The 465762-nt window shown below is 37.8% G+C and overlaps 6 protein-coding genes across 9 annotated transcripts; 4 read left to right on the top strand and 2 right to left on the bottom strand.

Moving 5' to 3' along the window:
* The first annotated feature begins 13794 nt into the window (after positions 1-13794).
* Positions 13795-39242, top strand: poc1bl (POC1 centriolar protein homolog B (Chlamydomonas), like). Of its 2 annotated transcripts, none has more exons than XM_065292541.2 (11): positions 13795-14113; positions 22552-22985; positions 28761-28930; positions 31494-31683; positions 32488-32673; positions 33037-33154; positions 33759-33935; positions 34617-34748; positions 34855-34965; positions 38117-38269; positions 38393-39242. In XM_065292541.2, exons 2-11 carry the CDS (start codon positions 22609-22611, stop codon positions 38519-38521), a joined length of 1743 nt encoding a protein of 580 aa, XP_065148613.1. In that variant the 5' UTR covers positions 13795-14113; positions 22552-22608; the 3' UTR covers positions 38522-39242. The 2 variants fall into 2 exon arrangements, with proteins under 2 accessions (XP_065148613.1, XP_065148603.1); XM_065292531.2 differs by having other exon boundaries at positions 22549-22985.
* A 4641-nt stretch (positions 39243-43883) lies between these two features.
* Positions 43884-62901, top strand: galnt12 (UDP-N-acetyl-alpha-D-galactosamine:polypeptide N-acetylgalactosaminyltransferase 12). Its single transcript, XM_065292519.2, has 10 exons — positions 43884-44518; positions 44824-44993; positions 46544-46733; positions 47082-47267; positions 48608-48725; positions 49069-49245; positions 53164-53295; positions 55722-55835; positions 56359-56514; positions 60959-62901. Exons 1-10 carry the CDS (start codon positions 44157-44159, stop codon positions 61094-61096), a joined length of 1743 nt encoding a protein of 580 aa, XP_065148591.1. The 5' UTR covers positions 43884-44156; the 3' UTR covers positions 61097-62901.
* A 32170-nt stretch (positions 62902-95071) lies between these two features.
* On the top strand, positions 95072-337838 carry gabbr2 (gamma-aminobutyric acid (GABA) B receptor, 2). Its single transcript, XM_065292509.2, has 19 exons — positions 95072-95943; positions 149555-149692; positions 213257-213427; positions 232333-232434; positions 248732-248797; positions 248938-249126; positions 249286-249528; positions 261477-261537; positions 265053-265133; positions 269457-269607; positions 270092-270224; positions 272096-272203; positions 280998-281120; positions 319765-319875; positions 324414-324638; positions 324895-325077; positions 327409-327538; positions 328878-328992; positions 333250-337838. Exons 1-19 carry the CDS (start codon positions 95632-95634, stop codon positions 333413-333415), a joined length of 2808 nt encoding a protein of 935 aa, XP_065148581.1. The 5' UTR covers positions 95072-95631; the 3' UTR covers positions 333416-337838.
* A 2183-nt stretch (positions 337839-340021) lies between these two features.
* Positions 340022-376694, bottom strand: elp2 (elongator acetyltransferase complex subunit 2). The gene is made up of 22 exons (XM_065292472.1): positions 376443-376694; positions 376128-376206; positions 375871-375941; positions 375487-375625; positions 372669-372746; positions 372360-372424; positions 371931-371997; positions 366775-366918; positions 365853-365936; positions 365594-365694; positions 358473-358601; positions 358183-358332; positions 357920-358111; positions 357168-357237; positions 356942-357040; positions 355063-355120; positions 353542-353614; positions 349819-350008; positions 346564-346685; positions 346334-346476; positions 346142-346255; positions 340022-340525 (listed from the first exon to the last, which is right to left on the bottom strand). Exons 1-22 carry the CDS (start codon positions 376572-376574, stop codon positions 340369-340371), a joined length of 2457 nt encoding a protein of 818 aa, XP_065148544.1. The 5' UTR covers positions 376575-376694; the 3' UTR covers positions 340022-340368.
* A 127-nt stretch (positions 376695-376821) lies between these two features.
* On the top strand, positions 376822-378487 carry abitram (actin binding transcription modulator). Its single transcript, XM_065292496.1, has 6 exons — positions 376822-376980; positions 377160-377211; positions 377353-377482; positions 377602-377678; positions 377787-377856; positions 377991-378487. The coding sequence occupies exons 1-6, from the start codon at positions 376920-376922 to the stop codon at positions 378123-378125; spliced, it is 525 nt and encodes a 174-aa protein (XP_065148568.1). The 5' UTR covers positions 376822-376919; the 3' UTR covers positions 378126-378487.
* Positions 378488-379050: 563 nt separating this feature from the next.
* ctnnal1 (catenin (cadherin-associated protein), alpha-like 1) lies at positions 379051-459125 on the bottom strand. 3 transcript variants are annotated; one of them, XM_065292474.2, is made up of 19 exons: positions 458806-459125; positions 428248-428437; positions 407372-407559; positions 405335-405454; positions 403507-403596; positions 401172-401342; positions 399275-399475; positions 395331-395417; positions 394093-394251; positions 393847-393939; positions 392274-392424; positions 391291-391328; positions 391157-391207; positions 390096-390250; positions 389758-389806; positions 388817-388873; positions 388053-388172; positions 380503-380586; positions 379051-380401 (listed from the first exon to the last, which is right to left on the bottom strand). In XM_065292474.2, exons 1-19 carry the CDS (start codon positions 458899-458901, stop codon positions 380237-380239), a joined length of 2265 nt encoding a protein of 754 aa, XP_065148546.1. In that variant the 5' UTR covers positions 458902-459125; the 3' UTR covers positions 379051-380236. The 3 variants fall into 3 exon arrangements, with proteins under 3 accessions (XP_065148546.1, XP_073668888.1, XP_065148555.1); XM_073812787.1 differs by lacking the exon at positions 458806-459125 and adding an exon at positions 456242-456502; XM_065292483.2 differs by lacking the exon at positions 458806-459125 and adding an exon at positions 437300-437416.
* Between the last annotated feature and the right edge of the window lie 6637 nt (positions 459126-465762).

Below are 465762 nucleotides of genomic sequence, written 5' to 3'. Positions count from 1 at the left end.
AGCCTAGAGCAGCCGTGTGACAAGCAGCCATCTGCATATCAAAGAGTTTTCTCCTCAGTGTGAACCATAACTGTTAGTTTCCACACCTCGCAGTTGACAGCGCATGAGTCAGAAGGATTTATTGTGACAGACCATGTAACTAATGGGTACATAGGTTGGTTTTGTCATCCCTGGTTTCATAATTACCTTTCAGCATGGATGAGAAAACTAAGTGCTTTTCATGATAGACAGGCTAATAGGTAGCTGGATTTTAGCCATGCCCTTTAGATTAACCTTTATGGAGTCTGCAGATGCATTACATCAGACTCTGTCCAGGTGCTTGCGCAACTGCAGGCATGCAGTTTTCTTTCCAACAGATCTTCATCAGCAATATTCATTTGTATTTATTTACACATTCAAGGTCAATATTAGGTTAAGGTTTGGACTTCGGAAGGCCTGTGCTTTCTCAGTATTGCAGATTGTAATGTTTAAGTCCATTTAGGAAAGTTGCGCCACTAGGCAGCCAGGTAGTTATTTCTGGCAGGCCCTGTCCCAAATGGCACACTCCAGACTTGTGGACTTCCTCAGAGTCCACACTTTGATGACACCATGTAGTGCAGACCTTAGGGACCCTTGAGTCGAGTCCATGAGGGAACACTGGAGTCGTATTTTGGGACAGACTCGAGCGTCACGCCGGAAATAGGAAGAGAAGTTGCCCATCTGTGTGAACTGAAGATCGCATCAAGGGTGCATAGAGAGCGCTAAGCACACTTGACAAAATGACAGATGGGATACCCTACGGATTCATAGACTAAGCGAGCATGTGCAATTTAAGGCCATAAAACCAAAAGTCCACATGAAGTGCGCCATTTGGGACAGGGTTATTCAAGACTATCTACTTAATTGGGGAAAGACATATTTTTCTAAAATTGTGTACTAAAATCACAATTAAACATATTTATGACCAACAATTAAACATCACATCAACTGTACCATAACTTTTGTTATTTAGGCTCAAATTGCGCTAAAAAAAATTCTGAGGTCGCGACTGCGAATGCGCACATGACAACTTAAAAATTATGTTACCTGGTTGAATTAAAATCTTGAGTTGATTTGACGTAAAAAATATAAGTTGTCTCAAAAAAAGTTCACCAATATTTTTAGTTGAATTAACTCAAAATTTTAAGGCAACCAGGTAACTTACTTTTTGATGTTGAACCAACTTTTTTACAATGCAGGTTGGCAAGCACCACAAAATTCTTGCCTGGCAGCCAAACCTCTCTGCATGGTTGTTATTCATGCTCGTTGTCTCCTTTCATCTTTAGCAAACCAAAACATTTTATTTTCAACTAGGCATTTGTTTTAGAGATCAGTTTAGCACTAGCCAGATCGATAAATAAATGCAGACCTGAAGTTCACTTCGGTTTAGGCTCGTAACCATGACAATGGGCGTGCGTCCGATGAAACCGTCAATAGCCCTGTCCTAAATGGCACACTCCATACTTGTTAACTTCCTCAGAGTCTACTTTGATGACATCATGTAATGCAGACTTTAGGGACCCTTGACGCAAGTCCACGAGGGTGCACCGGAGTCGTATTTTGGGACTTTGGCCTGTCCCAAATTGCTCACTTCATGTGGACTTTCGGTCTTGTGGCCTTAAACTGCCTGTTTTTGCTTAGTCTATGAGTTTGAAGGGTATCCCATCTGTCATTTTTATGCTCTGAAGTGTGCTCATCAGCGCCCCCTTTTCACCCATGATGCGGTCTTTGGCGAAGGCTCCATGCACTTCTTCAACCCAGAATTCCTTGCGAAAGAGTAATCAGACAAATCAGACGACGAATGGGTGTTCACACTGATGGGCAACTTCTCTTCCTATTTCTGGCGTGGCACTCGAGTCTTTTCCAATATACGACTACGGTGAACCCTTGTGGACTCGCGTCTGCACTACATGATGTCATCAAAGTGTGGACTCTGAGGAAGTCTACAAGTCCGGAGTGTGCCATTCGGGACAGGGACAGACTCGAGCGTCACGCCAGAAATAGTCAGAGAAGGCTGTTTCTCAATTCCAAGAACGCAAAGAACGGACTTGCATTCTCGTGAAGACTGGTCTTGCCAGGCGACTTCGGAAGAACGAACTCAGAAGGTCGCGAGAACACAGAACGCACTTGTGAGAATTGAGATGTGTGTGATCTTCCTGTTGGTCACCTCACCTCCCCAGATTTCAGGGCGCAAGTCGGCACTCTTTGCATCCTCGATATCAAGAACACATCCGGGTATTTTCATGCATCCTCTGTACTTGTGTTCTTGAGAATTGGAATTGAACTCCGACAGTTAATGATGACGTAGAGCGAGAACACAAGGACACAAGATCACAGAAAAATGCATATTGAGAAACAGCCTGTTTGCCCATCAGTGTGAACAGCCAGTTGCCCATCAGTGTGAACTCCTCCCATTCGTCATCTAATTGGTCTGATTTCTCTTTTGCAAGGACTTATGGGTAAGTAAAGTTTGTAAAGCCTGCAGCAGTGCGGGCTTAAGCCCGATTTATAGTCGTGCGCAGGTTCTACGCCGTAGCTACGGTGTAAGCTATCGTAGCCTGTGTGTAGCTCTGCGTAGCCTGACGCGCACCTCGCAAAAATTTTAACAGCGCGTCAGATCTACGCGAACCGCAAGCGCTGTGATGGGTCAACCAGAACCCCTCCAGTCAGGTAAAAAACTGCGTCATAGGTATTTCCGTTTGTGACGGTGAAAACAAAGATGAGCCAAGTTGAGGTGTGATTTAACTCAAACTGCAACAAAAGTTGCTGTTTATTTTCTTCCATCATTGCTGGTCTTCTCAAATTATACACAACAAGTTGCTGTTTCTTCTTCGTTTGTGGGTTAACTTGCTAAGCTTCTTCATCTTTGACGTTCGCGCTACTACTGTGGTTGCACACGTGGTTACTGCCTACCAGCGGTCTATGCGTGTGTTTGCACGTCGACGCGGACGACGACGCAAAAGTATAAATGAAAACCAACACGGAACCTACGCCGTAGGACCTATGCATGACTATAACGAGCCCTTTAGTAGAAGCATGCGCAATTTAAGGCCACGAGACCAAAAGTCCACATGAAGTGCGCCATTTGGTACGTGGCCTATACTTAACCGTCACTCGTTCAATTAATGATTGGTTCTTTAATCTGGAAGGTGGGACTTTAGATTGTCCCATATTTATAGTAATATCTTTGGTACAGTGTTTAGAAAATGTACTTTATCTGAGGTGTCTGGTTTAGCCACAGATTTAATAAAGGGTTAAGACACTGGAAGAGCTGGCTTGGGTTACAAAAACTAAAGTAATATTTCAAAACTATTTTTAAGAAGCTTGAATGTCGACTTCTAGCTGTGTATATGACAGCTGTCTCTTGTGTTAAAAACCTTCTAGTAAAAAGACTAAAATATAAGAGAAAAGGGTTCAAATGCCCTTGAGAAAGTGCTGAGCGTTTCAGTTGTGTGTGTGATTTTGTTACTGAGCCCCTGTTAAAGCATTCAGCTGTGACAGAACGCACCGACTGAGAGTTTTATTGCTACCTCTGCAAGCTGCAGCACTGCTTTAGTCTGGCTTTGATAACACAAACGTCGCCCTGCCATCACCTGGGGGGCTTATGCATATAATGATATAGGAGAAATAATGGGGAATGATTTAAAAAATAAAAACAGTATTGTACCGTCTCACATCAAATTCCCCAACACACATTCTGCAATAAAAGATGCTGTGGGTTTATAAAAGAACAACAGACTGTCTCACAAATAACAACAAGTCACCAATATAAAAATATTGGCAGGAAAATGATGGTGCTGTGAATGTGCTGTTTGCAAGATTGTAGTAAAAACTGTAGTGTTATCACATTCTGGTCAATTTTGTATTGCTCATCCTACTTTAGTACTACCTAAATAAAAGCTAGTAAAATATTTCAGATCAATATTTGTGTCCAGTTACGCATGTGGTAAATATTCACACAATAAGCTGGATAACGTAGAGTCTTTATCACAAAACAAAATGTATCTTTTAACTTTTATCATAAAAACATTTCAAAATTAATTAATTAAATATCTTTTTCCATTGGCAGATTTCTTCTACTATACTATAAAATCTATTGTTGTATTTTCAAACATTTATTTTGGCAGTAACTGAATGGGTTATATTTGCTATAGTAAATTTAACAAACTAATATCAGATATTGACTCATCATCCCATTTATCATCTTAGATGTGTATAGACTGCAGCATGTAGATGAAACTCAGAGAGGTCAATTGGAGGACAGGGACAAGGTGACCCGATCAGTGCCTGTCTATTTAAGATGGCTGACAAGCTCTCTCTTCAATCTCATGGTTTATTCATTCTTCACCTCCGGCCAGGAAACACTAATGCTAAGAGCCATGCCAAGAAATAATATGCTTAGTGGCAAAAGATACATTTAAATTTGCCAAAGATGGAAGATGATTGATGTTGTACTGATAGATCAGTGGATTGTGAAATTAACACGCTTGTCCTGTCACTGAAAAACAGCAGGTGGAAACATGACAGTGAAATCTTGTTTTAATTATTGAGGTTTCTCTAAAGAATTTTGTTTAAACGCTATACAAATGCAAGACAGAAATGTGTAAAATATTTTAATCTAGTTTGAATCATCTAAAAGATTTTTATTATGACAAAATAATTAATTATGTTTTTTTTATGATTACTTTTTTAATAAGCAAATATGTACAGTACTGAGGCAATTTAAAGTAATATTTGGGCAATATATATATATATATATATATATATATATATATATATATATATATATGTGTGTTTTTTTTTTGTTTTTTTTTTAATCTAGTTTGAATCATCTAAAAGATTTTTATTATGACAAAATAATTAATTATGTTTTTTATGATTACTTTTTAAATAAGCAAATATGTACAGTACTGAGGCAATTTAAAGTAATATTTGATCTATATATTTATATATATATATATATATATATATATATATATATATATATTTATTTATTTATTTATTTATTTATTTATTTATTTTAATAAGCAAATGTCAGATAAACATGGACATTTTATTTCCATGTTACATAAAAATACAATAAAACAGGAAATTATGTCACAGAGAGAAATCCCTGCAGGGAATCATGATGACTGTGTGTCAAAGAGTCAGCCATGCTTATATCCAGTACATCAGTCTTGTGTGATCTTGCTTAAAAGGCTAGTTCAACCAAAAATGAAAATTATGTCATCATTTTCCCATCTTCATGTTGTTTTAAACCTGTATGAATCTTTTTTCTAATAAACACAAAAGAAGATATTTTGATAAATGATGGTAAGCACGTCTGATTGTGACCATTGACTTCCATTGTAGAAAAAAACTAATTCGATGAGATTCAGTGGGTACCGTCAACTGTGTGCTTACCATCATTTATCAAAATAACTTCTTTTGTGTTCATCATAAAAAAGGAATTCATGAAGATTTAGAACAACATGAGGATGAGAAAATGATGCAGGATTTTCATTTTTGGTTGAACTATCCATTTAAACAAACAATAAAAATGTGCAGCAGTAGCTGGAAATATTCTGTATTCCAATCATTCTGCTGGAGAAGATGAAGGAAACAAACTATGATCTTTTTTGTCAAACGTTGCCGCTTCATGTAAAGTCATAAAATTCGCCCAACTGATATTTGTTTGAGGGTTTGGGATGTTTGTTTGATGGCCAACAGCCAACGGCACCTCAGCGTATAGCCGCACTGAAGGGTGTCATTGTACTTGCTGTTGATAAATGTGAGGGGGAGTGAAGCAAGGAACAATTCCAGCAGTGTTATCAGGAGCGAGCAGGCGAGTCTTTGGTCCCATCTGTAGGGACGAGATCACAGCTCGCCTTCCCTCACTACTGCAGACAGACTGTTACTCATGCAGCCCGCTAAAGAATGAGGATTCATCACTTTATCTCTTATTTATTGATAAAGTATGCTTCTTTTAACCACACAGATGATGCTATTTTTATTCACTATTCTATTTTAAGAAATATTTACATAACACATTGGCAGATGCTTTTAAGGCATTCGAGCTATACATTTGTAGCAGTATTTGAGTTCCCTGCATCAAACCCACAACCTTTGCACTGCTCTACAAGTTTAACACTAAACTAAACAAAAATATACACCCAAATGCTGTGCTGGGTAATTTAATGCTGGGTTGTTTAAAACCATTGTTGGGTCAAAACATTTTTTTGAGATTAAACTGTAGCCTATGTTTTCGTAAATGGAAAGTGTACAGTTTTCGATACCGCAGCTAGACATGGTTTGGCCCTGGCTGTGATGAGTCATAACAATTATGCAAAAAAGTTAGAAATAGTTTTAGATGTAGCGTAGGATGTCACAACTGTCATTGCTGGAAATTTCTTGTCAGTGCTTATATCACATTGTTGGGGCTTCAACCAAGCTTATTTGAAATCTATTTCTGTCTTTATGCTCATTATTAAACTAAAAAGAATGACAGATTTTTATAATAGATTTTTATGATGAAACGCAGCAGCAAAACCTTTAAAAAACTCAACGGGAAAAGAATGTGACAGTATTGTGTAGATCAAAACAGCCAATGATTAATATGAAATCTTTTAAGCATCTTGCATCTGATGTTTCTCCTAGAAAAAAAAGACTACAGATGTCTTCATGAGAGTTTCAAAAGAGATCTCAACAATGTCACAAACTAAGCTCAGATTAAAAAATAATGTTATTAAAGATTTACCTAAATCCAGATGATTTTACCTAAGCATACATTAAATGTGCAATTTGTACATTTTGGGAGGATCTCTTGACAGAAATGCAATATAACAGACTATATAACTATGTTTTCAGTGAACACCTTTGAACTCCTATGTTTTTATTACCTTACCGTAGCTTCTCTATAGCTGTGTCCCAATTGCTGGATCCTCGTCCTTTAAAAGCAAGGATCTGGTCTTTGAAGGAGGCAGCCTCCGAAGTCCACGAAGAGAACTGAAAGATGGTCTAGCCGGAGGATCCATAGTTGCATCACCTGTTGTTTCCACCCACTAGGCCTACCAGAAATTTTTTATTTTTATTTTAGAAAATATGACATGTTGATGTAGATTAAACTAACAAACAGTAGACCATATCAAGTTAATCAACATTAGAAATTATACAAAAGTAAAAAACAACATACACACAGTAATATTAATGCAAAACATAATTTATAATACTAAAACAGTGAAAAAAACCTTTCTCTGCAAAATATACGCTATAATTTAACAAAGGTTAGGGTTTTGTTAATGTTAAAATATCCAGCATTACAGGCACCCAATGAATCTTGGGATAACCAAGAATGTGAAGCATCCATTCGTTCAGCCCGGAGAAAGAAGGATGCATTCTGAGGCTTAAGCAGCCTTCAAATTGTGATGGCCTTTTAGGCCCTGTCCCAAATGTCACACTCCGGACTTGTGGCCTTTCTCAGAGTCCATACTTTGATGACATCATGTAGTGCAGACCTTAGGGGCCCTTTAGGAGCCCACAAGGACACACCAGAGTTGTATTTTGGGTCAAACTGCAAAGTGCATGAAGCCTGCAGCAGAGCTTGCTTCACCGAAGGCCGAAACAAGGGTGCAAAGGGGGCACACTCCGGAGCAGAAAAAATAAGAGATGGGACACCCTACGGACTTGTTGACTAAGTGAGCACACGCAATTTAAGGCCACGAGACACGAAAGTCCACATGAGGTGCGCCATTTAGGACAAGGCCCAACTAGCCTTTAGTCTTGGAATGCAGCCTTCAAACCGGGACACAGCTTATGTGCAACAAAAAGGAGGGGTGAGTAGTGGACTGAGCTGTTGGTTGCAATTCACAACCCCATTGCTAGATGGCGCTAAAATCTACACCTTAACATTTAATTCTTACAGTTTTGAAATCCATTCAGCTGAACTCCGCTTCTGGCGGTAGCACTTTTAGCATAGCTTAGCATAATTCATTGAATCTGATTAGACCATTAGCATCGCGCTCAAAAATGACCAAAGAGTTTCTTTATTTTTCCTATTTAAAACTTGACTCTTCTGTAGTTACAACGTGTACTACGACTGGTTACTATACTTTTACCACTATAAAAAGTTTTCTCTCACATTCACTTTTGGACTATAACAGCACAAACAAACACTTCTGACTGTTGCCAGGAGGCAGAGTTGAGGTTTCTGGAGTATTTGATATTTAGGGGGTAAATAGTTGAGATAAACACAATAAGAGTACCTACTTTAGCTTTCACTCTTTGTTGCAATAATGAGATGTGTTTTTTTTACAAGATGAAAGTATATATTGAGTCAAATTATCCAAATGCTAGTTTCTAAACAAAGCTGGACTGTTTTTAAGATGCATTAATCGATGGGACACAAGTACAGTAACTGTGGCTTACCGCATCACTTAAGATGTTTTGCATTACAGCTATTCTGGCTGCAGAATGACTGCATGGCACGCCGCCTTCTGTAACCTTGGCACTGCTGTGCATGTTTGAGATTAAGGACACCATGGTGATCACAGCGACCCTTTTTTTACAAAAGCAGTATGGCAAAATGAAAGCAGTGACTAGTGTACAAATGCTATTGGGAATGACAGTTGCTCAGTGATAAATTAGAGCGTGTGAATGTGTGGTCTCCTGGGAAATTTAGCAAAATCCTTCAATTCATGGGTGAGGTTCACCCTGATAGTGTCCTTAAATGAGTGCTATCTGCAGCGATCCAAATTGCCTTAAGTTGCCTAGATCTCTTCGGCTGTGCAAGGTCGCACTTATTATTTTTAATCTTTGGGGAAGAGAAATGCTGGTGGGCCAAACTCCATTTACGAACTCGCCATTGGACCGTGAAGCACAGTGTTTACAATTTACTCCATAGCTGCGTGGTTTAAATGAACAGAGTACATCTCGGATAAGTTCATCAACTGCTGGAGTTGTTTTGAAGCAGGCAATGATTTATTGGACTGCTTGTCTCTATGGACCCGATGTGTTCACAGTTTTCCCATGCCATTATATCTGATGGCATGTATTTACTGCATTGTTAATGCTGTGACTTTGAATGCAGAAATCTCTTCTTAATATTCCCAAAGGGACACCATTAGACTTGATCACAGTTTCATATTATTTTGCAGATCTATACAGTAAATGGACCATGGCATGAATTTGGAGCATTGCTTTTATTGTACATTGTTTTGTTACAAAGCTGATAAATTCTTAAAGATTAAACTGTCTAAAAGATAAAGTATGTTAATAGCATGCCTGCTTAAAATTGATCCATACTTTTGGACTTGTTAAACGTGCTGAGTTAGTTTCATAGGATAACCACTAGGTGACAGTCTTCACTTCATCATTAGATTTTGGGGAAGTGAAGAGATTCTTGCAGACAGACTGCATGACAAAATATACATTTGTATTCTTTTTTTCTTAAGTGGCAAATATTAAACATGGTTCTGCTTGTACCAGAATGACAACAGAGAAAAAATGAATAGTAGTACATCCTTTAGGCTAAGCTTAAAGGAAAACACCACTGTTTTTAAATATTTTACTATGTTCTTACCTCAACTTAATAAATTAATACATACCTATCTTTATTCAATGTGTGACTTAATCTTTGTACAGCGTGTCATGTGTTAGCATTTAGCCTATGGCCCCATTCATTCCTTAGGATCCAAACAGGGATGAATTTAGAAGCCACCAAACACTTCCATGTTTTCCCTATTATGGCGGAAGAGCACTTAGTTTGCAGCACCTCAACCTCGGGCGCTGTGATATTGATGGAAGGGGTAGCAGTCAGGAGTGATGTTATTACTGCACGCCAATGTCGAAGTGCTGCAAACTAACAATATTGCGCCATACAATATAGTTTTCATTTTTTTATCAGCTTAAATAATCAGCACGTTTTATTTTGTGCCACCATACTTACTCGTGTAACTACTCATGTAACAGTCTTTAAATAGGGAAAACATGGAAGTGTTTGGTGGCTTGGATGTTTGGATCCTAAGGAATGAATGTGGCTAGGCTAAATGCTAACACATTCATGACACGCTGTGCAAAGATGAAGTGCACGCATTGAAAAAAGATAGGTATGTATTAATTTTTCTAAGTTGAGGTAAGAACATAGTAAAAAATTGAAAAATGGTGGTGTTTTTTTTAACATAACAATTCAAACACAGCATTTGGAAAATTTTGGGTTTTTGCAACATGTTTTACTTAGAAAGAAACTAATATCAAGGGGTCTAGTAGTGTAAACTCTGCACAGGTTTGTTAAGTTTGTGCACTGATGAAATGAGGTAACATAAGAAACATATAATGTGTGCACCTAGTAAAGGTTGCTGAAGATCTTATCATGGAAATAGTCCTCTGCCTATCCCCCTGAGAAAAAAAGAGGAAAATCTATTGGCATGAAAAGGAACTGGGAGGGGTAAGACTGCTATAACATTGGCAAGATATCAAGAGCCACAAGTTCTTGGCAAACATTACCTTAAGGTGCGATCCTAAAATGAAAACAGAAACAGAGACATTTCACGCAATGCTGAAACATAATTGTGGTACTTTGATGCATGCAAATACATCCACAGATGTTCATTATAGCTATACAAACTATATTAAAGGAATAGTTCACCTAAAATGACAATTCTGTCATCATTTTCTTATCCTCAAGTTGTTCCAAACCTTCTTTGTATTTGTACAGGTTTGTATAAGAAAGATATTTGGAGAAATGTTTGTAATCAAGCAGTTATAGAGCACCATTGACGTCAATAGTATGAAATAATACGGAAAAATTATGGCCGAATTTTCATTTTTAAGCAAACTGTTCCTTCAAAATGTTGGCAAAATAGTTTTGTATTTTAAGTTACAAAAGGTTAAAAAACTATTTGATCCTTTAAGGCAGTGGTCTCCATGGTGCCCAAAGCTCATTCTATTAGTCTCAATTTTAATATTTATTTATTTATTACATATTTTTTATTAGCTTAGCTTATTTTGTGTGTTAATATATGATAAACATATCAACAAGTAAAATTAAATTAAATCAACAAGTAAAATAAAAAATTTAGTAGACTATATCAAAAAAGTAGCTCTCCAGATAGCTCTTCACAAAAAGGTTGGAGAACCCTGCTTTAAGGAATATCATAAAAGAAATGCATTTATATCTGTACAAAACAATATTTCTAAGAAAAAAATCAATGTTTTGCTTTGTACAACGATTATCTTAAAGATCAACATATGGTCCGACTCACGATTTTACATTTCCTTTGGTTTGCATGTCTTAGTACATGCAATGATATGCAAAAGGTACATACCCCAAATTAAACGATGATGCGAGTTATCGTTTCCAACGTAAATCTCTTTTCTTGGACTGCAACAAACACACCTTTTCTACTGATTTACTTTAAAACTAAGATCATTTCCAAATGGAGTTTCTATTATTTTGTACATATCTGTAAATCCATTAGTGCTCTGTAATGATGTATTATTTCCTTGAGAGCTGTCATGACCCACAACACCAGATGTCTTGCAGCAGCAGCAGAACACAATGGGAAGGACAATACATTTTATGTGTGAGTATGTGTTAAGTCAATACCACAGTTATTTTCATATATTGACAACTGTAAGTGCAAAACTGTACAGTGAGTCAAGAAAACTCCTAATAGCTCTTGCTCATGACAATGCAAAGCACATTGTCAATAGTTGCTTACTGTAGAGTGTTTGCTGCAATAAATTAGCTATAAATGCAAATGAAATGTCAAACTCACATTTAAATTTCAGCGTCCATGTGAATTATTTAGACTACACAACTGTTTAATAATAAAACATAGCACTTTGATTGATGGCTAAAGACAGATGAGAAAGAAAATAAATGTTTTAAGCGAGAGTCATGCGGCGCATTGGCAGGACAGCAGAGGGCAGTTTCATGTTCTGCCCTCTTCAATAATTACTTTTGATCTACGTGATACGGTAACAGTAGTCATCATGTGCAAAGGAAAACTTTTTCAGATGTTGTGGTTATTTCACAGCATGCATACAACAATGGAAAAGAAAAACAAAAGAAACAGACATTTACTGTGTGGTCTTAAGGTGGTCTATTTATTGCATGTATGTTACTTTAACATTAAACGACAGCATTAGGCCCCGCAGGAATCTGACTTATGCTCATACAGCAGATGAAAATGAATCACACTGGTTGCCAGTTATACCTGTTTCACCCACGTATAGAAAGGTACAGTCAAGTCTATTATGTTTAGAAACATTAAAAAGTCCTGCCACGTTGCAGAATGGGAGGTCCTCTCTACACGTGGAGGGCGTTGTTGAGCCAAGATTTCAAGTATTACAACATACTTCACATTCTGAGGATCCTGGACAAGCCTTTGTTTTAAAATCAAATGCAGTTCTACCTTAGGAAGCAATCAGATTAGAATGTTTACTATTACAGCTCTACTATAGTAAAACCATTACTACTACTCCAACTGGTTTCACCTAATTTTTATTATTTCATGAATTAGACTAACCTGAGCACACTGTCAGTAAAAAATGGTCCCTTAAAAAGGTCCTAATGTACCTTTTACTGTAGGTACTGACATGTATACATTTGGTGTACCTCTGAGTGTTAGATACAAATGTGTAGGCCTACTTTTAAAAAAAGGTACCCCCAGTGACAGCTAGGGACTATTTTATTTATTTATGTATTTTGACAGTGCATTCAGTGCTATCTGATAAACAAATCTCTCTTACCCATTTAACAGCAAATCTAAAAATAGGTTGATTCATTGACACAGTTTTTGTCTCTGTAGGACAGGAAGGAAGTAAACTGAATAGGCTACTGAATACTACTCATACAAATAAACATCTTCTAAACCTTCCTAGATTTATTACTTGTCATACTTTGAACAAATATCCAATTGGTGTACTATGCTTATTGTTGACTCTTAACCTTGTGCCTAAAACCGCATATTGACAGTAAACTGTAGAATTAAATACTGTACTCAAATAAATGAATGAATGAAGTACCCACTGTGGGTGCAGTCTTTATACATTCCAGACATACATGTTTTCATTGTCTTCTTGTTGGCCTATGATGATGCTACTAACAACAATGAAGACAAAAATTCTTTACTCAAGGTATTTTCACTGGTGCCTTCTGTTGTTAATCAAGTATCTATATCACTTAAACATGAAAAGTATGTACTTTTTGAATTTTGGATAACAAAAGGGTCCATATGATGCATACTGAAAAATCACACGGCAAGTAGTGTAGATGTCATACTAGTATAAAAGTAACCTCATTAATTGGGTCGCAGAGAAAATTTTACATTCTCATTTAATTCAATGTTTGGTTAAATATTGTTTAAATAAAAGCAAACCATCAACTAGGTAAACTACCTCTTATGAAAATTAACCATATGTGTTTTTTTGTGATATTTGTGTAACCATGTTTTAGCAAACCCATGGTTTCAGCCTACTACAGTGACTGTTTTAACTATGGCATGGTTTTTTTGTGGTAACTATGGTTTTACCTTACTTTTTTTAACTGTATTTAAAATTACCCATGGGTAAGAAAATTTCGTAACTTGGGAAAGTAGTCATATCTTTATTGCCATTTTAAACCGACTTTGTACAGCAGCAATTCTCTTGACTTCTGTCAAATATAAAAGTTGATTAAAAATATTTACATTTTAATATCTTGCTACCACAGTAATTATTTTTGCATTATAGTGGTCACGCGCATACAGAAGAGCCCGCAACGCGTCCGCGTTCCCACAATGCTCCGGTCACGTGACTCACTATGAAGGCAGCCTGTCAAATCTGAAACTTCCTGAGGTTTGCTCGCTGTAATGCAAGGAAGACAGCTCAAAGATCGCGACATTTACTTCAACTATTTAACCAGTCGCACGGTTGTAACGACCTAATCCAGTAAACCGATAAGAGCAAGCGATTGTGTGGGAGAGAGAGAGAGAGAGAGGGGGGTTTTGCCGGGGGTCTGCTGTTGTTTGACGACTCGTTTGGGTGTCTCGAGGATGTGCTCGTGCTGACAGCAGCTCACGATCTCTGTCCTTACTGCTCTTTATATCTCTATAGAGGCACAGCATGTAGAGTTCAGGTAAGACCATGGGCTATTTTCACACAGTGTTCAGTTGCACGAGTTTGGGAAGTTTATTTGCATATCCTTCTCAGCCATCTGTGGATTGATACGTTATCGAATAGTTACTTGGTTGTTTACTTATTAAGTTAGCTCTTAACTATCGATCACATTAACTATAGCACATGTCACTTAAATTGATCATTTTAATTTTATAATGTTACTTAATCTGTTGCTATTCATGAATTGTTGTACGTATTAGTACATTTGATAAACGGAACTAGATTTTAAACAAAGTTGATCCTCGTACAAAAATTTTTATTTCAAAAGACACTGAAGCAGAAGATATCAAATAACTTAACTATTCTAAGACAACAAGTGAAACATCTGATAAGTCTGAAATGCGAGTATAGTTGGTTTTTATTAAGAAAGACAGGGTTTTCAATCCTTCAGGAAAATTTTTACATTGTCAGCTTCAGTCTCTAACACAGATGTGCTGTTCCCAGATCCACATGTAACAACATCTATCTTACTGTGTGAACAACATAATGACAATGTGTTGTCTGCAGATTTATGCTTATCTTTATTTTTCTGGCTCTCTTATTAATACAGAACAGACACCACATGGTCAATGACAAGTAAGAAGGAAAATAGTAAATATTATTAGTGTCTACCAAGCCTTCAAGATTTATATAAATATAATTCATTATAATTTATTAAATGTTGTTTTATGCAACTGAGTAGTTTTGTATGTACGTAGAATTTGGCAAATTAAGGACTTTTAATTCTAAATGTTTATAACAAAACTGGTTTGTGACTTTCCATTCTTTTAATGTTTAATGATATAGGCTATATCAAATGACTTAAAGTTTCTTCAAGATTTTTGCCTTCTGTCATGATTTATTACGTATTTATCTTTGTTATAATCTCCAGACACCAATTGTGACCCAGTCTGTGAAAACCAGGCTAAAGTCTCAATCTAATTATGAGATTAGGAGCATCAAAGTTTGATTTCAATCTTTGACATGACTTTACTCAAACAATATTTAAGATAAGTGGAGCAGTTTCCCGGTCAGGGTTTAGATGTAATTCAAGACTAGGCCTTTATTTATATTAAGACATTTAAGCAGTGGCGACTCGTGACTGCTCCTCCAAGGGGCGAAAAATCTATCATGTGAGTTGCTAGTGCTGTCAAAATATGTGTTTGTTGCGTCATGTGAATCATTTGCATAACATGTTTTGTCAAAATAAGTGCCTGCTGCAGATGCGTCAAAACCGTTTATGATAAAAGAGACGCTCACGTTCACAAAATACATGCAAAACACTCCCTTAACAGTAAATTCTGATTACGCATGAGATTATACGAGTATCTGGCAAACACGAGGGTCTTTTTTATCATAAACCCTTTAGACGCGTCTGCAGCAGGCACTTATTTTGACAAGACATGTGATGAACAAAGGTTTACATGATGCGGCAAACACATATTTTGAAATTACGAATCACACACATGACGGCTACATACATTTCGTGAAGAACTTCGCATCGTGCGCCTTCGAAAAAAGATGTTACCGTCTGCCATTGCATTTAAGTGGTTTTTACAAACATACCCTACAAAAAAAAACAATACTGGTGTGCATCTTGAGATATTTTAAGATTTTTCAAAATCTTTTTAAATAAAGGCAGCTCAGACATGCAGTCTGGAACAAGGATAAACCCTGTCTGGGAAACCGTCCCGTTAAGGTTTTATTTTCACAGAATATTTTGGGTTTGTAGGATTTTTTCCATTATGTATTTTCTACTGTTTAAAAAATCCATAATCCTTTTTTAGGTAAAGTTAATATTAATTGATACTGACACACCCCCTCACACAAACATAATTTTTAGTGCAAATTATTATAATATTTTCAAACCTCTGAGCCAGTGTTTTAACTTAAAGCGGATGTTTAGATTAATCCAGGACTAGGCCTTAGTTATATTAGGACATTTAAGTAGTTTCTACAATCATTCCTACTTTGCATCTTGAAACAAAACAATGGCACTGCTATATGTTAAGATTTGTCATTGCAATTTGTTTTTAAATTAAGGCAGCCTTAAAATTTGAAATACCACAGATGTGATATTTAAGCCTCTGTCCCCTGTAGAAGTGAAGTTCCTGAGCTCTTTCACAGTCATCCAGCCTATCAGATTCAGTCTAGGAGATTTTATGGATACCCACTCAAGGGTTGCTTTCAGAGAGCGCTCTATTTTGTAATTCCTAGAAAGCTTTTGTCTCTTGGCTTGTGACTAGTCTTGTGGAAAGGGTCAGCAACATCTTCAAAGCCTGAACAACACAGCCATGAGCAACAGAAGAAAAGACTCTTTAATAAAGTTCTGGTCACAATTTCGCAGCTGGCAGTTAAAGATGGTTAAGTAGAAACACTATTGTAAAGTGACATTAGGAATCAAATTTGCCTTGATCTTTTGACGCATAGCAGGGCTTGGTATCATGAATACATCCTGAAAGTTTCAGAGCTTAAGTCTGTGTAAAGCGATATTAAATATTTGTTTTGAGTTTGTCATACCACGGACAAATGTGTAACTAACCACCCAGCCAAATTTGAAGGATTAAAAAAGCCAAGTGAATCAAATAAGTTATCAAAGTCTGGGAAAAATAAGCAGCATTCTCTGTTCTCAAGCGCTGGGGGTGTGTCCGCTGTTGCCGCTGAAACCACGGCTACTCGTGGGAAAGCTGTTGTCTCTCTCAACTTGAGGATGTGTTAATTTGTAACACATTTTTTGTGTTATGCTTTTAACACATGATGTATCATTTTGTGTTGATTTGTGTTAAAATTTACAATTCTCTGACATGACTTTACACAGACTTTAATACACCCTCTGTTTGAATAATGAAAGCACTTATGTAATCACTCTATGGAAAGAAATGAATGAAAAATGGCTGGATTAGTTTCGTACATCGATCGATTAATTTACATATGACCTAGCCCAGAGAAAGACAAAGCAAATCGTCATATCGTTGGCTTCGCCCAATGGCATTCAGTTAGCCTTCAACTCTATACTGTTGTATAAGGGAGTAGTTGTTTACAATCATGATATGATTGTAATAAGATTATGATAATAGACAAATAATGTGCTGTTGCTGGCTGTGGAGAACAAACGTATTTGCAAGGCTTCTGAAGGATCCTGACGTCAGAGAGAAATTGATTATTTATTTTTTACAGATGTACTCTCATGGCTCACCTTATGTGCTAAGATTTGGACTAAATACGAATACCGCAAACTGTAAGTAGCGCATTTCGTTTTAGTACTATTTTCCAAACGGCAATATCCCGTTTATCCGTGAGTTTTGAATCGCGCAAGACGTTCCACTATATGTACACGGGTGTTAGATAAATGCTGTTATTTTTGTTTATAATCCGTGCTCATAGTTGGTGGCAGTAAGTGCATTATTAAAGGAGACATTTTACTTTTTTTAAGATGTCAGATAAATATTTGGTTTCCCCAGAATGTGTATGTGAAGTTTTAGCTTAAAATACAATATATAATTTATTATAGCATGTTAAAATTGCCACTTTGTAAGTGTAATCAACAATTTTCCGTTTTGGGTGTGTCCTTTTAAATGCAAATGAGCTGTTCACTGCACTAAATGGCAGTGCTGTGATTGGATAGTGCAGATTAAAGGGCGGTGTTATCCCCTTCTGACATCACAAGGGGTGCCAAATTTCAATGACCTATTTTTCACATACTTGCAGAGAATGGTTTACCAAAACTAAGTTACTGGGTTGATCTTTTTCATATTTTACAGGTCGATATAAGCACTGGGTCCCAATTATAGCACTTAAACATCAGAAAAATCAGATTTTCATGAAGTGTCCCCTTTAACTCTTTCCCCGCCAGCGTTTAAAAAAAAAGTTGCCAGCCAGCGCCAGCATTTTTTATGATTTTCACAAAAGTTTAATGACTTCCAGAAAATGTTTTTCTTTAAATATATAAACAAACAATATTCAAATGAAAGAACAAACCCTCTGCTTTCAATTAAAAACAACCCCGTTTCATCCTACCTTCATTAGTTCTCTTTTTATCACCTCTCAAATATGGGTAGGTTTCTTCAAAAACACCAAATTTTGAACAAAAAGCTGAGATAATAAAATTTTTGTGAAGGACTTTTGATAGAGATCAGATACAGAGCGATCTTTAAAACATACATGGAGTTCTTTCACGTGAGGCGCTACTTCCGGGTTGTAAAAGTTGCGGAATTATAAGTTACACCTGGTGGATAATAGCGGTATTGCGGAAAGCCAGAAATTCTCGTCATTGGCAGGGAAGCATTTTCTCTTAATTGACGAGTTATCTTGTCAATGGCGGCGAAAGAGTTAAGGGTGCAATGTTCTGTTTACAAGAGTAAAAACGTCACAATGTTTCTACACACTAGCTGAGAACAATGCTTCCTTTAGTGTTAAAACCTTTTTATTGTTGTCTGTGAGATGGGTATCTTTTGGGTATCATATATAAACACACCATTTGCTTAAAAAGACAGTTTGAAGTTTATGTATTTGTGCTAAAAATGCAGTAGTAGCAGTACTAGCAGGCTAGCAGCAGCAGCAGCGGGACACCAACGTTCTTAAAGGTGAAGCACACAAATCAGACAAGGATGTAAAAATGGTGGAAAATGGTCATTGATTACTTAAATTTGTATGTTTTTGGCAAAAAGTAATATTATAAGTACACCTCATGGAACATTATAAAATAATAACGACCATGACCACGTTAATATATTTTTTACTTTTGCTGACACAGTTTAAGCCATTTATGACTTATTTGTGCACCTTTGGGCCACTAGACAAATGTTATATAACATTGAATAAACCTATTTTATTAATATATGTTTCATCCCTAACAAGCATAATCAAAACAAATCTGCAGATGTAGAGTACTGTCCAACCTGTACTTTATTATTATTATTATTTTAGGAAATGCAATGAGTCGTGAAAGCAGTTTTAATATGCCTATTAAGAGGTCTAGTTGGATTTTCCCAAAGCATGTTCTGTGTTTGCTTTACTTTTATTTTTAGGATAAGCCAGGCACATGCCGTTATTTATGCTTAATCTCTTCTTTTCTTTTCACCCTATTGTACATATTCATCGAGCAGGTAATCCTCTATGGTTCGGTGTCACCTTATGACAACATTTCATTTTGCGTATACTTTCTATAGTTGCTGTATGAAGTAAACTGGTGTTTAATATACAGTCCTGTAGCATATCGTGTCATTATTAAATGAGGTTAAAAGGTTGAATGCTGGGATTATTGGCTCAGACTGATTGTCTGTCAAGACTACTGTTGAGCTAAATCCCAGCCTGCTGAAATATTAATGCAGCTCAATTATGTGATTACTCTCTTACCCTCAGATGATTGTGGATGACTGAGACTCATGCGTGTCTGTATTTGACCCATAAGATTCAGCTTCAGTGATTGGAGCTGGCAGATACCATAAAACTACTCTAAAATACAAACACTGTCATCATATTTCTTTTATTATTATTGTAAAGTGATGTTTCAATCATCACTTTTATTTTCATTAAAAGTTTCATGATTTTTTTGAAAGCTTTTTGTGATCAATTTTTTTATACCAATACAGGCCAATTTACTTAATGGTAACATTAAACAACCATATTTAAAACAATTCAGTAGGGTTATTTATGTGTACAATCAACCAAATTTTGAAACATTTCTTGGCTAAACACTTTGTAGATACTTTTATACAGAGCGACTTACAGTGCATTACAAAATAATTCGAATTTGTTTCAGCATATGTGTTCCCTGGGTTTGAACCCATGACCTTTTGAGCTGCGAACGCAATGATCTACCACTGAGCTATACAGGAGCATTGTGATAATTCTTAAAAATATTTTAAATATTTTGTAAACTAGTCCTAGTTTATTGGCAAATCGTAATTAAACCAGCCTTGAAAAAATATTTGGACATGGAATTAGCTTCTTTACGCTACATTACAATACACAACATCAACAAATTTGAGGATATTTATTTATTCCAGGTTTTGTGACAAGTTACTTAAAGGGATTGTTCACCAAAAAAATAAAAATCTGTAATTTGATTTTATAAATTTCTATTTCATGTTTGCTAAATAAAAAAATATATTTTGAACAATGTTTTTTTTGTGCATTTGTGTTCAGCAGAACAAATAAATGTATACCCAATTTATTTGCGATGCTTTCTTTGTAGACCAGTGATATCAATAATGAAATATAACATTTTATGTGCTGGTTCTTTATAAACTTGTCTAATATGTACATTAACAAGGCCCTATATGGTACAATCCTAGAGATCTCAATTCTAAGGATGGCAAAGTGGCTTCATGTGCAAATTGTAAAAATACCCATTTTCAAATGTCGAAAACCAAATACCACTTTCATACGTCTCATAATTTGAAAAAATGACTTTTTTCATGTTTAAGTGCTATAAATGGATCCTCAGTGCTTGTACAGTATCAACCTAGAAAATGCGAAAAGGAAAAACCCAGTAACTTAGTTTTGGTAAACCATTCTCTGCAAACATTTGAAAAAATAGGTCATTGAAATTTGGCTCCCCCATGTGATGTCAGAAGGGGATAATACCGCCCCTTAATTTGCACTATCCAACCACGCCATTTAGTGCAGATATCAGCTCATTTGCATTTTAAAGGACACACCCAAAAACGGCACATTTTTGCTCACACCTACAAAGTGTCAATTTTAACATGTTATAATTAGGGCCGGGACTCGATTAAAAAAATTAATCTAATTAATTAGAGGCTTTGTAATTAATTAATCTAAATTAATCGCATTTTAATCGCATATAAATATTTGACCTGAGAACATTAAGAAGTACTTTTTTACATGGATTTTAGTATACACTCTTAGAAAGGATGTGTTAATTTTATACACATCATTGTGCTGTAAGCTTTTAACACATTATGTGTAATTTTAACACATTATGAGTCATTTTGTCTTGATTTTGTGTTCAAGTATAACAAAATGTGTTGTTTCAATAATAACACAGAGATGGGTGGATTCCAGGACGACGCAGTTAGTGTGTTGTCCCAGAATCAACACTAATGTGTTGTTTTTAACACATTCGTTCTTAGAGTGTACCATGAATAATGACTGAATACATAAGCTTAAGCAACAAAATATTGTTTATTGAGCCCTATTCGGACAGGATTAGTTTTACAGGGGTAGATGGCGTAATGTAATTTTACCACAGGACGTCGGTAATATTAATGGTCAATTCGGACGGGATTAGAAATCTCTGTAAAACATTCAGAAGTGGGAGGGGTAACTCGTTGGCGCAGCGCGTCACCTCTCGTCTTCACGTGCACGTTACCTTGCTTCCAGATATCAGATGTGCAAACAACATGACACAGACAAGGAAAACGCGAAACACTGTGTTTAATTTCAGTTTGGGGAGAACGTCAGTTTCATAAACAGTTCCATGCCTCTGAGAAGTAAATTTGACTTTTTTTTTTTAAAGTATGTGTCGTGTTTTATTCAGAAACTGACTTGTAACTGACTTGTTTCTCCGTCTAGAACGCAAGTAAATGCTTCTTTAAGCGCTTTTATATTTAAAAGAAACCCGCAAATTAAAAGGAAATGACGCGATTTACGTGTATATTTACAGCTGGTCTATTCGCACTGGATTTGTATTACCTGAGGTAATTTCTCCGGACCTTTTTACAGAAGGTAAAAGACGCCGTAATCTTTACTGACATTGTCCGTAATGATTACTGACATGGAGCATTCGGACTGGACTAAAATCACCGAGAAGCTCTGATAAAAACTTGCTTTACCCCACATCCCTATGTAAAACTAATCCCGTCCGAATAGGTCGTTGTGCCGGAGTCGGGCTAATGTCCACGCTAGCGGCTGTATGTTTTGCATTGAGATGCTCGATGTGCTGCGGTGATATGTGAATTCCTTGTTGCATAGCTTACACACAACCATGCTTTTATCGACGCTTACATCCGTTCGTTTTTTATAAAAAAAATTCCCATCCACGGGGCCAACCAAAGCGATCTCATCAGCCTCTTGGTTCATGTTCACTATGGTTTGTTGTGAAGTCATGAACGCTAGTTGGTGCTCGGTCCGCCGAAACTCATGAGAAATGTTCCGCGGTGCAAAAATAAGTGCGATTAAAATGCGTTAAAAATGTTTAACGCGTTATTTTTGTGTAATTAATTAATCTTAATTAACGCGTTAAAGTCCCGGCCCTAGTTATAATAAATGATCTTTATGGTATTTTGAGATAGAACTTCACATACGTACTCTGGGGACACCAAAGATTTATTTGACATCTTTAAAAAGCCTTGTAACATGTCCCCTTTAAAGAGAAATGTGTAAAGGATAAATTATTTTGAAACCTGAAATCTGCTGAATATTTATTTGTTTATCTCTCTTGTTCCCCAGTAGGGTGGGAGGCCAGGGGTCTTTGACGGCTGTCGTAAACGGTTCAGGCTGCTGTAGGTCATGAAGATCCGCTGGTCAAGGAAGGTGGCTCTACTGGCCAAGGTCTGCTTCCTCTTCACTCTGCTGTGGCTCTTTTACCTTCTTGTAGTCGGAACCCCCATCTCATCTTTGAATGATAACAAAGGTGAACGTGACATACTGGTCCGGGACCTTCCGTCCCTCACGGTGGAGGATTACAACAGCCTGCTGCGACCCGTCAACGTGAAGCAAGCGCCAGATCCCAACGCTCCCGGAGAATACGGAAGAGCCGCTAGATTGACCCTCACCACAGAGGAGAAGAAAGAGGAGGAGGCAAGCATTGAACGCTACGCCATCAACACCTTCATCAGCGACAAGATCTCACTCCATCGCCACATTCTAGACAACAGGATGCATGAGTATGTCTGTCACACTTTATGACAATTAAAGGAATAGTTCACACGAACATTAAAATTCGGTGATTAGGCTCATGCAGTTTAAAATTTTGATGTTGATTAATTGTCTTTTAAGCCAGTGGTTCCCAACTCCAGGCTTTGCCCCCCCCTCCCAGAATGTTTTAGATGTCTCCTTATATGTTAAACCTGATTCCACTTATCCGGATCCTTCCAGAACGTTTGAAATTTGGGAGGCGAGCCCCAAGGACTGGAGCTGGGAACCAAAGTGAATCAGAATATTTTGCAAGATAATGAGCAATCAATTACAACATTTTATTTGGGGTGTCTGTTCTTTTAACTCTTTACCGACTCTCAGAGACCCCTAAATTTATTAATGGCTTCATTTAGATTAGATTTAGCTTTATTGGGGCATGTTTACACAACAAAAATTGCACTTAAAACTTTTAGGGCCCTATCTTGCACCCAGCGCAATTGAGTTTGTCAGTGACGCACGTATCATTCGTATTTTGCACCGGCGCACAGCGGGTTTTTCCTAGGGATGCACCGAAATGAAAATTCTTGGCCGAAACCGAAAACCGAAAATGAGGAAACCAAGGCCGAAAAACCGAAACCGAAACACCGAAATAAATTATTATGCCAATTATTAGTACAAATGCATTTATGGCTATCACTGTGTACTAAAGGGCGATTTATAGTCGTGCGTAGGTGCTACGCCGTAGCTACGGCGTAGGCTATCCGTAGCCTGTGCGTAGCTCTGCGTAGCCTCACGCGCACCTCACAAAATTCCTAACAGCGCGTCGGCTCTACGCGGACCGCAAGCTCTGTGATTGGTCCACCAGAACCCCTCCCGTCAGGTAAAAAAAACTGCGTCATAGGTATTTCCGGTTGAGACGGTGAAAACAAAGATGAGCCAAGTTGAGGAGTGATTTAACTCAAACTGCAACATAAGTCGCTGTTTATTTACTTCCATCATTGCTGGTCTTCTCAAATTATACACAACAAGTTGCTATTTCTTCTTCGTTTGTGGGTTAACTTGCTTAGCTTCTTCTTCTCTGACGACTTCTGCTGCTACTGTGGTTACACGCTTGATTACTGCCAACCAGCGGTTTCGCGTGTGTTTGCACGTCGACGCGGACGGCGACGCACAAGTATAAATGAAAACCGACGCGGAACCTACGCCGTCGCTGCTACGCCGTAGGACCTACGCACGACTATAAATCGCCCTTAACTTTACTAGGGGTTTGTTACAGATCACAAAACTCACGGTTCAGATCACATTACAGTTTTTGAGGCATGGATCGGATTATTTTTCAGATCAGCAAAAAGGGGGTGGGGAAAATCTAATAACAAATAAAGAAATTACAAACATTTATAAAAAAGAACAAAGCTGCACATTAATAAGGGCTAACATTAGCATTCGGTACAGAAATCAAATTAAATGAGTTATAACACTGTCTTTATTGTATAAATTAAATATATTATTATTTTTAGAGCTATTTGTCTCTTTGTTAGACTTCAGTAGGTTATTTGAGGTTACTGTAAGCAGAGACTGGTTTATGACTGTAATATATACATACACTTAAGACATAAACAAATGTTTTTATTAGAAAAATAATACTTTGGAGATAATTTTGTTTATATGTGCCCTGTCAATAACAGAAAGATTTTACGTTCGCTTGTTTGCGTCTTACTCGTGTGTGCACTATTGAGGGCACTAAACGCGCGCGCGCACACAGAGAACGAAGGCGAATCCCAAACAGCGCAGCATAAAAACGTTACGTTGTTTTTCATTACTTTATTCAGCACATGTATGTTAATGGACTATACAGTATGAGACACATTTGCGCGACTCTCTCTAAAGTTTACACATCAAGAGTTCTGATCTTTGAAGAGAGTACTCACTGTGATGATCACGTCTGGACCGGACACAACCGCATGTGCCTCTGTGCGTACTTTAGCGCCTTTTTGCGGTTAAATACATCCACGCCGCATACATGTTGCTTCAGACAAGCACGTGCAGGTCGCGGTTTCTGTTTGCGTCATCACAAAATTTTCGGTGGCCGAATATTCGGTGCATCCCTAGTTTTTCCCTCCACAGATGCACGTCGGCAAACTAGGGAATGAACTTGCGCTCCTGGGCGGTTCAGCTGAAAAAAAGAGGCGTGTTCCGGCGCAAACCATCCCTGATGCTATTTTGCAGTTTCAAAAAACAATTGCGCCACTGACCAGAAAAAAAAGTTTAAAGTCAGTGGCGCGTTGCGCGTTGTTCATTATGCTATTTTAGGGCCGCATGCTTGACCATAATGTATAGCGTGCACAACGTGCACACACTTTGCTTATCTAATCTACACAGATGCAACAGTTATTTTTGCAAATCATAAATTGTTACAATAAAAAATATTAATACACGAGATAAGGGGAATCATAGTGGTGAGCATTGTGGTGATAGTTTTTATTTATTGTGTGGCTGCGTAAAAAAATTCTCATACAAATAACGGTTAAAATATTTTCATAAGTTTGTTGTGGCTGTACGTTTATTTTATGTAAATAATAATTAAAATGTTTTCATAAGAAACCTTAATGTATGTGAACTTGATTTGTAAGAGTACTTTGGGGTTGGACCTTGCTTGCGTTTCTTGGGTCCGATTTCAAAGCCCCCAAACCCTTTCAGCGGTGAGGGTGGACGCAGCGATGTCCTCTGCTGGCGTCTGTACAGAGGCAGATCCACCTCCCGTTACACGGCGTGCCCGATTTATGCTGGCAAGCTTGGGATTCCCCTGTCTCCTGACATCATTGTAGCGCTTGGCGCAACGATGGGGATGCCAGCTGATGAGACTGTGGCTATTTCCTCTCACGCCTGTTTAACCTACCCTGATTTGGGCGGGTTTCTCCTATCCCCATACAAAACAACTTCTCTGTCTTTGACTGCTCTTACAAGAACGTCGGTCTCCTCGGCTGTAAACCGCTTCTGGCGTACGCCTGGTAAATCCGTCATAATAATAGCAACCCGCCATGGAACTTGCACCCTTGCGTTTAAAGGGAATGTTGGATAGCGTTCTGATTGGTTTATTTGACGTTACGCCCAAACCACACATATGAATAATGAACCTACTTCAGACCAACCCCTTATTGATTTGCGCCCGGCGCAAGAGTTATTTATCACGCCGGGAAAATAGCAACAGCGCCCAAGATCCGCCCACAAACCAACTTGCGTTTCAGATCGTTAAAATAGGGCCCTTAAAGTTTTTTCTTTGCATGATCAGGACCCCAAAAACGCATTGTCATGTAAACAAACAGCCGAAATGCATACTAGCTTCCCATTTTTGGTTGAAATGATGTTGTGTAAACAGCCCCTTGGTGCTGCTTGCTCAGGTAAGCATTGATACTACTATTGCATATGTTGTTATTTTTTAACAATCCCCCTCTAAGTGTTCAATTTCAGCTATAGGGAATGTACATGAATGATACGTTAAATTTATCTGCTTATAAAGGAGAGGTGTAATATTACTTCTCAAAGCGATTGGACTTTAGTCCTTTAGACTTACATTGAAGGAAGAACCTAAGAGTTGGAGGTGAACTTTTAAACGAGTAATCAAACACCCTGATCAACCTAGCAACCGCATATCTAAAATCACTAGCATTGTCGCACCAACTTTGACCTTGTCAAAATCTATTAGATCTCATTGGCTGATGTATTATGCATATAATGCATTAAACATAGGCAGGAGAAATCAAAAACTGATGTGCATGTTTTGCACATTTTGTGGAATTGAGAGAGCAAGACCCACATTTCCGTGGTTCCTCGGGTTATGTATATACTTTTGTTCACCTCACCTGTTCCAGACATTCTTCTTGGGAATTGAACCCCTGCCTGCATCCAGGCAACAAATAATAGAAACATGACACAACAGCAACTCTTTTGTACGAGAGCAGTTGTTTGGTGGTCGTTGTCACAGTTTCGAGCTGCATTTCTGAAAGGACCTACAACGCTGAATTGTCCCACTGGAAGAAGAGAAGTGAGACAAATCAGATCGGTTTTCCCCACCCGCAGCGTTTAAACTGCGCTTTGCTCTGCACATCACAGACTCTTGCAAAGATCACACACACGGCAGCAGAGGTTTGCTTGGCATCAGAGATTGTTATCTGTTGATGTGAAATTCTCTAGTTCGCTTTCTGAAATAACTTTTTATACAAGTCAGGTCTTGTCAAAGAGTTAAGCATAACTGCTGGCAATGTTATACGTTTTACTTTAACATCTGTCTGTGTTGGAATTGTTTTTTTTGAAAATCGGGTCAAATCGGGTTGCTATTAGGCAATTGAGAGTATGTAATGGCGCTTTTCTGGTCAGGTAAGCTTACTTTTGGGGGCTTTTCCAATGGGTGCAGTACGTAGTACCCGATACTTTTTTTAGGACCACCTTGGTTGGGGTAACTCCAAGCGACCCGAGCTGATACCAAAACGTGATGCGAAAACACTGTAGATCACTGATTGGTCTGAAAGAATTGTCACTTCCAGCGTCATCGCTATAATGTAAAAGATTAGCTTTACCTTCGTTTTGTGTTAACCTGTTTTCATTTGTGCTTTGTTGTAAGTTCCCAAACTCCCTTTTAGCGATAAAAACATCCACAGATTGAGAATCAGGAACACCATGCTGTTTTTTCCAGACTTGCAGTCTGTGAGCGTGTTAATAATGTTTGGAAATGTACAATGATGCTCTCACTTGTATGATGTCACAGCAGTAGGCAGCGCAAATATAACACGCCTATAATCCCTCCCACTGTGAAGTGTTACTAAACTTGATGGAAAAGCTAACCAAGCCAAAGTGAGGTGAGCTGACCCGACCTAAATCGTGGGGTTCTTCGTCGGTTTTCATTTATACTTTATCGTCGTCGTCGTCCGCATCAACGTGCAAACACGTGCGCAGACCACTGTTAGCAGTATCCACGCGTATAACAAGCAGCGCGACCGTCAAAGAAGAAGAAGAAGCAGCTTGGCAAGTTAACCCACAAACGAAGAAGAAACAGCAACTTGTTGTGTTTGATTTGAGAAGACCAGCAATGATGGAAGTAAATAAACAGCGACTTTTGTTGCAGTTTGAGTTAAATCACTCCTAAACTTGGCCATTCTTTGTTTTCACTGTCGCAAATGGAAATACCTACATGTATGACACATTTTTTTTAACCAATCACAGCACTTGCGGTCCATGTAGAACTGACGCGCTGTTAAAATTTTTGTGAGGTGCACATCAGGCTACGGAGAGCTACGCACAGGCTACATATAGCCTATGCCGTAGCAACTGCGTAGAACCTGCGCACGACTATAAATCGGGCTTTAGCCACTGCTAGTCGCTGGCGGTGTGAAAAATAAGCCCCAGCATCTTCTTTGTGGTAGTGAATTATTTAGTTAAATACTACATGATTAATTTTTTATATACTGTACTTATTTTTATTTTATTGGTTGTAAATCTACCTTTTGAAACACTGTCACACTAAATTAACTCCTTACTGATTTTATGCCAGAAATCTTGGCTTGTTTCATATATTAAAAGTGAAGTTGATTGATGGGCATGTCTTGACTCCACATGCACCCTTCTTCAGTTAAATTCCTTCTCCACACTATAATTGAGGCATGACAGCATACAAACATAAATTAATCAGAATTTTTAAAAGGCCTTTCTTCACCTTTTTTATGATGTGTACTCCCACATTTACTATTTCTACCAACTAAATGAACGAGAACTTGTCTAACTGTCTACTTTCCTTTTTTCATTTCTGACAGATGCAAAGAAAAGAAGTATAAAATTCACCAACTACCCACGACATCTGTGGTCATTGCATTTTACAATGAGGCCTGGTCCACATTACTAAGAACCATTCATAGTGTGCTGGAGACCACGCCAGCCATCCTGCTGAAAGAGATCATACTTGTGGATGACTTCAGCGACAGAGGTGAAGTGACAGAATAACAGTACGATGTATTTATGTGTTAATTTTCACTAAACCTATTTAAGGTTAGTTTCAGCACAGAATTCCTTCTCTAGATGTCAGAACTGTTTTCACTGCCACGAATAATGAAATTTCTTTTTTAAAGACAAATATGTAGAGCCTGTTTCGTGTTAAACCAGTGTAGACCAGCAAACCTGATTGTGCCAAGTCATTTTTTTCTGCAGGGCAGGTAGTTTGATAAATGTAGCTTTGATAAATGTATCTAGTAGATTAATTTGTTTCTTTATTGACTGTGCCTTGTTGACCAGTGAATCTGTTCTTGTTTAAAAAAAGGTTCTGTGTCAAACAAGCATTCAAATTTTTGGAAACACTTAAAAAACACTTTTAGACAGAGATATATTTTTTACTGTGGTCAATAACTCACAAGTGTGGTCTATAAATACAAGGTGGAATTTTGAACAAATGTAAAACGACTTTGAACATAAATAGCGCATTACGACCTCAAAGCTGGTATGAAAGTAACACACAGGTGGGTCAAAAGTAACACAACAGAACAAGATAGATTTTTGTGTTACACTTGTTTTTAGTAAATATACAGACTATGACCTTGTTAATATGTAGCTGCAAACATAGTTTGTCCTTTATCTTTGCAAAAGTAATTTAATGACATTTTTATTTTAAATTTCAGTTTCATCAAATGTCAAAAAGCAACCCGACAGTACAAACTTGAATTGTTGAGTTAAAAAAAATTTAACAGTAGAAATGCTATAAATTAAATTAGCACAATATAAATTCTCAACATGATGCAACATTATTAGCAGCGGGACAAACATTTGTTACCGCCAAAATCAGTATTGTATCCGGTCAGTATTAAAAAGTAAGTTCTTAATTTTACGCAAAATCTGATTTTCACAGTAGTCATCTTTTCTCCCTTTTTTCCCAAAACGTGTCCTTCTTTTCTGCAGAATGCAATAAATACGCTCAGCAAATCCCAGCGCACCATTCCACACATTGTAAACAACAATGGCAGCATGTTGAATACACACTGAATCCTAGTTTTCCTTATCTACTTTGTACTTCGTGATCAACAAACAAACAAAAACAAAATAATAATTTTAATGGCATTGATAAACCTGTGGTGGTTTTCTGTGGCGGGGAAGAAATGTAAGCCACTCGGGCGACGGAAAAATGCCGGCTGTTGCTTGTTCTCACACGACAGCATGAAGCTTCTGTCATGCTAACACATTGACCTCAGGGGATCTTATGAAAAACCTTCCATTATTTTACTCCGTCACCGAAAATCAAGCAGGATCAAAACATTTTACAGCTGACATAATTGTTATTATAATCTAAACATGCTATGTGAAAGTTTGTAACAAAAAAGTGGTTTTCATCTTGTCACTTTCTTGGTATGGAAAACAAATTTTTTCCCAAATTAGTCAAAAGGGATTTATTGCGTTTTGGAACCAAACTCTTCAAGTGTTATTTTCGACCTGACAAGAACTTCTGACATTTAAACCCAATTTACTTTTATTCTGAAAAACTAAGGTAAACTTCAGGATGTGTTAAAGCACTAAATGGCTGGTAGATTGATCAGTACTTTAACACATGAAACGAGAAACTAATTACTGAAAATAATGCTTTAGGAATTTACTTACCATGGTCGAAAACAGTTTAACAGACCTACACACAGAAAACAATTACGAAATAACGCGATATTTGTCAGCTCTGTCAACAGGTCTGTGCTTGCTAAAGATGCTGTCATAGTTTGAAATGCAAATGTAGTCAGGGCTCTGAGAAAATTGCTTTGTTACTTTTGTCCCGCGTTACTTTCGCCTCAGTTCTCCCCTATTTATTAACATTAGTAAATGCATTAGCTAACATGAAATAACAGTGAGCAATATCATTTTTTTTGCATTTATTAATCTTTGTTAATGCTAATACAGTTATTCATGTTAGTTCTTTGTGACTTGCCTAATGTTAATAGTAAACCTTTTATTTTTTATAAATAAACTAAGATTTATGTTAACCAATGCATTATAGTACCCCTGTGGTGAAATCAAGTTATTAATGTTGTTTGTCAGTATTTTTCCTGAAAAGCTTGATTAGCAGGTTCAGGTGTGTTTGATGGTAGATCTTACGGGAAAAGTGTTGGTGACCACTGCACTAAACTGTTAACATTAGTGCAAAAAAAATTTGTTCTGCAAACATGCAGTTCAAACATGAATGCATTGTGCGAAACCAAACTTAACACTGATGTGTCTGAAACTGTCGAAAGAAGCATATATTTACACATTTATCCATGGTCCCAGGACGTGCGAAATAGTGGAGGTGGGGACTAATTTGCATATTCATAGATCTGCGTATAATAAATGAGGCAAGGGTGTAGACTCTGTAGAGTTACAGTTCAAGCATTTTAAAGCAATGCATTACTTTCACAATTTAAAACTTTTACTTATACTATTATGATGCTCAAAGATAAAATTATTAATGATAGTGGGACATTAACTAATGTTAACAAATACAACCTTAATGTAAAGTATTTTTATTTTTGCATTAATTGCAGGCTATCTAAAGTCACAGCTCGCTCAGTATATCAGTAATCTGGAGCGCGTTCGTCTCATCCGCACAAAGAAGAGAGAAGGTCTGGTACGAGCGCGGCTCATTGGTGCCACCTATGCCACAGGACATGTGCTCACCTTCCTTGACTGTCACTGTGAATGTGTGCCGGGCTGGATTGAGCCACTGCTGGAAAGGTGTGACTTTATTTATGAAGTTATTATAATCAAATATTATCAATGTCAATAATTATCTTTTTCATGAATGTTTACCCAAATATAAACACCAACGGGTATATACTGTTTATTGTGATAAACAAAGGAAGATAATTTACAGGAAAACACCACAGTTGTTCAATATTGTACTATGTTCTAACCTCAACTTAGACAAATAACACATCCCTATCTTTTTTCAATGTGTGCACGTAATCTTTGTACAGCGCTTCGTGAATGGGTTAGCATTTAGCCTAGCCCTATCATTCCTTAGGATCAAACAGGGATGAATTTAGAAGCCACCAAACATTTCCATGTTTTCCCTATTTAAAGACTGTTACACGAGTAAAGTACGGTGGCACAAACTAAAACGTGGCGATTTTTTTTTGAGCGGATAAAAATGAGAACTGTATTGCATGGCGGAAGAGCACTTAGTATGCAGCACTTCGACCTCGGCGCACAGAGTAGACGTATGTATTAATGTGTTTAATTTGAGGTAATAACATAGTAAAATATTGAAAAACTGTGGAGTTTTCTTTTAAAAATCAATCATGAGCCCCATTCACTTCCATAGTATTATTTTTCCTACTATGGAAGTCAATGGTGCTCATGATTGGTTTGGTTAAAACATTCCTCTAAATATTTTCCTTTGTGTTCATCAGAACAAAGATATTTATACAGGTTTGTAACAACATGAGAGTGAGTAAATGATGACAGACTTTTCATTTTTGGGTGAACTGTCCCTTTAATGAATGAAACCTTTGTTACATGTTACCATTTTTCCTTCAGAATTGCAGAAAATGAAACCACCATCGTATGTCCAGTGATTGACACCATTGACTGGAATTCATTCGAGTTCTACATGCAGACGGATGAGCCCATGGTGGGAGGCTTTGACTGGAGACTGACGTTTCAGTGGCACGCTGTGCCCGAGATCGATCGCAAGCGGCGCAAGTCAAGAATTGATCCTATCAGGTATGGTTTTCTTGGCGTTTTTTTAACAGATTCAAAATAATTGATGGAATAGTTCAACTATTGTAATAGATGGTAGAATTTCTATTAACCATTCACAGATCAATTAAGGTACCTTTCACCTTGAGAGAAAGTTGTTTCAAGATAATTTAATTTAATTTACTGAACTGGTGTCGTGTATACATCTCAGATAGTATGGTAAATAGGTTATATCTAATGCCCATAGCTGTATTGGGATCTTGTGCTAGATTTCTCTCCAGGCTCTCCTGAGGGCAGGCTCAGGGGGAACCCAATGGAAACTAGTAATTTTTTGCGAGGAAATATCTCTGATGCATTGCCAAAGCATTACTATTCCTATTTTCATAGGTCTCCCACTATGGCTGGTGGCCTGTTTGCCGTCAGCAAGGCCTACTTTGAGTATCTGGGCACTTATGACATGGGCATGGAGGTTTGGGGAGGAGAGAATCTGGAACTTTCTTTTCGGGTAAGACACCGGCAGGTGTTGTGTATTCATGTTACCTATTGTAATGCCGCTTTGGATAGTCTTCCCATCGGCGCGTGTCGAGAGCGCATGATATCATAAAAGACATGTCGGCTGTTTATAATTAGGCGCATCTCTCATATTGGATGTCTTTTTTATTTTAGACTTTACCTAGTAATGAAGATTGATAGCGTATACCGTGGAGTAATCTTTCATGCACATGGAAACATAATACAATGCTGTGTCTTCCAGGGTTGTAGGTTCATGTATAATTGATGTGATGTGAATTGGTTTACAGAAGCACGTGGGAATTAAAGATGAAAAATGCCTAAATAAAGACTTTGTTTGCATCACTGGTTGTTGAAATATTCACTTCTTCATTGCTTGCTTTTTTTCAATGAAAATGAAGATCTATGGCAGAATTAGAAACTTGTTTTTTTATTAATGACACATTTACATTTGCAGCTCAGAGCATTTTAAAAGAATAAAAAGAATGTATTAGCAATTGTAAAACTCAGTTTGATTTTCTTTTAGAATTGAATAATCTATTTATTTGATGATTAAGGTAAATATTTAAATACTTGTGCAATTGTTCTGTCAACCACAGGTGTGGCAGTGTGGCGGGTCTTTAGAAATTCACCCGTGCTCCCATGTTGGCCACGTCTTTCCCAAGAATGCCCCTTATGCCCGATCCAACTTTCTTCAGAACACGGTGCGCGCTGCAGAGGTTTGGATGGACTCCTACAAGAAGCACTTCTATAACCGAAACCCCCAGGCACGCAAGGTACACTTATATGCACTATGATGCATTGGCCAGTGAATTACAGACACTTTTACTGTCAGAATCATCCTGTGCTGTTGCAAAATCTGAGTAAAAATTGTGAGTCTCAGTTTCGCTCGAATGCCTCCATTCTGTCATGCTTGTTCTTTGTTTGGAGCTAAATAACTGACAGATATAATAAACTAGGGCAAACATACGTTATACACCCTGCCTGATATCAACGTGGCATGTAACTCCATATTACGTGGAGTTTACATTATTAATGACCAGGAACTTGGAACAAACCACAATTCAGTTCCTGGTTACCACGTTGAGACTGACACTTTCTTATTGACTACATTAAGTCTATTTGGGGTTTCTCCAGAATTGATTGTGTACCTTGGGTTTGTCTTGTTGACATGCAGCATGGGTTTCTTTACTTTAAAGAAGTCATGTGGCATTCAAACCTTAATGGGGACATCATGAAAATCTGACTTTTTCCATGTTTAAGTGCTATAATTGTGTCCCCAGTGCTTCTATTAACTTAGAAAATATGAAGAAGAACAACCCAGTAACTTAGTTTTGTGAAAAAATAACTTAGCATGTGAAAAAATAGGTCATTGAAATTTGTCTCCCCTTGTGATGTCAGAAGGGGACAATACCGCCCCTTAATCTGCACTATGCTGATGGTTTTTTCTCCCGTAGGAATCGTATGGGGATATATCTGAAAGGATTGTTTTGCGAGAGCGGCTGAAGTGTAATAGCTTTGAATGGTATCTGCAGAACGTCTACCCTGACCTGCATGTGCCAGAAGACAGACCTGGTTGGCACGGGGCGGTAATGACTCACTTTTGCTAACAGATTATGAATGTTTTGTTGCTTTTAGGCTTGCCTTTAAATGACTTTTTCTACATCATTTTGTTTTTATTTGTTCCTGGTGTAGGTGCGAAGTGCTGGAATCCCCTCTGAATGTCTGGACTACAACGCCCCGGACCATAACCCAACGGGAGCTCACCTGTCTATGTTCGGATGCCACGGTCAGGGCGGTAATCAGGTAACTAACATCAATATGAACTTCTTTCACTTCCCCTCACCCCACAGCCTGATATCTCCTAAAGGGATTAAAAGGGGTTTCTAATAATGCCAGAGCTATCGAGTGACTTTAAAAATGTGCATTAGGTACATCAGTTATGTAATGCCTGTGGTAGCGAGTGCAGATGATCTGTTAGACGCTGTTTGTTGCATTTGCTGCAAAACAAAGCGAGCTTTATTTGTGCTGAAACAGGATTCCCGCTGTCCCTTTAAGGTTTTAGAACGTTGAGTTTAGACACCGAATGTGATGATCCGATGTATATTTAATGGAAAGGGAAGCCTACGTGTGTCCGGTGGCTTATGTCATCTCCATCATCAAGGGAAGTGGCACCATGTGTGAGTGAAAATCAATGTTTCCCACAGTTGAAAGGGAAACTCTAGCCACATCTTCTCTGTATGAAATATACATGAGGATTATAAGCAGATGGATTAAAAGTGATTTAGTGAGATTTAGACATACAGCGCTTTCTTTGTAGAAGTGCCATATCTGATTAATACTGAAGTGAGCTTTTATGTCCGTAAGCATCACTGTTACTATTGCTCATTGTGTTAACAGGGCAAAGGTCAGGGGTAGTGTCGTTTTTACAATCACAAATGCAGACATGGCTTTATGTTTCCTTGAAGAACTTTTACATTTTGCTGACGTCATGCTGGTAAAGTTGATCGATCCTTCAAATGACATCCTGGGATTTTTAATGACCACAGAGAGTCAGGACCGCGGTTTAACATCTCATCTGAAGGACAGAAATTGACTTAAAATGCTGTATTATTATGTCAGGCCAGTAGTTGGCGGTATTACTTTGTAAAGAAACGTTGCTGTCCCAAATCTCCGACTTTCATACTTTACAATAGATAAAAAGCAGATTATAAAACGGCTCGTTCTGGTTCTTCATTCTGATTGGCTAACAACGCCCCTTAGCTGTTATAAAATGCACTGGTAACCCACTGCTTCTTGGGACTTATTGCTTTATTTTAAAGTGTGCATTAGACGGACACCCAATGAAGAAGAAGGAGAGGCGTAGTTCAAAAATGTCTGAAAGTGGTAACGCGTCTCTATTCAAATGTAAACGTATAAAGAAACCAGTTGTTCATTGTGTATAAATTGCGCTTGTTTAACATCATTCAAGTTAACGTGTTATGACGACATGTCACACAATGTATCAACATGGCGGAGGCAGTAAAATGTTGTAAAATTTGTTTAAAAACTCAGTATCTTGAGTAGCACAAACACAGTCCTGTAGGCCAGCGTTTATGTTAGGTTATCATGTATGCCTGTAGACTGAACACGTAATAAACATGCAACTGACTTCACTGTTCTCACAGATTTGCTTTTTCAGTTTTACACTGAAACAGAAACGCCATTGTTTTGAAACACGTTTTTAAAAGTTTGTTTTTCAGGACCCTAAAATGCCTAAATATTCCCGTTTTAGTTGTTGTGTGTAAACGGCCCCTAAGTGATTGGATAAGATAAAATCTTTGAATTTTAGCTGTTTGGATTGTTATCTTCATTTGCTAGTACTGAAATTTGTGGAAAAGTATTTATTTAGAGATTTATCTTGATTATAATGCGGTAATTACAAAAGAAAACGTTACACCCTACAATTCTTTATTGTTCTGTTCTGCTGTTGTCACCCTGACCTTCAAATAATCTAACCCTCAGCCAACAAAATGATTTGCTTATAAATGATTAACCTGACTAGTTTATACTGTGTGTGCAAACTTCCGTATTTGCTTGGTGAGTTACAGAGCATTAGGTTTATTAAAGGGATGTTAATTCACTTCACATGCAGCATTTATAGGGTCTGTGACTGTGTGATATAGCTAAATCCATTCAAATATTTTGAAAACATTCAGCATGCATACACAGTATTATATGTTTAATACAAATTTTTATATTACACATAATTGTATTTGCTGTGACTGAACCAGAGGAACCACTAGCTGAGTAGATTCAAGACTTTAAATTCAAGAAGTTAATCACATCTGTCTAGATGATAACAATCTAGTCATGCTTTGTTCTCAGTTCAAAAGAAGCCACCCGTACCGTATGTCTCCATGACAGTCTGGTGCTCAGATAAAACTGTAGCATGTTTTTGTACAGTTGCTAGGATGTTGTGGCTGTGTGCTTGGGCGTGGCGAGGAAATTGCTACAGTATGATGTAAGTTATGATGTTCGCTCCTTCAAGTCCAAAAATGTGCATACATCCAAAGTCCTGGACAGGTCCATTTTTGGAATCCTGGCCCCGCCCGTACCCGCAAAGTTCAGCACCAGATCCGACCCGTCACCCGTGATAATATCAAAATTAAATCTGCACCCGCCCAGACCCGTTAATATTTGGCCTGTTACCAGATCCGTGTCCGCGTTAATCGCATGCTAAAATCATTCCAATTAAAGTGCTTTATTTTTTATCTCGCACCTCTCTCAACATCACAACAGTGTCATGAATGGGCTAATGAAACCGGCTAAATGTGCGCTTTGTTTTGCGCCATCCAAGTAGCCTACCAGCCTACCTAAATAGGCTATAGAACCTGATAACTATACACAAATAGACCTACCATATTAAAGGTGACATAGAATGATTGAACCGAGTATTTATCCTTGTTCTGTTATGTGACATGTAGACAAAAAAAATTTTGTTTGGGTCTGTAATGCCTTAGAAGCTTTCTAAAAACCTCTCTCAGATAGCTCTATTAGGGTGGGGGATTTTAAACAAGTGGTTTTGCACCTATTTGTCTCCCCCTACTGGCTTAACTTGCAATCTCATTACTGATTGGCTGACTTTGCTGCCACTCAAAAAATGTAGCCAATTATTTTAAAGTGGAGGGGCAGTCAGATGCCTGTGATGTCATAAGCATCAGTTTTTCAGATTGGGCCGTTTTCTGGCTGACATTTCTGAAAGAGGAATTTCTATGAGATGTTTAACATGTTTAGCACTTTTTGTATGTTTGTGAATGTGGGTAGACTACCATTATTTAACAAAGACAGGGAAAAATGGTTTTTCATTCTCTGTCCCCTTTAATGAAAAAAGAACAAGAAAAAAATCTGACTTTTATTCATATCCAGGGATGTGTGACGCATTATAACTTGCAATTTCTTTCTCTATGTCCATCAGTACTTTGAATACACGTCGCAGAAGGAGATCCGTTTTAACTCTGTGACTGAGATTTGTGCCGAGTTTCAGGAAGGAATGACACACATAGGTATGAAGCACTGTCCGCGGGATGGTGCTCCCAGATCTCCCGGCAGCCTGTGGGAGTTCAGAGATGTGAGTCTGCTCAGATTATCTCAGAAGTGCATTCAATTAATTACAGCATTTGATACAGCAAAGTTATTGTAGATTTGTTTTTGTGCTTAAACGATAATCATCTGATAAATTGTCTCCTTTCAGGATGGGAGCATATATCATCCTCAATCGAACATGTGTATCACGTCCTACCGCACAAAAGACGGCCGTGTGGATATCCAGATGAGAAACTGCTCCCCTGGAGACAAAAACCAACGCTGGAAATTCGAGTGACCTTAACTCCATGTGAACGTGGACAACGGTGCAATTATGTCACTTCGGACACATGGCTTGTTATACATCAAGGAAACGAACAGCCGGCATAAACACGAGACGCGTTATCCATATAGTGCCTTTGCAAACCAAAGTGGATGTCGACTTTTAGTGCCAATGTTTTTTCTTTATTGTTAGAAAAGTCAGAAGTGGAGATTATTAACACATTGTAGCAAATTCAACTGTTGGGTTGGACCAGCGTTTCTGTTTACATTCATGCACTATATGTTATTAGTAAATCATGATTAGACTCTGCAGTAGCAACCTTGTTGACTGTGCTGCACAGCCATTTTATTTAATTGTTCCAGAAGTGGCAGATATCATGATGTTTCGAGCGGGTTTGACTTTCATTAGTATATTTTTGTATTAATAGGATCTTTTCACCTTTACCTGTGCAAGGATTCTTTGGCACACTGGTGTTAATGGGACTATACCAGCGTCTTTTTAAGACTTTTAATTGCCGTCTTTTCCCAAGGGCACGGACACATCTGCACAACTTACAACAGCATTCCTATGGTTTGCTGTTAAGTACACTTCAGTTTAAAGTAGATTCTGCACTTCAAAGATGGTGCAAAGTAGTGTTAAGATATGTGCTAAAGTCTTTGCACCCCTTTGGGGTTGTGTTAACATTGCATTTAACAACCACATTTGGGGTTACTCAGTGTAACAATGGTTTTGAAAACTCAGCAGGAATTCGTGCCTGATTCCTTACACGCAAGTGCCCATTTTCATTTGTTAAAGGTACCGTTTTACAGGTACCACAGTATTTTAACAAAGGTTTGGCCAAAGCAACGCATTTAAAACAATTGCCTAAGTGCTTTTACCACAAAGGTCTTCCAGCCTTTAAAAAAAAGTGGGGGGAAAATATTAATGTCTTTATTTACTGTAATTGGTCAAATTAAAATTAAAAAACAAGTAGGTTACAGAATAATGACTCTTAAATAACTTTATATGGTCAACTTGACCCTTTATGGTCTTTATTTCTTGCACTAAAATGTATTTAAAGTAATAACATGATTTTTTCATTCTCTGAATTTGTTAATGAATCATAGGTATTGTGGAAAGGTGAATATGACATTTTTAAATACTACTGATAAAGCACAGATCTTAGTGATCATCTCTTTTGTCGAGTGTAATGAAGTATTTTTGGAACATGGAAAGTTGTGCAAAGTATTCTGTCTTGATGAATTAAATTAATTATAAAAATTTTGTGGTTTTTTTTTCTGCTTCTCTGCTGCTGTGCCATCTAGTGGTGTAGAGAGAAATGCTATTGGACTTTATACCATGCATGGATCTGAGACGCTCCCAACTTTACAATCAAATATAATAAAGGTGTGCACCAAATATGGTTATTTACTATTGTGACATATAATCTAATGTAAATCTGATTAAAATGAACCACATTTAGGGGTGGACAGGGATTAGACTAGTCCTAGACTTAAATAAATTTAAGAGCTGTCCAAACTGAAAACAACTTGCACTGACATATCTTAAAATACATCAGTGCCCTCTGTTTTGCCTCAGGATGAACACAAGTAATGTTTTAGGCATGTTTGTTCAAACTATCCTAATTAAACTGAGGCCTAGTCCTTGCTTAAACTAATCCCTGTCCGGGAAACCACCCTGGTGTTTTGCCAAGTCAGGTTTAAGAGTTGAATTGCTTTTTTTACAGGTGTGCCATGCAACTACAAAAGGCTTGAAATCACTATAAACAGTTTTATGTTGCAGCAAATGTAATTTAAACAGTAGGTTCCCCTCTGACTTGTATTTAAGGATGATTGGATTGTAGGCAAATTGGATTGTAGGTTCTTTTAAACCCAATACGGCCCCTTTGCATTTTAATGTGTGGTCCGCAGCCTTTTGGCTATCAGAATATTTGTTAAAATCTTCCTGACCATTCCTTAGAATTGACAAAAAGTTAAAGGTCACGTTCTTTCTGATCCCATTTTTTTTAACCCTAGTTAGTGTGTAATGTTGCTATAATAGCATAAATAATACCTGTAAAATGATAAAGCTTAAAGTTCACTGCCAGGTGATATATTTTCTTTACAGAATTAGACGCATACTGTGTGTATTGCCCTTGTCTTTTGTTACCCTCTTTCCAGCTATCCGTAGCTGTTGGGCCCTGACCATTGTCGTTTTTTGTTAGCATATCATAGTGCTGTCGTCACACGTGTGCCGTTTTTGTCGGGTGGCACTGGATGCCCGTGATGGCCATCGTGAATGCCCCACTTGCTTGGGCATGGCTCACTTATTAGAGGACATTGAGAACCCCATGTACAGCTGTGCTAGAGCTGTCTGTGGAGGAGCGTGCCCTGAGAGCCCAAATGGCGGAGAAGTCTGTTTAGGCTTCAGCGGTACAGCCTGATGTGTTTCTAAAAAACACTCCAAGAAGCGTAAACGTGAGCTCTCCCCTGACCACAGAAAGGGGCAAGGCTCAGATTTACAACCGGACCCTCAGTCCCAGATCCTGGCTGCCATACGTGGTTTGTCTTTCGGTTAGGAAAGATTGAGGCTCAACATTTTGTGGCGAGGCCCACTTCAGAGGCGGGGCCCTTAAGGGTTTCCTCCCCTGACAGGTTGACCTCCTATCAACAGGGAGATGAGGATCACCCTGACACCCTCTTTCTTTATGCCCCAGCCTCCCCTTTTGGGAGTGGTGGGCAGGCTGCGGAAGCCGCTGAGTCTGACCATTTTTTTAGATGGACTGTCCGCTTTGTTCGACCCAGGTGGCAATGAGTCCTCAACCATGGATATTATCTCCAAGGTATTGAGTGTGGCAAATATTGTGGGTCTTGATGTTCCGACTGTGCCCACTGCTTCGGTGGAGGGAGTGCGGGCTGGTATCTTCCAGTCCCAGCAATCGGTTCCCGGTTGAAACGGGAAATGGCAGCTTTGGGTCTGGACCTTGTGACGGCTCCACGCTGTCCGGTTAAAGAGTGCGATAAGACTGACTGTCTGGTGTGTCACACCTACAATGTCGCCACACGGTAACGCGGTTGCCATTTTGTTGGCGGCCCTTAGGAAGACTGCCAATCCCAATGACAAGGATGGCCACTTCCTGGGCTGCTCTTAAAGGAGTTCCTCTTTCAGAAATTTGTGCTGCAGCAACATGGTCTGCTCCCTGTGCTTTTTCCAGGTTCTACAGAGTGAATGTGGCATCCCCTGCACCACTGGGTTCCGCCTTTCTCCTCTCGGCTGTGGGGCACGTTTGTGACGGGGTAGATCCCCCTGTTCCTCGGCGACCCTGATGGTACTTGTCATCCAATGTAAGACGGTCTGAGTGAGGTTGAAATAGATCGTAGGTTATGACTGTGGATGACCGTCACCATCTCTTGTGGCTCAGAACGGGCTGAGGCGTTCCAGGCAAGAGGAAGAGGCATGGCCACCGGGGGGTTTTATAGACCAATAGGGCCCTATAGGCCTCCTGAGGTCAGTCACATGACTTTGTTGATATAGTGTCTTGAGGATAGGTTGAAGGATTGCATCATTCAAGGTTAAGATGGTCATCGTTCGTATAGTCATAACCTACATTCTCTTCACAGCATCAAGCAATGGTTAGGTTACTTAGCAAGGAAAGACACTCTGAAGCCGCCACTCATTTTAAAGAGGAGGAAAGCGGCGCGGTCACGTTTTCCGTGTGGTTTTAGATGCGACATGTGAAGTAAATGTGAAGCAACTGTGCGTATGTGCTTGGCCATATAGGTGGATGCTCGAGCCGACCCCCGGAGGACCCAGAGGATCGTCGCATATCTGCGTGTTTATTGTAGCACTTCCATTCGTGAAACAACAAGAAACCTTTTTGGGGTTATAATGTTTCCAGCCACGCTGAAAACGCATTGTGATGGTGTATTGGTAGCGCAGATTGATACTTTTTTCAAGTATCAATCTGCAAAAAGTTACCAAGAGAAAACGGCCATTTCTCAATCTGAAGGCTTCAGCCTCCGGAAGTAGCATATGCAGGCTGTATATGTCATCAAACCTGGTTTATTATTTTCATACATTTGCAAGTCATAAACATATTACAAAAATGTATGATTAACAAAGAATAATAGTTAACTTTATAACTTTAGACTTGCAAATGCGCCCGATTGAGAAACAGCCAATATCTTGCCTCATTGTTCCGCCCCCAAACCAGCGGGTCATCACTGATATCAGTTGCCTTCCCTTGCAAATAGCACATTAACTCTGCGTCTGCTGGCTGTTTGCGTTAACACGAACCTGAAGACATCTCACTGGGTGAGATTGTACTTTATATTTTTCATAATTTGATGAATCACAGTGGTGCGGTTTTAATTACAACCGTCACAGCCCTACTACACAGCATTGTTTGGATTATAAAAACAATACAAACCTTCAATTAAAGGTGTAGCACTCAAACGACCACCTCACCCATGAAGGCAAGGTGCCTTCATGGGTGAGGTTGTAATTTGAGTGCCACACCTTTAATAAATAATTAAATGATATTTAGGACAAAAACTGTTAAATAGTTTGAAAAAAATATCTTATTTTTAAGCAGGTAGTCACTAAAGAAAGAAAGCTTTAATAACCATATTAAAGAGACATGACAACCACTGTGTGTTTAGGTTTAGTAACTTGATCACGTGACAGTAAACGTTAACTGTCCCACCCGGAAGCAGTGTAAAAGAAGCACCCTGGCCAAGTTAATGGAAAGCATGGGATTTGGGGAGTTTTAAAGAGTTAAAATGAACATTTACTTTACCTTAAAATTGTCAAAGAAAACGAGTTTGGTTACCCAGTAATGGTCTTATATCACAAACGTAAGTTACACGTAGCTCGTGCGCTAAAAGTATAACATTTAACGTAAGTTACATATAAAGTAACACATTTAGCGCACTTTCAATCACGCTTTAATGTCAGGTCATAGCAATGATTTTATTTATACACTGTAACGGACGCCCACTAAATGGATTTGGATTAGCGCTGCTGTCACGGTACGTAACCCCTGATAACTCTGTGATTTGACCTGAATTTGTTCCTTTATGTAACGTTAACTGTTATACCTACTCCAGTTTTCACCCATCCAACAAACGGGACTATCAATCTGATCGGACAAATCCTTCATCAATCCACATACCTGTGGGATGTGCTACTGTATGGCTGTGTCTTAAATCCTAGTGAGAACCCTAGACCGTATTTTTCACCATCGTAAGTACGTTTCGAGTCAGCTGATTTGAGTCTTTATGAGAGTCAAAGATGCGCACCTTTCGCGCAGTCTGGGAATAATATCGCAACGCTCCAAAATGCGTAAAAACACGCCTCTATGATGCATAAACATGCGGTCAAGATGACGCGCTAAGTTTTGAGACACAGCCAGTATTTCAACAGTTGTTTTTTTTGCCAGGCTAAATCGCCATGCAACTACCGCTTTTGCTTAGATCGCATTCAGTGTATGTCATATCATCTTTAATGAGTTTTCCACCATTGTGATTTAGTTTTGAAATGAAATCCGGCACTTTACAAACATGGGATCTTCTATATGCGACTGCGAACTTCGCTTGAAGTTCAATTTATAAGATTGAACTTTGGATGACAAACAACCGAAAGGAGGCTAAACGCTCGAGACGGACACATTATGGCAAAATGTGGCAGACGTAACCGGTCCAAGTTAATAATCTGCATTCTCTGTGCTTTTGTTGCGGGATATTTAATATTTCCCAGAGACACGGAAAGTAATAGCGGTTCGGAGAGTCGAAGGGAAGTAGCGGGCGATAAGCTCAGAAATGTGGACGATGAGTTCTTTAAGAAACCTGTTTATGAGAAACCTCCTCTGGATATCAATGCTTTAGGAGAGATGGGCAGAGCTGTAAAACTCACAGATCTAACCGACGAAGAGAAGAAAGAGGAGAGCGAGAGCCTGAAAAAACATAAGATCAACATTTATGTCAGTGATAAAATATCACTACACCGCAGACTGCCCGAAAGATGGAATCCACTGTAAGTCTATGGATTTGTCTGTGTCTAATTTACATATATTTTCCTAAATCTATTTGTCTGTTCCCAAATTCCTCTCTTCCTCATTCATCCTACTGTATCTCTCTGTCCATCCATTTAGAATACGAAACTTTAATTTTAGAAAGTTTTAATTTTTTAAAAAGCTGTTTAGTGTCCACAAAGGCTCATCCTACGTCTTGCATAGTTTATTTTGTATGTATTTTTAATTTATTGCCATGGTAAACATTACTTAAATTGCATTACAATTACATGCACCAAAGCATTAACTACAAAATCTTTTTATTTAGATGTCGGGCCCTAAAATATGACTACCCTAACTTGCCCACAACATCAGTAGTGATAGCTTTCTACAATGAAGCGTGGTCCACACTTTTACGGACGGTGCACAGTGTCCTGGAGACCTCACCTGACATGCTGCTTACAGAAGTCATACTGGTGGATGACTACAGCGACCGAGGTACAGTATCAGTCCTAGTTTAAAGTTCCCATTCTATCAGCAATGCTTAACATTTAAATGTCATAAAGTACATGAAATAATGTTGTTTAATTATGAATGTAGTCAACAGTTTTAGAGACTTTAGTCTTTCCCTATTCAAGTGGATTTCGGCTGTATTGATGTCTAGATAATAGTTGTTTGGGACACTTCCAAGAGTGCCGTCAAGTTAAATAAATTGCTTTGAAGGGATTGATAATGAACTCTCTACTGTATGTTTCTTTGTATGAAAAGCATTTGCTTTGTAGCTGAACAATGTATTCACCCAAACAGATTACTATCAACAATGCACGTATTATACATGTAGTCAAACCACTACTTTTCTTAAAGGGACACTCCACTTTTTTTGAAAATGGGCTTAAGCCTGATTTATAGTCATGCGTAAGTTCTACGCCGTAGCTACAGTGTAGGCTATGCGTAGCCTGACGTGCACCTCACAAAATTTTTAACAGCGCGTCAGTTCTACGCGGACCACAAGTGCTGTGACTGGTCCACCAGAACCCCTCCTGTAAGGTAAAACAATGGTGTCGTAGGTATTTCCGTTTGCGACGATAAAAACAAAGAGTGATTTAACTCAAACTGCAACAAAAGTCGCTGTTTATTTACTTCCATCATTGCTGGTCTTCTCAAATCATACACAACAAGTTGCTATTTCTTCTTCGTTTTTGTGTTAACTTGCCAAGCTTCTTTTTCTTTGACGGTTGCGCTGCTACTGTGGTTACACGTGTGGATACTGCCTACCAGCGGTCTGCGCGCGTGTTTGCACGTCGACGTGGATGACGACCCAAAAATATAAATGAAATCCCCTAGAGTTTAACATATTTTTTTTTACAGTTTTGGAATCCATGCAGCCGATGTCCAGGTCTGGCGATACCATTTTTAGCATAGCTTAGCATAATCCATTGAATCTAAATAGACCATTAGCATCACGCTCAAAAGAGTTTCAATATACGGTATTTCCTATTTAAAACTGCAGCTTCCTATTTTAAACTTCTGTAGCTACATCGTTTACTAAGGCTGACGAAAAATTAAAATGATAGTTCCGAAAATAGTCCCATGCTATTGAAAGTTACCAAGGGGACTATTTTCTGGCACAGGTTAATATCATTGCGCCTGCTGCAGCCATGGTACGGCAGCAAAGTCCTTGATTATTACGCCAGAATGAAAGTACAGTTCCTAGCCATATCGGCCTAGAAAATCGCAACTTTTAATTTTCTGTCAGTCTTAGTACACGATGTAACTACAGAAGAGTCAAGTTTTAAATAGGAAAAATATTGGAACTGTTTGGTCATTTTTAGGCGTGATGCTAATGGTCTTATTAGATTCAATGGATTATGCTAAGCTATGCTAAAAGTGCTACCGCCGGACCCGGAGATCAGCTGAATAGATTCCAAAATGGTAAAAATCAAAAGCTAGAAAATGAGCCTATTTTCAAAAAGAGTGGAGTGTCTCTTTAATGTAAAACCAGTAAATATACTTTTGAATTTAAGCTTTGCAAATGTTTTACCCCACAGATCATTTAAAAGAGCCTCTGGAGAACTACATTGCCAGTTTGAGAAAGGTGCGTCTGATTCGGGCAAGGAAGAGAGAGGGTTTGGTGAGAGCTCGGCTTTTGGGGGCATCCATCGCCACAGGAGATGTGCTGACCTTTCTGGATTGCCACTGTGAGTGCCATGAGGGCTGGTTAGAGCCTTTGCTCAACAGGTGAGGTTGTTGAACCCATACACAAATGCTATGAAATCATGCGTTATGGTTACAAAATACACATTTAACTTTATCTGTTGATCTATTTGCATAATAAAATTTGCATGGTTTTCCTGGTCAAGCCTGAACTAGATGTCACATCACAGTTAGATTTATGGTAATTACCTGTAATGTTCCTCTTCTGTTGATCTATGGTTCCTGTAGTTGAATTGGTAAAACAGCTTAGCAGTGCAAAGGTCATCAATTCAAAACTAGGGAATGCATACTGATAAGAAATCGCTTTGGATATGCAATTTTGCTAATTCTCTAGAAATGGATAATTTATCTTTATATTTCTGCTTCTTGTAGAATAAAGGAGGAGCCTTCTGCTGTGGTGTGCCCAGTAATAGATGTCATTGACTGGAACACCTTTCAATACCTGGGAAATGCGGGTGAACCTCAGATCGGAGGATTTAACTGGGGACTGGTGTTTACATGGCACACTGTCCCAGAATATGAGCAGAAACTCAGAAGGTCCTCCACTGATGTCATCAGGTTTGTCATTCAGAGCCCAGGCGTGACTTAAGTGCATATAATAGGGTAAAAGTTTTATTTTGGCAAAGCTTGTAAATACAGCTGCTGGAAGCAATAATTAATATTATGTCTAATTTCTAAATTAATTGGACTACATTAGATTACTAAATTTAAAGCAATACAGGTCAGATAAAAAATAGTTTCTAAAAAGTATCGTTCACTAAAGATAAAAATTCTTTCCTTTCCTTTTAAAGCCCGTAGTCGGTGTGTCAAATAGGGTAAATATTTATTTTTGAAAAGCTTGTAAATATGACTGCTGAAAGCAACAATTAAACAAAGTAAACCACCAAAGGCGGTTTCCCGGACAGTTATTAGCTTAAACCAAGATAGGCCTTAGTTTAATTAGGAAATATAACTAGTTTTAACAAACATGCCTTACTAAAAACATTACTTTTGTGCATTTTATGGCAAAACAAAAGATGTATTTTAAGATATGTCAGTGCAAGTTGTTTTCAGATTGGACAGCTCTTAAAAATGTTGTACTAGTCCACTGTTTCCCAATCCTGGTCCTCGAGTACCCCCACCCAGAAAGTTTTAGATGTCTCCTTATTTAACACACCTGATAGTTAGTAGTTCTTGAGACCGGTCTCGGCCTGTCTTGGTCTTGGTCATGACTTGGTCTCGGTGGTCTTGACTACAACACTAACACCTGATTTAACTCATCAGCTTGTTAGTGAGACATGTTTACCATTCTGGAAGGAGGCTGATGAGTTGGTTCAGGTGTTTTAAATAAGGAGACATCTAAAAGGGGGTACTCGAGGACCAGGATTGGGAAACACTGGGCTAGTCTAATCTCTGTCCGGGAAACCGCCCTAAAGGGTGTTGTCCCAAGACTTCTCAGTGATCTGTTTTATGGGCAATTCATGCAAATGTCAACCTTATCATGAAAAGTGAAGTTTTTACCCAAAGATTTTAACCACACTGATATCTCAGATGTAATTATTTGGTGGTCTAAATACCTATGCAAAGTTTTCAGCATCTTTTTAACTAAATTCATGAAAAATGAAAGCGATGGTTTAATTTTAGCAATCATAGCTTCGAGACCTCGCCGAACACTGTGGGTTCACCCTAAAAGTCATGGCCGATGAAAACACATTGTGCTCAGTACATTACACATGAGGTCAGTAGGATGAGAGTAGGCGGTCTGGTCGAATGTGTTTTCGACTACCTCTAAATGTGTTTAAAGGTGGAAACATTTTACACCTGCATTTAGTGTCATCCACCTTTCTTAATACCAGGTGCAAACAGGGCCTAACGGTTTGCTTTATTCTGTCTTAACATGTAACACTGCTTTGATCCAGGTCTCCTACCATGGCCGGTGGTTTATTTGCAGTTAACAAGAAGTACTTCCATTACCTGGGCACATACGACACGGGAATGGAGGTGTGGGGTGGAGAGAACCTGGAGTTTTCATTCAGAGTAAGTTTAGGGTAATTCTCATTAAGTTTTGTTTGTTAGTAAGGGAAAAAGCCCAGCAGACCTTTTTCGCCACGATCGACGATTGAAAATGTGTGATGAGACACACAAGGTCAGGAGGTCGGCCTGCATCTTTATTAAAGATCTCGCCAGCCAGCACGATGACTAAGCGACCTTCACTCTCATGCTTTTCTTACTCATAGTACTCCCATTAGTCAGCAAGCGGTGTTACTTAGCAATGGCTCACCGGTTCAGTAGTGCCGTTTTATCCAGCACTAGTGTATAACCAAGTAATACAGACCAGCTTATTTAATTATGTAATTACGTGATGCTCATCTCTGATCAGATCTGGCAGTGTGGAGGGAGTCTGGAGATCCACCCTTGCTCGCACGTGGGTCACATCTTTCCGATGAAGGCGCCATACTCGAGGAGCAAGGCCTTGGCTAACAGCGTGCGGGCAGCAGAAGTCTGGATGGATGAATACAAAGAAGTGTACTACCACCGCAACCCCCATGCACGTCTGGTACGCCTACTTGTACAGTCTGTTGTGTGACTTGGCTTTTGTTTGCTTCTCTGCTCATTTACAAAGACAATGTTTATCACAATTCAATCTATGTGACAGCTGTGCCGCATTGTAAATAGACTGTGCCCTTTCTTGTGAAAGAGGATACGCATATTTCTTTGTTGTTAGGGCTGGGCGGTACACCTTGAAATGATATCTGCATATCTTTTTTATCACAATTAGTATGTGTTAGGTGGTAATGTTTTTAGGTTATTTTACAAAAACGTATTTTAGCCATTTAGATTCGGAATGTTTCATGCAACAAGAAAAATGCAATCAAACGGTTAAAAATAATCAAAAAACACTTCCTGTTCAGATTTGGCAACCTTTTATTTACACACAAATTATCACTGGGATGAATGATATTTAGTTGGCATTATATCAATGCAGTGTAACACATAGATAAAACATTTTAATGTTTAAAATAATACCAGTCAAGGGATCATGAACATTTGAAGAGATGAATCCTTAAGGCAAGAATTTTAAATAGATTCACTGAGACACACCTAGGAAGACTAGGTTGTAAACAAGTGTTGTAACTCCTCAGGTGACATTTTTTTACTCAAAGTGAAATGACTTCTTAGAGAGGTGACATCTCTTTTATCCCGTGTGTTTTTCATCCATGTGACCTTGTCATCCATGCACCCTGCCAAGCCATGTAGTTAAACAGTGAGGTGTACTTATTGACATATCGGGTAACTCTTCTGTAACTCAACCTTGAAGATGTTGCCAGGTTGGCACTAGTCGCTTCAAATCTATCTGATGTGATGCCAGCAGGCATAAACCACAGGCATACACCTGGTGTGCCAGTGTGGATCAGGTTTGACAACCTTCATACCCCACTGCCATGCAATTTCGTAAGAAGATACCTCTCTTTTTCACCCTCTAAAAGCATGTTTTATTTATGGCCAAATCTCTGTTGTTTGTCCCAAAGATCGCTCCGTGATGGATCTCCACGGTCTGAATTTTTAATTTGACAGTAGTTTGTCCTGTACATGCCCACTTCAGGGAAAAACACATTTTATGCATCGATTGCTTATTTTTGACTTAGGAAAACATTTATAAAGAAAATCAATACTGTTAAACAGAGCAATTTATCATAAAGCAGCCAACAGGGAAGTTATGGAATCATTTTAAGTAATTTTATAGAGAAACTGCCATGGAAAACATTGACTACATTTCATCTTTTCAACCTGTCACTTTTTCTGTTGAGGAACGAAAATAGCTTGATAAAAACAAGAATAACTTGCTTGCATTTTTGTCATTATTTATGCTGGTGACAAACTTGCTGAAACTTCCTGAGATTGGACTCAACAACCATAAAGATAAAAATTAGGGCTGGGTATAGATTAATCTAGATCAATCTCATACAAAATAAAAGTAATTTTTTGCATAATATATGAGTTTGTGCTGTGTGTAAATATTATGTATATTTAAACACACACACACACACACATACATATATATACAATATATTGTGTTTTATTTATATATAATTTAGAATATATAAAAATATAAATGCATATATATATATACATGTATAAGTTTTTCTTAAATGCATACATGAATGTGTGTGCATTTATATATACATAATAATTATACACAGCACAAACTCATATGTTATGCAAAAAAAAATATTTTGTATGAGATTAATCTAAATTAATCTATGCCCAGCACTAATAAAAATATTAGTTTTATATGTGATTTTAAACAAAGACTGAGCACAACTGGAAAAGAATAGGCATGATTAGTTGTTATGATCAAATTACATTCATAATTTGTGCGAAAATGATTGGGTTTGTCCCTAGCTCAGTGTTGTACCAAAGCTGTATTATTTTTTATTTGTGAGGTATTCGAGTGTATTGATAGTTAAAGGAATATTCCATTTTCTTAAAAGAAAAATCCAGATAATTTACTCACCACCATGTCATCCAAAATGTTGATGTCTTTCTTTGTTCAGTTGAGAAGAAATTATGTTTTTTGAGGAAAACATTGCAGGATTTTTCTCATTTTAATGGACTTTAATAGACACCAACAATTTACACTTAACTCAACACTTAACAGTTTTTTTCAACGGAGTTTCAAAGGACTCTAAATGATCCCAAACGAGGCATAAGGGTCTTATCTAGCAAAACGATTGTCATTTTTGACAATAAAAATAACAAATATACACTTTTAAAGCACAACTTCTCGTCTAGATCCGGTCCAGCGCGACCTAATGTATCATGGAATATTCTTTTAAGCTTCAAAACTGCCAGCCTTCAAAAAATACGTTAAAGGGGTACTCCAGCCGAATACCAAAATTACCCTATGGTTTACTCACCATCAAGCAATCCGAGACGCATATGTCCATCATCTTTTCGACGAGCACATTTGGAGTTATTTTAGTAAATGTTCATTCTTTCCCAAGCTTTATAATGGAAAGAACCGGGATCAGGATACTTCTGACTTTAAACCCCAAAGAAGTGCTTCCATCCTTCACAGAAGTTATCCACACAACTCCAATGGGTTAATAAAGGGCTTCTTTGGGTAATCGATGCAATTTTGTACGAAAAAATCCATATTTCAAACTTTATTACCAAAAATGATAACTAGCTTCCGGCAATGACGCCATCTTGGACTTGAGCGTTGGTTGCCATGGGTACATTGCGCAGTGATTTTCGTGAATCCAAGATGGTGTCATAACCGGAAGTTAATTATTTTAGGTTATCAGGTTTAAAATATGGATATTTGTTTTACAAAAGCGCATCGATTACCCGCAAAAGACCTTTATTAACCCCTTGGAGCCATGTGGATTACCTCTATGAAGGATGGATGCAATTTTTGGGCATTAAAGTCAAAAGTTGTTCCCTGATCCCTGTTTTCTAAGCGTGGAAAAACAAGGACATTTACTAAAACAACTCCAATTGTGTTTGTCTGAAACATGATGGATCTCAGATTGACTGAGGGTGAGTAAATCATGGGGTAATTTTGATAATTGGCTGGTGTATAAAAAGCTTCAAAGTTGCTTCATACTGTCCTGTATGTCTTCTTATGCCACGTTTTTTCTTGCATCATACTAAAATGTTAATAATTATTTACTGAAACTCTTTATCTTTGTCATCAGACCCAACCACAGCTTGCATACGCAAACATCTTCTGTTGAAATATTGTAAATGCAGTGTAGTTAGCATGCACTTCATACCATATATAGAGAAGAAACTGCACAAACTTTATTAGGTTGTGTGTGCATTGTCAACACATGATATTTAAGTAGTGTCTATGTCAACCGATGTTCCTTCCTTATATGTAATTACATCTCCAGCAGCAGTGTTGGGTTTATCACTCACTAGTCACCTGCTGTAAGGACGGTTATGAGGGGATATCCTGATACAGAACAAACAACAGGCCCTTGCCCTCTTTCTACTTCACCTCGATAAGGGGTTGCAAAATTGTTTCTTCTATAAAGGATGTTGAAAATGTTGTGGTTCACCACTGCTGGTTATTGCATCCAAACAGAATGAAAGTGCAGTTTGACTGAAGGATGTTTAGTCTTATAACTTGAAAACTGTTGGTTATACTCCAAGTCGATATGAATGAATTTGTCTGACTTTATAAACTTCAGACAAACGGTGCTTCAGAAACGTCATTCAGCTACTGTAAGCAACAAGTCAGCTGCCTAAGCTTTCGGACGCAGCCACTATATAAAAAAGCTTTCAGACGGCAGAAGGAAATCACGGATGTCTCTGAGAAATCAGTGAGCTATGAGCAAATGCAATGTTTGTCCCCCCAATATCAAGCAGGCCTAATTTATATAGGCAAGGCAAGGATAATTAATGCAACCCCAAGATGTAAAATGCTGATACTTATAAACTAAATATCTTTTTTTTCTCATTTCAGGAGGCATTTGGTGATGTGACGGAGAGACGGAAACTTCGAATGCGTCTTGGATGCAAGAACTTTAAGTGGTACTTGGACAACATCTACCCCGATATCCAAGTTCCAGAGGACAGGCCTGGGATGTTTGGAATGGTAAGGAAAGATAAGCCTTTGTATGTATACTTGCATGCATAGCTAATAAAAGCACACAATTGCGGTTCTGAAGCTAAAAAGCAAAATATTCAAAATGGCAAAATAGATTTTTAGCAAACCTAAGTTCAATCCTGACAGCTCTTGGGATATATTTAGTGTAATGTCTTCGGTTGTGGTGGGACTATAAGATCTGTGCTTGCACTGCTACTGCTGCAGAGCAAGTTTGAAGATTTGCTACTGCTTATATAGTGATAGACTGATATATTGCAGTGGCTGGTATATCGGTCGATATTTATTTGGATTTTTCTCCCTCGGCATAAGTAAGTCTTTTTAATTGGCCAGTACATTTTTCTGTTACTTAAATTTGCTGTTTAGAAAGGAAAGACACTAAGAAGCAAAGGCAAAATCTGACAGACGGTAAAAATTACCAATCATTATTCACTTTTTTAAATGATATTATCTTATTTTACACAGAACAAAACTCTGGTATGCAGTAAGTTTTATTCAAACAGTACAGTGAGATCAACATTAATTATGTCTTGTAAATATGTGTTAAGTACTTTAAACGAGTATATTTATGAATACTTGGGGTGGGCCGATCCACTTTTTCCATTACCGATTTGATTTCGATTCCTAAATTCTGAGTATCGACCGATACCGATCCAATTCTAGTATTTTTCTTGATCCATTTAGAATTGTGTGTGTGTGTGTACACACATAAATATATATACGGTTATTGTGTTTTGTGTGTGTGTCTTGTGTGTGTATATAACACGTTTTATTCACCGCTACTCCAGTGTATTAACTCCGCGAGCACCAGACAAATCAGAGTTTTTGTGACCTTAAATATCTTCATATATGCAATTGTTTTTCGCATAAAGCTGTTGAATATATTAGGAAGACTTTGAATATAGTGTATAAAAATGTTTATGGTGCTTATATGGTGTTTATGGTTATAATAGTCTGACTTTTCTATAGCATGATTGTAACAACGACGAGTAACGCACAGTATCGAATTTGGATCGGCCCCGTTATTCCGATATCCGATCCAGCAAAAAAAAAAAAACGGATTGACCCGATATCCGATCCAAAGTATTGGATCGGCCCACCCCTAATGAATACTATGCACAAGGGTTGCATAGTGATTATTCGCGACTAATTGTTTGCAAAATAAACGTTTTTGTTTACATCATATATGTGTGTGTATTGTGTATAATTATTCTGTATACATAAATACACACATATGCAAGTATATATTAAAGGGGCCATTGCATGAAAATGTTAGCATTGCCACTTTGTAGGTGTTAGCAAAAATAGGTCATTGAAATTTGGCTTTCATTATGATGTCATAAGGATATCTTATTATAATAATACCGCCCCCTTAATCTGCACTATCCAACCACTGCACTGCCATTTAGTGCAGAGAGAAAGCGAGAGAAAAGAAGGACTTGACAGCACAATTGAGTTTGAATTACAACAAACCACCATCATTGTGATCAGTGTTTGCACTTCATCCGCTCATTTGCATTTTAAAAAACACCCAAAACGACACATTTTTGCTCAAACCTACAAAGTGGCAATGCTAACATTTTCATGCTATGACCCCTTTAATGAAATATTAACTTGTGTATAAACATTTTTATATTTAAATATAATATAACTATATACAAGATCAAAAAAGCGCATGATAGTTCCCTACACATGTTTGTGTTTTTCTTTGTTCAGTTGAGAAGATATTTAGTTTTAAAGGCTTTTTATTTTATTTTATTGGACCTCAACAGTTTACAATTTTAAACTGTTATACTTAATACTTAATATATAAATATATTTTTTCTTAAAATTTATTTATTTATTTATACATAATTATTATACGCAGTACACACACATATGAAGTAAACAAACTTTTATTCTGCAGACATTTAAATGAGATTAATCATTATGCAACCCAACTATGCATAACAAAGGTTCATTTAGTTTGACCAATTTTCTGTTTGTCTCTCATTTACTGTAATTACATTTGTGTTATATAGACCTCATAATGGCCAGTACTGCTTTCTAAATATTGGTATCAGCCATTAAAAAAATTTAAAACATCGGTCAACCACTAATTTACACCTGCATCTCCACTTCATGACTGAACCAGGTGGTTTAAACCAGTTAGAAGCTTTATATATTCTCTTGTTAAAGGTACAAGTCAGTTTGATTTTAACCTTTCAATATGGATAAAAAACAAATCCTGTAATTAAATCCATCAATCAGCACAATGTTGTCATGTTAGTAATTGAGCCAATATCCACAGCAATTTTGCAGGTGAGTTAAGAAAATGTTATCAATCGACATCACCTTTTATTCAACCATCAAAGCTTTCTATATGTGAGTGAAATTGTATACAGAACTTAATGTTCATCTTGTCTTTTTACCTTTAGCTGAAGAATAAAGGAAAGGCCAACTACTGCTTTGACTACAACCCACCTGATGACCATACTGTTGTTGGTCAACGCGTCATTCTTTACGCGTGTCATGGCATGGGACAAAACCAGGTAACTTCTAAAGATGGAAATGGCTGTGTTCAATTGTGTTTTTTTTTTACTTATCTGTTCCTTTTTCAGCCACACAACAGCATACACGGACATCATTCTTTCTCAGAAATATACGTCTAAGTGTGTCTTAGGGCTTTAAGACAGCCTCATACTGTAATATGCTGCAGTACATAGTGCGTTGTCTACTGCACGCTTGTTTTTAAAGTGTCTCCAGAAGCCCGGCACAGCAGTGTGACTTCATATATCTCCCCCAGCTCTGCAGGGAGGCAGGCGAGCCCTGGAGACTTATCAGTGCACGATAGGACCCACATGTACAGCACAACAACACACTTCTAATAGATTCTCTCCCCTGTATTTCGACTTGATGTTGTACATGCGTCCCTCTCAATCATATCGAGCATCAGCAGAGTGTTTCAATTAAGATTTTAAGTGTTGATGTGATGAACCCAAGCCTGTGATAACTGTGTCAGTACACGATGATGCTAAAAGCAAATTCCTTGCTGTTTTTGTTTTTATATGAAAGTTCTTTGAGTACTCCACACTCCAAGAGATCCGTTATAACACGAAGATTCCTGCTGGCTGCATCGTACCAGATACTGTTTCTACCTTCCTTACAATGCATCATTGCAGTAAACCCAGGGAACCTGTGCCCGAAGATCAGAAGTTTCTTTTCAGAGAGGTGAGATCGCACAACACTTCATTGCATGCGGGCTGCAGATCCCATAGCTTATTTAGTAGAACGTGACATTTGCAATGCCAAAGAAGCGTTTGTATTAAAAAACAGCAAACTCCTGGGGTGCAAATTGATTACATGGGTACGTGAACTAAATGACAATTTACCAGGCATGGTGCACATTAACAAGGGTACATTGTAGACTTGAAGCAAAGAAATCTCATGATGGGCCAGGTACATGCCACATTGAGGTGTTACTTGAGAAAGTCACTGGCAGCATGTCAAGAGGTTTGAATGTGGCTTGCACTGAAATTTTAGTAGCAAACCTTAATGTGAACTTTTACGGGACATTGAGCACCTTAAGACCATTGTGACGACAGACAGGGATTCTGGAGTTGGCAAATCTTAAGAACTTAGTTTTCAGAGAAAGGCAGAGAGCTCTGAAACTTTACCTTACAGTTTATACAAATAATGGAAAATCCCATACACTTAAAGCAAGCACCTGGAACAACCTATCAACTGCTTAGTGATATCCCTGCAACAACTAAGAATACTCTAGCAATTGCATAGTCGTGCCCTAGGAATCACCCAGAACAACCTAGCAACCACCAAGAACAACCTAGCAATCGCATAGTGATGCCCTAGCAACCACCCAGAATACCCTAGCAATCACATAGCAATGCCCTAACAACCACCAAATATACTCCAGCAATGCCCTAGCAGCCACCCAGAACAACCTATCAACCACATAGAAATGCCCTAGCGACCACCCAGAGCAACCTATCAACCACATAGCGATGCCCTAGCAACCACCAAGAAGACTCTAGCAATCATATAGCGATGCCCTAGCAACCACCAAAACACTTTAACAATCCCATAGCGATACACTAGCAACCACCCAGCACAACATAGCTATTACATAGCAAGGCCTTAGCAACCACCAAGAACAACCTAGAAAACATATAGCGATGCCCTAGCAATCACCAAGAACACTCTAGCAATCACATGGAAAGGCCCTAGCAACTACCCAGAAGAACATAGCTACCACATAGCAATGCCCTAGCAACCACCAAAAATGATTGCCCCAGCAACCACCTGGAACAGCCTAGCAACCTCTTAACAATGCCTTAGCAACCACGAAAAACACTTTAGCAATCGCATAGCACTGCCCTAGCAACCAACCAGAACAACATAGCTACCACATTATAATGCCCTAGCAATCACCAAGAACACTCTAGCAATCTCATAGCGATACCCTAGCAACCACCCAAAACAGCATAGCTACCACAAAGCAATGCCCTAGCAATCACCAAGAACACTCTAGCAATCACATGGAAAGGCCCTAGCAACTACCCAGAAGAACATAGCTACCACATAGCAATGCCCTAGCAACCACCAAAAATGATTGCCCCAGCAACCACCTGGAACAGCCTAGCAACCTCTTAACAATGCCTTAGCAACCACGAAAAACACTTTAGCAATCGCATAGCACTGCCCTAGCAACCAACCAGAACAACATAGCTACCACATTATAATGCCCTAGCAATCACCAAGAACACTCTAGCAATCTCATAGCGATACCCTAGCAACCACCCAAAACAGCATAGCTACCACAAAGCAATGCCCTAGCAATCACCAAGAGCACTAATAACCACATTGCTATGCCCTAGCAACCACCAAGAACACTCTAGAAACCACATAGCGATGCCTAGCAACCACCAAGAACACTCTAGTAACCACATAGCAATGCCCTAGCGACCACCAAGAACACTCTAGTAACCACATAGCGATGCCCTAGCAACCACTAAAAACACTCTAACAATCCCATAGTGATACACTTGCAACCACCCAGCACAACATAGCTATTACATAGCAATGCCTTAGCAACCACCAAGAACAATCTAGTAACCACATAACGATGCCCTAGCAACCACCAAGAACACTAACAATGCCATAGTGATAAACTTGCAACCACCCAGAACAGAACAACATGGCTATTACATAGCAATGCCTTAGCAACCACCAAGAACACTCTAGTAACCACATACCGATGCCCTAGCAACCACCAAGAACACTAACAATGCCATAGTGATAAACTTGCAACCACCCAGAACAGAACAACATAGCTATTACATATCAATGCCTTAGCAACCACCAAGAACACTCTAGTAACCACATACCGATGCCCTAGCAACCACCAAGAACACTAACAATGCCATAGTGATAAACTTGCAACCACCCAGAACAACATAGCTATAACATAGCAATGCCTTAGCAACCACCAAGAACACTCTAGTATCCACATAGCGATGCCTAAGCAACCACCCAGAACAACACAGCTACCACATAACAATGCCCTAGCAACCACCAAAAACACTCTAGCAATCTCATAGTGATACCCTAGCAACCACTCAGAACAACATGACTACCACAAAGCAATACCCTAGCAACCACCAAGAACACTAGTAACCACATAGTGATGCCTTAGCAACCACCAAGAACACTCTAGCAATCTCATAGTGATACCCTAGCAACCACTCAGAACAACATGACTACCACAAAGCAATACCCTAGCAACCACCAAGAACACTAGTAACCACATAGTGATGCCTTAGCAACCACCAAGAACACTAGTAACCACATAGCGATGCCCTAGCAACCACCAAAAACACTCTAGTAACCACATAGCGATGCCTAGCAACCACCAAGAACACTCTAGTAACCACATAGCGATGCCCTAGCAACCACCAAGAACACTCTAGTAACCACATAGTGATGCCCTAGCAACCACCAAGAACACTCTAGCAACCACATAGCGAAGCCCTAGCGACCATCAAGAATACTCTAGTAACCACATAGCGATGCCCTAGCAACCACCAAGAACACTCTAGTAACCACATAGCGATGCCCTAGCAACCACCAAGAACACTCTAGTAACCACATAGCGATGCCCTAGCAACCACCAAGAATACTCTAGTAACCACATAGCGATGCCCTAGCAACCACCAAGAACACTCTAGTAACCACATAGCGATGCCCTAGCAACCACCAAGAACACTCTAGTAACCACATAGCGATGCCCTAGCAACCACCAAGAATACTCTAGTAACCACATAGCGATGCCCTAGCGACCATCAAGAATACTCTAGTAACCACATAGCGATGTTCTTGGTGGTTGCTAGGGCATCGCTATGTGGTTATTAGACTGTTCTTGATGGTTGCTAGGGCATCGCTATGTGGTTATTAGACTGTTCTTGATGGTTGCTAGGGCATCGCTATGTCGTTACTAGAGTTTTCTTGGTGGTTGCTAGGGCACTCTAGTAACCACATAGCGATGCCCTAGCAACCACCAAGAACACTCTATTAAACACATAGCGATGCCTAGCAACCACCAAGAACACTCTAGCAACCACATAGCGATGCCCTAGCGACCATCAAGAACACTCTAGTAACCACATAGCGATGCCTAGCAACCACCAAGAACACTCTAGTAACCACATAGCGATGCCCTAGCAACCACCAAGAACACTCTAGTAACCACATAGCGATGCCCTAGCAACCACCAAGAACACTCTAGCAACCACATAGCGAAGCCCTAGCGACCATCAAGAATACTCTAGTAACCACATAGTGATGCCCTAGCAACCACCAAGAACACTCTAGTAACCACATAGCGATGTTCTTGGTGGTTGCTAGGGCATCGCTATGTTGTTATTAGACTGTTTTTGATGGTTGCTAGGGCATCGCTATGTTGTTATTAGACTGTTCTTGATGGTTGCTAGGGCATCGCTATGTGGTTATTAGACTGTTCTTGATGGTTGCTAGGGCATCGCTATGTCGTTACTAGAGTTTTCTTGGTGGTTGCTAGGGCACTCTAGTAACCACATAGCGATGCCCTAGCAACCACCAAGAACACTCTATTAAACACATAGCGATGTTTAGCAACCACCAAGAACACTCTAGCAACCACATAGCGATGCCTTAGCGACCATCAAGAATACTCTAGTAACCACATAGTGATGCCCTAGCAACCACCAAGAACACTCTAGTAACCACATAGCGATGCCCTAGCGACCATCAAGAATACTCTAGTAACCACATAGCGATGTTCTTGGTGGTTGCTAGGGCATCGCTATGTGGTTATTAGACTGTTCTTGATGGTTGCTAGGGCATCGCTATGTGGTTACTAGAGTGCCCTAGCAACCAACAAGAAAACTCTATTAAACACATAGCGATACACTTGCAACCACCCAGAACAACATGGCTATCACATAGCAATGCCTTAGCAACCACCAAGAACACTCTAGCAATCGAATTGCAATGCATTAGCAACAACCCAGAACATCCTAGCGACCACATAGTTTTTTATTTTGAAAAATGTAAAGCCCTTTTTCCTGTAATGCTTTTTCCCCTCCTTTTTCATAAACTCTCATAACCTTTGCATTGGCAGGATGGCACCCTGTACCACGTCCAGACTCAGCTGTGTGTTGAGGCAGTGGACCGGACAGACTCCGGGAACCCCGGCCCCGCTCTCCGAGCCTGCTCGGACTCTGATTTACAAAAATGGTTCTTTGAAGAAAAAGCATAACAGAGGTCCTCTCAACACCTTTCACCTGTGATACAGAGGGCAGAAGTTTATTGACCATTCCTATGTTCCTGTCTGTCCAGTGCTTTATAGTGCCTACACGAGGAATACAACACAGACTGTATGAATAAAATCAAGGGATATTTAATATAGAAACTTTGGTACTTTTTAGCTATTCATTTATTTTTTATTTTTTTGGATCGTACAGAATTCATTCCTTGGAGTCTCTATTCATTTCATTTTAGCACATTGTCGGTCTCTGGTGGAATGAAAAAGCGCAATTGTTGCACGAGCTGGTAAATGAAGTTATTTTGAGCTGTTTGTGTTATTCATTCCTCCTGTTTAACTATTATTTATTTAACATTGGAAATGACCTTCACATCTATTGTGTCTTTAGTTTTGCATCATTTTGTATAAACTATACACATCTGTAATCTGGTTTCTAACTCAGATGCTCCTTGCACTTATTTTTTGACGAGTGAAACCGCTGCCATGTTCTTCATGGCCACTAGATGGTGCCAAATCCTCCTTTTAACTGGACGTCCTGTGGTGTCCTCCATCTTCTTCATGACTTGGTGCAAGTGTCTGTAATTTCATTAGATCTCTATGCTGTGATTGAAATGCTGGTTTTATGAAGTTGAATGATGCTTGTTACTCATACAGTATGTGTGTGCAAGGGTTTGTCTACTCTTGTAGTCATTCACCTGCTGTTGAAAATTTGATGTTGATTATTTGAGAACAAATTAAATAGAGAAACGAATGTCCTAATAGATACTAAATTGTAATACCGGTAACGTTACTTATTTTTAGTTGAAGAGAAAACAATGCTGAAAAGTATATTTTATTATGTAGATAGATACAAACATTGTATGCAAGTATGACCATGGGTCTAAACATGAAGTCATTTTGTTAACTTATCTCTTACGGTTATTTATTACATCTGTTATGGTAGTGGATGTTGTTGAAGATCTAAATTGTGCCTTTTGAGTGACTGTTAATGAAGTTTTTGTAATATTGTTATGATTAAATATATAGTTTATATTAACATTTAATTCTGATGGAGAACCTAAACATTGTCATGGGGCACTTTTGTTTACTTAGATTAACAAGGGATTCATTGAGAGCATGTTAGATTCAATACCAGACAGATGTTTGCAGGTTTTGCAAAGATAAGGAGGTTTAGAGATTAAGATCGATGGGTTTTAATGGGGGTTCATTGTGTTTGCACTGGTTGACTTTTCCTTGTCTGTCAAAGCCTCAAAATGATTGGGGTTGGGATGTTTGAAGAGCTGGATGTGTCATCTTGAATGGACAAAAGTCCTCCTGAAATCATTTTGTTGCTCATACATAGCCTAAATATCTATAATATCATTCCCTGAATAAAATTAAAGTATGGAAAACAATAAGTTACACATTCTTAATAAAAAAAATTTGAAACATAAGAGATTTGTATATTAACTGTTTCAGTACTGACCCTTAATGTAGTGTCCCAACAATATAAATGGCCAAATGCACTGCATTGTAATGAATGCGTTATAAATGATTTTACTTTATATTTTGCAATGCATTTTTTTTACCCATATGCTGCAAGGAAACTTCAGGTACATTTATGCTTATATACAAGTGACCTTAACAAGATAAAATGTATCAGTCTTTCTTGTGTTTTGTTAATGCATTTACTGTGTTTATCTATTTTCTAACTTAACATGCATTTAAATTGTACAGATTTTGCTAGGGGTGCATTTCAGATTGCTTTGCCATAAAACTGCTGGTTTTTACAAATAAAAATAAAGCCAAATAACATCTCATATGTGTGCATTGTTTTCATTCGAGCTATGTTCCAATATTTACAAACACGTAATCTTTACCTTGCCTATCGTTTTTTCCAGGTTATTGTTCACTGTCTACTGCAAACAAATAATTCTGGCACTCACTCAGGTTCCTGGGAAAATTAAGACATTTGAAACGTTTCCTTAATCGTATAGCCCCCAAATCATTTATTTGAACACAGACAGAGAAGATCAATGTGTCTTTGGCAGGCCGATCTTATAGGCTTGAAGATGCGCAGCTGAGTTTGAGGAAGCTTTCGCGCCAAGACGCTCCTCAGCGTGCGATCTGCCCCGCAGTCATTCTCAATTACTCATTCATGATGTGCGTATGTTTGATATTTCATACTGTTCGTGGGTCTCTTTTGTATGGTGTCATCTGCCTCACGCTCCGGTGTCAGGATGGGATTAGTGTGAAACGCTTGGAAAACAGGGGCACAGTATTGCCACGGAGGCATTCGATGTTTCTTCTTGAATCGCTGTGGAAAACCATCTTTCTAGCATCCGTGAAACTTTTTCTTCTGCGATGTCTGTGTAGTCACACCGCCAAATGAGATTACGACCGCGTCACTTTTTAGCTTAAGAAAGGGGCATTAAATATTGAAACGATCTCTCACCTCCTTGTGATGCATTTGGGATCTAGATATGAAGGCAGTTCGCTCGCCCACGTTCCATGTGTTGCTTAACAAGGTCTCTCTGAATACTCGAGCTTTTTTTCAGAGATGGAAATAAGCCGGAGTTGGCAAAGAAAGATGAAAATGACACTGACAGATATACACAATCGATTTCTACACTTTCTGTCGAACCAGCGACTGGGCAGCCTATGTGTAGGAGCCTGAATACAACAGCATCCTCGAAATTTTAGGTTTTTTTTGGTCAGGTTTATAGAGATAAGCATATAAACACATATATCAACATCATTTGTTTTTTATTAAGTCCAATAGATGTTGATGAAAATTGCAGAGTAAAATTGCAAATATTACACAAATAAATAAGCTGCATTTCAATACAAGATTTAGGGGTGCCCAAACTTTTTCCTACCAAGGGCCAAAAATCAAACCTGACTGAGGGCAGTGGGCCAAAAGTATATGTTGCTGTGTTATATTAAAATTAAAGTTGCCCTGATTCTTCTAATTTATAATTTTCTAATATTAAAAAAATAAACAATCAAGTTATGCATGCTATACACCTTCAAGTATGCATGTACATTAAAACAATATTAACTTTAATTCCTTGCATGTAATTGCAATTTACATTTTTGTAATTTACAAATAAAACAAAAAAAATTACATTTTAGAAAATGTTTAATTGACATATTAAAATCACTGTCAATGACATTTATCCTTTTTACTTATCTCACGTGGAATGACGGCCAAATTTAAGGTCATTGCGGACAGTGGCGGCCGGGGACTTTTTTCGAGGCCGCATGTTACAAAGTTCATCACAACATGGGTTAGGTAGCCCGTCATGTGTGTGGTTTGTAATTTCAAAATATGTGTTCTGCGTGTCGAGTGAACCTATGTGCATCACGTGTCTTGTCAAAATAAGTGCCTGCTGCAGATAAAAGAGACGCTCGCGTTTGCCAGATATTCCCATAATCTCATGTGTAATCAGAGTTTTCTGTTAAGGGAGTGTCTTGCGTGTATTTTGTGAACCTGAGCGTCTCTTTTATAAGAAACAGTTTTGACGCGTGTGCAACAAACACATACTTTGGCCAACTTGGATCTTCGACAAGGGGTCTGAGGAGGGTCCATGGTGGTATTACTGGGATATTGTCCATAAAAATTGTTAAAATTTGAAATAATTTTTTTGACAAATGAAATTAGGCATCAAACAAAATCACACTAATAAGCTAATAATACAAATTTTAAAACTGAATAAAAAAAGAAAGAGCGCATTGTAATAAGTGAAAATTTGGATCAACTTTATAAATTACTTAAATTGGTAACTTTAAACTATCAATGCTCTGTCGATAACTTTTAGAACAGACTCAATGTCAGAATCCACACATCTGAATTCTAAAGCGGCAGCCATTTCGTTGTAAATAGATTCAACACACGCGCTCTTTGGTGACATGGTTGATTGGCTGGTCGACCAATTAAATTTTCAGGGCGGGCTTTATACGATGATGGACAGATGATCAACAGTAACGTAATCAACCATGTCACCAAAGAGCGCCATTAAAAGGGATTTTGCCTGAAAAAGGTTGAAGACCTCTGCTTTAGAGGGATTTGGGGTATGCTCTATAGCAGGACTTTAAAGGCTTTTAAGTGTGAAAAGTTGCTTATTAAAAAAAAAAAAAAAAACATTACAGCACAGTTAAGTGTACTGTTTGAAGTCTATTTGAAATCTTCTATAATGACAAATGAAAACCATTCTGGTTCTTCTGGAAGCATTTAACAAAGAAGGATTGTGATTTACAATTACAGAATTGAATTATGTTTCTACATTGTAAAAGTTAAAGAGTGAACTTGAGTTGGTCATTTATGAAGCTATAGTATGCCAGGATCTTTTCCATTTTAATGTTATCTGCAGTATAAAGTTATGGCTCCTGACCAAGCTTTTTACAGTATACATTACTGCTGTGATTTTATGTATAAATTAACTCCCTATGGCGTGTATTCTGTACATTTCAGGCTCCATTTTTTCTCTTTCTCATCTGTCACTCTCTTAGCACTTTAGATAATAAATAGAAAACACATTCTTTTAATTTGTTATTACAAGCTATCCATTTAAAATCACTGTGTATTGCAATTTAACTTATAGCATTTGTCCCTGTGTCAGTTCAACTTGGACACAGTTTTGCACCAGTTTTCTCAACATTATCTTTAGACTTGTTTTATTCACTTGATTTATTTATGGACAATTGCCTTTACTTGTCTCTGCCATTTCTTTCTCCTGTCGGACTTAAAGCTTGACATCTTTCAACGGCTCCATCTAAAATGCACTGTCTTGGAAACACAGCCATTATGGACGCTGATGGCAGACACCCTACGGAGAAAGTTAACAGCATAACTCTGTCATCTGTTCCTCTGTGATTTGAGGTGATGGTAAAACTTGCTCATACAGGGAACTAACAGACTCCAGCAGTGAAATAATTGCAATGTTGTTATTACTTGCATTGTAAACTGATGTTGTGTGTGTTAATGTTGTGTGATGTTAATGTGTAAATGTGGGCAGTAGTGTAATCATTAATATGGGTTTCTGACAGCAAAAAAGTTTTTAATAATAAGAAAGGTTATAATAATAAAGCTTATAATAAGACAATGTTGCAGATTAGCATCAAATTTCACAGACTTGTGGTTCATTTCTAGGGTTGTCATGTACGTCGATTTGAGTGTTTTTTTAAAAGTTTTTTCAAGTAGTGTTTTAATCAAGACCATGCACCTAAGACCAGAGTGTATCGAGTCCAAGACAAAACCAAGACTTTGGAGGGTTGAGACTGAGTGACAACCAAGACAAGACCAACACTCCTCAAATTCAAGATCAACCTAACCCTAATGCTCTAAATTCATAATTTAACAACAACGAAATATCATTGCAGAGGTACATTTTATAGGAATTTTCCTTTGGTTTCTTTGAGCAAATAAACACTTTGAAGCTGATATGGATTTGTTCAGAGCTATTTTCAGATTCCAAAACTAAGAAAAAAAATAACTCTTCAAAGTGTTTAAAATGTAAGTGACCACTGTATGAACATTTTGGTCATTTTAAGGTTTGTATAAAATCAATATCACGTTATCTGTATAGCGCTGTTTTCACTGTCCTCAAAACAGGCTGATGTCTTCCTTGTTCTTTGAAGTCCCTCCTTTAGACATTTCACAAGATTTTTTTTAAGATTTCAAATAAATCTTTGGTGTCCCCAGAGTACATGTGAAGTTTTAGCTCAAAATACCATATAGATCATTTATTATAGCATGTTAAAATTGTCACTTTGTAGGTGTGAGCAAAAATTTGCAGTTTTTAATGGCGGTATTATCCCCTTCTGACATCACAAGGGGAGCCCAAATTTCAATGACCTATTTATTCACATGCTTGTATGGTTTACCAAAACAAATGGTTTCACAAAAAGTCAGATTTTCACCAGGGTGAGTATATTTCTCATGTATATCACCCTGGACAACAAAACCGGTCATATGTGTATATTTGTGGCAATAGCCAACAATATGTTGTATGGGTCAAAATTATACATTTTTATGTTATAAATAATATTAAATAAAGGATAAAGGATATTAAATACAAATCATGTCCCATGAAGATTTTTAGTAAATGTCCTAAAGTAAATATATTCAAAATGTATTTATCATTAGTAGTGTGTTACTAAGGACGTCATTTGGACAACTTCAAAGGCGTTTTTCTCAATGTTTAGATTTATTGGAAACCTCAGATTCCAGATTTTCAATAGTTGTATCTCGACCAAATATTGTTGTTATATATGTTGAGTCCTATCCTAACAAACATACATCAATGGAAAGATTATTTAGTCATCTTTCAGATGATGTACAAATCTCAATAAAAAAAATGGACCCTTAAGGGGCCAGTCACACCAAAAGCATTTATGGCAGTTGCAGGCGCCTTTTTGAATGATATTCTATGAGCAGGGAGCGTTTGCGTGCTGTTTATGCGCGCTGAGCGCCTTGTGGTTTTTGCCGTTGTGGTGAGGGACTTTTACAGTTCCTTTGAAGAACCGGACTACACTCGCTCACTCTCTCCTGCGTGTTTGTGCACCTCTCATCCTCAAACAAGGTCAGAGCAAGCACCCTCTTTTTAAAGTTTCTGCTAAAAGACAGTTAACAGCAAAAGAGCGCTCACGTTTCAATATTTGATTGACAAGACAGCTGACTCGGTGGTTGCTTAGCAATATAAAAAGCCGCGTCGCACGCATTTGATTGACAAGACAGCTTTTTTTTAAAAAAGGCAGTGCGTCGCGCCTTGTGTTTGCAAGCGTTTAAAGAACTTTTGGTGTGACTGGCCCCTTAGGAGCCAAATAGGTGCAAAACCACTTGTTTAAAATCCCCCACCCTAATAGAGCTATCTGAGAGAGGTTTTTAGGAAGCTTCTAAGGCATTACAGACCCAAACAAAAAATGTTTTGTCTACATGTCACATCACAGAACAAGGATAAATACTCCGTTCAATCATTCTATGTCACCTTTAAGTTTTTAATTTGAAAAAGATTTATTCATTTACAGTGCATCTCATATCCCCTCAGATTATTTTAACACATGCAAAGGAAACTTTCTCTGCCATGTAGTTACAGTGACTGAAGGGTAATTTAATAGAAAAAGCATTTATCTTATATGTGTTTATAAATGGCTTACAGACTGACTTAAAGGTCAAAGCAAATTAATCCCATTTTTCACTTTCTTTTTGTGTACTTTCAAATAAGTCTGACCTTTTTGGTGAAGATTGAATATTTTTCCATCATTACCTAAGCATATTAAGAAAATTCACACCACACACAACAAGTACAGATGAACACCAGTTTCAAACAGTTGTCATTGTTTGGTCAGTGAGTGTTAACCCTGTTGTTGTTTGTTAGAGTTGTATAAAAATCACACTTATTCCTCCCATGAATTGAGGAGCTCAGATGCAAAAGACGTTACAGGTCCGTAGCCAGCCTATTGAAAGGGGGGGTTCTTTTTTTCAAAAAGTGGACCTTTTTGCAGTTTTTCTCCTCCTTTTGTATTTAATTATGAGCAGGGCCATACGCAGGATTTTATAAATACTGAGGTCCATATATGCATTTTTGTAGGGCATGCACCCCAGGAAAAAAAATATATTTCTCTGCTCTATATATATGAATTTCAAAAAACATCAGAAAACCAAAGAATTAAATAACTATAGATTTCAAACCATATCACCATCCTGGGCACAATGGGCTGTCAGTAAAGTAAACAAAGGCTTACTGAATATAGGATCATTTTAGTGAATTAACTAAAGGCCATCAATAATTAGTTTATTAAATTAATTCAAAATATGCACACACTTATTTTACACTTTATATGCTTAAATACAACACAACTGCAGGGAACTAGAATTGTATAAATGGGTTGGCAGAGGCTACTTTAGGGGGTCCCTATCCCATGAAAGAAAACTGAAATTATTAAAAAAGCATAAATGAATCTACGATTACTTCACATTACCCACATTAGATAAATATTCTTCTTGCCCTGCATGCATTATACTAACTGTGTAAGATGTAAACATAATGCAAGCCTTAATTTTAAACTTCTCACATCTGATTTAATGTCTGGTAATGAAGCAAAATGCTTCTTGTTAACTGCAGTTACTTTAGTAAAAGTTGTTCAGAAAATCAAAATTCCACGATAAACCTCAAACTTAGCTACTTTTAATAGCAGAGCTCAATAGGTTACAGTCAGGACCAGTGAGTGACTTTCTCTTCTTTTGTTGTTTAATTAACTTTAATGACTTAACAGGTACTGTTTATTGGGCTTTAAGACCGAATGCAATAAAATGTTTAAGCCAAAAAGATGAATGGGCTCATTTAAACTCCGTGCACGCGCATTACCGGTGGATGAAGCGTTGTACCGCGCACGTGATGCGTCGCGTTTTCAAGTTCAAGCTTCGCATCAGTTCAGTACAACACAGTGAATTTAATCTTAATCTTAACGAATTAAAGAGTGGCGTTGAATTTTGTTAATAAACACGCGCAGAATAATGGGAAGTGAATTACTGGAGGGAGTTAAAGCAACGCATTAAATTTGGACACCCATCCCTGCTGAAAAAACCAGCATACCAGCAAGACCAGCATATGTTGTGTTTTGGTGCTGGTTTGCTAGTGAACACCAGCTAAACCAGCATCAAACCAGCATCAGCACCAGCATTAGCACCAGCTAAACCAGCAACAAACCAGCATTAGCACCAGCATCCCATGCTGGTCATACCAGCATATGTTGTGTTTTGGTGCTGATATGCTGTGACCACCAGCTAAACCAGCATAGACCAGCATAATTCCCATGCTGGTCCATGCTGGTTTGATGCTGGTTTTTTCAGCAGGGTGTGCTCAGCTGCAGTAATGTTTCTTGTCTTGTCACCTTGACAATCACTGCGTTTCATATTTCACATCATTAAAGGCGGAGTCCATGATGTTTGAAAGCCAATGTTGATATTTGAAATCACCTAAACAAACACGCCCCTACCCCAATAAAATCTGGACCTTCTGTTGATAGACCCGCCCCACACATACGCAACCCGGCATTTGATTTGATTTGATTGGCTATATGTGTGTTTTGGTAGTCGGCCCGTCTCCTTTTCCAAACCGTTTTTCAAACATCGTGGACTCCGCCTTTAAACTGCTGTATAATAGTCAGCGTTTGATTACTTACATCTTTCTTGCACTTCCACTAACTGCGCATCTGACCCCTGTGTTGCACCTCTGTCTGCCTGGTCTGATTTTATTGGTCATCTCGAAAAAAATTTGACTTTATCTTACTTAATGGGGTGCAGCTCAGACCTGTTGGCTTGTGACACTACCGCGAGATCTATTTAAAAGCATACTGAGTCATTTACTATTGAATCGGTCTCGCGGTGCTAAGACGTCACATGCCGATCGGTCTGCGCAGCGCAGCCAGAAGTCAAACGAGCGCTGAGCGTTGAGTCAAATAAAACGAGCATCAGAAAATGACAGAAATCATGCGTTCAGCTTCAATAATGTATCATATTAATTTGAAACAGGAACCCAGAATATTTGTCACAAGCATTGATTAAAACAATGATGACAATAATCAAGCGAAAAAACGACTTAAATTCTGGACCTTTTGGGCAGTGAGGGGGGGTTCGTTCGAACCACCCGAATCCCCCCTGCCTACGGGCTTGCGTTAAATGCCACCTCAGTCACAAATGAGATAAGGATATTAAAGGAACAGTATGTAAGAAATTTATATCAATTAATCATTAAATGGCCCTGAAATGTCACTAGACATTAAGAAATCCTTTTCATTTCAAATACTTATATCACTGACAACAGCAGTCCGGCCAGGATATTGTCATTTAAAAAGTGGAGTTGCAGCCCTCAACTGATGTTTATGTTGTCGTTTGGTATATTGGCCACCAGCTGTGTGATTGCAGTACCAGTTTTAGCCACACGTTTTGTGATTGCAATACCAGTTTTGGCCACAATCCTACATACTGTTCCTTTAACAAACACTCTCAGCACGTACGTATTTTATTCTATCCCGGCCATTCATAAAAAATTATCAAAATCCTTTTAGCCCCTGTACTCAAAGTCACTTTATATAAAATCCAAATGCACAGGTCCCCCAGATGACACAACGTTCCCCCTAATTTCCCCCTTTAAGATCAAACTTATTATTGAAAGTAAAAAAATTCCGGAAACTTGCTCACTTTCACCACGTATGAACGCTCTAGCTCTCTTTCAGTTGATATACGCTGTCTTCAGTATTATTTAACCACAGAAAACGTACTACTGATTTCTACAATGGTAATTTAAAAATGATTTTTAAAATTTAAATCAGATAATTTAACGCATTGTTCTATTAAACGTAATAATATAAAATGTAATTATATGAAACAAAATATTATTTAGAATAAAAGATCACCAAAATAGGCCCTGTTAACCTTCACCTAATTATTTATTCAGATACAACAGCCAATGGCAAGTCTCCAGCAGAATATCAGCTCATGTCTGAGAAAAACTCACGCGCAAAAATCAACATGAGAGGAAAGATTAATAAGATTTTACTCCTGTGACCCGTTGCGATTATTTTAAGGTGAGTAAGTAACTTACTTTTATATGCTACAGGTCACAGGTCCCGGTATGTATTGCTGTTATTGCGTTGTTGGTGGGACTCGTTACATTAGGCGTGAGGTAACTTATGTGTTTTGTTGTCCTTGACCTTGACTGTAACGTTACTTGTATTGGTTAAATGAGCTTGTTCAGTCTGTGGCCGTTTGGTGGCATTTGTATGCTGCATACGTCATTAAGACTGTCTTATTTCAGAATATTAACAATTTTAAACTTGACAATACTTCTTAGTTATTCGTAAATTAATATGCTTATGACTTGCGAATGTAATGCTCAGTTAACTTAAATAAACCAGGCTTGTTTACGTATGAAGCCTGCATATGCGACCTCCAGAGACAGCCTTCGGATTGAGAAACGGCCAGTTTCTCACTTTCCCCCCATGAAAACAAAATGCCGCCCCGTTCTGTATGTTCTGGCGACAGCCCTGCAAATGCATTATAGACCATTTCAAAAGATGTAAACAACACTGGTCCAGAAGCACTTCCAGTTTCCGTTTTTTAACACTATATAAACGTTGGGATAAAATAAACCAACAGAACATATAAACCTGAATTAACTGAAGTTAAACAAACATCTTAAAGATAATAATATATGTGAAATAAAAAATAACTGTCACAAACTGTAACAGGAAGTGTTTCTGGACCAGTGTTGTTTACATCATTTTAACTGGTCTATAATGTAATGTGTTTGTTTTAGTTTTAAGATGGAATTTTTACACAGTAGATTATAGTTTGTGAGGTACATCAAAACCCAAAGTTATTCAAAGACTTAAACAATATCACTACTTTCTATCTGCAATCCATCTGTGCACAAATTTATACTGTGATGGTAGGATGATGAGTGCAGTCAGAACACATATCACACTTGCATGGCAAAGTATGGAATCTGCTCATCTTTCCATCCCAAAACGAATGTTCATGGCATTCCCTGTCAAAACAAGCGTGTTTCATTCTAGAAGGGGAAAATTCCACTCGACACATGTAAAACAACACTGTTTTGTGGCTGGTGTCTGTTCATTCGAAGCTTCTGATTCCTCTCTGAAATGTATTATCAAGATATTTTCCATTCATGGTAATTCTTAGTCTTTGTCATAATCTACTCTGTTGTTGATGAATGTTTATAGGCCAACGCCATATCACCTTTAAAACTGTGTGGAAAACAAAATTTCAATTCAAAATTTAGAGCAGTCTAAGAGAAGATTATATATACAGTCGAGAACTGGTTGAGTCCTGAGTTTGACAAGCTTTTTTTTCTTGTGTTTCTTATTTGTCATGGTGTAAATTATTAGCTCATCACGGTTGTATAAAAGTGGCAACTGCCCCTTAGACCCAGGCTACGTTTACACAACAACAATGTAGAAAAAACAGTTTTCTTTGCTTTTTTGAAAAATTTCACAGACACCCAACAAAGATTTTTCAGCGTTTACATGGATCCACAAAGGTGATTAAAGCGCTGTATTATGCATGCCAGGCATAACTTTATAAGGAACAATACATGTCTGTGTACATACATACGCATTCTTCTACAGAGAGATAAATACAAACAATCAAGATAGCAAAAGCATCAAGCAGTTTTGTTAGACAGACAATGAGGTAGGATTTGTAGTTTATTTTATTTTATTTTATCTATATAGCACATTGAAAACAACAGGTGGGTGATTCTCACGAAAACGTGGTTGTAAAAATGTCAAGCATGAAAATGTAAAAATTGCTTAAATTTACTTTTTTTTCCACCAGACATTAGAAACAAAGTCTGAAGTATATGGGAACATTAATTTAAAAACTTTTACTTATCATTTAACACTTTTTGTAACATAATTTCAAAAATAAGTCCTAAAAAAGCTCATTACCGCAACAGTCAGAAAACATCAACACTGTTAGAAAAGCTAATATATTTTCACATTTTTAAAAATTTATTATTAATAGTCATGCACAGTAAATTGAAATTCTGAAATAATATATATTTTAAATTTAACGTTTTTTTTATTTTGTTTTATTTAGCTCATATACCGCAACACCTTCCACAATTTACAACTATTTTTTTTATATATTTCGAAGAAACCTGACACATTTTCAAAATGACATGACAAACCTGAAAGAACATAATTTGGAGATTCTGCACATGCATTTAAAATCAAAGTATTATGCTTCTATTAATGAAATTAACATTTAATAAGCATCTGTTGCGGTAATGATACATAGGTTTCGGAAATGAGGTTAATTATTTTGGTAATGAGAATACGTATACTAGCCTGAGATTTTGTTAAAAACAAATTTTAAAGTTAAAAGTCTGATAATATTTACAGCATCATGCGTTCAAGTTCAAAACTGTTTTATTGTGTAGTCTTTGAAAAAAATATTAAAGAAAAAACATGAGAACAGGAAGGCTTATATTAATATTCCTTTGTGTCATATTTAAGTCCCCATTTATGCATTTAACATACTGAAATAAGATGGTCTTGATGACATATGCTGCCTACAAATGCGAGCTCTGAAGGCTGCAGCCATCGGATTGAGAAATGGCCAGCTAATGTCAGCTGGATATCACAAAACATTTGTGTAAATAAGATGAAAAATATTTCCTTGCTGGATATGATTTGGTCTTCTGACCTTTTACCATTCTGTATCTGTTTCGATGAGAGAGAGAGAGAGAGAGAGAGAGAGAGAGAGAGAAAGAGAGACGGAGAGAGAGAAAGAGAGAGAGAGAGAGAGAGAGAGAGAGAGAGGCTGTATCCGAAAGTTTAGACAGCTGACTTGTTCCCTCGCTGCCTTATGAGACAATGACTTTGGCTGCATAATGGCAGCTCCGAGAAATGCTTTAGGACAGACTTCATAGGCAGCAAAATTGAATTCAGGTTGAAATGTAAGCAGTCCTCTCTGTGTTCCGGGATGTCGCAAATCTGCTTGTGGTGCGGAGGTCTGATCGACCCACCCAATTCACACGAGCTCTGTGTGCTCTGCTTGGGGCTTCTCCACCCAAAGGCGGCAATTGTTGGCTCAGGGTGTCCCTTATTGTGAGGATCTCCCGATGAAGGTGCTCAGGACCCGGCTCAACATCGCCCTTGAAGGTTTCTTACTGCAGTGTCCCACTGCCGGCAAAGAGCCGCTGGTGGTCGTCCTCCCCTCGCTCAACCGGTTCAGTTTGTCGCCGAGTGCTTGTGTCCTGAACCGGGAGCCGCCAGGTCTGTTTCCTTTGGGTTTCCGGCGGAGGAAGATGAGATGTCTCTGACAGCGTTGGATGGAGACTGGGACCAGGCTCCACGTGGTGCATCAGACACACAGCCATCCTTCTACAAGGAACTGGTGCGCATTCTCTTCAAAGCCGTGCAGGACTTGGAGATTGAGTGGAGCATCCCACAAGAACCCCAGAGAAGCAAGCTTGACTTTTGTTTTCTTCACTCAGGCCGCCCTGCTGATGCTCGGAGGAAAGTCACCAAAGCGTGGGCTACCCCTCCCCCCATTTTTTTTCTTAGGTAGGCTACCTGTGTATTCCCCCCATCAAGGACGCTGTGGCTGCTCACCTCTGCCCCTTGTCCACTTCCTTGGATGGTGTGGCGCATCTTTGAGGGTAGTGAAGCCTCATGACAGCACACCTGTCCGAAAAAGCATACCCGCGCCGAGAGAGGCTCTGTCTGCATTGCACACTATGGCGGTCCTACAGATCTTTTAGGCGCAGGTGCTTAAGGCTCTGGATGAGGCCAGCACGGATCTAAATACCTTCAGGGATCTGAGAATGGTTACGGATTTCACGCTAAGGGCCACGAAGACCACTCATGGTGGCCATGCACAGTCACGCCTGTTTCTCCATCCGGCCTGTTTGGTGACACGGTGGCACAATCACGGAGCATTTCTCGGAAGCGGTGAAGAGCTCTAAGGCTATGAGCCACTTCCTACCTCACCACCCTGTGTCTCATGGACCAGAACCGGTGGTGCATCACAAGAGTCCCTGGCACAAATCCTCCAGTATATGATGCAAGAAACTGGGTCCTGGGGGACTGCCGTCCGGAATGAAGCCGCTCAAAAACAGAGCATTTTTCTCCTCAGTTGGTTTTGTGTTGCTCGCCCCAGGCCCCGTCCTCACATAAGCGTCTACAACACGCCCTCCCCCACTCTCGAACACGACCCACATGCTGCGAAGACAGCAGAGGCGGAAAGGGTTAACGCACAGTCCTAATGAATTGCGCAGCAAAGCGCTTTCTGTCACAGCGCCGGGCGCTTTTAGGCCATCCTCTCTGGTGTCGGTGACTCACGCACTGCGCAGAAAGGAGGTGCCGCCTTTAGTCTCCCTTTGTCCCTCGCCCCCAGGCAGCAATCTGATGCTGCAGACAGCGCGCGTTGTGCGGTCGCAGGTAGCGGAGATGCTGGCACGCATGGGATCGTCTCGGTTACGTATGTAACCCTCGTTCCCTGAAGGAAGGGAACGGAGACGTCACGTCGTGACAGACTGAAAGGGAACCAACTTTGTGGATCTTGTGATCCAACTGATGTTGCAGCGTTTAGATGCGTGGCGTGCCATCGCTAGGTTGTTTTTGATACCTGAAAGTGGAAAGAAAGCATAACATTAAATTAGCATGTCTCACAACATGGGAGAAAAAAATTAATGTACACATCATCATATAGTATAGACTTGTTGCGTTGTGTTGTGTGTTTGTCATGTACATTTCCTAACACTGTAGTGTGTTTTTTGCTAATTACACCTGCTAGTAACATCTCCAAACCTAACCTCTCTCTCTCCTTTCTTCTGTACTCCTCTAGCCATTCTGGGTTGCTGTTAAGTTTCTCCCTGAACTTTGTCAACCTGGCCTTTGCTAAAGCTTTTTTCTCACTTGCTGACTGTCTACAATGAAGCATCATAAAGCAAAATATCAACAGTTATTACATTTTAAATTTATATTCAATTCATAAGAGATATTTAAATGTAATAAACAATATGCTTAAATTCTCATTTCCGAAACAGAAGTTCTCTTTACCGCAACTGCTATTAAATGGTTGCGGTATATGAGAATGGTGTTGCGGAGGATGAGGTACCCCAGTATGTTTTGCTAAAAATAGAGAAGCCACGTAGGCTTTGCTAATTTTTTATTCAGTGCATATAATTAGACTTTAATAAAGAACATTTTCATAAAAAATTGTAAATCAAACAATTTTCGAAATGTAGAAAACTACCTGTTTCGGTAATGATAATCAAAATGTCGTGTAAGCATTCTGACAAGAGAATATTTCAAATTTAACTGGAAAGATATAAAGAGATGATCTTACCTGGTAGCCATCTTGAAGTAACTGGTCCATCTGCTTGGTCACTCAAAATCAAACTTTATTAAAATTCTGTATGTGTGCTTAAACTGTTCTCAAAAAGTGTTGCGGAGGATGAGAACACCAGGCATGGACACATCAATTTCCTAATTTTTCTTCATTATTATTATACATGAATATTCAGTAAATTATTTTTCTGTTATCTAAAGTAGTCTAGCAAACATCCATTTATTTTGTTTCTAAATATTTTTGTTGTAATATGTTTAAATTACAGCATAACGCATGTTCAAACACAGCCGGACGCATTGCGGTAATGAGAATTTCAGCAGAAAATGAGATAAAATTGACAAATTATAAATTCTTATGTTGAAATCACACATTGTGCAAGGTAGAACACAATATTGTGTTAATTCTGATGCTTTTTAATAATACTATATTACACATTTTATAGCTAAAATCATTAGTGCCGTGGTGTTTCAATGGTTTCGTGAGAATCACCCAGGTGTTGAAGCTAAAGTGCTGTACAATGGATAGATACAAAGTTAAGACAAAATTAAAGCTATCCATAACAGGCCTACACACACACACACACACACACACACACACACACACACACACACACACACACACACACACACACACACACACACACACACACACACATATATATATAAACCCTTAGCAAGACATAAAACACAAGAGATAAAAATATGTCATGAGAGAGGATTAAAACACAGAAATAGTAACTCTGGATCCCAGACAGCAGACGACTTTGGGCTGGATCTGCACCGGATCCAGGATGAAGTCAACAGCTCCTGTGCATCCAGTACGGAGTTGTCTTTTGTCTTAAATGCCAAAATTGTTCAAATTTAATTGGGGAAGGGTTAATACATTAAGTATCTTGAGCAGCACCAACACAGTCCTGTAGCCCGCCATTGCTGTTTTGGTTATACTTGGGCATGGCTATAAACTAAATTAACACATGCGCATGATATCACCTTTATCCCAGATTTGCCGTTTACACCGAGACGTCAAGGTGTGGTTTTCTAAAGTTTGCACTTTGAATTCCGTCATTAAAAGTTTGCGTACTCAGGACCCCAAAATGCAGTTGTCATGTACACATTAAACTTTCAAGTTTTTGGTTGAAAATGTTGTCGTCTAAACGATGTGTTACTACACATGAGTGCTTTGACTGCCTGTCTGTCTTGCTCTCATTGTACATCCAGCTGTCCATTTCCAAATAATTTACTGTATAAAACAGCATCCCCAGACATACTTTATGTCTTTCAGATGTGTTTTGTAAAAGAGACAGTTTTCAATAAGCAAGATATTGGAGATAAAAGACATTTGTAGGTGTCAGTCAAAAAGAAGAGTGTCCTCTGACAGTTTTTATTTTCTGGGGGAAGCTGAAGCGTGAGTACTTTGAAAGCTGTTTTTCAAAGAATTCATGTGTCACTTGTAGCATGAGACAGACACCAAAAAGATTTGAAGAGATCCACTGCTGACAGGCATGGTGGCAATCGCTGTAAAGCCCTCATCTACAGAGTACAGTCTCATTGTTGTCGGATACTATAGATTACATATTTTCTCTCTGCAATGCAAAGGATTCCTGAAATTCTGGGAAGATAATGCCGAGACATTTTCACGTAAGAGGTTTAGGTATTTTCTGCTGTCTTCTATCCGGACAGCCGGTGTTCACTGTCACAATAGATCGGTCCACTGTCTCTGCGGTGGGCAAACGGGCTGTGAAGAGAATGTACGGGGGGTGCCGGTGTCTTGCCAAGATACCGACCTTTTCAAAGAGGCAATCGATGAGGCCCAGCACCGGGGATCCGGAACATTCACGCCTGCCTGTTGGGCGGTAGGAAGTTTATATATGCTGGTGTGCTAATTACTCAGAGTTGCTGGTTTCCCCACTGTTTTGGTGCAGGTGGTGAGGGTCCGTTTCCCTGCGGTGCCCACTGCATGTCCACATCAATCTTGAGGGGGGCTACAGTTTCATACTGACGCCCTGCCAATGAGGTTTTTCGTATGTTACCACACCTTCAGTGGTACAACTGACACTCTATTAACTCACCAGTATGGTGCTAGGTTGTTGCCAGGATGTTGCTGTGAAGTTACACGGGTGTCCTGGGTAGTTGCTACTGTAGGTAGTTGCTTCCTATCTGTTTTGCAATCCAAAACTGCTTACTTTCCATATCCACTCTTTATCCACTATGTTCACCGTAATGGGTGTCTTGCATTTTGTAGTGATTTTGGATACCCGAGGAACAACAGCATTCCATACATTTGTTCACTATTTCTTTAACCACAATGCACTCTGATTTTGGCTGTACATCCGATGTACACTTGCTAACTCACTATTTCCTGTTGTACGATGCGGGACGGGACTTTCTTGTGTTTGTTGTTGTTATGTTCAACTATTAAAAAAAAAAACAGATGTATAATAAATACAAATAATGATAGATAGATTGTTACTGCAGAAATAAGCCCCAACAGTGTGTTCAGGACCCGATGGGAAACATAGGATCTTATATAATACTGAAGGGGCTTATTTCACAATAACAATCGGCTGCCTTTACATTATCCAACTTATTACATGGCTATTTACCTCATAAGTAAGGTAAGGAACATTAAATATTAATTTTGAATATTTTATTTGCTTATTTGTAACAGATGCAGACCTTCAGCGAGAAAAACCTGTCTATTTTCGTTTTTAAGAAAAGACAAGACCTTAAAGAGCAACTATTGTCCGATTCGATTGGTGTGTAGTTGTGTATTAGTACATGTTAACGACATGCAAAAAGTTCAAACCCTAAAGTAAACGATGACGCGAGTTATCGTCTCCAATGTAAATCTCTTTTCTTGGACTACAACAAACACACGGATTGTAGGCAACAATAGTTTGCTTCCTGGGATTGGTGATGTAGACAAGACCGACATTATCATAATTCCTCCCGCTTTGGACTCACAGCCTGTAAGTGAACTCCTGTTAACATTGCATCGTGCGCGAATCTTTCAAACATGGTAAAGAGCGTCACGTTTCCGGCTGACATCAGATGTATTCAGGCCAATCACAACGTATAGATTAGCTGGCCAATCGGGGGACAGAGCTTTTCAGATCGATGTGTTTTTACCGTAAACCACGCGAACATATTTATAGCAAATACATATGTTATTTAAAGACATATTTATATTTAAATTTCGTATAATATTAAACTGTACCTGTCAAAATGATTCGCAGCATCCGGTTTACCGTGTGTTATTAGTTCTAAGCGGTTGTTATCTAAGAATAACAATCCTGCAAATGTTGCGACTGGCCAATCAACGTCAAGCATTCAAACGAGCCGTGTAATTATTAAATATAATAAATAAACAAGTAAGTAAATTAACATGGCATGCGGTTGCTTTTGTTCCATTTATTATTTGCTAATACATTAAGCATGACAAATTTGAACGTTAGAATTTAAACAATACATAAAGCCACACAGGTATAATATAAGGTAGCCTTATGTTTATAACGAATGTAAAATTTATTTCATGCAACCATCCTAATTTAGACCCTAAGTAGTGATATTGGATTTTTATATGAGGGCGTAATAGCATTCAAGGCAGCCTTTTTATTTGTTCTGTCATATGCGCAATTTAAAAATGCATCTATTGTAATTACATTTATGAATTGTTATACAACAAGGTAAGCTTCCCTAGGACCAAAACGTGCTTTATTAAAGTATTTTACATGCATTCAATATCCTTGCTTTGAAATGCACTGCATAATTCATTCTTTTGAATAACTCAGCGAGTGCCAACCACCACATACTTAGACCACAGATCTAAGGACTGCGAATACCAGACCCCATCTGTCAAGTTTTTCCACATCACTGTAAGATTTTAGGCTTGTGCATCAGAGAGCAATGTCTGTGTTACTGTGTCTGGGATGAGGTGAGAAGGATTTTGGCAGGTTGGTTGGCAGTTGGACACATTTTGCTAATAAGAGAGGTCTGCATCGTTATTGATTGCCCTGGTCACATGATACGTCTATTGGACTCTTAATGGGACGATGAGAGAAAAAGGAACAGGTTTACGTTTGTGCGTCTGTGTGTATGTGGGTGTATGTTGGAGAACGAATGTAAATGAGTACATTTGCATGGATGGGTCTGTGTGTTATTAGGTTATTTGGCTCAGGTAAAAGACAGCTAATTACTCTCTCACAATCTCTGTGTGTTGTTTGTCTCTGACTAGATCATTAAATATGAATGAATGACCAATTTTCCTTTCCTGCATGATTTAGTCTTGTTTCTGACAGAATAGAAATGCCTTAAAGTGCCTTACACAAACTGACCTTCAAAGTACAATGAGTAATGAAAGTAAATCAGCAGTTTAATTATAAAATCGTCTTCACAAGACCAAGTAAAGAGAATAGTTCACCCAAATAGGAAAATTCTCCTTGTGTCTCACCTAAGGGTTAAATTGGGGCGTGAGGAGGGGGAGACAACTCATATAATTAAAACATGAAGCATGATTTGACCCCTTCATTTTTATTACTTGTAGTCTGAACAAGTGGCGAGGCTACATAAGGGCCAAGGTAGACGGCCCACCCGATCAGAAGAGACACATATGAAATAATCGCTTCAGAAATAAATAACTATTTATATAGGAGCTTTATCTTTTGCATGTGTTTCTAAGCCTTGCAAATGTTAACATCCAAGCGATTTTAAACTATACGAATGCAAGAAGATGCTAAAGTGAGCTGTTTTCTGTGCGCACACACTCAAATGGACACACACTCAAAAAAGTGCTTGAACACAGAATCTCTCTGCGCTTCACAAGATTATCTTAAAATAGCACAGTCTTGGCAAGTATTCCCATATAACAGACGTCTTAAGTGAACGTAAACAGTTCAGGAAGAAATCAGATGCATGTCAGTATATGGATCATCTGCCCTACCGAAATAATTCAATATTATATAATACCATGCAAATGACAGCTAGTGAACGAGACACAAAGAACCAATGAGATTCAATGTTACAGATGTGCAACCATATTTGAACTTACCCCTGATCCGTGTTTTCATGGACATGTGACATAATGATTGCTAAATAAGCTTGAAATATTTAATGTTTTTCTCTCTCAGAGTAATTTTGACTAATGATAGATGTGCTTTTTTGAGCTTTGCCATGTTGAGCCCTACACTGTCAGAAATAAAGTTACAAAAAAGGTACAAAGATCGACGGGTACCCTCAAAGGTTTCTTTTGTACATTTATGGTTCTACAACACACTATAATGGTATACCTTTTGGGGTACATTATGAAACCATACACTCAAAAATATTTGGTGCTATAGCACAAAAAGCTCATAATCATAGGGGAACCATTCTTTAGTGCTATATAGCACCTATAAAGCACCTAAGAAGAACCATAAGGGGGTGATATAGCACCACTGTAGCACCAAATAGGGTTCTATATAGGACTATAGGGTTCACAGGTGCTACATAGGTGCTAGATTAATCCATGCCCAGCCCTAATCTTCTTAAATATTTATTTTCCTACTATGGAAGTCAATGGAGCAGCTGCGTGCATAGCATCATTTCTCAAAATATCTTTTTTTGTGTTCATCAAAATAAAATAAAAACTCATACTGGTTTAGAACAACATGAGAGTGAGTAAACAATGACAGAATGTTCATTTTTGGGTGAACTATCCCTTTAAGTGAGATTTTATATGCATTTTTATTGTGGAGGACTTGGAATGTCTCGAGGTTTGCATGCCATTAGTTTTGGTGTTTCTATTAATGCAAAAAAGAAAACGAGATCTTAATGCACTGTCTGGCTGGGTCTGCCTTGCCTTGCTCAGATAGATGAGAAGACTGCAAACGCATCAGGACTCCATTGCTAATCCATACCGTCTAACAGAGCTAAGTGTTTCAAATCGTCATTAGCCTTGTTTATCTGTGAAATTCCAGTCCAACCCCTTAAATCATAGTTACCCTTTTAGACTTCCTGGAGCAAACATTTATTCTCTATGGATTCGCTTATTCCATAATTAATGGTATTCCGATGTCCTGGAGCAAAGCTTCACTGTAAGGAAGTGGAGAGTGCACGTGCACGACTGGGCCTGGAGCAGCAAATCATGGAAACAAGCTCCAGGACAGAGCTGAATACTTAAATGCATAGATCTAAATATCGGAACATATAGCGGCCAAAACCACCCACCCAGTGCTGCTGGCTGACTGAGATACACCCAATGTAGTGGAACTGGGGCATTAATGTGAACCCACAGTTTGGTATTGTAGACTGTGCTCTCAAAAGGATCAGACGACGGCACATAATATTCGTTCTTATCCACACAATGATGTCTGAAGGCCGTCAGTCTAATGCTTCCTATAGGCCGGCTTCTGATCTCGATTGTGCTGTTTTGAACAAGCAGCAATTTACCTCAGAGTTATTTACCTGCTTTCTGCACTGCGTCTCCATCAAGCATTATGTCCTTTGTTGATTCCTCACGCATCTTGTTTCAATAGCGCCGTGTTTGCAGAAGATGGCAGAAGTGAAATCTGCCTGTGATATAAACAAACATGGGACTTGGTTATATCACAAAGATCTCAGATGTTATTTCAAGCTAATCGGGGTTGTTTGTGTGCCACTAGCATCGCCAAATGATTTTTTTATTTATTTGAACTTGTCTTCCAATGAAATAAATATGTACCTCTAAGGTACCAGTTTGTACCTTCTTGTACATTGAAAAAAAATTATTCATTAAATTTACTCATTTTTTTTAAGGTAAGTGGTCACAATCAATTTATTTAAGCTACATTTAAAAAAAAAAGAAATACAAAACAAAACAACAAACTTTTGTTTAAATGTAGCTTAAATAAATTGATTATGACTTACTTACCTTAAAAAATTGAGTAAATTGAATGAATCATTTTTTTCAGTGTACCTTTATTTTCTGAGAGTGTAACGTAATTGCTAAGCTTACTTCCCTTATGAAAATTAAGTTTTTACTATAGTAAAAATGTAAAACAATTGATTGTCATTTGTAAAACCCAGCAAGCAATAGTCATCATTTTTCAGTCTAGATTAAGACTGGATATAGTGTGGCTATGAGTAACCCACTTGCCAAAATAAACTTAGACTTGGTACATCTCGTTTTTGCCAAATAACTCGCAAGATGTATGATGTTCCATCATGTAAGCAAACTCAACAGTAATTACAGGGCATTTGGTTAATTTAATTTTATTTAATTTTATTTAATTTTATTATTGGGCTATAAAATTTTAGCCTAAACGTCTGGGCCAACATGATCTCATGCCATGAAATTCAGCTTTTTGTCGTGTCTTGAGCACAAATGTTTTGTGTCACTCAGCACAAATTTCTATAAATAGTTTTTTGTGTCAATGGCACAACTTTCTTTTTTTGTGTCATTTTATGTATTGTTTTCTCTTTTTTCTCTTTTTCTTTATTTTTATATCTTTGTTGCTTGGGATTTGGGTTAGTACTTTTATGTATTGGTTTCTACATGTCTTTCTTCCGCCTTTAAAACTGGAGTTGGGGTTTGGGTTAGGATGTCTAAAAATGTAACAAAGTGATTTTTACCCCAACCCCAAGCGACAATGGTAAGAAAATAGGATAAAACAATTAGAAAACAATACATAAAATGCCACAAAAAAGAAAGTTGTGCAACTGACATGAAAAACTATTTATAGAAAGCTGAATTTCGTGCCATGGACATGAATAAGTTATTCAAATTTTTCATGACTATAACACCACTTTCCATGAGATCAGTCTGTTTGGGCTGTGTTTGGATGGTTTTTAGACATCTTTAAAACGCAAAATTGCTTGCTAGGTAGTGATCTTGTTTGAACCTTGGTTTGTTTAAAGGGGTCATAGCATGAAAATCTGACTTTCCCATGTTTAAGTGCTATAATTGGGTCCTCAGTGCTTCTACCAACCTAGAAAATGTGTAAAAGATCAACCCAGTAACTTTGGGTAAGCCATTTTCTGCAAGCATGTGAAAAATTAGGTTGTTCAGATTTCGCCTGTTTTGTGAGGTAGGTAGCAAGGCGAATTACAATAATACCGCCCCCTTAATCTGCACTATCCAACCACAGCACTGCCTTTTAGTGCAGAGAGAAAGAGAAAAAATACTTGAAAGCACAATTGAGTTTCAATTACAACAAACCACCATCATGGTGATCAGTGTTTGCATTTCATCCGCTCATTTGCATTTTAAATGGCACACCCAAAAACGGCACCTTTTTACTCAGGCCTGCAAATTTGCAATTTTAAATGATCTATGGTGTATTTTCAGCTAAAACTTCACTGAAGCACTCTGGGAACACCAAAGATTTATTTTACATCTTTAAAAAATCTCATAATATGACCCCTTTAAACCAACTTTCATAACCGTTATTTATGTTGTTTCTAGGTAAACATTATCTTTTTAACGTGACATGTGTGTACGGGGCCTAGGCAGAAAATAAGTCAGTGGTGTTGAATTTTGATAGAAGATTATGATGATCTACGGTTATTTCAGTGGAATAACATGTACGGTGAATTGTACATAAGACAGCAATGTATTACGAAAGTAGGACCAGTTTGGGTTTTATGTTGACTTTAAACAACAGTAAAAGTGACGAATAGTCCTATCAGATACGTTTAGAGCCCTACGCTCATGATGATAGAATTGTAAGCCACGCTATTATAATTTGCCGTCTCTGCTGCTGTGCTGGTGTGGTCACAGCTCTCTGGGGATTTTAGCTCCTTTTGTTACAAACCATTGTAGATATTTTTCTTCTGAGTTAGCACTGAACAGAATGGCAGATGTGAAGATGGAGATGGTTGGAGCACTTAAGGGGGTGACCTGAAGCCTGCACGACTGACAGAGAGCTGTGTGTATGGACCGGTTGGTTGCGGGGTTAATTGTCCAGAACCGACTGTCACCCTGACTGACTGAAAACCACAGGGTTCGTTCTGACATGCCGTGTGAAGCTTTAGAGGCCTGTGACATCCATTGAGCATTTCAGGACCCTTCAGGCCAGTCACATCATCATGGCTTGATCTGAGTCCCGACAAACCAGCTCAGACATGACATTGTGCAGACTGAAATGTTTTGAAACCACAAATGCACAAAGTGTTTTATTTTTTTAATTCTCACAATCTTTTTAATGGTTATATGTAACCCTGCCTTTAAAAAAGTCTGATGTCGTTACCGGGTGTGCCTCATAAGCCTTGAAAAGTGAAGCCTCTGGCTCTTTGATTGCCCCCTGGTGGCTGGCTGCAGTACAAGTCATAAACCCCGCCCTCTCCATTTAAACGAATGGGACTCTGTTCTAAATAAAAAAATTATTTACACTTCCAATAAAAGTTTCCGATAGATTTTGGTCCTTTCAAGTAGTTTTTATCACGCTGGTATATGTTCAAGTCTTCATTATTGTGGTAAGTTTCATTTTAGCATGTTATTTGATGCAATAGAAACGGGGCGTGACGTTATGATTGGCGTGGTTGAATTGGTCGCGCGGGCGTTTGGGCGGAAGTTTGATACCGCGGTTCCGCCTCTGGCTCCACGGACGATTCCTTCAGTGCATGCCTTGGCTCCAAACTGACGTTTTTACGTAACATGGCGGCAACAGTGGTCGGACATTTTTGGCTTCAATTCATTACAATGGTGGGAGGCGACGTCGCGTCGTCCATCTTTTTTTACAGTCTATGGTCGTTACATGTGCTGACTTCTGAAGCGTGCGTGAAAGATTGTAATGTAATTCAATATTCATAAATATATCATATATCTTCCTCTCTGTCGTACTAGATGAGTTTATGTTAATGATTTCATTGTCTTCTATGTCTCGTCGTTGATGCCAACTTGCCCTGCATTTCTTATTAAAAATGTTGTATGCCCTTTGTCAAAAAAGAACAAGTGAGACAATTTCTGTAAACAGTGGAGAACATAAATTGTAGGCTTAGCAAAGACAAAATAAGGTGTTGTTGCCATCTATTTTAAGCTTTGTGAAACAGGGCAAGCCCTCAGCACATTCACAAATGAACAGAGCATCTGTTTGCTCAAACACACACACACACACAAGTCGAAAGCCCAGTATGCTGAAACAGCACCCAGACACATTTAAAACCACCACTGTCTCGCTCTGCGCATGAGCTGCTGGGAAAATGAGTTGTCTGCGAATCCATCAACCTCAACTTGAAGTCTTAAGTTTGGGCAGGATTGTGCTCACATTAAGGACAACCAGGCATCTGTCTGGGGTCAGTGAAGTAGTGGAAGCCTTGTAGTGATGTCGAAACTTGCAGGTGATGGATGTGACAGGTAGTTGGATTCTGCTGGCACTCTGCACAGACACTTAACCATATTGATCATGTTGTTTGTTGGGGTCTATTGCCGTACAGTCAGTGGGGAAGCAGGCCTCAGGAGGCAGTCAATCCCACTTTCATGAGCAAAAGGTAGAGTTTGAAAGTTAAGGGTTTTATTGTATGCTTGTTGATAAAGTAACACAAAGGATGATACAGTATAGGGACTGTACTCCAGACTTACTAGTTTTGAAATACTGTATGATAAACAAATGACCGGCATTATAAATTGCATTGGTCGGCTGTAGCGGTGTTTTATGCTGTAAGAATTTTTTTAGTAACATAACAAAAAAAATTATTTATAGAGTAAACTAATAATCTTTGCTGAAGTGTAACGTGCCAGGAAATTGTTACCTGAAACTGTATAAATAAACGGATAGTGGGCTGAAGCCTATCCGGCTGAAATTCTTTTTAATCTTATTTCCAACCTATTTGATGTATAGTCTGCTTTCTTGTCTTTCCAGCAATTGAGTTTTTTACCTTTATATAAACTAGATAACAGTAGACAGAGAATATTCGAAAAGTAGTAAAAAATGAAAGTGCAAAGAGAGGTCATCGTAAGTTTTATTAGAGTAAAGCCGGGAGTCTTGTTTTGACATAACTGTCAATTATAGTCAGAAATGAAGCACCACATGGAGCAAAAATGCCCCCAAATTTGAATTTCTGAATTACTAAATTTGCTGTGTAACATCTAATATAGTTTCACTGTCAGGGCCGGCCCGAGGCATAAGCAAACTAAGCAGCTGCTTGGGGCCCCCTTACCACCAGGGGGCCCCCAATCTTTTTTTTACAGTTAAATAACTTAAACAAGTAATATAAATGAATGAATATGAATGAATAATTCAAAATTCTGATTTGCAGATGACTGCTGTGTGTCTGCAGTGCTAGTGTTTGAGTCATGCGCAATATAGACACATTGACAATTCGCGCCGGCGCGCAAGTGTGCGTCACTGTAATAAATGATAAGCCATGTCACAAAAAAGGATGTATCCCTCTGGTGCCGAAAAGAGAAAGAAGAAAAGGACAGAGGAGGAGAAAAAAGAGCAAGATAAAGGAATATTTGCATGATTCTTTACAGTATGTTTAATAGGCTTTATGCCCAGCTGCACTACTTCCTGAACTTAAGCCAGCTCCTTGTTTCCTGTCTGCCATTATTGGACAAACTAATTAATCCAGGTGTTTCTGACCTCAGTAGTCACAAACAAACTGATTAGTCCAGGTGTGCCTGACCTCAGTAGTCACAACAACAATAATCAGACACACCTGGATTAATCAGTTTGTCCAATAATGGCAGACAGGAAACAAGGAACTGGCTGAAGTTCAGGAAGTAGTGCAGCTGGGCATAAAGCCTATTTGTGCAGCAGCAGCTAGTGGTGTGACAGATCGCAGTTGATCTGTGATTGATCCACGGTTCGGCTCACATGTCATTCACGGATTAATACGCAATACCTTAGACTGTAAAGATATGGGCGTAGTGTCCGTGACGTCACCCATAGGTTTGTGAAGAGCATTTTTTAAGCCAATAGAACGCGTTTAACCCAAAATGGTTAAAGAGACGGGACGTGATTGAAGCTGAGGTGGCTGGTTGGTAGTCCACCTGTCACTCAAGTGGACACGGCCTTAATTATGCAGAACTTTAAGGCTTAATATGATTTAAACGGATAAGTTACAAAATAATTCACCCCCTCACAGTTGTCATGAAGGGCATTAAAGTTGGACATTTTAACATGGAGGTCTATGGGAATTGACTCCCTTTTAGAGCCAGACTCTAGTGGCCAGTTGACGAATTGCAGTTTAAGTCACTTTAAACTCACTGTTTAAAGGTCACATTCTTTCTGATCCCATTTTTTAAACCCTAGTTAGTGTGTAATGTTGCTATAATAGCATAAATAATACCTGTAAGATGATAAAGCTCAAAGTTCAATGTCAGGCGATATATTTCCTTTAACAGAATTCGCCTTTCAAAGCCTACAACGAACGGTCGGTTTGGACTACAACCCTCTACTTCCTGCTTTAATGACGTCAGTAAAACAGTTTTTTGACTAAACTCCACCCACAGGAATACGTCAGTCACCAGCTAAGCTAACGCCAAGCTAAGATGCTATCGACTCACAACACACTAAACAAACTACACAATCAGAACTCAATACGTATTTCTGAAGGAGGGACTTCATGGACCAAGGAAGACATCAGCCCGTTTTTAAGACAGTGAAAACATGTATTCCACCTAAATTTTTTTATCGCATACCGTTACCTAGCCCACAATTACAGAGATTTGGCTAAAACCCAAAAGCAATTTTTCAGTTAACTGTTCTGTGACATTTCCAACCATATACACATGGCCAGAAACAAATAAAAACAATTTTACCTTGTTCCCATGGAAATGCACCATAGCTCACGGCTCTGCATTTCCCCTTTTTCATTAGACTACAACATACAACACCCTAAGAATAAAGCTGGTGTTTATCCAAGGAAAGCGTCTTGCGCTGGTAGTTTAATTTTCATTCTTCAAAGTCAACATCTTTCGTATTTTGCTTTTGGATAAAAGCTTAACCAAAAGTGTTTACAATCATTTAATCTTTTGAAAACATGAAAGCACATTCTCTCTTGTATATTCTGTAAGTATGAAAGCTGTAGTCTCAGAGCTCAAGACCGCCCAAAAGCTATAAGATAAGCTATAAGTGAGACTTGAGGGGAAGATGTCTTAAAGGATTAGTTTATTTTCTTTAAAAAAAAATCCAGATAATTTACTCACCACCATGTCATCCAAAATGTTGATGTCTTTCTTAGTTCAGTTGAGAAGAAATTATGTTTTTTGAGGAAAACATTGCAGGATTTTTCTCATTTTAATGGACTTTAATAGAACCCAACACTTAACTCAACACTTAACAGTTTTTTCAACAGAGTTTCATATGACTCTAAACGATCCCAAACAAGGCATAAGGGTCTTATCTAGCGAAACGATTGTCATTTTTGACAAGAAAAACAAAAAATATGCACTTTTAAACCACAACTTCTGGTCTATCTCTGGTCCTGTGATGCTTCAGCGCAACCTCACACAATACGTCATCACGTCAAGAGGTCACAGAGGACGAACGCAAAACTACGCCCCAGTGTTTACAAGTGTGGATAAAGAGGACCGTTTTGACGTTGTTGTATGTGGAATAATACTAATTAATGTCTTTGTGTCACTTTATTGTTTAAAATGGTGCGCAAATGTGCGTTTTATATATGTAACACGTAACCTCTCTACGACACTACGCATTTACGTGAGGTCGGGCTGGCGCTTTTCAGGACCAGACTTAGACGAGAAGTTGTGGTTTAAAAGTGCATATTTTTATTTTTCTTGTCAAAAATGACAATCGTTTCTCTAGATAATACCCTTATGCCTCGTTTGGGATCGTTTATAATTAGGGCTGTCAAAAGATTAATCGTGATTAATCACATCTAAAATAAAAGTTTGTGTTTACATAACATATGTGTGTGTAGTGTGTATAATTAATATTTATATATAAAAACACACACAGTCATGTATATATTTAAGAAAAATTGGTTATATTTATATATATAAATATAAATTATATAAATGTTTATACAGTATATTAATGCAAATATTTCTTAAATATACACATGAATGTGTGTGTATTTATATATACATAATAATTATACACATTACACACACATATGTTATGTAAACACAAACTTTTATTTTAGATGTGATTAATCACGATTAATCTTTTGACAGCCCTATTTATAATCCTTTGAAACTCAGTTGAAAAAAACTGTGAAGTGTTGAGTTAAGTATTAAGTGTTGGGCTCTATTAAAGTCCATTAAAATGAGAAAAATCCTGCAATGTTTTCCTCAAAAACATAATTTCTTCTCGACTGAACAAAGAAAGACATCAACATTTTGGATGACATGGTGGTGAGTAAATTATCTGGATTTTATTTAAGAAAATGGACTAGTTATCTTTTAACATCCCTGCTGAAAAAAAACAATATAACCATTTCAGAAAATTCTAATGGTTTCCATTAAAATACCAATAGGAACCATTAGCTTTTACCACTAAAACCACTACACTGTAGTGTGTTTTGGGACATATTCTATTAGAACCAATACATAGAACCAATAGAACCAATACATACCATTAGAGACCAACAAAAACCAATAAACTGTAGTGTGTTTTGGGCCATATTCCATTAGAACCAATAAAATTCTCAATAAAACCAATAAAACCATTAGAATTTTCTGTAATGGTTTTATTGTTTTTTTCAGTGGGAATAGGAATCACAGAGAAGGTATAAGGCTTTTAGAATGACTTTAGCTGCTCATAGAGCATTCAGCAGATGAAATCTGAGCCTGGGTTGAACTGCATTGAGCACCAGAACAGTCCATCCTTTTATCTGCTACATTTCTATTTTTAAAATCCGGTGTTCATTTACACTTCAGAAAAAAAGAGCTGCAAAACTAAACAGTGGCATCTTGTAAATTTGATTCAATATGTCAGCTTTGTGTTCATCAAGTCCAGATGCACAAATGATTCCCTTGTACTTTAAGGAAAATCATAGCTCATCATAGCTCTTTCAGAATCGGTGTTGTTCTGTAGAAGTGACGTGCCGTAAATCACGCCTTAATGAATATTTGTCTCACGGGAATCAGAAATAATTATCACTCACATGTAATTTGATAATACTTTGATACAATTTCCTTAATAAATGGCTAGTCCTCAAGATATTTTGTGATGGCTACTTTATAAGGCTTCATTTTTCATTTGTGCTGTTTTGAATATCTGACATTCAAAATTCAGGATGCATCCAGCAGGAATGCATTGTCGGTGCAGCACTGAAGAATGTCCTCGGGCTGTCCCATTAATCTCTATTAAGTAGAGACATGTCAGCCAGTACTCTGTGTATGTGTGTGGCAAGCGGGCCGATAGCTATGTGTTCACCTGCAGCAAGTGTGGCCTTCACAGGTTCTTCGGGGCATAAATGAAACCGGATTCATTAAAGCATGCCACAAGTTGTTTTCCTTCAGAGGAATACAAAGGATAAATATGCGTGTCTATTGTGCTGCAATTATATTAAAGTAAATAAATAGATCATTGTTTGTGGATTTTTATTTAAAGGTGCAACGTCGACTTCCATGTAAGGAGGCCGCTGTGTATGTATTCTAAGATAATAAAACAATACAGTTCATTATGTAAGGTCTTTATACACCACTGATAATATAGTTATGTATATAATATTGTTTTTCTGTCAAGAGATCCCTCTAAAAGTAAACTTTAAATGTATAATCATTGTATTATAACTTATACGCAACAAAGAGCCCAAAACGAAGACATGTGCAGTTTAATACAAATACTGATGCACTGCAAGTTACTTTAGATAAGTGAGTTTGCCAAATGCCTAATATATATGTAATGTGTTTGTTATCTAAATATTTAGGGAAGTGAATTAAGTAATGAATGATGACCACCTTTAAAAAATCTCAATTCCATTGGTGTATGAAAGATCAAGTCATAAGTCGTGATTATGAACACATCGAATTATTTGTCCTGAAAAATGACTAATGCAATCCCATTGGTGAAAAATGTCAACTTTCTACAACAACAGATGGGCTTGTCCTTAAGACTTTTGTGTTCTCTGTGTATTTTAATCTACCACATTTGTACTATAGCTGATTTTCTTATCATACTCTCTAGAAAAAAGGAGGATGGTTTCTTGCATAAAGCAAACAGATGGGACAAGAACTTGACCTATTTCTTCATCTGAAAATCTCACAACAGAAAGGAATACAAAGAAAATAGCGAGTAACATTAATAAAGCTTGTGCAATGGGTCTATGTACAATGCCCAAACAAGAACCAGTAAGATAAAAGATGGCATTACAGTATGCCAATATGCTGATGGTGCACTCTATATACTGTATTTTTCGTTTAAAGGGCACATGACTCGTATTTGTCGTATTTTATTGTTTTATACTATTGTCTGAGGTCTACTTATGGCGTTTGCGTGATTTTTACATCCAAAAACATCAAAAGCAATAAGTAATCGGCTATTTTGTATCCTGATTTAAAGGCTGACTTGAGAAATGCTCGGTTTTGATTGGCAGGACGCATTGAAGACTTGAAAGTAAACGCCCACTGCTATGATTGGATAACAGTTTTTTGTAGTCAAACTAGCTTTCAATACTTAATCTCATGTGTAATCAGAGTTTACTGTTTAGTGAGTGTCTTGCGAGTATTTTGTTAATGTGAGCGTCTATTTTATCAAAAACCCTTTCGATGCGTGTACAACACACGTGTGTATTTTTTCATGAACCCTTTCCAGGCGTGTGCAACATGACACAAATAACACATATTTTGGACTCACAAGCAACACACAACACTCCAAAAACATATTTGGACTTTCGGAGTAGAAGTCACGGCCAGCCACTGGTAGTACTAAAGTGTTTTTCTCTCTGCAAATTCAGCGTCGACCTGTAGCTGGTTTCTCAAAGTTTTATCCAGTAAACACGGATACACAGGGCTCAGTTTACACCTATCACCGCTTTTAACCAATTGGGGAACATAAACAGGTTGGGGGAACTCATATTAATGTTTAAAAACCTCATAAAGTGAAATTTTCATGCCATGTGCCCTTTAATTTATTTATCTTATTTGCAGCACATAATATGGAAAACATCCTTGGATATTTAATAGTGGTTCTGGGTTAGGGGTCTGTTGTCAAATGATGAGGTGTAAAGAACATATAATGAAATATACTAAACTAAACAGCACATATTTTATGGTTTGGGGCAATTTGTGGTGTGTGTTTACATATAGAGGGATTCATGTTTAGCAATGCTAATATGTACAGACAATACAGAAAAATTTAGTTTGCTGCATCGTGTCATGCTTTATATTAAATGAACAGTTCAGGAAGGAGGTCATTAGGCTACACCTGGGATTTTTTAGTAATATTTTTCTGTTTATACTTTACCATTTACACCTATGAAAACTACATGTAAAATAATTATACAAAAATGGACTGCTACAGGCTACATTTTAACTACTGTATGCCGTTAACAGCCATGTTTGTAGCCTGGGACTAAGCCTTGTCCGGGAAACCGTCCCACAAAGTTTAAGTTCAGCATTGATTTCAGGACCTTGGACAGCAACAATGAAAGTCTCACGTGTCTAGGCACATAGGAAATAATTAGCTGTCAAATATTTTGCCTGTTTTTATTTTCATGACAGAACAGTTAAACGAATTCGACATTAAATGAGCCCAATTATAAATAAATAAATAACAAATGTCTGAAAATAACCTGAAATCCTCTGATCTTAATTCACACATGATGCTAGTGTTAAAACTACTCTAGGTGGCAGTGTTCAATTCATTGTAATATTGATCTCGATCACCAAACATACTTGTTTGAAAGAATACTATAATATATAATTTGACATAAATGTGGGGTGTTGTCTCCGTGCATGCCAATGAATCTTTATTTGACACACGAAACTACTCCTGCTATATGAATGCAGATCTGAATACATGATATTTATAAACGTAGGACGTTGTATGGCTCAGGTGGCCATTTACGTGTTACCTCACAGGAGACGTATTGTGTATGTTATCCAACACGTTACCAGTGACACGCTCCTTTGCCTTTCAGTCGTGCATCGTTATAAATGCTCTCTCTCTCTCTCTCAGTGTCGCGCGCGCTCGCATACACACAAACGCGCGCGCGCGCACACACATGCACTGCGCGGCAAGCGCGCGAAAGTAGTGAAGCGCTCGAGCAGCATCACCGAGCTCAGTCGCTGGGGTAGTCGCACGGATATCCTCCCTCGGATTGCTTTTACACACCAGTTTCGACCTCACCTATACGATTTTTACGCAAACAGTTTGCGGATAGGGATGCCACTCTTGTGTCAACTGCTTGGATTATATTTGGGTGTTGAAATTGCATTCGCAATTGCGTAAAAGAGCCTTCCACACCTTTGCGTAACGTAGAGACGTAGGATTGTCTTTTGCGCAGTTGGTTGTGTTTTGAGAAGAGGTATCGGACTGAATGTAACAAGGACCAGTTTGGATCGCAAAAGAAGAACCAGCATAGTTTATAAGACCATCTGCGTCTGGGCACCCTTTGGTTTTACGCATCTCAATTGGGTGCGCAGGAATTACTGCACTGGACCGTCCTCGAGATCGAGCGCGCGCCACACCGCAAACACTGCAGCTCAACCCATCTAATGCCTGTGTTTAGGTGAAAACCTAAAGATTGCCATGCCAGGACAGTGAGAAGGCAGATACTTGTTCTTCCTGTACGGTAGCATGGCTCCGTCCCGGAGGGACTGCAGATGTGAGATGATCTTGCTGTCGGGATGCCTACTCCTGTTCGTCTTGGGATTTCGACCCGCATTGGCGAAGGTTTGCAACGATTACACGAGGCACGGCCTGGACAACAACTGGTACATGAGGGACGGTGAGAAGTTGCCAATCATGGTCCTGATGCCGATGAACGAGTCGGCGCTGATGAGCAGCATCAGTCAAGGCATCGAGCCTGCCGTCCAGCTGGCCATCCAACACATACGAGAGTCCAGACAGTACTCATTCTCACTCATCACCAAAATATACGACACTGAGGTAAATGCATTTGGGATTAGTTGTCGTTAAGGGTCAGGTATGTGTGTGCGTTGCGGTGACAGACTGCGGGCAGGGTTATTTAAACTCGCGCTCGTGCGGAAAACACGATTTTGGTGGGTGTATTTGTGGGATTTGATTTTCTATCATATGTCCAGAGAAGGCTAAACTGAATAAGTTTTGTTGTCATTAAAGTCTTTAGATCGTGTAACGCGATCACCGCCCCCCTTGAATGCAGAATAAGGGGGGCACAGGTGTTGCACAGGAGATGCGCACGTGCCAGAGGCTCGTGCTGTAAGTGCAGCCCTATACGATGACCGACTAGAAAATTATCTTCAATATAAGTATCTGTGCTGAATAGTAAATGCCTCATGAAAAAATGAAAAAAAGTTATTATCCAAACATCCTAATTAAAACAAGATCTGAGAGCAATGCATACAATCTTGCATCGTTTTGCATCATTTTGCTTACTTACGTAAACATATCTTGTTTATAATTGTATTGGTAAACAGTAAGAAAAATATTTTTTTCAGTGTTCCAATTATAAGCCATTTAAATCATAAGGTTGGTTTCCTTGCACCTAATGATGACAGTAATTACTTTTCTCCTCCTTCTTTTTATTTCTACATGACCCAACATCCTCAAGGATAAATACAGAGTAACCTTCTTGCTTAAAAATTTGGACGGCACACAGGAATACAGTAGATACCAAGCAGAATGCATTTGTTGGTCATTGATGTATTGATTCGTAAATTGATTCAACCTTGAGTTATTTGTTATCTTTGATGTTGTCATGTTGCTAAATGTAAGCTAATCCCACGTACAATATCTTTTTACGTTCAAGTCCATAGTCCTGCAGCACTCATAACATAAAGTATATTGATATTTCGAGCAGAAAAATGAATAGCTCATTAAATCTGGTAAGTGTCATGTGCACAATTGATGTACCCACATGTAATTCTTAAGGAAGTATATATTGAATTTCTTGTGCAAATAGTCTCCCCCCTCTTCTTTTTGTGACAATAACGCCTCAGGAAATGTGAGAATTACTCCTTTGTAAAAAAAGTCCCTTTTTGGCCTCAGGTTTTGCGATTTCTGGAAGTGTGATAACCTGGGGAGATGTGAAGCTAATCAATCGGTTATTATCACCATGCTATTATATGTGTGACAACAGGGAAATGAAAAAAGACATGAAGCTGAATGTTTGTGAAATTATCAATGTGTAATTATCACTGCATTTAAATATGTTGGGTTTTAAACAGATTGTCGCTAGTTGCCATTCACATGCTTTAATGTGAATCATTTACAGTATGAAGTGGAGGGTGCGTGACCCTTAATGTCAGGTGATGCGTTATCAACTAAATTGTTCATTGATTGTTGTATTGATTTACAGGCCTTTTGTTAAACACAATTGTTTCTTAGTGCACATACAGTATTCTTCCTGTCATCCACTTTGCCTTGATTTGTCCATTATCATCATGCTCTCAGAGGTTTTAAGTAATGTTCCTCTGACACAAGGAGGATAAATGGCATAACTGCAGCAGAATGAACATTTACTCACCACCATCTATACATCAATAAATCTACATTACATTTATGTATAAAGTACTAATAATCAATGAGAATAGGGCATACTGTATGCAATACACTGAACCATGTAATGGCTACACTAGTGTTTAGTACAATGATGGGTGTGAACCAGGCAAGTCATTTCCCTATTTCCTATAACCTTGGTTTTCATCTCTAATGCATACACTCTAAACCACTTGAGTTGTGTTAACCCAACCCAGCATTGCATTGAAACAACCCAGCATAGGTTTATTTAATAACCCAACATGTGTTCTGTCCAATATTTACCCAGCATTGGTTTAAAAATAACCCAGCAGTATTTAGACACACACTAACACCACAACAATCACAAATTGTAAACAAAGCAAACAGTAGTAGCAGCGTGTATGCATGCAAGGATTTAACAGGGCAGATGTAAGTAATCAGTCCCCGAGCAGTGGCTCTTTATCCTTTTATCCCCTCTCAACACATCCCCAGGCAGGCAGAACCCATCCGTTTGCTTGGGCCTGGGTGCTGCCGGCCGTGCCCACAGCGCTTAGCCTTTCATAGATCCACTTGAAAGATTCGGAGAGAAATTAAAGAGAGAACCCCACGTAACATTTGCACTATTGAAGGATCCCCATACTTACTTCAATTAACTCAAAACCATTCGCTGTGCTAAAGGTCACAATTTGGCCTTAGATCATTTAGACCGCAGGGATGCCTGTCCTTTACTTTTTTAGGCCAGTTTTTGTAGGGATGCACTTTTTAATCTATGATAACTGCAATTATTACACGGCTCTCTGGAATGCTTGATTCTGATTGGTCAGTTGAGACATTTGCAGGTTCGTTCTTTTCGAATAATAACCGCTCCAAAATAATAACGCATAGCCGGTACTACTTTTACGAGTAAGATCGCTCCGCGCCAATAAAGATTACTGTTTGTTTGGCGCCATCTTGTGACAAACACTGGACAACCACGACAAGACACAGAGAGCTTACTGAGACTGAACTTGACAAAATAGAGCATGACAGCTACGAAGCCAACACACACAAAAATACAGAATGGGCATTAAAACTTCTCAAAGACTGGCTAAAAGAGAAAAAAATGGAGACAGACAAGTATGAAGCAGAGGATCTTAATAAGGTATTACGATCATTTTATGCATCTGTGCAAAGTTTCGTGGAAGGATAAAAATGTTAATTTAAAACAAATATGCCAATAAAATGTTTCAAATTCATATTCATGTCCAGTTTTTTTTCTTATGTGACAAGTAGCCGTGTAATAAGCGGGATAATGTAGAGTCAGCCGGTAGTTATCGGGAAATAAGCCCCTTCAGTGTGATACAAGACCCTCCGCTTCGCGTCGGGTCCTGATCACACTGTCGGGGCTTATTTCCCGATAACTACCGGCTGCCTCTACATTATCCCTTACTTAGTGCACTGTAAAAAATACTTTGCTGCCTTAAAATGTTTTGTTATATTAACTATATAATTAATTTACAAGTAATTTCAACTTACTATTATTTATCTTGACTAAAGATGAGTTCTTATAACTACAGGTGAGTTGTTATAACTTATAAAATTAAGTTGACTTTTCTCAATTATATTTCATAAGTTGTGACAACTCATCTCTGTTGACATGAGTTGTAAATCTGAGTTGATTTAACAAAAAATTTTACGGCTGCAAAGTTTTTTTTACAGTGTGTGGAGTAGATTTTATCCCCAGTTTACGCATTTGGCGATGCTTTTATCTGAAACGTCTTACAGTGCTATGCATTTGATTTTATCGCTATGTTTGCTCCCTGGGTATCCAAACCATGACTTTTCGTGCTGCTAACGCAATGCTCTACCAGTTGAGGTGCACCCAGGAAGACTTTTTTGGCTTGACAAGTTGGACGAAGTGGTACTGTTGACCTCCTTGAGCCCCGCTCATGCCACAACCCTGGTGTCATGCGTAGAGATATCACTGGAGCTTATGCCTCACAGAGGAGAAAATGCATCTTGTCAGATTTGCGCGTCGAGTGCAGGGACCCTTGCAGAGCCCTCAGCCCTTGCCATACATTTCTATTATTCTCAAAAGACTAAGAGCCCCAAGCTTATGTAAAGCATCTTGTCGTGTTGTCGCAATGAGTTATGATTTTTCTCCAAAGTATTGCCATATTAGGTCACGTTCAAGTAAAGTGTAATGGTGAAGTAAAATAAACATGATGATAGCGTAAAGGCCTGTGTATAAAGGTCTGAAACCCACATTATGCTTTGAAAGTCATTGTAATGAAAAGTAGTTGCATTGTAAAACATGTGTGTAAGGATTTTAACATAGTATTTCTTTTTTACCTAATGTTTTCTGCACAGTTATACCATGCTAGGCGAAGTCCCTGTGCCATCTAATGCATTTGTGCTGCAACTATTACTTCACTTTTAAAGCATCACTTTTTGCTGTTTAACCGGTAGTTAAATGCTTGTTGTTGGATTGTGAAATAGGTCTCTAATTGCTGACCTTTTAGTGAGTCATACTAATACAGCCAGCAGTTATTCTAGTCTTATACTTGGTTGCTGCTCCCTGACCTAGACGTTCACGTCCCCGAGGACCCAGGGCACCGTGCAGTATGATGCCGAACAGGTTTTTAAACACAACAACATGTTATTTGCTGTCAGGATCGGCCGCCAGGCTCATTCAGAGCCCACACTCCTGTATTCACTAGGGCAGAGAGGCTTTGTCGGTTTCTGCTTCTGGTTTCTTTAAACATATTACCTGTTTGTTCAAATGGAGAGATACAGTGCAGTGTAAATCATGACTCTTTTTCCACATTCTGTATGAACTAGCAAGCCTTGGATTTGGGTTTCCAAGCCTATATCACTGTTTGACTGTAGCAAATTTCACTATTATTTATTACTCATTACACTTTAAGCATATTTTGTAACCAACTTTTAACCAAACCGTTAAAAGGAAAACAGCACAGTTTTTTAATATTTTACTATGTTCTTACCTCAAATTAATACATACCTATCTTTTTTCAACACGTGCACTTAATCTTTGTACAGTGCATCGTGAATTTGTTAGCATTTAGCCTAGCCCCATTCATTCCTTAGGATCCAAACAGGGATGAATTTAGAAGCCACCAAACACTTCCATGTTTTCAATGGCGGAAGAGCACTTAATTTGCAGCATTTTGACCTCGGGCGCAGTAATATTGACAGAATTTTGAGCGCGAGGAGGAATAGTCAGGAGTGATGATGTTAAGGCCGTGGTATACCTTTTTTCCGCTTCCGCTTCCGCGTCCGGCTCGCGCACATGCGTCGAGTATACTCCCCGCGGCTACACGCGGATGGTCGCGTTCGACACTATACGCAATACAAATGATTTCTTATTCAAATTATTAGTCTAACAGGCTGTCAGGGCAGCACTGATTTGGCGACATTTACAGTACATTAAAACATTAGGATAGGTGAAGAAAAGTAACTGATCCACCATTGCAAACACAGTTTAGAACAAACAACAAGACAACAAAGAACAGGAATCAAACAAACATGCTCCAGGGCTTTCTGTTCTTGGAAGAAGTAAAAGTTAAAGAAGAAAAACGATAGTGTGTGTGCAAATGCTGTCTATTTCCTTTGTATAATTGTTTATAGTGGAGTGCACTGTCTAAATATTTTCACGGGCATGCGCTGTTGTACGCGAACTGTACGCGCACTGTCTGCGCGGTCAAAAATTTTGGGCTGCACCACTGATCTATATAAATGACTGGATTGCGCATAGAACGCTTGACGTAACTGCGTGAGGTGAAGCCAGCGCAGAGTTCGAGCCGCCATCTTGGTATACCCAACCGGCAGAGAGCGTCCTTGACTTCCATTCAAAATCATGATCAAAATTTACCACCTTCACAGCGTATCAGTTACACAAGGTTAATTTTTAGGATATGTGTACGTTAATTATTTGTTAATTCTGGTGTTATTTGCAATGTTTATGTTTTAATCGGGCAGGATAATGGATTTATAAAAAAACGTTAAGGTGAGTGTGTCTGTTGCATTTGTTAATGACACGGGTATAAATAAAGTTTTTTTTTTTGACATTCAGCTACGCGGTGGCTTCACAAGTGTGACGTCATGCGCAATCCAGTCATTTATATAGATCAGTGGGCTGCACGCGGATGGTCCGCGCGGTTGGCCGCGGACCCTCTTGATGACGAAAATGACGTCATGCGGACAGTGCGCATACGCGGATGTCCCTAGTATACTTTCGGCTTTACTGCGCGTCGAGGTCGAAGTGCTGCAAACTAAGTAGGGCTGCAGCTATCGATTCTTTTTGTAATCTATTAATCTAGCACTGAATCGATCGATTAATGGAGTAATCGGATAATTTTTTTTTGTGTTTTTTTAAACAACCAAAACAAATAATGCATAACGAAAATGACTTGGCTGTAAAATGTTCAAGCATTTGGCTTTTATTTCTAAAAAACAGAGGTATTTGGCTCCAAGAAAAAAAGCCTATTTATTTCAATTTTTTACCCATTTAGTGTTTATAAGTGCCAGTGCCAACAATTAAACACTTTAATTTATTAATATGCACAACTGGTTTCATGCTGTAATCTAGCCCTGACATCAAAGTAAATATCTGGTTTATGTACATTTCTACACCTGCAGCATTTACCATTAGGCTTTTAACATATAATATATCATTTCTGGGATGAGCCTATTTGCTATGGTAACAACCTGTGTGTATGCGCGCACGTGCACTTGTGTTTGTGTGTGTGCACGCGTTCTGTGCGTGAGGAAGAGTGACACCCCAGTCAGACGTTCAGTTGCTTCATTGCATTTTGGTACTGCAGAAATACATAGGCTACATTACTTTTCAATAGAACGCTGCATTTGGTTTGCATCACTTGCATTGCGGTGCATTTTAGGTTAAGAATCCGTTCGAAAAATCACAACATCACGTCCCGCTGTATACAGTGAATGCATGCTGAAATTATTGTTGCGTGGCTACATAAAAGTTTAAGCATATGATGCATTGCGCGATCGGTCTGACTCGCGTGAGAGAGAATAACTTATGCTAAACTCCAATAAAACAGAGATTATTATAATGGAACAAAATATGTCAGATTACAAGTTGCCCATATATGATTGCACTGTGGTGCCGTTTTTTGGTACACACACCTGTAGTGCATGCGTGTGTGTGAAGGGGTTCTTTTTTAATCTATACTGTCCTGCAATTGAACGTGAATACGTTTACTACTTAAAAACATCAAAGCTAAACATCATATCTAGTCAAACCGCATAACGACATCGCTACAAATACAGTATGGGATTAAAATCAACGGAAGCTACGTTACCTTGTTTCATCGACGCTTGGTGAAACAGCAGTGGATGTTTTCGGTTCAGATGCTGAATGTAAAGATAATGTAATGATCCCAAACTTTAGACATTCTCTCTCTGCCGTTTATGGACATATTCGCTCTGCCATCGCGCCAACTAAATTCAAAATGTACCACGCGCTATGATGTGCTTCCTGAACATTGAACAACGGTCCGTGTGAATCAGATCTCGGCGCGTGTAGTGCACGTCATAGGAATTTAACGAGGCTTCGAGGCAGAATTTTTGCCTCGAGGAATTTTTTGAATCGAGTAAATCGAGTAACTCGATGAATCGTTTCAGCCCTAAAACTAAGTACACTTCCGCCATAAAATATAGTTCTAATTTTTATCCGCTTTATTTTGTGCCACCATACTTACTCGAAAACATGGAAGTGTTTGGTGGTTTCTAAATTCATCCCTGTTTGGATCCTAAGGAATAAATGGGGCTAGGCTAAATGCTAACACATTCACGATGCGCTGTACAAAGATTAAGTGCACGCATTGAAAAAAGATAGGAATGTATCAATTCATCTAAGTTGAGGTAAGAACATAGTACAATATTGAAAAACGGTGGTGTTTTCCTAAAGGCCTCACTGACTTCCATAGCATTCTTTTCTCTTACTATGGAAGTCAATGGGGCCTCTGATCGGTTTGGTCACAAACATTACTCAAAATATTTTCTTTTGTGTTTATCAGAACAAAGAAATGTATACAGGTTTGTAACAACATGATAGTGAGACAGAATTTTCATTCTTGGGTTAACTATGCCTTTAAAGCCCCTCCTCCACAAAAATCATATTTTGCGATTGATGATTAGTGTTTTTGACTGAAAGGCGGGACATAGCAGCCATATTGAACGTTGCATTGTCCCTTATTCATAGTTATAAAAGTGCTCAATCTTGTTCTATCAAGTATCTTTGATATTACTACATACATATTGGGACATCAAGGGTATCTAAACCTAAATGGTAATGGTTATTAGGACCATTGTAAAGGGTACAGCCCCAGTGACAACTTTTGTGTTTTTTCTGAGTGTATGAACTTGACATGGGTTATTAACCATGCTTTAATGTTTATTAACTGTAGGTGGTTAATGTTAATTTAATGAAATAATGAGGAAATGTATTTTTGTTGGATTGATTGAATTCTCCCATCTCAAAAACTCTGTTATGCACTTAGTTTCAAACCCAAGAAGATGAACCACACGGTCATGCTTATTCGACACATTCAGCAGCTGTTTTTTTTAGCGGTGGCATCCATCTTTTTGATTATCCAGCAAACATCTTGTGTTTCAAAATGTGCTGGATCTGGCTCTACCGTACATGTAAAACAAACACTTGCCCGGTGATTGTTCCTGCTACCAAGGGTGATGGGAACAATGACTGATTGGATGCCAGAAGGGGGGAAATTTGGGTGGGGACGTTTCCAAGCTGATTTCTCTCACTGCCCTCCAAAATGCTAAGGGATAAATGGACACAGTTTAAGTCTGGACCCAGGTTCAAACGCCAAAGCTCAACCGTACCACACAGTTTGTCTAAGAGTAAGTCTGTACGGATAAGATTCATCTTATGAAACGTGTCCCTAATTTGTGCTCTGCTTTTTGTTATTTATAGACTGCAGTCTGTGTACATCACTTCATTTCGAAGTTTTCCTAGTAGAGATCCTTTTCTCTTTACGATCGCATAGGGCACAGAGACAGAAGAGCTAAAAAAGTGTTGACTTGAGTTGTTTGTGCTTTTATAAGTACCTGGGGCATGTTTAAAATATAACATGTATTTCTTTAACTTAATAAAGTGTATTTACCGTAGATGTGTGTATTATGAAAGTGCATGCAAATGAATAGACAAACAGATTGTATTTTAACTTATCACGCAATGTATGCTTGTCTTACTGAAAACAAAGTAAAAGTTAAACGCAATAAGAGGATTTAGGTGTTGTCTTTACAGATGGCCGAATGCCATGTGATTTCTGTCTTTCTCCGGGGGCGAGCGCCGAGTAATAGGCGTAAAGTTTGCCCTTGTCAGTCCTCTAATTACATTAAATCCTGTGTAATTCCTGGACAGCAAAGGAGGAGCCGCTGATGCACAAACAAAATGTTTGTGTGTCTGTGTGTGTTGTGTTAATGGGTGTAAGCAAGCCCTTGGGATGTGTCTCTCTAGGGTCGCAAAGATGCTGTGGTCACAGCTGTGCTATGTGGTGGTCCACAGGCAGATGCGGCTAAGTACCACCAGCACACATTCACTGAATAACACTAACACACACTTCTTTATGTATTTGCCCATATACAAACAGTTCAAATCACAGGCATTTTCCCTTAACCTCCTTTAATAGACATTTTCCTGTTGCAAACAAGCCCATTAAGGGATTTTAGGAGTTACATTTTACTTGACCATAGTGTAAAAGTATAGACCATAGAGTATTTGCTCACAGCACCCGAGAAGCCCCTGGTGAGGAGCAGAGAGTTCGGTCAGAGTTGTGCAAATCACTCCACCCATGTAGCAGTGCTTCATCTTCTGAGAATATAGTTCCCAGTATGTATACTGTTAAAAGATCGCTGTGTCTCATATCACCTTGTTATTTGTACACGGTGTGACTATACAAATCACAACACATAAATAGAAAAATGTTTGCGTTATTTTGTCACTTATTGGGATTAGTATGCTAGCTGGAGCCGTTCACTTCCAGACTTTGTGCTAAGCTAAGCTAGCGGGGGCTTTGTCAGACACAGTTACAGCACGCACTGAGAGGAGAAAGATATGTATGTACTTATCTAACTCTGGGGGATACGGTGAATAAGCTAAATTCCCAAAATCTGTGCGTGTTCCTTTAAATGACGTGAATAACGTTGATTCAACATGATTTTAGCATACATGCCTGACAGGCGCGATGGGCGCGTGCAGCAGGTGACGCAAATTATGGGTCCTCCGAGGGTTAGACCGTCTCATTTCAGTTCTCTTCGCGGACTTCTGAGGCTGCCACCTTGAAAGACAGAGTGCTCGCCTTTTAAGGTTGCATGCTTAGAAGGTCGCAGCCCTTGAATTGGGACACAGTTTCTGTCTGCACGTAATGCACTTTTGAAAGATGCTTTGACAGATTGCTTGTGTTTCCGCCCTACATGCAAACATCTTGTTGCACTTACCTGTATAAGGTGCATCAACTCTAGTAAAGTATAACCACACTTCTGAACGTTTTGCTCTATCCGCCACTTCACTCTTTGTATTAAGCGGGAGTTTTCGTGCTGTTATGCGTGTGCGTGCCCTGCGCTCTTTGTTGTTTGTGTGTGTGTGTGACAGATAGCCTCCGCGGCGTGCATGAGAGATCTCGCAGATCTCACAGACAAACGTCTTAATATTATCGCAAAATAGAAATGTTTGGTGAGACAAAATGTGCACGAAAACATTATTAAGCAAGAATACATAGTACATTTATTTTTATTTTTTTCTCCAGGACCGAAAGCAGAACCGATAGGGTCAGATCTTCCTGATACTATGGTCTTTCATAATTAAGCCCCAGGGCCAGTTTAATACCGGGGTTCGGTACCCATCCCTAACCAAGACACTGCCATTTACCGCAGAGATCATTTTAAAGGACACACCCAAAAGCGGCACATTTTTGCTCACACCTGCAAAGTAGCAAATGTAACATGCTATAATAAATGATCAATATGGTATTTTAAGCTGAAACTTCACATCACGTGCTCTGGAGACACCAAAGATTTATTTGACGTCTGAAAAAAGTCTTGTGAAACGTCCCCTTTAATTGTCACACATGGACAGGTCTTTCATTTTAACGTCAATTAATGGCTCATTTTTGCATAGTAAAGCAAGGCTTGTGTGTTAGTTATAGTCTTGTAATACATCTTTAGTGTGTTCATCCTTAAATGGACAATCTCATAGGCCATTGAGCACATGGTTGTGTGTGGTGCTTGATGGATGAGGTGGCCTATAAAGAGAATGAAGGCCAGTTTCTATCTAATGAAGGATTACTAGAAAGGCTGCTATCTACAGGCCCCATACCACCTGGTGCTTGTGGTGCAGTTTGCTCATTTATTAAACCAAAAATCTTTTTCCCAGAATTCCTTACTTTAAAAAATAATGGTGCAAGTCCATGCTTTAGAAGAAAGTAATGGTTCTTTTAAGAACCGTTGACTGATTGGTCTTTTGTGAAAACAAATCTATGGCTTTCTAAGAGTGTACCTGGGCGAGGTATGGCTACAGATGAAAGGTGAGCTGAAAGCTCCACGGGGCGTCCTTATTTAGTAAGTTATACAGTTCAGTGGAGGGCAAAGAGCTCTATTAGGGTTAGTTCCTACAGGAACGTTCACTCATGTTAGCTCTCCTTGTGTTTTAAGAGGTATAAAATATTGTGATTTAATCCTGTCTGTGGGCAGCTCACATATTTCCACTCTCTAAATTCCACCTTCAGGCCGCCCACAGTTCCAACCAAGATTAAAAATAAACGTAGTTTACATGCATTTTCTACTTTTAGACAGTCCGCCTCGCATCTGAATCGAAGGCAGGCTTGGTGAATTTTGATGTTTATCCTGATCTTTCTTAAGATACGTTCTGCCATTCAAATGCATCCTCTGCTCGTATTGATTCAGTGACTACAGATAAAGTGATGGCAAAATGCCTGCAATTTCTTGGACTTTAGCCAAAAAAAAAAAAAACCTACTGGTTATTTCTTCACCATCACAAAGCTCTCAACACTCTACTTTCCACAACTAGGAGAGGGAAGTTCATTGCAAAAGCACCGAACCATAAGCTAAACATATCGCCTGTCTCACAGTCTATAATTACACAAAATGGTAGGATGAATAATTGCAGAGACGCGGTATAGATGGGCTTCTGACAACGTTTAACAAAGTCCCAAGGAGGTTGGTTTGATGTAGCCCTTGTGTGAATAAAGTGTGTTAAATTGAGGAGTAAAGCCTTGAGGGGGTGTTTGAGGCTAAGGATATGTTACCCTTTGTTACTGTCATAGATAAATTTATACCAATGTTTTTGACTGGATTACACCCAAAATGACAGCCATGAACAGCCTTGACTCGAATATTGTGCGTGCAGATATTCTAAAATTATTGAACATTTATTTAAACATGTCTATATATCATGTATATCAATACATTTCTGTTGGTAAGTACAGTAGTTGATATTTCATTATTGTATGCGCTGGATAATTTCGAACTTAATGAAAGGAGTATTGTGTTCATACTTCATGTTAATTCTTCTTCATAGTCTCGGTGTGCATTACCGACATGCAGTTGGATGTTGTAATGGCTTGTTGTGTTTTCTTCATCACTCCTACCACTTTAGATTAAATTGAAAGTAATGGTTATTCGTTGAACAAGGCATCATAATGCATCCGACCTGTTGCGGAGATGGCGGTTATTGTTTGCTTCACATTCACTGTAGTCAAGGAAACGGATTCATGTATAAAAAGTTCTTCTTTTACCAGAGAAGCAAACATAATAACTTTAATAGTTAAGAATAAGATGACGTCTCTTTCAAAGTGCTCAAATCTATCAAGTTGTCAGGAAATTAAAATTTAAAGGAACAGTATGTAAGAAATTTATATCAATTTATCATTAAATGGCGTTGATATGTCACTAGACATTAAGAAATCATTTTCATTTCAAATACTTATATCACTGACAACAGCAGTCCGGCCAGGATATTGTCATTTAAAAAGTGGAGTTGCAGCCCTCAACTGATGTTTATGTTGTCATTTTGTGTATTGGCCACCAGTTGTGTGATTGCAGTACCAGTTTTAGCCACACGTTTTGTGATTGCAATACCAGTTTTGGCCACAATCCTACATACTGTTCCTTTAAAACGTAATTGTTTTACAAATGAATTTACTGTGCGCTTTATTTTTTCATGTGCTTTCGTAATCTTAAATCAAAAGCGTGTAAAAATAATGAAACATGTATTTTTTGAGGTGGGACTAGAAAAGTTGTGGTGGTACGCTAAAAAATGTGTTTGCTGTATTCTTACCTTACCCTGATCCACAACAGCCAGCTTATTATAAGGATTTAGTTGGGCTGTCGGGTACCATTTGTAGGAAATTTGCCGTCATTTGACTTCAAACCACGAAACAAAATGTTAAGTTACCTGCAATTTTATGTTTCAAACAGAGATGACGGTAGAGAGTTAAGGGATTGGAGTGTTAGGGATTTATCCATTTTAGTTCAATTAACATTTATGTGTATTGCGCTTTTCACAGTTTATACAATAGCATAGCAGCTTTACAAAAGGACACAACTTTCAGTACACATAAAACACTCAAATTCAGAAAATATATTTTTTTAAAGTAAGAAAAGTAAAAAACATAAAATAAACAAACAAATAAAGTCATTTAAATATGTATAATAATTATGAAAAAAAAAGGTAAACCCTTATTCGAAATGTAGGTTGTACATATTGTTGGAGGGCTCTGTATCTCCCCTCACCGCTTAAGTTAGGTCGATTGAAGACTGGTAAAAGACCAATTATTCAGCTAGCTGGGTGGGCAAACTTTTTTTACTTGAGGGCCACATCAGGTTTTCAAATGAAGGTGAAGGGCTCCATACTATGAACGACAATTATTTTAAATCAAAATTCAGTTACTAATGTAAACTATATACATACTATAGACGGTTTCAGCAGTAACAACATAAACAAGCGGCTTTTGTGGTCAACGTGTAACTTCCGGTAAACTCCGCTAAGAGCCGCCTCAGCTGCGTGGCATGTCTGTTTTTATTTAGGCTCCCATGTTAGCAGGTTTGACCGTGCACACCGCCTGCATATAACACACACGCAGCTCGAGCCGCGCCGAAGACGCATGCATGCTAGGAATAGGACCGACGCCTATTTTTCACGCAAAGCAAGCGTCTTGGAAGCATCAGGTCAGTTTATCAATTTGAAACATACATGTATACAGAATAAGCTAGCACCAGCAGCGCCACATCAGAAACGCTTCTGGTATAGAAAACGCTGGGCATAGAAAACGCCACGCTGCTGCCATGCGAAAGACACGCAACAGACACAGCACACATCCGGTGGGAATCGGCCCTAATAATAAATAAGAACAAAGTACTTCAAACATAGTTTATTTATATAACAAGCAAAATAAACAACACGTAGATTACCTAGGAAACCAAAACTTTTGTTATTTTCGACTAGGTATTTCTTCAAGAGTATAGTTTAGCAACTAGACCATTAAAAAAAAACTGAAACTGGAAGTAAAGTTCGGACCAGACGCGTAATTGCGTCAGCGCACGTGCGTCCGATGAAACCGTCTATAGATTTTCATCTTCATCCTACTATGTTAATACATAATGGCAATACTGGCAAATAACACATAGCTGTCCATTCTGTTTTAAACAAGCAACATTCAGTGTTTATCTATTTTGTTGTTCCCTGGAGTGCTAATTTTTCCGTCAAGTTTTTCAGCACTAGCGACATCTTTTGGACGTTGATGGTATTGCACCAAATGAGTCATTCTGGACCATAATCCTACACTGTTTTTAATTTAATTACAAATTTAATTAAAGTGCCTGGTGGGCCAGATCTCGCCCTAGTTTGGCCACCTCTGAGCTAGCATAACAAACTGTGTTTAGAGGCCTAAACCATTTTCTTAAACATATCAACATTTCATTTGCATTTGATTGTTGGCATCACACAAACACTAGAGCAGCAATGACCTGTTACCTCACAGTCTCTTTGTGTAAAATAAATGAGATAGTCACATTTACCAGATCATTGCTTCGCAGATGTATGAATCAGAATTATACATGCTCCCCTGTGGCGGTTGGCTCTGGCGTCTACATAAATATTATTTATGTGCTCGGGTACCGGACTCTTCTGCTCTGTTGACTTTGCTTCACACAGGGGAGCTCTATTGATTTCTTCCTGTCCTTTATGCCTGCATTTTGAACTGTATGAATTAGCATTTCTCTCCCGTTCTCTGTTTTATCTGCACACACGGCTTTGAAGTGGAAATACCCCAAGGAGGAGAACCTCAGATAAACGTGACATCAATAAACGGTCACGTTCTGTTTTATTACGCTAAGGCGCAAAGAAAACAATTACCTGATGACAAAGATCCAAGGGATGGCTGTGATAAACGTAATACGAGTTCATTCAGACCGGGTCGCAACGTTGACGCGTCATTCTTCCATTGAGGCCGGACGGTCGGTCGGGTCATTGTAATGGAGACAAACTTGGAAAATAGATTCTCTCTCTCCTACTGGGGAGCTTCCCGTGATTAATAGAGCTTGATAAGATGCTGCGAGGATGGTCATTTTTCTGCTGCCCTTTGGAAAGAGATTGTTATGAGAGCAGAGGGATCTAAACCCTTGTTTCTCTTTCTTTGATAGAGGGCAAATGTAAATGTCAGTTATGTCAGCCAGCGGAAAGGTCTAGAAGCTTGGGAGAAAGTGCTAAATGAGTTCTGACAGCGGAGGAATGCGTAAAAATCTGCCAAAACAACGGGAAACGCAAATACATGAGGATATCATATGCATGCCAAAATGTGTTCTCAGGCTAAATTCTAAGGGGGGATATATACACTAAAAAGAAATGAAAAAAGGGACAAACCCAACCGGTTGGGTTTAAAGGTGCAGTGTGTAACTTTAAGATGGATCTCTTGACAGAAATGCAATATACATTTGAACCCATTTTTGTATGAAAGATGAGTACAAGTTTACTTCAAGTGGTATACATTTTTGTAATACGAGATAATATGTTAAATGCATTTCTGTTCATATTCATGACATCTCAAAATAATACCGATAATGACATCTATGTTTTTAAGATTATCTTAAGTACACAAAAATTTTGCCTTCTGCATTTTTGTCTTGCTTTTTCTTCCATTGTACCGAATTTGTACCAAACCGTGACACCTGAACCGAGGTACAAACCGAACCGTGACTTCTGTGTACCGTTCCACCCCTACTCCCAAGTATGGTCTCAGATGACGACATGTGTGTCCTGTGGCAGCTACCGTCGTTTTTTTTGCGTTTCGAAATTAAAGGTGGTTGCAATTTGCAATAACGCCACTAGATGCCGCTAAAAATAAAACGTAGCGCTTTTCTAAGCGGATTTAATAGAGGAACTATATTGTATGGCGGAACAGCACTTTTGGGAGTACTTCGACTCGCCTGAAAAAGCCGCTCCCCTTCTCCCTCTCATAATGGGAGAGGGAGAGTGTTACTGCGCTGAGTCGAAGTACTCCCAAAAGTGCTGTTCCGCCATACAATATAGTTCCTCTTTTAAATCTGCTTAGAAAAGCGCTATGTTTTATTTTGTACCACCAAACTTGCTCGTATAACTACTCGTCTTAAATAGGAAAAACGTTGATGTGTTTGGTCACTTCTAACTTGATCTCTGAGTGGTACCATTGAATGAATGGGGCTAAACTAAATGCTATCAAAGTGTCGCAGCGCGCTCCAGAGCTTACGTGCACGCACACAAATGATAGAGGGATGTATCAACTCTTCTTAGTTAAGGTAATAACAAAGTTTAACATTGAAAATGAGTAGACTATTCCTTTAAGAGAAAACATTTGCAAGAATAAAACGTGTGCCTGATGAGTTTTTATGTTAATCTCTAATACCGCGATTATCCACTAGATGGCGCACTTACCTAATTTATAAAAAAACTGAAAACTGAAGCATAAAATTATTTCATAATTTTAAACACTGTGTATGTTCTGATAATCGTTCTGACTCTGATCTCTAACAAAGTTCCTTCCCAAAAATGCAATAATTTCAGCTTTTTGCTTAAAATAAATAAATAAAGATGGGATGAAACTTTTTTCCCCTGTTTTGTTTGTTTGTTTGTTTGAAAGCAGAGGGATTTATATATATATATATATATATATATATATATATATATATATATATATATATATATATATATATATATATATATATATATATATATAAATATATATATATATATATATATATATATATATATATATATATATATATATATATTTGTATGTCTATATTTTTTTAGAAAACATTTTTGTGGAATGAGTTAATGTCACACTTTTTATGATGTTTGGTTTGGGGGCGGGTTTAGAGGTGGGGCTTTACAAATGCCATTATTTGAATAATCATACATTTTGTACGATTCACTTGAAAAGCTTAGGGATTCCTGTGAGATCAGGCTGGACTTTCGGACTGTTGCACACTGCCTTTGCAATAAACACAGAAAATTATAGAGTAAAGAAAACAAACAAATAAATAGGGAAATAAATAAACAACCTCGTTTGAGGTTTCATTTTATTATTACCAAGAAATAATCAGCACGTAAAGAAGACATAATTCTGATGAACTGCCCTTAGATTCATAATTTCTAAGAAAACTAATCAGACTTTGTTGGAAAAATGACTCAATTACACGGAATGAACAGTTAAAGCATCCATGTGGGAATACTTTCAGCTCCTCCCGAATTTTCTCACACACCTAAATAACATTGTGAAATCTTTATATATACAGCTGAACACTTTTATTATTAATGTGAGTATGTAAAGCTCAGCTTCTATCATACAGTATGGTCATCATTCAGGCTGGCGTATGTCATTAAACAGCTTGACTACTACACCTGAGGTGCCATATGCTTTTTCGCCAGCATGGGACAAGAAGATATGCCTGAGAGAAAAACGTTTACCATAGAGCCTATCTAATGGACCTTCGTGGCAAACAGAAACTGCTTTCCAGAACCTCGATGTTATGCCAGACTTATCTAGCCCAATGCAGTAATTCTTGCAGAAAAGGAACAAGGATAATGTTAGGACCTATTTAATTCATTTATTCATGAGCGTAATTGAAATATTAACACCACCTGCAGAAGGCAAAGGCTTGGGACTGGGACCCAAATCTGAATATTTTATTTAGATGCTCCTCTCGTGGCACAGGTTAATCTATTCACCGTTGCGACACGCACAGGACCCTTGTAGCTCGTCTTTACAGTCCCACACAAGATGTCTAATAATTAGCCAAATACTAGGATTTTTTCCCTTGCAGAATTAACATTTTCTTTTTTGAACTAATTTGCAACGAGAACTGTTTTTCCTCACTAATAGCAAGCAAGAAAAAGCTAAACGTCTTCTGAATATAGAGTAGGAGGGCCTTTGGTTGGGAGGGATTTTTTGGTGATGTATTATGAACAAGCTTGTTACGTGTGCCCACACATTTAGCTAATTTTACCCAAGTGTGTGAGGCTTTTGGTAAAAACAGACTCACCAGCCAAGCTTTTAATTCGTGCTTAAATGGCTGTCTTGGGCCTTTTGAGAACACGGATGTGTCGGTGGAGAATGAAGCTGCATCTGAAAGGGATGGCCGGAGATGCACAAGGGGAGTTTACCAAGATGCTCTCTTGCCATGTGCTCCCGCTGTCACATGTCGTTGCCACAGCAGCAGCGAGGAAAACACCACCCACTGGGACGCAAGTCCTGCGCTGAGGCGTCGGGCTGGCACTCTTTCTCTCTCCCCGGGCTTTATCAAAGAGAAATTCTGAAACTCAGGGAGATGGAGCTGCCACGAACCATCAGAATCGCAGCCGTGCCACATTAAAAATAGGGGATTGCGTAAATGTCTGCGGGAAAATGGCTTTGTGGTGGGAAGGGACCTGAAATTTCTTTTAGACGCTTTGTTTGTTTGTGTGGAAGGGAGCGGAGGTTTGCAATGACTCTTATGACTCCTCAGGGCTGGTAGAGTCCATAGGGCATGAAGACATGTTCCTACAATAGACACAGTTCACACCCCTCCCTCATAGAAATACTGTACATCCGTAAACATGTGTGACGCATTGTGTGTGCTCTGATTCTATGGAATCAGATTTGTGCCAATAAAACTGAACGTAAACCAATTTAACTAGTTTCCACATAGACGTAATTCGAATTTGTCATTATTGCACTTGGTTAGGCAGTAAGTGTTTTGGACAATTGTTTTTCAGCCAATCACAAAAGCAGCAATTTGACATGTGACTTATTACATCATCGGAAAAAATGGCTACACAAAAGTTTTCACTTGGGTGGTACCTTTTTAAAAGGTCCTTATATGTACCATTTTGGCACTTTTGAGGTACCAATATGCACCGTTTAGGCACAAAAGTATACTTTTTGAAAACTTTTGGACCTTCTTGTAACTTTTTTCTGGAGGTGTAGGTGTGTTTAACTTAAAAAATAAAATAAACATACAATCTACAAATTGAACTAATATACACTTATTATATAATACAATTTGTGAAGAGAAAGATAATTGCACAAAAATAATCATGTTTAATGGCACAGAGATGTGAAGGTCTATTGCCTCCTTTAATACTCAAGTTTGTTTCCACCACAGTGATGCAAAACACATGTTAAGTATAGGCATGAAAGTGCACTTGCAATGCATTAGCCGAGCACTCGCATCTGTATTTGCGCCCTTGCATAGAGTATGTCTGGCCTTAATGCCATAAATTTATATTGTAGTGAGTGTCAAGGGCTCGTGGCACATACAGTATAGGATGGGATCTTCAGAGCTGCTGAGAGCATCTCTGGTAAAGGTTAGAGAGAATTACAGACACCACAGGAGCCTGCAAAGACCTGGCAATTAGTCAGCATGCCCTTTTCACATCAGCAATAAAAGGAGAATTTACACCCGGTACTGCACATTTGTATTGTTGTATGAGACTTTAGGCAGGGATTCTCTTATTGCCATACCAAGGTCACGCGTTCAGTTCCTAGGGAATCCATTTGATTGAAATCTACACTTTAAATGCACTGTAATGGCGCTTTTCCATTGCATAGTACCCCACAGTTTAATTCAGTTTGGGTCGGGTCAGCTCACCTTACTTTGGTTTGGTTAGCTTTTGCATTGAGTTTAGTAACACTTTGCAGTGGGAGGGATTATAGGCGTGTCGTTATATTTGCGCTGCCTGCCGCTGTATCATACAAGTGAGAGCGCTGTTGGAATGCTAAACATCCACATGCATTCATTTATTTCTCGGTCCGCCACAAAATCAAAATTGATCACCACAAAGATGTTTGCACATCGTGTTTATCACTACCTATGTGTCACATGACAGTTTCTGTACAAACACCAGTGGCATCGTCATTCGAACACATATATAATGCGCATGTGCGTTGCGAATGTGCCGCTACAAACTGCAAGTCTGGAAAAAGCTGTTATGATGTTCCTGGTTCTCATCCTGTGGACGGTTTTTATCGCTAAAAGGGAGTTTGGGAACTTATAGCAGAGCACAGATGACAACATGTTTGCTCGAGACAGCGCAAGCTAGCACGAAGGAAAAGCTAATCTTTACATTATAGCGATGAGGCTGGTAGTGACGATTCTCTCATACCAATCAGCGATCTACGGTGTTTTCGCGTTAAATCAATATTTAATGTTCCTTATCTTACTTATGAGGTAAATAGCCGGGATCATTTACAGGCAGCCGGTTTATAGGGCTGAATGATACATCAAATTTTCATCGTCATTGCGATATGAACTCACGCAATGAATACATCGCAACAGACAGCCTTGACGCGATGAATGAAAGGAAAACGGTAAGCGCATGTAAAAAACGTTTGACCTATCACATTTAGTCCTGAAGACATGCCCTGCGTCCCAAACCGCATACTTCCATACTATATAGTAGACGAAAAGCACTACTTTTCGTACTCTTTGCATACTAGATAGTATGGAAGTAGGCAGTTTGGGACGCACGAATGGTTTGCGCGTTCATGCTATTAGGCCAATCAGGGGAACCCCCAAGTCAGCTACGCTCAAATTGATTTGTGAGGTGTCAGCTGCGACGCTGTGCCTGTTAGCAAAAACGATGGCGGAGGAAGGAGAGAAGAGTGAGGCAAATGTGTTGTCAGACGAAGACCTTGTGATGAAAAGGAACAGCACTTCAGCTATCATGGAATTATTTTGGATTTAGGAGAGATGACGCCGCAAACACAGGTACTGTGGAAGCGGTGATTCACATATTGCGCGCTCAAGTTCATTATTTCACATGTAGGCGCGCAGTATGTGCGCTCTGGAAGCGCCGCGGTCGCGACTCGCACGCGGTGCGACGCGCTCGTTTTTCCAGGCTTTTCAAAAACATTTTAACTTTTCAGAATGACACAAGCGTAGCGATCAGATCATGTGACTATAACCTACGTGTCTAGCGTTTTCCACGCGTTTTTAGGCGCGACATGTGAATGGCCCCTAAAACATGAAAAAATAGAAAATATTTATCGCAACTCACATAGTCATCGCAACATTAAACAATCTCACCGCACATCGCAACTTTTCCTCACACCGTGCAGCCCTACCGGTTTATATCGCTTTCAGTGTGATACAAGACCCTCCGCTTCCCACCAGGATAACCAGATAACTTATAGTCCATGCTAGCTATTTGATCTCCATCCAAACCAGAACATCAAATAATGACCTTGAATAAACACCTCATTCACATACTTCAAAATCTTTATGGTCACAATCCATCCCAGCTGGAAAATAGCAGTGATCCATTGAGCCCATGCATATGGTGACTTGCTAACAGATACCGTAGCTGCTATCGCAATAGCCATCACCAGAATTCAGAAAGCCAATTGCCCATTTCCACACACAGTAATATCTGACATATCTGCCGTGATGTAATTCACTCTCATGTGGTTATGGCTGTTTCTACTGTTGAGCTAAATATCTTGCTCCTGGGTCCTTACCCAAGGGCGAGTGATTAATGACGCAGAAGAATGGGCATGGGAGATGGGTGATGGGGGAATAGTACATGCACGCTTGATGTCTTGATCGGAGATCTCCATTTATTTGGAGCATCATTCACTTACAATGGTGTACTGTATATTTATATGTTTATTTTTAGTTCAGTTTGCATATATCTGAGATTCACTGCTTCCATGTTGTTTATAGTAAACCTAGAGCAACCTTCTCCTGCCTGAAGCGGTTTCTTTCCCAGGAAAGCCCTCTTCTCGGAATAACCCTGTTCGATAACAGCAAGCTTTCATATTGTATGCGATATGCTTGCATCAAAGTTTGATTTCATCTTTGACATGACCCTACTCGTGCAATATTAAAGATATCATGGTTATATTTTCACACAACAGTCTTTACATTATGTAGGATGATTTTATGTACAAAAAGTGTTCAGCAACTAATAATAGTTGATTGAATAGTTGCTGTTGTTTAAATTTAAATCATAAAACCTATAAAACTATCTTATGATACATACAGTAAGTACTATACTGCAAATGTCTCTATGTGAAGCTTTGATCACTCAGCTGTCAAATTTGACTTTCATTCATATCATAACAGTCATAAGGGGACTAAGCTTGAAATGGTGTTCCCCAATCCACGATCCCTGACCCCAGAACAGTGAAAAGTAGGACACGGAGACCCACCTGATCATATGTCAGCAAGTCTTTCTGTGCTGGGCATAGCACTTCCACATGAGTGCCTAATGAGACAGGGAGCTCGGTTGACACTCGTGTGCAGAAGAGAGGGCTGTGCGTCCAGAGTCGCTTTTAGATCCGAGGCTTTGCCTCAGGACGTTAAGATTTCATAGTAAGCTGTTAATGCTTCAGTCTGCATGTCCTCCTCATTCATTTATTTATGACATCTAACCAACACAAGGACTGGGGAGCACCGAAAACTGGTGACTTCTTCAGCTAAAAACTTTTCTTTTAGGATTTTGCACACAAAGTGGTGGCTGTGCTGAGCCAGTAGTATTTGACCAATGCAAGCTGATGCTAATATAAAGTTAGTACATTTAGCAAGATATCTTCAGTGATTATTGAAACTCCTTCAAGGTTTGTTTTGTTTCTGAATCTCTCTCTCTCTCTCTCTCTCTCTCTCTCTCTCTCTCTCTCTCTCTCTCTCTCTCTCTCTCTCTTTCTCAGTGCAGTGATGCTGCAGTTACATGTAGAGATTTGTTCTCATTATTCAGATAGACTTTTGAGAATGGGTGTGACGCTCACACATATGTCCATTAGAGGATCAGCAGGCTTGCTGTAGAGCTAATAGGCTGCATGGCTCCAAGACAGAGTGCACTTTTAAGTGTTCATGAACGAAGTCAAACCACTAATGTTTGTTGGTGATAAACACACTAGGCTCATTATAAATAGATTTTCACATTATAAAGGAACCTCTGTCGATACTGTAGTGTTGTATGGAGTTGTGTGTTGTTGCCAGGGCGTTGCTATGGGGTTGCTTAGGTGTACTTAACTCTTTCCCCGCCATTGACGAGATATCTCGTCAATTAAGAGAAAACGCTTCCCCGCCAATGACGAGATTTTCCGTCTTTCCGCAATACCGCTATTATCCACCAGGTAGCGCCCTTCCGCAACTTTTTAAAACCGGAAGTATTGCCCTATGGCAAGCTGCTGCATGTCCGTGTCTGTTTTAAAGATCGCTCTGAATATGATCTCTATGAAAAGTCCGTCATAAAAATGGAATTATTTCTGCTTTTTGCTCAAAATATGGTGTTTTTGCAAAAACCTACCCATATTCAAAAGCTGATTGCAAAAGAACCACTAAAGGTAGGATGAAACGGTTTTTTTTGTTTGAAAGCAGAGGGTCTGTTCTTTCATTTGGTATATTGTATGTTTATATATTTAAAGAAGAACATTTTCTGGAAGGCATTAAACTTTGAAGAAAATCATGAAAAACGCTGGCGCTGGCTGGCAACTTTTTTAAAAAATGCTGGCGGTGAAAGAGTTAAGGAGTGTGTACACCAAAGCATTTAGATGCTGCTGAAAACAGCAGGCAAACGGCGACTGTTGGCGCTTTGAGTGCTTTTTTCAGATGAGCGCTTTGGTTGCTATACTTCTACTTTGTTTATTAGTCGTTGAACAAAGCTATGGTTGGTTGTTGTGGTATTTGTCCCGCCCCTCCTTCACTCTGATTGGATGGCTGAGTGAGAAATGACATAGACGAGCTGAGCGTTTCACCCACAGTTGAAGATTTTTTATATTTTTCGATATTTTTCGTATTTAAGACTTGACTCTTCTGTGGTTACATCGTGTACTAAGACCGACGGAAAATCAAAAGTTTCGATTTTCTAGGCCGATATGGCTAGGACTATACTCTCATTCTGGTGTAATAATCAAGGACTTTGCTGCCGTAACATTGGGGCAACAGGCGTAGTGATATTACGCACTGCCCAAAATAGTCCCCTTGGTAACTTTCAATAGCAGGGGACTATTTTCGGGCACTACGTAATATCATTGCGCCTCCTGCAGCCATGTTACAGCAGCAAAGTCCTTGATTATTACGCCAGAATAAGAATATAGTTCCTAGCCATATCGGCCTAGAAAATTGAAACTTTTGATCACAACTTTTCGGTCTTAGTACACGATGTAACCACAGAAGAGTCAAGTCTTAAATAGGAAAAATATCGAAACACTTTGGTTACGATGCTAATGGACTAATCAGATTCAATGGATTATGCTAAGCTATGCTAAAAGTGGTACCGCCAGACCCGGAGATTAGTTGAATGGATTCCAAAACTGTAAAAATCACATGTTTAACTCTAGGGGAGCTGGAAAATGAGCATATTTTGAAAAAAGTGGAGTGTCCCTTTTATATAAGTAACCGTAATGACTACAACAAGCACCACCAATCAGGTAAGAGTAAAATTCTAAGTTAAACTGCTTTTTTCATGATTCTGGTTCTTTCTTGGCAATTGGAGGTCAAATTTAGGACAAGCCATAAGACACATAAAGCAGAATCCATCACCTTATATATGACATGAAGCAGTCAGAGTTGACAGTTTGACCTGAAGATGGGTTCCTCTGCTATCAGCTGACTAATTTCTTAAATAAAGCAGGGAGTCCTTGGGATGATTGGTTTAGGTGTTTTGCCCTCTGCTCAACCTCTTTATGCAGGAACTCCAACTAAATGGAGCCCAGTGGTTGTGCATTTGATGCTTTGTGAGTCTGTACTTTAGCCTGCAACCATTTCTATTATGACATAGACAAATGAAGGCAGCCGTGTTTGTGAAAAGACTTACATTGATACAACAACACTGTTTAAAGTAGGAGATAGAAAAGATGATTTTTAACCTGATGGGTACAGGAAAAGTAAAAAAACATAGGCTTTATACACTTCCCATCAGTGCTGAGAATATTCAAGAATGTAGTCAGGGTTTAAAATAAACTTTTTTACTCAACAGCCAATATGGCTACGAAATGTTTAAGTTACCGGCCATTCAGAATTTCTACTAGCCAAAAAAAGAGAAGATAACTAGATTACCTATTTAACATCTTTATTTATAAACATTTGTATTTTCTTATTATAAAATCGGAATTTTGTATTATTTAAACAAATGTCTTTTAGGTAAGCAAATCAACACAGTACAATGAACATTAAATAAAGCTTTAAATAAATTCAATTTTGTGAATATTTAAACGCTAAATAGATTTTCTATTTAATCTTACTAGCACTTTTTTACTGGACTTTGTTCTTGTTTGTACTACATGACATGTGTTTTTATACTGTGCTTTAAACAGATTTTTAAAAAAGTAAGTCCGAGACATATCCTTTCTGCGTGGTGCTTATAAATATCAATGGTGACGTCTTGTTTTAACAGGCATATCACTGGAAAATAAGTCATTATGTGTCCCAATGTGTGAGCCAGTGTCCAAGCCCCTGTACACGATATACTGATTCACGATCTAGGTAGCTTATCAACTGATTGAGACAAGCGGATAGACGAGCCCATTTTGTATTTAAACGTCTGCCCCCTTGGTCTTCTTGGTTGTTTGGGTAAGTAACCCCAGCAAAGTATAGCCACATTATTATGTTCGAGACTTGACTCTCGAGTCTAGCACGCCATTCGTTTTTACTCGCATTTGGCGGGTGTTCATTTCAACCCTGAATGAAGTAGATTGTTGCATTTTAAGGAAAATGTGATTTGTAGTTAAAGGGCACCTATTTCATTGCTAAAAAAACAACTATTTTCCACATACCTTACATTTTTGTAACTTCAGATTTCGCTCTCTTCCTAAAACGCACTGATTTTGTACAAAACTCATCGATCTGAAAAGCTCTATGTCCCTGATTGACCAGCTAATCTGTACGTTGTGATTGGCCTGAATACCTCTGATGTCAGAAGAAAATGTGAAGCTCCTTACCATGTTTGAAAGATTCGGTCACAATGCAATGCTAACAGGAGTTAATTTACAGGCTGATTTCGAAGCGGAAGGGAATAATGAAAATGTCCATCTTGTCTACATCACCAATCCCAGGAAGTAAACTGCCTACAATCCGTGTATTTGTTGTATTCCAAGAAAAGAGATTTACGTTGTAGACTATAAGCCACGTCATTGTTTACTTTGGGTTTGTACCTTTTTAAAATTGTTAACATGTACTAATATACACTTAAACACCAAAGGACATGTAAAAATGTGAATCGGACCATAGGTGCCCTTTAAGCCATGTTATTTTATACTTTTGCATAGGACTTACACTCTAAAAACAAACGGTGCTATTTAGCACCAAAATTGGTTCTTTGCTCATAATCATAGAAGAACCATTTTTAGTGCCATATAGCACCAGTGAAGCACCTGTGTAGAACCATATAGGGGCCATATAGCACCACTTTAGCACCACATATGGTTCTACATAGCACTATATGGTACTACACAGGTGTACGGCGTCAGTTTTCATTTATCCTTTTGTGTTGTTGTTCGCGTTGATGTGCAAGTACACATTCAGATCACTAGTAGGCAGTGTCCACAGGCATATTACTAGAAAAAACACAGTATCAAGATAAAGTCGAAGAAGAAGCAACTTGTTGTGTATGTTGTTGCAGAGTTACCAGCAGTGATGGAGGTAAATAAACAGCAAGTTTTTTGCAACCTGCGTTGTTAAAGGGGACAGAGAATGAAAAACCATTTTTACCTTGTCTTTGTTGAATAATGGTAGTCTACCCGCATTCACGAACATACAAAAAGGACTAGACATGCTAAACATCTCAGTCTCATAGAAATTCCTCTTTTAGAAATGTCAGCCAGAAAACGGCCCAATCTAAAAACTGATGCTTATGACATCACAGGCATCTCACTGCCCCTCCACTTTAAAATAATTGGCTACATTTTTTGAGTGGCAGCAAAGTCAGCCAATCAGTAATGAGATTGCAAGTTAAGCCAGTTGGGGGAGCCAAATGGGTGCAAAACCACTTGTTTAAAATCCCCCACCCTAATAGAGCTATCTGAGAGAGGTTTTTAGGAAGCTTCTAAGGCATTACAGACCCAAACTTTTTTTTTTGTCTACATGTCACATCACAGAACAAGAATAAATACCTCGTTCAATCATTCTATGTCATTTTTAAATATCGCTCCTCAACTTTTGTTTTTACCGTCTCAAGCGGAAACGTGAATGAGGAAATGCATTGCAGATTTTTTTTTACTGAGGAAGGGGTTTCAGCAAACAAATTAAAGCGCTTGCAGTCAGCGTAGAATTGACGCATCGTTACGTTTTTGAAGGGATGCGTTTCAGGCTATGAACATCCTACAGTACAGTGTAGCTACGAAGTAGGTCCTACACGCAAATAAATATTTATATATTGTGCTGCCACGTGGTTGTTGCTACATTGTGCCTTTACTACAATGTTAAATTTTTGTACAAAACAACCAAAAAACTTTTTCCCTAGTCTTTCTGATATTATATTCCTTAAATATGATGTTGTAAATGTGATTGCTTGAAAACTCAGTACCACACAAGCTGCGTGGCTTATTTTGTCAATAGCAGAAATGGACCAAAATAACTAATTTTGTTGTCAACATGCCCAAAATATGAGCAATAGTAATATTGATACCTGCTATACACATCTTTAACTCCCATCTGCACCCTGCGTATCTCTCAGTGTTTAGAGGGTTTCACTGAAACACCTGATTGTGAAAAACACCATCGTAACAGTATGTCGAATGTGAGAATTGGCCGCTACAGGCGGCGCGTGTTTTGGTTTCCCGAGGTTTCCTGCTGTCTGACACCGAGAGGCCGGAGGGAGAGACTCCCGTGGGAGAAACACAACTACTGCTAGCACTTGCCTTCAATTCAAAACATTGTCATTTAAGAAAGCGCACCGTTTATGACTTTCAGCTGCGGCGTAACCATGGAAACAACTCAGACTCGAGCAGAAAAACTCGAGGGTTGTATTTAAAAGCACTCACACACGAGGACACATGCAAGATACAGGCGCATATTCATGTTTCTACATACGATCGTGCGAGCTTTCTATGTCATCGCGTTTGTTGTTGCAGCACAATCGTCCACACGCTGTTGTAGATGTTTTTACGTTTAACACAGCTGGATCGTTTAAGCCCACAACAGGTATACTGTTGCTATGGCAACAGCTAGACCGCCGATCGAAGGTGGATGTTGACTAATTCCAACTCACACGAATTCCACAAATATGTTAAACATCAAATAGCGCAAACAGCATTAGTGGCCCCACACCCCACCGATGATGAAATGAGCTGTAACTTCGTATCGGTGGTTCCTTCCGCACATTTTGTTCTTCTTCAAGACAGACGGATAGAAAGCATTTTTCCCTGTTTCACTTCAATCTGTGGCTCATGCTGGAGTGCTTTAATGATTATGGTCATTATGAAGATGAGGTGGCTGGTCGAGAGAGAGAGAAAGAGAGAGAGCACATGAAAGACTGACAGCTCAAATCTGTGAGATGAGGCAGTTTGGAACTGGCAGTGAAGGAGGAAGCCATTTAAAAGCAGAGAAAGAAAGAAATGCATTGCTTCTCCGGGCACCCGCTTTCTCCTGTGCCCACGCTCTTCCACCCACATCATGCGCATGTAGTTCTAACCTCTTCCTGCCATTTCTCTCTCTCTCTCTCTCTCTCTCTCTCTCTCTCCTTATCTCTCGTTCCTCTCCTCCTCACTGATATTTCATTTCAGGCCTGCCTACAGCATGCTGTGTGCCCGCCATTACTGACACGTACACACACTTCTATTCTTGCACTGAAACCAGGAGAGGATGATGAGATGTTGTGTTGTTACTCATCTGAATAAAACTTAGAAAAACACAAGAATGCTATTTTCGATTTAAAAAATTACTTTTTTGGCACCACAAAGAATTTCAGATTTTTGACATTAAATGACAGACATGCCCCACCCATTTCTAATTACTTTTAACAGTTTGGGATTAAGATGGATCATTATTTCCACATGAAAAAATACTGTAGTACAACTGTAGTCGGTTTCTTGATACTGTAGTGTTTTTGAAGCTTAATATAAATCTTACGTTTACTAAAATTATTATACAACATCGAAATGTCATCAATGAACTATAGGTAAAACTACAGAATACTGTACTGGTGTACTATAGTAATTGTACTATATTCTAAAATGATGACTACAATACACTATACAATATTTAAGATCGGATAGTATACTAAGGGGGCGGTTTCCCAGACAGGGTTTAGATTAGTCCAGGACTAGGTCTTTATTATATTAGGACATTTAGGTAGTTTTTACTTCAAATGTTGACTAGTGTATTTGCTATGGTATGTTTACTACGGTATATTTACTATGGTTTCTTAGTACTATAGTGTTTTTGAATCTTACTATAAATCTTTAAAGCTGCAGTCCTGCACTTATTTGGGTTTAAAAATAGCCCAATTTTTTTTTTAGAAAATACATAACCAGACAGTGTTCAAAACTATCTGCTTGCCTTAGCTCGATTCAAAACGGTAAGCTTGTAATAATCATTTTAATTCCAGTGGTACTGGTGGATTTTATGCGGGAAATTCGAGCACGTCTTTGCGTCATTACGTCACTTCTGCACACATAATGAAGGAGACCCGGCTAGTGGGTTATATTGCGTGTGAGAATGATGGAGGTGGATATTTATAGCCTTTCTCACAGCACTTGGTGAACATCTGCGGTGCTTAGTTATATAAAAAGCTGTTTTCAGATGCAAATATAAAAGAAAATAAATGACTTACTTCAGGAATATTATCTTCCTCCATTCGATCTTCCATTGATCTATAAAGTTTCCCACTGGGATATATAAAGTATCTAACTAGATTCGTGCCAATGTACAACCCACGTAAAGTTGATAATCCCGCGATTCAGATTTCGAACAGAGATGGCGACAAAGAGGAAAAACACTGGACTCCAGCTTTAAGTGTACCGCAATTTTTACTATTATATCTAGGGCTGTGCAAACATATCAATACAGCTAACTATCATGATACATTGTTTTTTCACGATAGTGTATCGATATTTAGATCTCTACTATCGGTATTTTTTTTTAACCCCATCAAATCCCTCTGTGTGCATCAAATGACCTCCTCCGCAGCTGCTGTAGTTTTCGATGTCCAGTTGGCTGTCATATATGGCCATTTGGCCAATGTCTCAGAAGTAAGCGGGAGCGAGAAAATGGCAGAAAATGTAAAAACACCTGCAGCTTTCAAAGTCAACGTGTGGAAGCACTTAAAAAGTAAAAAAAGTTAGCTCTTTTTTGCATTTAAAAAAAACCCAGCCCTAATTATTTCCTAAAATTATTTCTACAATATTACTACAGTATACTTCAACATTTACGTTCATTTAGTATAGTAAATGACTACCGTATTTTTATGTGGGTTTGATTGTATAGTTGATTTTTTTGGTTACGTCAACAGTTTTTTAATTTGTGTATTTTCTGGGACTCAAAACTATGATCAGTGCCAGAATAAGCGTCAATAATTTAGCAGGTGTGTTACAAGAAATCCATGCAAAAATCAGTTTCTCATTTGTTCTTAATGTGGAATTTGGTCCAGACAGCTTTCAATGGGTTGCAGGAAATTATTTTTCAGTTTTGTACTGTATCTGGTGGACTATTTTTAAGGGGCTTTTTAAAGCTGCACAAAAAGAAAAATCAAATATAAAGAAAATTTTCATCAGACATTCAGTGTAAGAAGAAAGAAAGAGAACTGAGACAAACAAGAAGAGTGAAAAATAAATTGTGAGACAGTACAGAATGTTGGAAGAAACATCAAATCCTTTACCCATACTGCAAATATCCCCTTTACAGACACAGACACAAGGACAGAAACTTTCATTGAATATCCCTCTTTGTTTTAAATATTGGCTTTAAATACTAACTGTTATGGATTTCTTTTAACTATCTTTTAAAGCAACAAACAACCATCGCAGAAAAAGGAGTTTTGGGTTAATTTTCTCACCCTTACCCCGCACTGCTTAGGGGATGAAGTTGCAGGATGCGTTGCGTGCCGGTGCGAGGTTAAATGAGGAGAGCGGTTGACACGTCCCAGAGTTCTTTGCTTCATTTCCAAATGTTTTCAGACTCCACTGGCTTGTGCTGTACACAGCAGGCTTCACCTGTCTAACTCAGCCGAACTCTCCAACGCTCCAACTGTCAAAACCAGAAAACTCTGTGGAAATAGCAAGTAAACCTCGACACCTGGGAAAAGCCTGCATACCAAAAATGTAAATTATAGAAATACATATAAAATAGAATAGATTACAATTTTTATGAGTACCTAGGCATCTTATCAGTTAGAAGAATTACTTTGCTCATGAAGAAATATTCAATTGCTCAAACGAGTTTTATCAGCTTAGTTTTCTATGTTTGTCCTAACATTGCTTAAGAGAAATAAAAATAGAAAAGGTAATTGTTAAAATACAAGAGCATGGGACTGTAAAATAATAAGGGAAAATGGTCATTTTGTTCAAATTTATGAGAAATGTTTGAGATCATATTGTAATCTTCAATAATATTGACGTTTGGTTGCAGGCTTAGCAAATCTGAGCTCAGTTTGTGGCAATGCGGTCTCTTCTGAAACTCTAATGTAGACATTCGTAAGAATGTCAGGAGACATTTTCTTAGGAGAAAAATCTGAAAATTTTAATCATCTCGTTGATGATGACTAGGAGATATAGATGAATATCAGTCATGTGACCTTTTACGTCATGCCGCCATCTTTAGTACCTACTGAGTACCAGTAGGCTACTGACAAGCATTGGCTAGCTGGCTACGATTTACGTATTTCTTATCTTTTACTGTCCGTGATTCTTACCAATACAGGAAAGGGCTACGAAAGACAACATGTTGCACCTCGACTGTCATGAAAAGAAATGCTACTTAAAAATATATATATATCTTGGTTAGGGTGTGATGCCTACTCAATTCCTGATGCGTTCTTCCAGCCGCTGTCCGCTGCTACCGAACTACCACTATTTTTACACCACTAAGACGGCACGACACAACATAAAGCTTTGATTTTACTAAAAAAGAAAGGTTTTGAACAACTGACTTTGGCTGTTATGGTGTCCGCTCGCTATCTTTGCCAGACATAAAGAATCGATTTCCGAATGCGAATGAATGTATCTCATATGAGGCTCCTATTTCAACTAGAAGGTCAATATTGTTTTTCACTTGCGACAAAACAACGAATTATCCGTGCATTTACTGTATATGAAAGTATGCTTTAGGAGCTATCAATCTTTACTCTCCTCCCTCATTACGTCGCATTCGGAGATCGATACATCTTGACTGGCAAGATGGCGGCGAGCGGACAGCAAAACAACCAAAGTCAGTTGTTCAAAACCTTCTTTTTAGTAAACTCTAGCTTCTAGTTCTTTTGCGACCACTTTAGGTACTCAAAATGGCAGAAGACAAGTTTGAGATGTGAGTGACGTCAGCTGATATTCATGAATATATGAGATATGAACTTATGTGTGATTTTTGTGGCCAAGCTAACATTTTTGCTGTTTTTTAAATGTTTTTCTTACTTTATAACAACTTTCACTATCAAGACATTTTATATACATTTTTATTAGTTTCAGTCTTTTATTTTTGATTGGTCAATAGCTGTCCCTGCATCTGGAATTGCGTAGTAGGTATACAAAGCGATGATCATGTCCAAACATAGTACCTATGCGAAAACCAGTAGCCGAAAATGACGTATTACTTCAAGCTAGATTTTTAAGGGTTCATTCAATGGACACGTCACTATCCCATGAGGCAACGCAAATAAATTTTTTTAAATTCGCTTCTTAGCTGTGGCTTATTCCACGATACAGCTCAGCTCAGCCTCATGTACTTTAGTTATTGCTTGAATAAGTCGTAACAGACATTGCTCGATATAAAGATGTTCAATGTTGACAGTTATTAAAAAATGTTACCAAAACTGCTCCTCTACAGTGCTTTTTGCACTTCTTGGATCAAAGAGAGCATTTCAGTTGCCGACTTGTGCTTTTTATATCCCATCTGCCTAATCCAACTGCAAACTGTGTGAATTATACATCTGCACCATCTTCCCTGTGGGCTGCAGATCTGCGGAAAACCTGGGCTTGTTTGGTCTCAGAATGTAGAGCCTTATAAAGAAGATCATGCACATGCACACACACCCTTACACAGGCCTACTTCAGTACTCTTGTTATTAGTATGAGTGTGTGTACATACAGTTTTTTGCTGAATGGCCAGTGGCTTCAGTCACAGGAGATGCGGTGGTCTGTCGTGCTGATGTGTCCTGACTCTCTAGCGGTGCAGGAGATACAAGAGCCCTCCAGAATTGACCTCATACTTCCTATACCAAACATTCTTACAAACTACCACAGGCCCGCCTTAGGACTTATGTACTTTTTATTTACTGTTATGGAGGGTTTTATACCTCTTGAAATGAAATCCTTAAAGCTTGTGTGTGCTCTGGTCTTCACAGCAATCAGCATGGGACATCACCTGAACATACAAAGTAAACCATGTTTTCTCCAATGCCAATATATCCATGCTACAACAGGAAACTATGTATTGGCTTTGTGTTTGTAGTCTGAATTGAATGTGATGTTACTGTGAAATAATGGCAAGAAAACGTAGTATTGTGTTGCTTCTCTGGGCGTGCATCATTTTGTTGCATCATCACTGTTGTCCAATACATGAATGAATCACTCACTCACACAATATGTAACTCGTATGGGTTTTTCAATGAATTGCACAGAAGACTCAAAAACTCAAGACATTGGTTTAATTCAGTCTGCATATGAGAAAATGGAATCCTGGAATCCAAACATAAAAATGGAATTTACTGTACAATGCGAAATACAGCTTCAAGCGGAGGTGTGATCACATGTGCATTCTTTTGCGGGTGGTGGTGTGGCACACAGCGCGGGGAGATGGACATCACTTCTCTTCTGACGCTCACATCCTGTTGGGTTTAACTGACTCTAGCTGTGGATGTGACAGGCCTTCCTGTGCCGGTCGCGAGCATTTGAAAGGCTGTGCAATTGTCTCTTATTAAAATTAAGAGTAAAACATAAATGCTTGTTAAATCAAGCATTACATGGAGCTGCCTTATATTACAATATTAATAATGCTTATAAAAAGTAATGCCTAATATATTATAAGATAGTTTAAAGGGGAAATATCATGAAAATCTGACTTTTTCCATGTTTAAGTGCTATAATTGGGTCCCCAGTGCTTTTATGAACTTAGAAAATGTGAAAAAGATCAACCCAGTAACTTAGTTTTGGAAATGGTTTGATTTCCAGAGAACAAACATACTTATAAAATGTATACCTTAAAGGAAAACACCACCGTTTTTCAATATTTTACTATGTTCTTACCTCAACTTAGATGAATTAATACATACCTAACTTTTTTTAATGCATGCACTTGTAATCTTTGTACAGCACTTCGTGAATGTGTTAGCATTTAGCCTGCCCCATTCATTCCTATGGCTCCAAACAAAAGTTTTATTGTGTCCCACCATACTTACTCGTGTAGCTACTCATGTAACATTCTTTAAATAGGGAAAACATGGAAGGTGTTTGGTGGCTTCTAAATTCATCCCTGTTTGGAACCATAGGAATGAATGGGGCTAGGCTAAATGCTAACACATTCACGGAGGCGCTGTACAAAGATTAAAAGTGCACGCATTAAAAAAGATAGGTATGTATTAATTCGTCTAAGTTGAGTTAAGAACATAGTAAAATATTGAAAAACGGTGGTGTTTTCCTTTAAGTGCACCCTAAGTACCATCAGAATTATGCATATTGTCAATAATTCTGAATACTGAATTGACACAAACTGCAGCTGACAGTGATGTAGCGCTCTTGCTGTCTTGTGCACCATCAGCTCATACCACCATATGTTATCAGAACCTTCCGATTAAATCCCTCATCCACAGCGGGTCAACAGAACTACTACACTGAGGGCTCGGTTTCAGAGCTGAGCCTCATGGCTCGGAGGCCTGCTGACAGAATATTGTGGAAACGTGGGCTCCACGTGCTGAGGATGTAACCTTTGCGGTTAAAGTTCTCCAACAATATGTCTAGTTGAGTCTGGTAAATGGCATATGATAGCGCTTAATAGAGGAAATAGAGGAAGTGGTTCCTTAAAACTTCTCCAGTAAGATGAGAAGATACTGGGTAGAATGATATAATGAAATGGGATCTGCTCCAGTATATGAATGCTGCAAGACTCTGTTATCACCCCATTCTTCTTCTGCCGTAATCAAGACTCAACCTGCTCACTTCGTCAAATATTAATCTGAAAGAGGAGAGTCAGTGGTTGTACTTGTTATATACAGTAAACCGGAAATCTTTGTATTTGCTGTTTATGGAGCAGAGATATTATTTAACCGATGGATGCTTTTTATGGAAGGTGACCCTGAGAAGTGCATAAAAATAGCTGCAAAAGATGCCAAACCGTTAATCGTCTGCTTCAATTTAGCATTTTCGTTAAAGCAGTAGATGTTTTTCTGAACGCATAGCTTGGCTCACAATCCCTGCATGCTTATTTGCCACATATGCTGAAAAACAGCACACGCGCAATTAAACCATCAAAAAGACAGTTGTGCAGCATATGCACGCTAGAAAGATTTTTGATGAAATGTGGAAGTCGCTCAAAAGCGTCATGACCTACTTAGGTTGGATTGCCATGCGTACTTCTTGACATGCTTCAAAAACACAACTCATGAGTTATTGATTCAAACAGCAGTTTTGGGTGTTCTTGTGAGCACTTTTTACTAATCATCTCTCAATCTCTTAGGGGCGGATCTAGACTGCGTTGAAGGTCTTACATAATGAGGTGTTTCTGTTTTCAAGTTTAACGCGTAAATTCAATCGAGACAGGAAAAACAAAACATGAAATCTCACCGTTCATCATTTTAAAATAACCCAGCTAGTGTAAAGTAATTTTTTGTGATTTACTTTTTTCTACAAAAACATAATCCTACATAATTTATAAAAATATAACCTTGATATCTTTAATATTGACCCGAGTAAGGCCACATCAAAGATTGAAATCAATGTGAAATCAATGATTGAAATCTCATAATTAAATTTCTTGACCTTAACATGGATTTCATAGTCTGGGTGACATACTTTATGGTAATGTATGGGAATTTTTCATTCTGTAATCCCTTTTAAAGGGTGAGCATTAAAGCTAAACTTTCCATTTGAAAGGGAGATTTCTAAAATATTTTAAACTTCAACAGAGTTACTCTTTTCTTTGGGTCTGTTCCGGTTGTTCCAAAATAAATAAATAAATAAAACCAATATGGACTAATATATTCCAATTATTGTGTAAATACTTAGGTTGTTGATTGCACTTTCTAAATATTTGTACAAATTAACATCTGTTTTTTGTTTTACTCTTACTTAAAGGATTAGTCCATTTTCTTATTTTCTTTCATCCAAAATGTGTAATCAACTTCCTAAATATTTGGGACACAGTAATTGGGATATTTGTCAACATTTTTGGAACAATTGGAACAGTCCCAAAGAATTACAAACAATTTGAAATGATTTAACTTTATTTGTTAAAGGATTAGTCAATTTTCTTTAAAAAAAATCCAGATAATTTACACACCACTATATCATCCAAAATATTGATGTCTTTCTTTGTTCAGTCGAGAAGAAATTATGTTATTTGAGGAAAACATTTCAGGATTTTTCTCATTTTAATGGACTTTAATGGACCCCAACACGTAACGGTTTTAATGCAGTTTAAAATTGCAGTTTCAAAGGACTCTAAAGGATCCCAAATTCCATAAAAATTTATAATATGCACTTTTAAACCAAAACTTCTCGCCTATCTCTGGGCTTGTGATGCACCAGGGTGACCTCACGTAATACGTCATCACGATGCCTTGTTTGGGATCGTTTAGAGTCCATTGAAACTGCAATTTTAAACTGCATTAAAACTGTTGAGTGTTGAGGTCCATTAAAGTCCATTAAAATGAGAAAAATCCTGCAAAGTTTCCTCAAAAACATAATTTCTTCCCGACTGAACAAAGAAAGACATCAATATTTTGGATGACATAGTGGTGAGTAAATTATCTGGATTTTTTTTAAGAAAATGGACTAATCCTTTAACAAAAAAAGTTAAATAATTTCAAATTGTTTGTAATTATTTGGGACTGTTCAATTTGTTCCAAAATTGCTGACTAATATCCCAATTATTGTGTGCCTAATATTTAGGAAGTTGATTACACTTCCTAAATATTTGTAAAAAATCACATCAACATAAGTTTTTGGTTTTAAATCTAACTTAACAAATGAAGTTAAATCAATAAAAAATGTGCATTATTACACAATTTGCTGTAACATTATGGGGTGTTTTCCCGGACAGGGATTATCTTAAACCAGGACTAGGCCTTAGTTTAATTAGGAAATATAACTAGTTTTAACAAACATGCCTAACTAAAAACAGTACTTGTGTGCATTTTGGGGCAAAACAAAGGGCACTGATCTATTTTAAGATATCAAGCTGTTTTCAGTTTGGAAAGCTTGAAAATTTATTTTAGTCTAGGGCTAGTCTAATCCCAGTTCGGGAAACCGCCCCTAAATCCAGTTGAATTTGTTTTAGTTGTGGCAGTTAAATTTTATAACTCACCACTAGTAAGTTCAAATGTCTTGTAAATCCAAGTTGATTAAACTTAAAAGTGCAAAAAGATCTTTTACAGTGTATATACTAGTCAAAAACTTAAAAAAGTACTGTAGGTTAATTGACTTCCATAACCTCTTTGATTAAACTTACATGCAGCATTTCTTTTACAGTGTGGAAGTGTAGCAAAAGTGAAATGGTAAAACTGGGTAACCCTCCCTTTAATTTCTCTAAAGATTCAGTCTCACTGCTCATTCCCTGTAGTCATGGCAACGCTGTGTCAGACATCAGCTCTTCAAATGTGTATTTTCTGCCGCAGCATTTGTACGGTCACTTGTTTGGTGTAAAATGGCCTCAGTTGAACAATCACCCTGTTTAAATGCACAACCAAACAGGGTGTAAGAGTCTATTGCTTTTCTCTTCATCTAATTTACAATATGTTAACTTGCAATGCCCTCACAGAACGCCCTTGTGTTTTATGAATGTAATGATTTTAAATATCAATTTAGTGCAAATAAATGTAAACAATTAGCTTTGATAACTTAGAATTAGACAGTTAATTTATTAAAGTGATATGCAAGCATACGTAATGTGTTGCAAAATCCACTGCACTAATCACAGAATAAGATACGATCATTTACTTATATGATAACATCAGTTACGAAAGCAGCAAATCACACTCTTGAATAGATCCCATTTGAATAAAACACAACATTTCTTTGTTCTTAATCTACTGTTTGTTGTTGACCATAGATGAACATCTTATATTAGCTATCCACCTGGTGTGCGGATAAAGCTGTGCTTCTTTGTTAACCGATTGGTAATTGGCAAGGGTCATTGTTGGCGCTCTGTAAACACGCGGGTTAATGTATCTGTGTCCATGGTGTCGGCTAGATGCCACACATTCAGAGCTGTGCTGCAGCACTCAGAGCTCTCCATCTGAACAGGCACTCCAGCGCTATACATGACAACACCGCTGTATGATTCTCCTCCCACCCTCCTGACTGAAGGCATGCCACCAGGAATGTCATTTTCTCAATAAAATATATCTGTTGAGTATGCATGTTGACTGTCTGTAAATATTTTAATGGATGTCCAGACTAAAAAAAAATAATGCAAAAAAAATTATCTATTGGTAGTGGTAGCTGAAATGACTATATAGAGTTTAATCAAATTAACTATAATATCATTCATCACCAAACTATGTATGTCTTTCATACATGTCTTTCTCATCTTCCATTTGCCAGACATATGAATTGCACTATATATAGATAGTTCCACATTTTTCCTCTTACGCTCTCGTAATTCTTAATTTAATTATTTATAAAATCATTAAATTCTATTTATTTTTATTTATGTCTCTCCCTAATGTACATGAAAATATGCTGTAGTATTTTTCAATAATTACTTAAGGAATTGTTGTAAAATTTCTAGACACCTTTGACATAGTAAATTTTAAAGAGCACCTATTGTCCGATTCACATTTTTTAATTTCCTTTGGGATGGAAGTGTGTATTAGTACATGTTAACGATATTCAAAAGGTACAAACCTCAAAGTAAACAATGACGCAAGTTATCATCTCCAACGTAAATCTCTTTTCTTGCACTACAACAAACACACGGATTGTAGGCAACAGTATACTTCCTGGGATTGGTGATGTCTTAAGACCGACATTATCATAATTCCTCCTGTTTCGGACTCATAGCCTGTAAGTTAACTCCTGTCAGCATTGCATTTAGGCCTGTCACGATAACAAATTTTGCCAGACAATAAATTGCCTCAGAATTTATCGCGATAGACGATAACATTGATGCTCCGGGACCATTATAATAATGCAGATACACCTTTTCAAAGATCTATAAACTTTTATTTCTAAACAATAAGTAATACTGGAACTGGAAGACATTTTAAATATCCACAAGAAATGAACAAAATAACAGGATGATTGCGTTTTAGGTGCATATGCATGTTTGTCGTGTTGCCACTTTTAAGTGCTACGTTTTTACCACAAATGCGACATTATGGCTCGTTCAGGTTTAGTGGTTCACCTCGGTCATTAGGTTTAAATCCAAAGTACTCCCACACTGCAGCTGTAGCGTTTGGTTTTGAAACTTGGCTGTTTACACTTGGTATCAAGATGTGTTTTTGATCAGATCACAAGTGGACGAGAGAGACATATCACGTTTACACCTGGTATTTAAATCCGTCTCTTTTGTCCACTTTCGACCGCTTCTGTGCTGAATACTGTGAGGGGTGGTCTGTCGAGACGGTGGGCGAGTCTCTCCGCTGTCATTTGAACGCCAGCGGGTGTAATTATGAGTTTATATGGACGCAAACTAATATTATGTCGGAGTCCGCTGCTTGTTTAGCAAGTATACATGCTGCACAGTGTTTTGTACGTTTATATGTTAGAGCTTTCTCTGAATTTTCAGCGCAATTGATGAACTAAGATCGCGCAACTTTCACACGCTTGCAAAATGAAACTGCGGAGATAACCCGCTTTAGTTTATCAATGAAAGGCTAAAAATAGCACTGTTCACCTTGTGTCAGAAAAGTCAGAAAAGACGTAAAACATTGTGATCCGATCGATGAAAACGCATGTTAATGACAAGTGTAAACAGCCTCTAGTAAATCCATCTTTTTCTCCAACTCTCGTCTTAACTAGTGTTTCCTCCTGCTACACTTCTCGCCGCGCTCATCCTCCTCAGTACTCCTACTGTGATAGGCTACGCCAGGAGTCCCCCCTCCCCACACAGATCATGCGACTGACAAATGACTGACGAGGGTTCACTCCTTGTCACTCGTTGCACGGAGCGGTCATCCAGTCTCTTTGGTAGAGAGAGAGGGACAAGGAAAACAAACAAGCATGCAAATGTGAATTATCGCGACCTAAAAAAATGATTGAGCTCATTTTATTTACCGTGTGATTAATCGATTTATCGTTTATCGCGACAGGCCTAATTGCATTGTGAGCGAATCTTTCAAACATGGTAAGGAGCGTCACATTTCCGGTTGCGTCAGAGGTATTCAGACCAATCACAACGTACAGATTAGCTGGCCAATCATGGACACAGAGCTTTTCAAATCTGTGCGTTTCAGAAAGAGAGTGAAATCTGGGGCTGCAAAAATGTATGGTATGTTTTTTAACCATAAACAACGCAAACAGATTGTATTATACCAAATACACAAAATAACGTTATTTTTAGCAATGAAATAGGTGCTCTTTAAAGTCTACTACAGTATTTTAATCCTAAGGAGTACTAAGGATGCTATGTCAGACAAAAACTCAGATTCATATGGTAAAAAAACTTTATTGCAGCGTTGCATGTAGTTAGGACACAGTGTTACAGTGTTGATATTGGCAGTGCAGTGTCTAGACATGAACCAATCATGCAGCTGATTAAATGGCGTGATGTTGGACAGAGGCGGGACACTGTTGTCGCAAGACTCCAAATAGTGTGCGGCTCAGAGCAGACTTTAATATGACCATGTCACTCAGCTGTCCACCCTTTGCCATGCTCCATGTCTGAGAGCAGTCGGGTTGATGAATGGCACCCATTACTCGAAACATTATGGCCTAGAGCACATGGGAGGGTATTTGGGCCCAAATCAAGAATAGTATTTTACCATGACCGTCACACCGAGACTGCTTGTGTCAAAGAATGTTCAGATCTGAAGTCTCCATCATTCACAGACATTTGATTCATGGTCTGATGTATGCAGATCTACAGTGCATATCGTTGTCCCTTCTTGGTCTTGGACGTGAGCATACCGATGTAAGGGTCTCGAAAATACGATTTGTGTGCAGACATAGATTGTTAGTCTAAGTACCTGTCCGGAGCAGAACCATGTATCACCAGCACCGGTAAGCTGTCAGGAGGAACCTACAGGTGCTGGGTTACATAAGGTGCCTGCAATGCATCTCTCCATGGCAGCTGGGAAGTTAATTCACTTGTGTTCGGCAACTTTAGCCTTAGAAGAACACTGGAGATCTGGAGAAGAATTCATAAACATATTATTCACTGACTATATAACATTTTTCACATTTGTGTAACATTTCAAAAGAAATACAGAGAAGATATTTTCAGTTATTCAGATAGGGAATAAAGGGAATTAGATAACGTTCCACGTAAAGATGCTGTGGTGGTCCGAATACAAGCCTGCAAATGATCTGAACTTATATTTCTACGCCACCTACGTTTCTGACTTTTTTCCTAACCTGATGCTATACAAAGAACATCATCACAATTATCCAAAAAGGCAGTAATTAGCCCAGCAACCAACCCCCGCCCCCCGTTCTCTAGAGGAGACATCCAGGGGAGAATGGAAAACCTCGGGCCAAGAAATAATTAACTTGATAATGGCCTTTCTTTCCTCAGTCAGCCTTCTCGTTTTGTGTCTTTCAACATTTCCACCAATTACAAAGATATATTGTAGTGTAAGTCTTTTTGTAACCGTACCCTAATAGCTTACCCTGCCATTTGTTTGCACGCCGCGCCTCCTTAATCTTCAGGTGGGAACATCTTGAAATCTTTGACTATGAAATTACCTTGATGTCACACTGATGCAACCTGCGGGACGCTCCTCTATTGCTTACATGGGATCTTACCCTCGAGCAGAACTTCCTCTGTAGTTTAAAGATTTCTTTAATGCATTTTGTCATTTTTCATTTTGCAACCGTACTGCATAATGTTTTTATCAGTAATATAACGCCGTTCGGATGCAAGCATAAACTTTTGCACTTCAAATTATACAGCTTTTACACTTTCACAGGCAATCTGTCTAGAAAATATTTAGTTTCCAGTCTTCTATAAAAATACAGCATACAGTTTACACTTATTGCATCAAGAGAATTAATGGCTCGACATCACCAGGTTAACAGCAGCACCGCGAAACCACAGTCGATCGATGAATCCTGTCAACCGAGTACTGTGTGTCGTACAAATCTTACAAATACAAGCTACTTGGTTCATTTTCGTTTGACACGAAGGTGTGAACATCTCAGACCAAAAGCCAAAGTACGCCGTCGCTTTGCATTCACAGATATCCAAAAGCCCAAGCCACTTGTCTCGGCGTCTTAAAAACCGAGGTGGATTTATGCGCGTGATTGGAGCTCGATGGATCTCTGAGCTCATTGAAGGGGAACAAATGCACAGAGCTGCTTTTGGCCTCATCCTTGTGTGTTTTACATGCGACGGGAGATTCCACCATTGGCTGTTATGAAAGAAAATGCACATGACCCTAATCGTGGTCTTCATGATTTCCCAGAAGTACTTGCTACACCCAGGAACCGAAGCTGTGTGCATACATCAATAAAGGTTACAGCAGGTCCCCGATCAAGTTAAATAATAATGAAAGTGAAGCTCGTTGCGAAATATGCAGCAGTGCAATGCAATGAACCTTAATGTTTATTAAATTGCATATTTTTTTCCTTTCATTATAACCTGCCACATCCAGACGGTACTGTAAGGTAATAGTGCTCTTATAAATAATCATTCATCTCGGGGACATACTGAATTATTGATAGAATAGACTAAAACATATTGCTTTATTTTACTCTATACATCAAAGTTAATTTAAACGTCGGTGGACCAAGAATAGTGCTGTTCGACTATAAATAATTTTGAAATGGTATCCTTTTGTATTCTGTAAAATACCATGAAGTACTTCTATGACGGTCGTCCTTGTAGCAGTTCGGTTTAGATGATAATAATGATGACGGTGGTGGATGAGACTGGTTTGATTCCTGCTTTGTAGTGAGCAAAGCAATCAGTGTATGTATAAGAAACATCCTCATCTCTTCCTGTACTTTCAAACTATTAAATGGCTATAAATGGCAGCACTGTCCTTGTGAACTTTTGATGTACGGGAGTTTAAAAGGTCTGTTCTCCTTTTATGTAGGCTATAATTAGGAAAGAGAAACATTTTGGACACTTATTCAGTATAAAGTAATGTTGAAATAAACATTAGCGATGTTTTCTCCCAAACTTACACACCAACCCTTTCCAAAGCAGGTTCATTGTGTTTTAGGGCCAATCCCATTTTAGTGCAATCGCATCCCAGTTGCCTTATGCTGCGTTCCCACCAGCCGCGGTAGAGGCGTCAAGCACGAGTGATTTCAATGTTTAGTCAATGTGAAGACGCGTTGACGCACGTCTAGAGGTCTCGTGGCGCGAATGAGGTGTTTAGCGCAGCACCATAGATGCGATTCTGCCTCATTCATGCATCTTGTTCTCGCCAATTGAGCATTGCCGCGTCAAACGCGCAAGTTGAAAATTTTGAACTTTGGCGGAAAAACGCGCCGCGTTAACCAATCAGGAGCTTGCACGAGTAGTGACATGATTAAAGGCTCTCTAAGCGAATCTGCGAGACGTTAGTTTTTGTTGACGTTTGAACGGTTTCAAACAGACGGAGCGTAGCTAACTCCTCCGCCTGTTAAGTGCGGTTGCCAATAAACTGGAAAAGAAGAAGAAGAAGAACTCCTCCCCCTCCCTTTCGTGCTTTCATGAACGCGCCCAACCCCCACCCCCAAATCCTTTTTGTTGTTTATTGGATGGAATACTTTGTTTTGTTTTGTGGTGATAGGTTTGGCCACTATGTTGATATTGCCGTTTGTGAAGCCTGGGCTGTCTACAGAGATCGCGTTTTTTACAGTTTGATCAGCTGACAGGCAGCAAGCAGATAGTGAGGAGATGTTTCCGGTATTTAACAAAAAATGTTTTATGGTCTAAAACGCGTCAATTCGCTTAGAGCGCCTTTAAAGGAAGTGAGCAGAGTCGCAGAAGCCCCTGCCATGATGCGAATTTTCACGTGAATGTCTCGATGACTAGAATTTTACGTGCGGCTTTCATGCGTGAAGCGAGTAAACTCAAACTGTTCAAGTGGCAAACTAGGCATGGTACACGCAAATTTGACGCCTCAAACGCGGTTGGTATGAACCCACAGTTAGTCTGCTCACGTTCTGGAGGCGGCACACCAGGGAAAAATCCCAGCGCTTTAAATTGCCAGTCAACTACAGCGATTGAGAACAGACCAGGGAAAATGAAACCTGAATAGACGAAGGGGGAGACCACCCAGAATCGCCAAAATAGATATGTGGTGCCTTTGGCGAAAAAGTCCAAGGCCACTTTTTAGGCTTTAACCCACTAAACTTATGACTACACGTGATGGCAACATGATAAACATTGCATCTACTTTGACGTATAATGACGTATGATGGTGTAGTAGTGGAGTCCCATTTCTTAGGGGAATATTTTTTTAACCCTTCACCTTTCCACTATGTTTCAAGGAGAAAGGAGTGAGGAGACCTGTAGGTGTATATAATAGAATTGAGATTGGGCCTTAATCTTTCATTTCTGCTTTCATTTCTGTTTTCATTTTTCATCAAAACCAGCTGACCCGAGGACATCAAATTACCAAATCTCTGTCTGAAATCACTTTATCTTGACTGAAGAAAACGCTTGCCCAAACACAAGATAAGAGCGAGAGAAAAGTTAATAACCTGAGAAGATTAAAATCTATGAGGTTTATAATATGTGACGACTGCTGTCTATTAGCATTCAAAAACAGAAGATGTGCTGTGATTGCGTGTGCATTCTTTCACGTACCCCCCCCCAAAAAAAATTCATGACATAAAACAATCTCAAACTTAAAATGTATAATTGAACAAAACATCTTAGTATTCAAAACATATGTACTGTAGTTATACAGTGCAGTTCTGTTGGTTAGTAGCCTTATTTTTCTGATATTTGATTTCAAAGAATTTATGTAATTTTATGCATTTCAAAAACTCTTCTTTCAGCCTTTCCCTTTCTCTCTCTCTCTCTCTCTCTCTTCCTCACACTCTCTCTTTACCTCTCTCTCTCAGTCTTGAAGACTTCAGGTTGCTTTCTCGACTGTAGTAATTTGCCATTGACTGGCGACAGGTGCAGCTGCCGCTGTCGCCACCATTAACAAGCCATTTCATCACGGTTAGCTTACCGTGATTATCCCCTGTTGTTGCCACAATACCTCGGGTGGCCATTTTACGATGCTGAAGATGTCAGAGGAAATAGTCCCATTAATAACGCTTAGCCTGCTGTCCTTTCCGAGTCATTTGGTTCTGGGATTGCAAATTTATGTGTCCTCTTCCATTTCTAATTTCCATCAGATCACACAGATAAATGAGCACATCAAGCTTGTGAATATAATTTAACATGTTTTGAGTAAAATCTGATTGTTTATACAAAAAATCCCACTCAAGGTACAAACTTAAGTTTAATTGCTACCTTACGTTTAATTATAATTGCTACTTACTGTATGTGAGTTACGACTCGCAAATCAATTTATAAACAACAATACTACTTACAATTTCTGAGGACTCCCAAAATCGGGCAGAAATTAGAGAAATGCATAAATGTAAATGGATGCACATACAAATGTTGTCAAAATGAAAACATTTTTTATAGTTTAGGATTGTTTGTAGATGTCCTAATGAGCTGTGGAAAATGTGCCCAATATGTAAAATCTGCCGTTGCTCCTTGTACTGCTGGTGCCGTAAATAACCAGTTAGTTACACTGTAATTTCCTGAGGGAATTTTTTATGTTTTTTTCCTGGAGGAAATATTACACATTACGTGAATTTACACATACCCGTACAAACAAGAAATAAAAATACAACAAAGATGTGCTGCATATGGCAACATATACAATTATTGAATTTAAAATGTATATATGATTTAACAATATTGAATCAACATAAATTTATTTCAACTTAAAAATATTAGTTGACACAGTTTTACACAATTTATTTAGAGTTAACTCATATTTTTAAGTTGAATTAACTCATTTTAAGCCAACCAAGGTAACTGAATTGAGTTGGAACAACAAATATTTTATTTACAATGTAAAGTTGTAAGTTGATTACAATAGGTTACACCAGCAAAATACTCCAGGGTATACTTTTTTCCACGTCCGTGTCCGGCTCCCCCCCGCACATGTCCGCACTGATGGCTGTGTTCAACACGTACGCAATAAAAATTATTTTTTTATTCAAATTATTACTCTACCAGGCAATCAGGGCAGTAATAATTCGCAACATTTCAGTACATTAAAAAATCAACCTGATCTCACGAATTTCCGTGGCATAGTCACGGAATTTTTTGCTCATTTTTCCGTGGCATTCTCACGGATCTCCGCATATTTCCGTGGCCCTGCCACGGACTTTCTTTTCCGTGGCATTCTCACGGATTGGTTACTTGTCCTATTTTCTTACCATTGTCGCTTCGGTTTAGGGTTAGATTTACATAAAATGACATCCCTACCCAAACCCAACTCTAACCCCAACGCCAGGCGACAATTGATTAAAGTTTAGAAAATATAAAAGAATACATCAGAAAAAAATGTATAAACCAATACTTAAAGTTACATACTAACGCAAACACCAAATCTAACCCTAAACCGAAGCGACAATGGTTTGAAAATAGGAAAAAGCAGTTAAGTAACCAATCCGTGAGAATGCCACGGAAAAGAAAGTCCGTGGCAGGGCCACGGAAATATGCGGAGATCATGTTGCAAAAAATTTAGGAAAGATAAAGAAAAGTAGCGGATCCATCATTGCAAACAAAGTTTAGAACAAAGAAGAAAAAAAACAAAACAGGAATCAAACATTATGGTGACGAAAATTCTCCACAGCTTTCTGTTCTTTGAAGAAGTTTAAATAAAAGAAAAAAGACGATGGTGTGTGTGCAAAGGTGTCTATTGCCTTTGTGTTATTATTTATAGTGGCGTGTCCTATCTCAATATTTTCACGCACATGTGCTGTCATTCGCGGACTGTTCGCGGATGACCGCGGCCCCTTCTGATGACAAAACTGACGTCATACAGACGGCACACGTACACGTGGTAGTATACCTTCAGCTTTAGAAAGAGCTCCTTAAGACTGTGTCCTCAGTGCTCCTGAAGCTTGAGGACTGCCTTTGTTCATTTTCCTCTTCGTCTACTGTAGGTCTAGAGTCGGCCCACAGGAGGGACAGTGTCAACATCAGTAAGCCTCCTGGTCACTGCCGGTCTGCCCTGCTGTGCTTGTTGTTCTTCTGACACGACTTTAAGAGCGGTTTGGGGCTTATTCCACATTAAACTTTGCCAGGCTGTTGTTGAGCAGCCTGCTCAATTACAAAGTGAAAAAGTAGACCAGATAGTTAAAGGAATTGTATAGGTTTAAAACAAGTTAAGCTCTGTTGGCATATACATTATGGTCTTTTGTAGGGGTGTCACGATTCTCCAAATCCTCGATTCGATTACATTTTCGATTCTAAGGTCATGATTCGATTCGATTCTCGATTATTATTATTTTTTAAGACATTTTTATTTATTATTATTTATTATTATAGTTTCACATTAACATGCACATTGTGTGCTTTTTCTCGCATGTTGGTTTGTGGGCTTCACTTTACTGCGAGGGAGCTTATAGAGAGGATTCCTTCTTGTCCGCATCTGTCCGAAGTCTAAACATAAACTAAAGTAGTAATCCTTAAATATTTGTTCAGTTTAATGCATTTCATGCGAGCTGAGGCAAACTATCCCTTTGGTTTAAAATATAACCCGTTGCATCTCGGCTCTCTCACGCACGTGCAGAGAGCTGCGTTTTATCCGAAGTCAGATCACTAGGTAGTAATACTGTTTATGAGATGCATTTCAAGGAGTTGTAGCAATACATCCCTCGTGTTTAAAATATAAATCTCTTAAAAGTTTTTTTCCCCACTTGGCAAGCCGACCGGACATGACTTGGGGGCGTGGCAGCATCAACGATCCCATTTTTAAATTCGAAGTTTGCGGTTGAGACTTAATTTCGATTGATTTCGATTTAAAATATTTAAAAAAATATACAAAAAATAAATAATTAAATTGGAAAACAAAAAGCTCAGGTAAATAATACATAGACTCAAATTTATATTAATATTTGTTGATCCTCTTTTGTGGTAATATTTTGTAGTAATTTTCCTGGCCTATGTCTTTATAACGTTTTTACTTGTATCGTGAGTAATTTTTTTCTTAAATTTAATTAAATTTTTCTAAAAGCTGAGCTTAAGTTTGTAATCTTGTGGACTACATAAATAAGCTTTCTCAGATATTACTAAGTTAATACTTTACAATGAGGTTGTATTTGTTAACATTAGTTAAAGGGATAGTTCACCCAAAAATGACAATTTTGTTATCATTTACTCACTTTCATGATGTTACAAATGTATACATTTCTTTGTTCTGATAAACAAAAAGTAATATATTTTGAGAAATGTTTGTAACCAAACCATCTGTGGACCGCATTTACCTACATAGTGTTCTTTTTTCCTACTATGGAAGTCAATGGGGCCCACGAACGGTTTGGTTACAAACATTCCTCAAAATATATTCCTTCGTGTTCATCAGAACAAAGAAATTTATACAGGTTTGTAACAACATGAGAGTAAGAAAATTATGAACTATCCCTTTAATACATGTGCTAACATGAATAAACGATTCTTCCACAGCATTTACTAATCTTAGTTCATGTTAATTTCAGCATTTACAACTTTTTTTTAAAGGTGTAACTATTATCAATAATTAATGCACAATGAACTAATATAAACAAATTAGTTGGCATTACTATGCTATTACTATTACATTAACAATGATTAATAAATATTAAAAAAAATATGCTGCTTATTTTAGTTCATGTTAGATAATTGATTTACTAATACAATCTTATTGTAAAGTGTTACCAAATAAAAAAAAATATTCTTATTATTTTAAATTTTTATTTGTGACATGTTGTGGTTATATATTAGATCAAACCAATTCATTAAATCATTTGCAGTGATGTGGTTGCTTTAACACGTCTTTCATTCAGGCACCAGTCTGCTGTATTCAAAATGAACTCCTGAATCCTGAGTAATAGCTTCAAGTATGTAACACCCAATTCGTGCCATATCCATCAATGCTGTCCTTACATTCTCCATCATTTAGTGTTTAAAGTAAGGAGTGCGTTCCCATGACAACACAATCAAAGCGGCAGATTGTGCGTGTGTGCCTTATAAGGCGACCGACCACATTATGTTTGTCGGTGTTGGATGTTGCCATTTAATTTGAGTGAAATATGTGGCGTAATGTATTTTAGTCACATGATAACTGCATTTCATTGCTCAATTACTATACCTCACATCTCATGGTATTTCTGTTCAGAAACGATATTTGTATTAAAAAGAGATCCATTACTACAGTAATAACAGTTGTGACACTATGGTAAAAATGAAGTTTAAATGCAATGATCTTGCCGTCTTGCTGATTATTTATTTCCCCAGTCGTCCCTATTTGGTGTAAATGTTTACTATACATCACTTATTACAGCACTTTCATTCATATACTCACATATTCCTTGAACGTTACTACCATCTTGCTGATGAAAAGACAAAAAGAAGAGTGTTTTTGTGCTTACTGATGACCAGAATTAAGTGAAAATGGAAGAAATATGTAAATGAGATCTTTTAAAAGCCTGCTGTTTTATTCAGCAATATGAACGGCATCACTTCAATCGACTCACCCCGCAGTGCCTCATCACATATTCCTGCTTTTCCAACACCACAGTCTATTTTTAACCCTTCTATTTATGACCCTGTCGCGCACTGGCTAGTGAATACTACTCAGTGTGCTTTTGTCCCAGAAATACTGCTTGTGCAAGAATGTCTATTGTCATCACTACAATAGTTGTTGTCCTGTATAAGGGTCAGTTTCAAAAAATGAAATGTGTAGTAGTACACACTGTCTCTGTTGTTTTAGCATTTGAATCACTGGAGGGATTGTGCAAATCAGCCGATGACACAAACATGCCTGAAAACTTTAGCTGAGCGCAATTTGTGTGCGCTTTTGAAAGCCATTTTTAAATATAATGCTATAAAGAATGCAGCGGACCATCACAATCTGGCATGGTTTAATGGGATTGTACATCGTCACTCTGTACACAACCTTGGCATCTGAATTGCCAAGCTGATAATAAGCTGTTATTACACTTTTCTGCATCATTTGTTCATCATCAAACTATTGCTGCCATGATTAAAAAACAATGCACTCAAACACATTTTTCTTAATAAAATAGCCTCCTGCTTTCTGTGACAGATTGTCACGATGCAGCACTAATCCATGACATTTAGCACCTGGTAAAACAGGTGGTTAGCAAGTAAGACAGGTATTTGCACGTAAGTAAATTTTCCATTAAGCACATTGCAGAAAACGAAGCTCAAACTCGGCTTAAATACAAAAACAGGCAAGCAAGCATAGCCAAACACCAAGATGAAATTCTTGACCGGGGGTCATGGTATAGTGTTGAGACATTTGTGACTATGACCGTTATTAAGTCGGGTCAACCTGACTGACCGGGACTCCAGGGACTGAAATATCATCACCAACATTGGAAAATCAAAGATTAAACAGTTATTGGCTCACATGGCAATCAATAGCCCTGCTCCATCTTTGCTTTTCTTCAGCACATCTACAGAGCCAAGAGCGTTGCCATAGTGACGTGAAATGGGTGCAGAGTGCTCCAGCAGTCCGACTCTCCGAAACATCAGTGTGCATTCAGAAAATCGAGGTCCACAGTATTTTCCCCCATTTACATTGAATTATGATTTTCCATTATGAAGGAAAAATGCATTCAATTTCTGGTTTTGCAATGTGGTGGGACATGAAGAATGTAAATGAAGGAAGAGCTCTCAAGGTTATGAACTGCTATTTTAGCAGGATTGATTCGAGAGCTTGTAGACATTATGATAACACTGGCTGTGTTACATGCACAACATTTTGTCAATCCCACTGAATTTTATTCCGATTGCAGGTTACGACAATACAGTTTACATGTACCAATCTGATTAAAATGTTCTTTTACATGTGCATTTCATATAATCTGAAGTGCACAGCCAGGGTTACCAGATTTGCGTATCAAAACCAGCCCAGTGGACATTCAAAGCTAGCCCAAAAGCATCCCAAAGACTATTTAGAGCCTAAAAACCAATAACTAATCGACAAAATCCTTCAGAAAGGAGCCCAAATCTGAACTCCTCCAAAATCCGTGGATTTAGCAATGCAGCGCACAGCTCTCATCCGAGTTCACACTTTATCTCTGGATAAATGTACAAAGTAAAAGTAAGAAAGTTGTTCTTATAAAGTTATAAAGTTCTTATTCAGATATAGGCAAAAAAACACTGTTTTGAAAGTAACAAATGCTATGTTATTGCTTTATGTAATGTTATGAAAGTGCACATAAACCATAATATGCGAGTTATTTTTGCATCTTTCTGTGACGAGAATCATATGATACTTAAATAAGATAAATATAAAGCCGTTTCTCCAACGAAAGGCTGCATCCTCTGGTACGGAACTTTGTGAGATCATGTTGGGAGGTCGCATATGCAGGCTGTATACAGCATCAAGCCTGGTTTATTTTAAAGTAGGGGTGTGACGAGATCTCGTGCGACACAGAGTTACATGATTTAATGTCTGCATGTTCTTGCTCAAAAAATGACAGTGGCTGTATGATTTCTAGTGTAAAGAAATGGACATATATTAAATATTAATATGGATTAAAACATTGTTTGACTAAAAATAAGCGTTTCTCTCCTTCTAAAGTGAAAGTGAAAGTGAAGACAGCCTCTGCGAGACGAGTCCTCTATCGCCCCCTGCAGGCAGTTGTTATAATACATACATAATGCTTTTTATTTGTAGGCCATAAAATGTTGTTTAATGTAACTTGGTTTTAATACTTTATTTGAACCAATTATTATTGCATTTTAAATGCTACTGCTCACTTGGGTCTATTTTTATTACCCCAAAATAAAAAATTACTTCATTATCAGTTAGCAAAATAATTGTTAGGGCCAATCCTTGATTAGTTAAAACATTTTAAAATAATGTGATTTCAGTTTCTTATTCATTTATTTTATCATTGAGGGTTTCTTAAAAAGTGTAAAAAATATCATCTCGTCTCGTTCTCGTGAACCCAATCTCGTGTTTCGTCTCGTCTTGTGGATTAAGTGTCTCGTCACACCCCTATTTTAAAGTTAACTGGCCATTACATGCGCAAGTCAGAAGCATATTACAATAATTTACGAGTATAATTGTTAATATTATATTATGAAATATGACGGTCTTTATGATGTATTCAGCCTACAAATGCTTTACGATGTATTTAGCCTTGGAAGGATGCAGCCTTCCGATTGAAAAACGGCCTAAGAAGTGAACTTAAAGGAACAGTATGTAGGATTGTGGCCAAAACTGGTACTGCAATCACAAAACTTGTGGCTAAAACTGGTACTGCAATCACACAACTTGTGGCCAATACACAACATGACAACATAAAATCAGTTTAGTGCTGCAACTCCACTTTTTAAATGACAATATCCTGGCCAGACCACTGTTGTCAGTAATATAAGTATTTGAAATGAAAATGATTTCTTAATGTCTAGTGACATATCAGGGCCATTTTATGATTCATTGATATAAATTTCTTACATACTGTTCCTTTAAGCACAATTGTTCTGCGCAATGAATTTTTGAAATTTTACGATTCACAACTTTACATGCGTACTTCTCTCCCTATTATGGAATTGCAGATCGGACAACAGCACCCATTTCAATACAATCGAATTTTGCATCCGATCGACTGCAATCGTATTGATTAAGGTGTTTAGGCTCTTCAATATAATTGAGCCATTAATACGATTACAAACGTATTATTTGGTTGCATGTAAACGTACCTACTGTGATTTACATTACTGTTCTATCTGTAGAGTTTATTCTTAGACTTAATTTTCATTCTCTCTTGCTCTCTCTCTCTCTCTCTCTCTCTCTCTCTCTCTCTCTTTCTTTCTTCAGTGTGACAATGCAAAGGGATTGCGGGCCTTCTTTGATGCAATCTGCTACGGTCCAAAGCATTTGATGATCTTTGGAGGAGTTTGTCCATCAGTGACTTCAATCATCGCTGAATCTTTAGAGGGTTGGAACCTCGTACAGGTTTGTGCCAATATGCGATTCATTGCAATTTCAGCACTATGCAAGTTTGTGAGATTTGTTTTGCGTTATAGTATAACTTTTAAAGTAAATTTTTGTAAAATTGTGTCACGTTTCTTTGAGAGAGTGTACGTAGACATTGGAGCAAAACATTTGCTTTATTCATAAATAAAATCTAACATTTTAAATGAAAGATCTGCAAAGCTTGGCCAGAAACCTAATCCCAACGCTGATAAAGAGTGGAAAAATGAGTAAACTTCTCCCTGAGGTTTTACAGAGGCGTCTTTCTTGAGCAGAGCCGAGGGGGTGTTAATACTGTGATTTTAACAGGAAGTCAGCATGGGGTTTTTCTAAGCTTATCTTACTTCTTTGCCAAATCTAGTGATGTCTGTAATCTGTGTATTAGTGCATCATTGACAAAAGTTGTACATTGGCTCACATGTCTTGAGGAAGTCTTTTTAATGATTGACATGCTAGAGTATAAAGAAAATGGCACTGAAGCTGTGTCCCCATTCGAAGGCTGCAACCTTCTAAGGACGCCACCTCTGAAGGCAAGCACTCGATCTTTGAAGGCCGCAGCCTCCGGAGTTCACAAAGAAAACTGAAATGAGACAGTCTAGCTTTCAGAGGATCCATAATTTGCGTCACCTGCTGCATGCACCCACTGTGCCGGTCATTGGGATACAGCGTAGACATTTCTGACTTATTAAAATAAATATGGAATATGATGTAGATTAAACTAATCAACAGTATATAAAATTAGTCAACCTTAGAAATATATACAACATACACAGGATATGCAAAACATTAAATATACAGCCGTTATAATAAGTCGTTACAGGTGCGCAATGAATCTCGGGATAATCTAGGCTGTAAAGGATCTATTTGTTCTCTCCTTAACAGTGTGGAGAAATAAGAAGGCATTTTGAGGCTTCCTTTTAAGCAGCCTTCGAAGCAGCCTTACTACTGTTGTCTTAGAATACGTCCTTCGAAGGTCGCAGCCTTCGAATTTGGACACAGCTTGAGTAAACCCTTCTTGGCATATACACATTCACTTTTGTATTGGCAAATGTTCTGAACGGTCAGCCTCCAAACCAGCTATTATTTCCCAAGATAACCTGGTTGTTCTCCAAAGCTATTTCACAAAAGTGGCCTGTTTCCACAAGAGTATCAGAAATTTTCAGCACTCTAAAAATGGGTTATTTTCAACTAAGCGTTGAGTCAAAGAGCGACGAGCCCAACCCCTTGGGTTGTAATTTAAATGCTGGGTTGTTTCAACCCAAAAAAATAGGTGCGTTTTAACCCTTTGTTGGGTCAAATGTCCAGTTTTGACCCAATGCTGGGGTAAAATAGAGTATACTTTATATACAGTGGTTGCAAATAAAATACACTCTAAAAATGGCTGTTTTTATACCCATAATGTGTAAATATTAGATAGAACACATGCTAGGTTAAAAAAATACCCCATGTGTTTTCTGTCCCATATTGACCCTTTATGGGTCAAAAATAACCCAGCCATGTACTGTATGGACAGACTAAATAGTTGGAAAATGATTTAGGTAATGATTTGGTCACACACTATAAAAATGTTGGGTTGTTTTTAACCAATAGCTGGGTAAATACTGGACAGAAGATAGAATAAACCTGCACAAAAAATGCTGGATTGTTTTTATCCCAAACATGGACAAACCCAGCTATTGGGTTAAATAACCCAGAAAATGTATATATTTGACCCAAATGGGTAAAAACAACTCAACATATAGGTTAAATAACAGCCATAGACTGTAAAAAATATGGAAGTAGTGTCCATGACATCACCTATAGGTTTGTGACGAGAATTTTTGAAGCCAATAGTTAGAGGAGCCTATTGTCGCCATATTGGCATCTCGCCACCGAGTATCAGAACTATATGCTTAATATTACAAAAATTCACCCTCTCACAGTTGTCATGAAGGGCAAAATTAGCTATATAGACCAAAAAAACTTTTTGTACCAGGCTGTAAACATATTTTTTCTGCCATAAAGTTGGGCATTAACATAGGGGTCAATGGGATTGGCCTTTTGAAACCAGTCTCTAGCAGCCAGTCGATGATTTGCAGTTTATGTCACATCCGTATTGGCTTCAGGAGAGAGATCGTAAGGTGTAAGGTTTCCTCTTAATAACAACCCAACGGGTTGGGTTTGTTCCTTTTATGATCCAATGCTGGGTTGAAAATAACCTAGCATTTTTTTTACAATACTGTATGCTGGGTTGTTTTAACCCAAACTTCTTCAAAAATATTTGCTCTTGTTTGACATCTATTTCAATGTCTTTTTCACATGTTAAATCTTTAAGATCGCTTTTCTACTCAGACTCATTCTTTTGTATTATGTTTTCACAAATGCCTAATCTGATGTCAGGAAATTGAATTTTTTTTTTTTATAATTTCAATTAATTGGCTTATTTTACTGCCAGCAAAGTTCTAAAAGTTGCTTTTTCATAGTACAATGAAACAAAGTGATGTGATATGACTCTTGCAATGTTCTTAGGAATCCGGTGATCTGATAGAAAGACATTATTTGAACAACATTTGAGACAGTAATGAATTAGAGACATATCAGAATACTTTTGACATTAAACTAATTATTGGTGAGAGGGGTCTGTTTCTTCCTGAGGGTTTGAAGTGGTGGATAATCTTACAGAAATCCTAATTTGTGGACTAATCTCCCATTAACCCCAGTTGAGTAGATCTCTAATTAGCCAGAGTGTTGGGAAGTGAACACATACACAGTGGGATTAGAAGTGACACGGCTTTTATATGACAAAATAAAACACAAACAAATAATGCAAGTGGGACTAAATCATTAATGCTTTTGCAAATCCATGTGGGTGTGGACATAAACGGGTTGTGGTGTCCTCGTCGTGCAGGAATTGAGAGACCGATCCATGCAGACACTGTTCACAGCTGGACCACCTCATGCATGCTTTACTGGAAATGCCTTCAATGATGAAGAGACATCTAGTGCTGGATTTATGGCAGCCTTGATGAGGCAATAAGCACCAGGTGCACCCTGTTAAGCTCTTCTAGCCGCGCTCCATTTCCACTCCCCTCCCTTCGGCCGCACAGCGCTGTTATGAGCCAGAGTGGATGGCTGGAGTGCCGATGGTTGGAGGTTCCTCTGTAACACCTGCTTTACTTTACAGAAGAGACGGACTAGGCGTGGGCTATCATCCTAGAAAGGCATATCACGATCTTAATTACGGAGATTCACGATCTACAGTCTATATTTTCGATTTTCTTTAACATTTTTAAGATCCAGGCTGAAACATGCCCATATGACCTCAGTTTAAAGGAAAACACCACCATTTTTCAATATTTTACTATATTCTTACCTCAACTTAGACAAATGAATACATACTTATCTTTTCTCAATGCGTGAACTTCATTTTTGCATAGCGCGTTGTGAATGTGTTAGCATTTAGCCTAGCCCCATTCATTACTTAGGATCCAAATAGGGATGAATTTAAAAGCCACCAAACACATCCATGTTTCCCCTATTCAAAGACTGTTACATGAGTAGTTACACAAGTAAATATGGTGGCATACAATAAAACGTGGCAATTAAAATGAGAACTATATTTTATGGCGAAGCGCAGTAATATCATCACTCCCCCTCTCACTGAGTTTGAGCGAGAGGGGGGAATTCACAGGAGTGATGATGTTACTGCTGCAGAGGTTGACTGCATGTATTCACTATGGAAGTTATTAATTTATTAGCAGTGCAGCATTTTTTATTTAAGCACAAGCAGCAAGGGCATTAAGATGACGTGGAGCCCCATATATGGTGAAGAAATTTTCAGCGGAAACAGCTAGACGCTCAGTCCTGTTGGTTTAATGTTCACCACGTCAGAATTTATTCGACAAATGCACTTTAAATCAAAAACCACCTCAAGCGAGGGTATAAACGGTTTTATTTTGTGAATTAAGGGATGTTATTCGAAATTTGGCGGTTCCATCACTCGTTTTATATGCAATACTTTAAAATGCGCATAAAATCATAGTGATGGAAACTTGGCTAGAGAGAGAGAGAGAGAGAGAGAGAGAGAGCTTTGTTAGTGTACGGCTCTTTGCTCGTTCTCGCAGTTATCAACATCACCAGTCATTAATAAATTACCAGATAAAGCTAAAAACAATTCAAGGCAAGAAAAACCCGTTACAATGATGATCATACATACATGTAAAGTGTGCATCAGTCTTTTATATGTTGTGCTGTCCACAGCTTAAAACAGATGATGACCTTAAAGGGGTTGCACACCGGATGAGAAGTGCAGCGCAGCGCCATGAATCTAAAAACAGAACACATTATTTTCACCTAGCGACGGCGGCTGTCCGCTGTGACTCTGAACACTGCTCAAATCCCTTTCCCGCCACAGAGCGCCGCTCACATAGTTTAACATAAAAATTACATCATATTTGTCCCAAATCGTTAGCAATTAACATTGGCTGCTAACGGATACTTTGCATTTTGAAGTAGACACTATCTGACTAAGCTCGCGCTATTTAATGTGAACTTCCTGTGTACGATACCTCCAAGTTGTCCTAGACGCGATGCGGCGCTTCTTGTCCGGTGTGCGACCCCCTTTAGTCTCTTTCCATTATTTGATTTCTTTGTAATTTTCAACTCCTCTAACATGTCTATTAGTATTAACATAATTCAACTTCATTGGTGGACAGAAAACACAAAACGTTTGAACTTGAAGTTTTGGTCGCTCAGTGCAGTTTGATGTACTGTATGTGCGCCTGTTGTGTCTGAGCATGTAGCAGTGTTTTTCTGAACAAAACATATGAAATATATTAATATAAACATGACAACCAAATGCAGAGTTGAGTGTTTATGTAGATTTGTACGTTAATATCTGCTTTATTTCGCTTTGCGTGAAGTAAAATGCGTTTGTTCTGTAGGGAAGAAATGGGGCGAAAAGTAACGTGGGACGAAAGTAACAAAGTGATTTTCTCAGAGCCCTGACTACATTTGCATTCCAAACTATAATAGCATATTTAGCACGCAACCTTAGAGCTGACAAATATTGCGTTATTTCATCGTTTCGCGCATGTAGGTCCAGTAAGCTGTTTTCAACCATGATAAGTAAATTCCTAAAGCAGTCCTTTTTTCTTATAACGCATTGTGTTTCTCGTTTTTATATGTTACAGTATTGGTCAATCTACAGGTTATTGAGTGCTGTAACACATCCTGAAGTTTGTTTTTTTTCTAAATAAAAGTAACTCGGGTTTAAATGTCAGGAGTTCCTGTCGGGGCGAAAGTAACACTTGTCCCACTGCTAATACTGTTGCTTTACTGTATGTTGAAAATTGATATTATTATAATTTGATTTAATTTAATGTTCATAGTGTTCAAACTGTTGAAAAAATGTTTTATTCTCAACAATTCGAGTTTGTGTCGGGTTGCTTTTAAAACATTTGATGAAACTAAAATTTTAAAAGAAATTGTAATGTAATATTTTTTTGCAAAAATAAAGGACAAAATTTGTTTGCAGTTACATATTACCAAGGTCATAATCATAAAACAAGTGTAACACAAAAAAATCTATCTTTTTCTAGCTGACAGGGTCGAATGTAACAATGCGCTACTTAAGTTAAAAGTGAAATTATACTGAAGTCGTTTTACATTTGTTTAAAGGTGACATAGAATGATTGAACGGAGTATTTATCCTTGTTCTGTGATGTGACATGTAGACAAACATTTTTTTGTTTGGGTCTGTAATTCCTTAGAAGCTTCCTAAAAACCTCTCTCAGATAGCTCTATTAGGGTGGGGGATTTTAAACAAGTGGTTTTGCACCTATTTGGCCCCCTCTATTGGCTTAACTTGCAATCTCATTACTGATTGGCTGACTTTGCTGACACTCAAAAAATGTAGCCAATTACTTTAAAGTGGAGGGGCAGTGAGATGCCTGTGATGTCATTAGCATCAGTTTTTCAGATTGGGCCGTTTTCTGGCTGACATTTCTAAAAGAGGAATTTCTATGAGACTGAGAACTTTTTGTATGTTTGTGAATGCAGGTAGACTACCATTATTCAACAAAGACAAGGTAAAAATGGTTTTTCATTCTCTGTCCCCTTTAAAATTCCACCTGGTATTGATAGACCACACTTGTGAGTTATCGACCACAGCAAAAATATATATCTGTCTAAAACATTAGCTTTAAAAAAAAGTTTTTCTGTAAAATGTTATTTCGCCCTTGCTCTCCCCTACTTTAGAAGAGATCACGATCTATACGATTTGCTTAAAAAGTGAATTTGTGGACGTCTCCAAGATCAATCTCGATATAAAATGTCAGATCGTCCACCCCTAAGATGAACATTGTGTTGGAAACATCAAAACCACATCAACACTAAGATGCTGTACCATAGAAAGGGATCACTTGCGCTTCAGCCTAGGTCCTCATGAAATAGGACAGAAAAATCCAGAAAGGGGAGAACCAAGGCAAAGCTAAAACCAAGGAACGGGATCGGAGCACACAACGTTTTAATGGATTTTAATATTTAAAACAGAATGACTAACGTTTCGACACCAATGCATCTTCTTCAGAGTCAAACAGTCGATTGCAACGATGTACAGATTATAAAGAGTCAACATGATCAAACATTGGCCACTGGCTAATATTAATACAGCTAATACAGTAACCTTAACAAGATAAAAAAACTAAGATGCTGTACCTTTATTTTTCAATTAACAGATGCTTTGATGAGGATGGGAGATGGCGTAGAAATGCGGCTTGGTTGATGGATTGTGTAATTATTTCTAATGAAAGCATCAGACAGTTGCGAGTGCCAAAACCGAGCGGCGGTGAACGGTCGTGTTTTCACCGATGATTGTGCCAATATGCAAACAGCCCCAGAGTAAACTTATGACCTCAAGAGTCATTGAAATCCGTTAGGATGTGAGTTTTATGCCGTGCCATACTGTGTAATTAAATAGTGCCGAGCTTTGTGCTTTCTCGAATCATCACTTGGCATTCAGTGGCTTTGAATGGCTCCTCTGTTATGAAGTGGCTTACATCAGTGCTTGCGATGTGAGGAGATATTAACATGACTTGAGTGCTTTGAATCAAATTGAATGTCACCCAGACTATGAGAGAATGATTATTTTGAGCTGAGACATTCCTCTCTCCCTAAGCTCCCAGATGAAATTGTGTCCTGTGATAGTCATCTTAGTATCACAGGAAAACGATAAACAGGGGAATGCAGCTTTGTATTATGCAGCTGATAGACAGGTCTTGTTGTCCACCAGATGCATTTATGGTATGAAGTTATTGTTATCTTTTTACTAGCCCCCCTCTTCGCTCTGATGAAGGTAATAATGGCCATTACATCTTAATAGAAGTCATTAAGTTAAGACTATTGCACATGCAGTGCCAATCTGCAATTAGATATTTACAGTAAAACCTTTCCTAATAGCGATGAAGATTAAAAATGAAATCACTTTAATATTTCTCATTGACCGCATTGAGATTAGATGGAGCATGTAATACTGTATGTCCCCTAAGAAATCTTAACAATATCAAAGACTGGTCAGATTCATCAATATCCCAATGTCTGCATTTAAATCTCATACATATTCAAATCTTCTTGTTCATGATAATTTCCGTAAGAGATCTTAGGAGAAACATACTGTATGAGACAAAGTTGATTCATAACATAACTGCAATCTTTATTAAAGGTGCTCTAAGCGAATTGAAGCGTTTTAGACCATAAAACATTTTTTGTTACGTACCGGAAACATCTCCTCACTATCTGCTTGCTGCCTGTCCGCTGATCAAACTGTAAAAAAACGCGATCTCTGTAGACAGCCCAGGCTTCACAAACGGCAATATCAACAAATGGCCAAACCTAGCCAGCACAAAACAAAACAAAGTATTCCAGCCAATAAACGGCAAGAAGGATTTGGGGGTGGGGGTTGGGCGCGTTCATGAAAGCACGGAAGGGAGGGGGAGGGGGAGGAGTTAGCTACGCTCTGTCTGTTTGAAAACAGTTCAAACATCAACAGGAAGTGACGTCGCACATTATTCGCTTAGAGCGCCTTTAAGTCTCCTGAGCTTTAAAAGAGCAGATTCTGAGCAATAACATTTTTTACTGTGGGTTAAGCTCCCTTACCAAAATGAATCCTGATTTTTATTGATTAGTTTGACTACAGTAATCATGGTTTTCCTGCATTATGTTTCTCCATGTTAACCAAATAACATCTGTTTAAGTGTCAAAACTGCTGTACTTTTCATTTTTCAGTGTAGCTTGATTCAGGCCAGGCATTTTGTTGATGGACTCCATCTGTTTGGAAAGTATAATTGGCGAAGACAGAATGGATTTAGGGATGGTTCGCAAACATATTGAGCTGAAAACCTGCAAATCTTAATCTGGCTTGTTTTTTTCCTGACTTCATTCCGACGTCTATTTCTTGTCTTCTGTTCTCTCGTGTAAAATAATACGAAGGCTAACAACATTTGAGCAAGAGTAACTTTGCTTGCAAAATATAAATAAAAACACCAAAACATGTCATACTGTATATTTCACATGCAAATGAAGAGTTTGGTTCCAAAATGTGATAAACGCTATTAAACTATTTTGTGGCCATTGAAGAGTTATCTCGCCAATTAATTTTTCAACCCGGGGAGGCAGCCTTCTTTGGCTTAACTTAGCACCCTCTTCTATACGTAACATTAGTAATACGCTCGCTTACAATGTTGATTCATAACCGCAGCAAATTTAGCTGCTTATGCTATCGTGTTTTATGCTATCTGTCGATTTTCGGTGCTTTTCACTGCTTCTATTAATGTAAAGCTGCTTTGAAACAATTACCAATTGTGAAAAGCGCTATATAAATAAAATTGAATTGAATTGAATTAAGAAAAAACGAATCATTGCCAATGACAAGTATTTCCAGCTTTCAGCAATACAGCTATTATTCATCAGGTGCACTTCCGCAACTTATAAAATGCGAAAGTATCGTCCTAGGGCAAACAGCTGCATGTCCGTGTATGCTCTGAATCTGATTCCATTCAAAAGTCCTTCACAAAATTGGAGTTATTTCAGCTTTTTGCTTAAAATTTTGTGTTTTTGAAGAAACCTACCCATATTTGAGAGGTGATAAAAAGAGAACTAATGAAGATAGGATGACATTATATTGTATTATGACGTATATTGTATGTTTATATATTTAAAGAAGAACATTTCCTGTAAGGCATTCAACTTTTGTGAAAATCATGAAAAATGTGAAAGAGTTAAAAAAAATTTAATTACCACCAAAATCAGTATTGTATCAGGTCAGTATTAAAAAGTCAATTCTTCATTTCACGCAAAATCCGATATCCACCATGTCATTCTGTCATCTTTTTTTCCCTTTTTCCAAACTGCGACAAACGCTAGTCCTCCTTTTCTGCAGAATGCAATAAATCCGCTTAACCAATCACAGCGCAACATTCCACGCAGTGTAAACAATAATGGCGGCACTTTAAATACACACAGAATCCTAGTTTTCCTCATCTACTTTGTACCTTGTAATAAACAAACAAACAAGAACAAAATAGTAATGTTTATGGCATTGATAAACCTGTGGTGTTTTTTTTTAAGCCATTAAAATCTAATAATTTACGTGAGAGGCACTCGGGAGACGGAAACATGCCAGCTGTTGCTTATTCTTACACGACAGCATCAAGCTTCTCATGCTAATACATTGACCCCAGGTGATCTTATGAAAAACTTTCCATTATTTTACCCAAAGTTAACGAAAATCGAGCAGGACCAAAACATTTTACAGCTGATCGCTGTCAAAAAAGTTCAGTGACGACGTCCCAAGGATGCAGAAGCAACGACAGTGTTCTTATGCTGCGTTTACACCAACCGCAGTAGAGGTGTGAAGCACAAGTGATTTCAATGTTAAGTCAATGTGAAGGATTTTGCCTATGATGCGCATCAAATGCTTGCTTTTTTCGCGCGTCTACTTCGCTCTACACGCGCAAATGCACTGAAACTGTTCAAGCGGCAAACTAGACACGATTTTGATGCCTGAAACGTGGTTGGTGTAAACGCAGCATTAATATAACAAAGTAAGTGTTTTGATTAATGCCATTAATGTTTATTTTTTTAATCAGTGTATACCAATAGTCAACTAAATTAATATAACATGGCAAAGATGTATGCGCACTTATATATTGATTTAATAGATTTATAGCTTTTTTTAAAAACTTTGGAAAAAAGAATCAGTTTTTATAATAAATCTTTTTTTATGTTATAATAACCTAAAGATGCTACGTGAAAGTTTGTAACAGAAAATTGTGGTTTTCATCTTGTCACTTTCTTGGTATAAAAAACAAATTTTTACCCAAATTAGTCCAAATGCATTTATTGCCTTTTGAACTAAACTTTTCAAATGTTTTTTTACTCAATTTAAGCACTCTTGAAACTCTACCTGTCAAATCAAATTTTCGGCTGTTTTTGTCAACGACACTTCCACATCCTCGTTTTGCTTGGCTGTCAGGTTCATATGGCTCGATGATTCTCTTATGCCATCATAGTAAGCGTCACAGTCTCAAAATTAGGCCAGCAGTGGTATAAATAGACTGCGTTTATATGATTTAGAGATTTTTACATGGGCGTCTCCTCTTGCGCTTGAATTATTCCTAGTATTGTTGAGATCCAAGCAGTATATCTTCGAGCCTGTCAGCTGCTCCCAGCCGGGCATGTGCCAAAACCAGACTGCTGTCAGAGTGCTTCAGCAGACGTTGTCTTCCTCTTTGACGTCAACTAGAGGAGTGAGAAGAACAGTCAACTCCCAAAGGCTCTTTACGTACGGCCGTTTCCTAGACTATCAGAGAGAAATACGCACAGTAGGATAACACAGGGTCTAAAAACATTTTTGTAAAGTGAGCATAGAAATATGTATATATGAAAAAATGTGAGTATTGAAACAGACAGGGAGGACAAAGTATGCATCATTATGCTTTTAGTTTTAAACCTCTAAGGAAAATCTAAAAAAAATAATAAACCCAAAGAGTAAGGCAGTTTTGTTGGATATCCTAAAAATCCAATTTCTTCGAGCTTATTAATGAATGTAAGTTGACACAATGGAGGCGGTCATCTTTAGACCATGTCAGACATGGTTCTGGCTCAATATTAAAGGCCTAAGGAATTCAATTTGTGCACAAGCACACATGTATACCTCTCACATTTCGCTGTGGGTGTTACCGTGATCAGTTTGTGGGTACCATCTGCCCTCAGATTTATGTAACAACTGATCCACAAGCAGCTCTCACACGTTCCGCTTGTGAGTCACGTCCCATGATGCCCCAGAATGGTATTAGCGAGAGGTTCACACTCTCCCTTCCCGCTTGAATCGCAGAGGTCTCAGCGAAAGCTGGAATAAGAAATGGCTCTGTTTGTAATCTTTAATGTCACATAATTGAATCTTGGCTCGTGTGTACATGTAGGTTTATATAGATGTTGCGTGGTCCACTCTGTGCTGTTGAATAATGGAGGATTTGGCATGTAGTTTAAAAGGTCTCTGCCAACGACTCTGCTCCAAAAGTGGACCAAGTTTGTCGATCAATTAGCTGTTAGTAGTGAATATTTCATTATCTGCGAATTATCAGCCCATTATAGATCGTGTGAGCCAGAAAGGGTTTTTATAGCATCATAAAGCTTTCAAAGCTTAATGTGTTGGGACCTGCTTCCCTGTTTTTTGAGAAATAATGGTTTCCATATACAGCTCTTTTAGAATCTAAAGCAACTAACATCACCAAACTCGATTATTTCGAGGACTGAAATAAAAGCAAAACTGCTGACCAGAACTTCTCCTCATGCATTCTCCCATCATGCTGTGTGGTTTACTGAATGTGGACATGCTTTAATTACCACATCTTTGTAGTTTTCAGTCCCGTATAGATGTGATGCAACACTGAGCAGAATCCGGCGAGAGGCCGAAACTGATCAAATGCAGCACACTATGGGGAATTCATTTATGACTACTGCACAACATCAGTTGTGTCCACACTCAGCTCCTCTCTCTCTTCCTTTCTTTTGTCTCAACATTATTTGATTCTTTCGGAAAGTAAAGCTACAGTAGTTTTGCTGCAGTTTCTCGGCGCGCCATAGTAAACGCCTAAATAAAACATGCGCTGCTGCTGTGCTCGGCTTACTAACGTCAAACCCTTTCTTGTTCACTATCCATTTTTCATAGGCTCCAAGTAAAAAAATAAAATCACAGGTTGCCGGATGCTAGGCATTTGACAAACACGACCTAAATGAATGACTCGGTCTGTCAGTGTGCCAACCAAAAGTTCATCTAAAACTGTCCAGTGTTTCTAATTAACAAGGGTAGAAGTTCAGTCAAGTCTGGTTTAGTGTAATCTGGTCTGTCGGTCGCAGCCAACACACAAACTAAACAAGTTTGTACTTTGATATAAATGCGTAAGGTGTTTAGTGCCTTACAAAATGACTGCAGTAAACAAAAAATCGTAGTGATGTATGTGGGATCAAGAGATAATCCTCTAGTGTTTATATTGAGCTTTTCCCATAGTGTTGCAATCAAAACATAGGGATGTAAGTGATGGTTAACATCTCTCTTATTCAAACTCACACTTTCATCTCAGGGTTTCCCGCAGAACTTTTCAGTTCGGGCGGCCCACCTAAGCTGGGATACCCTACCACCTTAACAAGGTCGTCCAAAAAAAAAAAATTTGCTGCACAAAAGGCCGTCAAGTGCATCTCGGAGAATAGCGTGGACGCACTTCAAACTGCGAGCGGGCACGCGCCACATGGCCTAAATGAGAGAAAGACATGATCCGTCAATGTCTGGAGGATAACTAGCCTGTTGATAAAACATTTAATTCAGTAATAATCTAGTATGTGTTCATTTTCTGTCATAGTTTCTTCAAAATTGAGTTTTTTTTGGGTTTAAAAAAATATATATTTTCATCATGACGCGTATGCCCCGCCCCTTTGATTGCCACGCCCCTGGCCCGCCCACCTGCACAACCCTACCACCTTAAGTAACACATTTTCTGTGGGAAACCCTGCATCTGAAACGCTGTAGTTTGCCAACACTGTTATTTTTTTATCAAGGTCTTCCCCTACTGAAAAATCCAGCAAAGACGAGCATAAGCTGTTAGCTGGTTTCAGCTGGTTTAAGGTGGCAGTAGCTGGTCTAAGCTGGTCCTCCCAGCCTGGCAAAGCTGGTCAAGTTAAAAAGTGACCAAAACACAGCTAGAGCAGCTTAAAAAGTGACCAAAACACGGCTAGACCAGCTTACCACACCAGCAATACCAGCTAAAACCAAGCTGGGAGACCAGCTAAAACCAGCTCACCAGCATATGCTGGTCTTAGCTGGATATTTCAGTAGGGTAGGCTAAATTTTCAGGTAGGTGTGTTGAGGTTAGTGACGGCTCGTGACTGCTCATCCGAGGGGCGCAAATTCAAAATATGTGCTCGGAGGGTCATGTGTTTTGCTTGTGTTTTCAAAATATGTGTTTGTTGCATCATGTGAACCATGTGAATCATGTGTTTTGTCAAAATAAGTGCTTGCGCACACACGTCAAAACCGTTCATGATAAAAGAGACGCTCACGTTCACAAAATACACACAAGACACTCCATTAACACTAAACTCTTATTACGCATGAGATTATGTGAGTATCTGACAAACTCGAGCGTCTCTTTTATCATAAACCCTTTAGACGCGTCAGCAGCAGGTACTTATTTTGACAAGACATGTGATGCACATAGGATCACTCGATGCGCACATATTTTGAAATTACGAACCACACACATGACGGGCTACATACATGTTGTGGCTAACTTCACATCGAGTGCCCTCAAAAAAAGAAGTCACCGGCCGCCACTGGTTGAGGGCTAAACTGGACCAGCAGGATACTGGCCCTTCAGGACCGAGTTTTAGGTGAATGAATGAATACTGCAATACTTTCATACTGCCTAGAAGCACAGAATCAGAGAATATAAAAAAATGTCCACATGTGAGGTGCACTACAGTATATGTGCAGTGAGATCTCACAGTGAGTTTGTACTCATCTCTAAAAACAATCCAGTTAACACTCATTAGGCACATTAGTAGATGCTCCGCTGTGCCGCTATGTGTACTGTTCTCAATACAGCAGCATTTACCCTGAACCACCACCAGTGCTATCTCTATACATGACTGGTTATTGTGATGAGGTCATACTGGAGCGGCATGTCTGCTGTTTAGGGGCTGTAAGGATGTATTCATCAAGAGCATTTTCTCTGTTCGCTTCAGAAGACCACCACATACAGGCAAGACCTCATTAGATTCAGTGTTGAGAGTGTCCAATTAAATTGGATTTTAAAATGAAGGGACTGGTTTTTATAAAGCCTTTGCTCATGTTGGGGTATTCTTTGCTCTATACAATGGTAACAGAATAGTGTATGATTGACTGTATACTGTATATAGAAAATATATTATTCAAAGTTAAAGGGATACTATAGTTCAGTGTTTCCAAACCACTGTGCCGCGGGACACTAGTGTGCCGTGACCGCTTGTTTGGTGTGCTGTGGAAAAAATGACACCGCACAGTGTTTGAAAAAGGGCTCGAAGCTAGCTTAGTTGGTCACACGTGCATTTGTCATTTTTATCAATTCTAGCCAGGATATTATCTTTTTGTTCATCAAACAAGATCAAGTTTCACATTAAATGTAAGTACTAGATTTAATACAGTATAATTTCCACTTTTCACAAGTCATTTAAACATTGCAATACAGGTTTGTGCAGTTCTATTAATGCTTTTTGTGATAGTGGTGTGCAGTATGATTTTTTTACTTATCAAAACTATGCCATTTCAGAAAAAAGGTTGGGAAACACTACTGTAGTTCACCCAAAAATGAAAATTGTGTCATTTCCTCACCCTCATGTTGTTTTAAACCTGCATGAGTTCTTTATTTTGATAAACACAAAATAATATATAAAGAGTTTGATTCCAAAACGTGCTAAACACCATTTAAAAAACAAATTTCCACCAAAATCAGTATTGTATTAGGTCAGTATTAAAAAGTAAACTCCTAATTGGATATCCGCCGTGTTATTTTGTCAGAAAAAAATGCTGGCTGTTGTTTGTTCTCACACGACAGCTTCTGTCATGCTAACACATTGAAAAACTTTTCATTATTTCAACAAAATATAAATCATAAGTTATAAGTCAACAAAAATGAGCAGGACCAAAACTTTTTATAGCTGATCGCTGTCAAAAAAGTTCAGCGACGACACCCCCTATGTGAAAGTTTGTAACAGAAAATTGTGGTTTTCATCTTGTCACTTTCTTGGTATAGAAAACACATTTTTACTGAAATTAGGCAAAATGTATTGCGTTTTGGAACCAAACTCTTCATATTTTGGTAAATGATGGTAAGCACACATTGATGGTACCCATTGACTTCCATAGTAGGAAAAACAAATACAATGGCCACTTTCACCTGTGTGTTATCAGCACAGAAAAAATAAACTTATATAGGTTCTGAACAAGTAAATGACGACACAATTTTCATTTTAATTTGCACATGGCTGAGGTTTCACTCTTATATTTCTTTTATCCTTGTTCTGGTGCTGTGTTTTTATTTTTTTTAGGATTGGCTTTGATATTTTTTATTTAGGTCACATTTCTGCATCACTTTAAGGAGCTGCAGTATTAATTATTTACTGGTGGAAAAACGGCTTTGAACAAGGAAATACCACAAAGAAGGGATCCTGTGATTGTTGCATATCCGAAACAAGTCTGCTTTAATTTTACAAAATCAAATATGTTTATATCTGTCAACACATTTTAGTCACAGTGTTTGTTAGCATGTCAGTTATGCCCAAAATGGATGTAGTTTTGACACATTTACATGCACATTTATGCATTTGGCAGACACTTTTATCCAAACGACTTACAGTGCATTCAAGCATTTTATCAGTAACTGGTTTAACAGTTCTTACAATATTGAAGAATAATTAAAATTGACTATAGCATGACGCAGTGTGTCAAAAATATTGTATGTCTACATTAAGTTGCCTTATGCATTGCAATATAATGCCTTCTAATGGAGCTTCATACTTACTGCACTCTATAAAGGATGTGTACATTTTTTACACATTTTTGTGTTATGCTATTTAACATTACAAGTTGTGTTAAAAGTAACACAAAATGTGCCGTTTCAATAATAACACAGAGATGTTGTTGGGACAAATCATTTAGGGCCAGATTTACTAAATGGGGCAAATTAGCGCAAAAGCGCAATTCCAAAAAAGTGCAGATTGGGGTGGTATTATCTGCGGGTTATTTACCTAAAAGGTGCAAATTAAATAACACAAGCACAAGAGCTGATTTCCATAATGACCAACACAAACTATTAAGAGCAGCGCAATAGTGCAATAGTCCATCAAGAACACTTCCTGAATCACAGAGAGGATGGATTCAGTCGACCAAACTGGTGATGTAACACAGACAACACACGAAACATTCACATCTCACTGTGATTCGGAGAAAGTGGAGAAAAGATGAAGACTTGGTTTAGTGAGAATGGCAGATAAACCCCCTGAGTGGAGCCGCTGCCTGTGTTTCTACAGTCTTGTGTTTTAAAGCAGCTACATTAAGGCTCCAGAGACGTCAGAGATACAATTAATTCTACACTGCTGTGCAAATTAGAGGCTCGGCGAGCATTCTCTGAGCCGATTATCAATGCTGTATTAGTGTCTTCATAAAGACAGAATGGAGAAATGTTTTTGCTACAAATCAATCAGTATAGTTCTGTTTAAAAACATACAGTAGTGAGCCACCTCGCTTTCTGCACAGGCGACTGCCTAATAAGACAGAATCCTTACCAAAAATGAAAGAAATATGGAAAACTACATAACACATTTGGTTCCCCAAATCTTACCCTGGAGGGCCGAAAACTGCAGAGTTTAGCTCCAACCCTGATCAAACACACCTGAGCAAACTAATCAAGGTCTTCATGATCACTAGACAATCACAGGTGGGTAAGTTTGATTAGGGTTGGGCCTAAACTCTGTAGTGCTCCGGCCCTCCAGGGTAAGATTTGGGGAACCCTGCATTACGCAAAAAACCTTTAGCAGGGGAGACCTGAATAGAGTGCCGCAGGCATGACGTTTTTTTATAGGCCAACCCCGGAAGTTAGCGGGACACTGGTTCCCTTGCTAAAAAGCCCATTTATTTTCCTAGTCACCTGTTTTTCGAATCAGAAGTAAGTAATGTGACGTATTTCCTTTCCGGTCCGAGACTTCCGCTAGCCAGCCGGTAGTCAGAAAGCAGTGTAGTGGAAGCACGCATAAAACATGATTTAAACAGTTATTATTTACTACACCTGCCATGTATGAAGCAGTGTGAGGATGAAATTAAAAAGTGGCTTGATATATGAAGATTTATTCAATCATTTCGTGTTGTTGATCGGAGGTGACGGGTCTTCAATGCGCAAATATAAAAGCACAGAGACATACCAGTATCTTTACAATGAGAAAGTCAGTCGAGTGTTAGTACAGTACATGGAATTTACCAAGACTTCATGTTTTTAACTTTTCAGGGGCTGGTTTAAAATGTCACAACTGTTCCTCTGGTGTGACTTTTTTTTTAAACGGTAATTTTTAATGGACTTCTTTATGGCGACATGTCAAGCTTCACATGGTCCAACACAGCAGTATCTTTCTCATTCAACACATTGTAAGTTATTTGAACAAACCATAATAAACATATTAAACTACTCCATGTATTAAGTGTTGTTTTCGTTTTATGAAAATATTATTACATAACTTCTTACGCAGATGGAGACATTAGCTTATGAAATTATTTGCTTACTTTTAAAAGTATTTGCTTTTCATTTAAAACATAACAAAAGTAACGTTAATGTTACTCACAAACACATTACGGACTATTAACATTAACTAAGCAGATAAGGGGCTCTATTTTAACGATCTGAAACGCAAGTGCGAAGCGCAACGCGCAAGTGAGTTTGTGGGCAGATCTTGGGCGCTGTTGCTATTTTCCCGGCGTGAGAAATAACTCTTGCGCCGGGCGCAAATCAATAAGGGGTTGGTCTGAAGTAGGTTCATTATTCATAGGTGTGGTTTGGGCGTAACGTCAAATAAACCAATCAGAACGCTAGCCAACATTCCCTTTAAACGCAAGGGCGCAAGTTCCATGGCGGGTTGCTATTATTATGACGGATTTACCAGGCGCACGCCAGGAGCGGTTCACAGCCGAGGAGACCGACGTCCTTGTACGGGGGAATCCCACGCTTGCCAGCATAAATCGGGCACGCCGTGTAACGGGAGGTGGATCTGCCTCAGTACTTGACGCCAGCAGAGGACATCGCTGCGTCCACCCTCACCGCTGAAATGGTTTGGGGGCTTTGAAATCGGACCCAAGAAACGCAAGCAAGGTCCAACCCCAAAGTACTCTTACAAATCAAGTTCATATACATTAAGGTTTCTTATGAAAACATTTTAACTATTATTTACATAAAATAAACGTAATACAGCCACACAACAAAGTTATGAAAATATTTTAATCGTTATTTGCATGAGAATAAATAAAAACTATCACCACAATGCTCACCACTATGATTCCCCTTATCTCGTGTATTAATATTTTTAAGTGTAACAATTTATGATTCGCAAAAATAACTGTTGCATCGGTGTAGATTAGATAAGCAAAGTGTATGCGCGTTGTGCACGCTATACATTATGGTCAAGCATGCGCCCTTAAAATAGCATAATGAACCACGCGCAACGCTCCACTGACTTTAGACTAATTTTTTTTGGTTAGTAGCGCAATTGTTTTTTGAAACTGCAAAATAGCATAAGAGATGGTTTGCACCGCAACACGCCTCCTTTTTGCGCTGAACCGCCCAGGGAGCGCAAGTTCATTCCCTAGTTTGCTGACGTGCATCTGTGGAGGGAAAAACCCCGCTGTGCGCCGGCGCAAAATACGAATGATACATGCGTCACTGACAAAGTCAAATGCGCTGGGTGCAAGATAGAGCCCTATGTCGTATATATTCTGTACTGTAATCACATTTTTGTAAAAAGAATAAATTATAGTAGCAGAATAAATAAATCAGCATTTTTTTATCAGCATAATATTAGTTGTTTTAAACAATTATTGTATTTATTGTTTACTGGTAGTTTTTATGAAATGTTTTACTGGATGGATTTTTAAATGCAGATCATGAGCGGATGTGCGCCACACACTCAGCTCTTGTGCATGGGGTTAAAACAAATCTTTTGTAAAGATTTTGTAGACAAATTATGTCGGTCTTCTTGGATTTCATAATAAACATTAAACAGCCAGTCAAAACGGCACACTTGTATCCTTCGCAATGTACATTAGCTTTAGTGGCTCACCGCAAGTCATAAACCGGAAAGCTCAAAGATGACGACGCCCACATTTACGCCAAGAAACAGGTGGATAGACTTTTGGATTATTGCAAAAATAAGATCAGTGTTTAACAAAAGTTTATAATTTGTTATCTAACAAGATAATCTTCACAGACTTTTCGTTAAAATCAAATTTAGACTTAAAAATTCATAAAAGTTGTGTTTATCTGTGAAGATTATCTTGTTAGATGACAAGTCATAAACTTTTTTGAAATGCAGAGCTTATTTTTATGCAATTTTAGAAATGTATAGAAATGTTTTTTAATTTAAGTTGCCATGAAACTAAAGCATCGATTGCCTATTTTAAAACCGGCTTTTGTAACGAAATAAGGCAGGGCTGGATTTGAATTTGTCACACATAGTAAGGCAAACTCCAGTTTTTTTTACATTTGCACAATTCTCCAAATATCAAAGGCATATTTGCTACAGTGATCCACTGCATTGTCTCGAGGCCAAGAGATACATTTTCGTCTATGGCCACTGGGCTACTTGTCAGTGGGTCTTTGAGTCCAAACCTGTTACAGTATTGGATGTGTTTGTTAAGAAGCCCCAGATGGGTTCAGGCTTATGACAATGTGTTGACTCATGTCTGCTGGGGAAACAGAGACCTGTGGTCATAGGAATGCTCTGGCCTCATTCACACAGCGGGTACTGGTGTCATCATTCTCCTATGAATGCCAAAGCCGCACCATGCCAGAGATGCCATCTGATGCAAGATTGGACTTTGAAGGTCAATAGCTTTCCTTATATTGTTCCAAACATGTCCCACCCTATGTGAGCAGGCGGATGTCAGTAAGGGCGGAGCTGGTTTCTAGCATTAATGATGCTTTCTGAAAATTAGCTTGTAATGTGATCATTTGTGATAATGGGCCAATTTGAAGATATTGCAGGCATATCAGGCCCTGTTCTTTCCAAGGGCAACAGTGCAACATGATCTCATTAGTAAGTGTCGACATGCGTACACTAAATGTACTTCTAGAATGCATTTTTTTCAATTGTATAGATAACATAAGCACAGAATTGTTTTTCAGTTTTAAAGAAACATGTTAACATGAATCTGCTTCAATTCAGTTTGAGAGAATTTTATAAACTCTGTAAAGACATGATGAGATACATGGATTTACTAAAGATTTCAGCCCACAAACTCGAGCAGAATCACTCATTCCTTTTCTTGCATGACCATCCATTACACTTAAAAGCCTCATGGGAAACAGGCAAAGGCAAATGCCATGATCAGAGTCAAAAAGACCCTCTCATGTAAAAAAAAAACCCCATCGTTGACAACGAAAGGCAAACAAGCTTAGATTTAGCGAAGGAATGGACTTCAAAGTGCAGATCCATTACAATCCATTAAAAAGTGCTTTTGCTGGATCGAAACCAAGGATCAATAAAAGCCAGTTAAATGTCTGACAAAGCTCACTAATATCTGTAACATAAACTCTTATTCAGAAAGAGAGAGTGAGGAGGCTAAATTATATTATAATGGAAGAGAACACAGCACAACCTGGACAAACGTCCACACACTATTCACCTCACATGTACTTTTCACAGGAGGCTAATTCCTACATGATTCCCACAGTTTCTCCATGGGAATCGTTGAATGAAGGGCATTGTTAAACAAGGTTATTGCCAGACTTAAGACTTAAGATTATGGTGTAAAACAACTGGGTTTTTTTTGTATAACAGTGTTTTGTTTTTTTTCTTGCTTTTTCCTGGTCTGTTAAGCAGATGTATTTTGCTTTTCATATGATTCAGGAACAGTGAATGAAGCATTTCTGCTTTAATGTTCTGTGCATATATTGAGTAGAAGCTTTATGACCTCATTGTACCTGGAGAAATGAATACTTTACATGATATTTATCCTAAAAGTGTTTGCGTAAGATCAGATAAATTTGTGTTTTACAGACATACTCTGCTGTTTTAATCATATCTGAAACAAGTGATTTTCTTGGACAAAGAAATGAGGATACTTTTCTTTTGGATAACCCAAACCAGTCTGGATAGAAATGTCTCTAAATGTGGAATCAGAAAACGCTTCTTTTTGTTCAGCTTGATCTTCACTAAATATTAAGGGCCCTATTTTAACGATCTAAGCGCATTGTCTAAATGGGCGTGTCCGAATCCACTTTTGCTAATTTAATGACTGGAAAAATGGTTTGTGATATTTAATATGCGCCTAAACGGGACGACAACGCGGGTTTGCTTAACACACACATGAATGCGCAGCAGCACAAAAATGCTTTTAAATATGAAAGATTAAAGGATTGAATGTAAAAGATTATTATTGAGTCTCTTGGACATAAATGAGGACTAATTATGAGACGTTAGAAGGCACAAAGAGCTGCCTCACCTGCAGCCTGGTAAGTAAATAAATGCTTTGATTTAAGCAAATGCATCTATTTTTAAATGTTTTTTTTAAATGCTACCTCACAGATTTATTGTATATGATGACTCTGTACCTGTGGATATGGTGAGATGAGAAACATTTTTAAGTAATGCTTAAAAAACTCGGACGCTGTCCAAGTGCTGAACCTAAATTCTTTATCTTCTGTTTGTTACAAATAAAGTATTTTTACAGTACAAACCTTATCTTACATACTTGTAATTTATTTTTTAATGATATTGGATAGCCATACATTTAAAGCAATTTAAAGCCTGCTTTTCTACTTTCATGACTAAAAGAAAATGGGTTTTAAAGGTTTTAATGAAAAAATAACAATTTCAATACAAGTGAAAAACAACACAGTTATTTAACATTAATCTTAAACTGGGGATCTTCTTCCTCCGCTTAGTTTTTCAGTTTACACAGTCCGTCATGTAAATAGGGATTAGACATAGCGCCAGCGCAACTGGCTTTTAAAGGGGATAATAGCTGAGACTCTCATTGGTTTATTGCACGTTACGCCCGAAATACTCCCATTACTCATTAATATATGATATTAATAGAATGCTCTCAACACATGTTATACATTCATCAAATACCATTATTAAATTACGAGTCTGATAAAAAAATGCATAAAAATGAAAACATGTCAGACGTACTTAGATGGTTTTGCATCTGAACTCTTTAAGTGTTTCCAAACTTTTGAACAGCACTGCAATAAACAGTGTTTTGTTTTAGTATAATGCAGTGTTTCTCAAACTTTTTCTGCCATTCCCAACTTTGGAGGTAAGGAAGGATTTAGGTTCAGGTCCCACCTGTCTCCAATCGCCCCAACAAAAAGTAGGCTTTAAGTTTAAATGTTGAAATTTATATTACATTAAACACACTTTCAATAGAGAAAAATATGCAAATGTATTATCACTTTGCATGAAATAAGACTTTGTTCAAAAGTAAAAAATAATAATGCAACTTTGTTTGAATTTTGTCTCTGACAAAAGTCATCATACTTTCTTTTCGCCTGGCTTTTTGGTTGATTAGGTTCACAGTCTGTCTTGGTTTTCTCTGCTGGTGCCGGATCTCCTATTCCGTGTGACAAACTTATTCATTGTTAACCTTTATACCGCTACCGCCTATACTGCCTCTCCACATTAAAGTTTTTGTTCTGTTTTAATTAACATTCCGACATTAATTCATTCTTGTAGGCTATGGTTTCGCGACATTTTCTTTACAGTCTAATGTTGTTTTAAGTTAGGCTTATATTTAAATGTGTTGTTTTGAGTGTATGGTCAATAAATAAAGGAATTAGAGATGGGCACAAAAATGACTAAATTTACTTACATTCTACACGTCCTACTTGAAATGTTTCCCCACCAGATGGGCCGGCCCCACACTTTGAGAAACACTGGTATAATGCATACTGATTCTAAAGCATGTCTTCGATAAATTGCATCATTTTTATGTTGACATGTTAATGAGGAGGTAGTCAACCTCTTTATACCTACAGTATTTGACTCTTCCCATCAGAGTTCATCTTCATCAACTATGTCTGTTAGGAGTGACTTCTGTATAAACACCATGTCACTTTTAAACTGGACCAGATCGACAGCCACAGCTCTGTGATCACGCTATTAAAAAACTCAGATCAGCACATTTGATCTAAAACTGTCAAATCCTAAATTTAGCCATGCATGGTAATGTAAGACACGGCACAGTCTCTTGTGTCACTGCTATCATGAGCACTTTCCTGTGGGACATCAGTGTAATACCTTCAGATGTGTTTATCCCCGCTCTCACAATTCATCCAAATTGTTCTTTTTGACAGTTGGTGTTTTTTGGCATCGCTGTTTTCGCACATACACATTATCCTCAAAAGCGACACAGACACAAGAGATTGTGTTTTCTCGGGACCAAGGTGTAAATATGCGGCAGATGATTGAAAGAGTCACATGCCTTCTGGTACACTCACATTTTCTCATTAATTATGATGCCCATTAATGACTCCACGGTACATAAAACATTACATAGTAAGGGGTGGGGCATAACAAAATGTCTCCTAAGGTATTTTAGGTTAAAAGAAAAGAAAATAGACACTGATGGATGGACAAGAATATTGATTGCACAACTGAGGTTTTAAATAATTTAATGAGACACATAATTCATTTTGTATTTCACATTTCGGAGATGTGTTTTTCCAAAGTGATATATAATGAATTGCCAGTTCTTCCAGAAAAACGCGGAGCTTTTTTGTGATTGTTGCGGGCAAAAATCTTTAATCTTGTGGCACATTTTTTTTTAAATGCGATGGAATATGCGGAATATTTATGCAATTTTATGTGGTGAAATTGCGGGAACTTGCAAAAATTGCGGGAACTTGCAAAAACTTTTTGCAGCTTTTCAACGATGTTCACGTCACATAATCACGTCACTTCATAACGTTCCCATTGCAACAGGGGACATGGCTGCGCTTGTGTGAAGTAAATGCAAAATTTTTTAACTTTCTGCTAAGATATATGTGACTTTTGCTACGAAAATGCAGGATTATAAAATCATGCAGACTTTGGCTGATTATGTGTTGAATCATGCGATCGCATAATAGCGTTTTTCTGGAGAGACTGTATAGTTATTTATAAAAGTTAAGTTTGTTTTGCGCTTGTGAATGTCACAAAATGACATTTGACCTACACTTCCAATCACAGTGTGGGTTCGTTTTTACATAATGTGTGAACTTTTTACACGGTCCCTTACCATGTTTCCAATTTGCTAAAAGTACATTTTGCATTTGACAGAAGCTTTTATCTCTTTTATCTGATTCAGCGACTGCTGACTTATCTGTTGTCTCATTACCGTTAATATGCTGCTACACTTTGTTAAACTGAAAATTACAGCAAACGTACCGTAAGGGAGATAATTTACTGTGTGCTTAGACATTAGATAAGACAAGTATTCTCAAGGGTGTTGATATATCATTAGCATACCCAGATTTACTTTTCCCCCACGTTCCTGCACTTTTGGGGGAAAGCCTGATCCGATACGAGCTTGTTCCATCATGCAGTAGCACCATGGGAAGTGCACACTGTGCAGGTGGCGTCATGGACACATTTATTTTTCATCTTTAAAAACACTCCCTTGAGTCACTTATTGCCAGTTTTAAAATAAGAATTTATCGTTTTTTTTACTTCTGGATGATAGATATGTGAATTAAGAGTTCTGGGAACTACACAAGCGCTCACTCTTAAATGCAGTTTAAAAATAAACAGGGAAATGCACGGATGGCGCAGTCCTGTTTTAAATTTTAATCAAAACCTTTTAGCAGGATGAGGCAAGTGAAGCTACAGTAGTTCCAGAAAATGGCCTTGGAGACAAAGGGAAAGAGGCTCATTACAGAACCAGCTGCTGTGTTGTCCCAAGTCATACACATTTATGCACATGCTGTACACACACAGAGGCACAAATGTACAACATAGACCCAATGGATAAACTTAAAGTAATACTGTACTCAATATTCCAAAGACTTTCTTACAGGTAGATTACCTTTCTTTTCCGTGGCCACCTAGAAATGGTGTGCTTACAACGGCACCAAACATAAACTCTTGGGGCTGATCACACAGAACGCATTTTTACTGCCGGACGTAGTGCCTTAATTTAATTGACTTTAGGAAAAAGCAGTGCGCTGCGTTTTTTATATTGCCAGACATCCACCGAGGCAGCAGCTGTCAATCAAATACTGAAGTGTGAGCCTTCTTTTGCTGTTAACTGTCATATTAACAGAAACTTTAAAAAGAGGATACTTGCTCTGACCTTTGTTGAGGGTAAGAGGTGCACAAACAAGCAGTAGACTGAGAGTCTGTCATCACAATGGAAAGCCCGCCTCTCCCCTTATTCGATTGAACAATGGAAAAATGGGAATGATGTCGGGCACTTTTCCGCTCAGAGCGCTTCTTCAGAAATGCGTGGCGCCGGAAATGGTCCAAACGCAAGGTGTTTAGCATGGATAAACAGCACGCATAACGCTTACTGGCCATAGAAAACCATTAAAAAAAGGTGCCTGCCACTGCATAAAATTCGTTTTGTGTGATTGGCCCCTTAAATGGGTTTTTAGCAGCATCTAGCTGTGAGATTGTGAATTGCAACTAACCTCAATTTCGAAACGCACTGAGAAGAATGTTTTTTATAATTTGTTAAAGGGACAGTTAGTATGATTTTAAGTGTTTTATTAATCAAAATCAATGTCTTTATTCATAAATATGTCCTCTTTGGTGTCAAATGACATCTGCCAGTGATCTGACTTTTCTATGTAAGAATTTCTTAGAATTTCTTCTCTTTACTCACATTGAACGGGTAAGTCCAATGAGGCTTTCATGTTGTTCCGCCGTATTGATAAACTATAATAGCAGAGAGGGACAAAAAGCACTAGCCTACTAACGCGTTTCCACAACGGGTTTTCATTCAGAACATGTGAACCAGCTGAAACGGACAAGGAGATCAGTGAGTACATAACGGCTACCGTAGTTTGAAAAAAGCAAGGCGCTAGAGAGCACTATTCGTTTGAATGCAAAATACAATTTCACCACAAGATGGGGGTAAATCCTACTTATAGTCCCTTTAATGTTATACAAATTAGAAACGGTTGGTTAGAAAAACTTTGCCAGATAACGCTAATGTAGCAATAACATATAAGAATGGTTGAAGCTTTTCAATACTCTGTTTTTTATCATTTAGCCCCAGGCCTGTTTAACTCTTTCCCCGCCATTGATGAGTTATCTTGTCAATTAAGAGAAAACATTTGCCTAAAAACAACGTGTTTCTGATGAGTTTGTATGGTAATCTGTAATTCCGTGATTATCCACTAAATGGCACTCTTACCCAGTTTATAAAAAACTGAAGCAAAAATGTATTTGTTTATTTTACACTCCGTATATGTTTTGATAAACGTTCTGAACAAAATTCCTTCACAAAATGCATTTATTTCAGCTTTTTTTTTTTTTTTAGAAAAATACCAATATTTAAGAGATTATAAACAGAGTTTTTTTTTTAAATATGATATAGCCTAGGGGTGGTTCCCCGGCAGGGATTATTTTAAGCCAGGGGTAGACTTAAATTTAATTAGGAAATATAACCTAGTTTGAACAATCATGCCTTACTAAAAACATTACTTGTGTGCATTTTGAGGCAAAACAAAGAGTATTGATGTATTTTAAGATATGTCAGTGCAAGTTGCTTTCAGATTGGACAGCTCTTACATGGACATGTTTAATCCCTGTCCGGGTAACCGCTCCGAAATGTTTTTTCCCCATTTTGTTTGATTGTTTGTTGTTTGTTTGAAAGCAGAGGTTCTGTTCTTTCATTTGATATATTTGTATGGTTATATATTTTTAGAAGAGCATTTCCTGGAAGGCATTGTGTGAAACTTTTGTAAAAATCACAAAAAATGCTGGCGGGCAACTTTTCAAAAAAAGGCTGGCATGCATGGAATGAATTAATGCCAGGTTTCGGTACCTATTCCTAAAAGAGACCATATAATGAGAAATCTTCATTATAGGGCATTGATTTGTTAACTTCTGAGATGAAAAGCTTTTTTATATCACACCTGAACAGCTGCTGTGTTTCGTAATGGTCTCAGGCGGATTGCTAAGATGTTCTGGATAAAGGTGCATTACATCATGCGTTTAACTTTGTAAATGGGGTTTCAAGAATAGTTGTTTTCATGTTAAAACAATATAATCGGTTACTCCGGTAATATGATTCAGGGCTGAATATTTATGATTTTAGGCATGAAGTTTTTTAAAAGCTGATGTACTCATGTTTGATCAACTTAATCATTAAAACATTTGGTTTTATACTACAGTTAAAGCAAAATGAAAGAAAACTTCAATCTGTAACATTGCATAATTGGTATCTCACAGCATAATGTCCCTTTATCTGTCTCCTTGCTTTATTTTTAAACTGTACCTGTACTGCTGAATATGTCGAAATACTTCAGGTCCATTATATCCTGACTAGCACATCCGCCCAGCATCCCAGTGGGAGACCTGCAATTTGATTGGCTGTGTTACTTGATATTTGTTGTTTGATAGGTTAGCAGTGGCAGGTCATGGCTTCCTGTGGTGGATCCTGTGCATTTTTAAAGAGACCCACTGATTTACCAGCAAGACTTCCTTTCCTTGTGTTGGGAAATGCACACAAACAGCCAGCCTGACCTTTAGCAGCAATAAACACAATTAAAAATGAATAAGAAAATAATTGAAAGTAACCCTCACTTTCCTTGAAAGATTAAATACGAGCAAACAACGGAGCTGAAAACTTGGGAGAATGCTGTTGACATTTCCTTCAGCTTTTCGTTCAAAGATCATCATACAAATGTCCCAGATATGATGTCAGCAGCTCTACCCTTTAAGCCATATTTAATTAGCATTCCTTCATACTGCCTTAGGAATTCGGAAAATAATACTGTAGTTTCACCCAAAAATACAATTCTGTCATCATTTTCTTACTCTAGACAGTTTGCTGGCATTTTTCCATGAAACAGAAAAGTATATTCCAAACGAATCGTAACGCCGCCGTCGCAGTACCGTGACTTCATATGAGTGACTAATGGCTGTCAAGCTGTAAAGCAACTCAAAAAAGCACCATAAGTATTCAGTACAATCATAAAAGTAGTCTGTATGACTCATGCGCTATTTTCTGAATCCATATGACAAGGTATGAGGAACAGACTGAAATAAGTCATAATTTACTGAATCTTGAAAATCATTTGTGTCTGGACGCTGACAAAAAGCATGAAGATTATCGATGAATTTCAAATTAGTGCCTGTTCTTTACACAAACCATGTGTCTTATAAACTACATGTACAATATGTTTAAAGCTTGTTCTTTTCCATTGTTTCATTCCACAAAATCACTGCCTTATGGTTTTATACATCATGAGGATATGTAAATAATGTAAGTTTTCATTTTATTTCCTTTCAAAATCTTCTATCGTTTTTTTTTAGACAGAAGATGATTTCTTGAGACTCTTCATCTTTGCATGGCACAACACACCTTCCCATTGCTCTGCCGTAGTGAAGTATTTATTTTTGCTATCGATTGCTCTCTATGAATTCCCCTCCGTGCGAGCACACCTCCTTCCACCACTTCCCATTAATCAGTTTGACTGAGAGTCTGTGTTATTTGAGGGCAATGCAGTACAGATGCTTGGGACTGTCTCTCATCTGCGTGGACTCATGAGGGCTCTTTCCCCCACCACACTCCCTCTGGTTGTACTTTTAGACGTGAATAGCCAGCAGTCTGGCCTTAATAAAGCAGTCTACGGCTAACCTGAAGGCTTTAGCTTCCCAATGCATTCCCTTACGTTGCCGGTCAGCTGCAGTTTCTCATTGTGTGATCATTTATTACAGTCAAGAAGATGCAATCCGGTTATGTTAGAAAACAATGATGTGAGATGATTCTCTTATAGGAAACAAGTATTTTTCAGGTTTATTTAAATAGCATATTTGTTTTTACTGCGACATTGAGATATATAAAAACTCGTACAAGCAGTTGAGATTAAAAGTAGACAGAATCTCATGTAGTACTTCTATAAAACATTTATCTCGCCTGTACACACCTAACTTGGCAGCTTTTCTGTCTGGCCTCAACGGTCAGTGGTTTGATATAGTGCATGTCAGAATAAAGCCTGACCCTTTTGGCTCTCTAGGGCTTTGCCAAAGCTTCTCATCTTATCACACACCCTTTGCAATGACTGCACTTTATCCGCTAACACCTCAAATACCACGGTCAATGGGAAAGTCCTGGTACTGGTGGGGTGCTGTAGTTCAAGGGCTTGTGGATGATCGTTTTATTTTAATGAAAACGTGTAAACCAGTCTGTGCAGCTAAAGTCAAGTTATCGGCAATTTACTGTTTGTACATAAAATCATCCTACATAATGTAAAGAACATTGTGTGAAAAGATAACCTTGATATCTTTTATATTGATTAAGACCATGACACATGAAATTAAAGTAAAATCAATGATTGAATTCAAACATTAATGCTCCTAGATTATCTAGATTATGAGACTTTAGCCTGGACTTCACAGACAGGATCACATATTTGGCAATGTTTATACAGTAGCACCTGCAATGGGTCATTAAACATCACTGTATATCACTTTCAACATTTATTGTTAAATTAAAGGTTACATTAAAGTATAATACATGTGGGTGTTTCTAACGAAAAGGTGTCCAGCAGCAGATTTTTTTAAAAAGCCATTGAAGCCATTTGTTTTTGCACATTTAAGATTAAGGTCTGAATTTACCATAACCATTATTTTTAGAGGATTTAAAAAATATTTCCGATAGAATTAATTAAATTTTTTAGATTATCATTATAAAAACATGATCATTACCGCAACATGATTTTATATTAAAGGACAAGTTCGGTATTTTAGACTTAAAGCCCTGTTTTCAGATTGTTTATGGTGAAATAGAATGGTTTTGACTGAAATTTCGACATTTGCGGCTGCCCTGAGAATTTTCGCGTGTTTGTGTTTCATCTCACACCTCTACAATGGGTTTAATGGTGCACTGGAACAATCCTTCCTAAAATGCATTAAACTTTCGTTTACAAAGACGAGAAACTCACCGAGTGGTCAGGGGTGTTTACTGATATGCTCACACAAAAATCGCTGCTAAAGATGCTTTTTAACAGGTGTTTTAGCATTCGTTGTTAACTTGTGGAACTATTTTTCCAAACGCCTCACACCCGTATATTCTTCCGCTTAGAGCTTGAATAATAGACACTCCAGCCCAGGTGGTGGCGCTAATCTGCCTTTGCCAATTGCAAGAATAGAAACAAAGTTCCCGGCGGCGGAGTAATACCGTACCTCACAGCACATCTAATACAAGTCAATGGAGTTGATAAAAACTACGATAAAACCTGTTGGAATGCGTCTTTTGGAGCGATTTTTGTGTGAGAATACCAGTGAACATCCCTGACCACTCGGTGAGTTTCACGTCTTTGTAAACAAAAGTTTAATGCATTTTAGGAAGGATTGTTCCAGTGCACCATTAAACCCATTGTAGAGATCTGAGCTGAAACACAAACGCGAAAATTCTCAGGGCAGCCGCAAATGTCGAAATTTCAGTCAAAACCGTTCTATTTCATCATAAACAATCTGAAAACAGGGCTTTAAGTGTAAAATACCAAACTTGTCCTTTAAATATATGCATTTACAAACTCATGTTTCGGTAATGAGAACTAAAAAGCTGTCTAGGTACTATGACAAACAAAATTTCAACTTTTATCTGGAGAGAAACATTTTCCTGCTTACCTGGTAGCCATCTTGAGTGTCACAGTCAATTATGTCGCTGCTACCCAGTCTCACAAAGTTTCGTGATATAGTCACGTATTTTTTTGATTCTTTTTTTCGTGATATTATCACAAATTTTTGTGTTTTTTCGTGATCGTATAACGAATTCCTGTTTTCGTGTGATTATCACGTATTGGTTACTCAACTGTTTTCCTATTTTTAAACCATTGTCGCTTCGGTTTAGGGTTAGATTTGGTGCTTGCATTAGAATGTCACTTTATATATTGGTTTATACAAATTTTTCTGATTTATTTTGGGGCGTTAGGGTTAGAGTTGGGTTTGGGTAGGGACGTCATTTTATGTAAATCTAACCCTAAACCGAAGTAACAATGGTAAGAAAATAGGACAAAACAGTTGAGTAACCAATACGTGATAATCACACGAAAACAGGAATTCGTTATACGATCACGAAAAAACATGGAAATTCGTGATAATATCACGAAAAAAGAATCAAAAAAATACGTGACTATATACTGAAATTTCGTGAGACTGGGCTGGTCATTTCCAAAAAAATTAGTGCTTAAACAGGGATTGAAAATTGTTGCGGAGGATGAGAACATTTTCTTGGACACATTTATATTCCTTATTATTGTCTCTACATTTACCAATGATCACCAAATACCACATGTTTCTGTACTGTAAATGTTTATAGTAAAACATGCACTGAAGCTTTTTATTTTTTTGATTGTTTTATTATAAATATATCCATGCCAAAGAACCAAAATCCAGTGATGGACACATTGCGGTAATGAAAATGTTCCCCTTAAATGTGGAAAAACTACAAAATTGGTGTGTATGATGTCATTTGAAGTCATGTGCAAAATAGTACATGAAGAGATGTTTGTAACTGTATGGCTCTTATTTTGATACTGTTACTTTGCAATCTACTTTTTTAATCAAAATGTTTCATGACACCTCATAAGTCTAATTTCGCGAGAATCACCCATGTATATGATTTGGACAAACCAAATGCCAGTTTTACACAAAATTATCTGAAATGCAATACATTAGTCACTGTTAATTCATGTTCAAAGTTTGTGCAGTACATCTAATAATCTTTTAATCACTTTCCATTTATATTGCCTCTCCAGAGACGTAAATCAAAACACAACCTATTCAGGGGCTCGTGTGGCTGCTATTTCTCACCATGGTCACACCTCTGACCCAAGCCATGTCCTGCTCTGAGAAAGGGTGATAGGATTTTAAATATTTACGTCTGAGAACTGAAACCGTCTGCCCCCTAAGGCCCTCAGTAGATTGAAAAGGGAGAAGTCCTTCCTACCACTGTTTTCAAACTCGCTTCTTGTAGTAAATACTGTTTTGTTTAGATAGACTGCCTTGCAGGACCACAAATACTGTTTTAACCCCTTCATAAAAATGTAACTGGTTTTGAGTGAGGGAGGGAGAGAACCACAACTGGTTTACTTCTAAGGTTTATGGGTTCTTGGTTTTTAATATCTACCATTAAATGGGAAATTGAGAATCCATTATTGACTTTGCATGCTTGAATTAATTTGTATTCTGTGTTCTGCACTCAACTTTGCCCCCCATTCAAAGCGAATCAATCCTCTCATAATGCTCTATTAGGACCATGCATAGGCGTGATGGGCGGGTGGTGTTTATAGGTGGACGCACGGTGGCCTGCGAGCAAATAACCAGAGCGGCAGGAATAGGACAGTTGTTGAGGGGACAGAAGATTATCTGGGGCATAATTAGGGTTCGAATAAAACAAAGAAGATTCCTGTCGGCTGATGACAGACTATGATACAGGGCTCGTATGGAAACTGTATCATTATGTGATCGCTTAATGTGTTGATTTTTGTATGTTTGAATAGATCAAATGTACAATAATAGCATACTGACATTTGAAACATAAGCCATTTTATGTAAATTGAAGTCATGGGAGGATTTTAATGTGAGAATGTAATGCCATCACATGTAGAACAGTTAACACATTTATCTAATTCGACATTGTAACAGTTTCCCTTTGTGGGACATCTGTGTAAATGTGTGAAACACATGTTTCACTTACATTTCATACTTGTTGAGTTTTGATGATAATTAAATTTTGCCATTTAAAAATCAAATCACAAACGGCTGCATACTATTATTACAGTAGTCCCATCTGGATTTCACATTTCCCATTTCTGTGACAAATTATTCTTGCTGTCTGAGTATTGAACACATACAGTATATACTTTGAAATTGTAGGTTTTATTTTTTTATGTATTCGCCATAACAAAGGCTTAATCCGTGCATTCCTTGGGAATCAAACCCATTACTTTGGTATTGCTATCACCACTCAAAACCCAAATGCATAGACTTCAGATACTGTACGGTTAGCACAGGTCATTTCTGAATAGTTCCCCTTATATAAAAATCATTGTAGTCGATGCCATGCTGGTGTCCTTTAATTCCAGACTGTCTAAAACAAACAGCTTGTTACAGACAGATGTGCACCGGCATAAAAGCCTGATGGCACGTCTCACATTGAGAGTCCTTGGCGCCAGCGTGCCACAGATGAGCTCTGATACCCTGATAGGACAACAGGCTCCATTGGCAGCCCGGTCACGTCAGCAGTGAACCGGGCTAATACGACGTAATCACGGTCCGCCGATGAGCCCCGCGCATGAGGAAGTGCAGGTGTCTGCCTCAGCTGGTCTGGGTGTCACCCTCAAAGATGTTTCATTTCTCTGAGCGCACTCCATGCCTAACCATTTTCCCATGAAAAACACAGACAAGAGTGCTTGTGTCCACTTTCAGTCCATCATCATAACCACATCACCCGTTCCAATCCGTTGTCTGGAGGACGACTTGAATTGCTTTAGTGTTTGAAGGACAGAAAAGAGAGAAATGTGCTAGTATTATAATAAAATAAAAACGTGATGCACATAAGTTTACCTGACACATCTAACACATATTTTGAAATGATGAGCCCATATGAAGGGCTACATACATGTTGTGAAAATCTTCGCATCTTGCGCCCTTGAAAAAGAAGTCATTGCTTTACATACTTGCATGTTTACTTATTTTACTAGTCAGCCAACATATTCGCTAGGTCAGTGTTTAGCTCATGTAAATGATTTACTGCATGGCATGTGCTAAAAGTGTGTGAGGAGAAATGCTGTGGTTGAGAAATGAAAGTGTGCTTATCTCCACTGACAGATTCATTCTGCTTGCATTGTCATAAATGCTACAAAAAACATTACCCATAATTTCTTTCTGCCTTCTGGATGACACAGATTTAGGGACGGTTGCAAAATTTTGATGTGTATATGAAAACGTTTAGTGATACATTAAAGGTGCAGTGTGTAACTTTTAGAAGGGTCTCTTGACAGAAATGCAAAATAATATACATTACAAGTTATCAGTGGTGTATAAAGACCTTACATAATGAACTGTATTGTTTTTATTACTTTAAAATGAGCCGTTTTTATCCACATACACGTCGGGTCTTCAAACATGGAAGTCTTCGTCATGTTTCTACAGAAGCCCTAAATGGACAAACTGCTCTACAGAGAGCATTTCATCATTACGTTGTCAGACGATAACATGTTTGTACTGTGGCAGCTACTGTAGCTTCACTATGCATTTCGAAATTGAGGGGTGAGCTGTGGACTGAGCCGTTTGGTCACAACACGCTAGATGCCATTAAAAAAACTCACATTGCACCTTTAAATGAGGTTCACTCATGAGTGTAAAGTGATCCATGTTTACTTAATTTTTGCTTTTGATTATTATAAAAAATGCATACAAATAAACAGGGGTTCAGTTTGTTTACATAGTAAAATATTAAGTATTATGGTGTGTTCAAGTCATGTAGGGAGAATCATATTTAAGAGATGAATGCTCATGAACGCCACTACAAGTTGTATTTACGAGTTGGAAATTTAGGGATTTTCTTTGAACCCAGAGTTTCTGATTTAGTGGTGCAGAAAACGGCAAAAGCAAGAATGACATCTGTAGTTGATGTTAAAGTCAAGATCTTGTTTCAGTGATTTTTAGTTTCATAAATGCATAAAGTTATAAGTAGATATAATTTTTATACTTTCATTAAAGAAGGTGTACCCTCATCTTGCTCCAACCAAACTAACTTGAAAGCAAATGACATCACAACTTTCCAACTTGTAAGTACTAACGTTTTATTGTTTTATACTGTAGTCCATTTATGATGTTTGCGTGGTTTTACATCCAAAAACATCAAAAGCAATAAGTAATCGGCTATTTTCTAACATGGTTCTGATGCTGTCTGGAAAAATGGTTCGTTTGAAGGGCGGGCCGCATTGAAGACCTGGACGTTAATGCCCACTGCTATGATTGGATAGCTTAATTCCCCGTCATTACATGTTGGAATTGTTTTTAAAACATTAATGTGTTAAAATAGCAGCCGAACACATATGTGTTTGAGCCACAAAAGATTCTTGGTGCTAAAGATAACAAAACTTTAAACTCGACGTGACTAAATTACCGTATACAACACAGTAAGTGTGCATCAAAATCTAAACCGCAGCTGATACGTCCTTTTCAATAACTTTGTATATTTCTATTGTGCTTGTGAGGCTGCATTTACATACACGTAACGTTACATACCACAGTTATATGATAAAAAAGCATTGTTGCAAACGCAACTTGCTTAAATTACTGTATATACAACACAGTAAGCGGACGTCAGTATCTGAATTGCAGCTGGTAAATCCTTCCTTATCACTAACTTATACCACGGATCTGTTGAATGCTAACTTTGTATATTATTAATCGTTTAATGTTTTTAGTAAATTAAAACAGTCATACGTGTTTAGACATGGATGTTACAATCAGGACACATCAAGCGATCTCTAACAAAGCAATAGTGAAACATAGTCACTTACTAAAATGTTTTACTCACATAATACTGCTGTGCCATTCTTGTCAGATGCAATATCAATGGTGCTTTTAATCACAGTCTCTCTGCAAATCCAGCATCGACTTGTAGTTTCTTTACAAATGAATCCACGATACACAAAGTAAACAAACACTCCCAACGCGAGCTGGAAGTTCTTTAAAAACAAACTTTAACCACGCATTCCTAATGTTAGGTTCCGAGCCCCTGAAGTAAGGTTTTACAGCGACTGTGTTCTTCCACAACCGAAAACTCCATTTCCATGGGTACTCATAACAGATCACCAAGTCAAATAAAAGTCTCTCAGGAAATATGTATTTAAAAGTTATTTTAGTTACATTTGGCATCTTTAAAGACATGTTTACTGATTGTTGAGACAATGCATACATTTGCTTTAATCCTGGCCCGGACGTGTGTCACATGAAGCTGTGGGCGGGGCTACAAAAGTGGTCATTGCTTTTTGGGTTATGAGGTGTTTAAATCCTAATTTGATGTCACATTTCGGCACATTCCTGAACCGACCATTTTCTTGGCTTGGTGCCAAAAACTGTTATATTTTAGTAAACCTGCAGGATGCAAGTATGATAACCTCTTATATAACAAATTATCAAGTTAAAATATATTTTTTGATTCACTGCTTTTTTCACAGAAATACTTGACTGCACATTATCCTGTTCAACTTGTATATGAGTCCCTAAATTGTACCGAGGACACTCTCAGAAAAAAGATACTGGTGTCACAGGGATGTTACCGTTTAAAAAGGTCCTAATATGTATCATTTTGTTACAGATATGTACCAGTATGTACCACTAAGGTACCAATGTGTACCTTCAAGGTACCAATATTCACCTTTTAGGTAAAACCCCAGTGACAACTTTTGCCCTTTTTTCTTAGTGTGTGGCAAAAATGGATCTGAATTTCATCCACTGTGGTGGAAAACTCAAATGTGCAATGCATGCTGGGAAATCAATGAACTTACAGGTCCTGGCTTTTTGGGATACACAACAGGCTGCTTTCTCACCAAGTACAAGGAACTCATCCACGCCTGTCAGAAAAAGATAACAAACAGACATCGATCCTTTGTCTTCTATATGATTAAGAAAAATATTTGTATGGCTTATTTAAGTTCCTTATAAGCACATCCTTATTTTTCCCAAAACCAAAATAAGGGACACGCATGACACGATCAAGCATGAAAAGCCACTATACAGATCGAAACTTCCTATTCCCCCAAATTATTTTCAATTCTTGCTTTGTCGCTACACATCGTTGCCCATGCCCATTGTGTCTGCCACAGGGCTTAGCTTTCATGCCAAGCAGAATCACAGAAATCTACTTTATTCTCCTCTGAAGAAAGCGAAACTATTTCGAGAATGTGCCTGAGCTTGGGGGGAACATTGGTTTCTCAGGTTGACAGGCAGAGTCATTTCCCTAGTGAGAAGATATTTCTAGAAGCTTGGCACGCTGCTGTGTCTTCAGATGGCAGACTGGGGCTCTGTTGAATAGGGCGCCGCTAAAGCAACTGGGCCGTAAGCTCTGGAGACAGGATGGAGGGGTTGTAGTCCTAATGAAGTCTGTCTTTTACTGACATGCTCTTTGCACAGTGGTATTTCCTCTGTCAATTGTGGTTTTCCCTCATCGTGACCTTAATAAAAGGACATTCCTTTGTTATGCCGCTGAGGTACTCGTCTCTAACATCACCAGAGCTTATACATGAGTTAAGTTTTAGTGTTTAAAGGAACAGTTCACCCAAAAATAAAATCAATTCTCTCTCAGTAATTCCCCACTGTTTAAAAACTTTCTTTTCATGTGATTATAAGCCAAGCCATTTGAAATGGGCAAAGTGGGCATCTGCAGGAGTGCCATTCGTTTGGCATGTGGCGTTGGGTTTGACACAAACTTAAAGTGAACGAATGAGTGTGGCCCTCATTGTGATGCCCGAGGGAATGCAAGTTCACACTGCAGTCACCATCACCTGCTCTATTTCAGTGCTTCATCACCCAGTATGATACAGCAGAAGGACATTGAATGAGATGGAAAACGTGCCTAGCTTACAAATATAGAAACACCAGAGAAAGGGAATTATGATGTACGTGTGATTTATTGAATCAGTGCTGAATTTTTTAAAATGCTTTAAAATTAAGTTTCCTCGAAGCATTCATTAAAAAGGAGCACATAGCTGCATCTTTCAAATAGTAATAAACATTTACGCATTTACAATTATGCATGTGGCAGATGCGTTTATCCAAAGTGACTAACAGTACAATACAAGCTATACTTTTTTTGTGTGTCCCCTGGGAATAACCCACAAACTTTTGTGCAAATAATACAGTGCCCTATCAGTTTAGCTACAGGAGTCGGACCAAACTTACGATTTTGTAATTTGGTGGGGAACCTAACGTTGTAATGTACTGTAGCCATCTAGAAGTAAAGGAATATAACATCATCTTCTATACAGCTACTGTATAAACTGTGTAGGTTGTCTCTGAGTGTTTCGCATGATCGTATTACAGGCAAGATTTTGATAAAACCAGGGCACGGAGGAAGACAGCTACTCTAAAACTTAAACAGTGGCTTACATCATTACTTTAAAACAAAATTGGTAATGAAATTATAGATGAACTATTGTTTTTTCAAGCATTTTTTAAAGGTGCCAAAGAATGCATTGAAACAATTGATCTCTGATATCTACATAGAAGGAATGTGGCTTTATTAGAGGATTAGTCCATTTAAAAAAAAAAAATCCAGATAATTTACTCACCACCATGTCATCCAAAATTTTGATGTCTTTCTTTGTTTAGTCGAGAAGAAATTATGTTTTTTGAAGAAAACATTGCAGGATTTTTCTCATTTTAATGGACTTTAATAGAGCCCAACACTTAATACTTACCTCAACACTTAACAGTTTTTTCAACGGAGTTTCAAAGGACTATAAACGGTCCCATAAGAGGCATAAGGGTCTTATCTAGCAAAATGATTGTCATTTTTGACAAAAAAAATATACACTTTTAATCCACAACTTTTCGTCTAGGTCCGGTCCAGCGCGACCTCACGTAAATGCGTAGTGACGTAGGGAGGTCACATGTTAGATATATGAAACGCACATTTGCGGACCATTTTAAACAATAAACTGACACAAAGACATTAATTAATATCATTCCACATAGAACAACGTCGGAATGGTCCTCTTTCAACACACTTGTAAACACTGGGGCAGAGTTTCGCGTTCTTCCTCTGTGACGTCATGACGTCATGACGTATTGCGTGAGGTTGCGCTGGCGCTTTCAGGACCGGACCTAGACCAGAAGTTGTGGTTTAAAAGTGCATATTTTTTATATTTTTCTTGTCAAAAATGACAATTGTCATTTTTAAGACCCTTAAGCCTCGTTTGGGATCGTTTAGCTTCCTTTGAAACTCCAGTGAAAAAAACTGTAAGTGTTGAGTTAAGTATTAAGTGTTGGGCTCTATTAAAGTCCATTAAAATGAGAAAAATCCTGCAATGTTTTCCTCAAAAAACATAATTTCTTCTCGACTGAACAAAGAAAGACATCAACATTTTGGATGACATGGTGGTGAGTAAATTATCTGGAATTTTTTAAGAAAATGGACTAATCCTTTAAGTGCAAAAATTATCCAGAGATGTTTTTACATGTCCATACACAACACAAGGATTTGCACTTACTGTAGAAAGAAATGGTCTATTATTACCTTATTTGAATGAGTCATGAATAATAATGTTGAGCTCTGCTCTGATTGGCTGTCTCTCAGAGCAGCTCTTTTGAGTAGCTGTGTCTGTGTGTGTGTGTGTGTGTGTGTGTGTGTGTGTGTGTAAACAGACCTTATATGTTTAAGCCAGTATCAGACGAAGATATGGCATTAATAGGAATAATAAATTGTTTGGAGATTGTTAATGAACGTTTCTGAGTCGTAAGTTTTTGTTTTTTCAGTATGGACCTGCCAAACGGAACTGCAACGTCAATAGTAAAACTTCAGCCTAAACGATAGAATAGTAGTAACTAGCGTATTATGCTAACTCAACAGTCATAACTTTGTTTATAACAAGGCTGTAATTTAATTTTGGGGGCATACATCTTGACTCTAACGACACAGTCATAGTTTATATCAGTCCAGTGTTATGTTGAGATTGGCCTGTTTTCCAGCTGTCTTTTGCATGCATGACGTTTACATAAGAAGAAGGAAGCAATCGCGTATGAGGCTCACGATATGCCATTACCATGTACAGAGCTCGTATTATTCATCTATGCCTAGGTAAATACAGTTTTACATTCCTATGGCACTTTTAATGTTTTGTTGTTTCTGATTACTTTGCCCAAAAAGAAAACTACAGTAATTTTGTATGCTTAAGTAGGTGCATTAAGTCATTTTGACTTCTTGAGTGCGCATCGTATTTATTAGCAGTGTACACAGGGTGGGACTTGTATAGCATGCTGCCCTACTTTTTATTTGTTGATCATTGTGCATATTTCCAACATACAGTATGCTTCAATGTTTGTAAGAGCATCTTGTTTTTAGGACATACACTTTAGGATTGCCATTTCGTTTTTCTTTCCATCAGTTGTGTTCTGTCTACTTTTTTCAAGTTTCAATGTGTGTACACTCTTTAATCCTCTCCAAACATGCTGTTGAGTGCTACTGCTGTAGAGTACCTCACTGAAAATAATTGTGTACAGAAGGGCTGTTCGGTCCCAGTCCTGGACTGCCACTGTCCTGAAGAGTTTAGCTCCAACCCCAAGCCCAAACAAACACTTGTACATTCTGTACTTGAAAATGAAATCAGTGGAAATGTACCGAAATGGTATATGGATAAATCGTATATGGACAGAAAAAGGTGGTGATGACAGAGAGAAATGTCTAGAACATGAGTTATTAAAAAGAAGATAGGAAAGAAATGGTGAAATCATGTGAGAGGGAGACTTGCTAGGAGTTTGTGTGATGGCTTAAGGTTTAACACAAAGTCGATAACCCTGCAAAACGCAATCATAATGTGTCTGCAGATTCAGATCAGTGTGATCAATGCTGTAGGGGCCCCAGTCACAGGGGCCGGATGAAAATCAAATGCTTTATGTGAAGAGAAACCCAGAGTTTCTCATCTCCTGCGCTAGAACGGACCTCTTTCTTGCCCTTTCTTGCAATCTCCCCCATAGGAAAGTAAAATCACAAATGGAATCTCCTCTATTGGTTGCTGTATATTGTTTTTCTCAGTGATGAAATGTTGCTGAAATGTTTGGAGTTTTAGAAGTTCCTTTTCTGACATGCTGCCACAGGTTAATTGTAAATTAAAAGTATTATAAATAAACTATAGTCAGTTATTCAACTAGTCTCTCCACAAATTTGAGACCGCCTAAGAAGTGTCATTAATAAGATATCGACATAGTTTTATTTATGTATGTATATATATACAGAAAAGAGCAGCAATTGTCCGAAAGCAAGAAATTACCGTAATAAACAATATTTTTCAAAAAGCATAATTTGTCTATATCTACATATCGCCCCACACTACTGCTAACAACAAAAGTTGTAATGACAAGAGCACAATGTGGTGAACCATAAACAATTCATGAATTCCTCTTCTTGTTTGGTGTGTATTGATGGAAATGTAGATCAACTGGAATGAGGTGCAATATTTCAGGTGCATCCACCCAAGCGCATCCAGTCGTGATCCTCTTTGCTTACACGCTCCTTTAATGCTCATTTTCAGCTGGCTGGGATGTACGATGGACGGGTGGGTGGAAGTTTCACCATCACTCATAATTCATTGTTGAATATTTCATGGAAAACGCTCTCACGGTCCCCGCAGTGAACCTCATCTGATTCTCTCCGCCCCTTTTCAGCTTCTGCTCGCTGCCATGCAAATTCCCTTCATCATCTCCTAAAATAAAGCTCTCCAGAGCCTTTCGCTCCACCATGCAGTAGGTCTTACATAATTACTTACATAGTCTTTCAGTAGCACCACACTGCCAGGCGCTGCGTGAGGTTACATCACTATTGTAAAATGTGAAGATCATTCGTGTAGCCCACCTCACATTCCCAGACATGCACCCCTTACCCAGCATCTTAGGAATGAGGTGACGTTTTTGGAGATATGGGGGAAAGCTGTGACTCCGATAGGATTTTCCTCTGAGCTTATAAATAAACTGTACAGTATGTTCTCAGAAGTGCTAAGATCATGTGATATCTCTTCCTTTCTGCAGACCACAGGTTCTCACCTCTCCGTGACAAAAGCATACTGAAAGACCAACACTCACTGCAAAGATAGCACAACCTACATTTTCAGACACATTTACTTAAACATAAATACAAGACCACCCTACATTCATGTAGTTCCCAGATTTTTTGTTTTTCTAGCTGGTCCAAGCTGTTTATTGGCCAATCAACCAGCAATCACGTACTTACAGTAGATCAGCTTGACCACCTAAGCTTGTTTGTTGTCTGCCCATGATAGCCTGCTTGAACCATTTAGCATTGACCAGAAATTGTCCAGACCAAGTAGAATGCAGTTATCCTTAAACCGGACTTAAGTGGGGAATTCTTGACTCCAGGCATCACTTTTATATGAGCTCTCCAGCATATGTGTCTGTCAGGGTGTCATGTAACCCAAATGCAAACCTCAGACTTCCATCATGCAATAATAATCCAACCGGCATAATCCACAGCACCGAGGCCAGAGCATGTGGAAGTGAAGACAACATGAGTGCCTGGTTTAGATATTAAATTCATACATTATTCATGTGACAGGATTTCGGCATGGCTCTTCTTTTGAAGCATCTTCACCAAAGCTGATTAGTAATGTGTTTTTTTTGGTCAATGCTCAGATGCCTGGTGAATTTTTTGAATAGCTCTGTACAGGTTCATATGAGCCAACAGTGTCAGTGTTAAAATTTGTTACACTAGCTATGTCAGTTGCCCCGCCCACTCCTCGCCGTTCTTCTCACAGCGTCCACGCCCATTTAAGTTGCATTTTTTAAAAATGATAGTGAGGTAGATTGGAGCTGAAACAGCTGGGTTGCATGACGCTTTAAAACAGATGTAGTCTTTTAAAAGCAATATCAAGCATTTAATATTATAATTAAATGTATAGTAATTAATAATACTGTAGCTCTTTGTGGGCGGAGTCTGTTTCAGTGTTTCTGTTTCAAGTTTTAAATGACGTTTGTGAAGCATAGCTCATTTAAAACCATGAAAGACTAGATCCTTACATCCTGACAGATGGTAATGAATCTGAGACATAGTTTGCTCTTGTGAGGCATCCGGATGAACTCTAGACAGATCTTTCCATCTTTCCACAAGGACGCAACTGATGGACTCTAAATTTAATTACTGTGGCTAAGAGGAATGTGTAATGTGTAGTAAGGGCTGTCCCGAGCTCCATGACATTAGAAATGAAAATGGAGGATTAGGTTTTTTTGTGAATGGAGGGGAGGAAATGGGCCTGCCAGTTATATTGATTTTAAGGGTACACTTCCACGGATGCATAACCAATTACTGTCTGAGCCTTCAAGACTTTGTCAAGTCTTTGTAACTTCTCAACCACACATTAAATTCGATTGCCTGCTAATGCAAAATCTTAGCACACTTCACTGCTACCTGAGAAGAAAGAGAGGTCCAAGTTACTTCCTGAGCCAGGAAATTTCTTTTCTCAAAAAGTGTGATTTCATGTTGCTTTCCTGTCTTAAAAGTAACCTTGGCAACACATAGTCATACTCCATCAATACTCCTCTGTTTCAATTTAAATCATCAAGCTTCTGCACTCGAGCTATGTGCTTGCATTTGTTTGTATTTACTCATTCCATATTTGTTCTGCCTTCATCAACAATTTAATTGGAAGAGGGAAAAGCATTCAGGCAAACTGCTTCAGGTAAAGATTCCCTTGTTTCTGGCTCCTAATGTTTCTCTGCCAAAGGAATTAAGAGAGAGAGAGAGAGAGAGAGAGAGAGAGAGAGAGAGAGAGAGAGAGAGAGAGAGAGAGAGAGAGAGAGAGAGAGAGAGAGAATAAACATCAATACTGTAAATCGATTTTAACCATATTCATAAGAAAGAGAGAAAACATAATCCTTTCTCTCTCATGTGATAGGTGGGTGGCGGGGTGATGGGGAGGGTCTTTGCCTGAAAATATCCTGCTCAGCATGGGGAGATAGCAACGCACGCATTGTAATCCTCTCTCACCCCATGCGAAGGAGTGACGAGAAGAAGAAAAAGAATTATAATGGTTTCCACAGTTCAGCATTTGCTCATTAATCTTTCATACAGAGCGATCTGCCAGCAGCTGCAACACAGAAAGATTTCAGGTTACGCTATCAAATCTCAATTTATAAATAGAGAGAGTTATATAGAGTGTGATGGAACACAATCATTCATCTCTCGAAGTGCATTGCTTTCATTTTTTACATCTGTTCAGGGGTCAGTGTTTCTACAGCACTGATAACAGGTAATTTGATAAACTGATGAAAACCACTGGCATGATCAATAGAGAAAACATAAATAGAGTTTGTTCTGAGCAGGTCATCTTTGAGGAGATGAAAATGAGATTTTCTTAAGTGTTTGATTAATTCTGGCAAATTATCCCAAAAATGTTCATTTTCTAACCAGAAAGACAGAAAAGGCTGGAAAGATATGGCTTTGTAACTGCGTTACATCTTCAGTCTATAAAGGTCATGTATGGAAGGTTTTTCTGCCAATTTTTAAATAAATAAAATAAAAGATAAAATAAAACCAGATGTAATATTTCATTATAAAAAATGCTAAATATGTGCTAAAATTTTCAATTAAATTAAATTATTTCATTTTAATTTTCAAGATGATAATGGATCTTCCCTGTCATATTGAAAAAGCAATTGATTATATGACATTTTATTTTTACTACCATCTTAAAGGGACACTTCACCCATTTGCATTAAGCTTTGTATAGTTAGAGCCCCAGTCATGTTTTTAAATGGTCGTGCATCATTTTCTCAGTTGCCGCTGAGACAGGAGAAATACAGATTTCAGTGTTGCACTTCCTTCTTTCAATGATGTAAAAATCATCATTTTGCATCATTGAAAGAAGGAAGTGCAATGTCTTTGTTAAGGGAGTGAGACTACAAACACCCCTTTTCTCGGTCAAATAGGCACCAAATTCGAAATGTATGTTACATTTCGACTACAAATATGACACACTTTTAATAAAGATTAATGTTTCTACGGGTGAAATGCTCCTTTAAGGCAAGACTGCCAGTATTAAAATTAAAAGCCAAACCTGAAAAAGAAACTGTAATTTAAAAGAGGCTTATTTAATGCTCACGCAATAATAGTGACCAGTGTTGGGGTAACACATTACAAATAACGTGCATCATGTAACAATATTACTTTTCTGAAGTTACTAGTAAAGTAACACATTTTATTTTTATAAATGTACACATTAATATTTGAGTTACTTTAAAAAAAAGTAATGCAAGTTACTTTTTTAGTTTAATTAATTTGATTTAAAAAAAAATGTACTGAATTATTAAACTGGAAGTAGTCACATTATACTGTATGCGTACACCCCTGTGTGGGAACAGTTTGAGTCAGAAACTGAGATGGCAGGCCAGAGCTCGACATTGTTGTGATGAAATATGCAATTTCTAAATGCAGAACTTTTCAGTCATAAAAAACACCTGCAAGTCCTGAAAGAGATCAAACCTCAGCCAAGAAAAAGTACCGCAAAATGAACTAAAATGTAACGTAAGCATTACTTTCCATGAAAAGAAAATAAATAACACAATTAGTTACTATTTTGGGAATAACTTAAAGGTGCAGTGTGTAAATTTTAGCGGCATATAGTGGTATTGTTGTGAATTGCAACCAACGGCTCAGTCCAGTGCTCACCCCTCGCTTTTGAAGCACACAAGAGAAGCCACGGTAGCCATCACCGGACAAACATGTCATCGTTGGAGACAACCTAGTAAAAAAGTTTGTTCGTTAAGGGCTTCTGTAGAAACATGGCGGCACAAAATGGCCACTTCTATGTAAGGGGACCCTTGTGTATGTAGATAAAAACGTCTCATTCCAAGGTAATAAACACATAACGGTTCATTATGAAAGGTCTTTATACACCCCTGATAATATAGTTTTATATATTATTTTGCATTTCTGTCAAGAGATCATTCTAAAAATGACACACTGCACCTTTAATATTGTACTTTTAAAAGTAACTTTCCCCAACACTGATAGTGACCAAATTTCATGTTTTCTTTTGTTTCATGGTTTTCATTTAAAGGGGACAGAGAATGAAAAACCATTTTTACCTTGTCTTTGTTGAATAATGGTAGTCTACCCGCATTCACGCACATACAAAAAGTGCAAGACAGGCTAAACATCTCAGTCTCATAGAAATTCCTCTTTTAGAAATGTCAGCCAGAAAACGGTCCAATCTGAAAAACTGATGCTTATGACATCACAGGCATCTCACTGCCCCACAACTTTAAAATAATTGGCTACATTTTTTGAGTGGCAGCAAAGTCAGCCAATCAGTAATGAGATTGCAAGTTAAGCCAGTAGGGGGAGACAAATAGGTGCAAAACCACTTGTTTAAAATCCCCCACCCTAATAGAGCTATCTGAGAGAGGTTTTTAGCAAGCTTCTAAGGCATTACAGACCCAAACAATTTTTTTTGTCTACATGTCACATCACAGAACAAGGATAAATACCCCGTTCAATCATTCTATGTCACCTTTAAAAAGTCAACTTGTATGCAAAGTATATGTTAATCAGTGGGTGTAGTTCTCTTACTCATGTAACAGAGAGTGTCTGAAGCAGTGTTGTCAACTTAACAGCTTTATTTGACACAATAGCGAATTTTAGACTACTTTAGCTATGCATTTTACAAAAACGTAACAAACGGCAAACTTAGCAACTGTCTGGATGAACCTTAACCTCACATCTGTACAAATACTGTGTTGCCTGTACTGCCGCATGAGTGCCAAGTCTTATTTTTCTGCATCTATAGACGGTTTTATCGGAAGCACGCGCATTGTCATGGTAACTTCCGGTCTGTATTAATTTATCAGTCTGTATAGTGGCTAAACTGATCTCTGAAACAAATACCTCTATGAAAATAAAATGTTTTGGTTTGCTAAAGGCGAGGGAAGACGACGATGATGGATCACGACTGTGCGGAGGGGTTTGGCAGCCAGGCAAGAATTCAAGGACCTGTAGTTAACATTGTTTAACTCGTTAAATATGATATACTGTATGAACAAATGTAATTTACTTGTCATTTATTTCCCCTTTGTTATCAGAAATGAACTACTGTAAAATGACTCGTTTTTGAATACGTGGAAGTCTACTGGAAGTTGCATTTACACATCAGATCCTTTTTCCTGTGTGTATATGTACTCTTGACACATACAAACATCGTTTCCAGGGACCAGTCACTCACTGTTTATTGTTGGTTCCTCCTTTGTTTTAAATTGTAAACAAGTCTTAAAACACTGTTTAGTATGTGCAAAGCTCATTCAGCTGTCAGCTTTATACGTCCATGTCTTGCACGTGGCTGGCACCCGATGAGTGAACCACAAATGTTTGATGTAACGGGTGGATATTAATGTGTCATTTGCAGTGTGGATGCAGGTTGGAAATTAGTAGACATAGTGCGACTGCAGGTTTAACTCTTTTACCGCCATTAACGAGTTAACGCAGTTTCAGAACTGAACAATTGCTTCAAATATATGGATATATGGCTATATATTAAAAGCAGCATCAACACAGTATCCGGCTAGTTGTGATAATTGAAATTAGATTGTTTAAAAGTTTTAAAAACTTAGATATTTTTACCAATCGGTCTGGTTGAGCATCCTGATGAGCCCAACATACAGCATCAATCTATCCAATGACATGGAAATCCACCATTTGGTTTGGTGTCACTTGAAGCACAATACTAAACAGAAGCGATGATCACATTAAAATTTCCAATCAGAAGATCATAAATTATTTCAACACTGCACTGAGTTTTAGCCATGTGTGCTAGTTTAGCTAGCTATCAAGCTGTCTTTATCAAACCTCTTAGCCTCATTTAGCACTCGGATATTCTCAATGGCAGCCTGATATCCGGCGCTGGAGCGTACATCTCCTTTCATGGATAATTTAGAGGTTATTACAACAGCATTCAACAATGTAAGACGTGCAGGTCATGCAGGAGAGTAGCTCTCCGGCCCAGATCAATGAGCTGATGAAATGAGGGCTCCTTGGTCCCTCCTAAGAGGAATACTATCCCCATCTTCCAGGAAACTTGGAAGCCTGAAGGACGCTGAGTCACATGATCAATAACCCAGGCTGTTTAAGCAGGTCATATGCTTCCCCTCCCTATTCCTTTTCATCCAGAAGAGTGTCGGTGACAGCTAACTCTTCTATATTGATTAATGTTGCAGCTCGTCACATTGTCCATTCCAGACACGCGCGGGAAAACACAATGCCACAGATGAATTACCCTGCTGAGAGATGAGGCTAGGCTGGCCCGGCGTATTTATGAGCGCTGTGGATCCTTGTGCAACATTTTGACTCTCTCTACGACTGCCGTATTGCAGATGCTGAATTTTTTTCTGCTTCGTTTCGGATTACATTACCGTTGCCCCTAAAAGTCTGAATTGTGACTGGACTGGATTGCGTTCCCCAAAAGCCCCTGGGAATACCACATCCCCTAGTGGCTGAAACCTCATTATGCAATGGGCAATTGACCTAAAACAATCATGTTGTGTGGGGTTTTTTTTGGTATTGTGCACAGCTGGTAGAGCATTACGTTAGCAACACACAAGGCTGTAGGTTAGATTCACTGGAAACACAAATACTGTTAAGAAATGTATACCTTATAAGTTTTTTTGAATGCCAAATGCAAAAAATTAAACTTAAAATAGTACCACTGTTTATGATAAAGTGACATAAATATTTGTGAGTTTCAGACCAGACGATCCATGCATGCATGCCCATTGCATAATCCAGAACCATACTGTAGGTTGTAAACCGAATATTTGTTATCTCAGATGATGACACTCTCTAACAATGTCAACCATTTCAGACCCACAGCCTTTTAAAATGACTTACAAAGCACAATTGAGACAGACTTAAAAAGATATGATGTACAGTGACCTCACACACTTAAAATCAAGTCCTCGGTTTCCATTCGCCAACTCTCGTGTAGCCTCTCTATTCGTACTACAAAACATCCGTTTTCTAATCCTAATATATTTGTGCCTTTATGCATTCATATGCAGCGATGAATTATGGATGAATGGAAAGCTCTTGAACATTGCGCCGCGTTTCACGGCGAGATAAAAAGCACCGTGCCCTCTCGGCCCCGTTGCACACGCTCGATGTTGCAGAGAAATAACGGGGGGTGAAACGAGGGGCGAGGGCTGGTCATTTCTGTTGTGACAGGCATCTAAACAACCTGCCGGATGGATGGCGGTAATTGGGGTTAAATGCCCTCAATTAGCAGTGCATTGGCTCACTTCTATCTCTACGTCTTCCCTGCGGGATGAGACGGAGGGGGGGTTCAGGTACAGGTGTGGGACTCTGCAGATTCACTCATGTGGCGCTAACACTCGCAGCAGTGTGGAGAATGAAGTGTCGGCTCCCTTACAAAATCGATTGCCATATCATCATCGGGTCCACATGCTGGCAGAAGGGAGTGATGCGGCTGCAGATGGAGAATAAGAGAGGCATCTTTTAATGGTGCCCTCTAATGGGTTTCTGGATATGTGTGTGTTTGGTTTGAGATTGCTACTGATGAAAAAAGAGCTTTTCTAATCATCGGCCAGTGATGCCAGCATGAGATTGATTGCAGAAGTGACTCACTTTGAGTTTGATACTTTTACTAAACTGTCAAAGTGAAAGATAACAATATTCTAAAATAACCTATAGATGTGGGAGTGATTTTGTTTTTGTTGCTCATCAAATAAGTTGTATAGTGGCGATTGATTATGTGTACTGTATAAATATGTTATGTATACTGTAAAGCACACACGGACACATTATCAAAGCAATCACTTCCATGTTAGTTAATTAGGATTTTAGTCACAATTTAGCAAACAAATATTACTGCACAGTAGATCCAGCATGGATTTGTGTTGTTTATAACTTTTGTAACCCCAGTGGCTAGAGCCCATTTTTTTCTAAATAAAATTAATAGTAGTCCAAAGGGACACACAAATCAAGTTTTGTTACATTATAAAATAAGCCAGAAGTTAAAAAAACAACAGGTACAAACAGCAAAAGAGTGGCATGCTACTGTAGATGTTACAAATACTTTTTTCAAATCAATCAAAGTATGAAATTAAAGTATCGCAAGAGAGGCTCGGCAGTCTTGATTTCGTTAACGCTCTCGTAATACTTTTGATGTTTTACACCAATCGGTCTGCACAGTGATGCACAGAGTTTCTAGTAAAAGTTGGATAACGTGGATATGACACCATTGACATGTGACGCAACCTAGCAGAGATCTTACACTGGTTATTGCTGGAAATATTGTACACTGCTACATTGTTGGAAACATTAAGTGTACAGGCTACGTAAAAAAAATATATTTCCGCAAAACGCAGTGCTTGTGGTTTTTAGACATTTTAATGCCAAAATCAAACACGTTGTGCCTTTTAAGGTGCCAAAGAATGCATTGAAATAATATGTTCAGTGGTTCTTTGATATTTACATAGAAGGTATGTATGTTAAATGATCCAGAACCGTTTTTACATGTCGATGTACAACCCTAAAATTTGTCATTTGAATTAAATGGTCTATTTTTGCCCTATTTGGAAGGGTCATGAATAATAATGTTGAGCTCTGCTCTGATTGGCTCTGCTCTGAGGCTCATGCCAGTAGCTCACACTAGTAAACAAACCTTATGTGTTTTAGCCGGTTTTAGACGAAAACACAGATTTTGAGGAACAACTAATTGTTTGAAGATTGTTAATGGACATTTCTGAGTGGTAAGTTTATGGTAAAGTCAATAGTAGAACTTCAGCCTGAACGCTAGTATTAATTAGCATGTAGCTCTAACTCAGCAGTCACAGCTTTGTTTTTAGCATTTTAACAACTTTTTAAGTAATTTAATTTGTATTTTAATGTCAACCAGCTGTGTGCTTACTATCATTTATTAAAATATCATTTTTTGTGTTCATCAGAAAAAATTATTCATACAGGTTTAAACAACAAGGGTAAGAAATGATGACAGAATTTCCATTTTTGGGCAAACTATCCATTTATGGCATGCTAACTAACTACTTTGCTATGACACTGATGCTCTGGAAAATACTTTGACAACCTTTTTATGTGAATCCAAGAAACAACACAGGAGCGGTTTCCCGGATAGCGTTTAGATTAATCTAGGACTAGGCCTTGGTCTCTTTCACCGCCAGCATTTTTCATGATTTTCACAAAAGTTTAATGCCTTCCAGAAAATGCTCCTTTTTAAATATATAAACATACAATATATATGAAATAAAAGAACAGACCCTCTGCTTTCAAACAAAAAAATCTGTTTCATCCTACCTTCATGTGTTCTGTTTTATCACTTCTCAAATATGTGTAGGTTTCATCAAAAACAAAAAGCTGAGATAATTCAATTTTTGTGAAGGACTTTTGATAGAGATCAGATGCAGAGCGATCTTTAAAACATACACGGACATACAGCTGTTTGCCCTAGGGCAATACTTCCGGTTTTTATAATTTGCGGAAGAGCGGTATTGCAGATTGACGAGATAACTCGTCAATGGCAGGGAAAGAGTTAAACAAACATGCCTTACTAAAATCATTACTTGTGTGCATTTTGAGGCGGGCATTGATGTATTTTAAGATTTGTCAGTGCAAGATGTTTTCAGTTTGGACAGCTCTTACATTTATTTTAGTCTATAGGACTAATCTAATCTCTGTCTGGGAAACTGCCCCTAGGACATTTAAGTCGTTTTTACAAACAAACCTCACAAAAAACATTACATGTGTACATCTTGAGACAAACAATGACACGGATATATGTTAAGATACGTCAGTACAAGGTGTTTTTAAATTAAGGAGGCTCAAACATGCATTTTAGTCTGGGACTAGTATAAGCTCTGTGCGGGAAATTGCCCCATAATGTCCATGAGAACAGCGATATATGACAATGCTCCCGTAAAATGGTTAATAAAAGCCTAATATTACCCAAATGCCTTTCTAAATAAGAGTGCTCATGCACAATTGAAGAATCTTACCCTGGGTGTGTATTATGATTTAATGAGCTGGGTGTACGTGTACATTAGGCTGACGTTCCTCCTGAGCAGTAGATCATGCCGAGCTATCATGCAGAGTGCCAAATGCCTCTCTTGAATACTGAATATCAAAAAGCGTCCTTTGTGTGGACTTCGTGATCTTCAGCAGCAGATTAAACCTCTTTCCCAGTGTGAATATCCTTAATATTTGTAGGCGTTTACATTGGCTCCGGAATTCTGGAGCCGAAAATTCTGGGATTTATACCTAAAAATAGAAAAAAGTGTTTTAATAAATAAATAAATAAATAATGAGTTTTAAGATTAAAAAATTAAACAAAGAAACATTGCAAATGTTGTCAACGTAAAAATGAAAGGCAACCCGTGTGAGCATTGAGTCTGAGGAGGGCCGTCTCCAGTATTTTAAATTTAGACTGCGGTATCAAGTTCAACCTCTAATACAAACTTTTTAAAGATGCTGCACTGTTGTCTAATCAAGTCATGTCTATTGACAATCATGCCTCACTGAAAAGATAAGATTTTCTTATTACTTTTAAAGCACACAAGAGCATTATCAAAATAATATCAAAATATATTGGGCTAACATGGATCATCAAGTTTTTATAGACCTTTGTAGACCCTGATAATTTTTTCAGTTCAACTTGTTATGCTGTTAATATAATCTGAAATGGAAAATGTGATGCGATCTGGGAAAACCAGATGTTTATCAATAAAGTGAGTAGCTACTAGTTTAGATTTGTGATATTATAGGTAAACCGTCTTTGTAGTATTAAAGGAATAGTCCATTTTCTTAAAAAAAAATACAGATAATTTACTAAGAAATTATCTATTTTTAAGGAAAACATTGCATTTTTTTTTCTCATTTTAATGGACTTTAATAGAGCCCAACACTTAATACTTAACACTTAACAGTTTTTTTCAACTGAGTTTCAAAGAACTATAAACGATCCCAAACGAGGCATAAGGGTCTTATCTAGCGAAACGATTGTCATTTTTGACAAGAAAAATAAAAAATATGCACTTTTAAACCACAACTTCTCGTCTAAGTCCGGTCCTGTGATGCGCCAGCGTGACCTCACGTAAATGCGTAGTGCCGTAGAGAGGTCACGTGTTACATATAAAAAACAATAAACTGACACAAAGACATTAATTAGTATCAGTTGACATACAACAACGTAGGAACGGTCCTCTTTCTCCACACTTGTAAACTCTGGGGCGGAGTTTCGCGTTCATCCTCTGTGACCTTTTGACATCATGACGTATTGCGTGGGGTTGCGTGGCGCATCACAGGACCGGACCTAGACGACAAGTTGTGTTTTAAAAGTGCATATTTTTTAATTTTCTTGTTAAAAATGACAATCATTTCGCTAGATAAGACCCTTATGCCTCGTTTGGGATCGTTTAGAGTCCTTTGAAACTCCGTTGAAAAAAACTGTTAAGTGTTGATTTAAGTATTAAGTGTTGGGCTCTATTAAAGTCCATTAAAATGAGAAAAATCCTGCAATGTTTTCCTCAAAAAACATAATTTCTTCTCGACTGAACAAAGAAAGACATCACTATCACTTGTTACTATAAGTTGTTATTATTCTGCACTAAACAAGTGAATTTGGCCTAGATATTTTCAAAGATGATAGACAAGATGTTGTAGAATAATACGAGTTTTTTCTAAAAATGTTCTAGCGCGACATCCGATGGGTTTTCCCGGGATGCATCACAAAAAATGCCAAACAGAAACAATTTCACAAGTGTTCTTAAACTTCTGAAGCCCACTGTATGCGTGAGGCGGGACCTATCTGCTTTCATTAAAGTAAATATTAAAACAAAAGAGGATCAGTGAGTTAGGGGAATTCTGTATTGGCATTACCTTGGGCCATCCTTCTAATCATGTGTTATTATTAATGTCTTACTGAAGCCTTGCATGCCTTGAGAAAGTTATATTTCAAAATCCATACATTTTTTTTAAATCCTACTACAAGGCCTGACTCGATGAACATGCTTGTAAGTCAGAGGAGTAAGGAGTGAGGTTTTAATACAGCTTGTATTTGTTGGTACATCATGTCAAGCGTTATAAACATCTTTCTGCTTTTGATTGATTTGTGTTTGTTTACCAGAAGGCTGGGTTACAGTGCAGGTTGATCTGTGGCTTCAGATTGGCATCAGATTATGAAACTGTAAAGAATGAACAGATATCTATCATGCTCTCTGAGGAACACGCTGTTACCGAGTCGTGCCGTTATTGATGAGTGAGTCTACGGTGGGGATCGCGGCATCTTCTGCTGAAGGGTCATGGGCTGAAAACCCAAGTCCCTTGTGACTGTCTGCTTTAAAAACTCCCTTTAACTAATTGGGTCTCATTTTAACCCTGAGATCCACTTTACTGGCTGCCGGTTTCTCCCCTGAGAACCGGCTTTCCTGGTTCATTTTTTATACGGTATCCCGGTCAGGCTGCAATACACTGTGCCTCGCGTCTGAAGATTGGCTTTGTCATACGCAAAATGGATGTTTTTCTTTAGATATTCTGCATAAATGGTTTATAACTTTTCGTGTCTTTACCTTATGTCTATATTAAACTGCAGTTGGTGGATTTAATGCAATGTTTGATTTACATTTAGGCATTTAGCAGACACTTTTATCCAAAGCGACTTACAAAAGCAGTAGAGTGATTTGTCATTGGAAAGCAATAACAACCTGTATACTGTAGGGAGAGATTAGATTAGTTTTTATTTTTGGTTTTATGATAGCTGTGTAAGAGAGGCTAACAGGACAGAGTTTAGGAGATCATTCCACCAGCAAGGAACGATGCAGGTGAATTAGCGGGAGAAAGATTTTGTACCCTTTAGTGAAGGCTACCACAAGGAATTTTTCATTTGCTGACCGCAGGGTTCTGGATGGGGTGTAGATGGGATTGGAGGTATGACGGTGCAGAGCCAGAGGCTGATCTGAATACGAGTACAGGGACTTAAACTTGATGTTGGCAGCGACTGCTAGCTAATGGAGAGAGATGAGAAGATGTGTGATGCGCTATTTTGGGCTCCTAAAAGACCAGTTGAGCTGCTGATTTATTTATTCCTGTTCTGTAGAGCAAGAGTTTTCAAATTTTACACTGTTAGACGTAACTGTAATTTCTACAGTTACTTACCACAAAATGGCCAGTAAAATACGAGCATTTTCTTTTCCAGTTCATTACTGTAATATGCATTGCATTATGGGTATTAACATTTCATTTATAGTGATTTACTGTATGTTTTGAATTTGCGGTAGACTGCTGTAAAACAACAGCAGTAGTGCTACTGTAGTTGAATAAAATGGTGTTATAAAATGGAAAAATAAAATATATCTATGAAATGAAATACATTTTATTTGTTATGCTATTAGCAGTGAAGCAAATGTCAAAATTTTAATTGTTTTTCAGCAGTGTAAATAATTTATTGAGAATTGTAGATAGAAACAAGAAAGGATTATGGATAAATGCTTGACCGTCAGATTTGAATTTTAACCAAAAGGCTTCAAAACACTGGTGACACCAAGATTTTGTTGGGCCACCATGCCATAATAGGCGTACCTTTTTGCTTACATAAAATAGATTGAAAATAAATACGGATGGACATTGAAACTTCTTAAACAACAAGTCTGGTGATGGTGGCCTTTTGCACAGTACTGTATATATATATATATATATATATATATATATATATATATATATATAAAATTGACTGAACATAATGCTACATTTTCAATTCAGATGTATTTGCAGCAACTTTGATAATAAATAGTGTGTTAAAACAGCTTTAAAAGGATTAATGCCTTACAATTCCCAGTGAGTTAGATAAAGGGGACTGAAATAAGGAAAACACACTAGAAAGACACAAAGCAAATGAAGTACAGTGTTAGCTATTTTGGAATGTATGTAATAATAAATGACCTATAAACCTAATTTTGAAAAACAAAAAAAACCAACATTTGACTTTTTTGTCTTTTTCTATGAAATTTTCGGGGTACCCCCTATAACCTCCTGGAGAACAGTTTCACATGATGTGTGAATTTAATATTGCAACAGGGTTGACAAGCAATTTTGTCCTGTGTTGCGTTTTCTTGTTACATTCCCCAGCTGAGATTGACTTGTGCACGATCAGTGCTATTTTCAAAACCATGTTCATTTCAAACTACTGTAATACAATGCTGTTGTGAATTACTGTAGCGTGATTGTTTTTCCTTTAGCTTATAGAGCACAACACTGGCCACCCACCACCACTATCCCTGGTTTAGGAATTATTTTTCTCATGTTAAATTTTCCATAGGGATTTATAAGTAAGCTAAACCAACCATCTTTAAGAACTTGATGCACTTCAAAACAGCTTTAATAAATACATACAGATTTATTTCGGTTTCTAGGGTAAAAGCAACTTTTTTGATTGGTTAAACTTTCTTGGAGAAGTAAAGTACAGTAGTGTTCTTCCCATACGACCCAATTACAGTAAATAGGTGTAATCCTTCCCGGGAACCAAAAATATTTTTAAAAGGAAATTAGAGGAATGCACATTTTTTTGTCTTGCAAGTAGTTTATTATTTTCCTTGTCATTTTATTGCAATGTCATTGCTATACTAACTTTGCACGGCCCATCTTATCCCACTGTGCCACCTATAAGTTTAAAAGCCCTGCTTTAACAGACACATAGCAGTGTTGTGCTTTGCTGTATTTAGTATTAAATAAAGATATCTCAAAGTGAAAAATGCATGGCTTCATTTTAAACACTGTTGTGTTTATTAATCTCTCCATTTTCCGTAAAGCAGACAGCTTACAAAGAGCAACCAAGCTCATTGCAAGTCGATGCCAGCGTTGCTGAGAACAATGTTGTGCAGTGTTGTCAATATTTCATTCTGCAAGGCCACAGTCTGTGGAATTGGCTAGAAAATCTTAATGAGAATGAAATGCTGTCTATTGACTCAGCTTGAGTGTCAGGAGAGTTGGCTACACTACACCTCTCTCAGTTAGGTTGTGCTACTAGAATATAAAGTGCCTTATTTTCTGCCCCTCCTTCAAGTTTCTCACACTTACTGTACTCGCTCACTTCCATGCACTAAAGTATGAATGTGGAAATAAGTGACATTACAGAAATTAAACTAAACATATGAGGAGCTCAGATGCGAAAGCTGCTAAACAGCTCTGTAAAAAATTTGATTGTAACAATATTAACCGAATGCTTTTGGCACGTAGTATAAGTTCATCAAATAAATCCAGATACTATTTAAAAGAAACATTTTGCCTCTTTCCATCACGCATATATTTAGTACCCTCTTAAACTCATTTCATTCTTCCTATCCACCTCCACTGTCTCAAAGTCATCTTGTTTTTTCTAGAGTACAAATCCCCGGTCTCTTTCATTGGTCTTATTAGGTGAGCACTGTGACCTTCCAGTCCTGAGAGGTGTGACAGGCAGTTGCTCTTCTGTGTAGTTTTAATTAACACTGGCACTGGGAGATTGATGGAAAGAGGACGCGGGATGTCGGCACGGCTTCGCCGCTGGCGGGGGATGGCAATTAAAACTCCGTGGTGGTGCGAGCAACAGGAGGAAGGGACAATGTGGGGAGGAGAGAAGACGGAGGGATTATGAGAAGGATGCCTAATGCCGGCACCCTAAATTTTGTGTGTTTATGTGCTTGTGCAGGTTCGAAACCGGGTCCCAGAGTGGATAAATCTGAAACCGGCACCCTACCGTCTTCCGTTTGTACAGACAATCGGTATATTTTAGCCCTTTTTTCACACAGATTACACAAAATACATGTAAATATGTAGGATTGCTTATCATCTGCTATTTCTTTCTGTAAAATCCACGCGTGTGCATTTATTTCTTGATCTTATCATGAACTTGCGCATGATGCGAACTGTACAATGTACAATGAAGTTTCAGCACAGATAGTGAGGAGCTCCATGATCTCTGAATTATTCCAACATTTATTTCTCATTATGAATGTTGATCTGCATTTAAAGCCCCCGTATCAAAGAGCCAAGTTACTTTAGGTGTCTTTAGGGGGTCTTGACTATGACACAAACCTTATGGTGCATTCACACCAGCCACGGTAGAGGCGGCATAAACGCGCTATTGGCACGCAGTTGGACACTTGAAAATTTGAGTGTGAAAGCCGTGCGTGAAATTCTAGTCATTCGAGACAGGGGAAATTCGTGTCATGGAAGGGGCTTTTGCGACTCCACTGAGACTCCGCTCTCTCCCTATAATCACGTCACTACTACAGCAAGGTCCTGCTTGGTTAACGTGCCACGGAAATCCGCTCAAATTTTCAAATTTCAATTTTTTTTTTAAATTTTTCAACACACGCATTTCCTGCAGCAATGGTCAATTTCCGAGGAACCCGCCTTCTGCGCGTTCTGCGCCATTCACGCCATACCTACCGCGCTGCAGGATGCCTAATCACATCTTTGCATTGACTTAACATGTAAATCACTCGCGCTTGCGCCTCAACTGTGTCTGGTGTGAACCCTGCATTATGGCATTGTTTCTGCCATTTGTTCACACATTTCTTACTTAAACATTTCTTGGGATGACTTTGTGTTTATGGAGGGAAATAAAGGATTGGATTAGAAAAAAAAGATTGGATAAGGTAATGAATTGGCTTCATGGGGGTGTAGCTTTGGCGACATTCAGCACCCAGGGGTTTCCCGCAGCATATTTCAGTTAAGGCGGCCCGCCTAAGCTTGGAAACCCTACCGCCTTAACTAACTTGTCAAAAAAAAAAAATAATTTGCTGCACAAATGGCCGTCAAGTTAATCTCGGAGAATAGCGCGTACGCATGCGGGGATGCGCGCCACACGGCCGAAATGAGAAAGACGTGGTCCGGACCGTCACTGTCTGGAGGATAACTAGCCAGTTGATAAAACATCTCGAAGAATAGCGCGGACGTGTTTCACACCGCGAGCGTGCACGCGCACCACACGGCCGAAATGAGATAAGACTTGCTCCGTCATGTCTGGAGGATAGCCAGTTGATAAAACATGTGTCCGTGAGAACTGTAAGTGGACTTATGTTTTGAAGTTATTCAAGCCTGTTATTGTATTAGTCTATAGTTCTTCTAATTTTAAAGTAAGTTAGCAGGTGATTTTGTTGTTTGAGCAACCTGCTAAGGTTTCACGTGCCTGTTGATTAGATATAATTGTTGAGCGCTCTTGCTCACTTTATTCATGTGCATTATTTACATGCTACAGTTACACTCCTTTAAGATAATGTAATTATTAATAGTGGGAAATAATCAGTTTTTACCATTTTTGCGCAATCTATCATCGTTCGCGAGATGATCTACAACATCTGCTTTAGTTTGTGTTTATTAACCCTTTAGTTTCACTTCATAATGCAACTATTCCCATTAGAGGTATCTGTTAAAAACATAAAAATTCATTAATAATCTAGTATGTGTTCATTTTTTGTCATAGTTTCTTCAAAATTAAGTTTTATTTGAGTGTTCTATTAAAATATTTTAATTTTCATCATGACGCATACGCCCCGCCCCTTTGATTGCCACACCCTTGGCCCCGCCCACCCGACCAACCCTACCACCTTGACTAACAAATTTTCTGCGGGAAACCCTGAGCACCGCATTCGTTTATTACCATTTATTGTTTTTTTGTGGATGTACATTAGTATTCAGCATTCAGCACACTGTCAGATAATTTGTCAAAAATGGTCCCAAGCTACCACTGGGGCAGTAACCATTAAAATGGTCCTAATATGTGCCATTTAGATACACATACTGTATGTATACATTTGGTACTAATATGGACCTTTGGGGTTCTATTATGCCGTTTTTGGTACTTAAATAAATTATTTATAGTAGTTTTTTCTAGTGCCGTATAAGATTAGAGACTAGAATGTTTAGTGATGCCCCATAGTTGCATTTGAGTTTAGTGGCTAAACATGATAGAAATCCTAATGGGCAGCACTAATCTGTGCATTTTGAACAATATAAGTTTTGGGTTGAGGTGGCATGACAGAATGTTGCTGTCTCTTATTTTAAAGGCCATTAAAGTGAAAGCAGGATTACACAGATAAAGCTTGTAAATCAGCTAATTTGCTGTACAAGAACCAATTTCAATGCCTCTAAGTTTGTTAGAAACGAAACTCTTTCATCTCTCATTGAAGAAAAGAGGAATGATCATTATGCTTGAAAAATCCAATTATGATTACTAAAGTTAGCTTTATTCTACATAAGACATATTTAGGCCTATAAATAATTATTATTCTCTTGCTTGCAGAATAAATGATGACAGATTTGTTTGTGAATATGATGTTTCTACAGCGCTTTCAGTAATCACAAATGTGTTAATATATTAATTTAATATAATTAATAATAATAATAACATTAGTACGATATAAGCAAGATAGTAATAAAACATGTTTCTTCTTATAGTTTTTAGACAGGTGTGGAAAGGCCAAAACCATTATAGATAGTGTCTGTCTCCTAAAAGTGCATCACCAACTTCTTATCTGTCTTTTTTTATCTGTGTCTATTAGGAATGCTAATGTCTTTTCCAGCATTGCTATTAACCCTACTTAGATTAACATCAATAATTCTCCTAAAGTACACAAAATCATTACATCACTGCTAACCCATGCAATCTCCTTTAATTTGGAGATACCCATGTTTGAAGGAAAACGGATGTCCTACTGCCCAATGTCATCATTCTCTTTTAAACATGGAGCAGGTGGTTTGATGATGCCATCATTCATATCTACTGTCAAATAGCTTTGATTCACATATTCATCCTATTATCTACAGGTAACAGTTTAAATAAACCTTTACCAAGCCTGTCCATTTGTCTAAATATTCGCAGATCTAAATGTTTTTAACAAGGTTTAATGGAATTCACAGATATGTTAGACTGTTGTTGTTATTCACAAGTTCTCTGTCTGTCAGGGTGTGTACACACCATGGTATTGTCAGATGAGGGACAGAATTAAAATTGAGTCTTTTTTTGTCACTGCATGGCAAATGTATTGCTTATCATTTTAAGCCTGTTCAGCTGGGGTGAATTGTTATTAAAATGAATGCAAAAGTGTTTGTTTGAAGTCACACAACTAGGCGGCCATCTTTGCAATGCCTCTGGCCAGTCCTTTCTACTTGAATGGATACAGATATCTCTAAAATCACAATTAAACAACATATTTCGGACAATGAAAGGCAGGGTGCACGATTTCTGAAAGCCAATGTTGACAATTACAATCACCTAAACAAACACGCCCCATCCCCAATAGAATCTGGACCTTCTTTTGATAGACCCACCCCACACATACGCAACCCAGGCAACAATGTCAGTTAGTAGACACGCCCCTTACTGCTGATTGGCCACAGGTGTGTTTTGATACTCGGCCCGACTCCCTTTCCAAAGTGTTTTTCAAAAATTGTGCACCCCGCCATTAAACAAGTCAACAATTAAACTTGATATCAACTGTACTATAACACAACTGTACTATTTTGTGCTCAAATTACGCAAAAATTTGGGGGAATTTTTTTTTCAGCTATTGCACCTCATGTGACTCTGTACAGAGCCCATTTATCGATTGATGATTGTTTTTTAACTAAAAGGTGGGACTTCCGTCGCCAGAGCACCCATGTTAAGCGTTGCATAGTTATATCCAACCTCTTTGGTTCAATTCAAAACTTTTCCTATCGGCCTGTTGATGGAGTTGCGAACAGCACAGTCTTTATCACTGTTTCCTTTTATAACATAACCAGTTTCATTCACAAGAGATGCTACAAATGCAATAAGATTAGACAGTGTTCCCACAACTCTCCAAAGGTCAGAGGTCACGGCCACCTTGCGCGCTAAAGCAACTGATTTATTCACAGCAGAAATCATTTAGTGCTGATATCATTCACTTTAAAACACTAATGCAGACCAGAATTGAATAGAACTTGACACATTTTTATATCAAAACTCTTCCTTGTGTTGTAGTTTACACTAATAATACTGTATGTAAAAACCTTAGATTATTCAACAGACCTTTGAATTCAACAACTCGGGCATAAACATTTCCACAAAACACCCAACATCCAGATTACATTTGCGTTTGCTTTTCAGTTTAGATTTTTTTCAGCCAGCTATGGAAATGTTCTCAGAGTTGAATGTGCATCGGCACAGGCAGGCAAAGGTTTTTTTTTCATTATAAGTGAATAGCATGCTCCTTTAGCAAGTGTAAGACAGCTTTTGGTGTTTGAACTCAAAGCCATTTCCATATGTTTATCTCTGAGAGACTAACAACCCTGAGGTTGTATTATAACCGGAGGAATGTTTGTTAATCTACTGGCATAAAAATCACACCATGATGTTTAAGGCTTGTTTGTTGCTTCAGTTGCGGCTTAAGACGCTCTGCCTGGTGTTTCACAACATGAAAGAGGGCATGTTTTAAGGAAAGAAGTGGAAAGGCTCTTTTAAATCTACCCTTTTCAAAGACTGAAAAGATATAAACATGCTTAGCATGCAAGATCTGAACAGTACATGGAGGCATTTTTGAAAAGGATCTTATTAACATTTATAGATTTTGTTGAGGCGGAGCTCAATCCACTTCAACTTTTAGGCTCAATAATGCATTTCAGTACACAGTTGCATACATAATGTGAGGTCGACAATCAGCAGGCAGACGTTAGCGGCTGCTGTCACCACGGGCACTTTCTACAAAGGTGTGAGCGTTGTCTTTTTATAGAGACGTGTTAGTGTGTTCATTCACACCCACATGTTAGACTCCTGCAGTCCATGTTCGCTGGCTGCGGGCCTGCTGCTTACCTTCTATCCAGCATGCTGGGAAAACTAAAGAAAGTTGAATTTGAAAATAATCTATTATTTATCAATTCAACTTTTTTTTACTTTCTGTGCTGGATGTTTTTCTGAAACTTAAAAGTGGACAGTTCAGTTGGCGGCCATCTTGATCACCCCCTCTACGATTTTCTATATGCAATCTTTATAATCTTAGATGTACTTTTAAATTTCACTCTTTATTTAACTTGTCGATCAATAACATGTGTCAAATACATAGACAACATAATTGTTAAACTGGTCCAGTTTATTTGAAAAAGTAAATAAGGTGCCAGTGCCTTTATCTAAAAGGTAATTAGGACAAACTGTAAGGTGGGACATGCAGGTATAATGCCATGCTGGGAATTATCATTTCTCTTACTGTATTATTTTTTATCTTTTTCATCTGGTTATAGCAAAAGTAGCACACAAACATTGCAAAAGTACAGCCCTTTACTAAAAAAAAACGTTTCAACTTTTTCAGCTTTCTTTTGCGGCCACAACTCCTGTGCTGGCAGACAAGAAGAAGTATCCAAATTTCTTCAGGACGGTCCCTTCAGACAATGCTGTGAACCCCGCTGTGGTTAAGTTTCTCAACTATTACAATTGGAGCAGAGTGGGAACCCTGACCCAAGACGTTCAGCGCTTTTCTGAGGTATGACTGAAACTAAAGAATCAAAAGTGAAAAATGTTTATAGACACTTTGTTGATATAGCTTAACATTAAATCGTATGTCTTTTTTTCTCTCAAAATCCATCTGTTGATAGATATAAGCACTTGAAAAAATAACATTTTATTATATTGCTCTGCATAACAGAGTGCTTCTCTGTTTCAGTGTATCTACCTTTTGTTCTGATTTTTTTCTGTGGACTTTAATGTCAGTCTTATTCAATTAAGATCAAATGAAAGTGAAGAAAGTAAGTAGACTATGGGTACCATGGATTATGTGTTTGTATGTTTATCGTAAGCCTCTGGAAATTCCTTCCTCCAGTGGGACATGTAGTTGAAACCCTCCGGGGGCAAATGGATATTAGCGTCACTTTCTCACACAACCCCTCCATAGTAACCGCACGCTGTTAGAGTTTAAAGTATTCCTCAGGTGATAGATCTAAAACAAGGATCAACATTACAGATCCACCTAGCCATAGATCATACAGTATGTACTGCTGGTACTAGCAAATCCTGATGATTCTGCTTCTGTTTGGCGAACACTGCTGTTTTTGTAGCTAATAGGAAAAGGTTTTGCAACAATGGATCCTTTATCTTGTAGCAGATGCTTTATCCGCAACTACAAATTACATTTGGCCAGCAAAAAACTTTTGGTAACATCCAATACGCATTCACCAGAAAGTAGCGTAGTGTACGATGCGAGGATGGACTCTCGCGATAACCTTGAATTTGTGAGTTGTTGTAGCTACAGATACGGATCCCAGCAAGCCAAAAATACGTGAACGTAATGACAACTTAATATGATGACTTCTCAATGTAATCTGCATGTCGTGGTCACGTCGTGACAACGTAATGGATTAAAAGTTTTGTGTTGATAACCAGTAAGTAATTTAAATCTTTTATTTAATATTCGTTGGGCGGACATCTGCAGTACAACTATTTTAACTTGTCCTTATTTGCCTTATTTTAACTATTTTAGAGATTTTTTATATGAATGACAGACTCAGAATTGGAATACTTCATTTTACTGAACATGTGTTTAAAACACTACATCTAAATTAACCCATTTATGGGTTCTCCATAACTTGAACGAGGATGTCATTTCTGAATTGTGAAGGCATAGTTTTTCAGACAGGGAAGTTGCTGTCCTCTTTAGTTAAGTACATGATGCAGTTGCCAGGGTAACGCTGCTCCCAACCTTAACTCATTCCCCGACAGCCATTTTTTGATAAGTTGATTTTCAAAAGTGATTTTCATAAAAGTTTCACAAAATACCTTACAGGAAAATTTTCTTCTGAAAATATATAAACATACAAATATATCAAATGAAAGAACAGACCCTAGGGATGTTCACATTGACCGTTTAACCGTTAACCGAAGGTAAGAATTTATGACCGATTAACATTATCAGTTAAAAGAAAAAAAATATTTGTTAACGCACAGTGTGTGTCTTCATGAGCCGACAGACATTTCGCCACTTTTCTATCTTTAATTTGTGAATGTCGTGTAAATGACACAAATTATTGCTGCCCTGACGGTCTGATAAAGTAATCATTTATATGAGAAATCATTTGTGTGCGTGTTTGAAAGCTGATCGGAGACGCGCGCGTGTTCGCGCAAGATGACACGGTCCGTCTCCGTCTCGCGCACATCCGGACAGACGTTCGCTGATGGCCTCTGTCCCTGACCATAAACATCTCTCTTTTTGCACAAACGGAGAAAGACGACGCAAAAGCAAAACTTTTTGAAAAGCATCCTGCTTTAGAAATGACCACTGTGGTAGATGAAAAAGAGACAATCTGCCCTCTTTGGATATTATTCATCTGGACTGATCGCGTGCTTTTTGATAATGTAATGTTGCGTGATATGTATAATAATGTATGAATCCTGGTTCTGTTGTTGATCTGTCGCAGCTGTTTGCACATTCAAAGGAAATGTTTTGTTTTAACTAGGTCGCAGACAACCGTCAACTGTATTTTTACTCGGTTCATAAGCTGCGGTTGTCGGTCGGGAAAATTAACTGATATGAACATCCCTAACAGACCTTTGCTTTCAATAAACAAACAAAATGGAAAAAACTGTCTCATCCTATTTATATTTTTTTCTTTGCTTATAAACTCTTAAATATGAGTATTTTTCTTTAAAATACTATTTTTTTGCAGAAAGCTGAAATAATTGCATTTTTGTGAAGGAATTTCGTTAGTTGTCAGATTCAGAGCGATAATCAAAACATACACAGAGTTTAAAATGAGTAAATAATGTTTTGGCTTCAGTTTTTCATAAATTGGATAAAAGTGTGCCAATTGTGGTTTTTGCAGATTTACATAAAAATTCATCAGGAACATATTTTTTTTCTACAAATGTTTTCTCTTTATTGAAGAGATAACTCGTCAATAGAGGGGAAAGAGTTAAAATAAAGACAATAAAATAAATACCTGGGACGTAACAGTTATGTTGCCAGCTGGTAAATCGTAAATAATGAAAAATGACCAATAAATTATGTAACTGGTACGTTGTGTGTTAGCTGGGATAACTAAATCTTATCTTGTTTTATATTGAAATACTGCACCATTTTCTTTGAAATCCTTGGTTAAGACTTTAGCTATGTCCCAATTCAAGGGCTGCAACCTTATAAGCATGCAACCTTAAAAGCTGAGCACTCGGTCTTTCAAGGTGGAAGACTCAGAAGTTCGCGAAGAGAACTGAAATGAGACGCTCTATCCTTCAGAGGACCCATAATAGGCGTCACCTGCTACACGCGCCCACTGCGCCTGTCAGCAGGACACAGCAGAGACGTTTCTGACTTATAAACATAAATATGAAGTAAGAAAAATATTAATTAACATATAAAGAATATAAATTAACACAAGAGATAACTTATAATACTTAAACAGTGACAAGAAAATTTTTTTCTGATAAATACACTTTTATTTAATAAAGGTTTAAATTGTTTATTTTAGAATATCCAGACATTATATGCAGCCATTATTCGCAGCCTTCGAATTGGGACACATTCATAATCTTATTCAGGACTGTGATTGCTTTCGTCTCTTCTTTGTGTCTATGCGTTCGTCACTACGCATTGTTGAACCTATGGTGAATGTGCATTGGCTGCAAACGGAAGCTAGTTATTATATTTTATAACGTTTAAAATATAGATATTTTTCTTTATTCACTTTATTTGGGCTTCAGAGTCATAAGTTGTTCCCTTATCACTGTTTACTACCGTTAAAAAGCTTGGAAGAGCAAGGACGTTTATTATATTGTAACTTCACTTGTGTTGATGGTCATATGTATCCCGGATAGCTTGAGGGTGAGTAAATCATGGGGTGATTTTCATTTTTTTACTGGTGTATGGCTTTAAGGCATATTCAAGCCCTGTCCAGGAAAGAGCCCCAAAAAGTTAAAAGGATAAAAATCTTTGGAGATAAATCAGTGTTTTCTAGCTAAAGTGAATTACTAAAGCAATAAACCCCGAGAAGCAGTGGGTTACCAGTGCATTTTATAACAGCTAAGGGGCGTTGTTAGGCACGACGCGAAGCGGACACCCTTAGCTGTTATAAAATGCACTGGTAACCCAACGCTTCAAGGGGTTTATTGCGTTTATAAAACGGTTACTTCATATGCATAACGTTAGCGGGATTTTATAAAATAAAACACAAATAAGTTGTAATTAATTTATATTAGTACAAATATTACTCTTCCGCCAAACAAAGTAGTTCCTCAGAATCAAGTGTGACTGAAACAGAGCGCAGTTCCCAACCAACAGAGATGCAGCAAAAACACAATGAAAATATGATTTAAGACTGTGGTGTTTATTTTATAAATCAACATTTATCTAATTTATACATTAACATTGATATTGTGCTGTTGAAGTGATGATCAAATATGTTTGGAAGCATGCTTAACTCTTTCCCCGTCAGCGTTTTTTTTTTTAAGTTGCCACCCAGTTTTAGTTTAATGCCTTGCAGAAAAATTGTCTTCTTTAAACAAACATAAAATATCAAATGAAAGAACAGACCATCCGCTTTCAAACAAAAACAAACAAAAAAACTTTCATTCATCCTACCTTCATTGTTCTCTTATCACCTCTAAAATTTTTTAGCTAAAAGCAGAGATAATTCCATATTTGTGAATAACTTTTGTAAGAGATCAGATTGAGCCATCAGAACTTACACGCTGTGTTTTCAGTGTTGAGTGAATGCGTCAGTGTTTAAGTTGGGTAAGATCGCCACCCAGTGGATAATAGCGGACGTATGAACTTGAGTTATAAACTCTTCAGACAACGTTTTCTCTTTATCGACGAGATGACTCAACAATATTTATTGACAGTTATCTGGATCGCCATTAATTTTGCAATTTTAAAAATATGATTATAGACTGTGGTGTTTATTTTCATAAATCAGTATGCAGCAACAGTGGCGCAGTGATACTTATGTAATGTGGTCTGAACCGTGAGGTTACCGGTGTATTTTATCACGGCTTAGAACGCGTTTCAACCAATCAGAATGAAGAACCAGAACTGCCCGTTTTATAAAGTGATTTTAATACTGAAGGTCGTCAGGTCACTGTGCTACTGTATTGGTTGCTAGCATGTGTTCCTGCGGCTGGACTCCTTAACGTTAATATTGTTGAGCTGCACAAAACGTTTGAAACTCCGATCACAAAAATTATGTATTGCTAGTAAAAAATCAATGTTTTAGTTTGACAGGAAATCAGTTTTCTTGTGGCCTGCGGTATTAGCAGCAGTGTATCATGCATTGCATTATAAACAAGATGAATCAGGCACACCCAGAATCCCGACAGTTTGCGATACTGTTTTCTGCTCATCATTTTGTTAATTGTATCCCTGTATGTGGGCAAAGACAAATCCTATACAGTAGAACAGGAAAATCACTCACATTAACTTCACAATATGCCTTGAATACAACATCTCAGGGGAGATGGATCACATAAGCTCCTACTGGTAGTCGCTGTATACTATATGCAGGGTTTAAATTGGGCCGGGGCCGTCCGGGGCTAAGCCCCGGCACATAGGCTGAAGGTCGCGCTCTGCTCTTGCCAGTGTACTCGCTGTGCTGGTGCGTGTGCACTGACGCGAAGGGAATAATGCGTTTTCATTCATTATGGGGCATACTTACCAACGCAAGTTCAACGATTTGCGCGAGCAGATTACATACAAAGTTAATGCAAAGACGCAACCAGGCGCGTCCTCGCACGGGGCGATGAAAATGACGCGAATTGGGCGCCACAATTGCCGCGAAAACACGCGCTTTTCCCTTTAAATGCGTCTTCGCGCAAGTTATGCAACGCAAGCGAAAAAACTCAGAACTTCAAGAACGCGCTCTCACGCAGGATCATTTGACGAGAGAGAGAGAGAGAGAGAGAGAGAGAGAGAGAGACAGAGAGAGAGAGACAGAGGTAATAATGGTACGGTGCCCACGTCGAGAAAACTTCATAGAAGACTAGAAACGTGTAAAGGATTAAAGTATGTATGTCACTCATTTAATTACATTATGTTAAGGATAACACTGGATATAACTCATTGTATAGTTTAATAAAATAATGTATTTTGATTACACAAATCAAACCTAACTATATGATTGTTTTAGCTGCTGACCAGCATAGGGAATCTCCATGGCTAATTTATAAGATGATACAGTACTGTGTGTTGTACCTTTTCTTGTTAATTTAGTATTTTGTGGTAGCCTATCTTATGCCTAGAATTATTCAAAGAGGTTGATTCTTTTAACTTCCTTTAAAATTTGATCAATTGTGCATAATGACATGTGCAACAAATGGATATAGGGTGTCAAACTCATAGATTTGCATCATTTAAAATTCTTTTTAAAATAATTTGGGTCAACCTCTGGCACAGCTTTAAAGCTGAAACTTATCAAATCCTATCAGAGGTCCAGAATGTCATTGAAACACACCAGTGGCTTTGCTATCATCAGTATTAAACATGTTACCCCTTGAAGTACCCCTCCCCGCAGAGCCCCCCCACATAACAAATCCCAATTTAACCCCTGACTATATGTATATAGCAACCTCAACTTTTTCAGCAACTGGAATATGAATGACTTTCAGTCATTTTCTCACCATCAATTCCTGATTTGGTAACACCCTTGCAGTGTTGGGAAGTAGTTAACTATGAGTTACTAACTTTTTTCTGTAGCTTGATGGTAGTTCATTTACTTTTAGCAAGTGCAGCTTCAACAATAGTGGAATACTTTTTCAGCAAGTAGCAATGTAGCACAACCAGATGCTACATTATTTTGTGCCTCTGGAATGCCTTAATAATTATTAATAACGATTTAGAATTATTATTATTAAGAACTGAAATAATAGTGTCATTTAAAAAAAAATCTGTTCTCTATTTTTGTTCTTTTTTATGCCTATTTATTGCCAATTTGCAGACTGGTGGTTTGAGCTAAATATCTGTGTATAATGTAGTTCACAAACTAAAACAATACTGAAATCATAGTTGTATTACATTAAATTGTTTAAAACCCAAAATCCTTTTCTTTAAAGGGACACTCCCTTTTTTTTATATGCTCATTTTCCAGCTCCCCTAGAGTTAACCTGATAAGGAACACTGTGCCGTACACGGCACACCCCCTCCCTTGCACGTGAGGCTGCATTACGTCATTGTAACTTTGAAGCATTAAATCTTCAAAATATACGGTCATGCAGCACATCGTTGTAAAGCTTAGACTTTCGGGATTCCATTAAGCGCACACAGAAAGCATAATATGATTTTTAGCAGTCATAAAACTGTAATCTAGTTGTTAGTTACCTGAACCGGGCGGCGCCGATTTAGGATATTTACTTACCTTCAAAATCTTTCCTTTATCCGCTTCGGTGAAATTGTCCAAAACAAATTGTTCATAAATCCCCAAAAGTCCAAGGAAATGGAATATCCAAGCCTTTTAATCCAAAACGATTTGTTCATCTCACAATCTTGAAGTTTCTGACCGAATTACGATATAAATAGTGTATACAATAAGTTCACTAACAGACATTCGTTCGAATCTCACTTTTCATTCATGATTTATAATGAATATATTCGGATGTCATGTTTATTGTGCAACGTCTGAGGAACAAATGCGCCCCCTTGTGGAATTTCAGCCGTTCCATAAGAGGCTACACATTTGATTTTTTATCAAATTTTTTTTAATCAAAAATAGTCCCCTGCTTTTGAAAGTTACCAAGGGGACTATTTTCAGGTGATGCGAAATATCATTGAACCTCCTGCAGCCATGTTACGGCAGCAAAGTCCTTGATTATTACACCAGAATGAGAGTATAGTTCCTAGCCATATCTGCATTGAAAATCGCAACTTTTAATTTTCTGTCAATCTTAGGACAAGATGTAAATACAGAAGAGTCAAGTTTTAAATAGGAAAAATATCGAAACTCTTTGAATATTTTTTAGCATGATGCTAATGGTCTAATTAGATTCAATGGAGTATGCTAAGCTATACTAAAAGTGGTACCACAAGACCTGGAGATCAGTTGAATGGATTCCAAAACGGTAAAAATCAAATGTTTAACTCTAAGGAAGCTGAAAAATTAGCATCTTTTTAAAAAAGTGGAGTGTCTCTTTAAACAGTTTTCATTAACAATTATATTCAGCTATTTGTAAAAAAAATAGAAGTAGTTTTAATGTAGCTATTTTTACTTGTAACTTGTAGCTTACTACTTTTTCAGATGGGTAGCTTGGCTGTAGTTTAACTACTTTTACTGATACATATTATCGAACTATAGTTTCAAAGTAGCTTCCCCAACACTAACCTCCTGTATTCATTCGAAACTAAAGTGCATTTTTGTTTTAAAACGGCAATGACATTTTGATTTAAAAAACTCAAACCAAAATCATTCGAAAGCACACGCTCTGTATCTGAATGAGTCAACAGCGTTTTGCTTTGAGGGGATAAAAGTCACGGTGAGAGTTAGGGAAGATATAAATCCCTTTATCTTCACTTCCGGATGGAATTCCCGGATATACTTGATCACATCAACCTGTCTGTGGAGGGAATGGGTTTCTGATTAGCATGTCTGCACCAGCATCACGCTCTCTCACCACAGCGGCTACGTACCGTAGGATAGCTGTCTGCGCTGCATAACATTTCAGGAGGAGGTCCATCTGTTGTGTCACGGACACTAGGACGTGTTCATCTACTGGCCATTTCTTGAAGTCTCCGGGTTGTTAGGATTTCTGAATCAGAAAGTGTTATAAATTTTCAGAAGTGCCTGGATGTAATTGCATAGAAATCCAAATCATTGCCACTTACCGCCAAGATTAAACAAGAATACGTTCATCCGTATCTGAGTTAGGTGTTTTTGTGCGTAACTGCTCCCGGTTCCTATCTCAGCTCTCGTTCTGGTTGTTCAAATGAACTAATTTAGCACCTGTCCTGCCTGTGTTAGATATCTGACACATTGCAGGAGACTGTCTTTGTTTTGCCTGAGTGTCTATCAATAAGTGGATTAAGGTCTGTTCACACTCCAACGTGAATCATACACCGGTGTGCTGTTTCAAAGATTAAACCCCAATCTCCTTTTTTATGTGGTAAAAGATTAGGTGACTTGGGGCTCGATGAGGAATTAAACCTATTTGTCAGGCCTCACACTTGAGTTGGATTGTGTATGTTTGTGCATTTGTGTGAAATTTTATATCTGATATAATAACTGCATAAATATGAATATGGATATATCCATGTAATATTGTATATTGTTGATACAATTAATACACGGTTAAAAATCATATCAAATAGGCTAATGTTAAATAAATGACCAATGTAAATATATGACAACATAAACATGGGCATTTACATGTACGCATTTGGTGAATGCTTTTATGCAACGCGACTTACTGTACAGTGCATACAAGATATACATTTTTACCATGTGTTCCTTGGGTTCGAACCTATGACCTTTTGCGCTGCTGATGCTCTACCACTGAGCTATACAGGAGCATACAACCATTTTGTATATCTATAATTGAAAGTCTGGAAGCATATAAGCCTGCATCCATCATAGTAGCCATAATTAAAAGCAATTCTCTCTCTCTCTCTCTCTCTCTCTCTCTCTCTCTCTCTCTCTCTCTCTCTCTCTCTCTCTCTCTCTCTCTCATTGTGAGGTCACCATAAGCTTCACTGCTGTATGTGATGTTCGCTTTTACACCAATGTGCTCCATTAGTGACCTATTGAATACGCTCCAGTAGTGTCAGTAATGGGTCTTTATTCAGGTACATGTTCACAGGCATGAATGCATGTGTGTGCATGTAATATTTCTGCTGGTTTAATCAACAATTATACGTTCAGGCAAAACAAGCACGATCGAGCTAATTGCGATCCCCAAGGAGAAGATTTAAGAACTTCTAAGTCATCTGATTCTCCTTTTCATGAAACTGACCCTACGGGCAGTCCTATCTGTGAGCATCAGCTTATGTGAGCCTGCTGGCCATCGTGTCCTGCCCTGTGCCTATTTAAATCTGTTTCAGTTTAAAGGCTCATTAAATCTCATTCTATAAATAGATGCATTCGTCCTCTCTGCCGCAGCGGTGTATAAAGCACGCAGCTCCGCTGTCGTTCGCATTGTGCCTGACCTCTGTCTGATGCGTTCTGTGCTCATGGAGGATAGGGGAATCCCGGTGCTACTGCCCAATCCAGTATAGACTTGTCTGTAATTATGTAGGGCTGGATTTGGCTTTCTGTTGCATCTGTACCCCAGAACACAGGTGCATGCGAGCAGTGGGATTGGGAATATTATGGGACAAAAATAAAACATGAACAAAAGCAGACATGCAATGTCTGTCTATAGATGTCAAGTTTTTTAAAGAGCAGTGAATTTGCCATTGTGTGTTTCAAACTTTGGATACAAAAAACATAAAACAGATTTATTTTTTATTTATTTATTTATTTTTTGAAGGTCACATAAAAACTTTAATCACATATTTTATACCATGCTTTCGTCTTTTACGTTTTCTGATTTTACATATTACATGTATATACTGTATGAATTTTATTGCTTATTCCAAGTAGTCTTAAAATATGAGTCTATTAAAAGTTCATCATAAATGTTTACATTTTTTAAATTTTGAAGCATTTACATTTTTATGTTTATAATTCTTGGTATTGTCGTGGTCTTAACCATAGACTGTAAAAAAGATGGACGACGTGTTTAAATAGATTTACATTGTATAAAAATCAACCCAAAATATAAAAAAATGTCAGCTGACATCTTGCACAGATGACGTGATTTGGAGCCAGAGTCAGCGCAGTTGTGTTCGTATGGTGTATCTGCGGTATCAAGGCTCTGACCATTTTCCTTTTTGACCCAATCACAAACACACAAATTAAAAGTGCATTGTGTAACTTTTATAAGGGTCTCTTGACAGAAATGCAACATAATATACATAACTATATTATCAGTGGTGCATAAAGACCTTATATAATGAATTCTATTGTTTTTATTACCTTAGAATGAGACGTTTTTATCTACATATATCGCAGGTCACCTTACATGGAAGTCGCCACCATGTTTTACATTAGCCCTAAACGGACAAACTGCTCTACAGAGCGTGTTTCGTCCCTACGTTATCTCAGACGACGACATGTTTGTCCTGTGGCGGCTACCATATGTGTTTTGAAATTGAGGGGTGTTGGTTGCAATTCACAATCTCACCATAAGATGCTGCTAAAATTTACACACACCACCTTAAAGTTGTTTTTTAATAGCATCTAATAACCAGCTTAAGCCAACACTTGAAGTACCTCAAATAAATAAAATAACTAAAATAACAGAAACCTTGGGTAAAATTTATATTAAGTGTTATTTGATGTTTGAGATTGGGTCACGTCTCATTCGTTTACATGGAGGGCAGGGTTTATATTCTATACTGCAGCCAGCATCAGGGGGCGATTGAAATGTTTTGGCTTAACTTTTCAGGACCACTTGAAACCCTTTGTCTAAACACACTGTAGTAGGGATACAATGATACAAAATTTCTGTATACTGATATTATTTACAGAACCGTACTGTTAGATACCAATTCTGCCTTTGTATACTGTAAAAAAATTCCGTAGAAATTTCAATGTTATTGCAGCTGGGTTGCCGGTAATTTACCGTAGATTTACATTTATGTTATTTACTGGCAAGAGTTTGTTCAAAGTTAAATACATTTTAAATATTAACAAGGGTTTATCTTTACAGAATAAAACTATACAATAACAGCCTCATGCAAAGCATTCTGGGAATCAGAAATCATCATCAACCTTTTTCTGTTTTTTGCTTCAGATTTTGTTTCCCAGAATGTTTTGCTTGATGCTGTTTTTTTAGTTTTACTCTGTAAAGACAAAGACTTGTAAATGTTTAATGCTCATTTAACTTTGAACAAACTATTGCCAGTAAATAACATAAATGTAAATCTACGGTAAATTACCGGCAACCCAGCTGCAATTTCTACGGAATTTTTTTACAGTGTAGGCAAAAGAGCTTAACTTAACTTGCTTATAGTTGTCAGATATTTTCTTCTTGATTGTTCTTTTCTAGAAAAAAAAAAACCCAAATGAAACCGAGATACTTATCCAGATCATAAAGGAGGTCTCAAATGTCCCAAAAATATCAATAACTAATTTTCGACCTAAGTCAAAGTTATTGCCTTTTGCCTTTGTAGGGCAAAATGGTTTTGCTTTTTACACCTTGTTTTAAATTCTGTTGTAAAATCGTAGGAGTGTAGAGCTTACAAAGTGCAGTTCTGCTATCACTGTCGCCCATTTCAAAGTCATTCTACACAAGTGACATTTTCTTCACATCCAACATACCCTATGTGGATATAAATGGCTCTGATTGTAGACTGTTTTAAACATTTGTCTGATGTCCGAAAGTGTGAAAATTGCTTTTATCTGTCATTTTGGTCTTTACTTGATCCTGGTTTTTTGTGGTCACTACCGTGTGCTAAACGCCACTCAAAACTGCTTAGGAATAACATAGCAACTGCTTGGCAGAAAACCCTGTTAGGGGCTGATCACACCAAAAGCGTTTATGGCAGTTGCAGGCACCTTTTTTGAATGATACTCTATGGGCAGGGAGCGTATGCGTGCTGTTTATGCGCGCCGAGCGACTTGCGGTTTCTGCCACCAGCCGCAGCACACGCTTTTGAAGGAACGCTGAGAAGCACCCGACGTCATTCGCGTTTTTTCATTGTCCAATCGAATGAGGGGAGAGGCGGGCCTTACGTTGTGGTGAGGGAAGTTTACAGTTGCTTTGAAGAACTGGACTCCACTCGCTCACTCTCTCCTGCGTGTTTGTGCACCTCTCATCCTCAAACAAGGTCAGGGCAAGTGTCTTCTTTTTAAAGTTTCTGCTACTATGACAGTTAACAGCAAAAGAGCGCTCACGCTTCAATATTTGATTGACAAGACAGCTGACTCAGTGATTGCTTAATAAAAAAAGCCGCTTCGCACTGCTCTTTTTTTTTTTTAAAGGGAGTGTGTCGCATTTGGTGTATTTGGTGTGATTGGCCCCTTAGTGTGTACAGTAGCTTTGTGAGGACTAGTATTTCCTTAAACAAACTGTAAAAAACAGTAGACTGAGAGTGAGTGCAGTCTCCGGTTCTTTCAAGCCACTGTAAACTTCTGTCGCCACAACGAAAGGCCCCCTCTCCCCTCATTCAATTGGACAATAGAAAACGCGAATGACGTCGGGCGCATCTCCGCTCAGAGCACTCCTGCAAAAAAACATGGCACGGGGGATGGCCAAAACGCGAGTCGTTCGGCATGGATAAACAGCACGCATAACGCTCATTGCCCATAGAAAACCATTCAAAAAGGTGCCTGCCACTGTCATAAATGCGTTCTGTGTGATCCGCCCTTTAGTGTGCATCCACAGTGCACAGCCGAAGTTTGTCAGTGATGGGTCACATTATAAGGCCACTGTCCTCTGTCAGACCTCATTGTACCTTTAGCATCAGAAAGAAGATACGAGCGGACACTCACACACCTTTCTATATATATCTCATAGTTTAGAGTATATATGTATATATCTCATATGTGACCTGAACAGCAAAGAAAATGTGACTGATGATACTGTAGCAGTGGCGGCTGATTCAAAAAAAATTGGGGGGCGCAAACAGACTCAAAATTAAACATTTACTGTAGTAATGCATCAGGTGATGAATATCATTACTGCTTAGCTTAAATGCTGAAAATGTTACTGTTGAAGTCAACTGTTAAAGCTTGAAGTAAAGGTACTACGAATCTGGGAATTTGAGTATAATGTGGGTTTATTATCAGTAATGAACTAATCAAGGTAATAATCATTCAAACACAGACACACACACCAGAGGTTACATTTTTTATAACGAACAGCGTTTTAAAGAACCTGTCATAGTCAATAATTATCCATCATTTTATGTTTTAAAGGGGACAGAGAATGAAAAACCATTTTTACCTTGTCTTTGTTGAATAATGGTAGTCTACCCGCATTCACTAACATACAAAAAGTGCTAGACATGCTAAACATCTCAGTCTCATAGAAATTCCTCTTTTAGAAATGTCAGCCAGAAAACGGCCCAATCTGAAAAACTGATGCTTATGACATCACAGGCATCTGACTGCCCCTCCACTTTAAAATAATTGGCTACATTTTTTGAGTGGCAGCAAAGTCAGCCAATCAGTAATGAGATTGCAAGTTAAGCCAGTAGGGGGAGCCAAATAGGTGCAAAACCACTTGTTTAAAATCCCCCACCCTAATAGAGCTATCTGAGAGAGGTTTTTAGGAAGCTTCTAAGGCATTACAGACCCAAACAAAAACTTTTTTGTCTACATGTCACATCACAGAACAAGGATAAATACCCCGTTCAATCATTCTATGTCACCTTTAATGGTAATAATTGTTTTCGTTCACATTTCTAATCATGAACTTACAAGATGAGCATATACAAATTAAAAGTGTTTATTTATTTGTGAAGAAGAGAACAGATGAACAGAGAGCATTCATCACTTTACATGTTTAACATCACATGAAGCAGATGAATTAATGCTTTTTTTCTCTCAATGACAACGAAGGCCATATAACACACAAACTTTGTGCTGAACATGCAAATATGAATAAATCAAATCACAAAATACTATTGCAATTAAAATATCAACAAACATGTAAAAATCTGAAATAAATCAAACTCATGACACTCAAACCATCTTGTGTAATAAACGCATGAAGGCAGATTAATGCAGACTCAGACAGACAACATCTTCCAACAGTTTTACTTTTGTTCTAGAGCAGTGGTTTTCAAACCCTGGGTCGCGACCCTCTGGTGGGTCGCAGAAATTAAAAACTGGGTCGCCACTCGCCAGAAAGATTTAAAAAAAAATGTTACTAAAATAATTTATTCAATTTTATTATAAAAACTATAATAATTACAACACACTTGAAAAAAAGCACAGTAAAATATCTTTTAAATACACTAAATAAAAAAATACTCCACCACTGTGTCACATGACCCATGTGCGTGCGCAGCTTACTGTATTAAATTCATAGACAGCAGATTAAATTGCGCACGGGGTCACAGCCATTTTTTAAATGATGCAAGGGGAAATAAAAACTCCTAAATTAAAAAAAATGTGTTTGGTCTGATTTAACAAAATATATATTTTTAATGTATTTGATTGGTTTGTCGAAAGTGAGCGCGGAAATGTTTAATTGTTTGCTAAGCAAAGCGCCACCGTTACGACACGGTTGAGTTTTGCAGTAAGACTGACATGGTTCTGCTGTTATCTTTGAACTATTTTCGCTGCTGAAACCACAAAAACAGTCAACATTGCGTCTAAAATGTAAGTGGCTTAATATTAATTACTTGTTTAGTGAACTGTCATGAAATCTGTCACATTTTCAACCGTGATGTGATGCTGCTTAACTGTATCATGTTATTAAAAACTTCACATTTTTACCGCAGTATGTTTAACCCACTTTGTCAGTGTTAACTCACTTTGTGTTTGCTGCACTTATTTGTTTAACTTAGCGTTATTACATTATGCACTTTCGGTTGTCATTGAGACTAAAGGATGCAGAATCATGATCGTGTTTTGGTGATTGTTATTGGTGTTTTAATCTAACGTTACTTGTCCCTGATAAGCGGACAAGCATTGATGTCGAGCCCTGCGACGTGTTTTTAGACTGCTTCAGTATAGGCTAGGTCCAATCTTTAAGACTCCTCCGTTGTGTTGCGTATGTCAGTTCTTCCTCGTTTTTTGCCCATTTTCATAATTATTGATATTATGAATTGTAGTGAGGTTGATCTCATTTGTGCCCCCTGAAAAAATGAAATGCCCATCCGTGAATTTGTGTCTGGCGTCGGGTCTGCTCATTAGGTAATACATGCGCGCGTGCACGTTTCACCGGGCTCACTCCACTATGACGGCTTTCGGCCCCGCCCTGCTTCATGCTACTAAGGGGGGGTAGAGTGTGGGTCGCATAATTTTTATTTTTTTAAATTAGGGTCGCTCCTAATAAAGTTTGAAAACCACTGTTCTAGAGATTGATCTTGCTCTCTTCCAATACACGCAAAGACAGCTCAAATGCGCCACAAAATTTTACACAGTCTATCATGCAGACTTTAAATCAGCAAACAGGTAAAACAATAAAAGGCAAGACTTGCATAGCATCCAGCTAATGTTACCCAACTCCATTTGCCTTAAGTGCTGGAAAAGCACACAGTGTAAGCTCGACTGCGATCACTTCCTGCTGCTCAATCTGGTCCAAGCTCCTTAATCCTTTATTTATTCTTCAACTGAACACCTTGTAAAGGGATAAAGTCTTATTTTCTTGAAATATTTCACTTGCTTCCACTGATCAGTACTGCAACTATCAGTTACATAGCAATCTGCAACGCCGTAATGAGACTCTGAGAACGATCTAATCACATGAGGTCAAAAACAAAAAAAAAAACAATATTGATTTGCTAACAACAAAAGTGGGAGGGTGCGCCCCAAAGCAGATCTGAAAACCAGCCAATTAGAGCTCAGCCTCAAGTCACGTGCTTTTAACAAGTTTACTGACCTACATGCACACTCATGCGGGTGGCACACACACATAACCCACACAACAAACTCAGTTTTGATTTTTTTAAATAAATGATAACATGACTAACAGTGAAATAGTATAACTAAATTATTTTATTTTGTATTCATTTGCAATATATATTTAACTTTTTGGTAACATGTTAAAGTATTCTCAAGAGGAATTTTCAAGATGGCACCGGTGTGTGTGGCCTGCCATCTGATCTCCGTGTGTTTGTCTTCGTGGTTTTTATTTGTGGCTTTGTCTGTTATTTTATCATCAGTTTTTAACTTGGTGAACACTTCACCTTTAATTTACGATCGTCAATCTCTACTAGACATTGGTACTTTTATTTCCAATTCACCGGATAAAGTATGGACTACATCCCATGCACGCTCGCCACCACCTACCTAAAATATTCCCGCTTTCCTGCGGAGACTGACATTTGATATAATATCGAAGAAAAGTCGCAGAAGACGAGGGAAGCGAGCGGGACTCCGCGTTAAACTGAAGGCTGGCTTAATCTCCGGAACTATCAGGTTTACCGTTTGCAGTACAGCGGGTCCTCGATTAACCTCCGGTTGCTACGTGAGCGGCTGTTCTCTGGAGAGACTGTATCGGTGGATTCGTCCGACTGATGGGAGCTGTGCTAAGGAATCGGCTCGCTCGCTCTCGCCACGGATTCGCAGTCGAGGATCTAATCACGGCGCCCTTCGTGCACTTAACCGAGGAAATCCTTTACCTGCTGTTTCTCTTCCGATCAAAATGGGACTACTCAATGTTCGATCTCTAATTAACAAAACTTTTATTCTTCAGGATCTCATTACTTCCAATGATCTAGATTTTATATTTTTGACTGAATCCTGGGTTAAAGAAGGCGATAACAGCCCTTTCTCTGAACTTGTACCACATGATTATTCTTTTCATAACTGCCCGAGGAGAACTGGTCGGGGAGGTGGCATAGCAACAGATTTAAATCCAAATTTAACACAAGGACTATTACGGCTGATACATACTCGAGCGAATATTTGTAATGCAAAGAGAAAATGACTTTTTTTAAGTTAAGGGTACTGTATATCTCTGAGTACAGTCCTCAAACTGTAGATATAATGGCTCTAAACATCGGACACTGTTTATGAATACAATGCATTATAAAACAACAGCATTTATTTTAGAATAAGAACAAACAAACTTGTCAAGCAGAATGTTTGAAAAAAATTTTGTTTAAAACTTTTGTCAAACTAAAATTGCCTAAGAAAAAGTTTACATCCAAATTTAAAATTAAATCCAGAAAAAGTCTGTGATCATTTGTTTACCAATTCCGCTTGGTTTTATGTTTTGTTGTATCTAATGCAGCGACATTTATTTTAATTTTGGCTTGCGTGGCTCGAATTGTGCTGTTCCAGGTCATTATATTTGTATAACTGTCCTGGACAATTTATAATAATAATTTTGCTAGCTGTATAGAAATTTGAACAGCTGACATTTTTTTCTTAAAAAATTACATTGTGTTAATCCAGCATGCCTCAGTGGGTCTGTGTTTCTGGTTGAGAAGCACAGGAATGCTCTGTTTGTGGTAAATTAGCCCGCAGAGCTTTCAGACACCAACTACTGTGCACTTGTCTATGCCTGATTCATATGGCTTCCTGTTTACTGTTTTTTTACCAGGTTCATTTGACAGGTCAGTGAATAAATGCATTATGCATTTTACATCACATCATGCTCATTTTTCCTCAGCTTTAGGACAGCTCCCAAATCCCATAATCCTTTGGATCTCCTTTACTTCGCAGCACCCACCCGTCTCTCTCTCTCTCACACACACACTCTCACTTTCTCTCCCTTGCTTAAATCTTCCCATCAGGAGGTCCCTTGCGCTCACACACAAGCACATGCAAGCCCACACACTCAAATTGTTTATGCATGCTCAGGAGATCCACACATATAGCATTGCCCAGGGACCACACGCACACTTGCTCATGTGGAAAGGGGTTTCCAGGATCTGCTAGCATTAAGCTCCAAATATGCTCATTGCATTAGTAATGAAACAATGTGGACCAGCAGGGCTTTTCAGGTAAATCCTGACAGGCTTGTGTCACAGTCCGAGACCCTGTTTACATTTGAGATTAAAATCTGATCAGGTCACCTTATCATGGGTGGTCAAAGGACACAGATCGACCATAGATGAAATATGAGAATCGTACTACTGTACGAACTTGCGAGCAACACAGTATAGTATGCATACAATAATATGTTTAGGATCTATAGTACATCTATATGTATATGTTGTCGTCCATTCATTCAGCATTTGGTGCAATTCATTATTCCACAAGAGGCCTGTATTCAAAACATTGAAGGCGAATGCATGTAAACTAGCGCATGTGTTGTTGATGTTTTGCACCAGATCTATGCTTTCATTCTCAAACCATAAATCTTTATGGAGGATGAGAGGTATTGAGCCTTTATTTGGAAAAGACTGGACCATTTTTCAAAAGCATCCATTGACAATGATGGATGAGGTCTGTGGGGAGCAAAGTTTGAAGCACAAGAAGGTGGAGTCATGTTTTATCCAAAGCCCATGGGGGAACATGGGACCACTGGAGAACAGGCATCCTTGTAGTCTCTGAGCTGGTTGGGATTCAAAGGAAATGTGAGATCAGCAGGAGATTAGAGCGAATTGAGACATATTTCAGAGGAAGGGAATGTTGCTTTTGATTGGGTGTTTTTTCTGGGTGCTTCACCATCCACAAACCATGTTCCCATTCGGTTTTCTTTCATTTCCGATTCTCTCTCTCACTGACTCGTTCTCGCTCTGTGTGTCTCTGACAGGTGCGTAATGATTTGACCAATGAGCTGGAGAAGGCAGACATCCAGATTGCAGACACAGAGAGTTTCTCTAATGATCCCTGTGTGAATGTGAAGAAACTAAAGGTAAGAGAGCCCCAATGTCTCACTCATAGATAAATACCGTACTGTATGTGTCATGTATCTTTGTGTGTTGAATTGTGGGTGAATTAGATTTCAAATCTGGTTACAGTTATTATGTTTTATTGTCTTCGTCAGGCTCAAAAGTTCAACTCTATTACAGAAGGGTATATCAGAAAAATATTTGCTGCACAATGCTTACTGTAAACAGCGTGGTGTGGTGCAATAATAAAGGCCATTATTGGCTATTTTTACACTGCCCCTTAACCTTGTAACATTCAACCATGAAACATACTTACACACTCCAAATAATACAGAGCATGTTTGTGGGCTTATGGGATATTTGTGTTCCAGATAGAAATACTATGGGTTATCAACAGAGAAAGAGAGACAGATGGTTACTAGCAAATAAATTCTCCTTTGACGTTTAATGCCATTAAATTAACAAATCTCACGCGCGAGGTGCTTGCTCTTTTAAAATGCTAATAGATTGAAATATTTATCTGTGAGATTTGCCAGGGTATTGAATTTGTTCATAAGTAGGTTTGTACACAGGATAATCACACAACGTCAAAGCCTGTCATTAAATATTTGTCATGAATTGCATTTTTACAAACTTCTTGACTTTATTTATAGTTTTGTGTCAACCTGATCTCACGAATTTCCGTGGCATAGTCACGGAATTTTGTGCTCATTTTCCCTGCTACGGACTGTCTTTTTTCGTGGCATTCTCACGGATTGGTTACTCAACTGTTTTGTCCTATTTTCTTACCATTTTCGCTTCGGTTTAGGGTTAGATTTACATGAAATGACATCCCTACCCAAACCCAACTCTAACCCCAACGCCAGGCGACAATTGTTTAAAGTTTAGAAAATATAAAAGAATAAATCAGAAAAAATAGTATAAACCAATAGTTAAAGTGACATACTAACGCAAACACCAAATCTAACCCTAAACCGAAGCGAAAATGGTTTGAAAATAGGAAAAAGCAGTTGAGTAACCAATCCGTGAGAATGCCACGGAAAAAGACAGTCCGTAGCAGGGCCACGGAAAAATGCGGAGATCCGTGAGAATACCACGGAAAAATGAGCACAAAATTCTGTGACTATTCCACGTGTAGCGCCTCTCTAGCGTGCTTGACTATAATGAGAGGTGGCTATCCTGAGTTCTTTAAATACCTTTTCAATTAAATAAGTGAGGTTTCACTAATAAATGTATTAGTGTTTTACTTGTGTGTGTATTTACTACTTGTAAAAATATGAAATACTTTTCCCCTCTGAACCTTTAAATACTACTTAAGCAGTAATAGGTACCCTTTAACAGAAATTACACTTTTAACAGAAACTGAAATGTCTTTGACTTACTTTTAACCTATAAACACTTTCACCTTTAAATAAACACTTTCACCTTTAAATAAACCTTAAACTCTTTCTTAATTAACTTAAAATATTATCAATAGAGTCAGTAATCACAACCTGTTATTTTTTTATAAACGATTTACTTAGTAAAATGTAGATTAGAAATTAAATGTAAATAATCAAATCACTGTTCAGATCACAAAGGCATTCAAATTCACATTTAACACATAAGGGCCCAAAACAATAAACTAGCCGGCAACACCCTAGTTTAAAGTGAAAATACCCTTTAAAATGTTCAAAACGATGCAGGCCTGAATGTAGCTCGGGTACGTTGTAGCCTCAAACCAAATGGCTGCTTCACCACACAGGCCAAACAAAAAATATGGTACCTTTACTCAACGTGAATAGCCTCACACGCACAGGATCAAAGGCATCAGCAGCAGAGAACAGGACGAGAGGATTCACGATGGAGAGAAGACGATTGAAGAGAAGATTTCAGATATTTTGACGATCTCAGAAAAGTCCACAACTCGATAACACTATCCGGCTTCGTCAGTGTCTTTCATCATCGTCGATTCCAGTTACACACAGGCTTAACTGAATGAGATCGCTGGCCGCTAACTTATCAGAAAAGTCCATGCAAAAACACTAACCACTTAATCAGCGGCTAACTTTTACTTATTTCTGTCTTTGTGTGATGAGTTTACCACTCACACAGACAAAACTACCACACTTTATGTTCAGTACAAGAGTCCTTGTTGAACACTTTCACTAAACACGTGCATACATTACATTTTCAATCCCCGTCGATCTCACTCGCTTGCTCACAACTCGCGTGCGTCTCTACTTCCTGGTTCTTTGACCTCTACTCTGATTGGCTCATAAACAAAACTTTCAGAAATAAAATAAATTTACAAACATTTGTGTAACACTTTCTTCTTATTTTTAAAGACATTTTTTAACACATTTTCACATATATTAGTTACCAAAAAATATTTAACACTTTAAATGCTGTATTCATTAAACCATGAACATTACCAAATATGCAGTTCTCTCATTGCAAAATGATAACTTCATTCCTGATCAATACATTTTAGCTTGTTTTAACCTTAAATTCTATTTATTAAATTATGAAATTATTAATTCAAACTTTAATATCTTATACTAATGAACTTTTTAACAGGGTTACACCCTCCCCCTTTTTAAATGTCTGCATGTCCTCATCAGACACTAAAAAACTAACCAAGGAGTCTGAAGGGCATAATAACTAAGGTGTCTAGTGTTTTCCTATTTTAATGACTATCCCTCTGTGAACTATGGTCAAAGGCTCATCTCTTGATTTACCAGGCTCATCATAGGTAAGTCTAATAGTTGGCTTGGCAGTTCTCTTAGGTCTAGGCTCAGGGCTGTGCTGCCTTCTATCCTCCTGGACCTCAGATACTCTGTTTTCAGACTCTGATTCAACTTCACTATCCTCTTCGGAAGCTACTTCTGGATCACACTCCTCATCCTCTGATTCTGGTTCAGTGTTGTGGTCACTCTTTTCCAAGTCTGAATCATTTTCAGGAACAGGTTCAGCTTCAAGGTCATTTTCATATTCTGTCTCATGGTCATCTTCTAATTCAATTACTGGTCTGGCAGTATTTAGCCCCCTTGGGACAGGCTCTCTCTGAGTGACATGGTGAGGGACATAATACTCCATGTCAGAGGACGAATCAGAAAACTCCTGTAACTCTGGATTCACTGGTCTTGAGTCCCTTTGATTTCTCTTATGAGTGTCTGCTCTGGTCTTAGGTTTCTTAGGCGGATCAGCCTCCTGGTCAGTGCTTGGCATTCTTACTAGCTGTCCAATCGGAAGAAGGTGGTCCCGATGTATAGTCTTTGTTCCTAACCTTCCATCTTCTCGTTTGATCTTGAACACAGGTAGGTTGGGCATCTTTCCAATGACAACATACGGATCAGGACTCCATTTACTTTCCAGTTTGTGCTTGCCTCTCAAACCTAGATTCCGGAGCAGTACTCTGTCGCCAATCTCTATGGACTGAAAGGTAACTCGGCGATCATACAATCTCTTGTTTCTCTGGTGCCGTTTGTCTGCAGCATCAGAAGCTAACTTGTAAGCTTGTTTCAAGTCTTCCTTCAGCTTTGTGACATATCGGGTGTGAGACACTTCTTCTATGCCATCTGGGGATGTTCCAAAACACAAATCAACAGGAAGTCTTGCCTCTCGCCCAAACATTAGATGATAAGGCGAGTATCCTGTGGCATCACACTTGGTGCTGTTGTACGCATGTACCAAGTGAGGAACATGTTGACTCCACGTACGCTTCTTCTCCCGGCCTAATGTACTTAGCATAGAGAGCAGAGTACGGTTGAACCTTTCTGGCTGTGGGTCTCCTTGCGGATGATACGGCGTTGTCCGCGACTTGCGTATCCCCATCAAGGTCAACAGTTCTCGGATCAAACGGCTCTCGAAATCCCTTCCTTGATCCGAATGGATCCTTGAAGGCAGTCCATAATGTATGAAATATTTCTCAATTAGGACCTGTGCCACAACATGGGCCTTCTGGCTTTTAGTTGGGAAAGCCTGAGCATATCTTGTAAAATGGTCTGTGACCACTAGCACATTACTTATTCCTTTGGAGTCAGGTTCCATGGAAAGAAAGTCCATGCACACTAAGTCCATAGGTCCATGGCTTACGATCTGGTGCAATGGAGCAGTTCTCTGTATAGGGGTCTTGTGAGTGATGCACTCCCAACAGTTTTTAATGTATTCCTCCACTTGCATCGACATCCTAGGCCAAAAGAATCTACTACGGAGCAGGTCCACAGTTCTTTCTTGTCCAAGGTGTCCTAAGTCATCATGCATGGCCTTCATAACCATCTCACGGAACTCTCTTGGCAGAACGAGTTGACTAATCACCTCTCCAGATGGTCTCTTGCTGTACCGGTACAATAATCCATCTTTCATTGTCAGCTTTCCCGCTTCCCTTTTCAATCTGGACAACTCAGGACTCATGTTTCCCTCCTCTTGCCAGCATCCCTTCTTGACGGCTTGGATGGCTGGTCCTATGGCTTCATCCTCTTCCTGAGCCTTCCTGAGACTTGGTTTGGACATGAGTTCTAGGGACTTTAACTCCATGTGTGTGGGAAATGCATACAGGTCAGGAACACAGTGAGGAGATGCTCCAAGCTGAGCAACACAGACTGGAGTACTGTTTGTAGACTCTGGGACACAGACTCTTTGGCAGATGGTTTTCACTCCAGACTGAGGTATGGTTACCCAGCCATCATCATCCTCCTCTGACATATTCCTGGACAACAGGTCAGCATCAATGTTCTGTCGGCCTGGGCGATACTGCACATCAAACTCGTATGTCGATAGGGCAGCTAGCCAGCGATGTCCCACCGCATTGAGCTTGGCTGTGGACAACACGTACGTAAGTGGGTTGTTATCTGTGCGTACGGTGAATCTTGCCCCATACAAATAGTCATGGAATTTGTCGACTACTGCCCACTTGAGTGACAAGAATTCTAGCTGATGTATGGGGTAGTTTCTCTCGGCAGAGCTAAGCTTTCGGCTTGCAAAGGCAACTGGTCTTAGGCCTTCAGGATGTTCTTGGTAGATAACAGCACCAAGGCCTTTCAAGCTGGCATCAACATGCAGGATGTATGGACGTTGTGGATTGGCAAATGCCAGGACAGGCGCATGTGTCAGACAGTGGATGATGAGATGAAATGCATCTGTACAGGATTTGTCCCATCTTTCCCCGAACGGCTCTGATTCTTTTAAGTAGACTTTGTTCACATCTTGGACATACTTATTTCTCCTCTGCGTCGGAGCATATCCTTTTGTGAGTTCAGTCAGTGGTCTAACAATTTCAGAATAGTTCTGAATGAATCGGCGGTAATAACCGCAAAATCCAAGGAAAGATTGTAACGTCTTCAGGTTTGTTGGCATGGGCCATGTAGTGACTGCCTCAATCTTGTTTGGATCGGGAGCAACTCCTTCCGCAGACACGATGTGCCCCAGGTATTTGACCTTTGGCAGACAGATCTGGCACTTGTCTACTGAAAGTTTCAGCCCAACTTCACCGAGACGATCTAGGACCTTGAGCAACCTCTCTTCGTGCTCCTAAAGAGTTTTCCCAAACACTATCACGTCGTCAAGGTACACCAGCACTTGTAAAAGGTTCATGTCTCCGACAGCCTTTTCCATCAACCTTTGAAAGGTTGCTGGTGCCCCCGTAATGCCTTGTGGCATTCGTTGGAACTGAAAAAATCCTAAAGGACAAATGAATGCCGTCTTCTCTTGGTCCTCTTCAGACATAGCTATCTGGTAGTAGCCCGAGCGCAAATCCAGTACAGAGAACCACTGACTCCCCGTTAAGGCATTTAGTGCATCTTCAATGCATGGTGTTGTGTATTGGTCCGGTATTGTGCGGCTATTCAACAGTCGGTAATCTATACACATCCTAATAGCACCAGTCTTCTTTCTGACTACAACTATTGGGGATGCGTAGGGGCTTCGCGACTCTGTTATTATCCCTGCCTGCAGCAGCTCTTGTAAATGCTTTCTCACATCTTCGATATCTGCTGGGGCTAGCCTGCGTGATCGTTGACGGAAAGGCCGGGAATCAGAAAGGCGGATCCTGTGCTCTACTCCTCTTGCTAATCCCACGTCCCACTCGTGCATTGAGAATACATGAGACTTCTGAGACAGGTTCTTGCGTAGTCTGTTTTTCCATTGTTCTGAGATTGGAGAGTCCCCGAAGTTGATCATGCTCTCATCGAAACCAGAGGAAGCAGTCTCCTTAGGGGAAATCGTCGCAACTGAATCAATGTGGTACACACACCCAATCAATGATCCCACAGGTATGGAAGTTTCTCTTGAAGAGTCATTTTTTAGTAGTATTCTCAAACTGTTGACATCCAATGCTCCACTAGGCACAACCATGGGATGAAAAATTACATCAGCAGGTAAGGCAGCAGTTGGTGAGGTGTCTATCATCAGGATTTCTTGAGCAACAGGCTTCTTTAGCTCAACTTTGCACACAACCTGCGTGTCACCATCTGGGGGTAAGACTAAGGGGCCTGGGCCCATCCATCGGACACAGCCAGCCTCCTCCTCTTCGACTGGAGCCTCCACACTCTTTACTGCAGGTCGATCTTCCTCAACATGAACACGAAGGCCTAGTGTACGAGTGATATCAATGCCACTATTTTTGCATTGAGTCACCAAACGTCGAACATGGCTTGCATTGGTGCCCACAATGACAGATGTCTTATCTTCAGGCCTAGGATTGGGACATATGAGAGCTAGGACAGTTACAGTATGACTGGTTCCTAAAACCTCAGCTGGATACTCCAAATCAACTACCACATAGCCACGGTAAGGGTAACTAGATCCAGACTCACTTAAGCCCCACAGGGAAAGACCAGATACTGGCTGAATTGGGATATCAGACAAGTACTTCAGGTACCAGGGTTCAAAAATGATCGTCACCTGAGAGCCACTATCTAAAAGAGCAGTGCAGGGTTGTCCATTGACCTTCAGCGGCACCAGGCTAGGTGGTCCAACTAATCCATCTGGAATAGACACACCTTCAGGCATCTCAGCTGTACTTTTCTCAACAGAACAGTTAACTGAATTAGCTGTGGCCTCACTTGATGACTGGTTGTTCTTGGACAGCTTCAGAGCTTGTATAAGTCTCTTAATAACTTTAGCCTGGTTTTCTGGGCCTTGACACTTCCTTGCAAAATGCCCATTCTCACCACATCTGTAACAGAAATGTTCCTCCGATACTTTGAATGATCGTTGTGGGGGGCTGACTACTGGATTTGAGGTGTTCACAGCTGAAATGGCAGCTTGATGTCCAGCTACTTTATTTGTTACTTTCTGTTGCAAACGCTTCATTTGTTTCTTCAAAGCTGTTATCTCACTGTCCGAACCGCACTCACTGTGTACTACAGGTGGGGGAACTTTCTCACTGTTAACTGACAGGTCGTTTGCAGGCTTAGACACGACAGCAGCAACCAAGGCCTTAAGTTCTTTGATCTCAGACTTCAGGTTCTGAATTTCAGTCTATTTCACATCAACATTCTGCCTTACATTTCCACCTTGCATGACAGGAGTAATCTTCTTTCGTGAGGCCTCATAATCCTCTTCTGTGCGTATCTCCTTTAATAGCTGAAGAAACGTTGGGGGCTTTGCTCTCCTCTCTCTCAGACGAAGGTTAACTAGCATTAGATCAGAGGCTATCGCACCACGCAACAATTGGTCGAGTCTTGCTTTATCTGCACATCCTAGGGGGAGTCCATCCCTCTGCACCACCCTATTCAAGGACTGCTCTAGACGTCTGAGGAAGTCAGACAGCTTCTCACCTGGTTGTTGCTGCAGTAAACGAAATGCGAAATACAACTCTTCTCCTGACTCTGCTGTCCCAAAAGCATGCTCCAGGGCCTCCAAACAGTCTTCGGGGCCCACGTCAGGATCACTGGCCCGTACTGCTTTTACTATGTCCAGCGCCGGGCCTCTAAGACTTTCCATCAGCCTCCGCCTCTTCTCTTTGTGAGAACAGTCACACTCTTCCACCATGAGCCGTGCTTGACCCAACCAGTGGTCGAACTGCTCTTCTCCAGCAGGGGTGGGCAACAACCCAGAGAAAGTTCGTAGGCGGCGATAGCTTCCCTGCTCACTTGAGGACTTGGATGTCTTGTCCAGTAAATCACTCACAGCTCGCAGAATGGCCTCGGTTGACTTAGCAGCAGCCTCATCTTCTGGGAACAATGCGCGCAGGTGTTCAACAGGTTTATCTGGAGCTTGTTGCGTTCCGGACGTATCAACTTGTGGACCGGCTTGTGTAGCTGCATGTGCTGTGATAACCGGCCATGGCCCTCCACCATCTGTAGGAAACACTTCATAGGGGACAATTCCACTTTTTACTACTTCCTTACATTCACACAAGACCAGGTATTGGTTTAGTTGACGGTTGTAAGTTCGGCCTCTGACGCGCACACGTCCCAAACACTTTACAGTTTGCATTGTCTCTTCTATTGCACTTGTGTCTACATCTTCTCGAATGAGCACCAGCACTGCATGAGCCTCATCTAATGCCTCGCCACGGCACCAACCTTTTAATTCGGAAACTAGCTCTTTCTGGTGTTCCATATTAGCATTATTTAAAGTCTCAAAAGCTAATTTTCAATGAAGAGTGAAGAAAAAAAAAAAACTAACAAAAACCCACACTTATTATCCCAGCGGTGCCTCCATTTTATGTAGCGCCTCTCTAGCGTGCTTGACTATAATGAGAGGTGGCTATCCTGAGTTCTTTAAATACCTTTTCAATTAAATAAGTGAGGTTTCACTAATAAATGTATTAGTGTTTTACTTGTGTGTGTATTTACTACTTGTAAAAATATGAAATACTTTTCCCCTCTGAACCTTTAAATACTACTTAAGCAGTAATAGGTACCCTTTAACAGAAAATACACTTTTAACAGAAACTGAAATGTCTTTGACTTACTTTTAACCTATAAACACTTTCACCTTTAAATAAACACTTTCACCTTTAAATAAACCTTAAACTCTTTCTTAATTAACTTAAAATATTATCAATAGAGTCAGTAATCACAACCGTTTATAAAAAAATAACAGATTTACTTAGTAAAATGTAGATTAGAAATTAAATGTAAATAATCAAATCACTGTTCAGATCACAAAGGCATTCAAATTCACATTTAACACATAAGGGCCCAAAACAATAAACTAGCCGGCAACACCCTAGTTTAAAGTGAAAATACCCTTTAAAATGTTCAAAACGATGCAGGCCTGAATGTAGCTCGGGTACGTTGTAGCCTCAAACCAAATGGCTGCTTCACCACACAGGCCAAACAAAAAATATGGTACCTTTACTCAACGTGAATAGCCTCACACGCACAGGATCAAAGGCATCAGCAGCAGAGAACAGGACGAGAGGATTCACGATGGAGAGAAGACGATTGAAGAGAAGATTTCAGATATTTTGACGATCTCAGAAAAGTCCACAACTCGATAACACTATCCGGCTTCGTCAGTGTCTTTCATCATCGTCGATTCCAGTTACACACAGGCTTAACTGAATGAGATCGCTGGCCGCTAACTTATCAGAAAAGTCCATGCAAAAACACTAACCACTTAATCAGCGGCTAACTTTTACTTATTTCTGTCTTTGTGTGATGAGTTTACCACTCACACAGACAAAACTACCACACTTTATGTTCAGTACAAGAGTCCTTGTTGAACACTTTCACTAAACACGTGCATACATTACATTTTCAATCCCCGTCGATCTCACTCGCTTGCTCACAACTCGCGTGCGTCTCTACTTCCTGGTTCTTTGACCTCTACTCTGATTGGCTCATAAACAAAACTTTCAGAAATAAAATAAATTTACAAACATTTGTGTAACACTTTCTTCTTATTTTTAAAGCCATTTTTTAACACATTTTCACATATATTAGTTACCAAAAAATATTTAACACTTTAAATGCTGTATTCATTAAACCATGAACATTACCAAATATGCAGTTCTCTCATTGCAAAATGATAACTTCATTCCTGATCAATACATTTTAGCTTGTTTTAACCTTAAATTCTATTTATTAAATTATGAAATTATTAATTCAAACTTTAATATCTTATACTAATGAACTTTTTAACAGGGTTACACACGGAACTTTGTGAGATCATGTTGTTTTGTGTACAGTTAGAAGCTGACTTAGTCTTCCATATACAGCATAGCAGGTGAATCTAGTAAGCTGTGATGTCATTCTCCTAAAGGTGTTTGTCAACCGAGTGGCAACCTTCTGATCTCTCTGATAAAGCCAATACAGAAGTGACTTAAACTGCAATTCATTGACGGGCCGCTAGAGCCAGGTTCCAAAAGGGTGTAAATTCCCATAGACCTCCATTTTAAAAGCCCAACTCTACAGCAGAAAATAATACAGCCTGGTACGAAAAGTGTTTTTGGTCTATATAGCTAATTTTGCCCTTCATGACAACTGTGAGGGGTTGAATTTTTGTTGTAACTCATCCGTTTAAATGATATTAAGCCATAAAGTTCTGCATAATTAAGGGGGCGTGGCCACTTGAATGATGGGTGAACTGCCACTGCTGTCGAGCTAGGCGGACCAGCCACCTCAGCTTTACCCATGTCCTACTTCTTTACCCATTTTCGGTTATTAGTGAGTGATTCGTGGTGACGTGCGGCCAAGATGGCGATGGCAGGCACCGCCTACTATTGGTATAAAAAACGATCTTCATAAAGCTATGGGTGACGTTAAGGACACTACGTCCATACTGTATTTTTACAGTCTATGGTGTCAACCTAATCTTAAGGCATGTCGCCAAATATTCTATTTATTTATTCGTGTTCATGAACACGATTTCCTCTTTTGCTTCGTGTCATTGAGCATGAATGTCTTTTTGTGTCACTCAGCACAAATTTCTATAAATTGTTTTTGTGTCCCTAGCACAACTTTCTGTTTCGTAAATGGTAAACAGACTGAATTATATATAAACCCCAACTCTAACCTGACAATAGTTAAAAAAATCAGAAGAAAATATTTTAGAAAAAAATACATAAAATTACATCCAAACCCCAAATCTAACCCCAACACCAAGCGACAATGGTTTATAAATAGAAAAAAAAGAAACAATACATAAAGACATGAAAAGCAAAGTTGTGCTAGGGACATTTGTGAAAGTTGTGCTGAGTGACAGGAAAAAGACATTCATGCTCAATGACACCAAAAAAAAAGAGCAAAATCATTTCAATGAACACAAATACATCTGATACAACCGGACGTGTCACACAGCATATTGATACGCTTTTTGCTAATTGGCTTGCATGAAAATGTGTCATGTGACTTTCACATAAGAGTTGAATTTTTTCAACTTGCTTGGAAGATGCAGTTAAGGCGAGTATTGCGATTTCACAGCAATTGCATTGCCCAATTTGCATCATTTGTGTCATCCCAAAGTCTTCGCATTGACTTTGCATGTAATCTAGTAGCACAAATAATAAAATTAGGTTATGGTGTGCAAACATTGGAGGTTTAGCTATGTTTGGCTCATTTTTCTTTACAGGACTGTGCATGATCTAAATGGTTATTGTTTGCTACTTCTCTAACCCTGCAAAGAAACCTGTTTTCAACTAAAGGTTTATTCCCACCTCGTTTTTGCTGAGTCATATTTTCCACAGCATTTTTATACTCACCATGAAACCATTTTGACTTCTATTACTAGCCTGACTTAGTACCTCTATTATCACAATTCCCCAAATGGCAGAGAACTGCTGAAGACCTGTTTCTTCAGATTCTGCAGGGTCAGATTTTTTCACCACTTGATACATCTCCTAGAGTCTATAAAATCATGTTTTTCACATTGAGTTATAACATTTGAGTTATATTTAACCCTGAATCAAATCCACAGGGTTTGAGAAACAGCTATTGTGCCTGTTTAAGACCCTTATACTATATTTCATTAGTAAAAAAAATTCAACATGTATACATTTTTGTTAATGTAAGTTAATGTAAATACAGTTATTAATGTTAGTTAATGGTGCATCTACTAATGTTAACGGGTACAATGATTGATTTTATAAATTTATTAGTAAATGCTAAAATCAACATGAACTAAGGTTCATAAATGCTGCAAATAGAAGTATTGTTTATTTTTAGTTCATGTTAGCTAATAAATTAACTCATTGTTACAAATACAGCCTTATCGTAAAGTGTAACCATTATATTTATTGATAGATTAAATTTAGTACACACATACTGGGTTGATTCTTCAATTGAGGGTATTTGAAATCTTAAAACGAAACCTATGTTTAAACATTTTTTTAAAGAGCTCCGGCAGTATGGTCCGATTCACGATTTTACATGTCCTTTGGTGTATAGATTTGTATTAGTACATGTTAACGATATGCAAAAGGTACAAACCCCAAAGTAAACGATGACGCGAGTTATCGTCTCCAACATAAATCTCTTTTCTTGGACTACAACAAACACATGGATTGTAGGCAACAGTTTACTTCCTGGGATTGGTGATGTAGACAAGACTATCATAATTCCTATCAAGATTATCATAATTCCTCCCGCTTTAGTCTTTAAGTTAACTCCTGTTAGCAACCGAATCTTTCCAACATGGTAAGGAGCGTCACGTTTCCAGCTGACGACAGATGTATCCAGACCAATCACAGAGTACAGATTAGCTGGCCAATCAGGGACACAGAGCTTTTCAAATCTGTGTGTTTCAGGAAGAGAGTGAAATCTGGGGCTACAAAAATGTACAGTTTGTGGAAAATAATGTGTTTTTAACCATAAACCACACAAACACATTGTATTATATGAAATACACAAAATAACCTCGTTTTTTAGCAATGAAATAGGTGCTCTCTAAAGCATTTTAATAAAAAGTTATCCAAGGGGATAAAACTGTTATTGAAGAATCACCAGTATGCAAGATGCTGAGATTTGGCACATATCCACTGCTGGTGGCCAATACCATTCACTGTGCAAGTGTGGGAAAGTCTTGTGACAGTGGTGATAGTGACTGACATCCTGGGGCAGCTTGGCTTATATCCAGGTTGCATTTGTAAAAAACTTTCGGCTGCCAGAATTGCAGGACAGCTGGAGACGCTCAGGTTAAGTACCACCGACTGTGACCCAAGACGTGCATGACCCAAGCTGGCCCTGAAAGAGATGCAGAAGTATTTTACAACTCTGGTCTCTCATCAGTGCTGAGGCGCGGGGGTGGTATTGTAGCAAATGAGAAGTTGTTTCTGAGTCAAAGAGTCACATATCCCAACTTGCCACGAACCACATGCTGTTTAATTCTGCATTCGCAATTGAAACCAGTTTGAATGGCACCCCATTGCGAATACTGTTTACAGTCATGTTGCAGTATTTCTCCCTTAGTGCAGGTCTGGGATATGTTAAAAATTATCTGCTGTGATCTTATCCGTAGACGGTGGTGACACAAGTGTCGTCAACAAATATGCGTCCCACCCACTGGAGTTACAGTATTATTTTCATGATAGGTTTTATCTTGAGTAGCCTATTAGTTGTACATGTTAAAGCAACACTAAAGATTTTTTGCTCTTTGCTCCCCCTACAGGTTGGAAGCGTAAATGTCCATTACCACTGTCGTAAGTAATTTAGCCTACTGCAGCAAAGCTGGCTCTGATTGGATTGTAGGTCTGCCGTAAAGAAAGTCTTTGTAGTTTTGTAGGACCGCGACCCGACGGTTGAAAACTTCTTTAGTGCGGTTTTGGCCGATAGAAGGCTGCAAAGCGAATGTGAAAGTGCCATTCACCCTGTTTTGAGTGGATGAACGACTGAAACTTTTTTGGAAACTTTATTTTAAGGTAAAGAAAAACTCTTTGGTGTTGCTTTAAATGCTCTTGGAAGAACAAAGGTTCAGAAGTTTATTTTACTCGCCGACAGGCATTTCGATATCCCAGCAGCTGTGACACACCTTTGATGGATGGGACTGCGGCATACCTCTTACTACACTTCTACCTGAAATCAAGTCAAGGCCAGTGTAGTTGAGGGTGGTGATGGATATTGTGAGATCTCGACAGTAGATACACCTATTTCCATCTAGGTAGTTGAAAGAATTTGCATATCCCAAAGCTAACCACTTGTATCATTCATTTGAGAAGTGTATAATCATACTGAAATGTTTGACTTTTATTAGCTACAAGTGTGCTTGTGACCCTCAGGGATCATGATTTGACACCCTTGATTTATTACTTTCCATGCATTCATTCCTAACATCCTTCAAATTGTGTTTACGGTTCTCCAGAACGAGTTCATAAGCTTCAGATCTTGTCAGAGTCCATCTGAGATGGTTGTCACACCATTTTCCATCAACCCTCTCTCCTACTGTCTGAAGACCCCATATGGTGCACAATGCATGGAGGTTTTGCTCCAGTGATAGATTGATTTCTAGTGATGCAGAAGTGGGCGAGGTAAAAACGCAAGGCTCTGAAGTGGGATCAATTATTTAGAGACTCAATCATGCAGGCTTCATGCTGGACACAGATGAAACAATGTGGATATGAAACCATTCCCGCCACTGACACTAATGTCGTTCTGTAACTGATGGAGTCACTCGGACATAATGCAATCTCACCCCGCAAAGCTACACAACAGAGCTGCGGTTTTGCAAATCGCTTACGCAGTTCTTGTACTGTGGTCCCCCGTGGGGAGCCAGGCTGTTCTCATGAAAAGCTTGCTTACTTGCTTTTTTATTTTGGGGTTTTTATTGAGAAAAACACTGGAGAACAGACTGTAAATGATAGGGAATAGAGTTCGAAACAGGAGTGGGAATTAGCAGGAACTAGACTTGGACCCAGGTCGCCTGAATATTAGCAGCACCACGCAGTGTGTTTGAGAATGTATTATTTTTCCTGATTTCCTGATGATCCTCAGTATATTTAATGAATTCTGTACTTTGCACAATGCTAACTTTTTATCTTTTTTTTTTATAAAAATTTCCTTTTACAATGAAACGACAACAACATGATTCAGTAGCTTACTGTGTCATTGAATTAAATCATATCAAGTTGACTTGCTGTTAATGCAAGTTATTTACATGTAACTGTGCGTACACACCAAATTCGCATTACTGTGGGTTTACACCAGACGCGAGTTAAACGTTTTGCGAGTAGATTACGTACAAAGTCAATGCAAAGACGCGATCAGACGCGTCCTCGCGTGGGGCGATGCGAATGATGCGATATGTGCGGCGTGTTTGCCTCAAACGCGTTTGCCTCAAGCGCGTCTTAGCCCAAGTTGAAAATATTCAACTTGAGCGAAAAATTTGTATAACACAAAGTTCAATCCCACGAGTAATCCAACTTGGGGCATCATGTTACTCGCTCTAGATTACTCGCGGGATTTAACTTTGTGTCATGCGAATTTTTCGCTCGGGTTGAATATTTTGATCGGGTCTTTACATTGACTTTGTATGTAAAATGTTAAATTCACGTCTGGTGTAAACCCACACTGGAAAAAAATATTTTCAAGAAAAAATATCTAAAAATTCTTAAATTGAGATGTTTTTTCTTGATGAGCAAAACGACCCAAGAAAATAAGTCTAGTTTTTTAGACCAAAAATATCATAAGTGATTTTGAACATAAAACAAGCAAAAAAAATCTGCCAATGGGGTAAGCAAAAAATCTAAAACACTAAATTCACATATTTAACATATATATTCACATATATATATATATATTAAATTTAGTGTTATTATATGTCAATTAAATCTCAATTAATATAATATAATATATATAAAATATAATATATATATATATTAAATACAAACATGTATTTATTTACAAAATAAATACACAAAGTGCAAACAAATATATTATGCAAAAACAAACTTTTATTTTGTATGCGAATAATCGCGATTAATCTTTTGACAGCCCTAGTTTATTTTACAATGTGTTGATTCAATGCAAAAAAAGGAAAACAGGAAAATATTGTTTTTGTTGTGACATACACAGATAATTTGCAATAAAAACATAAAAAGTAGTGGACTATGGTGATACTTACAGCATTGTGGCAACACTCTCGGACTACTTTTAAGATCCTTTTGTTTATTATTTGTTTATTATTTTATCTTTACAATGGCCTCAAAAGTAAATGGACTCATTGCTTTCTTACTGGATCCAAACTTTTCATAAAATGTTTGGTTGAAAATTCTGCCTATATTGTTTTCATTAAAATGCTACTTGCTTAGATATTTAATACATAATACATGCATTCATACATTTTTAAGTGTGCCTTAAGTGTCTCAAGTGTTTGGTGCCACGCAGTATCTATTATTAAAGTCTTACTATTAACTACTGCACCCTTTTAATCCTGTTATTTTTTTCTTCCCTACAGGACAATGATGTCCGGATCATTATTGGTCAGTTTGATGAAAATCTCGCCTCTAAAGTTTTCTGCTGTGTAAGTCTGACAGTAAACATCAGCTCTAGCTTCTAGCTCCAGACCTGCACTAATAAAATATAAAGCACAAATATAACTTGGATGCATTGTAACTTGCTCTTCTGCCAAATGAAACGTTTCTGATCTTGTCTGTGCTCTAGGCATATAACTTGAACATGTATGGCAGTAAGTATCAATGGATCATCCCAGGATGGTATCAGGGGAACTGGTGGGAGCAGGCAAACTCCACCAATTGCACCACTAAGAAACTGCTAACTGCTATGGAGGGTTACATCAGCGTGGATTTTGAGCCCCTCAGTGCCAAACAGATTAAAGGAATATCAGGAAGGGTGAGCAACTATGATGCATGGCCAATTTATCTGTTGCTTCTAAAATAATTAAAATAATACCAGACTTAATATCTTAATCTCATTGTGTTAACATCCTTGGTTTGTGAATCTGTGGATGTGCTATTCTACGCTCAGCAGCACATTTGTCTTTGTCTCCAGACACCACAAGAGTATGCGAGAGAATACAATCGTGAGAGAGAGCAGAAAGGGGTGGAGGCCAGCAAGTTTCATGGCTTCGCGTATGATGGCATCTGGGTGATAGCGAAGACCCTCACCCGTGTCATGGAGCTTCTCAGCAATAAGGAGAGGCATGACATGTACCACAACTTCACAGTGGATGATCGTGAGGTGGGCAAGATGGTTTTGGATGTGATGAACGAGACCAACTTCTTTGGAGTGACGGTAGGTTGTGGGTTCGTGTTACTGAATGATCTTGAAAACATGCATTGTTATTTTACTGTAAAATGAAATGTAATGTTTTTTTTTACAGTTTTTAACAGTTTGATACTGTATATAAAGTTGTTTTAGAGTATAACTGGGTTTTACCCAGCCCAGTCTCACGAAATTACTTACCTATAGTCACGTAAATGTTAGATTTTTTTTCCGTGATACTGACACGAATTTGTATGTATTGGTTACTCAACTGTTTTGTCCTTTTTTCTTACCATTGTCGATTTGGTTTAGGGTTAGATTTACATAAAATGACATCCCTACCCAAACCCAACTCTAGGTTGGAGACAATGGTTTAGAATATAAAAAATAAATCTGAAAAAATAGTATAAACCAATACTTAAAGTGAGATCCTTATGCTACGTACACACCAAACGCGGGGCATTGTGTTACTTGCTCTAGATTACTCGCGGGATTAAACTTCATGTAATGCGAGTTTTTCGCTCAACTTGATTATTTTCAACTTGGGCGAAGATGCGTTTGATGCGAAAAGCGCGTGTTTACGTAGTAAACGCGTTTTTAACAGTTTGATACTGTATATAAAGTTGTTTTAGAGTATAACTGGGTTTTACCCAGCCCAGTCTCACAAAATTACTTACCTATAATTACGTAAATTTTAGATTTTTTTTGTGATACTGTCATGAATTTCCGCGTTTTTCCGTGATCGCATCACAAATTTCTGTTTATGTGTCATTGTCACGTATTGGTTACTCAACTGTCAACTCTAGGTTGGAGACAATGGTTTAGAATATAAAAAATAAATCTGAAAAAATAGTATAAACCAATACTTAAAGTGAGATCCTTATGCTACGTACACACCAAACGCGGGGCATTGCGTTACTCGCTCTAGATTACTCGCGGGATTTAACTTCATGTCATGCAAATTTTTCACTCAACTTGAATATTTTCAACTTGGGCGAAGACGTGTTTGAACGGAAAAGCGTGTGTTTTCGCAATAAACGCGCCACCCATATCGCGTCATTTGCATCGCCCTACGCAAGGACGCGTCTGATTGCGTCTTTGCATTGACTTTGTATGTAATCAACTTGCGCAAATCGTTGAACTCGCATCTGGTGTAAACTAGGGCTGGGAATTTGTTTTTTTCCGATTAATCGTTTTTAAAAACATGGTTGATTAAAAATCGATTCTCAAAGAGCAGAATCGATTTTTTCATATTTATTTCCACAAACATTGAACGGAGGTACGGAAGCATTTTAGATTTCGCAAGCAGGACGTGTTGTTCACTGCTGTTCACTGTTCTTTTTTATTAATATACAACCCCAAAACAGAAAAAGTTGGGACATAGTAGAAATTGTGAGTAAAAAAGGAATGGAATAATTTACAAATCTCATAAACTTATATTTTATTCACAGTAGAATATAGATAACATATCAAATGTTGAAAGTAAAATATTTTGAAATGTCATGCCAAATATTGGCTCATTTTGGATTTCATGAGAGCTACACATTCCAAAAAAAGTTGGGACAGGTAGCAATAAGAGCCCAGAAAAGTTAAATGTAGATAAAAGGAACAGCTGGAGGAGGACCAATGTTTAGGAATAGGAATGTTGTCCTATTCTTGTCTAATACAGACTTCTAGTTGCTCAACTGTCTTAGGTCTTCTTTGTCGCATCTTCCGCTTTATGATGCACCAAATCTTTTCTTTGGGTGAAAGATCTGGACTGCAGGCTGGCCATTTCAGTACTCAGATCCTTCTTCTATGCAGTCTTGATGTTGTAATTGATGCAGTATGTGGTCTGGCATTGTCATGTTGGAAAATGCAAGGTCTTCCCTGAAAGAGACGACATCTGAATGGGATCATGTATCTAGAACTTGGATAAACCTTTCAGCATTGATGGTGCCTTTCCAGATGTGTAAGCTGCCCATGCCACACGCACTCATGCCACCCCAAACCATCAGAGATGCAGGTTTCTGAAATGAGCGCTAATAACAACTTGGGTTGTCATTGTCCTCTTTAGTCCCGATGAAATGGCATCCCAGTTTTCTAAAAAGAACTTTAAATTTTGATTCGTTGGACCACAGAACAGTTTTCCACTTTACCAAAGTCCATTTTAAATGAGCGTTGCCCAGGGAAAACGCCTGTGCTTCTGGATCATGTTTAGATATGGCTTCTTTTTTGACCTACAGAGTTTTAGCTGGCAACAGCGAATGACACGGTGGATTGTGTTCACTGACAATGTGTTCTGGAAGTATTCCTGAGCCCATGTTATGATTTCCATTACAGTAGCATTCCTGTATTTGATGCAGTGCTGTCTTAGGGCCCGAAGATCACGGGCATCCAGTATGGTTTTCCAGCCTTGACCCTTACGCACAGAGATTGTTCCAGATTCTCTGAATCTTTGAATGATATTATGCACTGTAGATGATGATAACTTCAATCTCATTGCAATTTTTCTCTTAGAAACTCAGAAAACTATTTTTCGCTGCAGCATTGGGGGAATTGGTGATTCTCTGCCCATCTTGACCTCTGAGAGACACTGCCACTCTGAGAGGCTCTTTTTATACCCAATCATGTTGCCAATTGACCTAATAAGTTGTAAATTGGTCTTTCAACTGTTCCTTATATGTACATTAAAATTTTCTGGCCTCTTATTGCTACCTGTCCCAACTTTTTTTGGAATGTGTAGCTCTCATGAGATCCAAAATGTGCCAATATTTGGCATGACATTTCAAAATATCTTACTTTCAACATTTGATATGTTATCTATATTCTACTGTGAATAAAATATAAGCTTATGAGATTTGTAAATTATTCCATTCCTTTTTTACTCACAATTTCTACTGTGTCCCAACTTTTTCTGTTTTGGGGTTGTAGTATTTGTATTAAATCTATATTCATTGAGTTGAATCAAGAATCGAGTATAAAAACCAACCCGAAAACCAGAATCGAAAATTTAATCGAAATTTAAAGATTTGATAGCATGTGAATCGAAATCGAATCGATCTGGAACATCTGAATCGATACCCAGCCCTAGTGTAAACCCACAGTAACACAAACACCGAATCTAACCCTAAACCGAAGCGACAATGGTTTGAAAATAGGAAAAAGCAATTGAGTAACCAATATGTGACAATGACACATAAACAGAAAATCATGATACGATCACGAAAAACGTGGAAATTCGTGACAGTATCACGAAAAAGAATAAAAATGTGACTATAGGTACGTAATTTCGTGAGACTGGGTAGCAGCATTAAAAAAATAGATTAAAATTACAAACATTTTTATATTTCAAACTTGTTGAGCTTCTATAGTAGTTAAATTTCAACCAGCAAAGAATGCGAATGTGTTTACTTTTGTCAAACATCCCATTTGGATTTAATTTTAAAAATATAATAGCTGTTAGGTCTCACTCAAGGAAGTTTTCCATGATTGCCCCCAGAAGGGTTAAAACTAACAAGCTCAGCTGTCTTAATAACGAGAAAGCTATTAAGTTTTCACCCATGGTATCAATTAAGAAACATTTTTATAATGATAATGCTAAATGATATGTAATACAAGTAAACACATTTCTGTTTTTTCAGTAACGTTCAAGCTTTACTGATGGAGATGACATGTGTTTTCCACAAGAGCATTCGTGCACATATGTGGAAACAAACAGCACGTATTGTCTATAACACATGCAGAAGGCTACTTTAGTGGATGCATTGGATTATGTGCTTCAAAGTAATGGAAAATGTGATCTCTTCAGGAGTGATTTAGTGTCTGAATGGCCTCCTGACGCCTCTATAACCTGTTCTGCTAGAAGCTAAGTGGCTAGGATCTTTGCGTGTCACTTTACATTGAGCTGTCAAGTGACATTTCCCATAGCTTATGCATTATAAACTCCATTTTGCAATGTCGGGAACATGGGCAGTGTTAGTGTGAATGCAAGAGGAAACAGCGTATGACTGGTCGAGGCAGATTCATGTGTAAAACCCAACCAGTAGTGGTAACATGCAATGCTAACAGAATAAGAGCCAGATAAGAGAGGAGGTTATTTAGTATGCAGACAATGTCCCATCTGCAGACATCACCAAAGGTAAGCGTCCCAAATGTGTGTTTGTTTATGAGAACACACCACTGCGGGCTGCCAAAAGAGACAATTTTAAAGCACAATAAAAAGAAAATCAGCAGATCTAAAGCTAAAATGGAAATTTCTTTTTTTTATGTAATGATATCTTGTATTGCAGTAAAGGTTGTTGGTTTGGAAAAAACATAAATAGGGGTTAATGGGCATTGTGGGTGTATCCTGCAGCTTTCCATATTCAGCTTTTATCCAGCAGTTATCTTTCATATGTGATGTGTAGCAGAGTGTGCTTTATGGCTGCCCTGGCTGGCAACTAACAATGCATGTGCCTGAAGATCTCATTTCAGATGCTTAATGGAGAGGAAGAAAAAATAAACAACATAACATACAAGAAAAGAAAGAAAACTACTGCTTTAAAGGAAGAGTTCAACCAAAAAAAAAGAAGAAAATTCTATAATAATTAATTTAACCTTCATGCCATCCCAAATGATTATTATTATTTTAGCTTATTTAGTGAAATGGAAATTAAACAGGCAGCTAAACAAGTGCTAAATTCAAATATAACAGCATGTTAAGACACTTATTGGTTCCCTGCATTGGAACGTGCCGCCATATTTGAATTTAATGTTTGGATTTGCTTATTTACATTACATTCATTTTGGCAACTAAATATAATAGTTTATGTCTTCAATGAAGAGGTCAGATGCAAAAGCCACCAAATGCCACCTCTGTAAAAAATGAGAATGATATTGGCCAAATGTTCTCCGCACTTATTATACATTTCTAAAATACCTTTTGCCTCAAATCCGCTTAATCCCAGCCTCAGGCCATTCAGAAATAGCACTTTATGGGCAGAATCCAATTACACTGTCACATAAAGGTGCAAAAGGTACAGTTCCCCTTAAAAAGGTCCTAATGTGAACCATTTAGGTACAAATATGTATCTTTGAACTACCAATATGTACCTTTGAAGTACTAATATGCACACTTTGGGTACAAAAAGGTACCTTCTTAAAAGGGTACTGTCCCAGTGACAACTTTTGTACCTTTAAATCTGAGAGTGTAGAGTGATTGGAGACCTTTTTAGTAGTGGTGATTTTTGCACTTAGAGGATTTTGCAGCAAAAGACAGTCAAATTTGTAAAATACCAATGGAGTGACTTAAAAGTGACATTTGTGAAAATTAGGCAGTTCAATTACAGACTTATAAACTTTTCATTGCCGTTAAAGTGAAATTTTTCAACCTAAACATTAGACCCTGATGAAAATGCTCATTTACAAGAAAACATGTAAGATGCTTTAAGAGGGTTTTGAGAGCATTTACGCCGTACAATATACCAGTACCTTAAAAGAAAGTAACATGATTGCATTTTATGTTAAATAATTGTCTTTGTTCAACTGCAGAAAGCAAGTCATATACATGTGGGATGGCATGAGCATGAGTACATTGTGAGGTTTGGGGTGTGCTGTTTCTTTAAGACCACTGGAGATGAGCAGCAGAAAGGCAAAAATTACCATTTGCTAGGGGAGGTTGTCGTAGGTTATTCCCAAATACATTAAAGCTGTGTGTTAAAATACAGTACATTACACACTACTCCACAATTTGATGCAATGCATCTGTGGTGAAGAATTGAATGCATTTTGAAATTCAGATGAATATCTTGAAGTATTAGCTAAAGGTTTAAAGGTTAATTTATTTACACAGGAATCACAATCGCGGCAAACAGCTCGTAATGTGATTGTTGCATACAGCTGACAGAAAACAACACTGAGTGACAGCTGATGTTTTATATGGCTCTGTTTTTAGCATATATTTACACAGAAGCGCAGCTGTGTCACAGCCTCTTATAATACCAGGGGTTTAGATCGGTCAGAAAATGCTACTTTTAAAGCATACTTAGATTTTAGTTTAAGTATTATTTATAAATACATGAAGAGTCCAAAACGCAATAAATCAATTTTGACTAATTTGGGTAAAATCGTGTTTTCTATATCAAGAAAGTAACTAGATGAAAACCATTATTTTCCATTACAAACTTTCACATAGCATCTTTAGGTTATAATAACATTAAACATTCAAATCCATAATTTGATTTTCAACGATTTATTATAAAAACTGATTATTTTTTCTTCAAAATGCTATAAATCTATTGAATCAATCTATAAATGTGCATTCATCTTTGTCATGTTATATTCATTTAGTTGACTAGTGGTAGACACTGATTAAAAATCTAAACATTAATGGCATTAAGGAAAACACTTACTTTGTCATATTAAGAACACTGTCATTGCTGCTGTCATCCTTGGGACTTCGTCTCTGAACTTTTTTGAAACTTTTGATCAGCTGTAAAATTTTTTGGTCCTGCTTGATTTTCATTGACTTCGAGTAAAATAATGGAAAGTTGTTTATAAGATCCCCTGCCGGTGTCAATGTGTTAGCATGACAGAAGTTTGATGCAGTCATGTGAAAACAAGCAACAGCCGGCATTTTTCCTTCGCTCGAGTGCCTCTAATGTAAATTATTCGATTTTGATGGCTTACGTTTCTTCCCAACCACATAAAACCACCACAGGTTTATCAATGCAATCAAAATTACTATTTTGTTTTTGTTTGTTTGTTGATCACGAAGTAAAAAGTAGATGAGGAAAACTAGGATTATGTATGGAATTAAAACGCCGCCACTAATGTTTACAATGCGTGGAATGGTGCCCTGTGATTGGTTAAGCAGATTTATTGCATTGTGCAGAGAAAGAGGACTGGCGTTTGGAAAAAAGGGAGAAAAAATTACAGAATAACACGACGGATATCGGATTTTGCCCTAAATTTGATTTGATTTGATTTAATGGTTTATTTTAAAAGGGGACAGCGCAATTTCATAAAACACATGTACAAACATTGTTAAAAAAGCCAGAATTAGCCAAAAGGCTATTTTTCATCTGTAGTCCCCTGGCCAAGATGTAAAAAGGCATTAAAATACAAACAAGAAAATACATTACAAATGTATAGGAATACAATACTCATTTTGGCGGTAACAATAAAAAAGGCCACCAAGAACCAAACTCTTCATACTATATTTTAAATATATACTTATACAATACTGTTTCTGTGTACCATTGCGTATAAAGTATTCATGATTCTAGATAAATAATTGTACACAATCTTCCAGAACACAGTCACATAAAACAGGATGCAAGTGTGACTGTAGCTGATTTAGTGTTCCCCTGAGGACCAACAGAACGAGCTGTTCTTGCTTCTGCATCAGATTTTGAGTTCTTCTGAGTGAAGCTATTGATTGAGTGCCAGCATGACCCAGGAAATAAAACATTAGCTTAGAGTTGCCACTGCTCATCACTTTGAGCAAGAAGTGCATTGTGCTAATTTGGACAGGAGAATGCGTTTCCACAGGAAAACCACAGACTTGGAAACCCTGGTTAAGCATTTAAAATACCACACAAAATAATACATTTACACTATATAAATTCTGTTAATCTTAAATAAAACTTAAATGGGAACCACGTATGTGAGATTGATCATTATTTACTGCACTTTACTTACACATGATGTGAATACACCACATTGGAACCTCTTTATGTATGTTTTGGAGATTTAAGGGCCAACCTAGCTCCAGTCTTGTGGGTTATTATCACCGTCTGTATGGTTGGTCTGACAACACCATCATCATTTGCTTATATCACCTTTATCACCTCCGATCTCAACCCCTTTTGCAAGCCTGAGGGTGTCTTTCACAACTGTATGACCTCCGTCAGGCCCCTTGCACCCCGGCTGTCCACACCTCTGCACACTCTCACACATACACACTGATAAAGGTGTTATCAACGCGCCTGACCCAGTCCCAACAGCCCACACCTGCAGTGGAACAGGAAGGCTATTTTCAGATATGGAGGTGAGGAATTATGCAAACTCAAATGAAAAAGGCCAAGAGCGGAGACGTATGAAGAATTCTTTCATCATAAAAATGTATTTAGGATATCATATCAATTATGTCATAATTAAGGCAAAATGACATCCTACTCAGCATATAAATCCTAAAGTTATGTCTTTTTTATGCATTTAGCATCTAAGTATATGCAAAGGATCAAAAGTAGGTCTTGGATTCAGTGGTTCATTTAAAAAAAGGGGGTAGTGCAGTTCATACAATGCATCGTTTACGCAAATAACTATATATTGTTGTGAGCTATATTGTTTTGTGAGGGCGAGTATTATCCAGTGCGCCCACGTCAGAGGATCTAAACAAAGAATTGTGTGGCACCGGGTGCTGTACGCTTCAAAGACAGACGTTTTTAGAAATGAGATCAGTTCTAAGTTGCCTCCCATAGTTTTAATGGTCTCCTTATTATTCCATGGTAATGTGTGTCTCTCACCTGTTATTTTATTGGGGTGAGTGTTCCCAGATCTTTTTAAATAGCTCATTAAACAACTCTGGGGGCAGGCAGACAACAAACCGCATTTACATGTTTCCTTTTGAAAAATAATGAGCAAACTAGATAATATTTTGATTTAATGATGGTGCTTTTATGAAGCATTTATGTGAAGACACTGTATACCTGTCTGTGCTTTGATCAGAAATCCGTGATTAGTCTGTGGTGTCTGATGATTCATGTTTGAATGAATGATTAATAGCAAACTCTTTCCTCTGCTAATGATTGTATTTTGTGACTGGGTTAAGCGGTATTGTGAGTGCAGTCGAATTCCTTTAGCTGCAGCTACATGCACCGCAAGTGCATCATAGCTTATATAAAACAGTTGCCACATAATTTTTAATGTTAAACAATTGTAAAGTAAAGTTTGAGTATTGAGTAAAGTATTGTAAAATAAAATAAATTAAACCCATGATTTACTCACCCCGAAGTTGTCCGATATGCATATGTCCATCAATTTTCAGACTAACACATTTTCAGATATTTTAGAAAATGTTTTAGATCTTTCAGTTAATCAAATGTGAAGTTATAGGGTCCATCCTTCACAAAATAAATCCAAACGGCTCCAGGGATAATAAACAAAGGCCTTCTGGGGGTAATCTGCGCGGTGTTGTTGTAGAAATATCCAAATTCAAAACTTTATAAACGAAATAACTAGCTTCCGGTAACGCCATCATCTTAGTCGCGTCCACATTAAGGACGAGAGCGTAAACAGTTTATGGAGGTTTCTCTGCTGCTGCTCTGTGCCCCCGCCCTCCGAATTTGTCATACGTCACTAATGGCGCTTTTCCATTGCATAGTACCCCACGGTTTAGTTTAGTTTGGGTCGGGTCAGCTTACTTTTGGGAGCTTTTCCATTGGGTGCAGAACGTAGTACCCGATACTTTTTTTCGTACCACCTCGGTTGGGGTTCCAAGCGACCCGAGCTGATACCAAACGTGACGCGAAAACACTGTAGATCACTGATTGGTCTGAGAGAAGCGTCATCGCTGTAATGTAAATATTAGCTTTAGCTTACTGCTAGCTTGCGCTGTCTCAAGCAAACATGTTGTTATCTGTGTTCTGCTATAAGTTTCCAAACACCCTTTTAGTGATGAAAAACATCCACAGGTTGAGAATCCGGGACACCATAACAGTTTTTTCCAGACTTGCAGTTTGTGTCGGCACATTCGCGACGTGCACGTCCGCATTATATATGCTTATATGCAACTTGAATGAGGCTCAGCGGAGCGCCGTCGACTGACGCCACGGGTCGGGTGTTTGAACAGAAACTGTCATGTGAGACAAACGTGATGTGCAAACATCAATTTGTGGTGGCCAATTTTAATTTTGTGGCAGACTGAGAAATAAATGAATGTATGGGAATGTACAACAACGCTCTCACGTGTATGATGTCACAGCAGTAGGCAGCGTAAATATAACGACACGCCTATAATCCCTCCCACTCCGAAGTGATACTAAACTCGATGGAAAAGCTAACCACGCCAAAGTGAGGTGAGGTGACCCGACCCAAACTAAACTAAACCGTGGGGTACTATGCAATGGAAAAGCGCCATAAGAAAAGTGCGTACACTACGCTAATACTCTCTCCTGAATACAGAGGAGTCTAAGATAGCGGCTTTACTGGACGCTAGTTTTTTTAGTTTACAAAGTTTTAAATATGGATATTTCTACAAAAAACCCAGTGCGGATTACCCTCAGGAGGCCTTTGTTTATCATCCTGGAGCCGTTTGGATTTATTTTGTGAAGGATAGATGCACATTTTTTGGACTTGAAGGACGTGGAACCCTTAACTTTATATTTGATTAACTGAAAGATCTAAAATATTTTCTAAAAGAACTGAAAATGTGTTCGTCTGAAAAATTATGGACATATGCATCTTGCACGGCTTTGGGGTGAGTAAATCCTGGGTTTCATATCATTTTTGGCCGAACTATCCCTTTAATTGAAGAGGAATGAGGATTTAAAAAGCTTTCTAAAGGAGTCATGAGCGAGGATACATGTGTATCCTATGTTTTATCAACTAAACCTGATGCACGTATAAATCTCCTCCCGCTTCACATCGTCACGTAATTAAACACGCAAAAATGTTGGTATTAATAATTTAATTATTGTAAATGTAGACTTGTTTCAGATATTATATTTAAAATTTATATATAGACATCCGATATATATAAATGATCAGTGGTATAGACATAAAGTATATAGTCATTTTACAGAATGTCTTTATTTTAATGTAGTAAGGCTATGAACTGTAACTGAAGTTTTTAATGCACTTGATAATTTGATAACAGAGAATAAATGTTATACAGAGAGTGAGGAATGAGGACATACCACAATTAATGCTTCATCTCCTCCATCCTCGGAAGCAAGGTAAACAAACGAGGATGCACATATAAAAATTGAGAAGCACCCGTGGTGTGAGTGGTATCAGAGCGGAACCGAGACAGAGCGATCGATCCGTCCTTTGGATAAAACCCGCTCTGCACTCTGACTATGGATGCGTCCGAAAACTCTAAATTGCTGCCATAGCTACACATGCATAGTACTAGCAAAAATATCCAGTGGTGCGAGTACAGTATGCACTTACAATTCTAATGTAAAGCTTCACGTGAACTGTATGCTGACCCTCATGTATGCGTAAATATTTAACTATAACTAGGCCTTTAGCAAGCACCTACACTGTAAGAATTCCTTTTTGCACTTCAATTTTCAAGTTTTAAATTAATTAAAAAAAATCAACTTTCTTGACTATTTGGGAGTTGCTATAAATTCTAAAAAATAAAGGTGAAATAACTTAAGCTAATTTCAATGTATTTTTATCATTTTTAGCAACACCTCACTAGTCAAGAAAGTTGAAATTAATTTAATATTAAAAATGGAAATTCATTGTTTACTTAAAGATTTTAGTGCATGAGCCCTACATTTTTTCCAGTGTAATTGAGTTTGCAGTTTTATCTGTAAAAGAAATAACTTTTATCTTTAAATCAGGAAGGCATCCCAAGCCTCTTCAGCTGGCACAATGCGATGCAGTCTTAGATCATCATGTCGTTCTGTCATTTAGTAAATCGATTTGTCTGCTATTAATTATGTTTGCCTTGAAAAGAGTTCAATTCACAGATCTTACATTCAATACATGTGTTGAAAAATAAACACTGTGCCAGACTTCAAGATATACACTATAATTTGTGGCTGTGCCAGGATATGCCAACAAGATGGAAAATCGATTCCCATAAGAAGAAGCTGCTCAACTTGCAATGTGTGGCATCATATAAATCATCTAAACTTCTGCAAACTGTCTTTTCTGCATAGGCTGTTATTAAAATTTGTTGTTGTTTTGTGTGTGTGTGTGTGTGTGTGTGTGTGTGTGTGTGTGTGTGTGTGTGTGTGTGTGTGTGTGTGTGTGTGTGTGTGTGTGTGTGTGTTTTGCAGGGTCAGGTGATGTTCAGGAACGGAGAACGCATGGGGACCATAAAGTTCACCCAGTTTCAAGGTAGGTCCATTAAACGGTCATTTTTCACAGTTAACAAACTTTTAATTGGAAAAGCTGGATGATGTTCAGGTCCTTCAGCCAAATGTTGATCATTCCCAGTCTCAGAAAGAATTTAAATGAACATCTCAATCCATGACAGCGACCTTCCACACAATACACGCACGGTCCTTGAGACAAATATCTCTGCAGGACATTGGACTGGTGTTTATAACATTCATCACGTACAAAGACAGTTCATTCATACAGTGGCAGCTTTGGTGTCATCCGGCGGTTTAATGGGGTCAGAGAATTCCCTCGGTCCTCCAATGTGATTAATCTAGTCTGAGTGTGTGTGTGTTTCCTGAGGGCAGGAGAGATTAACTCTGGTTTGTGGGTTTTAATCTTGGAGCAGGGGGATTCCCTCCTCGGACCCTATACAGCAACTGCAGGCCAGCGTTTCCCACATCTTCTGTCTTATCTGTTTTAATGTAGAGGTGTCCCCCTACTTGTGTTACATCACTTGCTTTTCAATAGTGTCAGTAAGTGCGTAGCTGCACGACTTTTCATATTTTAAATCTCTTATTTACTCTCATTTACTCTATTTTACTCTGTCACTCTCTTTCTTTCAGTAGATAGGAAGGGATAACCCATAGTGATGCACAGGTCATCTCATATTTAGGAAACCAAAACATTTGTTATTTTTGACGAGATATTTGTCATTCATTCACTGTGCTTTGATAGTCAGCCATGAATTGTGTGATCATAAGTCACTCATTACACATTACACATTTATTAAAGGTCCCATCAGTGGTGGCCAGTGACTTCTTTTTTCGAGGGCACACGATGCGAAGTTTGTCACAACATGTATGTAGCCCGTCATGTGTGTGGTTAGTAATTTCAAAATATATGTTTGGTGTGTCGAGTGAAGCTATGTGCATCACGTGTCTTGTCAATATAAGTGCCTACTGCAGATGTCTAAAGGGTTTATGATAAAAGAGACGCTTGCGTGTGCCAGATACTCACATAATTTCATGCGTAATCAGAGTTTAGTGTTAAGGGAGTGTCTTGCGTGTATTTTGTGAACGTGAGCGTCTCTTTTATCATAAACGGTTTTGACGCATGTGCAGCAGGCACTTATTTTGACAAAACACGTGATGCACATGGTTCACATGAAGCCACAAACACATATTTTGAAAACACGAGCAACACACATGACACTTATTTTGAATTTGCGCCCATCGGAAGAGCAGTCACGAGCCGCCACTGGGTCCCGTTCTTTCTGTGTTTTTGAAGCTTTGATTGTGTTTACAGTGCGTAATTTAACATGTGTTCATGTTTCATGTGTATAAAAAATGGTCTTCCTTGCTCTATGAAGTCCGTCTTTAGAAATACGCAACGAGTTCTGATTGTGTAGTTTGTTTAGTGTGTTGTGATTCAACAGCAGCTTAGCTTACACTCTAAAAAACAAACGGTGCTATATAGCACCAAAACAGTTGCTTTGGATCGTAACGATAGAAGAACCATTTTTAGTGCCATATAGCACCGGTGAAGAACCAGTGAAGCACCAGTGAAGCACCAGTGAAGCACCTGTGTAGAACCATATAGTGCTATGTAGAACCATATGTGGTGCTATATGGCCCCTATATGGTTCTACACTGGTGCTTCACTGGTGCTTCACTGGTGCTTCACAGGTTCTTCACCGGTGCTATATGGCACTAAAATGGTTCTTCTATCGTTACGATCCAAAGCAATTGTTTTGGTGCTATATAGCACCGTTTGTTTTTTTAGAGTGTAGCAGAGCTGTTTGAGCCAAAGCTGGCGACTGACGTATTCCTGTGGGTGGAGTTTAGTCAAAAACTTTTTTATTGACGTCATTCAACTGGGTAGTATACGGCTGTAGTCCAAACCGGTCGTTCGCTGTAGGCTTTGAAAGGCAAATTCTGTAAAAATATATATATATATCTGTAAAAATATATCGCCTGGCAGTGAACTTTGAGCTTAATCATTTTGCAGGTATTATTTATGCTCTAACAGCAACATTACACACTAACTAAAGTTTAAAAAATGGGATCAGGAAGAACATGACCTTTAAAACATGACATAACATTACTACTGTGGGACTGAAACAAAGTGATAAACAAATGTAACATTGTCCTAATCAACACTGAATTGATGTTAAATTAAAGACCATGTGACACATGCTTGTAATAGTGACTGCGCAATGGTTGTGCAAGCATGCATTGGTTTTGAATCTCTGAGGTGTTTATGGTGGGTAATAAAGGCTGATTTAGCATTTAGGAGAGGTACAGACTATCATTAGGCGCTCTGTGTTCCATGACTGGGTCACCCCAATTCATCTGTTTTCTGGATGAGATGGAGGGAGACAAGGGCAGAGAAGGGTATTCAAATCAATAATATGTAGTCCACGTCTAATAGCTTCTAGATCATCTGAGTGTACCGTATACTGTAATTGACAAAATATGCATTGAAATCTGTTTTCATATGATGGCAGTTCAAATTAGTCCTATAAAAGCTCCATACAGGCAGTCTACCATTTTTGAATAGTAGCACATTTTTAAGTCCTTCAAAATGCATCAAAACTGGTAAGAATATTGTCCTGTATCTCAAACCATTTTATTTGGTTACCAGTCGGTTTATGTCCTTCAGCTGCAATGACGTTCTTTTAATATTTCTTGTCATTTTTCATCATTGGCATTTATACTACGAAAGGTGCATCCTGTGTTTCTGTTTTACATGGCGTTTGACCAGACTGCAGACTATTGCTTGGCACAATTGCCGTTCAGTTCGAAAACATTTTTAGTATTTGCAGCCTAGAAAACAGTTCCAGGAGCTAAATGATAAATATCTTATCTCTCTGCGTTCACTGTCTTCTAAGTGAGTTTTCATCCTAAATAGGACACATTTGGCCCTGCGAGTGTGACAGTCAATACACAGGCGCTCTTAAAGCGCACACAGGGGAGAAATATTGAGTTTTGAGATGACTTTTGGAATTGGCTTGCTTTGAATGGGGCCTCGGAGAGTAAATCTTGTTCGGTTTGGGATTTATTGACATTAAGCTTTATTTTAGTGCATCTGTGCACACCTAACCTCACTAGTATGCACCACCAGCATGAACATTCAATAGCTGCATTTATTTTATTCTTAGTTTCTATTCCTCTCAATGAAGTATGGTACTTATATCATGTTTGTTTTCTGAGTCAAGCGACGCTGCCTGTTGGCGATACAGTTAGGCATTCACAAGTGTTTTGCTTCAAATCCAATTCATTATTTTTTTTTCCACGATATGCACGCTCATTAAACAGGTTCCTTTTAATTGATGTGCAAATGCGCAAGGTTTTAATTTGCATACTTTTAAGGTCCCGTAGTGCTCTCGCATTAGTCAGCTACAGAGAAACATGACAATTTAGGGCATGTTGTCTGATTCTACAGTCACCACACTGAATCTAAATTTACTCGCTGTTGTTTTGTTTAGCGGTCTTTTCACCGTTGTTTTTTCTTCTTGCTGTCTTTCACAGAGGGTCATGAGGTGAAGGTGGGCGAGTACAATGCCATCGCGGATGTACTGGACCTTATTAACCACACCATCAGATTCCAAGGTAGGAAAAGCCCTGTTTGTGTGTGTGTTTGTGGGTCCACGTTTGACTGAGAAAGGCAGGAGGTTGATTTGGCTGCCCGTGTTTTGTTCTCAAGTGTGGTCATCTGAATAATTCAAGAGTTATTCTTTTCTCTGTTTGCCCACATTGACATGCTTCGTTTTGTAATTTTTTTCACAATCCCTAGATGTTTATCTCTTCAAACATTCCCTGCATCTTGTCTGAGAAACAAACAATGGTTGGACAGTTTAAGTAAAATTGTAGTTGTTGTAATGTTTTGTGTTTCCTCCAAAGAAATTTGTTAAGAAGCAAAGAGAATATAAGGGAATCATGTGCCATACTTGCAGTTATGGCTGGCCAAAATATTGAAGATTCATGATTCTTGAAAAACCTTAAGAAAGCTTTATTACAATACACAAGACTTTATGTAAAGATGCAATGTGGGACTTTTGGAGGGATCCCTTGACAGAAATGCAATGTAATATACATAACTATATTATTATTGGTGTATAAAGACTTTACATGATGAACTGTATTGTTTTTTTTTACATTAGAATGAGCCGTTTTTATCTACATGCACCGCTGGTCCCCTGTTGCTGCGTTTACACCAACCGTGGTAGAGGCGTGAAGCGCAAGTGATTTCAATGTTAAGTCAATGTGAAAACGCGTTGATGCGCGTCTGGAGGTCCCGTGGCACGGATGAGGCTTTTGGCGCAGCGCAGAAGACGCGTTTCCGCCTCATTCGCCTCATTCCCCTCAACTAGACTCATCGTCTACTTAACGCAAAAGGTGCGAATTGAGCGTTGTGCGCAGTACGCTCAAATGGTGCTTTTTGTACATTTTGCGGTTCACGCCAATTTGCGTCTGACATCCGAGTTGAAAATTTTGAACTTTGCCGGAATTTTGCGTCGCGTTAACCAATCAGTAGCCTGCTTGCTGCTGTGGCGGCAGCCACGCCCGGAGTCACTCATTCAGCATGAAGGCTTGATATTGTCCGTAAGCAGTCACCCGGAGCTTTACGACACAAGTGAAACGCGGTTGGTGTAAACGCAGCATTACAGGGAAGTCGTTCATGTTTCTACAGTAGTCCTAAACAGATAAACAATTTCTACACAGTGTTTCGTCCCTATGTAGTCTCCCTTCGTAGCTTCTCTTTGCGTTTCAAAATTGTGGGATGAGCCGTGGACTGAGCTGTTGGTTGCAATTCGCAATCTCAAAAAAAAAACCACACTGGACATTTAACTGATGTATTAAAATTTGATGTTAGATGAATAATTCTTATGTATCAAGTCAATATTTATATAAATGATTAAAAATTATTATATATTTTGGTCATTTAATAAAGAAACATAAGGAAACCCTGCTACAACTAAGCTACAAATGAACAACCATTCTGTTGAAATGATGGTTCTTCAGTAATAAGTTTCTTTTTAAAAGGGAACTTTTAAAAAAATAGACTAATTTTCCAGCTCCCCTAGAGTTAAACATCAGATTTTTACCAATTTGGAATCCATTCAGCTGATCTCCGGGTCTGGTGCTAGCACTTTTAGCATAGCTTAGCATAATCCATTGAATCTGATAAGACCATTAGCTTCGTGCTTAAAATAACCAAAGAGTTTCGATATTTTTAGTATTTAAATCTTGACTCTTCTGTAGTTACATCGTGTACTAAGACTGGCAGAAAATTAAAAGTTGTGATTTTCTCGTCCGATATGGCTATGAACTATACTCTCATTCTGGCGTAACAATCAAGGACTTTGCTGCTGTAACATGGCTGCAGCAGGTGCAATGATATTATGCAGTGCCTGAAATTAGTCCCCTGCTATTGAAAGTTACCAAGGGGACTATTTTCAGGCACTGCGTAATATTGCTATGCCAAAACTATCTCTCGACCAACCTGTGTCTGGATTAACTTGTCTGAATAAAACTTGTGTATGAATTAGTCTTGTACACAATGTAACTACAGTACAGAAGAGTCAAGTTGTAAATAGGAAAAATATCGAAACCCTTTGGTTATTTTTGAGTGCGATGCTAATGGTCTAATCAGATTCAATGCACTGTGCTAAGCTATGCTAAAAGTGCTAGCAACAGCTGAAAAGCATCACAATATATTTTTTATATCTATATGGCTCAATCTTGTACTTGTAACACAAAGTGCATATGCTTACAACCACAACTTTATATTTCCCAAATGAGTCTGGGCTTATAACTTTGAAAAGAAAATGCAGTAAAGATTCACAGTGACACGGTCACACGTAAAACCCTCCACAGGTTCTCAAGGCTTTAGGTTGGTTTCAAATCTATTACACAAACAGCTCTTGACTCAGTTTGGTGACTCATTTGATTTAAGTGGTCCACTCTCCTCCAACTTCACATTATGATGTAAGATCTAATCACATCTTACATCACGACCACCTAAAAACACGTCCACAAACATTATTATATAACCTTGTGCTGAAATTGACCTAATATGTCACGTTTGTGACAACACAACCTCATATGTTCAGTCTGTGGCTAGCATGGCAGCTCAGTCATTTGATTTAAACAGTGACTACGTTTACATGCTGTAAATATTCGGGTTATGGTCAGGTTAAGGTCGGGTTTCGGGTTTCTGAAACATTCGGAATAACCCGTTTACATGCGTGAGCAGAGAGAGTTACCCCTGTATACATGGAATTGGCAATATCCTGATGTAAACTGTGATTTAAAGGTAAATGCGGTGATTTTGCGTGGCTCACTAGTGCGCTATGTGGTTTCATTTACTAAAATAAAATAATTATTTAAATCCAGAACAAGCTGCACCGATGTAGAAGCAGGGTAGGCTAAGTTACATGTCTTTCCTTTTATGAGAAAAAGATTAACAAGCTATACTAGCCTTCAGCTAAATATATTTTTGAAAAAAAAATTAATTGAAGAACGATTTTCTAACAAGAAGGTTTTTTAAGTGCATATTTACAGAGCATCGGTAAATAGAGAACACAACCGTGTCTTAAAGAAATTAAAATTAGAAAGTATTCATGCACCTGTAAATGTACAAAACGAATGCAATAGCTTACAGAAGGCAATGAATATTTATTTATGGCATTTTCAATAATATATTAGTAGATAAATTAACATCTATAAAGTATGAAAACGAATAAATCATTATTTTGGCTAAATTAAGCTGGATGGATAATTTTTATAATTGTCATCCTTTCAGAACAAGCTTATATGCTATCTATAATAACTTACATTATATCCTGAGTGTTACTTGGCCGAAAATATGTAGAAATACATGCAAGTAAAAAAGTACAGAACAAAAATGTTTAGCTCACGCGGATAGAACGAAAAGCCGTTAATTAAGCGGACGTGCAGAAACAGTCGAGTCGGCAGATGATCACCAATGTTTATAATGTTTCACGCAGGTACTGTTGATGATAAACTTTCATATCTAAATGTCAGGTATAAGTATTCAGTCAGTTAATAATAAAGCCACCGGCGTTATTGCAACATCCTTATCCACGGAGCGGACGCTGTATACAATGAAAAAACCTAAGGTTTTTATTTTAGTGGTTTTAATGCTGGTAAGCAATCAGTTATTTGCCGCTTTGTATTTGTGTTGATCAGTTAAATTAAAGTAATTTTAATCTTAGAAACTGCATCAAGATGCAGACGACACTACATTTATCTTATTTACAGTCATATTTAACTTTTTCACACATTCACTGTATTTAACGAAATATGAATAGCATAGTATTACATTTTGAATTCAAATTCACACAAAAAAATACAAGTTACTCTCATAACTATTGACAATCTATTTGACCTTTATTATACATGTATGCTTTGAAAAACAAGAATAGCTATATATTAATTTAACGTGAAAAATGCGGTTGTTGCAATTGGTTTCCTCCTCGCTCTAAAAGTGTGGTGCATCTCTCTCGCCATGCTTACCTCTTCTCCCTGCGGATTTTTTGGCGCATACAAGAAGTTCCTCTACTCAAAAGACCAAGATTCCTTGCGAATAGAACATGCGCAGTACACAAATCAATGTTCCTTTTGATGGGAATATCCCGATGCGCGTTTACATGACCAAAATTTCGGGTTAGAAAAGAGGTAACCCAGGGGTAATATTCGGGATTTTAAAAACAGGAATATGAGCATATTCGGGTTTTTGCCGGTGTTTACATGGACGTGCGCGACCGGGTTATTGCTAATATTCCGGATTTGAACGGGTTATTGGCTGCATGTAAACGCAGTCAGTGTGTCTTTCTTCAAAACGTTGAAGGGATTCTCAGAAATGTCATCAAGGGGAACTGATTGTGAAGTGTTGTAACTCTTTTTAAGGTGTGGAACCACCGAAGGATCGGACGTTTGTGCGTCTGCAGCGCCGGCAAATAAACGTCCCCCTCTACAGCATCCTGTCTACCATCACTATACTGGGCATGCTGATGGCTGGAGCTTTCCTGTTCTTTAACATCAAGAACCGGAACCACAGGTCAGTGCTGAAAGATCATGAAGGACGTCTCATTCATCTTAATTTTAATTAATTGTTTTTTAGAAAGGAATGAGCGTGCAAGATGCCTCAAACTGATACCAATAAACATTTCTTATCATATTCTTTCAAAACCAAATTGTACGAGCTGCACCATCTATACTTATTTTATCTATTTGTCTTTCATGTCAGCAGTTGTCTTATTTGATAATCTACTAATGAGAAACATCTGATACCTAACAAAAACATAAGTGAGAATTCCAAATACGCAATGAAAGAGCAACTTCTATAAAAGCATCCTTTTGAGACACAAAAAAGTTCAAATGGAGTAAGAGATAAAGTGTAAAACCTTCTCACTATTCAACAACAAGGCTTCACATACAGTAGTGTAACACTGATAGGATGTATTCATGGGCATAGATGCAAATTTAATCATAGTGGTCAATTAAATGTAAATATTTAATGCAGTCGTGCGTTTCATCTGCAGGCTGATCAAAATGTCGAGTCCCTATATGAACAACCTAATCATTCTGGGAGGGATGCTGTCGTACGCCTCCATCTTCCTCTTTGGTCTGGATGGATCCTTTGTGTCAGACAAGGAATTTGAGACCCTCTGCACTGTGAGTAATGGTTTATTTCTGTGAATCAGACAGGAACTACTGTAGGGGAGTCTGGGGCTAGTTGTCAAACTTTTTATTCCAGTGAATATTTCTCAGGGTCAGTTTACTTATGAAAGTTTGTGTATGTGTGTATAGGCATATACCCTAAAGTCCTTGCTAGATCTACTGTAGATTATTTAACACATTATACATTTATGACAACGAAAGAGTACAGTAAGTTGTCAAAATTCAAAGCTAAAAAAATGTATTGCATGTTACATGCTATATATCAAGCATTCCAATGAGCCTTGTATTCAAATAAATTAACTTCCAACACTTATTGCACCAATTATAAGATTTACATTTTAGTTTGTTGGATATGTGAGGTAGAATTGATGACGGGCCGTTGAATTATTCGAAAATTATGCACACCTAAGGAGGTAATGCGCCACGACTCGAAGTGGAGTGCCTTCACGGTACATTCACATGGGGCGTAAGCGTTAACGCTTCCCATTCACTTTTAATGGGTGATGTCATGCGATGCCGAACTGAATTGTGGATCAGTCAGTGGCGCATCACTGCCGTTTCTAGCGGTAGAAATTGAACATTTCTCAACTTTTTAAGCGGCAACGTGTGCATCAGCCAATCAGATCGCCTTATGCAAATAACCTAGGCAGAGCCAGCCAATTATGCTTATGGAAGACCATGTGTTGCGGCCACTGTGATTGGTTGTTCGCCACGCTTCAGACAAGCCTTCCATCAAGCAATAACGCTTCCGTCCCATGTGAATGTACCGTTACCGCATTATTTTCAAATAATTTAACCACCGGTCATCAATTATTCCACTCATACCATGGTTGCCACACACATTGCTTTGTTGGTCATTTTAAGACATTTGACAGGTCACGTGTACTGTGCGTCTATCATAAAATAATGCATACCCGTGGAACATTTCTTAACCAATCAAAATATAGCATTTAACAGCCTGTGGTGTAATTGTAAATATTTATACATTATTAATAATTTAAGATATGTGTTTGACATCTTTACAGTTCCTGAAATACAGCCCTGATAACTTTCCCATGTGACAACTAGCCCCGTTCTTTCCTAAATTTAACACTGAAATGAAAGCTTCTGTTTAAATCTGTGTCACCTAACTGAGTACGATTGAATGTGTCTTTGCATGTCTTTACTTTATGTTTGCATGTGACCATAATTCACCTTTTAATTACAAGGCTTTGGCTTCTGCGATAGATTGAGTCCTAGGGGAAATAGCTCACATAAGTGTTGAGAATGGCACATGTTACAAGTCTGGTCTCTCTGGCTTAGAAGAAAAGATTTTTAATTAAATGAGTTCTTGTTTTTTATTTTTTTATTTTATCATGGCGACTCTGAGACATAAATTGACTGACCTGATATACAATGCCCCCCTAAAAGTATTTGACAATTAAGTCAGCTATACATAATGTCTTTGCATTCAATAACAGGATATAATAGGAATAGAAGTAACATTATAATACAGTTATGCAGTGCAATTTATAAATTTTTAACCGTGATTTGTTTCCAAAAGTGCCCTTATGCTGCATACCTTAGTACCATTGGAGCTCAAAATAAAGTGAGATTCAGGAATACTGAATCTCTTGAAGACATGAAGAGGACATTAAGAAAAGATGAAGAGAGAAAGGATTCATGCCTCAGGATTTCCACAGAACCAGTTTCCTGACATACAATTTGCTTTCCTATAGTGGACCTAGGATCATTAATTTTTATGTTTTTTACTGCTTTGTATTCTATAGGCTGGCGTTATGGCCAGATCTTGCTGTTAGTATGTTCCTATATTGCAGTGTCTAAATTCAAAGCTTATAGCAACGTTCTTTTTCTTGTGCTTTTAGGTCCGTACATGGATCCTCATTGTGGGTTACACAACAGCTTTTGGTGCAATGTTTGCAAAGACCTGGAGAGTGCATGCCATCTTCAAGAACGTAAAGATGAAGAAAAAGGTGAGCTATGTGTGGTCATAAATTGTCATTTGGTATACAGCAACTTTGGGTTCTATTCCTCCTGATATTTGGGGAAATAAGGAATATTTAAAGGCACAATATGTAGGAATTCAGCACTAGAGGGCGCACAAAAAATACTCTTGATATTTGGGAAAATAAGAAATATTTAAAGGCACAATGTGTAGGAATTCACCACTAGAGGGCACACAAAAAAGCTCTTGATATTTGGGCAAATAAGAAATACTTAAAGGCACAATGTGTAGGAATTCAACACTAGAGGGCGCACTAAAAAAACTCTTGATATTTGGGGAAATAAAAAATATTTAAAGGCACAATGTGTAGGAATTCACCACTAGAGGGTGCACTAAAATACTCTTGAGATTTGGGGAAATAAGAAATAATAAAAGCAGAATATGTAGGAATACACCACTAGATGGTGCACTAAAAATACTCTTGATATTTGGGGAAATAAGAATATTTAAAGGCACAATGAAATAAGAAATATTTAAAGGCACAATGTGTAGGAATTCAGCACTAGAGGGCGCACTAAAAAAACTCTTGATATTTGGATTTAAAGGCACAATATGTAGGAATTCACCACTAGAGGGCACACTAAAAATACTCTTGATATTTGGGGAAATAAGAAATAATAAAGGCAGAATATGTAGGAATTCACCACTAGAGGGCACACTAAAAATACTCTTGATATTTGGGGAAATAAGAAATAATAAAGGCAGAATATGTAGGAATTCACCACTAGAGGGCGCACTAAAAATACTCTTGATATTTGGGAAAATAAGAAATATTTAAAGGCACAATGTGTAGGAATTCACCACTAGAGGGCGCACAAAAAAAACTCTTGATATTTGGGGAAATAAGAAATATTTAAAGGCACAATGTGTAGGAATTCAGCACTAGAGGGCGCACTAAAAAAACTCTTGATATTTGGGGAAATAAAAAATATTTAAAGGCACAATGTGTAGGAATTCACCACTAGAGGGCGCACAAAAAAAACTCTTGATATTTGGGGAAATAAAAAATATTTAAAGGCACAATGTGTAGGAATTCACCACTAGAGGGTGCACTAAAAATACTCTTGATATTTGGGGAAATAAAAAATATTTAAAGGCACAATGTGTAGGAATTCACCACTAGAGGGTGCACTAAAAAAACTCTTGATATTTGGGGAAATAAAAAATATTTAAAGGCACAATGTGTAGGAATTCACCACTAGAGGGTGCACTAAAAATACTCTTGATATTTGGGGAAATAAGAAATAATAAAAGCAGAATATGTAGGAATTCACCACTAGAGGGCGCACTAAAAAATACTCTTGAGATTTGGGGAAATAAGAAATAATAAAAGCAGAATATGTAGGAATACACCACTAGATGGTGCACTAAAAATACTCTTGATATTTGGGGAAATAAGAATATTTAAAGGCACAATGTGTAGGAATTCAGCACTAGAGGCGCACTAAAAAAACTCTTGATATTTGGGGAAATAAGAAATATTTAAAGGCACAATGTGTAGGAATTCAGCACTAGAGGGTGCACTAAAAATACTCTTGATATTTGGGGAAATAAGAAATAATAAAAGCAGAATATGTAGGAATTCACCACTAGAGGGCGCACTAAAAAATACTCTTGAGATTTGGGGAAATAAGAAATAATAAAAGCAGAATATATAGGAATACACCACTAGATGGTGCACTAAAAAATACTCTTGAGATTTGGGGAAATAAGAATATTTAAAGGCACAATGTGTAGGAATTCAGCACTAGAGGCGCACTAAAAAAACTCTTGATATTTGGGGAAATAAGAAATATTTAAAGCACAATGTGTAGGAATTCAGCACTAGAGGGCGCACTAAAAAAACTCTTGATATTTGGATTTAAAGGCACAATATGTAGGAATTCACCACTAGAGGGCACACAAAAAAAACTCTTGATATTTGGGGAAATAAGAAATATTTAAAGGCACAATGTGTAGGAATTTAGCACTAGAGGTTGCACTAAAAATACTCTTGATATTTGGGGAAATAAGAAATAATAAAAGCAGAATATGTAGGATGTCACCACTAGAGGGTGCACTAAAAATACTCTTGATATTTAAGGAAATAAGAATATTTAAAGGCACAATGTGTAGGAATTCAGCACTAGAGGTGCACTAAAAAATACTCTTGATATTTGGGGAAATAAGAAATATTTAAAGGCACAATGTGTAGGAATTCAGCACTAGAGGGCGCACTAAAAAACTCTTGATATTTGGGGAAATAAGAAATATTTAAAGGCACAATGTGTAGGAATTCAGCACTAGAGGGCACACTAAAAAACTCTTGACATTTGGGGAAAAAAATATTTAAAGGCACAATATGTAGGAATTCACTACTAGAGGGTGCACTAAAAATACTCTTGATATTTGGGGAAATAAGAATATTTAAAGGCACAGTGTGTAGGAATTCACCACTACAGGGCGCATTTCAAAACAAGGTGAAAGAGAGAGGAATGATGGGAGATGTTGTTTTCCCCATCCAGAGACATGAATTTGAATTTGCTAATCATGTTCACGGATGAGGATATGAATTAATTTTGTATTACCTGTACATCTGGTCACATATTTTTATGCTATCGTAATGAATTAGCTGCAAGGCATAACAGCTCAATGCTAGATGCTATATAACCACTTCTGCATTTGTCCACTCGGATTGCTATATTTTCTACAAGCTGAGGGTAGCGCGGATATTACTTTATTGATAGGCCACAATGACAAGGGACGAGACATTATTTAAGACAAGATTTTTTCTACATTTACAAATCCTTGGGAATTTGGGGATAATGTAAGTACACAACTGCATTAAAAATGGTTTGTGGATATTTTATTACAAAAATCTTACATATTATGCCTTTAAGTATTTAGTTGTCGTTGTTAAATATGTGAGCATTATTGTACTTGCCCCTCAGTTAAAAAGCCCAGCACCTTATTGGTTTTGTTTATTGCACTCTTAAAGCATCATGGGATATGCTCAGGGCTATCAGCTCTCATTTTACAGGTGCTAAAAAGCCAAAGCATAGAAATGGATTCTTTACTCAGGTCAGTTTGCTATTTTCATGCACCATTTCCTGACAAATTCAGAATCAGCATCAGCTTGCCAGTACTAACAGATACATGTCTGATATCCTATAAAGAACAGTGTCTTCCTGCTCAGCTAGACATCACAGGTCTCTGAAAAAACATCACACTCCTAATAAGAAAGTGCAATGGGCTTGTTTTTATGCAAACACACACACACACACACACACACACACACACACACACACACATTCTGGTTTCCATGTTTTGTGGGGACATTACATAGACGTAATGCATTTTATACTGTACAAACTGTATATTCTATTCCCCTTACCTGCCCCATTCCCTAACCCCAACCATCACAAAAACCTTTCTTGTACCTTAGATTTTCAATAAACATCATCTTGTTTGATTTATAAGCTTGTTTCCTCATGGGGACATCAAAATGTCCCCACAAGGTCACAAAAACACTGGTATTCCTATCTTTGTGGGGACAATTGGTCCCCACAACGTGATAATTACCAGGTACACACATACACACACACACACACACACACACACACACACACACACACATTACCACAGATTTCAACACAGATTCATGCACACACACACACACACACACACACACACCCCAATGTTCTTTCACACGCTTATACTATACAGTATGACAGTACTGTAAATGATGGCTAGCCACACTCAGGCCATCTTTATTTATAGAGCTCACAGCCTACTTCTCTTGTACTTCTGTACTTCTGCCATCAGAATCAGTGGGATGATACAGCTGGAGAGATAGAAACTTGAAGAAATATAGAGAGCCAAAAAAGCTAGATAGTATTCCAACTGCATGAGTAAGACATTATATAAATACAATCGTATTGTATATTTACATTCATTTATTTGATGCTTTTATCCAAAGGAACTTGGAGTACAAAGGGCAAAACATAAGTAATTTGTCATAAGAATCAACAATAAACATATACAATACTGAGATCATAGAGTGAAAAACCATATTTGGCTTCTTAAAGTTTCAAATAAACAGCCTGTATGTAATTCCAGCTATAAGCAATGCAAATAACAATCATGTTTGTGTTCTTTAACTTTCATACTCTAGTTACTCTACTAGTTAGTTGGACCTGCTACATACCTGTATATAAATACATCCAGAGACAGGTAATGCCCAGGCTCAGGGTTTTAATTCCCTCTGGCCCTTCATTGTGCAGGAAGCTGGCGCTGACCTGACTCCCGCTCCTGCTGGTTTCTGGCAGTCTAAAAGGATGGCTGCTGTCAGGACAGTGTTTTGTGAGTGTGTATGTGGCTGTGCCATCTCTTTATCAAGCTGAGAAGCTGTCTCGCTGTATGTGACTCCTAGGAGTGCCGTCGCAAATCAGCCGATGTGGTTTTAGCGGTCCGAAGGGTCTGCTAGAGTCTCACCCTGCCTCGGGGCGAGCGGGCGCTGTGTCAATCACGGTGGAGGACAGCGAATCTGTCTCTGCCAAATTTAAATCTGATATCTTAGAACAGAGAGAGATTGAGCAGATACACGCATGCACATACATAGTGTATTATATGTAAGGAATAACTGAAGACGGATAAGAAAATAATGCACACCTAAGGTGGTAATGCGGCACGACAAGAAAGCGGATTTGCAGAAAAATAATCAACACCCATGGAACATTTCTCAACCAATCAGAATAAAGCATTCAACAGGCCCGTGGTATAAATATATATAATAGATTTTGTTAGATATGTATTCATTCGTAAATTCAGTCAGACTCGAGCAAGAAATGCTCTGCATCAGTGCTCTGCACAAACACAATCTGACACTAATGCACCACACGCTCTTGTAGTCCTGCAGAAATAATCTTTTACAAACTCTGCAATTTAAACAGAATAAGAAAGCATAAACAGAGCTATTAGCTCTTAAAACCAAATGGTATTGGTTTAAAAGCTTCTGATTAGAAGCAGTAAAGGTGAAGTGTGTAATTTTGGTAAAGATGCTTTCTCTTTTTCCAGTTTATTGTGCATAAACAATTATAAGTAAGCTTTTCATCACTGAATGTAAACACTGTGGCTATGTGGTGCTTTCAGAACATTGCTGTCTAAGACTACGTATAAAGTATATTAGTGCGTTTTTTTTTTAAATCGACTCTACTTCAGAGTTTTTGACGCTGTTTTAGTTTGAAAACTCAGGGTTTGGGCTGCACTGTAGACTGACCTTACCGGAGTCTTATGTAAACAAATCCATAGGAGCCCATGTTTACTCCCTTATTGGGTCTTCTGGATCATTACACATCCTGCCCTGATTCGTCAAAACCCTAACATATGATCATTACACTACCGAAAGATGACAATTACCAGCCACAAGCAACCACAGATAATGGAGATGGAGTTTTAGCTGTTCAAATGGTTTTAATCACAATATATGTTTATTCATGACACAAACAAACAAAACAAGCGCATACTGTTGGTACTTCAATACATGTTTTTGCCACTAATGAGAACATATAACGTGACAGACGGCTTTTATGTGACGACAGGGGCTCAGTTATGAAATTCAAAACAAACGGTCGAAAAAGTTAAAAGCCGTAGTGTAGTTACAACACTGTGGGCCCTATTTTAATGATATAAGCACATGGTCTAAAGCACACGGCACAATGCACCTTGGACGTGTCTGAATCCACTTTTACTAGTTTAACAAGGTCTGTTCACCTGCTGCACGGTCTAAAAGGGTTCTTGTAATGACCAATGAGAGTCTTATCTCCCATCCCCTTTAAAAGCCAGTTGCACCCGCACCATGGCGGATTACCTATCAACATGGTTTTAATTGCTGAAAAAGTATGGATAAATGATCACTGTATCTCAAAAAGAATTTTTCCAAGATTAAGTTACAAATATGCAAAAAAGGTTTGCACTCTAAAATACTTTATTTTTAACAAATCATATATAATAAATGTATAAAATTAACGTTTGCAAGGGCCACAACGTTTAAGCACCTTGGAGAGCACCGTGAGTGTTTTGATAAAAGTAGCCTATTACTTAAAGCTCCTGTACTTTCTGTGTTTTTGAAGCTTTGATTGTGTTTACAGTGCTCAATATAACATGTGTTCATGTTTCACATGTAAAAAAGTTGTGTTTTTCACACAATTTACTTATCTGTATAGCGCTGTTTTCACTGTCCTAAAAACAGGCTGATGTCTTCCTTGTTCTATGAAGTCCCTCTTTCAGAAATACGTAACGAGTTCTGATTGTGTAGTTTGTTTAGTGTGCTGTGATTCAACTGCAGCTTAGCTTAGCCCGAGACATTTGAGCTTAGCTGGCGACTGACGTATTCCTGTTTTATTGATGTCATTCAATTGAGAAGAAGAGGCTGTAGTCCAAACCGGCCGTTCGCTGTAGGCTTTGAAAGAGGAATTCTATTAAAGAAAATAAATCACCTGGCAGTGAACTTTGAGCTTTATCATTTTGCAGGTATTATTTATTCTCTAACAACAAAATTACACACTAACTTAAGTTTGAAAAATGAGATCATGAAAAACGTGACCTTTAAAAACAGTACCCATCTCACCATATCCAAAGGTACAAAGTCATTATATACCATACATTCGTTGTGGTAGCATAAAAAAAATCTAAATAAAAGCAAAAAATCAACTTACTTACCAGGCTATGGGTGAAGGAGGTCTTCTGCCAGCTGATCTCAGCTTCACACCTTTTAAAGTCCTGTAAACTGTCCTCATATATGTCCAAGAGACTCAGTAATGATATTTTAAATTTTTATCATTTAATTTTTCATATTTAAAACTATTTAAAAGCTGCGCATTCATGTGTGTATTAAGCAAACATTGTTGTCGTCCCGTTTATAGGCGCATATTACTAATGCACTCTTTAACTCTTTCCCCGTCATTGACGAGATATCTCATCAATTAAGAGAAAACGCTTCCCCGCCAATGACGAGATTTTCCGTCTTTCCGCAATACCGCTATTATCCACCAGGTGGCGCCCTTCCGCAACTTTTTAAAACCGGAAGTATTGCCCTATGGCAAGCTGCTGCATGTCCGTGTCTGTATTAAAGATCGCTCTGAATATGATCTCTATGAAAAGTCCGTCATAAAAATGGAATTATCTCTGCTTTTTGCTCAAAATGTGGTGTTTTTGCAAAAACCTACCCATATTCAAAAGCTGATTGCAAAAGAACCACTAAAGGTAGGATGAAACGTTTTTTTTTGTTTGAAAGCAGAGGGTCTGTTCTTTCATTTGGTATATTGTTTATATATTTAAAGAAGAACATTTTCTGGAAGGCATTAAACTTTGGTGAAAATCATGAAAAACGCTGGCGCTGGCTGGCAACTTTTTTTAAAAATGCTGGCGGTGAAAGAGTTAAATAACAAAAAAATGTGCGCCATTGACTTTAGTGTGTTTTATTTGCCTCAAAATTGCAATGTGCCAACAATGCGCCTGAACACACCTCGTTTTCAGACCAGCACGCCCATGGGCGCACAATTGGGTGCAAATGCATTTGCTATTTAAATAACGTGGCACAGGACATGAAAGTGATAATTGCATCTGGCTGAAACTAGCAAAAAACACTTGCGTATAGCGCTGCTGGTTGTATGATAGGCCCGGTGTCTGCCTATTATTAGTGCATGCTCAGTATGCATGAACAGTTGTGCTTTGTGCGCTTAAGGTAGTGTTTAGTGTGGATGGAAATCTTTTGTTAAACCCATATTAAATCATTTTTATTTTAAAATACTTTTTAAACATTTTAAAATAAAAATGCACAGGTGTTAACAGTGTTAAATCTGAAAAAAAAAATTCATTCTTTCTAATGTAAAAAAGTTTTTTGAATATCTACGATTCACAAATCTATAATGAACCTATTTAAACAAAAACTTACAGTAGATTGTGAGTGATTAGTGAATAAAATGTTTTTTTTATATATAGTAATAGTCTAGTGTGTGCAAAAGCCACATCTGTGACTTTACCCCTGAGTCTTTTAAGAATGTACATTTGGCATCAGGTGGTAAAATGTGGAGGTTGGGATTATGGGATTGCTGTTAGTTTTTGATCTATCATCATTTTCCGTTTGCTGCAATAAAAAGAAATTTCTTCCAATAAAGTGAAGCGCAGCGGTCATCCAGCATGGCATTACTTCCAGTAATTCGGTTAATGCATTGTGAGGGTGTCATGATCCTGTGTTATTTCAAATGTCCTGCCATTTAATAGAACCATCAACCTTCGATTTGATTGAAGATTATCCATGACACTCAATGGTCAAAGAGAAAACCACAAACATCTTTTGGTCTTTTGAAATGTGTCAACTCGCCATGCAAATGCAATATTTCTAGAAGTTCTGGTCCGTTTCTTTGTGCTGTTTTGCAAGTCATCAAATGTCAGCGAATCAAAACGTGTTAGCTGTCCTGCTCTGAATCACGCGCCCAGTGCTAAGAAAGCACCTGTCTATTTCTATCATCTGATTTCTCTAGAATACATGCGCGCCTTCTCGACGTGACCTTTCCTTTGATACGGACTCTGCTCAGGTCAAACGCTGTTAAATAGAAGTAAAGAAAAAAGATCAGACAGCAACGGCTCTTTCATCCACAAAGGTTTAGAATGCAAGAGAAGATCACGCTTTTAAATCGAGTGAGCGGCCCATTGATGATTGCCGGCTATCTCTCTTTCTTTCTCACCCCCTAATCACCTCTTTTCTCGCCTTTCTTTTCCAGATTATCAAGGACCAGAAGCTCTTTATCATCGTGGGTGGGATGTTACTGATTGATTTGTGCATCCTCATATGCTGGCAGATCGTGGATCCCCTGAAGCGAACTGTGGAAGAGTACAGCTTGGAGGCGAGTTTTCTTGCTTACTGTTAATGTTATATGTAGCGATTAGGCAGATGTCCATTTTCCAGTCTTAATGGTTAATCAATCTACAGTCAATCATATTCGCATGGCGTGTGAATGTGTTCCAGGCAATGTTTCAGTTCCATCTGTGTTATTTTGGGTTCAGGAAGTGCGATGCCCTGCCTCGACCCCACATCCATGGTGGTGGGGACGTAGGCCAGCTGGATTGTGGGGCATTGGCACAATTGTTAGGAAAAAACATTTGGATGAGCCTGTGCCCTGCTGACATGCAAAGGGGGGAGTGTGCGACAAGGCATTGAGCAGGGCTTCAAAATAGGCTGCCGTTTTGGATCTCTGCTAGCGTTTATTGTGTGCCAGGAACAGTCGCAAGTGATCTGGCATACTTAGTTGAGCGCAAGACAAAATATTTTTCAGATGTAGTTAAGTACAGTAGTGAATGCTTTTTGAAGCTACTGTGAGGTTCTTTTGTGCTTGCTATTTTGAAAGACATCGTAATTTAATATAGATTTAGGCTATTTAAAACAATCGGAAGATAAATATAGTTAAAGGTGCCATAGAATGTAAAACTGTATTTACCTAGGCATAGATGAATAATAAGATTTCTGTGCATGGTAATGACATATTGTGAGCCTCAAGCACTATTGTTTCCTTCTTCTTATGTAAACCTTGTGCATGCAAAAGACATAACACCAACTGTGACGTTACAGTCGTGATGTGCGGCCACAAGATGCCGATAAAAACTAATAAAACCTGGACAATAATTATTCTGAATCACACAGCCGATAATATACATATTATTTATTATCATGAAAATACCTGAAAAGTTTTGAACAGCAATATAAATATATGCTTAAGCCATTTCCTGGAGCTGTGTGTTTAATGGTTCTTCTTTTGCAGCACATATTGAGTTTCTGCACGAGAGCGCCCTCTGGCTTTTGGATGTAACGACATTTTACCATAATTCAACAGCATAGCAAGCATCATCAGCTGATTTATCGGTGCTAGGGATGTGCATTTATCTCTTTTTTTTTTTTTTCATTTCGATTAATCCATACACAGGTCCAAAACTGTACCTTTTCTGTCAGTGGGGCTGTACCCTAAGTTTCCGTTTGGTTCCTTTCCACGGATACAAAACAGAATACAATTTTTGGTAGATTACCTTACCTTAAGGACCTACATTGTTAGAAAAAAGTCAAAATATGTACCCTAGCTGTCAGTGGGGCAGCACCCTTTAAGAAGGTAATTGTATGGACCATTAGATATGTAAACATTTAGTACCAATATGTACCTTTGAGATACTAATATGTATTTTTGAGGTACTAATAAGCTCTCTGTGGTCCCAGCATGTACTTCTGAGGTACTAAAATGAAATCCTTAAATGTACTTTTTGAAAGGGTACAGCCCCAGTGACAGAAAAGGTTCAGTTTTGTACCTTTATTTCTGAGAGTGTAGGTCTGAAGAACGAGTACTCGATTAACTGGGGGCGGGGCAATGAAAGGGGCGGGGCGTACACGTCATGATGAAAATGAAAATATTTTTATTAAAAACACTCAAATAAAACTTAATTTTGAAGACACTATGACAGAACAATGAACACATACTAGATTATTTATGAATTAAATGTTTTTTAACAGAAACCTCTTACAGGAATAGCTCTGAATAAACTATGTGATGAAGTGAAACTAAGGGTTAATAAACACAAACCGAAGCGCTTTATATATGATGCACTCCACAAAATATTAAGCCTTGTATACAACATAAATGTATTATACAACGTGCACCTATCTGTACAAAATGCAAGACTTTTCAACTAAGTTAAATGATAACATTCATGGCATTCATTGCAGACATAATATTTTAAAGTTATATCCTTTTTCACGGATAAGGAAAACGCAATGTACCACACTTTGCAACAGAAACCCAAATCCAGTTGTTTCCGTCTATATACAGAATGGTTCCTGTTTAAGCAATGGCTCCAATGCCAGTGCCTTGTCAATGAAAAAGGGGCGAGAGAGAGAGAGAGAGAGAGAGAGAGGTCTGAGGCAGCAGTAAGAGCTGATGTGAATGAGTGGACGTTGCTCTCACGCTGATGGAATCATGGCTGCCACCTCCCAGGAGAACTCTAGGCAGGGAGATTAGTGCAGATTGATTGGTGCTAGGAAGAGGCCCATTAACTTTCCCATCATTCTAGGGTGCTTTGCTGAGCATCTCTGTCCGCCTCCTTTCTCATCCTGTACTGTATGTAGTTTACTGCAGACCTTATTCCTCACAGAGTGAGAAATAAGAGGCAATGTCTCTATTTGGGCTTGTATTTGGGTGTCACGGAAGCCACTTTAGTGGCGTTAAAACAGTCTGTTGCAACAAACGTCTGGAAGTTACTTTAATGAGTGTTGGCGATTCAAGGCGAATCAGTGAGATGCAATTCCACTTTATGCAAATTGGCTTGAATCAATGGCAACCAATGAAGCGCACAAGGTTTTTACCACAGCTGTTGTTGATTGGACACCGAATATCTTTATCTAGAGCTGCACTGAATTTACAGTATTGTTTCCATGTGAATGTGTCTAAGCCGTGATTCTTTTAAATGTATTTGTAGGGGGCGCTGTTGCTTAGAAGTGTGTGTGTCCTAAATAAGCTAATACTGACCACCACATTGCAGTGTTTATTTGATATTACTATTATTTAGTATTTCCGGTCATGACCGTAACCCATGAAGTGAGTTTTTTAATGGCAGTTTTTAATTGACCGTAATAAGGAGTTTTTATGGTGATACATTAAGCTCTTTAACATTCACTTGAATGTGGTGTTTCCTGCTGGACAGTCAGCAGCAGTTTCTTTCTCATTTGACACATTATTTGCATACAAGTCAAACCATAATAAACATATAACCAATTATATTTATTCATTTTTATTAGTTTTATGCTAAATATGCATGAATGTGTTATATTATATTACATCGTAATTTTGTTATGTTTCAAATAAAAAATAATAATAGTTGCCTAAATTACCTTCTCATGCCTCTAGTGCATAAGAAGGTAATTTAGGCAATTGTTATTATTATTTTATTTAATACAAAACAAAATTACAAACAAACGAATCAAGAAATATTACAAACATTAACTTGTATATATTTTATATTATGTAATAAAGCAGCATATATACAAATACTTAGGGAAAACAGCTAAATTAGCATATTTTTACATTTAAAGTTGGATATTAGTTGTTTTTGAACAATTATTTTATTTATTTTTCACTTGCAATTGCAATTTACTAATTTTACCATCAGATGATTGTGCTTTCATGATATGTTGATATTACTTTATGAACTTTTGTGAACTTCCATAAAACATAAAGTAAAAAACATCATGTGGCTAAAAACACATATTTATATGACTCTCTGTGCCGTAGGTGACCTCGCTGTCCATTCTTAAATCCCACTTATGGGACCATACTCACTGGGGCACGGAAAAACAATCCCACATGTGGCACCGTATCGTATCAAATGGTTAATACATATAGCCCTTAATGTTGGGTTGCCCCCAATGTTCAAGATGTGGTTAGGGCCTTGTTGTCGGTAAGACAGTTTCAGTTGACAGTCTGGCAGGGTCTTGAAACAGAAGAACATGAACAGATTTGTGTGCAGTGAACAACATTTGCTGCAAACTTTTGAGTATAGAGTTTCATACTCTGCTCAAACTTTTTGTGAGCAAAGCAAACTGCTCCATTTATGCCATCGCTGATCCAGATTAAGAACTTGCAGAAATTTGTACAAAGTAACTAAGCCATATTTGCTGCAAGATTTGCACAAAATATTATTTAGAAATAAAACAGATTATTTAACATGTTCTTCATTTACAGGAGGTGCAGACATGTAATTTTAAGCAGTGTGCTATTTACTGTAAATACTTATTGAGTTTATTTGCAGGTTTAAATTGAATCCCACATTTTTAATGTTTGGAAATTTCAATTTTGAAAAACAAATGTTCAAGGACATTTGTCAGTTACCCTCCAACAAAATACAGCATTGCATCAAAGCAGATCCGCTTATTCTCATGTAGCCTTCGAAACAAAATGTTTGTTCATGTGTATATTGATATAATAGAAAGAGTGTGTGAGAGAGAGAATAATGTAAATCCAAAGTGTTTCTCTGGTCTGATAAAGGACAACTGTGAAGGGTCTGATTAGCATTCAGCAGGTTTCTCCTCCAACACTCACCGTTCTCGCTTTTCCTCTAGTGTCGATGCCGCAGCAAGCGCAGTCTGCCTGCACACAGTATTGCAGTGTGGCATTGCCATGGCAACAGTCAAGGTTTTTGACACCCATAAACCAGTGCTGTCACTGCTGATCCCAGAGACAAAAATACAGGGAAAGCTTTTGGACAGACACCTTAATGACATGTACCTGCATATGCACACACACGTATCACAAAATACATGCCGAAAAAGGGGGAGAATATTTACAATAAGGCTTTAATAGTAGTAATGTTTACTAGTTGTCCAAAAATGTAGTTGATCGGTCACAATTATCTTATGCAGTACAGTAATTGACTAAATAAACAGTTCTATTTGTTTTTGGCTAATCCAAAGCTGTGATGGCATAGAGAATGGGTAAAGAGAATGAACATCATTTACTAATAATACGTTGCAGAGTACAGTGTTTAAGTAGATAGGATTTTAGTCTTGCATGACTGAAATAAATGCCCGGAGGTGTTGCAAACATGGCCGCCCATGTAGTGGTGTGACTTACCTAAATTATATTTGCTAAGCATGGTGTTCATCTTTCTTATAGACTACATATAACTGGCTAAATTTTCAGATTATTTTTACTCAGAGGTAGTTCTGTAGACTTAGTTTGCTTAGTTATTTTATTTGTAAAAATAATATCTATAAAAATAATTATTTAAGATTAATTAAATTCATGAATTTGCGTAAAAATATGCACATATTGGTTTTGTGCACAAACCCTTACTAAAGTCACCTGTGCAGCTTACTGAATAAATAAATCGAAATGTCGGCACAGCTAAGATGATGTGAAACCGAAACAAAACCATTAATACTCCATGAATGACACACATATAGTTTTGAGTCAGCTTGATTATTTTAGGGCAGTACAGCATTTTAACTTTATTTCAATTTTTCAAAAGAAGCATTACATTACATAACCTTAGATTATGTCTGATAGTTCGCTATCTTATATTAATATATTATAGTGTGTGTAATTTCAAATATATTTGATAACTACAGGTGCTGGTCATAAAATTAGAATATCATTAAAAAAGTTGATTTATTTTACTAATTCCATTCAAAAAGTGAAACTTGTATATTATATTCATTCATTACACACAGACTGATATATTTCAAACGATTATTTCTTTTAATTTTGAGATTATTACTGACAACTGAGGAAAACCCAAATTCAGTATCTCAGAAAATTAGATTATTACTTTTTTAGAAATCTTGGCCAACTGAAAAGTATAAACATAAAACTAGTAGCATGTACAACACTTAATATTTAGTTGGGGCTCATTTTGCAGGAGTTACTGCAGCAATGAGTCTAGTACTTGGCATGTAGTCGATCAGTCTGTGGCATCGCTAAGGCGTATGAAAGCCCAGGTTGCTCTGATAGTGGCTTTCAGCTCTTCTGCGTTGTTGGATCTGGCATATCGCATCTTCTTTTTTCACAATACCACATAGATTTCCTATGGGGTTAAGGTCAGGCGAGTTTACTGGCCAATTAAAAACAGGGAGACCATGGTTCTTAAATCAGGTACTGGTAACTTTGGCATTGTGTGCAGGTGCCAAGTTCTGTTGGAAAATTAAATCTGCATCTCCATAAAGTTGGTCAGCAGCAGGAAGCATGAAGTGCTCTTAAACTTCCTGGTATACGTCTGGGTTGACCTTGGACCTCAGAGAAAACAGTGGACCAACACCAGCAGATAACATGGCACCTCAAACCATCACTGACTGTGAAAACTTTACACTGGACCACAAGAAACGTGGATTGTGTGTCTCTCATATCTTCTGCAAGACTCTGGGACCCTGATTTTCAAAGGAAAAGCTGAATTTACTTTCATCAGAGAACACAACTTTGGACCACTCAGCAGCAGTCCAGTCCTTTTTGAAGGCGAGACACATCTGACGCTGTCTGTTGTTCAAGAGTGGCTTGACACAAGGAATGCGACAGCTGAAACCCAGGTCTCGATACGTCTTATGCGTAATGGTTCTTGATGCACTGATTCCAGCTGCAGTCCACTCTTTGTGAATCTCCCCCACATTTTTTAATGGGTTTTGTTTCACAATCCTCTCCAGGGTGTGGTTATCCCTATTGCTTGTACACTTTTTTGTACCACATCTTTTCCTTCCCTTCGCCTCTCTATTAATGTGCTTGGACACAGAGCTCTGTGAAAGGCAGCATCTTTTGCAATGACCTTTTGTGTCTTGTCATCCTTGTGCAAGGTGTCAATGGTCATCTTCTGGACAACTGTCAAGTAAGCAGTCTTTTCACAATATTCTAACTTTCTGAGATACTGAATTCGGGATTTTTCTCAGTTGTCAGTTATAATCATCAAAATTAAAAGAAATAAACATTTGAAATATATCAGTCTGTGTGTAATGAATGAATATAATATAAAAGTTTCACTTTTTGAATGGAATTAGTGAAATAAATCAACTTTTTGATGATATTCTAATTATATGACCAGCACCTGTACAAGTTACTACCCAAACTTGTGTCACAGAAATACTGGGGGATGCAGTCTGTGGGCAGAGAGGTTTTAATCTTTCTTTCTTTCTCTGCCAGACTGAGGACAAGCAGACAGCTATGAGTCACTAGGTCTTTTCATGTGCAAATGCTCATTTTAACAGGGACCTTTAATACAGGAAGTAATTGCTCTGCTTACGCAGGTCTACCAGTGTCCACTCTGACTGTAAGACTGTAATGAACATTTTGCCAAGTCTTACTGCGTAATGCACTGTTATGGTCACTGACCATGTCTATATAATGCACCTTCTGTATTATAATCTTATATCTGCCCCTTACGTTAATCTGAACTTAATCTTCTATTCTAACGTGCACTCCATAAAGTAATCTTTATTGCAAACGCATACAAAAATGACAATATGATATACGACAAGTTAAATCTAATCTAACCCAATACTACCACAAATTGTTTTGTCTTTACAGTGTTTCACAGAAACGCTGTGCCATTATTTGCTGTTACTGTTTTCGGCATGCTTGTGTGTTATTGTGGCGTTGCTCCTTAATCACATAAAAACAGACATGTGATTGGTTGTAAGAAGCTCCCCACCAGTTTAATTTAGGATATTAAATAAATAAGATTATAACATTTTACTTAATAACACCTAAATTCTAATGTTCTTTTTGCGTTTTTATTTCGTTTTCATTGATGTTATAATGCATGATAAAATGTTGATAAAAGCAAATTAAAATATGTTTGTTTCATTGAGCATCTGTTTCAGTGTTTTGTCTCCTTTTGTATATGATATGTTTTGGACACGTGGAAGTGTGTGTTTATTCAGTCATCTGAATGGGGCCTTCAAGGCTCTCTATTTTAAATGGCTGTGGTTTGTGCAGAAATCAATGACACAACTAAACAAACTGGGTGGTTTAGGGCTGTAAAGCCACCCACCCTCACGTGTCCATTGATCATGTGTAAGTAAAAAATAGTAAAGAGTAGGCTACATGGATCGTGTGCACACTGTTATTGTGTGCTGTATCTATCAGTAATTTTCGGCAGGTATTGTGAATTGTTTGTTGGACTTCCATCCACATTGGCAAACCTTGTGATTGCATGACCACAATTGCGTGGTCAAAAGGTGTTGTTGCAGATGAAAGAGTCCTTTTAAAAGTCCTACTGATATTTCAGTAAAGGCTATATAAAGGAAAAGAAATTGATTAAAATATACCGTAAGTGAACAAACAGGTGATGCCATCATTTAGATGATTGGCTACTCTAAGTGAAAGGCGGGACTTTCCTACAACAACCATATTAGGCATTATAGGATAACCCAGATATATCTCCATTGACAAATGACACTATGTACAGGGGCGAACTAGTTAAAAGTGCAGAATTTCAGAATTCAATCATGGGACACATGTGAGCAAAATATATAATGCTGTGCTTGTTATTTTTTATTTTTTAATGAAAAAAGCTTACATATTGTGCCTTTAAAACTACAGTCTCATTTCAATGATTTTTATAATGTCATTTTGCACTCCAGGCTATGATGAAAACTGTCACTCAATTTGTCCCACCCTTACTTCCTGTTTCAGTTGACGTTTTATATCAACGCGTTGTTAAGTCACTTAAGTGGGCATTATTTAAAAAACAGGTGCATTTATATCGGGCCGATATTTGCGAGTTTTATGTGTATCAGCAACAGCCAATATGTGTTTGCAGTGTTCGCCGATTTTTCCGGCATTATTTACAGACAGAGTGGTTGAAGCCGCAAGCGAATGCAGGTCATGTGACTAAAAACAACCAACCTTTCCATGACAACATCGAAAGCTCGGCCTAACAGCTGATCATAGCTGCACAAAGCGAGTTTTTATTTCTCATCTCTATATATATTTGTAGTAGTAAAGTGCTAGAAATCAATATCCTTTGCTGATAGTTCCTCGTCATTGTGGAGAGTGCAGTTCATGGCTCCATAGCACCCTCACCTGTTTTTATTATTTGTTAATTTTTTTTTTTTTTAAGTTTAATAAATGTTACTTTTTCAAATTGAGACTTGTAACATTTGGCATCATCGTGTTTTTTTTTTCGCTGTAAATTGAGTGAGCAAAAGCAGTATTGGTTCCAAATATAGGCTCAAGAAAATCGGCAGCCTAAATTGGTCATCGGCTAAAGCTGATGGAACAAAAAATTGGTATCGGCATCGGCACTAAAAAAATAAATTTTGGTCGATCCCTAATTTATATGCACCATAACAAACAGCATCAGCTGTTACATTGAGCCTTGGTGCTCATGCGAACTGCACAAGTTCAAGTCCTGTTGGAATCAAATAGTGCTTAGGTCAATTTTTATTTCAGTTCATGTTTAACTCTTTCCCCACCATTGACGAGTTAACTTGTCAATTAAGAGAAAACGCTTCCCTGCCAATGTTCGAGTTTTTCAGCAATCCGTATTTTCCCCTATTATCCACAAGGTGGTGCTCTTACCCAACATATAAAACCTGGAAGTGACCCCTTCAAACAGTTCAAACTCCGTGTATGTTTTGAGGATCGCTCTGAAGCTGATCTCTAACAAAAGTCCCTCACAATAATGCAATTATCTCAGCTTTTTGCTCAACATTTGGTATTTTTGAAGAAACCAAATAAAGGTAGGATGAAATGTTTTTTGCTGTTCTTTCATTTGATATATTGTATGTTTACATATTTAAAGAAGAACATTTTCTGAAAGGCATTAACTTTAACTTTTGTTAAAATCATAAAAAATGCTGGCAACTTTAAAAAAATGCTGGCAGGGAAAGAGTTAAGAGGCCAACACAGGTGCAGTTTTATCTTAGTATTTGCCTCTATACTGGTGAACTAGAAAAGGGCTAAATCCAACCCAGTCACAAAGACAGTGCTTACAGTCATCTTTTCTTTACCTCTCTCTTTCTTTCTCTCTTTTGGTGCTGAACAGACACTTTCTATCACAGCCCCAGACAGATCCATTACACTCTACAGCTTTTCACAAAGAAGAAAATCCATTAGTGCATGTGTGTGTTTGCGAGAGAGAGAGCGAACATGAGGGCAAGTAATAGAAAGACCGAAAGAGAAACGCACAGCTGCAACATCTTGTGTGTTTTTGGCACACTATGCAAAACTGTTCTCATCAGGCACATATGTAATGTTGAGTGTTTGTATTCAGTTTAGCAACTCACAAGCAGAGGTTATGAACCCTAATAAGGCAGCACCCTACAGTATGTAGACAGTAGGGAACTCGCAAGCTTGTATAGCGCAGCCAGTGTCCTTGATTGTGCATGTGTGCTTGTGTAGCAATCACAGCTGTGCCTTTCAGCAGCACTGTTAAGTAAGTGTGTGTTTGTAATAAAAAAACAAAGGACATGATTACACGCAGGGCTCTGATAACGTGTGGGACGGACGGCTGCTTGGTCACATACGAGGTGATTACTGATCCAGCGCACATGCCGCACACCCGCTGCCGTTCATTAGCGTCTGGCAAAGCAAGTGCAGGGGTGTGGGTTGCATTCTGCATCCTCGCAGATCTTTTCTGCTGCATCAGCAGCACGCTGGCAGATGCCAGGCGCGTGGCAGCGCAGACTCCGTGAGTCCTTAAAGGGAAAAAGGCGCTTAAGGCAGATCTTATCTGGATCCAACGAGCAAGACGGATCAGGGCAGCTGTGGCTGGGTAACGTCACACCGTTGCGCGTTTCACAACTCAGCCGTCCCGCGAGGCATCTGGGACTCCGCAGCCTGGAGACTTGGCTAATTAAACCCTCTGCGGTGGCATGGGAGATGGTCGCGCGCCAACCCACCTGGGCATAATGACGCACACAGCTGGTGACACGAACCAGAGAGGTGGTCATGTGGTGTGAGTCACGACGAAACGAAGAAGCATCCGTTCACGGGCACTACGGGGTTATGAGATGATTGTGTATTCATCCGTTTATCAGCTACTGTAAATAAAAGTGGTAGTATATGAGTGTGTGATAGCTGGGTGATTAATGGGGCGAGATGGAGAGTCAGGGTGATTTGTGATCCTGTCCTCTCCATCTCCGAGCTCCTAATTATATTTGCTTTGGATGTGGAAACAGTCCTCACTTCTTTAGAAGGGACCTTGGAGTTTTATTGCTGTGATTTGTTACCGTAATCTGGACTTTATAAATGGCGCCTTGAAATGATGTGATATTCCCTGAAATGCCATTGCTAATGCTGTACAAACCCCTAACCCTAAGAATAAAATATTGTAGCTTATAACTCATACCACTCTGTTTGTAATTTAAACATTAATGATGTCTCAGATTGTGCCGCTTGTTAATGAGAGGTGCCCTATTACTTTTTTAATAAATTGGAGTCTATTTGGAGTCTTTAATATGGAGGTCTATTTATTTCTTCACATGTATTGTAAATTACAGTATGTCATTGCTCCTAACATCTTATTGAAAGCCGTGAATATAGCCGTATGTACAGTAGTCAGGGTGGCTGTGATGGTGTCCGTTGTCTCTTCTCTTATCTCCATCAGTCTTCTGTGAAGGCCTTTATTTGTTCTGCGCCCTAAAAACAGAGGGATCATTTGAGCCCATAAGAAAGAGAGAGTATAAGGAAAAAGCCCTTTAGGATCAATACACACACAAGCATGGGAGGAAAGACATGGTGAGAGTGGAGATGTAAACCATATGGCACTATTAAACCTTACAGTAGTCACTTAGTGCAGCGGGCCGTAGGAGTCCTTACATGAATCTGTGCTCTCCCTTGCTTCTTCTGCTGTGTGCACACCTTCCTAATCACTACTCGCCCCTCGCTCTGGAAAGAGATTATAGTCTTTTAATCCCTGCAGTAACTGATTCTGATTCTGTTTTCTTTGGAAGTTTTTACTTATACTGAACAAAAAAACTACACTAAAACAATACTTGGTTTGATTTAATGATTTTTAATATTTTGTTTGATTATTCAAAGGTGCTGTCTTTTACCTTTTATTTTTAATTGAAACACTAGAAAGTGATAGAACAAAATCTTTGAAATGGAGCCAATCGGAAGACTATTGTTTTTATTATTTTGCATGCCCATATATGGGAAGCAGGATACTTAAAGGGATAGTTCACCCAAAAATTTAATTCTGTAATCATTTACTTACCCCTCAAGTATAAACCCCTCAATATAAAAAAAAGTGTAACCAAACAGATCTGGGGCACCACTGACTTCCATAGTAATATTTTCCATACTACGGAAGTCAATGGTGCCCCAGATCTGCGTAGTTACAAAAATGTTTAAAAATGTCTTCATTTGTGTTGAACATAAAAAAAATCACTTAAACAGGTTTCAAACAACTTGTGGGTAAGTACATTTTTATTTTTAGATAAACACCCTTCAAAACAAAGTAGTTGATCTTTTTAAAGGGACACTCCACTTTTTTGAAAATATGCTCATTTTCCAGCTCCCCTAGAGTTAAACATTTAATTTTTACAGTTTTGGAATCCATTCAGCTGATCTCTGGGTCTGGCGGTACAACTTTTAGCATAGCTTAGCATAATCCATTGAATCTGATTAGACCATTAGCATCGTGCTAATAAATAATCAAAGAGTTTTGATATTTTTCTTATTTAAAACTTGACTTCTGTAGTTAGTTAATAATCAAGGACTTTGCTTCTGTACCATGGCTGTAGCAGGTGCAACGATATTACGCAGTGCCCGACAATAGTCTCCTGCTATTGAAAGTAATCAAGGAGATTCTCGGCTGCTGCGTAATATCATTGCACCTGCTGCAGCCATGGTACGCCAGCATAGTCCTTGATGATTACGTCAGAATGAGAGTATAGTTCCTATTCTTAGTACACAGTGTAACTACAGAAAGAGTCAAGTTTTAAATAAGAAAAATATTGAAACTCTTTAGTTATTTTTTAGCACGATGCTACAGTAATGGTCTAATCAGATTCAATGGATTATGCTAAGCTATGCCAAAAGTGGTACCACCAGACCCAGTGTTCGGCTAAATGGTTCCAAAACTGTAAAAATCAAATGTTTAACTCTAGGGGAGCTGGAAAATGAGCATATTTTCAAAAAAGTGGAGTGTCCTAAGTTAAGCACCATGCTAAACTTCATGCACAGTTTCCAGTCGTTGGTTTGTTACGTAAGAAAGAATATTTTCCAATAACAGTTTGATTTGGACATTACAAAAGTAATGACTTCAGCTCCAACTGATTCACTGAGCAAGTGATTCATTTGACTGATCTGATTTTAATAAAAAGAACTGGCTCATAGGAGTCATTAGTTTGTGAATCACTTTGTGTCCTATTAGCATCGGCGGAGGAAGGCAGAAGTTGAAGAACCCTTATGGAAAGGAAAATGAATCACTTTCCAATTCTTAACCCGATGCTCGAGCGTTTGTCCTTCAGGACGTGTTTAGCTTGAGATTTCATGCTTTTGTGATCCACACCACAGGTGTCTGTTGAACATATTTAACCCTGCCATTGTCCTTAGTTACGGCTCTCCCCTGCGTGAGGAGGCGGTAATAACTCTATTGTGATTGCCCTGCCGAATCCCTTGTTAGGAAAGCTGTGAAATCAAGTGTGCTTTCTGCTCATGAGATGCACACACACGCGTTCGCACGCAAAGTGCTGGTACACAGCAGGTGATCTCTGAGTGAGCTGAGGAGCTGTGCATGATGGGACTAAAGTAGATAAATGAGACATTAAAGGAAAGAGAGACATGAAGAATGAGAGAAAGATAGAGATGGAGAGGAGGGAGGTGTTTCGGGCTGCAGGCACAGCCCCCCTCCTGACCACCATCTGCACATTCATTAACCTGCGTGCCATAACACACTGCTGTGATGGGCCGGTCCAATCAACAGACTGTGTATGTGCGTGTGTTTGTGTGCATGTACGTGTCTGTTCATTTGTTTATATCTTTCATATCTGTAATTAAGATCGCATCCCTTTAAATATGTAATATAAAAAAAGAAAAATTTGATCTTATTGGCTTCATTCAGACAGGCAGCAAAAATCTTTTAAATCTGTTTGGTTGTTTGTTGTCCGATTGCCAAAACCATGAACCCATTTGTACGAAGTTTGAAATCAGATTAAAATCAGATTTTGTGAAACAGGTTTCAGTCTTAATGGGTATAAAACACATTGAAATGTTGTACTTTATGGGGTACAATATTATACTCTAAGGACCTTATTTTAGCAAGCCAGTCAAATGAGACGTTCAAGAGGCGTGGTTAAATTGGGCGTTTGGGCGGAAGTTTGATACAGCGGCTCCGCCTCTGGGCTCCATGGACGATTCCTTCTGCGCATGCCCTGGCTCCAAAACTGACCCTTTTGCGTAACATGTCAGCTCCCATTGTCGTACATTTTACGTTCAGTTCATTACCATTGAAGGAAGCAGGGTTGCGTCGTCCATCTTTTATTACAGTACTGTATATGGTTTCAACCCATAGTTGGGTCAAAAATGGACATGTTCTATGTTAAGCTCTAGGACTTCTGTTATTCTGAAAGGTGTGGTGCTGACCTAAAAGTCCTCACATTGGATTCTTGCTCGAGATCAGTTGTTAGAGAGAGGGATGCATGTGCTAAGTGAGGATGCAGGGCAACGGGGACATCAGAGAGGTCTGTGCCTCTGATGCCCTTCCCATGCACAGCTCCAGGGGCCAGAACAAGGCCACATCAAAGGGCTTCAAAAGGGCCTATGAAGCAAACACCTATTAATAACATATTGTAACCCAGGCAACAGGCCTGGCTGTTGCAAAACTACACCTGTTACAATAATGCTTACTTTTTATTTGCAAGACATTTGTGTCTTGAGACCTTTCTAAAACGTATAGTATCTCATAATAAATAATATAAAAAATATTATATAGATTATTAATGATATTAAATAGTAATATTTTCTGCACTGGACAGTATTGGAATAAATCTCATAGAGGCTAGACTGAAAATGTTTACTAATAATTAGTAAATTATAGTGCTGGGAAAAGATTAATCACATACAAAATATTTTGGATTAATTTGTGCTGTGTGTAATTATTATGTATATTTAACCACACACACATACATATATTCATTTTAGATATTTTTTATTTATATATATATATATATATATATATATATATATATATATATATATTTTACATTTATATATAATATAGAATATATAAAATATAAATAAATATGTAAATGTTTCTTAAATGAGCCATGGCATGAAAATCTCACTTTTTCCATGTTTAAGTGCTATGATTGGGTCCCCAGTGCTTCTATTAACCTAGAAAATGTGAAAAAGATCAACCCAGTAACTTAGTTTTGGTAAACCATTCTCTGCAAGTGTGTGAAAAAATAGGTAGTTGAAATTTGGCTCTCCTTATGATGTCATAAGGAGCTCTTATTATAATAATACCACCCCTTAATCTGCATTATCCAACCACAGCACTGCCATTTAGTGCAGAGAGAAAAAGAGAGAGAGAGAGAGAGAGAGAGAGAGAGAGAGAGAGAGAGAGAGAGAGAGAGAGAGAGAGGGAGAGAGAAAATAATTCACAACACAACTGAGTTTCAATTTCAACAAACCACCATCATTGTGATCAGTGTTCATCCGCAGTGTTCATCAGCACTTCATCCGCTCATTTGCATTTTAATGGACACACCCAAAACGGCACATTTTTGCACACACCTACAAAGTGGCAAGTTTAACATATGTAACATAATATAATAAATTATCTATATGGTATTTTGAGCTAAAACTTCACATGTGCTCTGGGGACACCAAAGATTTATACAACATCTTAAAAAAGTGTGACATGGCCCCTTTAAATACATACATGAATGTGTGTGTGTTTATAAATACATAATAATTACTCACAGCACACACTCTTATTAAATTATGCCAAAAATCACCTTTATTTTGTATGCGATTAATCCAGCACTAGTAAATTGGTATTGAATGTAACAATGGCATAAATGAATTGCATACAGTAGAGTTACCGTAAAATGTAAAAGCTCTGAATCTGAATTTCAATTACTGACATAACAGAAGGTTATTGTAAATATTTTAACAGTGTTGTTCTCTTCTGGTTGGTATGAGCAGTAGCGTTCTGTATGTTATACTGTATATTAACCCAATCTAAAAGGCTGTGGATTTTGTACTGATGTATAATGAATTCTGGTTATTTTTTGTTAAATAATGGCAAAGATCAGGAGAAAAATGGGTTTAGACAGCGACACTTACTGTAGCGTTCACATCAGTGCTTGACAAGTATTGATTCTGACTGTAATTTGTTCTGCGCTGCCATCTTGATATAGCACATCCTTATCTACAGAATGGTTGAACTACGATTTGAATCCGGTTGCCTTTGCAATTGAAATCATACATTACATAGACTATTGTACTACAGGTTCAGTGTTAAAGAACATCAATACGATTCTTCTTTATATGAATCGTCCCTTCCTTTATGAAATCACACTGACTCTCTTCCTACACACATTGGATTACAATCAGACCAGCTGTAATAAACATATACTCCATGCTTTCTTTTGGGAGCCAGATCTGATAGTATTGCTATCTTACCGTCATTTATTTTTGTGAGAATCTGCATGTTCCCTATGGGATGATCCTACTGCGTACGCTTGTTGAATGCTCTTGTCATGATGAATTAGCAGGGAAAATGCATGTATTTTTAATCATTCTGACTGGCGCCAGGAATATTGTCTCTAATAGATTGACTTAGAACGAACCTATCACATGGCTTTGTTTCTATCAGCTATCTTTATCAGTATATCAACCTGGGACAGTTGTGCTGAGAAGGCAATAAGGCAATGCAAAACATAAAACAAACTATGATAAGAGAAAAAGATTCAGATGGTGGCAAGATCTCTTTTGCCCTCTATAAGCGGTAGAGCATTGCGTTAGCAGCCCAAGTCATGGGATTGATCCCAGAAAGCACAAATATTGATACAAATCTTAAATGCAATGTAAACCACTTTGAATTCATTCATTCATTACATAAATGTTAATGTCGCAAATGTACTATAATATTATGTTCCTTCCTTAACAAGCAAACTGTGTCTAAATAATTATGAAATATGAAACAGGGATATATTTCTATACTCTCTAGCATCCAAACTGTCCCATTGCACAAATCACACAAAACATAGTACTTAAAATTACAGACACGCTCACACAGACTCTCTCTCTCTCTCACAGCCCTAATATGAAGCAGCGTGTTGAAGCTCACACCCCTAAAATGGGTGCGTGTGAAAGAGAGGCTGATTTGAAGAGTGGGTCGATAGCACTGGCGCTGCAAAGACCTCGTGAGCCAGATAACTCAAACAGCTCTTCATTACTCTCATAAGACTTGAGCTTTTGAGAGAATGAAATGTGTCATTTGGCCCGATGCGAGAGGCAGGTGCCTCGGCCCGATCGGAGGGATTGGATCGATGTGGCGGGCTGCAGGTGGTCTGTCATTATTGTACGACTTCAAATGAGCTGATTAGTTTTTTTTTTTGATTTGTGGTTGAGAAAATATGCATGATTTAAGCAATTCTGTATTTATTTGGAGATAAATCAGTAGGTCTGATACCCGTTTTTATTTAAACCTTGAAGATGATTTTGAAAAATATAAACAAAGGAGAGTATTACTCGGTCAGTAAGTATGCAAATTTCTGCAAAGTTTAGCATGTTTGCACTTTTGTTAAAAAACTCAGATTTTACTAAAATAATTTTACTAAAAATAAATGTTTTCATTAAAATGTGCAAAATAGTAAAACTTTTATGAGTAGACTCCATACACTTTGATCCATAGTGGGACCGTCCTTTTGTAATCCAGTATTGTTTATATTAAAATGTATTTATTTGTTTATTCTTTACTCGTTTATGACAAAGCACTGGATTTGTGGACAAAAAAGCAGAAGTTGCTTTATTTTAAGGGCATCTGGCAACACTCTCACGACCCCAACCTTCTTTAACACGATGGTACCGTCTATCGGCCCAACCTTTGACCCTGCTATAAACTGTGGTTCCTATTAGGCAAACCATGCAAAGATAGCAGAGAAGACTATGATACAGACATTTGGAAAAGCTTTGTTACAGAAAACATTAATAGGATGCAGAATGCCTCTCTGGCACCCCCGGTGGCTGATGGCGGCCTATGGCACGAGCCTGTGGCACCAGCCTGCTGACTGACACTGTTTCCAGTCTGGGCATCTGAGACCCGATAACAAACTGGCTTTGACCATCTGACAGCAAGACAGACCGCCTGGCAGCCGAATGGAGCCTAGCCCCCCTCTTTCTTTCTCATCCGCACCCCCTGACACGCTGCCAACCCACAGCCCGGAGAGCATCCTTCAGAGAGTCAGGCTGGCATCAGTGCCCCCTGCACAACACTGACACACAGACACACACGCTCTTTCACACCTGCCAAAAAAAAATATAAATAAGGACATGCATGCACATGAGAACCTGTCCATGATACATTTTAAAAATTAAAAAAATATATATTAGTGAAATGATGCTTGTTTTCAGTAATTTAATGACAATTAAAATATCAGTAAATCAAATGTAAATGGTTACCTGGTGTTTCTGCTGTGAATCATGACTAAAACCAGGTGTCTTAAGATTGACAGATTGACATTCATACTGTACTGTACAGATCTCAGGTCACATGGTATGAGCGTCTGTGTGACTAACACAAATGCAAATGGAGTATGAGTGAGAAGAACGAGTGAAAAATGGGAAGACATCTTGTCATATGCATAATGGCATGTGTGAAGCGTGACTGTGGGATTATTTCATTGGCTGGCTGCGCAGTGTGATTTATCATAAGTAGTGAAGTTACGAGAGACGCGTTATCACTGTTGAGCAGAACTCATTTCAGTAGATTCCGAACTGAGGTGCTTGTTTGTATCCATGGAAACAAATGAATTGAATTCCATACTATTAATCATTAAGTCATTTGTCAGGCGAAGATCTGGATGTCTGCTGTTCTTTTTTTGTGCACATTTACATTTATGCATTCAGCAGACAAAGGTTTTATCCAAAGCGGCATATAGTGCATTTGAGGTGTATATTTTAACAGTCAAGGCATTCATTATGCCTAAACATACAGTAAAAAGCCGATCGATGGTGGTCAAGCAGATTTTGAGCGTCATCTGTTATATTGAGCATCATATATTTTTGTGTATGTTCTGCTGAAATCGACTGTGGTGCTTACCTGGGAGTCGGATCATTCTGATTGGCTGTGCACAAGAAGAAAAACAAAAGTGATGAAGCAAGCCAACGACAAAGTCAAGAGTAATATAACGTCATTATTTTCATCTCTCATTCAAAATATTTTGATATTTTAAAAAGATATGGCTCAAAAGACATTACATAAGACCACCACAGCCCTCCGTTTCAGAACCAATGCTTTAGAAAACAAACCCATAAACCTGCTCTTCTATTTAAGACAAAGGAACATCTTGCATTTACATTCTTGAGGATCAAAAGCTTTTCAAAACTTGATCTTTTTTAATAGGATGAAATGTACAGCGTCTAAAACAAATACAGTCTGTCCCTTCTGACAGCGTGTTTCAAAACATCACATTTCCGTCCTGAGCGACATCTCTTATTCAGAGGGAGGATTCATTCAATACATCAGAATTCAAAAAGAAATGCTTCATCCAAAAGCACTCCAATTCTCCTGTTCCTTTTAGTTAAAGTGACAGATTTCTGGTCTCTCAGGTTTTATAAAGTGGCCAATTCGGGATAATTCGGAAAAGGGCTGCTACTATTTGAATCTTTCCCAGTGTATTGCAGCAGGAGCCAAACATTTATCCTTATTCATTTTGATGTCTTTGAACCCTGTGCAAAGTATTTGGTTCAAGTGACCCCTACAATAATGGTAATGCGATTTACCACTGATGCAGATAGAGCATAAAAATGTTTGTTGTTGTGAAATGATGCAATATGCAAAAATGTGCACAGTTTGATGTGGTAAAGCCCCCAGTTATCCCAAAGCCAATAAATGCCATTCATATACATTGCAGTATGAGGACAGGGGGTCTTGAATGTGTCACTGTGGCATAATATAGACCACCCATTTGCATCTTATTAAGACATCAGTTTTAATATGTTCTCTGTGTGTGTATAAGATTTATTTTTTTAATAATATTATATTTTTTATTACTTATTTTATTACTTAATATAGTAGTAACACTGTAAAACATGCAAACAATAGGCTACTCACTGCTTTAATGGATTAAAGTATTGAACAAACAACATGACTGGGGTTTAACTACTTAAGAAGCATTGACAGCTTATGTAAATAGCTGATGGATTATGTCATGGGCTGTTTTTCTGTTTATATCAGTAGAATCTTGGCTCTTTCTCTACCGCTGTGTCTTTCTGTCTTTACATCTATGTTTAAAGCCCGGGATACACTGCACGATTATTGGCTGTCCCAGACGAAAGATTGCCATCGCCGCAATTTCTGTTATCGTGGCTCTTCATCTGTGGTCCTATGTCGTACAGTGAGAGAGGTTCAGAGACGGCTGTTTTCCCCGTCTTGCGTACAAAGATAGCCTACGATAGTTTTCTGACAGTGTCAGAAATTCAGCATGATCACCGCACAGTGTGTTTGCTGCTACGACCTGCGTACTGGTATTTGTTTACCACCAGCGCATGCTGGTGACATCGCTCAATGTGTGACGCTGCCGCCGAAGCTTGCGTGTCATCATCGTACAGTCTACATGCCTGTTGTACCCGAGTTTAAACGATCCATGTCGCACAGTGTGATAAGTTAATGATCTTATAAGAGGGCAAAAATCCTGCAGTGTATTCCGGGCTTTAGTAGTTTAAATAAGGGGTTTAAGGCTATTTCATGCATTCTGACTTATTAACACTGTTTAAAGGTAAATTCACATTATAAGCGACTTTGTCGCTGTGTGTCGCTCGTTTCTTTCAAAAGAGGCGTTTCTGTACGTGGTTGTCATAAACAAATGAGTAACGTCCACTCCAGTAACTGACGCGAGACGGATGACGTGAACTTCCCTGCTTCGTTCTCATTGGTAGTCGCTCCTGAATGTCATTCATAATTTGCATAAAGTTAAACATTTCTCAACTTTGTCGCGCAACTGGACACCCCCCATCCAGTCGCCAGCGGTCACTGTCGCTCGTGTAGCCGGAAGTCGCCAAGCTTCCATTGAAATCAATGAGATTGCGTCACTCTGCTACTGCTAGTTGCTGCTTAAGAGTTGGATTCCTCGTGCTAAACATGGACAAAGTGTTTAAAAAGAAGTTGGACGTATGACAGAATATTTCTGTGTCGACTTCACTTTGCCAGGGTTCGTACAAGTTTAAACATGAAAGACTCATACGTAACAATCTTGCTTTATTTCTTTTATGGACAATTTCAGTAAAGTGGAAGTCCTTATATGGGCACTTTACCCAGAATAGCGCACACACACCAACCAAGAGCTGACATTAAATCAACGTCACCAAAGAAAATTTAAGCTTGTTCGGCTTTCCAATGAACCCAGCCTTATAGAAACAATGGATATAGGTTGTTTATCCAGGTAGCAGTGGAGTTTTGCGTGTGTGTTTGTTTTACACAGTTTTTCGTTGAAATGGGACGGTCCCAACTGGGTCATGAGTAGAAGGCGATAAGTAAAACTGAATGAAATGTCTGTTTTGTTGGCAATGTAAGTGCATATAATGTAAACGACACCAACATGTAGTGAATCATAAGTTATCCACAGATAGTGGGATAATGTTTTATGTGTTTTGCTTGCGCCTTCAGGAGCTTAGGCTTATTCGGAAAAGAATCGGTACAGCTGATCTATCTTTTATAAATCTGATAAAACTCAAGACTCTTTGGATATATAAAGGATGTAATAATACTCTATAAGTACTCAAGGTTAACATGAGATGAGGAGAAACAGTGTGTGTTATGTATTTTTTTGCTTTTGCAGCATTTAGTTTAGGTCCTGAGGAACTTGATATAGTATTTCTATACCCTTGCACTTTTCACTTCAACCTCACGGTTGCCTTTGCGAATAGACAAGATTAAACTAGAGTCATATATTTCGAGTAGCAGCATTTATTTCAGGTGACCTGGCCTGAAGACAACAAGGAGGCATCACACAGTGTGTTTATCTTATATCCGGTGGGAACACAGAAACAAGAGATGGATGGATAGAGAGATATCCATAGTTCGGGGATAGGATTTTTATAGTTGGGCCTTTTTCTGAAGACCTTAATGTAGTCGGGCCCCTTATCAAAGAGCCTAGGACAAAGATTCCCAGCTCCTAATAGTGTGTCCAAAAAACATTTAAAACAAAGTACGTCAAAGTATGATTTGCATGGTTCCATACGACCTAAAATAAAGCTTGTACAGATGTGGCCTTTAAAAATGCGCGTTTCTGAGAGCAGAATGCCGCGGAGACTTCCGAAATTCTGCGAGATCCCGCAGAAGGGGAGTTCGGTGGGGGACGCAGGAAATATAAAAACCTGTAGAGGGCAGGCGTGTTTCATGTAGCCTAGGCCATACTGACGACAATGTGTGTGCTCGACTTCATGCTTAGCGTATACTGTATGATATTGAAGTAACATGACACGGATTATCAATGTTTAGGCGATAGACTTTGATGTCATACAAATGCATGCTTTTTGGCAAACATTTTGTTGGCGAAGTTTTCTTTTGCCAGTTACATAAACAGTCACATATTCTTCATAAAAATCGGACTCAAACGCGCATCATTTGTCTTATTTTTTCCGTGTACTTACAGTAGAAGAGACGTGATGTATGATAATCGAGTCTAATAACAAAATAATTTGCGAAGACCTTTGAAGAGACCGAGCGCATTTACGCAATATCATTAACTAGTTTATCTAATTTTACATTTAGTTCATTTTTGCATCTGAACGTTTTAATAGCTTTAACATGTACGGTGCGCTTTTCTGCATTACTGAACAGTAGGCTACTTTTTATATTATCATGTTTCCCTTTACATGGTATGAAACACGATAAAAAGTATGCATTGGTGTTTAATACATTTCACTGAGAATTTGTATAATATGTTATACTTTTGTACTAAGGAAATAAAATCATATTGTGAGTGTAAATATTCATAAATTGGAGGAGTTTCTGAGGTGTTTGTCATCGGCAAAATGTGCAGTTTCTTTGTTGCTGATTAAAAACCGTTGGCTATGTGATTGTTTAAAATTGACATTTTTTCTACTTATTATTAATTTATTTTTTGCCTACATTTACTCAAATAATATCAATGTGAAAATATAAGTAGTTCATACTTCAAGTTAGGCGTAAAACTTACACATTTTTGATGTCAAATAGAAATAATAATAATTTGAAATATGCAATTATTACAGTTTAAAAAACTTAAATATATTACTCTGACCTTTTTAAATATATTGACTAAAATAATCTGTAAATGTAATACTTATATTATTAAGGCGTATACATCAAATAATATATGTACATTTTACACAAAATATCTGTTCTATTTTAAGTAATTTATTTTCCAACTAAAAAAATCGCATAACTGCATTAAGAGATTTTATTAAGTTACTTTAATCATTTATTTTAGAGATATTTACAAAGCCACTGAATCATTTTTAACAGTGTGTACATTATGACCTTACGGTAGACTATTATTAAATGCATATAAATAAAAATATGTAAAACTAAATAAAAAATATATCATACACGGACTGTATGTAAGCATACGTTTTCTTGTTCGGTGCACGTGGGTTTAAATGCCGTTTTTCTAAAGAAGAATTTTAAAACTTTATTGGTGGTAGTTGAGAAGAATTCCTTTTTCCATTTCTAAATCATTTTGAGCGCAATATAAATATATCATATTTTTATTCTTATTATATAAGAATACGCAATTTTTACAACATTTTTAACATATGGAAAATATACGTTATGTTGTGTGAATTTCCTAATTACAAGCTTTTGATGAAATTGCACCAAAACTAAACGTGCATAAAAACATAAAAAAGCAATTTAAATAAGCGAAAAATCTTTTTTATGAGCTCAAAATGTTGAATATAATGTGCTATTGCTGAAAATTGCCCATCTCTAAAGGAGAATATTCATCTTTAAAGTTGAAGAAACAAAAAAGTACTGACAAGCATTCTCAAATATAGCCTATATATTCTGCAAGCACTCAGTTGAGAACAATTCCATTTTCCATTTCTAAATCATTTTGAGCGCAATATAAATGTATCATATTGTTATTCTTATTATATAAGAATACGCAATTTTTACAACATTTTTAAGATATATAAAATATACGTTAAGCGTGTTGTGTGTATTTCCTAATTATAAGCTTTTGATGAAATTGCACCAAAACTAAACGTGCATAAAAACATAAAAAAAATCATTTAAATAAGCGAAAAATCTTTTTTATGAGCTCAAAATGTTGAATATAATGTGCTATTGCTGAAAATTGCCCATCTCTAAAGAAGAATATTCATCTTTAAAGTTAAAGAAACAAAAAAGTACTGATAAGCATTCTCAAATATGTATATTCTGCAAGCACTCATTTATCCATAATGATGTAATTTATTTTTTAATAACATATTGTCGCTGTCGGGCAAAGATACTCTCTGGACACCAAGACCATGTCTATGGGTTCAAGAATAACAAAATATTGGCCATTTGAAACTCGAAAGTCATCACTTTATTTTGTCCCATTGTTTTCCATTTTGCGGGTGATAAAACTCCTGTGCACGTCGTTCAAATTCATTGAAATTTTGTTCACTTGTAGTTTAGCAAGTATGTATAATACAATTTCAATAATGTTTTTACACTGCACATCGTCTGAGGAAATCCGAAGTTGCGTCGAGGGGAACCAAGCTGACAGCCGCGACAGCAGAGATTGTCACGTAGTACCTACAAAAGGGTACCTGCAGCGATATCATTCTGGCTTGGTGGGATGTCAGCCAGCGAGAGTCCTCTGATTCTGGCCTTGTTCTTTTACTCCTCAGAGTCTAAAACCAGGAGGGCATATTAAGTATTCATTGTATTTTCATTTTAACAGAGCAGCTATGGTTGCGCGTTTCACACACCTCTCCAAACCACGTTGTTAACACTATGCTTGTTCGACTTCATGCGGCGCCACAAGAACCGACAGCCGGATGACGTCAGAGTACCGCGAAAATGATTCAAGAAATCATATTTCGCCTCGCTCTCGCGATACTGTGACGTCTTCCGGCTGTCGATTCTCGGGGCGCCGCATGAAGTCGAACAAGCCTATTGACAGCAGCAAAAGCTACGCATGCGCTTTTAACTTGTAAAACTCAAAGGTGTATGGGTAATGTAGTCTCTGCTCTCGGTGGGACGAATTAGGTAGCTTGCATTGTGAAGGGCGCTTTGAAAAGCGGCAGCGCAGCCAAAGGATTAAATTAAGCCTCTGATTTAAACAGATGTGCAAATGAGCGTTCTGGTACGCTAGAAGTACGTTCTGGGCGCAGGGAGAGGTGGTGGTATACGCAAGAGCTATATTTGGAAGTGGCGGTACTGAGTACTGGCGCCTACCGGCCCACATTAAAGCACTGGCGGTAGCAAAGGTAGACGGCCCTTTGAAAAGCAAAAGAAAGCTGATAAAAATGAGAAACCCACACTGAAATAAATTGGAGTAGGATTTAGGCTACTTAACAAAATCTAAACATTTTTCACTCAGAAAAGGCTAGTAAATATAAACAAAATTATCAGCAGCTTTAACTTTATTACTTTTTTAATTTTAATTCACTCTTTGTTTCAGCGATGTTTATAAATATACTATATTTTTGCATTTTGATTACAAACTGTTCTACACTGAAAATAAACTAATGTAATCTTCATGATTTAATCACGTAAAACACAAGTCTAAACACAAGCACCACTTTTCTGAATGATGATAATCACAAACATCCCAGAGTTTGTAAACCAATTGTTTGTAAACATATTTAATGCTAACTACTTAAAAATTCAGAAAATATTTTTTACAGTGTATAAATAAAAAGACATGAAGGAAGTTAATTCCAAAATGTAATTAATTGTACATGGTTTAGCTGCTTGTTTTAGCAGCTACCAGTGACACAGAGTCAAGAAATTAAAAACCACCCACCCCTAGGTCTGCCAATTCTTTGCCAACCCCCAATGCTAATCGATCACCTCATCATCAGGGAATCAAAAGAAAACCGGTTTATCCAGTTTTCACCAGCGCGTTGGGTTTTAATTTCAACCCTTGCAGTTTCTTTGTTAAAATGCTATTTAAGCAAATAGGCCTAATACATACGCTGTATGTTATTTTAAATGAATGTTTATAACTTATAAAATTAAGTGGATATCAGGTAACTTAATTTGACATATGTTGATATAACCTAGGCTCTTTTTGTCAAGATCACATATATCCCAGCACATAGAGCCTGTTTTACCAGAGTACCAACACATCTCGACTGTGTCTGTTCCTCGAACAAATAAATACAGAGCACCGTCTACCTCGTCTCGTACAAATCTTATTAACATAAAATTAGAACACAATACACTAAAAGATGAAACTCAAATGTTAAAATTCGGCCTTCTTAACATTAGATCGCTTACCAATAAAGAACCTATTATCAATGAAATAATTACTGACCAAAACTTAGATGCACTCTGTTTAACAGAGACCTGGCTTAAAGCAGACGATTACATCAGTTTAAACGAATCCACCCCACAAGACTATTATTATAAACACGTCCCTCGCCTAAAAGGGAGAGGGGGTGGTGTAGCTACAATATACAACAAAATGTTCAAAGTAAACCATAAATCAGAACTAAAATTTAATTCGTTTGAAATAATACTGTTAAACATGGAAATAACTGATCGTAACAACAAACAGCTTTCGTTCATTTTAGCTACCATATATAGGCCTCCGGGCCACCACACAGATTTTCTTAAAGAAATAGCAGACTTCCTATCTGAGCTTACAGTCACTGTAGACAAAGCTCTTATCGTTGGTGATTTTAACATCCATGTGGATAACTCAAAAGACGCATTAGGACGTGCGTTTATGGATGTTCTAAATTCTCTCGGTATTAAACAAAACGTGTCTGGACCCACGCATACTCGTAAGCACACATTAGACTTAATTCTGTCACTCGGACTCAATATTAATGACATCGAAATATCACCCCAGAGCGATGCCGTTTCAGACCATTGCCTTGTGTCATACACAATACTTCTAGATAGGACCGCTCAGTCTACAACATGCTACAGATTAGCCAGAACAATAATTTCCACCACTAAAGATAGCTTTATTAGCACTCTTCCAGACCTGTCTCAAATGAAACATGTAGCAGATAACCGTGAAGATCTGGATATTATAATAGAAAACCTGAACAACGTTTGCTCTAGCACGATGGATGCCGTTGCTCCCATACGAAAAAAGAGAATCAAAGGAAAAACGCCAGCTCCATGGTACGACCATCATACTGCAGCCCTTAAAAAAGTAGCTAGAAAAATGGAAAGAAACTACCGAAACACAAAGTTAGAAGTATGGCGTTCAGCATGGAAAGAGAGTGTTCAACACTACAGACAGGCTATTAAAACCGCCAGATCTACCTATCTCAGTACGCTTATTAAAGAAAATCATAACAACCCTCGTTTCCTCTTTAGCACAGTTGCGAAACTGACTAGAAACAAAGAACAAACAGAAACCAATAGTAAATTCCAACACAATAGTAACGACTTCATGAACTTCTTTACTAACAAAATTATTTCTATTAGGGAAAACATAGAAACTACGCAAGCAGCCACCACTCAACCCAATAGTACATTTACCACTAGATTATCATACGAACATCTTGAGTCATTTAAACCTACTACAATAGAAGAGCTCTCTAAATTAGTAACGTCATCTAAATCATCGTCCTGTATATTAGACCCCATTCCCACAAAATTACTAAAAGAGGTATTTCATGTAGTGTCCGACTCGGTACTAAATATCTTTAACTCATCGCTAGAATTAGGATACGTTCCAACAGCTTTCAAACTAGCAGTTATTAGACCGCTCATTAAAAAACCAAACCTTGACCAGGGAGATCTTAATAACTTTAGACCAATCTCAAATCTACCTTTTCTTTCTAAAATATTAGAAAAAATAGTGGCAAGCCAGCTACGCACATTCATAGCGAATAATAATACATATGAAAAGTTCCAATCAGGATTCAGGCCCCACCATAGCACAGAGACAGCGCTGCTTAGAGTTACAAATGACCTCCTATTAACATCCGATCGTGGTGAAATCTCAATCCTTATATTACTAGACCTTAGTGCAGCCTTCGACACAATAGATCACAGAATCCTACTCAATAGACTAGAAAACTATGTTGGCATCAGTGGTCAGGCGTTAGCCTGGTTTAGATCGTATCTAACCAATCGATATCACTTTGTTTATGTAAATGAGGAAGAGTCACATCACTCCCCCGTTAAATACGGCGTACCTCAGGGATCAGTTCTAGGCCCTATCCTATTCTCGTTATATATGTTACCTCTAGGAGACATTATCAGGAAACATAACATAAGTTTTCACTGCTATGCGGATGATACCCAGCTTTACATCTCGTCACATCCTAGCGAAACCCACCAGTTTGCTAAGCTAACAGACTGCATTAGTGATATTAGGGACTGGATGGCACATAACTTTCTTATGCTAAACTCCAATAAGACAGAGATACTTATTATTGAACCAAATCGCTCCAAACATAATATGTCAGATTACAAGTTGCCCATAGATGGCTGCACGGTGGTGCCATCTTCCACGGTTAAGAATTTAGGCGTAATGTTTGACAGCAATCTATCTTTCGATAGTCATATCTCCAACGTCTGCCGCACAGCATTTTTCCATCTTAGAAATATCTCAAAAATACGCCATATGCTGTCTGCATCAGATGCAGAAAAGCTTATCCATGCTTTTATGACCTCTAGATTAGACTATTGTAACTCGTTACTCGGGGGATGCCATGCAAATCAGGTAAACAAGCTACAGCTGGTTCAAAACGCCGCCGCAAGAGTGCTTACTCGATCTAAAAAGTATGACCACATTAGTCCAATTCTGGCATCTTTACACTGGCTACCAGTTAAATATCGCATACAATTTAAAGTATTACTAATCACCTACAAAGCCTTAAATGGCCTAGCGCCCTCGTATATAAAAGAACTACTATCAGAATACAATCCACCACGTAAACTGCGATCACAAAATTCGGGTTACTTAATTATCCCTAGAATATCAAAAGTGTCTAAAGGTGGTAGATCCTTTTCCTACTTAGCCCCTAAGCTCTGGAATGATTTACCAAATAATGTTCGAGTATCAGACACAGTCGATCAATTTAAATCTAAACTTAAGACATTCTTCTTTAACAAAGCATTCACATAGAATGTCCAGTAAATGTACTTTTCCCGCAGTAGTTATTTTGTCTAGAACAAAGCACTCACATACCTCATACGGGTAATTTACTCTTGCCGCAATAGTTAGCCTGTCTGGAACCGAGCTGAATTAAACCACTATAATGTATGACACTTGCATTACATGCGAACGGCCCCTACGCTAATAGAATTCTGTTTTTGTCTCCCTGTCTCGTCCTCGACTCTGAGGACAATGAGACAAACAGACCCAGTTCCTGTTGCTGTGAAGGTCATCGCACCACTAATCAACTGGCTGTCCTTCAACGTGACGCCCAACCGATGCGCGACCAACGGCTGAACCAGTTTAATCCGCTTACACGCTTCCTATCCCTACCGTGTCTATATATTATAAATATAAATATTAATCTCTCCCTAGGGTTTTTTGTCCTTCTAGGATTTTTTCCCATTGGGTTTTCTCCTAGGGGGTTTTTTTAGTCCCAGGGAGAGTCAGCCAACTTTGGCTTAACTTAGCACTTTACTGTATACGTTACATTATTAATATGCTCGCTTACACGGTTTTTTATCCTTAGCCGCTATATTCTACTTCTTATACTATGTATTGATTTTCAATGTTCTCCTCTACATCTACTCATGTAAAGCTGCTTTGCAACAATTAACAATTGTGAAAAGCGCTATATAAATAAAATTGAATTGAATTGAATTGAATTATGAAACATGTTCAATGGTTACAGTGCCTCATGGTGGGGTTGACATAACAGCCATTATACCTGGTATGTATACATTTAACTTTGATAGGATAAAAACTGTTTTTTTTTTTTTTAAATCATACTTTAATCATAACTCTTTAATTTGTCCTTCTCTTTAACATAGCCAAATATAAATTATGGTTGCTACCTGTATTTGTGGTCACACGGCTACAAATCTGTATGGTTGCCTAGATAAAGGGGGTGGGTCAACTTACCCACTGGCTCACTTTGCCCCACTCTCCCCTACTTGGTATTGAGAAACGGGCATTGTTTATCGAAGCCGGAGCGCGAGCTACAAACTACAGAGCGAGTGCGCGGGTGCACAATGGTGAAAGAGCAACACACGATGTAAATAACTAAACCAGTGCTCGCAGTACAGACACTTTATATTTTAGCGTACTGCGTACCTTCACTTTCTTTTGCGTGCCACCACTTCTCATGTTGCTGGTACTTTGCCTTAAAGAGTCAAAGGGCGTTTCTATGTGGCGCTGCGCAGACAGTTCGGCAACTAAGACATCAAAGTACCGCGAGAGCAAGTCGAAATGTTACAAATGGTCCGACTTTACCTTTGCTCTCGCGGTACTCTGATGTCATACGCCGACCAGTCAGCGCCGCACCATTTAAAGTCGAACACACAAAGCGTCAAGGCAGGGCCGCTGGAAGTCATTTTGAACAGGGGGTGCTGTGAATTTTTTTAACCAAAAAACCTATGAGCCTATAGGCCTATTTAAAATACATTTTAAAAATAAATACATTGAGATTTACTACTTTATTGTCATATACACTTCAGGGCACACAGCCAGGGTCTGAAACACAGACATCATCAGTTCTCAGATGAATATGCGCTATTAATCAGAAGCAAAAATACTTATCCCAGGGGGAATTACTTTCGTTACAATTTACATACAACATATAATATTATAACAACATATAATATTAATTAAACTTCACAGTTTTCAATGTCCATGCGGACGAACATATTTTACTTTCGTTTTTAAGTTAAGATCACACGTCGATTAACAGATGTAAAATATTCTTACATTAACATACCTAGTATATTTTTATATAGATCTTTTTTTACTAAATAGTACTATTACTGTCTTTTTTAAACATATAAATAATTCATAATTTGAACAAAAATAATAATGGGTTTAGTTCTGATATTGTATACTTTTAATAAGAAAAACATGGTGTATAATTACATTTTTAGAATAGGCTTTATATAAGGTTTGTACTGTAAAAATACTTTATTTGTTACAAACAAAAGATAAAGAATTTACAAACGTGTGGAGAGCCATTTCAGCACTTGGGCAGCGAAATGTTTTTTTTAAAAGCATTACTTAAAATGTTTTCTCATCTCACCATATCTACAGGTGCAGAGTCATTATATACAATAAATCCGTTGGGTAGCATTTTAAAAAAAACATTTAAAAGTAGATGCATTTGTTTAAAGCAAAGCATTTATTTACTTAGCTACAGATGAAGCAGCTCTTTGCGCCTTCTAACGTCTCATAATTGGTCATCATTTATGTCCAAGAGACTCAATAATAATCTGTTACATTTTAATCCTTTAATTTTTCATATTAAAAAGCGTTTTTGTGCTGCTGCGCATCCATGTAATAAACAAACCCGCGTTGTCATTCCGTTAATACGCATATTATCAACGCGCTCTTTACTCGAACAGAAAAAACTCGCCTCGCGAATTGCGCCGGTTGTATAGAGATTCCAAAGTCTCTCATGAGCTAGAGGACAAATATCCAGGGAGTTCAGTATTTCTGTGTGGGCATGCATCAGGGAAAGGTGTGTGAGTCTTTTCTGGGTCATGGTGCTGCATACCAATGTCTTCAAAAGATGCAAGGCGGAGAAAGTGCGCTCGGATGAGGCCACGGATAGGCACAGTAATGAAATTAAAATCCAAAATACACGTAATAACCTACGTGTGTCAAAAATAATTTCCTAAAATATTCATAAGTAATATATCAATTGTGCAAAATATTTTAACCTAAAAAAAATATATTTCTCGCCTTCCCGCGACCATGCGTCAAGGTCTGGAGGAAAATGATACCTGCCCGGATCCCACGCACGCATCTGCAGTTATATACATTTTACAAAACCAGTATTCATTAGATTTTAAGAACTTTTTTGCCACTTTTAAAACTGTAAAACTAAATAAAAAAGATATCATATGCCGAATAAGCATGTAAGCATATGTTTTCTTGTTCGCTCCACGCAACACGGGTTTAAACGCCGTTTTTTTTCTAAAGAATAATGTTTACACTTTATTGGTGGTGGTTGAGAATAATTTATATTGCTTGCAGAATAATGTATATTGCATTTTAGCGCAATATAAATGTATCATATTGTTATTCTTAAATTAAAGAATACTAATATATTTTTTACAACATTTTTAACTTTAAAACATACATATAAAGATGCTTTGTACAATAGCTTTGCTTCTGACAACAATTTTCTGTAATAAATCAGTAAATGAATCACAAAATGTGTTGAAAGTGGCGAATAAAATGCTTGTCAATTCAAACAAAGGTGTATAAAACCGCTTTAATTAACAATAACTAAACTGTGCTCTTTTGCATACCTCTACTTTTCTCATGTCTTTCTTTATACCACCTTTATCTTTTTAAAATCTTGCCACTTTTAGAAATAATTTGTTTGCATTTTTTGTATACTGCACACTTTATTTGCATCAACTATACCCATAATAACATTTTCTACGTTTTTCTTTCAATAAGGAAATCTGTTTATTGTTATGAATAACGGCTGAAAGGATAAAAAAAAATCATAACACTGACTGCCTATATGCGCAAGAAAGGTATTATTAAAGTTTTAAATATGTAAAACTAAATAAAGATATCATATGCCCACTGTACAGTATGTAAGCATAGGCCCATGTTTTCTTGTTCGCTCTGCGTGGGTTTAAACGCTATTTTTCTAAAGAATATTTTTTTAACTTTATTGGTGGTGGTTGAGAAGAATTCCTCTTTCCATATGTATAGCATTTTAGCGCAATATACATGTGTCATATTATTGTTCTTAATATATTAAGAACAATAATACTAATATATTTTTACAACATTTTTAACTTTAAAACATGTATTTTTATACCACATGAATCTCTTTAAAATAGTAATACTTTTAGAAAAACGGACATAATTATTAATATTATAAACAAACAATGAAACGGTGTCAAAATTCGACAACACAAATAATTAAGATATTCATTGTAAATAGAGTTAAGGGTATTAGGCTCACACTAAATTCTTTGTTGCACTTAGTATAAATGCCCATTGCACGTACAGTCATCTTAATAAATGTATGCGCTGTTATGCTGGCAAGAAGGGGTTGACGTCACTTTGCTGTTTTAATAGAAATATTAAATATTCAGCAATGCCCTTATTAACTTCTGGAAACAACCGCAATGACAACGCATATAAAAATGTAGTTTTTTATGCGCCACCTGGTGGATTTTCTGTGAAGCGAAACACATTAAGGGAAAAGGGAAAGTAGCCCCCCCGAAAACACTTGCAGAATTCTGCGTGACTCCGCGAGACGATTTGGCGAATGCCGCGGGAGAAAACGCGCGTTTTTAAAGGCCACATCTGTATGCTGCAGAGTCTCGTGCTATTCAGCAGAACTGCTTCTCTTTCTATATCTATGCATAAGACAGCCCAGTACACATCACAACACCGGGCTCTCATAGTAACTGAGCCTCCAAGGACTCAATTACTGCTTTCTCAGCTCACAACGACAGCAATATGTGTGTGCGTTTGCTCAAGATGGCCAAAAAGAGAGTTTTGTCTCAATGCTGAAAGTATAGCTCCTTGACTCAGTATAGTGTGACCCAACTTTGGGAAAACTGAATTCTGGTCAACTCCTCTCCACTGGGACCAGTATAGGAGTTTCGGACAGCTGTCTGTGCTCATCATAATCGACTTATTTGTTATTATAACCGGGAACATTCTGTATGTTAAACAAAAATAACATCATCAGAAGAAAGTACATTGACTAATTTTTTATTAATGCTAACACGAGGGGAAATATCCTGGATGGGATATGCTCCTGAGAGGAGTCAATAAAGGCAGGGTAAACCCAGAACAAGAGAACATGAGGCAGAGATGATAGCAAGAATGATAAGATGAATGAGGCACAAGTGGGACTTTACGGTGAGGATTAGATCAGACAGTGTTTGAAGTTGCTGGCCGTGTGTTTAATGTGAAGTGTACTGGGTCAGCGCAGTCATTAGGTGAAGTGGATTTGCTGCCGTCCATGTTGAACTTATCGTTTCACCGAAAGGGCGGTCACGATCTGCGGCTGTAATTTTCTTGGTAGAAAACACTCTCTATATAACTCACAAGTTTATGTAAAGGGCACATATTATGCAAAATCCACTTTTACAAGGTGTTTAGACGTAATGTGTGTTGGCAGTGTGTGAACACAACACCTCTACAATGGAAAAAATCCTCCATTTCCTTTTTTTAATCTCCATTAAACCAAAGCAGTGTCATTAGACATCCTGTTTTGATTCTCTTGTTAATGTGATGTCACTCTGATAAAGCCCCGCCCACAGCCACAGACTGACTGGTCAATTTTACGCAAAAGCTTTTAAATATGTTTGCTTGCACAATGTAGCACTAATGCGGCTAAATATATTATCTCAGACTGTATTCAGATCTATTTTTAACCAAAAGCTTTACTTTTGGTATGGGCGTGAGGAGTAATAGCTTATTTGCATTTAAAGGTACACACATGAAAATAGCGCTATTTTGCATGCGTTTTTGAACATTATCGTTATACCAAAAACGATCTGTGGGATATTTTGAGCTGAAACTTCACAGACACATAGCCACACTTGACGTTGACAACTGAATGGGCCTTGGCCAGTCACGCGATAAAGTTGAGATAAAGTTTAAGAATTTGTTGTAAGAGATTAGCAACACACAGCAACAAATCGCTTATAATGTGAATGCACCTTAAGACTTATATTACATCTTGTAAAAATGGGCATAATATGTGCCCTTTAATTTGTCTAGACTGTCCAACAAAATACTGGGTTGTTTATAACTCATGGTTTGGTAATAGGACAAACCAAAAGGTAATCTAGATTTTTCCCAAACAATACTTTATAATTATATTTGTAAAAATTTTGTAATTATTTAAAGTTGACAATTGTTATTTATGTTTGCTAGTGAAAAATATCATGATGGAAATGTCATTTTTACATTTTTAGACAAAAAATGACAGACTCTTTCTTGCTTAAGCTATAATATTTAATTATGTTTAATTTTATTTAATACTGAAATATTTTATTTATATATTTTTATACAGTAACTGTTATAATTATAAAAAGAATAAAAAACATTAAAAGATAAAAATTATTTATTTTATTTATTAATTTATATTTGATTTATTATAAATACAATTAAATAATATTTTTGCAAATCAATTCATAATAAGAATTTTTGCACAGTAACCTTTGCATTTCTTATGATTATTTCACTGTTTAGATAATACACAAAAAATATATAAAAAGTTTAGTTTTATTATAATATTATTATATAAAATATAATACTGTCAAATAATTAAAAGTAGAAATGTTTAAGTTTTAATAAAAATCAGCACCTTGAACATCAAACTACCTAAAGTTTAAGCAACATCTTTGTGTTATCATACCCTTGCAGTGTTTTCATACCCTAATGGTCTGTGGTGGAGCAGAAGTGTGTGTGGCTTCATGGGGAAGCGAAGTGCATCATGATGGAGCGATGCCCTCCACCATCACTCAGCGTTTGCAATTCTGCCCTCATTGAGAATAAAACAACACCCCTAATGAGTTATCAGAACTGATAGCTTATCTGTGTGGGACCTTTCTGTGTCCTTGATTCAACAAGGATGTATGGTACGGCCAAGTCACCAATCTTTATTGTCTCGCAGTACTGAAAACAAGCTATAAGCATTATGGCCTTTCATATTTGTGTGCAATCACGTGTGTGTGTGTTTGTGACGAGAGAGCACATCTGTATGAATACCTCAGTGGAGTCCCAGCAGTGTCCAAATTCAAATGTTTGCTCGTGCGTGCGCACTAATAAAGTTTGTCAGCGAGTCCACGAACCTCATTCCGTAAGGTTGTTATTCACAAATTAGCTACATAAGCGAGCTTGTTTGTGTAGGGCGAAGGGTTTGTGGGTAACAGTCATGTGACGGCAACATCAGAGACTTGCGGAGCGAGCAGATGGGACTTGTGATTAAAACCGAGATATTCCGGAGCATTAGATTAAAGAATGATGTCAACAAAACCATTTTGGGATGCAATAACAATGGCAATCTGAAACTCGGCGCTGCGCATTCTCATTTGCATATTTAAATGCATGCGATGTTCAGGGTTAGATTCCTGGTCTAATGATGCGTTTAGCCCGTAATGAATCAGTTATGGCAGCATCCAGGCTCAGCCGCAGGGCCGCTTTGAAGTTACTGTGTTTGAAGTGGAGTTTAGAGCAGTGGACTCCAAAACTAAGCATGTACCAGAGGGACACATATCTATAGAGACCCGACTCACTGCTGCAAGTCCCTCCGAAACCTCAAATCGGAGCAGGGAGGACCACGCTAGGAGGGGCTGCAGAGCAACCGTACCCAACAGCCAGCAAGTACAGTACAGTTGCTTATCATTGTTCTTTGGTGTGTGTTGTGGTTTTGCTGTGGTTGAATTGGTTCAGTGAAGCATCGTTGACCTTGAGATTAGAAAGCTAAATAATTGACTGAACTTCTTGTTAAACAACTCTCAGTTTCACTGAACAAAATCTGCCACTCTTTAGTGCTTTTTAAGTGGTGGCATGTAGACACCAAAAGATCACAGGATGTAATGTTAAAGGATTACAACAGATAAGAGATGCAATGTCAGGGAGATATAGGGCCCATTCAAATAAAAATCATTTGTATTCTTTAACAAGAGTTTGGTTCAGAGTCAAAGTGGCTGGATAATAGATTTCTCTATGGCATGTTTCTCTTTTTTGTGACGTTGCTCTACATATTCAATTTAAATAATAACATGTGAATGAAGAGTATCAGGCACCCTGAAACACAGTTATGGGGTCACAGGTCAACTGTATATCCCCAAACGCCCACGTTTCCCTATATGTCATGCAAACTTGAAACCTGTTTACTAATACAGTCCTAACAATTGTCTGCTTGTACAGTAGTTCTCAGTTGCCATATGGTCTATTCTGGTCTATAAAGTGTGATATAATATTATTCTCCAGTCAGCTGACTGTGTCTTGCTATTTCTCTATAGACACACATCCTATCCAGCTTCCGTTGAACAATTACATTAGACACCTAATGCAGTGAGAAATAATGGAGCAGCCAGCACACACTGGAAGCCGGCTGTTGCCTGGCAACACCATACAGTTCATCTTCCTAAAGCTGAGGCTGTGATGCAGCACATGCCTTGATGTCTCGCAATTGAAAATTTCATTCTTTTACATGAAATGAAAAATAAATTTACAGTTTACTTCTATGGGAAACTACATGAGATACTTATGGATACTTTTATCCATTTAAATGAGCCAATGTTCATTATTGAAAGACAATAATATGATCACTTTAACTTACAGTACTCACTTGATATTCTTCTGTCATTCTGTTTAGCGTTGTAATCTTTAAAGGAAAACACCACCATTTTTCAATATTTAATATGTTCTTACCTCAACTTAGACGAATGAATACATACCTATCTTTATTCAATGCGTGCACTTAATCTTTGTACAGCGTGTCGTGAATGTGTTAGCATTTAGCCTAGCTCCATTCATTCCTTATGATCCAAACAGGGATGAATTTAGAAGCCACAAATCACTTCCATGTTTTAATATTGTAATATTAACGGAAGTTTGAGCGAGAGTGGGAGTATTCAGGACTGATGAAGTGACTGCGCGCCGAGGTCGAAGTGCTGCAAACTAAGTGCTCTTCCTCCATACAATATAGTTCTCATGTTTTCTTTTTAAAAAATCGCCACATTTTTTTGTGCCACCATACTTAATCGTGTAACTACTCATGTAACAGTCTTTATAAATAGGGAAAACATGGAAGTGTTTGGTGGCTTCTAAATTAATCCCTGTTTGGATCCTAAGGAATAAATGGGGCTAGGCTAAATGCTAACACATTCACAACACGCTTTATAAAGATTAAGTGTACGCACTGAATAAAGATAGGTATGTATTCATTAGTCTAAGTTGAGGTAAGAACATAGTAAAATATTGAAAAAAATAGTTTAGTAGTAAAATAGTTTTCCTTTATGCTTTAAACACCAAAATGTATTACATTTCATCAGCTAAACATAAAACAAAGGTTTTATCCTTTAAAAGAAAGTAGTTTAAAGTTTTTACATTTTATGTACACTGATACACTGTTTACCATGTATATTTATATGTCCTTGTAATAGTTGCATATTAAATAGAGTTTGTTTTTTTCTCCTTGAATATATTTATTTATTTATAGTGAATTTTAAACTGTACAATGTTGATGGTCATGGCAATAGCAAACTACAGCTTTACTTTTACACAGAACCAAAGCCTAAAACCTGAGCTTACCTAAAACTTTAACACTTCTCTTTTAATCCTTTCTAGGCATTGACATTTCATTCAGTAAATAAATAAAAAAACAAGTGAATAGATAGTCTTCTTTCACAATAACAGGTGTAAAAGTGAAGGCAGAACCAGCGAGACTTCACAGTATCGTGCTATTGTTGTTAGTGACAAAGGTTTTTTTGTCAGAATTATTTCCACTCATTGCCATTCTCACTGCGTCTCCACAGGCGGATCCTCAGGGACGAGACATCGCTATCCGGCCCTTCCTGGAACACTGCGAGAACACGCACATGACCATTTGGCTGGGGATTGTCTATGCCTACAAAGGCCTCCTTATGGTGAGTGAGAACGTTCTAGAGAGCGTCAACATGATCGCCATCTGCTCCCGCAGACAACTGCGTCTCAATGTTCCACTGTGGCCTTTTACATTTTGGGGATTATTTTTGATATGTCTTGCTGTTAGGAAAATACATTCAGAAAATTTGTTTTTGTGCCTTTTATGGTATATGATGAAGTTATAAATAAATTTGACACTGTTTTTCAGACAGCACTTTATTACTCTTACTTTTTATACTATTGTTTTACAGTTAATTCAATTTAAACTGTATAACATATTTTAAATTTGTTTTGTAGATAATATCAGTTTGAGTTGTGCTCATGGAGCAAACATTTCACTATTTTACATATTTAAAGTAACCATGGAATAAAAATGTGAGTTTTTTGGCTTTAAAGGGGACAGAGAATGAAAAACCATGTTTACCTTGTCTTTGTTGAATAATGGTACTCTACCCGCATTCACAAACATACAAAAAGTGCTAGACATGCTAAACATCTCAGTCTCATAGAAATTCCTCTTTTAGAAATGTCAGCCAGAAAACGGCCCAATCTGAAAAACTGATGCTTATGACATCACAGGCATCTCACTGCCCCCTCCACTTTAAAATAATTGGCTACATTTTTTGAGTGGCAGCAAAGTCAGCCAATCAGTAATGAGATTGCAAGTTAAGCCAGTAGGGGGAGCCAAATAGGTGCAAAACCACTTGTTTAAAATCCCCCACCCTAATAGAGCTATCTGAGAGAGGTTTTTAGCAAGCTTCTAAGGCATTACAGACCCAAACAAATTTTTTTTGTCTAAATGTCACTTCACAGAACAAGGATAAATACCCCGTTCAATCATTCTATGTCACCTTTAAGTATAAAAATTATAAGATTACGAATATATAAGCAAAATTATAAGATTACGAATATATAAGCATTTAATACAGGCCCCTTTTTTATGATTTAAGCGCATGGTCTAGCGCCCGGCGCAAAGTTTAAACGGGCATGTCTGAATCCAATTTTGCTTATTTGACAACAGGAAAAATTGTTTGTGCGCCTGGCGCATAGTCTAAAAGGGTTGTTCCTATTCTTGTAATGAGTAATGGGTGTGTTTTGGGTGCAACTTGCAACAAACCAACAAGAGTCTCATCTCCAATCCCCTTTAATAGCCAATTGTGTTCGCGCCATGCATATTCCCTGTTTAGATGGCAGAATTTGTAAATTGAAAAACTTAGCGGAGGAAGAACACCAGTTTAAGTTTAAAATGTTTTTAGTTGTATTGAAATTGTAATGTTTTGTATTCAAACCTTTGGTTCTCTTTAAAAGTCATTTCTTTTAGTCATGGAAGTAAAAATAGCAGGCTTTTAATTGCTATATAGATAGATGAACATGAACCAGTGGCGGCTCGTGACTCCTCATCCGAGGATCCGCTAATTCAAAATAAGTGTTCGGGGTATCATGTGTGTGGTGCCCTTTTCCAAAATATGTGTCCTGCGTGTCGAGAGATCCTGTGTGCATCACGTGTTTTGTCAAAATAAGTGCCTGTGTCAAAACCGTTTATGATAAAAGAGACGCTCACGTTTAAAAAATACACGCAAGACACTCCCTTAACAGTAAACTCTGATTACGCATGAGAGTATGTGGCAAACGCGAGCGTCTCTTTTATCATAAACCCTTTAGACGCATCTGCAGCAGGCACTTATTCTGGCAAGACATGTGATGCAAACAGGATCTCTTAAAGCACAGAACACATATTTTGAAATTATGAACCACACACATGACGGGCTACATACATGTTGTGACAAACTTAGCATCGTGCGCCCTCAAAAAAAGAAGTCACCGGCCGCCACTGACATGAACCATGAACATGATCAGTGTAATCTCAACAAGATTTGTATAATTTACAATAATTTACAAATATGCAAGAAAAGGTTTTACTCTAAAAACACTTTATTTGTAACAAACAGGAGATAAAGAATTAACAAAAGTGTGGAGAGCCGAAATGTTTCAACACTCGGATAGCACTGTGCGTGTTTTAAAAGACATTACTTAAAAAAGTTCTCATCTCACCATATCCACAGGTACAAAGTGATCTTATACAATAAATACGTTTTTTAACGTATTTGCATTTGTTTAAAGCAAAACATTTTATTACTTACCAGGCTACAGATGAAGCTGCTCTTTACACCTTCTAACGTTTTGTTTATAGGCGCATATTACGCGCTTATTAAATAACAAAAACAATATTGCGCCAGACCGGTTTAGACCGGTTTTAATTGGTCAATGGCGTAGTCTATTTAAGTTGGGCACACAAATGGGTGCAAATGCATTTGCTATTTAAACAACGTGATCCTGGACGTGAAAATGATAAATGCGCCGTGCTGAAACTTGCAAAAACCATTGATGATTTGTGATTGGTCATCTTTTGTGCATATATTAAGCTATAGTTTAGACCATGGGTCTTCAACCAGGGGTCCGCGGCCCCCAGGGGGTCCGTGACGGAACTGCAGGGGGTCCGCCAAATGATGTTCAACAACAAGCTATTTTTTGCTTAAAACGTAAAATATATGTTCAAAACGTTACATGTCCCCTTTAAGTTGTGCACGTGCGTGGCCGCATAGGTTTGAAGGCGCGCGTTCAGTTTAGCCAGCGGACCAAAATAAAATATCTAAAGATTATAAATGTCCACAGGAAGCAGCAGTAGCGACAGAAAAGTCATCATAAAACAGGTGAATCTTATACGTGTCTTTCTTTCAGAATGTCATTTTAGAATCAGTGCGACATGTTGTCTCATCTATATTTCTGAACTTGGACGGCTGTTTCATGTGGTTCAGATTTAAAGCGCTAATTCAACAGGCAAATGACACCACACCGCGTCTGCATTTTAAACAGTGACAAAAGTATCGCTCGCAATTATAAATTAATGAAACGCGCGCCGTGATGGTGCTTTGTGCAAGATTCATAGTCAGGTTGAAATCCGCCTCTCAAAAAGTTTGAAGACCCCTGGTTTAGACTCTAAATTGTAAAGCTGTTGTACAACACACCTGTGATCACAAATTCAATATTAATTCACCAGTTTGCAATGTTGTACAAACAGCTAGTAAACCATAATTTGTGGAAGAATCATTTATTCCAACGGTTATTTGATCATGGCTAAGAAGCTTTTGGTTTAAGCCTTGTGGTTAAACCACTGTAACACAAAGCCTCTTGTGGCGTATGCTTTAACATGTGTTTTTGTACTGGTGACGTGTTAAACTGACCTAAAGCCTGAAACCTAAGCTTATGTTCTTCTACTATCCTGTAAGCACTTTAAAGGAATTGTTCATAAATCTAGTTAATTATCTAGCAAACTAACTGACTGAGATTAACCCTATAGGAAATGATATACTGCAATATGAGCAGGGTTGCCTTGTCCAATTAACCTCACAGAGGAATACTGGTAAGATGCCCCAGGAAGCAAAATGCCCCCCGTCGGGTAATTGCCCACAGCATTGCATGTTATCTGTGAGTCAGTGGTGACAACATCCTAGAATAAAACTTCCCTGTGATTCACTTTGTGCTATGTAAAAATTATTTGTCTTCTCTGTTCTAATAGTGGCAGGTTGCTGGGTTGATTGACAGGTCATAACATCTGTGTTTTTCTGCTTTACTGTAGACATTCGGAGTCAAAGTTCATCAGTATCTTTCCTTTTCTCAATATACCCCCCATCTACAATCCCACCCAGACAGCTTTACCACTCTTCTTATATAAATGCAGTGATATATGGCATTGCACCTGTATATAGAGTCACACTAAATCACATTTCACACAGCAGCAGAATCCGGTTTCACTTCTCTTTCAGAGTGCCCACTGTGTTCACACACAGTTCAGCTTAGATTTTCAGGACCAACATTTGCATTTTGATGTCAGTAAACCAGTTTGATGTGAACACAACTACTAATGAGTGTACACATGATGTGCTCTACATGTGTTCATATTGGATTAAAAAGGTTTGAACAGAATGGGTACAAAATCAAATCTCTTAATGTGCGTCATTGAGATAGCTGAGTCATACTGTACTGTATTCACCCTCGGTTTTTCACAAAGATGTTTTGATTACTGCAGACATCCTGGGAAAGTTGAGCAGGTGTTGTAAGCTTTCTTTAGAAGCATTAGGGTGCAAAATAAGTCAGCAGCAGTTCATTCCCATTGGCTTTATGATTCATTGGTGTGAATAAGAGTTTTTTTAAGAGGAAATCACCTCTGACAAATAAGCTTATCTTATCATTGATCTCCTTTCAATTTAAGTGGCATATGTTAAATAACTTTGCACAGCCAAAAGGTAAAGAAAAGGTTATTTTGATGGATCTGGCACAGTGCTATGTAATTTACAATGCTTAATTCTTTGAATAGTTGTGTTTTCACATCAAATTAGCCAACTCATAAAACATGTACGAATTCTTATGACATCATGTCAAAAATAACACAACACACACTTTTCGAAAACATTTAAAAATGAGTTTTATATAAAACTACTCAAGAGATGATATAAAATAATCTTCTGTACTCATTTTCTAGTTGTTTGGATGCTTCTTGGCGTGGGAGACCAGAAACGTGAGCATTCCAGCCCTGAATGACAGCAAGTACATCGGCATGAGTGTTTACAACGTGGGCATCATGTGTATCATCGGGGCAGCCGTGTCCTTCCTGACCCGGGATCAGCCTAACGTGCAATTCTGCATCGTGGCACTGGTCATTATTTTCTGCAGCACCATCACGCTATGTCTGGTGTTTGTGCCAAAAGTGAGTACTGCAACGTACAGCCCAATTCAACCCTATAGGGGAAAGAACTGTTGAGGTCAGCAAAAGGCCTGTTCTGGCATTTGTTTTGTGCAATTCTCCAGCAAGTTCATCTGAATAATTGAGAACATTGCTTACTTTGCAACCCTCAAAGCTCTCTGGAGATAAACGCACCAAAATTTGAAGGGCTACAAAGATTAGATTTTCTCTCTAAGAGAATCGGTGATAAGTATGTATGTCTCTCTCTCTGTTTTGATAGTTTGTCACGATGCGAACAAACCCGGATGCTGCTACCCAAAACCGGAGGTTAAAGTTTACTCAGAACCAGAAGAAAGAAGATTCTAAGACTTCAACTTCAGTAACTAGTGTTAACCAGGCCAACACGTCTCGTCTGGATGGATTACAGACAGATAATCACCGTCTCCGAATGAGAATCACAGAGGTGAGGAAAGAGTCTTGAAATATAGACGGCTTCATTGGACGCAAGTGCGGTGACGCGATACGCGTCTGGTCGAACTTTACATCTTTACATGACTAGTTGCTAAACTGATCTCTTAACTCTTTCACCGCCAGCGTTTTTAAAAAAAGTTGCCAGCCAGCGCCAGCGTTTTTCATGATTTTCACCAAAGTTTAATGCCTTCCAGAAAATGTTCTTCTTTAAATATATAAACATACAATATACCAAATGAAAGAACAGACCCTCTGCTTTCAAACAAAAAAAGCTGTTTCATCCTACCTTCAGTGGTTCTTTTGTAATCAGCTTTTGAATATGGGTAGGCTTCTGCAAAAACACCACATTTTGAGCAAAAAGCAGAGATAATTCAATTTTTGTGACGGACTTTTCATAGAGATCCCATTCAGAGCGATCTTTAAAACAGACACGGACATGCAGCCGCTTGCCATAGGGCAATACTTCCGGGTTTAAAAAGTTGCGCAAGGGTGCCACCTGGTGGATAATAGCGGTATTGCGGAAAGACAGAAAATCTTGTCATTTGCGGGGAAGCGTTTTCTCTTAATTGACGAGATATCTCGTCAATGGCGGTGAAAGTGTTAAAAAATACCTCATCGGACATAAAAAAAGTATTGGTTTCCTAGGTAATCTAAATAAAATTTATTTTGCTTGTTATATAAATAAACTGTTTAAATAGATAAATAAATGTTTAAAGTACTTTGTTATTATTTATTCTTAGCGGAGTTTACCGGAAGTTACGTGTCAAACATGAAAGCCGCTTGTTTATGTTGTTACTGCTGAAACCATCTATAAGGAAAAATATATTTCTTTACTGTAACAAAGAAGGGCAATTAATTATTTTTAAAAGCAGATGGGTACCTAGCAAAAGTCACCACCACCGTATAAAATATAGCACCATATCTGTGTTATGTTTTAATTAAAGGGGTCATTTAATTTAAATTGTATTTTTTTTCTTCTATTGTCCATTAATGAAGTCGGTTAGATATGTTTTTTCATGATTTTTACAAAAATATAATTACAATGTAATGACCATTTTCTACTTTATTTTGACCCTCACACTTAAAAAATGTTTGGGTTATTTTCAAATGTTGTCAATGGGTTAAATTAACCCAGAAAATTTTTATATTTGAACCAACAACAGTGGCAGCTCGTGACTGCTCATCCGAGGGGCGCTTATTCAAAACAAGTGTTCGGAGTGTCCTGTAACACACATCAAAATATGTGTTTGTTGCGTCATGTGAACCATGTGCATCACGTGTTTGTCAAAATAAGGGCCTGCTGCACACGCGTCAAAACCGTTTATGCTCACATTCACAAATTACACGTAGGAGACACCCTTTTAACAGTAAACTCTGTTACGCATGAGATTATGCGAGTATCTGGCAAACGTGAGCGTCTCTTTTATCATAAACCCTTTAGACGCATCTGCAGCAGGCACTTATTTTGACAAGACACTTGATGCGCACAGGATCTCTCGACACGCAGAACACATATTTTGAAAAAAGGAACCACACACATGACGGGCTACATACATGTTGTGACGAACTTTGCATCGAGCGCCCTCGAAGTCACCGGCTTATACCAGGGGGGCAAGGTTTCATATTTTATTGAAGCTTCCTCGGGATCCGCCATTGATTAGCGGACCCCCACCTGCTGTTAGTGAATAACTTTACATCTGAGGCGTTTAAAAACTACATTTTTCCATTAATTATTTCTAAAGAAACACGAAAATGTATAAAAGGCTCCATTACCATGTATCTTACGTTATGGCCAAGTAGAAGCAGTTTTTGCAAAAATAGGCAAACGATTGCGTCATAACCTGCGACTCTCTGTCACACAGTAGAGAAATTACCGTATGGACAGGAGGAGAAGCTCGTAGGCAATCTTTTACTGACTATGAGGCAATCGGGTGGACATGGAGGCATAAAGTCAAGGGAGATTATTAATCAGAATACTTACCAAAATTTGCTCCTGCTCGCCGTCCCTGCAAGATTCGATGGGTGATTCAGATTTCTCTGGGCACAGCTATTAGAAGACTTACACTTGTCAAACAGGTTGCTCACGTGACATCTACGTCATCAAGCTCAGTTTGAGTCTGCGCAGTACGCTCGCCCCCCAGAAAGTGCGTGCTTCTAATTGACTTCACTTGTCTCCGTTGAATCCAATGGGGTCGCTGTGTCCATTTTTTTACTGTCTATGGCTAATACAACCCAGCATTTGGGTGGAAAACAACCAAGTATTGGGATTAAATTTACAACTCCTAAATTTCTATTTGCTAAACTAAGTTTTTTTGTCTTTCAGTTGGATAAGGAACTAGAAGAGGTTACAATGCAACTGCAGGACACTCCAGAAAAAACTCCATACATTAAACAAAACCACTATCAAGAAGTCAGCAATATCTTGAGCATACGCAACTTCACGGATGGCAAAGGTAAAAGAAACAGACATAACACCTCGCGTTCCTCATGTTTAAGAAAGTGACTCATTAAAATAAATGACACTCTTTGTGTTATTGTCGCAGAGAGAAACAGAACAGTTTAGCTGCATGACACACCTCCAAATAGGTCATTACTTGCATCTTTGATTCAGAGCTTAAAGTGAAAAGCAAGTGACCTCTGTGGTAAAGGCAGGATATTTTCATTTTAAAAAATCACAAAAATCTGTACTTTGATGATTTGAAGCGTGTTATAAATGCTTGTATTATGATTGCATTATTATAACTCATTATGAATCATCTTCAAGTATTACAAAGCACATCAACCAGACTGGAGACTGGTAAGGAACACGTCAGTGTTTCCCCAGCGTAGCTTCGCTATTTTCGCCAGTAAAATGTAGGTTAACTTTGTTTTTAAAGCCTTGCATGGTCTAGCACCTGCATATTTCGGACATAATCCAGTTTTATTGTCCGACACACCCACTGACGTCATCTAAAAAAAAAAAAGGTATTAAAGGGCCCCAAATCTAGGTCTCTGGTATCCCCAGAATCTGTCTCAAAATACATCACAGATTTTTCATTATACGATGTTGAACATGGCCATTTGTGGGTGCAATATAAAACTGTTTGCTGTTTTTGTGTGTGTCTCTTTAAATGCAAAGAAAGCTTCTGTTCCCCTCCCCGTATGCAAAGTATGAGGTAGAGCGCTTACACATGTACTTAGGATTACATCAAATCATGTGTCTCTGGCAGAAAGTTGAACAACACGCTCATAAGGCGGAGCCTGTGAGTGGTTATGGGTGGGGCGTAATCAATGTGACATCACATTGATAGGGAATCCCCAATAGCCTGTTTTGTTCTGTTTGCGGTTTAAAGGAGATTACACAAAGAAAAATAGATGGATTTGTATAATTACAGGATGTTTCTGCACACACACTGGCATTTAAAAGTGCATTTTCTGGGTTGAGGGGGCTTTTAAGGTATCTAAATCCCACTTAAAGTCTGAAAGAAGATGGTGCCTTTTCGATTGCAGCACCCTGCCACTGGAAAATAAGAGGTTGTATATCACTAGGTCATTTTAAAACACTTTTAAGAGGGCACGCACTTGCCCGGGCATTTGTTTATGTCATGTTGCTTTTATGTTTTTTGCTGTTTTAGTACTGTATGTTGTTTTATTGGAAGGCACTTTGGCCAACATAAGTTGCTTTTAAATGTGCAATACAAATAAAAAACATACCCATCTGAAATGTCATAAAAGGTGCGATCTCTGAGTTTGAGAAGTTAAATCAATTATAGTTAGTTTAGATGTCATCAGAGTGTTCAATCTTTTTTTCAGATGGAGAGAAATCTCTGAAGAACCATTTAGAGCAAAAACCTCAGGCTCAGTGGGGATCTATGGATCCATCTAGGATAAGCAGAGGTCCATTAGAAGACATCAACTCACCAGAACAGTAAGTTCACACTTGCATAAAGAGGTTATCAACCCGATTGGTATTTATGTGGCATTATTTAAAAATAACAAAAAAAAAAACTTTTCAAAAATATTTCACAATAATAAGCTTAATGTTTATACATAAAGTATTTGGAAACAGGCCACTATATTGAACATCTAAAAGAAATATGGAAACATGCAGATAAGGAAGTGAATGTATTTGTATATTGTCACAGTTATTGTAAATCATTGGGTTGTCAAAAGCTGAGGGGAAGTAAAGGGGAGGATGGCGTCTCTGTTATGTAATATGCGATTTCCAGTGAGCAATGAAATCAGTGGACCCTGAAAATAGACATGAGGAATACTCAGAGCCCACATGAATGTTTGATCAGATCGAGGAGGGATCCTGCACTGTGTCACTGTTCATCAAACACACACACACGCCACTGTCTCACTTCCCCCAGTAGTCAATGATCCTTTGACCCTGTTAAATAACACCATCTCTGCCATGGGAATATCCTCCGGGTAATTTATTATACCTGTCTGCCATAAAGAGTTGGCATAACGTTTGCATAAGCATGCACTTTTCCCATCAGAAGTTGTCAGATTTGTATTGCAAGTTAACTAGCGCTGTTTGACCAATCAATGGTAATTATTTTCGAACACAGTAGACATTTTTTCTTTATTGATGAATGCAATTAATATTTAACAGGAGCAAATAACTCATAAAGACTCTAGTCTTAAATCAATGGGCGGAGGTGTGGTTAGTACACTTTATATAACTGGCATTTGGTTCATGTAATTAATATAAAGGGCTTTGGTCTCTTGCAGTGCGATTTTAAATTTACACTAAAAAATACTGTAAAAACAGGGCACAATGTTTTAGGGCAATTCAGTATTGGTTGTGTAAAGGTGTTTAACCCATATTTACATTTTTGCACTGCATTTGCTTTGTGTTTTTTGGTTAATGTCCATAAATTAACTCATTCCCCGCCAGTCTGTTTTTTTTTAAAGTTGCCCGGCAGCATTTTTTGTGATTTCACAAAATGCCTTCCAGGTAAATTTTCTGCAAAAAAAAATATAAACATACAAATATATCAAATGAAAGAACAGACCATCTGCTTTCAAACAAACAATAAACAAACAAACAAAACTGGAAAAAAATGTCATCCTATAGACCGTTTCACCGGACGCACCCGATACACGTCTGGATCCGAACCTTGCTTCCGGTTTCGTTTTTTTAATGGTCTGACTAGTTACTAAACTGATCTCTTGAACAAATGCCTCGTCGAAAATAACAAATGTTTTGGTTTCCTATGTAATCTATGTGTTGGTTTTTTGCTTGTTATATAAATAAACTATGTTTAAAGTACTTTGTTGTTATTTATTCTTAGCGGAGTTTACCGGAAGTTACGTGCGGACCGCGACAGCCGCTTGTTTACGTTGTTACTGCTGAAACCATCTATATATATTATAATCTCTTAAATATGGGTATTTTTCTTTAAAAAAAAATAATTATTAGCAAAAAGCTAAAATAATTGCATTTTTGTGATGGAATTTAGTTAGAGATCAGATTCAGAATGTTTATCAAAACATACACAAAGTTTAAAATGAGTAAATCATTTTTTTGCTTTCGTTTTTTTTATAAATTGGGTAACTGCGCCACGTAGTGTATAATTGCGGTATTACAGATTAACATTAAACCTCATCAGGAACAAGTTTTTTTATGCAAATGTTTTCTCTTAATTGAGGAGATATCTCGTCAATGGCTGGGAAAGAGTTAATGTATAATGTCCCTGCATAAAAATTTGTAGTATATTGTGCAGTATTGGCACAAAATTTACTGTATGCCAGGGGATCCACACAGTCAGGTCCATATTTAAGAGGTTTTACAGCTCTCACTGGGGTAGTACCCTTTAAAAAGGTCCTAATACAGTATGTACCATTTAGGTACAGATCTGTATTCATTTGGTATAAAAATGTATCAACCCAACATTTTCTTTTGGGCCAGGAGATGGAAATTAAGTTTGTCTGATAGGAATGTTGGTCATACTCAAAAGGTATTGGGACTAGGAATGCATAACAATTAATCACGATTAATCTATAGCAGAATAAAAGTTTTTTATTACATCATATATGTGTGTGAACTGTGTATAATAATTATGTATATTTATTACACGGCTCTCTGGAATGCTTGATTCTGATTGGTCAGTTGAGACATTTGCAGGTTCGTTCTTTTCAAATAATAACGGCTCCAAAATAATAACGCATAGCCGGACTACTTTCACAAGTAAAATCGCTCCGCGCCAATAAAGATCAATAAAGATTACTGTCTGTTTGGCGCCATCTTGTGACAAACACTCGACAACCACGACAAGACACAGAGAGCTTACTGAGACTGAACTTGACAAAATAGAGCATGACAGCTACAAAGCCAACACACAAAAACATACAGAATGGGCATTAAAACTTCTCAAAGACTGGCTAAAAGAGAAAAAATGGAGACAAGTATGAAGCAGAGGATCTTAATAAGGTATTACGATCATTTTATGCATCTGTGCAAAGTTTCGCGGAAGGATAAAAATGTTAATTTAAAACAAATATGCAAATAAAATGTTTCAAATTCATATTCATGTCCAGTTTTTTTTCTTATGTGGCAAGTAGCCGTGTAATAAGCGGGATAATGTAGAGGCAGCCGGTAGTTATTGGGAAATAAGCCCCTTCAGTGTGATACAAGACCCTCCGCTTCGCGTCGGGTCCTGATCACACTGTCGGGGCTTATTTCCCAATAACTACCGGCTGCCTCTACATTATCCCTTACATAAATGTGCCCACACATGCATGTATAATTTTAAGTAAAAATATATATTTATAAAGTATGTATATTTATATATAATATAAATGATAAATAAATATACAAATGTATATACACATGTAAACATTTCTTAAATACATACATGCATGTGTGTGCATTTATCTATACAAAGTTATTATACACAATTCACACACATCAATTGAATTGAATTGAATTGAATATATGATGTAAACAAAAACTTTTATTCTGCTAACGATTAATCACGATTAATTGTTATGCATCCCTAATTGGGACACTTAAAGGATTAGTGAGATAGACCACCATGTCATCGAAAATGTTGATGTCTTTCTTTGTTCAGTCGAGAAGAAATTATGTTTTTTGAGGAAAACATTCTAGGATTTTTCTCGTTTTAATGGACTTTAATGGACCCCAACACGTAACAGTTTTAATGCAGTTTAAAATTGCAGTTTCAACAGAGTTTCAAAGGACTCTAAATGATCTCAAACGAGGCATAAGGGTCTTATCTAGCAAAACGATTGTCTTTTTTGACAAGAAAAAAAGCACTTTTAAACCACAACTTCTCGTCTTCCTCCGGTCGTGTGACGCGCCAGCGCGACCTCACGTAATTGCGTAATGCCGTGGAAAGGTCACATGTTACATATATGCAACGCACATTTGTGGACCATTTTAAACCATAAACTGACACAAAGACATTGATTATTATCATTCCACATACAACAACAACGTAGGAACGGTCATCATTCTCAACACTTGTAAACACGGGGGCATAGTTTCGCATTCGTCATCTGTGACCTCTTGACGTGATGACGTATTGTGTGAGGTCGCGCTGGCGAGAAGACCTAGATGAGAAGTTGTGGTTTAAAAGTGCATATTTTTTATTTTTCTTGTCAAAAATGACAATCGTTTCACTATATAAGACCCTTATGCCTCGTTTGAGATCATTTAGAGTCCTTTGAAACTGCACTTTTAAAGTGCATTAAAACTGTTAAGTGTTGGGGTCTATTAAAGTCCATTAAAATGAGAAAAATCCTGGAATGTTTTCCTCAAAAAACATAATTTCTTCTCGACTGAACAAAGAAAGACATCAACATTTTGGATGACATGTTGGTGAGTAAATTATCTGGATGTTTTTAAGAAAATTGACTAATCCTTTAAAGTGACACCTTTGCATTAAAAAACAAAATGTCACACCAAGTGTCTTTTTTTAAACAATACAACAAGCACACTTTAGTTCTGAATAAATGTGTTTGCAAACTCCAAATAGTTTTTATGCAGTATAATTTATGGTTAATTTGCATACGGAGTTACTTGCATGGCAGATTTTTTCCACACAATTAAACCGATAATCGCACTATAGAGCATTACAGAAAATGAAATACTTCAAAGATACATATAAATAACAAGCATTGCGCCTTTAACCTCCCTGCTTTGTGTTTACAGCATACAGCGCAGACTGTCTCTGCAGCTGCCCATCCTGCACCACGCCTATCTGCCCTCCATAGGGGGTGTGGATGCGAGCTGCAGCAGTCCCACGGGCAGCCCGTCCTCCAGCCCCCGTCACAGACACATGCCCCCTTCCTACAGGGTTATGGTCTCCGGCCTGTGAGTCCCACCCCAGACCTGTACTCTGAGGAAGCCATCGACTTTTTTCAAACAGACTGAGCAATATCAGCGGTTAAGAGAAGCGTGTGAGCGACCCGGGGGGATTGGACTCTTCTTGCACCCATGACCCCTCTCTCCCACCATCCACGGCCACATCAGAGCAGGACTGATCTTTCAGGCTCGGAGGGAGGTGATCGGATGTCCACTAAGACTCCTGTGTTCTCGGTCCCGTCACCTCCCGCCTCACGCACCCACGGCCCCTCAAAATAGCAAAGCTCAACCGAGGACAGGAGCTGTAGCCTTACCTGCTTCAAAGAGACGTTTCTACTGGCAGCCTTCGACGATATCTGCTCAAACGTGTGGATTCCTATTCACCACGCCAACAGCCGTGTAAATACCATATTCGAACATCGAATATGCTGTGATTCGGGGACGTATTATTCTGATGTGGCCTGGTGCTTTGGAAAAACTGGTAACAAACCGGGAATAGACACGTGCAACGTCGCAAACCGTTCGGTATGAATTTGTTGTATTGCTTCATTGTCCCCATAGTGTGGTTATTGGTAAACAAGACTATTCAAATGTACATTTTGCTAAAGAGAACAAGCAAGTGTTTCAGGGTAACGCGGGCCAACTATTCCTTCCTGGATCGACACGTATCGCACTTTCGTAAATAAGTTTTATCCTTCGACAAAACAGACCTGACCTGCTAACAGAGTATCGAAAGTACTCCTTTAAATTATCGCTTTAAGTTAGAGACTCACGCTGACAGAGTCTCAGTTAAACAAATGTGAACGAAAGGGCAAACGTATCGGCCTAGCGCGGCGGTTTCAGAGGGTCAGTCTTCCATAACAGCAGAGCGAGTTGATCCTGCACCCGGGCACGTGGCACGAATCCGGAGCGCGGAGATGCGGACCCATGCTACGGATGTACAATAGCCGGCACGTGACCGTGCTGTTACAGAACAAGAGGACACACAAATTGCGATAATAACAGGGAAGTGGTACTTCACGCAGAGCAAAACCAAAATATCCTCACAGAAAGCTGCGAGGTTACACAAAAGAACTGGTCCACACAACAGGAAAGAAGATACGTATTGTATTAAACAGTGGGACTGAAAAATTAGCACAAGTGTAATTAACGTAATAAGAATGAGTCAGATATGAACAAAAGCCTCACTTTCCGGTGCAGTCTCTTATTTTCTCGATTTGTTTTCCTCTTGGTTAATGATTAAAAACACATTCGGTTCTAGTTTGGGTTCAAAGGGCTCGGATGGAGGTGCGGGTGAGAATTCGATCACAGGTCGGGGGAGATACAGCAGAAAGGTCCAGTGTCAGAGCGGCATTGTGAAATAACTCACCTAGCTCACTTAGCAACAGGGAATTTACCTCATAGTTGCTATCGAAATGTTACTGTGTGCTGTGAACTTTGCACAATGTTTTGCAGAGATAGGCGACATCTGCATTTAGCCGTTGTTATATTTTGTAAATGTATATCGAGACCACAAAGGAAATTATCAAATTATCGGAAATAAGCTACGTATCATCCAGTTTAAACATTATCAGCTCTTATCTCACCGTTGGTGTCTTTGTTTTTTGGTTGGATTTGTTACGTGTGCCTGTTGTCTTTCGGTAGCCTGGAAAACGAATCAAAATACAGTAAGTTAATGCATTTTGTGACTTCCTGCTGTATGGCCAATGAGATCACAACATTGATGGTTTCTTATCTATTTGGGTATTTTTAACAGATGCGCTTATCATAGTACCTCACGTTCACTTATGAATCAGTGACTAAGACCTTTAAAAATAACACCACAGACAGGTACGCAAAAATCCCACAATGCCACGGTTACAAACGTAAGCTCGTCTGTATATGACCGACACGACCTGGACTGACATTTATAGCACATGGGTTTATAAGTTTTGTGTCTACACGTGGTGGTTGTGTTCAAATGGATGGTCTTTATTAATAAATACATAGACTTGATATTTAGTTATTCCCAATTTCATTAGCTCTTATTTTTAATGTCAATGTTTTAATAAGCCCTCATTTATTCATTACCCAAGTTCATTCAGCACCCATAATATGAAACATCACTGAAATAATATTTAATGTTTTTCTGTATTTTAAAGCATACTTAACAGTAATTCAAGGAAATCTTGTAGACATCATAGTGGACATCGCATATCTTTATCTCCCAGCCCAACCTTCTGATCAAATATTTTCGAGTAATACTCCATAATAATTTATTTATCATTAATAAATCCACAACAAAGCATTATTATTAAATGATTAATTTTACTCTCAAGAAGAAATGGTACAAAAGTTGTCACTTTTCAAAAAGTACACTTTTGTACCCAAATGGTATTTCTGGGAGTGTGGATACATGTTTATGCATATGAGTTTAATGACATTTCTGAATGTACATTAACTAATAATCTCTTAGCCTTACATAATGTTGTAATATTTACACTCTTAATGAAGTTATTATGGAGTTTTACCTATATTACAGTAAGTCAGTTCAGTGAATCAGTAGAAGTAAAGGGCTAGTTCACGTTCACATACTGTACTTCATACCATAACTACTAATACAGATGATTTTGGTGCCATTTGCATATAGATGTGGGATGAAGTATACTGACAATAACTTTCTGCAGTGACAATAAACCTGGTGATGTCATATAACAGGTAGATATATTTACAAATGGAGCTGGTTTTTATTTGTTTTAACATAAAGTCACTATTTATCAAATTTATAATAATAATCCCAAGGACATAATCAAATATATATTTTAAGTAAATGAGTTAAAAGTAAATCAGCCAAATGTTTACAAGTGATTCAGCCAAACATCTGCTCGCGGTGAGGGCATAGATAATGAATCATAATCATGACCATCAAATTCATTTAGTTGAGGTTGAGGTTAAAGAACGCTGATGAAATGTACATTGTGAAAAAAAAGAGATTATTGAGAGATTATAAAAATGATACAGAAGTCATACCGTACAGTATGATGAATGTATGAGATTGAATTAGTCCTATATATTTATTTTATTCATTAATATTTATTATTAGGAAATTAAAAATAGGTATTCTATGCATACATTGTAGATTTTATTTCCAAAATAAATCATATCTGACAAATGCACAACATAATTATGAAAGTGGCAATAATTCACTGTATAGCTAAACATACTTAATGTTTTTGATGCTACATTAAGTTGAAAGGTGGAATCAGATCCTAAAAAAATGTCAGCATTGCATTTTTACACTACCTGTACTTTTGTTACATACAGTAAAGATGTTGACATTGCACAGGAATACTGTCGTATCAATAAACGTCTGACATACGAGAGTATTTAAGAGCATGCAAACAAACTGAAAACGATTGTCAGTGTTTCACGCACCATAAGCTGTTTTTTTATTATTTTACAAAGCAGAGATAAACGCTGGCCTGTTTATGTAATCATTGCCGTTATAAGAAGTGAATTTGTGATGTAGTCTCTATCATTTTAAGGATACCACTGGCCAAACACACACACACACACACACGTGTAATAAAAGACCAAGGTAGTCCTGTATATGATATTCATTTTGAGATTCTGTACTGTGGATTTAAATCACTGTGTGCATGTGTCAACAACCACATCGAACAAACACAAGGCTGATGTTACGTTTGAATTTGCATCGTGCACCATCATCTGGTTTACGACTCTATAACCACGATTGTTGGTCACTTAAATTTGTGATGATATATAAAAAGCTGAATTGTGCAGAGATCCATCATTTTAATCTGCAAGGACTTTAGGTATGATGTGAACTGGTTTTTTATCTTGTCATCCGTGCACCAGGTCTGGTTATCATCTCGGAGCGAACCACTTCTGATGTATATAATGTAAACAAGTTATTTTTTTCTGTAGAGGTATAGTATAATGATGGGGAGTGGGGGGTGTTACAAATGACGTTAAAAAGACAGAATGTTAGCAGTGAGCGTGTATGTCTGTTTGCCACTGTGTGAAAATGTGCTGTCTACAAGTTTACAGATCGCTATACAAAACTATTCTGTGCTGGAAGACCTCCGTTGCTTTTTGGTTTTCTTTCTTTTTTTCGGGTGGTCCTCTTTTGTTTGTCATTTTGAGTTCACTAAACATCACTGCCCACCGAGAACAAAAAAAGGAAATTCACAACTCTGTTGTTTTGTTTTATATACAGTGCTTTTGAAAGTGTACACTTGTGTGCTCCACTGCTGTACCGTTCGGTGTGTTTGTATGGCACACGCACAGACACACGGGAGCTCTTGAACAAATCAAAGTGGATGTGCTCATTTCATATTTCTTGTACCCTTAAACTGCATGGATTGGACATCATAACATTTTTAATAAATTATTGCAAAAAATGTTTTATTAATAAAATCATCAAAATAATCATATTTTTGTTATTGCTCGAATGTCTTATTTGCAAATGAACAGCAGAAATCTCTTATATATACATCACCAATAATGAAAGGTCGGATTTATTTATTTCAATTTTTCATTGCATTCTATTCCAAGAAAGCACAGTAACCATAGTGGTCACCCAGGTAAAGATAAAGCATACTTGAATGTCTTAAAAATATACTTGAATACCAGCAAGTACATTTTTAGTACATTGTTATTTTGTGCTAAATTACCTTTGGGCACTTCAAAATGTGTACTAAATACCAGTAATACCGAAATGTATTATATTGAAAGTGTCCCAAAAGCACAGTTGAGTACACTTAGAAGTTTATTTTAAGTAATACTGAAGAAACTTTTTATAAAGTGTACTTAAAGTGTCTTTCAGTCCACTTTTTCACCTGGGCAAGCTTCACCATAGAAAAATCGCTGTAATTTGCTAAACAGCATTTTAACTTATTCCCCACCAGCCTTTTTTTATTTTTGGAAAAGTTGCCCGTCGGCATTTTTGTAATTTTTACAAAAGTTTCACAAAATGCCTTCCAGGAAAATTTTCTTCTAAAAAATATAAACATACAAATATATAAGACGCTCTGCTTTCAAACATAAACTTTCATCCTATCTTTATTTTTTCTCTGTTTATAAACTCTTAAATTTGGGTGTTTTTCTCTTTAAAAATACTTTTTTTTTAGCAAAAAGCTGAAGTAATTGCACTTTTGTGAAGGAATTTTGTTAGAGATCAGATTCAGAACGAAAATTAAAGTGTAAAATTAATAAATAATTTTTTGCTTTGGTTTTATGAACTGGGTAAGAGCGGCATCTAGTGGATAATCGCGGTATAACAGATTAACATAAACCTCATCAGGAACACGTTATTTTTCAGGCAAATGTTTCCTCTTAATTGACGAGATAACTCCACGAGATAACTCGTCAATGGCGGGGAATGAGTTAAAGGTGTAATGTGTTTTTAGCAGCACCTAGTTGTGAGATGGTGAATTGCAGCCAAGCTCAATTTCGAAACACAAAGAGAAACTACAGTAGCTGCCATAGGACAAACATGGAGCCTCCAGAGGTCGCATTTTTTGGCTGTATACGTCATCTTATTTCAGAATATTAACAATTATAAAGTTTACTATTATACTTAGTTAATCATAAATTGTTGTTATATGCTTATGACTTGCAAATGTAATGCTCAGTTAACTTATAAACGAGGCTTGATAACGTATGCAGCCTGCATAACTTCTGTAGGCTGCAGCTTTTTGTGAGAACCTGAATGGGTGAAACTGTACCTTTGATTCTGAGAATATAGAAAAAGAGAAAATATATAAAAAAAAATACATATTACGAAGTTGGTCTATGTATAGGAGGTGTCTGATCTCCCTCTTAAAGACTTAAACGCAGACATACAGTAAACCAGAAAATAAAGGCAGATGAAGCAGTAATGGTTCCTCCTCTACACGGAGCATAATGAATTATTGAGTTTCCTAAGACCTCACTGCAAACAGGATGCTAGAGTACAGAGCCATCATGTCACAGTCAGCTTTCTCCTTCAGTCAAACCCTCAAATATTTAACATGTCAGGACACACAAGACCTCTTTGCTATCCACAACACAGATGGGTCATTTAGTGTCATCAGAGCGCTTACCTTCACTGAACAGATATGGGGATTTTTGGGATATAAAGATGATCAACAGAAATACTGACACTTGGCCATGTTATGTTTATCAGACATTGTTATATTATTTAGAATAATGTGTAATATGCTTACAGGTATAATTAGGGTCACAGCTACAGGCCATAAATAAACCGGCCACAAAGCTGTATTTTTTATTGTATTAAAAATAAGTGGTTGTTCCTTGCATAGATTTTTTTCATTAAAATCTCTGCATCACATTATGGAGGACCAAGCCTGCAAAAATAAAAAAAAGTGAAAATGAAATATACAAAAAAATATATAAAATAAAAATAAATATTAAATTAAATATGCACAAAAATATAAAAAAAACAAAAGAAATAAAATAGCAATAACCATGTTTATATATACAACCACTTCTTTTTATATTTCTCTTTGCATATTTTTGTACACATCGTATCCAAAAACCTTTGCGTTTTAGACCCAGGAAAGGCTTTGTGAGAAAGCTTGAGAGAAATCAACACTCTGACACCTCTGGGTTAGAAAAGAGCTGTTTATTACAGTACAAAACTGTATTTAACACATCATAAATAACACAACTGTATACGTAAGTGATATGCAATGGTGTCAACATTTAAAGAACTTAAACAGACTTTAGGAAAGTGAGGTAGATTAAACCACTTCCAGATAAGAGAGTTTAACCGCTCCCATCTTCCCCTATGGTATTTACAGCAAACATATTTCTAAACTGAAGACTGGCTGAAGACTGTCACATTTCACTTGAACTGCTGTGAAATGTAGCCCATTCTTCTGACTATCAGGAGTGGGTCAGGTACTGGATTACCCAGAATGCATTTCACCCAGTCATGTCTCCATGGGCAGGGTATGAGAATTAAAGTGTTGATATTTTGATGTTGAAGATTTTGACAGCATGATCTGCACCAGCACTGGCTAGTTGAACCCATGACTGGTCCTGGTTCCCATCCTCCTCAGCGCGGCCCATCCTCGGCCTCCAGCGCAGCCTCTTTACTACCAGAGTGTGACTTTGACTGTAGAGTGAAAGGATGGTCAAGGAAAAACCCAAATGGGAAAATGTTTGTCAAATTTTAACAAAAAAATCCTCTCACATGCTTTCAGGATGTCTTTGTACATCAATTTATATAGATTTAATGTAAGCTTTGCTTGCTTTGTTTTTCCTCTTTCACTCATTTTGAGACTTGCTTAATGTCATACAAACATGCCAGTAAAAAACAGCAATACAAGCGGAAAAACACAACTGTACTTTCCTTTTAAGGAATGAAAGCAAAGTTAAGATAATGTCCATTGCCACAGAAAAGTGTTTTAACTCCAACCATAGTTTAAAGCAACAGTTCATCCAAATATTTCTCAAAACCAAATTCTCTCATGAGGGTTTACTCGCCCTCTTGCCATTCAAGATGTACATGATTTACTTTCTTAACACAACCAAGTAATTTATATAAAAATGCAGTCTTGCTGTCTTAAACAGCACATATTTACTAACTTTAAATATCTTTGGTTCTTGCATGTCACCAGTTGTCATATGTTATCCTGGACCACAAAACCGTCGAAAGGGTAATTCATTTTTATTTAGATTTATACCAAATTTATACTACATTAATAAGCATTCCATTAGTGAATGGTTTGTTATAATAGGACAATATTTGGCCAAGATTTGAAAGTTTGGGGGTGAAAAAAATCAAAATATTGAGAAATCGCATTTGAAGGTCAAAGTCCAAATGAAGTCCTTCTGCAACACATATTACTAATAAAAAGGATTGTTTCAGCGCTCTCTACTGGCTAACAGCTATAACAACCTTGATGACTGAATAGGAAATCCCCAAAGAGCGGGGTAGCGATGAAACAAGTTTGTATGAGAATTTTGCTACATCCACTCACAAAAATAAAGTGTCATTATATTTATAGGAAATGTATAAAATATCTTCATGGAACATGATCTTTACAGATATCCTAACGATTTTTGGCATAAAAAAAATCTATAATTTTGACTCATGCAATGTTATTATTATACTTTTTTTGCTTTTTCTAAAAAAAAACCATGTGACTTAAAACTGGTTTTGTTGTCCAGGGTCACATGTGTGTTTTGCCACTAGACACAAAATACATTTTGGAGGGAATTTTCATATTTGGGTAAACTATTTAAGCAAACATCACATGCGCACACAGGGAACTACACTAAACTTTTCCACTGGTGGCACTTGCGCTACCAACTTTTTCAGTTACTGGCGCAAAATATGATTTGGTCGCACATATTTTTTTCAAGTTATATTAAGGCGCTCTGGATAATAATGAACAATAATGAAACTGTATTGCATACAGATATGCTTTTTATTTTAGTTGCCATCTTTTAAACCACATGCCTTCTTGTTTTCTTAAACGTTGCAGTGTTTCCCACAGATCTGAAATTTACTTGGTGGTGGTAGCCGGTGAAAAGGGCAATTATTACCCACTGACAAATAATGGTCTACTATACATGTGACGTAGAACTAATCATGTGTGACACAACACAATACTTTGATTCATTGAAAATTAATATTAATTTCACATTATATTTCATCAATCTAACCACCCCAAACTTTCTTTGCCATTAACAAAGCTGACACTGTTTGTCAAAGCACCACGAAAAGACTTACTGTTTTTGCACTGATATATGAAGCAATTAGACCCTTTTATCAAACTCAATATAATACAATACTATGTATAGTATATTAATAGACAGTGCAGGTCTATAGATTATAAATGTGACTGATGTTATGACTGATGTTATAATGGTTATAATTAGGGATGCACCGAATCCAGATTTTTTAGGTTCGGCCGAATCCCGAATCCACCGTTTAAGATTCGGCCGAATCCGAAACCGAATACCGAATCCTACTCGCATCCTTATTCCATTAACACAGTAAAACACATTAATGAATTAAACAACATCCACAATAGTGTATTTTTCATTTTATTTAATTTGAACTGTACATTATGCCAGAATGACAAGTTGGAAAAACTATTTTGACAATTACTATAAGCCTATGCATAATGAAAGCGATGCGTTGCGACACGCTCGTTTTTACAATAAGCAAGCAGCTCCGTGCTGAAAACTATATTTAACTTTGAGTGAGAATCTCCGCTCGTCAATGTCAGGTTTCACACGGCCGTCCAATTACAGTGGAGGAGGGGCGGGAGATTACCACAGCAACCAACCGGCTCACAGCTGAAGCATCACAGCTTCACAGCTTCCAAGCTCATCTCCACGTCAGCACCCGATGTGTGTAATCTACGGCCGCGTGACGTCGACCTGCGTAGCGCAAGCCTAGGGTTCGGTTCGGTGGAAAAAAAATCTAGGATTCGGCCGAATCCGAACCCCGTCAAAAAGCCCAGTATTCGGCCGAATCCGAATCCTGGATTCGGTGCATCCCTAGTTATAATTTCTATTAGATATAGGCACTTTTACTGCTTTTGCTCTATCTTGAATGTGAATGTGAGGCAACATGTACAGCGCTTTGGATGGCCATAGGTCTGTTAAAAGCGCTATATAAATGCAGTCCATTTACCATTTACCATTATCTTTCTATTTCTCTCTTGCCGATTTAAAAAGCTTAATCCACTCATTATTTCAGATTTAAAAGTCTACTTGCTGTCCGGTGACAAACTTTACATTGCTTTGCTCGTTCAGTGCAATTGGCTTGACATTAGCATTGCTTTTTGCTACAATCTCTGTCCAAACTTAATATGGATATGGTTTTAGAAAAGATATGGTTTATTAATAATAAGATCATTAAAAAAATGTGAGAAAGCAAATGCAGCGCGTGGTCGTAACAAGAACCATCGCCATAGAAACCGGAGGCACGCTGAATCTGCACTCGAGCTTTAGAGCGGTAGCGCTCATGGACGTTTTCCGATCGACTCGGGTTATAAACACAACATTAATCAGACTTGGGACCCAAAGTAATTAAACTAGGACCTAACCGGACCCGACAGACCATTTAAAATATAAACCCGGAACCATACGGGTCCCGCGTCCTCAGTGAAGAAAGACCTCTGCTCAAGTTCAGAAACATGGAAGACACTGCGCTTGCGTCGCGTCCCACCCAATTCATTGAGAAACAGCTGAGCACGCAAACGCACACTGATAGGGAGAGACACGACGTGCTTTCACGCAAAATGAAGCCAACGTGTTGATGGCTCAGAGCACGTTATAAAACGTATTCGTAAAATCCACATTTCTGTTTTAATAAATCCTCATAGTAAATCATAGCATATTGTCTAAAACATTAGGTAGCACATTTGCGACCCATTAAAAATTAGGGTCGCAACGGCAGTTCAAAAGGTCGCATATGCGACCATTTTGGTCACAGTGTAGCTCCCTGGCACATGAACGTCTTGTTTTCGATAATGATGTTTCTGATAATATAATGATATTTTTGATTGTTGCCAATAAATCAACAGTGGCTTATTGTTAAACACCAGAAGACAGGTAAAGATACAAAACATTCAACATTTTCATATTACAACACTGTAATTCTATTACAGAAGTGTAATAAAGTGAACAGTTCACCCAAACATAAACATTCAACATGATTTTTTTGCACCCAACTCATGCAACTCTCTTCTGAACACAAAAGATATTTTGTAAAATGGCAATTCAATGGGGATTGCATCATAAGGGTGCATTCCTGTTCTTTTAACATGTTTATATTTTAAGGGACACTCCATTTTTTTTTTTTGTTAAACATTTGATTTTAAACCGTTTTGGAATTTATTCAGCCGATCTCTGGGTCTGGGGGTACCACTTATAGCCTAGCTTAGCACAAACCCTTAGCATCGCGTTAAAAAAATTTCAATAGCAGGGCACTATTTTTGGGCACCATCTTTGCGGCTCCTGCAGCCATGTTACGGCAGCAAAGTCCTTGATTATTACCCAGAATGAGAGTATAGTTCATAGCCATATCTGCCTAGAAAATCACAACTTTTAATTTTCTGTCGGTCTTAGTACACGATGTAACTACAGAAGAGTCAAGTTTTAAATAGAAAAAATAATGAAACTTTTTGGTTATTTTTGAGTGTGACGCTAATGGTCTAATCAGATTCAATGGATTGTGCTAAACTATGGTAAAAGTGGTACCGCCAGACCCAGAGATCAGCTGAATGGATTCCAAAACGATAAAAATCAAATGTTTAACTCTAGGGGAGCTGAAAAATGAGCATATTTTCAAAAAAAGTGGAGTGTCTCTTTAAGTCTGGTGCCAAGAAACAATGTGTTTTTTTGTTCGTTTTGTTTTTACTTAAAGGGGACAGAAAATGAAAAACCATTTTACCTCGTCTTTGTTGAATAATGGTAGTCTACCCACATTCACAAACATACAAAAAGTGCTAGACATGCTAAACATCTCAGTCTCATAGAAATTCCTCTTTTAGAAATGTCAGCCAGAAAACGGCCCAATCTGAAAAACTGATGCTTATGACATCACAGGCATCTCACTGCCCCTCCACTTTAAAATAATTGGCTAAATTTTTTGAGTGGCAGCAAAGTCAGCCAATCAGTAATGAGATTGCAAGTTAAGCCAGTAGGGGGAGCCAAATAGGTGCAAAACCACTTGTTTAAAACTCCCCACCCTATTAGAGCTATCTGAGAGAGGTTTTTAGGAAGCTTCTAAGGCATTACAGACCCAAACAAAAAAACGTTTGTCTACATTTCACATCACAGAACAAGGATAAATACCCCGTTCAATCATTCTATGTCACCTTTAAAGAATTAGTTCACCCAAAAATAAAATGTATATCTTTTTGTTTGTGTTCAGCAGAACAGTAAATGACATTTGTAACCAAGCAGGAACCAGGAGCACTATTTACTTCCCATAGCAGAAAAAATATGGACATCAATAGTGCTCAAAAACAATAATGGTTATACAAACATTTCTCAAAATATTTGTGAAATAAAAAAAAAAGTTGTGGTGAACTATCCCTTCAAGTCAAAATTATTTTCTATGATAAATCACCATTGGCCCAAAACGCTGTGGACTGAGCTTGCAAAGGGTCCCTTTAACTTCTCACTTCAAACATGCCAAACGTTCCCTCCTGTCTTTCTGAGGTGAGTGAACTTCTGGCTAAGAAATAACTAAGAGTGCCTCCACAGATGGTTTATCAATTACACCTACAGAAAGACAGAGGTCAGCCAGTCTGGACAGAATCCACCATTTGGGGAAAGACACAGACAGCGAGAGAGAGCTCCGTGCAAACATAACACACAACAGGGCTCGGCCTCTTACTGACACCTCATTCTCTCTCTTCACGGATCAATGCGAAAGCTGCCCACGGGAGCAGCGTATCAACCAGAATCGTCTCCAGAGCAGCGTGGGCCAGCTAAGAAACATGCCGCTTTTTGTTGTCAATTACACCAGCACCACTGCTCTCTGCGAGCAGGTATGACTGTCTTGTTTAACTTGGGAATGTGTCATTTTTCGAGACGGTTAGAGAAGAGAACTGCAGGATCATTGTTGACGGCACATATAAAATAAAGCCGTGGACTCGGTTAACAATCTGAAATCAGATGGCGCACATTAAAGCCGGAAACTTATTTTTCTAGAGTCTTGGGCTAATTCATCGAATCTGTGTTAGATCAGGAAAAAGGATACCAGTAGTCCGATTCTCCACATTTGCTCCAGTCTGATCCAGAAGACAGATCATCCAACGGCCTCCATTTATAAAGCAAAATTTTCCCATTCTCTAGACCCACAGCCAACAAATAGCTATACGAACACAAGATATATCAGTTAGATTTATATAATCTCATCACATAAGGATTAAAAGTACTGAAGTTGTTGTACCTCTGGTCTGAACAGAGAAATGGGCAGATGGACACGGCTGTGGCTGAATCTCCAACATCCAACACAGAGGAGCAAGGACTCACATCTGCATCATCATGCTCACCGATACGCTCAACAGAACCACAATGACCCCAAATTATCACCTACAAACACATAAACAAGAAGATTATGAAATGTTTATGTCAGATCTGAAATGGAAAGAGGACCAACGCTAGTAAAACCGAAGCTACCTTCTTATCTCGGCTCGATGTCACAAAGTACTTGTTGTCTGAGCTCCAGTCACATGACCAAATGATACGTGAGTGAACCGCTGTGTCCTTGCTGGTGTTTGCGTAGAGTGAAAATCTGGGTTCTGAAAAGTAGAAAAAATATATAGGTCAAACATGGAATTATAATTTAAATATGCAAAATATTAGTAAAGACAATGTCTAAATATAGAAAAGTATATGAAGGCCAGCATGCAAATGATCGTTTAAATAATTGTATCATTAGAAAGTTGAGATGTTTCTTTATCCTCAGCAATCTGTAACGTCTGCCTCTCTATCGCCATCTCTGTTTAAAATGTAAAATTGCAGATTACTTTATGCACCTAACTTCAAGTGGGTTTAATTTTAGCGTCATCTAGTGGTGAGATTGTGAATTGTACCAACAGCTCACCCCTCAATTTAAAAGTTTTGCATATGATAGCCGTAACAGGACAAACACGTCGTCATTTGAGAGAACATAGGGAGGAAAAACGATTTGTTTGTCCATTTAGGGCTACTGTAGAAAACATGTTCATTATGTAAGGTCATACACCACTGATAATATAGTTATGTATATTTTACATTTCTGTCAAGAGATCCTTCTAAAAGCTACACAATGAACCTTTAAGACAAATGAATTCCAAACTGACACTTCCTGTGAAATCATACCCGGGAACTCAATTCATAAATCATAAAGTTTACTATAGCAAATAAGGTAGGTAAGGTTGACAGACTGATTTTTTTGTACTTGCTCAATAACATTTTTGTTTATTTTAACTAAAAATGCACCGATATATCGGCTAATAATAAGTATCGGATGATAAAAGCAATTTTAAAGAGCGTTCGTTTAAAAACAGATGATAGTCATGGAATATACACTGCAAAAAATGACTTTCTTACTTAGTATTTTTGTCTTGTTTTCAGTAGAAATATCTAAAAATTCTTAAATCAAGATGTATTTTCTTGATGAGCAAAATGACCTTAAAAAATAATACTAGTTTTTAAACAAAAAATATACAATTTAAGTGAATTTGTGCTTAAAACAAGCAAAATTATCTGCCAATGGAGTGAGAAAATTTTACTTGAATTAAGTGTTTAAGAAAAAAAGAAATCTTAATTTACAATTTTTTTTCTCACCCCATTGGCAGATAATTTTGCTTGTTTTAAGGACAATTTAATTTAAATTGTATATTATTTGTCTTAAAACTAGACTTATTTACTTAGGTAATTTTGCTCATCAAGAAAAAGCATCTTAATTTAAGAATTTTTAGATATTTCTACTGAAAACAAGACAAAAATACTAAGTAAGAAAGTCATTTTTTGCAGTGTATAGTCTTGTCAATCAAAAGAGAACAGGAAAATGAAATCAATTTGAGCTCCGAGTATAGAAATGTAAAAAACATTACTAGTTTAATGTTTAATATCAATGGTCATTATATGAAGGAATAACATTATGAAAATTTAATTTCTTCTTAATTTGCAAGACAGCGGCAGCATTTTTTATGATTATCACAAAAGTTTAATGCTTTCCAGAAAATATATATACACACACATATATACACATATACACAGATTCAGAACGATGATCACAGCATACACATAGTTTTTACTGTTTTTAGATCAGTGGACACTTTAGTGTTTGATAAGTTGGGTAGGAGCACCTCCTAGTGGATAACAGTGGAAAAATAGATTGCAGTAAAAACGTGTCATTGACAGGGAAGCGTTTACTCCTCAATGACAGGGAAAGAGTTAATATTACCACCAAACTTAGTATCAGAAGATGAATAATCGTCTTAATATCGGTGCATCTCCAATTATAACCCAACAAAAAGGCACTCATTCTTATTATCCATTATCATTATCCAAAGCAGCAGAGGCCAAAAGTTTGGACACTCTTGACTATAATGTTAACTATGATCTTAAAAATCATTTAATCTGATGATATATGGTTCATTTCTTGAAATTACATTTGTAGACAAAAATATAGCTGTGCCAAACAGATTACTTTTTTTATTAAAAAACTAAAATTTTATTTTACAATATTATTACTTCCACTGAAAATTGAATAAAAAGCAGCCAATAAGAGCCTGGATTAAATGTTAAGTAATTTAACGTTCTTTAAAATTCATCCTAAAGTGAAACTTGAAAAAGCTGCTTTATAAAATGACACAAGTAGGGTTTTGCAATTTCTAGGTGACTGCACTTCAGATAATAAAATGTTAACAGAGTTTTGATTTATTTTGGATGCTTTTAGTCACCAACATAATTCCCACAGTTGCATTTGTTTTATGGACGAGTTAGTTTGGATAGAGTTTATTATTATTCTGTTATCTGGAAAAATATAAATAAAGAACGAGTGTCAAAACTTTTGGCCTGTACTAATATATATATGACCCTTTGCACTGTTCATGCAATGCAATCACATCACATTTATGTCACATGATTTTGCAATGTGCTAGTCAGTTGCACGTATTGTTAAAAGGCGGCACAGTCTCATTCTAAAGTGAATAAAATTGGACAAAAACCTGTGCAGTTCAAGATGAGTCATCGATATTTTTAGCATGTTTTCCTGGAAGAGAAATACTGTACAATTATCAGTTTTTGAATCCCCACTGCTAAACAGGTCATCACACCCCGGTGACGCCATCTTAGCCAAAGCCCTCTCTGTTCATGTGTCCCACACACACCAACACATGCGTGCCTCCTCTAATTAAAGCTCAGTCAGCCGCCAACTGGCGAGACTCATTAGCCAGAAAGGCAGAGAGAGAGGGAGACAAACAGAGAGAAGGTGGTGTAAAAAGGAGTGTCGTGTCTTTGTGATAAGATTTTTTCACGCCTGACACCGTTCACCTCCATGCTGGGATGTTCTCTGATCGGTTCTGACGCTGGCTAACCCTTACACATCTGCACCATATAAGCTGTGAGTAATACCAGCATCAACTAGAACGGACTGCGGCGTGCCTGAGACCCCAGTGGCCAGCGGTGCCTCGGACACATCAGAAAATGAAGAAAGAAACAAGACGCTCCTCTGGTTAACTAGTGTCAACTGTAATTCGGCGGTTTATGCTCAGAACGCAGATGCAAACTTCAGTTAAATATTACAGTGGGTGACCTTCTGCAGTCCTAGAACTCATGAAGTGCCGACAAACAATAGAGGAAAGATTGGTTGAATCGAATTGGTTGTGCATAAAAGAAAAAATTGGTATAGAATTGATAAACCCAGATGGTAAGTATGATAACCTGAATCCGAGCCAGGGTTTTCCCTTCTCCATAGCGACCAGGTGCGGTCCCGAGAAACGGCGAGCAGAAGGCGTCCGTCGGGCGAGAAAGCCATCTGAGTGACGGTCAGACTGTGATAGGCCAGCGACTGAAGCTGTTTCCAAGAGGTGGCGCTCCACAGCAGGATGGCAGCGTACTCTGCTTTAGAAGCCTGAGACACAAAAACTTTTCAGTTTTGTTCAAAAAAAGTTACTAAAGCTTACACTTAATTAGTTTTGCGTTCTATTAATGCTAAAGGGAGGTAAACAAAGTCTTCAATCAGTAGATTGTAAAATGATGTGAAACAGAAGAGGAGTTATAAATGCACAGACAGTAGATGGCAGTATGGGGTCTTGACACCTGCATGCCATAAAACCACAAGAACATCAACATATTCTGTTCAGCCCTTTCAATATGAACTGAAAAGTAACATAAAATACAGAAAAAAAATAATGTGAAAGATGATTAAAATACAGACAATATGAGATTTAAGAAAGTAGAAGTGAAAACTTGTATTATGAAAAATAGTAGATACCACAGTATTTATTTACTGTAGTAAACTGTAGTAATATTTAGCAACAACCACTAAACATCATCAACCCAGAATGCACTAAAAGCAGCCTTAATAGGTTGATATTGGTTTATTTTTAAAGTATTAATGTGTTTTCATGTTTTATTTTCCATAAATAATGTGAATGAAATTGGATGGAAGTAGTGTCATCAATGCCAAGTAGTGCTTTTATAGCTTATTACTGGTAAAATAATAAAATCGTACTTATCATTAAACCAAACTGTATTTTTATGTTACTAAAATATCTCCTATATAGTAAAGGGGTGGTTATCTAGCTGTTAGCTCTTTCCCTGCAAGCATTAAAAAAATTTGTTTTTTATTTTTGTGAAGGACTTTTAATAGAGATCAGATTCAGAGCGATCCTCAAAACTTACATGGACATAAAGCTGTTTGCCCTAGGGCGATACTTCCGGGTTTTATAAGTTGTGGAAGAGCGCCAACAGCGCTATTATGGACTGCCGGAAATACTCGTCATTGGCAGGGAAGCGTTGACTTGTCAATGGCAGAGAAAGAGTTAATTGAGTTCTTGTTTCTAAGCCCCTCCCTCAAAAATATGAAATATGCGCATCAGATTGGTTAGATGGCCCAGCGTGTTGCGATTCATTAACCACCTACCGCATTTTGTCCAGAAACGTCATAACCATTGTCATTTTGGGTAGTTACATGTGCTCCTGTGTATGAGGCATTATGAGATTTGAACCAAGTACCTCTCAGATGCTATCCTAGGTCTTTCTTAACAATGACATCAGCCTTTATCACCAACATCTTAGTCAAGCTCGGTAATAAATGGTCATCTTTATTTCTGAACCATGATCTTCTACTTAGAATAAATTTACATTCATGCATTTGGCAAATGCTTTATACTGCATCCAAGCTTCATTTTATCGGTATTTGTAACCTTTGCACTGCTAATGCAATGCGAGATCAATTGAGCTACAGCAACACAAGTAGGAGTGCGTGGGGAAAAAACTAAAGCAGGGTTAGTTGTAACACGGACCGTTTACATTGTTGCACAGGATTGAGTGATTTGTTTTTTCCATATTGTTTTCATGCTGACAAAAGACGGTCTGCCGCAAATTTGATTTGTGGAAAGGTTTAATGTTTTTCCAGAGAGTTATTGATGAAAGACTGTTTTGATGGCATGTAAGTAAATTATTTTATCATATGTTTTTGGGTGGGTTTTGAGTTGGGTGTGTAAGATACCAAAACCAATGTCATGTCATCTTAATCAGTGTCTTGTTGACTAAAACATAGCATCATTTTGAAATATGTCTGCAGCTCATAGCAACTGTGTACGCTGCGTTACAACTAACCCCTTAGCGCCAATGATATGAAAACAGTTAATGAAAGCGTAATTTTTGCTGTTGTTTTAACTCTTTCACCGCCAGCGTTTAAAAAAAAAAAGTTGCCAGCCAGCGCCAGCGTTTTTCATGATTTTCACAAAAGTTTAATGTCTTCCAGAAAATGTTCTTCTCAAATATATAAACATACAATATACCAAATGAAAGAACAGACCCTCTGCTTTCTAACAAAAAAAAACCCGTTTCATCCTACCTTTAGTGATTCTTTTGTAATCAGCTTTTGAATATGGGTAGGTTTCTGCAAAAATACCACATTTTGAGCAAAAAGCAGAGATGATTCCATTTTTGTGACGGACTTTTCATAGAGATCCCATTCAGAGCGATCTTTAAAACAGACACGGACATGCAGCCGCTTGCATATAAGGCAATACTTCCGGGTTTAAAAAGTTGCGGAAGGGCGCCACCTAGTGGATAATAACGGTATTGCGGAAAGACGGTAAAACTCGTCATTGGCGGGGAAGCGTTTTCTCTTGATTGACGAGATATCTCGTCAATGGCGGGGAAAGAGTTAAATAGGCTACACGCTGGCTGCCAACAAAATAAATGTGCTTGTCTTATCAAAAATTTGGTCAACATTTATTTTTGTTCATATTTTTAATATTGACTAAATACGGTCATGTCAAATATAAAAATCATAATGAAACGAATGGCTAAAATCAGACTTTGATGCTCATTATCTCAGATTTTAATTTTGAAACTTTGGTCTGGTTTTTATAGACTGGGTCACTTTTTCTCACATATTTAAACATTTGTATCCATTTATAATTTCACTATTGTAAGAAAAGGGCCAGATGAATGAATACACTGTGGATACCGATCTATTATAGACAGATATATAAACAATATCCACTTCAAGTATATAGACAAAATAGTATTGAAATATTTACATGCAAACTTAATTTTCAGCAAGTGTTACAACTAACCCCCTGCCTGTTACAATTAACCCCACCTATGGGGTAAGTTGCAACGTTTGCATTTCTGTCGTGTTTGGTGTAAGAACAGTAAGCAATAGAAACAAACTCCAAATGTTCATTTGTAGCAGAGATGTGTGTGTTGCTTGTGTAAAAATATCATTAATCAAACTCAAATATTTTCTGAATGACTAAGCCAAAATCAAAAAGCGTAAGATTGTGCCCCACTCTCCCCTACTGTAGTAATAGAGCAGAGAGAGTTTCACTAGCAGTGTCAGAGAATGAAGCTCATGTCCACAGCAAAGTCCCATGGGCCTGCAGGATCCCAGCATCAGTCCTGTTGAATAAACTTCACAATCTCCACCCGAGCGTGACCAATGGCAGGTGACAAGCAGAATGTGCTTTCATTTAGAAGGGCTTTGTGTGTGATCAGCTCGAGTTTGGCAGAACCACAGGACATGAACCAATGATCTCCTTTCACTGTCTAAGAATATACGTGTCAGTGGCTGGAGGCTTATGGGCCTGGCTACCAACTAGAGTCATAAGAGATCAATGTGTTTTTGGTATGATAGGAGGTTTGTTATTTTGAAGATCCAAAAATGATTAACTAACACATGGATGTCTTCTTAAAACAATGGGCTATGTTTAATTTCTAATTTATTCTCTATGTGCAACAGGTGTGTGCATGGGGATTGATGAAAAATTTTATGCAAATGAAGCACATTGTAACTATTGTGTGGTACAGTAAAAACAGTAGAATTAGGGCAGGTTAACACATGCATGAATTTGGTGTCCAGTAATGATATTCTGTGGGTACATTTATGTGACACTAATGACCATCTGGTCACCCATGTGACTTTACCTTACATGCAGAGGCCACCAGAGTCCTCGAGGAATCCGACGCCAGACAAAACATCTCAAAGCCATGCCCGTACCTGTGGAGACACGGCGGAGAGACGTATGCTAATGAGTGTTCTGTCAGTGTCTCCTCAGAAATAAAGGCTGAGCAGCGTGAAAGGTTCAGAGAGACGGTGGGGCGGTGATTCAAACGCGAAAGATTCATTGTGTGTCAGGATTGTCATACACGTCTCTCTCTCTCTCTCCTGTGCTTACGGGAGTGGAAGAAAGCTGTGCGCTCTGGCAGCCATTAGCGGATCTGCTTAGTAATTTCCAGCTCTGGATGAATGGCTCGGGAAGCCAGGCTGTCAGTTACTTACAGCCGTGCATGGAAATTATACTAGTCTATCTAGTGCTGCCCTAGAAAACTGTACTAGCTTATGAGTGATTACTAACTCATACTGAATTGTTAGCCTGTTAAAGTGCAATAACGGTTTCACAAAATGAGAAAAAAAAATGCACTTGTTCCTACAACCAGTGCAAAATGCCACTAAGTGTCCAATTTTGTTATATGCCGCTGACGGTTTTGCAAATGTCAAAGTCATATGTCATTTTGGTTTTCTGGAAAAAAGCAAAGCAACTTAAGGCTATAAAATACTTGTGCAAGTACACAATCACAGACATAAATGCTTGGCCATCATGTGTGTTCTTGTGTTGCAGTGATGGCACAATAAAAATGCTCAAGGTGGAAATAGAGTGGATTTCAAAGCCAATAAATCTGATGTGTAATCATTAAAGTAGATCAACCTCCAAAATGGGACCTCCAAATGAGGTGGTTAGGGTTGGGTATGGTAGTGTTTCACAACTCCAGTCCTCGCGACCCACCTCCCAGATTGTTTTGCTTGTCTCTCTATATATCATTTGTAGATCTCCAGATTGCAGCTATACCTTTTTCTTATTCTTATTGTCATTATTATTATTAAAGATGAGCACTACAACTAATTTACCATCATTTAAATCGAAGTTTTGTAACCAACTAGTCTAGATGTAAGAAACCACCAGAGAAGTCAAAAAACGTGAATGTGACCATGTCTGTAAAAAACCCCCAGCTTAAGTCATTGTTTTGTGATTTTCTGGTTTCTACATAAAATCATCCTACATAAATGTAAAGTACATTCTGTGAAAATATGACCTTGATCTCTTGAATATTGACAGAGTAAGGTCATGTCAAAGATTGAAATCAATAACTGAAATCAAATCTTTGACACTGATAATAATAAGATTGAGACTTAAGCCTGGATTTTACAGACAAGGTTTGTGTGTTTAAGGATTCATGAATGTTACAACTAAAACAAAGTAAAATGCAAACTTTTTGTTTAGCGTCACCGCATGCATAATGAACGTGTCATGAACTGTAAATACCTATTATTCTGCATTATTTATCCATGCAAGCTGGTTAAGCAATAATGTAGCTGGGCATTAGTGCCTGAGGCAGAACAGCCAATGAGAGCAGACGAACACAAATGAGAATTGATGGGACACTCACAGCTTCTGTACTTCTGGCCACAGTGTGTTTTGTAAGAGATCATCCTCTGTCGGGGGCTCTGGCGAGACACACACACAAAGTCACAAAATACAAACATTATTATACAGAAATCACATAGACGTGTTTTTTATCTACAATTTTCAATGAGCGTAAGCTTTACGATACGTCATAAAACAAATCTAGCTCTCATTTTGAAGGCCTGCAATAATAACACTGCAGTTATATTCATTTGTGCAACATATGAACCAATTGAAACAGAATGGAGACCAAGATTTCATTTCTGGTTCGCAGTTTTATTTGAATTATTTCTATATTTGCTTCTCCAAGAGGGAACGAGGTGAAGGCAGTGGTATTATTCCATTAACAACTCCACATCCGCCTCATTGCCTGCCCCATAGCCCACAGTCATCAATATTTTAACTTTGCAATTATATAAGCTTTCTTTCTAATTATGATTCCAGATTAAGGAGCTTTTTCAATCACGTTGACAACGTTCGCCACTATTTGCCTAGAGCAAGAGAGGCATAAACCCCCTGCTTCAGTACACATAACCACCTCCCTCCCCCCCATTTGCTGTAATAACATTTGTCTCCGGTATCACAGATTCATGCCCCAGATACATGTATAAACCATAGAACATTGTCTTTTATGTCGCAGCGATGCAGAATATCATCGTTTTTTCAAGCGTAACCCAAAAGCTGTGAACTTTTATCCCTGTGAGCTGTGGTACTAATATCTCAAATAGGGTCGCACGATATTGAAGAAAGATGCAATATGTGATAGCATGCTTAATAATGTGATATACGCAATGTGATGCGATAATGCTTTAAGTTTGTAAAATCAATTTAAATTTCAATAAAATAGTTTAAACTTATATAACCAACAAACACGTCACATTCTTTCTAGGGAAAAAAAGCAATGCTTTTTCTGTCTCGCAAATCTTAAGGCACTGTTACAGGAAGCTAGTTATTACAGTTTATAAAGTTTGAAATATTGATATTTTTCTTACAAAATCACATCAGTTACCCACAGAAGACCTTTATTAACCCATTGGAGCCTTGTGGATTACCTCTGTGAAGGATGAATGCACTTTTTAGGGGGTTTAAAGGAAAACACCACCTTTTTCAATATTTTATTTTGTTCTTGCCTCAGCTTAGATGAATTAATAGATACCTATCTTTTTTCAATGCGTGCACTTAATATTTGTACAGCGCGACATGAATGAGTTAGCATTTAGCCTAGCACCATTCATCCCTTAGGATCCAAACTAACCAAGTGCTCTTCCACCATACAATATAGTTCTTATTTTATCCGCTTAAAAAAACGCCACCTTTTATTTTGTGCCACCATAATTACTCGAGTAACTACTCATGTAACAATCTTTAAATAGGGAAAACATGGAAGTGTTTGGTGGCTTCTAAATTCATCCCTGTTTGGATCCTAAGGAATCAATGGGGCTAGGCTAAATGCTAACACATTCACGAAACGCTGTACAAAGATTAAGTGCAAGCATTGAAAAAAGATAGGTATCTATTAATTTGTCTAAGTTAAGATAAGTACATAGTAAAATATAGAAAAACGGTGGTGTTTTCCTTTAAAGTCAGAGGTTGTTCCCTGATCCCTGTTTTCTACTATTATAAGCTTGGAAGAACAAGGATATTTTCTAAAATAACTTCAAATTGCTTGAGGGCGAGTAAATCATGGGGTTATTTTGATATTTAAATGGAGTATCTCTTGAAGTATGGTAATTTAGTTAAGGGAAACCATTGTTAAATGCACATTTGCAATATTTACCAAAAAGTAATTTTTAGATACCAACATAACACATTTAGTGTAATATTTTTATTATCTGAAAAATTGAAAAGAAATAACCAAATACCTGTGAGACTGAGAGGTTGAAAGTATGCCTCTTTGTATTGGTCGGACCTGCTATTAAAATCATCTGTGTCCTGTTGAGGGATCTGAGACGCAAGATCGCCTGTGATCAGATATCACAGCAAAGGTTAGCAACTGCCATAGTAGTGACTCTCAAGATCGGCACAATGTTTCAGTGTAATCCTGCTGTGGTCGATGTGCCACAGTGCAAATTATTTAAAGTATCCTACCTTGAAACACAGCCTTGTTGGAGAGGCCAAGGGCAGGTGTGCTGGCTCCTTCTGGCAGATCAGCTATTTCCTGGACATCAAGAGGACAAATAAAACATTTCTATACACCTCCTGTTTACATTATTTACTTTCCTTTATGTGAACTGAATCACAACGCCATATTTTTTTACATTTACGTTAGATTTTTGCATTAAGCAGACGGTTCATACAAAGCGACTTACGGTGCATTCAATCTATACATTTTATCAGTATGTGTGTTCCTATAATTAAACAACATGACCTTTGCTGATGCAATGGTCTACCAATTGAGCAACAGGAACAAATATGTAAAGAATAATTGAAGACAGGATGCTGAATTAGTCGTAAATAACGCACACCCAAGGTGGTAATGTGGCACGACTCGAAGCGTTACAACGCGGGTGTGCATTATTTTCAAATAATTCAAAGAGTTAATCTTCCTGCTTATACCACAGACATTGCTCTGGTGGTTATTTTAAGACATTTGGCAGGTCAGGTGTGCGTTTATCAAAAAATAATGCGTAGCCATGGGACATTTTTCTTACCAGTCAGAATAAAGTATTCAACAGCCCCATGGTATAAATAATTATATATGCATGCGTGTATAAACGTGAAGAACATTAAGATAATGAAGCAGTGCGAGACTATGAGACCTCTCTCAGAGTAATTAAAACTGATGTTTTATTTGACAAAGCTAATTAAAGTTTGAAGATGAGATCATTCCAATTACTTACATTGGAGCCCAGTATCTTCTCCAGAGAGGTGCATGATATGTTGGCAAAGTTCTCCACGAAATTTCTCGGAGCCCTAAACACCCGCAGGACCTTTTCATCAGCACCGGACACAAACTGAAAACGTCCGACCATAGTCAGACACTGCATGTCGTAGCCGTGAATCTGAGGCCTGGAGATCTCATGCCAGGTTATCTGCAGTGGAGTGCAGGCAAATGTAACAAATGAAAGCATACAGACAAAAAACGTGGATTTAAATGAAATACCTGTGAGCATCCTTTTCTCTTCCAGGGTGTGAAGAGTCTGGTGGTTTGGTCTGATCCGGCAGTGATGATAAACTCTCCCTCAGGGTCCCAGCTTAAGTCCTGCACTGCGTTAAAGTGACCCGAAACCACGACCCCAGGCTTCCACTCCCCCTGTGCAACATGAGCACAAATGTGCACCCATACTTAGCATTAATCATAGCGTGTGGTGTGAACGTTTCATCAGGGAAAGATCATGGCGAGTAATGTCTGTATTAACTGTGTTTATCATTCAAGCGTGACAGATGTCTCACCTGGCTGTGGTCATGTTGCCAGAGGTGCAGCGCTCCGTGGAAGGCATGAGCCAAAATCATTGAGCCGTCTGGACTCACCTGGCAGCCGTAAAAACCCAGAGTGTTTCCTCCAACTTCCCCAACACGAACCTGATGGGACAACAGGAATTAATGGAGTGATACATGAATATTACATAATAAACGCTCTACTGTACTGACCAGTTTAGGGTATTCATGAGGTCTTTGAATATTGTAACCAAGTAAATTTTCTGGATATCTATGAATGGTAAAACGTTCCTGTAGTTCAACTGGTAAAGGACTGCACAAGCAGCGAAAAGGTCATGGGTTTGATTCCCAGAGAACACACATACTGATTAAAATGTATAGCTTTACTGCAATGTAAGCTGCTTAGGAGAAAAGCTTCTGCCAAATGTGTAAATGTAAACGAATTAAAGCTGAACTTCTGCTGATATAGAAGATGCTTATCCAGATCAATTTGCAGTACACTACAAGCATAATTCCCCTGGCACCCCTTAGGTTACGTGACTTGCTCAAGGAAACAACAGCTTGATGATTCACAGGGGTTAAAACTAAAAATCCTGAGCCTGAACTTTTTGGGGGGCGGACACATTGTTGAAACTAACTAGTAACGTATCTGCCATTTCCATTAGCACTTGACAGGCTCAAACTACAGATTATGATATGCCATTGGCAACCACAATAAAAAGAAAGGTTACTCATTAAAATATGGTGCAAACACAAAGTTTTTGTTTAACTTTTTGTCATTACTATATGCCCCAAAGTAAACCATCAGATTGAACAAAATCAGTCAACTTTGTGCATGTAAAGGTAAAAACATCTATGTGGTGCATTTTAAGACTAAAAATAAGTGACTTGATCGATGAGGAATATTATGCTGCCCGCTTATTCCTTCTATCTACGGCCAGCGCCACAGATTTAAGTCCTTTATCAATTAGGTCGTCTTCCCTAGGCTTCATAAACTTACTCTCCACTCAGCATCTGCAGCTGTACCTCAACCAGACTTCAAAGACCCGCCCCATTCAACGTCTCATTGGCTAGTTTGCTTGAGAAGGAACGATGTGTTCATCTCATTCTATATGTAGGCGAATGCATGAACTCAAACTGATATTAATATATATTTTTAAATTTGCAGCCAATGCGGCATGTCGGAGATCTGGCACGGTGCTGGAAAACTTTAAGCCCTGGATTCATCAGTCAGGACTGTAAAGTTCAAACCTCCAAGCTTTTAGTTACCAGCACAGGTCTTAGTCTAAGGGCGCACTCACATTATCCAAACCAAACCAAACCATGCCCCAGCGCGATTGTCACCCCTCCCTACTCCCCCAGGTGCACGCACTCACACTGTACTTTGTATCGATCCGAGTCCGGGCGCGCTTTCGTCATTAAGATGCGATTGTTTTGAAAAAGCAGGAAGTAAAGCTCTCTCTTAACACTGGAACCCACCGTAATGTTAAGTCTGTGTTTTTTTATTCGGTGCGCGATTACAGACAGCCCTCTCACATGTCATCCTATTGCTTAGTTGATCTGTCACGTGTGCAGCTCGGACATTCCCGTAACCCCGCTGCGCGAATCAAAAGGTTTTTACGGAGGCAGATGAACGTGAGTGGTCGCGCAACTGACGTCTTCACCTTTTGAATCGCGCTCAGGCGCGATTGGGCTCACACCACAGCGTTCCGCGCCTGAGCCCAAGTGAACCGCTCTCCGGCCCACCTCTGCAACCCGGCCGCGGCGCGATTAATCAATCCGCGCCCGGGCACGGATCAGAGCGATCACACTATTCAATCAAACCAGGCTTTGGGGGTCAAACGCGCCCGAGCGCGGTTTGGTTTGGATAGTGTGAGTGCGCCCTAATCCACATTATTACACTGTACATTGTAACTGGTTTAACTTAAAGTAAGTTACCTGGTTGCCTTGAAATGTTGAGATAATTTGATAACTAATATTTTTAAGTTGAATTAACTAAATATTTTAAGGCAACCAGGTAATTTACTTTTTTTAAGTTGAACCAACAAATCTTTTTTACAGAGAATTCGAGTTGATATTGGTTTTACTATACTGTCAGTCACCTTTAAAACACATTTTTAAAACATACTGATTCTGTAGCTCAGCAGTAGGGAATATTTCAATAGGGCTGGGCTAAAAAAGTGATTTTTTTTAATTAATCGTTTTTAAAAATGTTTTGCCTTGCGCGATGTTACCAAGGAGCGAGAGGCGAGCCTGTCATTCATTCATTCAGTGCTTAACTCTTTCCCCGCCATTGACGAGATATCTCGTCAATTAAGAGAAAACGCTTCCCCGCCAATGACGAGATTTTCCGTCTTTCCGCAATACCGCTATTATCCACCAGGTGGCGCCCTTCCGCAACTTTTTAAAACCGGAAGTATTGCCCTATGGCAAGCTGCTGCATGTCCGTGTCTGTTTTAAAGATCGCTCTGAATCTCTATGAAAAGTCCGTCATAAAAATGGAATTATCTCTGCTTTTTGCTCAAAATATTGTGTTTTTGCAAAAACCTACCCATATTCAAAAGCTGATTGCAAAAGAACCACTAAAGGTAGGATGAAACGGTTTGTTTTGTTTGAAAGCAGAGGGTCTGTTCTTTCATTTGGTATATTGTATGTTTATTTATTTAAAGAAGAACATTTTCTGGAAGGCATTAAACTTTGGTGAAAATCATGAAAAACGCTGGCGCTGGCTGGCAACTTTTTTTTAAAAATGCTGGCGGTGAAAGAGTTAAAATGGCGGTTTCATCGACATTGATTGATGTCACCTTCACATAAAAAGTATGAGGTATGGAAGCATTTTAGATTTTGCAAACAAGACGACAATGATAGTGTTGTGGCTTTTAATTTCTTTGTATTAATTACCCACTTGTAAACTGCTGTTCACTGTTTTTTTTTATTAATATAGTATTTGTATTAAATCTATATTCATTGAGTTGAATCGAGAATCGAGTATAAAAACTGACCTGAGAAACAGAACCGAAAATTTAACCGAGAATTGGATCGATTTGATAGCTTGTGAATCGATCTGGAACATCTGAATTGATACCCAGCCCTATATTTCAATACCAAATTTAAATGATTTCAATAAAGTAACGTGAGTAACAAACTCATTTAAATTTCAGTAATTGTAACTGCGTTACTTGATTTAAAAAAATACTTCATTACATGCTTGTTACCGCTAAAAGTAGTGGAATTACAGTAATGGAATTACTTTGTAACGCGTTACTCCCAGCACTGTTTTTAACAAAACTTGTGTTGTCCCTTTAATTTATTTTAACATAAAATAACGCGTGACATATAAAAAATTAACACATCACTTTTTTACAGTGTACCCACATATCGATAAAACCTATACATAGTAATGCACTGTAAGTCGCTTTGGATAAAAGCGTCTGACAAATGCATTAAAATGCAATTAAAGTTTACAAAATCTTTAAGATTATTTAATTACTACAGAGAGAAACCAGTTATGTTGAGGTAGCTACTTCTGTGTTAATTATCACAAATGAATCCCCCGGCAGAATTCAATTCTATCCCAAACAGCAATTATATACAAAACAAAAACCTGGGAAGCGAACAGCACACACTTCATCACATTCTAGAGATCTTTATGAGATCTTTATGGAATGTGACCCCTGATAAACCTGCTGGTCAAGAGGGCCGCTAATTATCCGCAATGAATCCCGAGCAATCCGAGTTGAGAGTCTACAGCTGCGCTCCATCATAGTTAAGTATCGGTCTAATGTGCACCCAAGACAGCAATTAATCAGGCAGACAGCCAAAAAGTAGGAGTTATGCAAAGCGAGGGCTAGTAAAAGCAAAATAAATCGTGTTTGCTTCCTTCAGATGCATTAATGCAATGTTGAACGTAATCACAGCGCGCACATTAAATAAAATACGGGCTTCAGATGAGACAAAATAGTTAGACTGTAATCATTTTCTCAGTAAACTGTAATGTAAAAAGTGACTTGGCCTCTGTCTGGCCTGCGTCTAACACGCTTGACACGGTTCGAGTGTCTCACGGTAATGGAGAAGCGAGTCGTGCCGTGGTGAAGCAAACGGCAACATTGTATGAATCAAAACAATTAGTCATGATTATGCCTTCAGCGATAACCTGACTCTATGTTTATTAACGGTAGTGTGCAAACAAAAAATATAATCTAGCCTCAACATGAGCATTGCCAAAACACACACACAGAATAAAAAAGGCTACATTAAATTTATGTAAATACATGAGTGGCATACGTGGCAAGCGATTGTGTGCCCTGAAAAGCCCTGGGCTTCCCTATCCTATTGACCTTGCAAAAGACAATGTTTGAATCAAGCTAGCAAGAAGTGATTTGTCTCATTCAGAGGTGTCAGCGCTCAATGATTCACACTTTTTGTCATGCCCAGTAGAGCAGGTCTCAAAGATATTGCCAGATCAGGTATCCGGCTTAAGCTCTCCATCAAAATGACAACACTACGCAAACAAATCGGCCATCTCACTCAACAACGGCAAGGTTTTACGAAGTTTCAGCGTGGTACGGACAAACCTCCAGTACTGTATGTTGGATTCGAAACCACAAGCCATCAATTGATAAGGACTATTGACTTTCTACGCTTGTGCCAACAGAAAGACATTTGAGTTGCCCTTCACTGGCATATCCTACGGAGCGAGAAAGGCGGAACTAATGGCCGCTATAAAGGCGGCCCTTCCCTTTGAATGGCACGGATCACGGAGACATTCGGGAACAAGGCAACGTTAACAAATTGATTTTGAATTCCGTCCACACGGCTACTCGCATATCACGTCAGCTCTAATGGGCAAAACGCACGATCACTCTTGTTTCAGGAAGGAACCCCAATATGGATTTGTGGCACGATGGGTGTAATAACACTAACAACAGAGATCAGGATTAAATTAGATGCATTTCTTCATTCTATGGAAAGGATATGAGTGATTCCTGTAGTGTAACCATTTTTCAGTTGCTTTTGAGAGCAAATACGGCACATATGGTACTTTTAGGAGTGCCCGGCACAACTACTGCACCCCTGAGAAAGCTACTTATCACAGGTGGCAAATCGTTCAATGAGAAAGTACATTTGAAGTCACTTTGGATAAAAGCATTTGCAAAATGACCACTTATATTATCTTGCACTTTATCTTGCAAGATAAAGGCAGTCATTACCGGGCAAACTAATGCTTTGCTTGTGTCTTCCTCTGCATGAGCCATTTCTACAAACAGTGACGATAGACTCTCGTGTCTGAATTCGGAGTAAAGCATGAGCCCATGAGGTCTAGAGGTTAAAGATGTGGATGAAGGAAAATAAACCATTAGCACAACACTAATAGCCCGAGGATCGCATGGACTGGAATGGTCCCTCGAGTCTGCCATCCTGCTAACTGGCAACATGACTTATTAGCAGGGCGTACTTTACCCAGCGGTACCCCACTGCAAGTCAGCTCTCTCCTAAATTTGACCAATTAGTCTAATCATTATGGAGGAGTCTCTTCTTGTTTTAAACCTGTTAATTAACCACAGTGATATTGGGCATTTGCTTCTTAGCAATCAGTCCGAATGAACACTGTTCAAAAAAACAAAAACAAGGACTGTTATGTGTATGTATGAATAAAAGCACAGGTTCAAAGACCTACGCCTTGAGCCCAGAGTATAGTCTTTTTTTTACGTATATGTGAACGCACGTGCATGGACGAATGCCACTTTTTGTACGTGTACACAGACATTCAATGCATGCACATTGTGACAAAATACAGCACATCTCCTTGGCTACATATGACATTCTCCTGTAAACGCATGCACGACCTAAACGTACAATGTATGTGCGTTATAAAAAACTGCCGGTGTGGTTAAATTAATTCAATTAAAAAATAAAATAAAATACTGAATTACACTGAACATATTAACATTGAATTACGCACTGTGCGCCTGAGTGGGAACAGTTTGAGTCAGAAACGGAGATGGCAGCCCAGAGCTTGACATTTTTGCGATAATAAAAAACACCTGCAAGGCCTGAAAGAGATCAAGCCTCAGCCAAGTAAGAAAAAGTAACGCAAAAGTAACTTAAAAGTAATGTAAGCATTACTTTCCATGAAAAGTAACTAAGTAACGCAATAAGTTACTTTTTTGGGGAGTAACTTTAATATTGTAATGTATTACTTTTAAAAGTAACTTTCCCCAACACTGGATATGATAACAGACATTCATTTTCTTTGAAGGCTTTAATTCACATCAGATAACCCAGATCACACCTACCTCATATCGAATGCCCTTTACCACTCAACACAGAAGAAACATGCAACATAGAGTAGGGAATACGATCTCCCCTTTTGTAACCATGTACAATAACCTAACACCTAGCCTAGACTTCTCACTGCTGCACTTCACACCCTTTCATTTAATTGGACGTGCTAAAGCATGACAAAACATGCGAGACATTGTACGACAAGGCGGGAAGCGTCAGATTCAGGAGCCTTTATGCAGAGCCGTGATCTAAGCCCTGAGATCAAAGTTAGCTTTTCTTATTAATAAACCACCAAGCCATGCCTGTTATCTGCTGCTGGAACGCCAATCAAAACATCCTATTATGGCTAAAATAAAATAAGAAAGCATCATCCCGCTTTGAGGTTATGCGAGGTACTGCCATCCCATTTCCGAGAAAAACTTGCCAATCATTCACAGTCGCTCTATGGAAGAGAACAACTTTATCTGCGAAATTCTCAGCATGTGGATTGAATTTTACAGAGTTGGCAGCGTATGGTCAGATGGCACATGGAGAGGTGGAAGGTGTAAAAGTCCCCTGATGCAAGAGCTTCTCAGAACAGATAGAGAAGACAGATGGGAGACAGGCATACGCATGCACATTTCCATATGCATGGAAAATCCGAATGAGGTACCAGGTTTGACAAATGCACAGTATGATACAGGAATGCTGTACTGAAAATTGTTCCCCCCAGTGAACTAATCTGTTGTACATTGATTCTCATTATGATTTCTGTTCTTTATTTGAACAGATATGTCTAATCAAATACACAAAATTAATTTAAAATGTTAATAATACAACAATATCTATTAATAATAAGTGATGTGACTCACCTGCTCTACCCACACACCTGAATCCTCCTCTGGTCCCCATAAGATCATGGTCTTGTCCATTGATGCAGACAGCAATTTCAGAGGCTGATCCACTGAGTCACCTATAGGGGGAGACAACAAGTAATAAAACAAAAGCTTGGACGAAGCAGATAATTGCATAGCTCATTAAGGTTATAAAGAAAAAAGATTGAAGTTCATTGCCTGCGACACTGCTTAACCAACAACAAACAGCATCAGGAGAATAAATCAAGCGCTATACCTTTGATGTGTGGAGGTTGCCAGTGAATTCCATAAACCCAGTTTTCGTGACCAGCTAACACAGTTTCAAGAGTCACAGCAAACACTAGGGATAGAAAGTAGTTTTTGTGTTATCTACTGTTTCTATATAATATCATCCTACATAATGTAAAAAACATTCTTTGAAAATATAACCTTGATATCTTAAAAGGAGACATGTCATGAAAATCTGACTTTTTCCATGTTTAAGTGCTATAATTGGGTCCAAAGTGCTTCTATCAATCTAGAAAATGTGAAAAAAATCAACCCAGTAACTAAGTTTTGGTAATCCATTCTCTGCAAGCATGTAAAAATTTGGCTCCCCTTGTGATGTCAGAAGGGGATAATACTGCACTATCCAACCACAGCACTGCCATTTAGTGCAGAGATCAGCTCATTTGCATGTAAAAGGAAAGGACACACCCAAAACGGCACATTTTTGCTCACACCTACCTAAGTGGCAGTTTTAACATGCTATAATAAAATATCTATATGGTATTTTGAGCTAGAACTTCACATATGTACTCTCTGGGCACACCAAAGATTTATTTTACATCTTAAAAAAGTCTTGTGAAATATCTACTTTAATATTGACAGAGTAAGATCACGTCAATGATTGAAATTGAAATCATTATTTGAAATCAAACTTCGATGCTCCTAATCTCATAATTAGATTATGAGACTTCAAAGACAAGGTCACATATAGGCTAAATAGTAATATATTTACCAGACTACTTCTAACTTTTCTTGCCAAAGTAAGTTGTAACTTGCATTTGGTATTTTACTAGCATTGTAACTTTTTCACCGAACAAAGTATAAGCTTAATAAATCAAGACATGGATTTACAGTTTAGAAATAATCAAATATTAAACTTTACAGTAAGCAACATCTCAAGGCAACCTCACCAGCTCCAGACACTTCAAAGACATCCTCCGTCATTTTGATGACAGTGTCAGTCTGTTGCTCTAGTTCAGCAGCAGTCTTGGCAAACAGCCTCCAAACTCTGATCAGACAGTCCTGAGAACAGCTGGCTAGCAGGAGCTCTCCATCTAAACATTCAAACACACAATGATGAATGAAACGACAGTATGTGATGCTTTCCTGCTTAAATATTTGAGCAAAAGCTCCCTTTAGATTAACAGCAAGTGCAAGTCTCATGCATAATAAAAGAACAGGACAGCACAAGCAGAATACTGTAGCGGTGTCTTGTTTCAGTAGGCTGCGTGCGTCCTACGGAGGTCGCATTCGAAGGCTGCATACATCATAAGGCTGTCTCATTTCAGAAAAGCAAGACATTCCAAATGCGACCTTCTTTCATGTATTCGGAGGAAGCATATACCCTTCACTGCTGCAAATAACCCACAATTTCTTGCGTTGCTGCAAGCAACGTCATTTCCCAACATAATTCTACACACCAGCAGCTGTAAATACTAGCGAAGATGTGGTGTTTAAATGTAATAGTAGTTTCAAGTTTTTAAAAAGTTTTACCTTGGTAGATAAAGTTAAATTTAATTACCTTACACACATAAATGAGGCACCTTTTTCCAATATTAAGTAATATAAAAATATAGAAAAACAGTTTAGACTATTAATGCAAGTTTTTTATTTTTTTAAATAATGCACATCCATTTAAATTGTGATTTACATATAATATTATGATAACATGTGTCATCTGTGGCACTTTTACAGACAGTAGGATCGGCTATAAAAATATTATATTTATATATGGGCCATTCTACCGAATTGGTGCAAATTGACACTTCAAAACTTCTTGAAAAAAGTGTGATTTTTTCCTGCAAGCTTTGTAGTCATAAACATATTAGAACATCTAAGGAACACTAATCTACTGATTGGACACTTTAGTTTCCTAGCATGTTTTTATACAGTTTCGAAATGTTTTCTCTCTCCCAAAATGTGTCACTACCGAAACACGACAACATTTGATATAAAAAATAGGTTTTTAATAGCCTATTCTGATTTTCTGTACATTAAGCTTCTAAATATATATTTTTTTAATTTTTAAAGACAGTTTCATGGTTACATTGATTAGAAATATAATTTTAACAGAACTATAAGTGTGGTTTATCAAATGAAATGCATTTTGAAAGCAATATTTCTCTGTAATTGCCATACATGCACTGATACAGATTTGAAATTCAAGGATTCATTAGTTTAAATTTTTATCTAACTAAATAAAATTATGTCATCTTTTCTGATAACAAAACCTATTTTATTTTTCTAGAACATTATTTGTTTCGGTCGTGACAGTAATGTTTCGGTAGTGACATCCATATTGGATTGTCCATATTTTGTGTAAAAAAAGTAATTAGTTAGTCAAAAATGATTGGCATTATGAAGTCAAAACATACAGCACAAAAAATATCTAAAGCAACACCACATAAAAGCACTTTGCACGGACATTACACTGAAGAGATGGCGGATAGTTCAGACCTTAAAGGGATGCAAGATAGCCGATTTTTGCGAGTTTTATGTGTATCGTGTATATTTTATGTGTTTATGTGTATATTGCCCAATATGTGGCTGCTGTGTTCACCGACATTATCACTGGCATTATTTACAGACAGAGTGCTGGAAGCCACAAGCGATTGCAGGTCATGTGACTAAAAACAAACAACTTTTCCGTGACAACATTGAAAGCTCGGCCTAACAGCTGATCATAACTGGACAAAGCGGGTTTTTATTTCTATATAATTTTTTTATTTATATATATTTGTAGTAGTAAAGTGTTAAAAATCAATATCCTTTGCTGATAGTTCCTCATCATTGTGGAGAGTGCAGTTCATGGTTCCATAGAACCATCACCTTTTTTTACTATTTGTTAAATATAGTTTTTTAAGTTCAATAAATTTAACTTTTTTAAATTGAGACATTTATAATGTAAACTGATTGAGCAAAAGCAGTATCGGCTCCAAGTATCGGCTCAAGAAAATCGGCAGCCTGTATCGGTCATCGGCTAAGGCTGACGAAACAAAAATCGATAAAATCCATATGGGTCGATCCCTTAAAAGAACTATACACACAGAACTGTCTTTTAACCATCTTCCTGTGTTTGTCCTGTCTTTTCCTCCATTCTTTTCTGACATTTCTTTGCTTCCTGTCAGATAATTCTTTGATACTTTTCAGCATCCCTTCTTCCCTGCGTTTCTGATTTCGTTCTCTTTCCTTTTTTAAGTATTCTTGGTACCTTTCTGGGTCCTCCCTCAATCTTTGTTTGTATTTTCTCATTCTGTCCGCTCTACTTTCATCTTTCCATCTATGCATATTGGCGATTCCTCTCTCTCTCTGTATCTCTACAAATTAACCAAAGATATTTACATTTACATTATTAGTGTGAGCCTGCCCTGTCTACACTTAACAATGACATGTCAATTTACTATGATACTGATAAGTTCTATCTGTTATATCAATTATATAAAGCAATCAGTCAAAGTCCCGCTAAATTAGCGCAAAAAGTTTTCCTAGAGACCAGAGGTAGAATCATATAGCCTTCATTTATGTCAATAATGAGTCAAGCTACTATGAATTAATTAAATTAGTCTGGCCTAGTTCATTTTATCTTAGTTTGTAGTCCTAGTCAAATCACATACAACATTACAGAAATATGACTGACAAATTATTTGTACTGAAAAAGAATGTATGCGCACTTGAAAGTTTCTATTTATTTATTAAAATAAAGAAATAAGTGTCATTTTGTCACTACCGAAACAATCACTTCACAACCGAAAAGTCAACACATGTTTCGGTTGTGACTGTTTCGGTAGTGACAATTTAAGCTAACTTTGATCCTACTGCTAAGATGCTAATTAATACGTAGTTAGCCAGCACAGTTCTCGACATTGAAACATGAGTAAAACCTAAATGACCAGTAGAATTTTTTTTTTTAAATTAATTAATCATTGAAAATGTGTGATCGGTAGTGACATTCTTAAATGTCACACACTGATTTCCAAACTTTTGAACACATTTACTTCAAAACCATGGGACTGATCTAATCACCATGCCACCACGAGGGAGCGAGTCACAGACAAAGATTCTGGTTCAAAATTGAGGGGAGTGGCTTAAAGCAGTATTATATTATTGACCAAACTATGCAATGTTTCGGTAGTGACGTGAAAATGCGGGACAGTGTTTTTTTTACATGATTATTCATGATTTTTACTTAAAATATCCAATAAATATATTTTTGGTTTTAATTAACAAAAGTATTCAAAATGATACTTCTTTAAAAAATTATAAAAAATTATAAAAAAATTATTTCATATTTTTTTTCTATGGTGAAATTCAGGCCTTGGGGTTTGGGACAACCACCTCTCAATTGAAAGCACCATATAAATGATGATATTTTATATATAAAGGCTGCAGCTACCTCAAATATTACTTTGGGTTTTGATTGCTATTTGCTTATTTTTTTTATTATCAAAAATTTTCCTACATTAATGCTTTTTAAATTAGTTTTTTTGTTCCGGGACAGCAATTTGCACGAATTCGGTAGAATGGCCCATATATATATAATGTACAGTATAGACATATTATATGATAAGTTTTTTGTCTGTATGTCCTACAAAGGACATTAAAGGATGTTAATACTAAATGAGACATGACCTGTATCTTCTTTAAATGTACCTTCAGCTCACAGAAACACATTCACATCATATTTCAAAAAGTAATAATTCTAATTTGTAACTATTGTTATTCTTGATTGATGACTGTGATAAAATTTCCATTACTGTAATGTAATAATGAAACTCATCTTGTCTAAGCACAATTACTTTTTGTCAATTAAAATCTGCATAACCATTAAAACATATTTTACTATGATATACAATTAAATCACAATTTAATTAATATGTTTATCATTTTGGTAATGAATGTGAAATTTGCAATATAGTAGTTAGATGGGACTGAAAATAAGGATTTAATCATAAACAAGAAAACATAAAAAAAATTTATTAGATTTTGGGGTGAATTATGACGTGGTGGCTTGAAGGTAGACCAGGGGTTTTCAAACATTTGTGGTCTAAAAAACCCCCTTGACCTAAATTATTTACTTAAGGTACACGTAGACCTAAACATTTTTAGTAAATATTTCTATAATTTAATATCACATTTGCATGTTTTACTTCAAAAACTTTTATTTGTCATCTGTTTTCAAGTTTTTATTAGTAGGATTTTACATAATTATTATTAATATTAAGTTATTGGACTTTCATTTGGTCATTTTCTGTCCATTTGCATGAGTATTCAGTTTCTGGTATAATGTAGTGTTGTGTAATGGTCACATGACATGACACACTGCAAAAAATGACTTTCTTACTTAGTATTTTTTTCTTGTTTTCAGTAAAAATATCAAAAAATTCTTAAAGTAAGATATATTTTCTTGATGAGCCAACTGACCTAGGAACATAAGTCTAGTTTTTAGACAAAAAATCTCAAATTTAAGTGAATTTGTGCTTAAAACATGCAAAAAATCTGCCAATAGAATAAGAAACATTTTCTTGAATTAAATGTTTATGAAAAAAGTAAACTTATTTCAAGAAAGTTTTCTTATTCTATTGGCAGATTTTTTTGCTTGTTTTAAGAACTAATTTACTTAAAAGTTTATATTTTTTGTCTAAAAACTAAACTTACTTTCCTAGGTCAGTTTGCTCATCAAGAAAATACATCTTACTTTAAGAATTTTTAGATATTTTTACTGAAAACAATAAAAAAATACTAAGTAAGAAAGTCATTCTTTACAGTGCATGCAGATTAAACTGCTCAAATATATATTTTTTGCTCTTAAGTATTTTATTTCACTTTTTTATTTACATTTTATGTTTGAAATATAATAATTTAATTTTTTATCATCAACTCACAAACCCCCTGCAATTCTCCCACGAGCCACCATGGGTTCGCAAACCTCAGTTTAGGAAACCCTGGGGTAGGCTATAACCCTTTTACAAATCCTAGAAAAACACAATGTAATCTCAACTAGTGGTTGCAAAACAGTGGTAAAACACTCTGAATCTATAACCAATATATGAGTGCATAAATTCATTACCTCTGATGGCCCATTCCACACCTCGAACCCAGTCCTCGTGACCAGCCAGTGTCAAAACCCTCTGAAACTGAACAAATACACAGGCAACATGCAAAACATTATATTTAAAACAGATAAGTCATGGTGCTTGGCCTGCCAGTGTAAAAAATCACATTATATGGTTTCATGTGTCAAAAGAGCCCATTTTTATGTCTCGGCAATTTTAGGCCCTCTAATTTTGGCTAAGGGGCTAGTACACAATCTCAAAATGAATACTCTTTTACTAATATTCTGATCCTGATATACTGTATGATCCTTTTTGGATGCCTTCTATTCTGATGATTTAGAAAAGAGCTGAAACTCCTCAAAAATAATTTCTGTGCATTGCAAGCATCTGCTTAATGTAAGTAAAACATACATAACAATTAATAAACAACCTAACAACCATACCAGTTCATTGTTCTGCACATACAGGTGCACTTTGCTATCATCGCCCCCACAGGCAAGTACTGGAACTGCAAGAAGAAAAGATGTAATTATCCTCCTGTGCCTCACAAGGACAAATCTCTGAGGTTGACAAGTGACTAAGTCTTTAAACAGCATCTAGAAGCAAAATACGGCTACAGCCCAGCAGTGAATGAAAGGTAAGAGGCAGTATAACATCGCCCTAGGACATATTTAAAGCACAGAATGAGATTTCAACATGTGATATAGATGGACAATGTAGCAAATCAACACAGAACGGCGGGCACAGCTCACCTCTGCTGCCTGGCAACAGTGCCAAGGAGACATCCATCACAAACCCGCTCCCGAAAGATATGGTCTGCAGGCATTCAGCTAATGAAGAGAGCAGAAACTCAAGACATTACCACCAACCTGCCAGCTCGTGATAAATTCTGATAAGAATAATAACTTTTCCTTTTATAGTAGGTTAGAACAGTCCAAACAATCTAACTATATTCAGACCTGCAAACTCCTCAGAGTAAAAAAGGTGACAGTGTCGCACGCACGGGGGGGGGGGGGGGTTTAGGGTTACCCCAGCTCTATATTTTTGTGATTTTAATATGATTCTGAGCGTGACTTAACAAAAATCAGCATACTTTAATCAAAAAACATTGTTAAAACATCCTTGAAGCTTAAAGAGAATGACACATTTAATATTTTACAAATGTTTTCATTTACAACTCACGGAAACGCCTGGAAGTGTTGTGAAGCATGACACTGAAATAAAAAACAACAAGAGACAGACAGAAATGAAAAAAATATATTTTGCTGATGTTCGTGAAAGCTTCGTGCGACAGAGCCACTTTGTCCTCAGCCGGCGTCTGTGCAAGGTTGACGATGACGGGCCATTGTGAATGGCAGTGAGTGCTCCACCAAAGTGCCCAGAACCATTGCCTGAAAGTAAATTAAAATCATTAAAATATAACCTTGCAAACTATCATACATAGGACTAATATAAAACAACGTGTCTCCATACTGTATGGCTGATATGCAGTGAATATCAAAATACATTTCTGTTCAATAATTATAATAATAATGCATTTTATATGTAGGGCTCCTTACATTGAATAAACAATCTCAAAGTGCTAGTGTTCATTATGTAAATTCAACTAACAATACAATGTAAAGATTTCATTGACAGACTTTGATGCAAAATGTAGCCCTTTATTATACAGAAATTGGTTGTTGGTGTAACGTTATTAGCCTAGGACAACACGCTCGCCAGATTGTTTTATCTAAACAGCCCTATGTTGTTAAAAATTACTGTTTACCAGGTATACAGCCACCAGGAATGTATGGGGCTAGGCTAAATCCTAAAACATTCACAACGCGATGTAGAAAGATTAAGTGCATGCATTGAAAAAAAATAGGTATGTATTAATTAGTCTAAGTTGAGGTAAAAACATAGGAAAATGTTGAAAAAGGGTGGGTTTTCCTTTAACATTACTCTCGCATCAGCTGTTGTGTCACATTTACCCACACCACGAACGACTGCCTGCGCAAGCGCGCACCACAGCCACCATAATGAATAAGTTACTCAGGGTAACGTTAGCTCAGAATTCGATTAGTAGCCGTATATCTCGGAACTCCGGGCAGAACACCCGGGTAACGATAAGCCTAGCTAACATTCGTCCTGCTAAGTTAGCTAACATTAGTCATTTTGCTCGAAGCATAGGCAAACTTTATGCAAGGTCTACGTTTGTGCATTACTCGGCGTTGACTCGTTCCTAAAAATACAATATAAGCGGTAGCTAACGCTAATTAAATCAAGCAAACAACTAGTTGTCGTTTTTGGTCCAAAAAAGTTGACTTACCTCAAATAAGATGGTTCCTTCACGTTAAAAGTGTCCATCAGACTCGCGTGGTAGAGGTGTGTCTCTCATCCAAAGGACCGCGCTGTCTTTAAGATTCTGAAGGAAGTGCTAAGATTCCGATTGGCCCAGAGGAAAGCATGCTAAGATTCCGATTGGCCCAGAGAAATGTCAAGTATAAGAATTATCCAATAATGTTTGGAAATTCTAGCCCGCATTGCATTCAGATAAAGGGCAGCCTTCCGACCCCCCCCCCCCACCTAAAAAAAAAAAACTCCGGTTCTATGCGATTCACGTGAATGACCCAATTGACCAAGAAAACGGCGATTGTCGCCGAAAAGCGACAAGTTTGCAGGTCTGTATATTGCAGTAATTACCCCGTAAACCTGTAGGTAAAACTCCTGGCCTGAATTCAAATATAATGATATGCTTAAAATAATTTGGGCTAAAAGAAAATCTGTTTCTGTGTCTTGGCAGACAGCTAATTAGATAAATGTCATGAATGGTAGAGAATGATGCAATTCACCAACATTGCATGCCTTGAGGAAACTATGCAAAAATATTTTACCAGTCAAAAATACATGCTCATCCAAACTAAACACGTGGACCACTTTATTATGCCGTAACAAGTACATATTTAACAGTATAGGTGTTTTAACCAATGCCAACACCCACGGTGCATAGTGGCCACAATGGGGCGCTAATGATCACCCTTCTGAAGCCTATAACAGGCCCTGTCCCTCATGATCTTCCTACAAGTGCATGCTTTCGTGATGAAACTGCCCTTGGACTCACTGTCGAAAATAAGTCTGTTATGAAGCTCAGGCAAGTGTGGGCTGAGGAAAAGTGCGCTTTTAGGGTACATATTAACTGAAACCCTTTTTTTAAACCTAAAATGAAAAATGGGACACCCTACCTACGGCAAGGGTAAGGACAGGAATTTTAAACTGAGTGGACCGAGCTTAAACTGAGCTAAAATTCTTGAGACTATTAAATTATTATTATTATTATCAGTGTTATTTGCAAAATATACAACTAATATTCACAATGTTTTATACATGATTTTAACATAAATTGTTCTTTTTTCTCTATACAACAACGCTGAAAAAAAAGTAATTCTAATTTACAGCCCCAAAGCAATAATAATAATAATTTACAGGATCCAACCAGCAGATGTCAGGCTTGGAGAAAAGGAAAGGTTGTCTAATGATTTTAAGCTATGCAATTAAAAGCTTTTAAATCCATAATAACCATCTTTTTACCTTTATCAGAGGTGCATGTCCAAAGTTTAACAGTAGAGTCAGATGATACTGAGGCCAGCAGTAAGTGAGAGGATAGAGAAACAGCATCCACTGCACACACAGGACCTGAGTGCCCTGAACAAACTGCACATACAGTGAACTGTGACAGAAGATAAACAGAGATAAAGTCAATAAAAAAACAGCAACTTCTTTAGAGCTATGACTGAAAAGTGATTACTGTTTTTGTAGTTAATATACTAAATACTTTACATTTATTTTACCTAAGGTTTTGGTGAAATATAACAATAAACCTGAGAAACCTAGCAAAATATATATGACGTGTTGTTCCACAAGCATTTTTGTCACTATAGGTATATTATATATATTTATAATTTGTAGATGTACCTTTCCACCATGCTTCTCCCAAACAATAACATTATTATCAGACCCACCAGACACCAACTGTGTTTCTGAACCTACAGAAACAGAAAGATCAGGTTTCTGTCCTTCACTGTCGTATTTTACAAATAGTTCTGGAGTACATTTACTATGATACAATTGTCAGTTTCTAACAAGCACAAATAAATTGTAAGTTACTACTAAACATCAAGTTTAAAAATACTTAGGAATACTGTTTTGTTTATTACAGATGTAAGACTTACTGCAGTCATTTTTGTACACCCACTGGACAGTATTCACCCTTCCAGTATGTTTGTTCAGGACCTCGATTATCTTAATTTCCTGATGAGAATAAAAAATAAACAAAGGTGAGACACCTGCTCCTTCGATTAGATTTATTTAACAGTTTATCAGACACGAAACGTCATTTAACAAACTTCTGAATATAAGTGTGAATATATATTTTCATTACCAAAAATATAAACTTTATTTAATGTGATAGTGAGAACTAACTATGAAGCATCATCTGAAGTTACATCATGACACTTAATCGGAAAGAAAAACAGTAAGGTCAATACCTGCGGATTATAAATGGCAACTGAATTACATGTCCCAAATGCGATGAGACCTCCTCTGCCCCATGACACAACATTAGGAGTGCGGTTGGCACAACAAGACACATAACATGTGTCCATTACAGACGTTTCCATCTTTAGTGCCGCTCTCTGCGTGTTACAGTTAAACTGCACTATGAGAACATTCAGCACTACAGTAGTTCCGCAATTAGTTATTATATTTTCGTTTCTAACACTGAGTTTGAAACAATAAATTGATATGAATAAGAATTTCTATGAAATATAATTAAATCGTGTAAATCTGTACATTTAATTTATGAAAACGACAGATACCACCATCTTAATTTAACCGGAAGTGAATTCTGACGAGACGATTTCCTTGTGTAGCATGATTTGTGGTCCGGCTTAAAACGCAAGTGTTTGATTGTTTTTCTCTCATATGTTTCTCCCGACAAGTGCTGTTTTTAAGTGGTATATATTATGGAAGACAGAACAACCCCATCAGTAATTGACCGATATTTTACCCGTTGGTACAGAACAGGTAATTTGTGCTGCCTGAACATTAAAAATTGCATGCTTGATAAAGATTGTATTTCGCATGTGGTTTAGTATTAGTTTTAAGTAAAAATTCTGAAGCATAATCTCCGTACTGTAACTAATGAAGTATAAAGATGTTAGCTGCTAACAGATGATAATCTGGTTTGTTTTATACATATGCAGATTTAAAGGGAAAAACACTTGAGGATCACTGCATACTACAACACTCCAACAGGTAAAGCATGTTTTTAAATCTAAACCTATACTGTTGTTTCTATAACATCTCAATACTTAACACTATAGTTTACCAACTGCATGTTTTTGCATTTTAGTGGCACAGGTGCAAAATGTAATCTCCATATTTTCTCCTTTTCAGAATTTGTGTCATCACACTTGCTGAATCCCACCCCATCCTTCAGAATGGACGAAAAATCAAAAACATCAACTATCAGATCAGTGATGGGTGCAGCCGTCTAAAAAACAAAGTTTCTGGAAAGTCAAAGAGAGTGCGTGCCTGTACCATTTTTTCCATACAGAAGTATGGTCTTCTGTGAATTTTATGCTGTAACTTATATAACTCATTGATTGCGATTATCAATGTGTAAATGTGTGTTTTACTATACAGGGAGGTCAGTTCCTCACAGACTTTGCCCCTCTATGTAGAATAACATGTACAGATGAGGAAGAGTATACGATATATAGGTAAGTCTTTTATTTAGCTTTTAACCACACATTGCAACAGTGGATCTAATATCACTTAACGTTAGCTTCTGTGTTTGCTTAAATAATCTGCTTGCGATTCTTGCACAGCTGTATCAGAGGACGCCTCTTAGAAGTAAATGAAGCTATTCTTAACAGGCCAGATCTGTTATTGGAAAAGGTAAACCCCTGTTTCTGTTTTCATCTCATCTTAAAATATTATGGAAATCTGGACATCTGGTGATAATGGATAACTTTATATACTTATATATTAAAACCAATTCTGTTTTTTCTGTATTTAACTTAATCGTACAGCCTTCCACAGAGGGGTACATTGCTGTTATACTACCTAAATTTGAAGAGAGTAAGAGCATCACCGAAGGCCTTTTGACCAGAGAACAATATGAGGAGGTCCTCTCTAAAAGAACGAACAATCAAGAGCCTTCCTGAGTACAGCTGGCACAAGTGTTCGACTGAAGAACTACAACTTCATGAAGGCAAAAGCATATGGTGCCGCAGTTGTCTGGTGCTTAAGAACGCACCTGAAATGAGATCTTTAGGCGGTCCTGGATTTTACTGCATTGCACTGTAAAGGAGCTCTGAACAGACATTTGCATTTTGGTGGTCTGCGCCAGTATTCATGAGATACACGAACAAGCTCATGTCAAGCGTTGTATTTCATTTCTTGTCTCGTTTTAATTTTGAGGAGGGTCTGAATGTTCACAGACACATTTTCCCTCATGTTGCTATGAAACAGTTAAGTTTTGCAGACCATCCATAAATGTGAAATAAAAGGAACAGCTCCCATCTGGGCACATTGCAGTCCATTTAATTTGTCCATTTAAAGGGACACTCCACTTTTTTTTGAAAATGTGCAATGTTATTACGCACTGCCCGAAAAAAGTCCCCTTGGTAACTTTCAATAGCAGGGGACTATTTTCGGCCAGTGCTTAATTTTATTGTGTGTCCTTGTTACGGCCCATGACCAAAACAATGATATTAAATTTAAATGATGGGCATGGACCGAACACATAAATGAGCCACAGATACTTCAAACATGTTCCGAGACACAAAATGCCTCCATTTACTTGAGAGCGGGAACAATAATTCAAACAATCTAAATAAATTTTACAAACACAGTCAAATTATATTAACAAAAAAAGTCAGTAAACCATAAACTCTCACCAGTCCTTACCTGGCTCCCAAAAAATAAATAAATCTGGTGAGTCTTCTGGTCCTCTGCTTCCCTTACAAGTCTTACTTACTAAAACAGTTAACTTACCAGAATGAGAGTATAGTTCCTAGCCATATCGGCCTAGAAAATCGCAAATTTTAATTTTCTGTCAGTCTTAGTACACAATGTAACTACGGAGAGTCAAGTTTTAAATAGGAAAAATATTGGAACTCTTTGGTCATTTTTTAACGCGATGCTAACGGTCTAATCAGATTTAATGGGTTATGCTAAGCTAAGGTACCGCCAGACCCCGAGATCCGCTGAATGTATTCCAAAACAGTAAAAATCAAATGTTTAACTCTACGTGAGCTGTAAAATGAGCCTATTATTTTTTTAAAGTGGACTGTCCCTTTAATTAATACAGTTCAAGCTAGTTTCAGTGGAAATATAATGCATAAATAAATCACACAGACATCATATTTTAAGAAAAATAACATATATTTAGATTTTTTGTGATTAAACGATCATTCAATGGTCCAGTACTAATACAACTGCTTATAGCCGCACAATCATCTCTAAAGCTTATGGCTGACTGACTGTAGGATGAATCAGAGGATCAACTGTATATCACTAGAACAGGTATGAGTGAATAAAACCCTAATACAGAAGTGTCTTTTAATCTGTGCCACATTAAAATGTTCCTTTCAGTACACAACAGTTTAACCTATTAATTCAAATACAGTCACCCCAGCCTTTTAGGTTAATGTACCAAACCTCAGCTTACATTTTTATATAATTACGTAAAAATACAAATCACAGTGACCTACAAGGCAGTCCATATTACAAAGTACACTTTAAGGAACTGATTCTTTATTCATGAACATCCTTCAGAAATGCCTCTTTGGAAAATGACGTTCCTCGCCTTTAATGCTCAACCACAACCCACTTAACATTATAGCGCTATATATCCAAAGTCACTGAAATTGTGCATTTCAGCTTCGAGCAGACCACCTTGTGACAAGACCAGTGTAGGAAGATGATAAAAACAGTGGATATATTTGGCATCAACTTTTACATGAGGCAGTTATGTTAAATACAGTGTACAGTTTGTCCTGCTTCAAAATAAGTAAAGTACTGTTGTAGTTGAATATTGTCTGGGTTAAAACCATAGCTTATTTACCAGCCATTATACTCAAAACAGTTGCATAATGACTTAAACACATGCAATGCAGAGGTTTCTTTAATATTTTTTGGTGACTGGAATGAGGCTGGTAACGCTAACGCTATTAAACACCACAAAGCAAACGGGCAAAAGCACAAAGGATGGCATGTTGTGAGTGAGTGCATTGTGTGCATAAACGGCTTTGGTTTACGCTCTTTGGAACGGCTATTTGCTCTCCAGGAACGTTAGATTGGCCATGTGATGCTCGAGGGATTTGACCCCGAAGCCGTTGGAGCCCTTGCCGTTCAGAGTCTCTTCGCTGATGGGTGCGTTCAGTTGTTTGTCCCTCCAGTGCGGTGGAGAGCCCACACAACTACGATCTGATTTACACTAGGATTTAATTTAGAGATCAAAATTATACACACATGTTTTACAAATCATTAATAAGCAAGCAAATTTTGATCATCTCAGAGCCGTGTGTTGTAACCAACCTTCCTTATGATTTTATTACATGTGGGCAGCAGGTAGACCACTACTGTCAGTATGCCTTTGGTATTCTGTATGGATGAGTCAACCTGACAAAGACAAAACACAGACGCATCATTAGCTCACCAAACTACATTTTTTAACAAGTGCAGCATGGCTGCTTGTTTGGGCTTACATAATCTTTTCTCAAAAACAATCTATACATTTTTGACACATGTTTGTGGAACAGACTGGTTTGCTTATAATTGGTTGTCTAAAAAAGTACACTTGGAAAGCGCAAGCGGTTCCTAGAGAGATTCTGATTGTTTTCCAAGGATCGTTTTCTCGGTTCCACAGCACAACTCGCGCATATAAACCAATTAAAAACCTCCTTCGGCTGTGACCTTTGCTTTATCAAAACAGAGAGATGACCCTGGACAGCATCCTATTTTATCAGGTGTTTGGAAATAGAGGAAGGTCAAATAGATTAGGGGAAAAGCACTACATTTATCATCTAATCTCCATGCCGGTCAGTGACATATACAGGCTACTGTTCTCATTAAAACCCCTTAAACTTGGCGGGTCCAAAACAAAAAATATATACAAGTTGTGGAGCAGAATATTTTCTGCAAAATAAGACTAATAAAATAAGAAAAATAAGAATTTTTATCAATTTACCCCAAAGTATGTGGGTAAATGACAAAAATGTTAAGTATACTACAATCGGGCCAGTGACAATACCATTTACTGGCCCAAATGTCTCTCTTGCTGGCCCAGAGCCATCGGGCAGTCCTTAATGTTGAGCCCTGTAAGTAGTCTACTCAGCAGTCATTTTCAAACTGTTCCCAGAGGACCCTCTGCTCTGCACATTTTGCATGTCTCACTTATCCAACACATCTGATTCATATCATCGGCTCATTAAGGAAGAGATCCATGAAGAGAATTGGGTGTCTCAGTTAAAGCCTGGTACACACCATAAGATAATAAGACAGGCCTTGTCCACACGGACACAGGTATTTTATAAACGTGACTTTTTTTAACGCAGTTCGGCCGTTCGTCCACATGAAAACGCAGTTTGACGTCACTGAAACCGAACATTTTTGAAAACCCCTGCCAGGGTGAGTATTTTAAGAAACACCGGTTACGACATCATTTTTGTTAGGCTTCTGATGGGCAAGGTGGCTTTACGATTTGAGTTATATCACCGCCTGCTGGTGTGGCATGCTCTTGACAGCGCGTGATCACGTGTTTTTGCATGTTCATGAGGCGAGGATTTATTTTAAACCGAGCATGTGTGGAGGGGATTTTTTAAACCGCAGGAGGAAAAACTTTGGTTATTAAAATACCCGTGTCCGTGTGGACTAGGCCTGAATTTGATAGATTTTCCCCCTTACGACAATCCTAGGTAAGGTACCGATCATCTATGTGGTTGAACCGATTATAATATTTACGGTGACCATACGTGCCTTTCTACCAGACACGTCCTGGCCAGGATTTCGGTGCGTCTTCCGGAAGTCGCATTTGTTGACCGCATACGCCAATTAGTTAAAAACATAAGACATACAATCGTAGTTTCATTCTTACCTTAAAATGTAACGGTTGCTTTTCTGTAATAATAATAATAATCCGCTATGACGTATGCGGTCGACAAAAATGACTTCCGGAAGACGCACCCGAAATCCTTCACAAAGTAAATCCAAACGGCTCCAGGATGATAAACAAAGGTCTTCTGAGGGTAATCCACGCGGTGTTGTTGTAGAAATATCCATATTTAAAACTATATTAACGTAAATAAATACCTTCCGGTAGCGCCGCCATCTTAGTCGCGTCCGCATTCAGGATGAGAGCTTACGCAGCCTACGGAGGCTACTCTGCTGCTGCTCTGTGCCCCCGCCCTCCGAATTTGTCATACGTCACTAAGAAAAGTGCGTACACTACGCTAATACTCTCTCCTGAATACAGAGGAGTCTAAGATGGCGGCGCTACCTTTTAAATATTTTTAATATTTCTACAACTACACCGCGCGGATTACCCTCAGAAGACCTTTGTTTATCATCCTGGAGCCGTTTGGATTTAATTTGTGAAGGATGGACGCACTTTTTTTGGACTTGAAGGTCGTGGACTATGGGTAGACCCCGTAACATTACATTTAATCAACTGAAAGATCTAAAACATTTTCGAAAATATCCGAAAATGTGTTTGTCTGAAAAACGATGGACATATGCAACTCAGACAGCTTGTGGGTGAGTAAATCATGGGTTTAATATAATTTTTGGCCGAACTATCCCTTTAAGAGCATCTGACACTGTTCGGAAGCACATCGGGGCCGCTCCAATCGCAATCGAGGACAAACACACACACGCGCGCTGTAGATTGTCAAGTGAAACAAAACGATACCCAATCAGAAAGTGAGCTGATGAAAGACGAAACCATAACATCTACATGGCGCAGCAAATGCTCTTTCATAAATATACACTACTGGAAGCAGCACAACCAAGAGAAAAGCTATGAAATAAAGATAATAGACTATTACGGGATTTATTTAAAACACATTCATGGAAAAATATATTAAAATATAAATATAAAATATAAATCAGTGACGGCCCACCACTGAAAAAAGCAGTCCATTGTATTAATGCTATTTCTTTATGCCTGTTGTTTGCCATGTTTGTTTATTGTGAAGTCACATTTGACCGCGAGAAACATTGTGAGATTTCTATGAAGGTATATTTGGTGCAAAACAACTGCACACCTGTGACAGTGGAATTTGTATTTGTAGAGATTATCCACACATGTGTATCTGTAAACTTGAAGTTGCAGAGGACGAGATGCAAACTTGTAGATTTTTTTTCTTTCTCTCAAATACAACACAACAGTTACACATTCACAAATCCTTCAGTGCAGCTGCACAAATCCCATTTTACAAATCACATATTAAGAAACTCACAAGTTCACATTTTTTGCTACAATTGATGCAGTAAATATGGTGCATAACCTACTTGAACGCCTGCATCAAATAATGTGAAGTCACACACAAATTTTGTACATTTGCAAAATCAGTTTGTGCATCTGTGCGATGAGACTTGCATGTGTGTACAATTTATTTTTCACAAATATTTTTTTATTTTTTTAATATTTTCTAGCCCAAACACAAGTACATAAATACAACTGCTTGAATCTGCTGCTACAAGTTTCAAATACTCTTTTTCATGTGCTCTCTCTTCTGCACCAAATATCTCGAGATAAATGGTGCGAAAGTGATTTGTATACCTGTAGGCTTTGGCGAGCACTGTTCAGCACTGCCCACCAGGTGGCGCCCCCGACACTCACTGAAGCAGAGTTTATTAATTACCACCAATGTTTCAGCAAAGTAAATCGCCTTTATCAAGGTATTATTTTCACCAAGTGGAGAACAATATAAATGGGAGTGCTAATTATACACACATGAAGGTAATTACATACAATACTCCAATGATTCATTAGTAAACAAAATATAAGTTTCATAAATTTCAAACCATCAATATAGACGGTTTCATCGGACGCACGTGATACATGTCTGGATCCGAACCTTACTTCCGGTTTCGTTTTTATAATGGTCTGACTAGTTGCTAAACTCGTCGAAAATAACAAATGTTTTGGTTTCCTATGTAATCTATGTGTTGTTTTGTTTGCTTGTTATATAAATAAACTATGTTTAAAGAACTTTGTTGTTATTTATTATTAGCGGAGTTTACCGGAAGTTACGTGCGGACCGGGACAGCGGCTTGTTTATGTTGTTACTGCTGAAACGGTCTATAAGTAGATTAAAAAATACAAGCAGCAAATACACACATAGGCCTACATTTAAATAAGATACCAAATGATGTAAGTCCCATTCATTTTTAATGTCATAAAACAAATTATTTTATTTTTCAGACTAATTTTTAATTCAAACAGGAGGTGGGGCCATGGAAAGAATGTTTGTGATTTCTTTTGCAAAATAACCTTTTTTTGAAGAAAAATATGTGTATTTAAATCATGCTTTTTCTTCTAATATACTAATTTGGATGATTATTTCTGTCTTTTTGAATCGGGTTACTGAACAACTAAATTCTTTTTATTATTATATAAACAGTTGTTCTGATTTCTTAACATTTACTTTGGATGCTAACCTAAATCAAATCAGCTTTTTAGACTTGTGGATAGCTCGTAATTGTTTATATAGGGATCCGATTAAAAAACCTACAGCTCGTAATACACTATTGAGAGTGGATTCTTATTGTCGTGAGCAGGGCCGTACGCAGGATTTTATAAATACCGAGGTCCATATGTATTTTTTTAGAGCATGCACGCCAGCAAAAAAATGCTATTTCTCTGCTCTACATATATGAATTATAACACATCAGAAAACCAAAGAATCGAATAACTATAGATTTCAAACCATGTCAGTATGCGCAAGACTTGTGTTGTTTATTAGTAAGACATTGAAATAATTATGTTACCATCCTGGGCACACTGCTGTGTCAGTAAAATAAACATAGGCTAACTGAATATAGGATCAGTTAGTGAATTAACCAAAGGCTATCAAGAATTTGTTTATTAAATTCATTCACAATATGCACACACTTATTAATATGCTGAAATACAACATCAATATTGCAGTGGCAGAACTAGAATTTTATAAATGGGGTGGCCAAGGCTACTTTAGGGGGTCCATATCCCATGAAAGAAAACGATACACTGTAAAAAGATTCCGTAGAATTTACAGTATTACTGGCAGCTGGATGCCAGTAACTTACTGTAGATTTAAATTTATGTTAATTACCTGCAACAGTTTGTTCAAAGTTAAATGAAAATTAAACATTAGCAAGTCTGTATCTTTACAGAATAAAACTAAAATAACAGCCTCAAGCAAAGCATTCTGGGAAACAAAATCTGAAGGAAAAACCCAGAAAAAGGTTGATGAGGATTTTTGGTTCCCAGAATGGTTTGCATGAGGCTGTTATTTTATATTTTTATTCTGTAAGACAAAGACTTGTTAATGTTTATTGTTCATTTAACTTGAAACAAACTGTTGTCAGTAAATAACATACATTTTAATTTACAGTAAGTTACTGGCATCCAGCTGCCAGTAATACTGTAATTTCTACGGAATCTTTTTACAGTGTATGTAATTATTATAATACTTCACATTACCCCATATTAGATAAATATTCTTCTTGCCCTGAATTCATTACATGCATTATACTAACTGTAAGATACAAACATAATGCAAGGCTGAACTTGCATAATAAACCAATAATAAACCAACTTACTTCAAAGAGCAGAGCTCAACATTAAGGATTGTTGGCAAAAAAAGATATTTATTTAAAATTAAATATGGATTAATCTTTTTTTACGAAGTTACAGTCAGGACCAGTGAGTGATTTTCTCTTCTTTTGTTATTTAAGTAACTTTAATGACTTCAACAGGTACTGTTTTTTAGACTTTAAGACAGAATGTAATAAAATGTTTACATTCGGAAGACATATTAAGACATAATCAGTAGTTTACTATGATACTCACTAAAACAGTCCGGACCTCAATGGTGGGTACGGCCAAGGTCAAGAGTCCTGTCTGTGTCTGCCCTATTTCCCTCTTGTTCCTTTGTTGCCCCGCCCCCTTTTTTGTTGCCATGGACATTAATTCATACTCCACACTGCCCATCTGTTTCCATAGTAATTAATTGTTTCTGTTCTGTCATTGGTTCTTGTCACGTTTAATTACCCTGCCTGTTGATTGCCTGTTTGTCAGCCGTTGTTTTATGTTGGTTGTTTCCTGTCATGTGTTACTGTTCGTGTTCTTGCCTGTGCTCCTGTACCTTTTTTGGATTTAATACACTTAAAAACTGCATTTGGATCCACTCATCTTGCCATGTCTTGCCTTCCTGTGACAGTTATCATCCGTTAACATTGAAGAAAAGTCTTCCTTAAGGTCAAATGTAAAATATAAAGTCTAAAAATAATATATAAAGGACCAAATGATTTTATTAAGAATCTTAATGATATGGAAATATCTTTGGGATTCACCCCCAAACAAATACAAGCTTATTTATTTGATAACATGTCATCATATGTAGGAAATCATATGTAGATCATATGTAGGAAAAACAAAAAGAGAGTATAAAACACACATCACAAAACATCAGAGTGCAATAATATGCAGAAATATGAACCTGCCATTAGCACTGCATTTTGTTGAACTTAATCATCCTATTACTTCATTATTGTATAAGAATTGAGAGGGAATTTCCATCTAGAAGGTGAGGTGAGTTGGACCAATTTTTACTTACACAGAAGGCCTTTTAGGTATATTAAATGTGAACATTGGCACACATGGATTAAAAGTAGATTTTGATTTGGGTTGTTTTTATAGGTATTATGATATTAAAAATGAATGGGACTTACATCATTTGGTATCTTATTTAAAGTTAAAATGTGTGTATTTGCTGCTTGTATTTTTAAATCTACTTATATTGATGGTTTGAAATTTATGAAACTTATATTTTGTTTACTAATGAATCATTGGAATATTGTATGTAATTACCTTCATGTGTGTATAATTAGCACTCCCATTTATATTGTTCTCCACTTGGTGAAAATAATACCTTGATAAAGGCGATTTACTTTGCTGAAACATTGGTGGTAATTTATAAACTCTGCTTCAGTGAGTGTCTGGGGCGCCACCTGGTGGGCAGTGCTGAACAGTGCTCGCCAAAGCCTACAGGTATACAAATCACTTTCGCACCATTTATCTCGAGATATTTGGTGCAGAAGAGAGAGCACATGAAAAAGAGTATTTGAAACTCGTAGCAGCAGATTCAAGCAGTTGTATTTATGTACTTGTGTTTGTGCTAGAAAATATTTAAAAAATAAAAAAAATATTTGTGAAAAAAACAATTGTACACACATGCAACTCTCATCGCACAGATGCACAAACTGATTTGCGAATGTACAAAATTTGTGTGTGACTTCACATATTTTGATGTAGGTGTTCAAGTAGGTTATGCACCATATTTACTGCAGCAATTGTAGCAAAAACGTGAGCTTGTGAGTTTCTTAATCTGTGATTTGTAAAATGGGATTTGTGCAGCTGCACTGAAGGATTTGTGAATGTGTAACTGTTGTGTTGTATTTGAGGGAAAGAAAAAAAATCTACAAGTTTGCATCTCGTCCTCTGTGACTTCAAATTTACTGATACACATGTGTGGATAATCTCTACAAATACAAATTTTACTGTCACAGGTGTGCAGTTGTTTTGCACCAAATATACCTTCATAGATTTCCTGTGTTCTCGGTTGAGACTCGCGTTGTTCATGAAGTTAATCTGATGGTGTGTGGTTTGCTGTCATGACCACATAGCGTCACTCCACACATTATAGGAACAAACGTGTTAAATCATCGATTTTTTTTTCATCATGTTTGTGGTCTTTTACGTTTTGAAAATCTGAAAAGATTTAAAAAATCTTTTGGTGTGGCCCTACTAGCTTGAGGGAGACTTACAAAATATGCAGAGCAGTGGGTTCCCTGGGACATGATTTAAAACTGTACTGCATTACCTTCTGAAAGATGGCACTCTTCCCCTGGACAAGGGTCTTGGCACAGACCTGCAGTTGTTGACATGAGGTTGCCAGCTTCTCTGTTTCAGATATAATGAGCATTTTGTCTTCATCCAGCAGCTATAACACAGACACAGCATGTGGCCATAACAATCAAACTACTGCACATAAGGGTTGAACACAACAGACAGCACATCTGAAAACCACTGCCAGCCATTATTTTACCAACCTCATGAGGCAGAGAAATTTAAAGATGAATGAAATATCTGTCATTAGTTACTCTACTTTCCATGTAAAACAACAATTTGAAGAATTTTAAAGTAGTTTTTTGGTAGTATTCTTTCCATACAACTGATGATTTACAACTGAAGACTTTGAATATAGAAAAGGACCCATATGGAGTCATCTTATGATTTTAATTTCATGCATATGCATCCTTTTTGAAACTTGAAACCCCAGGCAATCTTTGTCATCACAATAAAAACCATGACCAGAACAAAAAAGAAAAGAAGCTTAATAACTAATTTCTTTAACAATCTAAAAGCCCTAATTGAGCATTGTCCCCAAAACAGCATTGCAGGTCTGTCATAGTATAAATGCTAAACTGATGAATACTGGATGAAGCTGTATTCTATACTTGCAGCTAGGGAAATGCATTGTGGGACAGGTTTGTTTGATGTTATTAAATCAAACTGTACCACAGGTATTAGGGTCAAAGACCCTATGGATTTGCAGGCAACTCTGGGACATGATGGTTATGTTACCTGTGTGGAGAGGGAGCGCAGGACGGAGCACAGCTGGAGACCATGATCTGATAAGACCTGGAAAACAATCCATAGCATCACATCGGAGTACAGATTCAATATTACACAACTTGGATGAACATTATTATAATGAACATAAAAAAGGTGCTGCAGCAGGCGCAATGATAATACGCAGAGCCGGAAATAGTCCCCTGCTATTGAAAGTAACCAAGAGGACTATTTTCTGGCAGTGCGTAATATCACTATGCCTGCTGCAGCCATGTTACAGCAGCAAAGTCCTTGATTATTACACCAGTTTGATAGTATAGTTTCTAGCCATATGTGCCTAGAAAATCTCAACTTTTAATTTTCCGTCAGTGTTAGTACATGATTTAACTACAGAAGAGTCAAGTTTTAAATAGGAAAAATATCGAAACTCTTTGGTTATTTTTTAGCGCAATGCTAATGGTCTAATCAGATTCAATGGATTATGCTAAGCTATGCTAAAAGTGGTACCGCCAGACCTGGAAATCGGCTGAATGGATTCCAAAACGGTAAGAATCAAATGTTTGCTGGAAAAATTTGTATATTTTCAAAAAAAGTGGAGTGTCGCTTTAAGTCCGCCCTTTAACTTTTATTTTTAATTCCCAATAAAATTGTATAATATAGTATTTAATATATAGTTAATCTTCTATTGGTTTAGCTAGGTATTTTTAACCCCTTGGGAGTCAGCTGACATTAGCTTAACTCTCTTTTACACTGTACGTTACTTTATTACTTCGCTTACTATTACGGTTTAATTTAAGCCGCTGTACCTTGCTACTTTTTTGTCCTCTGATTTTTCCTCTGGTTTTTTATTTTTTATTCATGTAAAGCTGCTTTGGAACAATTTAACAATTGTGAGAAGCGCTATATACATAAAATTGAATTGAATAACCCAAGAAAGCGTGTGTGCTACGTACCTCAGCTTGGTGAAACAGATCCAGTGTTGTTTTGAGCAGACCTTCCCCTCTGAATCACAGATGCAAGACGGATAGATGGTAAAAAAGCAAACAGCCGAGAGTTAATGAAACATCCTTCTAGAAGATCCATAAAATTGATTATATAACTTGATGGAGAGTCCAGATTACAACAAAATGGTTTTCCTGAACAGACATTCTTCATAACGTTCAACCTAACGGTCTCTTCCAGCTCCCTGTACTTAATTTCCTGTGTAATATAGTGTAACTGATAACCAATTTGATAGTCTGATGGATGGACTATAAAGTTTATAAAAAGGGTCGCTGCGGCAGGTCGGTACCTGGTGAAAAGATACATGGAATACGCCATGCTGGATACGATTTGGCAAAGCCGGACCATCTCGTGCTCCTGCTCATCCCAGCGTTCGACCTCCGCGTCCACATCTGAGGTAAGCAGACACAGCTCTAGCCCAAGCTTAGCAATGGTGGTTTGCTCCTGAACAGATCCGAGTCAGAAAACATTCAATCAGATGGCATCAAATCAAAGTGTGACCCTGTCTGTAATATCCAGTCTAAAGTCTCAATCTAATTATGAGATAAGTATCATCAAAGTTTGACTTTACATTGATTTCAATCTTTGACATGAACATACTCATGCATTAAAATGTAAAGATTTTAAAGGGACATTCCATGTTTTTAAAAAAATATGCTAATTTCCCAGCTCCCCTAGAGTTAAACATTTGATTTTTAACGTTTTGGAATCCATTCAGCTGATCTCCAGGTCTGGCGGTACCACATTTAGCATAGCTTAGCACAATCCAATGAATCTGATTAGACCATTAGCATTGCGCTAAAAAATAACCAAAGAGTAACTTCTGTAAAGACTCTTCTGTAGTTACATCGTGTACTAAGACCAACAGAAAATTAAAAGTTGCGATTTTCTAGGCAGATATGGTTAGGAACTATACTCTCATTCTGGCGTAATAGTCAAGGACTTTGCTGCTGTAACATGGCTGCAGTAGGCGTAGTGATATTACGATATTACGCACTGCCCGAAAATAATCCCCTTAGTAACTTTCAATGGCACAGGACTATTTTCAGGCATTAATATCTGCGTAATATCTTTGTTCATTTTTAAGAGCGATGCTAATGGCCTAATCAGATTCTATGGATTATGCTAAGCTATGCTAAAAGTGCTAGCGCCAGACCCAGAGATCAGCTGAATGGATCCCAAAACGGTAAAAATCAAAAGTTTAACTCTAGGGGAGCTGGAAAATGAGTATATTTTTTTTTAATTGGAATGTCGCTTTAAAAAAAATTATTTTTTACATAAAAGAACAATTGATAAGAACAGAACATGACAGATCATGTACAAATTTATTATTTTAATCATCAAAACTACCTCAGCATCAAGTTTTGCAGCCTTAAGGGTTTTCAGGTTTGCAGTGTGTTTCTACAAAGAAATAAGAAAATATTTAAAATATTAAAAACGTATGGTAATAATAAGTGAATTATAATAAACTGTAAGATACTCACCCCTGGTCTCGGTAGTGACAGATATGCTTTTTTATCTCCTAAAATAAGAAAACAAGATATAATTGCTTCTCCAGTACAAGATACAAATTATTATAACAATTTCCCATTTGCAACTCTATAATTGAAAAGGGGAACTATAAAACAGAAAGCTTGCTTAATATGTATTTCCAGCCTGCAAATAGCTGTGGGTAATGAAGTGGATCAACAGATACAAAAGCCTGCATGACAGTTTGTTGTGAGAAACATCTCCTTTGGCACAGATGATGACTGGAAGCTTCTCATCTAGAACAAAAGCATCTCCCAGGGCAACATTTCTCTGTCATGTTACCCGCGAAATATCACTGCCACATAATGCCTCAGCTATACGAAAATACACAATTTAACTTTGGAAGTCGAACGTCGCTGGAAATCATACTTGAGGAGCATAGTGAAAGTATTTTCACAGACTTGTCCTCTCGGTGGAACGCAGTGCCCTTAACCATTCCTACAGAGATTTATCCAACCTCTTTTCAATCACCTTACATGATGGATGTGGTGGATGCAGTGTAAATGTCAAAGCAGCTCATCTTTAGCGGAGGGTAAAGATAGCAATCTGGCCATGAGGAAAAAGGCCTTTAAAAACTGTTATCGCAGTCGTGAACGAACGCTTTGTGTGCACCTGAAAAGAAGTGTTACTGATGAAACGAAACCAGACGTGAAATCCGTATATTGTTGTACGTACCGCGGGAACTATCATAAAGGTGAAGATCATGAAAGAATTGTATCTCAAGTTCCTCGAGTGGCTTTTTGGAGGAGCTGGACAGCTGGAGGAAGGGTGCCAACGTAATGCTCTACCAACACCTTATTTAAAAAATAAAACCTTGTTTAAAACCCACTACAACTTCCAGAGGGAATCCATGACCAATCACCTTTCTGAATTGGCCCACAAACTGACAAAAGCTCCACTGAAAGGCATTTGATAGCATAGGAAGAAAGTAAAATACCTCTTCGTCCTTCAAACACATCATTGATCTCCTTCAGCAGAATAGCCATGTCACACAGCTGGGACTCCCAGGCCTCGCAAAACACATCCAGGTTTTCTTTGGCTATCTTGCTGGAGGGGTGTAAAGCCAAAGTCTGTGCTGCTGAGATGATCTGAAAAGACAAAGACTTTATACAGTAGCACTACTGTATGTTGCAACCTCCCCAGCCCACCGTCTCACCATTTTCAATCATTTTTAACGCTACTGCGTGAATTTTTGCAACATCTTAATTTCAATATTCATTACTGCTTCTCGCAAGTATACCCTGGTAAATGCTTCATCTAACTCTTGTGGTAAACTTTATAAAACACACACAGCAGAGCAGACAGAGATCGTATCCGCTGAGGCTGTGAATTTAAATGGTAATTACCTGCAGCTTTTGGAATTACGGATAATTAAATCATTATCATGCACCCCTGGAGCTGTCGCTCTCCTGCTGTGCTCTGATTGGCTGGCTGATCTTTAGGCCTCATTATTTTTGGCTGGTGAGGTGAGGTCCGAAAACTACACAGCACACAATCAGACATGCTAATGCAGACATGCTGATGCAATTCACTGCAAATATTTCCTAAAGCTAAAATCACACAGATAAAAATACAACAATGATTGCTGGAATAACAATTAATGGCATATATTAGTACAATCTTTTGGTTTTCATACCATTTGCATTTTCCACTTTTCCAACTTGATTATTAGATTCAAGATTCGGAAGAAGGTTGTGATGCGAGCTTCATGTTTTCAATAGACTTGTGTTCTTGAAAATGTATTTTAATCAGCATAGCTGATCCTTGTTCATCTTTCATTTGGAAGATTTTCTGTATTTTTCATCATTCATGTTACTCTAAGGTTTAAATTTGAAATGGCTGAAAAGACGACGTTGATGTTCTTTTATTATTAATGGCATGCAAGTGTCAAAACTGCATACTGTCTGTGTGTGCATATATATATAATTCTTATCTTCTGTTTCACATCATTTTACAGTTTACTGAATGAATTTTTTTTTGCAACCTGTCATGTGAACAAAACGGTAGCTTCAGAGTAAAAAGATTTTTTTGTTGCTTCATGAAAATCCGACTTTTTCCATGTTTAAGTGCCATAATTGGGTCCCCAGTGCTCCTATCAACCTAGACATTTTGTAAAAGATCAACCCAGTAAATTAGTTTTGGTAAACCATTCTTTGCAAGCATGTGAAAAAATAGGTAATTGAAATTTGGCTTCCCTTGTGAGGTCGGAAGGGGATAGTACGGCCCATAAATCTGCACTATCCAACCACGGCACTGCCATTTAGTGCAGAGATCAGCTCATTTTCATTTAAAAGGACACACCCAAAAACAGCACATTTTTGCTCACACCTACAAAGTGTCAATTTTAACATAATGTTAAAATAAATTACCTATATGGTATTTTAAACCAAAACTTCACATAAATACTCTGGGGACACCAAAGATGTTACATTGTTAAAAAGTCTTGTGAAATGTCCCCTTTTAGCTTATGTGGTTTTATGACAAAGGTTAAAGTGGGGGTCTCTGTATACCTGTGGACCGATGACACGGAAGGTTTCCTCAGCGTGAATGCAGGTGATCTCCAATGGCTCGCTTCCCGAAATGTGGCAGAGTAAACGGCATGTCTGAAACCAAATTATATGACGGCGCACATTCAAATAAGAGCAAGAATGTGAATGCTACAATTGAAAACAACCTGCCTCAGATTTTCAAGGAACCAAGCTCAAGTGCATTTTGTCTCCAAATCCACTTTTTATCTGACATCTCTAGCCTCTCACCTCCAGCAGTTGCTCTTTGTGCTCGGTCAGTGTGCCGGCATAATCAGCCACTGCCTCCAGGTTTCCATCTCCACCTGAGGCCTTCAGAGCCTGCAGTACCAGATGATCTGAATGCAGCTTCAGCAGATCAGAGGCTCTGCCCACTGCAGCCTTATGAAGCTGAAGAGACACATGTAAGAGAGTGTCACGCTGATTATAGATACACAAAGATTTAGAGTAAAAAGACCAATGTGAAATAGAAATGTTCTAAGTGTGTATGCATTGTCTATTCTTGCGCTATGGTTAGACGTCTATTAGACTTTCATTGACAGCCCAAAATTGCTTGAATGAAAACACATTATAATTATCGAATCACCCTTTTGTGTTTTTTTTTTTTTAAGTTGCCAGCCAGCAGCAGCATTTTTATAATTTTCACAAAAGTTTAAGTGCTTCCAGAAAATGTTGGAAAAAATGTCCAATATAACACTTTGCTTTAAACAAAAAAATTTCATCCTATTTTCATTTGTTCTCCTTTATCAAATATGGGTAGGTTTCTTCAAAAACAAATCCAAAAAGCTGAAATAATTGCATTTTTGTAAAGGACTTTTGCTATGCTATATTTGTTATTCTATATTGCAAATATAATGCTATATTTGTTATAAGGTGGGTAAGAGCGCCACCTAGTGCATAATAGCAGAAATATGGATACATGTAAAAACTCGTCTTTGGCAGGAAACTGTTTTCTCTTAATTGACATGATAACTTATCTATGGCAGGGAAAGAGTTAAGGATAAATATCTAGTAAGAAAAATAAAAACTATAACAGTTCCATTAACTGTGTGCTTACCATCATTTATCTTCTTTTGTGTTCAACAGAATGAAGAAACTCATACAGGTTTACAAGAGTGAGTAAATAATGACAGAAATTTTGGGTTACTATCCCTTTAAACAGTGAAACTGAAGCGTGCAAGTCCTTTACATTGCATGTAATTTCTTTGGCCGTCAATATACTGAAAATGATCATTCCTCTGTAGTTATTGTTGTCATGTGATGTGGACTCCGCTATCTCTTAAACTATAAACTTTATCTTTATAGTTATATTTATCATCCTTAGTGTGAATGAGCTGTTTTTTATGAACACTTTAACTGATAATGCTTCACATTCAATAGTAATTGTAATGTTACAGGAAACGCTATAAGGAGTTTGGTTTGACTTTCAGGATTAAATCCCAGTGTGTAGCCTGTCACAAGAATCTCACCTCTCGTCTGAGATCACTGACACTCTGGCACGTCTTTAAAATAGAGAGCTCCATCTCTTCTGTGGTCTCTTTGGCTTTGAGCGATTGCTGTTAAAGACAAATAGAGAGAATGAAAGATTTTCCACTGAACATTTCACATCCATGTTGAAGAACTTGTCAAACGTCAACACAAATGTCAATGTGGCCCAGGCAGCAGCCCAAAGATGGACTTTGTAAGACATGACAGTCTTTTTCAGCAGTTGTCTCCGCAGAGGACAGGCAGACAGGTGGGTGGGATTTCTTTCAGACAGGATTACGGTGGGGTGTCAACACAAACAAAGCGCAGACAGAAGTGTGAAGGTTAGAAGCACTCTCATCCCCTGCGCTTTACCCTGAGACATCACACCGTGTCTGACACCCAAGGTTTCTGTCACCAAAATGTTGGGCAGGTAAAGTAGAAGCCCTCCGAGAACAATACCTCTAAATGAGCATTGTGCGGTGACAGAAAGCACAAGTATCCACAAAACAATTCACATTCAAAGGCTGCTCTAAATTAAAAACAAAATGCAGAAACGGAAGTATGATGTGATTGAAGGGAAAGTGTGTTTGTGTATTCAGTCTTTTGCTTTAATGAACTATCTCTCTAGTTTCTTTTAATTGTCTGGCAGTGTGACCAATTAATTCCTATAAGTATTAATATTACATGTAGTCTTCTCCATTGCATGCGAGGTCATTAAAGCTTTATGCATAAATGCATACTAATAATAAAGCAAATGCTGTTAAAAAAAAGTTTGGAGACTAGCACTGCACAATGCATTACTTGTTAACCTCCCCTATACTGTACTAAGTGCCAAATATGAACAAAGTTTATTAGAGTTCAAAACTCCCAGGAAACACAAAAACCGATAAAATGCATTATGAATGCTTTGGTTAATGCAGGGGTTCCCAAACTTTTTCAGCGTGTGGCCCCCCTTGTGTACGGTGCATTCCTTCGCGGCCCCCCAAAGAAAATTTGTGACAAAAAACTGTTCTAAAACTCAACATTTTAATAAAAAAAACATTAAATTATACAAAAAAGTAGTGCTTTTGGTTAGTAGCCTTATTTTCTTAGGTTTAATTACACAGAATTCATGATAAATTAATGTATTTCATAAAATGTCATAAAACTGGGCCCCCCCTGGCACCATCTCGCGGCCCCCAGTTTGAAATCCACTGGGTTAATGAATGTACTAAATGTAAATATGGAAAGTTCAGATGCAAAACTCTTCTGACATGTTTTCTTGTAAATGAGCATTTCTTATCAGGCTCTTATGTTTAGGTTCAATAATTTCACTTTAATGGCAATGAAAATGTTATTAGTTGGTAATTGTAATGTCTTATTTTCACAAATGTCACTTTATTCATTACATTCAAAATGTAATAAATTTGTCTGTCTTTCGCTGCAAAACCCTCAAAGTACAAAAATCTCAAATTAAAAAATTCACCAGTCAATGGTAAAAGGTCCAAAAATGTGGTCAAAATCCTAATATATTTATTATTCAGTAAACGTTTTTAAACTGAATTTAAAATCTGACGTAGTTCATCCCATTCTTCTTTCGTGCACTTAAGAGGACTTTGTTAAAAAATCTTTAACTTAAGAAGATAAAAACAAGAACGATCAACTCTCTATTAGTTCGTATCAAATATTTTGGCTTCAAATCCGCCTAATCCTGGCTTCAGAACTTTCAAGAGTACATATGTGAAGTTCTAGCTCAAAATATCATGTAGATCATTTATTATAGCATGTCAAAATGGCCACTTTATAGGTGCAAGAAAATTTCTTGGGGGGGGTATGTCCTTTTGAATGCAAATGAGTTGATCTCTGCACTAAATGGCAGTGCTGTGGTTGGATAGCGCAAATTAAGGGGCAGTATTATCCCCTTCCGACATCACAAGGGGAGCCAAATTTCAATGAGCTATTTTATGCTTGCAGAGAATGGTTTACCAAAACTAAGTAACTGGGTTGATGTTTTACAAATTTTTTAGGTTGCTAGAAGCACTGGGGACCCAATTATAGCACTTAAACATAAAAAGTTTAAGAGTCTGATAAATAAATGCTAATTACAAGAAAACATGTCAGATGCACTTAAAGCGATTTGCATCTGAGCTCTTCATATATCATACATATTTTTAAGCGGCTACACTGTGACGCAGTTTTGCAAAAAAAAAATGTCCTCCTGCCACCATCATGCATTGAACAAGCACAACTGCAGGGCACAGACTCAATGGCCCTCATTTATCAAACGTGCGTACACCAAATTTCCAGCGTACACCTGGCGTACACCCAAAACAGCGGCGACTTTGAGATTTATCAATATGGACGTTGGCGTACTGCACGCTCAAATCATACGCCAGCTCAGGAGGTGGTGTACGCACGTTTTGAGTTAGGAAATGCACAGAAAATTTTTTCTAACACAACAAAACGCACAGACAAACTAAAATAGTATATGATATATTATGACCCACTGTAAAAAACAACAGCAACATAGTAATTATAAAAACTTAAGTGTTTTTTTTTTGCAACATGACCTTCAATGTTTAATTTGTGTGACTTTACCAAAGCATTTGATTTGAATGCATATGTATTAATTTTGCAAGCCGTTTAAGGGCAGAGCACGTGAGCGGAGCGGAGCGTTGGTAATACCATCAGAGCGCCTTTTTCCGAAAATTCCGCTCGCTTAGCACCGCTCGTTGAACCCAGAACGCCCTTTGATAATTTGCTAGTTCGAGAATCTGTAAAAACGTCTAGCAATAAGTTATGGAATTCAAGCCTTATACATAAATGTAAAGTAAAAATCAAAGTTAAGATTGAGCAGGAAGAAAACAATGAAAGGGAGTGCGGAGAGACTTTAAAAGTTAGCAAATATTCATCCTGGAATCGGAAGCGGCACATTGCAAGAAAGCACAAGGATGTGCTACGAAAACATGGTAATAATGCATCAAAAGGTAAGCTAGTCATTCGATGATAAATAAATAGCTACACATTAATAGGAAAGGTAAAATGCTTGTGTTGAATGGAGCCATAAATCCGATCATGATGACATGCGGACAAAATCATGGCCACAAATTATCTTTTATGCTACATTATGGACACTTCTTTTTCTTATTTAGTCTAAAGTATGGCCATTAATTTAGAATTCGTTCCCAATATTCAACAGTTTGTTCCTTGGAATTTATTATTATAATATTTCGTAATTACTATTACAATTATTATTACTTAAAATTATGAATTAGCCTAGTAAAACATGTGGATGTCGTGGAAACAAATTGTTAATTTGAATTATATCCGGAGCTCCGTATCAAACTGGATCTTAGCTAACAAACAACTGTATGTAAATACAGAACAACACACTACAAAAGTTATAACATCATTTTAAAATATTATTTTAAAAAAACTTAACCGAACCATTAAGCAGACATAGAATAGATGTAGGCTAATAATAATAATAATAATAATAATAAATAATTATTCTTCTAAATATCAATAAGCGTCATTAATAATAAAAAAAATAATAAGAATATTACAAATTGTCATCCAATTATTAATGTGTCTTTATTCCCACTCTTTAAACTCCCAAATAAAACAATTTTCTTTCTTTTAACTTCCCCGGTTTCTCTTCTTTGCCGTCTTTCGTGTGTCAATGGCGTAAAATGAGGGCGTGGGGGAGGCGGAGACTTGAATTTATATGGGCTTGTTATTCTAATGACGATCGTTTTCAGCAGCGGCATTTATGAAGGGCAGGTATTGCGTACACCTGAATATCAAAGGTACGCACAGTTTCATAAATCAGGCGGTGAGAGGAGTGTAAGCATAATCTTACGCCAACATATACGCCCGTTTCTACGCAAGAATGATAAATGAGGGCCAATGTGTCCACCAGTGGCATACAAAATTCAACCGGTCAGCTCTGTATGTGTCCACCTACCGCCTGTCTCCATGTGTTGATGAGCTGTCTGGTCTCACGGTGTGTGGCCTGACAGAGCTGAATGATCGTCTCTCTCTGCTCATGGCTAGTATAAGCGGAGTCTGTGAAGTCGTGGGTCTTCTCCACCAGAGCCTCCAATTGAGCCAATAGAGCCTCACATGACATACAGAACATAGAGTCTCGGACACTTTCCACTTTAATCTGAAACACACACATAAATACAGGGATGATGCTTCTGACATATAGTACTGAGCAGAAGTCTCAGGCCACCCTTATATGAAGTATTAAAAAACAGAATTAAATTATAAACTAAAGTGTCAAGTAATTAGTATGACCTCCCTTTACACTTGAACGATAGCAGGAAACTGCAGACCCTTTTAAATTTGAATGAAATGAAAAGCTGATTTCAAATTCTAGTTTAACTATTTCAGGACTTCAGTCTTCTCAAAAGAGTTCAAGATGTGCTTAGTAGGTCATACTACATACTGGTCAGAAGAAGCCATTGTACTTTTTCTGTACATATTTCCTGTATTTTCTACTTGTATCTTCATAAACAGAGCAGAAAAATATAATGGCTGGCCATTAAAACTTTGCTAGCTGGTGATGGCCAAAACTTGCACAATACTGTGCGTGTAAATGTAAAAAAGTAGTTTTTTTGTGATTGTTTTGGGCAAAAATCCTACAAAATGCAATGGAATATGTGGGATATTTATGCAATTTTATGTGATGAAATTGCGGGAACTTGCAAAAACTTTTTGCAGCTTTTACTGATGTTTACGTCACTTCATAACGTTCCCATTGCAACAGGGGACATGGCTGTGCTTGTGTGAAGTAAATGCACATTTTCTGCTAAGATATATGTGATTTTGCTACAAAAATACAGGGATTATGAAATCATGCAAGCCCGCATATTTTGGGCACGGGAATCTACAGTTTATTCTGCGAAAGTGCGGCGTATTTGAAAAAACCGTGGCCCCCGCATAAATATGCGGACTATGGCCGTTGAATCGTACGATCGCATAATCATGTTTTTCTGGAGGGACTGACTATAATATGTGTCTCAGGTGTGCCTAAAAAGTGTCTGTAAACTTTCTGCTCAAAACACAAAATACCTCATTTATTTGTTATAGCATGTTCAAAATCCCCTTATTTGGGTGCGAGCAAAAAATATCTGTTTTCTTGTCTGTACCTTTAAATGCAAACGAGGTACTGCTCCTCACTCCCTTACCAACAGACAGTAAGGGCTTTCGGTTAAAAATATAGTATGAGACAATCGTATATTTAGCCGCATTAGCGCTACAATGTGCAAATAAACACATTTAGAAAAGCTTCTGGGTAAAATTAACCAGTCAGTCAGTGGCCGTGGGCGGGGCTTTGTTTGTGTGACGTCACCTTAACAAAAGAATCAAAACAGTATGTCTTATGAGATTCCTTTGGTTTAATGGAGACTAAAAAAGAGAGGTTGGATTTTTTCTTTGTAGAGTTGTTGTGTTCACACACTGTCAACACACATTTATGTCAATTTATTTTACATAATATGTGCCCTTTAAACAGCTGTTTTTAAATCTGACACATGTCAAGTCTAGTACATTTAAAAATCTTAAATTTTATGAAGTTTAATTGCACACAACCCCTTAAGTGTCCTGTTAACAATTTTATAGTGAGTTGTTTGGTTGTAAACTAAACTACACCTGCATTTTTAATGATCCAATAGAGGCTACATTCAAAATAAAATTGAGGTACACACTATTTGTTTAGTGCAAAATTGCAATTAAATGATCTAGAAATGGCACACTGTACAGTATGTGTGGTTTGACTTCTTGTACAGTCAATACTTTCAGTAGAAGAGAAACGTTATCCAGACATTAGTCTGAAAGTCCCTGTGTTACGCCTGCACCTTAAAGTCTTTAATCCCCGCGTAGATGCTGACAGGAGGTGTTTTGGCCTCCCCGCTGCTCCTCGCGTCAGTTACAATCTCGATGACTTGCTCCAGGGCCAGACGCATACGCTGGAAGACGGCCTCTTTGTTCATCCGTGCCGACTCGCAGTCTGGATGTCTCAAACAAGTCTAAGAGCCAAATAGAGCCATACAATAATCTCAAAATGGCAATGGAAAACAACAGATGTAATAGCATGGTACTTTGGAACACCATGCTACTGAATGCTTACTATATTCAAATACTATGATATTTATAGGTGACTTCAAGATGCATGAAAGAATACCACATTGTTATACAACATCTATAGCCCTTTTCACCCACACATTATGGAAAATACACGGGAAATGTGTCAGGGTATAGTCCGGTATCGTTCAATTTTTGGTTCATTCACACAGCCAATGATTTGCAGGAATGTGTGCTTTCGTTCACACAGATACCTTAAATATCCCGAAAAGACACTTGACGTGAAGTCCTGCACTTGGTAATTTTTTTTTCTCCGCAGTGTCTGAAGTGTGCTTATTATCCATTAATTATCTCTCCAGTGCATTTTTGTTTATAAGACAAGACTTTAAAGAAGCACGTGATGCGCCGTTCTAGTATGCTGGTGAATGATCTCAGCTTCAGAGTGGATATTTGACAAGATCCCTTTAGTCCAGTTTGCAGACATTTCTAATTGTGAATGTAAGTGTGCATTTAAAAAAACTTGTTTTGAAGAGCTGAACGTTATATATTGTTGTGATGACACGCGGGCATTTTGTTTATTATAAGCTTATATGAGCGTGTGACGCGCTATACTTTTATGTTGCTGAATGATCTCCGCTTTAGCGCGAAGCGTGACGAGCTGATATCTGCTTCAGTCCAGTTTGCTGTCATTTTAACCCCTCGTTTTAAAGAGCTGAACCATAACTTAATTGTTGTGATGACACATACGTCCTCACTACGACACGCCCCTTATGGCATTGTTTCTGTGTCTCATTCACACTAGGGGCTTTCCGGGTATCTTATTATTTTCCGGAAACAATCCCACAACACATTTGCGGGAGGTGTTTTTGCATTCACCCTGAAGCTTGTTTATGGGTACACTCTAAAAAATAATTCAGGGTATCTGTTGCCACTATTTAATTTAATGCATTGGTGCAAGTTAAAAATCCTAAATAATTAATTTATTGAAAGATTTAAAGTTGCAAACGTTTTTTATTGAGTTGTCCAGACATAATCTTGATAGTTACATCAAGTTAATATGGTGTTATTTTATGCATTTCTAATTAAGATAAAAACATGAGAAGACTTTTAATGATTATTGTTCTGTACTTTTGGTATTTAAAATATTTTCTGTTATGTTGTTGATTTTTAAGAGGTTACCATTGTGCTGAAGAATAGAGCATTTGAGAACAGACTCACCGAGATGGCATTTTGATAAAAATGCTAAAACTGGTTGTCTTCTGCAACCTGAGAAGTGTTGTTAAATAAAAAAGTTTGAATCACTTTAGTAGTTTTGTGTAAATCAGTGTCCCTGATTGAATCAAATTTAGAATGCAACAAAAACTTAACTACTTAAAAACTTAAATATTTTGAATGCATTTAACTTATTATAGTTTGTTGGCCAGAATTAATTCAGAAGTAGTTGTCTTAACTCAAAATAATTGATGCAAACTGTTGCTTTATTTTTTTTGTTGAGTCCAAGCAATATTTTTAGAGTGTATTTTCTGGAACCAAAGTGCTGTGTGAATGAGGTTTATGTCTAATAACTGTACTTCATCACACACAGTTAGTGATCATCAAAAACACTTTGGCCTTTATAGCATATACATGATCCAGCATTTAAATAGTGCCTGCTGTTCATGAAAGAACAGACAATAAACATTTATGTGAGTTGCTTAAATCAAGGTCTTATTTCCTATCAAGATGACATTTTTTATTAACACATACTTTTTCCTTTTATAATAAAACCTAAAAGAAAAAGACACATACAGTGAGAAAAACATCAGGTTTTAAACAAACTCAAAGCAAAATGGGGGCACATTGTACCAAATGCTAAGAAATTCCAAAATTTGTGTGCATTTTTTATAAGTTATATAGTTTTAATACTGTATTAAATAAGAAAAGAATAGAAAATAAAGCCTTTCCATTAGTTATATCTGGACTCCACAGTCTCTGGATCTAAAATAAGAGGTTATTGCCTATACAACAACTTAAAATAATCTTTAAGTGGACCCCGGATGAACATACACTTTAATGATAATAACATCTCTCAGTCAGCAGATGGTACTCTCTTCCACAATCTGCTCTCACCTTAGAGGCCGTGAGGAGCATCATGGTGCATTTCTCCAGAACAGCACGCGCTGCGGCCATTCGAGATCTTTTCTTCTCGTCCTTCAGATCCTGAGTCACAAAAGAAAAGTATGAATGCATAAAGTGCTGTCAATAGTTCGTAACCTTCATCTTGATTTAAAAAGCAAACATATTTGTTTGCAACTAATATTCACACAAAGCAAATCTGTATTGTTCTCGTAAGAGTTTCCAGGAAGTTCTTATGAAAACGCATACCAAAGTGACAATACTGATTTACGTCATACAACCTAAGAAAAAATCCACTACATTTGCTCTACAAGAAAAGTGCACTTGACTTGAATCTTAACCATGTAAAGCAGACTGTCAAGGGATTCTAAGAACATATTCATTTCCAAGGTAGTGTGAAGAATGAATGGTAAATTTGGTCCTTGGAAAAGATAGCGCTGATATAAACGCCTTCCACCGACACTAAGAGAGGCTGAAATATAACTCAATAGAGTCACGTTCACTCGACACACCATGAGACATAAGGGATTTGTGACAGACATACCGAGTATGAGCATGACAAGAGAGAATGTGAGGAACCTGATCTCTCTCACCCTGGCCCGGAGCCACGGCATACAAAAGGAGATGTGATTATCTGTTATTATGTTCTTCTGAATAAAACTGAAAAGATGGAGGTCGCAGATTGGCAGGGAAGCTCTGCAGAAGCAGGAACGTGATGTGTTTGTGAAACATTATCGAACGCATGCAAAAGCTCATGCTTGAAATGAGAGATCCTTTCCTATCATTCATATTCATATTTCTCTACCATCCTCCTAATTATGACTGTGTCCGGGAGTTCTTTGGAAAAGAAACATACAGCCATGTTTTGCTAAAACTGTATGCATTTGGCAGATGTTTTTATTCAAAGTGCATTTAAGCTTTTAATTTTATCCATACATGCATTCCATAGGAATCAAACCCATGGCTTTGTTCCACTAGCTACCCATATAAACCCTTAAAATTGTGTGATTTTCAAGTTTCATTTATGGTCATTGGCTGCACTAAATTCTGGAATGGGTCAAGTTTGGTGATCTTGTTCTAACTGTTTGAAATCAAATGGACCACTAACAAACCAGCTACTGTGTTTCAAACACCATCTTGAGCACATTTAGCTGATTTGGCTGCTGTTTTTCAGCAGGGCATTGATTAAGAAAACAATATTCAGGCATCAAATCAAATGAACAGTATATTCCCATATCATCCATCCATGTGCTGTGTTCTACCGCATTACAACAGCACGCCAATATGAGCCTTAATAAGCGTCACCGAGCTGCAATTATTTCATCCATCTGCTCCGTACTGCAGTCAAGTGTATTTTACCCTAAAGGTTTTTATCAGTGGGGTTTGAGAGCGAAGTGATTGAAACTGAAGTGTGCGGTACTATTGGGTTCTTGTAACCAAAATCCCATTTCTTCCCTCATGATGAGTTGTGTAAATTCACACATCTGCAGTAAATAGTGTCCCGATACCACTAGTTCAGAATCAGCCCTAAAATCTTGGTGGTCTCGAACCAGCAAAGAGAGCAAACCCATGACATCAGTGGGCGGAGCTTCCACTACAGACCGCAGCAATATAATAATATAACGCTGAGAGAGATTCTGGTCATTGGTGATGTAGTGCATTTAGTTCATTTTGGTGGAAACGCAAGCTGGTTCTGAGGTCTGGCAGACTGTTCGCCCCAGGTTCGGTGCCAACACATAGTCCCGGTGTAAAAGGGGTCTCAGTGTTTTGATTAAAGTGGATAGGGGTTGGTATATGTTCTAATGTGTGTTAGGCTGCTTACATTCTGTCTGTCTCCTGTGAGATGGGCGAACTCCACCATCTCGTTTCCGAATTGGCTGAAGATTTGGACAAATTCCTGAAAAGTGCTGACTCTCTCCAGCTGCTCCAGAGTAACCAGCACCTGCACAATCATATAAAAGCACATATTTAGCACTAATAGTACAGCCTTAAGAAAAATCAAATGCTCAGAAGTTGATCTTTAATAGCTCAGGTGGTTTACTGGAGTCTATTTAAATCTTGACTCTTCTGTAGTTACATTGTGTACTAATGCTGCGTTCACACCAGCCGTGGTAGAGGCGTCAATCACGAGTGATTTCAATGTTTCAAGTCAATGTAAAAATGCGTTGACACTCGTCTGGAGGTCTCGCGGCGTGAATGAGGCATTTAGTGTGGCGCGGTAGATGCGATTCGCCTCAATGACGCGAATTGAACTTTGGCGGAAAACGCGCCGTGTTAACCAATCAGGTTATGTAGTAGTGACGTGATTACAGGAAGTGAGCAGAGTCTCAGAAGACCCTCCCATGACGCGAATTTTCACGTGAATTTCTCAATGACTAGAATTTCACGGGTGGCTTTCAAGCACTAATGAAGTGTGTGCACTTCAAATGTTCTAGCATCCAACTATGTGCGGTAGACGCGAATTTGACACCTTAAACGCGTCTAATTTGAACCCACAGTAAGACTGACGGAAAATTAAAAGTTGCGATTTTTTAGGCCGATATGGCTAGGGACTATACTATCATTCCGGCGTAATAATCATGGACTTTTCTGCCGTACCATGGCTGCAGGAGGCACAAGATATTACGCAGCGCCCGAAAATCGACCAAAAAAGGGGACTATTATCGGGCGCTGCGTAATATCATTGCACCTGCTGCAGCTATGGTACGGCAGCAAAATCCTTGATTATTACCAGAACGAGAGTATAGTTCCTAGCCATATCTTACTGAGTAACTTACTTAACACTGCCAATCGTAGCACGCAGCACTTTTCAGAGCAAATGGACTTCGACGTGTTTCAGAAAGGCAGGGCATAGTGGTGCCAGAATAATGCACAGTATATGGTAAATAATGTCTTTTTTTTAAAACCACATAGACCCTAAAAGACCTTCTTGAAAAGGTAAAGACCTTAGTTAAGTGCCATAAAGCACCAAACAATCACATTTTCCATGTTTCATATACCTTACTTAAACCTTTCAGTATTGAGCACCCATACATAACTTTCCAGTAAGAAGCAATTTGTCTGTTTGTTGTCATGTTGTTATGCATGCAGCACAGATTTAGTTCTGCACTGAATAACAAATCAAAGAGTTTACAAGTTAACAACTTTTATGAATATTTATAAATCGATCTCATTAGTTACCAAATGACAGTGTTATGAACATGTTATTTATGAATACAAATGAAGTGTTGCACCCTTACACTGTAGCTCATAGTAAGTTGAAATGCAGAGTAAGTTCAAATGAGTGTTAAAAGAGCAGGTTCTAGTAAGCCTCAAGTAAAAAATGGAACAGAAAGCCTCCAAGGAAGCAGTCTGAGATGCTTGCGTTGCAGAAAATTGATAAGAGGAGCCTGTGTTTGAGTTTGGCTAGCTAGCAGTGGGCGTTATCAGGCACAGTCAGAGACTAATTTAATTGTGTTTCTCTTTAATGGAGAGCTGCTCTGCTGCCAGGCTGTCTAAACATCACTAACTGAACATGATTGGCTTCAGATCTGACTGTACAGTCACACACACACACACACACACACACACACACACACACACACACAGATACAGCCCACTCATCTCTCCAACATGGAAGTTAAGACCTTCCTACTTTGTCCTGTACTCTCTTCTGTTATCTCCAAAGCAGCAGGACTGCAAATATCTCTGACGCCTTGCAGTGATAACATAGCAAGGACTGGCCTGTGTCTATGTGTGTATATCTGTGTATTAGAAAGTGTATTACACTTATTGTGAAGTCTTTGTGAAGTGTCATATCAAGTGCTTGTATGGGTCACCGGATGCCGTATTTAAAACACTGCAAAAAAACGGCACGTACTTTGTTGCGTGAGCTTATGATCTGTTTGATGACAATGCAATCCGCCAGCACCAGGACTTTGGTAACAGAGGAGAGCAGCATGCGGGCAGCCTTCACCATGCCGGCCCTGTCACTGAATAGGGTGTTGCGTCCATCACCGTCACACGGCTCCGGACCGGACACATCCGTCAGCTGAGCTATGGCAGTGCCTGCAAAAGAGAAACTCGGTGTTTGAGAAGTGTACACATACACACATTCACCACGTTTGCCAAGTATCAATAAATATAGAAAGAAGCAGTGAGGTATTTTGATATAGATCTGGCAGTCAATCAAAACACAAATAGCCGCAGAGCCATGTGAGAATAATCACACAGTGTGCCTATATCCGCATAGCAAGTTCAGCAAGAAACTGGCATCCACCCAAAACAACTTAGTATTGTGTCCAAAAGTTTTGCATTGGAAAGTTACACTTATTTATCACAAACTAATCCAAACCTTTATCCAAATATCTTCTTAAAGAAAAGTTATAGCAAGGCGTTCCTCGCGCATAAACACTGCGCATAACGTTCACTGCCCATAGAAACTTGTTCAAAAAAGGGCGTGATCGGCTCCTATGTCCCTTACTTGTTGCCTTCACAATAGAGTTTGGAAGGTTGCCCCTTGGTTGGACCACTTACAGTAAGTTAGCAAAAGACGTGAAATCCAATGTCTTCAGTGCCACAGGCAGTAGAGTTTATGGTATGGGAACTAACTTTGGATGCGATGTCGCTGGTTCGTATCCGCCTTTTGCCAACCTTGCTCTTATATAAAGTGCCTAACAAGTGTTTATTAAGAATAAAATTATTTATTTGGTAGGGTTAGGGGTCGGTGTATGGAGCGCTTTAATTCTCTCAATAATGTAGCATCCATTAAATTACTTTTATAAATATATAATCATTTACACTCTACCTTAACTATTGCAATCTGTTAATCTACTAAAATACGTAAATGCAAATAGTATCTGAAGCAAACTAGATTGAAGCAGTTATCAGGAAATAATAAATGAGACGCATAAACAATGACACGCATGCCGTTGTGATTCATGGCAAAATGAAGTTGGTTCAACTCTTAAAATGAGGGATTTACAACATTCACGACGAGAAATGTCAGAAAACTGGACTGAAGCAGATATCAGGTAAGTTAGCTCATCACTTACTGCGTTGAGACGGAGATCATTCAGCAGCATAAAAGAATATCGCGTCACGTGCTCATTTGAGCTATAATAAACAAAAATACCCGCGCGTCATCCCAACAATACAAGATATATTGTGTGATAAAAGATAAAAACGTCTCATTCTAAGGTAGTAAAACAATACAGTTCTTTATTTAAGGTCTTTATACACCACTGATAATATAGTTATGTATATTATATTGCATTACTGTCAAGAAATCCTTCTAGAAGATACACATTGCACCTTTAAATAAAACTTATTTTCACCTACTATAAATAGCATACAGCTAAGAAAAAGCTGATATTGTCACTTAGTGTAAATAAAAAAAATCTCTCTCCTCTCTCAAAAACATTTACAGATCCACCAACACTGTTTTTATAAAACTGACATAGTCAATAAATTCATTATAAGCAACACATCAGAGTACATTAAGGCTTTGTTTACACTGCACCCAAATCCGATTTGGTTTTCAAATACGATCTGTAGGACTGACTGCCCGCACCGTCGCATTGCAACTAATGAAATCTGATTAGTTTTGTTCAGACAGGGTAGGAAATGGCCAGTGTATCTGTTGCTATAGTAATAATGCGTCAGAACACTGGTGAGAGTCTTCAGTCAACAACTGAGAGTAGCTGTCAGTGTGAAAACTGAGGAGATACATATAGCGTGGGCATACATGCTGATTTGTTCACTAAAGTCACTACATAATGGATGTCATCAAATTCTGTAAGCAAGAAGTAAACATAATCAAAACCTTATAAAGGCCTGTTATATTTGGATTGTGTGCTGACCATTTAGACTGAAACCTTACACCACATTTCATGTTTTTGGCTGTTCAGGCTACAAAAGAAATAGATTTAGTCAAATTTCATTTTCAATCTGAACAAAGCTTAAGGCATTTAAGGAAAACACCACCGTTTTTCAATATTTTACTATATTTTTACCTCAACTTTTATGAATTAAAACATACCTATCTTTTTTCAATGCGTGCCCTTAATCTTTGTACAGCACTTTGTGAATGTATTAGCATTTACAGATGTGGCCTTTAAAAATGCGCGTTTCTGAGAGCAGAATGCCGCGGAGACTTCCGAAATTCTGCGAGATCCCGCAGAAGGGGAGTTCGGTGGGGGACGCAGGAAATATAAAAACCTGTAGAGGGCAGGCGTGTTTCATGTAGGCCATACTGACGACAATGTGTGTGCTCGACTTCATGCTTAGCGTATACTGTATGATATTGAAGTAACATGACACGGATTATCAATGTTTAGGCGATAGACTTTGATGTCATACAAATGCATGCTTTTTGGCAAACATTTTGTTGGCGAAGTTTTCTTTTGCCAGTTACATAAACAGTCACATATTCTTCATAAAAATCGGACTCAAACGCGCATCATTTGTCTTATTTTTTCCGTGTACTTACAGTAGAAGAGACGTGATGTATGATAATCGAGTCTAATAACAAAATAATTCGCGAAGACCTTTGAAGAGACCGAGCGCATTTACGCAATATCATTAACTAGTTTATCTAATTTTACATTTAGTTCATTTTTGCATCTGAACGTTTTAATAGCTTTAACATGTACGGTGCGCTTTTCTGCATTACTGAACAGTAGGCTACTTTTTATATTATCATGTTTCCCTTTACACATTATGAAACACGATAAAAAGTATGCATTGGTGTTTAATACATTTCACTGAGAATTTGTATAATATGTTATACTTTTGTACTAAGGAAATAAAATCATATTGTGAGTGTAAATATTCATAAATTGGAGGAGTTTCTGAGGTGTTTGTCATCGGCAAAATGTGCAGTTTCTTTGTTGCTGATTAAAAACCGTTGGCTATGTGATTGTTTAAAATTGACATTTTTTCTACTTATTATTAATTTATTTTTTGCCTACATTTACTCAAATAATATCAATGTGAAAATATAAGTAATTCATACTTCAAGTTAGGCGTAAAACTTACACATTTTTGATGTCAAATAGAAATAATAATAATTTGAAATATGCAATTATTACAGTTTAAAAAACTTAAATATATTACTCTGACCTTTTTAAATATATTGACTAAAATAATCTGTAAATGTAATACTTATATTATTAAGGCGTATACATCAAATAATATATGTACATTTTACACAAAATATCTGTTCTATTTTAAGTAATTTATTTTCCAACTAAAAAAATCGCATAACTGCATTAAGAGATTTTATTAAGTTACTTTAATAATTTATTTTAGAGATATTTACAAAGCCACTGAATCATTTTTAACAGTGTGTACATTATGACCTTACGGTAGACTATTATTAAATGCATATAAATAAAAATATGTAAAACTAAATAAAAAATATATCATACACGGACTGTATGTAAGCATACGTTTTCTTGTTCGGTGCACGTGGGTTTAAATGCCGTTTTTCTAAAGAAGAATTTTAAAACTTTATTGGTGGTAGTTGAGAAGAATTCCTTTTTCCATTTCTAAATCATTTTGAGCGCAATATAAATATATCATATTTTTATTCTTATTATATAAGAATATGCAATTTTTACAACATTTTTAACATATGGAAAATATACGTTATGTTGTGTGAATTTCCTAATTACAAGCTTTTGATGAAATTGCACCAAAACTAAACGTGCATAAAAACATAAAAAAGCAATTTAAATAAGCGAAAAATCTTTTTTATGAGCTCAAAATGTTGAATATAATGTGCTATTGCTGAAAATTGCCCATCTCTAAAGGAGAATATTCATCTTTAAAGTTGAAGAAACAAAAAAGTACTGACAAGCATTCTCAAATATAGCCTATATATTCTGCAAGCACTCAGTTGAGAACAATTCCATTTTCCATTTCTAAATCATTTTGAGCGCAATATAAATGTATCATATTGTTATTCTTATTATATAAGAATACGCAATTTTTACAACATTTTTAAGATATATAAAATATACGTTAAGCGTGTTGTGTGTATTTCCTAATTATAAGCTTTTGATGAAATTGCACCAAAACTAAACGTGCATAAAAACATAAAAAAAATCATTTAAATAAGCGAAAAATCTTTTTTATGAGCTCAAAATGTTGAATATAATGTGCTATTGCTGAAAATTGCCCATCTCTAAAGAAGAATATTCATCTTTAAAGTTAAAGAAACAAAAAAGTACTGATAAGCATTCTCAAATATGTACACAGCAAAATCACCAGTGTTAAATTTTCAGGGATGGTGTTAAAAACACAGTGTTGATGCTGTTTTAACACTATCTGGTAATAAAATAACACTGCCATTGCTAGGCCAGTGTTATATTCACGACAGTGTCAGTGTTAAACAAGGGTGTTATCAGATTTCACTCTGAGCGGTGTAAATCAAGCCACGCCTCCACTAAACATTTCCTGTCAGGGATTTTACCGCCATTTTCTTTCACAGGAGAACTGAAGAGATCAGGTAAATCAGTCTCATAATATTCACATGGTTTAGCTAAATTAAACTGTTATTTCTCTGTCTGACTCTACGCAGCCATATGCCAAAAAACCTAAATAAGATATTTTTCCCATTTTATTTCCCCTTTGTTCGTTATTTGGTTCAGTTTAATCAGAGCTACCTTGTGTTACGTTGTTCCCTTGTTAGTTTAGTATAAAGTTAAACTGCTAGCTAAAAGTTTAAAACCAAGAAGGATAATATTAACAGAAAGAATTGAACCATGATAAAACGCGACATGCACTACAAATTGAAGGTATGAAATTAAGTTAAATGAAAGCTCGTTTATTCACCATATGATGCTCGTTATAAAGTAATCATATAGACTAGATACCGTGAGTTAACGAGGTCGTTTACATGCACGTGAGTGCACGGATATCGGTTAATTATTCAAATTACTGAAAAACACGGAGAAAACCGCAACCGCATCGTCATGTGTTTTTCTAAGATGTATGCAAACAGGGGAAATATCGCCAAACCAACAATTCATTTGACCAAAACCTCACAATATATCATCATTTGTATGCACAGATTGGATGCATTGTGTGTTGTAAGCTTTTCGTGGCGCTAGATGTCAGACAGATGCAAATGGCAAATACATACGAAAGTGTAAAACGTGTATGGCGAACATTAGTTTTTTTCTGTCATTATAGATGCTAGTTTGGTGAAGTTCACACTGAGTGCTTCAAATCATTCAGAAGAGATGCTGTTTTAGGGCAGTTTATTAAAGAAGACCTGACATGGATGACTTCCAATGAGAAACGACTGCTAATACTTATGTAAATTCATTACAGAAGGTAAGTTTATATATTTATACATATAAATCATTTTATTTGACATAACTGAACAGTTAACCAATCTTTTTAGTATATGTAGTTTTTTTTTACATATTATTAATATTATTAATCTGGAAAGAAACTCACATGACCTGCTGCCAACTTTAATAAAAATATATTATCTTCTCATACATCGTTTTGCTATTGATGTCATATTAAATAGCAATCAAATTGATTACTATTTTGAAAATGTATAAATGAAGATTCATATTGTCTTGAGTGTTGTTTTTAATATAAAAAGAATGTTGAGTTTTCAGAGTCTTTATTGTCATTTTTGTGATAGGACCCTACCAGACTATATTTGAATACGGCATACCCATGAATTCTGGAACTGTTATTCCTTAACCCAGTTTGGAGGATAAGAGCTTACCAACTAGTTATGTGAGTACACACAGTACATTTGTACTGTACACTGTCTCTAACATGATTTATTATACTGAGATGATTTTGATTCAAATAACGGTTAAAACTGCACCCTTTTTGGTATTTTCTTGACTCTTTTTGTCTTTGAAAATCTGCAGAAATATGCTGAGGTGATGTATTGCAAAATAGCCAACATACAACAATATGGATGACCCTCTGTCTGGTCAACAGGAGTTTAAATATGGTAAGTGTACATGGGTTTGCTACTTTTACGGTTTTAAAGTTTAACTGTATACTCATGGTGTTTAAATTCTGTTTTGCTAGGACGGGACAGTGATGTGGTAGCTCTTCCCTGGCTCATTCACCTCTTGCCTTTCATTTGTGAAAGGAAGAAAGAAGAAAGAGGGTCAATGTGCAACTGAAGCTACTGATTGTGCTATGTAAGTTTTTTTAGTATTTTGTTCTAGTTATTTATTCAGCAGTTAGTTTGCTTGCATTGTTCACCCCATGTAAATGCATACAAGTTCATAAATACACATCAAATACATTCATCAAATACACTCTTTTAAAACACTTAGGTGATGAGCATCAATCCATGCTTTGAGGTGGATGAATCAGCACAGCCATGCCTGCACTGCGTTGGGAACAGAAGTTGCATCCAGAATTTTTGCATCATTCTGGACCAAAAAGCCATTCCCTCCATGATGAAGACCACTGATGCAGCCTTCCACTACATCATGAGTAAAACAACTACGGGAACTAAATACCAGGTTGGAACGTATTTAAGAAAAATGAAACGTCTTTTGAATTGAAATGTCTGTTTTGTTATGGAAAAATCTTTAGTATTGTGAAGGATAGGCATTTCTGCCTGGCAGTAAGGTAATTGCAGTGTATTTTAATGTTCAAGTTTTGAGTAGGGTGGTTAATTTTTTTTAACTCATTTGATTTATTAAAGACCTTATAAGTGGTTTTCATGTCACTGCGCTGTGGTATAAGATAACTTTCATTATTCCATACTGTATTCTGTTTCTAATTGTAGCTGAGGTATTTAAATAAGCAGTGTTAAATGCAAAGTGTTGTGTGTATCAATGTAAATATTAAATGTGATGTACTTTAATAAAAAGAGGTTTTGCAATATTTCTTGTCATTTGTCTTTTATAAAACAACCCATTAGCAACAAAAGTGGCTATTAATCAGTTTTTTAACACTTAACATTGTTGAATTCACATTACACCGGTGTTGACCTTAAATTAGGAGTGTTAATTTTTAACACTGTATTTCTGTGCCAACACCAGTGTAGTGTGGAAACAACAATGAATAGTGTTGAACAAAGTGTAAAATTTAACAATATTGAGTGTTAAATTAACATATAATGAGTGTTGTTAAATTAACACTACACTTTTGACTAAATTAACACAGTGTAGTGTGGACACATATACACACTTTTCCAGTGTTAAATTTGACACCCTGGGTGTTATTTTAACACCAGTGATTTTGCTGTGTATATTCTGCAAGCACTCATTTATCCATAATGATGTAATTTATTTTTTAATAACATATTGTCGCTGTCGGGCAAAGATACTCTCTGGACACCAAGACCATGTCTATGGGTTCAAGAATAACAAAATATTGGCCATTTGAAACTCGAAAGTCATCACTTTATTTTGTCCCATTGTTTTCCATTTTGCGGGTGATAAAACTCCTGTGCACGTCGTTCAAATTCATTGAAATTTTGTTCACTTGTAGTTTAGCAAGTATGTATAATACAATTTCAATAATGTTTTTACACTGCACATCGTCTGAGGAAATCCGAAGTTGCGTCGAGGGGAACCAAGCTGACAGCCGCGACAGCAGAGATTGTCACGTAGTACCTACAAAAGGGTACCTGCAGCGATATCATTCTGGCTTGGTGGGATGTCAGCCAGCGAGAGTCATCTGATTCTGACCTTGTTCTTTTACTCCTCAGAGTCTAAAACCAGGAGGGCATATTAAGTATTCATTGTATTTTCATTTTAACAGAGCAGCTATGGTTGCGCGTTTCACACACCTCTCCAAACCACGTTGTTAACACTATGCTTGTTCGACTTCATGCGGCGCCACAAGAACCGACAGCCGGATGACGTCAGAGTACCGCGAAAATGATTCAAGAAATCATATTTCACCTCGCTCTCGCGATACTGTGACGTCTTCCGGCTGTCGATTCTCGGGGCGCCGCATGAAGTCGAACAAGCCTATTGACAGCAGCAAAAGCTACGCATGCGCTTTTAACTTGTAAAACTCAAAGGTGTATGGGTAATGTAGTCTCTGCTCTCGGTGGGACGAATTAGGTAGCTTGCATTGTGAAGGGCGCTTTGAAAAGCGGCAGCGCAGCCAAAGGATTAAATTAAGCCTCTGATTTAAACAGATGTGCAAATGAGCGTTCTGGTACGCTAGAAGTACGTTCTGGGCCCAGGGAGAGGTGGTGGTACGCAAGAGCTATATTTGGAAGTGGCGGTACTGAGTACTGGCGCCTACCGGCCCACATTAAAGCACTGGCGGTAGCAAAGGTAGACGGCCCTTTGAAAAGCAAAAGAAAGCTGATAAAAATGAGAAACCCACACTGAAATAAATTGGAGTAGGATTTAGGCTACTTAACAAAATCTAAACATTTTTCACTCAGAAAAGGCTAGTAAATATAAACAAAATTATCAGCAGCTTTAACTTTATTACTTTTTTAATTTTAATTCACTCTTTGTTTCAGCGATGTTTATAAATATACTATATTTTTGCATTTTGATTACAAACTGTTCTACACTGAAAAGAAACTAATGTAATCTTCATGATTTAATCACGTAAAACACAAGTCTAAACACAAGCACCACTTTTCTGAATGATGATAATCACAAACATCCCAGAGTTTGTAAACCAATTGTTTGTAAACATATTTAATGCTAACTACTTAAAAATTCAGAAAATATTTTTTACAGTGTATAAATAAAAAGACATGAAGGAAGTTAATTCCAAAATGTAATTAATTGTACATGGTTTAGCTGCTTGTTTTAGCAGCTACCAGTGACACAGAGTCAAGAAATTAAAAACCACCCACCCCTAGGTCTGCCAATTCTTTGCCAACCCCCAATGCTAATCGATCACCTCATCATCAGGGAATCAAAAGAAAACCGGTTTATCCAGTTTTCACCAGCGCGTTGGGTTTTAATTTCAACCCTTGCAGTTTCTTTGTTAAAATGCTATTTAAGCAAATAGGCCTAATACATACGCTGTATGTTATTTTAAATGAATGTTTATAACTTATAAAATTAAGTGGATATCAGGTAACTTAATTTGACATATGTTGATATAACCTAGGCTCTTTTTGTTATGAAACATGTTCAATGGTTACAGTGCCTCATGGTGGGGTTGAACCCCTGGTTCAGTTTACCCATCTGGTTCACTTTGCCCCACAGCCACCGTTTTGGAAAACTGCACTGCCTAGCTTAGTAATTCAGGCTAATCTTTAGCTAAATCATTCACATGGTTTTATACATTAGCCTATCACCAATATGTATGGTATAAATATTTAGACCTGGATAAATCTACTTTGACATAACAGCCATTATACCTGGTATGTATACATTTTACTTTGATAGGATAAAAACTGTTTTTTTTTTTTTTAAATCATACTTTAATCATAACTCTTTAATTTGTCCTTCTCTTTAACATAGCCAAATATAAATTATGGTTGCTACCTGTATTTGTGGTCACACGGCTACAAATCTGTATGGTTGCCTAGATAAAGGGGGTGGGTCAACTTACCCACTGGCTCACTTTGCCCCACTCTCCCCTACTTGGTATTGAGAAACGGGCATTGTTTATCGAAGCCGGAGCGCGAGCTACAAACTACAGAGCGAGTGCGCGGGTGCACAATGGTGAAAGAGCAACACACGATGTAAATAACTAAACCAGTGCTCGCAGTACAGACACTTTATATTTTAGCGTACTGCGTACCTTCACTTTCTTTTGCGTGCCACCACTTCTCATGTTGCTGGTACTTTGCCTTAAAGAGTCAAAGGGCGTTTCTATGTGGCGCTGCGCAGACAGTTCGGCAACTAAGACATCAAAGTACCGCGAGAGCAAGTCGAAATGTTACAAATGGTCCGACTTTACCTTTGCTCTCGCGGTACTCTGATGTCATACGCCGACCAGTCAGCGCCGCACCATTTAAAGTCGAACACACAAAGCGTCAAGGCAGGGCCGCTGGAAGTCATTTTGAACAGGGGGTGCTGTGAATTTTTTTAACCAAAAAACCTATGAGCCTATAGGCCTATTTAAAATACATTTTAAAAATAAATACATTGAGATTTACTACTTTATTGTCATATACACTTCAGGGCACACAGCCAGGGTCTGAAACACAGACATCATCAGTTCTCAGATGAATATGCGCTATTAATCAGAAGCAAAAATACTTATCCCAGGGGGAATTACTTTCGTTACAATTTACATACAACATATAATATTATAACAACATATAATATTAATTAAACTTCACAGTTTTCAATGTCCATGCGGACGAACATATTTTACTTTCGTTTTTAAGTTAAGATCACACGTCGATTAACAGATGTAAAATATTCTTACATTAACATACCTAGTATATTTTTATATAGATCTTTTTTTACTAAATAGTCCTATTACTGTCTTTTTTAAACATATAAATAATTCATAATTTGAACAAAAATAATAATGGGTTTAGTTCTGATATTGTATACTTTTAATAAGAAAAACATGGTGTATAATTACATTTTTAGAATAGGCTTTATATAAGGTTTGTACTGTAAAAATACTTTATTTGTTACAAACAAAAGATAAAGAATTTACAAACGTGTGGAGAGCCATTTCAGCACTTGGACAGCGAAATGTTTTTTTTAAAAGCATTACTTAAAATGTTTTCTCATCTCACCATATCTACAGGTGCAGAGTCATTATATACAATAAATCCGTTGGGTAGCATTTAAAAAAAAACATTTAAAAGTAGATGCATTTGTTTAAAGCAAAGCATTTATTTACTTAGCTACAGATGAAGCAGCTCTTTGCGCCTTCTAACGTCTCATAATTGGTCATCATTTATGTCCAAGAGACTCAATAATAATCTGTTACATTTTAATCCTTTAATTTTTCATATTAAAAAGCGTTTTTGTGCTGCTGCGCATCCATGTAATAAACAAACCCGCTTTGTCATTCCGTTAATACGCATATTATCAACGCGCTCTTTACTCGAACAGAAAAAACTCGCCTCGCGAATTGCGCCGGTTGTATAGAGATTCCAAAGTCTCTCATGAGCTAGAGGACAAATATCCAGGGAGTTCAGTATTTCTGTGTGGGCATGCATCAGGGAAAGGTGTGTGAGTCTTTTCTGGGTCATGGTGCTGCATACCAATGTCTTCAAAAGATGCAAGGCGGAGAAAGTGCGCTCGGATGAGGCCACGGATAGGCACAGTAATGAAATTAAAATCCAAAATACACGTAATAACCTACGTGTGTCAAAAATAATTTCCTAAAATATTCATAAGTAATATATCAATTGTGCAAAATATTTTAACCTAAAAAAAATATATTTCTCGCCTTCCCGCGACCATGCGTCAAGGTCTGGAGGAAAATGATACCTGCCCGGATCCCACGCACGCATCTGCAGTTATATAGCTACATTTTACAAAACCAGTATTCATTAGATTTTAAGAACTTTTTTGCCACTTTTAAAACTGTAAAACTAAATAAAAAAGATATCATATGCCGAATAAGCATGTAAGCATATGTTTTCTTGTTCGCTCCACGCAACACGGGTTTAAACGCCGTTTTTTTTCTAAAGAATAATGTTTACACTTTATTGGTGGTGGTTGAGAATAATTTATATTGCTTGCAGAATAATGTATATTGCATTTTAGCGCAATATAAATGTATCATATTGTTATTCTTAAATTAAAGAATACTAATATATTTTTTACAACATTTTTAACTTTAAAACATACATATAAAGATGCTTTGTACAATAGCTTTGCTTCTGACAACAATTTTCTGTAATAAATCAGTAAATTAATCACAAAATGTGTTGAAAGTGGCGAATAAAATGCTTGTCAATTCAAACAAAGGTGTATAAAACCGCTTTAATTAACAATAACTAAACTGTGCTCTTTTGCATACCTCTACTTTTCTCATGTCTTTCTTTATACCACCTTTATCTTTTTAAAATCTTGCCACTTTTAGAAATAATTTGTTTGCATTTTTTGTATACTGCACACTTTATTTGCATCAACTATACCCATAATAACATTTTCTACGTTTTTCTTTCAATAAGGAAATCTGTTTATTGTTATGAATAACGGCTGAAAGGATAAAAAAAAATCATAACACTGACTGCCTATATGCGCAAGAAAGGTATTATTAAAGTTTTAAATATGTAAAACTAAATAAAGATATCATATGCCCACTGTACAGTATGTAAGCATAGGCCCATGTTTTCTTGTTCGCTCTGCGTGGGTTTAAACGCTATTTTTCTAAAGAATATTTTTTTAACTTTATTGGTGGTGGTTGAGAAGAATTCCTCTTTCCATATGTATAGCATTTTAGCGCAATATACATGTGTCATATTATTGTTCTTAATATATTAAGAACAATAATACTAATATATTTTTACAACATTTTTAACTTTAAAACATGTATTTTTATACCACATGAATCTCTTTAAAATAGTAATACTTTTAGAAAAACGGACATAATTATTAATATTATAAACAAACAATGAAACGGTGTCAAAATTCGACAACACAAATAATTAAGATATTCATTGTAAATAGAGTTAAGGGTATTAGGCTCACACTAAATTCTTTGTTGCACTTAGTATAAATGCCCATTGCAGGTACAGTCATCTTAATAAATGTATGCGCTGTTATGCTGGCAAGAAGGGGTTGACGTCACTTTGCTGTTTTAATAGAAATATTAAATATTCAGCAATGCCCTTATTAACTTCTGGAAACAACCGCAATGACAACGCATATAAAAATGTAGTTTTTTATGCGCCACCTGGTGGATTTTCTGTGAAGCGAAACACATTAAGGGAAAAGGGAAAGTAGCCCCCCCGAAAACACTTGCAGAATTCTGCGTGACTCCGCGAGACGATTTGGCGAATGCCGCGGGAGAAAACGCGCGTTTTTAAAGGCCACATCTGTAGCCTAGCTCCATTCATTCCTTAGGATCCAAACAGGGATGAATTTAGAAGCCACCAAACACTTCCATGTTTCCCTATTTAAAGACTAACATGAGTAAATATGGTGGCACAAAATAAAATGTAGGCACAGTAATATTGACAGAAGTTTGAGCGAGAGGGGGAGGAGTTATGATGTTACTGTGCACCGAGGTCAAAGTGCTGCAAACTAAGTGTTCTTCCGCCATACAATATAGTTCTTATTTTTATCAGTTTAAAAAAAATCATCTGGTTTTATTTTGTGCCACCATACTTACTCTTGCAACTACTCGTGTAACAGTCTATAAATAGGGAAAGCATGGAAGTGTTTGGTGGCTTCTAAATTCATCCCTGTTTGGATCCTAAGGAATGAATGGGGCTAGCCTAAATGCTAACAGATTTACGATGCGCTGTACAAAGATTAAGTGCACGCTTTGGGAAAAGATAGGTATATATTAATTTGTCTAAGCTGAGGTAAGAAGATAGTAAAATATTGAAAAACGGTGGTGTTTTCCTTTAAGTTTACAATTAATTCAATCACAGTGGGTGGTTACTTTTTAAAGTACATAAACATTTTACTGCTGTCAATGGGTGGTTGTCTAATACACACAGGAGACACAGCCAAGGCCTGACACTAATGTTGTATACTGGTTTATTTTGTGACAGGGTGCAGGGCCAGCATGTCAAGTCCCAGTTGGAACGCGTTTAAAGGCATTCAGTGAAATCATTTTCCCTGTCTCATGCCTCAATAAAGGCACTGTTATTCTGAGAGAAAATAAGACTGGCACACACAAAAGTGAAAAGAGAAGGAGTGACAGATGTTTTACAGATGAGAATCATTTCTGAGGGGAAACAGATCAGTTCAATGTTTAGACAGATTTTTCTCTCTGAAGACACTGTTCTGATTGCATTCGACAGCTCTTTTTTGCCAAATATCTTAGTGTTCTTTTAAAAAACCGCAAGACTTACACAGCCTTATGTTGCAAATATGGGAACTTTTATCCATAATAATATATATATCCATAATAATCTGACTGTGCAGTTTTGTGGGCCAATTAATCCGATTGAGAATGTCTAAATGTTACTCAATTCTTGAATTTGAACTAGCAAACGGCATATATATATATATATATATATATATATATATATATATATATATATATATATATATATATATATATATATATATATATATATATATATATATATATATAATTTATTTAACCCCGCAGGCTATACACATTCTATGTTTTGTTGGTTTTAAGCAACAGGCATACTGAAACCTTGTTTATGGTATTGTCCTCTATCTTGTTTCTCTCCTAAGTTTCTGAGCAAGTATTGCATAAAGCTGAATCTCTAAAGGGCCTGCGGCACTCTGCTGAACGCCTGGCATTTTCAGCCAGCTCCTTTCCTGCTTTAAAGAGACTCAGCCTGAGGCATTCAGCCTTCATAGGGTCAGACATCAAGACCTCTGCACTAGTGGCCTTAAAAGGCATAAGGATGGCATGCATTTCTTCATTACACTGAAATACTATAGTTCATAGTTGAAGTGCATTACTACAGAGTATGCCATTCTATCAATGTACTTAAGGCCATGCTGTCTCTGAGCACACAGATGAACAGAATAAATGTTTTAGCAGGAATACATTTTAATTCTAAACCTTTGCCCCAGCTTGTTTTAAAAAAGTTTTTATTAAAAAATTTCTTCAGCAGGGGAGGGCATGATTTTAATTAAAACTAACAGATTGCATGAATAAATGTAAATAGGATTTTGCAGAAACGATAACAATTTGTGTGATTAATAAATATTAGTGTACTTGTTTACCATGATGACATGTCAGCGGCATTGTTTGAGATGACATGATGTGTGAACACAACACAAGCATTTCTAACCGAGCTGTGATCTTGTCAAATTATGCAAAAAGTGTGAAACTTTAATTAATCTGTATTTAGGATACATAAAACGCTAGCTATAAAATTACTCTGCGATTTAAAAAAAAAACACAAATTGTTTTTACACAAAAGACATCATTTGAGATGTGGTTAAAATCACAACACTGAAGTGGTTTAAGAAATTTTATTACCTAAAAGTCAACACGAGATGGGACTTAGATAACCGTGCATATTACCAAGATGAGATTGTCTGTTTTGTATATCTGTACATTTCAGAAAATCATGTATACTGAATGAGTACATTAAATAATAAAAAACAATAAGATAAACTTGTAAACATCAATCTTTGAATGTTAAAATTATTTACTTGAAGGTGTTGTGTATACATTTTAGTGCATATGGTAGCCGCCACAGGACAAACACATCATCTTCTGAGACAACGTAGGATGAAACGTGCTCTAGGGCTACTTTAAAAACATGACGGCAACTTCTATGTAAGGAGACCTGTGATGTATGCAGATAAAAACTTTTCATTCTAAGGTAATAAAAACAATACAGTTATATTATGTAAGGTCTTTATACACCACTGATAATAAAATTATGTATATTATATTGCATTTCTGTCAAAGGATCCTTCTGAAAGTTACACAATGCACCTTTAAGAAACACTAAAATACAACTACGGACAGTAGTCTAGTAATAATAATTATGAAAATATTACTAAAAGACACAATTTTGTCGGAGCCGATGTTGTAGTGGGTAGCACTCCGACATATGGTGCAAACGCACTTCTGGCGACCTGAGTTCGAATCCCGGCTCGAGGACCTTTGCCGATCCCATAACCCTCTCTCCACGCTCTACTTGCCTGTCTTCTCTCAAAAAAACTACTGTCTATCAATAAAGGCAAAAATGGCCAAAAAAGTATATAAAAAAAGACAATTTTATAGAACTAAATAACAAATTAATTCGGGTGGCATTACACTGTAAAAAGTACAAGTTGGATCTATTTTTAAAAAAATCAATTGTAACACCTAAAAATGTAAGCATTTAAAAAAAATTGCTTAAAATTTTTTGGAAAATATGCTTATTTCCATCTCCCCTGCTTGTTTTGAAATACATTCTGTCGATCTCCGGTACCACTTTTAACATTGCTTAGCATAATCCATTGAATGTGATTTGTCCATTAGCATCGCGCTCAAAAACCCCCAAAAAATTTTGATATTTTTCATATATAAAACTTGACTCTTCTGTAGTTACATCGTGTACTAACACTAAAATTTAGGGCCCTATTTTAACGATCTAAGCGCATTGTCTAAAGCGCACAGCGCAACGTCTAAATGGGCGTGTCCGAATGCACATTTGCTAATTTAACGACGGGAAAAATGGTTTGTGCGCCGAGCGCATGGTCGAAAAGGGTAGGTCCTATTATAGTGGGAGTATTTTGGGCGTAATGTGCAGTAAACCAATGAGAGACTCAGCTCTCATCCCCTTTAAAAGCAAGTTGCGCTGGCGCTATGTCTAATCCCTATTTAGATGACGGACTTTGTAAACTGAAAAACTAAGCGGAGGAAGAAGATCCCCAGTTTAAGATTAATGTTAAATAATTGTGTTGTTTTTCACTTGTATTGAAATTGTTTTTATTAAAACCTTTAAAACCCGTTTTCTTTTAGTCATGGAAGTAAAAAGCAGGCAATTGCTTTAAATGTATGACTATCCAATATCATCAAAAAATAATTTACAAGTAGGCTATGTAAGATAAGGTTTGTACTCTAAAAATACTTTATTTGTAACAAACAGGAGATAAAGAATTTACAAACGGCTCTCCCTCCCCTCACGTTTCAGCACTCTGGACAGCATTTTTTTAGCAAAGAGTTTTTTTAAGCATTACTTAAAAATGTTTCTCATCTTACCATATCCGCAGGTACAGAGTCATCCATAAATCCGTGAGGAGCATTAAAAAAAAACATTTAAAAACAGATGCATTTGTTTAAAGCAAAACATTTATTTACTTACCAGGCTGCAGGTGAAGCAGCTCTTTGTGCCTTCTAACGTCTCATAATTAGTCCTCATTTATGTCCAAGAGACTCAATAATAATCTTTTACATTCAATCCTTTAATCTTTCACAATTAAAAGCGTTTTTGTGCTGCTGCGCATTCATGTAATTTGTGATAAGCAAACCCGCGTTGTCCCCCGTTTATAGGCGCATTTTACTAATGCGCTCTTTAAAGGGAAACTTCACCCATTTGCATTAAGCTTTGTACCGTTAGAACCCCAGTCATGTTTTTGAATGGTCGTGCATCATTCCCTTAGTTTTCCCTGAGAGGGGAGAAATACTGATTTCAGTGAGGCACTTCCTTCTTTCAATGATGTAAAAATCGTCATTTTGCGTCATTGAAAGAAGGAAATCCTGTATCTCTGTTCAGTGTGAAAGACTACAGACACTCATTCCTCATTTTTCCAAGGTGGGGGCTATGGGTGGGACCCACTCATGCTTCAGACCAATTGCAGATCAGTGGGTGGGACTTACGAAAATATACGAACACAGACAGAAAAAAACGATCAGCCGCCATCTTTATGCTAAGCTAAGCTAAGCAGAAGTTGTGGAGCGAGCCAGAATTCATGTTACAATAACAGTGTAAGTTAATCAATATTACATGGAAGAGGGTGATTTTGCAAGCGTGATGCTCTAATCCGCTGTTCATTGGACCTTTATGAGCCACAATACTGCAAAGAGCTGAGGCAGATGTAGGAACAGAAGCCCGAGGAGTAGGCCGGAGCCTGGGCTTCGGCTGGGTAGAGGAGCCCGTGGAAGACACCGCAACCATCGCCTCTGCTGCGTAGAGAAGCTTGGACAGACTACTGCCTGTTTTCTCGCTGTGTGCTTGCTATATTACATTTCTGCATCAGATAAGGATATGGACGTTTGTTTGGTGAAGGTTTCTAGGCAAGTGAGGAACTTTGCGCGCGTTTGGACATGTTTATTTCACGGACGTGTTTCGGTTTATGAGCAGACGCGCTGGGGAGTATATAAGCTTGGACGGACTCGCGCTGTTTGCTTTCGGTTTAACATTTCTGGATCAGATAAGGATATGAACGTTTGTTTTGTGAATGTTTCTGGTCGCGTGCTTTTTTCAAAGACGCGTTTCGGTTTACGAGCACAAGCTCCAAGAGCTGAGGCAGCGGGTCTGTGGAGATATTGTGCAGGGGACGCGTTTGTGTGGAGGATGCAGGGATAAACGGACGTCTGACTAAAGTGAGTGTTTGTATTTTCTTTGTTATACTAACGTGGCATTTATGTACATAATAGCATATCTGAGCTGTGTTTTATATGTCTATATTGTGAGAGCAGTGATGCCAATAATAACACAAATGTAATTACAGTAAACAAAAGACAAAAAGAAAATTGGTAAAACTAAATAAACATTTAAAATGCATACCCTTTTTTAAGTACTTGTAAAGACATTGGTACTGCGGATCTGAAACAGCACGTTACTGTTTGAATAAGACTTTGCTACACAACAGACCAGAGTGTTATTGTGTGTAACACAATGTAACATCACGTTTAAAAGTAAATCATGATTGGTGTCTGTCAGACACAGTGGTGGTGGCTATATTCTTTGTTTTACTAACGTGGCATTTATGTACATAATAGCATGTCTGAGCCGTGTTCTGATTAATGGGAGTGGCTTGCAGAGCTGTGCATTGTGGTGCATAGTGGGAGTTGTAGTTTTTCATACAAATGTGCTCTAAAGTCACATTCTGTCTTTTCTCGGTCAAATAGACACAAAATTCTACATTTATGTTACATTTTGACTACAAATATGACCCACTTTCCATAAAGATTAATGCTCTTATCGGTGAAATGGCCCTTTAAATAACATAAAACACATTGCGCCATTGACTTTAGACTTTAGACCAGGTTTTTGTTGGTCAATGGCGTAGTCTATTTTAGTTTCCTCAAAATAGCAACGCGCCAACAATGCGCCTGAACACACCTCGTTTTCAGACCAGAACGCCCATGGGCGCAAAAGGGGGCGCAAATGCATTTGCTATTTAAACAACGCGGCGCTAAACGTGAAAATTACAATTGCGCAGGGTGGAAACTAGCAAATGACACTTGCGTCGCGCATTGCGCTGCATTGCGCCGGGTGTAAGATAGAGCCCTAAAAGTTGCGATTTTCTACCCCGATATGGCCAGGAACTATACTCTCATTCTGGCATAAAAATCAATGCGCAGCGATATTAAACAGTGCCCAAAAATAGTCCCCTGCTATTGAAAGTTACCAAGAGGATTATTTGTGGGCGCTTCATAATATCATTGCCCTGCGGCACCCAGGGGAGCTGGAAAATGAGCCTATTTTCAAAAAAGTGGAGAGTCCCTTTAAGGTTAGAACATTTAAACAAAAAATGTTGGTTGAAGTTAAACTCACACTGACTCTTACACTTAGAGTTTGACGAATATACTATAAAAAAATAGTAGGTACATTTCTCTGAAATTTTTCAGAGATCATGTGTGAAAAAGATTTGGACGGGATTTCTAAAACCCCTCCTCCTGAAAACTAGTCCCGTCTGAAGTCACAGATCATTTATCAAATTGGGGTTTCCCATTTTCAATAATCTTTTTCATTTCATTCAGACAATTAGGACATCCCAGCAAAATAAGTTTTGTTATTTTATTGCATAAAAGTTAACTAAAAGAAAGCTGTATCATTTAATTTATTGTCCTGAGTGGAATATCTGTTGTTTTCCTAACAGCTTTAATATTCGTTGTGCTAAACTGTTGTCTGTCACACATGGACACCCTGAACAATAATCAAGAGGATTAAATGCGTGGGTGAGCATTCAGACACTGTGGGAAGTCTGATAACTAACTTAAAGTCGGGTTTTTTTCCGGTGTTGTGGTAGATCTTTTGACCTGGGAGGTATGAGAGGGATGGGAGACCACCAACTATCAGTATTTATAGATACAGAACAGAGCTCCTATTATTTCAGACCGCAACACACTTTGAGTGCTAGATAGTAGGATTTGCCTGACACAGTGGTTTTTGCTACCAAATATAACTCTGAAAACTTTTATATCTGTATATCTCCAAATATCACATTGATTATATTGTAACACTGTGGTAGGTTGGGGATATAATTTAGGTCATAATCAAAAGATTTCAGACACCAATAAAATAAGATTCAAGTTGTTTTATATGTATTCTTACAGTTCACTTCATAAACCCAGCTGTTTGACTTAGTAAACATCTTTAAAACAGCCAGAGCAGAGCAAACATCTTCAGGCTTGGGTTGGTTATTCCAAGAGCAAGCGCAGAGACACTTCATCAGGAGAGAGAGATATGGAAAGGCACATTTGTGGGGTATTTTTAGGCAAACTCTTCAGAGACAGATGGGGCATAGAGCGTACACAATAGGAGAGAAACTGCTTCACTATCTCTTTCACAGAAGTACACACAAGCGGGCCATGAAGACATAAGGATTGGGAAATGAGGCATCTCAATACAGCTACATCCATATGATGTGAAAAGTCTAATTATATTAATTAGTTTATATTATATTAGTTTAAACCATGTGTATTGATTATATGATGGCAAAAGGACTTAGGCACACAGCAATTGGACAAAATCATAATCTATTATGCTGGCCTCCCTTTTGGGATACATTTTGGAAAATGTTTAATATGTATGTATGTATGTATGCATAAATACTTAGCCTAATAATAATAGTTTGAATTTTATTCATATAGCACAGCCCTGACATGCTCTTCTAAGATTGTTGTCGCTGTTGTCCAAACGGCACCAAGTTTAACCCAGATGCCAATTTCCTGTGCTTGGTTGCCTGGTTACTCTACCCAGAAGCCTGCTGTGTCATTAGTCAAGTTGAGTAGTGTCAGACTGACCTGCTCTTCTGGCCTCAAAGCAAGCCAGCCCCATCTCATCTTTCAGGTCTTCATTCTCCGATGCGATGGCTTCCCCCACGGCCACAAAGCGGCTAACTGCCACACTGACCGCCTGTCCCACCCTCTGGATGGCCCGTAGGGTCTTCTCAGTTTTCTTGAGCTTGTCTTTGTGATTGATTAGTGTTGTAATCTGAAACAAGAAAAAAAAAATGCACCGTTGTTTAGTAAAGGAATGTTGAATTAAAATAAATGTTACAACATATGTTTGACCTTGTTAACGGCTAAAGTCACAATCGTATTATGATTAGAAGCATTAAAGTTTGATTTCATTTCACAGTACACAAGGTAATCAAACACTCCCCACGCGAGCTGGAATTCTTCAAAAACAACCTTTATCCACGCATTTCTAATGTTATTTTCCGAGCCTCCGAATTAAAGTATTCAGCTTCTGTGTTGTTCCCACGTGGTTCCTCCACAACCCAAGACTTCGTTACCATGGTTACGCTATCATAACAGATCACCGCGTCAAAATAGAAATGAAAATGGGGAGTTGCTTCAATTCTACTTTGATGTCATATTTCTCCGAATTCCACACTTGGTTGTAAAACTGGCTTGGTGCCAAAAACTGTTATATTTCAGTAGCATGGACGGTTTCAGTTCTGAAACTTGCAGGATGTTCATTTGACTATGATGACCTCTTATATAACAAAGTATCAAGTTAAAATTGAGTATTTGATTCACCGCTCCTTTAACATTTATTCACCGAACACAATAGCATACAGAACATACCTGGGAGGCTGAAAAGGCAAATTAACACGACAAACCAAATCAAGTTCAACAAACTCCCGAAGTCATTCCACATCACTGAATCCATTGAATTACATAAATACAGGAGCAGAATAGAGCGAACTATCATGGCTGTAGACGGTAATGGTTTCTCTTGGATCATATGAATGAATTTTGATATACAAGTCGCACCTGACTAGAAGTCGCAGGACCAGTCAAAATATGAAAAAAGTGCAACTTATAGTCCGGAAAATACTGTATTTTCATATAGGTTACTGAATGCTGACATTAATAACTTGCCTGTGACAGGTTTGCCAATAGTGGTAGACATTTGTTGTATTTGCTACATGACCTCCATAGATGCCAGTGAAAAGCCACAAACACATTATCAAAAAGTTTGCCACAAAAGTTAATCTATAAGTGTGTTAGATATGATAATCAGTACACATGCACCATTATGGCAAATGTGTAGCTAAAATGATGAGGGGAGAGGATAAAAAGAAAAAGAAAGTGAGATGCTAAAAGTGGTAAGACTTCCTTCTCCTAATCTTTTTCATCAGCATACATTTAGCATCACGCTCTCCTGCACTTTCAGATACAATCGCAACTCCTCTCTCTCGTCTGCGTCAGAATTGAGTTCATCAATCATTTACTCGGAGCCTTTTACAATTTCCGTCCTGAAGAGCTGAAATCCCTCACCCCCTGCTGACAGGTAATGGCAGGTGGCCTGCTATAGGAAACATTTAATTGGAGTTAAACAGCAGGGTACATGGACAACAAAAGAGTCTGAGAGAATGATACTCTGAATCAGACCTCACTTTCACTAAGCAACAACAGATTTACAAGAATAAGTCACTAATGTTACAATCTGTAATCCCATTCCCTGTATCAAATACCTTTGTGCATTTTTGCGTTCCATCATTCATGGTAAATTAACTTTTTTTCAGTCACATTCACATTCCTCATATTTACATTCCTTCCATTGAATGTTTTGTTTTCTAAAGGCACCATATCCTGGAGAAAAATTTCCATGCCACCTGTCCCACATGGGTCATTTCCTGAAACTAAGCTGTACAAAGAATGATGTCACTCACAACTATCATAATATCATGTGACTGTCCACGTTTATGTATAACCACTGTTGGCCCACTCAGTAAATGTAAAGTCATTACAGGTGAACTAGACAGAAGCAAAGTCCTTATCATCAGAAAACTATAAATTCAGTTTATGTTTGATTCACAGTGTGACAAACTGTAAGCGCTATTGTTTATTTCACATGCAAAAGAGTTACTCTCAAATCTTAAAGGTACAGCAGGATTAAACAGCTACGGAATATCAGTGAGGTCATTTGGATTACTTTAATGAGCAACTATTGTCCCATTCACGTTTTTATATTTCCGTTGGTGTGTAAGTGTGTATTAGTACAAGTTAACAAGATGCAAAAGGTACAAAGCCCAAAGTAAACGATGACGCAAGTTTTTGTTTCCAATGTAAATCTCTTTTCTTGGACTACAACAAACACACGGATTGTAGGCAACAGTTTACTTCCCGGGCCGGTTTACGTGGACAAGACCGACATTATCGTAATTCCTCCTGCTTTGACTAATAGCCTGTAAGTTAACTCCTGTCAGCACTGCATTGTGACCAAATCTTTCAAACATGGTAAGGAGCTGATGTCAGAGGTATATAGGCCAATCACAACATACAGATTAGCTGGCCAATCAGGGACACAGCGCTTTTCAGATCGATGAGTTTTGTACAAAAATCTACACGTTTCAGGAAGGCAGAATATCTGAAGCTACAAAAATGTACAGTATGTGGAAAATAATGTGTTTTTTTACCATAAAACACGCTAATACATTGTATTATACCAAATACGCAAAATAACGTTTTTTTAAGCAAAGAAATAGGTGCACTTTAATGATGGATGGATGTGCTTTTTCAACTTTCACCAAGTTGAGCATGTTGAACATGATGGCATTTTAATATAAAATTATGTTTAGCTGAAGAAAGGTAGTTTAATGCACTTGGGATGACATACTAGGGTGAATAAACAGAGAATTTACATCATCTGGTGAACTCTTCCTTAAAAAATATAGTAAGAGTGAGAAAAACGGTTAAAATAATGAGATGAGATTTAAATAATGAGATTTAAATCTGTGGGCCTTTTCACAATCTGTTTGTTTTGTTTCATACGGTTGGAATTACTTATTCAGAGGGTCATTTAATTTCCGTGCAGGGTCTTATGTCGACGCCTCCAGAGAAAAGAGAGAGTGATAAACCGAGGGTGAATTGTTTCTACGTCATACTGTGGACCAGTGCTCGATTTGTCTCCGACATATCTCCCTGAAGATGGCTTTAATCAGACGGTTCGGTAAAAGATAAAGGGCCCATCCCTGCCTTACCGCTTCTGATATCAGATGGCAACGAGTTGTCCTGCCAACAAACCGAGGGCCAACTATGACTCATAAATGGAGAAAAATCAAACGTTCCCTAAGGTGGAAAAGAAACACTTTGAGGTGAGGATGTGAGGGTCGCTGTGAACAATGGAAGGTTTGACTGAAGCCCTCTTGACACAGATTATGGGAAATACTCAAAAAATGTGTCCGGAATTTGTTATTTTTGGTTTTGGATCATTCACACTGTCAATGATTTTCCAGAATTTGTGCATGTGTTCACACACATCCCATATAGATCCCAAAACAAAGGTGACGCTTATTGCACAGAGGGCACACTGGCTTTTAAAGGGGCTTGTCTGGAATTACCGTGCTGTGTGAATGGGGAATGATAATACGCCAACTGTTCTGGAGGAGCACTATATATAAAAGATGTTTATATTCAAAGTCGAAAAGTTCAACTCATGGGAAATGCTAGCAGACCCCTGCCGTGTGAGTTAATGGATCAGGTCAGTGTGTATAGGTAATGTTGTGGTAACACTCACGTCCCCAAAAGGGTCTGTGCTTCAGACTTCTAGTCTTACTTAAGTCTGACCACAGAAATATGAGAAAGGTCTTTGGATCCTAGCACGCTACAGCTGTTTAAAGTATCTGTGTATGTGTCTCTGAGCCAGAGTCAGAAAGCGTGAGAGTTGGAGACCATGAGGGTGTTTTTATTTGTCAGAGGAAGAGGGCGGTGGCACTCATGACTTCCTGTTGCTGGATTAGCACATGGCCCACTCGGCTATGTCAACAGAAAATGAAACGCATTGATTCAGCGCTGACACAACACAGGTGATTGCTTCTGTCTGAACATCATGAGTACACAACTGAGCCAGAAGGCTATTTTTGTCTTGTGTAAAGATAAAGCCTGAACCTTGATAGTTCAAATGAGAGGCTGAAGTAGTTTTCTAAAACTTTTATTTCATGTGCATTATGAAAGTGATATACCTGTACTGCATTTTGAGCAAATCTATGCTCTCTGTATCTATGCAAGGCCACCACTTCCCATGCTGTAAAATCTTTCTTAATACATTTTGAATATCCACCTACCATGTTTCAAAAAACAGCTGGTTTGTTTACTAGCTTGTACTAGCTAATAACCATCAACCAGCTACCAAGGAAACAGTAAATGTCATGATAGCAGTTTCAGCACAAAGCACAGCACTGCTAGCTAGTATATTTTTAGTCTATTAACAACCATTAGCAAAAACATGTTTTTTATGATTTCCACAGTTTAACTACAGTATAACTATGTTTTCTTTTGTTTGACCTGTACTAAAACCATTGTGGTAATTTTCGTAAGGATAGAGTGGTTGTGGCTAGAAGGGATCCTGTTTTCATCCTAATCGTACCCCCAAACCTAACCCTAAACCTAATATTTCCCGGGACTTATGCTGCCTTCACGTGCTATGGTAATTATGGTTAATACCAAAAGCTGTTGGTGTTGTGATGCCAGAGTTGCTGAGATGAGATAACCTTTGACCTTTTCAAAATGGCAGAGAGCGACTGAAGAGTCGTGAATGAGAAGCGTTGTACACTACTTTTTTGCTACTGTTAGCACATAGCCTTTGTAGCCTATAAAAATGTTGTGTCATTGACAAGTGTAATATAATGCATTAACACTCACATTTAAAATACCCTTATTGTTTGGTGTTACCTACCAGCTAGCAGATGCTAACTAGCAGTCAATAGTAACCTCCTAGTAATGATGAGCGATCAGGCAATTTACTCACGTGATACAGTACGACAATAAAACACAACACACTGGTAAATACCAGTTCACAAATGGAAAATATCATCTTATCCTAAGCACATGAAGGCAGCATTAGGCCATAGCTGTATCCCCTCTAGCCAAAGTCAGGTACAGTCAGGGATGGAAACGCGGGGGACAGAGTCCGGGAAGTTCGAGTAAACTTAATAGCATTTAATAATTACTCCCTAATTAGGATTTTTTTATTGCAACTATTATTTTTATAAAGCATCATCACGCTGTCACAATGGCACTGTATGACTGATTTGAGATTTTCCCCTAAATATCCATAAACTAAAAATACAAATTTTCACACTCTACAAAATTTTTCTTTAACCTGAGGACAAATTTATTGTTAAAAGTTCATAACTTATAACATTACAATTTTTATTAAAAAGTCTTTCAAAGAGTTAAGGCTAATGTTTACAAATACAGCATTCAAATATAGCAATACCTTACTGGATAGCTGACCTTACATTCACATCACACGCATAAGACAGCTGTTCAAGCACACTCTTCATTCATCACATTTAATTTCCTCTCAGAGACATTTCCATTTTGCGTCAGATGTTTGCTACTATAGATAATGTTTTATTCGCATTACATAATTCTTTTAAAAACAAATTACGCTGGCCAAGAACACACAAAGACGCCTTCAAAGCAAAACAAGATTTAGTTATTAGGAAAAGCATTTGCGCTGAAAAGTGCAGTGAGACGAATGAGAATCAGTTATGATAATTGTTTTCACAATATGAATTGTACGCCTTCAATTGTACTACCAAATGGTGGCAGATGGATTGCAGGCTATTTTAGCCGTATAATGAATTAATTTTAGAAACACAGACAACAAAAACAAATACAAAGTGCTTAGCTATTTATTTGGTTATTATTTGCATAAGTTATTCTCGAAAGCGTGATTACAAACTATATAAACAAGGATCTTAATATTAACATGTTACAGAGCCACAGTAGTTTAATCTTGCATTCATTATCGTGAAATCATTATTATATCTGAAAATAGTTTATGTTTGCTTTGAAACAATCATTAGGCTATACTGTTTAACACATCCAATAAATGAGCTCTATTAAATGCTTCAGTATGATCACTGTCAAGTTCTCCACAAACAAATCGATTCTTGTGCAAATGCCAGCATTGATATATCATTATTCATATGGAAAGGTTTTAAGGCCCATACTGGAAATACAAATCAATCTGACTCTGGAAGCAGTCATAAGTATTGAACAAGTTAAGAGAAGAGGTCATGCTCAATATGGAAACGGGCCAATAAACTCTTTTGGCATTGCCATAGACAAGGTACATTAGGTTGTCTGGTTGGAAGCCAACAAGACAGAGACAGATAATTAAGATGATAGTGTGAAACAGGTAAAAGGTGCCAGGTTCGGAGAAGAAGCTGTCACGCTTGTATACTCCTGACAAGCCACGGTCAATGGGAGGTAAAGTACACCCTGCTCTCTTTTTGGATCCTTCTTTCATTATATGTGCCTACACCATGCACTACTGCAGATGTAAAAATGTATTACAACAATGCTTTATCTAATGAGGGGAAAGGTTAGAAAGAAGGTGCTATTCTGAAGAAGAACAGTAACTTGCCTTACACAATACACATACATCTGTACAACATATGAGCTGCTCGGGTCCTTGGACTCAGAAATGATTTGTTGCCATGGAAACAGTCATAATGCCAAAATGAACACTTTTGGATTTGTTTGACGGTAGCTAATTTTTGACAAAAACAATGAAGAACACAAAGCACACCAGGTAACACTGGCATATATCATCTGTAAAGGCTGACACCTAAATACCTTAACTGTTCATAAAAACTCACAAAATTCAAAGTTGCCAACTTGTAATTAAGTGATTATCAAAGACGTAAATGGTTGTCAGGAACGATAATAACAATAATTAAAAAATGGAAATCCAGCACTTTCTGAAGATTATAGCATGTTGCTACAGAAGTCAACTGACTCTGCAAACGTCAACACTATTAAAATACATGATTTTTGCATAATGGACCTGGAACGATTTAGAGATATAGCTTCCTTAGAAACCCATGCTGTTATTTCACATTTCTTCTCCACAAAAAAGAAGTCACACTGCTTTGGTACAACATGGGGTGAGTAAATCATTGTTGGGTGATCTAGCCCTTTAAATACTAAAATTGTTCTGTTGTGTTATCATAGACTGTAAAAAATATGGATGTAGTGTCCATGACGTCACCCATAACTTTTTGAAAAGCTTTTTTGAAGCCTGCCATCGCCATCTATGCAGCGCAACACCGCGCATCACTCGCATATAACCGAAAATGGGTAAAGAGGCAGGCGTGGGTGAAGTAGAGGTGGCTGGTTGCTGAAACCACGCCTGTCTAGCTCGATGGTAGTGAGAAAAGTGGCAGTTCACCTGTCACTTAAGTGGCCCTGCCTTTAATTGCAGAACTTTAAGGCTTAAAGGGACACTCCACTTTTTAAAAAAATAGGCTCATTTTCCAGCTCTCCTAGAGTTAAACATTTGATTTTTACCTTTTTGGAATCCATTCAGCTGATCTCCGGGTCTGGAGGTACTAGTTTTAGCATAGCTTAGCACAATCCATTTAATCTGATTAGACCATTAGCATCGCGCTCAAAAACAACCAAAAAGTACCATGGCTGCAGCAGGCGCAGTGATATTACGCAGGGCTCGAAAATAGTCCCCAGCTATTGAAAGTTACCAAGGGGACTATTTTCGGGCACTGTGTAATATCATTGCGCCTCCTGCAGCCACGTTACAGCAGCAAAGTCCTTGATTATTTCGCCAGAATTAGAGTATAGTTCCTAGCCATATCTACCAAAAAATCGCAACTTTAAATTTTCCGTTGGTCTTAGTACACGATGTAACTACAGAAGAGTCAAGTTTTAAATAGGAAAAATAATGAAACTCTTTGGTTATTTTTGAGCGCAATGCTAATGGTCTAATCAGATTCAATGGATTATGCTAAGCTATGCTAAAAGTGCTAGCGCCAGACCCAGAGATCAGCTGAACGGATTACAAAATGGTAAAAATCAAATGTTTAACTCTAGGAGAGCTGGAAACTGAGCATATTTTCAAAAAAGTGGAGTGTCCCTTTAATATAATTTTAACTAATGAGTTACAAAATATTCACTGATTTTGTATCAGGCTGTAAACATTATAAACTGCTGTAAGGTTGGCCATTTTAACATGGGGGTCTATTGGAATTGAATGCCTTTTGGAGCCAGTCTCTAACGGCCAGTGGCAATGCAGTTTAAGTCACTTTCGTGTTGCCTTAATCGGACAGATCGGAAGGTTGCCCCTCGGTTATTAAATCTAAACCTGCCTTCTCTACTTATCAATATAGCTTCCACCTCAAATTGCCCAAAGGATTTCAGAGGTCCCTTTACAATAACTTATACAATTTAGACAGCACAGGCCCAACTGAATAATTGCCCTCCCACACAGAGCCTCTCTTCATGGTCATTACCGCATCAACTGTGGCTAAGTCTAACCAGAGGGGTTTGTGCTGAGGTACAATGGGTCTCCACTCAACACAAACTCGCTGAGCCATGCCCATACGCTCATTACTGTACAATGTGTGGCCAAACAGGCAGAGGGCCAAACACGAAGCCAAAGCACATATTTTTCTTGAAAAGAATGACTTGAAGTGGAAATATTACAGTCACTGAGCTACACAAAGAAAGAATCACGAACACAGCTTATTAGGAAAAAAAAACTTGTAAACCTTTGCGGACAAGAACAAGCATACTGTATCATTCATGCAGGGCATTGTGGGTCATCTTAAGGCTCAACGTGAAGCAAGCCACATGTGGTTTGGATGGCATTGCTTTGCATGCATTCCATCCCTTTCATCCTTTAATATGCCTGACAGGTTATACGATGGTGGCCTTAGATTAGGTGGATCAAGTAAGACCACCATTTCCCAAGCTTGGAAAATGTGTTCGTCATGTGCAAAAAGACATCAAGAAGTATTCAAAAGTATTAGCAGATGCAGCATATCTTAATAGCTAATCAAGTGAAGCAGAAACGAATCAAAGTTTCCCTTTATACCTTCAGGCATGTGCCAAGACCTCAGATACAGCCTCCATTTCTTAGGCTCCATCACAAAGGTGTACTATTTGAGAAACCAGACATGATGGGAAAAGCACTTTCATCTGTTTGCAGACTCGATACGATGGCCGTGGAAGAAAAGCGCAGTTTCCGTACCTGGGAACTCAAAACAGCAGACATTCAGTGCTGCTTTTCCTTGTGATTTAACGCAGATGTGCTTTAGTGGAGAGATGAATGGCGGGACGAGGAGGGAAATGGGAAGACGGACTACATAGTGCTCTTGGAACGGAGGGGCTAATAATACCCAGTGATTGGTGTTCTTTGTACCTTGCCAAGAATTATTGGCTGCACAACAGCACGAATGTCAAATGGCCTGGCATTTAATCACTGTATACGACTAGTGTTTAACTCCATTTCATCCACACTTGATCCGCACAAACACTGTTAAAAGAAGGCATACAGTTTTGTGTACTGTAGGAAGCAAGGAGATAAAGCTGTCAATTAACTGAATCAGTAACTTCAAAACGACTTTCCTTTTCAGCTAACATCCTTTATGCCTCCATCATTTGTTACCTCCATCCATAATACAGAAAAAAATGGCAAATTTTGCAACAATTATGCAAAATCCCTCCATGTTTCCACTTCGTACCTTGTTTCAATAAAAAAAAACATTGTTTTTGCGGCACTATTGTTTCTTCACGCCCACGTGGCCTTGATAACATCAGCACAATCACATAAATCATGCAAAACTGACAAAGAAATACTTTGTATTTAACTGATATAAACACGTTTCCCCGTGAATCGGTCCTAGTCTTCAGATCTAAAGTCATCTGAAACGCGTACATGTCCCAAGGCTAACTAACTCATTGCCTTGTGATAAAAAGTGGCACATTTACGTTGCACATCCTTTTCACTTCTCACAGCTCATTCAGCAGATTCAGCAGAGCACAATAAAGCTCTTTCATTCTGCAGCAATCCGATGTAAGCGTGATTACTGACTCGAGAGGGATGGAGGGAGGGATCTGGCAACGTGACTGCTCGCTGAAACTTCTGTTACAAAAGACCCAAAGCACACAGTGACTCTGACCTTGTCGTTACTGTAAGACTAAACTATTAAATAGAGGGAAGAGGTGAGGTACATTAAGGTGGAACAAGTGAACTGAGGTGCATTGTGGGTATGGATGATTGGTTAAACATTCTGTAGTCATACGAAGGGTGAGAGTTGTAGTTCAATCACCAGTCAGGTCCTTTAACCTCAAAATGTTAAAGAAAATGTAATGTTTTTATTTTCCAATGCGCCAAGTCTGTATTGTATCATAAAGGTCGGAGAGCAGGCTTTTTTTACTTGGGTCAGTAAACAACCACCTTGTAAGTAGCAACCACCCAGACATCTTAGTAATAACCCTAGGATCATGGGAATGAACAGGTAAGCACCGCTCAACCTCACATTATCTTTTCAAAATGTAAAAATGCAGTTTAATATCTTCCCTTTATATTGCAGGACATCATCATGCCTTTTCACATACTAAACAGCAAATCTTTCTTGGTGTCATTCTCCGGAGAAATCTTCTTCTCACCCTCTAATGGCTTGGCTGAAAGTGAGAGGTCACGTATGGCACACACAAAACCATTTTCGCCTCCAGCTTTGACAAAGATGATAGCCAGGTCCCAACAGTTCATGCACCAGGTGTCCCGGTAGGGTGAAAATGAGTATACATTTACAGTTCAACGCACACCAGCCATGCAACCTTTTCATCAGCTGCAACCCTTACGTGTTTAAGAAATCACATTCAGACCCATATTAGGAGGAACACAAGCCAAACAATGGCAGCATATGCCCATGGACTATAATTAACAGTCGCATATGTTTTCAAACAGACTCAGCTCAGCCTCTAATGGGTTTTATGCTGAAGTTTCCTTACAAATTTTTTTTAAAGTTGTGAGAGTGTAAATTATGAATGCAACTCCATCTTTGAAATGGACCACATGGCAGCAATTTAGTGAGAACCCAAACCGTGTAAAACAACAAGATAACATTAAAGGGACACTCCACTTTTTTTAAATTTTCCAGCTCCCCTAGAGTTAAATTAGATTTTTACCGTTTTGAAATCCATTCAGCTGATCTTCGGGTCTGCCGCTACCACTTTTAGCTTATGCTTAGCATAATCCATTGAATCTGATTAGACCATTTGCATCGCGCTAAAAAATAACCAAAGAGTTTCGATATTTTTCCTTTTAAAACTTGACTCTTCTGTAGTTACATCGTTTACTAAGACCGACAGAATATTAAAAGTTGTGATTTTCTTGGCAGATATGGTTAGTAACTATACTCTCATTCTGGCTGATTTTATCAAGGACTTTGCTGCCGTAACATGGCTGCATGAGGTGCAATGATATTACGGCGTGCCGTACTAACGGGACTATTTTCGGGCACTACGTAATATCATTGCGCCTCCTGTAGCCACGTTACGGCAGCAAAGTCTTGGATTATTACGTATATTATAGTTTCTATGTGCCAAGAAAATTTTCTGTCGGTCTTCGTACACAATGTAACTACAGAAGAGTCAAGTTTTAAATAGGAAAAATATCGAAACTCTTTGATAATTTTTTTGCGCATTGCTAATGGTCAAAGGAGGACATCAAGGAAGTCAACGCCGCCCCGGAAGATGCCTTGGATCGGAGCAAGTGGAAGAGAATATGCCGGAAAGCGGACCCCGCGCCAAGACGGGACAAACGCTAGGAAAGAAGCTAATGGTCTAATCAGATTCAATGGATTATGCTAAGCTATGCTAAAAGTTGTAGCGCCAGACCCAGAGATCAGCTGAATGGATTCCAAAAAAATGTTTACTCTAGAGGAGCTGGAAAATGAGCATATTTTTTTAAAGTGGAGTGTCCTTTTAAGACTGACATTGCATTGACGGACAACTGACGAAACTCAAGTGATAAATTATAAATGCTGTCATTAAAAAAATCCAAAAAGTGTGTGTAAAGTCAATTCAGAGAACTGTTTCTGAACACATTATAAATGTTAAAGGCGCTCTAAGCGAATCTGTGTGACGTGACATCACTTCTTGTTGAAGTTCGAAGTGTTGTCAAACAAAACGGAGTGTAGCTAACTCCTCCCCTCCCTTCCGTGCTTTCTGAACGAGTCATGAACGCGCCCAACCCCCCTCCCAAATCCTTCTTGTCGTTTATTGGCTGGAACACTTTGTTATGTTTTGTGGTGGTAGGTTTGACCACTTTGTTTTTGTTGCAGTTTGTGGAGCCTGTGCTGTCTACAGAGACCGTGTTTTTTTACAGTGTGTTCAGGGGACAGGCAGCTATCAGATAGTGAGGAGATGTTTACTGTATTAAAAAAAAATATGGCCTAAAAAGCGTGAATTCGCTTAGAGCACCTTTAAAAATATAAAAAATTACAAAGACTATGAACTGTGCTGAATTGTGGAGTTAGGCCGTTAAACAATTTAGGATTTTTTTGGGGCAGGTCTGAAATCATGGCTCAATGACACACTGGATTCACTGAGCATGAATCTCTCCTAACAAAATAATATTTTTTTTCAAGATTTTGATAACTTTTAATTAGGCCTTTTGACTGGCAGAATTTGACTGGGTGTTAATAACACTTTTCTGTGGTGTGATAGGCTCAGAACAAATATTTAATATTGCTTTTAGGGGCAGTCATACTAGACAGTATTTTGCAGACGTTACTGCGAATATGGGCAATTGGGTGGGGAGCGTTTCGTCAATATATGTTCGTTGGCATCTTACCTTCGTCTGTATATGCTTTTCAGTAGAGAGAAAGGTCACGCCATGACGTACTGGTGTTCTACTGGTCACATATCTCCACGTGATACAAATTCACAGTTAAGGTTCTTAAACTTTTGCTTGCGTTGAATCATTTTATGATACCTATATGGTGCATCCTGTTTGAAGTTTCAAGGCCTTAGTCCCACTTTTTTGGAAGTATTATAATGTGATAGCCACCAGCACAGTCTGCAAAGTCTCAGAATGCGTTCCAAAGAAAGTTTGAAACAACATCAGTCTATGTAAAACAGTAACAGACTGCATGAGGCATAAGTTAATTTGGATACTAGAGATTCCCAATAACAAAGATAACAAAAGCAAACTGAGATTTTCCCAAACTACTGTATATTGAGAATAATGTCTGGTTTCTTCCTGGGGAGAGATAACACAATGTCACACCAGTGTGTTCAGCGGTGACTCACTGAAGAGTGGGAAGAGCACGGGCTATTTCTGTTTAAAGAGTATTTAACAGAGGAGGGGGAGACCTTAAGGACTTGTGCTTTGTCCATTCTGCTGTCACATTTCTTCATCTGCTTGGACTGATGAGTCAAGAGGAGAGGAAGAAACCTCTTGCTCAACCTTCTAGTTGATGGAAAGGAAAAACAATAACCAACCCATCTGCTTAAGGAGATGAAGACAAACCAAAGCATAGAATTCATTTAAAGTTTGCTCGAGACAAACTCTGCAAAAGTCAGGATTTTCTGCCCTTATTTGACATGGACGGTGTCTGACTGTGCTGAAAAGCCAGACTGCACAGCTTCTGGGTTATTGACATGTGAATACTTACATAGCCAGCATCACATTTATCTTTAATGCCAGCTATTAATTATTGAGAAGAGCTTAACATGTGCCCACAAGTCAGGTGGGTGCAACAAAACTGGCAGACACTGAGTAGAAAATGAATCAACAGCACTTGAGCTGTAAATGATCTATTTAAATGTTTAATAAAAAACTGTGGGTGTCACAAAAGCAGAGAAAAACAGACTCAACTTACCTGATCAAATGTATAATGTAACTAAAATATAATCCCTTTCACTCCGAAGTGTTACTAAACTCAATGGAAAAGCTAACCAAGCCAAAGTGATGTACGCTGACCCAACCTGACCCAAACTGTGAGGTACTATGCAATAGAAAAGCGCCATAACAGTCAAGAGATCCGCTTAAAAGGTATACAAAAGGTAGGGGGGCAGTATGCTGATAAAAGTCCTAATATGTACCATTTAGGTACAAATATGTGCATTTGAGGTACCAATACATATCTTTAAAGTACCAAAATGTAACTTAGGGCAGTGGTTCTCAAACTGGGGGCCACAAGATGGTTCTAGGGGGCCCCAGTTTTATAAAATTATATAAAATACATTAATTTATCATGAATTCTGTTTAATTAAACCTTAAAAAAAATAAGGCTACTAACTACTGTTGTAGTTCTCAAGACCGGTCTCGGTCTCGTCCTGGAATCAACCGCTTTTTTACTCTGTCTCGTCTCGGTCTCAGACAAAGAGGACTCAGAATTTTATTTTAAGACCGGTCAAGACCACAACTGATGGCACATCACAAATTTATTTTTTATCATTAATTTTATGCAGTTTATTCAGGTTTGGCATATGATGCTGGCATTGTTTAAGCATTGTTTAAGTTTCTCCCAATGACAGTTTTTCTAATTTTATTACTAAAAACACCTGCATTGTGTTAAGTGAATGGCAAGCCATGGTAAGACAGTTCCTAATCAGACAAGAAGTGCCTAATCATATGAATATTTCACTCATAAGTGTTTTAATGCAGTGACTCGCACTGGTCTTGGTCTTGACTTGGTCTCGGCCTGTCTAGGTCTCGACTCGGTCTCGACCCTTTAAAGTCTTGGTGTTGTCTAGGTCTCACTACTTTGTATAACTTTATGTTTTGTTTAATTAAAATGTTACGTTTTAGAACAGTTTTTTGTCATACATTTTCTTTGGGGGGGGGGCGCGAAGGAATGCACCGTACACAAGAGGGGCCACACGCTGAAAAAGTTTGAGAACCACTGCCTTAGGGGGATTATAATGCACTCTTTGGGTAAAAAATTTCTCAGAGTGTACTTCAGTGCATTGTACAGGGTATTACTATAGTTTTAGGCATATTTTCATGGTATTAAGGTACTTTTATGGTTTTTCAACATTCCTACTGTACTTTTAAATATGATCAGATCTCATTAGGGTTACCTTTTACCAAAAAAATTCAATTACTTTGGTTTTACTGGAATCATCTTACAGCTTTCCCACAAACAATAAGCCTCTTTATTCTCTTGTTTCACTCTCCTGCAGCTATAAACACCATGTAAAAACATTCATTCAAAGTTGTATGCTTGCAGTTTCAATAATACAGCCATCATTCAACTGTACCACAACATCTACTTTATGTGTTTGACTAAATCCATGGAATGAAATACATTGTCTTTGTTTTCATAAGGGGCTGTGGGCTTGTTTTATCATAACAGGGTGTGTCCTGGCTATAGAGTCCACCTTATCCCTAGCATACTGTTACCTGCTGTAGGACATGCTGTATGTCTGGTTTTAATAAAGCCTGGTTTAAAAAAAATGGCTCTGGAAGCATAATAGAAAAAGGAAAGCTGATCGCTTTGCTGTGTGTGTGGTCTCAGAGGTACTTCAGTAAATACGGGAAGTTTGAAAAGAATAGGCGTACAGTACTGTACTGTATATCTCAGGAAGCAAGAAAATATATACTGATATCACTTCATCATTGTACCGTATCGTCATATGAATAAAAATAAAATGGTCACCTTGATTTTGCAAGTAGTAGTGTCTTTGATTTTTTCCTGCTTTAGTGTTTCTGTCAAACAAACACAATCCTAACCAATTGCTACACTAACATTAGGCCTTCACAAAATTTGGGGGGGGGGCTAATAATATTGCAATAGTTGCACTTTTTTTTCTGCTATGTGTGTTGCGATAGGACAAACACTGGAAGTTGTCACCAGATTACTTGAGAGTTTGAAAGGAATTAACAGCTTTGCATTTGAAACCATTCACATACTCAGTAACAATGACAAAGGCATCAGAAATAGATACTGGAGATACGCACATTAAGCTGTCGATGCTGAAACGGTATATTGTGCAACCCTAACTAAAATGCAGTGCAATATAATAGCCCGATAAATGGGTGTGCACACCAAAGCTTTAAACGTGACTGAAAAAGGCAGGTGGATGCCGACTACCAGCTTTCTTCCTTGAGGGCTTTGGTTGCTGTCGTACGATGTGGTGGTTGGTTGTTGTGATATTTGTCCCGTCCTCCATCACAGGATTGGACAGCCGTGTGAGAACTGACATTGACAAGCTGAGCTTTTCCGCTGAGTGCGGCTTTCAGTGCGGAAAAAACACCTCCATCTGCGGCCTTTTTTGAAAAAACCTGCGCTTCCATTGAAAACAACTGAAAACATACGCCTGTGTAAACGCTTGGGTGTGCATGCCCCTTAAACCCTAAACCTAGCCTTAAAATCTGGTTGAAGGGGACATTGTCCAAGTCCCAAAAGGATGTTGATCGAGGAACATCATGTCCTACATGGCAAAAACATGGTTACTCAATTCGCCAGCTGATTTCTTTGGAGGTTTTCCTGCTTAAATACAAATCAATACTGAACTCTTTCCATTTAATTCATTATCACCCAGAGCGTCTAGATGAAGACAGCGCTGCCGCCAAACTGCAATTATCATCTTGTTTTCTAATCATGCCTTTAAAACAAGCCAACAGAAGCCTTATACTAAAAGTTCATCCCTGGCGAATGAGATGTCTGTTTTTCTCCCTGATTTTGTAAAGTCATTTCAGAGAATTGTTTCTAAACACATTATAATGTATATAGTAAGGTATTGCTGAAACACGTTACAAAGACTGTGAACTATGCAGTACTGATTAGTGGAGACATTTTTCAAAACTTTTGTGTTCATGATTATTTGGGTGGGGCTAAAACGATGGTTTGATGACACACTGGAGCCACAGAGCATGGTCCCACCTAGGCTTGCCGCGATAGTCGGTGAAACAGTGATTACCGGTGCTTCAGCCTCTAACCGGTTAGATCACTTGCCCACCGCGACACGGTCTTTCATCGTCGTTTTGATATTTTCGTGTAATTAAATCATTTAGTTTCGTTTGAGAGAGCAAACACTAACAACTGATGTGTCTGCTGCCTGAATTCAGCGGAGCTGAACGCTCGTTCATATGCGATTTAACGCAGCATACGCAAGCGCGGCATTTAAACAATTGCGTAATTCAAAAGTGAAAGTAAAATGTGCACGTCTGTTTTGGTGTGTCCAGCCCCTAACACAATTGCGAGCATCCATTCAAGTTGAAAGAGACGACAACTTTCTCGCGAATGGTTTCAGTGGTGACAGCGGTAGAGAGTACAGAATACTGCTTATTTTATCTACTTGTTGATTTTTTTAATCATTCAAATTTGTCTGTGTGGTTAATAACACATTTTTCTGCACTGTGATATTTACGATCACTTTCACAGACTTAAAGCTCCATTAAGACAGCTCTGGTTCTTCATGACAAAAAGGCAGTGTTTCAGAAAAGCCTCAGACAATCAATTAATTTCAATCCAATGTTGTTTTCTGTCTGCTAATCCCCTAGGAAATCAATTAATGGTAGGCCTCGGCTGGAAATGTAATATTGATATGATGTCAGTGCCGGGTAAACATATTAGAAAATGAATGGAAGGGGGAAAGTGTGTGATTTCTGCAACCCAAGCATAACTGGCTAAAAAGACCGCTTTTCCCAAACACTGCCTGCCATGTAAGATTAACAGATTCCCATGAGTCCCAAACTCATGCCATTAATTGAGGCAATGCTGCTGTGTTGGGCTGGTCAAGACACTGAAATATGTGTTTTTAGGTTATATAATGTTTACAATTTGTACAGAAATCAGCCTACACTTTGCTATCTTACTCAAAAAAAGTATATCATTGCTTATGTTCTCCCAATGTTCTGTCATTACAAATTCACAAATTGGTTCATGGTTAACCACAGTCAATGTAGTCAGGGCCACTGTTAGGGAACACAACAAGGAATGTTTTCCCAGTCCAAATGTGCTATAAGGTGTAGCCTGGCCTCAAAGGAAAAGGGGCCCGACCATAAACAAAATTTGTCCTGGGCCCACAAATTTTACAAGCCTGTCACATAGTCCTCCAAATGTGTATGTAGGTCTGACCTATGGCCTCTTTCTTCTCCTGTCAACACAAAGTGAGAAACCCATTGGTCATGCATAAACATGTAGTCTCATTCACTCAGTGAAAGTGAAGAAACATAACCCTCATTGAGGAATGTAGTGACCACACCAGTGTTTGCCTAGACGAATGAACCTTTCCACACAGAGGCATCAGAAATAAGGCCATTAAATATAAAAATAGCTTAAACCTACAGAAGATTAGACAGAATATTTTCCTGAAGTCAAAATAGTGTGAAAAAGAAGGTGAACAATCAAAGATTGTTGCATGATGCTGGACACCAACACTACAACATACAAAACATCTCAAAGATCAAAGTACAAAAACACAATTTTCCCCCCGACAGTAACTGACCTGCATGAAATTACATGTAGTAAAAACAACCATGTCTGCTGTCACTTTTAGTATGAGGGCCACCTGTCAGTGTCACTAGTTGTGATCTTCTTCACTACCCTAGGGACAATAAAGATATAAAAGCAACTGCCCAGACTAATCAGATGTCAATATGTGTGCCCTCCGACAGCAACCAGACCATCTTGGACTCAAGTATACTTGTGGGAAAACGCCAGCTTGTGATTATTATACAACGAACTGTAAGTAGCATTTAGGAATATCTGTACAACAACAGCCAGAGTACAGTCAGAAAAAAAGGCTGGGCTGATGTGAGCATCATCAACATTAACAAGATCAGGATTTATCTGGCCAACAGAAGAGGTGTGCAGCGTGAATCCCATCAGCTCGATGCTGACATGATTGATGGAAGTAATTACCACAAGGAGCTGCATTTAGATCTTCCTAATGGAGGGAGCATCGAGGGATCCAGCTTCTGGGAGAATCAAAGGGATAAGCGCTCTCCCCTGCACTGTTTGTCACATGGAAATGTTCCCCTCTCTGTGCTTGCTTGCTTGGTTCCTTCTTTGCCTTTATGTCAAAACCTGAACTTTCATTTTTGAGCTCTGAGTACAGCCAATGTGCCATTCGCACAGCGCAGTTGGATATCAAAGGCGTTCTCACTGCATTCTTCGTTTTGACCAGGTGACACATGCACAAGCTTTTAAACACTTTAAAGTCAACTTATCCATGACGTGGTACGATCAAGGGCGCCACTCTTCTGAAAAGCCACTTTAATCTTAATAACTTAGCATCTTTCTACTGCAAAAAGGCTGTGAGGTAAACTAATAAACTTCTTTTTGTAGTTTGGAGTGCTTATTTTCCCAAAGACGTGTATGGTCTACCGAGCAGATTAATGCTTTTAAGGCGCTCGGCTGTGCAGTTAAAGAATGGTGGTTTTACAAGGCCTGTCTGGAAGTACAGTGGCCCGGCAGACAAAGGAGAGGTAAATGCTTTCACAAAAGGCCCTTGCACGGTGTTCAGGTATCAGGTGATTTATTTAAGCCCAGCACTGAGATCATTCAACTCCTGAAGGAATTCAACAGGTAAGAAAAGCCCTGGTTTGTGTTTAGACAGGCTCAACAAGAACACTATGTGCCGGAATAAGCCAAGGATCATTGGGTAATATTTAACCACAAGAGAAAAATATTTTTTTTTCTATAAAAATGTTGTTGAAGAATGGGATAGATATATATGAAGAGTTTGGTTACAAAACGCAATAAATCCATTTTGACTAATTTGGGTTTTCACATAGCATCTTTAGATTATAATAACATAAAAAATTTAAATCAATAATTAGATTTTCAAAGATTTATTATAAAAACTGATTCTTTTTCCGGCAAAATGCAATAAATCCATGACAAGTTTTTTTTTATGTCATTAATCAAAACACTTACTGTACTTTGTCATATCAAGTACACTGTCATTGCTGCTGTCATCCTTGGGATGTCGTCGCTTCATTAACTTTTTTTGACAGCGAACTGCTGTAAAATGTTTTGGTCCTGCTCGATTCTCGTTGACTTCGAGTACAATAATGGAAAGTTTTTCATAAGATCCCCTGGGGTCAATGTGTTAGCATGACAGAAGCTTGATGCTGTCGTGTGAGAAAGAGCAACAGCCGCCTTTTTTCCTTCGCCCAAGTGCCTCTTACGTAAATTATTCGATTTTGATGGCTTACGTTTCTTCCCCGCCTCAGAAAACCACCACAGGTTTATCAATGCCATCAAAATTATTATTTTGTTTTTGTTTGTTTGTTGATCACGAAGTACAAAGTAGATGAGGAAAACTAGGATTCTGGGTGTATTCAAAGCGCCACCATTATTGTTTACAATGCGTGGAATGGTGAGTGATTGTTATGCTGATTTATTGCATTTTGCAGAGAAGGATGACTGCCGTTTGTCGTGGTTTGGAAACAATGGAGAAAAGATGACAGAATAACACGCCGGATATCAGATATACACATATACATATTATTGTGACTTTAGATTTAAAAATTAATGACATTTCAACAGTTATCTTGAGGTCCCCCTTAATGGCCCTTTGCCTCAAGCATCATGTTTTAGTAATAACCCAGTCTTGACACCTCAGTGTCTCAGGTCAGAGGATGGATGACTTTAAAAAAATAAGATGCCTCATAAACATTTGGGCTCCTCCAGGCTGAAACTTTAGAATTACCAAACAACCGTGAGAAATTCTTTAAGTCATTAAAATCTCTGTCTAAAGTGAGAGATGGGTCACCTACAATATAGCCAGTCTGAAATGGCTCACCTCTGCTCATTCAGCTGTGAAAGAAGAAATTGCTATTCAAAAATATTTGTTAAACAACCATTAAACAATCCTGTTGCAACCGAACCCAAGCGAGTGAAGTGCTTGTTCAAGTTTTGTTGTTGTCCAGGGAGAGAATAAATGAGGCAATGTATAGTACAGAAGAATAATGAGTCTTCTGTAATGACTGTTAAGGTAAGTGGGTATTTGTCACAAACCCCTCACATTCCACAAACACAGCAACTTGAGCCAAGCACTATCTCTGTGCCAATATAGAGGGTGAAAAGATACAAATGAGTGGGCAACCTCAAAAACAAAGATTGATTATCTCAAAGTGTTGTCAAGTGTTATTTAAAGGTGCACTCTGTAATTGTTTTGTTTGCCGTGCTCTGGCCAATGTGTCTGTTGATTTGGACAAACTGACACCCGAGGGGGACTGATATGAGATTTTTTATGGCCAATGCTGATACCGATATTAAGAAAACTGTATTGCCGATTGGCCGATATGAGGCCAATATAACACAAATGTTATTACAGTAAATAAGAGACAAACAGAAAATTGGTGAAAGTAGTACCACATTTGTTATGCATAACATTTTTAAATATACCCTTTTAAAGTACTTAAAACATATTTACAAGACATAATTGATCCAAATGTGGATCTGACCCTTGAATAAGTGTGTTAAACATCCTTTTAAAAAGTGAATAATGATTGTTCATATTACTGTCAGACCTTGGCTTTACACTAGGGCTGTCAAAATTGCTCAAAAATGACGTTCGAATATTCTCCCTAAAAAACCCACGAATATTCGAACTATTCGAATATCTGGTTGCCCATTTTTTCAACGACGTTAACGACGTTTAACGACGCATTACTTCAATAACAGGACAAATTAATATAAAGAGACATAACTACTTCTATAGGTAGTCTATTTAAGTTTAAACATATTTGACAACGTATATTACATACACAAAACAAGTAAATTAAGAGACATCAAAATGATATGGTACCTCGGTTACATTGCTTGACAAAACTCCCTGATGCCTGCTCCATCCACGACACTGATCGGTCTCATGTCCTTACAAATGAACGAAATTAATTTCTCCGTTATGACCTCTTGTTGTGTTGCAGACAAATAGCTTGTGGCGGGCGATGCAAAGTGTTAAGACGTGACTGTTTAGCTGGAGTTCCACACATTGTGGTCTTGTACACACTGCAAACTTTCAGGAGTGACAACCGCATTTAAATGTGAAAATATGATGATTGCCACGGAGATAACCATAGCAACGGTCTGCCGTCTCACATGCTTATCACTCACAGCTTTGATGAAAATAGTTTAACAGCATTATGTTTTGCAATAAACCTCCGTCGTGTCGTTGTGTATTGTACGCATTTGTGAGGCTGCGCGCGCTCTTGCAGTGTTGCCAGGTCCTCGTCTTTTTTGTACTCACATACCATTTTAGCGCTTAACCGTTTATGGCTTTTGGCTCATGAAGCGATCAAGTTTTTGGTGTTGTTAAAATGTGACGGTGCCTGTCCCAATATTTTGATCTTTGAGGTAAAGTGTTTGGATTTATTTTGGTTTATTATTGGATTTTTCTTGTTCGCTGTTTTTTTTAGTGCAAGATCTGGCAACACTAGTCAGCAAACGCTTGTGCCTCTGTCATTCTTTGTACCGCGCATACAGAAGACTTTTCCCCCTTGTAATAATTTATTTCTTCAGAAGAGAGACCTGTCATGTCCATGATGCACGTTTAAACACTTCATTAACTAGTTGTTCATTTTGGTTATGTAGGCTACACACTATGCAAAGTTTCTGTAAACGCGGTTGTCACTGCAGTTTGCAGGAGTTAATGCGGTTGTAGAATGCGATTGTCAGTCCCGTAAATTACTTTCAATTTCTGCCATCTTTCATGCAAGACACGTCAACTTTTAACAGTGACAGACAGTGTGACTACTGTGACCTGTTCCTGAACCAGGCGCATTACTGCGCCCACTTACAAAGCAGACAGCCACGCCTCTACTACCGCGGGCTTTAAAAAAAAAAAATGTATTCGAATATTAATTTTCATATTCGAAATTCGTTTTTTTTTTACTATTCGAATATATATTCGAATTTAGAATATTCGTTGACAGCCCTACTTTACACTGAGTGACACTGTGTGTCTTTTTTATTACAAACATAAAATTTAAAGGTGCAGTGTGTAATTTTTAGAAGGATCTTTTGACAGAAATGCAAAATAATATACAAAACTTTATTATCAGGGGTGTATAAAGACATTTCATAATGAACCGTTATGTGTTTATTACCTTAGAACGAGACCTTTTTATCTACATACACCGAGGGTCTCCTTACATGGAAGTCGCCATTTTGTGCTGCCATTTTTCTACAGAATCCTTTATAGGACATTTTTTTACTAAGTTGTCTCCGACGATGACATGTTTTTCCAGTGGCGGCTACCGTAGCTTCTCTGTGTGTTTCAAAAGCGAGGGGTGAGCCGTGGACTAAGCCGTTGGTTGCAATTCGCAACCTCACCACTAGATGCCGCTAAATTTTACACACTGCACCTTTACGTAATAGAGAAATTTATTGGCTGATTGAAAAAATGTATCGGCCGATGCAGATAATACGGAAAGTCCAAATAATTTTGAAGTATTGCATCAGAAACAAGTGATTTCGAATAAAAATCTCTTAGTTCGCAAAAACATTTTTACGCTTCTTTGAGGTGGCTTTTGACTTGTGCAAAAAATAGTAAATGCAAATAATGAGAGATGGAAACATATTTGCCAAACAAATTCTGACATAGCGAACATTAAACCCACGTGACAACTTGATGTAAATGCACCTTCTTTTTTTTTTGCACATTTTGAAAAGATTTGCTTCACGTAATGGAAATCTATCTTTGACATTGTACAAATGCACCTTTTATGTTGCCAGCTGTGATAAATGTATTCCTGGTGACAGACTGTGTCTAGCAAATAAAGATAATAAAGATTACAGAAAGTAAATTAAGCTCATCATACGATCACAATATGTCAGCTGACCCGCTTCCAGTATAATAAAAATCTTCATCCCATTTAAGTGTATAATTTTAAGATACTATTTATTTCTTCATGTGCTTCATTTTTATTTAAGGCACTCAGCGAGCACACAATCTCTAAACTATTGCACTGCTATTGTGGCGATTCAACAACTACTGAAAGACTGAAAAACAACAGGAAGCACTAAACATAGCTGACATGTTCCTCAAACTGACAGCTTCTTTCCATGAGTATTACCCTTGAGCCCTAAGTTCAGTGATGACAGCGAGATAGCTAAAGGCAGAGGGAGTCCTCCTCTATTCCAGATTTTTCCTAGACTTAGCGCAAGCTTAGGAAGAAAGAATGTCATTAAACTATTGCAGTGATTAAGATCTCTTCCTGCTTAATGACAGCTCCCGTAGCCATGTAATGTAAATACAGCTCCGAACAAGGCCAAGCTGTCACTGATGCAGAAACTGAGTGGTATGCTGCATCCCTGATCAGATGGGCAACGTCTGAGAGCTGCCTTGAAAAGGTTATACCTGCAGGCTATGAATTACCAAATGCTGTTTAAATCAGACAAACCATTAAATGACTATGGAAGTCAAGGCCCCTGAACAAAGATTTTGGTTTTAGAACTGAGTGGTAACACGTTACCAAACCACTTCAAAAAAAAAATCTCAGTCATCCAGTAAAACAAAAAATATTTATCTTAATTTTATACAGTATACATATTCTTGAACATCTTTACATTAGGATCTTTGCATGTGAAATAGGTTCCTAAATACTTGTTTGAGTCACTTTATGTAGCATCTCTAGTCCTTTAAAGGCACAATATGTAACTTTCGTTACATATGTAGACGTACGGAATTCACAAGCGGAAAAACGACGATAGCTTGGACATTACATAATTGACGGCGCATTCACACGGGACGTAAGCGTTAACGCTTAACGGAAGGCTTGTCTGAAGCGTGGCCAACAGCCAATCACAGTGGCCGCTACACATGCTCCGTTCTTCCATAAACGTAATTGGCTGGCTCTGCCTAGGTTATTTGCATAAGGCGATCTGATTGGCTGACACATGCGTTGCCACTTGAAAAGTTGAGAAATGTTCAACTTCTGACGCAAGCAACGGCACTGACGCAACGCCGACGGATCCACAATTCAGTTCGGCAATGCATGACATCACCCATTAAAAGTGAATGGGAAGCGTTAACACTTACGCCGTGTGAATGCGCCGTAAGAGGTGACAATGACAAGGGATAAGCTATTATTTACAATTGTAACTTCTTGGGATAATGCAAGTACAAAACTGCATGAAATATATCATAGGCTTGCTATATAAGTGGTGCTTGAATATTTTTATTACAAAAATATTAGCCTTTAAAACGTAAGACTGGCTTAATGTGAAAAAAGCATTTCGCCCACAGCAAGATCTGTTTGTTATAGCTACAGATGATTCTGGCTGGTTGGGGGTTGTGGTTGACAATACAGCTCTTATCAGTTTCAGCTTCCTTTTTTTACACCTCCTCTGGTTAAGCAAACACAATGGGACACAAACATACATAGCTCAGCAAATGCACAGAACATGCCTTTGCGCATACGTACGTTTATGCTTACTTAACATGAGGCTTGCTTTGTTTTGGCACGGAAAGGTATTTGGCCCTGTAGTTCTATGCAGTTTACAATGAGCACACATTAATCCATCTTTCTTGACACATTCTCTACAGGAGGCACCAGGTTACCCCTCCTGCTTAGCTGATGTGTTATCTTAACTGTGATGTAATTTCCTCCTACACAAATTCTTTTATGATTACATCAAGTAGTGAAAGTATGGATCATTTGGCTTGTTTAAGTTGATTTTCTTAACAAATTGTCTTAAAGTAGAGCACACACACACACACACACACACACACACACACACACACACACACACCATTGTTTTGTTGTTTCAACCCATGGTTGGGTAAAATATGGACAAGTTTAATCAACCTATATGCTGAGTTGTTTTAACCCAAATAATTCAAACCATTGGTCGGTCCATATTTTACCCAGTTTTTAAAGTGTACAATATGTTTTTAAAGTACAGCCTTACAGCTCTTTAAAATACTTTTCTAGGTCACAAGGGGTTGCAAAGGCTTTGCATGTGAAATGAATGTGTGGCACGACTGTGTGCTTAACTGAACGTGCACAAATTCTCTCACCTTCATCACCTTTCAGAGGTTCACTTCATAACAGAGCAAAGGCACAGAGCTACAAAAGCATATGGGCTCAGCCTAATAAACAGGCAGGGAAAGAATTTTTAGGCAATTATAGCTAAAATCTTTTCCTGGGAAACAAAAGCTTAGTCCTGCAAAAAAAAAAGACAAAGCTTGCACAAATATGTAATAATAACCCTTACTTGTCACAGGAGTTTAAAGCAATCTGATTAGATCAAAGAGCTGGTAATTTCATAAATCCTGTCCTTGGCTTTGGCTCAAAATCCAAGACCATGGCACATACCGATACAGAAACTTTAAACTATTATAATGCTCTTTGTGCTTTTCTTCTTTGCAATAGTGTGTGCATTGAAAACATCAACTGTTTCAAGCAAGTAGGGCTGCACAATTATTTGCATGCGATTATCATGCTCATCTCGTCAGTAAAGCCAATTCCGTGCAAATAGGCATTACCCCCCTTTAAATGGAGTGGCATTTAGTACACAGTGTCGTAGGTCAGGCGATTTGTCCACGATTATGAACCCAATATTGTCTAGCTTGTCAGTAGCTGCATTTCCATTACCGTTCAAATTGCGCAAATTAAAGTAGCGATAGAAAATGCACCAAATTAAAACACGGCAATTTTGCATAAACTCCCATATATCGCCGAAAGGTTTCAACGCTCGGCTGAGGTGTTTTTTTAGGCAATTCAAACAAGAAATTTTTCACATTTACAGCTGATATGTGTAAACGTGACATGATTATACTTTAAATATGGTGTGGTATGGTTGATTGGGGGACAAGAAAGAGGAGGTGTTCATGCGGGGGTCACAAGAACCAAGTAGCACATGACATGAAAATACCACAAGAGCGATTCAGGAGTCGACTGCTCTGTATGCTTTCGAGTCACTCTCGAGGTTTTTTGATGTCATATGCATGCCGTTAAGCATGGCACAGTAAGAGGCCAAATACACTTGCCGGTTTTTGGAATAACTTATCGCAAGGGAACAAAATGATGTTTTAGTCGCATAACATCAGTTAATGGTCATCATTTCGCAAATAGTTTTTTGTCGAAAAAAAAAAGTTTTGCGCAAATCAGTAATTGAAATTCACAGGACTCAACGCAAATAATTTTTTATACTGATCCAATTGGATCAGTGGTTCAGGTTTTCACTTGCCCTGCCAAAATTTTCACCGGCCCCACCAAAAAAAGATTTCAGTGTCACATATTTAAAATAATAATTTGGAAGGCAAATATATTTGTATACATAACTATTTTTTTCATTATTTGTTAAGACAATTGGCAATTTCAAATGTAAAATCAAATTCTGAAATTTCAATAGTTCCAAGTATATTTTCAATAATTCCAGGTATATCAGTATTAACTGTGCCCAGAAATGGAGAACTCGTATCAAAGAAATCTTGTTGTAAGGAAGATAACGAACCAATATGTGTTGATATGTCTCTCGATGTGCTTAAAATTCTCTTCATTCATACGTCTCGCCATTAAGTTCAGTGGACCAGATGAAGGGTTATCGCAATATGTGCTGTCGTTTTTCTCGTGGTTTTGTTTACGGTAGTTGCTTGCTTGTTTGAAAAAAAGTTGTCTGCTTTACCGGAATACTGACGCCAAACTGTGCAAAACATTGCATTGTTTCTTTCAGCAATTTTTAAATAATAAAATGTTTGCATCCAAAATAGGGCTGCACGATGTGAAGATAAGTTGCGATGTGCGGTGACATTGTTTAATGTTGCGATGACGATGTGAGTTGCGATAAATATTTTATATTTTTTCATGTTTTAGGGGCCATTCACATGTCACGACTAAAAAGGTAGGTTATTGTCACATGACCTGCACGCTGCGCTTGTGTCATTCTGAAAAGTTAAAATGTTTTTTAAAAAAAAGCCTGGAATAAACGAGCACGTCGTACCGAGTGCGAATCGCGACCGCAGCGCTTCCAGAGCGCACATACTGCGCGCCTCCATTTGAAATAATGAACTTGAGCGCGCAATAGACGCAATAAGTGAATTACCGCTTCCACAGTACCTGTGTTTGCGGCGTCATCTCTCCTAAATCCAAAATAATTCCATGATAGCTGAAGTGCTGTTCCTTTTCACCAAAAGGTCTTCGTCTGACAACACATTTTCCTCACTCTTCTCTCCTTCCTCCGCCATCGTTTTTGCTAACAGGCACAGCGTTGCAACTGACACCTCACAAATCAATCTGAGCGTAGCTGACTTGGGGGTTCCCCTGATTGGCCTAAAAGCATGAACGCGCAAACCATCCGTGCGTCCCAAACTGCCTACTTCCATACTATATAGTATGCAAAGAGTACGAGAAGTAGTGCTTTTCGTCTACTATATAGTATGGAAGTATGCGGTTTGGGACATAGGGCACGTCTACAGGACAAAACGTGATAGGTCAAACGTTTATTACATGTGCTTACCTTTTTCCCTTCATTCATCGCATCAAGGCTGTCTGCTGCGATGTGTTCATCGCGTGAGTCATATCGCGATGACGATGAAAATTCGATGTATCGTTCAGCCCTAATCCAAAATGTTAAATAATTACGTTTTCATTTGTAAACATAATTAGATGGCGCCGGCCATAAATGTCTCTTTGCTCTACCAGCTGACGTAATACGCAACAGTATCCACAACATCCAATAAGGTAGCAGAAACTTAATGACATTGCTGAGAAGTTAACGTTGCCGATCCTTAAAATGTGTCCCGATGGTAACATCGAGTAAGAATACATACAGACAAACGTCCACAGGCAGAAAATGCATTTTAGTGACTGAAGTCAAAGCACTGGCCTAATCGTGCCAGTGACAATACTGTTTACTGGCCTGAGCATCTCTCAAACTGGCCCAGGGCCACCCGGCAGTCCATTATATTGAACCCTGATCCAGCTAGTGAACTACAGCTCTGTGTAAGAAAAAGTCGCTCAGTCTGAAAGCAGGTGATGGTGGTTTCCTAGAAATTATGGAACCGGCTTTACTGATGAGATGCGCATGACAAATGCATGCAGTTAATCGTGCAGCCCTACAAGCAAGTCGGGCCAAAAAAAGTCGAAGATCTCCACAGCACATTTTTATCTTTATGTACAATAACATTGGTATTAGGGCAGTTACTGTGGTTAAATAGTTGTGAGGTACAGAGGCCAGTTTCACATCAGTATGAAGCTGATGTGGGCCAACATGCAGAACACAGAAACACTGATCTTGGTGGGAGAACAGCATAAGAATTATTACACATGTGTGAAATTATAACAGATAACTGGGGGAGATCAGCTTGTGTGTGTGGATGCACATCACAATTGTGAAAAAAGCTTTCAAAACCTTCTCGCCACCAAGCTTATTATTATTCATAAAGAATCTGACCTCTGAACTCAACCACTGTCCTTCATACATTTTAAATGAAACTGGGATTTTACTGCTACTTTAAAAGTTACACATCATACTGTATAAATGCCCGTGGACATTGCCTACTAGCGATCTGACGCAAACAATGACGCAGAAGTATAAATGACTTCTGACGCGTAGCCTACGACGTAGAGGCTTTGGCGCAGAAATACAAATCACGCATATTCATCAAAGTAAAAAATCAAATCAGCATCAATATTGGAGAGGTTTCCAAATTTGGTCTCCATGCCTAACATGTTACAATTGTACTTGAAGCGTATATCCGACACCACAGTCAAAGAAACTTGGCATTTGCAGCCAGTCAGAGCAAAATATTTTCAATATATCTGTAACTGGTCAATACTTTTTACAGGGAGGACACAAACATAGTCAACTAGATGTAGTTGGGGGAAGGGTTATTGTGACTAAGGCTACTTTGACAATCCATTGTCCAGATTCCAGAAAGCTTTGAAAGAGCTCCTATTACCCAAAGGTCTGGTGAATAGCTGATTAGCATGTCTTCTAATACTGACCTTTTAGCCTCATTACCATCAGTAACGTTAGTCCAATAGTCAGCACCACTAACTACTGGAACAGTGACCTCAACCAAGCATCTCCTAATGTTCCCAGAAGACATTGCAACATTCATCTCTTTTATCACAGTACAAATCTTCAACTAATTGATCAATAAAATACTAATAATGTCAAATCTGCAGATGACTATTTCCAACTATTGCCAACTTTTTAACTTGTGTAAGTCAAGCCTCAAATCACAAAAGTGTGTGAGACTTTTGACATATGTCTATAAAACAAAACTTGGTGTGTCTCTCAAACAACCTGTCACAAAGTTTTGGTCCCGGGGGTTTTATTTGTTTAGCGTGTGGTCCTACAGAATATAATCAATTTCCTTGCAAAAATGTAGCAGGGTAACCATAGTTACCGCTAAAATACCCATAGTTACTGCAATAATTGTTAATTGAATTGAGACTACTGTGATATTAGTCATTTCTGTCATCAAACAACTTGACATTCTGCGTAAACTATCGTTTACATACTGTATAGTAGTGTGTTTTGTAAAGGTTCTCGTTCTGTAAATCTTTACACAGCACACGGAAAAGTAAAGTTTTTTATCTTTTGTTCCGCGGCATGTTTTCCAGTCCTGTACGTTTAACCAGTCGTGAAGTTTCTTTGATCCTGACTCACTCACCTGAGACACGAGCGGGATGAGTGTTTGCTCCACCGAGCGAGTTTGGATCTCAAGCCCGCAATCAAAGTTCCCACCGCCGCACGGAGACGAAGCCATTCCCGCCGGTCAGACCCTAATGCTCACGACAAGTCTCCGAGTTTGATACGAGTCTATAAATACTGCAAGCGCGTGTTTGGTGTAGTTTTAAAGCACGCGATTAATAGCATACGCTTCCACATGCACGGTTCTCCTCTGTGTTGTTCACTATTATCCACGCGCGCCGCCTCTGATTGACAGACTATACGTACATGCAATATACCTAACAACAACCACAGCACTGCTGCAGCCACCGGCGAGAGAGAGAGAGAGAGAGAGAGAGAGAGAGAGAGAGAGAGAGAGAGAGAGAGAGAGAGAGAGAGAGAGAGAGAGAGAGAGAGAGAGAGAGAGAGAGAGAGAGAGATTTAACTTTCTTACATTTGTACTTTTTCTTTGTTATAATAATACAATATAGTAATTGTTTTATTTTACAATATTGTTTTGGATCAATGCACTTCATTATATTATTTTTATGGAATTTTATTTGACATTTTAAACTAATTTTAATGCATCTTTAATCTTAAAATTCATTGCTTGGCCCTTATTTTCTTTACAAAAAAATATTTTGTGACTTTAAATGTACTTTTGTGGCTTAAAAAACACAGATGAGTCATTTATCACTGTACTTGAGATTTTCTTTAGAGATAGAGTAACAATATGTCTCTCTAATACCACCTGCTGATGACTAATAAATCATGGATCATAATATATTTTATAATTATATATTATATACATACTATATATTTTTAAATGGTGTGAGTTCTTTATATGTACAAACCAACATTCAACCTTCAACATATTATATGGTACATGTTAAAAGTAGGGATTTCAATATGTTATTTCCATAACTAAAGTGCATAAAGTGTTTCACACACGGCTCCACAAATGCTTGGGATGCTGTGTATTTAATGCTGCTGCTGAAGTAACAATAGTCCATTTATTAAATGCTAATTGAAGTTACTAATCTCATCACAAATGCAGACCATGCTCCAAATGTCTCGGTCTCTGCATGGTTTTCTCAGTCTGTTGGCTGTTAAGAAAGAAATTAAGCAAGTCTGATCAACTGATTTTATTAAGATTTCTGCTTTCTTATTTTTTCACTTTAAACTCTTTTAAAGTGGTAGACTCTGTTTACAAGAGCTGTGATAGGCAAATAGATTATTTAGGATGTTTCGAAAAAATTAGCTCTGACCTACTTCACATACTGTATCTGTATTCCCTATGGCAGTGGTCTACAACCCTACAACCATTTTAGGATAGGGACCCCTTAATGGATAGAGAGGAGGGACCCCCAGTACATTTATCAAATTAGAACTGTATTAACTATTATTCATCGTACATACTTAGTTATTATGGCTACGTTATAATGAGACTATAATAAAAAATTGGCATGGGGTGAGCGTGGCACAAACTAATGCGGGGTTAATTGTAACACGGCTACTTTACATATTTATACAAGGCCGAGCAATCTGTGTTTTTGGACTTTTTCCTCTTACTGTGAGAAGATCTTCTGTGAAATTGTGAACGTTTTGATGTGTTTTGGTTTAGAGTGTTTTGGAGGCATGAAAGTAAATTTCACACAGTGTTACAATTAAGCCTTGGGTATACATTTAATGAAAATAAAACAATGTAAATACTATTCATCAAAAATATAACTGTTAATACAATATTAGGGTATATATCTCACAATTATGATTTTTTTTTTTCTTAATTGTGCGACCCTTTCAAAAAATCTATTTATATGCATTAATGCATAATATAAGATGGTTATATGAAGGATCATGAATGAAAGAATGTGTGGATATCCATCTATTATAGGCAGATATACTGTATAAACAATATCTACCTTTAGTATCTAAACAGAATTGTATTGAATTATTTTTGTTTAAACAAAAATTTCTAGCCGGTGTTACAACATTTAATTCCACCTATGGGGTAAGTTGTAATGTTTGCACTCCTGTCAGTTTCGGTGTATTGTATGATAATGGTAGGTCCCACAAACAAACTTTAAGTGTTGATTTGTAGCAGAGATGTGTGTGTTGATTAAATGTGTTTTTGCAGAAGTAAGCAGAAGCTCTCTGTAAGTCACATGTATCATGATCAGATGACATAAAACACTTCCTCAAACCCAAACCCAAATACACTTTACTATACAACCACACACAGGGTCTCAAAAGTGGTTGGTAAACCCTCCAAGCACAAGCACAGGTCTACCGCTCCACAAACTCCAGAAATGTGACAACAATGTCAGAAGTCATTTTTTTCAATAGTTTATACAGCAGCATGTAGGCAGCCAAAATGTGATCTGATCATGTTTCTTTTCCCAATGCACTATATCTAATAAAGATGTGATTGATATTGTTTTAGCGATGGCCATTTCAATCTATTTCAGTCCGGTGATCTGTGTCTCTCTCTCCCTCTCAAAATCTTAAGTTTCAGCTTTATTTAATGGTGCAATCCATCCTCTTAGCAGAGACCACATATTTGCGCATGGCAGCACCTCTTTGAGCACGCATCTTCAGTAAAATAACCTGTGAACAGATTGCTCTTTTCCACACTTTTCCATGCTTTATAAAAATGCTGACAGCATTTTCTACCTTTAGAGTGCCCTGGGTTGCTCAGTTCCACAAGGCGATGTACAGAATTTCGAGATCAGGGAAGTGAGTGAGTGCAAAGTGAGCACACTCATCACCCTGGAAACACAAATCTGCATTCAAGGAACATATCAAATCCAAAGTGAACCTTTAAAGTCTCCCTGTAGTCAAGAATATTATCAGTTAAAACTCATCTTTGAGAACAGTAATTTCCTCATGCTTTAAAACAGCTACTCTACACCCTTGCCTCATTTAGTATACGTGGATCTATGTATATGCGAATTGGTCCCCAGCTCTTCTCAACAGCACAGCTCGGACCATACATATAAATATGGAAAATAGTCTTCACCCCCACTCTTTCCTACCACCTCGACTATAGATATATATGTAAATAGATGCTGTTTCTCACAATGCAAATGTGAACTGCGTGAACAAGGCATCCGTGCACATTGAGATCGGAACCCACCTACTTTTAAGACCAATGATATTGTACCCGCACACTTTTTCTAGCGCATATTTAGCGCATACCTGTTCACTTGTCAGAGCATCACCAGTCAAATCCATTCCACTACAACTACTATAGATGCTATTGTCTCAGACTGTATTAATCAGATCTATTTTAAAGGGGACATTTTCTTTTTCCATGTTTAAGTGCTATAATTGGATTCCCAGTGCTTCTATCAACCTGTAAAATGTGAAAAAGAAAAACCCAGTAAAACTTAGTTTTGCTAAATCATTCTCTGCAAGCATGTGAAAAAATAGGTAATTCTGGCTCCCCTTGTGATGTCATGAAGGGATAATACCGCCCCTTTATCTGCACTATTCAACCACAGCACAGCCATTTAGTGCAGAGAACAGCTCATTTGCATTTTTAAGGACACATACAAAGTTTGTTATTTATTTTAGCATGTTAAAATTGAAACTGTAAAGGACTCCTACAAAGTTTCAATTTTAACATGCTATAATAAATGATCTATATGCTATTTTGAGCAAAAAACTTTACATACGTACTCAAATAAAAAGTTTTGTGAAATGTCCCCTTTAACTGAAAGCTCTCACTGTCTGTAAGGAATTGAGGAGCTATATAGCTCATTTGCATTTAAAGGTACAGACAGTGGCGGCCGGTGACTTCTTTTTTCGAGGGCGCTCGATGCGAAGTTCGTCACAACATGTATGTAGCCCGTCATGTGTGTGGTTTTATTTCAAAATCTGTGTTTTGCGCATCGAGTGATCCTGTGTGCATCACGTGTCTTGTCAAAATAAGTGCCGCAGATGCGTCTAAAGGGTTTATGATAAAAGAGACACTTGCGTTTGCCAGATACTCGCCTAATCTCATGCGTAATCAGAGTTTTTCTTTTTTCGTGAGCGTTCTTTTTTATCATTAATGGTTTTGACGCATGTGCAGCATGCACTTATTTTGACAAAACACGTGATGCACATGGTTCACATGATGCAACAAACAAATATTTTGAAAACGCAAGCTACACACATGACACTCCAAACACTTGTTTTGAAGTAGCGCCTCTTGGATGAGGAGTTACTTGCCACCACTGCATTAAAACATTTGCTCAAATAGGGGCATTTTAAACCTGCTATAATTAATGATCTGATCTGTGAGGTATTTTGAGCTGAAACTTTACAGACACATTCTGGGCACACCTGAGACTTATATTACATCTTGTGAAAATAGGTGCCCTTTAAAGCATGTTTAAAAAACACCACATAGACATGTAAACAACAATAAAAACCTGATTTCCCCCACAGTGGGATTTAAAGACTTTGCATGGCAGTTAAGACTGATTACAATACATTTCGAAGGTGAGTCATTACTTGGAGACAATCTGATGTTTTAAAATGGAATTGAATGTATTGTGTTTACTCTGCACTTGATAAAATACATCCTGACAGATGTTGGAGCTTTTGATACAGTGCCTTAAACTCTTCCCTGAATATGAAATACTGGTGCAAATTGCAAAGTCCTCAACTATCCCCTCTGAAGGTTATTTAACTTAATCTCAAGCTTCAGAGAAAATACATCACCTTGGTTTCAGTGAACTTTTTTAGTTTAATTTCTTATGCAAAAGGAAAACCACTTGCCTATAGCTTTCCACTGAGATGTTAGAATGGCCTTCAGGTAAAAACAAAACTTGCTGGAGGAGATGTGTTAGCTATAAGCTATGTTCAATGTGTGCAACAAATGCAGTCTTTGTTTGTCTTAACATCCAAGTATGATGTGTATGTTACTGTATTATAACAGTATCACATAAGGCTAAAATTGGTGTGATATACTTCCATTAAATGATTCAAAAAGTTTATATAATATATAAATATAATGAATACAAAAGGTTTTCTATTAGGGGAAGGGGTAGTCTATTGTAAAACACATTATATAGAAATAATATAATTTCATTTTGTTAGCTAACCTATGTGTCTGTGCGTGTGCAGATGTTTAAGGAAGTGTGCATTTAATGTATGGAGTTTGACCTCACATAGTTGCCCAGCCATCTTATGCAGTAAAGAAATTTCAGCAATTGTCTCCAAGGCAGGAGAAATCATTTGGACTTGTCAAACAGAAGGAAAATGTGTAAAAAAGGAGGGAAAACTAGCTAGAGCTAGTGGTATCTTTTTATGTCCACAACGTTCTGGAACGCAGACAGGATTTATAACAACCCATTATAAAAAGCCTCACGCCTAGTTGTGCAAGCTTGTAATCTTGTTGTAAGTATGTCGGTCATGTCCAGAAGAAATACGATGAACTGTAGATAAACTTTGACACCCAGAGACTAAATAAGACATACAAATGGTAGCAATATCAGACTTTAATATTGAAAGAATTGAAAGTGACAAGATTAAACAAAACACATACTCTTTGAAAACACAAAATGTGAAAATATATAGCTTAAATGCACTTTTGATTAAAGTGTCAATTGAATAAATGTATATGCGTACATAGAAAAACAATTAAAATCTACACAAGCAGATGCAATGGCATAATTCTCTACCCAGCAGCCCTTTTAGATTGGCCTACTTATCTTGGGTCAATCAAACAAATTTGTTTATGAATCTGTTCCAGTTTATAAGGTGCAGCATAAAACAGGGTCTTTTATTAGATCTTAAAGATGAATTGTAATGTGATTTGTCAGGTTTATTGCACATCTGTATGATTTGTATATCCAGAGGGGTCAGATCCTTTTTTTCAAAGGCATGAAATCTTAATTTTACAAGGATTTGAAGGATAACATATTATCTTTTGGGAGATGTACTGAAACTGTGCCTGGCATTGTAAGGTGGTTGTTGTAAATTTCATTAAATTGAATCTTTTAAAACCCAAACACCATGTTAGAAGCCACCCATCATAATAGTGTCATGTCAAAATATAACTTGTATCTTACATTTGTGGTCTGTAGTTTGTACATTGTCATGCTGTGTTATTTTCCATTAATTCAATAGTGATGCTGTTGTTATTTCTGCAGATATTTTCTAGTTTTTTAATAAAGTTCAGACATGTTGCAGTTGATGTCTTTATGAACTTGCTATAATTTTGTACATGCAATTGAGTATCACTTATCTATGAGGATCACTTACTTTCTATATCTAGCGCCATCTGCTGGTGCTCTTACTGTAATGTTGTGCACCTGACGTCATGATTTCTTATTTTTTGTTGATTTAAGTGGAAGTTTCAAATGCAGATATTATATACCGCGTATGCAAGAATAAAGCACACAAAAAACAATTATGTTTGTAAAGCATATTAGGATACATAGAGGTATTGATGTCAAACTGATTTTAGTCTAGCTTGATCATATTTAGTAATGTTGACACAATATTCCATTCGCAATGGAAAATTCAGAAATTACGTTTATTTTATTTATTGATATGATGTGGTGTAGTACGGTTACAAATGATACAATACAAATGAAAGGGTTTGTGTCCAAAACCCCTGGCATTTTAAGCATCTATCGCAATGCTATGAGTAAAATACAATTAAATGTGTTAAAGACTCTGAAAGTGAGCAGAGAAATTTGCCATTAAGCCTAAAAAAATAATAGCCGAAATCCAAAACAGATCTTACTATTGCTTTTACATTTCAGTGGATTCAGGGAAATAGTCCAGTACTGCCAATAGATGTCACTGTTTCTCAGTTACAGTAAGATAACAAGCAGTGATAAATGACAGTGTTTTGACTAAATTTGCATAACCTGAATCTCAAAAATAAAGATTTTATATAAAAAAATCCTAAAGGACAGAAAAGTTAAAGTAAACATGGAAACAGGGAAACAATGCCGAT

The sequence above is a fragment of the Paramisgurnus dabryanus genome, chromosome 19, assembly GCF_030506205.2.
Source record: "Paramisgurnus dabryanus chromosome 19, PD_genome_1.1, whole genome shotgun sequence".
Classification (NCBI taxonomy): Eukaryota; Metazoa; Chordata; class Actinopteri; order Cypriniformes; family Cobitidae; genus Paramisgurnus; species Paramisgurnus dabryanus.
This window is presented reverse-complemented; position numbering and strand designations above follow the sequence as displayed.

What these genes read in the sequence shown, in the direction of transcription:
- ctnnal1 (XM_065292474.2), bottom strand. Translation starts at nt 458,901, where the DNA reads ATGGCTTCGTCTCCGTGCGGCGGTGGGAACTTTGATTGCGGGCTTGAG. An exon ending in TGTGTTTGAAGGACGAAGAG is followed by an intron (nt 391,329 to 392,273) that starts GTATTTTACTTT and finishes TTCTTATTTTAG; the next exon opens with GAGATAAAAAAGCATATCTG. An exon ending in TCCATGTATCTTTTCACCAG is followed by an intron (nt 389,807 to 390,095) that starts GTACCGACCTGC and finishes TCTGTGATTCAG; the next exon opens with AGGGGAAGGTCTGCTCAAAA.
- gabbr2 (XM_065292509.2), top strand. Translation starts at nt 95,632, where the DNA reads ATGGCTCCGTCCCGGAGGGACTGCAGATGTGAGATGATCTTGCTGTCG. An exon ending in ACGTAAAGATGAAGAAAAAG is followed by an intron (nt 272,204 to 280,997) that starts GTGAGCTATGTG and finishes TTTCTTTTCCAG; the next exon opens with ATTATCAAGGACCAGAAGCT. An exon ending in TGGAAGAGTACAGCTTGGAG is followed by an intron (nt 281,121 to 319,764) that starts GCGAGTTTTCTT and finishes GCGTCTCCACAG; the next exon opens with GCGGATCCTCAGGGACGAGA.
- elp2 (XM_065292472.1), bottom strand. Translation starts at nt 376,574, where the DNA reads ATGGAAACGTCTGTAATGGACACATGTTATGTGTCTTGTTGTGCCAAC. An exon ending in AAACCCTGGCTCGGATTCAG is followed by an intron (nt 346,686 to 349,818) that starts GTTATCATACTT and finishes TCTACTTTTCAG; the next exon opens with AACCCAGATTTTCACTCTAC. An exon ending in TTTCTCTGTTCAGACCAGAG is followed by an intron (nt 346,256 to 346,333) that starts GTACAACAACTT and finishes GTGTTCGTATAG; the next exon opens with CTATTTGTTGGCTGTGGGTC.
- abitram (XM_065292496.1), top strand. Translation starts at nt 376,920, where the DNA reads ATGGAAGACAGAACAACCCCATCAGTAATTGACCGATATTTTACCCGT. An exon ending in TACCCGTTGGTACAGAACAG is followed by an intron (nt 376,981 to 377,159) that starts GTAATTTGTGCT and finishes ATACATATGCAG; the next exon opens with ATTTAAAGGGAAAAACACTT. An exon ending in ATACTACAACACTCCAACAG is followed by an intron (nt 377,212 to 377,352) that starts GTAAAGCATGTT and finishes TCTCCTTTTCAG; the next exon opens with AATTTGTGTCATCACACTTG.
- poc1bl (XM_065292541.2), top strand. Translation starts at nt 22,609, where the DNA reads ATGAAGATCCGCTGGTCAAGGAAGGTGGCTCTACTGGCCAAGGTCTGC. An exon ending in GAAACCCCCAGGCACGCAAG is followed by an intron (nt 33,936 to 34,616) that starts GTACACTTATAT and finishes TTTCTCCCGTAG; the next exon opens with GAATCGTATGGGGATATATC. An exon ending in ACGGTCAGGGCGGTAATCAG is followed by an intron (nt 34,966 to 38,116) that starts GTAACTAACATC and finishes TATGTCCATCAG; the next exon opens with TACTTTGAATACACGTCGCA.
- galnt12 (XM_065292519.2), top strand. Translation starts at nt 44,157, where the DNA reads ATGGCAAAATGTGGCAGACGTAACCGGTCCAAGTTAATAATCTGCATT. An exon ending in TCCTCCACTGATGTCATCAG is followed by an intron (nt 47,268 to 48,607) that starts GTTTGTCATTCA and finishes GCTTTGATCCAG; the next exon opens with GTCTCCTACCATGGCCGGTG. An exon ending in GCAACCCCCATGCACGTCTG is followed by an intron (nt 49,246 to 53,163) that starts GTACGCCTACTT and finishes TTCTCATTTCAG; the next exon opens with GAGGCATTTGGTGATGTGAC.